Here is a 576,716-nt window from a genome sequence, read left to right on the forward strand (position 1 = left end):
TTCAGCCTGTTCTTGTCCCACGGAACTTATCACTTCCATTCTCAACTCTATTTTTTCTCCCCTTGTCCAGTCTCTTCCCACCTACATCTGACTCTTCCGACACCCTCCGCCACTTTAACAGTTTCCAGTTTCCTGGTCTCAACCACCTCCTTTCCACCATGGACGTACAATCCCTCTACACCTCCATCCCCCACCAGGATGGCCTGAGGGCACTCCGCTTCTTCCTTGAACAGAGGCCCAACCAGTCCCCATCCACCACCACCCTCCTCCGCCTGGCTGAACTTGTTCTCACATTGAACAACTTCTCCTTTGACTCCACTCATTTCCTCCAAATCAAAGGTGTGGCTACGGGAACCCGCATGGGTCCTAGCTATGCCTGCCTTTTCGTGGGATATGTGGAACACTCTTTGTTCCAGTCCTACTCAGGTCCCCTCCCTCACCTCTTTTTCCAGTACATTGATGACTGTCTCGGTGCCGTTTCCTGTTCTCGCCACGAACTAGATAATTTCATTCACGTTGCTTCCAATTTCCACCCTTCCCTCACCTTCACATGGTCCACCACTGACTCTTCCCTTCCCTTCCTCGACTTCTCCGTCTCCACCTCTGGGGATAGGTTATTGACAAACATTCACTACAAGCCCACTGCCTCCCACAGCTACCTGGACTACACTTCCTCCCACCCCGCCTCCTGTAAGGACTCTACTCCATTCTCCCAATTTATACGTCTCCGCCGCATGTGCTCTGACGATGCCAGTGCTTCTGATGTATCTTTTTTTTTTCTCAACCGAGGATTCTACTCTACTGTGGTTGACACGGCCCTTGACCGTGTCTGTTCTATCTCCCGCACTTCTGCCCTCACCCCGCCCCTCCCTCCCGGAACCAAGACAGAGTTCCCCTTGTCCTCAACTTTCACCCCACCAGCCTCCACATTCAACGGATCATCCTCCGCCATTTCCACCACCTCCAGCTTGACCCCACCAGCAAATGCATCTTCCCCTCACCTCCCCTTTCAGCATTCTGTAGGGACCACTCCCTCCGCGACACCCTGGTCCACTCCGCTATCACCCCCAACACCCCTTCCCCTTCGTCCAGCACCTTCCCGTGGAAGCACAGGAGATGCAACACATGCCCTTATACCTCCCCCCTTCCCACTGTCCAGGGCCCCAAACACCCCTTCCAGGTGAAACAGCGATTTACTTGTACTTTTCGCAATTTAGTATACTGTATTCGCTGCTCACGATGCGGTCTCCTCTACATTGGGGAGACCAAACGCAGATTGGGTGACTGCTTTGCGGAACACCTCCATTCAGTCCATAAAGGGGACCCCGAGCTTCCGGTCGCCTGTCATTTTAATTCACCGCTCCACTCCCACTCAGACCTCACCATCCTCAGCCTCTTGCATCGTTCCACGAAAGCTCAGCGTAAGCTCGAGCAACAGCACCTCATCTTTCGATTAGGCACTTTACAGCCTTCCGGACTCAACATAGAGTTCAACAATTTCAGATCATTATCTCGGCCCCTATCATATATAGAAACATAGAAACATAGAAGATAGGAGCAGGAGTAGGCCATTCGGCCCCTCGAGCCTGCTCCGCCATTCAATGAAATCATGGCTGAGCATCTAAATTCAGTACCCTGTCCCTGCCTTCTCCCCATATCCCTTGATCCCTTTAGCCTTAAGAAATATATCTAACTCCTTCTTGAATATATTTAATGAATTGGCCTCCACTGCCTTCTGTGGTAGAGAATTCCACAGGTTCACCACTCTCTGGGTGAAGAAATTCCTCCTCATCTCTGTCCTAAATGGCTTACCCCTTATCCTTAGACTGTGACCCCTGGTTCTAGACTCCCCAGCCATCGCGAACATCCTTCCTGCATCTAGTCTGTCTAGTCCTGTTAGAATTTTATAACGTTCAATGAGATCCCCACTCATTCTTCTAAACTCCAGCGAGTATAAGCCCAATCAACCCAATCTCTCCTCATACGTCATTCCTGCCATCCCAGGTATCAGCCTGGTGAATCTTCGCTGCACTCCCTCCATGGCAAGAACATTCTTCCTCAGATAAGGCGAACAAAACTGCACACAATACTCAAGATGTGGTCTCACCAAGGCCCTGTACAACTGCAACAAGACATCCTTGTTCCTGTACTCGAACCCTCTCGCTACGAAGGCCAACATACCATTTGCCTTCTTAACCGCCTGCTGCACCTGCATGCTTATCTTTACTGACTGGTGCACAAGGACACCCAGGTCTCGTTGCACTTCCCCTTCTCCCAATCTATTACCGTTCAGATAATAATCTGCCTTCCTGTATTTGCCACCAAAGTGGATAACCTCGCATTTATCCACATTATACTGCAACAGTACCCATGGATTGGAGGGTAGCTAATGTTACCCCACTATTCAAAAATGGTGGCAGAGAAAAAGCGGGGAATTATAGACCGGTAAGCCTGACATCGGTAGTGGGGAAAATGCTAGAGTCCATTATAAAAGGTGTAACAGCAGAGCACTTAGAAAGCAGTGACAGGATCGGACAAAGTCAACATGGATTTACAAAAGGTAAATCATGCTTGACTAATCTACTGGAATTTTTTGAGGATGTAACTGGTAAAATAGATAAGGGAGAACCAGTGGATGTGGTGTATTTGGACTTTCAGAAGGTTTTCGATAAGGTCCCGCATAAGAGATTAGCGTGCAAAATTAAGGCACATGGGATTGGGGGCAAGGTATTGACTTGGATAGAGAACTGGTTGGCGGACAGAAAGCAAAGAGTTGGAATAAACGGGTCGTTTTCCGAGTGGCAGGCAGTGACTAGTGGGGTACCGCAAGGATCGGTCCTAGGACCCCAGCTGTTCACAATATATATTAATGATCTGGACGAGGGAATTGGATGTAATATCTCCAAATTTGCAGACGACACAAAGCTGGGTAGGAGGGTATGCTGCGAGGAGGATGTCATGAAACTCCAGTACGATTTGGACAGGTTAGGTGATTGGGCAGAAACATGGCAAATGCACTATAATGTGGATAAATGTGAGGTTATCCACTTTGGTGGCAAAAACAGGAAGGCAGATTATTATTTGAATGGCAATAGATTGGGAGAAGGGGAAGTGCAAAGAGACCTGGGTGTCCTTGTGCACCAGTCGCTGAAGGTAAGCATGCAGGTGCAGCAGGCGGTTAAGAAGGCAAATGGTATGTTGGCCTTTGTAGCAAGAGGGTTCGAGTACAGGAACAAGGATGTCTTGATACAGTTGTACAGGGCCTTGGTGAGACCGCACCTTGAGTATTGTGTGCAGTTTTGGTCGCCTTATCGGAGGAAGGATGTTCTTGCCATGGAGGGAGTGCAGCGAAGATTCACCAGGCTGATACCTGGGATGGCAGGAATGACGTATGAGGAGAGATTGTGTCGATTGGGCTTATACTCACTGGAGTTTAGAAGATTGAGAGGGGATCTCATCGAAACCTATAAAATTCTGTCAGGCCTGGACAGACTAGATGCAGGAAGGATGTTCCCGATGGTCGGGGAGTCCAGAACCAGGGGTCATAGTCTAAGGATAAGGGGTAGGACATTTAGGACTGAAATGAGGAGGAATTTCTTCACCCAGAGAGTGGTGAACCTGTGGAATTCTCTGCCACAGAGGGCGGTGGAGGCCAGTTCATTAAATATATTCAAGAAGGAGTTGGATATATTTCTTAAGGCTAAAGGGATCAAGGGATATGGGGAGAAGGCAGGGACAGGGTACTGAATTTGGATGATCAGCTATGATCTCATTGAATGGCGGAGCAGGCTCGAGGGGCCGAATGGCCTACTCCTGCTCCTATCTTCTATGTTTCTATGTTTCTGCCATGCTTCTGCCCAATCACCCAACCAGTCCAAATCACACTGGAGTTTCTCGGCATCCTCCTCACAGCACACACACCCACCCAGCTTTGTGTCGTCTGCAAGCTTGGAGATATTACATCTAGTTCCCTCATCTAGATCATTAATATATATTGTGAATAGCTGGGGTCCTAGGACCGATCCCTGCGGTACCCCACTAGTCACTGCCTGCCACTCAGAAAAAGACCCGTTTATTCCAACTCTTTGCTTTCTGTCTGCCAACCAGTTCTCTATCCAAGTCAGTACCTTGCCCCCAATCCCATGTGCCTTAATTTTACACGCTAATCTCTTATGCGGGACCTTATCGAAAGCCTTCTGAAAGTCCAAATACACCACATCCACTGGTTCTCCCTTATCTATTCTATCAGTTACATCCTCAAAAAATTCCAGTAGATTAGTCAAGCACGATTTATCTTTTGTAAATCCATGTTGACTTTGTCCAATCCTGTCACTGTTTTACAAGTGCTCTGCTATTACATCTTTTATAATGGACTCTAGCATTTTCCCCACTACCGATGTCAGGCTTACCGGTCTATAATTCCCCGTTTTCTCTCTACCACCTTTTTGAATAGTGGGGTAACATTAGCTACCCTCCAACACATGGGAACTGTTCCAGAGTCTATCAAATTTTGGTAGATGACCGGCAATGCATCTACTATTTCTAGGGCCACTTCCTTAAGTACCCTAGGATGTAGATTATCAGGCCCTGGGGATTTATCGGCCTTCAATCCCGTCAATTTCCCTAACAATGTTTCCCTACAAATACTGATTTCTTTCAGTTCCTCCCTCTCATTAGACCCTATGTTCCCCGACATCTCTGGGAGGTTATTTGTCTCCTCCTTTGTGAAGACAGAACCAAAGTATGTATTTAATTGATCACCCATTTCTTTGTTCCCCATTATAAATTCCCCTGATTCTGACTGCAAGGGACCTATGCATGACTTCACCAATCTTTTTCTCTTCACAAATCTATAAAGGCTTTAACAGTCAGTTTTTATGTTCCCTGCAAGCTTACTCTCATACTGTGGTGGAGCCACCAAAAGACTCAGAGCGGTTGTACATAATTTCTTTAACAGCAATGTAGTTACTGTCTGTGCCTGTACCTTTAATTACACTATTTGACTGTACAATGCCAGTTACCTTTACAGCACGTGATGACGTCATGCCGTTAGTCACGTGATGCCCCAACGGCGGGAAGAACGTGATGACGTCATGACGTCACTCTCCTGATCAGGGGATCGGTCCTCGTGGAGCCCTCAAGGAGAATAGACCTGTTATTGATGTGTCCTAGCAGTTTCCAGTTTAAGCTCGTTTGTTTTCATTAATGTTCATTAATTTAATGATCTGAGTCGAATTCAGTCTTTTTGATAGGAACCTCCGTTCCTACATTGGTGACCCCGACTTCTACGAACGATTTTCGTGGAAGATTCGACATGGACACGAACGCCATCACGCTGAAACTGCCACAGTTCTGGGAGCAACAACCAGACGCCTGGTTCATCCAGGCTGAAGCCCAGTTCGCCATTCAGAACATCGTCGCGGATCAGACCCGTTATTATTACGTGGTCTCCGCCCTCGACAGCGCAACTGCATCCCGGATCATCAGCCTCATCGGTAGTCCTCCTACTGACAGCAAGTATGATGCAATTAAGGCGCGGTTGCTTCAAGTTTTCGGGCTATCAAAGTTGGAGCGTGCTCGCCGGCTCATCACGCTGCCCGGCTTCGGGGACTCCAAACCGTCCGAGCTCATGAACCAAATGCTCACGCTCTTGGGTGCTGAACTGGAATGTTTCATCTTCCGGGAGCTTTTCCTCTATCAACTGCCTGAACAGGTTCAGGCTGCCCTGGCCAGCTCCGACATTACTGACAGTGCCAAGCTTGCGGCCGAAGCCGATAAGATTTTCACGGTTACCCAGCAGTGTTGCGCGGCCACGAGGCGCCCACCCCCCACAGACGCGGTCCCGGCTTCTCCTACAGTGGGCTGGTGCTCCTACCACACCCGTTTTGGTGCGAAAGCACGATGCTGCTGTTCCCCCTGCAGTTTTTCGCCAAAAAAAAAACCAAGAAGGCGCAGGCGGCGTCCCTGGCGACGGATGACCAAATCTAACGGGCATTCCACGGTGGCGATGGCCGTTGGTTCTACGGGGAAACTCCTCTATATCACCGATTCCCTCTCGGGGCATCGTTTTCTGTGTGACACCGGGGCGTAGTGTAGCATTCTACCTGCGTCGAAGCTCGACACGCAGACTGGGAACCTTGGTTTTTCCCTCGTCGCGGCTAATGGCGCAGCTATTCGAACGTTCCGAAAGCGGCGAGTCGAAGTCTGTTTCGGCGGTCAGCGCTTCTTTTGGGATTTCGTCACAGCTACAGTCTCACAGCCTATCCTAGGGGCAGATTTTCTGTGTGCCAACAGCCTGCTAATCGATGTCCGACACTGTCGGCTGATCAACGCGGCCACCTTCCACTCGATCCCGTGCTTCCACGGTATCTCCGTGGCGCGCTCCATTGCCTGTGCTTTTCCTCCTCCAGGTGACTTCACGCGGCTCCTCGGGAAGTTTCCAGAGCTGGCAGGACCCACCTTCTCCTCTTCAGCGACGAAACATGGTGTTGAACATCACATCACCACTACTGGCTCCTCGGTTTATGCGCGGGCTAGAAGGCTCAAACCCGGCAAGCTTGCAGCTGCGAAGGCGGAGTTCGCCACAATGGAGCAGCTTGGTATCATTAGGCGATCGAACAGTCCCTGGTCTTCGCCTCTCCACATCGTGCCGAAACCAGGCGGCAGCTGGCGGCCATGTGGTGACTACCGACGCCTCAACGACGCCACCACTCCGGATCGGTACCCGATCCCGCATATCCAGGACTTCTCAGCCCACTTGGCGGGAAATACTATCTTCTCTAATGTCGACCTCGTCCGTGGATATCATCAGGTTCCAGTGCACCCACAAGACGCCCCGAAAACCGCGGTCATCACCCCTTTTGGCCTCTTTAAGTTCCTGCAGATGCCGTTTGGCTTAAAGAACGCAGCACAGGCGTTCCAGCGTTTAATGGACTCTGTTCTTCGGGACCTGCGTTTCCTTTTCGTCTACCTGGATGACATACTCATCGCCAGTGCCAGCAAGGACGAGCACATCTCCCATTTGCGTTCCCTCTTTACGCGCCTCAGCCAACACGGGTTAATCATCAACCCGGCCAAGTGCCAGTTCGGCCTGCAACAAATCGACTTCCTGGGACACCGCATAACATCGGATGGCACCGTCCCTTTGGTGATGAAGGTTGAGGTGGTTACTTCTTTCCCGCGGCCGTCGACAGTCAAGGCCTTGCAGGAGTTCCTGGGGATGGTCAACTTCTACCACCGTTTCGTCCCCAAGGCGGCTCAACTCATGCAACCCTTGTTCGGGGCCCTCAAGGGCAAGTCCGGTAAAGACCCAATCAGCTGGACAGCTGAAATGATCCAGGCATTCGGCGACACCAAGAACGCTTTGGCCAACACAACCATGCTGGCACACCCACTTCCAGGTGCTACTATCGCCCTTACCACCGACGCGTCAGACTACGCCATCGGTGCGGTGCAAGAACAGTGGGTCAACGGCACGTGGCAACCGCTGGCGTTTTTCAGCCGTCAATTGCGAACAAATGAAAAAAAGTACAGCACCTTCGATAGGGAACTACTGGCCCTTTTCCTCGCCATTCGCCATTTCCGGTTTTTATTGGAGGGGCGCCCCTTCACTATGGCCAGCCGCTCCGGGTACCAGGAGATTTCCTCCCTTTGCCCAAAGAGCCATGGTCCACCTCCCGGCAACTCGCTCGCCACCAAGAAGCGGCCAGATGCTTTGCCCAGATCCCTACGTCCAATCACGGTTTGCAGACCTCCTACGTGCCACCGGGACTGAAGAATGTGGAATATGTCTTCATCCGACACGACGCTCACCGGGATCCGCTCAAGCCTCCTTACACTGGTCCTTTCCGCGTCATCGAACCGGGAGACAAATCCTTTTTGGTCGACGTCGGAGGGAAACCGGATCACATCTCGGTGGACCGCTTGAAGCCGGCTCACCTGCACCTGGACCACCCTGTCATAGTCGCTCAACCACCCAAACATGGCCGACCACCTGTGGCCACTGCACCTGATCAATTAAAGCCGCCTGACAACCCGTCTGCGCTCGCCGCGCCTGCCCAGCCGCCACCGACTGCCAACACGTCCACCGGTCGTCAACTTCCTCTACCAGGGTATCAAAGTCGATCAGACAGGCTCATCAGGCCTCCTCCTCACCTCACCTTTTCTGTTAAAGACAATTCTGGGGGGGCGCATGTGGCGGAGCCACCAAAGGACTCAGAGCGGTTGTACATAATTCCTTTAACAGCAATGTAGTTACTGTCTGTGCCTGTACCTATAATTACACTGTTTGACTGTACAATGCCAGTTACCTTTACAGCACGTGATGACATCTTGCCGTTAGTCACGTGATGCCCCAATGGCAGGAAGAACGTCATGATGTCATGACGTCACTCTCCTGATCAGGGGATCAGTCCTCGTGGAGCCCTCAAGGAGAATAGACCTGTTATGGATGTGTCCTAGCAGTTTCCAGTTTAAGCTCGTTTGTTTTCATTAAAATTCATTAATTTAATTATCTGAGTCGAATTCAGTCTTTTTGATAGGAACCTCCGTTCCTACAATACTCTATTTTCCCCCTCTTAATTAATCCCTTTGTCCTCCTTTGCTGAATTCTAAACTGCTCCCAATCCTCAGGTTTACTGCTTTTTCTGTCCAATTTATATGTCCTCTCCTTGGATCTTATGCTATCCCTAATATCCCTTGTTAGCCACGGTTGAGTCACCTTTTTTGTTTTATTTTGATGCCAAACAGGGATGAACAAATTCTGTAGTTCATCCATGCGATCTTTGAATGTTTGCCATTGCCTATCCACCGTCAACCCTTTGAGTAACATTCCCCAATCAATCCTACCCAACTCACGCCTCATACCATCATAGTTTCCTTTATTTAAATTCAGGACCCTAGTCTCTGAGTCAACTACTTCACTCTCCATCTTAATGAAGAATTCTATCATATTATGATCACTCCTCCCCAAATGGCCTCGCACAACAACATTGCTAATTAATCATTTCTCATTACATAATACCCAGTCTAAGATGGCCTGATCTCTAGTTGGTTCCTCGACATATTGGTCCAGGAAACCATCCCGTATACACTCCAGGAATTCCTCCTCCACAGTATTGTTGCTAATTTGGTTAGCCCAATCTATATGTAGATTAAAGTCACCCATGATAACTGCTGTGCCCTTATTGCACGCATCTCTAATTTCCCGTTTAATGCCATCCCCAACCTCTGCCTTACTATTTGGAGGTCTGTATACCACTCCCACTAATGTTTTCTGCCCCTTGGTATTTCTCAGTTCTACCCATACAGATTCCACATCATCAGAGCTAATATCCTTCCTTACAATTGTGTTAATCCCCTCTTTAACCAGCAATGCTACCCCACCTCCTTTTCCTTTTTGCCTATCTTTCCTGAATATTGAATACCCCTGGATGTTGAGTTCCCAGCCTTGGTCACCCTGGAGCCATGTTTCCGTAATCCCAATCATATCATATCTGTTTACCTCTATTTGCGCAGCTAATTCATCCACCTTATTACAAATGCTCCTCGCATTAAGACATAAAGGCCTAGAAATTCAGTTGGGTGCGCCAGCCGTTAGCGCCTTAGGAGTAGATCTCGAGCGCTAGGCGCTTAGCGCCCGGGCGCAGTGCGATCTGCGCCTCGCCCCAACTTCAGTACACATTTAGCGCCGGCGCAAAGTCTTAGCGCGCGCCCTGCTGCGCGCGCAGATCATGACGTCATTTCGTCGTGCAACACCCTGTGCGCGCCCCGAACCGGAACTTCACTCGCGCCGGCCCATTGTGCGCCGGGCGGCCCTAACGACTGTGAAGTGGAACGGTACACAGCCGAGGCGGGCCACGGGGAGCACTAATTAAAGGGCACTTACCCTGCACTATAAAGGCCAGCCATTTTGCAGCATTCACTCTTGTGCAACGGTTTTTTGGAGAGAGACCAAGGAGGAGAGCTTACTGTTTGGACCAACACTAGGACAGGTATTTTTGGCTCAGGCCAGAGCTTAGCAATTATCTTTGCCTTCATTGAGAGCTCAGTGTTTGCCAGCATATAATGGGGGCTGCATTGGGTGCCAACGCTGACTTTCAGCCTTATGCCAGAAGGGCTTACAGACGCCGTGAGAGAGTGGCAGCCCTGGCTAGACGCAGAGGGGGCAACAGGCGTCGCCAACTGAGGCCTTACCCACCCAGGGTATACCGCCAGCAGTCCTCCTATCTGACCATGTCTGCCGCGATGTGTGTTAGGAGGCTGCGATTCAGAAGGGAGGTGGTTGCAGACATCTGCCAGCTGCTTCACAGAGATCTGCAGCCACAGCTGATGCGCAGGACGTCTCTGTCGGTGGCAGTGAAGGTGACGGTGGCTCTCAATGTCTATGCCACCGGCTCCTTCCAATCCGCTGCTGGGGACATCGCTAACATCTCCCAGTTCGCCGTGCATTGCTGCATCCGCCAGGTGACCGATGCCCTTTTCAGAAGGAGACATCAATTCATCCCCTTCCCCATGACCCTGGACAAGCAGCAGCAGCGTGCAGTGGGATTTGCAAGAATAGCGGGCTTCCCCATGGTGCAGGGCACCATTGACTGCACGCATGTGGCTTTGCGGGCACCTCTGGAGCATGCCGAGGATTACCGCAACCGGAAGGGCTACCATTCCCTCAACGTACAGCTGGTGTGTGACCACAGGCAGCGCATTCTAGCTGTCAATGCCCGCTTTCCAGGCAGCAGCCACGATGCCTTTATCCTGCGACAGACAACTGTGGCTGACATGTTCCAGACACACCTCACGTTGGACCACCACCTCAGGAGGAGGAGCAGGAGGAGCATGAGGAGGAGGAGGACGAGGAGTACCAGCCCAGGAGGGAGGCAGAAGGTCCAAGGGCCGCCCGTCGGCGGCTTATTGAATGTCACTTCTAGGCCCCCTGTCAGGGAATGGCTTGTGCCAATGAAAGAACATGATTGCAGCCGCTCCGCAAGCCCTCAGCCGGTTAAGGCAACAAACACTTCAAAGATCAAACATGGACAATGTTAATAAATAAAATGCTTTATTGTACAAACTCAGGGCCCTTCCCACATGAAAACCAAAAACAGACGAAACCCCCAAAAAACACTCAAACACATTACTCGCTCCCACAACCTGGAGAGGATTAACAAAACAGTGCAACTAAAATGGCCGTCATTCTCGGCCTTCGTAAAAAACAAACATCACATCCTCGGCCTTCAAAAAACTAACATCCAATTCTCGGCCTTCAAAAAACAAACATCCAATTCTCAGCCTCAAAAAACAAACATCCAATTCTCGGCCTCAAAAAACAAACACAACTGGCCACACATTCGACTTTTTGGCCTGCTAGGGCGATGCCTTGGCCATCTTTGTGTGGCCCCTGCCCGCCCTGCTGCTCCTCCTCAAAGTAAGGCCATTGGCTGCTGCAAGGCTGGGGGCAGGCTCCAGAGGGGCACATGTCGTGACGGCAGATGCCCTTGGGGGTCGGCCTAGTCGAGGTCTGTCCGTCGAGCGGGCGGCTGTTGAATGCTGCAGCTGTGGCTGGCCAGCATCAGTCGCTGCAGCAGCTCCTGGCAGCTCCACTGGGGGAGTGGCAGTGGCGGCTGGAGGAATGGGGGCAAGCTGGCGGATGGCAGGTGCTCGCTGGTTGCCTGAGACACTGGCACTCGCCCGGGCCAGCACTGCAGCATGCGCACCAATCTGCCGAGGGACAGACCGCTGTGCTGCTGCAGCGTGCCGGGTGCCCTGGCGATGCCTGGCTGACACAGCGAGTGTGGCAGCAATGAGTGCCCGTGTTGACCTGTTCAGTGACCTCATCAGAGCACCCAGTGGCTGCACGGCACCACTGATCAGCTGCCCACTCGCTGCCTGAGCTGCCCCGAATGCCGCCCGACTCGCTGCCTGATCTGCCCCAAATGCCGCCCAACTCGCTGCCTGCTCTGCCCCGAATTCCGCCAAACTGATGGCCTGTGAGGCCCCGACGTCGGTCACACTCCGAGAGAGGGACTCGATGGCCTCAGGCAACCGTGCCACTACCCCCATGAGCTCCGTGTGCCGGCGCTCCGAGTCCGTGGACAAGTCCTCGAGGCGTTCCATCTCCTCGGCGAAGACCATCTCCGGACTGGAGGCCGGACTCTCCCTCTGGGGAGAAGGCCGCCGAGCTGGCCAACCCTTCCTGCGTTGCTGGACGCCGCTGGGCCCAGCAATTGGACTCCCCTCCGACCCTTCCCCCCTCTGGGGAGAAGGCCGCTGGGCTTCCACCCCCCTCCCGCGTTTCTGCAGGCCGCAGGTCCCATGAGCTCCCCTCCCCTCCGACACTTCCGCCACGCTCCCCTCCAGGGAAGACGTGTCCCCTACATTCGCATGGGTTGCCGCAGCTGAGGGTTCCCCTGATGGGCCGCCTTCCTCTTGCTCCTCCTCCTCTTCTGAGGGGCTGTCACTGGCAAGTTCAGGGACCTCCTCCTCACCATCTGAAAGCAGGAAGGCACAAGAGTAGCTTTAGAGCGAGGAGAGGGCGTCAGCGAGGGATGCATGAGTGGTGGCATTCAGCGCATTGGTCGGACAGTGGCAAAGGATGTAGATCTGATGCGCAAGTGGGACGAGAGAGGTCCAAAAGGTGATGTCCTTACCATTGGTGCCCAGAACAGGGTCGGCATCTCCACATGCAACGGGGTCAATCACCCGGCCACCCATGATGCGCTCCACGTGATGTTGCAGCTCGGTGAGCGGCTGGATCTGGGGTCGGCCTCCCCCGGTCGCAGTCCGGCTCTTCTTATTATTGGCCAGCTTGGCCTGCAAGAGAAAGGACGGCCTCTAAGTACAGTGTGTAGCCCTGATCTTGTGTGCACTGCCTCCCATGGTGGAATAGCCTGGCCAGTGTGTCGCCCTGATCTTGTGTGCACTGCCTCCCATGGTGGAATAGCCTGGCCAGTGTGTCGCCCTGATCTTGTGTGCACTGCCGCCCATGGTGGAATAGCCTGGCCAGTGTGTCGCCCTGATCTTGTGTGCACTGCCTCCCATGGTGGAATAGCTTGGCCAGTGTGTTAAGTGCAGAATGTGCAATTGATGTTCATGCCTGTCCCATAGCTGCTGGATGAGGGCTGGCCATTAGGGCTTTCAGGTCCCTTTGCCCATAATGTGAGGTGCACATGCAAGGATGAGGAGGACACTGGAAAGGGTACTCACCCTGACAATCCGAGTGAGGTCATTAAACTTTTTGCGGCATTGGACACCGCTCCTGGGGACCTCGCTGTTGGCTGACACCTTGCTGGCGACATGCCTCCAGGCTCTCCGGTAGACGCGGACCGGCGCCTTCCTGCCATTGTCCGGGTACAAAATATGGCGCCTCTTCTCCACACCACCAACCAGCACACTCAGATCAAGCTCTGAGAAGCGCCGCGCTCATTCACGGGCCTTCTGCATGGCTTCAGGCGCTATTTGGGTCCAGCAGCAGTGTTCAGGCCTAGCTGGAGGGCTCCACTATCCAGGGCGTGGCAGCAGACCAAGTCGACCCTTCCCCCTTAAGAGCTGGCCGGCGCCAGGTTGTCTGCTGTCAATCACGAGATGGCCGCACCTGCGCTGTGCCCGGCCTCGGCGCTCTCGCTCAGCACCTCCGGCTTAGCGCCTAAAGAGAGGCGTGCAGCGCCAGTTTTAGCGCTCGAGGAAACTCTTAGGGCGAAGCTAATGAATATCGGAGAAGTGGCCTCGATTTTGCGCCGGGCGCAAACTTTAGCGGCCGCCCGACTTTACCGCCCCAAAAGTGGCTACAATGAATTTCTAGGCCACAGCCTTCAGAATTATTATTTACCATGGCCATGTTTGATTTAAACCCTTGATTTCTCTGACTGCCACCTTTGTTTTTCTCCTTCCTGTCTTTTGCTTCTATCCTTTTTTCCCTTTCCTCTGTCTCCCTGCTCAGGTTCCCAACCCCCTGCCATTTTAGTTTAAACCCTCCCCCAGAGCACTAGCAAACACTCCCGCCTAGGACATCGGTCCCAGTCCTGCTCAGGTGCAAACCGTCCAGTTTTAACTGGTCCCACCTCCCCCAGAACCAGTTCCAATGTCCCAGGAATTTGAATCCCTCCCCCTTGCACCATTCCTCTAGCCACGTATTCATCTGAAATATCCTTCTATTTCTACTGTGGCTAGCATGTGGCACTGGTAGCAATCCTGAGATTACTACCTTTGAGGTCCTATTTTTTAATTTACCTCCTAACTCCCTATATTCAGCTTTTAGGACCTCATCCTGTTTTTTACCTATATCGTTGGTACCTATCTGCACCATGACAACTGGCTGTTCACCCTCCCCTTCCAAAATGTTCTGCAGCCGCTCTGAGGCATCCTTGACCCTTGCACCAGGGAGGCAACATACTATCCTGGAGTCACGTTTGCGGCCACAGAAATGCCTATCTATTCCCCTTACAATAGAATCCCCTATTACTATAGCTCTCCCAGTCTTTTTCCTCCCGTCCTGTGCAGCAGAACCACCCACGGTGCCAGGAAGTTGGCTGCTGCTGCCTTCCCCTGATAAGCCACCCTCCCCAACAATATCCAAAGTGGTATATCTGTTTGAGAGGGGGATGGTCACAGGGGACCCCTGCACTACTTGCCTGCGTCTACTACTCTGCCTGGTGGTCACCCATTCTCTTCCTGCCTGTGCAGCCTTTCCCTGCGGTGTGACCAACTCCCTAGACGTGTTATCTACAATGTCCTCAGCATCATGAATGCTCCAGTATGTATCCATTCGCAGCTCCAGCGCCGCAATGCGATCTGTCAGTAGCTGCAGCTGGATACACTTCCCGCACACATGGTCGTCAGGGACACAGGAAGTGTCCCTGATTTCCCACATAGTGCAGGAGGAGCATACCATGGCACAGAGCTCTCCTGCCATGACCTACCCTTTAATTAATTCAAATTAAATTGAATCAAATCAGTCCCACCAATTACACTACAATTAAATGATATACTGAAGGGCCCTTGTTTACCAACAGTCCCCGCTACACCACAGACACTCTAAAACTATAAACCACAAAATTTAAGTTTAGAAAAAAGGAGAAAGAGAAAAATACTCACAAACCAATCACTTACCTGCTTTCTGGTGACGTCACACTTCAATTACTTTTTACTTCTCTCTCCCTCTCTCGGAGCTCTGAGGTTGGTAAGCCTACCTGCTCCGCCGCCTCACTTCAAATCACCGCCACCGCTGCCGTTGTGGGGCCTATCTGCTCCACCTCGCTTTATATCACTGCCGCCGCCTCGCCGCTCCTCACAGGTCCGCCGCCGCCACTGTGGCGCCTACCTCCTCCGCCTTGCTTTATAGCACCGCCGCCTCGCCGCTCCTCACAGGTCCGCCGCCGCACTTTATCCACACTTTTTGTCTGTGTGTTTTTTTCTTCTCCCCCACATGGCAGCTGTCTTTCATTCTGCCAGCACAATTTACACTTCATCAAGAGCTATCCTTTGTTTCTTAACCTGTTCCATTACCGTCTCCTTTTGCCTTGCATAACTCTTAATGTCTCTTAATCTCTCCTGCCTTCCATCCTATCACAGACCTTCCCTTTTGTTCTTTCATCCCCTCCCCCCTTTCCCAGCCTCTTCACTTGCTTAAAAATCTGTTCCATTTCCTGCTTTTTTCCAGTTCTGACGAAAGGTCATCGACCTGAAACGTTAACTCTGTTTCTCTCTTCACAGATGCTGCCTGACCTGCTGAGTATCTCCAGCATTTTCTGTTTTTATTTCAGATTTCCAGCATCTGCAGTATTTTCTTTTTGCATTAGCGATAGACTTCAAGAGGACATAGACAGACTTGTGGAATGTGCAGAAACGTGGCAGATGAAATTTAACGCAGAAAAGTCGCGGGAGCGGAAGGCCGAGCTGGGCCGGCGGCCGTCACGTTTACCCGCGTCCTTAAAGGGGCAACGGCCCGAACAGGTACGCTAGATATATATATATAGGTAAGTTAAAGGGAATTATGTATCATAAGTAAGGGACACCCGGTGGTACCGCTACATGCGCCCCCCTCAGAATTCGCTTTAATGAACGACAAAGGTGAGGTAGTCCGATGAGCCAGTCCGAACGACTCCTGCAGTGGTGGTCAGGTAGACGATCGTAACTGATGTGCTGCAACGACGATGGGTGGTCGGTGGTCTCGGCGGTCGTGCTGTCTGGACTTGGCGAGCGAGGTCGAAATGTGCTGGTCGTGAGCGGTCCTTGCGTACGTCGTGGTGAATAATACGTATCCAGCCGTGCGAAGGACTGTGGCGTCATGGCGAATAAAACGTATTCAGCCATGCGAAGGACCGTGGAGACGTGTAACCTCTACAGCCCACGGTTCGAAGCGGGCGCCGGGGCGAAACAGCAGGCTGCGTCATAGTGACGCGGACCATGGCTCTGATGTTGGAAAAAGTCCCCAGTTTGACGGAATCTGCAGGAACGCTGAACGGGCGATCCAGGAGGACTTGGCGGGCGAGGTCGGTGAACTCGCCGACAGGTGAGCGAACTCTTCGGCAGTCGGGAACGCACGGAACGGTGCGTGCTGTAGTACTACGATGGTAACACAAAAGAGAGTGAACCGTTGCTGCGTTGATCAGTGATCGGTGATGACAGCAACTTTCGCGTGGCCGATGGCGGCCGCGGGATGCCCGTTGGACCCGTCGTCGATGTTTGCAGCATCAGTAGAGGTTCGCGCTTGTTGAGGGGAACACTGTAGAGAGGGAGGCAACGCTTCTAGATGTTGGTTTAGGGGAAAAACTGCCGGGAGGGCGGCAACGCTTCGCTTTCGCGCCGAAAAGCGTGGTGTAAAATACAGCCAGTAGGCTGACAGGCTGGTGCGTCGTCGGCGGGACATGAGTCTTCGTGTTTCACGAGGGATGGGTCCTCGTGGTTCGTGAGGGATGGGTCCTCGTGGTTCGCGAGGGATGGGTCCTCGTGGGTTGCGAGGAGTGCATCCTCGTGGTTCATGAGGGATGGGTCCTCGTGGCTCACGAGGGATGGGTCCTCGTGGGTCATGAGGAGCGAGTCCTCGTGGCATCTCCGTGGGGGCGCGTTCCGATCTTGAGGGCCCAAAAACCTGCGGAACCCGCGCTTGGAGGGATTCATACTTGTTGTTGTGTTGGGAGTGGTCGTGGAGGCGGATGACCCGTAAGGCAGTAGAGCTGACGAATACGGAGACCACATTGGCCTGCACCGCATCGATGTTCTTGGCGAACGGGACTTCTACCTGAAGAAAGCACGAGGGCGGTTGCTGCTCCCTGAATTGCGGTAGTGACAGCGAAACGGCTGATGCTTCCATGGCGTGCTTTGTGAAAATCGTTCACAAAAATCGGGGTCCGGCTGCGTTATGTTCGTGAAAAACGGGATCACCTCCAGGCTGCGCTTCCTTTGCGAATACGTTCGCAAAGACGGGGTCGTCAATGTAGGAATTGGTGTTCGTCGGTTGTTGCTTGTCGGTTGTTGTTCATCAGTTGTTGTTCGTCAGGCTCTGCTTCTGTGAAACCATTCACAGAGACGGGGTTCAGGCTGTGCGCGTCGTCCGTGAAAAACATTCATGGAGACGGGGTCACCAATGTAGGTTTTGATGAATTCCCGTCCTCACGTCGTTGGGTCACCAATGTTGGACGAATTCGGCTGTGCACGTCGGTCGTCTTCTGTGAAGACGAGGTTCAGGCTGTGCGCTTCTTCCATGAAAAACGTTCACGGAGGCGGGGTCACCAATGTAGGAATAGGTGTATTCCTAACCAAATCACTGAGGTCAACTCAGGAGAAATAATCCAATAGGTTTTTAATGAAGGATTTGACGAAGTACAGAAAACAACAAAGATCAATGCAGGAGATCCTTGGAACAGGTTTTACCGAACGGGGACGCCACGAGGATTGACTAGACAGTCCGGAGGTTTGTGCGATGTCATCGGCACCCGGCACTACAGCTGGCCGTTGTGGCCGAAGTCGCGGGAGCGGGAGGCCGAACCGGGCCGGCGGCCGTCGCTGGAGCGGGAGGCCGAGCTGGTCCGGCGGCCGTCGCGGGAGCGGAAGGCCGAGCTGGGCCGGCAGCCGTCGCGGGAGCGGAAGGCCGAGCTGGGCCGGCAGCCGTCGCGGGAGCGGAAGGCCGAGCTGGGCCGGCAGCCGTCGCGGGAGCGGAAGGCCGAGCTGGGCCGGCAGCCGTCGCGGGAGCGGAAGGCTGAGCTGGGCCGGCGGCCGTCGCATTTACCCGCGTCCTTAAAGGGGCAATGGCCCGAACAGGTAAGCTATATATATACATAGGTAAGTTAAAGGGAATTATGTATCATAAGTAAGGGACACCCGGTGGTACTGCTACATGGTCATTGTAGGGATGCTTTATGGTGTTGGTGTGTGGTGGTGCCAACCTGGCACATCATGTGGCAACCAGGGTGTGCAGCATCAAGTGAAGTAAATCTAGCCATGGTGAGGCCATCGCTGGCGTCCTGGACAGCAATGTGGTCGGGTGCTGATGCCCTCTGTCCTGTGCAGCATCAGGTGATTGTGGAAAAGTTTGGTGTGGTTGTTAGTGCTGCTGGTGTGCCTGGTGATGCTGGTGTTGCAGCTGATCGTGGTCAGATTCTGAGGACCAAGTTGAGAGAGTATAAACCGTACCCATTCTGATGTAATAGATGGCAGGTGAAGTTGAGGTGACAGAAGCGATCTGTCAATGGTGAGAGGTTGTTCCAATGAGGTGACACTGGATAGAGAGTTTGCTCCAAACACTTGCAACCTGCATAAAGCACAATCTGTCTTCCAAATGCAGGAAACAACAGCTTCTGAGATTGGAAAGTGAACAGCTGTGAGATGGGTGCTTTTATAACACATTTCAAGCTGTCAAGTAATGAGATGATTCCATGGCCTTACAACTCCCGCCTCAGCTTAACAGATGTGATCACCCGAGCAGCGTGGACCCCATTGGCGAGCTGGTAAATTCTATAGGTGACTCAAAATTGTTGTTAATCCTCAGTTAACAAGGTCATAATGACCAGAATTGCCTCCCCCGCCGCTGCGTGTCGGGTCTGCTCAGCACTGACAGACCCGACATTTGGTAAAGGTGCGTGGTGGCGGGTTGACAATGGGGTCCCAACCCGCTGTCAAAAAGAAACACTTTCCCACCCGACCACTGATCGCACCTGCTGACCCCCGGAAAATTCCCCCCTTATTTTCCAAGGTGTAAGTGGACTCCTTATACCTCCGACCAAAGTGCACTACTTTATACTGATCGATATTGAAGTTAATTTTCCATTTACATACCCATTCTGCAAGTTTATTAAAGTCTTCTTGTATTTTTTCAAAGACTTCCTCAGTATTAACTATACCCCCCAATTTGGTGTCATCCTCAAATCTACCTACCTATTTGACCAAGCTTTTGGTCATATTTTCTAATGTCTCCTTCTTTGGTTCGGTGTACAGTCACACCATCCCATATTCAGTTCAATCTGTACAGTCACACCATCCCACAGTCAGTTCAATCTGTACAGTCACACCATCCCACATTCAGTTCAAACTGCACAGTCACACCATCCCACAGTCAGTTCAATCTGTACAGTCACACCATTTCAAATTTAGTTCTTCGCATTTACCATCACAGTTTTGCCCTACCACGTTGCCTTATCGTATCTTGGAGCTTCTGAGGGAGCTACATTTCAGCCCAAAGGCTCCTTCACCCTGCCCATCTCAACCTTTACTGTAATGCACTATATTACCGTACATAGGCCACTACGGCACACTACTCTGTCAGTTCACAGATACGCTGGACAGGATTTTCATTGGGCCGTGGAGTCGGGATTGGAGGCGTATGGGGGGTTAAAATCCCGAAATCAGGGGTCCCGACCCCATCCCGCACCCAAACCTGCCTCCATGCCAGTTTCAAAGGAGGCGGGTACCCGCCCCGCACTGGGACCCGCCTACCTGAGGCGGGAAGGGATTAGTGCCAATTAACTGCCTGTTAACAGGTAGTTAACAGGCAGTTTTTAGCCTAATCCTTATTTTTAAGGTTGAAGTGTGGGATTCCCGACGGCTCCAAACCACGCCAAGTTAGAGGAGGCGGGCCGTCGGGTTGAAGGACTTGGAGGGGTCGCGATGTCGGTGTTCAGGTGAGTGATGGGTGCATGAGTGCAAAGGTGTCGTGAGCTCTTCGAAGGAAAAAAGCATGTATAATTTACTATAATATAAACAGAAAATGCCTGAAGTACTCATCTGTGGAGAGAGAAACAAAGTTAATATGTCAGATCGATGACCTATCGTTTTAACTGGAAAAGTTAGAGATGTAACAGATTTTAAGCAAGTACATCGGCAGGAAAAATGTGGGAGGGGAGTAAAGAACAAAAGAGAAGGTCTGTGATAGAGTGGAAGGCAGGTGAGATTAAATAATAAAAGAGATGATGGTTCAAGGCAAAAGGGGATGGTGATGGGACAAGTAAAGAAACAAAAGATGGGTCTAGAGGAGCAGTAAATGGCAATAGCATAATAATTACCAACAGCTGCTGTCCAGAAAATGGGAGCAGTGGTTATGATCTGAAACTGTTGAACTCAATGTTGAGTCCAGAAGGCTGTAAAGTGCCTAATCGAAAGATAAGGTGCTGTTCCTCGAGCTTCCGTTGAGCTTCATTGGAACCGTGTAGGAGGACGAGGACAGAGAGGTCAGAGTGGGTGTGGTCCGGAGAATTAAAATAGCAAGCGACTGGAAGCTCAGAGTCACGCTTGCAGATTGAACAGAGGTGTTCAGCAAAGCGATCATCCAATTTTCGTTTGGTCTCCCCAATCTAGAGGAGACCGCATCGTGAGCAGCGCATACAGTATGCTAAATTGACAGAAGTACAAGTAAATCGCTGTTTCACCTGGAAGGAGTGTTTGGGGGCCTGGATGGTGGGAAGGGAGGAGGTGAAAGGGCAGTTGTTGCATCTCCTGCACTTGCAATGGAAGGTATTGTGGGAAGGGGAGCAGTTATTGGGGGTGATGGATGTCGTGGAGGGAACTGTCCCTTCGGAATGCTGAAAGGGGAGGGGAAGATGTGTTTGGTGGTGGGATCACGCTGGTGGTGGCAGAAATGGTGGAGGATGATCCGTTGAATGTGGAGGCTGGTGGGGTGGAAGGTGAGGGCAATGAGAACCGCAGGCCATCCTGGTGGGGGGATGAAGGTGTAGAGGGCCTGAGCGTCCTTGGTAAAAAGGAGATGGTTAGGGCCAGGAAACTGGAAACTCTTAAACTGGCGGAGGGCGTCGGAAGAGTAGCGGATGTAGACCAGAAGAGACTGGACATGGGGAGAAAAAATAAAGTCAAGATAGGAAGAAATCAGTTCCGTGAGGCAAGAACAGGCTGAAATGATGGATCTACCAGGGCAGTCCTGTTTGTGGATCTTGGGAAGGAGGTAGAAGCAGGATGTGCAGGGTGGGGGACTATGAGGTTGGAGGCCTTGGGGGGAAGATCACCAGATGAGATGAGGTCAGCGACGGTCTGGGAAACGACGACTTGATGTTGGGTGGTGGGGTCATGGTCCAGGGGGAGGTAGGAGGAGGTGTCGGAGGGTTGCCATTCAGCCTCGGTAAGGTAGTTGACAAACAACAACAGCACTGCCCTTGTCAGCAGGATTAATGACAATGTCTGGGTGTTGCAAGAGGCTAGAGTGAAGGGAGCAGAGAAATTGAGACGCTCGATGTCACGCTGGCAGTTCCCAATGAAAAGATCTAGAGAGGTTAAGAGACCAGAGGGAGGGGTCCAGGTGGAATGAGAGTTCTGAAGACGGGAGGAAGGGTTCGCTGTGCAGGGGCAAGACTACTGGCCAAAGAAGTGGGCGCGGAGGCCACTTTTTGCCTTGCACTATCATCCCTTTGTCATTTAAATCACTTCTGCCTTCCACCCATTCACAGACCTTCCCCCCTTTCCCCGCCTCTGTAATTGGTTAAAACCTGTTACATCTGTAACATTTTCCAGTTCTGACCTGGAATGTTAACTCTCCACAGATGCTGCCTGGCCTGCTGAGCATTTCTAGCATTTTCTGTTTATATTTCAGATTTCCAGCAGCCGCAATATTTTGCCTTATATATAATTTACTCCCGACCAACTAAAGTGCTGGTCTTTAAATGGCTGTTTTGTTGTAGAGATTATTAATAGGAGATTTCCAGCCCATTATTATTTGAGATGACTGCGTGGAAGCATTGATTCTACCCCGTGCAATTTGGAGAGCAATATTACAATCACCTGCCGAGCTGCTGATGAAAGTTTCATTTATATTGTAGCTTTGCGTTTGCGGTCCCTTAATGTCAAACATCCGAGCTAGAATCAGTCATTTTTGCTGATCACAAATCAAAGAAAGAACTTGCATTTCTATAGCGCCTTTCACGTCCTGAGGACATGCAATCACTCTAGCCTCTTGTAACACCCAGACACTTACAGCCAATGAAGTATTTTGAAATATAGTCACTGTTGTAATGTAGGAAAGAGCTATCCCTCGCACTTTCCCCATTTGACCCATCGTGTCTGTGCTGGCTCTCTGAAAGAACTATCCACAGTTCCATTCCCCTGCCATTTCCCATACACTTTTAGTTTTTCCTTTTTAAAAATATTTACCCATTTCCCTTTTAAAAGCTGTTATGGATTCTGCTCCCAACCTGTCCCACCATACCGTATCTTGTAGGACAATCCATGCCCTAAGAACTCTCTACGTAAACAAACTCTCCTAATCTCTCCCTTCAGTCTACTGATGATGATCTGAGATTCATGCCCTCTGGTTACCATCTCACCGATCAGCGGAATTCGTTTTTCCCAATGACCCTTATCAAAACCCCTCATCATTTTAAACCCCTCTATCAGATCTCCTCTTAAACTGCACAGTGGTGGTGAAGAGAGCTGGAGAAAGTGTGGCTCGTGGAAGCTGGCAGTGAGGAGTGCGGGGAGTGTTTACTTTATTACCAGGTTATTATATCTGAGTCCTGTAACTCACCCACAGAGTTTCAAACTCCCTGCAGCTGCCAGTGGTTTGAAAATTATAGGAAATGAAGAAAAAGATGAAAGATTGCAGAAGTAACAAATTTTTATGTGCATATTTTACAATCTCTAAATATTACCGGGAACTTTTTGTTTGTTAAAGAAAAGGTTAAAATGTAAAAATTGGATTTAAGTGACCAATTGGATTAAATGCCTGTAAAAATCGGTTATTCATTTTCCAGGAATTTTAAGGTTTCCATTTAAGAAAAAGTCCCAGTGAAATTCATGGGCATAGATTTTCGTCTTTGCTGCTAATCTGTCAGAGTGGATTGCCCGGTTGTTGCAGAACCTTCCGGATTTTCATTGCGCTGAATTCAACGGGATGGAATTCCAATGGGTTCTACAGTAGGTGGTCGATCTGACCCGTCAGATTGGCACCCAGGCAGGGAAGACGAAATTTACCGCTAGGATTCTGAAAGCTACTCTTCGTTGAAAGGAAAATGAGTACTCACCGCGCCATGTGCTGAATTTAACAGACCCCTTTAATCCTGACATGATCAGAGCCTGTTATTGCTGGAAAGTAGCCGACTTCAAATAGACCCAAGTTTGAATCCAGCTCAGTTTGATGAGACGGAACCTCCCTCAGATTTTGGAGTTTCACTCCGATTTTGTCATTTTTCATTCGAGGGTCCTTGCCCTAGGTTGTGGCAGCCGCGAGCGACTGGCTGGTTCTAACATTGCATGTAATACAGGAGTTGGCACTGGGAGATACGAGACACAATGTGCCAGCTGGGCGTGACTGGCCATCTCTACCCTGTGTTTAATGTACATACACAGGATTGGCACTGGGAGATACGAGACACACTGTGCCAGCTCTACCCTGTGTGTGGCACATGTTTACAGGAATTGGTTTAATCTGCGTTCTTCATACAGTGCTTGGAACGAAAAACTCCACATTCTAAACTGAACAACCTCCATCGTTTTTTATTGCATTAAAAAAACTGTTCATTGCAATTCCTTTCTTACAGAAATATATTAACAATATATCCCACTGGGGACCAAAAGATTTAAGTCTGTCACATTGTGCTATAACAAGCGATTAAGAAAAATTCATAGAAAAATAATATCGAGGGCATACAGCATAAACCATTCAATATTACACATTTAAAAATACAAGTTTAAGGATGCATCAGTTCAAAAGCCATTAACAGGTACTGTTGCTCCAAACAGAACAACAGGGTACATTTTAAAGCCTTTTCAATTTTTTAAAATAATTTCCATCAATAACTTTTCAAATTATTGGTAATTAACATCGAGAAGCTTTTTCTCCCTCCGGCAATAGATTGGATTTTGAACAATATCTTACATAAGTATGGCACATTGCAATCGGGCGGAGATGGCATCAGAAGACATTTTGATTAAAGAAAGAGATTCTGACATCGTGGAGACTGAGGGGGCCAGTGTGACAAAATGGCTGCCGATCTGTATTATACGAACAAGACTTCAGATGGGGGGTCTATGCTGTTACAAAATGGTGCACTGAGGTTGTTGATGAACACAAACAGCTTTCCCAGATAATTCCCCCTCTCCCCCGCCCAGATTTTCCTCTTCTGAGGTCGCTGACTCTTGCTGGAGTGTGTTTCACAAACTCTCTGGCGACCATTCTCCATGCGTGAGCTGGAACAGGGAACAGCAGAGAGCTATTCCATCGCAGAGGCCTCTGCAGCCAAGCCCACTTGCGCTTTGCAGCAGGAGTGGCCGGAGAGCGATCGGGAACAGCTTCCCTGGCGGGTTTCATAAGTCCAGAGGATACTGAGGTCAATTGTAGAATCCATGCCAAGGGGAAGGGAGTGGGTGCCAAGGGTGAGGGGAGTGGGTGCCCATAGGGTGAGGGGCTTGGTTGCCCAAGGGTGAGGGGAGTGGGTGCCCATAGGGTGAGGGGCGTGGGTGCCCAAGGGTGAGTGGAGTGGGTGCCCAAGGGTGAGGGGTGTAGACGCCAAAGGGTGAGGGGAGTGGGTGCCCAAGGGTGAGGGGCGTGGGTGCCCAAGGGTGAGTGGAGTGGGTGCCCAAGGGTGAGGGGAGTGGGTGCCCAAGGGTAAGTGGAGTGGGTGCCCAAGGGTGAGGGGAGTGGGTGCCCAAGGGTGAGGGGAGTGGGTGCCCATGGGGTGGATGGCTGCCCAAGGGGTGGATGGAGGCCCAAAGATGAGGGGAGTCGATACTGTATGAAGTCACCTCACTTGGAGTCAATTCACAACAGAATTGCCAAATTTCAAACATTAACTTTGGTATGGGTACGGTAGCATAGTGGTTATGTTACTAAACTAGTAATCTGGACTAATGATCTGGAGACATGAATTCAAATCCCACCACAGCAGCTGGGGAATTTAATTCAATTAAATAAATCTGAAATAAAAAGCTAATATCAGTAATGGTGACCATAAAACTACCAGATTGTTGTAAAAACCCATCTGCTTCACTAAAATCCCTTAGGAAAGGAAATCTGCCGTCCTTACCTGGTCTGGCCTATATGAAACTCCAGGCAATGTGGTTAACTCTTAACTGCCCTCTGAAATGGCCTAGCAAGCCACTCAACAATTGTATACAAAAACGGCAGCTCACCACCACCTTCTCAAGGGCAATTAGGGATGGGCAATAATTGCAGCCCTTGCCAGCGACACCCACATCCCGTAAATGAATAAAAAAAAGCCCACCATACAGGGGCTACAATGGGTTTCAGCAGCCCTAAGTCAGGAGAGGAGACTCGGCCGGGGTTTGGCCCCTCCTGATCATAAGCCGGTGACCCTCCCTACTCTGCAGGTGCAAACATTGGGCACTTACCAGACTCAGACAGGGACAATGGGAAATGTACTGGAGGGCACCCGGTTCCCATGGAACCCGTGCCCCGGCGAGAGTCAGCACCTTGATGAAGGGAGAAAACCGTGCCTAAGAGGAAGATTGTACAGGGACAGCGAACGCACCCGGACCCCTGTCATCTCCTCCTGCGATACGATGTCTGAGGCTTTCGTTAATAAAATGGCAGATAGGATGAGTTAGAGATGATTTTAGCAGTGAATGGTTTTCAATTTACTATTGAAGTGCAATTTCTTTCTCTTTTTAAAACATTTCACATCCTAGGAAACAAATGATGCATAATTTACATGTAAAAACACACACACAAACTCAGCACACAGTGCGAGGCTTGGCCTATCTGAGTTACATTAATTGTGCTTCAACTTCATTCAGAATAAAAGGGAGTTCCTACTCAGATTGTCTCTTGTGATTTCCCCCCTCCCCTCCCCTACCTCCCTCCCTACCCAAGGGCAGCAATAAAATGGGAGGTGTATCAATATTGCAAGTCGCCACTCTGCCAGACATCCCCAGTATCAGGGAAGGGCGACACTTCCCATCAATCCTTGGGAGTAAATGGAGGAGTCACTGGGCTTGATTTTGACCTTTGGCTGGCCTCCCGTTCCGGTGGCAAAGAGGCCTCTCGCGGTTTTGAGGCCCCAGCCTCATTTGACATTTGGCAGGCAAGTTGCGGACGCCAAACAGGGGTCCTGGTGCAGCTCACCGCCCTTCAACCTCAGGAACCAACAGAGGTAGGTGCTCGGAAGGGGGTGGGGTGAGGCTGGGGCGGCAGTGACCCTGCAGCATTTGTGTGGAGCCAGGAGGAGCACTCCTGCTCCAACCCACTCCACACAAAATACCCTGATTGGACGTCAGTACAGGCGGGTGGAGTGTGTGCGTCACAAGCTCCACCCACGTACCCTTAACATTACAATCGGGTCCAAACTATGTGACTAGGACCCTGATTTGAACGGGAAAGCTGCCGATCGCTTGTTTCAGACAAATGCTTTGGCCGCCCAGTGGAAGGCCCCTTTCAAAATGTCACTGGCCTCTTTGTCGGGGTTAACGGGGCGGGAAAGTTACCAACCATATTCTGAGGCTGTTACCAACCCGTTAAGTTAAGATCTACCCCATTAAGTCCTTTGTTTACTTTCCTTCACACTCTATACAGCCTTTTTATCCACCCTCCCTGAGAACTGACCAAAGGCCCCGGTCTGAGGGGATGAGGCCTACACATTTACCATAAAGCCTCAATCTGTAGCTGATGTACTTAAAATATCCAGAAAAGGTTTTCTGGAGAAAAAATATGAAGAGTTAAGGGGGAAAAAAAAATTCTTGGAATAAAAGCACTTAAATAAAGTAAAACCTTCCTGTTATTATGCAACCAATTGGGGCAGCTACAAGGGAAGGAGAGGGTTAAGGTTACCAACTCTGGTTGGACACATTCCAGCAGGTTTCATCACATGACCACTTGTCTCCAACGGCCCCGCCCGGTCTAACCGTTCTCTATCTCCAATATTTTTATAAGTAATAAACATTTTTTTTAATGCCCCTCTGACTGTTCCCCCGGGTTTGCTGGCAGTGGTGGAGATGAACCTTTAATTCCTGGAGATTCCAGGACAATCCTGGAGGGTTGGCGACCCCTAGGGTGGACAGACAATTGATGGTGGGACTGGAGATGTTTTGCTCCTCCTGTGCGGAGCAGTTCAGCTGCGACTGGGATTGGCGAGCGCTAAGTGACAGCAGTCGGGTACTGTGCAATTGGAAAGAAGGGTAGCACCATTGGAAACTGTCTCACAGCATGGGGATGGCTCCGTCTCTCCTGCTCACAGTGTTCTCGTGTTCTTCCTGGTGTCCCTGTCCTCCACGCGCTGCAGGAGACGGCGGCCATTTCGCGACGCGTCGCAGTCTTCGGATCTGGTGCGCGTGGTCAGCGCCAGGGGGTTCCGGCTGACTACCAGGTCCAGTCTGTCCCCCGACTCCGAGATGAGGGGTACCATCAGGCAACAGTCAAAGTCCCTCGTCCGGATGTGATTCACCTGCCGTCGGAAGAACATTAAAACTTTACCGGGCTGCTCCCCCCATTAAAAAGTTTGGATGATATGTTCCAAAACCTCAATCTGTGTTTTATGAGCGAGTGGTGGGAGTGAGGAACTGAGGTGAAGGCTTACAGCAAAGAAGGGGGCCATTAAGCCCATCATGCCTGTGCCTGCTCTTTGAAAGAGCTATCCAATTAGTTCCATTTCCCTCACTCTTACACTTGCAATCCAGATCATAACTCGCTGCGTAAAAAATCTCCTCATCTCCCCTCTGATTCTTTTGCCATTTAGCTTAAATCTGTGTCCTCTGGTTACCGACCCTCCTGTCAGTAGAAACAGTTTCTCCCTATCTATTCTATCAAAACCCTTCATATTTTTGAACATCTCTATTCAATCTCCCCTTAATTTTTTGAGTAAAACAAATTAGTCAGTTAGTTAATGTACACGTAATCCCTGAAACTTAAAACTCTATGCTAATAAATGTCGGCATAATTCCTTTACACTCACGACAGCAACTAGCAAAATCTTTACTTAGTAAATATTCAAGCAGCTATCATGCCTGTGATAGTTCCAAAATATTAATCCCACTGCCTTGGTCTCTCTCCATAGCATTGTACCTCCCTCCACTTCAAATGCTTATTTCCTTAAAAGTATCTCAACCATCTTGCACCATCCAGGACAATGCACTCCAGTTGCTGGACTCAATATCTAGCCTCCTCATCCCTTGCAAAGTGGTTGCCGTATGCAGCATCTCCAGGATGTACTGCAGCAACTGGCCAGGTTTACTGTGACTGCACCTTCCAGCCCTGTGACCTCTACCACAAAGAAGAGCAAGAGCAGCAACATCATGGGAACACCATCACCCCCAAGTCATGCACCATCCTGACTTAGAGTCATAGGGGTAGATTTTCCTGGAGCTGTCAGGCGGGGTTTCAGGCGTGTGGGGGGGGAAAATCCCGAAATCAGGGGTCCCGACACCATCCCGCCCAAAACCCGCCTCCATGTAAGTTTCACAGGAGGCGGGTACCCGCCCCGCACTGGGACCCGCCGACCCAAGGCGGGAAGGGATTAGTGCCAATTAACTGCCTGTTAACAGGTAGTTAACAGGCAGTTTTTAGCCTAATCCCTATTTTGAGGGGTGTCGTGTGGGATTCCCGACAGCTCCAAACCACGCCAGGTTAGAGCAGTCGGGCCGTCGGGTTGAAGGAGTTGGAGGGGTCGCGATGTCGGTGTTCAGGTGAGTGATGGGTGCATGAGTGCAAAGGTAAGTGTGTTTGGTGTGTCTAAATTGTGTAAAGAAGTTTAAATTACCTGTACTTACCTTAACAGCCTTTCTTCCTGTAGGTTTCGGGAGTCCATCACTCAGCCGGCAATGAAAGCAAAATGGCTGCGATCTGTCAAAAGTGACAGCCTTCAGCTTTCATTGCCAGTGACAGTTCTAACTGAGTCTGTGTAGAAGGACTCAGGTTAGAAGTCAGACTGTCAGTGTTCGACAGCTTCAAACAGCTGTGAAACACTGATATTTCATCTGTCAAGAACTCTTGACAGATGAAATTTCAGTCTGTGACATCACCTGTTGCCGGGGGGCCCTTAATTGGCCTGCTGAGCCCACTGGGTGGGCTCAACAAGGTCAATCAAGGGAAAATCGCGCGGATTGGCCGGACGTCGATGTAGGCGGGACTAAAACCCAAAAGATGTAGTCCCGCCTCCTTCCTGACAGCTTCAGGAAAATCTACCCCATAGAGTCATAATGGCACAGAAGGAGGACATTGGGCCCATCGAGTCCGTGCCAGCTCTCTGTGGAGCAATCCAGTCAGTCCCATTCTCCCGCTCTATCCCCGTAGCCCTGCTAGTTTATTTCCCTCAAGTGCCTAACCAGCCTCCCCTTGAAAACATTGAGTGTCTCCGCTTCCACCACTTCCGTCGGCAGCGAATTCCAGGTCCTCACCACGCTGCATAAAAAAGTTTTCCCTCATGTCCCCCCTGTATCTCTTGCCCAAAACCTTAAATCTGTGTCCCCTAGGCCTTGTACCATCAACTAATGGGAACAGCCTTTCCCCATCTAGCCTATCCAAACCCGTCATAATCTTGTACACCTCTATCAAATCACCCGCAACCTCCTTTGCTCGAATGAAAACAAATCCAGCTTCTCCAACCTGTCCTTGTAGCTAAGATCCCCCATTCACCGGAACCATTCTGGTAAATCTCCTCTGCACCCTCTCAAGGGCCTTCACATCCTTCCTAAAGTATGGTGACCAGAACTGGATGCAATACTCCAGTTGTGGCTTAACCAGCTCTTTATAAAGGTTCAGCAAAACTTCTCTACTTTTGTACACAATACCTATATTTATGAAGCCCAAGATCCCATATGCTTTGCTAACCACTCTCTTAATATGTCCTGCCACCTTCAGGGACCTATGCACATTAACTCCCAGGTCCCTCTGTCCCTGCACACTCTTTAAAACTGTACCATTAAGTGTATATTGCCTCTCCCTGTTCGTTCTGCCAAAATGCATCACCTCACACTTCCCTGTATTAAATTCCATCTGCCACTTGTCTGCCCATTCTGCTAGCCTTTCTATGTCCTGTTGCAGTCGATTGGCATCATCCTCACTGTTTGCCACACCCCCAAGTTTGGTGTCATCGGCAAATTTAGAAATTTTACTCTGTATTCCAATATCCAGGTCATTTATATATATCAAAAAAAGCAGTGGCCCCAGTATTGACCCTTGGGGAACACCACTGTCTACCATCCTCCAGTCTGAAAAACAGCCATTTACCACAACTCGCTGTTTTCTACCCCTTAAGCCAATTCCTTATCCAAGCTGCCACTGACCCACCTATTCCATGAGCCTCAATTTTGTTAACTAGCCTTCTATGTGGTACTTTGTCAAATGCCTTCCTAAAATCCATGTAGACAACATCCATTGCATTCCCTTCATCAATCCTCCCTGTTACTTCATCAAAAAATGCAATTAGATCAGTCAAACATGATCTGCCTTTTACAAATCAGTGTTGGTTCTCTTTAATTAGCTTAAGCCTGTCCAAGTGCCTGTTAATTTTTTCCTTGATTATTGTTTCTAAAACTTTACCCACCACTGATGTTAAACTGACTGGCCTATAGTTACTAGGATTGCCCTTACACACTTTCTTGAACAATGGTGTCACATTTGCCACTTTCCAATCCTCAGGCACCTCCCCCGCATCTAGGGAAGATTGGAAAATTATGGCAAGCCCTTCCGCTATCTCCTCCCCCAATTCCCTTAGCAACCTAGGATGCAAGCCATCTGGACCAGGCGACTTATCCACTCTAAGCATACCCAGCCTTTCTGGTACATCCTGTCTATCAATTTTCACCCCTTCCATTGCTTCTACCTTTTCCACTTCTACCGATATTTTGTCAGCATCCACCTCCTGAGTAAACACCGATACAAAGTACTCATTGAGTATTCTAGCTTTGCCCTGCGCCTCTAAACATATATCACCTTCTTTTTCCCTAATAGGCCCCACCCGCCTCTTACTGCCCGCTTACTGTTTACATGCCGGTAGAAGATTTTTGGGTTCCCTTTTATATTAACTACCATTCTACTCTCATATTCTGTCTTTGCCAATCTTATTTTCATCTTCACTTCCCCTCTCAGCTTATTGTATTTGGTCTGGTTCTCCCTTGAATAATTCACCTGACATGCATCATACACCCTCTTTTGTTTCATCATCTTCTCTATCTCCCTCGTCATCCAAGGAGCCCTTGCTTTGGTTCTCTTATCCTTCCCTCTTGTTGGAATGTACCTAGCCTTTACTTGGAGCATCTCCTCCTTACAGATCACCCATTGTTCTGTTACAGTTTTTCTTTTCAGTCTTTGGTTCCATTTTACCCTGGCTAGATCCTTTCGCATCCCATTGAAGTTAGCCCTATTCCAGTTTAGAAGTTCCACTCTAGATTGTTCCTTGCTCCTCTCCATTGCTAATCCAAATCTTATGATAATTGGACATACATCTCCGTTCCTTCATCGTCACTGGGTCTAAATCCTGGAACTCCCTATCTAACACCATCATGGGAGCATCAGCGCCACACGGACTGCAGTGCTTCAAGAAGAAGGCTCACCACCACCTTCTCAAGAGCAACTCAGGATGGGCAATAAATGCTGGCCTCACCCACGTCCTCAGAACAAATCTAGAGAAATGTTTTCCTTTGTTCCACTTTCCTTCCCTCTCCTCATGAGAGAGCCACAGGAACCGAGCACTGGCACCTGTCATTTTTTATATGTAAGCCTAGGCAGATGAGAGTTGGTAGGCTGCTCCACCATGAGTGGCACCACCATTACCTGATCCTGGTGTCCAGACATGCGAACTTTCCAGCTCAGGTCACTGGGGAGTTACTGGGAGCGGGGACCCCTGTGTGATTTTAACCCTACCTGGCCCAGGAGCGCTGAGCCAATGTAGCACCCCTACCGCTGTCCCTGCAGAGCCCAGTATATCCTGGGACCTTACTGGCCCACGCAGTGCGATATGACGCACCTGCCGACTGCACCACCGAGCAATTTACCCTTGCACCATTTTCAGAAGGGTGCTCCCTGTCCGAGATTGATTCTCCCTTGGTGTCAGCCGTGGCTCAGTGGGTGGCACTCCCACCTCTGAGTCAGGAAGTCGTGAGTTCAAGTCCCACTCGAGAGACTTGAGCACAAAATGCCTGGCTGACACTCCAGTGGAGTGCTGCTCTGTTGGAGGTGCCGTCTTTTGGATGAGACGTTAAACTGAGGCCCTGTCTGCCTTCTCAGAGGATCCCATATCACTATTTTGAAGAAGAAATTATGAGGACAGGTTGCACAGATTAGGCTTGTATTCTCTTGAGTATAGAAGATTAAGGGGTGATCTAATCGAGGAGTTTAAGATGAATGAAGGAGTTGATAAGGTAGATAGAGAGAAACTATTTCCTCTGGTGGGTGAGTCCAGAACAATTGGGCATAACCTTAAAATGAGAGCTAGGCCATTCAGGAGTGAAATCAGGAAGCACCTCTTCACACAAAGGGCAGTGGAAATCTGGAACTCTCGCTCCCAAAAAGCCGTTGAGGCTGGGGGTCAATTGAAAATTTCAAATTTTTTGTCAGATAAGTAAGGGATATGGAACCAAGGTGGGTAAATGGAGTTAAGATATAGATCAGCCATGCTCTAGCTGAATGGCGGAACAGGCTCGAGGGGCTGAATGGCCTCCTCCTGTTCCTATGTTTGTTACATTACAACAGTGACTACACTTCACAAGTACAGGAAACTCTTTGGTATCCGGCACCGATGGGACTGGGATGATGCCGGTTGATTAAAAATTCTGGATGACAGAGAGGGTTATCTACCGAGGCTATTTTTAACAAACAAAAATAAAAAAATCAAGAAATGTGCAGTATAATTGGGTACTCACCTACAGAATGTTGTGTTAAAGAGACTACCAGCAGCGCGAGAGAGCCAGACTCCTGTTATTGAGGTGTTCGGACTTCCGACAGCGCCAAGAAGCCAAGTAGTGGCAGTTTGGAGAACTACCCCCACTGACTAACTCAGCCACCGCGGAAGACTCGGACTCGGCAACATTTCCGGTTATTGAGGTGTTGTTTTCGGAGTATGAATTTTGCCGGTTAATAGAGCATTCCGGAAATATTGGGGGGACGTTTAAATGAGAGTTTCCTGTATTTCATTATCTGTAAAGTGCTTTGGGACGTGCTGAAGTCGTGAAAGGCGCTATAGAAATGCAAGCCTTTCCTTCTTACCTGTAATATCCGGTCATAGGGCAGAAGTCCACTGCCATCAGCAGGGCCATTTGGCCGTATCAAGTTGACATAAACCCCTTTCTCCAAAAGGCCATCGGAGACACTGAAACCAAAGTCTTCATTCGCAGAGTGCTTGTGGATTGTGATCTGAGAAAAGAATACCGTTATTTAAAGCAAACAAATGTTTTAAAAAACAAACCTAATTTATCGTATTCCTTTCCGTGTATAGGATAGTAAACGGTGCAGAAATGGTTAACCCGGAACACTACTTTAAATTAAACGGTGGGGAGTAAGACAAGTGGACACTGATTCAAACTAGAGGAAGGTAGTTTAGCACTGGTATCAGGATGTTCGTCTTCACACAGAGAGGTCAACATCTGGAATGGATCGCAACACCTGGAACGAATCGCAACGCCTGGAACAGACCTCAACACCTGGAATGGACCTCAACACCTGGAATGGACTTCAACACCTGAAATGGACGGCAACACCTGGACCGGATCGCAACACCTGGAACATACCGCAACACCTGGAATGGATCGCAACACCTGAAACGGACCGCAACACCTGGAACGGATCTCAACACCTGGAACGGACAGCAACACCTGGAACGGATCGCAACACCTGGAACATACCGCAACACCTGGAATGGATCGCAACACCTGAAATGGATTGGAACACCTGGAATGGACCGCAACACCTGGAACGGATCTCAATACCTGGAACGGACAGCAACACCTGGAACGGATCACAACACTTGGAACGGATCGTAACACTTGGAACGGACGTCTGGGCAGAATCGAGGAAGTGATAATCCCTGGAATCATTTTAGAAACAGCTCGATGCAGCAATGGGACGAGTGTAGGGTTGTTTTAAATGAATTAAATGGGCTAATGGCCTTCATCCATCTTGTGATCCTTAAATGTGTCACTTGCCTGCTTTATCTGCCATTCTCCATTTTGGAGGTGGTAAATTTTAGAAAGGCCTTTGTTGACTGAAAGCTCACTTTTCAGGCAATCAGGGTCCAATAGTCTCAATATCGATGCAATTGCATCATTGATGTGATGAGGTAAATCTTCAACACAATCTTCTATGTCAAATACATTCATTACAGTCAAGTTTTAATTTTGCTCTTAAATTATCACTATGTAAAGCGCAAACCCTGTTATTAGAGCTTACACCTTCCTGTGCTGCCACCCAGTGTCATTGGGCTGGAAGTGCATGCTGGCTCTCAGGACCAAAATACTGTACCTCCTACACCTACACACACACACACAATACACACTCAACACAACACACACACACAATACACACTCAACACAACACACACACACAATACACACTCAACACAACACACACACACACAATACACACTCAACACAACAAACACACACAATACGCACTCAACACAACACACACACACACTCAACACAACACACACACACGCACACTCAACACAACACACACGCACACACAATACACACTCAACACAACACACACGCACACACAATACACACTCAACACAACACACACACAATACATACTCAACACAACACACACACACAAACACAATACACACTCAACATAACACACACACACAATACACACTCAACACAACACACACACACAATACACACTCAACACAACACACAAAAACACAATACACACTCAACACAACACACACACACACACACACACAATCAACATAACACACACACACACATAAACCCACAACACACACACAAATACGATAGCAAAATACTGCAGATGCTGGAAATCCGAAATAACAACAGAAAATGCTGGGAAAAACCCAGCAGGCCAGGCAACATCCGTGGAGAGAGAAATAGAGTCAACATTTCGGGTCAAAACGCTTCTACAGAACTGAGAGAAAAGGCAGAAAATGAAACAAAAGGCAGTTTGGGGGCTGGGAAATGGGGGAGGGGATGAAAGAAACATAGAAACATAGAAACATAGAAGATAGGAGCAGGAGTAGGCCATTCGGCCCCTCTAGCCTGCTCCGCCATTCAATGCGATCATGGCTGATCATCCAAGTTCAGTACCCGGTCCCTGCTTTCTCCCCATGCCCCTTGATCCCTTCAGCCTTAAGAAATATATCCAACTCCTTCTTGAATATATTTAATGAATTGGCCTCTACTGCCTTCTGTAGTAGAGAATTCCACAGGTTCACCACTCTCTGGGTGAAGAAATTCCTCCTCATTTCTGTTCTAAAAGGCCTACCCCTTATCCTTAGACTGTGGCCCCTGGTTCTGGATTCCCCGACCATCGGGAACATCCTCCCTGCATCTAGTCTGTCCAGACCTGACAGAATTTTATAAGTTTCAATGAGATCCCCTCTCATTCTTCTAAACTCCAGCGAGTACAAGCCCAATCGTCCCAATCTCTCCTCATACATCATTCCTGCCATCCCAGGTATCAGCCTGGTGAACCTTTGCTGAACTCCTTCCATGGCAAGAACATCCTTCCTCAGATAAGGCGACCAAAACTGCACACAATACTCAAGATGTGGTCTCACCAAGGCCCTGTACAACTGCAGCAAGACATCCTTGTTCTTGTACTCAAACCCTCTCGCTATGAAGGCCAACATACCATTTGCCTTCTTAACCGCCTGCTGCACCTGCATGCTTACCTTCAGCGACTGGTGCACAAGGACACCCAGGTCTCGTTGCACTTCCCCTTCTCCCAATCTATTGCCATTCAGATAATAATCTGCCTTCCTGTTTTTGACACCAAAGTGGATAGCCTTGCATTTATCCACATTATATTGCATCTGCCATGCTTCTGCCCAATCACCCAACCTGTCCAAATCATCCTGTAGTTTCTCGGCATCCTCCTCACAGCACACACGCTCACCCAGCTTTGTGTCGTCTGCAAATTTGGAGATATTACATCTAGTTCCCTTGTCTAGATCATTAATATATATTCAATTCAATTCAATTCAATTCAATTTTGTTTGTCATATATGCAGCAGACGTGTGTACTGCACAATGAAATGTTGATTTTTACGAGTCCTCCCAACATTGGAATAAATATGGCATAACAATGATAAAATACAAATAGAAATACAGTAATAATAAATAAAACAACAGTAATAAATAATAATAAATTATACGTTCATGAGTCTTATGGCCTGGGGGTAGAAGCTGTTTCGAAACCTGCTGGTACGAGACCGTATGCTTCGGTATCTCTTACCGGACGGGAGCAGGGCGAAGAGGTAGTGGCTGGGGTGGCTTGCGTCTTTAATGATTCTCAGGGCCTTCCCCTGGCATCTCTCGGGGTAGATATCCTGGACAGCAGGTAGTTTAATTCCTATAGTATATTGTGCAGCTTTCACCACCATCTGTAGAGCCTTGCGGTCTGTGCCGGTGCAGTTGCCATACCAGGTAGTGATGCAGCCGGACAGGATACTCTCGATGGTGCACCGGTAGAAGTTGGTGAGAATCTGGGGGGCCATTCCAAATTTCTTCAGTCTCCTGAGGAAGAACAGGCATTGGCATGCCTTATTCGTTACAACGTCAAAGTGATGTGGGAATAGCTGGGGTCCAAGGACCGATCCCTGCGGTACCCCACTAGTCACTGCCTGCCACTCGGAAAAAGACCTGTTTATTTCAACTCTTTGCTTTCTATCTGCCAACCAGTTCTCTATCCAAGTCAATACCTTGCCCCCAATCCCATGTGCCTTAACTTTACACACTAATCTCTTATGTGGGACCTTATCGAAAGCCTTCTGAAAGTCCAAATACACCACATCCACTGGTTCCCCCTTATCTATTTTACGAGTTACATCCTCAAAAAATTCCAGTAGATTAGTCAAGCACGATTTACCTTTTGTAAATCCATGTTGACTTTGTCCGATCCTGTCACTGTTTTCCAACTGCTCTGCTATTACATCTTTTATAATGGACTCTAGCATTTTCCCCACTACCGATGTCTGTAATTCCCCGTTTTCTCTCTGTCTTGATTTCTTTGTGGGTTCAATAACGACTCATTTATTGAAAGAGAATGTTGTTTAATCTAAAGTCTTGTTCAAGACTTTCTACAGCTTTTTACAGAACACACTATGCTGTGATGCATCTAGAATGAAACTGAAAGTAAAACTTCTCTGGACTGCTTGTCTCTCACATGACCTCTGCTGGTCAGGCACAAGTAATCAAAAACACAGACAAATATGCTGTAAGGCATAAGTAATCAAACACAGACAAATATCATCACTATTTGCTGATATCATTACATCTCCCTTTCTTAAAACAAAAGTATTTTACTTTTAACTAACAACATTTAATGAACTTACATCATCATTACCATGATCAAGGTTTTTTACCCTTGCTTTGTGCGTTCACATGAAATATGTCAATACACTAGAACTTGAAGAAAGAATAAGATAACATTACTTCCTTCTATAAAAATAGTCCTTAAATTTGCTCAATGAGTCTCTCAGGAGGCTTCACGTGTCTGGAGGATTTTCTGATTGATTGTCCTTGAATCTGAGTTGTTGCCTCAGATGATGTGTTCTCAGCTGTGTGATCAGGTTGTTCAACAGTATCAGTCTCTTGACCTGCTGTGGCTGGTCCCATGAGAAGATCTCGACGATTTCTTCTCAGAACAGCACCCTCACCTGTCTGAATGGTGTATGATCTTGGTTGAACTTCACTCAGGACAGTTCCCTTCTGAGTCCATGTGTTTGTTTTGTCTTTCAACCTTACTTGGTCACCAGTGTGGAGTTCAGGTAGGTTTTGTGTTCCTCTGTCATAGTAGTACTTTTGCTTTTCTTTCTGTTGCTCTTTGAACTTCCTCACTTTCTCCCCCTCTTTTGTTTTCAGGAGGTTCTCCGGGATGGGTAGGTTTGACCTTAGCCGACGTCCCATCAAGAGTTGGGCTGGTGACTTACCACACTCGAGCGGCGTTGTGCGGTATACAAGCATGCTTTGGTAGAAGTCAGTTCCACTGTCTTTTGCCTTGTACATCAGTCTTTTCACTGTCTGGACCGATTTTTCCACTAGTCCATTGGACTGTGGATAGTGAGGACTTGACGTTGTGTGGACAAAGTCCCACTCTTTGGCAAAGTGTCGGAAATTTGCATTGTTAAACTGGGGTCCATTGTCTGTGAAGACCTCGCTTGCCACGCCATGTCTGGAGAATATGGCTTTCATACTTCTTATCACAGCCTCTGCAGTGGTGGTGTACAGTCTACAAACCTTTGGATACAGGGAGTGATAGTCTGTGACGACAAGATAGTCCTTCCCTTGACATACGAATAGGTCAGCGCCTACATTCTGGTAAGGTCTGTCTGGTGCTGGGTGTGGCTTTAGTGGTTCTACCGGATTGCTTGCTCGATATTTCAGGCATATTGTGCAGTTTGACACCTCATTTGTCACATCTTGGTTGATTCGTGGCCAGTACATCACCTCTCGTGCTCTTTTCTTACACTTTTCGATTCCCAGATGTCCTCCATGGATCTTTTTTTAGCATCTCTCTTCTCAGACTCTTTGGGATAACTATTTTACTTCCTTTGTAGATGATGTCTTCGACCACTGATAGTTCCAGTACTCTGCTATATCAGGTGAGCAGTCTTGCTTCATGTTGGGCCATCCATCCAAGATGCTTTTTCTCAGTCGTCTCATTGTTTCATCTTTGTTTGTCTCAGTCTTTATGAGCTCCATTTTTGCATCTGCTATGGGCAGTGCACTTGTGATCATGTCCACGTAGGCGTTCACTTTTTCATCCATTGTGGTGTTTGCGGGCTCACTTGGGTCAACAGCTCTGGACAACGTGTCTGCTGTATACATCAGCTTACCCGGTGTGTACGCAACATTCAGTGTATAGCGTTGCAGCCTGATCATCATTCTTTGTATTCTAAGCGGACAGCTATTCAGTGGCTTTTGGAACAATGCAATCAAGGGCTTATGGTCAGTCTCTACACTGATTGCTTGTCCTGCCACAAACTGGTGAAATCTTTCACAGGCGTATGTGATGCTGAGCAGCTCCTTTTCTATTTGAGCATATCGCGTCTCCGCATCTGCCATTGAGCGCGATGCATATGCAATAGGTTGCCAGTAGTCATATTGTTGCAGAAGAACGGCACCGAGCCCACTCTGTGATGCATCTGATGATATCTTGATGGGTCTCGCTGGGTCATAAAACCTCAGAACTGGTTCCTCTGTGATCAGTTTCTTTAGATCGCTCCATGACTTCTCATGCTCATGATTCCATTCCCATTCTATGTTCTTTTCAGTTAGTCTTCTCAGTGGCGCTATTTTTTCTGAGAGGTTGGATATGAATTTACCCATGTAGTTGATCATTCCATTAAACCTCTGCACGTCCTTTTTGCATTGTGGCCTTGGCATATTCTCAATGGCGGACACCTTTCTGGGATCTGGTCTGATGCCCTCACTGCTAAGGATATCTCCCACGAATGTCAGTTCTGTCACCCCGAGCTGGCATTTCTCTCTATTCAGCTTCAGGTTTGTTTTCCTTGTTGCTTCCAGCACTTTTTTCAGTCTCTCGTCATGCTCAGTTCTCGTGGTTCCCCATGCTATGATGTCATCCATTGATGTATCAACTCCCTCCAGGTGCTCATAGATCATATGGATAGTCTTGTGATACACTTCAGGAGCTGAGACAATGCCAAATGGTAACCTTAGGAATCTGTATCTGCCAAATGGAGTGTTGAACGTGCACAGTCTTGAACTTGCTTCGTCCAGCTTCATCTGCCAAAATCCTGAGGACGCATCTAACTTGCTGAAATATTTTGCATTTGCAAACTGTGCCATGATTCCCTCACGTGTAGGAAGCTTGAAGTGCTCTCTCTTTATTGCTCTGTTTAGATCTCTTGGATCCAGGCAAATTCTGAGCTTTCCATTCTTTTTGTCCACTACGACGAGGGAACTCACCCACTCAGTTGGCTCATCTATCTTCTGAATCACGTTCAGGCTTTCCATCCTGTCCAACTCTGCCTTCAGTTGCTTTTGAAGAGCAAACGGAACTTTTCTGCATGGATGTATGACCGGTGTCATACTTTTATCTACTCTGATCGTGTGTTCTCCTGGAATGCAGCCTAGACCCTTAAATAGGTCTTTGTACTCTTTCATGAGTTCATCATAGACTGTCTCTCCTTCGCTTTCCACAACGAGGACTCTCTTTACCAGGTTCAGTCTCTCACAGGCTTTTAAACCTAGTATGGCTTGCACATCCTTTGGCACCACGATTAATGCTAGCGTGTGCTCTCTGTCCTTGTATGTTACTTTGATAATGCATTTTCCTTTCACTGGTATATCAGTACCTGAGTATCCGGTCACTTTCACTTGTATTCCATGTAACTTTGGTCTGGGTCTAATTCTCTTAAAATCGGTCTCTGATATCACATTAACTTGTGCTCCAGTATCCAATTTAAATGGAATGTGTATATCGTTCACTTTTAGTGTCAACATCCAGTCTCTTTCTTCTCTTTTGTTTTCAGACACAACATCTACATAGAATTCCTCTATGTCGCTTTCATCTACTGTATGGACCTTGCTTTGTTGCGCTTGGTTCTTACAGCAACGGGCATAATGGTTGTTCTTGTTGCAACTATAGCAAGTTTTACCATATGCTGGACACTTTCTTGGTGGATGCTGTGTACCGCATCGACTACATGACTTCCGATTGTCCCTTTCATTTTCGTTTGCTGGCCACGTCTCTTTTTTCACATTGGCGCTCTCTTTGTTAAACGGTTTGTATCCGTTCTTTCTCACTGCATCCACGTTGCAGCTACTGTCACTGAACAGCTCCTTTGCCTGCAACTTCACAGTCTCTGTAGCCCTACACAGTACTATGGCTTTTCCCAGGTCTAGATCTTGCTCTCGTAGCAGTCTTTCCCTCAGACCATTATCTGGAATACCACACACCAGTCTGTCTTTTATCAGCGAGTCTGTGAGTCCCCCAAATTCACACGATTTGCTTCGGTTTCTCAGTTCAGTCACATACTGATCAATAGTCTCGCCGATTTTCTGTGCACGTGAAAAATTTGTGCCTCTCAAAGGTCACGTTGCGTTTCGGTATGCAGTAGGCCTCAAACTGTTCCATTATTTTATCTAGCTTCATTTTGTCTCCATCAACAGCAAATATGAAATTATTATATACCTCCAGCGCTGCATCACCCACGACATGTAAGAACAGTGACGATTTCTGTTTATTACTTTTCTCGTCAGCTCCGATTGCTGATAAATACAACCCTACACGTTGTTTGAATCTCCTCCAATTTTCAGCCACATTACCTGTCAATTGAAGCGTCGCCGGTGGGTGTAAACCTTCCATTTTTTCACTTCGTTAGCTATTCTCTAATGGTAAGCAACGATGTTCTCTTCTGGCTTGCTAATATGTGGAGAGCTGATTTCGCTTACTTGCCACAACTCCTTTTACTGTCCCATCGAGTTGCTAACTTCGGATTTTTTCTCTTTCAGCCACTTCTGACATCATGTCTTGATTTCTTTGTGGGTTCAATAACGACTCAGTTATTGAAAGAGAATGTTGTTTAATCTAAAGTCTTGTTCAAGACTTTCTACAGCTTTTTACAGAACACACTATGCTGTGATGCATCTAGAATGAAACTGAAAGTAAAACTTCTCTGGACTGCTTGTCTCTCACATGACCTCTGCTGGTCAGGCACAAGTAACCAAAAACACAGACAAATATGCTGTAAGGCATAAGTAATCAAACACAGACAAATATCATCACTATTTGCTGATATCATTACACTCTCTACCACCTTTTTTGAATAGTGGGGTAACATTAGCTACCCTCCAATCCATGGGTACTGTTCCAGATTCCATCGAATGTTGGAAGTTGATCAGCAATACATCTACTATTTCTAGGGCCACTTCCTTAAGTACCCTAGGATGTAGATTATCAGGACCTGGGGATTTATCGGCCTTCAATCCCATCAATTTCCCTAACACCATTTCCCTACAAATACTGATTTCTTTCAGTTCCTCCCTTTCATCAGACCCTATGTTCCCCGACATTTCCGGGAAGTTATTTGTGTCCTCCTTTGTGAAGACAGAACCAAAATATGTATTTAATTGGTCTGCCATTTCTTTGTTCCCAATTATAAATTCCTCTGGTTCTGACTGCAAGGGACCTACGCTTGAGTTCACCATGTCAGGAATGACCCAGATTCTGCCTCGCCTCGCCAGCAGAGGGCACCATGAACTCTTAATTGTGTCCTTCTTTATTCCTAATTGTATTCACCTGTGCATAGTTATATGCCTACTATTTAAGGGGTGCCTAGTTTATGTTCTTTGCTCAGTCTTGAGTTTCATTGCCTTGTGATACTGCTTGCTGGTCTGCATCTGTGCTGTTGTTATTTTGTTTATTTCAAGTAAAGTCTATCTTTGTTTTTGCAACCTAACCTCTGCCTCAGTTTGCCTTCCTGCAGTTGGGTTCACCAAGTTCCAGTCCTCACACACCAATCTTTTCCCCTTCACATATCTATAAAAGCTTTTACAGTCAGTTTTTATGTTCCCCGCCAGCTTACTCTCATATTCTATTTTCCCTTTCTTAATTAATCCCTTTGTCCTCCTTTGTTGAATCCTAAACTGCTCCCAATCCTCTCGATTACTGCTTTTTTTGGCCAATTTATATGTCCTCTCCTTGGATCTTATGCTATCCCTAATTTCCCTCGTTAGCCACAGTTGAGTCCCCTTTTTTGTTTTATTTTTATGCCAAACTGGGATGAACAAATTCTGTAGTTCATCCATGCGGTCTTTGAATGTTTGCCATTGCCTATCCACCGTTAACCCTTTGAGTGACATTCCCGAATCAATCCTACCCAATTCGCGCCTCAGACCATCGTAGTTTCCTTTATTTAAATTCAGGACCCTAGTCTCTGAGTAAACTACTTCATTCTCCATCTTAATGAAGAATTCGATCATATTATGATTGCTCCGACCCAAGGGGCCTCGTACAACAAGATTGCTAATTAATCCTTTCTCGTTACATAATACCCAGTCTAAGATGGCCTGATCTCTGGTTGGTTCCTTGACATATTGGTCCAGGAAACCATCCCGTAAACACTCCAGGAATTCCTCCTCCACAGTATTGTAAAGAAGAGACATTAAGAGATATTCAAGATGAGACGAGATAGTAATAGGACATGTAAAGAAACAGACAATGGCTCTGGATGAAGTGTGAAATGCGCCGGCAGAGTGAGAGACAGCTGCCATGTGGGAGAGAGAGAGAAACAAGGAAAAGTCACAAACCAAAAGTGTGGATAAAAAATATAAAAATATAATCGGGGCCGAGGTTATGATCTGAAGTTGTTGAACTCGACATTGAGTCCGGAAGGCTGTAAAGTGCCTGATCGGAAGATGAGGTGTTGTTCCTCGAGTTTACGGTGAGCTTCCGTGGAACAATGCAAGAGGCCGCAGACGGTGAGGTCTGAGTGGGAATGGAACAGTGAATTGAAATGACAGGTGACCGGGAGCTCGGGGTCACCCTTACGGACTGAACGGAGGTGTTCCGCAAAGCGGTCACCCAATCTGCGTTTGGTCTCCCCAATGTAGAGGAGACCACATCGTGAGCAGCGAATACAATATACTAGATTGCAAGAAGTACAAGTAAATCGCTGTTTCACCTGGAAGGGGTGTTTGGGGCCCTGGACAGTGGGAAGGGGGAGGTATATAGGTAGGTATTACATCTCCTGCGCTTGCACGGGAAGGTGCCGGGCGAATGGGAAGGGGTGCTGGGGGTGATAGAGGAGTGGACTAGGGTGTCTCGGAGGGAGCGGTCCCTGCGGAATGCTGAGAGGGGAGGGGAAGATGCAGTTGGTGGTGGGATCACGTTGGAGGTGGCGGAAATGGCAGAGGATGATCCGTTGAATGTGGAGGCTGGTGGGGTGAAAGGTGAGGATAAGGGGAATCCTATCATGGTTCCGGGAGGGAGGGGCAGGGGTGAGGGCTGAAGTGCGGGAGATAGGACGGACCCAGTCGAGGGCCGTGTCAACCATGGTAGAGGGGAATCCTCGGTTGAGGAAAAAGGAAGACATGTTGGAAGCACTGGTGTGGAAGGTGGCATCGTCGGAGCAGATGCGGCGGAGACAGAGAAACTGGGAGAATGGAATAGAGCCCTTACAGGGCGCGGGGTGGGAGGAAGTGTAGTCCAGGTAGCTGTGGGAGTCAGTGGGCTTGTAGTGAATGTTGGTCAATAACGTATCCCCAGAGATGGAGACGGAGAAGGCGAGGAAAGGAAGGGAAGAGTCGGAGATGGACCATGTGAAGGTGAGGGAAGGGTGGAAATTGGAGGCAAAGTGAATGAAATTGTCTAGTTCAGGGCGAGAGCAGGAAACGGCACTGATACAGTCATCAATGTACCGGAAAAAGAGGTGAGGGAGGGGACCCGAGTAGGATTGGAACAAAGAGTGTTCCACATACCCCACGAAAAGGCAGGCATAGCTAGGACCCATGCGGGTACCCATAGCAACACCTTTAATTTGGAGGAAATGAGTGAAGTCAAAGGAGAAGTTGTTCAATGTGAGAACAAGTTCAGCCAGGCGGAGGAGGGTGGTGGTGGATGGGGACTGGTTGGGCCTCTGTTCAAGGAAGAAGCAGAGTGCCCTCAGGCCATCCTGGTGGGGGATGGAGGTGTAGAGGGATTGTACATCCATGGTGAAAAGGAGGCAGTTGGGGCTAGGAAACTGGAAACTATTAAAGTGGCGGAGCGCGTTAGAAGAGTTGCGGATGTAGGTGGGAAGAGACTGGACAAGGGGAGAAAAGATAGAGTCGAGATAGGAAGAGATAAGTTCCGTGGGGCAAGAACAGGCTGAAACAATGGGTCTACCAGGGCAGTCCTGTTTGTGGATCTTGGGAAGGAGGTAGAAGCGGGCTGTGCGGGGTTGGGGAACTATGAGGTTGGTGGCAGTGGGGGGAAGATCTCCAGAGGAGCTGAGGTCAGTGACAGTCTTGGAAACGGTGGTTTGATGTTCGGTAGTGGGGTCATGGTTCAGGTGGAGGTAGGAGGAGGTGTCGGAGAGTTGGCGTTCAGCTTCCGCTAGGTAGTTGTCGGTTCACCGTAAACTCGAGGAACAGCACCTCATCTTCCGATTAGGCACTTTACAGTATCGAGTTCAACAACTTCAGATCATAACCTCGGTCCCGATTATATTTTTATATTTTTTATCCACACTTTTGGTTTGTGACTTTTCCTTGTTTCTCTCTCTCTCCCACATGGCAGCTGTCTCTCACTCTGCCAGCGCATTTCACACTTCATCTAGAGCCATTGTTTGTTTCTTTACTTATCCTATTACTATCTCGTCTCACCTTGAATATCTCTTCTTTCATCCCCTCCCCCATTTCCCAGCCCCCAAACTGCCTTTTGTTTCATTTCCTGCCTTTTCTCTCAGTTCAGCAGAAGGGTTTTGACCCGAAACGTTGACTCTATTTCTCTCTCCACGGATGTTACCTGGCGGCTGAGCTTTTCCAGCATTTTCTGTTGTTATTTCGGATTTCCAGCATCCGCAGTATTTTGCTATCGTATTAGTGTTTGGTTCACTGCCACCCCTCTTCTAGGAATGCCCACCTTGAAGAAGTTCTGCTCTTCTCGTCGATGGGATCTCCGTTTGGCTCTTCAACCTTGTTCATCTTCATTGCTTTCAGTTTCCCTTCTTGTGTTTGATCAGGTATCTGCCAAGACTCGGTTTCACAGCCACATCATTTTCCTCAGCAACTGTCTCCAGTTCCGACTTATTCCACGAGGATTCCAACTAAACTTCCACCCTTCGTGTTTTGGATCCACCCAGGATTACAAATATCTCCAAGATATTCATCGTTCCTCATCCTACTGCTCTCGCCGCATCTTGAGATCCACGCTCAACGCCATGCGGCGTCACATGTCCACTTTCGACCTCTCTCTTCAGCAGCATCGACACACTCTATCTCAAAGCTGTCCAGGTCCAAAGTTCCATTTCCTGCTTCAACTCATCCGACGCTTCAACAAAAAACTTTTTTTCTTCCATTCCAATGTCAAGGATCGCAAGCTTCATCAACTCTTGAACACCAATGCCCCTCTGGAACCTTCTTCCCCTTCACGTTCCTCTGACCCCCCCCTTCTTCCAATCTCACCCCCTGCTGTGTTTTCACTATCCCCTCTGACCTTCCACTCTCTGACCCTGAAAAATCAGTCCTCAGCAAAGGCCTGAGCTTCATCCCCTTACGCCCCCACCTCAATGAATCTCGAGCTCAGCACGGTGCTGAGCTCTTTTTCCGCCACCTTCGTCTCCGTGCCCACTTCTTTGGCCAGGAGTCTTCCCCTCGCACGGCTGACCCTTTCTCCCACTTTCAGAATTCTCGTTCTAGTTGGACCCCTCCCTCTGGCCTCTTACCCTCTCTAGATCTTTTCATTGCAAACGGCCACCATGACATCGGCCGTCTCCATTTCTCTGCTCCCCTCACTCACTCCAACCTATCTCCCTCTGAACTTGCAGCACTCCATTCTCTTAGATCCAACCCCGACATTGTCATTAAACCTGCTGACAAGGGCGGTGCTGTTGTTGTTTGGCGTACTGACCTCTACCTAGCGGAAACTTAACGCCAACTCTCCGACACCTCCTCCTACCTCCACCTGAACCATGACCCCACTACCGAACATCAAACCACCGTTTCCAAGACTGTCACTGACCTCAGCTCCTCTGGAGATCTTCCCCCCACGGCCACCAACCTCATAGTTCCCCAACCCTGCACAGCCCAATTCTACCTTCTTCCCAAGATCCACAAACAGGACTGCCCTGGTAGACCCATCGTTTCTGCCTGTTCTTGCCCCACGGAACTTATCTCTTTCATTCTCAACTCTATTTTTTCTCCCCTTGTCCAGTCTCTTCCCACCTATATCCGCGACTCTTCTGACGCCCTCCGCCACTTTAACAGTTTCCAGTTTCCTGGTCCCAACCACATCCTTTTCACCATGGACGTACAATCCCTCTACACCTCCATCCCCCACCAGGATGGCCTGAGGGCACTCCGCTTCTTCCTTGAACAGAGGCCCGACCAGTCCCCATCCACCACCACCCTCCTCCGCCTGGCTGAACTTGTTCTCACATTGAACAACTTCTCCTTTGAATCCACTCATTTCCTCCAAATTAAAGGTGTTGCTATGGGTACACCCACATGGGTCCTAGCTATGCCTGCCTTTTCGTGGGATATGTGGAACACTCTTTGTTCCAGTCCTACTCGGGTCCCCTCCCTCACCTCTTTTTCCGGTACATTGATGACTGTATCAGTGCCGTTTCCTGCTCTCGCCCTGAACTAGACAATTTCATTCACTTTGCCTCCAATTTCCACACTTCCTTCACCTTCGCATGGTCCATCTCTGACTCTTCCCTTCCCTTCCTCGACTTCTCCATCTCCATCTCTGGGGATAGGTTATTGACCAACATTCACTACAAGCCCACTGACTCCCACAGCTACCTGGACTACACTTCCTCCCACCCCGCGTCCTGTAAGGGCTCTATTCTACTCTCCCAGTTTCTCTGTCTCCGCCACATCTGCGCCGATGATGCCACCTTCCATACCAGTGCTTCTGACATGTCTTCCTTTTTCCTCAACCGAGGATTCCCCTCTACCATGGTTGACACAGCCCTCGACCGTGTCCGTTCTATCTCCCGCACTTCAGCCCTCACCCCTGCCCCTCCCTCCCAGCACCACAATAGGGTTCCCCTTGTCCTCACCTTTCACCCTTCCAGCCTCCACATTCAACGGATCGCCCTCCGCCAATTCCGCCACCTCCAACGTGATCCCACCACCAAACGCATCTTCCCCTCACCTCCCCTTTCAGCATTCCGTAGGGACCACTCCCTCCGAGACACCCGAGTCCACTTCTCTATCACCCCCAGCACCCCTTCCCCTTCGCCCGCCACCTTCCCGTGCAAGTGCAGGAGATGCAACACCTGCCCATATACCTCCCCCTTCCCACTGTCCAGGGCCCCAAACAGCCCTTCCGGATGAAACAGCAATTTACTTGTACTTCTTGCAATCTAGTATACTGTATTCGCTGCTCACGATGTGGTATCCTCTACATTGGGGAGACCAAACGCAGATTGGGTGACTGCTTTGCGGAACACCTCCATTCAGTCCGTAAGGGTGACCCCGAGCTCCCGGTCACCTGTCATTTCAATTCACTGTTCCATTCCCACTCAGACCTCACCGTCTACGGCCTCTTGCATTGTTCCACGGAAGCTCACCCTAAACTCGAGGAACAGCACCTCATCTTCCGATTAGGCATTTTACAGGCTTCCGGACTCAATGTCGAGTTCAACAACTTCAGATCATAACCTCGGCCGCCTATTATATTTTTATATTTTTTATCCACACTTTTGGTTTGTGACATTTCCCCTTTTCTCTCTCTCTCTCCCACATGGCAGCTGTCTTTCACTCTGCCGGCGCATTTCACACTTCATCGAGAGCCATTGTCTGTTTCTTTACCTGTCCTATTACTAGCTCGTCTCACCTTGAATATCTCTTAATGTCTCCTCTTTCATGCCCTCCCCCATTTCCCAGCCCCCAAACTGCCTTTTGTTTCATTTCCTGCCTTTTCTCTCAGTTCTGTGGAAGGGTTTTGACCCGAAACGTTGACTCTATTTCTCTCTGCACGGATGTTGCCTGGCCTGCTGAGTTTTTCCAGCATTTTCTGTTGTTATAACACACACACACACACAATACACACTCAACACAACACATACACACACACACACACACAATACACACTCAACACAACACACACACACACACACACACACACACACACACATAAACCCACAACACACACACAAACAAAATACACACTCAACATAACACACACCCACACGCAAACACAATACACACTCAACACAACACACACACACACACACAATACACACTCAACACAACACACACACACACTCAACACAACACACACCCACACACAAACACAATACACACTCAACACAACACAACACACACACACTCAACACAACACACACACACACACAATACACACTCAACACAACACACACAAACATAAACCCACAACACACACAAACACAATACACATTCAACACACACACAATACACACTCAACACAACACACAAACACACTCAACACAACACACACACAATACACACTCAACACAACACACAAACACAAACACACACTCACAACACAACACACAAACATACACTCACAACACACACGCTCAACACAACACAATACCACACACACAAACTCATTCACACACATATGCACATACATTTATACACACTCATACACACTTATTCACAGATACAAACACTCATATAACACATACACACTCATTCAGACACACACACACTCATTCAGACACACACGCAACACACACTCAAGAAGCTTGACACCATCCAGGACAAAGCAGCCCGCTTGATTGGCACCCCATCCATCACCTTAGCCATTCACTCCCTCCACCACCAGCGTACTGTGGCTGCAGTGTGTACCATCTATAAGATGCACTGCAGCAACTCGCCAAGGCTTCTTCGGCAGCACCTCCCAAACCAGCGACGTCTACCATCTAGAAGGACAAGGGTAGCAGGCGCATGGGAACACCACCACCTCCAAGTTCCCCTCCAAGTCATACACCATCCTGACTTAGAAGTATATCGCCATTCCCTCAATATCGCTGGGTCAAAAATCCTGGAACTCCCTCCCTAACAGCACCATGGGAGCACCTTCACCACACGGACTGCAGCGGTTCAAGAAGGCGGCTCACCACCACCTTCTCAAGGGCAAGTAGGGAAGGGCAATAAATGCTGGCCTTGCCAGCGACACCCACATTCCCAGAATGAATAGAAAAACAAAATACACACACAAGTACATGCACACACTCAACCATCTTCTTCATGCTGACAGAAAAAGCTGCAATCAGATCCCTCCATCTCGATTCATCTTTCTCAGCTGCTCATGTTTCTGTCCAGTTTCACCAGCCCAGGTTGTTTGACCCTGACACAATCATTCTTCTCCTCATCAGGCAAAGTCTCCCCCTTCTCCTCCTGTGAATTTGTGTCCATTGATGATGGCACTGAGCATCCTCTATTGGTGCCATCATCATACAGCCTGTTACAACTTGCACATAACTTGGCATTCTCACTCGGAGAGCACCAGTGGGGGTTGGTGTGCAGCTCTGGGATTGAGGGGTCTTCGCTGGATGGAGTCAAGGGGTTTAAATCATTGGGTGAAAATCATGGAAGTGTGTTTCACTGACATCCCTCCAACCCAATCCACAATCAGTCACCCAGTGTCCCTCAGCTTAAAGCCTAAAGTGTTGGATGGTGCTAGTTATAGAAACTCACCTTGTGCAATTCAACGGGAGTGAGTGATGTTATTTCCTTAAGCTCTTCTTTAATCTTCTTCAGTTCCAATCTTTTGTCCTTCCCCAGCGCAGACACCACTGGACACTCACTCTGGTCCTCGCTGCACTCCGGTGACCCCTCAGCCTGCAGCTTTCCCAATCCTGAGTGGTTTACAGATTGCGATGGATGGCCTTCGATTCCCAAGGTCAGCTCACTGCCAGCCATTATGGAAGCCTGTGGAGAGGTGGCAGGGACTGAGATTTACAGCAGTGCGCATGTGTGACAACATAGGAAACACGGGAACAGGAGGAGGCCATTCAGCCCCTCAAACCCATTCCGCCATTCAATTAGATCATGGCTGATCTGTACCTTAACCCCATTTACCCGCCTCTGCTCCATATCACTTGAAACCCTTATCCAACAAAAATCTATCCATCTCAGTTTTGAAATTTTCAATTGACCCAGCATTCATCGCCTTTTGGGAGGAGAGAGCTCCAGATTTCCACTACCCTTTGTGTGAAGAAATGCTTCCTGACATCACCCCTGATAGCTCGAATTTTAAGATTATGCCCTCTTGTTCTGATCTCCCCCACCAGAGGAAATGGTTTCTCTCTATCTACCCCATTCATCATCTTAAACACCTCAATTAGATTATCCCTCAATCTTCTACACCAGTATCCACAGCTCTTTGGGGAGAAATTCCAGATTTCCTCCACTCTTTGTGTAAAAGAAGTGCTTCCTGATTTCACTTCCAAACGGCCTATCTCTAATTTTAAGATTGTGATTGTGACAACAGTAATTTGTCAGGGCTCCCAGCGAGTAGCCTGACAAGAACACGTGTGAGCAGAGAGACAGTGTAAAGTGTTTCTCTCCAGATACAAAGAGGGTTTCCTTTTTAAAACTTAAAGCTGGCATTCTACATTGACCAAAAGGCAGAGGCAAGGTTTTTTTTTTAACAATAACAATGTCCATTTAGAGGATGTTGACATTCAATGCTGATGGTGGCACAATCAATTAATCTCTGATTAATGACCAATGCTAATGTACAAACACCTCTGGCCCTCGGTGGTTCACTGAGCGAATGCATCATGAAGCATTTTTGTCTATGCTGCATCATTTATTGGCTTTATTCTTGCTGGTCGCATCACACCACTGAGTTGAAATTGTTTGCTGCCCCCTGGGTCAGCACGCTGCACGGACTATGTGTTATGGTCTTGCATGCTGATATGTGTGTTGAGATATGCAAATGGATGGCTGCCATTGTCCTTGGATGGGGAGCTGCCTCGCAGATCATTCACAGTGCTTGGTGCAGATCAAAGGGTCAAGCCACTCCATTCAACTACAGGCATCCTGTGGGGCTGTTTATGGTACATGTTTGTTTGGGAGCTGCATTTGTGGGGGCAACTGAATCCTGTGCACTGAGGTGTCTTTTGAAAGGAACTGGGAGCTATACCATGGGTAGTATGACACGAAGACTGCAGTCCATCTGGAGCTATCAGGGGTATGAGGCTAGTGAGAAAACTCTACGGTAATGGATAACTATGTAAAAAAATAAGGCCCGGTAGGGTAGATTTTTTAACTTGGCGTCTGGGCATCAATCTATCAATGAAGATCAACCGCTTGATATCGAAATCGGGAGGTTTCTATATCGATGGCCTGTCTGCACAGCCAGTGTGAGGCCTGAGTGGTAAAGTGAAAATCTGCCCCAATGTCTCGAGGTTCAGCTTTAATTTGAGATATAGTGAAGGGGGGAATGTGCCGTCACTGATTTGATTCTGAGAAGAATAGTGAACTTGATAAATTACACAGAATGTACAGCACAGAACCAGGCCATTCGGCCCAACTGCTCCATGCTAGTGTTTATGCTCCACACGAGCCTCCTTCTACCCTACTTCATCTCACCCTATCAGCATATCCTTCTATTCCTTTCTCCCTCATGTACTTAGCTAGCTTCCCCTTAAATGCATTTATGCTATTCACCTCAACTACCCTCTGTGGTAGCAAGTTCCAATTTCTAACCACTCTCTGAGTAAAGAAGTTTCTCCTGAATTCCCTACTGGATTTAATTAGTGACTATCTTATATTTATGGCCCCTAGCTTTGGTCTCCCCCACAAGTGCAGGAGACTGTAAAGTGCTTTGGGACAGCCTGTACGTCTACTCTATCGAACCGTTTCATAATTTAAAAGAAATCTATTAGGTCACCTCTCAGTCTTCCCTCTTCTCGAGAAATGAGCTCCAGTCTGTTTTGTTTTTTCTGATAGAAAAATCTACTGCTTTTGTCCAAAACCGCTCATTTAGCAGGTCTAATGTTCGATAACATTGCCTGGTAGGCTATCATCTGAGACGGGGTCTTGAGTTTATATTTCCCCACCCACCACAGATGAAGATATCATGTGGCCACATATTCCAGTACATTGGAGTGCTGGGAGAAGGGATCTCTGTTCAACCCCTGGGTCTCGCTACATTTAAATAGAATGAAAGAACTTGCATTTATATAGGCCGACCTCAGGACATCCCAAAGTGCTTTACAGCAAATGAAGTGCTTTTCTTTGAACTGTAGTCACTGTTGTAACATAGGAAACACAGCAGCCAATTTGCACACAGCAAGGTCCTACAAACAGCAATGTGATAAATGACCAGATAATCTGTTTTTCAATAATGTTGGTTGAGGGATAAATGTAGGCGAGGACACCAACTGCTTCTTTGAAGTAGCACCATGGGATCTTTTACATCCACCATAAGAGAGCAGACAGGGCCGCGGCTTAACGCCTTGTCCAAAAGACAGCACCTCTGACAGTGCAGCACTTCACTAGATTGTCAGCCTAGAGTTTGTGCTTAAGTCTCTGGAGTGGGACTTGAACCCACAGCCTTCTGATTCAGAGGCGGGTGAGCCACAACTGACACCTGGGACAGATATTGGGCAGGTAGAAGCACATCTGGTTCACAGGGGACAAGAGACCCACTGTGAGAGTGGCCAATGACACTGAATTTAAGGAAAATATCCAGAGTAAAAATCCCAGAACATAGCAGAGCATTTAAACCATGAGAATCCCAGGTCTGATCACTGGCCTGTGCTGAGGTTGTCTAAGCTGGGATTGCCGCTACAAAAGGCCTCCGTTCTAATGAGCTCGGGAGGGGAGAACCACCATCTGGGAACTGCTGTTGCTTGTCTGGTTCCTGCAGTGCAATAGCCAACGAGACTCCCACATGAGGAGTGACCACTGGATGAGGTACTGGAGGAGAACTGCTGCCGATAGTATCGTACCACACCAGCAGGTCAGGAGCAAAGGAGAAAACTGTGACAGAGGAAAGAAAATAAATCAAAATTTAAAAAAAACAAGTAGAATTGAAGGGCTAGAAATTCGGTGCCCCGGGGGGCGCTAACGGGGCGCAAATGACTTTTCGCCTGGACACGGTGCCGCTAACGACTCCCACTAAATTCAGCGGGAATTTAGCGGCGGCGGTAACCGGTAGCGCCACGCTCCACTGGTGACGTCATCACTGTGCGCAGCGCCCTGCTTTCGCCCCGCCTGCAAAATTGGCCCACGCCCCCTGAATCTGCGCCAGGCGATGACAGCGACCGATTCGGGGGCCGGGAACAGAGCGGCAGGAGGCTCACGGGACGCTAAGTAAAGGGGAGGTGGCAGGCAGGGAAAAAAAATCGTCCAACTTACTTGTCACGGCCCGTTGCGTCTTTGAACGCGGGGTCCGTGCCGTAATCTAGCAGCCCGGCGCTTCTCTTGAGTGCCGGGCTGCTGGGACAGCACCCCGCTCCCCAATGTTCCAGGTAGGGCCCCGTAGAGTTGTGGGCTTGGGCCCCCCCCTTTAATGAGGGGAAAAACCCTTGCATGCGGCAGCGCTACGTGGCCCAATGCGTTGCGCTGCAGAACGCACCGCCCCGATATTCGGGGTTAGTGCTCTAGGAAGGAAGTGGAGCACTTGAATTAGCTCCACCCCCAGCTTGGGGCGCTAAAACTGAAGTGAGCGATCGCTGGTGCTATTTTTCGCCGGGCGCTAAATTTAGCACCCAGGCGATGTTATGGTCACTAACAAATTTTTCCCCCGAAGACTTTTAAAAGAGATCTGAGCTGGACAACTTGATTGGAGCTTATCAGTGAACTGACGAAAAAGTGGATGTCTTCCTGCAGGGCTGAGAGGCAGGGAAACAAATAATATGAATCTCCATTTAAGACAAAAAAAAACGATGGATTCGAAACAAGCACTGCTGCACTCAGTCCCACACATTGCAGTATGGGAAACAGCAGCAACCATTCTATGGGCCTGGGACACTTATTAAGCTGCAGCACCCTCTGCAGGTAACAGAAAGTATGTACATCCTCTGCACAATTGGCAAATACCATTGAGGGTTTCATGTGATTTATATATAGAATAATGGAGACCTGGGAGTGAGTTACAGTCTGGAATCTAATCGAGGGGTTTGGGTGTTTTATATATAGAATAATGGAGACCTGGGAGTGAGTTACAGTCTGGAATCTAATCGAGGGTTTCGGGTGTTTTATATATAGAATAATGGAGACCTGGGAGTGAGTTACAGTCTGGAATCTAATCGAGGGGTTCGGGTGTTTTATATATAGAATAATAATGGAGACCTGGGAGTGAGTTACAGTCTGGAATCTAATCGAGGGGTTCGGGTGTTTTATATATAGAATAATAATGGAGACCTGGGAGTGAGTTACAGTCTGGAATCTAATCGAGGGGTTCGGGTGTTTTATATATAGAATAATGGAGACCTGGGAGTGGGTTTTTGGCTGGAATCTAATCGAGGAGTTTGGGTGCTTTATATATAGAATAATGGAGACCGGGGAGTGAGTTTTTGGCTGGAATCTAATCGAGGAGTTTGGGTGCTTTATATATAGAATAATGGAGACCTGGGAGTGGGTTTTTGGCTGGAATCTAATCGAGGGGTTCGGGTGTTTTATATATAGAATAATGGAGACCGGGGAGTGAGTTTTTGGCTGGAATCTAATCAAGGGGTTCGGGTGCTTTATATATAGATAATAACAGAGACCTGGGAGTGAGTTACAGGCTGGAAACTAATTCAGTGATTCGTTGCTTTATCTATAGAGTACCCTTCACTCTCCATCCCTAGGGTGGGGGAAAGATCTATCCCACAGCTCCCTTTCTATCTCCACCATCCACTCTATCTGGCCTATCACCTTCTGCTGGAGCGCCACCTCAGTCAACCTGATCTAAAAGCCCCCTGTGCTTCTGCTTCTGAATCCCTCATTCCCATCAAATATCTGGCCATGTCCAACTGCTCCGTTGCCCTGATACAACACCCAGCCACACATCCACAAATACCAGGGCCTCACCCACCACTGCGCCTGGCACGTGACAGGTCTGGTCACCCAGCCGGTTTCTCCGCCTAAAACAATTTCTTTCTCTCCATAGCCAACTCCTCCCATCTACTCCAGGACCACTCTGGAGGAATAGGACAATTCCAAGCTCACCCTGCCTCAACCCCTCCTCCTGGAGGAATCCGTGCTTGAAATTATTGAAGGGGCAGTGACAGAGTCCGTGCACAGCGGAGAAGTTGAAACTCTTGCTGATGATGACGGTATGGTCATTCCAAATCCTTCATCTCACATCCCACTTACCCCTCATCCCAAAATCTCTTCTCACTTAAAAGTTGCATAGATATCTTGCGTTCCCCCCTCCACTCACCACAATCTGACCATTGTGCTTTTCTGCTTTCAGATATCCAAGAACTACCATGTCAACTTCCAGGCCAAATTCTCAAACTTTTCCTTCAGCCCCAGCCACCTAGGTTCCACCATACACAAACCCCAGCTCGCCCAAAACTTCACAGCTCGTATCCTATCCCATACTAAGAAGTGAGAAACGCCTAAACTATAAGCATCTGTAGAGCGGCAAATATAAGAGCTTAATTCCCATCTGGCAGCTTTGGCGCAGTGGTCTCACGGTTGCCTCAGAATCAGAAGGTCACGGGTTCAAGCCAATTATCAGCGCCAGACACCATAATCTAGGCTATAAGGGTATCAATGTTTCTATAAGGGTGTTGATGTTCCTATAAGGGTGTCAATGTTCCTTTAAGGGTGTCAATGTTCTTTTAAGGGTGACAATGTCCCTATAAGGGTGTCAATGTTTCTATAAGGGTGACATTGTTCCTATAAGGGTGTCAATGTTCCTATAAGGGTGACAATGTGTCTATAAGGGTGTCAATGTTTCTATAAGGGTGACAATATTTCAATAAGGGTGACACTGTTTCTATAAGGGTGTCAATGTTTCTACAAGGGTGAAATTGTTCCTATAAGGGTGACAATGTTTCTATAAGGGTGACAATGTTCCTATAAAGGTGACAATGTTCCTATAAGGATGACAATGTTCCTATAAGGGTGTCAATGTTTCTATAAGGGTGACAATGTTCCTATAAGGGATACAATGCTCCTTTCAGGGTGTCAATGTTTCTATAAGGGTGTCAATGTTTCTATAAGGGTGACAATGTTCCTATAAGGGTGACAATGTTTCTATAAGGGAGTCAATGTTTCTATAAGGGTGACAATGTTTCTATAAGAGTGACAATGTTCCTATAAGGGTGTCAGTGTTCCTATAAGGGTGTCAATGTTTCTATAAGGGTGACAATGTTTCTATAAGGGTGACAATGTTTCTATAAGGGTGTCAATGTTTCTATAAGGGTGACAATCTTCCGATAAGGGTGACAATGTTCCTATAAGGGTGACAATGTTCCTATAAGAGTGACAATGTTTCTGTAAGGGTGACAATGTTCCTATAAGCATGACAATGTTCCTATAAGGGTGACAATGTTCCTATAAGTGTGACAATGTTCCTATAACAGTGACAATGTTCCTAAAAGGGTGTCAATGTTCCTATAAGGGTGACAATGTTCCTATAAGAGTGACAATGTTCCTATAAGGGTGACAATGTTCCTATAAGGGTGACAATGTTCCTATAAGGGTGTCAATGTTCCTATAAGGGTGACAATGTTCCTATAAGGGTGACAATGTTCCTACAAGGGTGTCAATGTTCCTATAAGGGTGACAATGATCCTATGAGGGTGACAATGTTCCTATAAAGGTGACAATATTCCTATAAGGGTGACAATGATTCTATAAGGGTGACAATGTTCCTAAAAGGGTGACGATGTTCCTGTAAGGGTGACAATGTTCCTATAAGGGTGACAATGTTTCTATAAGGGTGACAATATTCCTATAAGGGTGATGATGTCCCTATAACGGTGACAATGTTCCAATAAGGGTGACAATGTTCCAATAAGGCTGTCAATGTTCCTATAAGGGTGTCAATGTTCCTATAAGGGTGACAATGTTTCTATAAGAGTGACAATGTTCCTATCAGGGTGACAATGTTCCTATAAGGGAGTCAATGTTTCTATAAGGGTGACAATGTTTCTATAAGGGTGACAATTGTCGTGTAAGGGTGACAATGGCCCTATAATGGTGACAATGTTCCTATAAGGGTGACAATGTTCCTGTAAGGGTGACAATGTTCCTATAAGGGTGACAATGTTTCTATAAGGGTGTCAATGTCTCTATAAGGGTGACAATGCTCCTATAAAGGTGACAATGTTCCTATAAGTGTGACAATGTTTCTATAAGGATGACAATGATCCTATAAGGGTGACAATGTTCCTATAAGGGTGTCAATGTTCCTATAAGCGTGTCAATGTTTCTATAAGGGTATCAATGTTTCTATCAGGGTGACAATGTTACTCTAAGGGTGTCAATGTTCCTATAAGGGTGTCAATGTTTCTATCAGGGTGTCAATGTTTCTATAAGGGTGTCAATGTTCCTATAAGGGTGTCAATGTTCCTATAAGGGTGACAATATTCCTATAAGGGTGACAATGTTCCTATAAGGGTGACAATATTCATATAAAGGTGACAATGTTCCTATAAAGGTGACAATGTTTCTATAAGGGTGACAGTGTTACTATAAGAGTGTCAATGTTCCTATAAGGGTGACAATGTTCCTATACGGGTGTCAATGTTCCTATAAGGGTGTCAATGTTTCTATAAGAGTGACAATGTTACTATAAGGGTGACGATGTCCCTATAATGGTGACAATGTTTCTATAAGGGTGACAATGTTTCTATAAGGGTGACAATGTTCCTGTAAGGGTGACAATGTTCCTATAAAGGTGACAATGTTCCTATAAAGGTGAAAATGTTTCTATAAGGGTGACAATGTTCCTATAAGGGTGATGATGTCCCTATAATGGTGACAATGTTCGTATAAGGGTGACAATGTTCCTATAAGGGTGACAATGTTACTATAAGGGTGTCAATGTTCCTATAAGGGTGTCAATGTTCCTATAACAGTGACAATGAACCTATAAGGGTGTCAATGTTTCTATAAGAGTGACAATGTTCCTATAAGGGTGACGATGTTCCTATATAGGTGACAATGTTCCTATAAAGGTGAAAATGTTTCTATAAGGGTGACAATGTTCCGCTAAGGGTGATGATGTCCCTATAATGGTGACAATGTTCGTATAAGGGTGACAATGTTCCTATAAGGGTGTCAATGTTCCTATAAGGGTGACAATGATCCTATAAGGGTGTCAATGTTTCTATAAGAGTGACAATGTTCCGCTAAGGGTGATGATGTCCCTATAATGGTGACAATGTTCGTATAAGGGTGACAATGTTCCTATAAGGGTGTCAATGTTCCTATAAGGGTGTCAATGTTCCTATAAGGGTGTCAATGTTCCTGTAAGGGTGTCAATGTTCCTATAAGGGTGACAATGGCCTAGAAATTCAGTTAGGGGCGCCCAGCTCGCCTGGGCGCCGGAATTACCGCTGCGCGCGGAGCCACTTGCGCCAGCGGGAAATTCAGTTTCAGCGCCCCAAGTGGAAGACGGCCGCTAAACAAGGGTTTCGGCGCCCCACTTGGGGCGCTGAAACTGAATATCGGCGTGCAAAGTGCCGCAGCGCCACCCGGTGCAGCACGGCAGCCTGCGGTACTGCAGGCCTTCCTCTCACTCTTAAGCGGGAGGTGCCTGCAACAGCGCGATCCCCGCTCGCGAGTGCCGGCAATGCCGTGGGGGTGTGGTGTAGGAGGCCGGGGAAGGAGGTGCTGGCAGGCGGCCGCCGAAAAAGCGGCCGGCCGCACCTCCACCTTAACTCGCCCCACTACCGGCACAGGTAGGCCCCGTGTACCGGTCGCTGTTTGCGGCCGGCGCGGGGGAGGCGGCAGCAACCAAATATGGCCAGCGGGGCGATAGCGGGGTGCTGCGCACACCGATGACGTCATCGGTGGTGGCGCAGCGCTACTGGCTAACGCCGCCATTAGCGCCCCGCTAAATATCGCGGTAGGTTTGCACAGTGGCGCAAAAGCCCTCTTTGGGCGCAAACTGGTGGCGCAGGCCACTGAATTTCTAGCCCAATGTTTCTATAAGGGTGACAATGTTCTTATAAGGGTGTCAATGTTTCTATAAGGGTGACAATGTTTCTATAAGGGTGACAATTGTCCTGCAAGGGTGACAATGGCCCTATAATGGTGACAATGTTCCTATAAGGGTGACAATGTTTCTATAAGGGTGACAATTGTCCTGCAAGGGTGACAATGGCCCTATAATGGTGACAATGTTCCTATAAAGGTGACAATGTTCCTGTAAGGGTGACAATGTTCCTATAAGGGTGACAATGTTTCTATAAGGTTGTCAATGTTCCTATAAGGGTGACAATGTTCCTATAAAGGTGACAATGTTCCTATAAGTGTGACAATGTTTCTATAAGGGTGACAATGATCCTATAATGGTGACAATGTTCCTATAAGGGTGTCAATGTTCGTATAAGCGTGTCAATGTTTCTATAAGGGTGTCAATGTTTCTATAAGGGTGACAATGTTACTATAAGAGTGTCACTGTTCCTATAAGGGTGTCAATGTTTCTATAAGGGTGTCAATGTTCCTATAAGGGTATCAATGTTCCTAGAAGGGTGTCAATGTTCCTATAAGGGTGACAATATTCCTATAAGGGTGACAATTTTCCTGTAAGTGTGACAATGCTCCTATAAAGGTGACAATGTTCCTATAAAGGTGAAAATGTTTCTATAAGGGTGACAATGTTCCTATAAGGGTGATGATGTCCCTATAATGGTGACAATGTTCGTATAAGGGTGACAATGTTCCTATAAGGGTGACAATGTTACTATAAGGGTGTCAATGTTCCTATAAGGGTGTCAATGTTCCTATAACAGTGACAATGAACCTATAAGGGTGTCAATGTTTCTATAAGAGTGACAATGTTCCTATAAGGGTGACGATGTTCCTATAAAGGTGACAATGTTCCTATAAAGGTGAAAATGTTTCTATAAGGGTGACAATGTTCCGCTAAGGGTGATGATGTCCCTATAATGGTGACAATGTTCGTATAAGGGTGACAATGTTCCTATAAGGGTGTCAATGTTCCTATAAGGGTGACAATGATCCTATAAGGGTGTCAATGTTTCTATAAGAGTGACAATGTTCCTATAAGGGTGACGATGTCCCTATAATGGTGACAATGTTTCTATAAGGGTGACAATGTTCCTATAAAGGTGACAATGTTCCTATAAGTGTGACAATGTTTCTATAAGGGTATCAATGTTTCTATCAGAGTGACAATGTTACTATAAGGGTGTCAATGTTTCTATCAGGGTGTCAATGTTTCTATAAGGGTGTCAATGTTACTATAAGGGTGTCAATGTTCCTATAAGGGTGTCAATGTTCCTATAAGGGTGACAATATTCCTATAAGGGTGACAATGTTCCTATAAGGGTGACAATATTCATATAAAGGTGACAATGTTCCTATAAAGGTGACAATGTTTCTATAAGGGTGACAATGTTACTATAAGAGTGTCAATGTTCCTATTAGGGTGACAATGTTCCTATACGTGTGTCAATGTTCCTATAAGGGTGTCAATGTTTCTATAAGAGTGACAATGTTCCTATAAGGGTGACGATGTCCCTATAATGGTGACAATGTTTCTATAAGGGTGACAATGTTCCTATAAAGGTGACAATGTTCCTATAAGTGTGACAATGTTTCTATAAGGGTGACAATGATCCCATAAGGGTGACAATGTTCCTATAAGGGTGTCAATGTTCCTATAAACGTGTCAATGTTTCTATGAGGGTGTCAATGTTTCTATCAGGGTGACAATGTTACTATAAGGGTGTCAATGTTACTTTAAGGGTGTCAATGTTCCTATAAGGGTGTCAATGTTCCTATAAGGGTGACAAGTTCCTATAAGGGTGATGATGTCTCTACAATGGTGACAATGTTCGTATAAGGGTGACAATGTTCCTATAAGGGTGACAATGTTACTATAAGGGTGTCAATGTTCCTATAAGGGTGTCAATGTTCCTATAAGGGTGACAATGACCTATAAGGGTGTCAATGTTTCTATAAGAGTGACAATGTTCCTATAAGGGTGACGGTGTCCCTATAATGGTGACAATGTTTCTATAAGGGTGACAATGTTCCTGTAAGGGTGACAATGTTCCTATAAATGTGACAATGTTTCTATAAGGGTGACAATGTTACTATAAGAGTGTCAATGTTCCTATAAGTGTGACAATGTTCCTATACGGGTGTCAATGTTCCCAATAAGGGTGTCAATGTTTCTATAAGAGTGACAATGTTCCTATAAGGGTGACGATGTCCCTATAATGGTGACAATGTTTCTATAAGTGTGACAATGTTTCTAAAAGGATGACAATGTTCCTGTAAGGGTGACAATGTTCCTATAAAGGTGACAATGTTGCTATAAAGGTGAAAATGTTTCTATAAGGGTGACAATATTCCTATAAGGGTGATGATGTCCCTATAATGGTGACAATGTTTGTATAAGGGTGACAATGTTCCTATAAGGGTGACAATGTTACTATAAGGGTGATGATGTCTCTACAATGGTGACAATGTTCGTATAAGGGTGGCAATGTTCCTATAAGGGTGACAATGTTACTATAAGGGTGTCAATGTTCCTATAAGGGTGTCAATGTTCTTATAATGGTGACAATGACCTATAAGAGTGACAATGTTCCTATAAGGGTGACGATGTCCCTATAATGGTGACAATGTTTCTATAAGGGTGACAATGTTACTATAAGAATGTCAATGTTCCTATAAGGGTGACAATGTTCCTATACAGGTGTCAATGTTCCTATAAGGGTGTCAATGTTTCTATAAGAGTGACAATGTTCCTATAAGGGTGACGATGTCCCTATAATGGTGACAATGTTTCTATAAGGGTGACAATGTTCTTGTAAGGGTGACAATGTTCCTATAAAGTTGAAAATTTTTCTATAATGGTGACAATGTTCCTATAAGGGTGACAATGTTACTATAAGGGTGTCAATGTTCCTATAAAGGTGACAATGTTCCTATAAAGGTGAACATGTTTCTATAAGGGTGACAATGTTCCTATAAGGGTGACAATGTTCCTATAAGGGTGTCAATGTTTCTGTAAGGGTGTCAATGTTCCTATAAGGGTGACAATGATCCTATAAGAGTGACAATGTTCCTATAATGGTGACAATGTTTCTATAAGGGTGACAATGTTCCTGTAAGGGTGACAATGTTCCTATAAAGGTGACAATGTTTCTATAAGGGAGACAATGTTACAATAAGAGTGTCAATGTTCCTATAAGGGTGACAATGTTCCTATACGGGTGTCAATGTTCCTAAAGGGTGTCAATGTTTCTATAAGAGTGACCATGTTCCTATAAGGGTGACGATGTCCCTATAACGTTGACAATGTTTCTATAAGGGTGACAATGTTCCTGTAAGGGTGACAATGTTCCTATAAAGGTGACAATGTTTCTATAAGGGTGACAATGTTACTATAAGGGTGTCAATGTTCCTATAAGTGTGACAATGTTCCTATAAGTGTGACAATGTTCCTATAACAGTGACAATGTTCATAAAAGGGTGTCAATGTTTCTATAAGGGTGACAATGTTCCTATAAGAGTGGCAATGTTCCTATAAGGGTGTCAATGTTCCTGTAAGGGTGACAATGTTCCTATAAAGGTGATAATATTCCTATAAGGGTGTCAATGTTCCTATACGGGTGTCAATGTCCCAATAAGGGTGTCAATGTTCCTATACGGGTGTCAATGTTCCTATAAGGGTGACAATGTTCCTATAAAGGTGACAATATTCCTATAAGGGTGTCAATGCTCCTATACGGGTGTCAATGTCCCAATAAGGGTGTCAATGTTCCTATAAGGGTGTCAATGTTCCTATAGTGGTGACAATGTTTCTATCGGGTGACAATGTTCCTGTAAAGGTGACAATGTTCCTATAAGGTGTCAAAGTCCCTATAAGGGTGTCAATGTTCCTATAAGGGTGTCAATGTTCCTATAAGGGTGTCAATGTTCCTATAAGGGTGACAATTTTTCTATAAGGGTGACAATGTTCCTATAAAGGTGACAATGTTCCTATAAGGGTGACAATGTTTCTAAAAACGTGACCATGTTTCTATAAGGCTGTCAATGTTCCTATAAGGGTGACAATGTTTCTATAAGGGTGACAATGTTCCTATAAGGGTGTCAATGTTCCTATAAGGGTGTCAATGTTCCTATAAGGGTGACAATGTTTCTATAAGGCTGTCAATGTTCCTATGAGGGTGTCAATGTTCCTATAAGGGTGTCAATGTTCCTTAAAGGGGTGGCAATGTTTCTATAAGATTGTCAATGTTCCTATAAGGGTGACAATGTTTCTATAAGGGTGACAGTGTTCCTATAAGGGTGTCAATGTTCCTGTAAGGGTGTCAATGTTCCTATAAGGGTGACAATGGCCTAGAAATTCAGTTAGGGGCGCCCAGCTCGCCTGGGCGCCGGAATTACCGCTGCGCGCGGAGCCACTTGCGCCAGCGGGAAATTCAGTTTCAGCGCCCCAAGTGGAAGACGGCCGCTAAACAAGGGTTTCGGCGCCCCACTTGGGGCGCTGAAACTGAATATCGGCGTGCAAAGTGCCGCAGCGCCACCCGGTGCAGCACGGCAGCCTACGGTACTGCAGGCCTTCCTCTCACTCTTAAGGGGGAGGTGCCTGCAACAGCGCGATCCCCGCTCGCGAGTGCCGGCAATGCCGCGGGGGGGTGGTGTTGGAGGCCGGGGACGGAGGTGCTGGCAGGCGGCCGCCGAAAAAGCGGCCGGCCGCACCTCCACCTTAACTCGCCCCACTACCGGCACAGGTAGGCCCCGTGTACCGGTCGCTGTTTGCGGCCGGCGCGGGGGAGGCGGCAGCAACCAAATATGGCCAGCGGGGCGATAGCGGGGTGCTGCGCACACCGATGACGTCATCGGTGGTGGCGCAGCGCTACTGGCTAACGCCGCCATTAGCGCCCCGCTAAATATCGCGGTAGGTTTGCACAGTGGCGCAAAAGCCCTCTTTGGGCGCAAACTGGTGGCGCAGGCCACTGAATTTCTAGCCCAATGTTTCTATAAGGGTGACAATGTTCCTATCAGGGTGACAATGTTCTTATAAGGGTGTCAATGTTTCTATAAGGGTGACAATGTTTCTATAAGGGTGACAATTGTCCTGCAAGGGTGACAATGGCCCTATAATGGTGACAATGTTCCTATAATGGTGACAATGTTTCTATAAGGGTGACAATTGTCCTGCAAGGGTGACAATGGCCCTATAATGGTGACAATGTTCCTATAAAGGTGACAATGTTCCTGTAAGGGTGACAATGTTCCTATAAGCGTGACAATGTTTCTATAAGGTTGTCAATGTTCCTATAAGGGTGACAATGTTCCTATAAAGGTGACAATGTTCCTATAAGTGTGACAATGTTTCTATAAGGGTGACAATGATCCTATAAGGGTGACAATGTTCCTATAAGGGTGTCAATGTTCGTATAAGCGTGTCAATGTTTCTATAAGGGTGTCAATGTTTCTATAAGGGTGACAATGTTTCTATAAGAGTGTCACTGTTCCTATAAGGGTATCAATGTTCCTAGAAGGGTGTCAATGTTCCTATAAGGGTGACAATATTCCTATAAGAGTGACAATTTTCCTGTAAGTGTGACAATGTTCCTATAAAGGTGACAATGTTCCTATAAAGGTGAAAATGTTTCTATAAGGGTGACAATGTTCCTATAAGTGTGTCAATGTTTCTATAAGGGTGACAATGTTTCTATAAGGGTGACAATGTTCCTAAAAGGGTGACAATGTCCCTATAAGGGTGTCAATGTTCCTATAAGGGTGACAATGTTCCTGTAAGCGTGACAATGTTCCTGTAAGCGTGACAATGTTCCTATAAGGGTGTCAATGTTCTATAAGGGTGTCAATGTTCCTACAAGGGTGTCAATGTGTCTATCAGGGAGACAATGTTTCTATAAGGGTGACAATGTTCCTATAAGGGTGTCAATGTTTCTATAAGGCTGTCAATGTTTCTAAAAGGGTGACAATGTTCCTATAAGGGAGACAATGTTTCTACAAGGGTGTCAATGTTCCTATAAGGGTGACAATGTTTCTATAAGGGTGTCAATGTTCCTATCAGGAGACAATGTTCCTATACGGGTGACAATGTTTCTATAAGGGTGTCAATGTTCCTATAAGGGTGTCAATGTTTCTATAAGGGTGACAATGTTTCTATAAGGGTGACCATGTTCCTATAAGGGTGACAATGTTCCTATAAGGGTGACAATGTTTCTATAAGGGTGACAATGTTCCTATAAGGGTGACAATGTTTCTACAAGGGTGACAATGTTTCTATAAGTGTGTCAATGTGTATATCAGGGAGACAATGTTTCTATAAGAGTGACATTGTTTCTATAAGGGTGACAATGTTTCTATAAGGGTGACAATGTTCCTATAAGGGTGACAATGTTTCTATAAGGGTGACAATGTTCCTATAAGGGTGACAATGTTCCTGTAAGGGTGACAATGTTTCTATAAGGGTGACAATGTTCCTATGAGGGTGACAATGTTTCTATAAGGGTGACAATGTTCCTATAAGGGTGACAATGTTGCTATAAGGGTGACAATGTTTCCATAAGGGTGACAATGTTCCTATAAGGGTGACAATGTTCCTATAAGGGTGACAATGTTCCTATAAGGGTGACAATGTTCCTATAAGGGTGACAATGTTCCTATAAGGGTGACAATGTTTCTATAAGGGTGACAATGTTTCTATAAGGGTGACAATGTTCCTATAAGGGTGACAATGTTTCTATAAGGGTGACAATGTTCCTCTCAGGGTGACAATGTTTCTATAAGGGTGTCAATGTTCCTACAAGGGTGACAATGTTTCTATAAGGGTGACAATGTACCTATAACAGTGACAATGTTCCTATAAGGGAGACAATGGCCTAGAAATTCAGTGGGCTTTGCGCCCAGTGACCGCCCAAAGAGGGCTTCTGCGCCAGTCTGGAAACTTCGGGCTAAATTCAGTGACGCGCTAATTGCGGCGGTAGCCGGTAGCGCTGCGCTGCCACCGATGATGTCATCGGTGCGCGCAGTGCCCCGGTTCCACCCCGACACCGGCCCGACCCCCATCTTCAGTAGCGGCCGCCTCTTCCGTGGCGGCCACTACTAACATTCAGAGACCGGGTCCGTACTGCAGCCTTCGTGGGGCGCTTTAAGGTGGAGGTGCAGCCGGCCGCTTTTTCGGCGGCCGCCTGCCCGCACCTCCTTCCCCGGCCTCCTCGACCCCCCCCCCCACGCGGCATTACCGGCTGGTTTCCGGGAGCCCGGCACTTCTCCGTTGTGCCGGGCTCTTTTGCCGGCACTCGCGATCGGGGCTCTGGCTGTTGCAGGCACCTCCCCATTAAGAGAGGGAGGAAGGCCTGCAGTACCGCAGCCGGCCGCTCCGCTGCGGGTGGCGCTGCGGCAACTAGCGCACCGATATTCAGTTTCAGCGCCCCAAGCGGGAGCGGCCACACCCTTGAACAGCGGCCGTCCTCGACTTGGGGCGCTGAAACTGAATATCCGATGGGCGCGAGTGGCTCCGCGCCCAGCAGTAAATTCTGGGCGCAAGCGAGCTGGCGGGCCCAAACTGAATTTCTCGGCCAATGTTTCTATAAGGTTGACAATGTTTCTATAAGGGTGACAATGTTCATATAAGGGTGACAATGTTTCTATAAGGGTGACAATGTTCCTATAAGGGTGACAATGTTCCTCTAAGGGTGACAATGTTTCTATAAGGGTGACAATGTTCCGATAAGGGTGACAATGTTTCTATAAGGGTGACAATGTTCCTATAAGGGTGACAATGTTCCTGTAAGGGTGACAATGTTTCTATAAGGGTGACAATGTAACTATAATGGTGACAATGTTCCTATAAGGGTGACAATGTTCCTATAAGGGTGACAATGTTTCTAAAAGGGTGTCAATGTTCCTATAAGGGTGACAATGTTTCTATAAGGGTGGTAATGTTCCGATGAGGGTGACAATGTTCCTATAAGGGTGACAATGTTCCTATAAGGGTGTCAATGTTCCTATAAGGGTGTCAATGTTTCTATAAGTGTGTCAATGTTTCTATAATGGTGACAATGTGCCTATAAGAGTGTCAATGTTCCTATAAGTATGTCAATGTTTCTATAAGGGTGTCAATGTTTCTATAAGGGTGTCAATGTTCCTATAATGGTCTTAATGTTCCGATAAGGGTGACAATGTTCCTATAAGGGTGCCAATCGTTCTATAAGGTGGACAATGTTTCTATAAGGGTGACAATGTTCCTATAAGGGTGTCAATGTTCCTATAAGGGTGTCAAGGTTCCTATAAGGGTGACAATGCTTATATAAGGGTGACAATGTTTCTATAAGAGTGACAATGTTCCCATAAGCCTGTCAATGTTTCTATAAGGGTGACAATGTTCCTATAAGGGTGTCAATGTTCCGATAAGGGTGACAATGTTCCTATAAAGCTGACAATGTTCCTATAAGATTGTCAATGTTCCTATAAATGTGACAATGTGCCTATAAAGATGACAATGTTCCTATAAGGGTGTCAATGTTTCTATAAGGGTGACAATGTTCCTATGAGGGTGACAATGTTCTTATAAGGGTGAAAATGTTTCTATAAGGGTGTCAATGTTCCTATCAGGGTGACAATGTTTCTATAAGGGTGACAATGTTTCTATAAGGGTGACAATGTTCCTATAAGGGTGACAATGTTTCTATAAGGGTGACAATGTTCCTATAAGGGTGACAATGTTTCTATAAGGGTGTCAATGTTCCTACAATGGTGACAATGGTTCTATAAGGGTGAGAATGTTCCTATAAGGGAGACAATGTTTCTATAAGGGTGACAATGTTCCTATAAGGGTGACAATGTTTCTATAAGGGTGACAATGTTCCTATATGGGTGACAATGTTTCTATAAGGGTGTCAATGTTCCTATAAGGGTGACAATGTTTCTATAAGGGTGTCAATGTTCCTATCAGGGTGTCAATGTTCCAACAAGGGTGTCAATGTGTCTATCAGGGAGACAATGTTTCTATAAGGGTGACAATGTTCCTATAAGCGTGTCAATGTCTCTATAAGGCTGTCAATGTTTCTAAAAGGGTGACAATGTTGCTATAAGGGAGACAATGTTTCTACAAGGGTGTCAATGTTCCTATAAGGGTGACAATGTTTCTATAAGGGTGACAATGTTCCTATAAGGGTGACAATGTTGCTATAAGGGTGACAATGTTTCCATAAGGGTGACAATGTTCCTATAAGGGTCACAATGTTCCTGTAAGGGTGACAATGTTTCTATAAGGGTGACAATGTTCCTATAAGGGTGACAATGTTCCTATAAGGGTGACAATGTTTCTATAAGGGTGACAATGTTTCTATAAGGGAGTCAATGTTCCTACAAGGGTGACAATGTTTCTATAAGGGTGACAATGTACCTATAACAGTGACAATGTTCCTATAAGGGAGAAAATGGCCTAGAAATTCAGTGGGCTTTGCGCCCAGTGACCGCCCAAAGAGGGCTTCTGCGCCAGTCTGGAAACTTCGGGCTAAATTCAGTGACGCGCTAATTGCGGCGGTAGCCGGTAGCGTTGCGCTGCCACTGATGACGTCATCGGTGTGCGCAGAGCCCCGGTTCCGCCCCGACACCGGCCCGACCCCCATCTTCAGTAGCGGCCGCCTCTTCTGTGGCGGCCGCTACTAACATTCAGAGATCGGGTCCGTACTGCAGCCTTCGTGGGGCGCTTTAAGGTGGAGGTGCGGCCGGCCGCTTTTTCGGCGGCCTCCTGCCCGCACCTCCTTCCCCGGCCTCCTCGACCCCTCCCCGCGGCATTACCGGCTGGTTTCCGGGAGCCCGGCACTTCTCTGTTGTGCCGGGCTCTTTTGCCGGCACTCGCGATTGGGGCTCCGGCTTTTGCAGGCACCTCCCCCTTAAGAGAGGGAGGAAGGCCTGCAGTACCACAGCCGACCGCTCCGCTGCGGGTGGCGCTGCGTCAACTAGCGCGCCGATATTCAGTTTCAGCGCCCCAAGCGGGGGCGGCCACACCCTTGAACAGCGGCCGTCCTCGACTTGGGGCGCTGAAACTGAATATCCGATGGGCGCGAGTGGCTCCGCGCTCAGCAGTAAATTCTGGGCGCAAGCTAGCTGGCGGGCCCAAACTGAATTTCTAGGCCAATGTTTCTATAAGGGTGACAATGTTTCTATAAGGGTGACAATGTTCCTATAAGGGTGACAATGTTTCTATAAGGGTGACAATGTTGCTATAAGGGTGACAATGTTCCTGTAAGGGTGACAATGTTTCTCTAAGGGTGACAATGTTCCTATAAGGGTAACAATGTTCCTATAAGGGTGACAATGTTCCTATAAGGGTGACAATGTTCCTATAAGGGTGACAATGTTCCTGTAAGGGTGACAATGTTTCTCTAAGGGTGACAATGTTCCTATAAGGGTAACAATGTTCCTATAAGGGTGACAATGTTCCTATAAGGGTGACAATGTTTCTATAAGGGTGTCAATGTTCCTACAAGGGTGACAATATTTCTATAAGGGTGACAATGTACCTATAACAGTGACAATGTTCCTATAAGGGTGACAATGTTTCTATAAGTGTGACAATGTTCCTATAAGGGTGACAATGTTTCTAAAAGGGTGTCAATGTTCCTATAAGGGTGACAATGTTTCTATAAGGGTGGTAATGTTCCGATGAGGGTGACAATGTTCCTATAAGGGCATCAATGTTCCTATAAGGGTGTCAATGTTTCTATAACGGTGACATTGTTTCTATAAGGGTGACAATATTCCTATTAGGGTGTCAATGTTCCTATAAGGGTGTCAATGTTTCTGTAAGTGTGTCAATGTTTCTATAATGGTGACAATGTGCCTATAAGAGTGTCAATGTTCCTATAAGGGTGACAATGTTCCTATAAGGGTGACAATGTTTCTATAAGTGTGACAATGTTCCTATAAGGGTGACAATGTTTCTATAAGGGTGACAATGTTCCTATAAGGGTGACAATGTTTCTATAAGGGTGACAATGTTCCTATAAGGGTGACAATGTTTCTATAAGGGTGACAATGTTTCTATAAGTGTGTCAATGTTTCTATAAGGGTGTCAATGTTTCTATAGGGTCACAATGTTCCTATAAGTGTGACAATGTTCCTATAAAGATGACAATGTTCCTATAAGGGTGACAATGTTCCTATAAGGGTGTCACTGTTCCTACAAGGGTGTCAATGTTTCTATAAGGGTGACAATGTTTCTATAAGTGTGTCAATGTTTCTATGAGGGTGTCAATGTTCCTATAAGGGTGTCAATGCTTCTATAAGTGTGACAATGTTCCTATAAGGGTGACAATGTTCCTATAAGGGTGACAATGTTTCTATAAGGGTGTCAATTTTTCTATAAGGGTGACAATGTTCCTATAAGGGTGACAATATTCCTATAAGGGTGACAATGTTCCTAAAAGGGTGACAATGTTCCTTTAAGGGTGTCAATGTTCCTTAAAGGGTGTCAATGTGTCTATCAGGGAGACAATGTTTCTATAAGGGTGACAATGTTCCTATAAGGGTGACAATGTTTCTATAAGGGTGACAATGTTTCTATAAGTGTGACAATGTTTCTATAAGGGTGACAATGTTTCTATAAGGGTGACAATGTTCCTATAAGGGTGACAATGTTTCTATAAGGGTGACAATGTTCCTATAAGGGTGTCAATGTGTCTATCAGGGAGACAATGTTTCTATAAGGGTGACAATGTTTCTATAAGGGTGACAATGTTTCTATAAGGGTGACAATGTTCCTATAAGGGTGACAATGTTCCTATAAGGGTGACAATGTTCCTATAAGGGTGACACTGTTTCTAAAAGAATGCCAATGTTTCTATAAGGGTGTCAATGCTTCAAAAGTGTGACAATGTTCCTGTCAGGGTGACCATGTTCCTGTAAGGGTGACAATGTTTGCATAAGGGTGTCAATTTTTCTATAAGGGTGACAATGTTCCTATAAGGGTGACAATATTCCTATAAGGGTGACAATGTTCCTAAAAGGGTGACAATGTTCCTTTAAGGGTGTCAATGTTCCTTAAAGGGTGTCAATGTGTCTATCAGGAAGACAATGTTTCTATAAGGGTGACAATGTTCTTATAAGGGTGTCAATGTTTCTATAAGGTTGTCAATGTTTCTAAAAGGGTGACAATGTTCCTGTAAGGGAGACAATGTTTCTATAAGGGTGACAATGTTTCTATAAGGGTGACAATGTTTCTATAAGGGTGACAATGTTCCTATAAGGGTGACAATGTTTCTATAAGGGTGTCAATGTTCCTATCAGAGTGACAATGCTCCTATAAGGGTGACAAAGTTTCTATAAGGGTGACAATGTTTCTATAAGGGTGTCAATGTTCCTATAAGGGTGACAATGTTTCTTTTGGGTGACAATGTTTCTATAAGGGTGACAATGTTCCTCTAAGGGTGAGAATGTTTTTATAAGGGTGACAATGTTCCTATAAGGGTGACAATGTTTCTATAAGGGTGACAATGTTTCTATAAGTGTGTCAATGTGTGTATCAGGGAGACAATGTTTCTATAAGGGTGACAATGTTTCTATAAGGGTGACAATGTTCCTATAAGGGTGATAATGTTTCTATAAGCGTGACAATGTTTCTATAAGGGTGACAATGTTCCTATAAGGGTGACAATGTTTCTATAAGGGTGACAATGTTCCTATAAGGGTGACAATGTTTCTATAAGGGTGTCAATGTTCCTACAAGGGTGACAATGTTTCTATAAGGGTGACAATGTACCTATAACAGTGACAATGTTCCTATAAGGGTGACAATGTTTCTATAAGTGTGGCAATGTTCCTATAAGGGTGACAATGTTTCTATAAGGGTGACAATGTTCCTATAAGGGTGACAATGTTTCTATAAGGGTGTCAATGTTCCTATAAGGGTGACAATGTTCCTATAAGGGTGACAATGTTCCTATAAGGCTGACAATGTTTCTATAAGGGTGTCAATGTTCCTACAAGGGTGACAATGTTTCTATAAGGGTGACAATGTACCTATAACAGTGACAATGTTCCTATAAGGGTGACAATGTTTCTATAAGTGTGGCAATGTTCCTATAAGGGTGACAATGTTTCTATAAGGGTGACAATGTTCCTATAAGGGTGACAATGTTTCTATAAGGGTGTCAATGTTCCTATAAGGGTGACAATGTTCCTATAAGGGTGACAATGTTCCTATAAGGGTGGTAATGTTCCGATGAGGGTGACAATGTTCCTATAAGGGTGTCAATATTTCTATAAGGGTGACATTGTTTCTATAAGGGTGACAATATTCCTATTAGGGTGTCAATGTTCCTATAAGGGTGTCAATGTTTCTATAAGGGTGTCAATGTTTCTATAAGGGTGACAATGTTCCTATAATGGTCTCTATGTTCCGATAAGGGTGACAATGTTCCTATAAGTGTGCCAATGTTCCTATAAGGATGACAGTCTTCCTATAAGGGTGACAATGTTCCTATAAGGGTGTCAATGTTCCTATAAGGGTGTCAATGTTCCTATAAGGGTGTCAATGTTTCTATAAGGGTGACAATGTTCCTATAATGGTCTTAATGTTCCGATAAGGGTGACAATGTTCCTATAAGGGTGCCAATGTTCCTATAAGGGTGTCAATGTTCCTATAAGGATGACAATGTTCCTATAAGGGTGTCAATGTTCCTATAAGGATGACAATGTTCCTATAAGGGTGACAATGTTCCTATAAGGGTGTCAATGTTCCTATAAGGGTGTCAATGTTCCTGCAAGGGTGTCAATGTTTCTACAAGTGTGACAATGTTCCTATAAGGATGACAATGTTCCTATAAGGGTGACAATGTTCCTATAAGGGTGTCACTGATCCTATAAGTGTGACAATGTTCCTATAAAGATGACAATGTTCCTATAAGGGTGACAATGTTCCTATAAGGGTGTCACTGTTCCTACAAGAGTGTCAATGTTTCTATAAAGGTGACAATGTTTCTATAAGGGTGACAATGTTTCTAAAAGTGTGTCAATGTTTCTATGAGTGTGTCAATGTTCCTATAAGGTTGTCAATGTTCCTATAAGGGTGACAATGTTCCTATAAGGGTGACACTGTTTCTAAAAGGATGTCAATGTTTCTATAAGGGTGTCAATGTTTCTATAAGGGTAACAATGTTTCTATAAGGGTGACAATGTTCCTATAAGGGTGACAATGTTTCTATAAGTGTGCCAATGTTCCTATAAGGGTGACAATGTTCCTATAAAGGTGACAATGTTCCTATAAGGGTGACAATGTTCCTTTAAGGGTGTCAATGTTTCTATAAGGGTGACCATGTTCCTATAATGGAGACAATGGCCTAGAAATTCATCATAGCCACTTTTGGGGTGGTAAAGTTGGGCGGCCGCTAAAGTTTGCGCCCGGCGCAAATTCGAGGCCACTTCTCCGATATTCATTAGCTTCGCCCTAAGAGTTTGCTCGAGCGCTAAAACTGGCAATGCACGCCTCTCTTTAGGCGCTAAGCCGGAGGTGCTGAGCGAGAGCGCCGAGGCCAGGCGCAGCGCAGGTGCGGCCATTTCTTGATTGACAGCAGACACCCTGGCGCCGGCCAGCTCTTAAGGGGGAAGGGTCGACTTGGTCTGCTGCCACGCCCTGGATAGTGGAACCCTGCAGCTAGGCCTGAACACTGCTGCTGGACCCAAATAGCGCCTGAAACCATGGAGAAGGCCCGTGAACGAGCGCAGCGCTTCTCAGAGCTTGATCTGAGGGTGCTGGTTGGTGCTGTGGAGAAGAGACGCCATATTTTGTTTCCGGACAATGGCTGGAAGCCGCCGGCCCGCGTCTACCGGAGAGCCTGGAGGCATGTCGCCACCAAGGTGTCATCCAACAGCGAGGTCCCCAGGAGCGGTGTCCAATGCCGCAAAAAGCTGAATGACCTCGCCAGTATTGTCAGGGTGAGTACCCTTTCCAGTGTCCTCCTCATCCTTGCATGTGCACCTCACATTATGGGCAAAGGGACCTGAAAGCCCTAATGGCCAGCCCTCATGCAGCAGCTATGGGACAGTCGTGAGCATCAATTGCACATTGTGCACTTAACACACTGGCCAGGCTATTCGACCATGGGAGACAGTGCACACAAGATCAGGGCTACACACTGGCCAGGCTATTCGACCATGGGAGGCAGTGCACACAAGATCAGGACTACACACTGTACTTAGAGGCCGTCCTTTCTCTTGCAGGCCAAGCTGGCCAATAATAAGAGGAGCCGGAATGCGACCGGGGGAGGCGGACCCCAGATCCAGCCGCTCACCGAGCTGCAACATCGCGTGGAGCGCATCATGGGTGCCCGGGTGATTGGCCCCGTTGCATCTGGAGATGCCGACCCTGTTCTGGGCACCAATGGTAAGGACATCACCTTTTGGACCTCTCTCGTCCCACTTGCGCATCAGATCTACATCCTTTGCCACTGTCCGACCAATGCGCTGAATGCCACCACTCATGCATCCCTCGCTGACGCCCTCTCCTCACTCTAAAGCTACTCTTGTGCCTTCCTGCTTTCAGATGGTGAGGAGGAGGTCCCTGAAGTTGCCAGTGACAGCACCTCAGAAGAGGAGGAGGAGGAGCAAGAGGAAGGCGACCCATCAGGGGAACCCTCAGCCGCGGCAACCCATGCCAATGTAGGGGACACGTCTTCCCTGGAGGGGAGCGTGGGGGAAGTGTCGGAGGGGAGGGGAGCTCCTGGGACCAGCGGCCTGCAGAAACGCGGGAGGGGGGTGGAAGCTCAGCGGCCTTCTCCCCAGAGGGGGGAAGGGTCGGAGGGGAGTCCAATTGCTGGGCCCAGCGGCGTCCAGCAACGCAGGAAGGGTCGGCCAGCTCGGGGGCCTTCTCCCCAGAGGGAGAGTCCGGCCTCCAGTCCGGAGACGGCCAACGCCGAGGAGATGCGCCGCCTCGGGGACTTGTCCGCGGACTCGGAGCGCCGGCACACGGAGCTCATGGGGGTAGTGGCATGGTTGCCTGAGGCCATCGAGTCCCTGTCTCGGAGTGTGACCGAGTTCGGAGCCTCACAGGCCACCAGTCGGGCGGAATTCGGGGCAGCTCAGGCAGCGAGTGGCCAGGTGATCAGTGGTGCCGTGCAGTCACTGGGTGCTCTGATGCGGTCACTGAACAGGTCAACACGGGCACTCACTGCTGCCACACTCGCTGTGTCAGCCAGGCATCGCCAGGGCACCCGGCGCGCTGCAGCAGCACAGCGGTCTGTCCCTCGGCAGATTGGTGCGCATGCTGCAGTGCTGGCCCGGCCGAGTGCCAGTGTCTCAGGCGACCAGCGAGCGCCTGCCATCCGCCAGCTTGCCCCCATTCCTCCAGCTGCCACTGCCACTCCCCCAGTGGAGCTGCCAGGAGCTGCTGCAGTGACTGATGCTGGCCAGCCACAGCTGCAGCATTCACCAGCCGGCCCCTCGACGGCCAGACCTCGTCTAGGCCGACCCCCAAGGGCATCTGCCGTCACGACATGTGCCCCTCAGGAGCCTGCCCCCAGCCTTGCAGCAGCCAATGGCCTCACTTTGAGGAGGAGCAGCAGGGCGTGCAGGGGCCGCCAAAGTTGGCAGAAGGCATCGCCCTCGAGGGCCACTAAGTAGAGGGTGTGTCCAAATGTTGTGTTTTCTGGAATGTGTGTTTTGTGAAGGCCGAGGATGAAGGCCATTTTTGTTTACATCTTTTGTTAATGCTCCCCAGGTTGTGAGAGTGAGTCATGTGTGTGAGTGTTTTTTGGGGGTTTCGTCTGTTTTTGGTTTTCATGTGGGAAGGGCCCTGAGTTTGTACAATAAAGCATTTTATTTATTCACATTGTACATGTTTGATCTTTGAAGTGTTTGTTGCCTTAACCGGCTGACGGCTTGCGGAGCGACTGCAATCATGTTGTTTCATTGGCACAAGCCATTCCCTGACAGGGGGCCTAGAAGTGATGGTCAATAAGCCGCCGACGGGCGGCCCTTGGACCTTCTGCCTCCCTCCTGGGCTGGTATTCCTCGTCCTCCTCCTCCTCCTCCTCCTGAGGTGGTGGTCCAACGTGAGGTGGCAGTGCCTGGGTCCTGCGGATAGCCAGGTTGTGCAGCATGCAGCAAACGACGACGAATTGGGAGACTCGCTCCTGCGAATACTGGAGGGCTCCCCCGGAGCGATCCAGACAGCGGAACCATTGCTTGAGGACGCCGATTGTTTGTTTTATGATGTTCCTAGTCACTTGATGGCTCTCGTTGTATGCCTCTTCAGCAGGGGTCGTGGGCGCGCGGAGCGGGGTCATGAGCCAGGTACACAAAGGATAGCCTTTGTCCCCGATAAGCCATCCTCTTGGGTGAGGCTGTGCCTGGAACATGTCAGCCACAGTTGTCTGTCGCAGGATAAAGGCACCGTGGCTGCTGCCTGGAAAGCGGGCATTGACAGCTAGGATGCGCTGCCTGTGGTCACACACCAGCTGTACGTTGAGGGAATGGTAGCCCTTCCGGTTGCGGTAATCCTCGGCATGCTCCAGAGGTGCCCGCAAAGCCACATGCGTGCAGTCAATGGCGCCCTGTACCATGGGGAAGCCCGCTATTCTTGCAAATCCCACTGCACGCTGCTGCTGCTTGTCCAGGGTCATGGGGAAGGAGATGAATTGACGTCTCCTTCTGAAAAGGGCATTGGTCACCTGGCGGATGCAGCAATGCACGGCGAACTGGGAGATGTTAGCGATGTACCCAGCAGCGGATTGGAAGGAGCCGGTGGCATAGAAGTTGAGAGCCACCGTCACCTTCACTGCCACCGACAGAGACGTCCTGCGCATCAACTGTGGACGCAGATCTCTGTGCAGCAGCTGGCAGATGTCTGCAACCACCTCCCTTCTGAATCGCAGCCTCCTAACACACTGCGCGGCAGACATGGTCAGATAGGAGGACTGCTGGCGGTATACCCTGGGTGGGTAAGGCCTCAGTTGGCGACGCCTGTTGCCCCCTCTGCGTCTAGCCAGGGCTGTCACTCTCTCACGGCGTCTGTAAGCCCTTCCGGCATAAGGCTGAAACTCAGCGTTGGCACACAATGCAGCCCCCATTATATGCTGGCAAACACTGAGATCTCAATGAAGGCAAAGATAATTGGTAAGCTCTGGCCTGAGCCAAAAATACCTGTCCTAGTGTTGGGCCAAAGCAGTAAGCTCTCCTCCTTGGTCTCTCTCCAAAAAACCGTTGCACAAGAGTGAATGCTGCAAAATGGCTGGCCTTTATAGTGCAGGGTAAGTGCCCTTTAATTTGCGCTCCCCGCGGCCCGCCTCGGCTGTGTACCGTTCCACTTCACAGTCGTTAGGGCCGCCCGGCGCACAATGGGGCGGCGCGAGTGAAGTTCCGGTTCCGGGCGCACAAAGGGCGTTGCACGACGAAATGACGTCATGATCTGCGCGCGCAGCAGGGCGCGCGCTAAGACTTTGCGCCAGCGCTAAATGTCTACTGAAGTTGGGGCGAGGCGCAGATCGCGCTGCGCCCGGGCGCTAAGCGCCTAGCGCTCGAGATCTACTCCTCCTAAGGTGCTAACGGCTGGTGCGCCCAACTGAATTTCTAGGCCAATGTTCCTATAAGGGTGTCAATGTGTCTATAAGGGTGACAATGTTCCTATAAAGATGACATTGTTCCTATAAGGGTGTCAATATTCCTATAAGGATGACAATGTTCCTATAAAGATGACAATGTTCCTATAAGGGTGTCAATGTTCCTATAAGTGTGACAATGTTCCTACAAAGATGACAATGTTCCTATAAAGGTGACAATGTTCCTATGAGGGTGACAATGTTCCTATAAGGGTGACGATGTTCCTATGAGGGTGACAATGTTCCTATAAGGGTGACGATGTCCCTATAATGGTGACAATGTTTCTATAAGGGTGACAATGTTCCTATAAGGGTGTCAATGTTCCTGCAAGGGTGTCAATGTTTCTATAAAGGTGACAATGTTTCTATAAGTGTGTCAATGTTTCTATAGGGTGACAATGTTCCTATAAGGGTGTCAATGTTCCTATAAGGGTGACAATGTTCCTATAAGGGTGACAATGTTCCTATAAGGGTGACAATATTTCTATAAAGGTGACAATGTTCCTATAAGTGTGACAATGCTCCTATAAGGGTGACAATGTTTCTATACGGGTGTCAATGTTTCTATAAGGGTGACAATGTTTCTATAAGGATTACAATGTTCCTATAAGGGTGACAATGTTCCTATAAGGATGTCAATGTTCCTATAAGGGTGTCAATGTTCATATAAGGGCGACAATGCTTCTATAAGGGTGACAATGTTCCTATACGGGTGACAATGTTTCTATCAGGCTGTCAATATTTCTATAAGGGTGACAATGTTCCTATAAGGGTGGTAATGTTCCGATAAGGGTGACAATGTTCCTATAAGGGTATCAATGTTCCTATAAGGGTGTCAATGTTTCTATAAGGGTGACATTGTTTCTATAAGGGTGACAATATTCCTATTAGGGTGTCATTGTTCCTATAAGGGTGTCAATGTTTCTATAAGGGTGTCAATGTTTCTATAAGGGTGACAATGTGCCTATAAGAGTGTCAATGTTCCTATAAGTATGTCAATGTTTCTATAAGGGTGTCAATGTTTCTATAAGGGTGTCAATGTTCCTATAAGTGTGACAATGTTCCTATAAAGATGACAATGTTCCTATAAGGGTGACAATGTTCCTATAAGGGTGACGATGTTCCTATAAGGGTGACGATGTCCCTATAATGGTGACAATGTTTCTATAAGGGTGACACTGTTCCTATAAGGGTGTCAATGTTCCTACAAGGGTGTCAATGTTTCTATAAGGATGACAATGTTTCTATAAGGGTGACAATGTTTCTATAAGTGTGTCAATGTTTCTATAAGTGTGTCAATGTTTCTATAGGGTGACAATGTTCCTATAAGTGTGACAATGTTCCTATAAGGATTACAATGTTCCTATTAGGGTGACAATGTTCCTATAAGGGTGTCAATGTTCCTATAAGGGTGACAATGCTCCTATAAGGGTGACAATGTTCCTATAAGGGTGACAATGTTCCTATAAGGGTGACAATGTTCCTTTAAGTGTGTCAATGTTCCTATAAGGATGACAATGTTCTTATAAGGGTGACAATGTTCCTATAAGGGTGTCAATGTTCCTATAAGGGTGACAATGCTTCTATAAGGGTGACAATGTTCCTATAAGGGTGACAATGTTCCTATAAGGGTGACAATATTTCTATAAAGGTGACAATGTTCCTATAAGTGTGACAATGCTTCTATAAGGGTGACAATGTTTCTATAAGGGTGACAATGTTCCTATAAGGGTGACAATGTTCCTATAATTGTGTCAATGTTCCTATCAAGGTGTCAATGTTCCTATAAGTGTGTCAATATTTATCTAAGTGTGTCAATGTTTCTATAAAGGAGACAATGGCCGAGAAATTGGGTTTTGGCTTAGCCAGGGCTTTAGCGCCGGAAGTTAGTGCCGGCGCTAAGTCCCCCTGCGCGCGCCAAAAATTCAGTAGCGCCGCGCCCAAACGGCCGCCGGCGCTACTGAAGGGTCTTAGCGCCTGGAAAAGGGCGCTAACTGCCGTTTAGCGCCGCAATTCCGGCGCTGCGGCACCCGATGCGGTGCGGCAGGCTGGGGAAGTGCAGGCCTCCTCCTTCCGTTAAGGAGGAGCTGCCTGCACCCGGCCCCGGCCCGCGCAAATCTGTTTAAAAATGAGCCCGGCACCTCGGACAAGTGCCGGGCTTGCACCTGTTCCGGGGGGGGGGGGGGGCGGGGGGGAGAAGTCCGGGGAGGGAGCTGCGGGCAGGCGGCCGGCGGGGAAAGCGACCGGCCGCCGCGGGGCCTTTAATGCGCCGGCGCAAACACATGTTGGACTCTGTTGCCAGAGTCTTAGTTGCAGCTGCCACGGGCGAGGCGGCCGCAACTGAATTTCGGCACTGGGGCCCGTCGGCATGGCAACCAGGATGCTGCGCACACCGATGACGTCATCGGTGCCGGCGCAGCGCTACCGGTGCAACGCCGCTTTAGGGCCCCAGGGAATTTTTCAACTGGCCATAACTCTGGCGCTAGTCCCTCTAGCGCCTCAAAAGCGGCGCTAAGGCTAGTAAATTTCTAGGCCATTGTTCCTATAATGGTGTCAATGTTCCTATAAGGGTGTCAATGTTTCTGTAGGGGTGACAATGTTCCTATAAAGATGACTTTGTTCCTATAAGGGTGTCAATGTTCCTATAAAGATGACTTCGTTCCTATAAGGTTTTCAATGTTATTATAAGGGTGTCAATGTTTCTGTAAGGGTGACAATGTTCCTATAAAGATGACTTTGTTCCTATAAGTGTGACAATGTTCCTATAAAGATGACAATGTTCCTATAAGGGTGACAATGATCCTATGAGGGTGGCAATGTTCCTATAAGGGTGACGATGTCCCTATAATGGTGACAATGTTTCTATAAGGGTGACAATGTTTCTATAAGTGTGTCAATGTTTCTATAAGGGTGTCAATGTTTCTATAGGGTGACAATGTTCCTATAAGTGTGTCAATGTTTCTATAAGGGTGTCAATGTTTCTATAGGGTGACAATGTTCCTATAAGTGTGACAATGTTTCTATAAGGGTGTCAATGTTCCTATAAGTGTGACAATGTTCCTATAAAGATGACAATGTTCCTATAAGGGTGACGACGTTCCTATGAGGGTGACAATGTTCCTATAAGGGTGACGATGTCCCTATAATGGTGACAATGTTTCTATAAGGGTGACAATGTTCCTATAAGGGTGTCAATGTTCCTACAAGGGTGTCAATGTTTCTATAAGGGTGACAATGTTTCTATAATGTGTCAATGTTTCTATAAGTGTGTCAATGTTTCTATAGGGTGACAATGTTCCTATAAGTGTGACAATGTTTCTATAAGGGTGTCAATTTTTCTATAAGGGTATCAATGTACCTATAAGGGTGTCAATGTTTCTATAAGGGTGACAATATTTCTGTAAGGGTGTCAATGTTTCTATAAGGGTGACAATGTTCCTATAAGGGTGACAATGTTTCTATAAGGGTGTCAATGTTCCTATAAGGGTGACAATGTGCCTATAAGAGTGTCAATGTTCCTATAAGTATGTCAATGTTTCTATAAGGGTGTCAATGTTTCTATAAGGGTGTCAATGTTCCTATAAGTGTGACAATGTTCCTATAAAGATGACAATGTTCCTATAAGGGTGACAATGTTCCTATAAGGGTGACGATGTTCCTATAAGGGTGACGATGTCCCTATAATGGTGACAATGTTTCTATAAGGGTGACACTGTTCCTATAAGGGTGTCAATGTTCCTACAAGGGTGTCAATGTTTCTATAAGGATGACAATGTTTCTATAAGGGTGACAATGTTTCTATAAGTGTGTCAATGTTTCTATAAGTGTGTCAATGTTTCTATAGGGTGACAATGTTCCTATAAGTGTGACAATGTTCCTATAAGGATTACAATGTTCCTATTAGGGTGACAATGTTCCTATAAGGGTGTCAATGTTCCTATAAGGGTGACAATGCTCCTATAAGGGTGACAATGTTCCTATAAGGGTGACAATGTTCCTATAAGGGTGACAATGTTCCTTTAAGTGTGTCAATGTTCCTATAAGGATGACAATGTTCTTATAAGGGTGACAATGTTCCTACAAGGGTGTCAATGTTCCTATAAGGGTGACAATGCTTCTATAAGGGTGACAATGTTCCTATAAGGGTGACAATGTTCCTATAAGGGTGACAATATTTCTATAAAGGTGACAATGTTCCTATAAGTGTGACAATGCTTCTATAAGGGTGACAATGTTTCTATAAGGGTGACAATGTTCCTATAAGGGTGACAATGTTCCTATAATTGTGTCAATGTTCCTATCAAGGTGTCAATGTTCCTATAAGTGTGTCAATATTTATCTAAGTGTGTCAATGTTTCTATAAAGGAGACAATGGCCGAGAAATTGGGTTTTGGCTTAGCCAGGGCTTTAGCGCCGGAAGTTAGTGCCGGCGCTAAGTCCCCCTGCGCGCGCCAAAAATTCAGTAGCGCCGCGCCCAAACGGCCGCCGGCGCTACTGAAGGGTCTTAGCGCCTGGAAAAGGGCGCTAACTGCCGTTTAGCGCCGCAATTCCGGCGCTGCGGCACCCGATGCGGTGCGGCAGGCTGGGGAAGTGCAGGCCTCCTCCTTCCGTTAAGGAGGAGCTGCCTGCACCCGGCCCCGGCCCGCGCAAATCTGTTTAAAAATGAGCCCGGCACCTCGGACAAGTGCCGGGCTTGCACCTGTTCCGGGGGGGGGGGGGGGCGGGGGGGAGAAGTCCGGGGAGGGAGCTGCGGGCAGGCGGCCGGCGGGAAAGCGACCGGCCGCCGCGGGGCCTTTAATGCGCCGGCGCAAACACATGTTGGACTCTGTTGCCAGAGTCTTAGTTGCAGCTGCCACGGGCGAGGCGGCCGCAACTGAATTTCGGCACTGGGGCCCGTCGGCATGGCAACCAGGATGCTGCGCACACCGATGACGTCATCGGTGCCGGCGCAGCGCTACCGGTGCAACGCCGCTTTAGGGCCCCAGGGAATTTTTCAACTGGCCATAACTCTGGCGCTAGTCCCTCTAGCGCCTCAAAAGCGGCGCTAAGGCTAGTAAATTTCTAGGCCATTGTTCCTATAATGGTGTCAATGTTCCTATAAGGGTGTCAATGTTTCTGTAGGGGTGACAATGTTCCTATAAAGATGACTTTGTTCCTATAAGGGTGTCAATGTTCCTATAAAGATGACTTCGTTCCTATAAGGTTTTCAATGTTATTATAAGGGTGTCAATGTTTCTGTAAGGGTGACAATGTTCCTATAAAGATGACTTTGTTCCTATAAGTGTGACAATGTTCCTATAAAGATGACAATGTTCCTATAAGGGTGACAATGATCCTATGAGGGTGGCAATGTTCCTATAAGGGTGACGATGTCCCTATAATGGTGACAATGTTTCTATAAGGGTGACAATGTTTCTATAAGTGTGTCAATGTTTCTATAAGGGTGTCAATGTTTCTATAGGGTGACAATGTTCCTATAAGTGTGTCAATGTTTCTATAAGGGTGTCAATGTTTCTATAGGGTGACAATGTTCCTATAAGTGTGACAATGTTTCTATAAGGGTGTCAATGTTCCTATAAGTGTGACAATGTTCCTATAAAGATGACAATGTTCCTATAAGGGTGACGACGTTCCTATGAGGGTGACAATGTTCCTATAAGGGTGACGATGTCCCTATAATGGTGACAATGTTTCTATAAGGGTGACAATGTTCCTATAAGGGTGTCAATGTTCCTACAAGGGTGTCAATGTTTCTATAAGGGTGACAATGTTTCTATAATGTGTCAATGTTTCTATAAGTGTGTCAATGTTTCTATAGGGTGACAATGTTCCTATAAGTGTGACAATGTTTCTATAAGGGTGTCAATTTTTCTATAAGGGTATCAATGTACCTATAAGGGTGTCAATGTTTCTATAAGGGTGACAATATTTCTGTAAGGGTGTCAATGTTTCTATAAGGGTGACAATGTTCCTATAAGGGTGACAATGTTTCTATAAGGGTGTCAATGTTCCTATAAGGGTGACAATGTTACTATAAAGGTTTCAATGTTCCTATAAGGGTGTCAATGTTCCTATAAGGGTGTCAATGTTCCTATAAGTGTGACAATGTTCCTAGGAGGGTGACAATGTTCCTATGAGGGTGAAAATGTTCCTATAAGGGTGACGATGTCCCTATAATGGTGACAATGTTTCTATAAGGGTGTCAATGTTCCTATAAGGGTGACAATGTTCCTATAAAGGTGACAATGTTCCTGTAAGGGTGTCAATGTTTCTATAAGGGTGACCATGTTCCTATAATGGAGACAATGTTCCAATAAGGGTGTCAATGTTTCTATAAGGGTGCCAATGTTCCAATAAAGATGACATTGTTCCTATAAGGGTGTCAATGTTTCTATAAGGGTGACAATGTTCCTATAAAGATGACATTGTTCCTATAAAGGTGTCAATGTTCCTATAAAGATGACATTGTTCCTATAAAGATGACAATGTTCCTATAAGGGTGTCAATGTTCCTATAAGTGTGACAATGTTCCTATAAAGATGACAATGTTCCTAGGAGGGTGACAATGTTCCTATAAGGGTGACAATGTTCCTTTAAGGGTGTCAATGTTCCTATAAGGGTGACAATGTTTCTATAAGGGTGACAATGTTTCTATACGTGTGTCAATGTTTCTATAAGGGTGTCAATGTTTCTATAGGGTGACAATGTTCCTATAAGTGTGACAATGTTCCTATAAGGGTGACAATGTTCCTATAAGGGTGTCAATGTTTCTATAAGGGTATCAATGTTTCTATAAGAGTGACAATATTTCTATAAGGTTGACAATGTTTCTATAAGGGTGACAATGTTCCTATAAAGGTGTCAATGTTCCTATAAGTGTGTCAATATTTTTCTAAGTGTGTCAATGTTTCTATAAAGGAGACAATGTTCCTATAATGGTGTCAATGTTCCTATAAGGGTGTCAATGTTTCTATAAGGGTGTCAATGTTCCTATAAAGATGACAATGTTTCTATAAGGGTGACAATGTTCCTAAAAGTGTATCAATGTTCCTACAAGGGTGTCAATGTTTCTATAAGGATGACAATGTTTCTATAAGGGTGACAATGTTTCTATAAGTGTGTCAATGTTTCTATAAGGGTGTCAATGTTTCTATTGGGTGACAATGTTCCTATAAGTGTGACAATGTTCCTATAAGGATGTCAATGTTCCTATAAGGGTGACAATGTTTCTATAAGGGTGTCAATGTTCCTATAAGGGTGACAATGTTCCTATAAGGTTGACAATGTTCCTATAAGGGTGACAATGTTTCTATCAGGCTGTCAATGTTTCTATAAGGGTGACAATGTTCCTGTAAGGGTGACAATGTTCCTATAAGGGTGACAATGTTTCTATATGGGTGACAATGTTCCTATAAGGGTGACAATGTTCCTATAAGGGTGACAATGTTTCTATAAGGGTGTCAATGTTTCTGTAAGGGTGACAATGTTTCTATAAGTGTGACAATATTCCTATACGTGTGTCAATGTTCCTAAAAGGGTGACAATGTTCCTATAAGGGTGACAATGTTTCTATAAGGGTGACAATGTGCCTATAAGAGTGTCAATGTTCCTATAAGTATGTCAATGTTTCTATAAGGGTGTCAATGTTTCTATAAGGGTGTCAATGTTTCTATAAGGGTGTCAGGCCTAGAAATTCAGTGGGCCTTGCGCCCACTTAGCACCTAAAGAGGTCTTCTGCGCCGGCGGGTTTGGTATCGTGGAAATTGAGTGCAGCGTTAATGGCGGCGGTAGCCGGTAGCGCTGCGCCGGCACCGATGACGTCATCGGTGTGCGCAGCGCCCCGGTTCCGCCCCGACGCCCATATTCAGTTGCTGCCGCCTCTTCCGCAGCGGCCGCAAACAACGTTCGTGAAACACGGCCTTACTGCAGCCTTAGTGGGGCGCATAAAGGTGGAGGTGCGGCCGGCCGCTTTTTCGGCGGCCGCCTGCCAGCACCTCTCTCCCCGGCCTGCTACACCACCCACCCCCCCCCCCCCCCGCGGCATTGGTGGCTGATTCCCGCGAGCCCGGCACTTTTCCGTGGTGCCGGGCTCATTTGCCGGCAGAATCCAGCGGCGATCTCACGGCTGCAGGCAGCTCCTCCTTAAGAGAAGGAGGAGGCCTGCAGTACCCCAGCCTGCCGCACCGCATTGGGTGGCGCAGCGGCAGCTGGAGCGCTGATATTCACTTTCAGCGCCCCAAGCGGAGGCGGGCACACCCTGGAACAGCGCCCGGTTCCAACTTGGGGCGCTAAAAGTGAATTTCTGGCGGGCGCAACGGGCTCCGGGCGCTGCGCAAACTTTTGGGCGCAACTGAGCTGGCGGGGCCATACCTAATTTCTAGGCCTCAATGTTCCTATAATGGTCTTAATGTTACAATAAGGGGGACAATGTTTCTATAAGGGTGACAATGGTTCTATAAGGGTGACAATGTTCCTATAAGGGTGACAATGTTCCTATAAGGGTGACAATGTTCCTATAAGGGTGACAGTGTTCCTATAAGGGTGACAATGTTCCTATAAGGGTGACAGTGTTCCTATAAGGGTGACAATGTTCCTATAAGGGTGACAATGTTCCTATAAGGGTGACAATGTTCCTATAAGGGTGACAGTGTTCCTATAAGGGTGACAATGTTCCTATAAGGGTGACAATGTTCCTATAAGGGTGTCAATGTTTCTATAAGGGTGACAATGTTCCTATAAGGGTGACAATGTTCCTATAAGGGTGACAATGTTCCTATAAGGGTGACAATGTTCCTATAAGGGTGACAATGTTCCTATAAGGGTGACAGTGTTCCTATAAGGGTGACAATGTTCCTATAAGGGTGACAATGTTCCTATAAGGGTGTCAATGTTTCTATAAGGGTGACTATTTTTCTATAAGGGTGACAATGTTCCTATAAGGGTGACAATGTTTCTATAATGCTGTCAATGTTCATGTAAGGGTGACAATGTTCCTATAAGGGTGTCAATGTTTCTATAAGGGTGACTATTTTTCTATAAGGGTGACAATGTTCCTATCAGGGTGACAATGTTCCTATAAGGGTGACAATGTTTCTATAAGGGTGACTATTTTTCTATAAGGGTGACAATGTTCCTATAAGTGTGACAATGTTCCTATAAGGGTGTCAATGTTTCTTTAAGGGTGACCTTGTTCCTATAATGGTGACAATGTTCCTATAAGGGTGACAATGTTTCTATAAGGGTGACAATGTGCCTATAAGAGTGTCAATGTTTCTATAAGGGTGACTATTTTTCTATAAGGGTGACAATGTTCCTATCAGGGTGACAATGTTCCTATAAGGGTGACAATGTTTCTATAAGGGTGACTATTTTTCTATAAGGGTGACAATGTTCCTATCAGGGTGACAATGTTCCTATAAGGGTGACAATGTTTCTATAAGGCTGTCAATGTTCATGTAAGGGTGACAATGTTCCTATAAGGGTGTCAATGTTTCTATAAGGGTGACTATTTTTCTATAAGGGTGACAATGTTCCTATCAGGGTGACAATGTTCCTATAAGGGTGACAATGTTCCTACAAGGGTGTCAATGTTTCTATAAGGGTGACTATTTTTCTATAAGGGTGACAATGTTCCTATAAGTGTGACAATGTTCCTATAAGGGTGTCAATGTTTCTTTAAGGGTGACCTTGTTCCTATAATGGTGACAATGTTCCTATAAGGGTGACAATGTTTCTATAAGGGTGACAATGTGCCTATAAGAGTGTCAATCTTCCTATAAGTATGTCAATGTTTCTATAAGGGTGTCAATGTTTCTATAAGGGTGTCAGGCCTAGAAATTCAGTGGGCCTTGCGCCCACTTAGCGCCAAAAGAGGTCTTCTGCGCCGGCGGGATTGTTAGCGCGGAAATTGAGTGCAGCGTTAATGGCGGCGGTAGCCGGTAGCGCTGCGCCGGCACCGATGACGTCATCGGTGTGCGCAGCGCCCCGGTTCCGCCCCGATGCCGGCCCGACGCCCATATTCAGTTGTTGCCGCCTCTTCCGCAGCGGCCGCAAACAACGTTCGTGAAACACGGCCTTACTGCAGCCTTAGTGGGGCGCATAAAGGTGGAGGTGCGGCCGGCCGCTTTTTCGGCGGCCGCCTGCCCGCACCTCCCTCCCTGGCCTCCTACACCACCCCCCCCCCCCCCGCGGCATTGGTGGCTGATTCCCGCGAGCCCGGCACTTCTCCGTGGTGCCGGGCTCATTTGCCGGCAGAATCCAGCGGCGATCTCACGGCTGCAGGCAGCTCCTCCTTAAGAGAAGGAGGAGGCCTGCAGTACCCCAGCCTGCCGCACCGCATCGGGTGGCGCAGCGGCAGCTGGAGCGCTGATATTCACTTTCAGCGCCCCAAGCGGAGGCGGGCACACCCTGGAACAGCGCCCGGTTCCGACTTGGGGCACTAAAAGTGAATTTCTGGCGGGCGCAACGGGCTCCGGGCGCTGCGCAAACTTTTGGGCGCAACTGAGCTGGCGGGGCCATACCTAATTTCTAGGCCTCAATATTCCTATAATGGTCTTAATGTTACGATAAGGGTGACAATGTTCCTATAAGGGTGACAATGGTTCTATAAGGGGGACAATGTTTCTATAAGGGTGACAATGTTCCTATAAGTGTGTCAATGTTCCTATAAGGATGACAATGTTCCTATAAGGGTGACAGTGTTCCTATAAGGGTGACAATGTTCCTATAAGGGTGTCAATGTTCCTATAAGGGTGACAATGTTCCTATAAGGGTGACAATATTTCTATAACGGTGACAATGTTCCTATAAGGGTGACAATGTTCCTATAAGGGTGTCAATGTTTCTTTAAGGGTGACCTTGTTCCTATAATGGTGACAATGTTCCTATAAGGGTGACAATGTTTCTATAAGGATGACAATGTTCCTATAAGGGTGACAGTGTTCCTATAAGGGTGACAATGTTCCTATAAGGGTGTCAATGTTCCTATAAGGGTGACAATGTTCCGATAAGGGTGACAATATTTCTATAACGGTGACAATGTTCCTATAAGGGTGACAATGTTCCTATAAGGGTGACAATGTTTCTATAAGGGTGTCAATGTTTCTATAAGGGTGATTATGTTTCTGTAAGGGTGACAATGTTCCTATAAGGGTGACAATGTTTCTATAAGGCTGTCAATGTTCATGTAAGGGTGACAATGTTCCTATAAGGGTGTCAATGTTTCTTTAAGGGTGACCTTGTTCCTATAATGGAGACAATGGGCTAGATTTTCAGTATAGACAGTTTTGGGGCGCTAACCTTAGCGCCCGCCCGAAGTTAGCGCCCGCCCCAAAGTAGCGCCCCGTTGCCGGAAATTCAGTGGCTTCGCCCTAAGAGGTTGGTGGAGCGCTAAAAGAGGCGTTCCACTACTATCTTTAGGCGCTAAGCCGGCGGTGCAGAGCGCAACACCCGAGCTTGGGCGCAGCGCACGGCGGACACTCTGGTGCCAGTGAGCTCTTAAAGGGGAAGGGTGCATGTGTTTTTTTAAAGGCAGAGTCTGGGGCGGAAAACAGGAGGAGGAAGGAGGAGGAAGGAGGGGTGGTGGTGGTGGTGGTGGTGGTGGTGGTGGCGGCGGCGGTGGTGGTGGTGGTGGCCGGAAACATAAATACACCGTTCACAACAACACACTGGATCCTTCCACACAACACATGCAGACTGCCTTTTATAGTGCAGGAGGAGTGCCCTTTAATTTGCGCTCCCCAGGGTGTGTTGCGTTCCATTTTACAAACGCTCTGGACGCCAGCCGCACAATGGGGCAGTCCGACTGAAGTTTGGATTCGGGGCGGCCAAAGGGCGTTGCACGAGGATGTGACGTCCTTTTCTGCGCGCGCATCCGGGCGGCCGCTAAACTTTGCGCCGGCGCTAACGGGCAACTTAATTTGGGGCAGGGCGCAAACTGCGCTGCGCCCGGGTGCTACACGCATAGCGCCCAAAAATCACTTCTCTTAAGGCGCTAACTGCTGGCGCAAGCAACTGAAAATCTAGCCCAATGTTCCTATAAGGGTGTCAATGTTTCTATAAGGGTGTCAATGTTTCTATAAGGGTGACAATGTTTCTATAAGGGTGACAATGTTCCTATAAAGGTGTCAATGTTCCTATAAGTGTGTCAATATTTATCTAAGTGTGTCAATGTTTCTATAAAGGAGACAATGTTCCTATAATGGTGTCAATGTTCCTATAAAGATGACAATGTTTCTATAAGGGTGACAATGTTCCTAAAAGGGTGTCAATGTTCCTACAAGGGTGTCAATGTTTCTATAAGGGTGACAATGTTTCTATAAGGGTGACAATATTTCTATAAGTGTGTCAATGTTTCTATAAGGGTGTCAATGTTTCTATAGGGTGACAATGTTCCTATAAGTGTGACAATGTTCCTATAAGGATGTCAATGTTCCTATAAGGGTGACAATGTTCCTATAAGGGTGTCAATGTTCCTATAAGGGTGTCAGTGTTCATATAAGGTAGACAATGCTTCTATAAGGTTGACAATGTTCCTATAAGGGTGACAATGTTTCTATAAGGATGTCAATGTTTCTATAAGGATGTCAATGCTTCTACAAGGGTGACAATGTTCCTATAAGGGTGACAATGTTTCTATCAGGCTGTCAATGTTTCTATAAGGGTGACAATGTTCCTATAAGGGTGACAATGTTCCTATAAGGGTGACAATGTTTCTATAAGGGTGACAATGTATGTATAAGGGTGACAATGTTCCTATAAGGGTGACAATGTTCCTATAAGGGTGTCAATGTTTCTATAAGGGTGACAATATTTCTGTAAGGGTGACAATGTTTCTATAAGGGTGTCAATGTTTCTATAAGGGTGACAATGTTTCTATAATGGTGACAATGTTCCTATAAGGGTGACAATGTTTCTTTAAGGGTGTCAATGTTCCTATAAAGGTGACAATGTTCCTATAAGGGTGTCAATGTTTCTATAAGGGTGACCATGTTCCTATAATGGAGACAATATTCCTATAAGGGAGTCAATGTTTCTATAAGCGTGACAATATTCCTATAATGGTGTCAATGTTCCTATAAAGATGTCAATGTTCCTATAATTGTGTCATTATTTATCTACGTGTGTCAATGTTTCTATAAAGGAGACAATGTTCCTATAATGGTGTCAATGTTCCTATAAGGGTGTCAATGTTTCTGTATAGGAGACAATGGGCTAGAAATTCAGTATAGCCACTTTTGGGGCGGTAAAGTCGGGCGGCCGCTAAAGTTTGCGCCCAGCGCAAAGTCGAGGCCACTTCGCCGATATTCAGTAGCATCGCCCTAAGAGGTTGCTGCAGCGCTAAAACTGGCGATGCACGACTATCTTTAGGCGCTAAGCCGGCAGTGCTGAGCGATACCGCTGAGGCCGGGCGCAGCGCAGGTGCAGTCATTTCTTGTTTGACGGCAGACCCGCTGGCGCCGGCCATCTCTTAAAGGGGGAAGGGTCGAGTTGTTTGGCTGCCACGCCCTGGACACTGCAGCCCTCCAGCTAGGCCTGAGCACTGCTGCTGCACCTATTTAGCGACCAGGATGATGCAGAAGGCCCGGGAAAGAGCGCAGCGCTTTACTGAAGCTGACCTGAGGCTGCTGGTTCGTGCTACACACCGTACTTAGAGGCCATCCTTTCTCTTGCAGGCCAAGCTGGCTAACAACAAGCGTAGCCAGCTTGCGACCGGGGGAGGCGGGCTTCAGCACCAGGAGCTCACCGACCTAGACCAGCGCATGGAGCGCATCATGGGAGTCCGTGTCATTGGCCCCGTTGCCACTGGAGATGCCGACCCTGTTCTGGGCACCAATGGTGAGGACATGACCTTTTGGACCTCTCTCGTTCCACTTGCGCATCAGATCAACATCCTTTGCCACTGTCCGACCAATGCGGTGAATGGCACCACTCATGCCTCCCTCGCTGACACCCTGTCCTCACTCTAAAGCTACTGTTGTGCCTTCCTGCTTTCAGATGGTGAGGCGCCAGGTGAGGAGGAGGTCCCTGAAGCTGCCAGTGTCAGCCCCTCAGAAGAGGAGGAGGAGGAGGAGGAAGAGGAAGGCGGCCCATCAGTGGCACCCTCAGCCGCGCCAACCCATGGCGATGTAGGGGACACGTCTTCCCTGGAGGGGAGCCTGGGGGAAGGGTCGGAGGGGAGTCCAGTTCCTGGGCCCAGCGGCCTGCAGCAACGCGGGAGGGGTGGGGAAGCTCGGCGGCCTTCTCCCCAGAGGGTGAGTGTGGCCTCCAGTCCGGCGACGGTCAACGCAGAGGAGGTGCGCCTCCTCGAGGAAATGGCCGTCGACTCGGTGCGCAGGCACACGGCGCTCATGGGGGTAGTGGCACGGATGCCTGACGCCATAGAGTCATTGGCTAAGAGTGTCAAGGAATTCGGGGCATCACAGGCCAGAAGTCTGGAGGAAGTCTGTGCAGCTCAGGACAGGAGTCTGGAGCAATTCGGTGCAGCTCGGGCCAGGAGTCTGGAGCAATTCGGTGCAGCTCTGGACAGGAGTCTGGAGCAATTCGGGGCAGCTCTGGACAGGAGTCTGGAGCAATTCGGTGCAGCTCAGGCCAGGAGTCTGGAGCAATTCAGTGCAGCTCAGGACAGGAGTCTGGAGCAATTCGGTGCAGCTCGGGCCAGGAGTCTGGAGCAATTCGGTGCAGCTCAGGCCAGGAGTCTGCAGGAAGTCGGTGCAGCTCAGGCCAGGAGTCTGGAGCAATTCGGTGCAGCTCAGGCCAGGAGTCTGGAGCAATTCGGTGCAGCTCAGGCCAGGAGTCTGGAGCAATTCGGTGCAGCTCAGGACAGGAGTCTGGAGCAATTCGGTGCAGCTCTGGACAGGAGTCTGGAGCAATTCGGGGCAGCTCTGGACAGGAGTCTGGAGCAATTCGGTGCAGCTCAGGCCAGGAGTCTGGAGCAATTCAGTGCAGCTCAGGACAGGAGTCTGGAGCAATTCGGTGCAGCTCAGGCCAGGAGTCTGCAGGAAGTCGGTGCAGCTCGGGCCAAGAGTCTGGAGCAATTCGGTGCAGCTCAGGCCAGGAGTCTGGAGCAATTCGGTGCAGCTCAGGCCTGGAGTCTGGAGCAATTCGGTGCAGCTCAGGCCAGGAGTCTGGAGGAAGTCGGGGCAGCTCTGGACAGGAGTCTGGAGCAATTCGGGGCAGCTCTGGACAGGAGTCTGGAGCAATTCGGTGCAGCTCAGGCCAGGAGTCTGGAGCAATTCAGTGCAGCTCAGGACAGGAGTCTGGAGCAATTCGGTGCAGCTCGGGACAGGAGTCTGGAGCAATTCGGTGCAGCTCAGGCCAGGAGTCTGGAGCAATTCGGTGCAGCTCAGGCCAGGAGTCTGGAGCAATTCAGTGCAGCTCAGGACAGGAGTCTGGAGCAATTCGGTGCAGCTCGGGACAGGAGTCTGGAGCAATTCGGTGCAGCTCAGGCCAGGAGTCTGGAGGAAGTCGGTGCAGCTCAGGCCAGGAGTCTGGAGCAATTCGGGGCAGCTCGGGCCAGGAGTCTGCAGCAATTCGGTGCAGCTCGGGACAGGAGTCTGGAGGAAGTCGGGGCAGCTCAGGACAGGAGTCTGCAGCAATTCGGTGCAGCTCAGGCCAGGAGTCTGGAGGAAGTCGGTGCAGCTCAGGCCAGGAGTCTGCAGGAAGTCGGTGCAGCTCAGGCCAGGAGTCTGCAGGAAGTCGGGGCAGCTCAGGCAGCTAGTAGCCAAATGATCAGTGGTGCCGTCCAGTCACTGGCTGGTCTGATGCGGTCACAGACCAGGGCAACACGGGCACTCACTGCTGCCACACTCGCTGCGTCAGCCAGGCATCGCCAGGGCACCCGCCGCGCTGCAGCAGCACAGCGGTCTGTCCTTCAGCAGATTGCTGCGCATGCTGTAGTGCTGGCCCGGGCGAGTGCCAGTGTCTCAGGCGACCAGCGAGCGCCTGCCATCAGCCAGCTTGCTCCCATTCCTGCAGCCGCCACTGCCACTCCCCCAGTGGAGCTGCCACGAGCTGCTGGACAGACTGATGCTGCCCAGCCACAGCTGCAGCAGTCACCAGCCGGCCCCTCGAGAGCTAGAGCTCGTCTAGGCCGACCCCCAAGGGCATCTGCCGTCACGCCATGTGCCCCTCAGGAGCCTTCCCCCAGCCTTGCTGCAGCCACTGGGCTCACTTTGAGGAGGAGCAGCAGGGCGGGCAGGGGCCACACAAAGATGCCCAAGGCATCGCCCTCGCGGGACAAAAAGTAGAATGTGTGGGCAGTTGTGTTTGTTTTTTGAGGCCGAGAATTGGATGTTTGTTTTTTGAAGGCCGAGGATGTGATGTTTGTTTTTTACGAAGGCCGAGGATGACGGCCATTTTTGTTGCACTGTTTTGTTAATCCTCTCCAGGTTGTGGGAGCGAGTAATGTGTCTGACTGTTTTTTGGGGGTTTCTTCTGTTTTTGTTTTTCATGCGGGAAGGGCACTGAGTTTGTGGAATAAACCATTTTCTTTATTCAGATTGTCCATGTTTGAACTTTGAAGTTTTTGTTGCCTTAACCGGCTGAGGGCTTGCGGAGCGGCTGCATTCATGTTCTTTCATTGGCACAAGCCATTCCCTGACAGGGGGCCTAGAACCTACGTTCAATAAGCCGCCGACGGGTGGCCCTTGCACCTTGTGCCTCCCTCCTGTGCTGGTCCTCCTCCTCCTCCTCCTCCTGCTCCTCCTCCTGAGGTGGTGCTCCAAGCTGAGGTGGCAGTGCCTCAGTCCTGCGGATAGCCAGGTTGTGCAGCATGCAGCAAACGACCACGAAATGGGAGACTCGCTCCGGCGAATACTGCAGGGCTCCGCCAGAACGATCCAGGCAGTGGAACCGTTGCTTCAGGACACCAATTGTTTGTTCGATGATGTTCCTGGTCGCTTGATGGCTCTCGTTGTATCGCTCTTCAGCAGGGGTCCTGGGCGCGCGGAGCGGGGTCATGAGCCAGGTACACAAAGGGTAGCCTTTGTCCCCGATAAGCCATCCTCTTGGGTGAGGCTGTGCCTGGAACATGTCAGCCACAGTTGTCTGTCGCAGGATAAAGGCATCGTGGCTGCTGCCTGGAAAGCGGGCATTGACAGCTAGGATGCGCTGCCTGTGGTCACACACCAGCTGTACGTTGAGGGAATGGTAGCCCTTCCGGTTGCGGTAATCCTCGGCATTCTCCAGAGGTGCCCGCAAAGCCACATGCGTGCAGTCAATGGCGCCCTGCACCATGGGGAAGGCCGCTATTCTTGCAAATCCCATTGCACGCTGCTGCTGCTTCTCCAGGGTCATGGGGAAGGAGATGAATTGACGTCTCCTTCTGAAAAGGGCATTGGTCACCTGGCGGATGCAGCAATGCACGGCGAACTGGGAGATGTTAGCAATGTCCCCAGCAGCGGATTGGAAGGAGCCGGTGGCATAGAAGTTCAGAGCCACCGTCACCTTCACTGCCACCGACAGAGACGTCCTGCACCTCAGCTGTGGCTGCAGATCTCTCTGAAGCAGCTGGCAGATCTCTGTGACCACCTCCCTTCTGAATCGCAGCCTCCTAATACACTGCTCGTCAGACATGTTGACATAGGAGAACTGCTGGCGGTATACCCTGAGTGGGTAAGGCCTCCCTTGCCGACGCCTGTTGCCCCCTCTGCGTCTAGCCAGGGCTGCCACTCTCTCACGGCGTCTGTGAGTCCTTTGGACATAATGCAGCAAGCCAGCGTTGACAGCCCCCATAATATGCTGGCAAACAATGAGATATCAATGAAGGCAAAGAGAATTGCAAAGCTGTGGCCTGAAGCCAGAAATACCTGTCCTAGTGTTGGGCCAAAGCAGTAAGCTCTCTACCTTGGTCTCTCTCCAAAAATCCGTATCACAAGAGTGAGTGCTTCAAAATGGCTGCCCTTTATAGTGCGGCCCGCATCGGCTGTGCACCATTCCACTCCACAGTCGTTAGGGCCGCCAGGCGCACAATGGGGCGGTGCGACTGAAGTTCCGGTTTGGGGCGCACAAAGGGCATTGCACGAGGAAATTATGTCATGATCTGCGCGCGCAGCTGAGCGTGCGCAAAGACTTTGCGCCGGCGCTAAACGTCTACTGAAGTTGGGGCGAGGCGCAGATCGCGCTGCGCCCGGGCGCTAAGCGCCTAGCGTTCGAGATCTACTCCTCCTAAGGCGCTAACGGCTGGCGCTGCCAACTGAATTTCTAGGCCAATGTTCCTATAAAGGTGTCAATGTTCCTATAAGGGTGTCAATATTTATCTAAGTGTGTCAATGTTTCTATAAAGGAGACAATGTTCCTATAATGGTGTCAATGTTCCTATAAGGGTGTCAATGTTTCTATAAGGGTGTCAATGTTCCTAAAAGGGTGTCAATGTTCCTACAAGGGTGTCAATGTTTCTATAAGGGTGACAATGTTTCTATAAGGGTGACAATGTTTCTATAAGTGTGTCAATGTTTCTATAAGGGTGTCAATGTTTCTATAGGGTGACAATGTTCCTATAAGTGTGACAATGTTCCTGTAAGGGTGACAATGTTCCTATAAGGGTGTCAATGTTCCTATAAGGGTGTCAGTGTTCATATAAGGGTGACAATGCTTCTATAAGTGTGACAATGTTCCTATAAGGGTGACAATGTTCCTATAAGGATGTCAATGTTTCTATAAGGGTGTCAATGCTTCTGCAAGGGTGACAATGTTCCTATAAGGGTGACAATGTTTCTATCAGGCTGTCAATGTTTCTATAAGGGTGACAATGTTCCTATGAGGGTGACAATGTTCCTATAAGGGTGACAATGTTTCTATAAGGGTGTCAATTTTTCTATAAGGCTGACAATGTTCCTATAAGGGTGACAATGTTTCTATAAGGGTGTCAATGTTTCTGTGAGGGTGACAATGTTTCTATAAGTGTGACAATATTCCTATACATGTGTCAATATTCCTATAAGGGTGACAATGTTCCTATAAGGGTAACAATGTTCCTATAAGGGTGACAATGTTTCTATAAGGGTGACAATGTATCTATAAGGGTGATAATGTTCCTATAAGGGTGACAATGTTCCTATAAGGGTGACAATGTTTCTATAAGGGTGTCAATGTTTCTATAAGGGTGACAATATTTCTGTAAGGGTGACAATGTTTCTATAAGCGTGTCAATGTTTCTATAAGGGTGACAATGTTTCTATAAGGATGACAATGTTCCTATAAGGGTGACAATGTTTCTTTAAGGGTGTCAATGTTCATATAAGGGTAAGAATGTTCCTATAAAGGTGACAATGTTCCTATAAGGGTGACAATGTTCCTATAAGGGTGTCAATGTTTCTATAAGGGTGACCATGTTCCTATAATGGAGACAATATTCCTATAAGGGTGACAATGTTCCTATAAGGGTGACAATGTTCCTATAAGGGTGTCAATGTTTCTATAAGGGTGTCAATGTTTCTATAAGGGTGACAATATTTCTGTAAGGGTGACAATGTTTCTATAAGGGTGTCAATGTTTCTATAAGGGTGACAATGTTTCTATAAGGATGACAATGTTCCTATAAGGGTGACAATGTTTCTTTAAGGGTGTCAATGTTCATATAAGGGTAAGAATGTTCCTATAAAGGTGACAATGTTCCTATAAGGGTGACAATGTTCCTATAAGGGTGTCAATGTTTCTATAAGAGTTACGACATTTCTATAATGGTGACAATCTTTCTATAAGGGTGACAATATTCCTATAATGGTGTCAATGTTCCTATAATGTTGTCAATGTTCCTATAAGGGTGTCAATGTTTCTATATAGGAGACAATGTTCCTATAAAGGTGTCAATGTTCCTATAAGGGTGTCAATATTTATCTAACTGTGTCAATGTTTCTATAAAGGAGACAAATGGTGTCAATGTTCCTATAAATGTGTTAATGTTTCTATAAAGGAGGCAATGTTCCAAAAAGGTGTCAATGTTCCTATAAGGGTGTCAATATATATCTAAGTGTGTCAGTGTTTCTATAAAGGAGACAATGTTCCTATAATGGTGTCAATGTTCCTATAAGGGTGTCAATGTTTCTATAAGGGTGTCAATGTTCCTATAAAGATGACATTGTTCCTTTTAGGGTGTCAATGTTTCTATAAGGGTGACAATGTTCCTATAAAGATGAAAATGTTCCTGTAAGGGTGTCAATGTTCCTATAAAGATGCCATTGTTCCTATACGGTGTCAATGTTCCTATAAGGGTGTCAATGTTCCTATAAAGATGACATTGTTCCTATAAGGGTGTCAATGTTCCTATAAAAATGACAATGTTCCTATAAGGGTGTCAATGTTCCTATAAGGGTGTCAATGTTCCTATAAGGGTGACAATGTTCCTATAAAGATGCCAATGTTCCTATAAGGATGACAATGTTCCTATAAAGATGACAATGTTCTTGTAGTGTATGTTCCTTTAAGTCAGAACTACTTTTACAGCTCCTGTATACTGTAGTACCGGCAGTGACCACACCGGTATATAAGCTTTGCGCATGCCTCTGTACCCCCAGTCTAGAGATTACCCTCCTCCAGTAAAGACCTGTTATTTGTTAATGTACAGCATCCATGTGATTATTTATCCATTGAACCACGGATCTAACAGTGGCGACGAGTGTCGATTCGAATCTACCTGCAAGATAAAAAAGGCAACAAAAAAAAAAATAGTCAGGAACACGGGCGTCGACCACGAGCAACCGCCCAGCAGTCAGGCAGAGGTCCAACTTCGCAGGGGAGGCTGTGGAGAGCCGGGCTTGGTTCCCCAGCCACAACGAGCAGTAAGAGACCGACGACAGGTCCAGCGCAGACCCTTCCCGAGCAGCGGCGGCTGGAGCCGACCGACGGCGGAGAGAGAGCCGAGCAGCATCGACGGGGTAAGACAGAGGGTGAAGAGCGCAGGGCAACAGTAAGAAATCTCCACAGGAGAAGTACAAAAAGGTACACCAGGTGATGGACAGTGGTTCAGACGAACAGAAAAGTGACACAGACTCCGGAAGCAAGGAGCTGGGTTGTCTGAAACTACATAAGGTAACCGAAATGGAGGATCACCAGACTATCTGGGTTACACTCAAGATAGACGGAGTCCAAGTGGAAATGGAATTGGACACAGGGTCAGCTCTAACAGTCATAAATCAAAGAGACTACAAGCGGCTATTTTCACACATACCCTTGAAAGCTACAGAGATTGTCTTGAAGACGTATACGGGGCAAAAAGTCTACCCCAAAGGAAAAATAAGGGTGAAAGTGACATATAAAGGCCAGGAAATACCTAAAATGGATATATATGTATTGCCAAATGGAGGACCACCACTGCTAGGACGTGAATGGATCCAGAAGATACAATTAGATTGGCATTCCATACAGGCACTGAAGGTTGAGGCCAAAAAGGATGACGACGTCACACCTGGACGACTGTCAAAAATGCTAACTGACGCAAAAGAAGTGTTCCAGGAGGGACTAGGAACACTAAAAGGAATAACAGCAATGATTAAAATAGAGGAAAATGCAAGCCCAAAGTTTCTGAAGGCCAGACCAGTGCCTTATCCGATCAGACCAGCTGTTGAAGCAGAGCTGGAAGCGTTGGAACGTTCAGGAGTACTGTCCAAAGTAGACTGGAGCGAGTGGGCTACACCCATCGTTCCTGTAATGAAGAGGTCATTGAGTAATACGCCTGGGGAACCAAAGAAGGTCCGCATCTGTGGGGATTTTAAGGTGACAGTGAACCCAGTCCTTCACACGGTGCACTATCCGCTTCCACAAATTGAGGATATTTTCGCCTCGCTATCTGGAGGTAAACGCTTCACCAAAATTGATCTAGCCCAGGCGTACTTGCAAATGGAGGTAGAAGAAGCTTCGAAACATTACCTTACGATCAACACTCATAAAGGTCTCTATCAATACAACCAGCTGGTGTTTGGAGTAGCCTCGGCTCCGGCTTTCTGGCAAAGGGCGATGGATCAGGTCCTGCAAGGGATTCCAGGGACCCAGTGTTATTTGGACGACATCTTGGTCACGGGCGAAAATGACGGTGATCACCTCGCCAACTTGGAGAAGGTGCTCACCAGATTAAAGGAGTATGGGCTATGAGCTAATCGCCACAAGTGCGAGTTTTTCCAGAAACAGATCTCGTATTGTGGCCACGTCATCGATGAAGAGGGGTTACATAAGTCCCCTGAAAAGATTGAGGCAGTAGTCAAGGCTCCAGCATCGGAAAATGTGTCACAACTGAGGTCGTTCCTCGGGCTGGTAAACTATTACCACAAGTTCTTACCAAATTTGTCTACGGTATTACACCCGCTGAACACCCTACTGCAAACAGGGGTACCATGGAAGTGGGATGACGAACGTAGACGAGCTTTCCAGAAGTGTAAAGAATTGATCACATCAAAAGAGGTGTTGGCCCATTTCAACCCAGCACTACCAATTCGTTTGGCATGTGATGCATCACCCTACGGTATTGGAGCGGTGCTGTCGCACAAATTCCCAGATGGGTTGGAAAGGCCAGTAGCCTTTGCGTCTCGATCACTAACCTCAGCCGAGCGCAACTATGCCCAGATTGACAGGGAGGCCCTCAGCCTAGTATGGGGAGTAAAAAAATTCAACCACTATCTGCATGGGCAGAAGTTCACCTTGCTGACTGACCACCAACCACTTGTCTCCATCTTTAATCCTAAGAAGGGCGTTCCAGTGATGACTGTACAGCAGTTACAAAGATGGTCCGTGTTTCTAGGGGTGAATCAATAGGAAATAGAATATAAAGGCACGAAACAGCATGGGAACGCTGATGGGCTATCGCGCCTGCCACTGCCTACTGTGGAGGAAGCACCAGCAGTGGACCCTATCGAGATATTTTATTCATCGATAATTGAACGATTGCCAATAACAAACGCAGATATAGAGAAGGAGACCCGCAATGATCTGACGCTGTCACGGGTATATGAATTGACGGTGAGGGGAAGGCCAACACATGGCAACTCACTGTTGCCAGCATTCTCATCCAGAAGAGAACAGCTGTCAGTATGCCAGGGGACAGTGATGTGTGGATCCAGAGTGGCGATTCCACCCAAGTTAAGGGAGAGAGTGCTAAATGAGCTACATGAAGGTCATCTGGGGGGAGTGAAAATGAAAAGCCTTGCTAGGGCTTATGTGTGGTGGCCGGGAATCGATCAACAAATCGAAGACCTAACTAAGAGCTGCCTAGGATGCCAGAAGGTCCAAAATGCACCACCACATGCCCCTCTACACCCATGGGAGTGGCCCTCCTCTCCATGGCAACGGGTGCATATTGATTTCGCTGGTCCATTCATGGACTCAATGTTCTTAATAGCAGTGGATGCTCATTCAAAGTGGCCTGAGGTGATAAAAATGTCTTCAACCACTACAGAGAAAACGATTGCAGTCCTACGGACCATATTTGCAAGAAACGGTTTGCCAGAGCAGATTTGCTCTGATAATGGACCACAGTTTGTGTCCGACGAGTTCCAAAAATTCATGAAAAGGAATGGGGTAAGGCATTACACATCCGCCCCGTATCATCCAGCCACAAATGGATTGGCTGAGAGGTTCGTACAAATCTTTAAGAAGGCGATAAAGGCCATGTGCAACGATGAAATTCCACTACAGCATAAGATGGACATTTTCTTATTAGCCTACCGAAACGCGACACACGCAGTTACCAACCAGACCCCGGCCATGATGTTCTTTAACCGGAGGTTGAGATCTCGTCTGGACTTGCTCAGACCAAATGTGCGAAGAAATGTTGAGGACAAACAATTCCCGCACATCAATGAGAAGCCGACAAGGAGCTTCAATGTAGGGCAACCAGTCTTGGCCCGTGACTATCGAACAGAGAAGTGGCAACCCGGAACGATATGCACAAGGCAGGGGCCATTAATGTACACAGTGGATGTCGGGGAGAACATTGTGAGACGCCACGTCGATCAGATCTTAGCGTCACAGGAACGCGTCAACCCCATGTCTCGAGTACCTGGGGATGAACCCGACATACCGGTAGCATCTACTTCAGACCCAGTAGCAGTGGAACCCGATGAACTACCCAATGAAAAGGGGTCAGAATCGCCTCTGCGCCAAGAACAAGAACCTCTGGAAAGGCGCTATCCCGAAAGGGTCAGGAAGCTGCCCCAAAGACTGAATCTATAAATGGACTTTTGTTGTTTAATGTACATGTTGAAATGTTAATTGTTATTTGAATATTAGGGGGTATTATTAATCTAAAAGGGGAGGGATTGTAGTGTATGTGCCTTTAAGTCAGAACTACTTTTACAGCTCCTGTATACTGTAGTACCGGCAGTGACCACACCGGTATATAAGCTTTGCGCATGCCTCTGTACCCCCAGTCTAGAGATTACCCTCCTCCAGTAAAGACCTGTTATTTGTTAATGTACAGCATCCGTGTGATTATTTATCCATTGAACCACGGATCTAACAGTTCCTATAAGTGTGTCAATGTTCCTATAAGGGTGACGATGTTCCTATAAAGATGACAATGTTCCTATAAGGGTGTCAATGTTCCTATAAGGATGACAATGTTTTTATAAGGGTGACAATGTTTCTATAAATGTGTCAATGGCCTAGAAATTCAGTATTGCCACGTTTGGGGTGCTACAGCCGAGCGTGCACTAAATTTAGCACCCTTCGCAACTTAGCGCCACCTTCAGCAAAACTGAGTTGCATCGCCCCAAGAGGTTGTTGCTGCGCTAAAGCAGGCGGTGCATGACTATCCTAAGGTGCTAAGCCGGCGAGCCGAGGCGCTACCACCGAGGGCGGGCGCAGCGCAAGTGCAGCCAATTAGTGATTGCAGGCAGACACGCTGGCGCCGGTCACCTCTTAAAGGGGGAGGGTCGATTTGGCTTGCAGCCATGCCCTGCACATTGCAGCCCTGATTCTAGGCCTGGACAGACCTGCTGCGACATCGTTATGCCTACGACCATGGAGAGGGCCAGGGAGCAAGCGCAGCGCTTCAGTGAGGGGGCCCTGAAGGTTCTGGTTGGCGCAGTGGAGTGCTGGCGACCTATCCTCTTTCCTGACAGTGGCAGGAGGCTGCTGCCCAGCGAATATAGAAAAGCTTGGAGGGAGGTGGCACACAGAGTGACCTCCAGCAGCATGGTACCCAGGACCCCAACGCAATGCAGGAAGAAGTTCAACGACCTCACTCGGGTTGTCAGGGTGGGTACCCTTTCCAGTATCCTCTTCATCCCTGCATGTGCACCTCACTTTATGGCCAAAGGGTCCTGAAAGCCCCAATGTCCAGCCATCGTCCAACACCTATGGGCCTCTCATGAAACTCACATGCACATTCACCACTTTACACACTGTAAGGGCTAATTTACCATGGGAGGCAGTGCAGCCAAGATCAGGGCTTGACACTGTCAGGGCTATTCGACCATGGGAGGCAGTGCAGCCAAGATCAGGGCTTGACACTGTCAGGGCTATTCCACCATGGGAGGCAGTGCAGCCAAGATCAGGGCTTCACACTGTACTCAGAGCCCGTCCTTTCTCTTGCAGGGCAAGCTGGCCCACAATAGGAGGCAGCAGCAACGGACTGGGGGAGGCCGTCCTGAACTTAAAGACCTCAGCGATCTGGAGCAGCGAGTGGAATGGATTATGGCAGGCCAGCTGATTGGCCTCGTCGCCACTGGAGATGCCGACCCCGTTCTGGACAGCAATGGTAAGGTCATCACCTTTTTGACCTCTCTCTTTCCACTTGTGCCTCACAACAGCATCCTTTGCCACTATCGAACCAATGCAGTGCATTGCAGCACTCATGCCTCCCTCGCTGCCGCCCTGTCCTCATGCTAAAGCAACTCTTGTACCTCCCTGCTTTCAAATGCTGATTCGCCAGGTGAGGAGGCGGGCCCTCAAGCTGCCACTGTGAGTGAATCGGAAGGCGAGGAGGAGGAAGAGGAAGCCGGAACATCAGTGCCACCCTCAGCCGAGGCAGCCCATGGCCATGATGGGGACACGTTTTCCCTGGAGGGGAGCAGGGGGGAAGGGTCTGAGGAGGGTGAAGCTCTGGGGCCCAGCGGGCTGCAGCAACGTGGGGGGGAGGGTAGGGAAGCTCACCGGCCTTCTCCCCAGAGGGAGAGTGTGGCCTCCACCCCTGCTACAGTGAGCGCAGAGGAGGTGCGGCTCCTTGCTGAAATGGGCGCCCAGGCGGAGCGCAGACACACTGAGCTCATGGCTGCAGTGGCAAGGATGCCTGACTCCATAGAGTCACTGGCAAGGAGTGTACAGGAATTCGGGGCAGCACAGGCAAGGAGTCTGCAGGACTTCGGGTCAGCACAGGCAAGGAGTCAGCAGGACGTCGGTGCAGCACAGGCAAGGAGTCTGCAGGACTTCGGTGCAACACAGGCAAGGAGTCTGCAGGACTTCGGTGCAGCACACGCGGCTTCCAGCCAAGTGCTTAGTCGTGCCATGCAGTCACTGGCTGGTCTGATGCAGACACAGATCAGGGCCACACAAGCACTAACTGCTGCCACCCTCGCTGGATTGGGCAGTATTCGCCGGGGCCCTCCCGCAGCAGGCCAGCAGTCTGTGCTTCAGCAGATTGCTGCGAATGCTTCAGTGCTGCCCCATGCGAGTGCCAGTGTCTCGTCCAACCAGGGAGCGCCTGTGCTCTGTCAGGTTGGCAGCATTCCTGCTGCCAACACTGTCACTCCTCCACTGCAGCTGCCACCACCTGTAGGACAGAGTTGGAGCAGTCAGCAGCCGGGCCCTCCAGGCCCAGAGCTGGTCCAGGCCGTCCCCCAAGGGCATCTGCCGACTCACTATCTGACCCTCAGCAGCCTTCCCCCAGCCTTGCTGCAGCCACTGGGGTCCCATTGCAGAGGGGCTGCAGGGCGGGAAGGGGCTAATCTCACAAGCGAGGCAGATCACCCTCGCAGGCCAAAAAGTAGGAGGTGTGGCAAAATGCTGTGTTTTTTTTTGTGATGGCCGAGGATCATAGGCATTTTTGTTTAACTCTTTTGTTCATTGTCTCCAGGTTGTGAGAGCCGGTTATGTGTCTGACTGTTTTTTTGGGGGGTTCTCTGTATTTGTTTGTCATGCGGGAAGGGCACAGAGTTTGTTAAATAAATAATTGTCTTTATTCAGATTGTGCATGTTTGCAGTTTGAACTATTTGTTGCCTTGACCAGCTCAAGGTTTGCAGAGCGGGTCCATTCATGTTCTTTCAATGGCACAAACCATTCCCTGAGAGGGGGCCTAGAACCGACTTGCAATAAGCCGCTGACAGACGGCCCTTTCACTTTGTGCCTCCCTCCCGTCTTGGTGCTCCTCCTCCTCCTCCTCCTCTGGTGGTCCTCCTATGTCTGCTGGCAGTGGCTGAGTCCTGAGGATAGCCAGGTTGTGCAGCATGCAGCACACTACAATGAAATGGGAGACTCGCTCAGGCGAGTATTGAAAGGCTCCCCCGGAATGGTCCAGACAGCGGAACCGTTGTTTTAGCATGCCGATTGTGTGCTCAATGATGTTCCTGGTTGCTTGATGGCTGTCATTGTATCGCTCTTCAGCAGGGGTGCTGGGCACATGGAGCGGGGTCATCAGCCAGGTGCACAAAGGATAGCCCTTGTCCCCAAGAAGCCAGCCTCCTGGGTGAGCTGGGGCTTCGAAAATGTCTGCCACAGAAGTCTGGCGCAGGATGAAGGCGTCGTGCTGCCTGGAAAGCGGGCATTGACAGCTAGTATCAGCTGCCTGTGGTCACACACCAACTGCACGTTCAACGAATGGAACCCCTTCCGGTTGCGATAATCCTCGGCATTCTCTAGAGGTGCCCGCAAAGCCACATGCGTGCAGTCAATGGCGCCCTGGACCATGGGGAAGCCCACTATTCTTGCAAATCCCATTGTGCGCTCCTGCTGCTTGTCCAGGGTCATGGGGTAGGGAATGTACTGACGTCTCCTTTTGAAGAGGGCATTCGTGGCCTGCCAGATGCAGCAATGCACCGCGAACTGGGAGACATTGGCAATGTTCCCAGTAGTGGATTGGAAGGAGCCAGTGGCATAGAAGTTGAGAGCTACTGTCACCTTCACTGCCACTGACAGAGACATCCTGCTCCTCAGCTGAGGCTGCAGATCTCTCTGAAGCAGGTGGCAGATCTCAGTGACCACCTCCCTTCTGAATCGAACCCTCCGAATGCACTGCTCCTCAGACATGTTGAGGTAGGAGAAGTGCTGGTGGTATACCCTCGGAGGGTAAGGCCTCCTGTGCCGACGCCTGTTGGCCCTCCTCCATCTGGCCATGATTGGCACTCTCTCTCGGCGTCTCTGAGCCCTCTCAATGCAATGGAGAAACCCAACGTTTCCACCCATTGCAGCCCCCATTATATGTGGCCGCTCAAGGCTATGGCACTGAAAAATCAATCCAATTGCAAAGCTCTGGGCTGAAGCCAGAAGTACCTGTGCGAGCGCTGAGTCAAAGCATAAAGCTCTCTCCCTTTGTCTCTCTGCAAATCTCTCTCTCTCTCACACAGAAGGAGTGGTCCAACATGGCTACCCCCTTTAAATAGCGCCCCCCAGCCCCACAGCGACTGGGAACCGTTCCACTCAACCAGTCGCTGGGAACGCCAGGCGGAAAGAAGGGGGGCGCCACTGAAGTTCCAGTTCGGGGCGCACCAAGGGCATTGCACCATGAAATGATGTCAGGATCTGCGCGCGCAGCTGAGCGGGCATTGCGGTTTTGCGCCGCCGCTAAACGTTCACTCAAGTTCGCGAGAGGCGCAGATCGTGCCGCGCCCGGGCGCTAGCCACTTCGCGCCCCACTTATCACCCTCTTAAGGCGCTAGCGGCTGGCGCTACCAACTGAATTCCTAAGCCAATGTTTCTATAAAGGTGTCAATTTTCCTATAAAGGTGTCAATGTTTCTATAAAGGTGTCAATGTTTCTATAAAGGTGTCAATGTTCCTATAAAGGTGTCAATGTTTCTATAAGGGTGTCAATGTTTCTATAATGGTACCAATGTTTCAATAATGGTGACAATGTTCCTATAAAGGTGACAATGTTCCCACAAGGGTGACAATGTTTCCATAAGGTTGACGATGTTCCTAAAAGGATGACAATGTTCCTATAAGGGTGTCAATATTCCTATAAAGATGACAGTGTTCCTATAAGGGTGTCAATGTTCCTATAAATATGACATTGTTCCTATAAGGGTGTCAATGTTCCTATAAAGATGACAATGTTTCTATAAGGGTGTCAATGTTCCTATAAGGGTGACAATGTTCCTATAAGGGTGTCAATGTTCCTATAAAGATGACATTTTTCCTATAAGGGTGTCAATGTTCCTATAAGGGTGTCAATGTTCCTATAAAGATGACATTTTTCCTATAAGGGTGTCAATGTCCCTATAAGGGTGACAATGTTCCTATAAAAATGACAATGTTCCTATAAGGGTGTCAGTGTTCCTATAAGGGTGTCAATGTTCCTATAAGAGTGTCAATGTTCCTATAAGGGTGTCAATGTTCCTATAAAGATGACAATGTTCCTATAAGGGTGTCAATGTTCCTATAAGGGTGACAATGTTCCTATAAAGATGACAATGTTTCTATAAGGGTGTCAATGTTCCTATAAGGGTGCCAATGTTCCTATAAAGATGACATTGTTCCTATAAGGGTGTCAATGTTCCTATAAGGGTGTCAATGTTCCTATAAGAGTGTCAATGTTCCTATAAGGGTGTCAATGTTCCTATAAAGATGACATTGTTACTATAAGTGTGTCAATATTCCTATAAGGGTGACAATGTTCCTATAAAGATGACAATGTTTCTATAAGGGTGTCAATGTTCCTATAAGGGTGCCAATGTTCCTATAAAGATGACATTGTTCCTATAAGGGTGTCAATGTTCCTATAAGGGTGTCAATGTTCCTATAAGAGTGTCAATGTTCCTATAAGGGTGTCAATGTTCCTATAAAGATGACATTGTTACTATAAGGGTGTCAATGTTCCTATAAGGGTGTCAATGTTCCTATAAAGATGACATTGTTACTATAAGGGTGTCAATGTTTCTATAAGGGTGTCAATGTTCCTATAAAGATGACAATGTTCCTATAAGGGTGTCAATGTTCCTATAAGGGTGACAATGTTCCTATAAAGATGACAATGTTTCTATAAGGGTGTCAATGTTCCTATAAGGGTGCCAATGTTCCTATAAAGATGACATTGTTCCTATAAGGGTGTCAATGTTCCTATAAGGGTGTCAATGTTCCTATAAGGGTGTCAATGTTCCTATAAAATGACAATGTTCCTATAAGGGTGTCAATGTTTCTGTAAGGGTGTCAGTGTTCCTATAAAGATGACATTGTTCCTATAAGGGTGTCAATGTTCCTATAACGGTGTCAATGTTCCTATAAGTGTGTCAATGTTTCTATAACGGTGTCAATGTTCCTATAAGGGTGTCAATGTTCCTATAAAGATGACATTGTTCCTATAAGGGTGTCAATGTTCTTATAAGGGTGTCAATGTTCCTATAAAGGTGTCAATGTCTCTATAAGGGTGGCAATATTCCTATAAGTGTGTTAATGTTTCTATAAGGGTGACAATGTTCCTATAAGGGTGTCAATGTTCCTATAAGGGTGACAATGTCTCTATAAGGGTGGCATTTAAATTTAAATTTACTCTTTCAAGTTTTACGTTTCTTCCAGGCTTGGGCAGGGCTAAACAAGTTCTGAGCTGGAGAGCAGATGAGAGTAATTCATTAATTAACTGGTCTAATCTGGTTCTGTAACTGCCAGAAAGCTCACTTATTTAAATCTCAGCAGTATAAATAAGGAAGGCTAGAGTGCAGCTTGTAACAGAGTGTAAAGCTGTGGAGTGAGTGAGTGAGTCTACTTTTTCTATCTTTGTCAGCTTCCAGGAGTGCAGGAGTTAAAAAGCTGCACAGGAGGGGACAGTGAACCAACGCGAGTTTGGCTCTGTCACACCCCCCAACCGCATTTGGAGAAAAATAAAAGGTGGCATCACATGGAAAATGATAAGTGATTGGTTGGTTAGTATTTTGCTCACTTCCCTTATCTTTTGAAGCCCAGGAAATGTATTAGTAATTGTAAGGTTTCATTAGAAACATAGAAACATAGAAGATAGGAGCAGGAGTAGGCCATTCAGCCCCTCGAGCCTGCTCCGCCATTTAATGAGATCATGGCTGATCATCCAAATTCAGTACCCTGTCCCTGCTTTCTCCCCATATCCCTTGATCCCTTTAGCCTTAAGAAATATATCTAACTCCTTCTTGAATATATTTAATGAATTGGCTTCTACTGCCTACTGTGGTAGAGAATTCTACAGGTTCACCACTCTCTGGGTGAAGAAATTCCTCCTCATCTCTGTCCTAAATGGCTTAGCCCTTATCCTTAGACTGTGACCCCTGGTTCTGGACTCCCCGGCCATCGGGAACATCCTTCCTGCATCTAGTCTGTCTAGTCCTGTTAGAATTTTATAAGTTTCAATGAGATCCCCTCTCATTCTTCTAAACGCCAGTGAGTATAAGCCCAATCGACCCAATCTCTCCTCATACATCATTCCTGCCATCCCAGGTATCAACCTGGTGAATCTTTGCTGCACTCCCTCCATGGCAAGAACATCCTTCCTCAGATAAGGCAACCAAAACTGCACACAATACTCAAGGTGTGGTCTCACCAGGGCCCTGTACAACTGCAGCAAGACATCCATGTTCCTGTACTCGAACCCTCTCACTACGAAGGCCAACATACCATTTGCCTTCTTAACCGCCTGCTGCACCTGCATGCTTACTTTTAGCGACTGGTGCACAAGGGGACAGAGAACCAATTAGTACTAGTTTACTAGCAGTAATTAATCTCATTAGGTGTAGTAGGGTTTACTAATTATTAACTAATAAAAATAAATTAACTAAGACTCAATAAAGATGGCAGGGCAGGGGATGTGCTGCGACTGCAGTATATGGGAACTCCTGGATGCCAGTGTGATCCAGGATGAACTCGCTTGCGGTAAGTGTCTGCAGTTTGAGGAGCTTCGGCTCAGAGTTGATGAGCTGGAGACAGAGCTGCGGACACTGTGATGCATCAGGGAGGGGGAAAGTTACCTGGACACTTTATTCCAGGAGGCAGTCACACCCCTTAGGATAGGGTCTTCTGATTTGGTCAGTGGTCAGGGACAGGAGGATATGACTGCGAGTGATGCAGGTATGGGGACCCAGGAGGTGGAGGAGCCTCAGCCTTTGCAATTGTCCAAGAGGTTTAAGGTTCTTGCAGCCTGTATGGATGAAAGCGGTGGCTGCAGGGTGGATGAGCAAACTGACCATGGCACCAAGGTACCATTCAAGTGGGGGGGGAATTAATAGGAATTTAGTGGCAATTGTGGACAGCATAGTCAGGGGGATAGATACAGTTCTCTGCGGCCAAGAACAAGATTCCAGATGGCTGCGTTGCCTGCCCGGTGCCAGGGTTCGGGACATCTGCTCTGGGCTGGAGAGGAACTTGCAGTGGGAGGGGGCAGGAGCCAGTGGTCGTGGTCCATGTTGGTACCAACAACATAGGTAGAACTAGGAAAGAGGTTCGACTGAGAGAGTATGAGCAGCTAGGGGCTAAATTAAAAAGCAGAACCTCAAGGGTAATAGTGTCTGCATTATTACCTGAGCTACAAGCAAATTGGCATAGGGCAAATAAAATTAGAGAGATTAATGCGTGGTTGAAAGATTGGTATGGGAGAAATGAGTTTCAATTCCTGGGGCACTGGCACCAGTACTGGGGAAAGTGGGATCTGTATCGTTGGGACGGTCTTCACCTGAACCATGCTGGAATCAGTGTTCTGGCGAGTTGTATAACTAGGGCGGTAGAGAGGGCTTTAAACCAAATATTGGCGGCATGGGATCAAATTTGGAAAGATGTGGTAATTCAAAGATTAGAGACAAGGCAATAGAGAAAGGTATTAATGTGGGAAATGATAAACAGACCATGACAGGAAGGGATAGAGAGTACAAATCTAAGAGTAAATCAACAGTTAAGGCTAGAGGTTACAAAAATAATAAAAGGACAAAACTAAAGGCTCTGCATCTGAATGCACATAGCATTCGAAACAAAACAGACGAACTGATAGCGCAAATAGAAATAAATAAATATGATCTGATAGCCATTACAGAAACATGGCTGCAGGATGACATAGATTGGGACCTGAATATTGAAGGGTACATGACATTTAGGAAGGACAGGGAGGTGGGAAAAGGTGGTGGGGTGGCTCTGTTAATTAATTATGGTATTAGCACAATAGAGAGGGATGATCTAAGTTCAGGAAACCAGGATGTAGAAGCGGTTTGGGTAGAGATGAGAAATAATAAAGGCAAGAAGTCACTTGTGGGAGTGGCGTACAGGGCCCCTAACAGTAACCATATGGTAGGATGGAGTATAAAGGAAGAAGGGTACGGCAATAATCATGGGGGATTTTAATCTGCATAGAGACTGGAAAAATCAGATGGGCAAAGGTAGCATAGATGAGGAGTTTATGGAATATTTTTGGGCTAGTTTCTTACAACAGCACATTCTGGAGCCAACCAGAGAGCAGGCTATACTAGACCTGGTATTGTGCAATGAGATAGGATTAATTAATGACCTCATAGTGAAGGCGCCCCTAGGTAGCAACGATCATAATATGATTGAATTTTACATTCAGTTTGAGAGAAGAGTGGGTCCAAGACTAGTATTTTAAACTTAAATAAGGGCGATTATGAGGGCATGAAAGCAGAGCTAGCTAAAGTGAACTGGCAAATTAGGTTAAGGGATAGGTCAATAGAGTTGCAGTGGCAGACATTTAAGGGGATATTTCAAAATACACAGAATATATACATTTCAACAAGAAAGAAAAATTACAAAAGGAGGACCCACCATCCGTGGTTAACTAAAAAAGTTAAAGTTAGTATCAAACTTAAAGAAAAAGCATATAATTGCGCACACATGGGTGGCAGGTTAGAAGATTGGACAGAATATAAAAACCAGCCAAGAATGACTGAAAGATTAATAAGGAGAGAAAAATTAGAGTACAACAGAAAGCTAGCTACAAGTATAAAAACAGATAGTAAGAGTTTCTATAGATATTTTAAAAAGAAAAGAGTTAACAAACTGAGTGTTGGTCCTATAAAAAGTGAGTCTGGGGAATTAATGATGGAAAATAAGGAGATGGCAGTTGAATTCAACAGGTATTTTGTATTGGTCTTCACTATAGAGGATAAAAGTAACATCCCAGAAATAGCTGTAAATCAGGAAATGGAAGGGAGGGAGGGAGGAACTCAAGAAAATTATAATCACCAGGGAAGTGGTACTGAGCAAATTGTTGGAGCTGCGGGCTGACAAGTCCCCGGGCCCTGATGGACTTCATCCTAGGGTCTTAAAAGAAGTAGTGAGTGAGATAGTTGATGCGTTGGTTTTAATTTTCCAAAATTCCCTGGATTCGGGGAAGGTTCCACTAGATTGGAAAATAGCGAATGTAACTCCTTTATTCAAAAAGGGAGGGAGACAGAAAGCAGGAAACTACAGGCCAGTTAGCTTAACATCTGTCATAGGGAAGATGTTAGAAGCTATTATTAAAGATGTTATAGCAGGGCACTTAGAAAAGTTCAATGTAATCAGGCAGAGTCAACATGGTTTTGTGAAAGGGAAATCATGTTTAACCAACTTGTTGGAGTTCTTTGAGGAAGTAACATGTGCTGTGGATAAAGGGGAACCGGTGGATGTACTTAGATTTCCAGAAGGCATTTGATAAGGTGCCACATCAAAGGTTATTGCGGAAAATAAAAGCTCATGGTGTAGGGGGTAACATATTGGCATGGATAGAAGATTGGCTAGCCAACAGGAAACAGAGAGTAGGCATAAATGGGTAATTTTCTGATTGGCAAGATGTAATGAGTGGTGTGCCACAGGGATCAGTGCTGGGGCCTCAACTTTTTACAATTTATATAAATGACTTGGATGAAGGGACCAAAGGTATGGTTGCTAAATTTGCTGATGACACAAAGATAGGTGGGAAAGTAAATTGTGAAGAGGACATAAGGAGGCTACAAAGGGATATAGATAGGTTAAGTGAGTGGGCAAAGATCTGGCAAATGGAGTATAATGTGAGAAAATGTGAAGTTGTCCATTTTGGCAGGAAGAATAGAAAAGAAGCATATTATCTAAATGGTGAGAGATTACAGAGATCTGAGATGCAGATGGATCTGGGTGTCCTAGTGCATGAATCACAAAAGGTTACTATGCAGGTACAGCAAGTAATTAGGAAAGCTAATACAATGTTATCTTTTATTGCGAGGGGAATTGAATACAAAAGTAGGGAGGTTATGCTTCAGTTATACAGGGCATTGGTGAGACCACATCTGGAGTACTGTGTACAGTATTGGTCTCCTTATTTAAGTAAGGATGTAAATGCGTTAGAAGTTCAGAGAAGGTTTACTAGATTGATACCTGGAATGGGCAGGTTGTCTTATGAGGAAAGGTTGAACAGGCTAGGCTTATATCCGCTGGAGTTTAGAAGAGTAAGAGGTGACTTGATTGAAACATATAAGATCCTGAGGGGTCTGGACAGGGTGGATGTGGAGAGGATGTTTCCTCTTGTGGGAGAATCTAGAACTAGGGGTCACTGTTTAAAAATAAGGGGTCGCCTATTTAAGACAGAGATGAGGAGAATTTTTTTCTCACAGAGGGTCGTGAGTCTTTGGAACTCTCTTCCTCAGAGGGCAGTAGAAGCAGAGTCTTTGAATATTTTTAAGGCAGAGGTAGATAGATTCTTGGTGAGCAAGGGGGTGAAAGGTTATCGGGGGTAGGCGGGAATGTGGAGTAATCAGATCAGCTATGATCTTATTGAATGGGGGAGCAGGCTTGAAGGGCCGAGTGGCCTACTCCTGCTCCTAATTTGTATGTTCGTATGTATGTTCGGAATGTTCCTATAAGGGTGTCAGTGTTCCTATAAGGGTGTCAATGTTCCTATAAGGGTGACAATGTCTCTATAAGGGTGTCAATGTTCCTATAAGGGTGTCAGTGTTCCTATAAGGGTGACAATGTCTCTATAAGGGTGACAATGTTCCTATAAAGGTGACAATATCTGTTTAAGTGTATCAATGTTCCTCTAAGGGTGACAATATTTTTATAAGAGTGTCAATGTTTCTTTAAGGGTGTCAATGTTTCTATAAGGGTGTCAATGTTTCTATAAGGGTGTCAATGTTTCTATAAGGGTGTCAATGTTTCTATAAGGGTGTCAATGTTTCTATAAGGGTGTCAATGTTTCTATAAGATTGTCAATGTTTATTTATGGGTGTCAATGTTCCTATAATGGCTGGGAACGGTAGCGTAGTGGTAATGTCACTGGGTGAATAATGATCCAGAGACAAGAATTCAAATCTCACCACAACAGCTGGGGAATTTAAATTCAGTTAAATAAATACATTTGGAATAAAAGACTAGTATCAGTAATGGTAACTATAAAACTAGCGGATTGTCGTAAAAACCCATCTGATTCACTAATGTCCTTTAGGAAAGGAAATCTGCTGTCCTTACCTGGTCTGGCCTATATGTGACTCCAGACCCACAGCAATGTGGTTGACTCTTAACTGCCCTCTGAAATGGCCTAGCAAGTCACTCAGTTGTAACTCGCCGCTACGAAACATAAGAAGAAAGAAACCGGACGGACCACCCTGCATTGACCTCGGCACCGGCTACGGACATGGCAATGCCACACCCAGCCCAGTCAACCCTGCAAAGTCCTCCTCATCAACATCTGGGGCCTTGTGCCAAAATTGGGAGAACTGTCCCACAGACTAGTCAAGCAACAGCCTGACACAGTCATACTTGTTGTGTATGTACCTTTAAGGGAATAACTGGTCTTAGACTGCAGTACCGGCAGTGACCACCCCTGTATAAAAGGCCCTAGCAGGCTTCTGTAGTTTCAGTTTCAAGCTGCCTCTTGTTCAGTAAAGTACCTGTTAAACTGTCCTCCCGAAGTCCGTGTATTATTGAGGCGCAGACTTTACAGTGGCGACGAGTAAGTTCGAACTCACCTGCAGTGTGGCATCATATCACAGGGATCTCGCCTGAAAGGAAGGTCCTGGAAGGTCGTAGTCTGAGCAACGGGCGTCGACCGAGGGCAACCGCCCAAAGAATCCATCGGTGTTTGGAGAATTGCGGGAGAGACTGTGGTTCCAGCGAATCGTGCTGGTAGCAGGTAGCGCGCTGACCCTTCCGGACTGCGGCGGGCTCAAGCTCGATCGAGCGGCTCTACAAATCAGGCTGCGCAGCGTCGCCGGGAAAAGAAAACAAGAGAGAGAGGGTGGAGCGCACAGGGCACGGTCGGTGCTCGAGAACAGGACAGCGGAGAGAAACTAAACGGGGGGGAAGGAAAGCGAGATGCGCCGAAGCTGTGGGTCGCCGCCATTACCCCGTAGAATGCTAGGAGCAGTGTGGCAGTAAGGGGAAGAAGCAAAAGCGCGGGAGGCGCCATTTTATCCCATTGGGGAAGAAGCAAAAGCGCGGGAGGCGCCATTTTATTCCATTGGGGAAGAAGCAAAAGCGCGGGAGGTGCCATTTTAAATCACCCAAGATGCTGAAAAGTGGCAGTATCGCTGCTTTCAACAACGAGGTAGAAGACTGGACCACGTATGTGGAAAGAATTGAAGTGTACTGCAAGGCAAATGAGGTGGCTGATGGAAAGAGGGCGTCGGTATTATTAAATCTGATGGGTGTGACTACGTACGGCCTGTTGCAGAATTTAATTACCCCAGCTAAACCAATGGAGAAAAGTTTTGAGGAGATTGTTCATATCTTACAGGAACACCTAAACCCTACACCACTGCTGACAGCAGAAAGATTCAAGTTCCATAAAAGAAACCAGCACAAAGATGAGAGCAATGCTGACTATCTTACGGAACTACGCAAGTTATCAAAGCACTGCCAGTTTGGAGCAGGACTGGCAGGCACCTTACGGGATAAGTTTGTCTGCGGGCTCCAGAGTGAAGGAACCCAGAAACGACTACTTTAAAAAAGGACCTGACGCTAGAACAGGCTTTCAGCGTGGCAGTATCCTACGAAGCAGCAGCACGGGGAGCTGCGGAAATACAACAGAAACCACAAGAATACAGCGCTAACGAAACGGCGTATGGAGCCAAAAAGTGCTATCGCTGCGGCAGAACAACCCATGAGCAGAAGGACTGCTGGTTTAAAGACAAAATATGCAGGCAATGCGGGAAAATGGGACATATAGCAAGAGTCTGCAGGTCGGGAAAGAAGACCAACATGACAAGAACTACTAAGGAACAGTACAGGAAAGTAAAGAAACTGACAGATAGTAGTTCAGAAGATCAGGAGAGTGATAAGGACTCCGGGAGCAGGCGACTAAGTTGTTTAAAGTTACACAACGTGATCGCAAAAGAAGATCACCGAACCATTTGGGTCACCCTCATGATAGCAGGGTCCCCAGTGAAGATGGAATTGGACACAGGATCAGCCCTAACTGTCATGAATCGACGAGACTATGAGCGGCTATTTTCACACATACCCTTAAAGGACACGTCCATTGTATTGAAGACATACACGGGGCAAAAGGTCTACCCCAGAGGAAAAATAAGGGTGCCAGTTGAATATAACGGAAAGGAAACACAGAAACTATACATGTATATACTACGAGATGGAGGACCACCATTATTGGGACGTGAATGGATCCGAAGACTACAATTGGATTGGCATTCCATTCTGGCACTAACTGTGACTGACAAAAAAGATGATGACGTCGCACCTGGACGTCTGTCACAAATTCTATCTGACGCGGAAGAGGTGTTCCAACAAGGACTTGGGACTCTAAAAGGAGTAAAGGCAACCATAACGATTGAGGATAATGCAACCCCAACATTTTTCAAGGCCAGACCGGTGCCATACGCGATACGCCCAGCTGTGGAAGCTGAACTGGAGAGTCTGGAGCGTTCGGGGGTGCTGTCTAAGGTGGACTGGAGCGAGTGGGCCACACCCATCATTCCTGTAATGAAGAAAGCATTGAGCAGCACGCCTGGGGAGCCAAGGAAGGTTCGCATCTGTGGGGACTTCAAGGTGACTGTGAACCCAGTCCTGCACACAGTACAGTATCCGCTTTCGCGGATAGAAGATATTTTTGCCTCGCTATCTGGAGGGAAACGTTTTACAAAGATTGACCTGGCTCAAGCGATTCTACAAATGGAGGTGGAAGAAGCATCTAGGAAATACCTCACAATAAACACTCACAAAGGCCTTTACCAGTACAATCGACTGGTATTTGGGGTAGCATCGGCCCCGGCTATGTGGCAGAGGGCAATGGAACAAGTCCTGCAAGGGATCCCGGGGACCCAGTGTTATTTGGACGACATCCTGGTTACGGGCGAAAATGACAATGAACACCTTGCCAACCTGGAACAGGTGCTCACGAGATTGCAGGAATATGGGCTATGAGCCAACCATCCCAAATGCGAGTTCTTCAGGAGACAAATCTCGTATTGTGGCCACATGATTGATGAGGAAAGGTTGCATAAGTCGCCGGACAAGATTGAGGCTGTAGTCAAGGCTCCAGCACCAGAAAATGTGTCGCAACTGAGGTCGTTCCTCAGGTTGGTGAACTACTACCATAAGTTCTTGCCGAATTTATCTACAATTCTGCACCCACTGAACGCCCTCCTTCAAACTGGTGTAACATGGAAATGGAGTGATGAGTGTAAGCGTGCCTTTCAGGAATGTAAATGCCAAATCACTTCAAAAGAAGTATTGGCCCACTACAACCCAACACTACCGATTCGGTTGGCATGTGATGCGTCACCTTACGGCATTGGAGCGGTGCTGTCACACAAATTCCATGACGGTTCAGAGAGGCCAATAGCCTTTGCGTCGCGCTCGCTAACCTCAGCCGAGCGTAACTACGCCCAGATTGACAGGGAGGCCCTCAGCCTGGTGTGGGGGGTGAAGAAGTTCAATCACTATCTGCACGGGCAGAAATTCACCCTACTGACTGATCATCAACCCCTGGTCTCAATTTTTAACCCAAAGAAGGGCGTTCCAGTGATGACAGCGCAATGGCTGCAAAGATGGTCACTTTTTCTAGGGGCACATCAGTATGACATAGAGTACAAAGGTACGAAACAACATGGAAACGCTGATGGGCTGTCGCGCCTACCGTTGCCTACGGCAGAAGAAGCACCTGCAGTGGACCCTGTGGAGATATTCCATGCGACCATAGTCGAATGTTTGCCTGTTACAAACGCAAGTATTGAGAAGGAAACCCGAAATGACCCGACACACTCTCGGGTCTATGATTTGACGGTGAAGGGATGGCCAGCATATGGCGACTCACTGTTGCCAGCATTCTCGCCAAGGAGGGAACAGCTGTCAGTGTGCCGGGGAACCTTGATGTGTGGATCCCGAGTGGTAATTCCACCCAAGTTGAGAGATAGAGTACTCAATGAGCTTCACGAGGGTCATCTGGAAGGGGTAAAAATGAAGAGCCTAGCCAGGGCGTTTGTGTGGTGGCCGGGAATCGATAAAGAAATCGAGGATATGACCAAGAGATGCACAGGATGCCAGAAGGTCCAAAACGCTCCACCACAGGCCCCGTTACATCCATGGGAGTGGCCCTCATCTCCATGGCAACGGGTCCACATTGATTTCGCTGGTCCATTTATGGACTCAATGTTTCTAATCGCTGTGGACGCCCATTCGAAATGGCCAGAGGTCATTAAAATGTCCTCCACCACCACGGAGAAAACTATTGCAGTCCTAAGGACCATCTTCGCCAGGAATGGGTTGCCAGAACAGATCTGTTCCGACAATGGCCCACAGTTTGTGTCTGAGGATTTCCGGAGGTTCCTGAAGAATAATGGGGTGAAACATTACACATCTGCCCCATATCATCCAGCCACAAATGGATTGGCTGAGAGATTTGTTCAGACCTTTAAAAAGGCCATAAAGGCAATGTATAATGACGACATACCACTGCAACACAAGGTGGATAACTTCCTGTTTGCTTACCGGAATGCGACACATGCAGTAACCAACCAAACTCCAGCCGTACTGTTTTTCAACCGGAGACTAAGATGTCGCTTGGATTTGCTCAAACCAAACATAAGACGAGATGTTGAGGATAAGCAGTTCCAGCACATAAATGAGAAGCCAACCAGGAGCTTCAAGATAGGGCAACCAGTCTTGGCCCGCGACTACCGAACAGAAAAATGGCAGCCAGGCACAATATGCACACAGCAGGGACCACTAATGTACACAGTGGACGTTGGAGAGAGCATCGTGAGATGCCATGCTGACCAGATGCTAGAGTCACAGGAACAAGCCAAACCTGTACCACAAGCATGTGTACCTGGTAATGAGCCCGAAGTACAGATTGTGTCTACCTCAGAAGCAGGGGTATTGGAAGCTGACGAACCAACCAATGACAATGAGCCAGAATTGACTCCACCGCCAGAACAGGATACTCGAGAAAGGCGCTATCCAGTCCGGATCAGGAAGCCTCCTCAAAGACTGAACTTATAAATGACTATTTCAGTTGATGTATATATTACTGAGAAAATTGTAATTGTAATTAGTTATCATTTAGTTGTTAAATGAATGTTATGTACTGTTTATCTAAAAGGGGAGGAATTGCTGTGTATGTACCTTTAAGGGAATAACTGGTCTTAGACTGCAGTACCGGCAGTGACCACCCCTGTATAAAAGGCCCTAGCAGGCTTCTATAGTTTCAGTTTCAAGCTGCCTCTTGTTCAGTAAAGTACCTGTTAAACTGTTCTCCCGAAGTCCGTGTATTATTGAGGCGCGGACTTTACAATACTCACAGAATCATACCTTTCAGCCAATATCCCAAACTCCTCCATCACCATCCCTGGGTATGTCCTGTCCCACCGGCAGGACAGACCCACCAGGGGGGATGACACAGTGGTATACAGTCAAGAATGAGTGGCCCTGGGTGTCCTCAACATTGAATCTGGACCCCATGAAGTCTCATGGCTTCAGGTCAAGCATGGGCAAGGAAACCTCCTGCTGATTACCACCTACCGCCCGCCCTCAGCTGATGAATCAGTACTCCTCCATGTTGAACACCACTTGGAAGAAGCACTGAGAGTAGCAAGAGCACAGAATGTACTCTGGTTGGGGGACTCCATTACCGAGTGGCTCGGTAGCGCCACTACTGACCGAGCAGGCCGAGTCCTGAAGGACATAACTGCCAGTCTGGGCCTGCGACAGGTGGTGAGAGAACCAACACGAAGTAAAAATCTACTTGACATTGTCCTGACCAATCTACCTGTCGCAGATTCATCTGTCCATGACAGCATTGCTAGCAGTGACCAGCGCACAGTCATTGTGGAGATGAAGTCCTGTCTTCACACTGAGGACACCCTCCATTGTGTTGTGTTGCACTACCACTGTGCTAAATGGGATAGATTCAGAACAGATCTAGCAGCTCAAAACTGGGCATCCATGAGGTGTTGTGGGCCATCAGCAGCAGCAGAATTGTATTCCACCACAATCTGTAACCTCATGGCCCGGCAAATTCCTCATTCTACCATTACCACCAAGCCATGGGACCAACCCTGGTTCAATAAGGAGTGTAGAAGAGCATGCCAGGAGCAGCACCAGGCGTACCTAAAAATGAGGTGCCAACCTGGGGAAGCTGCAACACAGGATTACATGCATGCTAAAAAGTGGAAGCAGCATGCTATAGACGGCTAAGCGATCCCACAATCAACGGATCAGATCAAAGCTCTGCAGTCCTGCCACATCCAGTCGTGAATGGTGGTGGACCATTAAACAATTAACGGGAGGACGAGGTTCCATGAATATCCTCATCTTCAATGATGGTGGAGCCCAGCACGTGAGTGCAAAAGACAAGGCTGAAGTGTTTGCAACCATCTTCAGCCAGAAGTGTCGAGTGGATGATCCATATCAGCTTACTCCCAAGGTCCCCACCATCACAGAAGCCAGTCTTCAGCCAATTCGATTCACTCCATGTGATATCAAGAAATGGCTGAGCGCACTGGATACAGCAAAGGCTATGGGCCCCGACAACATTTCGGCTATCGTGCTGAAGACTTGTGCTCCAGAACTAGCCGCGCCTCTAGCCAAGCTGTTCCAGTACAGCTACAACACTGGCATCTATCCGACAATGTGGAAAACTGCCCAGGTATCTCCTGTCCACAAAAAGCAGGACAAATCCAACCCAGCTAATTACCACCCCATCAGTCTACTCTCAATCATCAGCAAAGTGATGGAAGGTGTCATCGACAGTGGACAAAGGAGCTGAATTCCAGAGGTGAAGTGAGAGTAACTGCCCTTGACATCAAGGCAGCATTCGACCGAGTGTGGCATCAAGGAGCCCTAGTAAAACTGAAGTCAATGGGAATCAGGGGAAAAACACTCCACTGGCTGGAGTCATACCTAGTACAAAGGAGGGTGGTTGTGGTGATTGAAGGTCAATCATCACAGCCCCAGGACATCGCTGCAGGAGTTCCTCAGGGCAGTGTCCTAGGCCCAACCATCTTCAGCTGCTTCATCAATGACCTTCCCTCCAACATAAGGTCAGAAATGGGGATGTTTGCTGATGACTGCACAGTGTTCTGCGCCATTCACAACCCCTCAGATAATGAAGCAGTCCATGCCCGCATGCAGCAAGACCTGGACAACATTCAGGCTTGGGCTGATAAGTGGCAGGTAACATTCGCACCACAGAAGTGCCAGGCAATGACTATCTCCAATAAGCGAGAATCTAACCACCTCCCCATGACATTCAATGGCATTACCATCGCCGAATCCCCCACCATCAACATCCTGGGGGTCACCAGAAACATAACTGGACCAGCCATATAAATATTGTGGCAACAAGAGCAGGTCAGAGGCTGGGTATTCTGCGGTGTCTCACCCCCTGACTTCCCAAAGCCTTTCCACCATCTACAAGGCACAAGTAAGGAGTGTGATGGAATACTCGCAGCTTGCCTGGATGAGTGCAGCTGCAACAACACTCAAAAAGCTCGACACCATCCAGGACAAAGCAGCCCACTTGATTGGCACCCCATCCATCACCTTAAACATTCACTCCCTCCACCACCAGCGTACCGTGGCTACAGTGTGTATTATCTACAAGATGCACTGCAGCAACTCGCTAAGGCTTCTTCGGCAGCACCTCCCAAACCCACGACCTCTTCCACCTAGAAGGACAAGGGCAGCAGGCGATTGGGAACACCACCACCTACAAGTTCCCCTCCAAGTCACACACCATCCTGACTTAGAAGTATATCGCCGATCCTTCATCGTCACTGGATCAAAATCCTGGAACTCCCTCCCTAACAGCACTGTGCGAGTACCTTCACCACACAGACTGCAGCGGTTCAAGAAGGTGGCTCACCACCACCTTCTCAAGGGCAATTAGGGATGGGCAATAAATGTTGGCCTTGCCAGCGATGCCCAGATCCCATAAGCGAATTTAAAAAAATAAGGGTGACAATATTCCTATAAGGGTGTCAATGTTCCTGTAAGGGTGTCAATGTTTCTATAGGGGTGACAATGTTCCTATAAGGGTGTCAATGTTCCTATAAGGGCGTCAATGTTTCTATAGGGGTGTCAATGTTCCTATAAATTTGTCAATGTTTCTAAACGTGTGTTAATGTTCCTATAAGGGTAACAATGCTCCTAAAAGGATGTCAATGTTCCTATAAGTGTGTTAATGTTCCTATGAGAGTGTCAATGTTTGGGAAGAGTGATCATAGCATGGTAGAATTTCGAATTCAGTTTGAGGCTGACAAAGTTAGGTCTCAAACTAGTATCCTGAACTTAAATAAAGGTAATTACAAAGGTATGAAGGAAGACTTGGTTAAAGTGGACTGGGAAAATATATTACAGGGTAAGACTGTAGAAAAGCAGTGGCAAACATTTAAGGAGATATTTCATAACTCGCAGCAAAGATGTATTCCAGAGAGAGAGAAAGACTGTAAAAGAAGGATGAACCATCCGTGGCTAACTAAGGAAGTAAAGGATGGTATCAAATTGAAAACAAAAGCATACAATGTTGCGAAGAATAGTGGAAGGCCAGAGGATTGGTAAATTTTTAAAAACCAGCAAAGGACAACTAAAAAAATTTAAGAAAGAGAAGACTGCTTATGAGAGTAAGCTAGCAAGAAATATAAAAACAGACAGTAAGAGCTTCTACAGGTATATAAAAAGGAGAGTAGCTAAAGTAAACGTTGGTCCCCTAGAGGAATAGTCTGGCGAATTAATAATGGGAAACAGGGAAATGGCGGAGACTTTGAACAAATATTTTGTATCGGTCTTCACGGTAGAAGACACTAAAAGCATTAAAATAATGGATAATCAAGGGGAAATTGGGCTGGGGTGAAGGACTTAAAACAATCACTATCACTAGAGAGAAAGTACTAGGCAATCTAATGGGACTAAAGGTGGACAAGTCCCCTGGCTCCGATGGCCTGCATCCTAGAGTCTTTAAAGAGATGGCTGCTGAGATAGCGGATGCATTGGTTGTAATCTACCAAAATTTCCTGGATTCTAGAGAGGTCCCAGCGGACTGGAAAACCGCAAATGTAACACCCCTGTTTAAGAAAGGAAGGAGACAGAAACCAGGCAACTATTGACCAGTTAGCCTAACATCTGTAATTGGGAAAATGCTGGAGTCCATCATTAAGGAAGTGGTAGCGGGACATTTAGAAAATCATAATATAATCAAGCAGAGTCAGAATGGTTTTGTGAAAGGGAAATCATGTTTGACCAATAAGGGTGTCAATGTCCCTATAAGGGTCTCAATGTTCATATAAAGGTGTCAATGTTCCCATAAGTGTGTCAATATTCATATAAGGGTGTCAATCTTCCTATAAGAGTGTCAATGCTCCTATAAGGGTGACAATGTTTTTATAAGGGTAGTAATGTTCCTATAAGGGTGTCAATGTTCCTATAAGGGTGTCAATGTTCCTATAAGGGTCTCAATGTTTCTATAAGGGTCTCAATGTTTCTATAAGGGTGTCAATGTTTATATAAGGCTGACAATCTTTCTACAGTGTATAAGGGTGTCAATGTTCCTTTAAGGCTGACAATATTTCTATAAGGGTGTCAATGTTCCTTTAAGGGTGACAATGTTCCTATAAGGTTGTCAATGTTCCTATAAGGCTGGAGTGTAGTTTGCCACAGAGTGCAGCTTGGAACAGAGTGTAAAGCTGTGAGTTCGGTGAATAAGGGAGTTCGGGGAGGGAGGTGCCCCTTTCTTCATTTTCTATCTTTGTCAGCCGCCAGGAGAGCTGGAGTTAAAAAGTTGCATGAGGGGGGTCAGAGAACCAGTGGAGATCGGCTCTGTGACACCCCGCAACTGCATTTGGAGAAAAATAAAAGGTGACATCTCAGGGAAAAGAATAAGTGATTGGTTGGTGAGTATTTTGCTAACTTCTCTTATCTTTTAAAGCCCAGAAAATTTGTTAGTAATTGTAAGGTTTCATTAGTATTAGTAAATTTTACTAGCAGTAATAAATCTTATTGGGTGTAGTAGGGTTTATTAATTATGAATTAATAAAAATTAATTAATTAACGATGGCAGGGCAGGTGATGTGTTGTGACTGCAGTATGAGGGAGCTCCTGGATGCCAGTGTGATCCAGGATGAACTCATCTGCGGTAAGTGTCTGCAGCTCGAGGAGCTTCGGCTCAGAGTTGATGAGCTGGAGGCCGAGCTGCAGACACTGTGATGCATCAGAGAGGGGGAAAGTTACCTGGACACTTTATTCCAGGAGGCAGTCACTCCCCTTAGGATAGGATCTTCTGATTTGGTCAGTGGTCAGGGAGCGGAGGATGTGACTGCGAGTGAGGCAGGTATGAGGACTCAGGAGGTGGAGGAGCCTCAGCCTTTGCAATTGTCCAACAGGTTTAAGGTTCTTGTGGTCTGTATGGATGAAAGCAGTGGCTGCAGGGTGGATGAGCAAACTGATCATGGCACCGTGGTACAGCAAGCCATTCAAGCGGGGGTGGAGTCAATAGGAATGTAGTGGTAATTGGGAACAGCATAGTCAGGGGGATGGATACAGTTCTCTGCGGCCAAGAGCGAGAGTCCAGACAGCTGCATTGCCTGCCCGGTGCCAGGGTTCGGGACATCTGCTCTGGGCTGGAGAGGAACTTGCAGTGGGAAGGGGAGGAGCCAGTGGTCGTGATCCATGTAGGTACCAATGACATAGGTAGAACTAGGAAAGAGGTTCTACTGAGAGAGTATGAGCAGCTAGGGACTTAATTAAAAAGCAGAACCTCAAGGGTAATAATGTCTGCATTATTACTTGAGCCACGAGCAACTTGGTAAATAAAATTAGAGAGATGAATGCGTGGCTCAAAGACTGGTGTGGGAGAAATGGGTTTCGATGCCTGGGGCACTGGCACCAGTACTGGGGAAAGGGGGATCTGTATCGTTGGGACGGTCTTCACCTGAACCGTGCTGGGACCAATGTTCTGGCGAGTTGTATAACTAGGGTGGTAGAGAGGGCTTTAAACTAAATATTGGGGGCAAGGGATCAAATTTGGGAAGATGTGGTAATTCAAAGATTAGAGACAAGGCAATAGAGAAAGGTATTAATATGGGAAATGATAAACAGACCGTGACAGGAAGGGATAGAGAGTACAAATCTAAGAGTAAATCAACAGTTAAGGCTAGAGGTTACAAAAATAATAAAAGGACAAAACTAAAGGCTCTGCATCTCAATGCACATAGCATTCGAAGCAAAACAGAGGAACTGATAGCACAAATAGAAATAAATAAGTACGATCTGATAGCCATTACAGAAACATGGCTGCAGGATGACATAGATTGGGTCCTGAATACTGAAGGGTACAGGACATTTAGGAAGGACAGGAAGCTAGGAAAAGGTGGAGGGGGTGGCTTTGTTAATTAATGATGGTGTTAGCACAATAGAGAGGGATGACCTAAGTTCAGGAAACGAGGATGTAGAAGTGGTTTGGGTAGAGATGAGAAATGATAAAGGCAAGAAGTCACTTGTGGGAGTGTTGTACAGGCCCCCTAACAGGAACCACATGGTAGGATGGAGTATAAAGGAAGAAATAAAGGGAGCTTGTCAGAAAGGTATGGCAATAATCATGGCGGATTTTAAACATAGAAACATAGAAGATAGGAGCAGGAGTAGGCCATTCGGCCCTTCGAGCCTGCTCCGCCATTCAATGAGATCATGGCTGATCATCCAAATTCAGTACCCTGTCCCTGCCTTCTCCCCATATCCCTTGATCCCTATATCCAACTTTCTTGAATATATTTAATGAACTGGCCTCCACCGCCCTCTGTGGCAGAGAATTCCACAGGTTCACCACTCTCTGGGTGAAGAAATTCCTCCTCATTTCAGTCCTAAATATCCTACCCCTTATCCTTAGACTATGACCCCTGGTTCTGGACTCCCCGACCATCGGGAACATCCTTCCAGCATCTAGTCTGTCCAGGCCTGACAGAATTTTATAGGTTTCGATGAGATCCCCTCTCAATCTTCTAAACTCCAGTGAGTATAAGTCCAATCGACACAATCTCTCCTCATACATCATTCCTGCCATCCCAGGTATCAGCCTGGTGAATCTTCGCTGCACTCCTTCCATGGCAAGAACATCCTTCCTCAGATAAGACGACCAAAACTGCACACAATACTCAAGGTGCGGTCTCACCAAGGCCCTGTACAACTGTAGCAAGACATCCTTGTTCCTGTACTCGAACCCTCTTGCTACGAAGGCCAACATACCATTTGCCTTCGTAACCGCCTGCTGCACCTGCATGCTACATGTAGACTGGAAAAATCAGATGGCAAAAGGTAGCATAGATGAGGAGTTAATAGAATGTTTTTGTGATAGTTTCTTAGAGCAGCACATTCTGGAGCCAACCAGAGAGCAGGCTATACTAGACCTGGTATTGTGCAATGAGAAAGGATTAATTAATGACCTCTTAGTGAAGGTGCCCCTAGATAGCAGCGATCATAATATGATTGAATTTTACATTCAGTTTGAAGGAGAGAAGAGTGGGTCTCAGGCTAGTATTTTAAACTTAATTAAGGGCAATTATGAGGGCATGAAAGCAGAGCTAGCTAAAGTGAACTGGCAAATTAGGTTAAGGGATAGGTCAATAGAGTTGCAGTGGCAGACATTTAAGGGGATATTTCAGAATAAACAGAATATATACATTCCAACGAGAAAGAAAAATTCCAAGGGGAGGACCCACCATCTTTAGTTAACTAAAAAAGTTAAAGATAGTATCAAGCTTAAAGAAAAAGCATATAATTACGCAAAGATGGGTGGCAGGTCAGAAGATTGGACAGAATATTAGAAACAGTAAAGAATGACTAAAAGATTAATGAGGAGAGAAAAATTAGAGTACGAGAGAAAGCTAGCTAGAAATATAAAAACAGATAGTAAGAGTTTCTATAGATATTTTAAAAAGAAAAGTTAACAAAGTGAGCGTTGGTCCTATAAAAAGTGAGTCTGGGGAATTAATAATGGAAAATAAAGAGATGGCAGTTGAATTGAACAGGAATTTTCATCGGTCTTCACTATAGAGGATACAAGTAACGTCCCAAAAATAGCTGTAAATCAGGAAATGCAAGGGAGGGAGGGAGGAACTCAAGATAATTGTAATCACCAGGGAAGTGGTATTGAGCAAATTGTTGGAGCTGCGGGTTGACAAGTCCTCGGGTCCTGATGGATTTCATCCTAGGGTCTTAAAAGAAGTAGTGAGTGAGATAGTTGATGTGTTGGTTTTAATTTTCCAAAATTCCCTTGATTCGGGGAAGGTTCCATTAGATTGGAAAATAGCGAATGTAACTCCTTTATTCAAAAAGGGAGGGAGACAGAAAGCAGGAAACTACAGGCCAGTTAGCTTAACATCTGTCATAGGGAAGATGTTAGAAGCTATTATTAAAGATGTTATAATAGCAGGGCACTTAGAAAAGTTCAAGGTAATCAGGTAGAGTCAACATAGTTTTGTGAAAGGGAAATCATGTTAAACCAATTTATTGGAGTTCTTTGAGGAAGTAACATGTGCTGTGGATAAAGGGGAACCGGTGGATGTATTGTACTTAGATTTACAGAAGGCATTTGATAAGGTGCCACATCAAAGGTTATTGTGGAAAATAAAAACTCATGTTGTAGGGAGTAACGTATTGGCATGGATAGCAGATTGGCTAGCCAACAGGAAACAGAGAGTAGGCATAAATGGGTAATTTTCTGATTGGCAAGATGTAATGAGTGGTGTGCCACAGGGATCAGTGCTGGGGCCTCAACTTTTTACAATTTATATAAATGACTTGGATGAAGGGACCAAAGGTATGGTTGCTAAATTTGCTGATGACACAAAGATAGATAGGAAAGTACATTGTGAAGAGGATGTAAGGAGGCTACAAAGGGATATAGATAGGTTAAGTGAGTGGGCAAAGATCTGGCAAATGGAGTATAATGTGGGAAAATGTGAAATTGTCCATTTTGGCAGGAAGAATAGAAAAGAAGCATATTATCTAAATGGTGAGAGATTGCAGAGATCTGAGATGCAGATGGATCTGGGTGTCCTAGTGCATGAATCGCAAAAGGTTACTATGCAGGTACAACAAGTAATTAGGAAAGCTAATAGAATGTTGTCGTTTATTGTGAGGGGAGGTTATGCTTCAGTTATACAGGGCATTGGTGAGACCACATCTGGAGTACTGTGTATAGTATTGGTCTCCTTCTTTAAGGAAGGATGTAAATGCATTGGAAGCATTTCAGAGAAGGTTTACTAGACTGATACCTGGAATGGGCGGGTTGTCTTATGAGGAAAGGTTGGACAGGCTAGACATGTATCCGCTGGAGTTTACAAGAGTAAGAGGTGACTTGATTGAAACATATAAGATCCTGAGGAGTCTTGACAGGGTGGATGTGAAGAAAATGTTTCCTCTTGTGGGAGAATCTAGAACTAGGGGTCACTGTTTAAAAATAAGGGGTCCCCCATTTAAGACAGAGATGAGGAGAATTTTTTTCTCACAGAGGGTCATGAGCCTTTGGAACTCTCTTCCTCAGAGGGCAGTAGAAGCAGAGTCTTTGAATATTTTTAAGGCACAGGTAGATAGATTCTTGGTAAGCAAGGGGGTGAAAGGTTATCGGGGGTAGGCGGGAATGTGGAGTAATCAGATCAGCCATGATCTTATTGAATAGCGGAGCAGGCTCGAGGGGCCGAGTGGCCTACTCCTGCTCCTATTCCGTATGTTCCTATAAGGGTGTCATTGTTCCTATAAGGGTGTCAATGTTTCTATAAGTGTGTCGATATTCCTATAAGGGTGTCAATGTTCCTATAAGGGTGACAATGTTTCTATAAAGGTGTCAATGTTCCTATAAGAGTGATAATCTTCCTATAAGTGTGTCAATGTTCCATTAAGTGTGTCAATGTTCCTATAAGGGTGTCAATGTTGCTATCAGGGTGTCAATGTTGCTATAAGGGTGACAATGTTCCTATAAGGGTGTCAATGTTTCTATAAAGGTGTCAATGTTCCTATAAGGGTGACAATGTTCCTATAAGGGTGACAATGTTGCTATAGGGGTGTCAATGTTCCTGTAAGAGTGTCAATGTTTCTGTAAGGGTGCCAATGTTCCTATAAGGGTGTCAATGTTCAAAACAAGGGATTTGAATGAAAGGCAGGTAAATGGAGTTGAAGTACAGATCAGCTCTGATCTAACTGAATGGTGAAGCATGTTTGAGGGGTTGAATGGCCCACTTGTGTTCCTGCTGAGGGAGTGCTGCCTTGCTGAGAAGGACAGAGGAGTTCTCCCTGGTGTCCTGGCTAATATTTATCCCTAACATCACAAACACATTATCTGGCCATTTATCTCATTGCTATTTGTGGTACCTTGCTGTGTGCAAATAGGCTGTTGTGTTTCCCTACATGCCAACAGTGCCTACACTTCAAAAGTACTTCATTGGCTGTGAAGCTCTTTGGGACCTCCTGAGGTTGTTAAAGGCAGCTAGATGAATGTGAGTCTTTTCTTTCATCTCCAAGCAGCTGGAACGTTTTCACAGTTGTTGTCAGACTGCAATGAAAAGCACCAGGGAAAGGGAAGGATTCTGGATACGTGCACATCATTTTACTCCTTGTATTTCTGCATCCTGCCCTGAGTAAGTTGGCCTCGCTTCACATTCTTTCAGCTCCTCTAGTTTCCCCCCTGTCCTCTTGTACCATGGTACCATTGCACGGGCAATGGCTTCACACTGGCGCCCGGCACGAGTGCTCATTCTTTGTGTTTGAGTTTGTCATTACCTACTCACCGGCCACACACACAGGCACCTTCCAGTAGGCGTCAACAGACAGTGAATCAAGAGGAGGAGTACCCCCACCCATGCCTGATTACACCATCCTCCGCCGAGGGTAGCGAACTGAGCATGCCCACAATGATGGCAATGATCCTCCACGAGAGCAAGACCGAATCCTCACCCTGGCCGGGGCCTTCAAAGGCACGTGTGACTTTTCAAAAGTGTAACAACAACGACAAAACAAGAGTAAAGTTACCTCAATTTCTCTCAACAGTTCTGATTGTCCGCAAGTTTCTAAATCTTCCAGAGCCTGAGACCAAAAATTCTCTTCTTGGTCTTGGTCGGGTCCGTTGTGGTTGCTAAGGTATCTGTTTAACGTACGAACCAAAGTGTCAGTATCTTCAACTCTACGCCCTCAGCACCATGGGGCATGGGGCAAAGGTCACGATTCTCTTACTGTTTGAACTGAACTGGGAGAGAGGAGGCAGTGGGTGGGTGGGTGGATGGAAAGATTGGCGGGGGGAGGGAGAACTGTATTTCTGCCAGCCTTCTCATTTAGACACATGAAGAAGAGAATCATCAAAGGGAGGGGAAGGGGAGGGTTGGGGAACATAGTTCCAGTGGTCTCAGGATTCTGGATACAGGCACATGCAATACGGGCAAAGGTGAGACCCAGGCTTCCGGCAAGGAGGGAGCCGTTTGGGAAACAAACAAGAAAAGCCAAGAGTTCAGTAAAAAATAAAAAGACATCATGAGGAAATACTCTGGGTTTTGGTTTGGTTTGAACTGGTGAAACACAGAAGCAGCGAGAGAGTATGCAGGATGTGGGGGGGGGGGGCGGGGGGGAGAGCCGGGAGCCTCCCAGACGGTTAGTTAAGAAGGCTGATGGGAAAAGAGCTCAGAGCTGAGACACAGACAACCTGAGAAGAGAAAAAGAACAAAGACAGTGTAACAGACAACAGGGTGAAGGGAGGGGGAAACAATGAGGACAGTAAGAAACTGAGCTATCATGTTCACACACGCACGCACAGAGGTGAGGAGCAACGTACTCTACAAGCTGTGTGGTCAGCGTGGAGAGCCATTCAAGAGGGGCCGGGGAGTTCAAGCAATGCGGCGGGTGGGGAGATAAGCCTTGCTGTGTCAATACTAGTCCCAATTGTCCTCTTTCATTTTTGAAGAGAGAGGCACATAGTTTTCCCTCTAAGCTTTAGAATTCTCCAGTACTCTGGATTTGTGATGATTTTGACCTTTCTCCCTCCTCAATGCTATAAAGCCTCTTTGCTTCCCTCCTTCCCTCCTCCACCTTCCTTCTTGTCAGCCCTTGGCTCAGGAGATGTGAACCAGCCAATCGGTTTTCTTTTTTTTCAGTGACCTGAGATATACGGAAATTTCAAAAATGGAAATCAGACACAAAATTCTGCAATGTTTTTTTAAAGACCGAAATCTGTGTGCTCTCTCTTGCCCCCACCACCCCGCCACTTTGCTTTAGATTCTCATGATATCAACGTTAGTTGCTAATGTTTTTAGATAACGCTTCCACCAGCAGGAAACCACAGTTCCAGCCCCCACCACCTCCCACTTCATCTGCACCCTCTTCTTGTCCTGGGTCCAGTGGAACCTCAGCCCTTATTCCCGCCACCTCCCCTCCACCCGCCCCCCCACCCCCAACCCGTGTGCAACGACCCAACCAAAGGCACAGGAGGTGGGACCTGCTCCTATGCCTCTTCTGACCCCACTGGACCAGATGTGTCCTTTCCCTCAGTGAGACCTTCAGCCATGGAGATCAGCAGGTTCCCAGATTCCATCCCACGACCTATACTGATCGGCTGGCAGTAAGAGGGCATGACAACCGGTATCAGCGCCCCACCCCCACCCGAGGCTGCGGGGGGGGGGGGGAGAAATCAGCAATGTAAGGACAGGAGCGGGCTGTGAAGCCTTCTGTGGCCAGGCAGCCTGACCACTCCCTCCCTGCCTTGTGGGGGAAAGATCTGGCGTCCTCCGGCACCTTCTTTAATCATAGGATTTAAGATTAAGGATTCAGAGGCTTTGAGCCCACTGGTCTATGAAACAGCAGATTGTTGTTGATCATCACAAGCCACCACCCAGATTCAAAGCACTGAAATGGATCGTCAGTTTGAATATTAAGGGAATCCAGGGATATGGGGATAGTGGGTGATGGTGGAGTTGAGGTCAAAAATCAGCCATGAACTTACTGAATGGCCTACTCTTGCTCCTATTTCTTATGTTCTTATGTTCAAGGCTCAACATGACCAATATCCACTACTGTGTGTCATGGCCATCAGGAGAAGAGAGGAGGAAATTGGCAGCAAATTTTTTACGGTATGAGATCTTGTCAAGGGAAGGAAGAAGGGAGACTCACCTTCCAACTCTCCCTCTTGTGGGGAAAAATCACCTGATTAGCTCGCATATAAAATGCCATTGCGAGATCACAGATGGGGCGCTATATATGGTCCCCTGCTCCCACGACTCATAATATTGTACTGGCTCATTTTCACCTAAAACTTAACTGTGACTTAGGACCAAGTGCCTAATCCCAAAAACGCACTCTCCCGCAGGGCCTGATGGAATGACTGGATGGTGTGAGGGAGCTGCATATCATTTGAAGAATGAGGAAGACCATACAAGGTAGGTAAATACTTTGTTAGTAAGCATCGTCCACACATTGTGGGAGTAAACCAAAGTAGCGCAAATTCAGGATCGTTACGAGGAGCCGTTTTAGCAGCTGTGGGGCAGACGTGTTCTTCTGTGCTACAGTCAAATGTGGACAGTAAAGCTTTGTGAATATGTGAGCATTACTTCATGTGGCATTCTAGCACATACTATCAATTGGTTTCTGATTGAGAGGTGCCCAGGAAGCAGGCTGAAGAATGGGCATCTCTTAATCGGGGCTAATCTTTCCCCTGTAAGGCAGCAGCAGTTCAGGATGCACTCTACTATCCAATCAGGCAGCCACCGTTTGGCCAATAATTTGCCTTGGGTCAGTGAACCGCAGAAACAAGTAACTGTGGAAACTTCTAGAAAATGCTTCATGTCATAAGATATGGGTTAGATTTCCATCTGTACCGCCTGAGCGTGAAGCATCTTCTAGAGCAGAACACGCCCATAATGGAGTGTGCCTGACTCTCCTTCCACTTATATTGAATGGACGGAGGATCGGATGGACTCTGCTAGTGACACCCAATCCTCCAACAGCTCTGCCCAGATGCTGCAGAACAAACATTTCCCCCTTGGTAAGTATGAGCTAGTCTACGCGAGAAATAATTAATACAACGCCTCTTTCCAAGTGGTGCAGTGGTGGATTAAATGGGGCGGGGGGGAACAAACATTTCTAGGATGCAACGAAAAAATGAAGACACTTTTGGTGGGAAATGTGGGTGAAGAATGGAGGTCATATCAGTCTGGAGATTGGATGGTTTATTTGCCTTAGATAGGCAGGTTTCAATCCCTGTTTCCTCCATTATCCCCTAAACACCGCCAGTGGTACAAACAATACAAGGAAAGGTTATCTGAGTAACTCCTTGCTGGTTTCTTTGTATGAATCCTGGGTACAGAGGACAGCCTCAACCTGAGGAACTATCAATGCCACATCCATACATCAATGGAAAGCAGACATTTTGTGGTTCTGTCTAATCGCATTGTCCAAATGGTCCGAGACCGTACCGCCACCTTGAATGTTCCCTTTTCGAATGACTGGTTCAATAGCCTGCTGTCTAGTACTGGGCAGAATCCTCCACCAGACATCCAGAATTGGGGGTTTGTGTTCTCCTCTGCAATCCTGCCCAGAATCGGGCGAGACGGCAGCAGAGAATAAGGGTAAATTCGGGCGGCGAGGCCTCCAGCCACCTTGCTACCGTACCTGCACTTCCTTCAATGCTGGAACCGTCAGAACCACTCCTGCCCTGCCTGCTGCATGAAGGTGGCAGAGTATGGCCTGTCAATTGTAAACAGGTGGTATATATCCATTGGGTGTTAATTGTATTCAGGTGGTGGGTATTAATGGGGACTCTCTTGTCTTCATATATATGGGAGCAGGCTCAGGAAAGGGAAGAGCTTATTTTGGGGTTGCACGGTATGTGTGTCTCTGTAAATAAAGGTGAGTAAGCGACTGAAGAATAGGATCTAGTATTCTATCCTTCACCACCTGGCTGTTCGACTTTTACAGGGCCGAGACACTGGCGGATCTCCCTGCATTACTGCTGCTTCCTGAGGCTGCCATGGTGGTAGGAGGGCCCCGGAAGGCTGCAGTAACGGTGCTGAGGTCCACCCATGGAGGCAGAAGGCCTTGTGGCGGGTTCCTTTCCTCCATTCAGACACCCACTTACCATGCTTTGTAGGTGCCAAAGTCTACAACAAATTAACTTTAGCTTTGCTTTCTTTCTGCGTTGTTTCTATGCCTGTCCTGGTAAGGTCAACATCGTAGACTAGAGCTGTATCACCAGCACCGTATACTAGAGCTGTATCACCAGCATCGTACACTAGAGCTGTATCACCAGCACTGTATACTAGAGCTGTATCACCAACACCGTATACTAGAGCTGTATCACCAGAACCGTATACTAGAGCTGTATCACCAGCACTGTATACTAGAGCTGTATCACCAACACCGTATACTAGAGCTGTATCACCAGAACCGTATACTAGAGCTGTATCACCAGCACCGTATACTAGAGCTGTATCACCAACACCGTATACTAGAGCTGTATCACCAGAACCGTATACTAGAGCTGTATCACCAGCCCCGTATACTAGAGCTGTATCACCAGCCCCGTATACTAGAGCTGTATCACCAGCCCCGTATACTAGAGCTGTATCACCAACACCGTATACTAGAGCTGTATCACCAGAACTGTATACTAGAGCTGTATCACCAGCCCCGTATACTAGAGCTGTATCACCAGCCCCGTATACTAGAGCTGTATCACCAACACCGTATACTAGAGCTGTATCACCAGCACCGTATACTAGAGCTGTATCACCAGAACCGTATACTAGAGCTGTATCACCAACACCGTATACTAGAGCTGTATCACCAGCACCGTATACTAGAGCTGTATCACCAGCACCGTATACTAGAGCTGTATCACCAGCCCCGTAAACTAGAGCTGTATCACCAGCCCCGTAAACTAGAGCTGTATCACCAACACCGTAGACTAGAGCTGTATCACCAGCCCCGTAAACTAGAGCTGTATCACCAACACCGTATACTAGAGCTGTATCACCAGCCCCGTATACTAGAGCTGTATCACCAGCCCCATATACTAGAGCTGTATCACCAACACCGTATACTAGAGCTGTATCACCAGAACCGTATACTAGAGCTGTATCACCAGCACCGTATACTAGAGCTGTATCACCAGAACCGTATACTAGAGCTGTATCACCAACACCGTAGACTAGAGCTGTATCACCAGCACCGTAGACTAGAGCTGTATCACCAGCACCGTATACTAGAGCTGTATCACCAGCCCCGTATACTAGAGCTGTATCACCAGCACCGTATACTAGAGCTGTATCACCAGCCCCATATACTAGAGCTGTATCACCAGCACCGTATACTAGAGCTGTATCACCAGCCCCGTATACTAGAGCTGTATCACCAACACCGTATAGTAGAGCTGTATCACCAGCATCATACACTAGAGCTGTATCACCAGCCCCGTATATTGGAGCTGTATCACCAGCCCCGTATACTAGAGCTGTATCACCAACACCGTATACTAGAGCTGTATCACCAGCACCGTATACTAGAGCTGTATCACCAGCATCATACACTAGAGCTGTATCACCAGCCCCGTATACTAGAGCTGTATCACCAGCCCCGTATATTAGAGCTGTATCACCAGCACCATATACGAGAGCTGTATCACCAGCCCCGTATACTAGAGCTGTATCACCAGTAACGTATACTCGGGCTGTATCACCAGCACTGTATACTAGAGCTGTATCACCAGCACCGTATACTAGAGCTGTATCACCAGGCCCGTATACTAGCACTGTATCACCAGGCCCGTATACTAGAGCTGTATCACCAGCACCGTATACTAGAACTGTATCACCAGCCCCGTATACTAGAGCTGTATCACCAGCCCCGTATACTAGAGCTGTATCACCAGCACCGTATACTAGAACTGTATCACCAGCCCCGTATACTAGAGCTGTATCACCAGCACCGTATACTAAAGCTGTATCACCAGCACCGTATACTAGTGCTGTATCACCAGCACCGTATACTAGAGCTGTATCACCAGCCCCGTATACTAGAGCTGTATCACCAGCACCATATACTAAAGCTGTATCACCAGCAACGTATACTAAAGCTGTATCACCAGCCCCGTATACTAGAGCTGTATCACCAGCCCCGTATACTAGAGCTGTATCACCAGCACCGTATACTAGAACTGTATCACCAGCCCCGTATACTAGAGCTGTATCACCAGCCCCATATACTAGAGCTGTATCACCAGCACCGTATACTAGAACTGTATCACCAGCCCCGTATACTAGAGCTGTATCACCAGCACCGTATACTAAAGCTGTATCACCAGCACCGTATACTAGTGCTGTATCACCAGCACCGTATACTAGGGCTGTATCATCAGCAGCGTATACTAGAGCTGTATCACCAGCAACGTATACTAAAGCTGTATCACCAGCCCCGTATACTGGAGCTGTATCACCAGCCCCATATACTAGAGCTGTATCACCAGCACCGTATACTAGAGCTGTATCACCAGCCCCGTATACTAGAGCTCTATCACCAGCACCATATACTAGAGCTGTATCACCAGCACCATATACTAGAGCTGTATCGCCAGCACCGTATACTAGAGCTGTATCGCCAGCACCGTATACTAGAGCTGTATCGTCAGCACCGTATACGAGAGCTGTATCGTCAGCACCGTATACTAGAGCTGTATCACCAGCACTATATACTAGAGCTGTATCACCAGCACTGTATACTTGAGCTTTATCACCAGCACCGTATACTAGAGCTGTATCACCAGCCCCGTATACTAAAGCTGTATCACTAGCACTGTATCCTGGAGCTGTATCACCAGAACGGTATACTAGAGCTGTATCACCAGCCCCGTATACTAGAGCTGTATCTCTAGCACCGTATACCAGAGCTGTATCACCAGCACCGTATACAAGAGCTGTATCACCAGGCACGTATACGAGAGCTGTATCACCCGGCCCGTATACCAGAGCTGTATCACCAGCACCGTATACAAGAGCTGTATCACCAGGCACGTATACGAGAGCTGTATCACCCGGCCCGTATACTAGAGCTGTATCACCAGGCACGTATACTAGGGCTGTATCACCAGCCCCGTATACTAGAGCTGTATCACCAGCACCGTATACTAGAGCTGCATCACCAGCCCTGTATACTAGAGCTGTATCACCAGCACCGTATACTAGAGGTGTATCACCAGGCACGTATACTAGGGCTGTATCCCCAGCCCCGTATACTAGACTTGTATCACCAGCACCGTACACTAGAGCTGTATCTCCAGCACCGTATACTAGAGCTGTATCACCAGCACCGTATACTAGAGCTGTATCACCAGGCACGTATACTAGGGCTGTATCCCCAGCCCCGTATACTAGACTTGTATCACCAGCACTGTATACTAGTGCTGTATGACCAGCCCTGTATACTAGAGCTGTATCACCAGCACTATATACTAGAGCTGTACCGCCAGCACCGTATACTAGAGCTGTATCGCCAGCACCGTATACTAGAGCTGTATCACCAGCCCCGTATACTAGAGCTGTATCACCAGCCCTGTATACTAGAGCTGTATCTCCAGCACTGTATACTAGAGCTGTATCACCAACACCGTATACTAGAGCTGTATCACCAGGCACGTATACTAGGGCTGTATCCCCAGCCCCGTATACTAGAGTTGTATCACCAGCACCGTATACTAGAGCTGTATGACCAGCCCTGTATACTAGAGCTGTATCTCCAGCACTGTATACTAGAGCTGTATCACCAACACCGTATACTAGAGCTGTATCACCAGGCACGTATACTAGGGCTGTATCCCCAGCCCCGTATACTAGAGTTGTATCACCAGCACCGTATACTAGAGCTGTATGACCAGCCCTGTATACTAGAGCTGTATCACCAGCACCGTGTACTAGAGCTGTATCACCAGCACTGTATACTAGAGCTGTATCACCAGCACTGTATACTAGAGCTGTATCACCAGCACCGTATACTAGAGCTGTATCACCAGCCCCATATACTAGAGCTGTATCACCAGCACCGTATACTAGAGCTGTATCACCAGCCCCGTATACTAGAGCTGTATCACCAGCACCGTATACTAGAGCTGTTTCACTAGCACTTTATACTAGAGCTGTATCACCAGCACCATATACTAGAGCTGTATCACCAGCCCCGTATACTAGAGCTGTATCACCAGGCCCGTATACTAGAGCTGTATCACCAGCCCCGTATACTAGAGCTGTATCACCAGCACCGTATACTAGAGCTTTATCACCAGCCCCGTATACTAGAGCTGTATCACTACCACCGTATACTACAGCTGGATCACCAGCACCGTATACTAGAGCTGTATCACTAGCACTGTATACTAGAGCTGTATCACCAGCCCCGTATACTAGAGCTGTATCACCAGCACCGTATACTAGAGCTTTATCACCAGCACCGTATACTAGAGCTGTATCACTACCACCGTATACCACAGCTGGATCACCAGCACCGTATACTAGAGCTGTATCACTAGCACTGTATACTAGAGCTGTATCACCAGCCCCGTATACTAGAGCTGTATCACCAGCACCGTATACTAGAGCTGTATCACCAGAACCGTATACTAGAGCTGTATCGGCAGCACCATATACGAGAGCTGTATCACCAGCACCATATACTAGAGCTGTATCACCTAGCACCGTATACTAGAGCTGTATCACCAGAACCGTATACTAGAGCTGTATCACCATCACCATATAATAGAGCTGTATCACCAGCCCCGTATACTAGAGCTGTATAACCAGCACTGTATACTAGAGCTGTATCGCCAGCACCGTACACTAGAGCTGTATGGCCAGCACCGTATACTAGAGCTGTATCACGAGGCACGTATACTAGAGCTGTATCACCATCACCGTATACTAGAGCTGTATCACCAGCACCGTATACTAGAGCTGTATCACCAGCACCGTATACTAGAGCTGTATCACCAGCACCGTATCCTAGAGCTGTATCGCCTGCACCGTATACTAGAGCTGTATCACCAGGCACGTATACTAGAACTGTATCACCAGCCCCGTATACTAGAGCTGTATCACCAAGCACCGTATACTAGAGCTGTATCACCAAGCACCGTATACTAGAGCTGTATCACCAGCACCGTATACTAGAGCTGTATCACCAAGCACCGTATACTAGAGCTGTATCACCAGCCCCGTATACTAGAGCTGTATCACCAGCACCGTATACTAGAGCTGTATCACCAGGCACGTATACTAGAGCTGTATCACCAGAACTGTATACTAGAGCTGTATCACCAGCACCGTATACTAGAGCTGTATCACCAGGCACGTATACTAGAGCTGTATCACCAGAACTGTATACTAGAGCTGTATCACCAAGCACCGTATACTAGAGCTGTATCACCAAGCACCGTATACTAGAGCTGTATCACCAGCACCGTATACTAGAGCTGTATCACCAGCAATGTATACTAGAGCTGTATCACCAGCACCATATACTAGAGCTGTATCACCAGCACCGTACACTAGAGCTCTATCACCAGCACCGTATACTAGAGCTGTATCACCAGCCCCGTATACTAAAGCTGTATCACCAGCACCGTATACTAGAGCTGTATCACCAGCCCCGTACACTAAAGCTGTATCACCAGCACCGTATACTAGAGCTGTATCACCAGCACCGTATACTAGAGCTGTATCACCAGCACTATATACTGTTGTGTATGTAATATGTATGCTACTTTAACCCTATGGCCAGGGCAGCACTACTTTGTAGGGCGTAGTGATACCGTAGTACCACTCCTGGCCATAGGGGTATAAATAGTACTGCGGGTACTGATCTCCCCTCAGTTCCCGCCTGTGGGTATGAAGTAAAGACCTAAGTTAAACCCTTCCAAGCTGTCTCTTCCTTATTGTATTAAGTATATTCGCATACTTTACACTGGCGACTAGGAACGTTCGAACTCACCAGTACAAGGTGCAACAAAGGATCGGTAGCAGTACGGGGAGAGAAGCTTCTTACCAGCCTGCAGAGTCCAGCGTCGACCGAAGGAGGCCACCCAGTTCAGGAGGAGCGGCAGCAACGGAGCGAGAGAGAGAGGTTCCAGCGAAGGCTGCGGCAGCTGAGAGAAGAGGTTGAACGGGCGTTCCAGCCACGGGGCAAAAGTCCACTCAGGGTCAGGTAAACTGCAATCCTTCCCGGGGAACGCGAGCTGCAAGGGCCAGAACAGGCAGGCGATCTGGGGAACAAACGGAGCCACGAGGACTAGCGGGCCACGAGAGGGGAAGGTCGTTGTAATAGCGGCGGTGGCAATAACGGGAGCTGCAAGAAAAAAAATAACGAACCTGGAGAGACGTCGTTGACAGCAGAGGGAGAAATGGCGGGAAAAGCGCCATCTAGTAGACAAAGGGGAAAAGTTTTTCTCTTCAGCAGTTTAAAATGAACAGCGCCATCTAGTGGACAAAAGGGGGAAAGTTTTTCTCCAGCAGTTTAAAATGAACAGCGCCATCTAGTGGACAAAAGGGGGAAAGTTTTTCTCTTAGGAAAAAAATAACAGCGCCATCTAGTGGAAAAAGGCGGGAAAACCTCTTCAGTAGTTTTAAAAATGGCTAAAGAAGCTCGGTTGTCAGAATTTGTTGCCGACATAGAAGATTGGGACGCATATGTAGAAAGGCATGAGCTTTATTGCATAGTAAACAAGGTGAAAGATGACGAAAAGGCAGCAACCTTATTAAATTCTATGGGGGCAAAAACATACGGTCTGCTGAGGAATCTTCTTACTCCAGAAAAGCCAGCAGACAAAACGTATGCCCAAATTGTTGATACGTTAAAGGAACATTTAAACCCTAAGCCACCATTTATAGCGGAAAGGTACCGCTTTTACAGACGCGACCAAAGGAATGATGAGTCGCAGGCAGCCTATTTGGCTGAGCTCAGACGGTTGTCCAAACATTGCCAGTTTGGAGCCTTTTTGGTGGAAGCGATCAGAGACAGATTTGTCTGTGGCATGTTAAATGAGAGTACACGAAAACGGTTGCTGGCCAAGAAACAGCTCAGCCTAGATCAGGCGATAGAAATAGCATTGGCACATGAAGCAGCAGCACAGGGTGCTGCCCAAATACGACAAAATACAACCGGCTATGACACCCATGAGGTGACATTTCACAAAGGTAAATGCTACCGTTGTGGCAAAACCACCCACGACCAAAGTAATTGTTGGTTTCGTGATAAAATATGCCGGCAGTGTGGGAAAAAGGGGCATATAGCGAAAGTTTGTCGGTCGGGTACGAAACTCAATAGTGGGGGCAATCCGAGCAGTACCAAGGCAAGGACAAAAATACATAAGATATCTGACAGTAGCTCAGACGAGTCACAGGAAGGCACAAAAGCAGAGCCTAAAGGTCTGGGATGTCTCAAGTTATATGGTGTAGACAAAACGGAGGACCACAGCACAATGTGGGTTAAAATGAAGGTAGCAGGCGTCGAAGTTAATATGGAGCTGGACACGGGTTCAGCCCTATCAGTAATTAATGAACAAGATTATAACAGGCTGTTCAAACGCATTCCCTTAAAGGATACCGAAATCAAATTAAAAACATATACGGGACAAAAAGTTTACCCGAAGGGAAAAATGCAAGTAACAGTTAAATACAATGGCAGAAAAGTGCCAGGACTTTATTTATACGTCCTACCAAACGGCGGACCACCACTTTTGGGTAGGGAATGGATAAGAAAAATCCATTTCGACTGGAAGTCGATACACGAGATAAAAGTAGAGACCACCAAGGATGATACAACCATTACAAGCAGGCTGTCGAAACTATTGGCAAAAACGCCAGAGGTGTTCCAACAAGGGCTGGGGACCTTAAAGGACATTAGAGCAAAAATAACTATTGCTCAAGACGCAAACCCCAAGTTTTGTAAGGCCAGACCGGTGCCTTACGCCATCCGGCCAGCTGTGGAAGCAGAACTGGATGCCTTAGAGAGTGCAGGTGTCCTTACAAAGATTGAGTGGAGCGAGTGGGCCACGCCCATCGTCCCAGTTATAAAGAAATCTGCAAATAACACGCCGGGGGAACCAAAGAAGGTTCGCATTTGCGGGGATTTTAAAATAACTATTAACCCAGTCCTGCACACGGTACAGTATCCGCTGCCGCGGATAGAGGACATATTCGCATCGTTAGCTGGGGGTAGACACTTTACGAAGATTGACCTTTGTCAAGCTTATTTACAGATGGAGGTGGAGCAGGACTCGAAAAAGCTCCTAACGATTAACACCCACAAGGGATTGTACCAGTACAATCGCCTGGTATTTGGTGTGGCGTCCGCCCCAGCCATATGGCAGAGGACCATGGAACAGGTCCTACAGGGCATTCCAGGAATGCAGTGCTACCTGGATGACATCCTGGTGACAGGACAAACGGATAACGACCACCTCGCTAACCTGGAGCGAGTACTTCTGCGGTTGCAACAATACGGACTCAGGGCAAACAAGCAGAAATGTGAGTTTTTCCAGGAACGTATCTCATACTGTGGTCACATTATAGATAAGGAAGGCCTGCATAAGTCCCCAGAAAAGATCGAGGCAGTAGTGAAGGCCCCGCCCCCTGAGAATGTATCTCAGTTACGATCATTCTTAGGCCTTATAAACTATTACCATAAGTTCCTCCCGAACTTATCGTCCATTTTACATCCACTAAATTCATTGCTGCAAAAGGGAGTCTCCTGGAATTGGGACGAAGCGTGTGAGGCTGCTTTTAAAAAGGGTAAACAACTCATTACATCAAAGGAAGTGCTCGCACACTTTGACCCAAAAATGCCAATGAGGTTGGCATGTGACGCCTCCCCGTATGGTATAGGGGCAGTGTTGTCACACAAATTTCCCAATGGGACGGAGAGGCCAATAGCATTTGCCTCAAGGTCGTTAACTACAGCCGAAAGAAACTATGCGCAAATCGACAGGGAGGCCCTCAGTCTGGTGTGGGGTGTAAAAAAATTCCACCACTATCTACATGGACAACGTTTCACACTACTGACGGATCATCAACCGTTGGTGTCCATATTTAATCCAACAAAAGGGGTGCCCCTGATGACGGCCCAAAGGCTACAGAGATGGTCACTGTTCTTAGGAGCACACCAGTACCTTATCGAATATAAGGGTACCAAACAGCATGGCAATGCGGATGGCCTGTCGCGGCTACCATTGCCTGCAGAGATCGAAGAGATAGTACAGGACCCCGTGGAAATATATCATACGGCGGTTATGGAACACTTGCCCATCACCAGCCAATGTATCGAGCGGGAAACACAGAATGACCCGACACTGGCAAGGGTTTACGAATTGACCGTGAAAGGCTGGCCGGCGCAGGGTGACGCATCATTGCCGGCGTTTTCGGCAAGGAAGGACCAGTTGTCCGTATGCCGGGGCACATTGATGTGCGGAGCCAGGGTGGTGGTCCCTCAAAAATTACAACATAAAGTGTTGCGGGACTTACACGAAGGTCATCTGGGGGGTGTCAAAATGAAAAGCCTCGCCAGAGCCTACGTCTGGTGGCCCGGCATTGACAGGGACATCGAGGAAGTAGCAAAAGCATGCCAAGGGTGCCAGATGGTACAGAACGTACCACCCCAAGCCCCACTACATCCGTGGGAGTGGCCCTCAACGCCGTGGCAAAGGATCCACGTGGACTTCGCTGGGCCCTTCATGGATGCGATGTTCCTTATTGTAGTGGACGCCCACTCAAAATGGCCGGAGGTCATAAAGATGTCATCAACGACAGCCGAAAAGACGGTCGCAGCCTTAAGGACCATTTTTGCCCGAAATGGGGTGCCCGAGCAAGTCTGTTCGGACAATGGGCCACAATTTGTGGCAGAAGAATTTCAAGCATTCCTAAAAAGGAATGGAGTGCGACATTATACGTCCGCACCATATCATCCGGCTACAAATGGGCTGGCAGAGCGATTTGTACAGACTTTTAAAAAGGCCATCAAGGCGATGGGGGAGGAAAGGTTGCCACTACAACACAAGGTGGACAATTTCCTATTCGCGTACCGTAATGCTGCACATACGGTGACCAACCAGGCCCCCGCCGTCATGTTCTTTAATAGAAGGTTAAGGTCTCGCCTCGAATTGCTCAGACCAAACATCCGGAGAGATGTGGAAAACCGAGTATTTCGTAGGGCTCCTGACAGACAGACACGGAGCTTCGAGGTGGGGCAGCAAGTGTTGGCCCGTGATTATAGAAATGAAAAGTGGCGGTCTGGTACGATAAAGGCCCGCCAGGGACCTTTGATGTACACAGTGGATACTGGGGACGGCATAATCAGACGACATGCTGATCAACTTGTGGAGTCCAGAAACCCAACTGATTCACTACCTCAAACATCTCAGCACATTGTTCCAGCGGAATCATGGCCCAGCTCGTCGCTACAGAAGTCTCAGGATGGCGAGGAGTTCAGCACTCCAGTGAGCTCCACGGCACAGGATGTGCCATCAGACACCGACGACTCCAGCGATGAAGTGGTGACGGAAGTACCGCCGCCTACACCGAGACCGACTAGAGAAAGACGTTATCCTAGTCGAGACAGGAGGCCTCCTCAGAGACTGAATCTATAACATGTTTCTTTTTATATATATATATAGGTAGACAACTCTGATGTAAATATGTTATGTATGTTGTGTTACCAAATGTTATTAGCCCTAGTTATGGTGCATCTGTTGACTTAATTGCACGGGTACGTTTTAATTAAAAGGGGAGGAATGTTGTGTATGTAATATGTATGCTACTTTAACCCTATGGCCAGGGCAGCACTACTTTGTAGGGCGTAGTGATACCGTAGTACCACTCCTGGCCATAGGGGTATAAATAGTACTGCGGGTACTGATCTCCCCTCAGTTCCCGCCTGTGGGTATGAAGTAAAGACCTAAGTTAAACCCTTCCAAGCTGTCTCTTCCTTATTGTATTAAGTATATTCGCATACTTTACATATACTAGAGCTGTATCACCAGCACCATATACTAGAGCTGTATCACCAGCACCGTATACTAGAGTCGTATCACCAGAGCCGTATACTAGAGCTGTATCACCAGCACCGTATATTAGAGCTGTATCACCAGAACCGTATACTAGAGCTGTATCACCAGCACAGTATACTAGAGCTGTATCACCAGCACCATATACTAGAGCTGTATCACCAGGCACGTATACTAGAGCTGTATCATCAGCACCGTATACTAGAGCTGTTTCACTAGCACTTTATACTAGAGCTGTATCACCAGCCCCGTATACTAGAGCTGTATCACTAGCACCGTATACTAGAGCTGTATCACCAGCACCGTATACTAGAGCTGTTTCACTAGCACTTTATACTAGAGCTGTATCACCAGCCCCGTATACTAGAGCTGTATCACTAGCACCGTATACTAGAGCTGTATCACCAGCACCGTATACTAGAGCTGTTTCACTAGCACTTTATACTAGAGCTGTATCACCAGCACCGTATACTAGTGCTGTATCACCAGCACCGTATACTAGAGCTGTATCACCAGAACCGTATACTAGAGCTGTATCGCCAGCACCGTATACGAGAGCTGTATCGCCAGCACCGTACACGAATGTTGTATCGCCAGCACCGTATACGAGAGCTGTATCACCAGCACCGTATACGAGAGCTGTATCACCAACACCGTGTACGAGAGCTGTATCACCAACACTGTATACGAGAGCTGTATCACCAACACTGTATACTAGAGCTGTATCACCAACACCGTATACGAGAGCTGTATCACCAACACCGTATACTAGAGCTGTATCGCCAGCACTGTATACGAGAGCTGTATCGCCAACACCGTATACGAGAGCTGTATCGCCAGCACCGTTTACGAGAGCTGTATCGCCAACACCGTATACGAGAGCTGTATCACCAGCCCCGTATACGAGAGCTGTATCGCCAACACTGTATACTAGAGCTGTATCACCAGCACGGTATACTAGAGCTGTATCACCAGCACGGTATACTAGAGCTGTATCACCAGCACCGTATACTAGATCTGTATCAATTAGCGCCATATACTAGATCTGTATCACCAGCACCATATACTAGATCTGTAGCACCAGCACCGTATACTAGAGCTGCAGCACCAGCACCGTATACTAGAGCTGTATCACCTAGCACCGTATACTAGAGCTGTAGCACCAGCACCGTATGCTAGAGCTGTATCACCAGCACCGTATACTAGAGCTGTATCACCAGCACCGTATACTAGAGCTGTATCACCAGCACCGTATACTAGAGCTGTATCACCAGCACCGTATACTAGAGCTCTATCACCAGCACCGTATACTAGAGCTGTATCACCAGCACCGTATACTAGATCTGTAGCACCAGCACCGTATACTAGAGCTGTATCACCAGCACCGTATGCTAGAGCTGTATCACCAGCACCGTATACTAGAGCTGTATCACCAGCAACGTATACTAGATCTGTAGCACCAGCACCGTATACTAGAGCTGTATCACCAGCACCGTATACTAGAGCTGTATCACCAGCAACGTATACTAGATCTGTATCACCAGCAATGTATACTAGATCTGTAGCACCAGCACCGTATACTAGAGCTGTATCACCAGCAACGTATACTAGAGCTGTATCACCAGCAACGTATACTAGATCTGTAGCACCAGCACCGTATACTAGAGCTGTATCACGTATACTAGATCTGTAGCACCAGCACCGTATACTAGAGCTGTATCACCAGCAACGTATACTAGATCTGTATCACCAGCAACGTATACTAGATCTGTAGCACCAGCATCGTACACTAGAGCTGTAGCACCAGCACCGTATACTAGAGCTGTATCACCAGCAACGTATACTAGAGCTGTATCACCAGCAACGTATACTAGACCTGTAGCACCAGCACCGTATACTAGAGCTGTAGCACCAGCAACGTATACTAGATCTGTAGCACCAGCACCGTATACTAGAGCTGTATCACCAGCAACGTACACTAGAGCTGTAGCACCAGCACCGTATACTAGAGCTGTATCACCAGCAACGTATACTAGAGCTGTATCACCAGCAATGTATACTAGATCTGTAGCACCAGCACCGTATACTAGAGCTGTATCACCAGCACCGTATACTAGAGCTGTATCACCAGCACCGTATACTAGAGCTGTATCACCAGCAACGTATACTAGATCTGTAGCACCAGCACCGTATACTAGAGCTGTATCACCAGCACCGTATACTAGAGCTGTATCACCAGCACCATATACTAGATCTGTATCACCAGCACCGTATACTAGAGCTGTAGCACCAGCACCGTATACTAGAGCTGTATCACCAGCACCGTATACTAGAGCTGTAGCACCAGCACCGTATGCTAGAGCTGTATCACCAGCACCATATACTAGATCTGTATCACCAGCACCGTATACTAGGGCTGTATCACCAGCACCGTATACTAGAGCTGTATCACCAGCACCGTATACTAGAGCTGTATCACCAGCACCGTATACTAGAGCTGTAGCACCAGCACCATATACTAGATCTGTATCACCAGCAACGTATACTAGATCTGTAGCACCAGCACTGTATACTAGAGCTGTATCACCAGCACCGTATACTAGAGCTGTATCACCAGCACCGTATACTAGAGCTGTAGCACCAGCACCATATACTAGATCTGTAGCACCAGCACCGTATGCTAGAGCTGTATCACCAGCACCGAATACTAGGGCTGTATCGCCAGCACCGTATGCTAGAGCTGTATCACCAGCACCGTATACTAGAGCTGTATCAATTAGCGTTGATTAGTGCCGACGTCACGATGAAAGCCTTTAAGAAGAGTGGCAATTTGGGAACATAACTGGAACTAATATAAATACAGGAACAAAGCAATCTAAGCTGTGGAGAGACTGAATGCATGTCCCAATGCACTGGTGTGATGCAGGGCTCAGAGAACACACAACCTCTTCAATGGAGGAGAGCAGCATGGTGCAGGCCCAGAGGCTTCACAGGACACAGAAGGAGGCGAGCTCATGGCATCTGCAAATGCTTAATGAAGAAGAATGGTAAGATTGGGTTGTGGGGTAGAGAGGAGAAATTGAGCCAAGTGTGACTGAACTGAAAGTTGATCACTAACTTAGTTCGGGGGGTGGCTGGGGGCGGTCTTTCGCTTGCTCACGCTGTCCCGATTGGCTACTCCTCCAAGCTAGTTCCCCTGATAGGTCCTCAGGCTCTGTTTAAAGCAGCACTCCATTCCTACAGTTCCACACGGGACATATCTGCAGGTATATCTGAACTTTTTTTTGGCCTATTTCAGGTTTTTCCCGCACTTTTCTTGCCATCCTCAGCATTCCCTCAGTTTTCACACATACATCAAAATATCGACACATCCCTGTCTCTTCTTGCCATGTCTTCACTTGTATGTGTTGTGTATGTAACCGTTTACCTTTAAGGGAACTATAGAATGTAACCGTTCGCCTTTAAGAGCACTACTTTCGGTGTGGCACTATTTGTTGGCTCATGTATACTGTAATACCGATAGTGACCACACCAGTATATAAGGGTTGTGATACGTTAACTAGGGCAGAATCGCCCGAGCCTCTGAATAATAAAGACGTGTTTTATTTTGTTAACAGTGGAGTCTGTGATTATTTATAATACAACCCACAGACTTAACATTGGCGACGAGTCAGGATTCGAACCCTGCGGCAGTTGTTCCACGGCGGCTTCGTCCGAAGACAGGACGTTGAAGAGAGGTTTCAATCCTCACCAGTCTGGAACCGACAGGCTGGAAGCGACAGGCATTGGGACCCTGAAGCCTCCATAACCTCGTGGGTAAGCCGCAGCGTTGGCTGCAAAGACAGGGCCACCGATCGGGAGAGCTGATAAGGGCCGCACTCAGGCTGAAAGACAGTGTCGGGGGACGGGTGAAGACCGTCAAGCGCGGGAAAACCGCCATTGAAGTGGGCGGGGAGAGCGAGAAGCGCGGGAAAGCCGCCATTTTTCGCGGGAAAACCGCTGGGGAAGAAGGCAGAAGCGGGAAACCGCCATCTTAGAAAATTAATTAGAATTTTCAGAAACAAGAAATAAGTAAAGCAATACTTGTGTTCTCAAGAAGAGAAGAAAATTAATAATAAGTAAAGAAATACTTGTGCTGTTCTCGGAAAGAGAAGAAGATGCCTAAGCGAGGAAATATTAATGATTTTAATGCTGAAATAGAAGACAGGGCCACGTATGGGGAACGCATAGGAATATATTGCGTAGCCATATACGACAAGGCAATAACTTTGTTAAATTCGATGGGAGCAAAAACATACGGGCTCTTGAAACATCTAATAGCACCAGTTAAACCAGTGGACCAGACCTTCGAAGAGATCGTAGCAGTGCTGAAGGATCAAATTACTGCAAGCACTTCCAAATGCTACCGTTGTGGAAAGACAACGCACGACCAAAATCAGTGCTGGTTTAAGAACCAAGAATGTAGGAAATGTGGCAGGATCGGGCACATAGCAAAAGTATGCCGGTCAAGAATGACGGACAACAAGAGGGAGTCCGCAAAAAAAGGGTACAAGGAGAGTCCAAGGGAACAAAAGTCCGACTCACACTTCAAATACAAGGGACTGGACAGTCTAAAAATTCACAACGTGAACAACGAAGCTGACAGACAAACCATTTGGATGACGCTGCGGATTGAAAAGGCCAAAGTCAAAATGGAAGTAGACACGGGATCGGCATTGACGGTCATGAATAAGCATGACTATAAAAAGTTTTTCAAACATATTCCACTACGGAATACAGAATTAGTACTACAGACATACACGGGACACAAAGTATTCCCTATTGGGAAGGCAGGAGTTAATGTGCGATACAAAGACAAAAATTACCGCCGTCTGGATCTGTATGTACTGCCTGAGGGAGGTCCACCACTTCTAGGACGGGAGTGGATCCGAAAAATAAAGATGGATTGGCATGAGCTAAACGCCATGTCGGTGGAGCACGAGAAAGAGGACGTCAAATCTGAACGGTTGTCCCGAATATTAGATGAAGCGAAAGAAGTATTCCAACAAGGGCTGGGTAAGCTGCGAGGTATTAAAGCAAGGGTTAAGATTGCAGAACATGCAAGCCCAAAGTTTTGTAAGGCCAGGTCGGTACCGTATGCAATACGACCAGCAGTGGAGGCAGAACTAGAAGAACTTGAACGATCAGGGGTTCTGTCAAAAGTAGACTACAGTGAGTGGGCCACGCCCATTGTACCCGTCATGAAATCCTCACCAAGTAGTAAGCCAGGGGGACCGGGGAAGGTCCGTATCTGCGGGGATTTCAAGATCACAGTGAACCCAGTGCTTCATTCGGTGCAATACCCGCTGCCAAGGATTGAAGATATTTTCGCTTCGTTGGCTGGAGGAAAACACTTCACGAAGATAGACCTAGCTCAGGCATATTTGCAGATGGAGGTTGAGGAAGAGTCACGCCAATACCTAACTATCAATACCCACAGAGGTTTGTACCGTTATAACAGACTGGTCTTTGGAGTGGCTTCGGCACCAGCAATTTGGCAGAGGGCCATGGAACAGGTGTTACAAGGAATTCCAAGCACGCAGTGCTATTTGGATGATATCCTAATCACGGGAATGGATGAAGAGGAACACCTCACGAATTTGAAACTGGTACTCACCAGGTTAAAGGAGTATGGCCTTAGGGTTAACCGCAATAAGTGTGAGTTTTTCCAAAAACGAATCTCATACTGCGGTCATATCATTGACCGCGAGGGACTACATAAATCACCGGAGAAGATAGAAGCGGTCGTGAAGGCTCCCGCTCCAGGGAACGTGTCACAGTTAAGATCATTCTTGGGGTTGATCAATTACTACCACAAGTTCCTACCAAATTTGTCCACGGTGCTGCATCCACTGAATGAGCTGTTGCGAAAGGAGACACCATGGAAGTGGAGTGAGGAGTGCAAAAAGGCTTTTCGCAGAAGCAAGGAGTTGATTACCTCCGAGGAAGTGTTGGCTCATTTCAACCCAGCATTACCCCTTCGGCTGGCGTGTGATGCTTCACCGTACGGAATTGGAGCAGTACTTTCGCACAGGCTTCCAAATGGCTCGGAAAGGCCAGTGGCTTTCGCGTCCCGATCTTTGACAACCGCGGAGTGAAATTACGCCCAGATAGACAGGGAGGCCCTCAGTCTTGTGTGGGGCGTGAAGAAATTCAACCATTACTTGCAATGTAAGAGGTTCACATTGCTGACAGACCACCAGCCGTTGGTGTCCATATTTAACCCGAACAAGGCCGTGTCCAACATGACAGCACAAAGGCTACAAAGATGGTCAGTCTTACTTGGGGCACACCAGTATGACATTGAGTACAAAAGGTCAACAAAACACGGAAATGCCGATGGGTTATCACGCTTACCATTGCCGACAGTAGAAGAAGCGAGTACAGGGGACCCAGTGGAGTTGTTCCACTCGTCCATTGTGGAATGTCTGCCGATAACAAACTCAATGATTGAGAAGGAGACAAGGAATCACCCGACTCTTTCACGAGTCTATGACTTAACGGTGAAGGGATGGCCAGCACAGAGCGAACCAACACTGCAGGCATTCTCACAGAGGAAAGAACAACTGTCGGTGTGCCGAGGAACCCTAATGTGTGGGTCGAGAGTGGTGATTCTGCCCAAACTCCAAAAGAAAGTACTCAAGGAGCTGCACGAAGGACATCTGGGTGGAGTAAAGATGAAGAATTTAGCGAGAGCATTTGTGTGGTGGCCAGGCATCGACGGGAACATAGAGGAGATCACCAAGAATTGCCTAGGATGTCAGAGGGTTCAGAACGCACCACCACCGGCTCCTCTGCACCCATGGGAGTGGCCCTCATCTCCTTGGCAAAGAGTACACATCGACTTTGCTGGTCCATTTATGGACTCGATGTTCCTGATAGCGGTAGATGCCCACTCCAAGTGGCCGGAAGTAATTAAAATGACCACCACCACGACGGAGAAAACCATCACGGTGTTAAGAACCATGTTTGCTCGGAATGGCCTGCCGGAACAGATCTGTTCCGATAACGGACCACAATTTGTGTCCGAGGAATTCAAGAAATTCCTAAAGAGCAATGGGGTTAAACATTACACATCAGCCCCATACCATCCCGCCTCCAATGGGTTGGCTGAAAGGTTCGTCCAGACCTTCAAGAAGGCCGTAAAGGCCATGAGTAATGAAGACATAAGTCTACAACATAAGGTAGACAGTTTTTTGTTGGCATACCGAAATGCAACACATGCGGTCACAAATCAAACTCCCGCAATGATGTTTTTTAACAGACGCTTAAGATGCCGGCTGGATCTACTTAAACCCAATGTCAGAAGGGACGTGGAGAACCGGCAATTCCAGAACATCAATGACAGGGCAACTAGGTCTTTCAAGATGGGGCAACAAGTTTTGGCCCGGGACTATCGTACAGAAAAATGGCAGCCTGGAACTATTAAAAAAAGGCTAGGCCCGTTGATGTACACGGTGAACATTGGGGACAATGTAATAAGGCGCCATGTTGACCAGCTCATAGAGTCCGCCACAAATGAGCACTCGACTTCACCACCTGACCCGAGTAATGTTGAAACTGAAATACCTAGAACACCTACTGCTGATCTAGTAACATTGGATTCAGATGAACCTGACACTGTTGTTCCAGCTGAATCGATTTTGCCAGGCACCCCTACTGGGCCGCTAGGAATGACGACACCACTTCGGCGTTATCCAGAGAGGATCCGGAAACCTCCACAGAGACTAAACATGTAAACTGTTATATGACGTTGACTCCATCGAGAGTATATCTGTAAACTGTTATATGAAGTTGAAGATTGTATGTTTAAAGGGGATTCTGTAAGTAATAAGCTAAAAAGGGAGGAGTGTTGTGTATGTAACCGTTTACCTTTAAGGGAACTATAGAATGTAACCGTTCGCCTTTAAGAGCACTACTTTCGGTGTGGCACTATTTGTTGGCTCATGTATACTGTAATACCGATAGTGACCACACCAGTATATAAGGGTTGTGATACGTTAACTAGGGCAGAATCGCCCGAGCCTCTGAATAATAAAGACGTGTTTTATTTTGTTAACAGTGGAGTCTGTGATTATTTATAATACAACCCACAGACTTAACAGTATGCTCAAATAAAAAGAGGGGGGAAGAATCCCATGAAACAGAGGGAATGTCTCATGGTGTACAAGACATCGGAACATATCCTCCCAATAACTGGACGGCTGGAGAACTCACGCTTGATATAGTTGAGCCACAGACAGAAAATCTCAGCTCCGATCTTTAAAAACTTCCCCAAGGCCAACGATTCATGTTTTCTCTCTCTTCCCCCAATCCTTGGGCTACACAATTAACAACCCTAAAGACCCTTCCAGACAGGCCCTAGCTTCAGTCCCTGAAGTGTACCGAGTTATGGGACAGGGTTAGAGGTGCTACAAAATGCCTCAGCACCCTGGGATTGGAGAGGCGATAAAAATCAGCCAGGTCTCCATCCCGGCGTGATCCAGCGGCCCAGGCCCGATGTGTGTGTGTGTCAGGTGAGGACAGGGTTGGGCTCAGCCGTGATGCCTGCCATGGTGTAATAGGCTGCCAATTGTGGCCAAATCCGAGTTGGGGAGGGAGGCGCTAACTTCAGCTCTCAAATCACCGTGTCTATCAAGCAAGACCTTGTGCCGGGAGTGCAGCCCTTGCCCTTTCTGGCAGGTGGGGGGCGGGGGTGCGGTGCGGGTACAGTCTAGACTGATGCGCGAAGAGTGGGCACATGGGTGAGTTACTCAAGGGCTGCCAAAGCCTATGGACGCACAACCAAGAGAATGGTCACTGCCTTCGGAGAGGAACGGAGCGAAGGCAACAAGATTTGAATAAACATCACCCACAACCCACTGAGCTGAAACACACTTGATTGGGGGAGGGGGGCGGGGGTGGTGGTGGGGGACAGATGGAGCTAAACACTGAGGGGAAAGGAGCTCCATCTCTTACCCAGCTGTCTTGTCCCACTCTTCCTCACTGAAACCACCGTCTGTACAGGGGTAGCTCTTCCGACGATTGGCTCGTGGCGGCAGGTTACTCCTTTGACTCGTATCCTGCCACTTGTGAGGATGCAGCACAATCCCTGCTGCCTGCTGATGATAGGGACCTGAAAGGGTTAATGGAGAGAGGAGCCAGTGTTATAATGATGTCGACATTACGCAATGGGCTGGAGTCCCTAACCGTGCCTGAAACAACCAACGCCTATATTTATATAGCGCCTTTAACATAGTAAAGCATCCAAGGTGCTTCACAGGAGCGTTATCAGACAAAATTTGACACCGAGCTGCATAAAGAGATATTAGAACAGGTGACCAAAAGCTTGGTCAAAGAGGTAGGTTTTAAGAAAGCTCTTAAGGAGGAGAGAGAGGTAGAGAGGCAGAGAGGTTTAGGGAGGGAATTCTAGAGCTTAGGGCCTAGGCAACAGAAGGTACGGCCGCCAATGGTGGGATGAAGTAAGTGGGGGGGATACGCAAGAGGCCAGAATTGGAGGAGCGCAAATATCTCGGGGGGTGGGTGGGGGTGGGTTGTGGGGCTGTTGGGCTGGAGGAGGTTACAAAGGTAGGGAGCGGCGAGGCCATGGAGAGATTTGAACACAAGGATGAGAATTGTAAAATCGAGATGTTGCTGGACCAGGAGCCCATGTGAGCACAGGGATAATGGGTGAATGGGACTTGGTGTGAGTTAGGACACGGGCAGCAGAGTTTTGGATGAGCTGAAGTTTAAGCAGGGTGTAAGGTGGGAGGCCGGCCAGGAGTGCATTGGAATAATCGATTCTGGGGATAACAAAAGCACGCAGTTCCACATTCTACCTTGCCCAAGCAGCCCAATCTTCAGGTGCCAATCTAGTGGGTTGGGGGTTAATTCCGAGATGCGGTGCTCCTGGGAGCATGGGCTGGAGATTCTCCGTCCTGCGTTCCCTGCCAGCGGGGCAATCTCAGAATCACCCCGAGCGAGCGTCCTGCAGGCTGATTGACCGTGGAGTCACAGCCGAGCCTGATCCCACCCATACAAATAATTCCTGGCCACGAGAGTCATGGGCTGGTGACTGGCAGTGGGAGCACCCTCTCCTCGCCCTCTCAGAGAGAGAGAGGAACATAGTAGAACTGTATTTCAGAATAAATGTTTTTTGGAGTCCAGTTCACATTTTAAAAAATAATTCCAGACAGGTAGGCCTCACTATTAACGCCCCCTCCCCCCCACCCCCCACGATGCCTGATGTAATAAAACTCACTACGCACTTGGTTCGAGTATAAAGCAAGGCTTTAATCAACTTGTTTCAAAACATAGAGGTCTAGTTATCTTTCACTAGTTCCTGTTTACACAATGTCCTGGGCAAGCTGGGCCCACGCCCGAGTATTTATACTCCTTGGAAGGCGCCACCAGCTGGCCGTCCAGTGTTATTTCATGAGTCTTTCTTCACGCCTCTCTTGACCAACACCAGTTTGCCTATCATGCAAACAGATCAACGGAGGATGCAATCACAACTGCTCTATATTCTGCATTGAAACACTTAGACGGTAAAGAGACCTGCATCAGAATGCTGTTCATAGACTACAGCTCAGCATTCAACACTATCGTCCCAACAAGCTGGCCACCAAACTCCACACTCTTGGCCTGAACACTTCCCTTTGCAACTGGACCCTGGACTTCCTAACTAACAGACCCCAGTCTGTCAAATTAGGTAACCACACCTCCCCCCCCCGACCCTGAACACGGGGGCCCCACAAGGTTGTGTGCTGAGCCTCCTCCTCTACTCCCTCTTCACCCACGACTGTGTGGCTTTTCATGGTTCCAACACCATCATCAAGTTTGCGGATGATACCACGGTGGTAGGCCAGATCACCAACAATGATGAGTCAGCCTACAGGGAGGAGGTCCAGCACCTCGTGAAGTGGTGCGCCGATAACAACCTGGCCCTTAACATCAAGAAAACCAAGGAAATCATTGTGGACTTCAGGAAGTCTAAAGGCGGAAGACACACCCCCATCCACATCCATGGGGCTGTGGTGGAAAGGGTGGACAGCTTTAAGTTCCTCGGAGTCCACATCACGGAAGACCTCTCCTGGTCCCTCAATCCCTCCTCTCTGGTGAAGAAGGCCCAGCAGCGCCTATGTTTCCTAAGGAGGCTGAAGGGATGTAACCTGTCACCCCTGATCCTCTCTAACTTTTACTGCTGCACAATAGAGAGCATCCTGACAAACTGTATCACAGTGTGGTATGGCAGCTGTAGCTCCTATGACCGGAAAGCCCTGCAGCGGGTAGTCAAAACTGCCCAACGCATTACCGGCACCCGGCTACCGACCATTGAGAACATCTACCAGAAACGCTGTTTACGGAGGTCACTGACCATCATCAAAGACCCTACCCACCCCAGCCACAGTTTGTTTGCCCCCCTGCCATCTGGGAGATGCTACAGATGCATTCGCACCCGAACGACCAGATTTAGGAACAGCTTCTTTCCCAGGGCTGTCATCCTACTGAACTCTGCAAATAAACTCTAAAGCCTGCACATCTGCCAATGCACTTTATTATGTTTATGTTTATGTTTATGTTACAAGTCAAATGAATGTTAAATGTCTTAATCAAAATGTACACTCTCGGGAGCCGCAAGCTTACATTTCGTTGTACTGCACTTGTGCACTAACAATGACAATAAAGTTGATTATTTTTCATAACATTCTTCCTCCCTAAAGATTTGGAAGTCCGATGACTTCCTTTTAACGGATTAGCCGGTCCATGAATAGCCGCAGTCTTTTAGCTCTTCGCTTGTGGCTGGAAGGCACGTCTCCCCGGACCGTGTCTGGGTCCCTGGGTCACTTGATCCGTACTGGTAGGTTGACAGGGCCCGTGTCGCCTTGATCGACCTGAGGGAGACTGGGGAGATCGTGACTCCGGGTGTGGGTCCCCACAGGCGCAGAGCTGGCTTCATTTTGTTTGATAGCCGGGGATTGACTGGCGTCCTGGCTTCGGGTGGCCATCCCATGGCGAGCGCTCGGCTCCCTGAGTTGATCCGGTGGAGTAACCGGCAGATCTCTTGATGTCCCAGGTAGGGCGTCATCTTCAAAGGTGCGCAGAGTGTCGGCATCATTACCATGGGACCCTCTATCATTTGGGTCCGTGGGAATGGTTGGACAGGGATCCAGATCTCTGAGCGAAACGGTGGACTCCCGGCCATCAGGGTACCGCACATGCACGTACGTGGGATTAACGTCCGTTAACTCCACCTCGTCGACGAGGGGATCGTTTTTGGCAGATCGGGCGAATCTTCGGAGCAGCACGGGGCCGGGAGCTGCTAACCATGACGATAGGGACGTCCCATGTGTGGAGCGACGCTGGAACCTGAAGAATCGCTCGTGAGGCTTGACGTTGGTGGACGTGGAAAGAAGAGACCTGATGGAATGCAACACGTCAGGGAGCACAGTTTCCCACTGCTGGTCTGGTAGGTTGCGTGACCTCAGTGCAAGACGAACAGCGTTCCAAATGATAGCGTTGTATCTCTCAAACTGTCCATTACCGATGGGATGATACGGTGTCGTTTTACTTGTGGTGATTCCCCGTTGGGAAAGATAACTCTTGAGTTAGCTTGACATGAAGGAGGGACCCCGATCAGAGTGGATGAAATTGGCCGTACCGCAAAGGGAAAAGACTTGATCGAAGCATTTGATCACTGTGGAAGTGTAAGCTGCAGGGTTCTCAAAATTCCCACACTCCCCAAGTTATGGATCAAGGGACCCTGTTTTGGACAAGTTATTAAAAACAGGGCACCCAAAATGGCTTCTGTAAACCTTGTGACCAACATTGACAGGATTTTTAAAAGCAAGGCTCTGCCAGCAAGCAGGCCTGGAGACGAAACATTAAAATGCAGGAATCTGTGATCAGAGGCTCTTTGGAGCCCAGCCAGACAAAGTAAACACAGAATACGCATTTATTTGAATCGAATCGAATCAAGCTAGATGGGCCTATAATGGTGGCCATTAGCTTCCTGCATGTTCAATCGATAACAGCTCACAGTAGCGATCAAGGTAGGATGAAGACAATCAAGTCTTATCCATAACAAAGCAACCAGGACATCAGGGCCATTAGACCCGTTGATAACCACTCCTAAAGTAGTTAGACTAAATGGTTGTAATCATTTAAAACAGCCCGCCAAAAGTGAAACAATGGACTGACCTGATTTGGCGCGCAGATAAGGAGTGGAAGAAACGGGTATAATTGGAGGCCCATCAGTAGCAATCGCTCTCTTGACTCTGACCTCTTGTTTGGTCTTGGGCTGCTGCCGCTCGTACTCGTGCCCTGGCCTCATGGCGGGTTCTCTTCTCACTCCCCACCCAGCGCAACAACCAAGGACATCCATACCAAACGCGGGAGGAGAACGAGACCCGAGTTCAAAGTCATACAGGGCACACTGGCCACGAAAAAGGCAGACGAAATGAGATGAGATAAAGAAGAAGGTAAAACCGACAAGAGCAAAGAAGGGCAGCAAAAGACGCATTGGTAAAAACCAAATGACTAGTTATAAGCTGGCGCTTGGGGAAGAAAGTATATGTATGGACAGTGAGAATTAGTTGGCATTGAACACTGCGAATAGTCTGGCGTTAAACGAGGGCGTCCACGCCGTAACGAATATGCTGGTGTTCAAAGGATGGGTAGTAAAATCGAATAAGCAGTAAAGACCGCCGACCGTAACGTTACCGCCGACAACCGCCCGAGGGAGAAGAAGAAGAGAACCCATTGTGACGAGACGACGACGATAGCTGAGGAGAGGGAAGGTGTGTTGCAGCAACAACTCCAGCACCACGCCCTGAGACCACGTGGCGACGGAGTACCCCAAAGGATAGAAGACCAAACCTCAAAACTCACAACGTTAAAGCAACAGGTTTTGGATTGGTGAGCATGAATTCCTGGCCCCTCATAGCTTAATCTAGTTAGGTATAGGGGGTGGGATAAGGATAAGGGGATTGTTAATGTAGTTGTTTTCCCTCGATGTGCCATGTGTTCCCCATTCCCATATAAGTATAACTGTTTATGCCTGTATTTTCATACCAGTAATTTTCCATAAGATTGTTGTATTCTGTTTTAATAAAATCTTGGTTTTCTTATACCAAACCACTTATCTACTCAATTTTCTGCATCGCCGCCTGTACCTAAGTTCGGTGTCTAGAATCCAGGGGTGTGGGAGCGATTCGAACCGCTCAAGGGACAGTCAGAGGTGAAGCTGACTGGGCGCACGTGCCACACACCACCCCCTACAGAAGTAAGCATATTGGGACAGGGGAAAGCAAAGAGAAAGCGTGAATATTCGTCCACCATAGTAAATAAGTAGGTGTTTCGCGTTGAGGAAGGCAATGGCCCTTTAAAGTCAATGCTGAGTTGCTGCATAGGCTGCATAGCGTGCATGAGCGAGCCATCCGATGGACGGAAGAATTGCGGTTTTAATTCTACACAAATTCGACAGGAGGAGCATGTTCTTTTCACATCTTCCGTAGAAAATGGGAGATTTTTAGATCGCACAAAGTGCAGCATACGGGTAAAGCCAGGATGGCATAAGTCAGTGTGTAGATCCGCAAGAGTCGAAGTTGACATAGAAGTGCAGAATGCCCGCGTGAGGGTATCCGTGGCCACATTCTCTTTGCCGGGTCGATAATGTATGGTGTATCCAAAGGCGGCCAATTCCATCCTCCAGAGTTGTATTTTGTTATTCTTGATCTTAGTGCGTTTCCGATTATCCAGCATAAAGGCCATGGAGCGCTGATTGGTTATAAGTGTGAAATGGCGACGAGTGAGAAAATGACTCCATTGACGTACAGCTTCGATGATGGCCGTAGCCTCCTTCTCGACAGGAGAATAATGGAGCTCGCTACCCTGCAAAGTTCTGGACAGAAATGCAACGGGTTGACCACCTTGATTCAAGGTAGCCGAGATTGCCACCTCCAATGCATCGCACTCGACCACGAAAGGGAGAGTTTCGTCAATGGAGCGAAGCGTGGCTTTTTCCATTTGTCGCTTGAGGAGGTTGAAAGCTGAAATAGCCGTTGCTTCCAACGGAAATGACATCGCGTGAAGCAGGGGCTGGATCTTGTCGGAGAAGTGGGGTATCCATTTCGCATAATAGGCAAACATGCCGAGTGCCCGACGAAGAGAGCCGAGATTCGTAGGGGGAGGGAGCTCCTGAAGCGGACGAAGTCGCTCCGGGTCGGGTTTGATGACACCGTTGCCCACCCAGTAGCCAAGGATGTTGACTGATGGTACTGATTTCACAGATTTGGATTCATTTAAGGTTAAGTTGCGACGACGGAGAACGTCAAAAAATTTCTGGAGGTTGGCATCATGCTCCTTTTGGTCATGACCAGCAATGGTGATATTATCCAGATATGGAAAAGTGTCCGTTAAGTTCTCTTGTTTGACTAGGCTATCCATTGCCCATTGAAAGACGGCCACCCCATTGGTGACCCCAAATGGAAGGCGACAAAACTGGTAAAGCCGACCATTGGCCTCAAAAGCCGTATACTGTTTGTCAGAGTCCTTTAACGGTACTTGATGGTATGCGCTCTTTAAATCAAAAGTTGAAAATACCTTGTAGTTGGCAAGGTTATTGACCATGTCATCGATGCGTGGTAGTGGGTAGGCATCCAGGTCGGTATACCGGTTAATAGTTTGCGAGTAATCGATGCAAAGACGTTTCTTGTGTTGCTTCAGAGGATTTTTAACAATGACGACTTGAGCCCACCAGGGAGATGAACATGGCTCAATGATACCATCAGCTAGAAGGCGAGAGATTTCCGCCTCGATAAAGGATCGATCATCTTGGCTGAAACGTCGTGATTTAGTGGCTATGGGCTTACATCGGGGGGAAAGATTGGCAAACAAGGAGGGCTCGTCGAGCGAAGCCGCCGAAAGCGCACAAAACGGTACTTTGGAAATAGTAAGCTCTGGCTTTGACCCTCCAAACTCGAAAGTGAGTCTTTTGTGTTGTTTCTGGAAATCCTGTCCCAGGAACATATCACTGCATAGGGTTTTGAGCACCCCGAGCCGGGTGGAGAAATAAGTGCGGCCATTAAAAATAAGGTCGACAAGACAAAAGCCAGAAGAATTGGTGGTCAGTGTCGTCAGAGCCATTGCAATTTCCCTGTCCGAGGGGTAAATACGCAGTTTTAACTTACTGACAGCCCGCTCACTAATGAAGCTGTCAGAGCTGCATGAGTCGATTAGTGCGCTCAGAATGTGTCCATTTACCAAAACCTTCGTGGCTGCATGGGACAGACTTTGGGGGAAAACAGCTGTGATGGGAGGAGGGGCAATTTTACCCTTGACAGCTGTAACCTTAGTAGTGGTACTTGGGGGAGGAGCAGTTTCATAGATAGCAGCTGCAAAACTAACAGGAGCTCTCGACCGGTATACCTTAGAAAAGTGGCCTTTCTTACTAACAGAGGCTCTTGACTGGCATACCTTAGAAAAGTGACCTTTCTTGCTGCAATGATTGCAGGTTGCGTTACGAGCAGGACAAAATTTCCTATAATGGAACGCACCTCCACAGAAGAAACACTTCCTTCCAGATTGCCAAGATGCCACTAGGGCAGGGTCGTCATCAGTGAAGGCTTCTAGGGTAGGGTTGTCATCCGTTAGGTTAGAGTCATCATCAGTGAGGGCTTCCGCCCGAGACCTATCGAAGGAGTCATTAAAATAGATAGTAGCAGCTCGTGCATGAGGTAAAAAATAGGTATCTGCATTCCTCTTTGCTAAGTCCAGGGAACACGCCTGGTCATAGGCAGCCTGTAACTCATGGGTTTTATTCTCCAACAGACGCTGGCGTATGAAGGGAGACGTAATTCCATTAATAAAGGAATCGCGAATTAGCTCCTTCTGGCACTGCTCAGCTGTGACTACTTTAAGGTTACAATCCTTGCTGAGCCTGTGAAGCTTTTGAAGGAATTCGTCAAGTGATTCCCCGGGTTGTTGTCGAGTTGTGGCCAATAGATGCCGAGCAAATATTTTGTTTGGGGCCTTAACATATAGCCGCTGTAATATTAGGATAGCGGAGTCATATTCTACACAGTCTTCGATATAGTCAAACACATGAGGAGATACATAATTGGCAAGTATCTCTAATTTATCAGGAACATTCTCACCACACACCCTGAGAAAGTTGCTGAAGGTACGATACCAGTGTTTCCATACCTTAGCAGTTGTACGTGAATTTGTGTCCAGGTCAAGATGGGCGGGTCTGAGTAGTTTGTCCATGATGGATTGATTACTACGCTGGAGTTCCCTACTGCAGTTGAAGTCATAGCTGGCTGTTCTCGAAATCACTCAGAGCATGGAGTCGATATCAAGTTGATTAAATTGATGTAATAAAACTCACTATGCACTTGGTTCGAGTATAAAGCAAGGCTTTAATCAACTTGTTTCAAAACATGGAGGTCTAGTTATCTTTCACTAGTTCCTGTTTACACAATGTCCTGGGCAAGCTGGGCCCACGTCCGAGTATTTATACTCCTTGGACAGCGCCACCAACTGGCCGTCCAGTGTTATTTCATGAGTCTTTCTTCATGGATCATAAGATTCATAACAATGCCTATGTGCTCGTTGTTGTTTTAACGGCGGCGGATTGCGAAGCGTGTGAGTGCCCCGTCTTGGAGAGGTGGGGCACCTCATTATCATATTTAAATCAGGCTCCTGCAGTGCAATTTGGAGCCTGATTTAAACTCACTGCTGCTGACTGGGTTTCCCAGATCTCAGCAGTGAAAGGGAGGCGGGAGCTGCTGGCTCCACAAGGTAAATGCCTTTTCCAGCACTCCTTGTAGCCAGAGAAGCTCCTGCAATGGCTTCTCGTCCCACTCCTGTACCATTCTCTCTGGAGTCCCCCAAGGATCTATCCTTGGCCCCCTCCTATTTCTCATCTACAGGCTGTCCCTTGGCGACATCATCCGAAAACACGTCAGGTTCCATATGTACGCTGATGACACCCAGCTCTACCTCACCACCACTTCTCTCGATCACTTTCTCTAATTTATCACACTGCTTGTCCGACATCCAGTACTGGATGAGCAGAAATTCCCATCCGGCAACGCCTCAATTTTAAAATTCTCATCCTTGTTTTCAAATCCCTCCCTGGCCTCGCCCCTCCCTATTTCTGTAACCTCCTCCAGCCCTACAATCCGCCGAGATCACTGCGCTCCTCCAATTCAGACCTAAGCTCTGGAATTCCCTCCCTAAACCTCTCCACCTCTCTTTCCTCTTTCCTCCTTTAAGATGCACCTTAAAACCTATCTCTTTGATCAAGCTTCAGTCCCAAAATCTCCTTATATGGTTTGGTGTCAAATTTTGTTTGATGACGCTCCCGTGGGACGTTTTACTACGTTAAAGCCGCTATATAAATGCAAGTTGTTGTTGTTGATGTTGTGGGCCAGGAGCAGAAGTGCTCTCCATGGCACCTCAAGCAAACCTTTGGCCTCCCTCTCTAGCCCCTGCCACAATCGGTGACCTCCCCCTCCCCCAACCCCCACAAAGAGTCCCAGCTGTGGCCTCCTGCCGCTGGTTTTCCCACCCAGCAGCCGGCCAAAGTGACAGCCAAGGAAGAAAAAAATTATAATGAGGTCCTGCCGTTAAATTTGGCAGGACTTCCGCATCCCCAGCCTTGCCTGGTTTCCTCCACCGCACCCTCCACGCTTCCCTGTAAATACGGGGGCCATAATGTCCAACTCACGGGAAGTGTTCCTTTAATAGTGTCCCAAGATCGGTATATCCTGCTTACTGTGCATAGGTCCTCTACATGCTTGAGCTGAGAACGCATAAGGCACTCCAAGCTCCATGTTAGCACTCTCGCCTCCGAGTCAGAAGGTTGTAGGTTCAAGCCTCACTCCAGAAACATGAGCAGAAAATCCAGGCTGAAATTCCAGTGCAGTGCTGAGGGAGTGCTGCACTGTCGGAGGTGCTGTCTTTCGGATGAGATATTAAACCGAGGCCCTGTCTGCCCTTTCAAGTGGACGTAAAAGAACCCATGGCACTATTTTGAAGAAGAGCAGAGTTCTCCTCAGTGTCCTGGCCAATACTAATATCACAATCACAAAAACACATTATCTGGTCATTATCTCATTGCTGTTTGTAGGAACTTGCTGTGTGCAATTTTGGCTACTACGTTTCCTACATTACAACAGTGACTACACTAATAAAGTACTTCATTGGCTGTAAAGCACTTTGGGATGTGCTGAGGTTGTGAAAGGCGCTATATAAATGCAAATCTTTCCTTTAATTGCAGTCTCATACACATAGACAGGCATATTAGAAAATGTCTACTCCAAACTCAGATTGGCAGCAACCCTTGTGCATGACACTTTTCGCTTAACTGAAGATATGATTTGTACAATAACAAACAAATCCACAGGATGGCAGCAAACACTTTCAATACAGTCCAGCCATATTCCGCTGTGTGTCCGACCAGCCAAAGGGTCAGAAATTCCACCGGCAGTGGTCCTGGCAGTTGCACCTGGATCGTGCCCATGGGTGCCATCCAAAGCCAGCATCATTTAAATAGTCTTTCACCTTGACCACAATACCTCTAGTGCAGTGAGATGCAAAGAAGAGTTGAAAATACAGTGAAGCCAGTTTAAATCTAGTCGCCAGCCTGGTCAAACTGTGCCCCCTGCCCAGCAGCCAATCATCAACCAAGTCAAACTGTGCCGTCTGCCCAGCAGCCAATCACCACCCAAGTCAGACTGTGCCTTCTGCCCAGCAGCCAATCACCACCCAAGTCAAACTGTGCCTTCTGCCCAGCAGCCAATCATCACCCAAGTCAAACTGTGCCCTCTGCCCAGCAGCCAATCACCACCCAAGTCAAACTGTGCCCTCTGCCCAGCAGCCAATCATCACCCAAGTCAAACTGTGCCTTCTGCCCAGCAGCCAATCACCACCCAAGTCAAACTGTGCCCTCTGCCCAGCAGCCAATCACCTAAAAGGTCGAACTGTGCCCCTACCTAGCAGCCAATCACCACCAAGATCAAAGAACTGTGTCCCTGCCCAGCAGCCAATCACCACCAAGGTCAAACTGTGCCCCTGCCCAGCAGCCAATCACCACCAAGGTCAAATTGTGCCCCTGCCTAGCAGCCAATCACCACCCAAGCCAAACATTGTCGCTGCCCCTGTCCCTCTGCTTCCACCTCCGGAGGGAAAAATCTGGGCTCCATTTGGCATTGCCTTGACTGCATGGCTGAGACTGGGAACTCACATGAGAAACAACGGGTACAAAACCGTGCCCTACCTCTCCCTGGCACAATGCACTGGTGCACCAAAATGCATCACCAACCCCCTGGTCACGAATATGAACTGAATGTGGAAATGGGCACATTCCAGTCAAACACAACAGGCATGACCAAAAACCTCACCTTGGCTTCCAAAGGCCCCTTCAATCCCCGAGCCATCCCATGATTCCATGGCACTGTCCATGCTTGGAATGGTGTTTGAGTAGATTTTGGAGAGTTTGCTGGTCTTCTGTGAGTCAGGGAGCTCATCTTCAGGGTCACTCAGCTCACCCATCGCACTGGGTTTCTTTGAAAAAGAACCTGCAAGAGAGTTTGCAATTTTAATTAAACATAGATATCTTTTTATTACTCATTCTGGGGATGTGGGCGTCGCTGGCAAGGACGGCAATTATTACCCATCCCCAGTTGCCCTCGAGAAGGTGGTGGTGAGCTACCTTCTTTAACCGCTGCAGTCCGTGAGGTGAAGGTACTCCCACAGTGCTGTTAGGGAAGGAGTTCCAGGGTTTTGACCCAGCGACAATGAAGGATCGGCGATATACTTCCAAGTCAGGATGGTGTGTGACTTGGAGGGGAACTTGGAGGTGATGGTGTTCCCATGAGCCTGTTGCCCTTGTCCTTCTAGGTGGTGGAGGTCACGGGTTTGGGAGGTGCTGTCGAAGAAGCCTTGGCGAGTTGCTGCAGTGCAAGTTTTACACGTATTATTTACAGCTTTAGGAAAGGGAGTCGGCTATTCATCCCTCAAGCCTGCTTCACCATTCAATTAGATCACGGCTGATTTGTATCTTAATTCCATTTTTCCGCCTTTGTTCCATTCCCCTCGATACCCTTACCCACCAAAAATCAGTCCTGAAAGCTCCAATTGTCCCAAATATCAACAGCTTTTTGGGGGGGTAGCATTCCAAACTTCTGTGAAAATGTGCTTCCTGATTTCCCTCCTGACCAGCCTAGCTCCAATTTTAAGATTGTGTCTCCTCGTTCTTGATTTCCCCTCTCAAATCCTTTTCACATGTTAAACACCTCAATCAGATCACCTCTCAATCTTCTAAACTCAAGAGAATACAAGTCAAATTTATGCAACCTGCCCTCATAATTTAACGCTCTAAGCCCCGGTATCGTTCCCCACAACACCCCTGCAGTTAATACTCACGGTCTGCTTGCTTCTTGATTTTCAGGGTTACCGTCTCGCCAGCCATCTGCAGCAGGTGGATGGCTTCGCTCAGCGGTTTGCCCTTAAGGCTCACGGTATTAATGGCTAATATCCTGTCCCCTATGTGAATGGCCCCAGTCCTAAAAACATAGAACGAAAATTCAACCCAAAGTCCGCATCAAAATCCACCTTCCCCGCGCCCTCCCAAAAGATCCCCTCCCTCAGTTCTCTGCCCCCCCCCCCACTGAAATTTACTCTTCGTCTAACCTGTGCAGTAACTCACTCAGGAGTGCTCAGATCGATACGTTAAATGCACAAACAGTGGAATCATTCCATTCTCCAGCAGTGACATCCCCCACCTTAATAGACACAAAAAGCACATGCAGAGGTTCGTTGTGGATTTTCTACCTTTCAGCTAGTCCTTTCTTGGTGAGCCCACTGATCACAATGGGATCAAAAGGTTCCTCAGTCCCAGAGATGGTGATTCCCAATGGCCCACCGTACCGCTTCAGTTCCACAGTGTATATTATGGCACCGGTGCTTTCCTGTTCGTCTGATGAAGACAGAGGATTTAGAACATAACGAGACAGAACAGCACAACACTTCTTGTTGGACAAAGGTTGGACCAGAGGAGAACCTACCACACAAAGCAGTAATTCACTGGGAATCTCAGCGTTATGGAGTAATCAGTTCCAGTCAGACAGTGATTGTAGGATCAAACAAAGGGCAGTTATGAGTCATAGAATCATTGAATGGTTACAGCACAGAAGGAGGCCATTCGGTCCGTCGAGCCCGTGCCACCTCTCTGCAAGAGCACTTCAGCTAGTCCCACGCCCCCGCCCTCTCCCCGTAGCCCTGCAAAAAATTTTCCTTCAGATACTTATCCAACTCCCTTTTGAAAGCCACAATTGAATCTGCCTCCACCACCCTTTCAGATCCTAACCACTCGCTGCATAAAAAAGTTTTTCCTCTTGTCGCCTTTGGTTCTTTTGCCAATCACCTTGAATCTGTGTCCTCTGGTTCTCGACCCTTCTCTCTATCTACTCTGTCTAGACCCCTCATGATCTTGAATACCTCTATCAAATCTCCTCTCAATCTTCTCTGTTCTAAGGAGAACAACCCTAGCCTCTCCAGTTTATCCATGTAACTGAAGTCCCTCATCGCTGGAATCATTCTTGCAAATCTTTTCTGCACCCTCTCTAAGGCCTTCACATCCTTCCTAAAGTACGGTGCCCAGAATTGGACACAATACTCCAGTTGAGGCCAAACCAGTGTTTTATAAAGGTTCATCATAACTTCCTTACTTTTGTACCCTATGCCTCTATTTATGAAGCCCAGGATCCCATATGCTTTTTTAACCACTTTCTCAACCTGCCCTGCACCTTCAACAATTTGTGCACATATATCCCCAGGTCTCTCTGTTCATGCACCCCCTTTAGGATTGTACCATTTAGTTTATATTTCCTCTCCTCATTCTTCCTACCAAAATGTATCACTTCGCATTTTTCTGCGTTAAATTTCATCTGCCACGTGTCCGCCCATTCCACCAGCCTGTCTATGTCTTCTTGAAGTCTATCACTATCCTCCTTATTGTTCACTATACTTCCAAGTTTTGTGTCATCTGCAAATTTTGAAATTGTGCCCTGTACACTCACGTCCAAGTCATTAATATATATCAGGAAAAGCAGTGGTCCTAGTACTGACCCCTGGGGAACGCCACTGTATACCTTCCTCCAGTCCGAAAAACAACCGTTCACCACTACTCTGTTTCCTGTCACTTAGCCAATTTCATATCCATGCTGCCACTGTCTCTTTTATTCCATGGACTTCAACTTTGCTGGCAAGCCTATTATGTGGCACTTTATCAAATGCCTTTTGGAAGTCCACGTACACCACATTCACCGCATGGCCCTCATCAACCCTCTCTGTTAACTCATCAAAAAACTCAATCAAGTTAGTTAAACACAATTTGCCTTGAACGAGTCTTGGTTGGGGAGGTCATCTTAGTTCACAAGTTATATTTACTTAAACATTGTAACTCTAATCTTGCTTGGCTTGATTCTCAGCTCCAGATCATACTTTTGAAAAACTGGGAGTAGTTGTTGGGGTAGAGTAGGAGCTTTACTCTGTATCTAATCCGTGCTGTACCTGACCTGGGAGTGTTTGATGGGACAGTGTAGAGGGAGCTTTACTCTGTATCTAACCCATGTTGTACCTGACCTGGGAGTGTTTGATGAAACAGTGTAATGGGAGCTTTACTTTGTATCTAACCTGTGCTGTACCTGACCTGGGAGTGTTTGATGGGACAGTGTAGAGGGAGCTTTACTCTGTATCTAACCTGTGCTGTACCTGCCCTGGGAGTGTTTGATGGGACAGTGTAGAGGGAGTTTTACTCTGTATCTAACCCGTGCTGTACCTGACCTGGGAGTGTTTGATGAGACAGTGTAGAGGGAGCTTTACTCTGTATCTAACCCATGCTGCACCTGCCCTGGGAGTGTTTGATGAAACAGTGTAGAGGGAGCTTTACTCTGTATCTAACCCATGTTGTACCTGACCTGGGAGTGTTTGATGAAACAGTGTAGAGGGAGCTTTACTCTGTATCTAACCTGTGCTGTACCTGACCTGGGAGTGTTTGATGGGACAGTGTAGAGGGAGCTTTACTCTGTATCTAACCTGTGCTGTACCTGCCCTGGGAGTGTTTGATGGGACAGTGTAGAGGGAGCTTTACTCTGTATCTAATCCGTGCTGTACCTGACCTGGGAGTGTTTGATGAGACAGCGTAGAGGGAGCTTTACTCTGTATCTAACCCATGCTGCACCTGCCCTGGGAGTGTTTGATGAAACAGTGTAGAGGGAGCTTTACTCTGTATCTAACCTGTGCTGTACCTGCCCTGGGAGCGTTTGATGAGACAGTGTAGAGGAAGCTTTACTCTGTATCTGACCCCGTGCTGTACCTGCCCTGGGAATGTTTGATGAGACATTGTAGAGGGAGCTTTACTCTGTATCTAACCCGTGCTGTACCTGCCCTGGGAGTGTTTGATGAGACAGTGTAGAGGGAGCTTTGCTCTGTATCTAACCTGCGCTGTACCTGCCCTGGGAATGTTTGATGAGACATTGTAGAGGGAGCTTTACTCTGTATCTAACCCGTGCTGTACCTGCCCTGGGAATGTTTGATGAGACATTGTAGAGGGAGCTTTACTCTGTATCTAACCCGTGCTGTACCTGCCCTGGGAGTGTTTGATGGGACAGTGTAGAGGGAGCTTTGCTCTGTATCTAACCTGTGCTGTACCTGCCCTGGGAGTGTTTGATGAGACAGTGTAGAGGGAGCTTTGCTCTGTATTTAACCTGCGCTGTACCTGCCCTGGGAGTGTTTGATGAGACAGTGTAGAGGGAGCTTTATTCGGAATCTAATCCATGCTATATCTTAAATGGGAGTAATTGATAGGATAGATATTGGTGCTCGAAGTATTTTGTTGCCCATGATGGACATCTCTCAGCTCAATCAACACACAGGTACCTTCATCCCTCTGAGGATCCGCTTTTAGAAAATAAAACCCACGGGGAATGGAAACCTGGTCGAGGCTGAAACACCCTGTCCTTTCTGCGCACTGAGTACCTGAGTTGTCCTCATCCTTTCGGACCTTCAGTTTGACCAGTTCGTCACACTGCTGCAAGATTTGCACTGCATCCTCCATTGAGCAGTTCTCTAGTCGGATGTTGTCAATGGCTAAGAGTTTGTCTCCAGGCTCCAGAGTCCCAGTCCTATTGGAGAAAGTAATAAAGCAGCTGAGAACACCAGGCTGCAGAGCAGTAACCCAAGGGGACACCTTCCAGAACCCAAGGGACTGAGCAATGGCTGGGATTCCACTGCTAAGCTCCAAGTAAAGCGCACTATGTATTCCTCCTCCTCTCTACATCTTCACTGTGTCGAAATTAAGACTCATCTCAACATCTCCTACTCTATTTCATTCTTTCCGAAGGCCTTATAACGATGGATCTCCTACCCTCCCCAAGTGTTCCCTTACACCTACAATCTGCAGGCATTTAAAACCCAAACTCGATGTCACCAAATTGTTGCTTCTTGGATTTATCTCTTTTTGTATTTTTTTAAAATCTGATGTTGTCCCTGCACTCTGGCCTTTGACCCTTCACCTCGGTTTCTCAATAGAAAAAGGAAAGAAGCACTATCAGCAATGCCATAATCCACGAGAGCAAAGTTTGAAAGGTTTACAGTCACCCAAACTATGAATCTACATTTCACTCTTGAACACATTGCCAATATACAGGTTCGTTTGTCTGTATGGAATGCCCAGATTGTCACGGCAACAACCAATAGAAATAAAAGTGCTTCCATTATGGGATGGGAAAATGGTATTAGCTTAGACCAGAGCCACTCTGAGGGCAGGTTTCAGGCCAGTGTAAACTGAAGGGACGCAGGGCGCAGGACGCATGAAAGATGAGCTGCTGAATTTTAGTGTTTTTTAGTGTTTAAAGTGGGGAAAAAAAGTTACATTTTAAGTTTTAAAAGGTTTACATTTTTTAGCTAAGTTAGTTCAGTTTAGTTTAGTTTAGTCTAGTTTAAGTTTAAGGTTAGTTTAACTTAGTTTAAGCACAGAAGGAAAAGAAGGAAAAGACCGCCAAAAAAAGACCGCCAAAGACGGGACCCGAAAGAGGGGGGGGAAAAAAAAACCCAGAGGAAAGCAGAAAACAGAAAGAAAAGACAAAGCAAAAGGACAGAAGAAGGAGAGGAATATATGCACCAAGGAGGAATCCGAGTGGCGGCCGGAACACGGGGCCCGAACGGAGGCCGGAGCGCGAAGCCTGAACGGCGACCGGAGCGCAAAACCTGGACGGCGGCCGAAGCGCGAAATCAGAAAGGCGACCGGAGTGCAAAACCCAAACGGCAACCGGAACGCGGAGCCCGAAAGGCGGCCGGAGCACGGAGCCGTAAACCAGGGAAAGGCCCAAGGAGCCGGGCCGAGACAGAGGCCTGGAGACCTCTGAGGGAGAGGGAAGCAGCCCGAAGGCACCGTGAGGCAGCGGCTCCCAGACGCAGACAGTGAGTATGGGTCCTGGGGAGGGAGCCTGAAACCAGGGAAAGGCCCGAGGAGCCGGGCCAAGACAGAGGCCCAGAGACCCCTGAGGGGGAGGGGAGCAGCCGGGAGACACCAGGAAACAGCAGCTCCCAGACGCAGACCAGGACAGTGAGTACGGGGCCTGGGGAGGGCCTGGAGAGCGAGCGAGTCCAGGGCCTGGGAAAGTTCGCGAGCCGGGAGATGGAAACACCAAACCCGGGGCCCCAGAAAAGTTTATTCTAAGGTCAACAATATTTTTTACCTCTACAGAAATTTTTTTTTAAATGAGCGAATCAGAGGAGCCGCAGCAGCTCCCGGGGCACACTGAGAGCAACCTCTTCCAGATTCCTCCCAACACCAAAAAAAATGCAAAAAAATCGCTCAAGCAACAGCAGCTGAGAGCAAAACCAGAAGCTCTTTTTGCTGACTGGTACAAAAGTGGGAAAAGGTGTCATCTCATTTTTTACTCAGATCAGTCAGCGGCTTGGATCAAAGCAATAAACACACACTCTCCCAGGGTTAAGCATGAAAAAACCACTAATGGGTCCAAACTGAAAATAAGGAAATCAGGGGCCCCTGATAGTGAAACCACGACTGTCAACATGTACAGTAATGGAACAATATTGGTGCAAGGCAACCTCGACGGCTTTGAAATGGCCTTCAAGACACTGAAAGAAATAATTGAGAGGGGAAGGAACAGCCCCAGGGTAACTAACAGGGAAAAAGCGACACACACTCCCCCCCACCATTTACAACTCACCAGGAGTAAATCAGCCTGGTCAGGAGGTGAATGAGCCACACAGTTCTAACCAGGCACTCACCCCGGGGCCCCACAGCCCCATGGTACAGTTGACCAGCCCCAGCGTAAATACCAGGGAGAAAGCCACACATACTCCCCCTACCACCTCCAGCTCACCAAGAGAAGAGCAGCCTAGCCAGGAAGTGAGTGAGCCCTCCAGCTCCGACCAGACACACACCCTGGGATCCCACAGCCAGATACAACTAAAGGAGAAATTTAACCAGCTGGAGACAGAGCTGGTTAAACTTATGGAGGAGGTCCTTAAACTGAAAACCAACCAAAAAAACAGCATTTTAACAATGAAACATGAACAAAAGCAAGAGAGGGAGAGATACAGGAGAGAGCTGAATTTACTTGGGAATCAGGTGAAAGAGCTACAGAAAGACAAAGAGAGCCATAGGGGAGAGATAACGCCATTAGCCCAGCAGCCAGAGGCTAGAGATAAGACAGTGCAGGGCCCGACTGAACAGCTGCACTCTCACACTGAACAACAGCAGCAGACACACAATACAGGGGGAGCCACACAGACCGACCAGCATACTGAAGCTCAGTCTTCCCCCACCACTGTGGAATCACAGGCGAGCCGCTCACAAGAGGAGCGCACACACGAGACACGACCACCCCAGTCCAACACACAACCTATGAGTCCAGGCGAAAGCCACCAGCCAGTAAACACCAACAAGGCTGACATCGTAATACTCATAGACTCAAATGGGAAATTTCTATGGGAGAAAAAGCTCTTCCCTAGACATAAAGTAAAAAAGATCCGGTGCCCAACAACAGACAGAGCCCTGGAATGGCTGACCAAAACCCGATTAGGCTCCCCCCAACACATAATAATACACACTGGCACAAATGACCTAAAGGCCCAGCAGAAAAGGGTAGCAACATCGCTCGGATCAGTGATTGAGAAGGCAAGCAATACCTTCCCAAACACTAGAATCACTGTTTCCACACTATTGCTGAGAACAGACTTTAACAACAAAACAATCCATGAGATAAATGCCAGCATGGCAAGACATTGTGAATTAAAACACAACGTGCACCTGGCCCAACACCCCACCCTCGATGTGGAATGTCTTCACGACCATGTCCATATCCACAGGAAGCGAATATTGGTCTTTGCTAAAGCCCTGAAGGACGCCGCTTTTAACCGGGTCCATACCCAGACTCCAGGAGGACCCCCCCCCCAACCACCAGAGACCAGCGAGGTACAGACCAGGACTACTACAGAGACCACCACCACACCAACCAGGACCAGAGAGGATCCCCATGCACAACAACAATGTCGGACGTGCACCACTCCTGTCCTACAGGGGAACAGGACCGCCCCCAGCCAGACAGAGGGAGAGATGCTCAGGGTGTACGCAATACCTCAGGCAGAGACAATCCATTAAGAGACATAATGCAGACGCGCAGCAGCATCTACTTCCGTCTTATGGATCAGAAAAAAAAAAATAAGGACTAGTTGCTAGAAAGAGTTGTAACCAATTAGTATCAGCATTTATAGACAATTGAAATGTTCTTTTTTTTCCCCATTTAGACACGACAAACACATATCATATTTTAACCTATCATAGTAAAAGATCAAACTTAACATGAAGTCCTTATATATTTCAACCTGGAATATCCAAGGTCTAAGCTCTTCTGTGCTCGGCATGAAGAGTAGGACCCCAGAGTTCCTAGATGAAATTAAAGATCTGGATATTATCATTTTACAGGAAACTTGGTGTAGAGGAGAAGGACACACTGGCCGTCCACATGGGTACGCAGAGCTGGTGGTCCCCTCCAATAAATTGCCAGGAATAACCCAGGGCACAGACACTGGAGGCATACTGCTTTGGTTTAAAACAGAGCTTAGGAATTGCATCAAATTTATAAAAAAGGGCGAAAACCACATATGGCTCAAAATTAAGAGAGGCATCATCTCTAACACGCAAGGTGTTTTCATTTGCGCACTCTATATCCCCCCGATGGAATCCCCGTACTTTAAAGAGGACACCTTCTCCAACATTGAGAGGGAGATTATCCAATTCCAGGCCCAGGGGAACGTGTTGATCTGTGGTGACCTCAATTCAAGAACTGGCGAAGAACCAGACTTCACCAATAATCAGGGGAACAATTACATATTCGGGAATAACCACTTCGACATCCCTTCCCATCCATACAGGCATAACTGCGACAAACAGACAAATGCTAACGGAAAACAGCTCCTGCAGCTGTGTCAAAGCCTGGGTCTGTACATTGTCAATGGTAGGTTCATGGGAGACTTCCTAGGAAGATCGACCTATTGCTCACCTCTTGGCTGCAGCACCGTAGACTATATGATTACGGATTTGGACCCATCCTCTTTCAGAGCATTCACAGTCAAACCACAAACAACACTGTCAGACCACAGTCAAATTACGGTGTATCTTAAAAGGACAGAAACAACCAACACAGAAACACAACCCAGTAAGCTGTACAACATCAAAAAATCCTACAGATGGGCCAAAAACAGCACGGAAATATACCAGAAAGCAATTAGCAATCAATCAACTCAAGCTCTCTTGGACACCTTTCTGGAAAACATATACACTCACAATAAAGAAGGCGTAAACCGGGCAGTGAATAACCTAAATAATATTTTTGATAATTTGGCAACAATGTCAAACTTGAAAGTTCGCAAGAATAAACCCAAAACAAAAAACTATGAAAAATGGTTTGACCCAGATTGCCATAACATGAGGAAAAAACTCAGAAAAATATCAAACCAAAAACACAGACAGCCAGAAAACGAAGAATTACGCCTTACTTATTGTCAGGCACTAACACAATAAAAAACACACTCAGAACCAAAAAAGAGCAGTATATTAAGAATACACTCAGCTCCATTGAGGAATCCATTGATTCCAATTGTTTCTGGGACAACTGGAATACATTACACAAAAAACAACACGACGAATTGGCCATTCTAAACGGAGACACATGGGAAAACCATTTTGAAAAATTATACCAGAAAAACACACTAAGCTCAGAGCAATACCAAATATGCAAAAAACTGGAAAAGCTCGAATTGGCCATAAAAGATAACCAAAACCCGCTAGATCCCATAATAACTGAAAAAGAGCTATTTGAAAAACTCAAGGACCTGCGACCAGGAAAAGCTTGCGGTGCAGATGGCATCCTAAGCGAGATGATTAAACACATGGACGATCAAATGAAATTGGCTATCCTAAAACTCTTCAACTTGGTTCTGAGTGTCGGTTACTTCCCTGATATCTGGAACAAAGGACTCATAACGCTCATATACAAAAGTGGAGACAAAGTTGACCCAAATAACTATCGAGGCATCTGTGTAAACAGTAACCTGGGGAAGGTATTCTGTAGTATCATAAACAAAAGACTTATAAACTTCCTTGAGGAGCACAATGTCTTGAGTAAAAGCCAAATTGGATTCCTACCAAACTATAGAACATCAGATCATATCTTCACCCTACAGACCCTAATTGACAAACATGTTCATCAAAACAAAAGCAAAATTTTTGCCTGCTTTATAGATTTCCAGAAGGCTTTCGATTCCATCTGGCACGATGGTCTATTCTTGAAACTTATTGAAAGTGGTGTAGGGGGAAAAACATATGATATAATTAAATCAATGTATACAAACAATAAATGTGCAGTTAAAATTGGAGACAAACAAACAAAATACTTCCCACAGGGGCGTGGTGTGATGCAGGGCTCGCCCATCTCACAGACACTCTTTAATATTTACATAAATGAATTGGCAAAACTACTTGAACAATCTACAGCACCCGGCCTCACCCTATATGAATCCAAGGTTAAATTCCTCCTCTATGCAGACGACCTGGTTCTGCTGTCACCAACTAAGGAGGGTCTACAGCAGAACCTGGATCTGCTAGAGTTGTTCTGTCAGACTTGGGCCCTGACAATAAACCCCCAAAAAACCAAAGTCCTTGTGTTCCAGCAAAGATCCAGACATCAGGGACCCAGAATAAATTTCACCCGAGGAACAACTAAAATTGAGCAAACCACTAACTATACATACTTGGGCTTAAAAATCAGTTCTACGGGAAATTTTCATCTGGCTGTGAATGAACTGAAAGAGAAAGCAAGAAGGGCTTTCTATGCCATTAAAAAATCAATCCAAATAGAAATCCCAATTAGCATTTGGCTCAAAATTTTTAAATCAGTAATTGAACCAATTGCACTCTATGGCAGTGAGGTGTGGGGACCGCTAACACAACAAGAATTTGCAAAATGGGACAAAAACCCAATTGAGATCCTACATGCAGAATTCTGTAAAAGTATCCTCCGAACTCAAAGGAAAACCGTAAGCAATGCATGCAGGGCAGAACTAGGCCAATATCCATTAATAATTACTATCCAAAAAAGAGCCACCAAATTTTGGAAACACCTAAAAATGAGCAACCCCCACTGCTATCTTTATGAAGCCCTGAAATGCCAAGAGAGGATCATAAAGAAGAATACCCTCAATCAACTAGTCCTGGGACTCAGTGAAGTAACTACTAACACTACTAACAATAACCAGTCCCAGGACAGTGACATCGTAGCACAGAGAATTCGACCCAACACAATTGTCACTAAACAAAAGGAAAAATATCTGTCATATTGGGCAGAAACAACAAAAACCCAAAACAAACTCAATTGCTACTTGGCCCTAAACAGACAATACAACATGGCTGAATACCTGACCATGGTAAACGATAGCAAACTGAGAAAAACCTTGACAATGTACAGACTTAGTGAACATAGCCTGGTCATCGAAAAAGGCAGACACAGGCAGACCTGGCTGCCAAGAGAGGACAGGATATGCTCTCACTGCAGTCAGGGAGTGGTGGAGACAGAGATGCACTTCCTCACAGCTTGTGGAAAATATCAGGGCATAAGGGAGAATTTCTACCCAAAGTTCACAAAAATATGCCCTGAATTCAGAAATTTGAATGATGACCAAAAACTCCCATACCTACTAGGGGAACAGAGAAATTGTGTAACCCTAGCGGCACACTATGTTACAGCTTGCCATAAACAGAGGGACAACCATTAAATCTAAGAATAGAGTATATACAAATTATATGAATATATATTCATACACTCAGGGATATATCTGTTTATACACTGTATGGATAGATCTGCATTTATGTGTTAAACCATAAATGTTTTTCGATGCTTTGGCAACATAAGATGTACCTTGTCATGCCAATAAAGCGATTTGAATTTGAATTTGAATTTGAATTTGACTGACGCTCCTCTTTACTATGTACTGACAATCAGACATCTGAACTCGGAAGAGACAGTAAAGGAAGCTGGGAATTGTTTACACTGGTTAGGAGAAGGTTCATGAGGGACCTTATCAATTTTAGAAAGAAAGAAAGAACTTGCATTTATATAGCGCCTTCGCTACCTTAGGACGTCCAAAATAAATTTAAAGCTAATTACTGTAAGTACTTCTGAAGTGTAGCCACTGTTATAATGTAGGGAGCCAATGTGCGCACAGAAATGTGATATTGACCAGATCATCTGTTTTAGGTCAAGAGAGGGCAGACGGGGCTTCAGTCGAATGTCTTTGTTTCTTCCTTTTTCATTCTATTTTAGATTCTAAGGAGCACAGATTAATAGAACACGAATAAACACAACCTACAAACTCTGTAACTGGATGGCACGGGCTCAAGTTCAGAACAGGGCAGAGCAAAAGACAGCTTAAATGTAGCTACATCACACAGAGAGAATTGAATCTATGGAATGGACAGACCAGGTAGACAGCGGAGGTGGAATAGTGTTAGCAAATTCAGTAGACAATGGGATGAGGTTTTGTTGAAAGAATCTAGGAGATAGAGTATATTATGGGATGTTTGGAACATTGCACCTGCCCAAATGGATTGCAATGGTCTTTACTGGTCCTGCACTTTCCTCTACTCCTGAGTTTACTCTCCTCTGAAAGTCAAACACTATAATTCCTTTACTGGTTACTCCCACATCCCTCCCGCCCCTTGGCTCTCAGCCCAGTTCACCTAGCTTATGTATTGACTGGAGTTTCATTGATAAGTTGCACAGTCTAGTCAAGAGGACTAGATCAGGCTCTCTCATTGGCTCAATGCATCTCCCAGCAGGCAACTGACCACAAGGTCTCATGTTCCATTTCCAGTCGGGGAGGATGTAGGGGAGCTAGGGCTGACCTCAGTGTCCACTGGGCCAGGGAGGAAATAAGAGAGCTAGGGCTGACCTCAGTGTCCTCTGGGCCAGGGAGGGAATAAGAGAGCTAGGGCTGACCTCAGTGTCCTCTGGGCCAGGGAGGGAATAAGAGAGCTAGGGCTGACCTCAGTGTCCTCTGGGCCAGGGAGGGAATAAGAGAGCTAGGGCTGACCTCAGTGTCCTCTGGGCCAGGGAGGAAATAAGAGAGCTAGGGCTGACCTCAGTGTCCTCTGGGCCAGGGAGGAAATAAGAGAGCTAGGGCTGACCTCAGTGTCCTCTGGGCCAGGGAGGGAATAAGAGAGCTAGGGCTGACCTCAGTGTCCTCTGGGCCAGGGAGGGAATAAGAGAGCTAGGGCTGACCTCAGTGTCCTCTGGGCCAGGGAGGGAATAAGAGAGCTAGGGCTGACCTCAGTGTCCTCTGGGCCAGGGAGGGAATAAGAGAGCTAGGGCTGACCTCAGTGTCCTCTGGGCCAGGGAGGGAATAAGAGAGCTAGGGCTGACCTCAGTGTCCACTGGGCCAGGGAGGGAATAAGAGAGCTAGGGCTGACCTCAGTGTCCACTGGGCCAGGGAGGGAATAAGAGAGCTAGGGCTGACCTCAGTGTCCACTGGGCCAGGGAGGGAATAAGAGAGCTAGGGCTGACCTCAGTGTCCACTGGGCCAGGGAGGGAATAAGAGAGCTAGGGCTGACCTCAGTGTCCACTGGGCCAGGGAGGGGAAAGTGCAAAGGGTTCCTGCTCCCGATCATTGTCCAGCGACTCCTGCTGGAAAGTACATGTGCGTGGATGTCGCTCGATTGCAGGATTGGACTGGGCTGTGATGCCTTCAACAGCCAAATAGCCAACTGACCCTGGCTGTCCAGGCTTAAATATGCTCTCTTGGGAGAAATATGTGAGGGTGGCCACCACCAAATAGCAACACCCTTCATGAGACAGAAAATTCCGGGGTTGGGGGTGGTGGGGAGGTGGGGGAGAGAGAAAGGGGAGTAGATCAGGGAAACATATCTGAAAAGAAAAAGGATGCACAAGGGATGACTGAATGTGCTGTGTGAATAGAGTGTGCGTGGCTCAGGTCTAGCACACTGAGAGCCTGGAGGGAAGTGGGAGGAGGATGGGGGGCAACAGGACCCTGTAGTGTTTGGACATTGCATTCATATTAGAGAGCTCAACCTCAGCTTGAGGCAGCACCAAGTTTTTTTAAATCATCCTGGGATGTGGGCATCGCTGGCAATGCCAGCATTTATTGCCCATCCCTAGTTGCCCTGAGAAGGTGGTGGTGGGCCTTTTTCTTGAACCACTTTGTAGTGGTTTGATACAACTGAGTACGTTGCTTGGCCCACTTTAGAGGGAGGTTAAGAGTCAACCACGTTGGCGTGAGACTGGAGTCACGTATCGGCCCAGACCGGGTAAGGACGGCAGTTATCCATCTCCTAAAGGACATTAGTGGACCAGTGATGTGACAGGTCTGAGAGTCACACGTCCTGCGTACAAGCAGCATGGCTTTGCACCCTTAGCAACGTTGCTCACATACTCCTGGCACTATGGTGAAACCTCAACGTTAATAAAGTGATAGGACTACTGCCTGCTCTTGCTCATTGCTTCATTAAATACGTACATCAAATCATGAACAGGTACCTACCTGTGTGCTACACTCCCCTTTTTAATATCGGATATGATCAGCGGATCCCCAGGCTTCCGACTGACAGCTGCTGAAAGGAAGCATACACTGCATGAATCAATCAACACAAAGTACTTTACCGACAATGATTTACTGTGAATTCCAGTCACAGTTACTATGTGGAGAAACCTGGCAGCCATTCACACACAGCAATGACCAGTTAATCGGTTTACGGTGGTGTTGGTTGAGGGGTGAATGTTGGCCAAGAACTCTCCTGCCCATCTTCGAATAGTACCAAGGGATTTTTTACGTCCACCTGAACAGGCAGACGGGGCTCCAGTTTGATAGATCATCCAAAAGACGGCACCTCCGACAATGCAGGACTCCCTCAGTGCTGCACTGCAGTGTCAGCCTGGATTATGTCCTTAAGTTCCTGGAGTGGGGCTTAAACCCATGACCTGCTGACTCGGGGGTGAGAGTGCTACCAACTGAGCCACGGCTGACACCTCAGGCTAAATCTCAACGGCATTTATTTTAAGTGGATTACCTTGCCATTCCGATTGAAAAATCCAAGCTATAAACCCCGGAGGTCCATTTACTGGAACTCTCCTGTCCTAGTCTAGGTTTGAGGCTCCAGTTGACCAGCTCACTGCCCAGAGCTGAGGTGAGGTCACTTGCTGCAGTCACCTCCTTCATTCACTCACAAGCAAACAGGCACAAGGTGGCTCCCTCGTAGCTTATTTGGCGAGACTGCCCACTGTGGAACTGAGCCAGACTGGAAGGCCTTACCCGCATTCTGTCCTGGGTTAGCTGGTCTCAGTTGGGGTGCAGGGCTCACAAACCCTGGGCTAGAAAGGTGTGGGGTGGGGGGAGGGCAGTGGGAGAGGGGAATCAGCCAGGATCTCCTAGTTGATCACTATCCAATAAATTTTAAAGAAGAAGGAAGACTCACATTTATATAGCCCCTTTCATGACACCTCAAAGCACTTTACAGCCATTAAAGTACTTTTGAAGTGTAGTCACTGTTGTAGGAAACACGGCAGCCAATTTGCGCACAGCAAGGTCCCACAAACAGCAAAGCTTGGCCCTTCTGCATCTGCAATTCAGTCACTGCAGAGCCAGTGTTTGGACAACGTTCTCCTATGATCCAATCTACACAAGCGCTAGTGTGTAAAAGCACCTTTAGGGAAATGCAGCCGTTTGCACTCCTGAGAACAACAACCAACTTCTGGCTGTGGGGTCGAGTCTGACAAATGGTGGAAAGCAGAGAAAGAGTTCATGCAGAGGTAGTTTCTGATGTGAGGTACAATCCAATAGCCTAGACCCATTGTATTTTACTTTCCTGCTGGAAAGTGTGTGGACATCAGGTGAGGACAGGACCAGGATTGGTCGTGAAGTCTGTCCCTGCCAATACTCACTGCCTCGTTTCACACATGAAGGCTGATCAGTTCAGTGAGGTCCTGGGGGAGGCGGGGCGGTCTGCACCTGTGGAGCTGTACCCCAACCAGCAATCAGCTTTCACCTTCAAGGAGACCACCTCAAGTCTCTCCAATGATGGCCATTACAAGGGGAGAAAATTTGAAGTGAAAAAGCAAGGCCCAATCTATGAGCTTCCTGGGACTGAGGCTTATAGTGGGAATAGCCATAGAGTGACTGTACTTGTACACGGGTGTTTGTTTAGACACTGGATAGATTCCTGTGCACCAGCCCCCCTCCTACTGCCCCATGTTTCTAGAGGAAGTAAAAGAATTTGCATTTCTATAGCGCCTTTCACAACCTCAGGGCATCACAAAGTGCTTCACAGCCAATTAATTTCTTTTATAGAAATAGCAATGAGATCATCCATTTTAGGGACGTTGGTTGAAGGATAAATATTGGCCAGGACACCAGGGAGAACCCCCCTGCTCATCTTTGAACAGTGTCATGGGATCTTTTACGTCCATCTGAGAGAGCAGACGGAGCCTCGGTTTAACGTCTCATCCAAAAGACAGCACCTCTGACAGTGCAGCACTCCCTCAGCACTGCACTGAAGTGTCAGCCTGGATGACCTGCTCAAGTCTCTGGAGCTGGACTTGAACCCACAACTTTCTGACCCAGAGGCAAGAGTGCTACCAACTGAGCCACTGGCTGGCACTCGCTAAATCTGGCTCTCTCACCCTTTTGGCAGAGTTTTAGGCCCATTTTGCAATTACAATTCAGTCACTGCAGAGCCAGTGTTTGGACAACGTTCTCCTATGATCCAATCTACACAAGGGCCAGTGTGTAAAAGCACCTTTAGGGAAATGCAGCCATGTGCACTGCTGTGAAACAACAACTAACTTCAGGCTGTGGGGTGGAGTCTGACAAATGGTGGAAAGCGGGGAAAGAGTTAATGCAGTGGAAGAATCTGATGTTGCGAGGTGCAATTCAATAGCTTAGCCCCATTGTGAGTATTTTATTCATAGAGAGATAAAGAAACCTGGAAATATTGATTACAGCAAAAGGCCGCGAGGAGAGCAAAACTAAATGCAGGCCAGTGTCTTCCTGCAGAGGTTTTGTTAGACTGATCAGTTTACAATGGGGACAACGGGACAACAATTCCCACCTGAGGTACTTCACACAACGTTTGGTTCAATCGTGCACCCATTCAACTCTTAAAACCAGCCTCAAAGTCTGCGTGTGTTGAGAGGCTGCTTGTCTATAAGAGTGCAAACCTTCGCCTGTCACAATCAAGCAGACCACCTGAAATCCCTCGTTACCTGCATCTTGTATCGATTGGCTCACTGAGGCACTTCACAATAAAAACCCTGTTGAATTGCCAGTGTCTTCACCGGCTCGGCAGAAATTTCTAGAACCTTCTATAGATTATGGGGAGAAGGTAAACTCTGCTAGCACCCCCCGCCCCCCCAACACTCCCCGCCCTGCCCCTGTTATTTAAAGGTTCCATACGGAAAGGGAATCCGCACTGAAACTTTCTTGAAAAAGGGTTAGACCCGAAACGTCAACTCTAATTTCTCTCCACGGATGTTGCCTGGCCTGCTGAGTTTTTCCAGCATTTTCTGTTGTTATTCTGGAACTTTCTTTCTTGGGTCTATCTCAGGGTTATGTCTTCCTGTCTGGAGGATGAGGCTGTTTCCCCCCTTTGTTATTTTTAATTTGCTAATCAAGTTGTGGGGAAAACCGGTTTCAATATGCGCTCTTCCTGAAGATGAGGCCGTTAGCGGGAATGAAAAGAAAGCAGCCGATTGCAACAAGGCAACGATCTTGCAAACTTTCTAATCAGGCTCTCATGTCAGGGACTTTGTAAATCCAGCTGTGGATAAAAGGAGCAAGTGCTGAGCCATGATGGGAAAGTTAGGAGAGGTAATCAGAAGCTTGGTTGAAAAGATGGGCTTTAAGAGGGTTTTTAAAGGAGGACAGAGAAGTGGAGACGTGGAAGGGCTTAAGGAGGGAGCTCCAGAGAGTAGGTTCAAGGTATCTGAAGGCTCTAACAACCATGATGGGACATAGGGTGGGGTATGTAAGAAAGGCTAGAGTTGGAGGACCGAAGGGCGCAGGAGGGGACATTAGGCTGGAGGAGGTTTCAGAGGTAGGGATGAGCAGGACTTAGCATGGGACAGGATACAAGCAGTTAAGTTCTGGACAAGTTGGAGTTTAAGAATGGTGGAGGATGGGAGGTGGGTAACACCATCATTGGAGAAATTGAGTCCAGTAGTGAGGAATGTATGGATAAGGGTTTTAGGCACAGTGAGCGTGAGGTAGGGGTGGAGATCAGTGATGTTGGGGAAGTGGAAGTAAGCAGTCTTGGTGATGGATAGAGTGTGAGGTTTGAGGCTAGGCCCTGGGTTGAACAGGTTGCCTTGGTTTGCATAGTCTAGTTCAGCCTGAGTGAATGGCTGAGGAAGGGGATGGAACCAATGGCAAGGGTTATGGCCGGGAATTTCCGTGGAGCTGTTTCTGCTCTGTCACCGTATCTTAGCCGGAAGTGTAACAGAATCCCCGTTTGTGAGTTTCTATGGACTTCCGGTGAAGTGACAACAGTGGAGCGGAAACAACACAGTGGAAATCCCCGGCCTATGACCAGAGCCATGGCTTTGGTTTTTCTGATGTTCGATTGGAGCTCGGTTAGTTGGCCTCCTGTGCAAACTAACCAAGGCATCTGAGCTGAGAGTTATAGTTAGCCACCCTAACCATGAGAGGAGACTCTGGCCCAGATCACTGCCAGGGTGTCCCAGAATCAGGCTTCAGAGGCCAAACGGGAAGTTTCTGGATAACTGTGGCTCCTTCGTAATTTTTATATCACTTGTGAGATGAGGAGAAGTGGAGGAAACAGGTGCAGAAGCCTGTGCTTCCAGGAAAGAAAAACCATCCAGTCTCCAGGCTGACATGACCTCTACCCTTCAGCAGAGCTGCAGGAGCTGGTTGTCTGAGGACAGGAGCCGGTTGTCTGAGGACAGGAGCCGGTTGTCTGAGAACAGGAGCCGGTTGTCTGAGAACAGGAGCCGGTTGTCTGAGGACAGGAGCTGGTTGTCTGAGGACAGGAGCTGGTTGTCTGAGGACAGGAGCTGGTTGTCTGAGGACAGGAGCCGGTTGTCTGAGAACAGGAGCCGGTTGTCTGAGAACAGGAGCCGGTTGTCTGAGGACAGGAGCTGGTTGTCTGAGGACAGGAGCTGGTTGTCTGAGGACAGGAGCCGGTTGTCTGAGGACAGGAGCCGGTTGTCTGAGGACAGGAGCCGGTTCACAGAAATCACAGATCACAGAAACCCCACAGTGCAGATAGAGGCCATTTCGGCCCATCGAGCCTGCACCGACACATATCCCACCCGATCCCCGTAACCCCTACACCAACACATATCCCACCCTATCCCCGTAACCCCACGTATTTAATCCCCCTAACACTAAGGGTCAATTTATCATAGCCAATCAACCTAACCCGCACATCTTTGGACTGTGGGAGGAAACCGGAGCACCCGGAGGAAACCCACGCAAACACGGGGAGAATGTGCAAACTCCACACAGACAGTCGCCCGAGGCCGGATTCGAACCCGGGTCCCTGGCGCTGTGAGGCAACAGTGCTAACCACTATGCCACCGTCCTGTCTGAGGACAGGAGCTGGTTGTCTGAGGACAGGAGCTGGTTGTCTGAGGACAGGAGCCGGTTGTCTGAGGACAGGAGCCGGTTGTCTGAGGACAGGAGCTGGTTGTCTGAGGACAGGAGCCGGTTGTCTGAGGACAGGAGCTGGTTGTCTGAGGACAGGAGCTGGTTCTGAAAACCCCAAAATCCTGAATATTTCCTGAATCACCTCTGAAAAGAAAGACCTTGCATTTATATAGTGCCTTTCACATCCTCAGGATGTTCCAAGGCGCTTTATAGCCAATGAAGTACAGTTTTGAAGTGTAGTCACTGTTGTAATGTAGGAAACGCAGCAACCAATGTGCGCATAGCAAGCTCCCATAAACAGCAATGAGATAAATGATTAGATCATCTGTTTTTGATTGAGGGATAAATGTTGGCCAGGACATTTACGTCCACCTGAGAGTGGAGTCGGGGCCTTGGTTTAACATCTCATCTGAAAGACAGCACTTCAACAGTACAGCACACCCTGAAGTGACTTAAGAAATTCCACGAGCCTTGGGTTTTAAGGCAATGCAATGAAGACACAGATCGATTCACTAATCTACAGGAGCAGGATTCGCTCAGTTCTAAAGTGTTCAGACACAACTCCCCAAGCAAGATCTGGACCTGAAGGAAACTCTACTCACAGCTGATGGTAATGCCAAGCTCAACCCCTCTCTTCTTGGGAAGTTTCACGTGAAAGGTCCCACTGCTGGGAATAACAGATTCTGTGGAAGGGATATAAAGACAGGAGATGAAGCATAAGATGCCAGGAAAGTTTTTTTGAGTGAAAATGAAGTGCTTAAGATGTATTTGCTCTGTACTGTGTTTGTTTTTTGATTTCCCGACAAATATTCTCGAAATGATGTCTGACAACAATAGATGAACATTTAACACATTTGTAATACATTCGTGTGCCCACTACGTTAACGCAGTTTCTCTATTTCAACCGGTTAACTCCTTCTCTAAAATACTGTAGCAGGGGAATGTTATATGGTGCATTACAAGTTCAAACACTGATAGCACCAACTACACTTTCTGAGTTTCTATTATGTAATTGCATCTGTATCCAGCAGAGGGAGCAGAGAATCTTGGCGGTAATCACAGAATCTTGCAGCACGCAAAGAGGCCATTCAGCCCATTGTCCCTGCGCCGGCTCTTTGAAAGAGCTATCCAATTAGTCCCACTTCCCCACTCTTTCCCCATAGCCTTACAAATTTCTCCTTTTCAAGTATATGTCCGATTCCCTTTTGAAAGTTACAATTGAATTTGCTTTCACCACCCTTTCAGGCAGTGCATTCCAGATCGTAATAACTCGCTGCGTAAACATTTTTTCACCTCATCTCCCACTCAGTTCTTTTGCCAATTATTTTAAATCTCTGTGCTCTGGGTACTGACCCTCCTGGCAATGGAAACAGTTTCTCCTTATTTACTCTATCAAAACCCTTCTATTAAATCTCCCCTTAGCCTTCTCTGCTCTAAGGAGAACAATCCCAGCATCTCTAGTCCCTCCACATAACTGAAGTCCCTCATCCCTGGTACAATTCTAGTAAATCTCCCCTGCACCCTCTCCAAGGCCATCATTTATTTGGAAAGTTTCTAGCTGAGGTGTAGAATATGGCTGCTTTTGACTCATGATCTGACAAGGACATTGATCTTTGAAAACGAATGGTTGCTCTTCAATTTTATTCGCAGTTCCACACACACACACACACATACATGCACAACAGTTAAGTTGTGTTCCTATTTTCTCCCTAACCCACTTGGTCTTCCCTAGAATCAGCCAACTTGCCCAGAGGTCTTCCCCAATACCATCCGCATCTGCCTACTGGAAGATACACAGCAATAGCCCAGGGGGCAACTCCCCCCACCCCCCACCCTGATTCTCTCAAATGGTACTCTCCCCGCAGCAGCAAGGCTGAGATCAGGAACTCAGCTGCAATTGACAGTGGAAAAGCAGCTACTTCATGATGCTGTACCTTGGAAGGATACCCTGCTGAAACTCTGCAAACTCAGGAGCCATCCCTTATCACTCATTCGGAAGCACGTTCCCCGCCCTGTTGAAAATCTCCTGTTCAAGCCTGAAAAATGTGGTGCGAGTATAAATAGGAAATGGGGACAATCCAATTCAAGCAGTCTCCACCTGAGCCAACAGTGACTCAGTCTGGAAGTGCACCGTGTGGTGCAGTACTGAGTGCCTGCTACTATCCACCTCCCCCCGGTGGAATAGCTAGCTGGCACTCGCTGGTGAGGCTTACACATCAAGAATGGTCACTTGGGTTAAGTGCCAGCGAGGGTGGCCAGATACCTGTGGACCATATGGCAGTACAACTGAGAAGCAGGGTTGCCAACCCTCCAGGATTGCTCTGGAGTCTCCAGGAATTGACGATTAATCTCCAGGGCACTGCAGAGAGCAAATCCAGGAGCAATATCATAGGGGCCATTAAATCAAAACAGAACTTTTTTTCATTTTCTTTGAATACTTTCATTAGTTATAAAAATATTGGAGATGGAGAAGAAAGGCTCTTTGACCGGTCGGGGCAGTTGGGTATGTAATGTATATACCTTTAAGGGGGGAACTACTTTTTACAGCTCATGTACACTGTAGTACCAGCAGTGACCACACCTGTATATAGCACTGAGTAGTAATCTGTACAGTCAGTTCCACTGTGAGCCACGTTGAGTAAACACCTGTTGTACCGTTCTCCTGCAGTCTATGTCTTATTATACACAGACACAACATTGGCAACAAGGCAAGTTCGAACCTACCTGCAACTCTGCATCACCTCCCGGGGATTCGTTCCTGGAGATCAGTAGATTGGAGGTCAAGGCCAGAGACACAGGCGTCGACCACGGGCAACCGCCCAGTCATCCAGCAGAGACTCGAGAATTGCGGGGGAGGCTGTCGAGAGCCAGGCTTGGCTTTCCAGTCGAGGTGGTCCAGCGAAACGGGCTGGTAACAGGTAGTGCGCAGACCCTTCCCGGCCAGCGGCGGGTTAGAGCCCGACCGAGCGGCACAGCAAAGGGCCGAGCAGTGTCGACGGGGGAGAGAGAGAGAGGGCAGAGCGCACAGGGCGCAGCCGGTGTTCAGGGGCCGAGCAGCGTCGGAGAGAGGGAGAGAGAGACGCGCAGAAACCCGTGAGGCGCTGCCATTGCCACGAGGACCGCCGAGAGCGGCGTTGGCAGCAGCGCAGGAGAAGCGCGCGAAACCTACAGGGCACTGCCATTGCCACGAGAACCGCTGGGAGCGGCGTTGGCAGCAGCGGGGGAGGAAGGAAAGCATGGGAGACGCCATTTTAAGCCATTGGGAGACGCCATTTTAAACCACACCCAAAATGCCGAAGAGTGGCAGTATCACCGCATTTGACAATGAAGTCGAAGATTGGACTACATATGTCGAACAAATAGAGGTGTACTGCAAGGCAAATGAGGTGTCAGATGACAAGAAAGCGTCGGTATTGTTAAATTTAATGGGTGCAAAGACATATGGTTATTACGAAATCTAGTGACCCCAACGAAGCCAATGGAAAAGAGTTTTGAAGACATAGTAACGATATTACAGGGACATTTAAACCCCACACCGCTGCTGATAGCAGAAAGATTCCAGTCTCACAAACGGAACCAGCATAAGGATGAAAGCAATGCTGATTATTTAACAGAACTGCGCAAACTATCGAAACACTGCCAGTTTGGAGCGGGACTGGCAGATACCTTAAGGGACAAGTTTGTGTGTGGGCTTCAAAGTGAAGGAACCCAGAAACGGCTTTTATCTGAAAAGGGCCTTACGCTGAAAAAGGCTTTCAGCATTGCGGTATCATATGAAGCAGCAGCATGGGGCGCTGCAGAGATACAACAGAGACCGCAAGAATATGGCACAAACGAAATGTCATATGGAACAGAGAAGTGCTATCGCTGCGGCAGAACAACACATGACCAGAATGATTGCTGGTTCAAAGACAAAGTGTGCAGACAGTGTGGAAAAGTAGGACACATAGCACGAATCTGCAGGTCGGGAAAGAAAACCAGCAATAAGAAACCTACCAAAGGAAAGTACAAGAAGGTACATAAGATGATGGAGAATAGTTCGGATGAACAAAAGAGTGATAACGACTCCGAAAGCAGGGAACTGAGTTGTCTGAAACTACATAATGGGCCAGTAATTCCTGTCCCAACGCGTGAGTACGGTTGGGGTACTCACGCGTCTGGCCGGAGGAAATGCTGGTTTTCAGCATGCACAGCGCATGCGGGGAAAACCGGCATTTCCTGTCCTCTGAACGAAGGGGTTCAGAGGCAGAACGCGCGCGACTGCACAGGCAGCGCGTGCGCAGTAAAATTCCTTTTTTTTTCCAAAGTTGCGTGCGTGTAAAGGCCTCCGGTCTTTACGCGTGGAAAAACAAGACGTAAGTATTTAGTTTTTCAGGTAAGTGGGCTTTTAGTACAATGTAGAAATTTTTTATCCACAGGTTTGTTATTTTTAAAGAATTTACAGGATGGTAAGTTTAGTTTTAGACCCTATTTTGTTTTAATTTATTTTTTTCAAAAAATTGATTAATTGTTTAAAACATTTTTTAAAACTTATTTATAGTTATTATAATCAGTGGGATGTTTTTTAAAATTTTATTTAAAGTTAAAGTAGTGTTTTGGCAGCCCATACTTTTCATGAGTTTGACAGCTCTTACTGTCAAACTCATGAATGAGTTTCCCCTCCTCTGATTGGCTGCACAGTGCTCACCTGATCCCAGCCGGCACATCGCACTAACTATGCCGCTGGATCAGGTTAGCACAGCGCGCCGACAGCTGAACCGGGCCTGTGACAGGAAATGCAAGCAGGCCCGGGCTTCAGATGTCGGCGCACAGGGTGAGTGCAGATCGGGGGCTTGCACGCGCGGCAAGCCCCCAATCTAATTTCAGGGCCATTGTGATCACAACGGAGGATCACCGAACCATTTGGGTCACTCTCAAGAAAGCAGGAGTCCAGGTAAAGATGGAATTGGACACAGGATCAGCCCTAACAGTCATAAACCGACGGGACTACGAGCGGCTATTCTCACACATACCCTTGAGAGACACAAAAATTATTTTGAAGACGTACATGGGGCAAAAAAGTCTACCCCAAAGGAAAAATAAGGGTGACCGTTATATATAACGGTAAGGAAACACCAAAACTAGACCTGTATGTATTGCAAGATGGAGGACCACCATTACTGGGACGTGAATGGATCCGGAAAATACAACTGGATTGGCATTCCATACAGGCACTGACTGTGGCTGACAAAAAGGATGACAACGTCACACCTGGGCGACTGTCAAAGATCCTAACTGACGTGAAAGAAGTGTTCCAGCAAGGACTCGGAACACTAAAAGGCATGACAGCGACGATTAAAATTGAAGAAAACGCAAGTCCAAAATTTTTTAAGGCCAGACCGGTACCTTATGCGATCTGCCCAGCCGTCGAAGCAGAGCTGGAGAGTCTGGAACGTTCAGGTGTACTGTCCAAGGTAGACTGGAGCGAGTGGGCTACACCCATCGTCCCTGTGATGAAACAGTCGTTGAGCAGCACGCCTGGGGAACCAAGGAAGGTTCGCATCTGTGGGGACTTTAAGGTAACAGTGAACCCGGTCCTTCACACCGTACAATATCCACTTCCGCGGATTGAAGATATTTTCGCCTCGCTATCTGGAGGGAAACGCTTCACTAAGATTGATCTGGCCCAGGCGTATCTGCAAATGGAGATAGAAGAAGCATAAAAAAAAACTCACAATCAACACCCATAAAGGTCTCTACCAATACAACCGGCTGGTATTCGGGATAGCATCAGCTCCGGCTATTTGGCAGAGGGCAATGGAACAAGTCCTGCAAGGAATCCCAGGGACCCAGTGTTATTTGGATGACATCCTGGTCACGGGCGAAAATGACAGTGATCACCTTGCCAACCTGGAGCAGGTGCTCACTAGATTGCAGGTATATGGGCTCCGAGCTAACCGCCCCAAATGCGAGTTTTTCAGAAAACAGATCTCGTATTGTGGCCACGTTATCGATAATGAGGGGTTACATAAGTCCCCAGAGAAGATTGAGGCAGTAGTCAAGTCTCCAGCACCGGAAAATGTGTCACAACTGAGGTCGTTCCTCGGGCTGGTAAACTACTACTATAAGTTCTTGCCAAATTTGTCTATAATACTACACCCACTGAACACCCTACTGCAAACTGGGGTGCCATGGAAGTGGAGTGACGAATGTAGACGAGCTTTCCAGAAGAGCAAAACACTAATCACATCGAAAGAGGTATTGGCCCATTACAACCCAGCATTACCAATTCGGTTGGCATGTGATGCGTCACCCTACGGCATTGGAGCGGTGCTGTCGCACAAATTCTCGGACGGCTCAAAGAGGCCAATAGCCTTTGCGTCACGATCACTAACCTCAGCCGAGTGTAACTATGCCCAGGTGGCCAGGGAGGCCCTCAGCCTAGTGTGGGGAGTGAAAAAGTTCAATCACTATCTGCACAGGCAGAAATTCACCTTGCTGACTGATCACCAGCCTCTTGTCTCCATTTTTAATCCGAAGAAGGGCGTTCCGGTGATGACTGCGCAACGACTACAAAGATGGTCACTTTTTCTAGGGGCGCACCACTGTGAGATTGAATATAAGGGCACGAAACAGCATGGAAATGCTGATGGGCTATCACGCCTGCCACTGCCTACTGCGGAGGAAGCACCAGCAGTGGATCCTGTCGAAATATTCCATTCGACTATAGTTGAATACCTACCGGTAACTAACGCTTGTATCGAAAAGGAAACCCGAAATGACCCGACACTGTCTCGGGTATATGATTTGACGGTGAAGGGATGGCCAGCACATGGCGACTAACTGTTGCCAGCATTCTCGACAAGGAGAGAACAGCTGTCAGTGTGCTGGGCGACCTTGATGTGTGGATCCCGAGTGGTAATTCCACCCAAGTTAAGGGATAGAGTGCTCAATGAGCTTCATGAGGGTCATCTGGGAGGGGTAAAAATGAAAAGCCTAGCCAGGGCTTATGTGTGGTGGCCAGGAATTGATAAACAAATCGAGGACCTGACCAAGAGCTGCTCAGGATGCCAGGAAGTCCAAAATGCACCACCACAGGCCCCTCTACACCCATGGGAGTGGCCCTCATCTCCATGGCAACGGGTGCATATTGATTTTGCTGGTCCATTCATGGACTCAATGTTTTTAATAGCCGTGGATGCGCACTCGAAATGGCCTGAGGTCATCAAAATGTCCTCCACCACCACGGAGAAAACTATTGCAGTCCTACGGACCATTTTTGCCAGGAATGGCTTGCCAGAACAGATTTTCTCCGACAATGGACCACAGTTTGTGTCCGAAGAGTTCTGGAGGTTCTTGAAAAAGAATGGGGTAAGGCATTACACATCCGCCCCGTATCATCCAGCCACAAATGGATTGGCTGAGAGGTTCGTACAAACCTTTAAGAAGGCAATAAAGGCTATGTACAATGACAACATTCCACTGCAGCACAAGGTGGACAATTTCCTGTTCGCCTACCGGAATGCGACACATGCAGTCACCAACCAGGCCCCAGCCATGATGTTCTTTAACCGAAGGTTAAGATCTCGCCTCGATTTGCTCAGACCAAACGTACGAAGAGATGTTGAGAGTAAGCAATTCCAGCAAATCCATGAGAAGCCAACAAGGAGCTTCAATGTAGGGCAACCAGTCTTGGCCCGCGACTACTGAACAGAAAAATGGCAGCCAGGAACGATATGCACACGGCAGGGCCCACTAATGTACACAGTGGACGTTGGGGAGAGCATCGTGAGACGCCATGCTGACCAGATCCTAGAGTCACAGGAACAAGTCAACCCCATGCCTCGCCCATACGTACCTGGTGATGAACCCGACGTACAGGTCGCATCTACCCAGAAACAGTAGCATCGGAAGCTGATGAACCAACCGACGACAGGGGGCCAGAATCGCCTCCGCACCAAGAGCAAGACACTCGGGAAAGGTGCTATCCAGAAAGGATCAGGAAGCCTCCCCAAAGACTGAATATATAAATAGACTATTTTCAGCTAATGTTGCATGTTAAAAGTGTTAATTGTAATTAGTTTGATATTTAATTGTTAAATGAGTGTTATGGTACTATTAATCTAAAAGGGGAGGAATTGTAATGTATATACCTTTAAGGGGGGAACTACTTTTTACAGCTCATGTATACTGCAGTACCGGCAGTGACCACACCTGTATATAGCACTGAGTAGTTATCTGTACAGTCAGTTCCACTGTGAGCCACGTTGAGTAAACACCTGTTGTACCGTTCTCCTGCAGTCTGTGTCTTATTATGCACAGACACAACAGGGTAAGTGATGGGTCATGTGATGAAACCTCCAGGGATAATCCAACCAGAGTTGGCAACCCTACTCGAGAGGGGAGTAAATGGGAATCACAGATGGATGATAAAACGCACACACACGGTTCCTTTGGTGATGAAATGCTTGGCAGTGGCTGGAAAAGCCAGGGACTCTATGGATTTGTCCATCAATCTTGGCATCTCAGCAGACAAGAGGCACTGGAGGGGGAGGAATGCAGTGCTAACCACGCCATCGTTGTTCCAACAGGGCCAGGATGTCACCGTGCCCTCCCCCCCGCCCCACCAACCCCCACAGAGAGCGCAGGGACTCGCCCAGCTAAACAAACAGTGCCCTGCAACAAAGCCTGCACTCGACCTCCCAACACGGGAACTGTGGGACTGTGGGCACATCTACAGAACATCTGCATAGGTACGTGGTACCTTTACACCCACTCGTGGTGGGCCCACACACAAGAACCAAACCTCCATCCTTAACCTCCAGCAGGAGTGTTCGAGCTTTCTGCCTTCGTAGGACAGAAGATCGTGCAGGATGTGCCAAGCTCCAAGCCTGAATTGCTGACACGTGCTCCCATCACACGAGGCTCCGCACCATCTCAGGAGGAGAAATGGGTAGAATTGACCCTATAAAGTTTAAACCCACATTCCCATTAATTTGTAGATAGCTCAGGTTGCTGTTACTAACCGATCTCAGTGTTCTCATTCAAGATTTATCTCACTGGTGAGACAACAGACAGAAGGACAGCCCTTTTCAAACCCCTCATAAAACTCAAACAAGGTAAGAAATATAAGCACAAACAGGACTGGGTCATCTGGGCTTTGTGGGATTGAGTGCCAGGGCTTGCAGGGCTAGACATGGCCCACAACCCATAGTTTGGACACCTTGCATCTATAGCCTTCAAGCCTTGAATTCGTGCCAGATTTGGTTTCAACCCTAGCCACTTGTGCAATACTTCCATATTGCCAGTAACAGTCTGTAGCCTTCTTTGTAAATACTCTACCGTACACTTAGTGACAGCTGCCAGTCACAGTGGGAATTCTATTAAAATGCCTATTTTTTTTGTTTCGTCTCTCATTCTCACAGGCCTCACAGATGGGTTTCAAACACTTCTCTTGACTGCAACGTACCTGCCACGTCGAACTCGATCTCCAGCGTAACTTTGCTTGCAAGAGCCGCATCTCGTAACAGCTGGTTGGCCTCCTCTAGGGTCCCATCCTCGGTTGGCATGCCGTTGATGGAGAGAACTCGATCGCCCACCTGCACTAGCCCACATCTGGATCCGGAAGGTGCCAGTTCGAAAAGTTTTTGGGAGAGAAAAAAAGACAAAGAAAGAAAGCTCGTTATCTGCGGCTGAGAAAAGCAGACCCGCGAGCTTCTACTGAGCAGTTTAGGAACCATGGCCCAGAAATTGGAAGTGTTAGTGCTGGCCGTCAAGGCCCATTTTGGGGGGAGAAAATGGCGCCTGCCTCACTTCCGCCTGCTGCCACGGGTTCCACGGAGGCCGCCATTTTCGGCAGGTTGGCAGCGCTGCTGTTGCCTGCACTCGCAGAAATATTTTGATTAGTCGGAGCGTGACGCCAATCGTCATGCAACGCCGAATTGACGCCCGCTCATCCATTATGGAGCTCGCCACTTCTCTCACCTCCCTCTCCAAAGCACGCCTGTGCATGCAGCAACTGACAGCGCTTGACCTTTATACATATGCTATCTTCTGCTTCTTAGGTAGTCCCTCGGAACCGAGGATGACTTGCTTCCACACTAAAAATTAGTTCTCAGGTGACTGATGAGTCCAATGCAGGACCTGCAGTCTCTGTCACAGGTAGGGCAGACGGTGGTTGAAGGGGCGGGTGGGTGGGGTGCTTGGGTTGATGTGCGCTCCTTCCACTGTTTGCGCTTGGCTTCCACTTGCTCCCGGCGAAGAGGCTCGAGGTGTTCGGCGCCTTCCCGGATGCTTCTCCTCCACTTTGTGCGGTCTTGGACCAGGGATTCCCACGTGTCGGTGGGGATGTTGCACTTTTTCAAGGAGGCTTTGAGGGTGTCGTTGAAGTGTTTCCTCTGCCCACCTGGGGCTCTCTTGCTGTGTCGGAGCTCCGAGTAGAGCGCTTGTTTTGGGAGTCTCGTATCAGGCATGCGGATGATGTGGCCCATCCATCGGAGCTGATCGAGCGTGGTCAAAGCTTCGATGCTGGGGATGTTGGCCTGAGCGAGAATACTGACGTTGGTGCGCCTATCCTGCCAATGGATTTGTAGGATGTTGCGGAGGCAGCATTGGTGGTACCTCTCCAGTGCTTTGAGGTGCCTGCTGTATATGGTCCATGTCTCTGAAGCATACAGGAGGGCGGGTATCACTACTGCTCTGTAGACCATGAACTTGGTGCTGGGTTTGAGGTCCTGGTCTTCAAACAGTCTCTTCCTCAGGCGACCGAAGGCTGCACTGGCACGCTGAAGGCGGTGTTGGACTTCGTCATCGACATCTGCCCTTGTTGACAGTAGGCTCCCGAGGTATGGAAAGTGGTCCACGTTGTCCAAGGCCTCGTCATGGATTTTGATAATCGGGGAGCAGTACTGTGTGGCGGAGGCAGGCTGGTAGAGGACCTTTGTCTTACGGATGTTTAGTGTAAGGCCCAGGCTCTTGTACGCTTCGGTGAAGGTGTTGACGATGGCTTGGAGTTCGGCCTCAGAGTGTGCGCAGACGCAAACGTCGTATGCATACTGTAATTCAATGACAGAGGATGGGACGACCTTGGATCTGGACTGGAGGCGACAGAGGTTGAACAGTTTCCTGTTTGCTCTGTAGATTAGCTCCACTCCAGTGGGGAGCTTACTGAGGGTGAGATGGAGCATTGCAGCCAGGAAGATCGAGAAGAGCATTGGTGCGATGACACAGCCTTGCTTGACCCTGGTCCATATGTGAATTGGGTCTGTGGTGGATCCATTGGTCAGGATCACAGCTTACATGTCGTCGTGATGCAGGCGGAGGATGGTGACAAACTTTAGTGGGCAGCCAAATTTGTGGAGGACACTCCATAATCCCTCACGGTTGACGTTGTCGAAGGCCTTTGTGTGGTCAAAGAAGGCCATGTGCAGCGGTTGGTGCTGTTCCCTGCATTTCTCTTGTAGTTGACGCGCGGTGAAGATCATGTCCATTGTGCCCCTTAGTGGGCGGAATCCGCATTGCGACTGGGAGGAGCTCTTCAGCCACTGGGACAAGGCGATTGAGGGGGATTCTTGCGATGACTTTCCCTGTAGCAGACAGCAGGGAGACTCCTCTGTAATTACCGCAATCAGACTTGTCACCTTTCTTGAAGATGGTCACAATTACGGCGTCTGAGATCCCCTGGCATGCTCTCCTCCTTCCAAATAAGAGAAATGAGTTCATGTATTCACGCCAATAGTGCTTCTCCGCCATGTTTTAGCGCCTCGGCGGGGATTCCATCTGTTCCTGAGGCCTTGTTGTTCTTCAGTTGTTGGATGGCCTTTTCAACCTCATGCTGGGCTGGGGTTGTGCTGAGGTGGTGGCGGGTAGCATACTGCGGGATGGAGTTGAGGACACTCGCGTTGAAGACAGAGTCTCAGCTAAGGAGATCTTCAAAGTGCTCCTTCCAACAAGCATTGACTGCCTCTCTGTCCTTGACCCGCAGTGGGGTAGGACCTTGGGTGCTTGGGCCGTAGGTGGTCTTGACTGCGCTAAAGAATCCATGCACGTCGTGGTTGTCAGCTAGCTGCTGAATCTCCTGCACTTTCTCCACCCACCATCTGTTCTTTAGGTCGCGAGTTTTTTGTTGGACCTTGGCCTTCAGGCGTCTGTAGAGCTGCTTTCTTGCTCTCAAGTTCTGTTGCTGTTTCCAGATCAGCAATGCCTTGCGCTTGCAGCTTATTAGCTCCTGGATCTCCTGCTCGTTCTCGTCGAACCAGTCTTGGTGTTTCCTGGTCGAGTGACCGAGCGTCTCTTCACAGGTGCTGATTATGGAGGCCTTGAGTGCAGACCAGGCGCTGTGGACACTCCGTATATCTGCTCTCAGGCACATGTGGCTGTGGGTGTTTTAATTTGATGGAAAGGATTTAGTTTTGAGGACGAAGTCTATAGATGCTCCTCTGGTTATAATGGTACATGGCTGATTGCAGGTGGGGGAGACGAGAGCAGACTTATCCGTAGCAGTTTTTGAATGAAACCAAAACAGTCATCGTTGTATGAAGCGAACAGCCAACGCTGACAGGTCATTATAAATTATTATTGCCACCGAATAATTCATCATCTCCGACGGAGATCGATCAAACCACAGACTTTCCCAATGCAGTCGACAGACTCCCCACAAATGAATAAACAATTTGCCAAACCCTTTTTCGCTCTGTAGAAATGTTGCGAGCCGGAGCCTGAGCTGATTTAAAAAGATGACACACTTCCATAGGTAGGTTCCGGAGCTTTGCTTGTGTCACTTTGATGTGCTTTAAACGACAAGAGCTTTCTCCACAAGAGCTGACTGCAATACTGTAACGTGGATGGATTGGTGAGCGGGTGGCAAGTAAATTGCTGTAATAAATACAGCAACTGTTCCGTGGATGGGCTACAGGTCGACTCGTTTGTTCCTCGTTCTCCTTAAATCCAAGCGGCAACAGATGCGACCTTCGGCCTTCTGCTGAGCTTAGCGCCAGAAAGAGCACGTTGCACCACAGATTCTCCGTTTCGCTGATGTAAATTAGCAGGCAGCACCAAAATACCGGTGCTGCCTGCACTCTTTCTGCAGGCGGCCGTTAACCTTGGCTGACGCCGTTACCGGCAGGTTTCAGGAATACTCGAATTTCAAGGCCCATATGTTCCCGTCTCTTAAAAGAACCAAATTCTTTGCTGGATCAGTAAAGAAGAACTTGTATTTATATAGCGCCTTTCACGACTTCCGGAGTCCCAAAGCGCTTTATGGCCAATGAAGTACTTTTGAAGTGTAGTCACTGCTGTAATGTAGGAAACACGGCACCAATTTGTGCACAGCAAGATCCCACAAACAGCAGTGTGATCATGACCAGATAATCTGCTTTATTGATGTACATTGAAGGATAAATATTGGCCAGGACAACGAGGAGAACTCCGCTGCTCTTCTTTGAATTGTGCCACGGGATCTTTTACGTACACCTGAGAGGGCAGATGGGGCCTCGGTTTAACGTCCCATCTGAAAGACGGCACCTCCGACACTGTAGCACTCCCTTGGTACTGCACTGGAGTGTCAGTCTGGATTCATGTGCTCAAGTCTCTGGAGTGAGACTTGATCCTGTAACCTTCTGACTCAGAAGTGAGCATGCTACCCACTGAGCCACAGCTGACACTGTGTATTCCCATTCCCACCTTCCTCCATACCGGGGTGCAGAGCAAGAGTGCATGTGTGTCAGTGCGAACTCAGAGGATCCAAGGGTGTGGGAGGGTATGTAACGCTGGGGAAGCTTTCAGGAAATTGGGTGGAGCAAGACTTTGGAGGGACCTGAAGATGTAGATAAGGATTTTAAACTTAGTGTTTTGGTGGATGGCGGGGTGAGCATGGTCAGTCAAACACAGTGTGGGACAGGATACGGGCAGAGGAGCTTTGGATGAGGTGGAACTTGTGCAGTAAGAAATTCCTGATTTATTTTAAAGGGGTTAACGCCTCCGCTGGAAACAGCAAGTGGAGGAACGCTATACAAACGCAGAAGCACTCCTTCACTGGTATCACCCAGTAAATTCTCGGCGAGAGGTATTATTAATCTTCTTAGGCAGTCTCTCGGAACCAAGGATGACTTGCTTCCACACTAAAAATGAGTTCTCAGGTGACTAATGAGTCCAATGCGGAACCTACAGTCTCTGTCACAGGTGGGGCAGACGGTGGTTGAAGGGGCGGGTGGGTGGAGTGCTTGGGTTGACGTGCGTTCCTTCCGCTGTTTGCGCTTATCTTCCGCTTGCTCTCGGCGAAGAGACTCGAGGTGTTCGGCACCTTCCCGGATGCTTCTCCTCCACTTTGTGCGGTCTTGAGCCAGGGATTCCCAGGTGTCGGTGGGGCTGTTGCACTTTTTCAAGGAGGCTTTGAAGGTGTCCTTGAAGCGTTTCCTCTGCCCACCTGGGGCTCTCTTGCCGTGTTGGAGCTCCGAGTAGAGTGCTTGTTTTGGGAGTCTCGTATCGGGCATGCGGACAATGTGGCCCGTATGCTTCAGAGACATGGACCATGTACAGCAGGCACCTTAAAGCACTAGAGAGCTACCACCAACGCTGCCTCCGGAAGATCCTGCAAATCCATTGGCAAGATAGGCGCACCAACGTTAGTGTTCTCGCTCAGGCCAACATTCCCAGCATCGAAGCTCTGACCACGCTCGATCAGCTCCGATGGACGGGCCATATCGTCCGCATGCCCAATACGAGACTCCCAATTATTAATATAATAAAATGAGAGGAGTCGGAGATAGGAAAAAATCATTCAGCCCCTTGAAGCAGGTTCCTCCGGTACCCTAACTCTCCGAGTACACCATGTAGCTGTACTTACATCCTAAATGTTTTTGTCTCCATTATATCATCTAGCAAGATTAACCGAAACATTTATCACTCTTTGAGTAAAGAGGTTCTTACCGATATCTAGCTTAAATGTTACTTTCCACTGATTTAAATAAATATTCTTTCCTGGCTGAACTTGAAGTAACATTCTGGCCTCACCTTACCTATCCCATTCACCTTTGACATCCTTTAATCAGCTCCCTCATTAACCTTCATCCCTCGAGTCTGTAGAACTTGATTTTCTCTAACCTTCCCTCACAGCTTATCTCCTTTACAGTTGGGATCATTTCCGTTGCTCTTCTTTGCACCCTCTCCAATGGGTGCATATGATCGATCTATTGACCTCATTTATTGCCCATCCCGAGATGCCTTGAGGAGGTGGTAATGGGCAATGTTCCCTTAAAGCTGTGCGGCTGAGCTCTCCGGACCTCCCGCACAGCCAGCTCGCCAGCTTTTCAATGTGGAAAACCGCACATGCGCAGTATTTTGAAGGGGCTGCGCAGCCAAAAAAAATTAATGGAAACATCGGTGGTGGACCTTCTCCTATGAAGTAATTGTTTTTACAACTGAGTGGCTGCCTAGATCAATTTTTAAAATTTTTGTTGGGTAAGGGCATCAAGGGATATGGAGCAAAAGCGGGTAAATGGAGTTGAGGTACAGATCATTTGTGATTTAACTGAATGGCCTCCTCCTGTTCCTAGGTCACTTCCGAAGGCATTAAGAGTCAACCAGGTAGTGCGGGACTGAAATCACATGTAAGTCAGACCAGGTAGGGGTGACAAGTTCCCCTTCCCTGATGGAGATGAGTTAAACAGTTGGGTTTTTACAGTAATCTGGCAGCTTTTATGGTCGATTTTCTTTTTCCTCTGGTGCTATTTATTGATTTCAATTTCTGAACTTGTCAGGGTGGGGCCTGAACTCGTACACCGGGAATTTCCTTGGGGATTGCCCCGATTGGCCTCTGTAACTTTGGCGGAAACCCTGTTGATGTGCCTATCCCGAGTTTCCGCTGATGTCACGGCAGCCGATCGGGGGAACTCTTGAGGAAATTCCCGGCGATGATGTTTGGGTCACCAGTCTACTACCATAAAAAGGTTGCCAACCCTCCAGGATTGGCCTGGAGTCTCCAAAAATGGAAGATCAATCTCCAGGACACTACTGCGAGCAACCCGGTAGAAAAATCATAGGGTTGTTAAATACACTGTGTGTTTGATTTCATTTTTTTTAACATTGTGTTTATTATTTATAACAGTATTGGAGATGCTGGGAAAAAAGGATGTTTGACTGAGAGTCAAGAGTCATCCAATGGGGTAACGAAGAGTCTGTTCACTTCCCAGTTGGCGTGGGAAGGCGGGGCGCCTTGAGGATGGATGTGTTGGGCAAGGCGTGTGGGGGCGGTGCGGTTGCAGGTGCAAAGTTACGTGATGCCACTCCAGGAATACATCCAACCAGAGTTGGCAACCCTATACCATAACCGCGACCATCCCCAGATATGGACTGTGCTCAGCTACGATGCCCCATGTGGGTGAATAGCCACCCAGCTCAGCTCACACAAGGAGGGATATTTCGATGAAGTACCGGTGAATGACCAGTCACCCATGGAGCGGCACTCCAGCGAAGAGTCAATACCTTCAGAGGCAATAAGGAGCCAAATGGAGGAGCCGAGCCCTCAGAGTGAAGCCAGTCCCACACCCAATGGCCAGCACTGGTCATAATGGAAAGGCAGTGACCATGATTATCCATGAGCTACAAGCCGTGGCTTCCTGAGAGCTGACAACATTTACACAAACAATCCGAGGCCAAAGATTGGAATTTTTAAAATTAGTTCGCGGGATGTGGGCATCGCTGGCAAGGCCGGCATTTATTGTCCATCCCTAGTTGCTCAAATTGAGTGGTTTGCTAGGCCACTTCAGAGGGCATTTAAGAGTCAATCATGTTGGTGTGGGATTGGCGCACATATAGGTACTGGTTTCCTTCCCTAAAGGAAATGTGTGAACCAGTTGGGTGTTTATGACAATCTGACAGCTTCATGCTCACTTTTACTGATACTAGCTCTTTATTTACAGATTTGTTTTAACTGAATTCAAATCCTCAAACTGAAATGGTGGGATTTGAACTCACGTTCTCTGGATTATTAGTCCAGGTCTCTTGATTACTAAAGAAAGGCTTGCATTTACACAGCTCCTTTCACAACCTCAGGACGTCCCAAAGCGCTTTACAGCCAATTAAGAACTTATTTTTTGAAGTATAGTCGCTGTTGTAATGTAGGAAACGCAATAACCAAACAGCGCACAGCAAGATCCCACAAACAGCAATGTGATAATGACCAGATATTCTGTTTTAAGGTGTTGTTGAAGGATAAATATTGGCCAGGACGCCGGGATGAACTCCCCTGCTCTTCTTCGAAATAGTGCCATGTGGTCTTTTACATCCACCTGCGAGGGCTGATGGGGCCTCGGTTTAACGTCTCATCTGAAAGACGGCACCTCCAACAGTGCAACTCAATACTGCACTGGAAGTGTCAGCCTACATTTTGTACTACAACCCCTGGAGTGAGTCCAGTAACATAACCACTACACTACCGTACCCATGAGAAAACAACACACAATCAGATTTCTGAATGCAGATTACAAGGGTTAATCCTCTGATGTGGTATGGCAGACATCAAGTCCCTAATTTCCTGCCTGGGACTTCAATCTGCCACCATCATCCGGGATCCAATTGATTTGAAAATGATTTGAGTGTGTCATGTAACTGCAAATCGATTCAAACTGCTAATGCGACACGGTCCCTTCAATGCCTGATAGTAATTTGATTCTACCACCAAATGGATCATAACCAAAAATATATAGCCTTTTAACCATAATAATTAACACATCTAGCTAATTACCGAACAAAATGTTGCACCTTACTCAACAGCATTTCATTTCAGTGAAATTTCCCTGACACTGAGCTGGTAACCAAGGCTTGAACAACACGAATGAAACACAAAACATATGAATATTAATTTCAAATAAATATGTTTCTTCTTCTAACATCAGTATCTTTCCACCAGATGGTTTGTCACTGTGTATTCTAATCCCTCCATGGCCTCGCCCCTCCCTATCTCTGTAACCTCCTCCAGCCCTACAACCCTCCGAGATATCTGTGTTCTTCCTATTCTGGCCTCTTGCGCATCCGCGATTTTAATTGTCCCACTATTGGCAGTTGAGCCTTCAGCTGCCAAGGCCCTAAGCTCTGGAATTCCCTCCCTAAACCTCTCCACCTCTCTTTCGTCCTTTAAGACGCTCCTTTTGGTCACCTGTCCTAATATCTCCTTATGTGGCTCGGTGTCAAATTTTGTCTGATATCGCTCCTGTGAAACGCCTCAGGACGTTTTACTATGTTAAAGGCACTATAAATACAAGTTGTTGTTGTAGCTTTTTTTTTTCATTTGCTTTCGATGGGCAATAACGTCAAGGTGCCTTCTAACCTTTCAGCCGGACTGTCCGGGTCTATAAATCGTATGAGTGGCGGAGACGAGAGGGGTTCAGTGGCAAAGATTCCTCCTTGAAGCTGCAATCCAAATCCATTCAGCGGATCCCCTTTCAGAAAGATTTCCGTCATCTCTGTGTGTACGATCTGTCCTCCTGGGCCTATTGTGCTGGAGGCTAGTGACACTAGAGAGCAAAAAGAGCAGCATTAAGCATCAGGCAGACCGGCGTTTGGTACAATAAGCATGCCAGTTCTTCAGCATTGTCCTGAAACCCCATTGATACCTTGTGTCGAGGACTGATTCATTAAGCTGAGACTTGACCAAGAACCACTCTCAACTGACCCACCGCAAAGCCCCTCACCCGCTTATTCCTCAATGTTCTTTTGTTAAAACTTCTCTTTCTCCCACCTTCTCCCTTCCTCACTCCATCAACATCCCTGAGCTAACAGCCTGTGAACCGAGGCCCATGCACACGTCTGCTGCATGCCACAGGGGAGGTGGGCTCCCAGTGATCTTCGGGCTGCACTATCAGTATCGCTAATTAATGTGCAGTACTGAGGGAGTGCTGCACTGTCGGAGGTGCCATCTTTTGGATGAGACGTTAAACCGAGGTCCCATCTGCCCTCACATTGGATGTAAAAGATCCCACAGACACTATTCGAATTAGAGCAGGGGAGTTCTCCCTGGTGTTCTGGTCAATATTTATCCATCAACCATCAACACTAAAAACAGATTATCTGATCATTATCTCATTGCTGGTTGTGGAATCGTGCTGTGTGCACAATGGCTGCCTCATTTCCCTACATAACAACAGTGGCTACACTTCAAAGGTACCTCATTAGCAGTAAAGCGCAAGTCTTTTCTTCTTAGACCAAGCAAAATTTGAAACCAGTAATTTATGGGTTAAAAAGCCTCTCAAATAGCGGTTAATAAAATTCATCCCCTCCCCCTCACTGAACAAAACCTTCAAAGGAATTCTTGATATTGTTGCCCTTTAAAGAAAAAGGGTTACGATGATGAATTGTGATTTATTTTCTCTGTTGATTTAATTTTGTGCTAATGATATTAGTGGCTGAGTACAGTCATTGAACCCGACAGCCAAATTAAAACACACAGTTAAACTGACAAGATCCCTGATGCTTCCCATAGTTAATGACTACCTATGGAGGGTAGTCTTCACTCCCACCCAGTGCTGGGCTCAGTAACTCTTTCCAGTCGGAATCCTAATGATTGCAATAAGCCTTGCCAATCCAAGGTGTTCAACAAAAAGGCTTTTAAATTTAATCATAATTCATTATAACCAGTGACATTAAGGGAGACCCTCCAACTACAAATGCTTGCTGAGTCCTATGTTTTATATTTAAACAAATGGCGCCTTCCTGTTTATGTGGTTCGGGTGGCTGTTACAAATCCCATGGCACTCTTGCAAGGAGAGCAAGGAGTTCACCAAGTAAACCGGCCAACGTTCCTTCTTCAACCAACATCACCCAAGAAAAGGAGCTTAACGAGTCATTTGTCTCTCTAAGGTTCACGGGACAGTACCGACACCTTACATATTAATAATCACTTCACTTCAAAACGAATTAATTGTGTGAAGCCCTCTGAGACATTGGGCAGGATTTTCATTGGGCTGTGGAGGCGGAATTGGAGGCGTGTGGGGGGCTACAATCTCGAAATCGGGGGGCACGAACCCATCCCGCACCCAACCCGCCTCCATGCCAATTTCAAAGGAGGCGGATACCCGACCTGTGCTGGGACCTGCCTCCCCGAGGCGGGAAGGGGATTAGTGCCAATTAACTGCCTGTTAACAGGTAGTTAACAGGCAGCTTTTAGCCTAATCCCTATTTTTATTGCTGAAGTGTGGGATTCCCGACGGCTCCAAACCACGCCAAGTTAGCAAGGCGGACCGTCGGGCTGAAGGGCTTGGAGGGTTCGAGATGTCCGGTATTCAGGTGAGTGATGGGTGCATGAGTGCAAAGGTAAGTGCGTTTGGTATGTGTAAAGTGTTTAAATAAGTTTTACTTACCTTTACAGCCTTCCTTCCTTCAGGTCTCGGGAGTCCCTCATCTCACCGGCACAGAAAGCAGAATGGCCGCGAGCTGTCAAAAGTTGCAGCATTCAGCTTTCTGCTCTGGAGAGATCTCTAAATCAGCCTGAGAGGAAGGAATTAACTTAGTGTACAGATTGTCAGTGTTTGACAGCTTCAAAGAGCTGTCAAACGCTGATATTTCATCTGTCAAAAGCTCTTGACAGATGAAATGTCAATCTGTGACGTAACCTGTTGCCGGGTGGCCCTTAATTGGCCTGCTGAGCCCACTGGGCGGACTTAACAAGGTCAATCAAGTGAAAATCGCGTGGGTTGGCCACAACTCGATGGAGTCGGGACTACAACCCCGAAAGTTGTAGTCCCGCCTCCATCACGCCTCCATCAAAATCCAGCCCAATTTGTCTTGATGAGCTGCAAGGTAAATGTAAGCATACGTTATCAGAGTGTTTCACTTAGAAACATAGACAAAAATAGGCCAGGCTCCATCTAGTTAACCTTTGACCATCCTGGTAGTGACATGATATGACGATAATGGAGTTGTTGACTAATCATGGCAATCAACCTCCATCAATTAGTCTACAACAGACCCAGACACGAGGCGAGGAAAGCCCCAGTGGTGGACAGCTTTGGAAACCACAGGTCCAAAGTCCAAGCATGCTACACTCACCACATGTCATGTCTCAAATTACTCACATTCCAAAAGGTTATTTTCTGAAATAAATCTATCTAATTTGAATGAATCAATACTAATTGCTTTCACCGTCTCCCTAGGGAGCCTGTTCTATAGAATGACCACTCCCCATACTGAAATCTTGTTTCCACAGAGCAATTTTGAATTTACCCCCTTCAAGCGCAGGCCATGTCCTCTGGTTCTGTTGTTCTGGACAAGGTGGAACAGCTTGTCATTGTCTATGTTATCTGTAGTGTATGTACTTTGCAGAAGGAACTATATTCTGCAGCCCCTGTATACTGCAGTACCAGTAGTGACCACCCCTGTATATAAGCCTGTGCAGTAACTTTACATAAGAAATAGGAGCAGGAGTAGGCCAATCGGCCCCTCGAGCCTGCTCCGCCATTCAATAAGATCATGGCTGATCTGATCCTAACCGCCAATCCACTATCACAGAACCATCTCCTGAATCTAACAGAATTAGACACACGAAACAGGAGCAGGATCAGGCTACACGGCCCCTGGGCCCGCTCCGCTACCCACAGGGCCATGACCGATCCGAACCTAGACTCATGTCCAATTTCCTGCCCGCTCCCTGTAACCCTTAATTCCCTTTACTTCTAGGAAACTGTCTATTTCTGTTTTAAATTTATGTAATGATGTAGCTTCTACAGCTTTTTGGGGCAGCATATTCCATGGACCTACCACCCTCTGAGTGAAGTAGTTCCTCCTCATCTCAGTTTTGAAAGAGCAGCCCCTTATTCTAAGACGATGCCCCCTAGATCTAGTTTCACCCATCATCGGGAACATCTTCCCCGCATCCACCCAATCCAACCCCTTCACAATCTTATATGTTTCAATAAGATCGCCTCTCATTCTTCTGAACTCCAATGAGTAGAGTCCCAATCTACTCAACCTCTCCTCATATGTCTATCCCCTCATCCCCAGGATTAACCGAGTGAACCTTCTTTGTACTGACTCGAGAGCAAGTATGTCCTTTCTTAAGTATGGACACCAAAACTGTACGCAGTATTCCAGGTGCGGTCTCACCAATACCTTGTACAACTGAAGCAATACCTCCCTATTTTTATATTCTATCCCCCTAGCAATGAAAGCCAACATTCCATTGGCCTTCTTAATCACTTGCTGCACCTGCATACTAACCTTTTGAGTTTCGTGCACCAGGACCCCCAGATCCCTTTGTACTACAGTACTTTCCAGTTTCTTGCCATTAAGATAATAACTTGCTCTACGATTTTTCCTGCCAAAGTGCATAACCTCACACTTTCCAGTATTGTATTCCATCTGCCAAATCTCTGCCCACTTACCTAGCCTGTCTATGTCCCCTTGCAGGTTTTTTATGTCCTCCTCACTCACTACTTTCCCTCCCATCTTAGTATCATCTGCAAACTTTGATATGTTACACTCGGTCCCCTCCTCCAAATCGTTAATATAGATTGTAAAGAGTTGGGGACCCAGCACTGACCCCTGCGGAACACCACTAGTTACTGATTGCCAGTCTGAGAATGAACCATATATCCCAACTCTCTGCCTTCTGTTAGATAGCCAATCCTCTATCCATGTCAGAATATTACCCCCAATCCCGTGATTTTTTATCTTAAGCAATAATCTTTTGTGTGGCACCTTGTCAAATGCCTTTTGGAAGTCTAAATACACTACGTCCACTGGTTCCCCTTTATCCACCCTATACGTTACTTCCTCAAAGAACTCCAGCAAATTTGTCAAACAGGACTTCACCTTCATAAAACCATGCTGACTTTGTCCTATTAAATTATGATTATCCAAATGTCCTGTTACTGTCTCCTTAATAATGGACTCCAAAATTTTACCTACCACAGATGTTAGGCTAACCAGTCTATAGTTTCCAGCCTTCTGTCTACTGCCCTTTTTAAATAAGGGTGTTACATTAGCAGTTTTCCAGTCTGCCGGGACCTTTGCCGAGTCCAGGGAGTTTTGGAAAATTATTACCAATGCATCCACAATCCCTACCGCCACTTCCCTCAAGACCCTAGGATGTAAGCCATCAGGTCCAGGTGATTTATCCGCCTTGAGTCCCATTATTTTACCGAGTACCACTTCCTTAGTGATTTTGATCGTGTTTAGCTCCTCCCCCCCTTTAGCCCCCTGTTTGTCCAGTGTTGGGATATTCTTAGTGTCTTCTACTGTAAAGACTGATACAAAATATTCATTCAGTGTTTTTGCCATCTCCATATTTCCCACCATTAATTTCCCGGTCTCATCCTCTAAGGGACCAACATTTACTTTAGCCACCCTTTTTCTTTTTATATAACTATAAAAACTCTTACTATCTGTTTTTATATTTTTTGCTAATTTACTTTCATAATCGATCTTCCCTTTCTTAATCAATCTTTTTGTTATTTTTTGCTGTCTTTTAAAGTTTTCCCAATCCTCTATCCTCCCACTAGATTTGGCTACCTTATATGCCCTTGTTTTTAGTCGAATACTATCCTTAATTTCTTTACTTAGCCACGGATGGCTGTCTTTTCTTCTACACCCTTTTCTTCTCAGTGGAATATATTTTTTTTGGAAGTTGTAAAATAACTCCTTGAATGTACACCACTGATCATGTATCGTCTTACCCTTTAATCTATTTTCCCAATCCACTCTACTCAATTCCGCTCTCATACCTTGATAGTCTCCTTTATTCAAGCTTAGCATGCTTGTTTGAGATCCAACCTTCTCACCCTCTAATTGAATATGGAATTCAACCATGTTATGGTCACTCATTCCAAGGGGATCCTTTACTAGGACATTTTTAATTAATCCCGTCTCGTTACACAGGACCAGATCTAAGGTTGCTTGCCCCCTGGTCGGTTCAGTTACATACTGCTCAAGAAACCCATCCCTAATACACTCAATGAACTCATCCTCAAGGCTGCTCTGCCCAATTTGATTTGTCCAATTAATAGGATAGTTGAAATCCCCCATAATTATAGATGTTCCCTTATTACAAGCCTCAACTATTTCCTGATTGATACTCCGTCCAACAGAGTTGCCACTGTTCGGAGGCCTATAGACTACACCCACTAGTGTTTTTTTCCCCTTATTATTCCTTATCTCCACCCAAACTGTTTCATTATCCTGATCTTTTGACCCAATATCATTTCTCTGTATTACAGTGATTCCTTCCTTTATTAACATAGCCACCCCACCTCCCCTTCCTTCCTGCCTGTCCTTCCTGATCGTTAAATAACCTGGTATGTTTAATTCCCAGGCATTGTCACCCTGCAGCCATGTTTCTGTAATGGCCACAAGATCATACCCATATGTAGTTATTTGTGCCATTAACTCATCTATTTTGTTACGAATGCTACGTGCATTCAGATAGAGAACTTTCAAAGATGTTTTGTGACACTTAGTTCCTGCTTTTGCCCTTTTTATTACTTTACCTTTTACTCCATACCTTCTGCCCCTTCCTGACACGCTCTGGTTTTTAATTTCCCCACTGCTACCTAAGTCTATGACCTTCTCTGTTGTCATTTTTATTATTTGCTCTCTAGGAACCTCCCCCCCACTAGTTAGTTTAAAGCCCTCTCTACAGCCCTAGTTATATGATCCGCCAGGACTCTAGTCCCAGCACTGGCCAAGTGAAGCCCGTCCCAACGGAACAGCTCCCTCCTGCCCCAGTACTGGTGCCAGTGTCCCAGGAAGCAAAACCCATTTCTCCCACACCAGTCTTTGAGCCACGCATTTAACTCTCTAATTTTATTTGTCCTAGCCAAATTCGCTCGTGGCTCAGGTAATAATCCCTTTACCCTTGTGGTTCTGCTTTTTAATTTGGCCCCTAGCTGCTCAAACTCCCTCAGCAGAACCTCCTTCCTTGTCCTATCTATGTCGTTGGTACCAACATGGACCACGACAACTGGATCCTCCCCCTCCCACTCCAAGTTTCTCTCCAGTCCAGAGGAGATGTCCTTAACCCTGGCACCGGGCAGGCAACACAGCCTTCGGGACTCTCGCTCTCGGCTGCAAAGAACTCTATCTATCCCCCTAACGATACTATCCCCTACCACTACAACATTTCTTTTAACTTTGCATAGTAGTTCCAGTTTTGTCTCCACTCAGTAAACACCTGTTGTAACCCACTCCTGCAGTCCGTGTCTCAATTACACACGGACATAATACTGGCGACGAGCAGATCCGAACTTACCTACAGTTCTGCACCACCTCATGGGGATCCATCCATGAAACGAAGTTGTTAGAGGTCGAGGCCAGAAGGAAGAAAGAAAAAAAAAACAAACAGAAGAAACGGGGGTCGACTGTGGGCAACCGCCTCTGATTCATCGGAGTTGAAGATTTGCAGGAGAGGCTGTCGAGAGGGGGCTTGGTTATCCTGTCTATGGTGTTCCAGCTAATCGGGCTGGTGGCAGGTAGTACACAGATCCTTCCTGGGCTGCGGCAGGCTAGAGCTCGATCGGGTGGCTTTTCAACGGGGCCGAGCAGCGTTGTCGGGAAGAGGAGAGAGAGAGAGAGAGGGTGGAGCACACAGGGCGCGGCCGGTGCTACGAAGCCGGGCAGCGTACAGACCCGAGAAGAGGGAGGAAAGTGTCCCGTAGGGTTTGCTCTGACGACGGGAAAATAAAAGAAATTAGAAGCGCAGGAAGCCGCGAGGAGCTGCAGTTTGCCACGGGGACCGCGGAGAGCGGCGTTAGCAGCAGCGCGGGGGGGAAGTGTGCAAAGACCATAGGGCGTCGCCGTCAAGGCATAAAAACGCCAGCAACAGCGCTAGCAGCAGCGGAGAAGACAGAAAGCGCGGGAGGCGCCATCTTAATCCAGCGGGGAAGAAGGCAAAGCGCGGGAGGTGCCATTTTGTTCAATCGGGGAAGAAGGCAAAGCGCGGGAGGCGCCATCTTAGATTTCCAAGATGCCGAAGATTGGCAATATCACTGCCTTCGATAATGCAATAGAAGACTGGACCATGTATGTGGAAAGAGTCGAAGTATATTGCAAGGCAAACGAAGTAGCCGATGAGAAAAAGGCATCGGTACTACTAAACTTAATGGGCGCAAGAACGTATGGCCTATTGCGGAACCTGATCACTCCAGCCAAACCGATGGCGAAGAGTTTTAACGAAATTGTTGATATCCTACAGGAACACCTAAATCCTACACCGCTGCTGATAGCAGAAAGATTTAAATTCCACAAGAGAAATCAGCATAAAGATGAGAGCAATGCTGATTACCTTACGGAACTGCGCAAGCTATCAAAGCACTGCCAGTTCAGAGCAGGACTGGCAGATACCCTACGGGACAAATTTGTCTGTGCACTCCTGAGTGAAGGAACCCAGAAGAGGTTACTCTCAGAGAAAGAGCTGACGCTAGATAAGGCTTTCAGCGTGGCAGTATCGTACGAAGCAGCAGCAAGGGGAGCTGCGGAAATACAGCAAAAGCCACAGGAATACGGCACCCATGAAATGACACGGGGATTTCAAAAATGTTATCGCTGTGGCAGAACAACCCATGACCAGAAGGACTGCTGGTCCAAGGACAAAATATGCAGGCAATGCGGAAAGATGGGACACATTGCACGAGTTTGCAGGCCTGGGAAGAAGACTAACGACAACAAAAAGGCTACAAAGGAACAGTACAGGAAAGTACAAAAGATGACGGACAGTAGTTCCGAAGACCAGAAGAGCGATAGTGAATCCGGGAACAAGAGGCTAAGCTGTCTCAAACTTCACAACGTAATCACAAAAGAGGATCACCGAACCATTTGGGTCACCCTCACGATAGCAGGGTCCCAAGTCAAAATGGAATTGGATGCAGGATCAGCCCTGACCGTCATGAATCGAAGAGACTACGAGCAGCTATTCTAACACATACCCTTGAAAGAGACATCCATTGTCTTGAAGACGTATACGGGGCAGAAAGTATACCCCAGAGGGAAAATAAGGGTGCCTGTCGAATACAACGGCAAGGAAATACAGAAATTGTATCTGTACATACTGCAAGATGGTGGACCACCGTTATTGGGACGTGAATGGATCAGAAAGATAAGTTTAGACTGGCACTCCATTCAGGCACTGACTGTGGCTGGTAAAAAGGATGACGACGTTACACCTGGACGATTGTCAAAAATCTTAGCTAATGCTAAAGAGGTATTTCAACAAGAACTGGGAACTCTTAAAGGCGTAACCGCCTCGATAAAAATAGAAGAGAATGCAATTCCCAAGTTTTTCAAAGCAAGACCGGCACCATATGCAATTCGCCCAGCCGTCGAGGCAGAGCTGGAGAATCTGGAGAATGCAGGCGTGTTATCTAAGGTAGACTGGAGCGAGTGGGCGACACCCATCGTTCCTGTCATGAAAAAAACGTTAAACAATAAGTCTGAGGAGCCAAGGAAGGTTCGCATCTGTGGGGCCTTCAAGGTGACAGTGAACCCAGTCCTTCACACAGTACAGTATCCCCTCCCGAGGGTAGAAGATATTTTCGCCTCACTATCTGGAGGGAAGCGTTTTACAAAAATTGATCTAGCACAAGCATGATGGAGGTTGAAGACTCCTCTAGGAAGTATCTCACGATAAACACTCACAAAGGTCTTTACCAGTATAATCGATTGGTATTCGGAGTAGCATCAGCTCCGGCGATATGGCAAAGAGCGATGGAACAAGTCCTGCAAGGGATTCCGGGGACTCAGTGTTACTTGGACGACATCCTAGTGACAGGTGAAAATGACAGTGAACACCTTGCCAACCTAGAGCAGGTGCTCACTAGACTAAGAGAACATGGGCTACGAGCCAATCGCCCCAAGTGCGAGTTTTTTAAGAAACAGATATCGTATTGTGGCCACATGATTGATGAAGAGGGGTTACATAAGTCCCCTGACAAAATTGAAGCGGTAGTTAAGGCTCCAGCGCCTGAAAATGTGTCGCAACTGAGGTCATTCCTCGGATTGGTGAATTACTACCATAAGTTTTTGCCGAATTTGTCCACAATTCTGCACCCACTGAACACCCTACTACAAACTGGAGTAGCATGGAAATGGAGCGATGAATGTAAGCGGGCCTTTCAGAAGAGTAAAGACCTAATCACTTCAAGAGAAGTATTGGCTCACTACAACCCATCACTGCCGATAAGACTGGCGTGTGATGCGTCTCCCTACGGCATTGGAGCGGTACTGTCACGTAAATTCCTTGATGGTTCAGAGAGGCCGATAGCTTTTGCGTCACGCTCGTTAACTTCAGCCGAGCGTAACTACGCCCAGATTGACAGAGAGGCCCTCAGCCTGGTGTGGGGGGTGAAGAAGTTCTATCACTACCTGCACGGTCAGAAATTTACTCTACTAACTGATCATCAACCTCTTGTCTTCATTTTCAACCCTCAGAAGGGCGTCCCGATAATGACAGCACAACGGCTACAGAGGTGGTCCCTTTTCCTAGGGGCACACCATTATGACATCGAGTACAAAGGAACTAAACAGCATGGGAATGCTGATGGATTGTCGCGCCTACCGTTGCCGACGGTGGAAGAAGCACCTGCAGTGGATCCTGTGGAGATATTCCACTCGACCACAGTCGAATGTCTACCTGTGACGAATGCAAACATAGAAAAGGAAACACGAAATGACCCGACACTCTCCAGGGTCTATGATTTAACGGTGAAGGGATGGCCAGCACATGGCGAACCACTGTTGCCAGCATTCTTTCCGAGAAGAGAACAGCTGTCAGTGTGCAGAGGAACCTTGATATGTGGATCCAGAGTAGTAATTCCACCCAAATTGAAGGATAGTGCTCAATGAGCTTCATGAGGGTCATCTGGGAGGGGTAAAAATGAAGAACTTAGCCAGAGCGTTTGTGTGGTGGCCGGGAATCGATAGAGAAATCGAAGAGATGACCAAGAGCTGTACAGGATGCCAGAAGGTCCAAAACGCCCCACCACAAGCCCCTCTACATCCATGGGAGTGGCCCTCATCTCCATGGCAAAGGGTACACATTGATTTTGCTGGTCCATTTATGGACTCAATGTTTTTAATTGCAGTGGATGCACATTCAAAGTGGCCAGAGGTAATAAAAATGTCCTCAACCACCACAGAAAAAACTATCACAGTCTTACGAACCATATTCGCCAGAAATGGGCTGCCTGAACAGATTTGCTCCGACAATGGACCACAGTTTGTGTCTGAAGAGTTCCGGAGGTTCTTAAAGAACAATGGTGTTAAGCATTACACATCCGCCCCATATCATCCAGCCACCAATGGATTGGCTGAGAGGTTCGTTCAAACATTCAAGAAGGCTATCAAGGCAATGTGTAATGAAAACATACCCCTACAACACAAGGTGGATAACTTCTTGTTTGCCTACCGGAATGCGACACATGCGGTTACCAACCAAACTCCAGCCATGATGTTCTTCAATCGAAGACTACGATGCCGCTTGGATTTGGTTAAGCCAAACATCAGAAGAGATGTGGAGAACAGGCAGTTTCAGAATATGAATGAAAGGCCGACCAGGAGTTTTAAGATAGGTCAACCAGTTTTGGCCCGGGACTACCGCACAGAGAAATGGCAGCCAGGAACGATCTGCGCACGGCAAGGACCTCTAATGTATACCGTGGACGTTGGAGAGAGCATTGTAAGACGCCATGCTGACCAGATTCTAGAGTCACTGGAAAACGTCAAATCCACACCACGATCCGATACACCTGGTGATGAAACCGAAGTACCAATTGCATCTACCTCAGAATCGGTGATATTGGAAGCAGACGAACCAAACAACGACGTTGATCCTGAATCAACTTTGCCAGAAGAACCTGATACCCCAAAGAGGCGTTATCCAGACAGAATCAGGAAGCCTCCTCAAAGACTGAACTTATAATTGCTTAACTTCAGCTAATGTATATAGCAACTGTAATTGTAAATATGTTATTTGATTATTAATCGAATGTTATGTACTGTTTAGCTAAAAGGGGAGGAATTGTAGTGTATGTACTTTGCAGAAGGAACTATATTCTGCAGCCCCTGTATACTGCAGTACCAGTAGTGACCACCCCTGTATATAAGCCTGTGTAATAACTTTGCATAGTAGTTCCAGTTTTGTCTCCACTCAGTAAACACCTGTTGTAACCCACTCCTGCAGTCCGTGTCTCAATTACACACGGACATAATATTATCTAGTCCCCTTAGAATCCTAAAAACAGCAAACAAATCACCTCTCAACCTTGTCTTTTTCAGTGAGAACATGTCCAATTTATATAATCACTTATCATAAAGGCAACTCATCAGTTAAGACAGTACACAGGCTCGATGGGAGTGAATTACACACAGCTTGGTTTGGTAAAGAAAACCTCTGAATAGTACAGTACGCTTCTGCTGAATCTAACCCTGACCTCCAATCTGTAATTAATCTTTTTCCCTGCTTTTATTCTGCATCTACTATTTGGTCACCCATTGCTGCTCTTTTGCAGTCCTTTGACCAGCCCCCCCATCAATACCTGAAGCTGCATTTTATTCCTGTTTTCCTAATGCTAGTTAAAGTAATGAGTTTTGTGAGGAAGCAATGAGTTAAGGGATGCTGTCGATATGACGAAAAAAAAGCTTTTCTACAGAGGTGGTGCAATGAGGTAAAACATACTGGCGCCATTTTCACGTGACACCATTGTGACAAAATTGGCAGCTTGTTCTCATAAGTGGTCTCCGAGTCAGTAGGTGGTGGGTTCAGAATCTGGGCACATAATCTAGACTTCAGTGCAGTACTGAGGGGGTGCTGCACTGTCGGAGGTGCCATCCTTTGGATGACATTGTTAAACCAAGGCGCTGTCTGCCTGTGCAGGTGGATGTAAAAGATCCCATGGCACTATTTGAAAAAGAACAGAAGAGTTCTTGTAATGTTCTAACAACATTCCCATCTCAAGCAACACTGCCAAAACAGATTAACTGGTCATTTATCTCATTTGCTGTTTGTGGGTCCTTGCTGTGCGCACATTGGCTGCTACATCTGCCTATAAGGCAAGAGTAGTAACACCTCAAAAAGTCATTCATTGGTCGTGTAGCACTTTGGGTGTCCTGAAGACATGATAAGGTGTCATTATATGCAAGTTGGTTGTTTCACCCTGGATGTGTGTGTAAATTATTGGGCCAAGGGCAGCACGGTGGCATAGTGGTTAGCACTGTTGCCTCACAGCGCCAGGGACCCGGGTTCGAATCCGGCCTCGGGTGACTGTCTGTGTGGAGTTTGCACATTCTCCCCGTGTTTGCGTGGGTTTCCTCCGGGTGCTCCGGTTTCCTCCCACAGTCCAAAGATGTGCGGGTTAGGATGATTGGCTATGATAAATTGACCCTTAGTGTTAGGGGGATTAAATACGTGGGGTTACGGGGATCGGGTGGGATATGTGTCGGTGCAGGCTCGATGGGCCGAAATGGCCTCTATCTGCATTGTGGGGTTTCTGTGATTTCTGTGATTTCTGTGAATGAAAGGATAACTTCAAGATGTTGGCCTTCATATCAAGGGGGTTCGAGTATAGGAATAGGGATACCTTACTACAGCTGTACAAGGTGCTGGTGAGACCGCATCTGGAGTATTGTGTACAGTTTTGGTCGCCCCATCTGCGGAAGGATGTTCTTGCCATGGAAAGAGTGCAGCGGCGATTCACCAGGCTGATACCTGGAATGGCGGGAATGACCTACGAGGAGAGATTGAATAGTTTGGGCTTGTACTCACTGGAGTTTAGAAGATTGAGAGGGGATCTCATCGAAACATATAAAATTATGGCAGGCCTGGACAGGCTGAATTCAGAGAGAATGTTTCCAATGGCAGGGGAGCACAGAACCAGGGGCCACAGTCTAAAAATAGCGGGCAAATCATTTAAAACAGAGATGAGGAAGAATTTCTTCACTCAAAGAGTGGTGAGCCTGTGGAATTCCCTGCCACAGAGGGCTGTGAAGGCTAATTCAATAAATATTTTCAAGAGAGAATTGGATATATTTCTGAAGGCTAAGGGGATTAAGGGTTACGGAGAAAAGGCGGGGACGGGGTACTGAACTGGTAAGATCAGCTATGATCTCAGACGAAGATCAGCCATGATCTCATTGAATGGCGGAGCAGGCTCGAAGGGCCGAATGGCCTACTCCTGTTCCTATCTCTATGTTTCTATGTTTCTAAGACAAATCTTGTTTGCCATGTAAGAAAGAAAAACTTGCATTGTGCGACCTCAGGACATCCCAAAGCGCCTTACAGCCAATGAAGTACTTTTGAAGTGTAGTCACTGTTGTAATGTAGGAAATGCGGCAGCCAATTTGGGCACAGCAGGATCCCACCAACAGCAATGTGATAAATGACCAGGCAATCTGATTTAGTGATGTTGGTTGAAGGATAAATAATGGCCAGGATGCCTGGGAGAACCCTTTTGTTCTTCTTCAAAATTGTGCCATGGGATCTTTTGTGTCCACCTGAGAGGGCAGACAGGGCCTCTCATCCAAAAGACGGCTCCTCCGACAGTGCAGCACTCACTCAGTGGTGCACTGGGAGTGTTAGCCTAGATTGAGCAGAGCCATTACTCATGCTTTACTGGCAATACATATTTCCAACCCTCCTATCCGTGCTGATTTCAATACATTAGAATCACTGGTTGAGAAAATGTCCTTCAGTTATCTGACATCAGCTGGAATAGAATTGAGTTTTTAAGATTTTCCAGCTCAAAATAATTGCTTAGTTTCACAGAACACATAATGTCACAGCTAAAGACTGTAGTCATGTGAGCAGAACCTGTGGGATAACAAAATTAATCTCATGAATGGTAATAGGATCCCCAGGATTAAATCTTCCATTATTAAACTGCTGATATTAACAGGCAGATTTTACAGCTCAGGAACCTTACTAATTAACTAGGGTACCATCGCTGCATCTAATATTGAACCTGTCGGTTACTAAAAACAACAGTGTCCAATTGGCATTCTTTAATTCCTTCTTGGCAGGCACCATTGCTCACTAAATAGGGCAGAAAATCTGTTCTCAGGCCTCTACACCCCTTGAACCATCTGCCGTGAGAGACATGACCAATGTTCCCTCTAATTTCTTTTGGTGCGTGGTCCCTTTAAATTTGCTGTATGGCCTTACGCCCGCGCACCTTAGGGAGAACATTGGACATGACCATTCACTTTCTACCTTCTCCTTGTTCCCACCCGTGAGGAGCCTCACTTCATGAAGACCCAGGCTAGATGAAGAACTCATGAGGCACATTATGGACAGATCTGAGTTTCAAAAGAAATCTACATTTAATCCTAATTTGTGTCAGTTGGACGAGCACTCCATGTGTACACTATAGTTTGTTGGTGTTGGCTCATACATTATGCAAACAATGACATCTCAGCAATAAGAAGAACTTCTATTGATATAGCGCCTTTCACAACCTCAGGATGTCCCAAAGCATTTCACAGCCAATGGAATCCTTTAACGTGTAGTCACTGTTGTAATATAGTCAATTTGCGCACAGCCCCAATGAAATAAATGTCTAGATTGTCTGTTTTAGGTGTTGATTGAGGGAGAAATATTGGGCCAGGACACCAGAACTCCGCTACTCTTCTTCAAAATAGTGCCGTGAGATCTTTGCGTTCACCTGAGAGGGCAGACGAAGTCTCAATTTAATGTCTCATCTGAAAGACAGCACCTCCGACAGTGCAGCACTCCCTCAGTACTGCACTGAAGCCTCAGCCTGAATTATATGTTCAAGCTGGGACTTGAACCCACAACCTTCTGACTCAGAGACATAACTGTACCGAGCCACGGCTGACATAGTGAAGAGTTCAAATATCAAACACATAAATGGGGTTTCTGGCAATCTTCCACAGTTACAACGACCGATTGGGAGAACCCCTGGGAAATTCCCGGCAGAGGACTTTAGCAGTAGCTTGGGTAAGGGTGGTTCTAATGAAGGTTTTCAAGCCTATTGGGGGGATAACTAGTGAAATATTGTTTCCACTGGTTGGTGAATCAATAACAAGGGTCATAGACTCAGGATTATCACAAATGTTCTTTAGGAAAGCAAACTTGCCATCCATACCCGGTCTGGCCTACATGTGACTTCAATTTCACACCAATATGGTTGACTCTTAACTGCCCTCTGAAGTGGTCTAGCGAGCCACTAAGTTGTATCCAAGTCCCACCAGCATCTTCTCAAGGGCAACTAAGGATGGGCAATAAATGCCCGCCTTGCCAGCGATGCCCACATCCCGAGAATGGCATTCCTTTTCACACAATGAGCTGGTAGAACGTTAAATGCTTTACCACAAGTGGCTACATGCTTGTTTTCGAATCCCTCCATGGCTTCGCCCCTCCCTATCCCTGTAACCTCCTCCAGTCCCACAACCCCGCGATCTCTGTGCTCCTCCAATTCTGACCTCTTGCGCATCCCCGATTTTCATCACTCCACAATTGCAGGCCGTGCCTTCAGCTACCTCAGCCCAAAGCTCTGGAATTCCCTCCCTAAACCTCGCTGCGTCTTACTTCTCTACCCTCCTTTTAGAAGCTCCTTAAAACCTACCTCTTTGACCAAGCTTTTGGTCACCTGTAACTAATATTTCCTTATGTGGCTCGGTGTCAAATTATGTTTGATAACACTCCTGTGAAGCACCTCAGGGCGTTTTACCACATTAAAGGCGCTATATAAGTGCAAGTTGTTGTCGTGGGAAAGATTCTGATCTTCGAGATGGAGTTCCAGTAGGGAGGCAGTCCCACCCACCCCTCCGGGTCCGCCTGAAGCTTTTTCCTGGGTCAGGGTTCATTCCGTATGAACGCCATGCTCCTGGTGGGATTCGGTGGGACACCAGCAAGAGGGAGCTTGTCAGTGTGAGGGTGTAAAATCCTGGGGTCCCTGCTGCTGGGATACCAGAGGAGTCACGACCAAGGGTTATGGAGAATGGGGGTTGATGGACACACTCGTTCCTCGACGTTCTTACGTTCTCTGCTTTTGCCGTGACCTTGAATTCAATTCCTACCCTCCGCCGATCAGAAAGGGAATCCCACTGCTCTCTGCAGTGAAAGTTGGCATTAAAAATAAAATAAACATTTCAAATTTCTCACATACTGTTTGGTTTTTAAAGGGCTTGGGAATTCCTTAAACTATTTTCAATTAGAAAAACGGCCATCAAAACATTTTATTTTCTTGAGTTTCCTTTACTCTTGCTGATCCAGATTCTTTTCAGAAGTTCTAAATTTAGTTCAGGCAGTCTTCTGCCTCCCTTAGTTCTTCAATCTTTTAAGAACCTTCATGAATTTCCTTGTTCAACCATCTAGGTTCAGGTTTTCCTATTAATTTTCTACTTGATTGCAGTGCATTGAATCTGTACCCTCCCTGATCCTTTTAATTGAAGTTTGGTTTTAGCAATTTGTCCGTTGTGTTCAATCACCTAAGGGGGCTCAGAGAGGAATTTGCCAGATCTTTCCCCGCTTATTGGCCCTGGGCTTTTTTCCCCTGGTTTTTTTTGCCTCTCCCAGGAGATACACGATACACGGACTGTAATTAGTAAGATGTGCTGCAATTGCTAAGATACCCTTACTGTAACTGGTAAGAGACACTTGCAGTAATTGGTAATAAACACTTGCTTGCTGTGATTAATAACTTGGTCAGGTACACTTGCTATCATTGACATGATACAGTTTGAGAGGCTCACAGTCAGACTTAAGGGGAGAAATTCGGTTGCTTTGCGCCTCTCTTTAGCGAGGGCGCTAACGGGGCGCAAAGCAACTAGTGCCCGGGCGCAGCGCTGCCAGCGCCTCCCGCGAAATTCAGCGGGAGGTTAGCGGTGGCGGTAACCGTTAGCGCCCCACGGCGCTGCACCACCGGCGATGACATCATCACCGTGCACAGCGCCCCGCTCGCGCCCCGGCCGCAATCTTCGGTAGCGCCCCCTGATTTACCGCCGGACGCTATGTTCGACGGGGTCAGGGGGGCCTACCTGCAGCCGGGGTGGCGCTAATTAAAGGCGAGGTGCCGGATGGCCATTTTTGTTGCTGACTGTCTGCCAGCACCTGCTTCGGTTGCCGTCCCTGGCCTCCTGAGCAACCCCCCCCCACACTCCCCGCGGACTGCCAGCTGCGCTCCATGAGCCCGGCACTTCTCTTGAGTGCCGGGCTCTTTTGCCAGCACTCTGATCCTGGGCCCCGGGTTGGTTATACAAGGCCCCTCCCCTTTAAGAAGGGAGGAAGGCCTGCACTACTGCGGCACATAGCGCCGCGATATTCCCTCGCAGCGCCCCAAGAGGGAGGCGGGCGCTTCCCTCTTGGGGCGCTACCGATGAATTTTGGCCGTGGGGGTGCTAACTTTTTCAGGGCGCTAGCACCCCAAAGGGGGCACAACTCAATATTTCCCCCTTAATATGTTCACTGGGAACTCTCCCCTGTACTGTTTTAGTGAAGTCAGCCACTGATTTATTATAAACCGGTTAAGGTCGCTGCTAAAATAGCAGAAAGGTGAACTTCAGACAAACATTTTAAAATAAAACCAAAATCCTGCGAATGCTGGAAATCTAAAATAAAAACAGAAAATGTTGGAAACACTCAGCAGGTCAGGCAGCATCTGTAGAGAGAGAAATAGAGCTTCTCACAAAGCAAGCGTTTATTATCAACTACTGGAAGTGTATCTTACTAGTTAAGGTAAGTGCGTCTTAATATTATGAAACGTTGGCATGCCATAATTTCAGGGACTACATGTTTTACATCGACAGATTCATTTTGTCTAAATCACCATTTTAAGCTTGACAGCAATCAAGAGATTTTTTTTAAATAAAAGACATTAGTAAGACTCACATGAACTCTTGTGCTCTTTCCTTTTCACCCTCCGCCTCATCATGGTTGCCCGCGGGCTCATGGGATGAGCGTTGCGTGACAGAGTGTTTGTGTTCTGAGAACTGAAGCCTGAGGTACCAGAAGAGGGAGGAGAGCAGCTGACTGGGACCAGAGCTGGGGGAGAAAGAGAGTCAGAGAGGGAGGGTGTGGGTCAGCGCACAATCATAAGGGAGCAATAAAGTCAGTCTTTCCTGATGGTTAGCTATGGTTAAGTACACAGTACAATGGCTTGGGACTCAGCAGGGCCGCCAACCCTCCAGGATTGAGCTGGAGTCTCCAGGAATTGAAGATTAATCTCCACAGGGCACTGCTGCCAGCAACCAAAGAGAAAAATCCATCAGGGCATTAACATTTTTTTTTCATTTTCTTTGAACACTTTCGCTTTTTAGTTGTAAAAATATTGATGATGGGAAACAAAGGCTGTTTGACTGAGAGTCAACATTCATGCCATCGGGTAAAAAAAAGACTTGCGTTTATATAGCGCCTTTCACGACCTCAGGATGTCCCAAAGCGCTTTACAGCCAATGAAGTACTTTTGAAGTGTAGTCACTGTTATAATGTAAGAAACGCAGCAGCCAATTTGCGCACAGCAAGCTCCCACAAATAGCAATGCGATAATGACCAAATAATTTGTTTTTTTCCATGATGTTGATTGAGGGATAAATGTTGGCCAGGACACCAGGGAGAACCCCCCCCCCGCCCCTGCTCTTCTTCGAAATAGTGCCACAGGATCTTTTACGTCCACCTGAGAGGGCAGACGGGGCCTTGGTTTAACGTCTCATCCATAAACGAAGAGACTGCTAGTTTGCCAATCGGTGTGGGAAGGCGGGACACCGCGATGACGGGCCGGGTGATCAATAGTGGGTGCATGGGGGGGCGGGGCGATTTGAGGCAAGAGGTCATGTGATGAAAGCAGCTGGAATACGCCCAACCAGAGTTGGCGACCCTAGGCCTGAGGCTTGAGGGAAGGCCCGAGTTCATCTCCCGACACAGAGCTTTGTATGAGGGATCGGGAATTCAGGCCTACATGTGGCTGCATGTTTCGCCATTGATTGAAATTAATGGATGAGAAAAGCAAGCTGCAAGTGCTGACCTCCGTGGCAGTATTCCCAACTTAAGCTCGTGTGGCACAGAGCTCCGCGCCGGGAGGATTCATTTAGTAAAATCTACAGGGAGCAACACTCCAGTAACTCTGAAATTCTCTTTAGATTGAAGAAAGTAAAGCCTGAGTGCTAACACTTTCCCAGCTTTTACCACTGTGATTATGAAGTGCAGGATGAAATGGAGGGTTAGTGACATCAAAGCAGCAGCATCTTAAAAAGTAAAGAATTGTGAATGAAAGCATTAACACTAGAAGGAGATCGATCAATTTATAGGGTTGCCAACCCTCCAGGATTTTCCTGGAGTCTCCAGGAATTAAAGATTAATTTCCCGGGTAAACCCGGGAGAAAAGTCAGAGGGCTGTTAAAAAAAATTGTGCGTATTTTTTTCTTCATTTTCTTTGAACACTTTTTGTGTATTCATTATAAAAATATTGGAGATGGCAAAACATGTTCGACTAACCGTCAATGTTCATCCAATTGGGTAACGAAGTGACTGTTCACTTTATGATTGGGAAGGCGGTGCCCTGCGAGAATGGCCATGTCGGGCGATCAATGGCGGGAGTGTGGGGGCGGGGATCATGTGATGAAGCCTCCAACCAGAGTTAGCAACCCTAGCAGTGGAGCAGCCACCATTGAAAACTGAGGGAAACTCACACCAAAACCAACAAATGGCAGAGAAAAAAAAGCTTGAGATTCGACTGCTGGTGATCTCCTAGCTGCACTCCTTGAATCAATTGCCCAACACCACCTGAAACAGTGGCAACGCTGGCATGTCAATCCAATTGTTTGGCTTCAAATCAAAGTACCTCCTGAAAGTGAAACGATAAGATGTAGCTGCACCAACCATTGGCTGATTGGGGAAGGAATATCCAACCTATGTGCCTAGCGCCACGTGCTACCCCCCCAAGCCCCGACAATCTGGGCCTTAAACCCACTTGCGCTTATATTTCTTATTCATTGGTCTGCCCCGTTTGAGCTGTACAATGGGGGCAACTTAACAATACACGGTTGACCCTTTTACCGATCAGTACGTCTCTGTGAATTAGTTTAACGGCAAGCCCTCATCACTAAAATTTGGACTGAAGGAGTTTTGGGAAGTAGCTACTGTGAAGAAAGCTCCCCTTTTTGGTCAAAGTAGATATCTGAGATACCACAGAGTCTGTTCCCCTCTATTTAAGGCGTTGGGCCTACCCAGGTTAGGCTCACTAAAGGCCTCCTCTGTGACAGCAGAGGGCAGTTGTCCCTGATGGTGCTTCTTTGGTATGCTTGCCCCTCTCACAACTCAGGCCTATATGGACTTGACCCTTATCGATTTACTTCCAACCTTTATTTCCCTTCATTATTTAGAAAGCATTTCTATCAATGAGAATAGATATCCCTCCTGGTTTGTATATACATCTTGTTATGATGCTTCTACTTGTTACAGCTGCACCCTTCTCTCTGTTTAGTACAATTATTTATTCTTCACTTTGGTGAACACTATAGTGGATTTATATTTTTACATACGTTCAATAATTTAATTTAAAAGAAGTATTTTTGAGCACTGACTTGTCCTATTGCGCACTCTCACCGAGTATGTAACCTTAACTTGTGGACTATCACCAGCTGCAAGGCATTCTGGACTCCCTGGGTTGGCCATTTTTTTCAGCACTCCGTCACACACACAACGCAATGCAGAAAATGCCTCATTATTACAGTAATAACATTGGTCAGGAGTAGCTATATCTCTGTAGCATTAATGTTATCTCAGCAAAACATCCACTGCTGGAACAAGCAGGAATCATAGGGCTGAACTCGACCATCGTAGGTGAGACTGAATTTCCAGCTTTAACGCAGTGTGTGCTGCCTGGGCATCATTGCACTCTAATGAACAGTGTCACACAGTCAGTGCCCAGAGGGTAAATGCCCAACATCAGCCATTCTGTCGTGCTGTGGAACCAAGCAGGTGCCAGGCACTTTCCCAACAGAGAAGGCAAAATCAGAGGCAGAATTACTGCAGCTGGACTTTGAACATCTCCTAACGTTTGGAGCTGACAGACGCCCTGGGTCAAGGTTGCCCTTACACAACCACTTGGTGAGGGAATGGTGCTGAGCACCATGAGGCCAAGCAAAAGGGAACAAGGTGAGAAAATAAACAGGCTAGCTTGCAAAGAAAAGATTAATTCTAAGAGATTGGATGTTCTTGGAGCTGGTGTTGAAGGGGTTCCTGAGGTTAAGTGTGGGTTCAGAGAGATAAGCTAAGTTACTGTACATTTGCAGTAGTCCGAGTTGGATAGAGGGGTCGGCGCGCTCCAGGTAGGCGTCTTGCTGTGCCCTGGGTGGTAGGTGTGGCAGTAGTTGACGCAGGGGTCCCAGCAGTGATGGTGGTCACTCTTCTGAACCTTAACTGTCCGTTAGATATTGAGAGGTTGAGGGGAAATGGAAAAGAGAGACAAGAGAAAGAAAGAATGAATCAAACCCAACTCTTTCAAAGCGCTACTGCACCACTTAAAGGGCCACTGTCATCATCTTGGGATGACCATTGGTTGCTAAGCGCAGTACCAGAACATACATCAATGCAACCTTGAGGTAAGGTGACTCTGCTACAGATTGATCTTTTCTCTTGTTTCTTTTACTCCAACTGATATTCAAGAAAACAATAAGACCATCATGTATACCAAATTTAGGACTTGGCTTAACATTTTTTTTAGCAAGATGACAGCTGTCCTTTAAGAACCTGCAAGCAAAACAGGTTCTTAAAGGACAGCTGTCATCTTGGCCCAAACCTTGTGTTTACATCCATTTGTACAAGTTACTCACTGTGGTAAATACCAGAGAATCACAGTGGGGTGAGTTACACTCTTCTTCAAAGCTTCTACCTAACATTCATCGCATTGCTTTGATCTCTTGCTACTATAACATTCATAGAATGCCAATAAACTCGACAGGCATGAGCCACCTTGCATAATGCCTGGCCAACATGGACTTATTCCCTCTATTCCACCTAAACACATCTCTGTTGTTTTCTTTATAATACACTGATGATCTCCCATTATAGATGGCAAGCTATCAAACCTATATTTCCAAGGATACATCTCAATATACATACTAAATACCTGGAGAACAACAGGTACTGGGAGTGAGTTACAGGCTAGAATCTAATCAAGGAATTCGGGTGGTTTAGAGATAGAATAATGAATACCTGGGAGTGAGTTACAGCCTGGAATCTAACCGAAGGATTCAGGAGGTTTATATATAAGAACATACGAACAAAAGAAATAGGAGCAAGAGTAGACCGTACGGCCCATTGAGCCTGCTCCGCCATTCAATAAGATCATGGCTGTATTTCTGCATCAACCCCATATCCCTTTATTCCCTTAATTTCCAAAAATTTATTGATCTCTGTCTTGAATATACTCATCGACTGAGCATCCACAGCCTTCTGGGGTAGAGAATTCCAAAGAATCACAACCCTCTGAGTGAAGAAATTTCTCCTAATTTCAGTCCGAAATGGCCAACCTATTATCCTGAGACTATGACCCCTAGTTCTAGACTCTCCAGCCATGAGAAACAGCCTCTCAGCGTCTACCCTGTGAAGCCCTCTAAGAATGTTATATGTTTCAATGAGATCACCTCTCAATCTTCTAAACTTCAGAGAATATAGGCCCATTCTGCAACATGGATACGGAATTGGCTAAGTGATAGGAAACAGAGAGTAGTGGTGAATGGTTGTTTTTCGGACTGGAGGAAGGTATACAGTGGTGTTCTCCAAAGGTCGATTCTAGGACCACTGCTTTTCTTGATCTATATTAATGACTTGGACGTGGGTGTACAGGGCAAAATTTCAAAATTTGCAGATGACACAAAACTTGGAAGTATAGTGCACAGTGAGGAGGAGAGTGATAGACTTCAGGAAGACATAGACAGGCTGGTGAAATGGGCGGACACGTGGTAGATGAAATTTAAAACAGAAAAGTGTGAAGTGATACATTTTGGTAGAAAAAATGAGGAGAGGACATATAAACTAAATGGTGCAATCCTAAAAGGGTGCATGAACAGAGAGACCTGGGAGTATGTGTGCACAAATCGTTGGAGATGGCAGGGCAGGTTGAGAAAGCAGTTAAAAAGGCTTACGGGATACTGGGCTTCATAAATAGGGGTATAGAGTACAAAAGTGTGGAAATTATGATGAACCTGTATAAAACACTGGTTCGGCCCCACCTGGAGTACTGTGTCCAATTCTGGGCACCACACTTTAGGAAGGATGTGAAAGCCTTAGAGAAGGTGCAGAAAAGATTTACGAGAATAATTCCAGAGATGAGGGACTTCAGTTACGTTGATAGACTGGAGAAGTTGGGGTTGTTCTCCTTGGAGCAAAGAAGATTGAGAGGAGATTTGATATAGATGTGTTCAAAATCATGAGGGGTCTGGAAAGAGTAGAGAGAAACTGTTCCCATTGGCAGAAGGGTCAAGAACCAGAGGACACAGATTTAAGGCGATTGGCAAAAGAACCAAAGGCGATGTAAGAAAAAAAATGTTACGCAGCGAGTGGTTAAGATCTGGAATGCACGGCCTGAAAGAGTGGTGGAGGCAGACTCAATCTTATCTTTCAAAAGGGAGTTGGATAAATATCGGAGGGAAAAAAATTTGCAGGGCTACGGGAAAAGGGCAGGGGCTAGCTGAGAGCCGGCACAGGCTCGACGGGCCGAATGGCCTTCTTCGGTGTTGTAACCATTCTATGATTCTACATCCTTCCTTAGGTAAGGAGACCAAAACTGTATACAGTACTCCAGGTCTGGTCTCACCAAAGCCCTGTACAATTGCAGCAAGACCTCCTTACTCTGATACTCCAACCCCCTTGCAATAAATGCTAACATACCATTTGCTTTCCTAATTGCTTGCTGTACCTGCATGTTATAGAATAATGGATACCTGCGACTAAGTTACAGGCTGGAATCTAATTGACACATTCAGGTGGTTTATATATAGAATTAAGGATACCCAGGTGTGAGTTACAAGCTGGAATCTAATCGAGGGGTTTGGAGGTTTATATATGGAACAACAGATACCCGGGAGACAGTGCTGGAATGTGGGGAATGTTTTTATATGAATTGTACATCAGTCGTTGTGAAATGTAATAATCCTTTTTTTTAAAACATGGCAGCATTTTTTGCTTCATCATCAGTGTTATTTGAGTGGTATTTTTCTCATCCCTTCTGTTGGCCCTTATTGCAAGGGGGATGGAGTATAAAAGTAGGGAAGTCTTGCTACAACTGCACAGGGCCTTGGTGAGACCACACCTGGAGTACTGCGTACAGTTTTGGTCCCCTTATTTAAGGAAGGATATACTTGCATTGAAGGCAGTTCAGAGAAGGTTCACTAGGTTGATTCCTGAGATGAAGGGGTTGTCTTATGAGGAAATGTTGAGTAGGTTGGGCCTATACTCATTGGAGTTTAGAAGAATGAGAGGTGATCTTATTAAAACATATAGGCCTAGAAATTGGGTTGAGGCGCCAAAGTGGCGCCAAGTTCGCCTGGGCGCTGATTTTTGCGCAGCGTTCGGAGCATTAACGAACGTCAGAAATTCAGTTTCAGCGCCCCTAGAGGGAGACGTGGCGAGGCTCGAGGCGCTCCGCGTCCCTCCTAGGGTGCTGAAACAGAATATCGCAGCGCAACGTGCCGCAGCGCCACATGCTGCGGCACGGCACGCTGCGGTACTGTAGGCCTTCCTCCCATTGTTAAGGGGGAGGGGCCTGCAACAGCGCGATCCCCGATCGCGAGTGCCGGCAAAAGAGCCTGGCACTGAGGAGAAGTGCCGGGCTCTCGGGAAACAGCCGGCAATGCCGCGGTGGGGGGATCAGGTGGCCGGGGATGGAGGTGCTGGTAGGCGGCCGCCGAAAAAGGCGGCCGCCCCGCACCGCCACCTTAACTTGTGCCACTGCCGGCACAGCAAGGCCCCATGAACCGGGCACGGGTAGCGAACGGCGCTACAGCGGAGTTCGCTACCAAATATCGTGATTGGGGCGCTAATGGGGTGCTGCGCACACCGATGACGTCATCGGTGGCGGCACAGCACAACAGGCTAACGCCACCATTAGCGCCCCCGCTGAATATTGTGGGAGGCGCAGCCAGTGACGCTACAGCCACTGACTGCCCTCTTTAGGCGCTAATAGGTGGCGCTACATACCCAATTTCTCCCCCAGGGACTTTTGCTTCGTCTGATCACACTACTGGTTTGCACTGTTTTAAATGTTGTGTCTGGAGGGTTGCAAAATGCCCAATGTTGATCGCTGACACTGAATTAATGTTAGAACATTTCCTCAGAGCAGTAAACATACAAGAAATTACATTTAAAAATTGATTTCAGTTTCATTTCCCATAATGTTTCTTCAAGTTACTAAAAATCAATACAAGTGCATCGCTTACTTATCAGAATGATGTATCAGAGGAGAGTGTTTACACTGCCCAGGAGCATTTACTAAATGGAGAATTTATGTACTTGTAGCTTTTGACTTTCTGATTGTAATATAATGACCCTTCACGCAGAATTTTGAGGATAATTCAATCCATTCATTTCATTCCAGTACAGTCCCCACCATTTACACTGTCCTTGCATATCCCAACCGCCTATATTGGGCAAATAGCGCCAACCATTTGCCATTACCAGAGGCATCAATTACAAAGATGTCACTTAAACCGTATTAATCATGCCGAATATTTCGGGCAATTCAGCACTTACTGAATTTTTATGGCTGCATCAAATCGACATCTCACTTTACAACATAAACAAAACTACCGACACATGAATAGAACCAAGACATTGCAGCAGAGGTTAACCTGATCTCACTATAGACGTATCAGCTGATTGAAGCTGTCTGAAGTCTTCACCTTCCGACTGCCTCCAATAACAGCTGATGGAGACTTTAGGCAGCTTCAATCAGCCGCTCACACTGTTAACAGCCATGGGAGGCAGTCGGAAAGTGCAGCCCCACAGCCTTTAGTCAGCAACCACTGCCACCCGCCCACCCCTACCCCAAGGCTTCTATAACTCCTGCGACTGCTGCAAGACCGTCTTGCAGCTTGTCGAGCTCCTCGGATGCTGAGCTGCGGGGGTTTGACGCACAACTTCGGCAGCACCTCCCAAACCCACGACCTCCACCACAGATGGACGAGGGCAGCAGGCGCATGGGAACATCACCACCTCCAAGTTCCCCTCCAAGTCACACAACATCCCGATTTGGAAGTATATCGCTGATCCTTTATTGTCGCTGGGTCAAAATCCTGGCACTCCCTCCCTAACAGCACTGTGGGAGTACCTTCAACACACAGACTGCAGTGGTTCAAGGTGGCGGCTCACCACCACCTTCTCAAGGCAATTAGGGATGGGCAATAAATGCCGGCCTTGTTGCGATGCCCACATCCTGAGAATAATTTAAAAGAAACTTCTTGTTGTCCCAATGCCACATTGTCCGGCAGCTCCAGGATCTCCGGGAGGGCTGGAATTGTCATCTTCATCACAGTGGCGGTATTTCTATTTTATCATTTCTTTATACGTGTTTTTCTTGCTCCGCATACTCTTTTAAAATTATTTTGGTTACATTGACCACCGCGTGAAATAACTCCATGAAGAACTGGAGATTGTGGTGACTTCACAGCGTAGACTGAAGGTTTCTGAGGTTGCCAGTCATTATAACGTCCCTTTATGCCTCCTCAGAGACAATGGAAGAAGCTCGGCCCGACCCAACACGTTCCAGATCACCCAGCATTTCACCACCCATGCCCCCCACTCCTCTCTTCACACCTAACCGAGCATCAGCACCAGCCCCAGTCCCAGTCCATCCCGGGGAATATAATCAGTCCCAGTTTCAGGGTAGCACCGCTGGTCAAGCACCAAAGCACAGGTGAGCAGGAGCAAGGGGAGGAGGTATAGGAGAGAAAGAAAAGAAAGTGCATTAACATAGCGCCTTTCACAACCTCATCACGTCCTAAAGTGCTTTACAGCCAATGAAATACTTTTGAAGCGGAGTCACTGTTGTAGGAGACACAGCAGCCAAGTTACGCACAGTAAGGTCCTACAAACAGCAATGTGATAATGACCAAATACTCTGTTGGTTCAGGGATAAATATTGGCCAGTTATTTCCCCACTTCATTCCCCAGAACAAAATCAAGCGATGCTTCTTTCCTTGTTGGACTGGAAGCACACTGATCTAGCAAGAAATCCTGGATGTGTTCTAAATAAATGTTCTCCCTGGTCGGTGTCCTGGCCAATATTTATCCCTCAACCAACAGCTAAAAAACAGATTATCTGGTCATGTAAAGCGTTTGGGACATCCTGAGGCTGTGAAAGGCACTGTATAAATGCAAGTTCTTTCTCTTTTCTTTATCCAGTCTGTGCTGTTCCTGGCCTATGGCTACTTGATGGTCATACTTGGTCCCCAATGCTGACGGCCTTTCCATCTACCATCACTGCCGTTTCTTACCAAAATCAGCACAAAATTCTTTTATATAAATATCTGCATTTTTTTCTTCACCGATTCCTAAACGGTTGCCCCTCGGTATCTCGCCTAAGTGGCCATGATTCACATGTGTGCATTGACGGCAAATAGCGGTAGGCTCTTCGACCACAGGGATTGCGCCGGAGCCAATTCCCAACCCTGTTCTCGCCCAACGTCCATGTCCTCTAAGCAAAGGTCAGTGGGCAGCGATCAGAAACAGGGAACTCTGATGGATTTTCTCCCCCCCTCAACCCAGGCCACCTACAGTGCACCAATCAAGGTCCCCAGCTGAAATTGACTGACTCGGCACAGGCCAGGGATCGAACTTGGAACCTTTCGAGCTGAATTTCCACCAGGGGGAGTTTTCACGATTTTCCCACCGAACTAGCGGGAGATCCCCAGTGGAAATCCCCTGTGTGATTTGTGCGACTCAAATACTGACTGCATAAAAGATTAGTACTTGCACATTTCCACTAAATCCATTGATTTTGTTGATAACTATTAAAAGGTAAAGGGTAATTTAACAAGTCTGCGCGCATGTTAAATTCTTGGTCGGAAAATGGCGGGCACCATGCGCTCGACTTTCCAGTACCATGTGCCTGCAGGCTGGGCTCCTCTTTGCCTTGTAAAGTGACCCCGAGTAACGTATTGCCCGTAAGCCATTTTGAGGCCCTTTTCGATCTAGTTTTGACATGTTAAAGGGGGAAAGACAGTACCTTGCTCCATCGGCTTCAGTGACAATCTGCTCTGGTGCACCGGCAGGATCTCCAACTTCACATTGTCGGAGGTGCTGGTCAGGAGCTGGGTGGCTTCCAGCAGGGAGCAGTGCTCAGTGCTCATCCCATCAATAGACAAGATGTGGTCGCCAACGTGCAAAGCCCCACATCTAAGGGCAAAAAAAAAAGAACTTTCAAGCCTCATTGTTCACCAGAAATAGAGGAAGTTGACAGATCTGATCTGATAGGCTTTCATGCTTATGATTTGTATCTATCTAAAATAATTACATATTTGACAAATTTATATAAGTTCAATAGAGCAGCTGTGTTTTCAGAATGAATTCTATTGCATCCTATTTTAAAATTTGAAACTGAAAATGTTAAGGTGTTATTTTTTATCCGCTTCCCCTCTCAATGTCTGTCTCTCTCCGTGCCGTGAATCGTATCTGGCATAAAGAACAGGCAGACAATCCAATCCCAGGTCTTTGTCAATGCCAATCAATGGCTGGTGTGTGAGGCACTGAGCAAGGACAGAGAGATGACTCTTCCTCCGTGTAGTATCAAATCCCTTCAAGGCCTCACCCCTCTCCCTGTCTGTTACTCTCCTCCTGCCCTACAACCTCCAAGAACTTCGCGTTCGTCCAACTCTGGCCTCTTGTGCACCCCCCACTCACTTCACCCCACCATTGGCAGCCGTGCCTTCAGCCCTCTAGGCCTTAAGCTCTGGAATTCCCTCCCTAAACTTCTCCACCTCTCTCTTCTTCTTTAAGACGCTCCTTAAAACCTACCTCTTTCACCAAGCTTTTGGTCATCTGTCCTAATATCTCCTTATGTGGCTCGGTATCTATTTCTGTCTGATTACTCTCCTGTGAAGCACCTTGGGACTTATCACTACGTTAAAGCCGCTATATAAATGCGAGTTGTTGCTGCTGTTGTGTACAGCTGTCCTCCCAACATCTCTCACTGGTGGCCCGGCTGAGGTAACACACTGGGAAAGGAGTCGCAATGTCCCAGCACTCCTTTACAGCAGCACACTGCAGCTCCAACACACTGCACCACTTCTCCATCAAACCGTTAACACAATGGTTGGAATTTTCCAGGCTTTTTCAGTGCAGACTGAATATGACATGCTCTTCCGCCTTTAACACTGGGTATAAGGCTGGGCGTGACGGGAGCCGTCCTGCTCCTTCTGGCTTTACGTTGAGGTCAGTAAAACTGTCCTTTTTTGGTGGCAGCCTCCAGTGGTCCTTTTAACAGCCGTTGGTTTGGCCGCTGTTTGCCTGAGAAAACCGACTGCAGCAAGCAGGGCTCCTGCTGTGGTCAGTGGCAATCCACTAGCAGAGAGGGGCCTGACCGAACCTCCAACTCTCCATGAATTACAGCACAGAAACAGGCCATTCGGACCAACTGGTCTATGCTGGTGTTTATACTCCACATGAGCCTCCTCCCACTCTAATTACCTCTTCCCACCCCCGTATCTCTCTATTCCCTCTGCCCCATGTGTGCATCAAGCCTTAAATGTATCAATGCTGTCTGCTTTGACCACTCCATGTGGCAGTGAGCTCCACATTCTCACCACTTTCTGTGGGCCAAAGGAGATTGAAGAGATGAAGCAGGCGCAGAGAAAGCAGAATGCTGAGGACACCCCCGCGCACAGGCTGCGACCCTTTGGCATACGTGAATCCTAGGAACAGAGCCACGATCTTGTGGAGTGCCTTGTCCAGTTTGGGCTATCGTTATCTTACCATGCTGAGTGAAAAAATAAACTCTCAGTGTAACAAACAAAAAGAAAGACTTGCATTTATATAGCGCCTTTCACGACCACGGGACGTCCCAAAGCGCTTTACAACCAATGAAGTACTTTTGAAGTGTAGTCACTGTTGTAATGTTGGAAACTCGGCAGCTAATTTGTGCACAGCAGGATCCCACAAACAGCAATGTGATAAATGACCAGACAATCTGTTTTAGTGATGTTGATTGAGGGATAAATATTGGCCAGGGCACCGGGGAGAACGCCCCTGCTTTTGTTTGAGATAGTGCTATGGGATCTTTTACATCCACCTGAGAGAGTTTAACGTCTCATTTGAAAGACGGCACCTCCGACAGTGCCGCACTCCCTCAGTACTGCACTGGAGTGTCAGCCTAGATTTTGTGCTCAAGTCTCTGGAGTGGGACTTGAACCCACAACTTTCTGACTCAGAGGCGAGCTGAGCCATTGGCTGATCAACCCTGAATAACTGAGCCCAGTTTTCCTTATCCGAGATTCCTACTTCAACAAGAGGGCATGAATCAAGTACCTGTCCACGATGCTGGCCGCTTTGATCTTGTCGAGGACAATGACTTGCTTGTTGCGATGTGTCCCGCTGGACAGCAATATTCCCAGAGTGCTGCCTGGAGTTTTCGCGATTTCCACCAGTAAAGGGCCAGAGGCATTGAGCACGGAATCTGTAAGACAAACCACCCATCACCACGACTGTAGGGCTGCCTCTCTCAATCTGTCTGTCCAAATCCTTCTCAGTGCCCTCCGCCCAATCCATCTCACCAACATACAGTCAAACATAAAATCCAAGGATCAGTGAGGTACAATCACTGGCTTTTAAAGTAATATTGCTTATTGACTCACATCCTATGCTTTATTATCCATATATATTTCCACTCGACCCAGACCTCCCTCCACCCACCATCCCTCTTCACCAACCCCGAAGGCTGCAGGATTCTTCCAAACAATATATACCCACCAGTAGAACTGCAAAATAGTTCTGCTTAACCTTAACCTTGTGGCCCCAGACACTACGAACACAAATGGAGGTCTAATCGGCAATGGGGGGGGGGGGGCTTCTGAAGGTTTATATATAGGATAATGGATACCTGGGAGTGAGTTACAGGCTGGAATCTAATCGAGGGGTTCGGGTGGTTTATATATAGAATAATGGATACCTGGGAGTGAGTTACAGGCTGGAATCTAATCGAGGGGTTCGGGTGGTTTATATATAGAATAATAGATACCTGGGAGTGAGTTACAGGCTGGAATCTAATTGAGGGGTTTGGATGCTTTATATATAGAATAATAGATACCTGGGAGTGAGTTACAGGCTGGAATCTAATCGAGGGGTTCGGATGGTTTATATATAGAATAATGGAGACCCAGGAGTGAGTTACAGGCTGAAATCTAATCGAGGGGTTCGGGTGGTTTATATATGAAACCCATGGGATTAAAGGGGCAGTGCCAGCGTGGATACGAAGACTGAGGGACAGAAAGCAGAGAGTAATGGTGAATGGTTGTTTTTCAGGCAGTAGAGAAGTGTACAGTGGTGTCCCCCAGGGGTCGGTATTATTACCACTGCTCTTTTTGATATATATTAATGGCCTGGACATGCGTATACAGGGCATAATATAAAATTTTGAAGATGACATGAAAATGTGACTCGGAAATGCAGTAAACAGTGAGGAGGATAGTAACAGACTTCAGGAGGACATAGGCAGACTGGCGAAATGAGCATACACGTGGCACATGAAATTTAATGCAGAGATGTTTGAAGTGATTACTTTAATAGGAAGAATGAGGAGAGGCAGTATAAACTAAATGGTACAATTTTAAAGGGGGTGCAGGAAAAGAGAGACCTGGGGGTGTATGTACACACATTTTAGAATGTCGCACAACAAGTTGAGAAGGCTGTTAAAAAAGCATATGGGATCCTTGGCTTTATAAATAGAGACATAGGCCGGAATTTTCTTTACCCTGGCGGGTCCGTGGCAGATCACAACCCCACTGCTGGCTCCATCCCGCTGATGAAAATGAACTTACCTTAATGGGGCCTTTTAAGCCCGCCCAGCGCATTACCCAGCCCAATGAGATGGAGCAGGTCTGGTGATGTAATTTATGACACGTTTTCAGATGGGATCTTTAAATAGATCATGGCCACATTAAATTTGAAGTTTAATCTAACATAGTGCTATGAGTGCACTACAGCATTGGAGTGCTGCAAACACTGACATTGACTGCACAGAGGCAGTGGGCTGCACCCAGGTTCCCCAATGACTCCCTCCATATGCTTATGGAGGGAGTCAGAGCATGCAGGGAGGTCCTCTTCCCTTCCCATGGGTGGAAGAGACCTCCCCAGGACACCAAGACAGTGTGGTTGCAGATTGCAGAAGAGGTCACAAGCAGGGATGTGGTCAGGAGGACCTGGGTGCAGTGCCGCAAACCTTTCAATGATCTCATTAGATCAGGAAAGGTGAGTACAAAGCCACATTCACTTTCATCCTCCTGTGCCTCTCATCACATGCCCATCACTCTGCCTTCCCTACCTTACTCCTTACTCACACCAACATACCTTGCACCTCCACCCATCTCTCTCTCTCTATCTACATGATCACATCCCCATCTCACTAGCCACCCCTCACACTCGCCCTCATCCTCGTGCAATCATACCAACTAACAATACACAAAGGTAGCCACTTGGGTGTTTTATCCAATGTTTATGTAAAGTTTCTGTTAATGTGGTGTTGAAGGGAATAATTACTAGTCTTAGCCCCTTTAGGGCTACCCCGGATCCTAAAAATGCTTAATTGGGTCTAAAGGTCCAGAATATCTCTCCCTAAAGGAAAGGAACAACCTGAAGATGTTACCGTCCTCCAGATAACAATTTTAATAAGATTAGCTAGACTGTAACATTCCAGATATTATGAGGGTCCAGAAAACTCACCCAGAATTCTGCAACTCCTCACCAAAGAAAGAGTGTAAAGAGATTGAGTTCGTGAGTTTCATACAGAAGTACTATGTGAGACAATTCTAAAAATATATAGATTTATTAAAGAACCGACATGTAATTTACAGTTGGTGTTTCAATCACAACATTAACAGTTCCAAATACAAAAAGCTTACAATTCTTATTATCAGAGATCTTTATTCTCAAATCTTAACTTCGTTACATTTTTACATTTCTTAGTCTTATTCCAGGATATCCACCAAAATCAAATACAATACCATTGATCCCCGAGACTCAAAGGGGGAGAAATTCAGTGGGCTGCACCACCAGTTAGCGGCTAAAGAGGGCACTCAGTGGCTTTAGCGCCAATGGCCACGCCTCCCGTGATATTTAGCTGGGGCGCTAATGGCGGCGTTAGCCTGTTGCGCTGCACCGCCACCGATGACATCATGGTGTGCGCAGCGACCCGCTACCGCCCCGTTGGCAGCGACCGCCTCTGTAGCGCCGCTCGCTAATCGCGCCCGGTTCACGGGGCTTACCTGTGGCGGCAGTGGCGCAAATTAAGGTGGAGGTGCAGGGCGGCCGTTTTTTTTTGGCGGCCGCCTGCCAGCACCTCCGTCCCCGGCCTCCTGTTCTCCCCCCGCAGCATTGCCAGCTGTTTTCTGAGAGCCCGGCACTTCTCCTCGGTGCCGGGCTCTTTTGACAGCACTCGCGATCACTCATCGGGCTGGTGCAGGCCCCTCCCCCTTAAGAATGGGAGTACCGCAGCGCGCCCCGTGTCCCTCTTGGGGCGCTCAAGCTGAATTTCTGGCGATCGCTGCTGCTCCAATCGCAGCGCAAAATCTGGCGCCCAGGCGAGCTTGGCGCCCCGTTTGCGGCTCCACCCAATTTCTCCCCCAAAGAGTTGTAGACTTACAGAGCTTGCTGTTGATGCTGAGAATCGCTTTGCCCCTTCAAGCGAATCTATCTTCCCATTTGAAAGTTCAATTGTTAAACCCTTTCTCAGTGGTATTTCCTTTGAGGTTTTCTGCTGATGTAAGCTAATTATCTCTCGTCATTTTTCTGCTGACCCCTGCTATTTCTACAGTTAGATCAGCGTGTAGCATTAAGAATTATGTCTCTACCCTTAGGTGTTCAAAGCTTATCATAAAAAACGGTGTGCAGCAGGTGCATCTATTTGATGTCATTCTTACCAAAGTCTTCTATGCAATTCTTTTTACGACGTGTAAATTAAAAACACCTCAACCGGGTGCACCATTGTCTTCTTAGTTACCTCAACTGGTTGGAACGCAGACTCGTGTCTCCTAGGTGTTCCAATTTCAACACAAGAACAATGTGACGGCTGGTGCCTCCCCCACTTGATGCCATTCCCACGAAGGCATATGTTTCTTAATTTTCTGTGTTTCTTTACAAAGTGTACTTTAAAACACCTTAACAGGGTATACCATTGTGTTCTGTCCAAGGCTTCAGACTTTCAGGAACCTCCAACCTCCTGTTTCAATAAGGCTAATGATTCAGTGTCAACAACTTATCTTATCTCAGTAGCTTGTATGCTGTTTACAGCTTCTCCATTGTTAGGTTTTTAGATTTTCAAGCCCAGTTTGTCATGTTACAAAGGCCAGAATATTTCATAGAATGGTGTATTTTTCTGAATATGGCTTATTCCTTCACAGTGTCAAACATAAAAATCTTTATTTTCAACACTTGGACAGATTTGTGTGCACCTTTGGAAGTGGCTTAGTGAGTTGCAGTGAACGGTGAGGCATAACGGTACCTCCCGCAATGGTGCAGGGAACAGCACCAACCATTGTACATGGCCTTCTTTGATCTCACAAAGGCCTTCGACACTGTCAACCGTGAGGGATTATGGAGCGTCCTCCTCAAATTCGGCTATCCTCCGCCTGCTTCACGACGACATGCAAGCCGTGATCCTGACCAACGGTTCCACCACAGACCCAATTCACGTACGAACTGGGGTCAAGCAAGGCTGTGTCATCGCACCAACGCTCTTCTCAATCTTCCTTGCTGCAATGCTCCATCTCACCCTCAGTAAGCTCCCCACTGGAGTGGAGCTAATTTACAGAACAAACGGGAAACTGTTCAACCTCCGTCGCCTCCAGTCCAGATCCAAGGTCGTCCCATCCTCTGTCATCAAATTACAGTATGCAGTCGATGCTTGCGTCTGCGCTCACTCGGAGGTCGAACTCCAAACCATCGTAAACACCTTCACCGAAGCATACGAGAGCATGGGCCTTACACTAAACATCTGTAAAACAAAGGTCCTCTACCAACCTGCCCCCGCCACACATTGCTGCTCCCCGATTATCAAAATCCATGACAAGGCCTTGGACAACGTGGACGACTTTCCATACCTCGGGAGCCTACTGTCAACAAGGGCAGACGTCGATGACGAAGTCCAACACCGCCTTCAGTGTGCCAGTGCAGCCTTCGGTCGCCTGAGGAAGACAGTGTTTGAAGATCAGGACCTCAAACCCGGCACTAAGCTCATGGTCTACAGGGCAGCAGTGATACCTGCCCTGCTGTATGCCTCAGAGACATGGACCATGTACAGCAGGCACCTCAAAGCACTGGAGAGGTACCACCAACGTTGCCTCCGCAAGATCCTGCAAATCCATTGGCAGGATAGGCACACCAACGTCAGTGTTCTTGCTCAGGCCAACATCCCCAGCATCGAAGCTCTGACCACGTTCAATCAGCTCCGATGGACGGGCCATATTGTCCGCATGCCCGAAACGAGACTCCCAAAACAAGTGCTCTATTCGGAGCTCCGGCACGGCAAGAGAGCCCCAGGTGGGCAGAGGAAACGCTTCAAGGACACCCTCAAATCCTCCTTGAAAAAGTGCAACATCCCCACCGACACCTGGGAATCCCTGGCCCAAGACCGCACAAAGTGGAGGAGAAGCATCCGGGAAGGCGCCGAACACCTCGAGTCTCTTCGCTGGGAGCAAGAGGAAGCCAAGCGCAGGCAGCGCAAGGAGCGCACGTCAACCCAAGCACCCCACCCACCCGTCCCCTCAACCACCGTCTGCCCCACCTGTGACAGAGACTGTAGGTCCCGCATTGGACTCATCAGTCACGTGCGAACTCATTTTTAATGTGGAAGCAAGTCATCCTCGGTTCCGAGGGACTGCCTAAGAAAAAGACCTCCCGCACTGGTGGTGACTGTGAAAGGAATGGCTTGGACATTGTAGGGATGTTTTATAGTGTTGGTGTGTGGTGGTGCCAACCTGGCGCATCATGTGGCAGCCAGGGTGTACAGTCTCAAGTGAAGTAAATCTGGCAATGATGAGGCCACCGCTGGCCTCCCGGGCAGCAATATGCTTGGGTGCTGATGCCCTCTGTCCTGTACAGCATCAGGTGATTGCAGAGAAGGTTGGTGCTGTTGTTGTTGGTGCTGCTAGTGTGCCTGATGCTGCTGGTGTTGGGCTCATTGTGGTCCGATTCTGAGGACCAAGGTGAGACAGTATAAAGGACACCCATGCTGATGGAATAGTTGGCAGGTGAAGTACAGATGACAGAAGCATTCTGTCAATGGTGAGAGAGGTTGTTCCAATGAGGTGACACTGGATGGAGACTTGGCTGGAAACACTTGCAGCCTGCAGAATCTGTGTTGGAAATAGACTGAGCAACAGCTTCTGCTGAGGAAAGTGATCATCTGTCAGGTGGGAGCTTTTAATGTACATTTGATGCTGTCAAGTAATCAGCTGGAGCAATGGCCACTGAACTCCTGTCTGAGGTTGACAGACGTGGTTCCCGAGCAGCGTGCTTCCCGTGGTCATGCAGGGAAATTTAAAAAGTAAGTGGAAAAAAAGCTCTTAAATGTCTGTAAACTATCTGATAATCATCTCGATTGGGTCCCCCGCTGCTGCCGGTCTGGTCGGCTCCGCGATGACACGCGTCTGGGGGAAAGGCGCGTGGGAGCGAGATGACAGCAGGTTCCCGACCCGCTGTCAAAAATAACAACTTTCCCACCCGACCTGCCAGCAATCACGCCTGCTACCACCCCGGAAAATTCCAGCCATAGAGTAAAAAAGCAAGGTAGTTATGCTAAACATTTATAAAACACTGGTTAGGCCTCAGCGGGAGCATTGTGTTCCATTCTGGACACCGCATTTTAGGAAGGATGTCAAGGCTTTGGAGAGGGCAGAGGAGATTTACTAGAATGGTATCAGGGATGAGGAACTTCAGTTATGTGGAGACTAGAGAAACTGGGATTTTCTCCTTAGAGTAGAGAAGGTTAAGGGGAGGTTCGATAGAGGTGTTCAAAATCATGAAGGGTTTTGATAGAGTAATTAAGAATAAACTGTTTCCACTGGCAGAAGGGTCGGTAACCAGAGGACACAGATTTAAGGTAATTGACAAAAGAACCAGAGACAACATGAGGAAAAAAAATTACACGGTGATCTGGAATGCACTGCCTGATGGAGTGGTGAAAGCAGATTCAATAGAAACTTTCTAAAGGGAATTGGGGAAATATTTGCAGGGATATAGGGAGTGGGACTAATTGGATAGCTCTTTCAAAGAGCTGGCACAGGCCGAATGGTCTCCTTTTGCGCTGTATCATTCTCTGATTCTTTATATAGAATAATGGATGCCTGGAAGTGAGTTGCAGGCTGGAATCTAATCGAGGGGTTCGGATGGTTTATATATAGAATAACAAATACCTGGAAGTGAGTTACAGGCTGGAATTTTAAGTTTCAGTTAATTATTTTAAATCTGAGACTGGATCATTATTTGAATCCTGCTGTGCAGTTTATGCTGTTGTTTTTCTTGAATCTGCTTTAGTTTCTTTTCTTGCTGGTTTGGTGGAGGAGGGAGTGTTCCTGTTAATATACAGATCTGGAATATGGCTCCTGATATGTGGCTTGAGAGGGTTGGAGTGAAGCAGCTCCTGAGTGGGAGGCACTCGAACATGCGAGTGGATGCTGCTCTCTGGGGGTAATGAAGCTCCCCTTAATTAGCATACTTCTAATTGACTGCGGCAGAAACAGAACGGCTTGGTTGCCAGCAACACTGGGAGAGTGCAGCGTGCTGCCGAGGAAGGGAGGGGGGGGAATGCATCCCACTCGGAAGCATTGTCCAAGGAAAGTGTTTCCTGGCAACAGTCCAAAATCATTAGACAACAAGTGGCTTGTCATTACTCGGCCAAGGGTTTTAACTGGAGCAGGAGGGCAAGGCACAACATTAGTCCTTTACCAAATAACATTCAAATGGTTATTGAAGAACTTTAATGAAATTGATCATTTTTGATTTTTCACATTTCTGTGCTTTTATTTATGGTAACTGAGCTGACTTCCTGTGGCATAGTCAGTGGTTTGGAGCACAGATATGCTGTTCAGCTGCTAAGATAGAGCTATGTTTCACTTGCCCTGTCCCTTTAAGACAACCATCTCTATAATGCAGCTAATTGTCACTGCATTGAGGCCCAAGATGTATCAGTATCTTGTTGGGGTACAGTATCACAGGCCTATTGTTGCGGTATAGTATCACAGACACCTTGTTGGGGTACAGTATCACAGACACCTTGTTGGGGTACAGTATCACAGACTCCTTGTTGGGGTACAGTATCACAGGCTCCTTGTTGGGGTACAGAATCACAGACTGCTTGTTGGGGTACAGTATCACAGGCTCCACATTGGGGTACAGTATCACAGGCTCCATGTTGGGGTACAGTATCACAGACTCCTTGTAGGGGTACAGAATCACAGACTCCATGTTGGGGTACAGTATCACAGGCTCCTTGTTGGGGTACAGTATCACAGACTCCTTGTTGGGGTACAGTATCACAGACTCCTTGTTGGGGTACAGTATCACAGACACCTTGTTGGGGTACAGAATCACAGACTCCATGTTGGGGTACAGTATCACAGACTCCTTGTAGGGGTACAGTATCACAGGCTCCTTGTTGGGGTACAGTATCACAGGCTCCTTGTTGGGGTACAGTATCACAGACTCCTTGTTGGGGTACAGTATCACAGACTCCTTGTTGGGCTACAGTATCACAGGCTCCTTGTTGGGGTACAGTATCACAGGCCCATTATTGGGGTACAGAATCACAGACTCCATGTTGGGGTACAGAATCACACGCTCCTTGTTTGGGTACAGTATCACAGGCTCCATGTTGGGGTACAGTATCACAGGCTCCTTGTTAGGGTACAGTATCACAGGCCCCTTGTTGGGGTACAGTATCACAGGCTCCTTGTTGGGGTACAGTATCACAGGCTCCTTGTAGGGGTACAGAATCACAGACTCCATGTTGGGGTACAGAATCACAGACTCCATGTTGGGGTACAGAATCACAGGCTCCTTGTTGGGGTACAGTATCACAGACTCCTTGTTGGGGTACAGTATCACAGGCTCCTTGTTGGGGTACAGTATCACAGGCTCCTTGTTGGGGTACAGTATCACAGGCTCCTTGTAGGGGTACAGAATCACAGACTCCATGTTGGGGTACAGAATCACAGACTCCATGTTGGGGTACAGAATCACAGGCTCCTTGTTGGGGTACAGTATCACAGACTCCTTGTTGGGGTACAGTATCACAGGCCCATTATTGGGGTACAGTATCACAGACTTCTTTTTGGGGTACAGTATCACAGGCTCCTTGTTGAGGTACAGTATCACAGACCCATTGTTGGGGTACAGTATCACAGGCTCCTTGTTGAGGTACAGTATCACATGCTCCTTGTTGGGGTACAGTATCACAGACTCCTTGTTTGGGTACAGTATCACAGACTCCTTGTTGGGGTACAGTATCACCGGCTGCTTTTTGGGGTACAGTATCACAGGTGCCTTGTTGGGGTACAGTATCACAGGCTCCTTGTTGGGGTACAGTTTCACAGGCTCCTTGTTAGGGTACAGTATCACAGGCTCCTTGTTGTGGTACAGTATCACAGACTCCTTGTTGGGGAACAGTATCACAGGCTCCTTGTTGGGGTACAGTATCACAGGCTCCTTGTTAGGGTACAGTATCACAGGCTCCTTGATGGGGTACAGTATCACAGGCTCCTTGTTAGGGTACAGTATCACAGGCTCCTTGTTAGGGTACAGTATCACAGGCTCCTTGTTAGGGTACAGTATCACAGGCCCCTTGTTGGGGTACAGTATCACAGACTCCTTGTTGGGGTACAGTATCACAGGCTCCTTGTTAGGGTACAGTATCACAGGCTCCTTTTTGGGGTACAGTATCACAGGTTCCTTGTTGGGGTACAGAATCACAGACTCCTTGTTGGGGTACAGTATCACAGGCTCCTTTTTGGGGTACAGTATCACAGGCTCCTTGTTGGGGTACAGAATCACAGACTCCTTGTTGGGGTACAGTATCACATGCTCCTTGTTGGGGTACAGTATCACAGACTCCTTGTTGGGGTACAGAATCACAGACTCCTTGTTGGGGTACAGTATCACAGGCTCCTTTTTGGGGTACAGTATCACAGGCTCCTTGTTGGGGTACAGAATCACAGACTCCTTGTTGGGGTACAGTATCACATGCTCCTTGTTGGGGTACAGTATCACAGACTCCTTGTTTGGGTACAGTATCACAGACTCCTTGTTGGGGTACAGTATCACCGGCTGCTTTTTGGGGTACAGTATCACAGGTGCCTTGTTGGGGTACAGTATCACAGGCTCCTTGTTGGGGTACAGTTTCACAGGCTCCTTGTTAGGGTACAGTATCACAGGCTCCTTGTTGTGGTACAGTATCACAGACTCCTTGTTGGGGAACAGTATCACAGGCTCCTTGTTGGGGTACAGTATCACAGGCTCCTTGTTAGGGTACAGTATCACAGGCTCCTTGATGGGGTACAGTATCACAGGCTCCTTGTTAGGGTACAGTATCACAGGCTCCTTGTTAGGGTACAGTATCACAGGCTCCTTGTTAGGGTACAGTATCACAGGCCCCTTGTTGGGGTACAGTATCACAGACTCCTTGTTGGGGTACAGTATCACAGGCTCCTTGTTAGGGTACAGTATCACAGGCTCCTTTTTGGGGTACAGTATCACAGGTTCCTTGTTGGGGTACAGAATCACAGACTCCTTGTTGGGGTACAGTATCACAGGCTCCTTTTTGGGGTACAGTATCACAGGCTCCTTGTTGGGGTACAGAATCACAGACTCCTTGTTGGGGTACAGTATCACAGGCTCCTTGTTGGGGTACAGTATCACAGGCTCCTTGTTGGGGTACAGTATCCCAGGCTCCTTGTTGGGGTACAGTATCGTAGGCTCCATGTTGGGATACAGTATCACAGGCTCCTTGTTGGGGTACAGTATCACAGGCTCCTTTTTGGGGTACAGGATCACAGGCTCCTTGTTGGGGTACAGTATCACAGGCTCCTTGTTAGGGTACAGTATCACAGGCTCCTTGTTAGGGTACAGTATCACAGGCCCCTTCTTGTGGTACAGTATCACAGGCTCCTTGTTGGGGTACAGTATCACAGGCTTCTTTTTGGGGTACAGTATCACAGGCTCCTTGTTGGGGTACAGTATCACAGGCTCCTTTTTGAGGTACAGTATCACAGGCTCCACATTGGGGTACAGTATCACAGGCTCCTTGTTGGGGTACAGTATCACAGGCTCCTTGTTGGGGTACAGTATCACAGGCTCCTTGTTGGGGTACAGTATCGCAGGCTCCACGTTGGGATACAATATCACAGGCTCCTTGTTGGGGCACAGTATCACAGGCTCCTTGTTGGGGTACAGTATAACAGGTTCCTTGTTGGGGTACAGTATCACAGGCTCCTTGTTGGGGTACAGTATCACAGACTCCTTGTTGGGGTACAGTATCACAGGCTCCATGTTGGGGTACAGTATCACAGGGTCCTTGTTGGGGTACAGTATCACAGACCCCTTGTTGGGGTACAGTATCACAGGGTCCTTGTTGGGGTACAGTATCACAGACCCCTCGTTGGGGTACAGTATCACAGGGTCCTTGTTGGGGTACAGTATCACAGACCCCTTGTTGGGGTACAGTATCACAGGCTCCTTGTTGGGGTACAGTATCCCAGGCTCCTTGTTGGGGTACAGTATCGCAGGCTCCATGTTGGGATACAGTATCACAGACTCCTTGTTGGGGTACAGTATCACAGGCTCCTTTTTGGGGTACAGTATCACAGGCTCCACATTGGGGTACAGTATCACAGGCTCCTTGTTGGGGTACAGTATCACAGGCTCCTTGTTGGGGTACAGTATCCCAGGCTCCTTGTTGGGGTACAGTATGGCAGGCTGCACGTTGGGATACAGAATCACAGGCTCCTTGTTGGGGCACAGTATCACAGGCTCCTTGTTGGGGTACAGTATAACAGGCTCCTTGTTGGGGTACAGTATCACAGGCTCCTTGTTGGGGTACAGTATCACAGACTCCTTGTTGGGGTACAGTATCACAGGCTCCATGTTGGGGTACAGTATCACAGGGTCCTTGTTGGGGTACAGTATCACAGACCCCTTGTTGGGGTACAGTATCACAGGCTCCTTGTTAGGGTACAGTATCACAGGCCCCTTGTTGTGGTACAGTATCACAGGCTCCTTGTTGGGGTACAGTATCACAGACTCCTTGTTGGGGTACAGTATCACAGGCTCCTTTTTGAGGTACAGTATCACAGGCTCCACATTGGGGTACAGTATCACAGGCTCCTTGTTGGGGTACAGTATCACAGGCTCCTTGTTGGGGTACAGTATCACAGGCTCCTTGTTGGGGTACAGTATCGCAGGCTCCACGTTGGGATACAATATCACAGGCTCCTTGTTGGGGCACAGTATCACAGGCTCCTTGTTGGGGTACAGTATAACAGGCTCCTTGTTGGGGTACAGTATCACAGGCTCCTTGTTGGGGTACAGTATCACAGACTCCTTGTTGGGGTACAGTATCACAGGCTCCATGTTGGGGTACAGTATCACAGGGTCCTTGTTGGGGTACAGTATCACAGACCCCTTGTTGGGGTACAGTATCACAGGGTCCTTGTTGGGGTACAGTATCACAGACCCCTCGTTGGGGTACAGTATCACAGGGTCCTTGTTGGGGTACAGTATCACAGACCCCTTGTTGGGGTACAGTATCACAGGCTCCTTGTTGGGGTACAGTATCCCAGGCTCCTTGTTGGGGTACAGTATCGCAGGCTCCATGTTGGGATACAGTATCACAGGCTCCTTGTTGGGGTACAGAATCACAGACCCCTTGTTGGGGTACAGTATCACAGGGTCCTTGTTGGGGTACAGTATCACAGACCCCTTGTTGGGGTACAGTATCACAGGGTCCTTGTTGGGGTACAGTATCACAGACCCCTTGTTGGGGTACAGTATCACAGGCTCCTTGTTAGGGTACAGTATCACAGGCCCCTTGTTGTGGTACAGTATCACAGGCTCCTTGTTGGGGTACAGTATCACAGGCTTCTTTTTGGGGTACAGTATCACAGGCTCCTTGTTGGGGTACAGTATCACAGACTCCTTGTTGGGGTACAGTATCACAGGCTCCTTTTTGGGGTACAGTATCACAGGCTCCACATTGGGGTACAGTATCACAGGCTCCTTGTTGGGGTACAGTATCACAGGCTCCTTGTTGGGGTACAGTATCCCAGGCTCCTTGTTGGGGTACAGTATCGCAGGCTGCACGTTGGGATACAGAATCACAGGCTCCTTGTTGGGGCACAGTATCACAGGCTCCTTGTTGGGGTACAGTATAACAGGCTCCTTGTTGGGGTACAGTATCACAGGCTCCTTGTTGGGGTACAGTATCACAGGCTCCATGTTGGGATACAGTATCACAGGCTCCTTGTTGGGGTACAGTATCACAGGCTCCTTGTTGGGGTACAGTATCACAGGCACCTTGTTCGGGTACAGTATCACAGACTCCTTGTTGGGGTACAGTATCACAGGCTCCTTGTTGGGATACAGCATCACAGACTCCTTGTTGGGGTACAGTATCACAGGCTCCTTGTTGGTGTGTAGTATCACAGGCTCCTTGTTGGTCTACAGTATCACAGGCTCCCATAGCTATCCAGTCCCTCACCCTATGTCCATTCATGATGTGTGAGGTTGGGCACTCGTCTTCTGGAGACTATTCAACCCTGGAGGCTATCACAGCAGAGCTTGATCTTATCTGCGTGAGGTACCAGATAGACCACGACAGAAATAATTGATTCCTGATAGCATAGACAATTAAAGTTTGAGGTGAATCAATTAACAAGGACAACAAGTTTAATCAGAATGTGGGTGCTGTGTTCACCACAATGGGATCTATGTCCATTCAAGATAGAGCAACTGCAAGAGCAGTATAATCATTAAATATGGGGCAAAGGCAGAGGAGTGTGTGAATTGAGGACCTGCCTACGCAACACAAGATCAATGAGAGCTGCAGCAAGAATTACAAATGAGGAAAAGGAGGAAGGTGTTGGGGAGGAAGGAGGGAAGATTAAACAAATAAATTAAGTACTTGTATATCAAGCATATTCTGCAAATCCACCACAACAGATGAACCGGTCAAAAAGTATTTTTTTAATGCAGCTAATTGGGAATGAGTTTTCGGGGAGGGCGGAACAAAGTTACATTTGAAGCCAGGTGTCAACCATAGCTCTGGGGACTGATTTACCTACACAAAGAAAAGAACTGAGCTTCTCAATTAGGCTCAATATGCTTGTAAACAGTGAAAGTCTGTGTTTCAGCAGTTTAAGCCAGGCTCTCTCTCTCTCTCTCTCTCTCTCGGTGAGCCGTGTCTTAGTGGTAACGCTCTTGCCTCTAGCCCCACTCCAGAGACTTGAGCACATAATCCAGGCCGACACTTAATGCAATTACTGAGGGAGTGCTGCACTGTCAGAGGTGCCAACTTTCGGATGAGACCTTAAACTGAGGCACGAAAGAGTAAATCCGAAAGAGTTCTTAGAAAAAAATGTTTTTACTTAAAGGATGACACTTGTTTGAAATAACCTACCAAGTAGAGTCATAGGCCCCGATTTTCTGCCAGCCGTCGGGTGGGTTTTCAGGCGGGCGGGGGCCGAAATTCACAGAAATAGGGGGTCGCGACCCCACCCCCGCCTGATTCCCTGCCCCGTCCGACTTTCGGACCACCGTTTCTCCGCGACCCGAATCAGTCCAGCCCGCCGCTGGCGGGATTGGCCGTCGGGACCCTAATCACCAATTATTGGCATGTTTAATGCCATTTTAAGGGGCCCTTGCTATTTTCAAGGGTTCTCCACGCTAAACACGCCTGCAGGGAACCCCGCTGATGAAACCTGGCGTGAAGCTTGCCGGCTTGCTTGCTGTCAGCTGCAGGTCATTTGGGAAAGCTGCGATTTAAAGGGACAGCATTTGTTTGGTGAAGGACCTTGTTGCTGCAGGCTTGGGGCTACTTCTTCAAGGCTTAGGCACAGCTGTGGAAGGTTGGAGCCTCACACAATTCTCCAATGTGATCTCCTGGGAAGCCCCTCTCGCCACCCTCACTCAGCGCTTCCTCAGCGGAAGCATCTATGAGAAGCATGGGATGCCTTTTTTTCCTTCCCTTCTTGCCATTAGAGGATCTCCAGCAGCAGAGGTGGCAGCAGCAGAACCAGGAACAGCAGGATGAGCACCAGGAGCACCAGGCTGCTGCTCACTCACCTGAAGCTGCACAGGCCAGAAGGGGCCAGCGCTTGGAAGTGGCTTGAGAGCACCTTGCTGCGCTTTAGGGGGCCATGGGGACCCGTTTCTGCACTGGCAGCCCTACTCAGAAGGACTTCCATGAAGGTCTGGTTTCTCTGTTCAATAGATGGCCAACGCTCCTCAAGAGATGTCATTCTCTTATGAGCATTCACCATGTTTTCCGTACCCTGGTGAGTTATCTCCTCCATGGAGGTTGCCAACCTTTCCATGGTGATGCGTTCATGCGCCAATGACTCCACAAAGGCTCTGCTCATGGTCGCTATGGACTCCTCCATTCGCTCCACACTCGCAGCGACCCTGGAGACAAAACCTGCCAGAGACTCCTGCATCTGTGCATGGAGATCCATCACCTCTTCTCTTGCAGATGGACCCAGAGGCAGAGGGTCGACATGCAACGCAGCTGAGCTGAGCTGGCAGAGTCCTGCGCCCTCCAACGAGGACTCTCCACTGCTGTCCCTGTCTCCAGAATCTGCTGAGGCTCACTTGTGAGCTGTGAAACACCAGGTGACAACACTACTCTATGTCCCGAAGGTCCCCCCGAGGTGTGAGTATCTGCGCTGGTGTTGGGTGCGCTTACTTCTGCTGACGCTGCGCCCTCAGAGGTTGGAGCTTCCTCTGAGGAGTCTGGCCACACAGCCTCTTCCTCCTCCACAGTTGGGACGGGGGCTCTGGATGGTCCTGTGGGGGAGTAGAGGAAGGAGTTAGAGATGTGATGCCAAGGTTACATGCACATTCGAGTTGACATCTGCTGACACCTGCATCCATGCAGCCTTGGTCTCAGTGGGAGGCCTCTTCCTGCCTGACCTAGGGAAGAGGACCTCCCTGTGGGCCCTAACCCCATCCAATAGTGCCTGCAGTGAAGCTTCATCAAATTTGGAGGCAGCTCGGGGTCTGGCACTGGCCACAGCTGCTGCAGGCTCCTCTGCCATCCTGTATGGTTCGTTTGGAAGCCAACAGAGGAAGCAATGCTTGCTGTGGACCTTGAAAGCACCACGAATGATGACATCATACTGTGGGGCTTTCTGACTAGAAATGGACAATTAGCAAGGCTGTCCACACGCTGGAAATTAATTGGCCACTTGAGGGAAAATTGCGTGCAGCTGGCTGACCCATTTTTTTGTGGGTCAGAACCCCACATTCGGGGAATCCGACCATTTCCCACACAATCCACAAAATCGGGCCCATAGAGTCAATAAAAGAGCCACAAAGTGATCAATTTGGCTGGATAAGTTCGAGTATCAGAGGGATGAGCTTTGACAGGCCATTGACCTTTTCCTTTCGTTGACTGTTGCAGTGTAAACAGTTGCTCTCACATCCCAGTCCGCCTGTTGATACCAGGTCAACACAGAAGCTGGTTGTTTTTGTAATGGGATTGTATGGCACATGGTTTGGAGAATATTTTGGTGATTTGGCATCAAACCTTAATCTGGAGCACTCTCCATTGAGAAGAAGCCGAGAAGATACACTTTATCTGCGCCCCGAAAAGAAATATTTCCACCAGCAAGACTTCACGGTCCTTACCCATGATGTTGACATCATACTCGATCTGGTAGATGGCCTCCTGCCCACACTGCCGCAGGATGGTGAGGGCCTCTCCATGACTGACGTTGTGAAGTGGAATCCCATCCACACTCAATAATCTGTCCCCAACTTTCAACGTTCCCTCCCTGCAAACACACAGAGAAAATTATTTTAATAGCAAAATACTGCAGATGCTGGCAATCTGAAATAACAACAGAAAGTGCTGGAAACACTCAGCAGGTCAGGTAGCATTGAGGAGAGAGAAACAGAGTCAACATTTCGGGTCGAACCCTTCGTCAGAACGAGAATTGTTTTTTGTAGTTTCTTTTCTGCCCTCACACCTTCTCCGACGGAAAGGGCAGACTGGGAAGCTGAAGCTAGGCCTCTGCGCACTGGGCTTTATAACCCCAACATTGGGGGCATCTGGAAAGGATGGGGAGCAGTGACCTTTCTCAATTGTCTTTCTCTTTCTCAGTTAGCAATCTTGTTGTCTGTTCCCCACCCCCACCCCCCTGCCCACAATAATAGTGTGGCTGAGATTAGGGGGTTCAGTGTGCATGGGGTGAGGGGAAAGGGGGGAATCACAAGAGTGACACACCCTTTAGCTTTCCACCATTTGTGCTATCGTAACAACTCACAGGTGCCTCCTAATGATAGCCTATAAAATAGCAGAACAATGGAAGTTTGAAGTAATGACCGCGCATCTAAAAGCAATGAGGGACAAATACTTTGCTTTAGAAAAGCCACAAGTTGCCAGTTTTTGTCCTTAACAGAAATGGAGTATGCATTACCTATCCGCAGGCCCACCAAGCCTCACGTGGGCCACCACTAATGCACGTGACTTGTTCCAGTCTTCATGGGCTCCACCTGCAACACAACATCCATTTCCTCAGAAGTTTTTTTCCTTTAATGAGACAATCTCCTTTTCTCACATCTGGTGGCCTCCCCCCACAGCGCAGAACATGCCTGGCTGAGGAGGTAGGCGGGCAAGTCATCTCCTCAGAAGCCCCTGATGCAGCTGTTCTACCACCGTTTTTTTGGAATCGAGCAGGAGATGTCGTAGAGACACTCTCTTTCTGATATCCCTTCTCTTTCTGTGAGGAAGGGAGTTTATGTAGCACCTCCCGATGATGGCATGGCTGAGATCAGGAAAATGGCAAGTGTAATTCCACAATCCACTACATAAGAACATAAGAAATAGGAGCTGGAGTAGGCCATTTGGCCCTTCGAGCCTGCTCTGCCATTCAACAAGATCATGGCTGATCTTCTACCTCAACTCCACCTTCCTGCACTATCCCCATATCCCTTAATTCCCTTAGTTCCCAAAAATTTATTGACCTCTGTCTTGAATATACTCAACGACTGAGTATCCACAGCTCTCTGGGGTAGAGAATTCCAAAGATTCACAACCCTTTGAGTGAAGAAATTTCTCCTCATCTCAGTCCTAAATGGCCGACCCCTTAATCTGAGACTGTGACCCCGTGTTCTAGATTCCCCAGCCAGGGGAAACATTTTCTCAGCATTAACCCTGTCAAACCCCTTAAGAATTTTATATGTTTCAATTAGATCACCTCTCATTCTTCTAAACTCTAGGGAATATAGGCCTAGTCTACTCAATCTCTCCTCACAGGGCAATCCCCTCATCCCAGGAACCAGTCTAGTGAACTTTCCCTGCACTCCCTCTAAGGCAAGTATGTCTTTCCTCAGGTAAGGAGACCAGAACTGCGCACACTACTCCAGGTGTGGCCTCACCAATGCCCTATATAATTGTAGTAAGACTTCTTTACTCTTACACTCTAATCCTTTGTAACAAAAGCTAACATACCATTTGCTTTCCTAATTGCTTGCTGTACTTGCATGTTAACTTTCTGTGATTCATGTACAAGGACACCCAGGTCCCCCTGAGTGGAAACATTTCCCAGTCTCTCACCTTCAAAAAATATTCTGCTTTTTTGTTTTTCCTACAAAAGTGGATAACTTCCCACGTCCCCACATTGTAATCCATTTGCCACGTTCTTGCCCACTCAGTCAACCTGTCTATGTCTCTCTGCAGCCTCTTTGCATCCTCCTCACAGCTTACTTTCCCACCTAACTTTGTATCATCAGCAAACTTGGATACGTTACACTCAGTCCCTTCATTTAAGTCATTAATATAGATTGTAAATAGCTGAGGCCCAAGCACTGATCCTTGCGGTACCCCGCTAGTTACAGCCTGCCAGCCCGAAAAAATTCAGTTTATTCCTACTCTCTGTTTTCTGTCCATTAACCAATCCTCAATCCATGCTAATATATTACCCCCAATTCCATGAGTCCTAATTTTGTGTAATAACCTCTTGTGTGGCACCTTGTTGAATGCTTTTTGAAAATCCAAATACACTACATCCACTGGCTCCCCCTTATCCATCCTACTAGTTACATCTTCAAAAAACTCTGACAGATTTGTCAAACACGATTTCCCTTTCATAAAACCATGTTGACTCTGCCTAATCATATTATGATTTTCTAAGTGTCCTGTTACCACGTCCCTAATAATAGATTCTAGCATTTTGCCTACTACTGATGTCAGGCTAACTGGCCTATAGTTCCCCATTTTTTCTCTTCCTCCTTTCTTAAATAGCAGGGTTATGTTTGCTACCTTCCAATCCTTGGGGACTGTTCTAGAATCTAAGGTATTCTGGAAGATTAATACCAGTGCATCCACTATCTCTGCAGCTACCTCTTTTAAAACCCTAGGATGCAGGTTGTCAGTTCCAGGGGATTTGTCGCCACTTAGTCCCATTAATTTTATCAATACTATGTCTTTACTTATACTTATTTCTTTAAGTTCTTCATTCTCTCTAGATCCTTGGTTCCCCATTATTTCCGAAATGTTTTTGTGTCTTCTACCATGAAGACAGATACAAAGTATTTGTTTAATGTCTCTGCCATTCCTTATTGCCCATTATAATTTCTCCTGTCTCTGCCTCTAATGGACCCATGTTTACTTTCATAATCTCTTCCTATTTACATACCTATAGAAATGTTTACATTCTGTTTTATGTCTCTTGCTAATTTACTCTCATATTCTTTTTTCTCTTTCCTTATCAATTTCTTGGTCCTCCTTTGCTCAGGCTTTCTACATTTTTGGCAACGCTATAAGCCTCTTCCTTTGATCTAATACTATCTTTAACTTCTCTTGTTAGCCACGGTTGGACCACTTTTCCTGTGGGGTTTTTGTGCCTTAAAGGAATGCATATTTGTTGTAAATTATGTATTAATTCTTTAAATGCTAGCCATTGCTTGTCTACCACCATATCTTTTAATGTAGTTTCCCAATCTACCTTAGCCAAATCGCTCCTCATACCTACGTAGTTTACTTTGTTTAGATTTAAGGCCCTAGTTTTGGATTTAACTAAGTCACTTTCAAACTCAATCTAAAATTCTATCATATTATGGTCACTCTTCCCTAAAGGCCCCTTTACTACAAGGTTATTAATTAACCCTTTCTCATTGCACAACACTAGATCTAAGGCACTATCCTGAGGCTCAGCACCATCCCCGCAGCAGGGGGCTCAATGCTCCTCCCCCAGACTCCCTCTGATTTCTAAGGGTCAGACTTGGGTCAGTTTCAGGACAGTGTCAGTTTGCCTCTGGATGGAATGCTCTTGCCTCAGAGTCAGAAGGTTGTGAGTTCAAGTCCCTCACCAGAGACTTTAGCATGTGGTATTGATGTAATGCTGCACTGTTGGAGGTGCCATCTCTCAGATGAGACGTTAAACTGAGGCCCCGTCTGCCTTCTCGGGTGGGTGTAAAAGATCCCTTGACACTCTTTCGAAGAACAGCAGGGGGATGCTCCCCTGTGTCCCCGGCGATATTTATCCTTCAACCAATATCACTAAAAGTTAACTGGACTGTGCCGCAAATTGGTTGCCACATTCCCCTACATTACAACAGTGACTACATTTCAGAAATACTTTATTGGCTGTAAAGCATTTTAGGGAATCCTGAGGTTGTGAAAGTTGTGACAATGAAAACTCTTATTTAAGTAACCATGTCATATCATGTTTGCCGTACACTTTTTTCTGAGGGCACATCCCTTTAATTACCGATTAATGGAGGGTTTTTGCTAAAATGAATAGGACCCCTGCTGATCTGCAGTGAACAGTGATTTACAGATGCAAAATGGCATTCCATTGGGTGGGTCTGGCAGTCTGAATTAGACGCTCACCAAAAACAGAAGAAAATAAAGGAAGAGGGAAAACATTGAAAATAATAAAATGACTAACCCCTCATCACGAACCCAAAGCTGTTCCCTTCTTTGTAGAGTGAGATTTCGATGGTCTTTGGAATAATTCTTGAGTTGCTATCTGGAACTGGAATGAAAAGAAATGTTTTTTTTTAATGTAAGAGGATCTGTTACATGGGAACACGGTCTTTACCCAGTCTGGTGCTGAATCGTACAGACCATGGACGTCCCAGGATTGATCCTTGGCCAGTGCTGAGTTAGCTGATCACAGCTCGGGTGGCAGTAGGGATGTTACATTTGGCCTACATCTGGGCGACAGAGAGGAAATAAAATCAGCCAGGGTTCATGCTGTTGATCGATGTCCAGTAACTCATGCTGGAAGTGCACATATATGGACATCAGTTGAAGATAGGACCAGGCTGAGTTGTGGTGTCCCTCTTGTTTGACAGTCAATGTCAAGGCTCACACATGAAGTTGAGTGAGGCACCAGAGGGTGGCCAACACCCATGGAACTGTAGCAAGCTTGAGTCCATGTCTTCAGGAGACGAGGGAAGGAAATATTTGTAATACATAGAGAAATACATACAGGTTACAACACAGAAACAGGCCATTCATCCCAACCTGTCCATGTCGGCATTTACCCTCCATGTAGAAAATAGTCCTAATCACATTTACCCATCCTGCTCCCATAGCCCTTCAATCCCTTTTCCTTAATCTACCTATCCAATCTAACTTTGAAAGTTGACATAATTTCAACCCAGGAAGTGAATTCCACAGCCTCACAACACTCTGTGCAAAGACGTTTCTCCTGCTCTCTGTTCTAAATCTCTTACATTTAATCTTACATCTATGGTCTCTCGTTCTAGACCCCTCAACTACTAGAAACAGTCTGCTTCTATCTACCCATCCTTTCAGAATGATAACCACTTCTATCATATCACCCTGTACTCCACATTGGTCTTGAGCAGCCTTTCTTCATATTTATATTTCCTCATACCAGGCAGCATCCAAGTGAATCTATAATGTAGGACAGATGAAGCTCTCTGCCAAGGTCAAACCTCTTTCCCTTAACTTAAATAATGGATAATCAAGTGCTCTGAAGCCAATTCCTACCTCCTGCATCTGCCATGCCCTAAATCAGGGGTGTCCAGCCTATTGCAGCAAGGGGACAGACCCATGTATCCTAACCAGTGAATGGGCCATGGGTGTTTAAACTGTTTTTGGGACAGGCAACATACTCATTACCCACTGTCTCCAACAACACAGGCACTTTTCATTTGCAATAGCTCATTCCCACTTTTATTCAGGAAGTAATCCCACACAATGCTTTCAGTGTCTGTTTCTGAATGTGTGGTCTGGATTTTACATTTATAATGGGAGGCTTTTTAGGTTTATTGCACAATCATTTCTCCCTTGTCATTTTGCAGAGTCAGTTTTCCAGTGTGAGATCTGGAATTGCACTTTTATTGCCAGCCCATTCGTTCCTGGTGCCAGCTTTAGCCTGGGCCAACTAAGGGCACCCTGCAGATGCTTACCCAGGATCCTTCTGTGGAAGTAGGGCTCCTGCAGGTTCGTTCTTTGGAAAACGTATTTGCCCACATACGCGCCACAGGACAATGATAGTATGTGCTGGGCTTGCCGACTCAAGCTTACAAATACCCTACCTCGTAATTATAGAACGCCAGCAACCCACTACAGCCAACTTGCTCTTGAGATGGTCATTGCACTGGAGGTCCGTCAGTTCCATTTGGATCTCATGTCGTCTACTGCAAAAGTGTTCCAAATACCTCCAGCTTTAGTGAGCTGTCGGCGAAACCTTTGAAGCCATAGTCCAGCCCCATCAAAGTGAAGCAGGCAGTCAACGTACCACCTGAATGGAGAAGTGACAGCGCAACACAAGTTTCTAACAGCGGGATCTCAGTTTTGGAAACTTTGTGCAAGGCCGAAATGCTCTGTCAGGACATGGTCATGGTCGTGGTCAGCCCTCCTGCAGCTTCTTGTTCAGAACATTCAGGTGGTCTCTGAAGGTCCACCGACTATGTTTCATCACAGATTTCTGGCAGAGATCTTTCTTCGTGCCCTGCGAAGAGGCGAACTTTGGTGGGGTCAACTCAAAGAACCGCTTGAGTGCCGGGCCATAATGAAGCCACCATACATCATCCTGGGGCAACAAGTCCTTGTGTTGGTGCTGAACTCTGCTGGCAAATTTGGAAACAGGCGGAGATTGAAGACTCTTGCACCAAAAAAGTCAATGGCCTGCAGAACCATGTCCATGATTGGCTGCAGATTAGCTACTCTACCTACCCGAGCTTCTTGATGCAGAATGCTGTGGAGATGGCCAAGCTTGGTCTGGACCCCTGCAATACAAAGGACAACAGTGCATTCAATATCATAGCCAATGTTGGACAGCCACAGCACAGGAAACAGCAAGAGACAGTGCATACCTTCATCGGCCATCTCACCTTCTCAACAGGTGCCTCTCCCTGAGCAAGGCTGGACCACCGTCAGTGGTCAGGCCAACAAGCTCGACACATGGCGACTTCAGGTGCATCACTGTCGCTTCTGAACACAAGAAGAGATCGCATCCTGTAAACAAAGCAAATCGCATGACTGGAGGTGCAATGGGTTACTTTTCACTGCAGTAATTCTTAAAATAATTTAGAATTTGTACCTTTTGTAAGTTGTAATGCTTCCCCAAATAGTGAGTTCTTCTACTAAATTGATGGAGGCATCAACTCCTCCCACTAAGATGAGCAGCTGGTCAGTGTTTGCAATGTTGGTGCTTTCTTCTGGAGGCAGGTTGTACAATGCAAAACCCAGGGCCTCTCCAACCAGTTTCTCTGCGACGTCCTTGGACAGATATTCCACTCTTCGCAGCGTTGTGTTGGGTGGTTAACTAAGATTGGCGAAGGGACTCTACTGTCCTGGGCAGTCTTAGCAATGGCCTCCATGCATCACTTCACAAAAACACATCAGAGGCTCCTATATCCACCACTGAGGGAGCAAACCATTTCCCAGCAAACAGGGAGCAGTTTTTCCCCAATCCTCCAAACCTGGGAAGTTCAAAAAGCTGAAACCAACAGCAGAAGAACTATACTTTAAGCTCCCATGCGTGAAAACAGACAATAACTTGGTGGTCCCAAGGATTCAGCAGCCGGATAATTGGAGCTCGTGTGTAGGATATCGTCCATGGGTCATAGTTTGGACCTTGTGACCAAAGTCATGTGTGGCGAAGTAGGAGGATAGATGTTATTACAGTTCAATAAAAGAATCATTTAGTTTGGAACATACTTTTACATTTTGATGAACTGCTGGCGATGCTGGGAAATGGAACACTATTCAACTGTCTCATCAAGCACTCCAAAGTCAGCCACAGCACAGGTTAATTGCGGAGGGTAGCTTCCTCTGTACTGGCCCATCAAACAATCCCAGGGCAGGTACAGCACAGGTTAGATGCAGAGTAAAGCTCCCTCTACACTGTCCCATCAAACACTCCCAGGGCAGGTACAGCACGGGGTAGATACAGAGTAAAGCTCCCTCTACACTGTCCCATCAAACACTCCCAGGGCAAGAACAGCACGGGTTAGATACATAGTAAAGCTCCCTCTACACTGTCCATCAAACACTCCCAGGGCAGGTACAGCATGGGGTAGATACAGAATAAAGCTCCCTCTACACTGTCCCATCAAACACTCCCAGGGCAGGAACAGCACGGGTTAGATACAGAGTAAAGCTCCCTCTACACTGTCCCATCGAATACTCCCAGGGCAGGAACAGCACGGGTTAGATAGAGTAAAGCTCCCTCTACACTTTCCCACCTGTTGAGTCTGTGGTTTCAATTGCAGTTATACTGAATAACAGGACACAGGCTACAGAAGTAAGTAAACAGGTCTTTAGTGATTGAGGGTCCTCTTTTTGTTTGAACCCCAAAAAAACCAATTGGACTGTAAATAAACAAAAGTTCAACTAAATCTTAACAAATCAAACTAAAATTTGGTTTTCCGGGTTGATATGCACTCCAGTCCCCGCGGCGCCCACCGGTCGCGGAAATACTCAAGCGCACCGGCGGACACCGCGTGCTTAATCTCCAGGGCCACACGGGCGCGAACATGGCCGCAGAAGAGAGGCAGGCAATCCGGCTGGACGACCCCCTCGACCGCCCGCTGCCTGGACCAATTGATTGCTCTTTTAGCCAGGCCCAGGAGCAGGCCCACAAGGAGGTCCTCCAGCCTGTCCGCTCCCCTCCGCACCGGGTGACCGTAGATCAAGAGCGTGGGACTGAAGTGCAACCAAAAATCGAGGAGCAGCCCCTTCAAGTAGTGAAAGAGGGGCTGCAACCTCTCACACTCCATATAAACGTGAAACACGGACTCCTCCAGGCCGCAAAAAATGCAGGCGGCCTGGGAGTCCATGAGCCTACTTAAAACCTTATTGCACGGGACTGCTCCATGCAACACCCTCCAGGCCAAGTCCCCGATGGAACAAGGGAGGACTCCCGCGTAGAGAGCCCTCCATTGGGGACCTCCGCCACCGCCAGTCAGCAAGACGCTACGCCAAGGCGTGTCCGGACGGTAGACGAAGATGGCAAAGTGGCGAGCGTGCAGGAGCAGCCCGTACAGGAAACCCCTCCGCGCGGAATGAAAAGGCACGGAGGGTATTTCCTCGAGACGGCTCAAGTTGTGAGGCGCCGGCTCCCGAGGGGAGTTTCGGGGCCGGGCGCCGATGAGGAATTCCGTCCGGACGGGGGTAAGCTCGGACGGGATCGCCCCACGTGCTTGAGCTGCCTCGATACACCTAGTGGAGTCGGGGCCCAGTGCCGCTTTCACTGATTCGATGGCTTCGGCCGCGAGCCGGACGTTGGCCCAGGACAGGCGCCACGCCAGCTCCTCCGGTGCCATCCAGCCCGCTCCTCCGCCATCAAGCAGGTCCCCGACTCTGGTCACCCCGCCAGGCACAGCCCTGCCCTCCGCCAGCCGCCCGAACCCGCGTTTGTGGAGGTGCGGATTCCTGAGCAGCGGCTCCCGAAGGAGAGCCGCCGCTTCTGACGGGGGAGAGCTCCGCCTGGAAGCGACGTAGTTCCAAATCCATAGTAGTTCCTGGTAGAAGACAGGCAGCTCCCGCAGGTCGGCATGCCTGCCGCCCACTTTCACAAACAGGAGCTGCATGTCGTAATTGAGGCCGTGCAGCTGGCGGAAGAAAAACGTCGCCAGCGTACACCATCTCGGAGGATTCTCGACGTACAGGTATCTCTGCAGCGTCTGAAGACGGAAAGTCGCAGCCTGGGTGTGAAGGCACACCAGCGTCTGACCGCCCTCCCTAAGCGGGAGACACAGAACCGCGGCAGAGACCCAGTGCTTCCTTTTGTCCCAGAAGAAGTCGATGAGCCTCTTCTGCATCTTGGCGACAAACGCAGGGGGAGGGATCAAAGTGACCAACCGGTACCACAACATGGCGGCCACCAGCTGGTTTATGACCAGCGCTCGACCCCTGTAGGACAACACTTGGAGCAGTCCTGTCCAGTGTCCTAGGCGAGCGGTGACTTTGGCCTCCAGCTCTTGCCAGTTCACCGGCCAGGCGTCCTCGGCAGGGCTAAGGTAGACTCCCAAATAGAGGAGGTGCGTGGTGCTCCAGGCGAAAGGCCTGAACTCCTCCGGCAGGGAGTCCACCCGCCACTGACCCACCAGGTGTCCGGAACATTTCTCCAAGTTGATCCTGGCGGAGGATGCGTCCGAGTAAATCTGCTGGCATTCCCGCATCCTCCGCAAGTCAGCGGGATCCGTGACCGTGAGGAGCACGTCATCGGCGTAAGCCGAAAGGACCACCTCCACGCCCGGCCCTTGCAGAGCCAGTCCTGTCAACCTCTTCCGCAAGAGGCGCAGGAATGGCTCCACGCAAATGGCGTATAACTGACCGGACATGGGGCATCCCTGACGCACCCCCCTCCCGAAGCGAAGGGGCGCCGTCAAGGACCCGTTAACTTTAATCAGACACTCTGCGGCGGCGTACAGAAGTCGGATCCGGGCGACGAAATGCATCCCGAACCCGAATGCGCGCAGAGTCCCGAAGAGATACTCATGATCCACCCTGTCGAACGCCTTCTCCTGATCCAGGGAGAGGAAGGCGACCGACAGACCAGCCCTCTGGGAGTGGTGGAGCAGGTCCCGGACCAGATGGATGTTATCATGGATGGTCCGGCCCGGGACCATGTAGGACTGGTCGGGGTGGATCATGTGGGCCAGCACGGTGCCAAGGCGAGCAGACATGGCCCTGGCAAAGATTTTATAGTCCGTGCTGAGGAGGGAGACCGGGCACCAGTTCTTAAGGAGGCGGAGATCGCCCTTCTTAGGCAGCAGGACAATGACCGCCCTGCGCCAAGAGAGGGGCATCTCCCCCGTCGCCAAACTTTCCCCCAGGACCCGCGCGTAGTCGCCCCCCAAGACGTCCCAGAACGTCCTGTGGAACTCCACAGTCAGCCCGTCCAGCCCCGGGGACTTTCCCCTAGAGAGCTGGCGGAGGGCGCTGGTCAGCTCCGCCAGGCTTAGCGGAGCGTCCAATTTTTCGGCGCCCTCCGGACTGACCTTCGGCAGGTCCTCCCACAAAACCCTGCGCGCATCCTCGCTGGACGGATCCAGAGAGAACAGAGCCCCATAGTAGGCGCGGGTCTCCGCGCTGATTCCCTCCGGATCCGAGACCAGAGATCCGTCGTCGGCCAGCAGCCCCAAGAGCTGCTTACGGACCCCCCGTCTTTTTTCCAGCGAGTAGAAGAAGGGGGAGCCGCGGTCCAGGTCCCGCAGGAGCTGGATCCGCGACCTCACGTACGCGCCTCGGGACCCGACGAGCTGCAGGTCCTTCAGCGCGCCCTTCTTCTCTTCGTACACCTTCCGCAGGGCCGGGTCCTCGACGACTTGACCTAGACGGGACTCCAGGTCGAGCACCTCCTTCTCCAACCGCCCGGCCCGGGCCTCCCGCCTCTTGGTCGACCCCTTCGCGTACTCCTGACAGAAGAGACGGACGTGAGCCTTGCCCACGTCCCACCACAGCCTCAAGGAGGGGAAGCCCCCCTGCTTCCTACTCCAGTCGGCCCAGAACCGACGAAACGAATCCCGGAACCACGCGTCCTCCAGCAGCAGGTTGTTAAAGTGCCAGTACGTGGACCCCCCCCACGTGCGCAGCGGAACAAGCTCCGCCCACACCAGGTGGTGGTCCGTGCACAGCACCAGCCGCATGGAAGCCGCCGGAACGCAGGAGACATACGCCCGGGAAATGTAGAGGCGGTCGATTCTGAACCCTCCTCCTCCAGACCTCACACTAGTGAAGGCGCTGGAGTCGGGATGAAGATTTCGCCAGACGTCCACCAAGTCAAAGGACCCGACCAGGTCCCTCAACTTCTCCATCGCCGCCGGGCATCGCGGGGGACCCGGACGGTCCCTCGCCTCGAGGGTGCAGTTAAAATCCCCCCCGAGGATGACGCACTCGCCCACGTCGATGGAGCCCAGAAGAGCGGACACTTCTTCAAAGAAGCGCACTTGCTGCGCACCGGCCTGAGGAGCGTACACGTTCACTAGATGGAGCGGCATGCCCCCCAGGTGAACAGTGACCTGGAGCAAGCGGCCCGGCACGTGCTCCTTGACCCCCAAGATCTCCGGCTGAAAATGCGGGGCCAGCAAGATAGCCACCCCGCTGGAATTGTTGGAGAGGTGACTCATGCTGACACCTCCTTGCCACTCCAGGAGCCACGTGGCTTCGTCTCCCGGAACGGTGTGGGTTTCTTGCAGGAAGCACACCGCATACTTCCCGTCCCGAAGGACCGAGAATTATTGAATCTGCGGCGCGCCTCCCTGCTGCCGTTGATGTTGAGGCTGGCTATGGTTATCTTCATGTCAGAAGCATAGTGCAACCTCTACCTACACCTAACGGGGGGAGGAAGCGCAGCCGCTGGTCAGCCGCCACTTCCTTAGCAGCCCAGTGAGAAACGTTCTGAGCCGACGCAGCTCGAGCGGGTTCACACCCTCGTCCGCGCCCATGATCTTAACGGCGGCGCGGACGGATACGATGAGCAGCGCCAGCTCCGACCACCTGTCGAGGGCCAGCTGGACCTTATTGCGCCGACCCAGGCACGTGGCCATAAAATCCCGGAGTTCCCTTACGGGAATGAGGGGAGACTCGGCAAGGGGCACGAGGTCATCCATCGCCTCGTCGGCGCTGGAGTCCGAATCATCCTCCGTGCCCATCACCGAGTCCCCATCCTCCTCCAGGGGGTCGTCACCAGCGGCCGACCCGTCCGCCGCGCAGTGAACGGCTCGGCCGCACCAGCCAGCCCCGCCTCCGCCCAGATCCCACCCCCAGGATCGGCGGCAGAGGATTCCTCCCTGGGCTCCTCTAGGGGTGCTGGGCCAGAAGACGGCGGCGGTTCAGAGCTCCCCTCCGCCCCAGACGCCGGAACGACTGGAGAAACCGGGGAGAGAACAATTCCCAGCTCCTCCAGTACGTCCGGCACCAGAGACGCAGCCAGGGGGCCATCCTCCTCCCCGCCACCAACCTCCGACCCAGCGGATGGGGTGTTTTGAATTAAAACCTCTACCAGGTCGAGCAGCCCCTGGGAGATGTCCGGGTCGCATTGGGCGAGCTCATTATCCTCGAGCTCGCCCGACCCAGACCCCAGGCCGCCCGACCCGGCGAGGGGTAACGGCACCGATAGAATGTCAATTTCCGCTGCGGGTTGTTCCGCGACCCCACCCACGGGCAGGGTCTCGTCCCCATCCCCGGGAGGCACGCGCCGAACAGGCACATCTGCCTCAGCCTCCCAAGGGGCAGGCGACCCCTGCCGATCGCTGGTGATGACGACAGCGGCGGGGGGGGGGGCGCAGTACCCGCGGTGGGCGACGACTCCCCCTGCTCGGAGGGAACTTCCTCCTCCCAGTCCTGCTCCTCTTCCAGGGGGTCGCGCCTTCTTTTTAGCACAGAGGGAGCGAGGGAGACCTCCATGTCTGCAAAAGCTTCCTCCTCAGCTCCCTCCAGCGGAGCAGGTTTGTCGGGTTCCTCGGGCCCGAGCCCGGCCGCAGGTATTGGCATTACCGCTGCGGTGGTTGCGGCCACAGGCTTGGGCACGAGGCCCCTCCTGCTCGCGTCTGCCCCGATTAACTCCGCAAGGAGCGCGGATGTAAGGGGCGCAAGGGGCAAGGGCTGGCCATCCATGGGGGGACCTGCCCTAAGGTGTTTGTTTTTTCCCCGCGCCTTCTTTCCGGCCGGACACGCTCCCTCCCCCCCGCCGGAGGCCTTGGTGGCATCGGCCCCCGACGTCAACCGCGCATCAGACGTTCTCGACGCGCGTGCAGATCCGGGGGGAGGAGCGGCGGCGGCACCAGCCTCGGCCGCACGAGATGATCCGGCGGCCTTGGAGGCGGGGCAGTTTTTCCTGATGTGCCCCACCTCCTTGCAGGCATGGCACCGCACACCGTCCGACGCCCAAAAGACGCGATAGGCGGTCCCCTCATGGAGGACGACGAACGCCCCGTCGGTGTCCTCCTCCCGCGCCAGCTGGATAAACAGCTGGCGCCAGAAGGAGAAGACGTGGCGAAGGCTGGCCTCCCGGAAGCCGAGCGGGATGGGTGTGATCCCCAACCTCACCTCCCCAAGTTGACGTAAATGGGGAAGGAGGAGCTCACCAGGAACATAGGGCGGGACATTGGAAATGACGATCCTCTGCGCGGTGGCCTCGAGAGGATCCACCGGCAGGAAGGTCCCGCCCACGGTGAGCCCCTTGGTGATGGCCAGGGACACCGCCCGCTCCGACCCCAGGAAGAACACAGCCTTCCCATACATTTTTGAGGCCGCGACGATGGCTGAGGGGCCGACAACCCCAGCCATGGCTTTAACGCAGGCCTCAATGGTCATCGTGGGGTGAGTGTAGCTCTTCACCCCAAGCTTTTTTGTTATTAATCTGAATGGTGACGGGGCAGCAGAAGCAGCGGGAGCAGCTGTGGCTGTGGCTGTGGCTGCCACTCCCGCATAAGTCCTGGCTTGCCCCGCCACCGGCGAAGATGCAGTCGCCATTCTGGGGTGCTTTTATAAGGGCTACACTCACCCCAAGTCACAGGCCTGAAGGTTTTAATGGCCTCGGGTATTTTTTTGGTCCTCTTTTGAGCAGAGGGAGCTGATTAAAATGAAAACACACCTCTCCCCTTATTGATTGAAATTGGGAGAGGGGCCTTCTCCCCTCTGCTCAATAGGCAATTAATAAAAAGAGATGAAAAATGAGGTGCCTCAGAGAAATAGGCAGAGAGAGACAAAGAGAGAGAGAGAGGGGGGGTGGGAAGGAGGGAAGCCGCAAGGGCAGTGTTGCCACTCAGGATGGAGGGTGGGTGTTGGCAGGGGTGCACTCTCCGATGGGATTTAAAAGTCTTTGGTGGTGGTGGTCTTCTGGCAGGAGGAGAAGATGTCTTCACCTGGGAAAGCTGGAGATGCCCAGGCTCAGTCCTGCAGCAGGTCTTAACGATGCAATTAATGGAATTAAATTAAAGACTTCACCTAGGCTGCTCCAGCTGTCCCAGGCCAGGCAATAGAAGGGGTGCTTATTAGTGGTGTGCGTGGCCTAGCTTTTAACAAGAGCCACACACACACACATAGACACCCCTTGATGATCCGGCCTTGTTTCTTCTTTTCTCCCCCCACCTGAAATACAAAGTCTTTGGGAGAGTGCCCCAAATAACACCCACCTGTAGATGTTCAGAAGAGATGATTTTGTTCTTCCCTCCTTCCAAACAGTTGGTGGTTGTTGGTTGTTTCTCTCCCCTCTCTCCCTCTCCTGAAGTGGAGGCCAATTTGGGGAGGCAGTAATGGAAAGGCCTCTCCCCTGGTTGGTGTTGTTGCTGGCCTCCTTTCTCCTTCTCCTCCTCTGTCCTATCTCTCCAGGCACCTCAGTTGCTGTGATGATGGTGGAGGAGGTGGAGGTGGTGGTCTATCGTTCTCCTCCTCTTCCTGGTCAGGAGACCACCACTTTCCACTCTCCACTCTCTTGGTTTGGCTGCTCCTTCTCCTCCTGCTGACTGAGGCAGCTGCACAGCCAGAAATGCACTGAAGACTCTTAGTGATTGAGGGTCAGGGCTGAACTGGGATACACTTTGCTCTGCAGGGTTTATATACCGGTGTGGTCACCACCGGTACTACAATGTACAGGAGCCATCAAAAAGTAGTCCATCACCTTAAGGTATCCTCTTAAGGTGCTACAGGTTACATACACTACACCATCAAACACCCCCAGGGCAGGTACAGCACAGGTTAGATACAGAGTAAAGCTCCCTCTACACTGTCCCATCAAATACTCCCAGGACAGGTACAGCACGGGTTAGATACAGAGTAAAGCTCCCTCTACACTGCCCATCAAACACTCCCAGGGCAGGAACAGCATGGGTCAGATATAGAGTAAAGCTCCCTCTACACTGTCCCATCAAACACCCCCAGGGCAGGTACAGCATGGGTTAGATACAGAGTAAAGCTCCCTCTACACTGTCCCATCAAACACTCCCAGGGCAGGAACAGCACAGGTTAGTCACAGAGTAAAGCTCCCTCTGCACTGTCCCATCAAACACTCCCAGGGCAGGTACAACATGGGTTAGATACAGAGCAAAGCTCCCTCTACACTGTCCCATCAAACACTCCCAGGGCAGGTACAGCACAGGTTAGATACAGAGCAAAGCTCCCTCTACACTGTCCCATCAAACACTCCCAGGGCAGGTACAGCACGGGTTAGATACAGAGTAAAGCTCCCTCTACACTGTAGCATCAAACACTCCCAGGGCAGTAACAGCACGGGTTAGTTACAGAGTAAAGCTCCCTCTACACTGTCCCATCAAACACTCCCAGGGCAGGTACAACATGGGTTAGATACAGAGCAAAGCTCCCTCTACACTGTCCCATCAAACACTCCCAGGGCAGGTACAGCACGGGTTAGATACAGAGTAAATCTCCCTCTACACTGTCCCATCAAACACTCCCAGGGCAGGGACAACACGGGTTAGTCACAGAGTAAAGCTCCCTCTACACTGTCCCATCAAACACCCCCAGGGCAGGGACAGCACGGGTTAGTCACAGAGTAAAGCTCCCTCTACACTGTAGCATCAAACACTCCCAGGGCAGGTACAGCATGAGTTAAAAGCTTTGAAATAACATCAACAGGAAGTACCTAGTGGCACAGTGGGCTAGACACCAGCCTTTTATCTCTCAGACATAGATTTGATAGGATGCTGACTATAACATTCCTATGTTGAATGAGTTTGGACATTATCAGTCCAATTACTGGTGGGCAACAGTCTACAGCATAAAACTGTCAATTCCACATCAATTTATGTTGACTTTGAGGCAACTTTCACTGAGAAAGGCTGGGGTGTGAAATGGAAAACCGTCACACTGGTGGAGTAGGATTTGGTATTCAGGAACGATGAGATCAAATGGCGCAAAGGGCCTACGGTGTCTGAATCTATCTGGTGATTTTGAGTAGAGGTGCTCTTCTGAGGTTGAGGCTGAGGTATATTATTGAGAAGAATAGAGGGAATATTATTGTGTATCTAACCATCCTATACCTGACTTGGGAGTGACTTAGGCGGACACTGATGGCTGACATAGAAAGTGTTTTATTCCCCCCAATAACATCCCTCACCTTGATCAGCATAAAAAATAGTAAAAGAAAAAGGGTAAAGGCACCATCATACGTCCATGGTCTATAGCCCTGATTCAGCCCATTCTGGCCAGTCTTCACGTAAAAAGGTTCAGTGAGGTTCTTACCAACAGGGGGAAGTTCATACTCCACCTCAAGGACCACCCGCTCACCCACGTTCTTCAGTAGGCTGATAATCTCATCGTGCCGCAGTTTGGTCAGGTTGATGCCATTAACGGACTTGATGTAATCTCCAATATTTAACTGGTCGCTCCTACAAAAAAGAAGTGGACCAATCACTGAAAGTTATATCAGAGTGATCAAAAATCGAAAGATGCATCATCTGCACTTGATTGCTTTTTTGAGGGAGCTGGTGAAACTCCATCTTTTTAAATCCTTTTTCATGGACTGTTGTCCGCCAGGCATCACTCTGGGCCGAGCTCCATCCTCTGCCAATACCAATCTAAAACCAGCCTGCAGGGAGCCGGTGTTCCCTGCGAGGAAAGTACCCAGAGCTCTACCTGGTGTCCCTCACTGTCGAGCATTAGCCCAGCATGAAGAGGATTGTGGCCACAAAACTTCGCTGTCGCCCGCCCTGTGGGAGGATCACCCCCAGATGCACTCTTAACCCACCATTGCAATGGAAATCGGGGGACTCTCCCCACCCCTACCCACAAAATCTGGGAACTTTGGTGGGGTCAGCGGCAGAAGTCCGAAGCAGGGTCATTTCAGCCCTTAGGCCATCTCACAGATCTCTGTGGCCCTGTGTTCAATACTAAAGACCAACCCATAAGCCAGCCATCATCTGAACAGGAGTGGGTCTTTACAATGTCTGGGCAACTGTAGGGTGCCCAGGATCACTTTCCTCAATATATCGGAAGCCCTCATGTGATTTCCTTCACTTTGAAAAGTGCGAGAGTAATCACTGTCACAATGTGGCTTAGGCTATAAACTATCAAACACATTTATCAACAGAAGATAGAGAAGTAAACAAAATACTAACAGCATTTACAATAGTATACAGCCTTAATTATTCCTCATGAACCGTCACATCTCCCCAATGTGAAACTGGACCCAAGGTCCCTTGCTATAACGTAGCATGGTTGCTCGCTGCTAACCTTTCACGCAGCCTCCTGTCTCGCTCTATAATGGCCTCAGTAGTAAAACTGCCAAATAAATGCACGTCTTTCTGCTTTCTTTCTAGAAACCCAAATCAGGCAACTCCTGGCTGCCAAGCTGTTTGTTGAAATGGATGGCAGTGAATCATGTCTCCCTCCTGCACCCCCAGAGTCCTGGCTCAAGCCTTCACTTGATTTCCAGGGAAATGAAAGCAGAGTTTACCCCACACAATCAGCCACCACTCACAGTAGGACAGAAAGACGTGCGCCTGCTCTTCCAGCCTGTCGGTCCGAATTGAATGGAGCTATTCAATCTGACAGTCAGCCATATTGAATAAAGTGGCACCTATGCATATAGGTATGAAGAAATACTTCATAGGATAGGACAGCACTAATGGCAATGCATTTAACAGGCAATAACATACTGAACTACCTCTTGTTTCATTGCAGCAAACAACATAGAATTACATAGAATGCTCCACACAAGCCTCCTTCCATCCCTCTTCATCTAACCCTAACAGCATAACCTTCTATTTCTTTCTCCCTCATGTGTTTATCTAGCTTCCTCTTAAATGCATCTATGCTGTTTGCCACAACTACTCCATGTGGCAGCATGTTCCACATTCTAACCACTCTCTGGGTAAAGAAGTTTCTCCTGAATTCCCTGTTGGATTTATTATTGACTAGCTTATATTTATGGAACCTAGTTTTGGTCTCCGCCACAAGTGGAAACATCTATCAAATCCTTTCATAATTTTTAAGACCTTTATTAGGTTTCCCTTCTAGAGGAAAGAGCCCCAGCCTGTTCAATCGTTCCCGACAGTTATAACCTTTCAGTCTGGTATCATCTATTTTGCACCTTCTCTGGTGCCTTTATATCCTTTAAGTATAATTTTAAGGGGTAATGTTCCGGCTTTGCACTCACAGTGGGCAGCCTTGCTTAGCAGCAGCGGGTATTGTAAACCTGGGCGTGCGCTGCGCCTGATTTACTGACCACGCCTGAACCTCCGAGATGTACTTCCAGCTGGCCGTGCTCTCCGCCGGGAGAGGGAAGTTGGAAAATGACCTCTCTCATCTTGGTCCTTGTACTGATGTGTGTCAGACAGACTGGGTCCTTTCTTCAATTGGATCTGGTTTTAACCTCAAATGTATCGTAACAAGAAAGGAAGAAACAAATAATACAATATAGCCATAGTTAAAACTGCTTCATTTTTTTGTTGCTATATTCACAAACCCTCACTGGAAGAGCCCAGTTTTTAAAAATTCAACAAATATATTGCCAGATCTCGACAAAGGCTCGACTTTGTGTAAATGGGAATTAAAGGGCAGAATCATAAAGAAAGATCTTGCATATTTATAGTGCCTTTCACGACCTCAGGATGTCCCAGAGTGCTTTACAGCCAATTAAGTACTCTTTTTGATGTGCGATCACTGTTGTAATGTAGGAATAGCGGCAGCTAATTTGTGCACAGCAAGGTCCCACAAAGAGCAATGTGATAATCTGAGGTAACCAGATAATCAGTTTTAGTAAAATAACAACAGAAAATGTACTTCTTGCAATTTAATACTCTATTCGCTGCTCACGATGCGGTCTCCTCTACACTGGGGAGACTAAACGCAGATTGGGCGACCGCTTTGCGGAACACCTCCGTTCAGTCCGTAAGGGTGACCCTGAGCTTCCGGTCACCTGTCATTTTAATTCTCCGCTTCACTCCCGCTCTGATCTCTCTGTCCTCGGCCTATTACATTGTTCCAATTGTTTTGTTTTCTTTTTGGGTTCAATAAAGACTCATTTCTGAAAGAGAATGTTGTTTAATCTAAAGTCTTGTTCAAGACTTTCTACAGCTTTTTACAGAACACACTATGCTGTGATGCATCTAGAATGAAACTGAACGTAAAACTCCTCTGGACTGCTTGTCTCTCACATGACCTCTGCTGGTCAGGCACAAGTAATCAAAAACACAGACAAATATGCTGTAAGGCATAAGTAATCAAACGCAGACAAATATCATCACTATTTGCTGATATCATTACATCTCCCTTTCTTAAAACAAAAGTATTTTACTTTTAACTAACAACATTTAATGAACTTACATCATCATTATCATGATCAAGGTTTTTTACCCTTGCTTTGTGTGTTCACATGAAATATGTCAATACACTAGAACTTGAAGAAGGAATAAGATAACATTACTTCCTTCTATAACAATAGTCCTTAAATTTGCTCAATGAGTCTCTCAGGAGGCTTCACGTGACTTGAGGATTTTCTGATTGATTGTCCTTGAATCTGAGTTGTTGCCTCAGATGATTGGTTCTCAGCTGTGTGATCAGGTTGTTCAACAGTATCAGTCTCTTGACCTGCTCAGTTCTCGTGGTTCCCCATACTATGATGTCATCCATTGATGTATCAACTCCCTCCAGGTGCTCATAGATCATATGGATAGTCTTGTGATACACTTCAGGAGCTGAGGCAATGCCAAATGGTAACCTTAGGAATCCGTATCTGCCAAATGGAGTGTTGAACGTGCACAGTCTTGAACTTGCTTCGTCCAGCTTCATCTGCCAAAATCCTGAGGACGCATCTAACTTGCTGAAATATTTTGCATTTGCAAACTGCGCCATGATTTCCTCACGTGTAGGAAGCTTGAAGTGCTCTCTCTTTATTGCTCTGTTTAGATCTCTTGGATCCAGGCAAATTCTGAGCTTTCCATTCTTTTTGTCCACTACGACGAGGGAACTCACCCACTCAGTTGGCTCATCTATCTTCTGAATCACGTTCAGGCTTTCCATCCTGTCCAACTCTGCCTTCAGTTGCTTTTGAAGAGCAAACGGAACTTTTCTGCATGGATGTATGACCGGTGTCATACTTTTATCTACTCTGATCGTGTGTTCTCCTGGAATGCAGCCTAGACCCTTAAATAGGTCTTTGTACTCTTTCATGAGTTCATCATAGACTGTCTCTCCTTCGCTTTCCACAACGAGGACTCTCTTTACCAGGTTCAGTCTCTCACAGGCTTTTAACCCTAGTATGGCTTGCACATCCTTTGGCACCACGATTAATGCTAGCGTGTGCTCTCTGTCCTTGTGTGTCACTTTGACAATGCATTTTCCTTTCACTGGTATATCAGAACCTGAGTATCCGGTCACTTTCACTTGTATTCCATGTAACTTTGGTCTGGGTCTAATTCTCTTAAAATCGGTCTCTGATATCACATTAACTTGTGCTCCAGTATCCAATTTAAATGGAATGTGTATGTCATTTACTTTTAGTGTCAACATCCAGTCTCTTTCTTTTTTGTTTTCAGACACAACATCTACATTGAATTCCTCTATCTCGCTTTCATCTACTGTATGGACCTTGCTTTGTTGCGCTTGGTTCTTACAGCAACGGGCATAATGGTTGTTTTTGTTGCATCTATTGCATGTTTTACCATATGCTGGACACTTTCTTGGTGGATGCTGTGTACCGCATCGACTACATGACTTCTGATTGTCTCTTTCATTTTCGTTTGCTGGCCACGTCTCTTTTTTCACATTGGCGCTCTCTTTGTTAAACGGTTTGTATCCGTTCTTTCTCACTGCATCCACGTTGCAGCTACTGTCACTGAACAGCTCCTTTGCCTGCAACTTCACAGTCTCTGTAGCCCTACACAATGCTATGGCTTTTCCCAGGTCTAGATCTTGCTCTCTTAGCAGCCTTTCCCTTAGACCATTATCTGGAATACCACACACCAGTCTGTCTTTTATCAGCGAGTCTGTGAGTCCCCCAAATTCACACGATTTGCTCCGGTTTCTCAGTTCAGTCACATACTGATCAATAGTCTCGCCGATTTTCTGTACACGTGAAAAATTTGTGCCTCTCAAAGGTCACGTTGCGTTTAGGTATGCAGTAGGCCTCAAACTGTTCCATTATTTTATCTAGCTTCATTTTGTCTCCATCAACAGCAAATATGAAATTATTATATACCTCCAGCACTGCATCACCCACGACATGTAAGAACAGTGACGATTTCTGTTTATTACTTTTCTTGTCAGCTCCGATTGCCGCTAAATACAACTCTAAACGTTGTTTGAACCTCCTCCAATTTTCAGCCACATTACCTGTCAATTGAAGCGTCGCCGGTGGGAGTAAACCTTCCATTTTTTCACTTCGTTAGCTATTCTCTAATGGTAAGCAACGATGTTCTCTTCTGGCTTGCTAATATGTGGAGAGCTGATTTCGCTTACTTGCCACAACTGCTTTCACTGTCCCATCAAGTTGCTAACTTCAGATTTTTTCTCTTTCAGCCACTTCTGACATCATGTTTTGTTTTCTTTTTGGGTTCAATAAAGACTCATTTCTGAAAGAGAATGTTGTTTAATCTAAAGTCTTGTTCAAGACTTTCTACAGCTTTTTACAGAACACACTATGCTGTGATGCATCTAGAATGAAACTGAACGTAAAACTCCTCTGGACTGCTTGTCTCTCACATGACCTCTGCTGGTCAGGCACAAGTAATCAAAAACACAGACAAATATGCTGTAAGGCATAAGTAATCAAACACAGGCAAATATCATCACTATTTGCTGATATCATTACACCAATGAAGCTCAACGTAAGCTCGAGGAACAGCACCTCATCTTTCGATTAGGCACTTTACAACATCGAGTTCAACAATTTCAGATAATTATCCCTGTCCCCATTTTTCATGCAGTATGATTTTTGCCACTCCCATTTGCAACATTTTATCTTTCCTGCCTCTTACAAAAGTACAGGATGTTCTTTCAATTCCTTCCTCCCCTCCTAACACCACCCCCCCCCCGTCTCTGCACCTGCTTAATATCTGTTACATCTCCAGCTTTTTCCAGTTCTGATGAAGGGTCCCAGACCTGAAACATTAACTCTGTTTCTCTCTCCATGGATGCTGCCTGGCCTGCTGAGTATTTCCAGCATTTTCTGTTGTTATTTCAGATTTCCAGCATCCGCAGTATTTTGCTATTATAATCTGTTTTAGTGATGTTGGTTGAGGGATAAATATTGGCCAAGACACCGGGGAAAAGTCCCCTGCTGTTCTTTGAAATAGTGGCCCAGAAATTCGGGTCTCCACGGGTGAGTACGCAGGGGGTACTCACCCGTAGGCCCAATGGAAGTGCCGGTTTCGTGCATGTACTGCGCATGTGCGGGAAACCAGAACTTCCGCTCCCTTAATGGAAAGGTTTCAGAGGTCGAACGCGTATGGCTGATCTGATCTTGGCCTCAACTCCACTTTCCTGCCCGCTCCCCATCACCCTTGACTCCCCTGTTTTTCAAAAATCTGTCTATCTCCGCCTTGAATATATTCAATGACTCCGCCTCCACATCTCTCTGGGGTAGAGAATTCCAAAGATTCACGACCCTCTGAGAGAAGAAATTCCTCCTTATCTCCATTTTAAATGGGCAACCCCTTATTCTGAAACTATGTCCCCTAGTTCTAGATTCCCCCACCAGGGGAAACATCCTCCCTGCATCTACCCTGTCAAGCCTCCTCAGAATCTTACATGCTTCAATAAGATCACCTCTCATTCTTCTAAACTCCAATGAGTATAGGCCCAACCTGCTCAACCTTTCCTCATAAGACAACCCCTTCAATTCAGGAATCAACCTTATTCTGCCCTTGCAGCGCATTCCTATGCAGAGCTAGACAGGTAGCTAACAACTTGATATCTTCCCATAAAAATCACAAGGCTTGACTTTTCTTGTAAACTTTATTGAAAGATTCTTATTGTGAAACTGAAATACAATACAGAAATGGAAGCACACATTAGTATACAAGCACATAACTGATATGCATACACAAATTTAGGTACGCCTGAGCAACACAGTACATTTGGCATGTAACTTACCAAAACACGTGGAAACACAGCTTACTGTGAATATACATTTAGCAAATTGAAAGGCATTCTCTTTAAATTAGCCCTGCACATAGTGCATCAAAATACAGCTACAAGTTAACCAGCTAGACAGAGAGTGAGCACTTCACGGCTAGCTGTGTAAGTTTGCTTACAGAGAAAAGTTACAAACTAAACATTTTCTGCAAAATATAGTGTACACTAATCATCTATAACATTCTCAAGTACTTACAGACAAATAGTGTCCAAGGCTGGAGTGTGACAAGAACATAACTTCCCAGACCATGTGTGGCTGCAGGTCTGTGATATACAGTAGTTTACTTTACTGCACTTTACTGCACTTGCTAGGTACCAAATATCCACTAGGTGGTGGCACACAATGGAAATCGACCCAAATTACTCAAACCCCTGAATTAACTGGAAAACTAACATAAATTCCTAAAGAAAGGCAGCACAAACCTAGTGAACCTTCTCTGAACTGCCTCCAATGCAAGTATATCCCTCCTTAAATAAGGAGACCAAAACTGTATGCAGTACTACAGTTGTAGCAAGACTTCTCTACTTTTATACTCCATCCCCCTTGCAATAAAGGCCAACATTCTATTTGCTTTCCTAATTATTTGCTATACCTGCATGCTAACTTTTTGTGTTTCATGTACGAGGACACCTAAATCCCTCTGTACCACAGCATTCTGTAGTCTCTCTCCATTTAAATAATAATTTGCTTTTTTATTCTTCCTACTAAAGTGGATAACCTCACATTTTCCTACATTATACGCCATCTGCCAAATTTTTGCCCACTCACCTGACCTATCTATATCCCTTTGCAGACTCTTTGTGTCCTCCTCACAACTTGCTTTCCCACCTATCTTTGTATCGTCAGCAAATTTGGCAACAGTACACTCGGTCCCTTCATCCAAGTCATTAATATAGATTGTAAATAGTTGAGGCCCCAGCACTGATCCCTGTGGCACCCCACTAGTTAGAGTTTGCCAACCTGAAAATGACCCATTTATCCCGACTCTCCATTTTCTATTAGTTAGCCAATCCTCTATCCAAACTAATATATTACCCCCAATACTGTGAGCTCTTATCTTGTGCAATAACCTTTTATGTGGCACCTTATCGAATGCCTTCTGGAAATCCAAATACACTATATCTACTGGTTCCCCTTTATCCACCCTGCTCGTTATATCCTCAAAGAACTCTAATAAATTTGTCAAACACAATTTCCCTTTCATACAATCAAGCAGAGTCAACATGGTTTTATTATGATTCTCTAAATGTACTGCTACTACTTCCTTAATAATGGATTCCAGTATTTTCCCAATGACAGATGTTAGGCTAACTGGCCTATAGTTTCCTGCTTTCTGTCTCCCTCCTTTCTTGAATAGGGGCATTACATTTGCGGTTTTCCAATCTGCTGGGACCTTTCCAGAATCCAGTGAATTTTGGCAGATTGCAACCAATGCATCCACTATCTCTGTAGCCACTTCTTTTAAGACCCTAGAATGCAAGCCATCAGGTCCAGGGGACATGTCAGCCTTTAGTCCCATTAGTTTGCCAAGTACTTTTTCTCTAGTGATAGTGATTGTTTTAAGTTCCTCCCTCCCTTTTGCCTCTTGATTATCTACTATTATTGGGACGCTTATAGAGTCTTCTACAGTGAAGACAGATACAAAATATTTGTTCAAAGTCTCTGCCTTTTCCCATTTTCCCATGATTAATTCCCCAGTCTTATCCTCTAAAGGACCAATGTTTACTTTAGCTACTCTCTTCCTTTTTATATACCTGTAGAAGCTCTTACTGTCTTTTTTTATATTTCTTGCTTGTTTACTCTTATAATCTATCTTCTCCCTCTTTATGATTTTTTTAGTCATCTTTTGCTGGTTTCTAAAAATTTCCCAATCCTCTGGCCTACCACTAATCTTCGCAACTTTGCCTTTTCTTTCAATTTGATACCATCCTTAACTTCCTTAGTTAGCCACGGATGGTTCATCCTTCTCATAGAGTCTTTCTTCTCGCTGGAATATATCTCTGCTGAGAGTTATGAAATAGCTCCTTAAATGTCTGCCACTGCTTATCTAACATCTTACCCTTTAACCTATTTTCCCAGTCCACTTTAGCCAACTCTGTCTTCATACCTTTGTAATTGCCTTTATTTAAGTTTAAGACACTAGTTTTAGACCCAAGTTTCTCACCCTCAAACTGAATGTGAAGTTCTATCATGCTATGATCACTCTTCCCTAGAGGATCCTTTACTAGGAGATCATTAATTACCAGAGCTAAAATAGCCTGCTCTCCGGTTGGAACTCCTCTACTCTTCTTCAAAATAGTACCATGGAATATTTTACATCCACCTGAGAGAGCAGACTGGGCGTCGGTTTAACGTCTCATCTGAAAGATGGCACCTCCGACAGTACAGCATTCCCTCAGTACTGCACTGGAGCGACAGGCTGGATTATGTGCTCAAGTCTCTGGAGTGGGACTTGAACCCACAACCCTGAAAATTTTGCCACTGAGCCACAGTCCAACACTTAAACAACATTAAACAGTGAACAGTAATTACTGAGGGAGGCAAGAAGGAGCTCTATGAACAAGGGTAGTTGAAATTTCAGGATGGGATCTCACTCAAATGGCTTAGTGAGTAAATTCACTGGCTAGCATGGTATTGAATCATACAGATCAATAGGTACATGGTTCAATTCATGATCAGTGCTGAATTCATTTATCTCATCTGGGACAGCAGTTATCCCAAGGGGAGGTCAATTGGTCTCAGTGCTTGTAGGGTAAAAAGGGGGGAAAAACCATCTTGATTTTGACTGCTATTTATTGCCATTTGTGGGTATGTGTGTGCGAAATAGGACTAGGAGCAGGCCGTTCAGCCCCTCGAGCCTGTTCTGTCATTCAGTTAGATCGGGGCTGATCTGCATCTCAACTCCATTTACATTAGTTGAAGACTTGACTGGCTGTGACGCCCCACACAGTGGAATATCCTGGTGACATTCATCGAAGTTGAGACCTGAGGAACGGTTATTGTGGGAGGGCAATTAGGGCAGATAGCACCTGTGCAATCAACCCCAGGAGAGATGGGGGGAGGAAAATGGAGGGACAGAATTGGCTTGGCCTCATCCCAACTGTGATGGTAAGGGCTTTTACAAAAAAACAAACAAGCATTTAATTAAATTCCATTTGCTTTTTAAATTGATAAATTGATTACCTCTCATGGAATCCTCCTTTCAGCACATTCAGTTCCCAGCATATCGTGCTGGAGTAAAGTACCAGAGGGACAGGAGTTGGGCCAGAGTTCCGGTGCACTAATCAAAAAGCTTTTATGTTGCCGGTTGCACAACAGCAATCACCTACCTGAGGATTCTGAACACTCGTGGGAAGCCAAGCGTGTAGCAGACATTCGGAGGAAACAAATAACCTGCCAGCTTAAAGAAGGAATGGCTGATTTGAGAATGTCTGCTTTGTTTTGTTCTATAATTCCCCCCTCCCATTTCTTCCCCTTCTCTGCTGCAGAACCCCTCTTCCCATGCTCCGGTTCCCCCAAGCGCCCACTCTTCTAGTGGTACAGTTCCCCCAAGGGCCCACTCTTCCCGTGGTACGGTTCCCCCAGGCGCCCACTCTTCCCATGGTACGGTTCCCCCAGGCGCCCACTCTTCTAGTGGTACGGTTCCCCCAAGCGCCCACTCTTCCCATGGTACGGTTCCCCCAGGCGCCCACTCTTCTAGTGGTACGGTTCCCCCAAGCGCTCACTCTTCCCATGGTACGGTTCCCCCAAGCGCCCACTCTTCCCATGGTACGGTTCCCCCAGGCGCCCACTCTTCCCGTGGTACGGTTCCCCCGGCGCCCACTCTTCTAGTGGTACAGTTCCCCCAAGCGCCCACTCTTCCCGTGGTGCGGTTCCCCCAGGCGCCCACTCTTCCCGTGGTACGGTTCCCCCAAGCGCCCACTCTTCCCGTGGTACGGTTCCCCCAAGCGCCCACTCTTCCCATGAAACCGTTCCCCCAGGCGCCCACTCTTCCCATGAAACCGTTCCCCCAGGCGCCCACTCTTCCCATGGTACGGTTCCCCCAAGCGCCCACTCTTCCCGTGGTACGGTTCCCCCAGGCGCCCACTCTTCCCATGGTACGGTTCCCCCAGGCGCCCACTCTTCCCGTGGTACGGTTCCCCCAAGCGCCCACTCTTCCCGTGGTACGGTTCCCCCAGGCGCCTACTCTTCCCATGGTACGGTTCCCCCAGGTGCCCACTCTTCCCGTGGTACCGTTCCCCCAGGCGCCCACTCTTCCCGTGGTACGGTTCCCCCAGGCGCCCACTCTTCCCATGGTACGGTTCCCCCAGGCGCCCACTCTTCCCGTGGTACAGTTCCCCCAGGCGCCCACTCTTCCCGTGGTACGGTTCCCCCAAGCGCCCACTCTTCCCGTGGTACGGTTCCCCCAGGCGCCCACTCTTCCCATGGTACGGTTCCCCCAGGCGCCCACTCTTCCCATGGTACGGTTCCCCCAGGCGCCCACTCTTCCCGTGGTACGGTTCCCCCAGGTGCCCACTCTTCCCGTGGTACCGTTCCCCCAGGCGCCCACTCTTCCCATGGTATGGTTCCCCCAGGCACCCACTCTTCCCATGGTACGGTTCCCCCAGGCACCCACACTTCCCATGGTACGGTTCCCCCAGGCGCCCACTCTTCCCATGGTACGGTTCCCCCAGGCGCCCACTCTTCCCATGGTACGGTTCCCCCAGGCGCCCACTCTTCCCGTGGTACCGTTCCACCAGGCGCCCACTCTTCCCGTGGTAAGGTTCCCCCAGGCACCTACTCTTCCCATGGTACAGTTCCCCCAGGCGCCCACTCTTCCCATGGTACGGTTCCCCCAGGCGCCCACTCTTCCCGTGGTACAGTTCCCCCAGGCGCCCACTCTTCCCATGGTACAGTTCCCCCAGGCGCCCACTCTTCCCATGGTACGGTTCCCCCAGGCGCCCACTCTTCCCATGGTACGGTTCCCCCAGGCACCCACTCTTCCCATGGTACGGTTCCCCCAGGTGCCCACTCTTCCCATGGTACCGTTCCCCCAGGCGCCCACTCTTCCCATGGTACCGTTCCCCCAGGCGCCCACTCTTCCCATGGTACGGTTCCACCAGGCGCCCACTCTTCCCGTGGTACGGTTCCACCAAGCGCCCACTCTTCCCATGAAACCGTTCCCCCAGGCGCCCACTCTTCCCATGAAACCATTCCCCCAGGCGCCCACTCTTCCCATGGTACGGTTCCCCCAGACGCCCACTCTTCCCGTGGTACGGTTCCACCAGGCGCCCACTCTTCCTGTGGTACGGATGAGCCAGGCGCCCACTCTTCCCATGGTACGATTCCCCCAGGCGCCCACTCTTCCCATGGTACGGTTCCCCCAAGCGCCCTTCACGGGCTAACCTAGACCGGGAGTGTCGGTAGAGTGTTTGCTTCAACAGCCTATGTTTAGAGCTCACTGACCTAAAATGGGAATCCATTTTCATTGTTGTCCTGATCTTAAATCCTTTCTGCTCTCTCTACAGGGTGAATCATTCCAGGCTCTGCTCCCAACACAATAAAAACCTCGCTCGATGGGTGCGGGAGCAGAGAATGGGCACAGTGGTCATCTGAATGACGCACCTGATTCTCCGACCCGCGTTCCTATTGCCTGAGACTCTGCATCAGGAGAGGAACCTCGCAAATATCTGACTCTTCTTTGGTAAAGTGTTTGATTTTACAGGGGAGTTAAAGTCAGCTTAGGCTCAGTGGGTAGCACTCTCTAGGTGGGAGGGGCTAGGAGTGAGCCAGGTGTGACTGGTTGCCTAATTGCAGCTGGGTGTTGGAGGAAGTTTTGCAAAAAGTTGGTGGAGGGTTTTGGGGTGTTGTTTTCAGGTTTTAGGGCCTTTTTGGCCCACAAAAAACAGCCCGGAGTGCCGGGTCCCTCAGGGGACAATATTCCCAAGAGGAATTTTATTAGGGAAGAAACTGTGGTGGGAAGGGGGAAAAAAAGGCCCAAAGATTTGGGCCGGGACCTCAGGAGGTTTGGTAAAGAAAATACGGTGGTGGTGCAATGTGAAGATAAGAAGATTCGAGCCTGGGATATAATCCAGGCAGTTCATGAGGACTGTGGTGAGGGAAGCTGTTTTGCCTGCCGACCAAAACCAAATGTGGGATTTGAGGTGACGGTCAGTGGCCATGAGGAGGTGGAAAAACTGCTGCTCAGTCTGAAAGTTGGGGAGAAATTTTTGGAGGTGACTCTGCTATATTCAGAGGAGGTGGTGGTTTCATTTTTGAACTTGCCTGTGTACATCGAGGTCGAAGTGCTGAGCAAAAAGTTGGAGTCGTGGGACATTAAAATCTATTCTGAAATAAAGAGGAGGTACTATCCAGGAACACGGGTAGCAGACGGAACCCGGTATGTAAAGGTGCGGTTCCCAGAGGGGGTGAGGTCTTTGCCTTACAGTATGAAGTTCGAGACACTGGAAGGAGTACAGTACTTTCGTGTGATGCACGATAACCAAGTAAAGGTGTGTTACTATTCTCTGGGACATGACCATCTCGTAAGAAATTGTCCTGATTTGTATTGTTACAATTGCGGTGAGTCGGGACATATCGCGCGGAGCTGCAAGGCGGAGAGCTGTGGGGTGTGTCGTAAAGGCCCCGCCCGCTGTGAGTGTGTGGCAGAAGGGAGCGAAATGAGTGATGAGGAGATGGGAGAAGGAGCAGGAGAGGAGTGTGGAACGGCCAGAGGTGCGGTGCAGTCGGAGGACACAGCCGGTAAAATGAAGGAAAAAGGAGCACAGGAAGAGGCAGAGGTTGGCGGAGCAGAGATCGAGATGGAGATGGCGGAAAACACGGCGAGTGCTATGGAGGGGAACAAAGACAGCAGCGGGCAGCAAGGGTCGAGTGCAGACTCGAGCCTTAGTGCAGTTCGGCTTCCCCTGGGGAGTCTGGTGTCTGCGGGGGGAGAGGAGGCAGGAGCGGGGTGTGTGGTGGAAGTGAGTGCTCCGGGGAAAGGCGGGGAGTCGGATATTTTGGTGAGTGGGAGGGGGCAGGGCGGGGAGAGGGTGCAAGAGGCAGGAGCCTTAAAGGGACAGCAGAATGGGATCGGCGAGATAGAGACGTCAGAAGGGAACAATTTAGGTGCGCCATTGTCCCATGGAGTGAGGGAACAAGGTGCAAGGGTCAGAGGTAGAGACGTGGTCGAAGGGGGCGGCACAGTGGGAGAAACTGCGATAGCAGGAAGACGCTCTATGGGAGATGAAGTATCTGACGGGGAGCAGGATTATGTATCTGACGGGGAGCAGGCACAAGGGGTTGCAGAAGAGCTTGAGTGTGAGGAATTAGAGGGGGACAGAGACATGGAAGTCGGGGATGGGGTGGCATCATGTGGAAAGGGAAAGGTTCGTGAGGGGCAGAAGGAGGGAGAAAGGGCAGCCCCTGCGCCCAAAGTTAAGGCAAGGAAGAGGCTGAAACAGCAGGGAGGGGTCAAACAGGAGGGGAAAAAGAGCCGGAGGCTGCAGGAAAAAGCAACAGCTGGCCGAAAAGTTGAGAAGGAGCATGAGAGGAGGGAAGAGCCAGAGATTAAATGATGGGGAGATTATTGGGCATACTTCCCTTCTTTGGAGCCATGATTACATTGGTCTCGATCAATGTGAACGGACTGAGGGGTGAGAAGAAATTGCAGCAGTTGTTGCAGGGTTTTAAAGGCACGGACTTGTTGTGTCTGCAAGAAACCTTTTGGGATGAGGATATTCTGGAAAGAGTTCAGAAGGTTTGGAAGGGAGAGGTGTTTGCAAGTTGTGCAAACAATAACCGTAGAGGGGTGGCTGTTTTGGTGAGTCCGTCCATAGAAGAGAATGTTGCCTTGGTGGACAAGGACACTGAGGGGAGATTTTTACGGCTAAGGGTAAAATTGGAGGGATTTAATTGTGATCTTTTTAATATCTATGCACCGAACGACCATTGCAAGCGTCGCGAGTTTTTTCGGAAGTTATTCACTGAAGTGGCAGAGGTGGAAAATCCTTGTATAGTGGGGGATTTTAATGTATTTTTATCTTGGATGGACATTTCAGCCCAGATGACCTTTAAAGAGGATAACTCCAGAGGGATGATTATAAAAATGATGGTGTGGCGGAGCCACCAAGAGACACTAAACAATCTGTAATCATTCCTTTAACCACTCTGTAGTGCAGTTGTGGACTGCACCTTTAAGCTGTGTGTAGGTGCTTGTATTTCCACGTGATGACGTCATGACGCCGATCACGTGACCCCCAGTTGGCGCGGAAAACGTGATGACGTCATGACGTCGGTTTCCAGTATTTAAGGGCAGTCTGAGAAAGGCTGGGGACCTGGACAGACCTGCTGACCTCTGCTCTTGTAGTTATCAGTTAAAGTATTTTGTTTATTAAAGTTTAATTATTTCGTTTCACTGCGTTGGACTTCGTTATTCGGATAGGAACTTCCGTTCCTACATTGGTGACCCCGAGCTCGTTGGACAACTTTCTTCGAGATATTCATAATGAACACGAACGCCGTTGCCCTTAAATTGCCGCAGTTCTGGGAACAGCAACCAGAAGCATGGTTTATCCAAGCAGAAGCCCAGTTTGCTATCCGGGACATTACAGCGGATTCAACCCGTTATTATTACGCGGTTTCCGCTCTGGACAGCGCCACGGCTTCACGGGTCGTCAGCATCCTGGGGAATCCACCGGCAGAGGGCAAGTATTCAGCTTTAAAAGAGCGTTTACTACAAGTGTATGGTCTAACTAAGTCAGAGCGTGCACGCAAGCTTATCGCAATGCCGGGTCTTGGGGACTCAAAACCATCAGAATTGATGAGCCAAATGCTCACGCTTTTGGGTTCAGAGCCCCAATGTTTTTTATTTCGAGAGCTTTTCCTCTGCCAGCTACCCGAGCCAGTTCAGGCAGTCTTGGCCAGTTCTACGATTACAGACTGTGCCGAGCTGGCTGCGGAGGCAGATAAGTCTTTTATGGTCATACAGCAGAGTTGCGCAGCTACGAGGCGTCTTTCCCCTACACGAGCAAAGTCCAGCCCTCCTCCATCAGGCTTGTGTATGTACCACGCCCGTTTTGGCGCCAAGGCTCGACGCTGCCGTCCACCCTGCAGTTGGGTTGAAAAAAAGTCTCCAGCAAACTCACAAACTTCGAAGAAGACAGGGGCTGACAAAAACACCCAGTTCACCATGGCAGTCGGTTCAGCAGGAAAACTCCTCTATATTACTGATTCTGGAACAGGGCGACGATTCTTGTGTGATACTGGTTCTCAGTGCAGTATTTTGCCAGTCTCAAAGCTGGATCTACAATCCGGCGGTCACGGCCCTTCCCTTGAGGCAGCCAATGGTGTGGCCATTCGCACGTTCGGTAAACGGACAGTTAATTTAACTCTTGGAGGTCAACGTTTTGTATGGGAATTTATAACGGCTAAAGTATCACAGGCCATCCTGGGGGCTGATTTTTTTTGTGCCTATGGTTTTCTGGTCGACGTCCAACATTGTCGACTCATTAATGCGTCTACCTTCCATGCGGTGCCTTGTCACCGCAGTACTGCTGTCTCCTGGTCGGTTGCCTGTGCGGTTCCATCGCAGGAAGGGTTTAGGCGCCTACTTGGCGAATTCCCGGGGCTCACCAGGCCTATATTCTCGGCAGCAGTCGCGAAGCACGGTGTGGTGCATTATATTACCACAACGGGATCGCCTGTTTACGCCCGGGCACGAAGATTGGAACCCGGAAAGCTTATAGCCGCAAAGGCAGAGTTTCGGATTATGGAGCGCCTTGGGATTGTCCGACGCTCCGACAGTCCTTGGTCTTCCCCATTACACATTGTACCCAAACCAGGTGGCGGATGGAGGCCTTGTGGGGATTACAGACGCCTTAATGAAGCCACTATGCCGGATAGGTATCCAATACCGCATATACAGGATTTTTCGGCTCATTTGGCCGGCAAAACAATATTTTCCAAAGTAGATCTCGTCCGTGGATATCATCAAGTTCCTGTGTACCCTCAAGACATCCCCAAAACGGCGGTCATCACACCGTTTGGCCTTTTTGAGTTCCTTCGCATGCCGTTTGGATTGAAAAATGCAGCTCAGGCTTTTCAGCGACTTATGGACTCTGTGTTACGGGACCTTCCTTTCATTTTCATTTACTTGGATGATATTCTCATTGCTAGTAAAGATAAGGATGAGCACATGGCTCATTTACGTACACTCTTTCCCCGTCTCAGCCAACATGGCCTCATTATAAATCTAGCCAAATGCCAGTTTGGGTTAACCAGCATTGACTTTCTAGGGCATAGGATCACCTCGGAAGGTGCCGTCCCACTGGCCACTAAGGTAGAGGCAGTTACGGCATTCCCGCAGCCGCATATACTTAAATCTCTTCAGGAGTTCCTGGGGATGGTGAATTTTTATCACCGTTTTGTCCCCAAGGCAGCCCAATTAATGCAGCCGCTGTACGAAGCACTTAAAGGGAAGTCGGGTAAAGATGTTATCATTTGGACACCACAGATGGACCAAGCATTCCTGGACACCAAGGCGGCATTGGCAGATGCAACTATGCTTGCACACCCACTCCCGGGCGCGACCATCGCCCTTACTACCGACGCCTCCGATTACGCCATCGGGGCAGTGCAGGAACAATGGGTTGACGGGACTTGGCAGCCATTGGCCTTTTTTAGCCGCCAACTGCGTATAAATGAGCGAAAATATAGCACTTTTGATAGGGAGTTGCTGGCCTTGTTTTTGGCCATCCGGCATTTTCGTTTTCTTCTAGAAGGGTGCCCGTTTACTGCATTTGTGGACCATAAACCGCTCACTTTTGCAATGGCCAAAACGGCGGAGCCGTGGTCAGCCCGGCAACAGCGCCACCTTACATTTATATCGGAATTTACAACGGATTTGCGACATGTGTCTGGCAAAGATAATCTTGTGGCTGATTGCCTGTCGCGTGCCCCAGTCCAGACAATTCACCTGGGAATCGATTACGTCGGGTTGGCAAGAGAACAGCTGGCGGATCCTGAAGTTCAGGCGTATCGGACCATGCCTTCTAGCTTGCAGGTAGCCGATGTTATGTTCCAATCCGCAGGAACCACGCTTTTGTGTGACATATCCATGGGAGTGCCCCGGCCCATTGTGCCAGTTGAATGGCGTAAGAAGATTTTTCAGATTATACATGGCTTATCACACCCGGGGATGCGAGCTTCACAACGACTTATGTCCTGTAAGTTTGTTTGGAAGGGAATGCATTTAGGCGTTCGGGACTGGACAAACAATTGCGTGGACTGTCAAAAATCAAAGGTTCATTGTCACGTGAAGGCTCCAATGGCCATCTTTCCAGTGCCTGAACGCCGGTTCGACCATGTACATGTGGACTTAGTGGGCCCCCTCCCCATTTCGCGGGGTTTTATGCATCTCCTGACAATAGTGGACCGTACTACCAGGTGGCCAGAGGCGATTCCCTTGGTTGCTACTACCACAGCGGACGTATCCAGGGCATTTATTTCGTCGTGGGTGGCCCGGTTTGGAGTGCCATCTGATATCTCCTCTGACCGTGGTCCACAATTTACGTCAGAGTTGTGGAATGCAGTTGCACAGGGCTTGGGTACCAAGCTGCATCGTACCACCGCTTACCATCCGCAAGCAAATGGCTTATGTGAAAGATTTCATCAGTCTTTAAAGGCGTCCCTCTGTGCCAGCTTGCGTGGTTCCAACTGGGTGGATAGACTCCCTTGGGTGATGCTAAGCCTCCGTACAGCCCCCAAAGATGACCTCCAGGCTTCATCGGCTGAGTTAGTCTACGGTCAAGCGCTTCGAGTACCAGGGGATTTCCTCCCTCTACATACAGAATCATGGTCGCCTGCTCAGCAGCTTCTTCAGCATCAAGAGGTGGCAAAGAATTTCCTGCCTATTCCAACTTCGCATCACAATCTACAGAAGCCTCATGTTCCGGCAGAACTTATGAGTTCCGATTATGTTTTTATTCGGCAGGATGCTCATAGAGATACACTCAGACCACCTTATGATGGACCGTTTCGTGTTATTGCAGCGGGAGAGAAATATTTTACGGTCGAAATGGGAGGTAAATCGGATACCATCTCCATCAACCGACTTAAACCAGCCCATCTGGATCAGAGTGAACCGGTGGTTGTTGCTCGGCCACCTCGCCGTGGACGACCACCATTGGCTACTAGACCAATTATGCAGTAGTCTACTATTAAATTGCCTGCTTTGGCTTCATCCTCGTCTACACCTTCTGCTACGGTTTCCTCCACCCCAGATGTACCGCTTCAGACACAGCCAAATGTTGGCTCATCTTCTAACGATCCAGTATCTGAAGTTCGTAGTCGTTCGGGCAGAATAATTAAACCTCCTGCACGTTTGATGCTGTCTGTTAAAGAGAATTCTGGGGGCGCGCCTGTGGCGGAGCCACCAAGAGACACTAAACAATCTGTAATCATTCCTTTAACCACTCTGTAGTGCAGTTGTGGACTGCACCTTTAAGCTGTGTGTAGGTGCTTGTATTTCCACGTGATGACATCATGACGCCGATCACGTGACCCCCAGTTGGCGCGGAAAACGTGATGACGTCATGACGTCGGTTTCCAGTATTTAAGGGCAGTCTGAGAAAGGCTGGGGACCTGGACAGACCTGCTGACCTCTGCTCTTGTAGTTATCAGTTAAAGTATTTTGTTTATTAAAGTTTAATTATTTCGTTTCACTGCGTTGGACTTCGTTATTCGGATAGGAACTTCCGTTCCTACAATGGCAAATTTAAATTTGAGAGACTTATGGAGGGACCGGAACCCCATAAAAAGGGAGTTCTCCAGAGCAGGTTGGGTGGGTGATGTTTTAAAACAGAGCCGAATAGATTTTGTGTTAATGCGGGAAGGGTTAAGTTCGGAGGTGATGGAGATTTATTATAAAAAAGTATTTTTTAGTGATCACTCGGCTTTGGTTCTTAGAATTAGGAACAGCAGAGTTAAGATCGGTTCAGGGGTGTGGATTTTAGACAATCAATACCTGAAGGAAAGTGCTTATAAAGAAGGGATTATAAATATAATAAAGAATGCTCAGAAGGAACTTTTGTTCTTGAAAGAAAGAAGAGTTTGGTGGGACAATTTTAAATATGAGGTAAAAGTTTTTTCGGTACGTTATGGGAAAAAGAGGGCGGCAGCTAACCGGCATCGAGAAGAGAATATAAACAAAAGGTTTATGGATGTCTGTAAAGCAGTTGACGGAGGGGATAAGGGAGGTGAGACTAAGTTCCGGGTGCTAAAGGAAGAGTGGGAATTATTGCAAGCTGAAAAATGCAAGGGGGCCATTCTCCGTGCAAAGGCTAGAGATGCATTGGAGGGCGAAAGATGCACTAGATATTTTCTAGAGCAAGAGAAGCTGCGACAGAGATTATTGTTAATTGAGGAGTTGAAGGTTGGGGAGAAGATCATTCATGAAAGTGAGGAGATTTTGGAGGCAGCTAGCAGCTTTTATCAAGAGCTATATACAAAAGAAGACATTTCCAATTTGGAGATGGAGAAGGTTACTGCTTTTATTGAAAAGGGTTTAAAGGAGGATGAGAGAAGCAGGTGTGATAAAGAAGTAGGATTAGCGGAAGTAAAAATAGCAATAAGTGGAATGAAGGGGGGGAAAAGCCCAGGGTCCGATGGACTAAGTGCAGAATTTTATAAGGAATTTTTTGAGATTTTAAGTCCATTGCTCTTAGAAGTTTTTAAGGAAATTAAAATTGAGGGAAGCCTGGCCCCATCTATGAGGAGAGGTATCATAAGCTTAGCTTATAAAAATAAAGGGGATAGACGGGATCTGAAGAATTGGAGGCCCATCACACTATTAAATGTGGATTATAAGATCTTGCCGAGGGTTATGGCAAATCGTTTGAAGGAGGTGTTACCGGAGATAGTTTGGCCCTCTCAGTCCTATGGAGTCATAGGCCGGGACATCGCAGACTCTGTGGTCTCAATCCGAGATGCGATAGAACTCATGGAAGAGAATGGGAGGGAGGCTTATGTATTAAAGATAGATCAAGAGAAAGCCTTTGATAGGGTCTCTCATGAGTTTTTATTGAAGGTTTTGGAAGCATTTGGTTTCACGGAAAATTTCATTCAGTGGATAAGGATTTTTTATTCAAACATATTTAGCTGTGTTAAATGTAATGTTTTTTTATCTAAGTACTTTCCGATACAGAGATCAGTGAGACAGGGTTGTCCCCTGTCCCCACTGCTGTACACATTGGTAGCAGAACCATTAGGTTACATGATGCGAAAGAAACAAGGTGTAGTTGGGATTGTGGTACCCAGTTCCGGGCTGGTGTCGGTGATACACCAATATGCAGATGACACAACCTTAACATTGAGAAATGGGGAGTCAGTGAGGAAAGCTATGGAGGTAGTGGAGGAATACTGTAGAGCTTCAGGTGCCAGAGTGAATTATAGTAAGTCCCAATGCCTGGTTGCAGGGAGGGGTAGGGGGGAATGGTTGGGGGAATGTCCCTTTAAGGTGGTGGAGGTTTTGGAAGTTCTGGGGGTGCATATGGGGTGCAAGAAAGACAGGGAAGAAGTGGATCGATTAAATTGGGAACCGAAGGTTATGAAAATTAAAAAGATTTTGGGAAGATGGGAAAGAAGGTGGTTGAAAGTGCAAGGAAGAGCGACAGTGGTGTCTGCTCTCCTGCTATCTAAGCTATGGTACTTATTGACGGTGGAGGATATTCCTGAGTGGGCAGAAAAGTCCATCCGAGAGGCTTGTGTGAGGTTTTTATGGGAAGGGAAACCAGCCTTGGTGGCTTACAATACCATCATTGGACGGAGAAATCAGGGAGGACTCAACTTCCCAGATATTGATTTAAAGAAAAAATCCTTTAGAATCAAATGGGTGAAGAGATTTCTTCAGAAGTCAAATTCAAGTTTTTGGAAGAGTTGTTTTGAGCATTTTTTAAAACAAAGTGGGATAGGAGGGCAGGGGATATTGTATATGGAATACAATAATATGTTTTTGAAGTCGATTAAGCTTCTCCCTAGGTTTCATAAGGGGGTTGTAGAGACTTGGGCTCAATTTTTAAAAAGTGTGCAGTTTATGCCCAAGGGGGCTGAGGAATTTTTAGAACAGCCCTTATTTTTGAACAGGTGGGTCAACATCGAAGGAGAGGTTTTATTTAATCAAGCTTTTATAAAAGCTGGGATTATATCGGTGAAAGATGTATTATACGAGGTGATTCCAGGTTGGTTGCCGGAAGCGATAGTGAGGGACATGGTGTGGGAGGAGGATCAGGAGGTAGAAGGAAAAGCAATAGGAATCATGTATGAGAAGATTGTGAGGGCAATGCCACAGGATTGGATGGAAGAAATAAATGCGGAAATCTCCAAAGGAAGTAAAATGCGTCCTGCTTTTCCAAGCTTTGTACTGGAGAAAGGGGGAGAGTTAGTCCAATTTGACAACTGTAATACTCGAGATTTCTATGAGGTATTCAGAGAATGGAGATTCAAGACACCTGCTGGTCAGGAGTTTTGGCAGAGTATATACCCACAGCTGGGCTTCAACAGGATTTTGAAGGGAGTGTGGGCGAATTTTAAATGCCCAGAATGGATTGAACTGGATTTCAAATTGGCTCATAACCGGATTTTTACCATGACGGTCTTGTGCAAGATTGGACGAGTGGAGGCGGCAACTTGCCCAATGCGTGGGACACAGGATGAGACTCTGTCCCATTTACTGGTGTTATGTCAGCAGTTAAATGACTTTAAGTACTATGTTCGACAGTTGTGGGAAGCTTTTTTGCTGGGTGGGGACCGAACAGCGAGAATGGGAATCCCGTGGGACTCAATTTTGAGATGGGGATTGCAGGAGAGTCTGCCAGAGTCTAGCGGAGCAGCAATTCATTTAATGTTCAGTTTGGCTAGATTCGTGATTGTGCAAAGAAGGAATGCTCTGTTTTTTAAGGGGAGGAGAATCAATCTAAAAGAGTATTTTAAATATAAGCTAAAAGACCATTATAAGGCTCTGTGGATGTTTTATTCAGAAAGGAATTTAAGGACAGTATTTTACAACCAATTTTTAAAGTACAATCGATTAATATATGTTACAGGTGACAAATTAAACTTCAGGTTTTGATGATAAAATGTGGTGGCGGAATGGCTGTGCAGGGCGGTGGAATTGATTTGTATCATACAATGTAATGATCACGATGTTGTAAATGTCCTTAATGTTCAATAAAGTATAATAAAAAAAAAAATTTAAAAAGTGGGTAGCGCTCTCGCCTCTGAATCAGAAGGTTGTGGGTTCAAGTCCCTTCTGTGATCATGGGACGTGAGCAAAAAATCAAGGCTGACACTCAGGGAGTGCTGCATTGTTGGAGGTGCCATTTTTCAGATGAGTCGTTAAACCGAGGCGCTCTCAAGTGGACGTAAAAGATCCCATTGGTGCTATTTCGAAGAAGAGCAGGGGTGTTCTTCCTGCTGTCTTGGCCAATAATTATCCCTCAACAACACCTAAAAGCAGATTATCTGGTCATTATTACATTGCTCTTTGTGGGACCTTGGTGTGTGCAAATTGGCTGCCATGTTTCCTACAGTACAACAGTTCAAAAATACTTCATTGGCTGTAAATTGCTTTTGGACATTAAAGGTGCTGTATAAAAGCAAGTCTTTCTTTCTTGGCTTGATAAGAAGAACATCTTTTTGGAGAGATGCGGCCTAGGTGCTTTTGGGTAATTTGTTTGCTGTCAGTGTGAAATCGTGATATACCACTGACATTCAGTAATGGAGCGAGTGCTTTCAAATAGGTGGCTTCAAAAAAAAAGTTGAGGCCTTACAAACAGCTGGGACTGCCTACGCTGGCACCTGGAGCTGCTACAGGTATTGACCACTCCACTCTGCGCACCACTTAAGATAGGAATTTGCCTGCTCCTACTTACACTGAAACCTGAAACCACCTATGGGACAGGTCACTCCAGATGTGGTTCAGATGAGGAACTGTTACGAAATAGAACCGTATTGTTACAAGAGAAAAATCAATACAGGCGTAAAATAATCCTAAAACCAATTGCAACAAAGGAGAATGATATAGGTAGAGTCTGTGCCTCACCTGGCAGCCAATCCTCCAGGTCGTAGGTTTGACACTCGCGGCTTGCCATCTTTGTCAGTCCCGCCAGATATTGTCAGCCCCAGCGTGCAGCCTTCTTTCTTGATGAGTTCCACTACTGTAACTCCCCTCAACTCCTCTGTCATTGAGACACAATGGTGACATACAGACTGGTGCTCGACCTATCAGACCCGTCTTAGAATCATAGACTCTTACAGCACACAAGGAGGCCGTTCGGCATCATGCCTGTGCCGGCTCTTTGAAAGACGCTATCCAATTAGTCCCACTCCCCCTGCTCTTTCCCCACAGCCCAACAATTATTTTCCCTTCAAGTATTTATCCAATTCCCTTTCGAAAGTTACTATTGAATCTGCTTCCACCACCCTGTCAGGCAGTGCATTCCAGATCATAGCAACTCGCTGCGTAAAAAAAAATTCTCCTCATCTCCCCTCTTTTGCTTTTGCTGATTATCTGCTCATGGATCTGGAGGTGTTTGACTGTGTTCACATTGTGCCATGGCAGCGATGAGGAAATAAATGGCAGATAAATGCTCAGCGGTCTGAAATCAGACTGGCAATTACCTGATAACAAGAACCAGCCTTTTTCTTTACCCCTCTCTGACTTTAATGGTAATCAAATGAAAATTAAACATTAAAACATTATTTAGTCAAACTCAGCATTCTGCTGCTCTCTCTGGACCTCTTTCCTATATTCAGGCAGCAGGCCGGGGATTTGCAATTCTGTATTCGGCCAACCTGCAGTTTTCCACCTGTTCACTTCAGTGGGTGGAACATTGCATTGCTGGTGAAGGCAGAAGCACAAATACCCAGGCCACGGTGAACAATTAATGCCACCCTAGTGCCTCAGGGTTGGCATCCACTGTACCGTTCGAAAATCCGTACAAAATCCGGGCACTGGCATGAAATGTGGTGCAGTGCCATCCAACAGTATGTTCTCTTCCTCATGTGCTGAGTTCACAAATGCAGCCGGCGGCGGTGCCAGTGGGGGAGCCGGTGGGGGAGCCGGTGGGCATAGGGGGAGAGGTCTGAGAGGACATGGCCCCTCCCAATTAATTTCAGGTCTTCCAACGTGGCTTTGGAGGACCGCCTCCATTTCACTCCCAGAAATACCTGTCCCCCGTCTTTGGCCTCTGGTTTCAGCCGGTGAGTCCTGTGAGCTTCCGGGCTCGGCCTGGGGTCGGCATTCCCCCAGTTCCCAGCTCGGTCCCCTTCCCGCCCAGTCGGCCAAATCTCCAGTTCGACCTTCCACCCACCTGCCCCCACGCCCTGCCCAGTCAGCCAAACCGAGCACCTCCATTGGGTGCAGTATTTACTGTTTGTTCGGGTGGGTGCCTGGGGGAATAGGACATGTGGGAAGCTGAGGCAAGGATCAAACACTGTGCTGCAGCATTGATATCAATTCTGTACCTGGTATGCTCTGCCTCCTTGTGCACACTGCCGTTTCTGTTGCTGCTGTTTCCTTTCTCCCCTTTGCATAAGGGCCATCATCTGCAATCAAAACACAAGGCCGGAGTTAGACCATAAATTCACAGTCCTGCCGTGTCTCTTTCTGCTTTCACAAAGCTGCACTCACACCTTAAATCCCACAAGGGTCAGAGTGAGATGACGCAAGCACAGTTCTCCCAGCTGGGTTCACAGCTATATTCCGCGTGCTGAGCTGGTTACAGATGCAGCACAGCAACGCATGACAGATGTCAGCCGTGGCTCAGTGGGTAGCGCTCTCGTCTCTGAGTCAGAAGGTCATGGGTTCAAGCCCCACTCCAGAGAATTGAGCACAAAAGTCCTGGCTGACACTCCTGTGTAGTACCGAGGGAGTGCTGTCGGGATCTTTCACGTCCACCTGAGAAGGCAGGCGGGGCCTCGGTTTACCATCTCATCCAAAAAATGGCACCTTTGACAGTGTCTATCTCTCTCTCTCTCTCTGACATGGAGGGTTAGCTGTGAACAGGAGGTTACCTGTATTTTAATGGCCGAACCCACTCAGCCATGAGAGATGGTGAAGCTGCATCTTTATTATTTTTCATAAGCAAGGAATGTAGGGAAATTAATTTCTCTCACTCTACACTGTTCATTCATGTATTTTATGTAAAATAGACCAGCTCTTGGTCTGAAGCTGTGTCTGTGATTGAGTGCTTTTCAGTCCGCCTTCCGTAAAGAGAGAAGAATGCTTGTGGTGGCTCGTGCAATATTTTAGTAGCCACTAGATGGAGCAGGGATTCTATGTTCTGATCCCAGGTCCTGCTACCATTTAACCAGATGTTTGGCAGTAAGATGTGCAATCCTGATCGTAGTGGACATGGGGTTCACTTACAGATGTGTCCAGTGGCACTGAACCTGAGAAAATACCTCATGTAAAATCCCCAAATTGTGATACAGAGCTATACCATTGCCCAAGCCCCTGAAGGACACCAAGGAATGGTTAAAACCAAGGACATCCTTTGAGGAAAGGTAAAGACAGTGGGAGGTATATAGATTGCATAAAGCCCATTGAGCCACTGTGACTGACAACTCCAAAGCACCATTACAGAATCTTTGCATAGCCTATAGAGTGAAGCCAGCATTTTTTTTGGGACCTCCAAAATGGCAGACATAATGGGCGACAACTCAAGATGTCCAGATTGACATGAATCTTGTCATTTTCGAGTTTGGAGGGCCAAAGCCGGAGCTTACTATTTCCAAAGTACTGTTTTGTGCGCTTTTGCCGGCTTCGCTCGACGAGCTCTCCTTGTTTGCCAATCTTTCCCTCGATGTAAGCCCATAGTCACTAAATTACGACGTTTCAGCCAAGGTGATCTATCCTTTATCGAGGCAGAATCTCTCGCCTTCTAGCTGACGGTATCATTGAGCCATGTTGATCTTCCTGGCGGGCTGAAGTCGTTGTTGTTAAAAATCCTCTGAAGCAACACAAGAAACGTCTTTACATCGATTACTCGCAAACTATTAACCAGTATACCGACCTGGATGCCTACTCACTACCACGCATCGATGACATGGTCAATAACCTTGCCAACTACAGGGTATTTTCAACTTTTGACTTAAAGAGCGCATACCATCAAGTACCGTTAAAGGACTCTGACAAAAAGTATACGGCCTTTGAGGCCAATGGTCGGCTTTACCAGTTTTGTCGCCTTCCATTTGGGGTCACCAATGGGGTGGCCGTCTTTCAATGGGCAATGGACAGCCTAGTCAAACAGGAGAACTTAACGGACACTTTTCCATATCTGGATAATATCACCATTGCTGGTCATGACCAGAAGGAGCATGATGCCAACCTCCAGAAATTTCTTGACGTTCTCCGTCGTCGCAACTTAACCTTAAATGAGTCCAAATCTGTGAAATCAGTACCATCAGTCAACATCCTTGGCTACTGGGTGGGCAACGGTGTCATCAAACCGGATCCAGAGCGACTTCGTCCGCTTCAGGAGCTCCCTCCCCCTACGAATCTCAGCTCTCTTTGTTGGGCCCTCGGCATGTTTGCCTATTATGCGAAGTGGATACCCCACTTTTCTGACAAGATCCAGCCCCTGCTTCACGCGAAGTCATTTCTGTTGGACGCGATGGCTATTTCAGCTTTCGACCTCCTCAAGCAACAACTAGAAAAAGCCACGCTTCATTCCATCAATGAAAATCTCCCTTTCGTGGTCGAGTGCGATGCATCAGAGGTGGCGATCTTGGCTACCTTGAATCAAGGCGGTCAACCCGTTGCATTTCTTTCCAGAACTTTGCAGAGTAGCGAGCTCCATTATCCTCCTGTCGAGAAGGAGGACAGCTATCATCGAAGCAGTACGTAAATGGAGTCATTTTCTCGCTCGTCGCCATTTCACGCTCATAACTGATCAGCGCTCTGTGGCCTTTATGCTGGATAACCGGAAATGCACTAAGGTCAAGAATAACAAAATACAGCTCTGGAGGATGGAATTGGCCGCCTTTGGCTACACCATACATTATCGACCCGGCAAAGAGAATGTGGCCCCAGATACCCCCACGTGGGTATTCTGCTCTTCCATGTCAACTTTGACTCTTGTGGATCTTCATACTGACTTGTGCCATCCTGGCGTTACCCGTATGTTGCACTTTGTGCGATCTAAAAATCTCCCATTTTCTACGGAAGATGTGAAAAGAACATGCTCCACTTGTAGAATTTGCGCAGAATTAAACCGCAATTCTTCCGTCCGTCGGTTGGCTCATACACGCTACACAGCCTATGCAGCGACTCAGCATTGACTTTAAAGGGCCATTGCCTTCCTCAATGCGAAACACCTACTTGCTTACTATGGTGGACGAATATTCACGCTTTCCCTTTGCTTTCCCCTGTCCCAATATGCTTACTTCCACAGTGATCAAATGCCTCGATCAGGTCTTTTGCCTTTGCGGTATGGCCAATTTCATCCACTCTGATCGGGGTCCCTCCTTCATGTCAAGTGAACTCAAAAGTTATCTTTCCCAACGGGGAATCGCCACAAGTAAAACGACACCGTATCATCCTATTGGAAACGGACAGGTTGAGAGATACAACGCCATCATTTGGAATGCTGTTCGTCTTGCACTGAGGTCACACAACCTATCAGACCAGCAGTGGGAAACTGTGCTCCCTGACGCATTGCATTCCATCAGGTCTCTTCTTTCTACATCCACCAATGCTACTCCTCATGAATGATTTTTCGGATTCCAGCATCGCTCCGCTCATGGGATGTCCCTACCATCATGGTTGGCAGCTCCTGGCCCCGTGCTGCTCCGAAGATTCGTCCGATCCTCTAAGAGTGATCCCCTCGTCGACAAAGTGGAACTGATGGATGTCAATCCCACGTACGCGCATGTGCGGTACCCTGATGGCCGGGAATCCACAGTGTCACTTCGGGATCTGGCTCCCTGCCCAACCAGTCCCACGGACCCAATCGATAGTGGGATCCGTATTAATGACGCCAATACCCTGCGCCCCTCTGAGGATGACGCCCTACCCGGGACATTAAGGGATCTGCCAGCTATTCCGCCGGATCAACCCGGGGAACAGTGCGCTCCCCGCGGGATGGCCACCCGAAGCCAGGACGCCGGTCAGTCACCGACTACTGAGCAGGGTGAAGCCAGCTCTGCGCCGGTGGGGGACCGCACCCAGAGCCATGATCTCCCCAGTCCCCCTCAGGTCGATCAAGGCGACACAGACTCTGCCGGCCCGCCGGTATGAACCAAGTGACCCAGGGATCAAAACACAGTCCGAGGAAACGGGCCTTCCGGCTTCCAACGGAGATCCAAACGACTGCGTCTATTCTTAGTCCGATTAATTCGGTAGAAGGAAGCCGCCGGACTTCCAATCTTTCAGGCGGGAAAAATGACATGAATCTTGTCATTCATGTGGAAATGACTTATGAAATGATACTGGGCGGCCTGCTGATGGCGCTGTCCAGGGAGAGTACAAATACTCAGGCATGGGCCCAGCTTGTTCAGGACATTCTTTAACAGGAACTAGTGAAGGACACAACTAGATCTCCATGTTGAAAAACAGTTGATTAAAGTCTTGTTTAATACTTAGACCAAGTGCCTCGTAGTTTTCTTACGTCACAGTTGTTTTGCGCATCTTTACGCTCTTCCCTTGGAAGTGTGAAGCAGTGGAAAGATTCAAGGGGCCACAACATGAACACTCCTTCCATGACCATAACCATCTTTATCCCAACGATAGACCTATACGGCAGGAGGGTTTTATGGGTTCTCACAACCCATATGATGAGGGGGGTGGGGTGCGGGGGGGGCAGAATTTAGAGCCAGAGCTCTGGTCTCCACTCGCCAGGAGTGTCTGGAGTGGGGTTTGAACCCTGTACCTGTGACTCAGAGGCGGGAATGCTACCACTAAGCCAAAGATTCTCTGCGATTCACAAGGATGGTACCAGAACTGAGAGGTTATACTTATCAGGAAAGATTGAACAGGCTAGGGCTCTTTCCTCTAGAAAAGAGAAGGCTGAGGTATGACCTGATCGAGGACTTTAAGATTATGAAAAAGTTTGCTAGGGTAGACATAGAGAAAATGTTTCCACTTGTGGGGGAGTCCGAAACTAGGGGTCATAAATATAAGATAGTCACTAATAAATCCAATAGGGAATTCAGATAAACTTCTTTACCCAAAGAGTAGTAAGAATATGGAATTTGCTACCATAGGGAGTAGTTGAGGCAAATAGCACTGATGCATTTAAGGGGAATCTAAATAAGCACATGAGGGCGAAATGAATAGAAGGTTATGATGATAGGGTTAGATGAAAAGGGGTAGGAGAAGGCTCATGTAGAGCATAAATGCCGGCATAGACCAGTTGGACCAAATAGCCTGTTTCTGTGCTGTAGACTCTATATAACGCACCAAAATCTATTCAGCATAAACCATTGCACTGGTTTCCAGGTCAGGACAGTAACTACACTGGCCTGAAGCCAACAGTAAAGGCAAGAAATTAATGAAAATACATTGAGAATGTCATCACCCTGATATGGTTAGCAGGGATAGCTTTAATCCTAGGATTCTCAGAAACTGCCGAGGAACTGCTGAAGGCAAGGTGAAGTAATACTCTCATAGGGTCAAGAATCTGAAGGAGCCCTCTCTGAAAGAGGAGATATTATGCTCATGAAGAACCTACAAACACACAACGGCCCAGAAATTCCAGAACGGGGCTTGCAGCGCGTGCAAGCCCCGTATTTGCACTTACCCCGCGCTCGTGCCGATCAGCTTCTGGGACGCCTGAACTTGCAGAAATAGAAAGCACATTCCCGGGCAGCGTATGACGTCACGCCGCCCAGGAGTGCAGCCAGCGCGAAGCCAGGAGCGTGCAGTGTAAGTGAGACACGCCCCTTGAGGTCTCAGTTTCACTGGACACGCCCCCAATGTTTCTGTCAAGCTGCTAAGGATTTTTACATGCAAAGCAGCAGTTTAAATAGGTTTTTGGAAGTTTTTTGAAGATTTTGGTAACTTTTATAAACTTTTTAAAATGTTTACATTATTTTGAGTAATCTGAAGTAGTTTTAAAGAACATTAAAGCAATTTAAAGACTTTTAAAAGCCCTAAAAGAATTTTTTTAATTCCATTTATTTATTTAGCAATGTCGTCGTCATATGTGTCTTCACACTGTTCCCTTTGGGGAACTGTATGAAGTGGTGGAAGGATTTATGGCCATGATTAACGCTCATTCCGTGACCGTAACCATCTTTGAACCAGCCATTAGGGCGGCTAGTCCTATGGCGGGAGGGTTTTACGGGCTCCCACAAGCTATACAAGGAGGGGGGGCCACCCACACCCACGGACGCAAATATCCCACTGGATGTCAACCCAGAATTTAGAGCCGGAGCTCCGACTCCACTTGCCGGGACTGTCTGGAGCGGGGTTCAAAACCCTACCCTGATCTGGCCCAGCGGCGGGGATCCTACCGCTATGACAAAGGCCCAATCCAATTAGCAACGTGAAATGGCAGCATAGGGCTCCAGTCATGGGGAGGGAAAAGGCACAGGAAACGTATGGGTGTCACCTTTTGTGCGGAGTGGGCCTTTTGCGTAGCAGTAAGCATCCCCGCCGCTGGGCCAGAAGGGGTAGGGTTTTGAACCCCACTCCAGACAGTCCCGGCAAGTGGAGTCGGAGCTCCAACTTTAAATTCTGGGTGGACATCCAGCGGGATACTTGCGTCCGTGGGTGTTGGTGGCCCCCCCCCCTCAGATGGGTTGTGGGAGCCCGTAAAACCCTCCCGCCATAGGACTAACCACCCTAATGGCTGGTTCAAAGATGGTTACGGTCACGGAATGAGCGTTAATCACGGCCATAAATCCTTCCACCACTTCATACAGTTCCCCAAAGGGAACAGTGTGAGGATACGTACGATGATGACCTCTTGCGCAATGCACCTCCTTGGACCCTCAGTCGCAGATGCGAGGGGGCAAGTCATGCAATTGTTAAATTTTTTATTTTATTGACATGTAAAATGTTGGCCCAGTAATTCCCTTCCAAATGCGCTAGTACGGTCGGGGTACTTACGCATCTGGCCGGATGAAATGCCGGTTTTCAGCATGCACAGTGCATGTGGGGAAAACCGGCATTTCCTGTCCTCTGAACGAAGGGGTTCAGAGGCAGAACGCGTGCGACTGCACAGGCAGCGCGTGCGCAGTATAATTCGCCGCTTTCATTAATGCTTTCAGTGAGGTCCAGTCATTACAACTTACACATGAAAAAAGCATGGGTACAGTTGCTCCAGAGGCTGCGGAGGAAGATATTTCTTATCGTGGAGCTTCTGAAAGTATGTATGTCTGTATATATTCCTTTGCGTGTTATGTATATATTCCTTTACTTATGTGTATGAATGTATTATTTAATTATGACTTTCAGAGAAAGTAACTTATTGGAAAATCATAATTAAAAATATACATTCATACACATTAGTAAAGGAATATAAAACATACATACATATACGTAAAGGAATATATGTGGACATACATACATAACTCATTCTCACATTCCATTCACACAGCCACAATTGCTCCTTCTACCTACCGTTCTGAAAACCCGTTTAAAAAAAAAATTAAAGTTTAAAACTTACTTAAAATTTCTTAAAATAACTTCCCTCCCTTTCCCAAACCTAAATATTGCATTTCATAAGCTCCTCCATAAAATATATCTCCTTCCCCAGCCAATGAACAACTTTACACTTGCTTTTTTCACATGTAAGTTCTAGGGACTTACCCTCACTGAATCCATCAGTGAAATCTACAAAGTTCACTGCGCAAGCGCTGCCTGTGCAGTCGCACGCGCTGTGAATAGACCTCGGGTCTGGAAATGCCGGCGTTCCCCGCATGCGCTGTTCCTGCTGAACGCCGGCATTTCCAACGGCCAGATGCGTGAGTAACCCGACCGTACTCACGCTTCTGGCCTGGAATTTCTGGCCCAACATAGTTTCCTCATCCTCAACCCTATCAGGTTACTGAAGCCAATGAGGACAATGGTTACTGCTCCCAGAGGAAGCCATGGAGCGAAGATCCCCTCTGGTCATTAAATGTTACAGACCTGGTAATGCAACAAAGATTCAGCCTGATTGCTAGTTCCACTGAAATTGTGAACCTATTCTTCCAGCAGCTTGTCTGATTTCACTAGAAATGGGAAATCTTCCCACTAAGTTTTGATGCTCTGACAACTCACAAAGACCAGAGAAAATCCTCCCCACATACAGAATATCTCGATGTGCTGCATGGGGAAACGTCATGCCCTTTCCCAGGAGCCTGAGGAAGACGAATATAGGAAAATTAGGAACAGGAGTGGACCATTCAGCCCGTCGAGCCTGCTCTGCCATTCAATTAGATCATGGCTGAACGCCACCTCAACTCCATTTACCCGCCTTTGCTCCATACCCCTTGATACCCTTACCCAACAAAAATCTAGCGATCTCAGTCTTGAAAGCTGCCATTGATTCCCAGCATCCACAGCCTTTTAGGGGACAGAGTTCAGATTTCTACTACCCTTTGTGTGAGAAAGTGCTTCCTGATTTCACTCCTGAACGGCCCAGCTCTAATTTTAAGATTACTTCCTTTTGTTCTTGATTTCCCCCAACAGAGGAAATAGTTTCTCAGTATCTACTCTATCGAATCGTTTTAACATTTTAAACACCTCAGTCAGATCACCTCCCAATCTCCTATATGCAAGGGAATATAAGTCAAGTTTATGCGACCTGTCCCCATAATTTAACCCTGTATGTTCTGGAGAGCACCACAGAATACATTGGGGATGAGTGCAGAGGATAAATGGAATACTTTAAAGAAAATATTAGCCTCAAAAAAAATGTCTCAGATGTTTTCCACCCTGTTAAAAATAAAGGCCTAGAAATTCAGTTCGGACGCTATTGCGGCGCTAAAGTCGGGCGCTCGTCAAATTTAGCGGCCGCCGGAAAGTGCAGGCGAGCTCGCCGAAATTCAGTAGATTTGGCCAACTTTTTGGCCGAGCGCTGCAAAAGGCGTTGGAACCCTGTGTTCAGGCGCTAATCCGGCGATGCAGCCTAATAACGCCGATTCCGGGCGCAGCGCAGGTGCGATCATGTGGTGAGTGTCAGCAGACACCCTGACGCCGGCCAGCTCTTAAAGGGGGAAGGCTCAACTTTGACTGCAGCCACGCCCTGCATGCTGTAGCCCTGCAACTAGGCCTCAGGACTGGTTGTGTGCCATATCAACGCCTGGAGGTAATGGAGAGGGCCCGTGAAAGAGCCCAGCGGTTCTCTGACCATGCGCTGGGTGTGCTCCTTCATGGGGTGCGCAAAAGAAGACGGGTCGTGTGCCCGGCTAGTGGCAGGAAGGCTCCCAGGAGCCAGTTCAGGGAGGCGTGGACCAAAATTGCCCGGAGGGTCTCCTCCAACTCCGATGTTCCCAGGAGTGCGGACCAGTGCCGCAAGAAATACAACGACCTATGTCGGCTGGTCAAGGTGAGTACCCTTTCCAATGTCCCCCTCATCCTTGCATGTGCACCTCCCATTAGGGCCAAAGGGACATCCAAGGTCTAATGCCCAGCCCTGCTGCCGCTGCAATGGCACTTGCATGTTAATCAATAGCTCTTTCTGCACTTACCACACTGTGCAAGCTATTCCACCATGGGAGGCCTCACACACAGCTACAGGGCACCACACTGTGCAAGCTATTCCACCATGGCAGGCCTCACACACAGCTACAGGGCACCACACTGTGCAAGCTATTCCACCATGGCAGGCCTCACACACAGCAACGGGGCACCACACTGTACTTAGACGCCCTCCTTTCTCTTGCAGGCCAAGCTGGCGAGGAACGCCAGGAGCCTGCGTGTCACTGGTGGAGGCCCTCGCGATTACCAGGAGCTAACGCCTCTGGAAGAGAGGGTGGCCCGACTGCTGCGTCACCCGGTGATTGGGCCTGTGGCGCTCGGCGACGCCGACCCTATACTGGAACCCACTGGTAAGGACAGGACCGGGTGCACCTCTATCCTTGCCCTCGCGCATCAGATCTACATCCTTCCCCACTGGCCGAAAAATGCGCATAATGCACCAGTGCGGCCTCCCTCGCTGTCGGCCTGTCCTCACTCTAAAGCTACACTTGTGCCTTCCTGCTTTCAGCTGGTGAGGAGGAGGTGCTCCCTGAAGCCCACACAGCCAGGCCCTCGGAGGAGGAGGACGTCGAGGAGCAGCAGGAAGGCGCCACCTCGGGGGAACCCTCCTCCGCTCCAGGAGATGGCAATGAAGGGGAGACGTCTGGCGTGCCGGAGAGCCAGGGGGAGGCGGGGGAGGGGAGCCCCGAACCTGGTCCCAGTGGCATGGACGCCCGCGGCAAGGCTCCAGCGGCACGCCAGCCTTCTGCCCAGAGGGGGGAGGCGGTGGAGGGGAGGGCAGAACCTGGTGCCAGTGGCGTGGCCGCACGCGGCAACACTCCGGCGGCACGCCAGCCTTCTGGCCAGAGGGTGGAGGCGCCCTCCAGTCCGGACTCGGACGTCGCCCAGGAGGTGCGCCTCCTGGACGAGATGTCGGCGGCGTCGGAGCGCCGGCACGTGGAAATCATGGAGGTGGTGGCACAGATGCCTCAGGCCATCGAAAGCCTCGCTCAAAGTGTGGTGGCTTTCGGCCAATCCCAGGCCAGGGGCCTAGAGCTTTTCGCAGCAGCGCACGCCAGGGGGGTGGAGCTCCTTGTGGCAGCGCATGAGAGGGGGGTCGAACAACTCGAGGCAGCGCAGCACACCAGTCGCCAGCTGAGAGGTGCTGTGCAGACAATGGCACTGCAGATGCGGGGACATGCCGGCGCAGTTGGGGCACTGACTTCTGCCACCCTCGCACTGGCGCGGAGGCGTCGCCAGGCCAGCCGCCGCCCTGCTGCCGCACACCGGTCTGGCGACCAACAGTTTGGCGCGCTTGCTCCCCGGCCAGGCCGGCCGAGTGCACGTGTGTCTGGCGACCAGCGCGCGCCTGGCATCACCCACCTTGTCCCCATTGGTGCAGGCGAGCCTGCCACTCCCCCAGCCAGGGTGCAAGGAGCTACTGCAGCCAGTGAAGAGGGCCACCCACAGCTGCAGCAGCCACCAGCCGGCCCCTCCCGGGCCCGCCCTCGTGTAGGCCGACCCCCAAGGGCATCTGGCGAGACGCCTTGTCGCCCTGAGGATCCTTCCCCCAGCCTCGCCACAGCCTCACGGCCCAGCTTGAGGCGCAGCAGCAGGACGGGCCGGGGCAAAAGACGGCTGTCGACAGACTCGCCCTCTCGCCACACCGAATAGAGTGTGTTGAGCGAGGGTTTGGGTGATGCGGGGGCTTCTGTTCTGGGGGGCATTATGTGTTTTGGTTTTATGGGGGTCTTTGTGTTGTTGGGGGGGCTTGTTTTTGTTAGGCCAGTGACGAAGGCCATTTGGATGGTGATGTTATGTTAGTCCTCCCCAGGTTTTGGGAGTGACAGAAGTTTGTTACTGTTTTTTGGGGGTCTTCTCTGTTTTGCTCTTCCATGTGGGAAGGGCCCTGAGTTTTTGAAATAAAGATGTTTATTTATTCACCATGTGCAGGTGTCATGTTTCAAGTGGTTGTTGGGTTAACCGGCTGAGGGCTTGCGAAGCGGCTGCGTTCAGTGGGCCAGGCCATTCCCTGACAGGGGGCCTAGAAGTGTCGAGCAATAAGCCCCCGGCGGACGGCCCTTGGACCTTGTCGCTCCCTCCTGGCCTGGTGCTCCTCCTCCTCAGGGTCCTCCTGCTCGTCCTCCTGAGGTGGTGGGGCAATGTCAGGTGGCAGTACCTGAGTCCTGCGGATAGCCAGGTTGTGGAGCATGCAGCACACCACGACGAACTGGGAGACTCTATCCGGCGAATACTGAAGAGACCCGCCCGAACGATCCAGGCAACGGAACCGTTGCTTGAGGACGCCTATCGTTTGCTCTATTAGGTTCCTTGTGGCTTGATGGCTTTCGTTGTATGCCAGCTCCGCTGGGATCCTGGGCGCGCGGAGCGGGGTCATGAGCCATCTGCACAAAGGGTAGCCCTTGTCCCCGATAAGCCATCCCCTTGGTGGAGGCTGTGCCTGGAACATGTCAGCCACAGTAGTCTGTCGCAGGATAAAGGCATCGTGGCTGCTTCCTGGTAAGCGGGCATTGACAGCTAGGATGCACTGCCTGTGGTCACACACCAGCTGCACATTTAGGGAATGGTAGCCCTTCCGGTTGCGGTATTGCTCGGCATTGTGGATAGGTGCCCGCATAGCCACATGCGTGCAGTCAATGGCGCCCTGCACCATGGGGAAGGCCGCGATCCTGGCAAATCCGAATGCACGCTGCTCCTGCTTGTGTTGGGTCATGGGGAAGGAGATGAATTGGTGCCTCCTCGCGAAAAGTGCTTCGGTGACCTGTCGGATGCAGCGATGCGCGGCGAACTGGGAGATGTTCGCAATGTCCCCAGCAGCGGCTTGGAAGGAGCCGCTTGCATAAAAGCTGAGAGCCACCGTGACCTTCACTTCCACCGAGAGAGACGCCCTGGACATGAGCTGTGGCTGCAAATCTGCATGAAGCAGCTGGCAGATCTCTTCAACCACCTCCCTTCTGAAGCGCAGCCTCTTAACACAATGCGCCGCAGTCATGGTGAGATATGAGACCTGCTCCCGGTATTGCCTGACTGGGTAAGGCCTACGTTGGCGACGCCTAATGGCCCCTCTGCGTCTAGGCATGCCTGGCCCTCTCTCAAAGCGTCTGCGAGCCCTTCGCACAAAATGTAGGAACTGAGGGTTGGCCCCCCATGCAGCCCCCATTACAAAGTTCCAAACAGCAAAATCACAAGGATGCAAATGTCAAAGCACTGGCTAGAAGCCAAAAATACCTCTCCTATGGTGTCCGAAATCAGTAATCTCTGTGCCTTGCTCTCTGTGCAGAAATCCAAACCAGTCAAGTCATTGCAGCGAAATGGCTAGCTTTTATGGGTGAGTGGATGTGCCCTTTAATTAGCGCTCCCCGAATCCCACAGGGCCTCTGTTGAGTTCCATTTCACAGTTCTTAGCAGCGCCACGGCCACATCGGCCGGGCACCACTGAATTTCCGGTTTGGGGCGCACAAACGGCGTTGCACGACGGAATGACGTCATAAGATGCGCGCGCAGCTGAGCGGGCGCTAACACTTTGCGCCGGCGCTAAAGCCCAGCTGAATTTCGGCGTAGGCGCAGATCCGGCGGTGCCCGGGCGCTAAGTGGATAGCGCCGGAAATCTGGCGCTAACGGCTGGCGCAAACAGCTGAATTTCTAGGCCAAAGAAATATAAAGCAATAAAAAAGATACTTAACAGGATAGGGAAGATAGACCTGTGGGCACAGATTCAGAACAGAGAACATAAGAATTAGGAGCAGGAGTAGGCCATACGCCCCCTCGAGCCTGCTCCTCCATTCAATAAGATCATGGCTGATCATCAACCTCAGCTCCACCTTCCCAACCGATCCGCATATCCCTTGATTCCCATAGCGTCAAAAATCTATATCAGCTTTGAATATACTCAACGACTCAGCATCCACAGCCATTTGGGGTAGAGAAATCCAAATATTCACAACCCTCTGAGTGAAGAAACTCCTCCGCATCTCAGCCTTAAATGGCCAACCCCTTATCCTGAGACTATGCCCCCTAGTTCTAGACTCTCCAGCCAGGGGAAACAATCTCTCAGCATCTATGAAGATAAGCCTGTGGGCACAGATCAGGATAGAGAAGTTAAACCTGTCGGCACAGATTCAGGATAGAGAAGAGTAAATGTGGGACAGATGTTAGGAAATATGTCTCGACACAGAGGATGCTCAACAACTAGAATGGGAAGAGTGCTGAGGTCATGATACTGGGTTCATTTAAGAAACAACTAGATGCAGCTATGGGAAGACCATAGAGCTAGTGTTCTGGATGATGAGATCAAATAGACTGAATGTCCAAACATATTTTGTGATCTTGTGAAGTATCGTGTTTTCTATTTAGCTCTGACCAGTTTTGTAAAGCATTGTCAAGTCTGATACATCTGAGAGGTGTGACGCCTTTGACTGTATGATCCCATTGGCTGTATGATCCCATTGGCTGTATGATCCCATTGGCTGTATGATCCCATTGGCTGTATGATCCCATTAGCTGTATGATCCCATTGGCTGCGTGATCCCATTGGCTGTGTGATCCCATTGGCTGTATGATCCCATTGGGTGTATGATCCCTTTGGGTGTATGATCCCTTTGGGTGCATGATCCCTTTGGCTGTATGATACCTTTGGCTGTATGATCCCATTGGCTGTATGATCCCATTGGCTGTATGATCCCATTGACTGTATGATACCATTGGCTGTATGATCCCATTGGCTGTGTGATCCCATTGGCTGTATGATCCCATTGACTGTATGATCCCATTGGCTGTATGATCCCTTTGGGTGTATGATCCCATTGGCTGTATGATCTCTTTGGGTGTATGATCCCTTTTGGTGTATGATCCCATTGGGTGTATGATCCCATTAGCTGTATGATCCCATTAGCTGTATGATCCCATTGGCTGTATGATCCCATTGGCTGTATGATCCCATTGGCTGTGTGATCCCATTGGCTGTGTGATCCCTTTGGCTGTATGATCCCATTGGCTGTATGATCCCATTGGTTGTATGATCTCTTTGGGTGCATGATCCCTTTGTCTGTATGATACCTTTGGCTGTATGATCCCATTGGCTGTATGATCCCATTGGGTGTGTGATCCCTTTGGGTGCATGATCCCTTTGACTGTATGATCCCATTGGGTGCATGATCCCATTGGGTGCATGATCCCTTTGACTGTATGATCCCATTGGGTGTATGATCCCATTGAGTGTATGACCCCATTGGGTGTATGATCCCATTGGGTATATGATCCCATTGGGTGTATGATCCCTTTGGGTGTATGGTCCCTTTGACTATGATCCCTTTGGGTGTATGATCCCTTTGACTGTATGATCCCTTTGACTGTATGATCCCATTGACTGTATGATCCCATTGAGTGTATGATCCCATTGGGTGTATAATCCCATTAGGTGTATGATCCCATTGGGTGTATGATCCCATTGGGTGTATGATCCCTTTGACTGTATGATCCCATTGGCTGTATGATCCCATTGTCTGTATGATCCCTTTGACTGTATGATCCCATTGGGTGTATGATCCCATTGGGTGAGTAATCCCTTTGGGTGTATGATCCCATTGGCTGTATGATCCCATTGGGTGAGTGGTCCCTTTGGGTGTATGATCCCATTGGCTGTATGATCCCATTGTCTGTATGATCCCTTTGACTGTATGATCCCATTGGGTGTATGATCCCATTGGGTGAGTAATCCCTTTGGGTGTATGATCCCATTGGCTGTATGATCCCATTGGGTGAGTGGTCCCTTTGGGTGTATGATCCCTTTGACTGTATGATCCCATTGGCTGTATGATCCCATTGTCTGTATGATCCCTTTGACTGTATGATCCCATTGGGTGTATGATCCCATTGGGTGAGTGATCCCTTTGGGTGTATGATCCCTTTGGGTGTATGATCCCATTGGGTGAGTGGTCCCTTTGAGTGTATGATCCTTTTGGCTGTATGATCATCTTGGCTAGATAGATTGGGGGAAAAACCTGAAGTGCAGTATAATAAAGTATGTAAGGGACTAAAACAAACAATTTAAGATGATGGTTTACAATTCAGTGTGAGATATCGTTCACTCCTGAATGAGTGTGGGGTAGTGCTCCCGCGGGAATTTTACAGGAATTCTTTAGTAGTGTATTTTCTGGAAATATCCATAGCAACACAATACTAATAGTCCAATCCCGTGAGAATTCAACTGGTGCAATTATAATCTAGAGAAACAATACGAGTCTCAGTTAAAAGGTCACTGAATTCAGCATTGTTTTTCACAGGAAGGATCTATCGCATCAACCTCCAAAAACTCCAGTGAACATCTCTCTGAAATAGGTTGTTCAGTGGCTGTACTTGGAGTCTGTCTGTACAAAACACCTGCAGGTCATTCATCTTCAGGAGCCATATTCAATGACAAATTGGACCCAGATTTAATCAATACCACCTTAGCAAAAGAGATGGGATCAAATGTCCATGGCGACATTGGTGCAAACTTGTGAAACCCGGGACAGCAGGACTGAGGCTCACTGACTGGCCAAGTTTGTTCAAACACACAATTCCCTCTTCAGTTGATCGTATTTCTGAGTATGTTTCTTATTCTCATTCAGTGCTCCTGATGCTTAATGTGTTTGTTCCAATGATAGAAGCAACCCCTCATTCCTCTCCCCTCCCTGCGACAAACAGTTCCATGAGAGAAAGAACTTGCATTTATATAGTGTCTTTCATGGCCTCAGGTCGTCCCAAAGCGCTTTACAGCCAATGAAGTACTTTTTTTGAAGTGTTGTCACTGTTGTAATGTAGGAAATGTGGCAGCCAATTTGCACACAGCAAACTCCCACAAACAGCGATGTGATAATGGCCAGATAATCTGCTTTTTAGTGATGTTGATTGAAGGATAAATATTGGCCAGGACCCGGGGGGGGGGGCTGGGGGGGAACTCCTCTGCTCTTCTTCGAAATATTGCCATGGGATCCTTTTTGTCCACCTGAGAGGGCAGACAGAGCCTTGGTTTACCGTCTCAAATAAAAGATAGCACCTCTGACAGTGCAGCACTCCCTCAATAATTACACTGGAGTGTTAACCTGAATTATGTTCCCCTCCAAGTCAAACACCATCCTGACTTGGAAATAGATCGCCATTCCTTCATCGTTGCTGGGACAAAATCTGCAACACTCTCCCTAACAGCACTGTGGGAGTACCTTCACCACACGGACTGCAGCGGTTCAAGAAGACAGCTCAAGGGCAATTAGGGATGGGCAAGAAATGCTGGCCTTGCCAGCGACACCCACATCCCATGAAGGACTAAAAGAAAAGTTTTCTTTCTTTCTGAACAGGCTTCCACCTGCTGAGCAGCACTGAACTTCCATGATTTGGCAGCCAGGTCCTAATCTCCTGCCAGTATTAAAAGCACTTTAGCTGTTTGCCACCAGGAAGAGCAGTCAACAAACAGACTGCTTGTGAGAAACAAGGCGACCCCAAGTAAGGCAACGGCAACTGTGGCAAAGATAGAATCCTTGTCCTATTAGGCATTGCATCAAGTCTAAGAGAGATGCACTCAGTTCTAAGCTGGATTCGATCAGCTTTATTGAAAACTAAGATGGCCGCCCCCAAGACACTATTTCTGAGGGACAGTACTGAGGGAGTGCGATATTGTTGGAGGTGCTATCATTTGGAAGAGAAGTTAAACCAAAGTATGCCTGCTTCGGTAGATATAAAGGATCTCATGCTTGTATTAGGTAGAAGAGTAGGTAACCCTAACCCTCCCTCAACCCATAGCACCAAAAATTAATTAACTGGTCATTTGTTCATTTGCTGTTCGTAGGGTCTTGCTGTATGCTGCTGGTTTTGCTTGCATATCTACACTTAAAAATAATCCACTGGTTGTAAAATGTTTTGGGTCACCCAGAGAACCCAACAAGGCTCTATATAAATCTAAGTTTGTTCCTTCTTTCTAATTATTGTGAAATAGGATCTCAATTGGTCTATTGTTTGGAGGCTGTAATGTAGGGAAACGCGGCAGTAAATTTGTGCACAGCAAGCTCCCACAAACAGCAATGAAATAAATGACCAGATAATCTGCTATTGGTGCTGTTGTTTGCGGGCTAAATATCAGCCAGGACAATGAGGAGAACTCCCCTGCTCTTCTACGAGCATTGCCGTGGGATCTTTTATGTCCACCTGAGATGGCAGACGGGACCTCGGTTTAATGTCTCATCCAAAAGACGGATGTCTTTTATGGTCATTCATCTTGAAACAGTCTGGTTGAGATGTATGAAGACTACAGGTGGTGAATATATTCATCCCGCGCCATCAACCCATTGTTTAGAAGGTTAAGATTCTGTTTGTTAAGGACAATCTTCAAAGAAATTGCCTTTAACTCCAAAGGGGAAAGTATCCTTAAAATACAGGAATCATTCAGTGTTCAGCAGTTCTGACATTCTTCTCTTCATTCATAGAATTACATAGAACTATATAGAATATACAGCACAGAAACAGGCCATTCGGCCCAACCAGTCCATGCCGGCGTTTATGCTCTACTTGAGCCTCCACCCGTCTTTCCTTATCTAACTCTATCAGCAGAACCCTCTATTCCATTCTCTCTCATATGCTTGTCTAACCTCCCCTTAAATGCATCTATACTATTTGCCTCAACCACTCTGTGTGGTAGCGAGTTCCACATTATATTGACGGCCTCTAGTTTTGCTCTTCCCCAGAAATGGAAACACTCTCTCTCTGTCTACTCTATCAAAACCTTTCATAATTTTAAAGATCTCTTTTAGGTCACCCCTCATCCTTCTCTTTTCCAAGAGAAAAGAGACTCAGCTTGTTCATCCTCTCCTGATAGGCATAACCTCACATTTCTAGTACCATCCTTGTAAATCTTTTTGCACCCTCTCCAGTGCCTCCATATCATTTTTATAATATGGCGACCAGAATTGTACACAGTACTTCAAATGTGGTCTAACCAAGGTTCGATACAGGTTTAGCATAATTTCTCTACTTTTCAATTCTATCCCTCTAGAAATAAATCCTAGTGCTTGGTTTGCTTTTAATGGCCTTATTAACCTGCGTTGCTATTTTTACTCCGAGATCCCTTTGTTCTTCTACCCCATTTAGATTCTTATTTTCCAAATAATATGTGAACTTATTTTTCTTACCAAAATGTAGTACCTAACAATTATCTGTGTTGAAATTAATTTGCCAATTATAAGCTCATTCTGCAAGCTTATTACTGTCTTCTTGTAATTTGTTGCAGTCATCCTCAATATTGACTATCCCCCCCAATTTGGTGTCATTCGCAAATTTAGAAATTGTGTTTTTGATTCCAAAGTCTAAATCGTTAATATAAATTGTGAATAACAGTGGTCCCAGCACTGATCCTTGTGGGACACCACTTTCCATCTTCTGCCACTCTGAATAGCTACCCTTTACCACTACTCTCTGCTTTCTGTCCTGAAGCCAGCTAGCGATCCATTCTTCTACTTGTCCCCTGACTCCGCATGCTCTGACCTTATTCATTAATCTACGATGTGGCACCTTACTGAAGACCTTTTGGAAATCTAGATAAATACATCTACAGCATTACTCTTGTCTACTCTCTCTGTTACCACTTCAAAGAATTCAATGAGGTTGGTCAAGCAAGATTTTCCCTTTTGAAATCCATGCTGAGTATTCATTATTATATTTTTGGTTTCTAGATGTTTTTCTATTTTCTCCTTTAGTAGGGATTCAATTATTTTTCTTACCACCGATGTTAAACTGACTGGTCTATAGTTTCATGAACACGTTCTATCTCCCTTCTTAAATATAGTTATTATTATGTTAGCTATCCGTCAGTCCTCTGGCACTGCACCTTCTTCTAACAATAAATCCCCAGGGCCTGATAATCTACATCCTAGGGTACTTAAGGAAGTGGCCCTAGAAATAGTAGATGCATTGCTGATCATCTTCCAACATTCGATGGAATCTGGAACAGTACCCATGGATTGGAGGGTAGCTCTTCTTCTTATCGTGTCCACGGACAGTCTATACATAGCCCAGCCAGAACTGGACACATTTTTGCGCCTTGTTGTTGAATTCGGCAAGATCTGTAACAGTGCAGGGTTCCTCTAACGATGGTCATTGCAGGAGATGTTGCATAGTCTGTGCCTCAGTTCCACATTCACAAGTTGTCGGGCTGGTTGAATATCCCCATTTCCTTAGTGACACCTTTGAGCAACCTACACCGGTCCTAAGTCTGTTAAGGCACTTCCAGGTTGCCCAGTTGCAATTAGCTCCTGGGGGAAGGCTTTCATCAAGTAAAATTTCCATCGCTGGGGGTTGTTCAAGACTGGTGAGCCGGTCTTTCCACAAGGCGATGCGGGCTTCAGATGAGGTTGATTGTAATGGAACAACATTGTTCATGAAGCTCTTTCTTGACTTTAGGCGGCTGGGTGTAGGTGTATGACAATGCAGAGGGTGTCTCTTTGACGGAGTCGCTCTGTCTTGCTGGCTACCGTTCTTATATCAGAGGGTAGCTAATGTTACCCCACTATTCAAAAAAGGTGGTAGAGAGAAAACGGGGAATTACAGACCGGTAAGCCTGACATCGGTTGTGGGGAAAATGTTAGAGTCCATTATAAAAGATGTAATAGCAGAGCGCTTGGAAAACAGTGACAGGATCGGACAAAGTCAACATGGATTTACAAAAGGTAAATCGTGCTTGACTAATCTACTGGAATTTTTTGAGGATGTAACTGGTAAAATAGATAAGGGAGAACCAATGGATGTAGTGTATTTGGACCTTCAAAAGGCTTTCGATAAGGTCCCGCATAAGAGATTAGCATGTAAAGTTAAGGCACATGGGATTGGGGGCAAGGTATTGACTTGGATAGAGAACTGGTTGGCAGACAGAAAGCAAAGATTTGGAATAAACGGGTCTTTTTCCGAGTGGCAGGCAGTGACTAGTGGGGTACCGCAGGGATCGGTGCTAGGACCCCAGCTATTCACAATATATATTAATGATCTACACGAGGGAACTAGATGTAATATCTCCAAGTTTGCAGACGACACAAAGCTGGGTGGGCGTGTGTGCTGTGAGGAGGATGCCGAGAAACTCCACTATGATTTGGACAGGTTGGGTGATTGGGCAGAAGCATGGCAGATGCAATATAATGTGGATAAATGTGAGGTTATCCACTTTGGTGGCAAAAACAGGAAGGCAGATTATTATCTGAATGGCAATAGATTGGGAGAAGGGGAAGTGCAACGAGACCTGGGTGTCCTTGTGCACCAGTCGCTGAAGGTAAGCATGTAGGTGCAGCAGGCGGTTAAGAAAGCAAATGGTATGTTGGCCTTCGTAACGAGAGGGTTTGAGTACAGGAACAAGGATGTCTTGCTGCAGTTGTACAGGGCCTTGGTGAGACCACATCTTGAGTATTATGTGCAGTTTTGGTCGCCTTATCTGAAGAAGGATGTTCTTGCCATGGAGGGAGTTCAGCGAAGATTCACCAGGCTGATACCTGGGATGGCAGGAATGACATATGAGGAGAGATTGGGTCGATTGGGCTTATACTCGCTGGAGTTTAGAAGAATGAGAGGGGATCTAATTGAAACTTATAACATTCTGACAGGACTGGAGAGACTAGATGCAGGAAGGATGTTCCCGATGGTTGGGGAGTCCAGAACCAAGTGTCACAATCTAAGGATAAGGGGTAAGCCATTTAGGACAGAAATGAGGAGGAATTTCTTCACCCAGAGAGTGGTGAACCTGTGGAATTCTTTACCACAGAAGGCAGTAGAGGCCAATTCATTAAATATATTCAAGAAGGAATTGGATATATTTCTTAAGGCTAAAGGGATCAAAGGATATGGAGAGAAAGCAGGTACAGGGTACTGAATTTGGATGATCAGCCATGATCGCATTGAATGGCGAAGCAGGCTCGAGGAGCCGAATGGCCTACTCCTGCTCCTATCTTCTATGTTTCTATGTTTCTATTACCCTGGTCTTCGTCATACTTATGTCCTTCTCAATTATTATCTTGAACCATATAATATTACATACTGGGTTAGAAAGGAGTCCCGTACACATTGTAGGAACTCCATTCCCTTATGCCCTTTTATACCTCTTCTGCCCAATTAATGTCGGGTAGTTGAAATCCCCCATGATTATTATTCTATGCTTTTTACTCATTTTCCTAATTTGTTTGCATATTTCTCCCTCCACCTCCCTTCCACTATTAGGTGGTCTGTAGGCTATCCCTATTAGTGTAATTGATCCTTTATTATTTTTTTATCTTTATCCACATGGATTCTATTTCTGTCTTACTGATGGCTGCGTCACTTTTTTCTACTGCCATTATGTTATCTCTGATAAGTACAGCTATTCCATCTCCCACTTTTCCCACTCTATCTTTTCTAAATATGTTATACCCTGCAATGTTTAATTCCCAGTCCTGACTTTTCTGTAACCATGTCTCAGTAATCCCTACTATATCTGGTTCCTTGCAACATATCATTGCCTACAGTTCCACTGTTTTATTGCGGACACGGTGTGCATTGCTGCACAGAGAGCTTAGCTCATTTTTAATAGAATTTCCTCTCACTTTATTTTTAACCATCCTTTTACACTCCTGTTCTACAACTTTATTTATTCCCTGGCCATTTAGTCTGTCCTATGCCCTCCTTTCCTTCTTTGTTTATATTTAGGCTTGTTTCATTTCTTGTAGAACTTCCCCCACCCCCGTCTTACTAGTTTATAGGCTTTGCCACCTTCTGGCAAAGTCTTAAAATGACACAGCTTCATGTTGTAATACATAAGCAGCTGGTTATGGAATTCAACTCACTCAACCAAATATCAGACAAATATACAATTGCTGAACACTGAAAGAACTATCCAATTAGTCCTGCTCCCCTGCCCTTTCACCATACCCCATCAAACTTCTGTTCTTTAACTATGTACCCACTTATCTATTAAAAGCTATTGTGGATTTGGTTTCCATCATTTTTTCTAGTGGGGCATGTCATGTCTTAGCAACCCTCTGCATATTGAAAACAAATACTCCTACCTCTCCCTTCATCCTTTTGGTGATGATCTTAAATTTATGCCTCTTGTTACTGACTCACCAAAAATTGGAAAAAGTTAACAAAACCCCTCAGAATTTTGAATACTCACTCGGCTACTGCAACCTTCGCTGCCATTGCTATTTATAGCATTTTTTCTATTTCTTGCTTCTGCAACTCATTTTATTTGTAAATAAATTCCAGCCGTACTTTTAGCCTGTAGCAAGTGATTGCAATATTTGATATTTGACATCTTCTGGATTGGCAGGAGGCATAGTTAGAATCCCATATCTACTTCCAGTCAGCAATTTCCTGTGATTGTGATAAATTGTTAGTTTCAGATGTTAAATCAGCAAGGTAGAAATTAGAAAGGTCTCATTTTATAAGGGATACAGTCTACTTACAGATACCATCAAAAGGCTGTTTGCACAAGAAAAAAATGTTGGAAAAATCCCAAACTATAATAGCCACCAGCTCAAAGAGAAGGTGCAGGCAATCCCAATACTAACATGAGGGGGAGCAGTTGCGGTTCCCAATTAGTCGTGGCTCAGTTGGTAGCGCCAGTCAGATGGTCGTGAGTTCATGCCCCACTCCAGAAACCTGATCACAAAATCTAGGCTGACAGTGCAAGATTGATGAAGTGTTGCACTGTCAGAGGTGCAATCTTTCGGATGAGACGTTAAACCGAGGCTCCATCTGTTGACATAAAAGATCCCACGGCACTATCTGACGAAGAGCAGGGGAGTTCTCCCCAGTGTGCTGTCCAATATCTATCCCTCAACCAACACCACTAAAAACAGATGATCTGGTCTTTCAATTCAGTGTTTGTCTTCACTGTGTGCAAATTGGCAGTAGAGCTTCCTCCAAAACAACAAGTAATTCATTGACTGTCTTTGTGATGTCCTGAGGACATGAAAGGTGCTTTCTAAGTCAAATACAAATTCTTTCTCTCTTTTCTCGCTGTCTGAATACTGCTCAAAAATGTTTGGCTTAATTACCAGGAGCAGATTTATTTAATTAAACAGAACTCCTTTTCCTTTCTTCCTGCCTTAACAAGGTTGTAATTAGAAAGTGACATTAAACTTGTGTGGCTCAGTCGTTCCAACATGGTACGATAATTCTTAAGATTAGGAAAAGATCATTAGGCTGAAGGAACCCGTCCCTTCATTGATCAATCCTCCTACCTACCTTGTTATCAGATCTCTTCTCGCTCCAGAAACACGTCAAATTCTCTCCTAAACCCTTTCATCTACTTCAGTGCTCTTCCCTGCTAACTTATTCCACAAGTCTATTGCCCTTTGGGTGAAAAATTCTCAGAAGCTGCATAAGGAGAATTATGAGTTTACCACTTTCAGTGAGAGAGCTTGATGTGTGGGTGTGGAATGGTGGGGGGGGGGTGGGTGAGGGGTGTCCGAAATGGGGGCCCGATATGGAGATCTGAAATGGGGTTCTGATATGGGAGTCTGATATGGGGGTCTGATATGGGGGTCTGAAATGGGGATCTGATATGGGAGTCTGAAATGGGGATCTGATATGGGGATCTGAAATGGGGATCTGATATGGGAGTCTGATGTGGGGATCCGATATGGGAATCTGATATGGGGATCTGATACGGGAGTCTGATATGGGGATCTGATATGGGAGTCTGATATGGGGATCTGATACGGGAGTCTGATGTGGGGATCTGATATGGGAGTCTGATATGGGGATCTGATATGGGAGTCTGATATGGGGATCTGATATGGGAGTCTGATATGGGGATCTGATATGGGAGTCTGATATGGGGATCTGATACGGGAGTCTGATGTGGGGATCTGATATGGGAGTCTGATATGGGGATCTGATATGGGAGTCTGATATGGGGATCTGATATGGGAGTCTGATGTGGGGATCTGATATGGGGTTCTGATATGGGAGTCTGATATGGGGATCTGAAATGAGGATCTCAAATGGGGATCTGATATGGGAGTCTGATATGGGGATCTGATATGGGAGTCTGATATGGGGATCAGATATGGGAGTCTGATATGGGGACCTGATATGGGAGTCTGATGTGGGGATCTGATATGGGAGTCTGATATGGGGATCAGATATGGGAGTCTGATATGGGGATCTGATATGGGGGTCTGAAATGGGGATCTGAAATGGGGATCTGATATGGGAGTCTGATATGGGGATCTGATACGGGGGTCTGATATGGGGTCCTGATACGGGGGTCTGAAATGGGGGTCTGAAATGGGGATCTGATATGGAAGTCTGAAATGGGGGCCTGATACGGAGGTCTGAAATGGGGATCTGATATGGGAGTCTGATATGGGGATCTGATACGGGGGTCTGAAATGGGGATCTGATATGGGGGTCTGATATGGGGATCTGGAATGGGGATCTGATATGGGGATCTGAAACGGGGGCCTGATATGGGGGTCTGAAATGGGGATCTGATATGGGGATCTGAAACGGGGTCCTGATATGAGGGTCTGCAATGGGGGTCTGATACGGGGATCTGAAACGGGGTCCTGATATGGGGGTCTGCAATGGGGGTCTGATACGGGGATCGGCAGCAAGTGTCTGGAATGGGGTTGGCAATGGAAGTCTGAAATTGGACAGCATTCCATTCCCTTGTCGAAACAGCCCTCATCTTTATGAGGAAAAATGTCACCACGAAATTTGAAAAAGAGTCCATTTGATTTACCTCTGAGATGATGCAAGTGACTATTGACCAGCAGTGTTGTGGTCTAATCCCTCTGTGAACAGAGTGAGATACTAAAAGGGACAGGGATTCAGTAGATTGTAAAACCTGCACTACCCAAAGAGCTGTTCTGTTGTCATCGCTGATATAACCTTCCATTCCCTCTCATTCTGATCCTTTCACAGCTCCACTTGCAAGACGGCACAGCCTCGTAGGAATAAAAGATGCATTGATGCGGTGAGGAATTTATTTTTATACATTTAGAGACTGTAACCATATGAAATGAGTGCAACCCATTCCCCAAAACAAACAAGAAAACAGCTTTGCATCTGTCTCATGCTACACTGCAAAGGAATATTCCAGAACACTCTGTGTATGTGGCGCCATTTTATGAGTCCATGCTCCTGATGAGAAGACTCACCCACCAGCAGTGAATATCGTGTTGAGATCGGTAGAAAACAACAGGCAGAGACTTTTGCTTAAGCGAAAACAAAACGTGTCTTACTTTAATCACTGTCCAATAGGTCTGAAGGGCTCAGCCCCGTGCAGGGGCTATGACGTCATCACGCAACCGGCGTCATGATGTCATCACGCTACGGACGCTCTTAAAGGGACCCTGCACCGATAACCCAACCCAGCATGTACATATCACAACATTGCTATACATAGTGAATTGTGTTTAGGTACATATAACAGCACTGGCTATACATTGTGTTATTGTCCCTATGTGGTCTCCGCCACATACGTCCCTCCAGAATTCACAAGCACTGGCAATGTCAGTCGTTGGGGGGGCCGGATCACACAGCCAGAACGGCTCCTCAGTTCCGGGGCGGGGTCCGGGAGGTTCGTTGGAGGGACCTCGGGCGCTCGGTGGTGGACTGAGGGTGCAGAAACCGGAGGTCGGCCCCGCCTCGGGGGCTGTGTCAACTCAACGGGTCGGTCCAGATCCAGGTGGGCCGGCTTAAGAAAGTCCACGGAAATGTAGTCCGGCTTACCGCCAACATCCACTACGAAGGTCTTGTCCCCGGTTTCCAGGGCGCGGAATGGTCCCTCGTAGGGTGGCTGAAGAGGTCCCCGGTGGGCGTCGTGGCAGACGAAAACATACTCCGCCTCACGAAGGTCGAGCGGAACGTGGGACTGCGGGAGGCCGTGCTGCGACGTGGGCACCGGTGCGAAAACCTTGGCGTTGTCCAGAAGGTCGGACCGCTGACAGGCTGTGGACCAAGGTTCCGTTGCGTTGGGGACGAAATCCCCGGGAACCGGTAGCGGCTGGCCGTAGACAAGCTCGGCAGATGAGGACTGGAGGTCCTCCTTGGGAGCGGTCCTCAGTCCCAGCATGACTCACGGGAGTCTGTTGATCCAGCTGTCGTCCCGGAGGCCTTCATGGAGTGATGAAACCGTTCGCACAGCCCGTTAGCCTGAGGGTGGTATGCTGTGGTGCGGTGGAATCTCAACCCGAGGCCTCGGGTGACAGCGTTCCAGAGCTCTGACGTGAACTGGGGCCCCCGGTCAGAGGAAATGTCAGATGGGGTGCCGAACCGGGCGACCCAAGTGCTGATGAACGCCCGAGCCATGTCGGCGGCCGTCGTTGAAGACAGCGGGACGGCTTCCGGCCATCGGGTGGTTCTGTCGACCATTGTGAGGAGGTGGGTGAACCCACGGGAGGGCGGCAGCGGCCCCACCAGGTCCACATTAACGTGGTCGAACCGCCTCTCGGGCACCGCGAAGGGCACCAACGGGGCCTTAGTATGGCGATGTACTTTTGAGTGTTGGCATACCACGCAGGTGCTGCCCAGTCGCGAACGTCTTTCCTGAGCCCGTGCCAGACGAACTTAGCAGCCACCAGCTTCTGCGACGGCTTCCTGCCTGGGTGGGAAAGATTATGGACGGCGTCGAAAACTTGCCGTCTCCACCCTTCAGGCACGACGGGACGTGGCTGCCCAACAGAGACGTCGCACAGCAGTGTGGTGCCGGCAGCGTCGAACGCGACGTCCGCCAGTTGAAGGCCCGTGACCGCCGTCCTGTAGGCCTGGACGTCCGGGTCGGAGGCCTGGTCGGCCGCCATGCGGGTTTAGTCGATGCCGAGGTGTACGGCGCTGACGACAGCTCGGGAGAGGCAGTCGGCGACGGGTTGTCTTTCCCAGCCACATGCTGGATGTCCATTGTAAATTCCGAGACGAAGGCCAACTGGCGTTGCTGACGGGCCGACCACGGCTCGGAGGCTTTGGCCATGGCGAAGGTCAATGGCTTGTGGTCCACGAACGCCGTGAATGGGCGGGCCTCCAGCAGGAAACAGAAGTGTCGGACGGCGAGGTAGAGGCCGAGAAGCTCGCGATCAAAGGTGCTGTACTTCCGCTCGTTGGGGCGGAGCTGCCGGCTGAAGAAGGCGAGCGGCTGCCAGGTGCAGTTGACCCACTGTTCGTGGACGGCGCCGACCGCATAGTCCGAGGCATCAGTGGTGAGAGCGATCGGCGCATCAGGTAACGGATGCGCCAGCATGGTCGCGTTTGCCAGGGCCCTTTTCATGTCCGTGAAAGAACTGGCCATCTCATCGGACCAGTCGATGGCGAGTTTGTCGGGCTTGCCTTTGAGGGGCTCGTAAAGGGGCCGCATAAGCTGGGCTGCTCGGGGGACGAAACGATGGTAAAAGTTCACCATGCCCAAAAACTCCTGCAGGGCCTTCACGGTGAGGGGGTCGCGGGAAGTCCATCACGGCCTCCACTTTCGATGGCAGTGGCACCGCCCCGTCCTTCGTGATGCGGTGCCCGAGAAAGTCAATTGAGGACAGCCCAAACTGGCACTTGGCCGGGTTGACGATTAGGCCGTGTTTGCGGAGTCGTTCGAAGAGAGTCCGGAGGTGGGACACATGCTCCGTCCTGGAGGCGCTGGCGATGAGGATGTCGTTCAGGTATACGAACAGGAATGTCAGGTCCCGTAACACGGTGTCCATTAGGCGTTGAAAAGCCTGTGCGGCGTTTTTGAGGCCGAATGGCATGTGGAGAAATTCGAATAGCCCGAACGGGGTGATCACCGCAGTTTTCGGGACGTCCTGTGGCCGGACAGGGACCTGGTGGTAACCCCGGATGAGGTCCACTTTCGAGAATACCACTTTCCCGGCCAGGCGGGCGGAAAAGTCCTGGATGTGTGGAATCGGATAGCGGTCGGGGGTCGTCGCATCGTTGAGGCGCCGGTAATCTCCGCACGGGCGCCACCTGCCGCCTGGTTTCGGGGCGATGTGGAGGGACGAAGCCCACGGACTGTTCAATGGCGGATGATGCCGAGGCACTCCATGGTGTCGAACTCGGCTTTGGCGATGGCGAGCTTCCCCGGGTCAAGGTGCCAAGCACGGGCGTAGACGGGCGGACCGGTGGTCGAGATATGGTGTTCTACCCCATGTTTGGTGGCGGCGGACGTGAGGTCCGGGAACTGGGCGAGGAGGCGGGAAAACTCATCGGAGGCCGAGAGTGCGCTGGACAACTGTGTCGTGCTGGACCCGCTGAGGGAACATGGGAGCAAGCTAAAGGTTTCCGCGTTGATGAGACGTCGGTTCTTGACGTCCACCAAAAGGCCATTGGCGCAGAGGAAGTCAGCGCCGAGAAGGGGGGTGGACACTTTTGCTGTGACAAAGTCCCAGGTGAACCGCTGCCCGCCAAAACAAAGCGCCACGTTCCGTTTCCCGAAGGTGCGGATGGAACTGCCGTTGACGGCTTCAAGGATGGGGCCGTGGTTCCCCCCTTGAATGTCTATGGCTGACGCGGGCAGGACGCTCACCTGGGTGCCCGTGTCGCAAAGGAAACGACGTCCGGAGTCGGTGTCTGTAATAAACAACAAACTGCCTGAACGGCCGACAGCCATAGCAGCCGACGAGTGGTCTTTAGTTTGTTTCGACGGGGGAAAACTGCACGGGGGCCGACACTTCCTGGCTTTGGGGCCGAACTGCGCATGGTAGAAGCAGAGGCTTGAGGGTTGCCGCCATTGGGCTGTAACAGTGGGGGCAGGGCTCCACGTGACCGCGCAGTACTGTTGCCCGGCGGAGAAAAATTTGTCGGCCTCCTTGGCCAGGTCGCGGAAATCGGTAGTGGAAGAGTTGGCTAAAGCCGACCGTACCTGACCTGGCAGCTGTTGGAGGAACAGTTCCTTGAAGAGGAAGCACGGCGTGTGTGTGCCCAGGAAGGCCAGCATGTGGTCCATCAGCTCCGAGGGCTTGGAGTCACCAAGCCCGGGTAGAGAGAGAAGCCGGCGTGCGCGTTCGGCTTCGGTGAGTCCGAAAGTTTGTAAGAGGTGCGCCTTCAGTGTATCGTATTTGTGGAGCTCCAGGGGGTTTTCGAGCAGGTTCACGACTCTGGCCGCGGTGGAGCTGCTGAGAGCGGAGACGACGTAGTAGTACCTCATGTCGTCCGCGGTGATGTCCCAGAGTGCAAATTGAGCCTCGGCCTGGGCGAACCAAGCGGCAGCCTGTTGTTCCCAAAATTCGGGTAATTTGATGGAAACGGCGTTCGTCACCATTTCAGATGAGGTCTTTGGAATCGTCCAAAAGAGCAGCGGGGTCACCAATGTTGGGATCGGTAGAAAACAACAGGCAGAGAGTTTTGTTTAAGCCCAAAACAAAACGTGTCTTACTTTAATCACTCTCCACGAAGTCTGAAGGGCTCAGCCCCGTGCAGGGGCTGTGACGTCATCACGCAACCGACGTCATGACGTCATCACGCAACCGACGTCATGACGTCATCACGCTACTGACGCTCTTAAAGGGACCCTGCACCGATAACCCAACCCAGCATGTACATATCACAACATTGCTATACACAGTGAATTGTGTTTAGGTACATTAAACAGCATTGGTTATACATTGTGTTATTGTCCCTATGTGGTCTCCGCCACAATCGGGTGTTATTCCCATGATTTTCTGACTGAATGGTAGGTGCGGCTGTCCACGGAAGGGGAAGTGTAAAATTGGCCCCCTCCCCACAGTTTGTATTATTTAGTATTAGTGATGATGAGATTCCAGAGGGCCTCACATTGACCAATGACAGAGGGCCAAACATTGACCAATGACAGAGGGCCTCACATTGACCAATGACAGAGGGCCTCACATTAACCAATGGCAGTGGGCCTCACATTGACCAATGACAGAGGGCACCATATTGACCAATGTCAGAGGGCCTCACATTGACCAATGACAGAGCACCACTTGCAGCAGTACAACCTTTTTGATTGGAGGAGAGGGGACTGCTTTTACACTGCCCCATGACAGTGTGCACGAACTTGGGCACTGAATTTTGGGGCAGGAAAGAGTTGAACCCCGCCATCCCAGTGCCAAAGCCCCATATCTTGGTGCACAAATACACTGCACCCTGGCACCACCTCTTCCTCATGCACACTCATCAGTGTTATTTTGTTGATAGGAACACACTCATCAACCTTCAGAAATCACATGACTGATAGCTCCCGAATCCTGTCAGGGAGATTAGTTTCTCGAGTGAGCGATGAGCAGGAGAGGATATGAACTGCTAGGAGAGGCCTCGCACAGCATTTTAATTACTCTCTGGTTATTGTGAAGATATAAAATTTAATATGCTTCATCTTACAGACGCTGATGCCACTTGTAGATTTTCTCGTTTCTTTTGCCTTTCAATAAGCTTGGCTTTCAGATATATTTCCGCTCACAAGTAACTCGCTTGGACATCTGACCAATGAGATTTGCCCATCATCAGTTCTCATGAGCAACTGAGAAAGAACTAGAACAGACTCTGCAGCAAATACTCTTCCCTGCCCCCAGCCCACACCCAACCAGACCCCAGTCCCACCTCCCACCCAGACCACAGAACACACCCACCCAACCCCAGCCCACACCCACCCAGACTCCCTCCCACCCAGACCGCAGAACACACCCACCCAGACCCCATCCAACCCTAGACCCCAGCCCACACCCACCCAGACTCCCTCCAACCCAGACCCCAGCCCACACCCACCCAGACCTCACGCCACACACACCGAACCCCACCTCCCACCCAGACCCTAGCCCACACCCACCCAGACCCCAGAATACACCCACCCAGACCACACCCACCCAGACCCCTCTCCACACCCACCCAACCAGACCCACCTACCCACCCAGACCCCACCTCAGCCACCTGAGTCAGAAGGTCGTTGGTTCAAGTCCCACTCCAGAAACCTGAGCACAAAATCTAGGCTGACACTTGAGTGCAGTACGGAGGGAGTGCTACACTGTCGGAGGTGCCGTCTTTCGGATGAGATATTAAACTGAGTCTGCCCCCTCAGGTGGATGTAAAAGATCCCACGGCACTATTTGAAGAAGAGCAGGAGAGTTCTCCCAGTGTCCTGGCCAACATCACTAAAGCAAATCATTTGGTCATTAATCTTACAGCTATGTGTGGGACTTTGCTGTGCACAAATTGGTTGCCACATTTCCCTACAAAACAACAGTGAAGCATTTTGGAACATTCTGAGGTAGTGAAAGGCACTACTTAAACACGAGTTCTTTCTTTCCTTTGTTCGTAAGGGGTAGTTATTTGAATTCATCCTCGTGACATGCAGCTTCATCTGCAGGGTCATGTGTCGAGAAACACTGCCCCAGCACCTCATAAAATGAACCCGTTAAACAGTACAATGGTTTCCGTACAGTCTGCCCAGCAACAGGCCTCTCTGATGCTGAAACATAGCTGCGAGTCACACTTAAAGTATTATTATTCAGCACCATTTTGAGTCAAAGTAGTTGTTCTGATTGTCCGGTAGTTTTAATAAGGCAGATCCTGCATCTGCTGTCTTTCAGTTTGGATGTCTAAGCAAAGACTGATAGATGCGGGCCGATATGTACTGTCACTGCATGTATGCTTGTGCAGCTTTTGAAAACAACAAAAACAACTGGCCTTTATATAGCGTCTTTAACGTGGTAAAACGTCCAAAGGCGTTTCGCAGAGGCATAATCAGACCAAAATTGACACCGAGCCACATAAAGAGATATTAGGATAGGTGAGGTGGGTTTTAAGGAGTGTCTTATAGGAGGAGAGAGGGGTAGAGAGGCAAAGAGGTTTAGGGAGGGAATTCCTGAGTCCCAGGCAGCTGAAGGCACAGCTGACAATGGTGGGGTGAAGGGAGTAGGGGGATGCACAAGAGGCCAGAGTTGGATAAACACAGAGTTCTTGGAGGAGATACAGATAGGGAGGGGTGAGGCCATGGAGGGATTTGAACACAAAGATGAGAATTTGAAAAATTGAGGCTTTGATGGATCGGGAGCCAAGGTAGGCCAGCAAGTACAGTATACACAGAAAACACTGATAGAAAGGGTCATTAAATCCTCTATCAGCAGCATTGCTTTGCCTGTGTGTAAAATCACACCCCAAGGGGTGACCATTATTAGATTATTTCACAGCCAGGGGTTAATTTTGACTTCAACGGGAATAAAAATCGCGAGAGATGTAAAACTGGTTTCTGATTCACTTTTGCCCGTTTTACATTATTGCACTAAGTCAAAATGAACCCCCTCCCCCACCCAGTATCTAAAACATTAGCTTTGGAGCAAATGCCATTGTATGCACCCCAGCCATGGTATGCACCCCATGGTTAAGTGGGTAAAGGTGCTACCCAACCTGGCACATACCGGGGAGGTGTGAGGTTTGATTGCCGTTGGGTTCGCTGATCTCATCTCGGGCAGCTGGAAGAGCTTTACACTTGACCTCGGGGAAGGGGAAAGGAAAGGGCAGTACTGTAATGGAATGAAGTCATTCTGTCACTCACCAGGATTGTAACCATGCAGTGGCCTGTGGCTGCACAAGGCACCATGTGGAAATCAAGGCACATCATGCCAGCTTCTATTCTAGTTCATCTTTCCCTAGGACCTCGAAACTGTGGCAATCTTTACCTCTCTCAGTTATAGCTGAACTCGATCCTGTCCTTAATGCATATATACACACACCCCACACACACACTCAAATTTGTGTACATGCACATACATACACATCTACATACATATACAACACATTGCATTTATATCATGCCTTTAACTTCATAAAAGGTCCTAAGGTGCTTCAATATACAAACAATACACACACATATACTGACCTGTCCCCTCTCTCTCTCCCTCCCTCTCCCCCTCTCCTCTCCTCTCCCTCCCTCCCGTCCCTCCCCCTCTCTCTGTCCCTCCCTCCCGTCTCCCTGGGTAGCGCGTCAGGCCCGGTGCCGTTGTGATACCGGCAGTGCGGGGCCTAGTGGTTGAGGGCCGGCCGGGATCTCGGGCGGAGACGGACCCGAGCTGAGCTCCCCAGGGAATCGCGCAGTTGACAGCCGGCAGCTGCAGCTCGGCCGGCCGTTGCGTGTCTCGGGGCTAGCGCTTGAGGCCCGGCCGGGCTCTCGGGGCAAGACGGACCGAGCTGAGCTCCCCCGCGGGTGGCGCGGTTGACGGGCGGCCGCTGCGGATGACCCGCCCGCTGCGTGGAAACTCACCTGCCGCTCCCGGAGTCGCAATGTGGGGGTTTCTTTGGCTGGTGCTGTCCCTGTGGGGATGAAAAAAATGGCGGCGAAGTTTAGGGAGACTGGAGGATTAGGTCCCGCCCGTGACGCACCGATTGGTCAACCATCAGGTCTCTGAACTGTAGGATTGGTCAAGCAGCACGTCACTCAACGCTAATGAGAGGTAGGATTGGTCAAGCGCTAATAAGTGGATTTTTGAGGATTTTTGAACGTTTTTTGTAGACTGTTGGAACAATTTTTGTCTGACGAAAAAGTAAATATGCCTATGAGAGTCCCCTAATGATAAGCTTTCTTTTGATATAACATATGTGTACGTACGCTCTATAACTTTTGATTGTATGGCCGGACAGACAGACAGACGGAAAGACGGACCGTTTTATATGTACTAGCTGGAGTGCCCGGTGGTGCCGAGGCTTTTTCGAGGGCATGTAGTTGTTGGAAGAGAGAGAGAGAGCGACTGGGGGGAAGAGAGGGAGCGACTGGGGGGAAGAGAGAGAGCGACTGGGGGGAAGAGAGCGACTGGGGGAAGAGAGGGAGCGACTAGGAGGGGGGAGGGGGGGAGGGGGAGGGAGGGAGCGGGGTGGGGGGGAGGGAGGGAGGGGGGAGGGGGAGGGAGGAGGGGGGAGGGGGGGAGAAGGGGGGGAGTGGGGGGGCGGAGGGGGGAGGGGGGAGAGAAGGGGGAGGGGGGGAGAGAAGGGGGAGGGGGTGGAGAGAAGGTGGGGAGGGGGGAGAGGGGGGGAGGAGAGAGAGACACAGAGGGAAGGAGAGAGAGAGGGCGAGTGGCCCGCGGGCGCAAATGGAGCCCAGCCCCGGGAACAGGCGTAAGCCGGCTTGAGGCTGTGAGAGATGGCCAGGCCCGGTTGCCGGGGTAACCCTTCCCCCCCTTCCGAGCCCCGTCCACCCCGCCCCGCACTCCCGAGCCCCGGCCGCCTGCCCCGCACTCCCGAGCCCCGCCACCCCCGCTCTCCCGTGCCCCGCCCCCCGCTCTCCCGAGAGCCCCGCCCTCCGGAGCCCCGCCCCCCCACCCGAGCCGGCCTCAAGACCGCCGAGCGGGGAAGAGAGAGACGCCGCATCTCACCTGCTGGCTTCCCGCGCTCTGTGCCTCGGACTTCTGTGTGTTGCCTGCTGCGCGTGCACCCTGTGCCTGTCCCGTGTCCCTCGCGGCCGACACCGTTGCCCCGGGTAACGTGACAGGGGAGACTGGGGGGGGGGGAGGAGCTTACCACAAGCCGTGGGACAATTACCTAGCTCGGGCGCGGCTGGGCAGGAGAGGCCCAGGCTTTGAGGCCTTACAAAAATGGGGAAAGGTAGGAAAAAGAATCAGGTTAGAGAAAATATTTACAAATGAATTAACTTTTTTTTAAAAACAATTTAATAAAAGCTATTTTTTTTTGCTGGAAATGTAGATTCGAAAAGAAACACGCAGAAAGTGGGAAAAAGAAATGAACAGCTTGGAATCAAGATGGCGGCCACACAACTCGGTTCAGAAGGATAAGGCCTGCCCACAGACGCACCGATTGGTCAACCGTCATGTCACTGAAGTGTAGGATTGGTCAATTGTCCTGTCACTCGACTCTAGGAGGGCCTGCCCGCACGTGCGACGAACCCGCCCCCACGATGCAGCGATTGGTCGACTGTCGGGTCGCTCGACTGTACGATTGGTCAACCTCGACGTCACTCGATGCTAATGAGCGGATAATGAGCGGAATTTTGAACATTTTTTGGATACCGTGGGCGCAATTTTTGTCTCACCAAAACGTAGATACGCTTATGACCGTTCCGGAATCGTAAGCTTTCTTTTGATGTAACACACGTGTAGGTACGCTCTGTAACTTTTGAGGGTATAGCCGGACAGACAGACAGACAGACAGACAGAAGGACAGAAGTACCGCTATTATAGATAGATAGATACACATTCCAAATGTGTACACATACACATGCATATACATCTATATAGACATACAAACAATACACACACACTCTCTCCCTCTCTTTGCAACAAGGGTTAATATTGGACAGTGATCAGGAGCAGCAACCCTTGCTAATTTTTCATCTCCCCATCCCACACTCTTTGCCTGGAGACACTATGCCACTACAACAGCCTTACTATTGCCCACCTTCTCCCATAGTTTAGTTAGCTGATCACAGGCCGGGAGTCGAACCTGGGATCACCCCCCCTTGTCTGAGCCAGTAGATGTCCATCATTGCACTTATTTCCATGCCTCATCTGTCAGCTGTGGCTCAGTGGGTAGCGCTCTCGCCTCTGAGTCAGTAGGTTGTGGGTTCAAGCCCCACTCCAGAGACTTGAGCACAAAAATCTCGGCTGACACTCCGGTGCAGTACTGAGGGAGTGCTGCACTGTTGGAGGTGCCCTCTTTCAGATGTGACATTAAACCGAGGCCCAGTCTGCTCTCTCGGGTGGCTGTAAAAGATCCCATGGCACTATTTGGAAGAAGAGCAGGGGAGTTCTCCATGGTGTCTTGGTCAATATTTATCCCTCAATCAACATCAATTTGTAGACACTGTCATCACTAAATCCCGTGACGTGATGTGACTGGACAACGCACTGGGCTCAGTGTGACGGGCAGGGGCGGGCGGGAAGAAACATTGTGTGGTTGAAAACGTAAGAAAAGCTATTAAATCAATAATCAGCAAGTTCATCGAGGAATTGTAGCCCTCTCTAATAAAACTGAGTCCGTGCCTTATTCCTGCAATCGGAGTGGAGCAAAGGGAAGCGGGGTGCACTGTGGGAAGCTGCACTTGGAATTCAGACTTCGAGAAGCCTACAATACTCACAGCCATACAAGTCAGAACAATATCTCCATGATGGCCAAGAAATAAATTTGCAGGATGTGATTTCGAGATTGCTACCAGCTAATGTGACGAGCCTTGCAAATCACTGCACACTCCGAGAGACAATATATTCTGTTCCCGTGGTGATTACTGCAATTTCTGTAAATCGCAGCAAAGATCTCATTACTAGATGTTGGTCTTGCGCAATTCGTGCTTACAATTTGGTCTAATTAAATCTGATAAACCAAACATCACACACCTCTCCCCGAACAGAAACAATCTCGCCTTATGTTCCACCAAACGGCAGCAGGGAATCCTTCCAAAGAGTTACTAATGCTCAAATCCGACAGGTTCCTAGTCCCGGAACATCTGCTCCGTAGCTCCCGACATTGGGGAACTGTTAGGAGTTAGATTTATGTGACTGAGGAGAGTGCGGCTGACAGCAAACTCATTTAAAGGATACAAACGGATCTGTGTTTGCTTTTTTAACAAACGACACCAATTTTTTGTACCACAATGGGGGAGGCTTAGCAGCTCTGCCGTCCTAGAGATGGGTGGTTCTGCATCTGGGCTGCAGTGAAATATAGAGGAGTGTCATCCATAGTCAAGCATAAAGAAATAAAACAGGCAAAAATGAAGCACCTGTGCAGGGGAGGCCAACCGGCTCCTCAAGAGCCCCATCCAGCTCTTAGGGGACTGAAATCCTGTGTTTAGCTTCCCTGCTCAGGCACTCAGCCCCAGCCTGTGGAGGCAATAACAAACAACTTGCATTTATGTAGTGCCTTTAATGTAGTAAAAACATCCCAAGGTGCTTCACAGCAGCGTTAAACAAAATTTGACACCATCCACTTATGGAGATAATACAACAGGTGACCAAAAGTTTGGTCAAAGAGGAGCATCTTAAAGGAGGAGAGGTGGAGAGGTGTAGAGGTTTAGGGAGGGAATTCCAGAGTTTAGGGCCTCGGTAGCTGAAGGCACGGCCGCCAATAGTTGGGTGAAGAAAATCGGGGATGCGAAGAGGCCAGAATTGGAGGAGCGCAGGTATCTGGGGGGCGGGGGGGGTTGTGGGGCTGGAGGAGGTTACAGAGATAGGGAGGAGTGAGGCCATGGAGGGATTTGAACATGAGGATGGGCATTTTAAAAATCGAAGCGTTGCTGGACTGAGAGCCAATGCAGATCACAGGGCTGATTGCTGAATGGGACTTGGTGCGAGTTAGGATAAGCTCAAGTTTACAGAGGGTGGAAGGTGGGAGGCCTGACAGGAGAACATTGGAATAGTCGAGTCTGGAGGTAACAAAGGCATGGAGGAGGGTTTCAGCAGCAGATGGGCTGAGGCAGAGGCAGAGTCGGGCGATTGTACGGAGGTGGAAGTAGACGGTCTTATTGATGGAGAGGATATGAGGTCGGTAAAGATTTACTTTTTATAATGGAAGTATTTTTAGGAAATAGAGGGGGGTGCAATTTTTTCAACTGCTGGTCTGCCCGCTTCTCACCTGAAAAACAGGCAGCCATTACTGGAAAATCGAGGTCGGGGGGTGGAGGGTGGTGTGAGGACACCTTGACCTCCAACACCCCTCCCCCTACCCCCCTTTGATACCCGAGGCCGGCCTGATGCAATTTTCAGGCAGGCCTGTAGATAGGCGCACCAACGTGTTTGACTCTTAACTGGAATGGACTTAGCAAGCCTCTCTGCTGTATCAAACTGCTATCCAGTGGCTCAAGAAGGAGGCGCATCACCATCTTCTCAGAGTATCTACGGATGAGCAACAATACCGGCCTTATCAGCCAGGTGCCCTTCCCTGAAGGACATTAATGAGCCAGTTGGGTTTTTACAACAACTTAGCCATTTTCATGATCATGTGCTTCTGGTGCCTGTCCACAAATCACCGGATTCCTTAAATTTAATTTCACAACTTACTACGGTGGCATTTGAACTCACAACCTCTGGGTTGTTTGTACAATATCCATAACCACTGCACCAGCGCACCCATAAACATCAACACCAACTTCATCTCAGATACATGCAATCATCTATCAGCGACCGCATGGAACTGCATGTCGGTCATGCCAAATTAAAGTCTTTGCAGGATGATTCTTTGAGTAGACTGTTTTCAGGGGAGGCTCAATAAAGAAGATTTATTTTATAGTATCAAATATAGTTATTGAAGTTTAATGCTCAGTAATATGTTTAGCATTGGGCTCTGCCCTCGAGACTGTAGAACACTATGGGGTGAAATGAGTCTACGCCAGTAGTGTGAAATGGGCCAAGAGTGAATCGGCAGCCCGTTTTACACCACGCCAGAGCTTCTTTTCGATCAACCGCTAATGATGGTGACCAATTTCATCCGCTAAAGGTTCTCCAAGTCGCTGCCATGGACACAGAGGTTTGCGTTTTGCCTCCAAGCCTTTTTTTTCTGCGTTTCTAGCCGAACCAATCTTTCTCTCCTTCCCTCTTACTCGTTTACAAAGACGATCAAGTGTGACGAACGCCCTTGGGGAGAGGGAGGTGGAGTGGGACTAGTTAAAGTACCTTTGCAGAGTGCCGGCAGGGGCTCGACGGGCCAAATGGCATCCTTCTGTGCTGTAACCGTTCTATGATTCTATTCTACAAGAGCATTGCTTATGTCAACCCAAAACTGGTTGAGGGTGACTCTGGACATTGACCTGGACTGAGCAGTTCTTGTGACAGAAACAGTAGCGGTGATTCCATGATCCCATGTCCCACAGCAGGGATCGATCTCACAGGGAACGTGGATCAGAGATAGTACACAACACTGTGGCCCCGATTCCCTGACCTGCACTGCCTGTAAGACTGGCTCTCACTTGGGTTCTGGGAAATTGGAAGTACCCATGGAGTGTCCAATCTTCAGGTTGAGGCACTTCACGGTTTCTTCAGAAAAGCCGAAAGAACTTTTTTAAAATACTTCAGGTGAGAGAAGAAACACTAGTATGGGTTGAAATTCTTAACTGTTGATAAACTGTGCCTTGGGTCTGTCTATTGGCTTAGAAAAGTGGGAGTGGCCAATCCACGTCCATTCTCATTAATAGTAGCAGGATTGGAGATGACTGGGTAGTTTGGTGGAAATGGGAAATGTTTTGTAATTGCAGTTGTATTCCTATCTGGAAATTGTAGGATGTTCTATTCTGGTCTTTCAGTGATAGCTGATGGAAACAAAATACCTTCTGTTAATGAGCATCATTCAAAGCTGACACTCCAAATGTTCTCGACAGTTTAAACCATTGTTTACCATGAACAGAAACCATTTTGTAACCAGGGCACGTAGACCATGGTTTTACTTCTGGGTGGCGGGGGGGGGGGGAGGGTAATTTTCCAACGGAGTCAATGGAAAGTAAAATCAGGCGGGTTAAAATTAACCCCCTTGTGACTGAAAGATACAGGCCTCAGAGATATATTTGTAATACTATTTACTTACAATGCTCAAAATTTATTTCAGGTGCAAGACCTCTTATTCTCAGTTATTTACATTTTTTTTGCTCTGTCTCACACAGTGAATTGGCAGTATTTGCTTAGGATCTGGGTATGGGAATTCCACAGGGGCAGACTGAAAACCCCAGCTCCCATTGATGCATCACACACACACACACAATTTGTCAGAAGGAGCTTGAGTTCCTCCTGCCTAAGACCCAAGGTCTGGGACTGAAACATAACTCAAGCCCCAGGCTTAGGGCTGCCAACTCTGGTTGGATGTACTCCTGGAGATTGCATCCAATGACTTCCCGCCTCTAACCGCCTCGCCCTCACATGGCGGCCAGTGGTCACCCGACACGTCCATCCTCACACTGCTCCACCTTTCCCCGCCCACTGGAAAGTGAACAGACTCTTTGTTACCTCATTGGATGATTGTTGGCTGTCTGTCAAACAGCCTTCTTTCCCCCTTCTCCAATATTTTTATAAATAATAAGTGAAAGTGATCAAAAAATGAAAGTAAACACATTGCCACTATTATTTCTCACAGTAAGGTACTGGAGATTAATCTCGAATGCAACCCTGGAGGATTGGCAACTGTACCCAGGCCCCCGAGAGAGGGGCAGGCCTGTGCAGGGGAAGCTGTTTCCAGGCATTTCTAAAATTTGAAGACCAATTTTACAGGTAAATTTAGCAATTTATTTTCCAGAACCGTGTTTTTTTTTAATGTATTTGTTGTGTTGTAAATGTCATTTTTAACCATATAGTCTACTTCTCATAATTCAAAGGTGTTTTTGTGCTAAACTAATTTGAATTAAGCAACCCTGAATGAAGAGTAGACTGAATGAAGTGGCTCAAAGCAGTTTGAAGAAGTTATTTGAGGGACGTGACAGGCTGCTTTTGTGCTAGTTTATCCTTTGTTCCAGATTGGTAGTTCCGATGAAGGGTTCTCTACCCAGAATTTTGTTTTTATTCATTCTCAGGATGTGGGCATCACTGGCGAGGCCAGCATTTATTGCCCATCCCTAGTTTGAGCTGAGAAGGTGGTGGTGGGCCTTCTCATTGAACCGCACGCAATTTGATACGACTGAGTGGCTTGCTTGGCCACTTCAGAGAGCAGTTAAGAGTCAACCATGTTGGTGTGGGACTGGAGTCACGTACAAGCCAGACCGAGTACGGACGGCAGAATGCTAATCTGCCTTTTATCTTTATCCTGGCCTTCTGTGTATTTCCAGCAATTTTCATTCAGTTTTTATTGCAGATTAACTGAGCAGATATTAAGCTGCCAATAAACCGATGACAGACAGATTTAAAGTGCCAGAGATCTAAATTTGAATACTCAATCAATCATTAAAATATGATATGTGCTCTTCGCAGGATTATTAATGATGTAGGTTTTTTTTTTGTTAAGGAATTATTTGGCCAGAGTGTCACGACTTTAAAAAAAAACATAGGCCCGAGATTTGCTCATTACAGTAACTTTTCTTTCTGGAACATTCTTTTAATGAACCATTTACCACACAGAGCAAATGGGCTGCTTTTTTTAAAACAATTTTTGTCACACTGGCACTCGGACCAACTATACGAGTGCGCAACCATTTAAAAACTGCAAGACATTATTAACCAAAGCAATTCGGGGCCTCTGCAGGAAGCAATTATTGACGCACAAAATGGTCTCTCTAAAGAAAAGAACAAACTAAACACTAATGAGACTCCATGGATGAATAAAGTCATAAGAGAACAATTGAGGGTAAGGAAAGAGGCATACATTAAGTACATAGACAGCAAGGGAATGCATGATAAGGGAGAATATGAAGAGATTAGGAGAGAAGTAAAAAAAAAATTAGGAAGGCAAAGAGGAACTATGAAATTAAATTATCAAGGAACATAAAACAAAATAGTAAAATATTTTACAGGCATATCAATAAAAAAGGAAGGTTGGGATGGGAATAGGGCTATTAAGGGATAGGCAGGATAATACCACAGGTAACAATAGAGAGATGGCAGAAATATTAAATCATTATTTTGCTTCAGTATTTACCAGGGAGATAGAACAGGTGGACATGACATTAGATGATGAGATTAGTAAGGAGATAAGTGCATTTAAAATAAAAAGAGGAGATATAATAAATAAACTAATCAAACTCAAAGAGGATAAAGCCCCTGGTCCGGATGGATTGCATCCATGCATTTTAAAATAATCTAGGGAAGAGCTAGCAGAGGCATTACTACACAATATTTAATAATTCACGAGAAAAAGGTGTAGTGCCCGAGGACTGGCAGATAGCTAACATAATACCTATATGTAAGAAGGGGGATAGAACATGTCCAGGGAATTATAGACCAGTCAGCTTAACATCGGTGGTCGGAAAAATAATGGAATCCCTACTAAAGGAGAAAATAGAAGAACATCTAGAAACCAAAAACATAGTAATGAATAGTCAGCATGGATTTCAAAAAGGAAAGTCTTGCTTGACCAACCTCATTGAATTTTTTGAAGAGGTAACAGAGAGAGTAGACAATGGTAATGCAGTAGATGTAATTTATCTAGATTTTCAAAAGGCTTTCAATAAGGTACCCCATAATAGACTGCTGAACAAGGTCAGAGAATGCGGAGTCAGGGGACAAGTTGCAGAATGGATAGCTAGCTGGCTTCAAGATAGAAAGCAGAGAGTGGGAGTAAAGGGTAGCTATTCACAGTGGCAGAAGGTGGGTAGTGGTGTTCCACAAGGATCAGTACTGGGACCACTGCTGTTCACAATTTACATTAACGATTTAGACTTTGGAATCAAAAACACAATTTCTAAATTTGCAAATGACAGCAAATTGGGGGGGTAATCAATACTGAGAAGGACTGCCACAAATTACAGGAGGACATTAACAAACTTGCAGAATGGGCATATAATTGGCAAATGAAGTTCAACACAGATAATTGTAAGGTATTACGGCCTAGAAATTCATTATGGGGCGCCCAGCTCGCCTGGGCGCCGGAATTACCGCTACGCGCGGATCCACTTGCACAAGCGAGATATTCAGTGTCAGCGCACCAAGTGGAAGGCGGCCGCTAAACAGGGGTTTCGGCGCCCCGCTTGGGCGCTGAAACTGATTATCGGCGCGCTAGTGGCCGCAGCGCCACCCGCAGCGGAGCGGCAGGCTGCGGTACTGCAGGCCTTCCTCCCTCTCTTAAGGGGGAGGTGCCTGCAGCAGCCGGAGCCCCGATCGCGAGTGCCGGCAAAAGAGCCCGGCAGAATGAAGAAGTGCCGGGCTCCCGGAAACCAGCCGGCAATGCCGCGGGGGGGGGGGGGGTGGAGGAGGCCGGGGAAGGAGGTGCGGGCAGGCGGCCGCCGAAAAAGCGGCCGGCCACACCTCCACTTTAATTACCGCCACTACCGCCACAGGTAGGCCCTGTGTACCGGTCGCTGTTTGCGGCCGGCGCTGAAGAGGCGGGCGCGAATTAATAAGGCGTTCTTCGCGGAAACGGGGCACTGCGCACACCGATGACGTCATCGGTGGCGGCGCAGCGCTACAGCCTAACGCCGCCATTAGCGCCCCGCTGAATTTCACCTGAAGTTTGCAGACTGGCGCAAAAGCCCTCTTTGGGCGCAAACTGGTGGCGCAGGCCACTGAATTTCTAGGCCTACATTTTGGTAGGAAAAATAAGGAGGTCACTTATTACTTGGAGGCTGCAAGTCTGGGTGGGGTAAAGGAAGAAAGGGATCTCGGGGTACAAATACACAAATTACTAAAAGTTGCGACACAGGTTAGCAAGGCCATAAAAAGCGAACCAAGCACTAGGGTTTATTTCGAGAGGGATAGAATTGTAAAGTAGGGAAGCTATGCTAAACCTGTATAGAACTTTGGTTAGACCACACTTAGAGTACTGTGTGCAGTTCTGGTCGCCATATTATAAAAAGGATATAGAGGCACTGGAGAGGGTGCAGAGAAGATTTAGAAGGATGGGATCAGAAATGCGAGGGTATACATATCAGGAAAGAATGAACAGGCTGGGTCTCTTTTTCTCTTGAAAAGAGAAGGCTGAGGGGTGATCTAATAGAGGTCGTTAAAATTATGAAAGGTTTTGATAGGGTAGATACAGAAAGAGTGTTTCCACTTGTGGGAAAGAGCAATACTAGAGGCCATCAATATAAGATAGTCACCAAGAAAGCCAATAGGGAATTCAGAAGACACTTCTTTACCCGGAGAGTGGTGAGAATGTGGAATTTGCTACCACAGGGAGTGGTTGAAGCGAAAAGTATAGATGCATTTAAGGGGAGGCTAGACAAGCATATGAGGGAGAAGGGAATAGAGGGTTATGCTGATAGAGTTAGATGAAGAAAGACGGAAGGAGGCTCGAGTGGAGCATAAACACCAGCATGGACTGTTTGGGTGGAATGGCCTGTTTCTGTGCCGTATATTCTATGTAATCCTATGTAAGATGGTGCATCCTCCCCTGTGTAAAGAGCAGCAAATCTGCCATAGGTCACAGGTAAAAGGGGGCAGAAGTGCCACGAATGGTCGGCAGAATATATTACACTACGGTGCATTGCACCTGTATTTAAAAAAAAAGATTGAAGATGAAATTGGAAAATCTCGTGCTTCGAGTTAGACAGAGGATCCTGTACAGATTGTTGCATTACGTCTCTTTAATTATGTAACGATGTGCTACACTGATGATCCCCGCATGCAGCTAATTGATCCGCTGTGAGCCTATTTAGTGCTGACCACAGAACAATGCAATCTAATTAGTCCTGTCTAAAGGCCCCCAGACTGAGCGCCGTGGGAGGTGATTTGTTTGCTGAACGGGCGCTGGCACTATTACGGAATGCTGCCATTGGTGTTGCCAATGCACAGTGTCAAACTGGCAAATGCGCTAACGGTGCCAAAATAGGTGCCAATATCAACGCCGCCTGCAAGAGGTGGTCACGCACAGGCAACGAGTCAGTGCAGAGGATCTCCACCAAAATAGGCAGGTTTTAAAACATTCCTGCTTTGGTCGCTGCAAGGACCCGGAACAGGGGAGTGGTGCTGAGAGAGGACAATACCAACATAACTGGGGGAGCAGAGGGGGAAAGGGGAAGAGTGTCGGCACAAACTGAGGGAGCAAGGAGTGAGGAGATTGCCAGCATTAACTGGGGGAGTGAGGAGAGAGGCAGCATTAACTGGGGGAGTGAGGAGATTGTCAGCATTAACTGGGGGAGTGAGGAGAGAGGCAGCATTAACTGGGGGGGTGAGGAGAGAGGCAGCATTAACTAGGGGAGTGAGGAGAGTGGCAGCATTAACTGGGGGAGTGAGGAGATTGCCAGCATTAACTGGGGGAGTGAGGAGAGAGGCAGCATTAACTGGGGGAGTGAGGAGATTGCCAGCATTAACTGGGGGAGGGAGGAGAGAGGCAGCATTAACTGGGGGGGTGAGGAGAGAGGCAGCATTAACTGGGGGAGTGAGGAGAGAGGCAGCATTAACTGGGGGAGTGAGGAGAGAGGCAGCATTAACTGGGGGAGTGAGGAGAGTGGCAGCATTAACTGGGGGAGTGAGGACAGTGGCAGCATTAACTGGGGGAGTGAGGAGAGAGGCAGCATTAACTGGGGGAGTGAGGAGAGAGGCAGCATTAACTGGGGGACTGAGGAGAGAGGCAGCATTAACTGGTGGAGTGAGGAGAGTGGCAGCATTAACTGGGGGAGTGAGGAGAGAGGCAGCATTAACTGGGGGAGTGAGGAGAGTGGCAGCATTAACTGGGGGAGTGAGGAGAGAGGCAGCATTAACTGGGGGAGTGAGGAGAGAGGCAGCATTAACTGGGGGAGTGAGGAGAGTGGCAGCATTAACTGGGGGAGTGAGGAGAGAGGCAGCATTAACTGGGGGAGTGAGGAGAGTGGCAGCATTAACTGGGGGGGTGAGGAGAGAGGCAGCATTAACTGGGGGAGTGAGGAGAGAGGCAGCATTAACTGGGGGAGTGAGGAGAGAGGCAGCATTAATTGGGGGAGTGAGGAGAGAGGCAGCATTAAATGGGGGGGTGAGGAGAGAGGCAGCATTAACTGGGGGAGTGATGAGAGAGGCAGCGTTAACTGGGGGAGTGAGGAGAGAGGCAGCATTAACTGGGGGAGTGAGGAGAGAGGCAGCATTAACTGGGGGAGTGAGGAGAGAGGCAGCATTAACTGGGGGAGTGAGGAGAGAGGCAGCATTAATTGGGGGAGTGAGGAGAGAGGCAGCATTAACTGGGGGGGTGAGGAGAGAGGCAGCATTAACTGGGGGAGTGATGAGAGAGGCAGCATTAACTGGGGGAGTGAGGAGAGTGGCAGCATTAACTGGGGGAGTGAGGAGAGAGGCAGCATTAACTGGGGGAGTTGGGAGAGTGGTTGCATTAACTGGGGGAGTGAGGAGAGAGCAGCATTAACTGGGGGAGTGAGGAGAGAGGCAGCATTAACTGGGGGAGTGAGGAGAGAGGCAGCATTAACTGGGGGAGTGAGGAGAGAGGCAGCATTAACTGGGGGAGTGAGGAGAGAGGGAGCATTAACTGGGGGAGTGAGGAGAGAGGCAGCATTAACTGGGGGAGTGAGGAGAGTGGCAGCATTAACTGGGGGAGTGAGGAGAGAGGCAGCATCAACTGGGGGAGTGAGGAGAGAGGCAGCATTAACTGGGGGAGTTAGGAGAGAGGCAGCGTTAACTGGGGGAGTGAGGAGAGAGGCAGCATTAACTGGGGGAGTGAGGAGGGTGGCAGCATTAACTGGGGGAGTGGGGAGAGAGGCAGCATTAACTGGGGGAGTGAGGAGAGAGGCAGCATTGACTGGGGAAGTGAGGAGAGTGGCAGCATTAACTGTGGGAGAGAGGAGAGAGGCATCATTAACTGGGGGAGTAAGGAGAGTGGCAGCATTAACTGGGGGAGTGAGGAGAGTGGCAGCATTAACTGGGGGAGTGAGGAGAGAGGCAGCATTAACTGGGGTGGTGAGGAGAGTGGCAGCATTAACTGGGGGAGTGAGGAGAGTGGCAGCATTAACTGGGGGAGTGAGGAGATTGGCAGAATTAACTGGGGGAGTGAGGAGAGAGGCAGCATTAACTAGGGGGGTGAGGAGAGAGGCAGCATTAACTGGGGGAGTGAGGAGATTGCCAGCATTAACTGGGGGAGTGAGGAGAGAGGCAGCATTAACTGGGGGAGTGAGGAGAGAGGCAGCATTAACTGGGGGAGTGAGGAGAGTGGCTGCATTAACTGGGGGAGTGAGGAGAGAGGCAGCATTAACTGGGGGAGTGAGGAGAGTGGCAGCATTAACTGGGGGGGTGAGGAGAGAGGCAGCATTAACTGGGGGAGTGAGGAGAGTGGCAGCATTAACTGGGGGGTTGAGGAGACTGGCAGCATTAACTGGGGGAGTGAAGAGAGTGGCAGCAGTAACTGGGGGAGTGAGGAGAGAGGCAGCATTAACTGGGGGAGTGAGGAGAGTGGCAGCATTAACTGGGGGAGTGAGTAGAGGCAGCATTAACTGGGGGGGTGAGGGGAGAGGCAGCATTAAATGGGGGAGTGAGGAGAGTGGCAGCATTAACTGGGGGAGTGAGGAGAGAGGCAGCATTAACTGGGGGAGTGAGGAGAGAGGCAGCATGAACTGGGGGAGTGAGGAGAGTGGCAGCATTAACTGAGGGAGTGAGGAGAGTGGCAGCATTAACTGGGGGAGTGAGGAGAGAGGCAGCATTAACTGGGGGAGTGAGGAGAGTGGCAGCATTAACTGGGGGAGTGAGGAGAGAGGCAGCATTAACTGGGGGGGTGAGGAGAGAGGCAGCATGAACTGGGGGAGTGAGGAGAGTGGCAGCATTAACCGGGGGAGTGAGGAGAGTGGCAGCATTAACTGGGGGAGTGAGGAGAGAGGCAGCATTAACTCGGGGAGTGAGGAGAGTGGCAGCATTAACTGGGGGAGTGAGGAGAGAGGCAGCATTAACTGGGGGAGTTAGGAGGGAGGCAGCATTAACTGGGGGAGTGAGGAGAGAGGCAGCATTAACTGGGGGAGTGAGGAGGGTGGCAGCATTAATTGGGGGAGTGAGGAGAGAGGCAGCATTAACTGGGGGAGTGAGGAGAGAGGCAGCATTAACTGGGGGAGAGAGGAGAGAGGCAGCATTAACTGGGGCAGTTAGGAGAGAGGCAGCGTTAACTGGGGGAGTGAGGAGAGAGGCAGCATTAACTGGGGGAGTGAGGAGGGTGGCAGCATTAACTGGGGGAGTGGGGAGAGAGGCAGCATTAACTGGGGGAGTGAGGAGAGAGGCAGCATTGACTGGGGAAGTGAGGAGAGTGGCAGCATTAACTGTGGGAGAGAGGAGAGAGGCATCATTAACTGGGGGAGTAAGGAGAGTGGCAGCATTAACTGGGGGAGTGAGGAGAGTGGCAGCATTAACTGGGGGAGTGAGGAGAGAGGCAGCATTAACTGGGGTGGTGAGGAGAGTGGCAGCATTAACTGGGGGAGTGAGGAGAGTGGCAGCATTAACTGGGGGAGTGAGGAGAGTGGCAGAATTAACTGGGGGAGTGAGGAGAGAGGCAGCATTAACTAGGGGGGTGAGGAGAGAGGCAGCATTAACTGGGGGAGTGAGGAGATTGCCAGCATTAACTGGGGGAGTGAGGAGAGAGGCAGCATTAACTGGGGGAGTGAGGAGAGAGGCAGCATTAACTGGGGGAGTGAGGAGATTGCCAGCATTAACTGGTGAGAGGGAGGAGAGAGGCAGCATTAACTGGGGGGGTGAGGAGAGAGGCAGCATTAACTGGGGGAGTGAGGAGAGAGGCAGCATTAACTGGGGGAGTGAGGAGAGAGGCAGCATTAACTGGGGGAGTGAGGAGAGTGGCAGCATTAACTGGGGGAGTGAGGACAGTGGCAGCATTAACTGGGGGAGTGAGGAGAGTGGCAGCATTAACTGGGGGAGTGAGGAGAGAGGCAGCATTAACTGGGGGAGTGAGGAGACAGGCAGCATTAACTGGGGGAGTGAGGAGAGTGGCTGCATTAACTGGGGGAGTGAGGAGAGAGGCAGCATTAACTGGGGGGGTGAGGAGAGAGGCAGCATTAACTGGGGGAGTGAGGAGAGTGGCAGCATTAACTGGGGGGTTGAGGAGACAGGCAGCATTAACTGGGGGAGTGAAGAGAGTGGCAGCATTAACTGGGGGAGTGAGGAGAGTGGCAGTATTAACTGGGGGAGTGAGTAGAGGCAGCATTAACTGGGGGGGTGAGGGGTGAGGCAGCATTAACTGGGGGAGTGAGGAGAGTGGCAGCATTAACTGGGGGAGTGAGGAGAGAGGCAGCATTAACTGGGGGAGTGAGGAGGGAGGCAGCATGAACTGGGGGAGTGAGGAGAGTGGCAGCATTAACTGAGGGAGTGAGGAGAGTGGCAGCATTAACTGGGGGAGTGAGGAGAGAGGCAGCATTAACTGGGGGAGTGAGGAGAGTGGCAGCATTAACTGGGGGAGTGAGGAGAGAGGAAGCATTAACTGGGGGGGTGAGGAGAGAGGCAGCATGAACTGGGGGAGTGAGGAGAGTGGCAGCATTAACCGGGGGAGTGAGGAGAGTGGCAGCATTAACTGGGGGAGTGAGGAGAGAGGCAGCATTAACTCGGGGAGTGAGGAGAGTGGCAGCATTAACTGGGGGAGTGAGGAGAGAGGCAGCATTAACTGGGGGAGTTAGGAGAGAGGCAGCATTAACTGGGGGAGTGAGGAGAGAGGCAGCATTAACTGGGGGAGTGAGGAGGGTGGCAGCATTAATTGGGGGAGTGAGGAGAGAGGCAGCATTAACTGGGGGAGTGAGGAGAGAGGCAGCATTAACTGGGGGAGAGAGGAGAGAGGCAGCATTAACTGGGGGAGTTAGGAGAGAGGCAGCATTAACTGGGGGAGTGAGGAGAGAGGCAGCATTAACTGGGGGAGTGAGGAGGGTGGCAGCATTAACTGGGGGAGTGGGGAGAGAGGCAGCATTAACTGGGGGAGTGAGGAGAGAGGCAGCATTGACTGGGGAAGTGAGGAGAGTGGCAGCATTAACTGTGGGAGTGAGGAGAGAGGCATCATTAACTGGGGGAGTAAGGAGAGTGGCAGCATTAACTGGGGGAGTGAGGAGAGTGGCAGCATTAACTGGGGGAGTGAGGAGAGAGGCAGCATTAACTGGGGTGGTGAGGAGAGTGGCAGCATTAACTAGGGGAGTGAGGAGAGTGGCAGCATTAACTGGGGGAGTGAGGAGAGTGGCAGAATTAACTGGGGGAGTGAGGAGAGAGGCAGCATTAACTAGGGGGGTGAGGAGAGAGGCAGCATTAACTGGGGGAGTGAGGAGATTGCCAGCATTAACTGGGGGAGTGAGGAGAGAGGCAGCATTAACTGGGGGAGTGAGGAGAGAGGCAGCATTAACTGGGGGAGTGAGGAGAGAGGCAGCATGAACTGGGGGAGTGAGGAGAGTGGCAGCATTAACTGAGGGAGTGAGGAGAGTGGCAGCATTAACTGGGGGAGTGAGGAGAGAGGCAGCATTAACTGGGGGAGTGAGGAGAGTGGCAGCATTAACTGGGGGAGTGAGGAGAGTGGCAGCATTAACTGAGGGTGTGAGGAGAGTGGCAGCATTAACTGGGGGAGTGAGGAGAGAGGCAGCATTAACTGGGGGAGTGAGGAGAGTGGCAGCATTAACTGGGGGGGTGAGGAGAGAGGCAGCATGATCTGGGGGAGTGAGGAGAGTGGCAGCATTAACCGGGGGAGTGAGGAGAGTGGCAGCATTAACTGGGGGAGTGAGGAGAGTGGCAGCATTAATTGGGGGAGTGAGGAGAGAGGCAGCATTAACTGGGGGAGCGAGGAGAGTGGCAGCATTAACTGGCGGGGTGAGGAGAGAGGCAGCATGAACTGGGGGAGTGAGGAGAGTGGCAGCATTAACCGGGGGAGTGAGGAGAGTGGCAGCATGAACTGGGGGAGTGAGGAGAGTGGCAGCATTAACTGAGGGAGTGAGGAGAGTGGCAGCATTAACTGGGGGAGTGAGGAGAGAGGCAGCATTAACTGGGGGAGTGAGGAGAGAGGCAGCATGAACTGGGGGAGTGAGGAGAGTGGCAGCATTAACTGAGGGAGTGAGGAGAGTGGCAGCATTAACTGGGGGAGTGAGGAGAGAGGCAGCATTAACTGGGGGAGTGAGGAGAGTGGCAGCATTAACTGGGGGGGTGAGGAGAGAGGCAGCATGAACTGGGGGAGTTAGGAGAGAGGCAGCATTAACTGGGGGAGTGAGGAGAGAGGCAGCATTAACTGGGGGAGTGAGGAGGGTGGCAGCATTAATTGGGGGAGTGAGGAGAGTGGCAGCATTAACTGGGGGAGTGAGGAGAGAGGCAGCATTAACTGGGGGAGAGAGGAGAGAGGCAGCATTAACTGGGGGAGTTAGGAGAGAGGCAGCATTAACTGGGGGAGTGAGGAGAGAGGCAGCATTAACTGGGGGAGTGAGGAGGGTGGCAGCATTAACTGGGGGAGTGGGGAGAGAGGCAGCATTAACTGGGGGAGTGAGGAGAGAGGCAGCATTGACTGGGGAAGTGAGGAGAGTGGCAGCATTAACTGTGGGAGTGAGGAGAGAGGCATCATCAACTGGGGGAGTAAGGAGAATGGCAGCATTAACTGGGGGAGTGAGGAGAGTGGCAGCATTAACTGGGGGAGTGAGGAGAGAGGCAGCATTAACTGGGGTGGTGAGGAGAGTGGCAGCATTAACTGGGGGAGTGAGGAGAGTGGCAGCATTAACTGGGGGAGTGAGGAGAGTGGCAGAATTAACTGGGGGAGTGAGGAGAGAGGCAGCATTAACTAGGGGGGTGAGGAGAGAGGCAGCATTAACTGGGGGAGTGAGGAGATTGCCAGCATTAACTGGGGGAGTGAGGAGAGTGGCAGCATTAACTGGGGGAGTGAGGACAGTGGCAGCATTAACTGGGGGAGTGAGGAGAGTGGCAGCATTAACTGGGGGAGTGAGGAGAGAGGCAGCATTAACTGGGGGAGTGAGGAGAGTGGCAGCATTAACTGGGGGAGTGAGGAGAGAGGCAGCATGAACTGGGGGAGTGAGGAAAGAGACAGCATTAACTGGGGGAGTGAGGAGAGTGGCAGCATTAACTGGGGGAGTGAGGAGAGAGGCAGCATTAACTGGGGGAGTGAGGAGAGTGGCAGCATTAACTGGGGGGGGGTGAGGAGAGAGGCAGCAATAACTGGGGGAGTGAGGAGAGAGGCAGCATTAACTGGGGGAGTGAGGAGAGAGGCAGCATTAACTGGGGGAGTGAGGAGAGAGGCAGCATGAACTGGGGGGCGTGAGGAGAGAGGCAGCATTAACTGGGGGAGTGATGAGAGAGGCAGCATTAACTGGGGGAGTGAGGAGAGAGGCAGCATTAACTGGGGGAGTGAGGAGAGAGGCAGCATTAATTGGGGGAGTGAGGAGAGAGGCAGCATTAACTGGGGGAGTGAGGAGAGAGGCAGCATTAATTGGGGGAGTGAGGAGAGAGGCAGCATTAACTGGGGGGGTGAGGAGAGAGGCAGCATTAACTGGGGGAGTGATGAGAGAGGCAGCATTAACTGGGGGAGTGAGGAGAGTGGCAGCATTAACTGGGGGAGTGAGGAGAGAGGCAGCATTAACTGGGGGAGTTGGGAGAGTGGCTGCATTAACTGGGGGAGTGAGGAGAGAGCAGCATTAACTGGGGGAGTGAGGAGAGAGGCAGCATTAACTGGGGGAGTGAGGAGAGAGGCAGCATTAACTGGGGGAGTGAGGAGAGAGGCAGCATTAACTGGGGGAGTGAGGAGAGTGGCAGCATTAACAGGGGGGTGAGGGGACTGGCAGCATTAACTGGGGGAGTGAGGAGAGAGGCAGCATTAACTGGGGGAGTGAGGAGAGTGGCAGCATTAACTGGGGGAGTGAGGAGAGAGGCAGCATTAACTGGGGGAGTGAGGAGAGAGGCAGCATTAACTGGGGGAGTGAGGGGAGTGGCAGCATTAACTGGGGGAGTGAGAAGAGAGGCAGCATTAACTGGGGAAGTGAGCAGAGTGGCAGCATTAACTGGGGGGTGAGGAGAGAGGCAGCATTAACTGGGGGAGTGAGCAGAGTGGCAGCATTAACTGGGGGGTGAGGAGAGAGGCAGCATTAACTGGGGGAGTGAGGAGAGAGGCAGCATTAACTGGCGGAGTGAGGAGAGTGGCAGCATTAACTGGGGGAGTGAGGAGAGAAGCAACATTAACTGGGGGAGTGAGGAGAAAGGCAGCATTAAATGGGGGAGTGAGGAGAGTGGCAGCATTAACTGGGGGAGGGAGGAGACAGGCAGCATTAACTGGGGGAGTGAGGAGAGAGGCAGCATTAACTGGGGGAGTGAGGAGAGAGGCAGCATTAACTGGTGGGTGAGGAGAGAGGCAGCATTAACTGGGGGAGTGAGGAGAGTGGCAGCATTAACTGGGGGGGTGAGGAGAGAGGCAGCATTAACTGGGGGAGTGAGGAGAGAGGCAGCATTAACTGGGGGGGTGAGGAGAGAGGCAGCATTAACTGGGGGAGTGAGGAGAGAGGCAGCATTAACTGGGGGGGTGAGGAGAGAGGCAGCATTAACTGGGGGAGTGAGGAGAGTGGCAGCATTAACTGGGGGAGTGAGGAGAGAGGCAGCATTAACTGGGGGGGTGAGGAGAGAGGCAGCATTAACTGGGGGAGTGAGGAGATTGGCAGCAGTAACTGGGGGAGTGAGGAGAGAGGCAGTATTAACTGGGGGAGTGAGGAGAGAAGCAGCATTAACTGGGGGGTGAGGAGAGAGGCAGCATTAACTGGGGGGAGTGAGGAGAGAGGCAGCATTAACTGGTGGAGTGAGGAGAGAGGCAGCATTAACTGGGGGAGTGAGGAGAGTGGCAGCATTAACAGGGGGGTGAGGGGACTGGCAGCATTAACTGGGGGAGTGAGGAGAGTGGCAGCATTAACTGGGGGAGTGAGGACAGTGGCAGCATTAACTGGGGGAGTGAGGAGAGAGGCAGCATTAAATGGGGGAGTGAGGAGAGAGGCAGCATTAACTGCTGGAGTGAGGAGAGAGACTACATTAACTGGGGGAGTGAGGAGAGAGGCAGCATTAACTGGGGAAGTGAGGAGAGTGGCAGCATTAACTGTGGGAGTGAGGAGAGAGGCATCATTAACTGGGGGAGTAAGGAGAGTGGCAGCATTAACTGGGGGAGTGAGGAGAGTGGCAGCATTAACTGGAGGAGTGAGGAGAGAGGCAGCATTAACTGGGGTGGTGAGGAGAGTGGCAGCATTAACTGGGGGAGTGAGGAGAGTGGCAGCATTAACTGGGGGAGTGAGGAGAGTGGCAGAATTAACTGGGGGAGTGAGGAGAGAGGCAGCATTAACTAGGGGGGTGAGGAGAGAGGCAGCATTAACTGGGGGAGTGAGGAGAGAGGCAGCATTAACTGGGGGAGTGAGGAGAGTGGCAGCATTAACTGGGGGAGTGAGGAGAGAGGCAGCATTAACTGGGGGAGTGAGGAGAGAGGCAGCATTAACTGGGGGAGTGAGGAGAGTGGCAGCATTAACTGGTGGAGTGAGGAGCGAGGCAGCATTAACTGGGGGAGTGAGGAGAGAGGCAGCATTAACTGGGGGGGTGAGGAGAGATGCAGCATTAACTGGGGGAGTGAGCAGAGAGGCAGCCATAACTGTGGGTGTGAGGAGAGTGGCAGCATTAACTGGGAGAGTGAGGAGAGTGGCAGCATTAACTGGGGGAGTGAGGAGAGAGGCAGCATTAACTGGGGGAGTGAGGAGAGTAGCAGCATTAACTGGGGGAGTGAGGAGAGAGGCAGCATTAACTGGGGGAGTGAGGAGAGTGGCAGCATTAACTGGGGGAGTGAGGAGATTGGCAGCATTATCTGGGGGAGTGAGGAGACTGGCAGCATTAACTGGACGAGTGAGGAGAGAGGCAGCATTAATTGGGGGAGTGAGGAGATTGGCAGCATTAACTGGGGGAGTGTGGAGAGAGGCAGCATTAACTGGGGGGTGAGGAGAGAGGCAGCATTAACTGTGGGAGTGACGAGAGAGGCAGCATTAACTGGGGGAGTGAGGATAGAGGCAGCATTAACTGGGGGAGTGAGGAGAGTGGCAGCATTAACTGGGGGGTGAGGGGAGTGGCAGCATTAACTGGGGGGGTGAGGAGAGAGGCAGCATTAACTGCGGGAGTGAGGAGAGAGGCAGCATTAACTGCGGGAGTGACGAGAGAGGCAGCATTAACTGGGGGAGTGAGGAGAGAAGCAGCATTAACTGGGGGAGTGAGGAGAGAGGCAGCATTAACTGGGGGAGTGAGGAGAGTGGCAGCATTAACTGGGGGAGTGAGGAGAGTGGCTGCATTAACTGGGGGAGTGAGGAGAGAGGCAGCATTAACTGGGGGAGTGAGGAGAGTGGCAGCATTAACTGGGGGAGTGAGGAGAGAGGCAGCATTAACCGGGGGAGTGAGGAGAGTGGCAGCATTAACTGGGGGAGTGAGGAGAGTGGCAGCATTAACCGGGGGAGTGAGGAGAGTGGCAGCATTAACTGGGGGAGTGAGGAGAGTGGCAGCATTAATTGGGGGAGTGAGGAGAGAGGCAGCATTAACTGGGGGAGCGAGGAGAGTGGCAGCATTAACTGGCGGGGTGAGGAGAGAGGCAGCATGAACTGGGGGAGTGAGGAGAGTGGCAGCATTAACCGGGGGAGTGAGGAGAGTGGCAGCATGAACTGGGGGAGTGAGGAGAGTGGCAGCATTAACTGAGGGAGTGAGGAGAGTGGCAGCATTAACTGGGGGAGTGAGGAGAGAGGCAGCATTAACTGGGGGAGTGAGGAGAGAGGCAGCATGAACTGGGGGAGTGAGGAGAGTGGCAGCATTAACTGAGGGAGTGAGGAGAGTGGCAGCATTAACTGGGGGAGTGAGGAGAGAGGCAGCATTAACTGGGGGAGTGAGGAGAGTGGCAGCATTAACTGGGGGGGTGAGGAGAGAGGCAGCATGAACTGGGGGAGTTAGGAGAGAGGCAGCATTAACTGGGGGAGTGAGGAGAGAGGCAGCATTAACTGGGGGAGTGAGGAGGGTGGCAGCATTAATTGGGGGAGTGAGGAGAGTGGCAGCATTAACTGGGGGAGTGAGGAGAGAGGCAGCATTAACTGGGGGAGAGAGGAGAGAGGCAGCATTAACTGGGGGAGTTAGGAGAGAGGCAGCATTAACTGGGGGAGTGAGGAGAGAGGCAGCATTAACTGGGGGAGTGAGGAGGGTGGCAGCATTAACTGGGGGAGTGGGGAGAGAGGCAGCATTAACTGGGGGAGTGAGGAGAGAGGCAGCATTGACTGGGGAAGTGAGGAGAGTGGCAGCATTAACTGTGGGAGTGAGGAGAGAGGCATCATCAACTGGGGGAGTAAGGAGAATGGCAGCATTAACTGGGGGAGTGAGGAGAGTGGCAGCATTAACTGGGGAGTGAGGAGAGAGGCAGCATTAACTGGGGTGGTGAGGAGAGTGGCAGCATTAACTGGGGGAGTGAGGAGAGTGGCAGCATTAACTGGGGGAGTGAGGAGAGTGGCAGAATTAACTGGGGGAGTGAGGAGAGAGGCAGCATTAACTAGGGGGGTGAGGAGAGAGGCAGCATTAACTGGGGGAGTGAGGAGATTGCCAGCATTAACTGGGGGAGTGAGGAGAGTGGCAGCATTAACTGGGGGAGTGAGGACAGTGGCAGCATTAACTGGGGGAGTGAGGAGAGTGGCAGCATTAACTGGGGGAGTGAGGAGAGAGGCAGCATTAACTGGGGGAGTGAGGAGAGTGGCAGCATTAACTGGGGGAGTGAGGAGAGAGGCAGCATGAACTGGGGGAGTGAGGAAAGAGACAGCATTAACTGGGGGAGTGAGGAGAGTGGCAGCATTAACTGGGGGAGTGAGGAGAGAGGCAGCATTAACTGGGGGAGTGAGGAGAGTGGCAGCATTAACTGGGGGGGGGTGAGGAGAGAGGCAGCAATAACTGGGGGAGTGAGGAGAGAGGCAGCATTAACTGGGGGAGTGAGGAGAGAGGCAGCATTAACTGGGGGAGTGAGGAGAGAGGCAGCATGAACTGGGGGGCGTGAGGAGAGAGGCAGCATTAACTGGGGGAGTGATGAGAGAGGCAGCATTAACTGGGGGAGTGAGGAGAGAGGCAGCATTAACTGGGGGAGTGAGGAGAGAGGCAGCATTAATTGGGGGAGTGAGGAGAGAGGCAGCATTAACTGGGGGAGTGAGGAGAGAGGCAGCATTAATTGGGGGAGTGAGGAGAGAGGCAGCATTAACTGGGGGGGTGAGGAGAGAGGCAGCATTAACTGGGGGAGTGATGAGAGAGGCAGCATTAACTGGGGGAGTGAGGAGAGTGGCAGCATTAACTGGGGGAGTGAGGAGAGAGGCAGCATTAACTGGGGGAGTTGGGAGAGTGGCTGCATTAACTGGGGGAGTGAGGAGAGAGCAGCATTAACTGGGGGAGTGAGGAGAGAGGCAGCATTAACTGGGGGAGTGAGGAGAGAGGCAGCATTAACTGGGGGAGTGAGGAGAGAGGCAGCATTAACTGGGGGAGTGAGGAGAGTGGCAGCATTAACAGGGGGGTGAGGGGACTGGCAGCATTAACTGGGGGAGTGAGGAGAGAGGCAGCATTAACTGGGGGAGTGAGGAGAGTGGCAGCATTAACTGGGGGAGTGAGGAGAGAGGCAGCATTAACTGGGGGAGTGAGGAGAGAGGCAGCATTAACTGGGGGAGTGAGGGGAGTGGCAGCATTAACTGGGGGAGTGAGAAGAGAGGCAGCATTAACTGGGGAAGTGAGCAGAGTGGCAGCATTAACTGGGGGGTGAGGAGAGAGGCAGCATTAACTGGGGGAGTGAGCAGAGTGGCAGCATTAACTGGGGGGTGAGGAGAGAGGCAGCATTAACTGGGGGAGTGAGGAGAGAGGCAGCATTAACTGGCGGAGTGAGGAGAGTGGCAGCATTAACTGGGGGAGTGAGGAGAGAAGCAACATTAACTGGGGGAGTGAGGAGAAAGGCAGCATTAAATGGGGGAGTGAGGAGAGTGGCAGCATTAACTGGGGGAGGGAGGAGACAGGCAGCATTAACTGGGGGAGTGAGGAGAGAGGCAGCATTAACTGGGGGAGTGAGGAGAGAGGCAGCATTAACTGGTGGGTGAGGAGAGAGGCAGCATTAACTGGGGGAGTGAGGAGAGTGGCAGCATTAACTGGGGGGGTGAGGAGAGAGGCAGCATTAACTGGGGGAGTGAGGAGAGAGGCAGCATTAACTGGGGGGGTGAGGAGAGAGGCAGCATTAACTGGGGGAGTGAGGAGAGAGGCAGCATTAACTGGGGGGGTGAGGAGAGAGGCAGCATTAACTGGGGGAGTGAGGAGAGTGGCAGCATTAACTGGGGGAGTGAGGAGAGAGGCAGCATTAACTGGGGGGGTGAGGAGAGAGGCAGCATTAACTGGGGGAGTGAGGAGATTGGCAGCAGTAACTGGGGGAGTGAGGAGAGAGGCAGTATTAACTGGGGGAGTGAGGAGAGAAGCAGCATTAACTGGGGGGTGAGGAGAGAGGCAGCATTAACTGGGGGGAGTGAGGAGAGAGGCAGCATTAACTGGTGGAGTGAGGAGAGAGGCAGCATTAACTGGGGGAGTGAGGAGAGTGGCAGCATTAACAGGGGGGTGAGGGGACTGGCAGCATTAACTGGGGGAGTGAGGAGAGTGGCAGCATTAACTGGGGGAGTGAGGACAGTGGCAGCATTAACTGGGGGAGTGAGGAGAGAGGCAGCATTAAATGGGGGAGTGAGGAGAGAGGCAGCATTAACTGCTGGAGTGAGGAGAGAGACTACATTAACTGGGGGAGTGAGGAGAGAGGCAGCATTAACTGGGGAAGTGAGGAGAGTGGCAGCATTAACTGTGGGAGTGAGGAGAGAGGCATCATTAACTGGGGGAGTAAGGAGAGTGGCAGCATTAACTGGGGGAGTGAGGAGAGTGGCAGCATTAACTGGAGGAGTGAGGAGAGAGGCAGCATTAACTGGGGTGGTGAGGAGAGTGGCAGCATTAACTGGGGGAGTGAGGAGAGTGGCAGCATTAACTGGGGGAGTGAGGAGAGTGGCAGAATTAACTGGGGGAGTGAGGAGAGAGGCAGCATTAACTAGGGGGGTGAGGAGAGAGGCAGCATTAACTGGGGGAGTGAGGAGAGAGGCAGCATTAACTGGGGGAGTGAGGAGAGTGGCAGCATTAACTGGGGGAGTGAGGAGAGAGGCAGCATTAACTGGGGGAGTGAGGAGAGAGGCAGCATTAACTGGGGGAGTGAGGAGAGTGGCAGCATTAACTGGTGGAGTGAGGAGCGAGGCAGCATTAACTGGGGGAGTGAGGAGAGAGGCAGCATTAACTGGGGGGGTGAGGAGAGATGCAGCATTAACTGGGGGAGTGAGCAGAGAGGCAGCCATAACTGTGGGTGTGAGGAGAGTGGCAGCATTAACTGGGAGAGTGAGGAGAGTGGCAGCATTAACTGGGGGAGTGAGGAGAGAGGCAGCATTAACTGGGGGAGTGAGGAGAGTAGCAGCATTAACTGGGGGAGTGAGGAGAGAGGCAGCATTAACTGGGGGAGTGAGGAGAGTGGCAGCATTAACTGGGGGAGTGAGGAGATTGGCAGCATTATCTGGGGGAGTGAGGAGACTGGCAGCATTAACTGGACGAGTGAGGAGAGAGGCAGCATTAATTGGGGGAGTGAGGAGATTGGCAGCATTAACTGGGGGAGTGTGGAGAGAGGCAGCATTAACTGGGGGGTGAGGAGAGAGGCAGCATTAACTGTGGGAGTGACGAGAGAGGCAGCATTAACTGGGGGAGTGAGGATAGAGGCAGCATTAACTGGGGGAGTGAGGAGAGTGGCAGCATTAACTGGGGGGTGAGGGGAGTGGCAGCATTAACTGGGGGGGTGAGGAGAGAGGCAGCATTAACTGCGGGAGTGAGGAGAGAGGCAGCATTAACTGCGGGAGTGACGAGAGAGGCAGCATTAACTGGGGGAGTGAGGAGAGAAGCAGCATTAACTGGGGGAGTGAGGAGAGAGGCAGCATTAACTGGGGGAGTGAGGAGAGTGGCAGCATTAACTGGGGGAGTGAGGAGAGTGGCTGCATTAACTGGGGGAGTGAGGAGAGAGGCAGCATTAACTGGGGGAGTGAGGAGAGTGGCAGCATTAACTGGGGGAGTGAGGAGAGAGGCAGCATTAACTGGGGGAGTGAGGAGAGAGGCAGCATTAACTGGGGGAGTGAGGGGAGTGGCAGCATTAACTGGGGGAGTGAGAAGAGAGGCAGCATTAACTGGGGAAGTGAGCAGAGTGGCAGCATTAACTGGGGGAGTGAGGAGAGAGGCAGCATTAACTGGCGGAGTGAGGAGAGTGGCAGCATTAACTGGGGGAGTGAGGAGAGAAGCAACATTAACTGGGGGAGTGAGGAGAGAGGCAGCATTAACTCGGGGAGTGAGGAGAGTGGCAGCATTAACTGGGGGAGTGAGGAGAGTGGCAGCATTAACTGGGGGGGTGAGGGGAGTGGCAGCATTAACTGGGGGGATGAGGGGAGAGGCAGCATTCACTGGGGGAGTGAGGAGAGTGGCAGCATTAACTGGGGGAGTGAGGACAGTGGCAGCATTAACTGGGGGAGTGAGGAGAGAGGCAGCATTAACTGGGGGAGTGAGGAGAGAGGCAGCATTAACTGGGGGAGTGAGGAGAGAGGCAGCATTAACTGGGGAAGTGAGGAGAGAGGCAGCATTAACTGGGGGAGTGAAGAAAGTGGCAGCATTAACTGGGGGAGTGAGGAGAGAGGCAGCATTAACTGGGGGAGTGAGGAGAGTGGCAGCATTAACTGGGGGAGTGAGGAGAGTGGCAGCATTAACTGGGGGAGTGAGGAGAGAGGCAGCATTAACTGGGGGAGTGAGGAGAGTGGCAGCATTAACTGGGGGAGTGAGGAGAGAGGCAGTATTAACTGGGGGAGTGAGGAGAGAGGCAGCATTAACTGGGGGGTGAGGAGAGAGGCAGCATTAACTGGGGGAGTGAGGAGAGAGGCATCTTTAACTGGGGGAGTGAGGAGAGAGGCAGCATTAACTGGGGGAGTGAGGAGAGAGGCAGCATTAACTGCGGGAGTCAGTAGAGAGGCAGCATTAACTGGGGGAGTGAGGAGAGAGGCAGCATTAACAGGGGGAGTGAGGAGAGTAGCAGCATTAACTGGGGGAGTGAGAGAGGCAGCATTAACTGGGGGAGTAAGGAGAGAGGCAGCATTAACTGGGAGAGTTAGGAGAGAGGCAGCATTAACTGGGGGGTGAGGAGAGTGGCAGCATTAACTGGGGGGGTGAGGAGAGAGGCAGCAGTAAATAGGGGAGTGAGGAGAAAGGCAGCATTAACTGGTGGGGTGAGGAGAGTGGCAGCATTAACTGGGGGAGTGAGGGGAGAGGCAGCATTAACTGGGGGAGTGAGGGGAGTGGCTGCATTAACTGGGGGAGTGAGGAGAGTGGCAGCATTAACTGGGGGAGTGAGGAGAGTGGCAGCATTAACTGCGGGAGTGAGGAGAGAGGCAGCATTAACTGGGGGAGTGAGGAGAAAGGCAGCATTAAATGGGGGAGTGAGGAGAGTGGCAGCATTAACTGTGGGAGGGAGGAGAGAGGCAGCATTAACTGGGGGAGTGAGGAGAGAGGCAGCATTAACTGGGGGAGTGAGGAGAGAGGCAGCATTAACTGGTGGGTGAGGAGAGAGGCAGCATTAATTGGGGGAGTGAGAAGAGTGGCAGCATTAACTGGGGGGGTGAGGAGAGAGGCAGCATTAACTGGGGGAGAGAGGAGAGAGGCAGCATTAACTGGGGGGATGAGGAGAGAGGCAGAATTAACTGGGGGAGTGAGGAGAGAGGCAGCATTAACTGGGGGGGTGAGGAGAGAGGCAGCATTAACTGGGGGAGTGAGGAGAGTGGCAGCATTAACTGGGGGAGTGAGGAGAGAGGCAGCATTAACTGGGGGGGTGAGGAGAGAGGCAGCATTAAATGGGGGAGTGAGGAGAGTGGCAGCAGTAACTGGGGGAGTGAGGAGAGACGCAGTATTAACTGGGGGAGTGAGGAGAGAAGCAGCATTATCTGGGGGGTGAGGAGAGAGGCAGCATTAACTGGGGGAGTGAGGAGAGAGGCAGCATTAACTGGGGGAGTGAGGAGAGAGGCAGCATTAACTGGGGGAGTGAGGAGAGTGGCAGCATTAACAGGGGGGTGAGGGGACTGGCAGCATTAACTGGGGGAGTGAGGAGAGAGGCAGCATTAACTGGGGGAGTGAGGAGAGTGGCAGCATTAACTGGGGGAGTGAGGAGAGAGGCAGCATTAACTGGGGGAGTGAGGAGAGAGGCAGCATTAACTGGGGGAGTGAGGGGAGTGGCAGCATTAACTGGGGGAGTGAGAAGAGAGGCAGCATTAACTGGGGAAGTGAGCAGAGTGGCAGCATTAACTGGGGGGTGAGGAGAGAGGCAGCATTAACTGGGGGAGTGAGCAGAGTGGCAGCATTAACTGGGGGGTGAGGAGAGAGGCAGCATTAACTGGGGGAGTGAGGAGAGAGGCAACATTAACTGGCGGAGTGAGGAGAGTGGCAGCATTAACTGGGGGAGTGAGGAGAGAAGCAACATTAACTGGGGGAGTGAGGAGAAAGGCAGCATTAAATGGGGGAGTGAGGAGAGTGGCAGCATTAACTGGGGGAGGGAGGAGACAGGCAGCATTAACTGGGGGAGTGAGGAGAGAGGCAGCATTAACTGGGGGAGTGAGGAGAGAGGCAGCATTAACTGGTGGGTGAGGAGAGAGGCAGCATTAACTGGGGGAGTGAGGAGAGTGGCAGCATTAACTGGGGGGGTGAGGAGAGAGGCAGCATTAACTGGGGGAGTGAGGAGAGAGGCAGCATTAACTGGGGGGGTGAGGAGAGAGGCAGCATTAACTGGGGGAGTGAGGAGAGAGGCAGCATTAACTGGGGGGGTGAGGAGAGAGGCAGCATTAACTGGGGGAGTGAGGAGAGTGGCAGCATTAACTGGGGGAGTGAGGAGAGAGGCAGCATTAACTGGGGGGGTGAGGAGAGAGGCAGCATTAACTGGGGGAGTGAGGAGATTGGCAGCAGTAACTGGGGGAGTGAGGAGAGAGGCAGTATTAACTGGGGGAGTGAGGAGAGAAGCAGCATTAACTGGGGGGTGAGGAGAGAGGCAGCATTAACTGGGGGGAGTGAGGAGAGAGGCAGCATTAACTGGTGGAGTGAGGAGAGAGGCAGCATTAACTGGGGGAGTGAGGAGAGTGGCAGCATTAACAGGGGGGTGAGGGGACTGGCAGCATTAACTGGGGTAGTGAGGAGAGTGGCAGCATTAACTGGGGGAGTGAGGACAGTGGCAGCATTAACTGGGGGAGTGAGGAGAGAGGCAGCATTAAATGGGGGAGTGAGGAGAGAGGCAGCATTAACTGCTGGAGTGAGGAGAGAGACAACATTAACTGGGGGAGTGAGGAGAGAGGCAGCATTAACTGGGGAAGTGAGGAGAGTGGCAGCATTAACTGTGGGAGTGAGGAGAGAGGCATCATTAACTGGGGGAGTAAGGAGAGTGGCAGCATTAACTGGGGGAGTGAGGAGAGTGGCAGCATTAACTGGAGGAGTGAGGAGAGAGGCAGCATTAACTGGGGTGGTGAGGAGAGTGGCAGCATTAACTGGGGGAGTGAGGAGAGTGGCAGCATTAACTGGGGGAGTGAGGAGAGTGGCAGAATTAACTGGGGGAGTGAGGAGAGAGGCAGCATTAACTAGGGGGGTGAGGAGAGAGGCAGCATTAACTGGGGGAGTGAGGAGAGAGGCAGCATTAACTGGGGGAGTGAGGAGAGTGGCAGCATTAACTGGGGGAGTGAGGAGAGAGGCAGCATTAACTGGGGGAGTGAGGAGAGAGGCAGCATTAACTGGGGGAGTGAGGAGAGTGGCAGCATTAACTGGTGGAGTGAGGAGCGAGGCAGCATTAACTGGGGGAGTGAGGAGAGAGGCAGCATTAACTGGGGGGGTGAGGAGAGATGCAGCATTAACTGGGGGAGTGAGCAGAGAGGCAGCCATAACTGTGGGTGTGAGGAGAGTGGCAGCATTAACTGGGAGAGTGAGGAGAGTGGCAGCATTAACTGGGGGAGTGAGGAGAGAGGCAGCATTAACTGGGGGAGTGAGGAGAGTAGCAGCATTAACTGGGGGAGTGAGGAGAGAGGCAGCTTTAACTGGGGGAGTGAGGAGAGTGGCAGCATTAACTGGGGGAGTGAGGAGATTGGCAGCATTATCTGGGGGAGTGAGGAGACTGGCAGCATTAACTGGACGAGTGAGGAGAGAGGCAGCATTAATTGGGGGAGTGAGGAGATTGGCAGCATTAACTGGGGGAGTGTGGAGAGAGGCAGCATTAACTGGGGGGTGAGGAGAGAGGCAGCATTAACTGCGGGAGTGACGAGAGAGGCAGCATTAACTGGGGGAGTGAGGATAGAGGCAGCATTAACTGGGGGAGTGAGGAGAGTGGCAGCATTAACTGGGGGGTGAGGGGAGTGGCAGCCTTAACTGGGGGGGTGAGGAGAGAGGCAGCATTAACTGCGGGAGTGAGGAGAGAGGCAGCATTAACTGCGGGAGTGACGAGAGAGGCAGCATTAACTGGGGGAGTGAGGAGAGAAGCAGCATTAACTGGGGGAGTGAGGAGAGAGGCAGCATTAACTGGGGGAGTGAGGAGAGTGGCAGCATTAACTGGGGGAGTGAGGAGAGTGGCTGCATTAACTGGGGGAGTGAGGAGAGAGGCAGCATTAACTGGGGGAGTGAGGAGAGTGGCAGCATTAACTGGGGGAGTGAGGAGAGAGGCAGCATTAACTGGGGGAGTGAGGAGAGAGGCAGCATTAACTGGGGGAGTGAGGGGAGTGGCAGCATTAACTGGGGGAGTGAGAAGAGAGGCAGCATTAACTGGGGAAGTGAGCAGAGTGGCAGCATTAACTGGGGGAGTGAGGAGAGAGGCAGCATTAACTGGCGGAGTGAGGAGAGTGGCAGCATTAACTGGGGGAGTGAGGAGAGAAGCAACATTAACTGGGGGAGTGAGGAGAGAGGCAGCATTAACTCGGGGAGTGAGGAGAGTGGCAGCATTAACTGGGGGAGTGAGGAGAGTGGCAGCATTAACTGGGGGGGTGAGGGGAGTGGCAGCATTAACTAGGGGGATGAGGGGAGAGGCAGCATTCACTGGGGGAGTGAGGAGAGTGGCAGCATTAACTGGGGGAGTGAGGACAGTGGCAGCATTAACTGGGGGAGTGAGGAGAGAGGCAGCATTAACTGGGGGAGTGAGGAGAGAGGCAGCATTAACTGGGGGAGTGAGGAGAGAGGCAGCATTAACTGGGGAAGTGAGGAGAGAGGCAGCATTAACTGGGGGAGTGAAGAAAGTGGCAGCATTAACTGGGGGAGTGAGGAGAGAGGCAGCATTAACTGGGGGAGTGAGGAGAGTGGCAGCATTAACTGGGGGAGTGAGGAGAGTGGCAGCATTAACTGGGGGAGTGAGGAGAGAGGCAGCATTAACTGGGGGAGTGAGGAGAGTGGCAGCATTAACTGGGGGAGTGAGGAGAGAGGCAGTATTAACTGGGGGAGTGAGGAGAGAGGCAGCATTAACTGGGGGGTGAGGAGAGAGGCAGCATTAACTGGGGGAGTGAGGAGAGAGGCATCTTTAACTGGGGGAGTGAGGAGAGAGGCAGCATTAACTGGGGGAGTGAGGAGAGAGGCAGCATTAACTGCGGGAGTCAGTAGAGAGGCAGCATTAACTGGGGGAGTGAGGAGAGAGGCAGCATTAACAGGGGGAGTGAGGAGAGTAGCAGCATTAACTGGGGGAGTGAGAGAGGCAGCATTAATTGGGGGAGTAAGGAGAGAGGCAGCATTAACTGGGAGAGTTAGGAGAGAGGCAGCATTAACTGGGGGGTGAGGAGAGTGGCAGCATTAACTGGGGGGGTGAGGAGAGAGGCAGCAGTAATTGGGGAGTGAGGAGAAAGGCAGCATTAACTGGTGGGGTGAGGAGAGTGGCAGCATTAACTGGGGGAGTGAGGAGAGAGGCAGCATTAACTGGGGGAGTGAGGGGAGTGGCTGCATTAACTGGGGGAGTGAGGAGAGTGGCAGCATTAACTGGGGGAGTGAGGAGAGTGGCAGCATTAACTGCGGGAGTGAGGAGAGAGGCAGCATTAACTGGGGGAGTGAGGAGAAAGGCAGCATTAAATGGGGGAGTGAGGAGAGTGGCAGCATTAACTGTGGGAGGGAGGAGAGAGGCAGCATTAACTGGGGGAGTGAGGAGAGAGGCAGCATTAACTGGGGGAGTGAGGAGAGAGGCAGCATTAACTGGTGGGTGAGGAGAGAGGCAGCATTAATTGGGGGAGTGAGAAGAGTGGCAGCATTAACTGGGGGGGTGAGGAGAGAGGCAGCATTAACTGGGGGAGTGAGGAGAGAGGCAGCATTAACTGGGGGGATGAGGAGAGAGGCAGAATTAACTGGGGGAGTGAGGAGAGAGGCAGCATTAACTGGGGGGGTGAGGAGAGAGGCAGCATTAACTGGGGGAGTGAGGAGAGTGGCAGCATTAACTGGGGGAGTGAGGAGAGAGGCAGCATTAACTGGGGGGGTGAGGAGAGTGGCAGCAGTAACTGGGGGAGTGAGGAGAGACGCAGTATTAACTGGGGGAGTGAGGAGAGAAGCAGCATTATCTGGGGGGTGAGGAGAGAGGCAGCATTAACTGGGGGAGTGAGGAGAGAGGCATCATTAACTGGGGGAGTGAGGAGAGAGGCAGCATTAACTGGGGGGGTGTGGAGAGAGGCAGCATTAAGTGGGGGAGTGAGGAGAGTGGCAGCATTAAATGGGGGAGTGAGGAGAGAGGCAGCATTAACTGGTGGAGTGAGGAGAGAGGCAGCATTAACTGGGGGAGTGAGGAGAGTGGCAGCATTAACAGGGGGGTGAGGGGACTGGCAGCATTAACTGGGGGAGTGAGGAGAGTGGCAGCATTTACTGGGGGAGTGAGGACAGTGGCAGCATTAACTGGGGGAGTGAGGAGAGAGGCAGCATTAAATGGGGGAGTGAGGAGAGAGGCAGCATTAACTGCGGGAGTGAGGAGAGAGACAACATTAACTGCGGGAGTGAGGAGAGTGGCAGCATTAACTGGGGGAGTGAGGAGAGAGGCAGCATTAACTGGGGGAGTAAGGAGAGAGGCAGCATTAACTGGGAGAGTGAGGAGAGAGGCAGCATTAATTGGGGGGTGAGGAGAGTGGCAGCATTAACTGGGGGAGTGAGGAGAGAGGCAGCATTAACCAGGGGTGTGAGGAGAGAGGCAGCATTAACTGGGGGGTGAGGAGAGTGGCAGCATTAACTGGGGGAGTGAGGAGATAGGCAGCATTAACTGGGGGGTGAGGAGAGTGGCAGCATTAACTGGGGGAGTGAGGGGAGTGGCAGCTTTAACTGGAGAAGTGAGGAGAGAGGCAGCATTAACTGGGGGAGTGAGGAGAGTGGCTGCATTAACTGGGGGAATGTGGAGAGAGGCAGCATTAACTGGGGGAGTGAGGAGAGAGGCAGCCATAACTGTGGGTGTGAGAAGAGTGGCAGCATTAACTGGGAGAGTGAGGAGAGTGGCAGCATTAACTGGGGGAGTGAGGAGAGAGGCAGCATTAACTGGGGGAGTGAGGAGAGAAGCAGCATTAACTGGGGGAGTGAGGAGAGAGGCAGCATTAACTGGGGGAGTGAGGAGAGTGGCAGCATGAACTGGGGGAGTGAGGAGATTGGCAGCATTAACTGGGGGAGTGAGGAGACTGGCAGCATTAACTGGACGAGTGAGGAGAGAGGCAGCATTAATTGGGGGAGTGAGGAGATTGGCAGAATTAACTGGGGGAGTGAGGAGAGAGGCAGCATTAACTGGGGGGTGAGGAGAGAGGCAGCATTAACTGGGGGAGTGACGAGAGAGGCAGCATTAACTGGGGGAGTGAGGAGAGAGGCAGCATTGACTGGGGGAGTGAGGAGAGTGGCAGCATTAACTGGGGGGTGAGGGGAGTGGCAGGCTTAACTGGGGGGGTGAGGGGAGAGGCAGCATTAACTGGGGGAGTGAGGAGAGTGGCAGCATTAACTGGGGGAGTGAGGAGAGTGGCTGCATTAACTGGGGGAGTGAGGAGAGAGGCAGCATTAACTGGGGGAGTGAGGAGAGTGGCAGCATTAACTGGGGGAGTGAGGAGAGAGGCAGCATTAACTGGGGGAGTGAGGAGAGAGGCAGCATTAACTGGGGGAGTGAGGGGAGTGGCAGCATTAACTGGGGGAGTGAGAAGAGAGGCAGCATTAACTGGGGAAGTGAGCAGAGTGGCAGCATTAACTGGGGGGTGAGGAGAGAGGCAGCATTAACTGGGGGAGTGAGGAGAGAGGCAGCATTAACTGGCGGAGTGAGGAGAGTGGCAGCATTAACTGGGGGAGTGAGGAGAGAAGCAACATTAACTGGGGGAGTGAGGAGAGAGGCAGCATTAAGTGGGGGAGTGAGGAGAGTGGCAGCATTAACTGGGGCAGTGAGGAGAGAGTCAGCATTAACTGGGGGAGTGAGGAGAGAGGCAGCATTAACTGGGGGAGTGAGGAGAGTGGCAGCATTAACTGGGGGGGTGAGGGGAGTGGCAGCATTAACTGGGGGGATGAGGGGAGAGGCAGCATTAACTGGGGAATGAGGAGAGTGGCAGCATTAACTGGGGGAGTGAGGACAGTGGCAGCATTAACTGGGGGAGTGAGGAGAGAGGCAGCATTAACTGGGGGAGTGAGGAGAGAGGCAGCATTAACTGCGGGAGTGAGGAGAGAGGCAGCATTAACTGGGGGAGTGAGGAGAGTGGCAGCATTAACTGGGGGAGTGAGGAGAGAGGCAGCATTAACTGGGGGAGTGAGGAGAGAGGCAGCATTAACTGGGGAAGTGAGGAGAGAGGCAGCATTAACTGGGGGAGTGAAGAGAGTGGCAGCATTAACTGGGGGACTGAGGAGAGTGGCAGCATTAACTGGGGGGGTGAGGAGAGAGGCAGCAGTAAATAGGGGAGTGAGGAGAGAGGCAGCATTAACTGGTGGGGTGAGGAGAGTGGCAGCATTAACTGGGGGAGTGAGGAGAGAGGCAGCATTAACTGGGGGAGTGAGGAGAGTGGCTGCATGAACTGGGGGAGTGAGGAGAGTGGCAGCATTAACTGGGGGAGTGAGGAGAGTGGCTGCATTAACTGGGGGAGTGTGGAGAGAGGCAGCATTAACTGGGGGAGTGAGGAGAGAGGCAGCCATAACTGTGGGTGTGAGGTGAGTGGCAGCATTAACTGGGAGAGTGAGGAGAGTGGCAGCATTAACTGGGGGAGTGAGGAGAGAGGCAGCATTAACTGGGGGAGTGAGGAGAGAAGCAGCATTAACTGGGGGAGTGAGGAGAGAGGCAGCATTAACTGGGGGAGTGAGGAGAGTGGCAGCATTAACTGGGGGAGTGAGGAGATTGGCAGCATTAACTGGGGGAGTGAGGAGACTGGCAGCATTAACTGGACGAGTGAGGAGAGAGGCAGCATTAATTGGGGGAGTGAGGAGATTGGCAGCATTAACTGGGGGAGTGAGGAGAGAGGCAGCATTAACTGGGGGGTGAGGAGAGAGGCAGCATTAACTGGGGGAGTGACGAGAGAGGCAGCATTAACTGGGGGAGTGAGGAGAGAGGCAGCATTGACTGGGGGAGTGAGGAGAGTGGCAGCATTAACTGGGGGGTGAGGGGAGTGGCAGGCTTAACTGGGGGGGTGAGGGGAGAGGCAGCATTAACTGGGGGAGTGAGGAGAGTGGCAGCATTAACTGGGGGAGTGAGGAGAGTGGCTGCATTAACTGGGGGAGTGAGGAGAGAGGCAGCATTAACTGGGGGAGTGAGGAGAGTGGCAGCATTAACTGGGGGAGTGAGGACAGAGGCAGCATTAACTGGGGGAGTGAGGAGAGAGGCAGCATTAACTGGGGGAGTGAGGGGAGTGGCAGCATTAACTGGGGGAGTGAGAAGAGAGGCAGCATTAACTGGGAAAGTGAGCAGAGTGGCAGCATTAACTGGGGGGTGAGGAGAGAGGCAGCATTAACTGGGGGAGTGAGGAGAGAAGCAACATTAACTGGGGGAGTGAGAAGAGAGGCAGCATTAACTGGGGGAGTGAGGAGAGTGGCAGCATTAACTGGGGCAGTGAGGACAGTGGCAGCATTAACTGGGGGAGTGAAGAGAGAGGCAGCATTAACTGGGGGAGTGAGGAGAGAGGCAGCATTAACTGCGGGAGTGAGGAGAGAGGCAGCATTAACTGGGGGAGTGAGGAGAGTGGCAGCATTAACTGGGGGAGTGAGGAGAGAGGCAGCATTAACTGGGGGAATGAGGAGAGAGGCAGCATTAACTGGGGAAGTGAGGAGAGAGGCAGCATTAACTGGGGGAGTGAAGAGAGTGGCAGCATTAACTGGGGGACTGAGGAGAGTGGCAGCATTAACTGGGGGGTTGAGGAGAGAGGCAGCAGTAAATAGGGGAGTGAGGAGAGAGGCAGCATTAACTGGTGGGGTGAGGAGAGTGGCAGCATTAACTGGGGGAGTGAGGAGAGAGGCAGCATTAACTGGGGGAGTGAGGAGAGTGGCTGCATTAACTGGGGGAGTGAGGAGAGTGGCAGCATTAACTGGGGGAGTGAGGAGAGAGGCAGCATTAACTGGGGGAGTGAGGAGAAAGGCAGCATTAAATGGGGGAGTGAGGAGAGTGGCAGCATTAACTGGGGGAGGGAGGAGAGAAGCAGCATTAACTGGGGGAGTGAGGAGAGAGGCAGCATTAACTGGGGGAGTGAGGAGAGAGGCAGCATTAACTGGTGGGTGAGGAGAGAGGCAGCATTAACTGGGGGAGTGAGGAGAGTGGCAGCATGAACTGGGGGGGTGAGGAGAGAGGCAGCATTAACTGGGGGAGTGAGGAGAGAGGCAGCATTAAATGGGGGGGTGAGGAGAGAGGGAGCATTAACTGGGGGAGTGAGGAGAGAGGCAGCATTAACTGGGGGGGTGAGGAGAGAGGCAGCATTAACTGGGGGAGTGAGGAGAGTGGCAGCATTAACTGGGGGAGTGAGGAGAGAGGCAGCATTAACTGGGGGGGTGAGGAGAGAGGCAGCATTAACTGGGGGAGTGAGGAGATTGGCAGCAGTAACTGGGGGAGTGAGGAGAGAGGCAGTATTAACTGGGGAATGAGGAGAGTGGCAGCATTAACTGGGGGAGTGAGGACAGTGGCAGCATTAACTGGGGGAGTGAGGAGAGAGGCAGCATTAACTGGGGGAGTGAGGAGAGAGGCAGCATTAACTGCGGGAGTGAGGAGAGAGGCAGCATTAACTGGGGGAGTGAGGAGAGTGGCAGCATTAACTGGGGGAGTGAGGAGAGAGGCAGCATTAACTGGGGGAATGAGGAGAGAGGCAGCATTAACTGGGGAAGTGAGGAGAGAGGCAGCAATAACTGGGGGAGTGAAGAGAGTGGCAGCATTAACTGGGGGACTGAGGAGAGTGGCAGCATTAACTGGGGGGTTGAGGAGAGAGGCAGCAGTAAATAGGGGAGTGAGGAGAGAGGCAGCATTAACTGGTGGGGTGAGGAGAGTGGCAGCATTAACTGGGGGAGTGAGGAGAGAGGCAGCATTAACTGGGGGAGTGAGGAGAGTGGCTGCATTAATTGGGGGAGTGAGGAGAGTGGCAGCATTAACTGGGGGAGTGAGGAGAGTGGCAGCATTAACTGGGGGAGTGAGGAGAGAGGCAGTATTAACTGGGGGAGTGAGGAGAGAAGCAGCATTAACTGGGGGGTGAGGAGAGAGGCAGCATTATCTGGGGGAGTGAGGAGAGAGGCAACATTAACTGGGGGATGAGGAGAGAGGCAGCATTAACTGGGGGGGTGAGGAGAGAGGCAGCATTAAGTGGGGGAGTGAGGAGAGTGGCAGCATTAAATGGGGGAGTGAGGAGAGAGGCAGCATTAACTGGGGGAGTGAGGAGAGTTGCAGCATTAACAGGGGGGTGAGTGGACTGGCAGCATTAACTGGGGGAGTGAGGAGAGTGGCAGCATTAACTGGGGGAGTGAGGACAGTGGCAACATTAACTGGGGGAGTGAGGAGAGAGGCAGCATTAACTGGGGGAGTGAGGAGAGAGGCAGCATTAACTGGGGGAGTAAGGAGAGAGGCAGCATTAACTGGGAGAGTGAGGAGAGAGGCAGCATTAATTGGGGGGTGAGGAGAGTGGCAGCATTAACTGGGGGAGTGAGGAGAGAGGCAGCATTAACCAGGGGAGTGAGGAGAGAGGCAGCATTAACTGGGGGGGTGAGGAGAGTGGCAGCATTAACTGGGGGAGTGAGGAGATAGGCAGCATTAACTGGGGGGTGAGGAGAGTGGCAGCATTAACTGTGGGAGTGAGGGGAGTGGCAGCTTTAACTGGAGAAGTGAGGAGAGAGGCAGCATTAACTGGGGGAGTGAGGAGAGAGGCAGCATTGAATGGGGGAGTGAGGAGAGTGGCAGCATTAACTGGGGGAGTGAGGAGAGAGGCAGTATTAACTGAGGGAGTGAGGAGAGAGGCAGCATTAACTGGGGGAGTGAGGAGAGAGGCAGCATTAACTGGGGGGGTGAGGAGAGAGGCAGCATTAACTGGGGGAGTGAGGAGAGTGGCAGCATTAACTGGGGGGGTGAGGAGAGAGGCAGCATTAACTGGGGGAGTGAGGAGAGAGGCAGCATTCACTGGGGTGGAGAGGAGAGAGGCAGCATTAACTGGGGGAGTGAGGAGAGAGGCAGCATTAACTGGGGGGGTGAGGAGAGAGGCAGCATTAACTGGGGGAGTGAGGAGAGTGGCAGCATTCACTGGGGGAGTGAGGAGAGTGGCAGCATTAACTGGGGGAGTGAGGACAGTGGCAGCATTAACTGGGGGAGTGAGGAGAGTGGCAGCATTAAATGGGGGAGTGAGGAGAGAGGCAGCATTAACTGGGGGAGTGAGGAGAGTTGCAGCATTAACAGGGGGGTGAGTGGACTGGCAGCATTAACTGGGGGAGTGAGGAGAGTGGCAGCATTAACTGGGGGATGAGGAGAGAGGCAGCATTAACTGGGGGGGTGAGGAGAGAGGCAGCATTAAGTGGGGGAGTGAGGAGAGTGGCAGCATTAAATGGGGGAGTGAGGAGAGAGGCAGCATTAACTGGGGGAGTGAGGAGAGTTGCAGCATTAACAGGGGGGTGAGTGGACTGGCAGCATTAACTGGGGGAGTGAGGAGAGTGGCAGCATTAACTGGGGGAGTGAGGAGAGTTGCAGCATTAACAGGGGGGTGAGTGGACTGGCAGCATTAACTGGGGGAGTGAGGAGAGTGGCAGCATTAACTGGGGGAGTGAGGACAGTGGCAACATTAACTGGGGGAGTGAGGAGAGAGGCAGCATTATCTGGGGGAGTGAGGAGAGAGGCAACATTAACTGGGGGATGAGGAGAGAGGCAGCATTAACTGGGGGGGTGAGGAGAGAGGCAGCATTAAGTGGGGGAGTGAGGAGAGTGGCAGCATTAAATGGGGGAGTGAGGAGAGAGGCAGCATTAACTGGGGGAGTGAGGAGAGTTGCAGCATTAACAGGGGGGTGAGTGGACTGGCAGCATTAACTGGGGGAGTGAGGAGAGTGGCAGCATTAACTGGGGGAGTGAGGACAGTGGCAACATTAACTGGGGGAGTGAGGAGAGAGGCAGCATTAACTGGGGGAGTGAGGAGAGAGGCAGCATTAACTGGGGGAGTAAGGAGAGAGGCAGCATTAACTGGGAGAGTGAGGAGAGAGGCAGCATTAATTGGGGGGTGAGGAGAGTGGCAGCATTAACTGGGGGAGTGAGGAGAGAGGCAGCATTAACCAGGGGAGTGAGGAGAGAGGCAGCATTAACTGGGGGGGTGAGGAGAGTGGCAGCATTAACTGGGGGAGTGAGGAGATAGGCAGCATTAACTGGGGGGTGAGGAGAGTGGCAGCATTAACTGTGGGAGTGAGGGGAGTGGCAGCTTTAACTGGAGAAGTGAGGAGAGAGGCAGCATTAACTGGGGGAGTGAGGAGAGAGGCAGCATTGAATGGGGGAGTGAGGAGAGTGGCAGCATTAACTGGGGGAGTGAGGAGAGAGGCAGTATTAACTGAGGGAGTGAGGAGAGAGGCAGCATTAACTGGGGGAGTGAGGAGAGAGGCAGCATTAACTGGGGGGGTGAGGAGAGAGGCAGCATTAACTGGGGGAGTGAGGAGAGTGGCAGCATTAACTGGGGGGGTGAGGAGAGAGGCAGCATTAACTGGGGGAGTGAGGAGAGAGGCAGCATTCACTGGGGTGGAGAGGAGAGAGGCAGCATTAACTGGGGGAGTGAGGAGAGAGGCAGCATTAACTGGGGGGGTGAGGAGAGAGGCAGCATTAACTGGGGGAGTGAGGAGAGTGGCAGCATTCACTGGGGGAGTGAGGAGAGTGGCAGCATTAACTGGGGGAGTGAGGACAGTGGCAGCATTAACTGGGGGAGTGAGGAGAGAGGCAGCATTAACTGGTGGGTGAGGAGAGAGGCAGCATTAACTGGGGGAGTGAGGAGAGTGGCAGCATGAACTGGGGGGGTGAGGAGAGAGGCAGCATTAACTGGGGGAGTGAGGAGAGAGGCAGCATTAAATGGGGGGGTGAGGAGAGAGGGAGCATTAACTGGGGGAGTGAGGAGAGAGGCAGCATTAACTGGGGGGGTGAGGAGAGAGGCAGCATTAACTGGGGGAGTGAGGAGAGTGGCAGCATTAACTGGGGGAGTGAGGAGAGAGGCAGCATTAACTGGGGGGGTGAGGAGAGAGGCAGCATTAACTGGGGGAGTGAGGAGATTGGCAGCAGTAACTGGGGGAGTGAGGAGAGAGGCAGTATTAACTGGGGAATGAGGAGAGTGGCAGCATTAACTGGGGGAGTGAGGACAGTGGCAGCATTAACTGGGGGAGTGAGGAGAGAGGCAGCATTAACTGGGGGAGTGAGGAGAGAGGCAGCATTAACTGCGGGAGTGAGGAGAGAGGCAGCATTAACTGGGGGAGTGAGGAGAGTGGCAGCATTAACTGGGGGAGTGAGGAGAGAGGCAGCATTAACTGGGGGAATGAGGAGAGAGGCAGCATTAACTGGGGAAGTGAGGAGAGAGGCAGCAATAACTGGGGGAGTGAAGAGAGTGGCAGCATTAACTGGGGGACTGAGGAGAGTGGCAGCATTAACTGGGGGGTTGAGGAGAGAGGCAGCAGTAAATAGGGGAGTGAGGAGAGAGGCAGCATTAACTGGTGGGGTGAGGAGAGTGGCAGCATTAACTGGGGGAGTGAGGAGAGAGGCAGCATTAACTGGGGGAGTGAGGAGAGTGGCTGCATTAATTGGGGGAGTGAGGAGAGTGGCAGCATTAACTGGGGGAGTGAGGAGAGTGGCAGCATTAACTGGGGGAGTGAGGAGAGAGGCAGTATTAACTGGGGGAGTGAGGAGAGAAGCAGCATTAACTGGGGGGTGAGGAGAGAGGCAGCATTATCTGGGGGAGTGAGGAGAGAGGCAACATTAACTGGGGGATGAGGAGAGAGGCAGCATTAACTGGGGGGGTGAGGAGAGAGGCAGCATTAAGTGGGGGAGTGAGGAGAGTGGCAGCATTAAATGGGGGAGTGAGGAGAGAGGCAGCATTAACTGGGGGAGTGAGGAGAGTTGCAGCATTAACAGGGGGGTGAGTGGACTGGCAGCATTAACTGGGGGAGTGAGGAGAGTGGCAGCATTAACTGGGGGAGTGAGGACAGTGGCAACATTAACTGGGGGAGTGAGGAGAGAGGCAGCATTAACTGGGGGAGTGAGGAGAGAGGCAGCATTAACTGGGGGAGTAAGGAGAGAGGCAGCATTAACTGGGAGAGTGAGGAGAGAGGCAGCATTAATTGGGGGGTGAGGAGAGTGGCAGCATTAACTGGGGGAGTGAGGAGAGAGGCAGCATTAACCAGGGGAGTGAGGAGAGAGGCAGCATTAACTGGGGGGGTGAGGAGAGTGGCAGCATTAACTGGGGGAGTGAGGAGATAGGCAGCATTAACTGGGGGGTGAGGAGAGTGGCAGCATTAACTGTGGGAGTGAGGGGAGTGGCAGCTTTAACTGGAGAAGTGAGGAGAGAGGCAGCATTAACTGGGGGAGTGAGGAGAGAGGCAGCATTGAATGGGGGAGTGAGGAGAGTGGCAGCATTAACTGGGGGAGTGAGGAGAGAGGCAGTATTAACTGAGGGAGTGAGGAGAGAGGCAGCATTAACTGGGGGAGTGAGGAGAGAGGCAGCATTAACTGGGGGGGTGAGGAGAGAGGCAGCATTAACTGGGGGAGTGAGGAGAGTGGCAGCATTAACTGGGGGGGTGAGGAGAGAGGCAGCATTAACTGGGGGAGTGAGGAGAGAGGCAGCATTCACTGGGGTGGAGAGGAGAGAGGCAGCATTAACTGGGGGAGTGAGGAGAGAGGCAGCATTAACTGGGGGGGTGAGGAGAGAGGCAGCATTAACTGGGGGAGTGAGGAGAGTGGCAGCATTCACTGGGGGAGTGAGGAGAGTGGCAGCATTAACTGGGGGAGTGAGGACAGTGGCAGCATTAACTGGGGGAGTGAGGAGAGTGGCAGCATTAAATGGGGGAGTGAGGAGAGAGGCAGCATTAACTGGGGGAGTGAGGAGAGTTGCAGCATTAACAGGGGGGTGAGTGGACTGGCAGCATTAACTGGGGGAGTGAGGAGAGTGGCAGCATTAACTGGGGGATGAGGAGAGAGGCAGCATTAACTGGGGGGGTGAGGAGAGAGGCAGCATTAAGTGGGGGAGTGAGGAGAGTGGCAGCATTAAATGGGGGAGTGAGGAGAGAGGCAGCATTAACTGGGGGAGTGAGGAGAGTTGCAGCATTAACAGGGGGGTGAGTGGACTGGCAGCATTAACTGGGGGAGTGAGGAGAGTGGCAGCATTAACTGGGGGAGTGAGGAGAGTTGCAGCATTAACAGGGGGGTGAGTGGACTGGCAGCATTAACTGGGGGAGTGAGGAGAGTGGCAGCATTAACTGGGGGAGTGAGGACAGTGGCAACATTAACTGGGGGAGTGAGGAGAGAGGCAGCATTATCTGGGGGAGTGAGGAGAGAGGCAACATTAACTGGGGGATGAGGAGAGAGGCAGCATTAACTGGGGGGGTGAGGAGAGAGGCAGCATTAAGTGGGGGAGTGAGGAGAGTGGCAGCATTAAATGGGGGAGTGAGGAGAGAGGCAGCATTAACTGGGGGAGTGAGGAGAGTTGCAGCATTAACAGGGGGGTGAGTGGACTGGCAGCATTAACTGGGGGAGTGAGGAGAGTGGCAGCATTAACTGGGGGAGTGAGGACAGTGGCAACATTAACTGGGGGAGTGAGGAGAGAGGCAGCATTAACTGGGGGAGTGAGGAGAGAGGCAGCATTAACTGGGGGAGTAAGGAGAGAGGCAGCATTAACTGGGAGAGTGAGGAGAGAGGCAGCATTAATTGGGGGGTGAGGAGAGTGGCAGCATTAACTGGGGGAGTGAGGAGAGAGGCAGCATTAACCAGGGGAGTGAGGAGAGAGGCAGCATTAACTGGGGGGGTGAGGAGAGTGGCAGCATTAACTGGGGGAGTGAGGAGATAGGCAGCATTAACTGGGGGGTGAGGAGAGTGGCAGCATTAACTGTGGGAGTGAGGGGAGTGGCAGCTTTAACTGGAGAAGTGAGGAGAGAGGCAGCATTAACTGGGGGAGTGAGGAGAGAGGCAGCATTGAATGGGGGAGTGAGGAGAGTGGCAGCATTAACTGGGGGAGTGAGGAGAGAGGCAGTATTAACTGAGGGAGTGAGGAGAGAGGCAGCATTAACTGGGGGAGTGAGGAGAGAGGCAGCATTAACTGGGGGGGTGAGGAGAGAGGCAGCATTAACTGGGGGAGTGAGGAGAGTGGCAGCATTAACTGGGGGGGTGAGGAGAGAGGCAGCATTAACTGGGGGAGTGAGGAGAGAGGCAGCATTCACTGGGGTGGAGAGGAGAGAGGCAGCATTAACTGGGGGAGTGAGGAGAGAGGCAGCATTAACTGGGGGGGTGAGGAGAGAGGCAGCATTAACTGGGGGAGTGAGGAGAGTGGCAGCATTCACTGGGGGAGTGAGGAGAGTGGCAGCATTAACTGGGGGAGTGAGGACAGTGGCAGCATTAACTGGGGGAGTGAGGAGAGAGGCAGCATTAACTGGGGGAGTGAGGAGAGAGGCAGCATTAACTGCGGGAGTGAGGAGAGAGGCAACATTAACAGGGGGAGTGAGGAGAGTGGCAGCATTAACTGGGGGAGTGAGGAGACAGGCAGCATTAACTGGGGGAGTGAGGAGAGTTGCAGCATTAACTGGGGGATTGAGGAGAGAGGCAGCATTAACTGGGGGAGTCAGGAGAGAGGCAGCTTTAACTGGGGGAGTGAGGAGAGTGGCAGCATTAACTGGGGGAGTGAGGAGAGAGGCAGCATTAACTGGGGTGGTGAGGAGAGTGGCAGCATTAACTGGGGGAGTGAGGAGAGTGGCAGCATTAACTGGGGGAGTGAGGAGGCAGCATTAACTGCGGGGGTGAGGAGACTGGCAGCATTAACTGGGGGAGTGAAGAGAGAGGCAGCATTAACTGGGGGAGTGAGGAGAGAGGCAGCATTAACTGGGGGAGTGAGGAGAGAGGCAGCATTAACTGGGGGAGTGAGGAGAGTGGCAGCATTAACTGGGGGAGTGAGGAGAGTGGCAGCATTAATTGGGGGAGTGAGGAGAGTGGCAGCATTAACTGGGGGAGTGAGGAGAGAGGCAGCATTTACTGGGGGAGTGAGGAGAGAGGCAGCATTAACTGGGGGAGTGAGGAGAGAGGCAGCATTAACTGGGGGGTGAGGAGAGAGGCAGCATTAACTGGGGGAGTGAGGAGAGTGGCAGCATTAACTGGGGGGGTGAGGAGAGAGGCAGCATTAACTGGGGGTGTGAGGAGAGAGGCAGCATTAACTGGGGGGGTGAGGAGAGAGGCAGCATTAACTGGGGGGTGAGGAGAGAGGCAGCATTAACTGGGGGGGTGAGGAGAGAGGCAGCATTAACTGGGGGAGTGAGGAGAGTGGCAGCATTAACTGGGGGAGGAGAGAGGCAGCATTAACTAGGGGGGTGAGGAGAGAGGCAGCATTAACTGGGGGAGTGAGGAGAGTGGCAGCAGTAACTGGGGGAGTGAGGAGAGAGGCAGTATTAACTGGGGGAGTGAGGAGAGAGGCAGCATTAACTGGGGGGTGAGGAGAGAGGCAGCATTAACTGGGGGAGTGAGGAGAGAGGCATCATTAACTGGGGGAGTGAGGAGAGAGGCAGCATTAACTGGGGGGGTGAGGAGAGAGGCAGCATTAACTGGGGGAGTGAGGAGAGTGGCACCATTAACTGGGGGAGTGAGGAGAGAGGCAGCATTAACTGGTGGAGTGAGGAGAGAGGCAGCATTAACTGGGGGAGTGAGGAGAGTGGCAGCATTAACAGGGGGGTGAGGGGAGTGGCAGCATTAACTGGGGAAGTGAGGAGAGTGGCAGCATTAACTGGGGGAGTGAGGAGAGAGGCAGCATTAACTGCGGGAGTGAGGAGAGAGGCAACATTAACTGGGGGAGTGAGGAGAGTGGCAGCATTAACTGGGGGAGTGAGGAGAGAGGCAGCATTAACTGGGGGAGTAAGGAGAGAGGCAGCATTAACTGGGAGAGTGAGGAGAGAGGCAGCATTAACTGGGGGGTGAGGAGAGTGGCAGCATTAACTGGGGGAGTGAGGAGAGAGGCAGCATTAACCAGGGGAGTGAGGAGAGAGGCAGCATTAACTGGGGGGGTGAGGAGAGTGGCAGCATTAACTGGGGGGGTGAGGAGAGAGGCAGCATTAACTGGGGGAGTGAGGGGAGTGGCAGCATTAACTGGAGCAGTGAGGAGAGAGGCAGCATTAACTGGGGGAGTGAGGAGAGTGGCTGCATTAACTGGGGGAGTGAGGAGAGTGGCAGCATTAACTGGGGGAGTGAGGAGAGTGGCAGCATTAACTGGGGGAGTGTGCAGATAGGCAGCATTAACTGGGGGAGTGAGGAGAGAGGCAGCATTGAATGGGGGAGTGAGGAGAGAGGCAGCATTAACTGGGGGAGTGAGGAGAGAGGCAGCATTAACTGGGGGAGTGAGGAGAGAGGCAGCATTAACTGGGGGAGTGAGGACAGTGGCAGCATTAACTGGGGGAGTGAGGAGAGAGGCAGCATTAACTGGGGGAGTGAGGAGAGAGGCAGCATTAACTGCGGGAGTGAGGAGAGAGGCAACATTAACTGGGGGAGTGAGGAGAGTGGCAGCATTAACTGGGGGAGTGAGGAGACAGGCAGCATTAACTGGGGGAGTGAGGAGAGTTGCAGCATTAACTGGGGGATTGAGGAGAGAGGCAGCATTAACTGGGGGAGTCAGGAGAGAGGCAGCTTTAACTGGGGGAGTGAGGAGAGTGGCAGCATTAACTGGGGGAGTGAGGAGAGAGGCAGCATTAACTGGGGTGGTGAGGAGAGTGGCAGCATTAACTGGGGGAGTGAGGAGAGTGGCAGCATTAACTGGGGGAGTGAGGAGGCAGCATTAACTGCGGGGGTGAGGAGACTGGCAGCATTAACTGGGGGAGTGAAGAGAGAGGCAGCATTAACTGGGGGAGTGAGGAGAGAGGCAGCATTAACTGGGGGAGTGAGGAGAGAGGCAGCATTAACTGGGGGAGTGAGGAGAGTGGCAGCATTAACTGGGGGAGTGAGGAGAGTGGCAGCATTAATTGGGGGAGTGAGGAGAGTGGCAGCATTAACTGGGGGAGTGAGGAGAGAGGCAGCATTTACTGGGGGAGTGAGGAGAGAGGCAGCATTAACTGGGGGAGTGAGGAGAGAGGCAGCATTAACTGGGGGGTGAGGAGAGAGGCAGCATTAACTGGGGGAGTGAGGAGAGAGGCAGCATTAACTGGGGGAGTGAGGAGAGTGGCAGCATTAACTGGGGGAGTGAGGAGAGTGGCAGCATTAATTGGGGGAGTGAGGAGAGTGGCAGCATTAACTGGGGGAGTGAGGAGAGAGGCAGCATTTACTGGGGGAGTGAGGAGAGTGGCAGCATTAACTGGGGGGGTGAGGAGAGAGGCAGCATTAACTGGGGGTGTGAGGAGAGAGGCAGCATTAACTGGGGGGGTGAGGAGAGAGGCAGCATTAACTGGGGGGTGAGGAGAGAGGCAGCATTAACTGGGGGGGTGAGGAGAGAGGCAGCATTAACTGGGGGAGTGAGGAGAGTGGCAGCATTAACTGGGGGAGTGAGGAGAGAGGCAGCATTAACTAGGGGGGTGAGGAGAGAGGCAGCATTAACTGGGGGAGTGAGGAGAGTGGCAGCAGTAACTGGGGGAGTGAGGAGAGAGGCAGTATTAACTGGGGGAGTGAGGAGAGAGGCAGCATTAACTGGGGGGTGAGGAGAGAGGCAGCATTAACTGGGGGAGTGAGGAGAGAGGCATCATTAACTGGGGGAGTGAGGAGAGAGGCAGCATTAACTGGGGGGGTGAGGAGAGAGGCAGCATTAACTGGGGGAGTGAGGAGAGTGGCACCATTAACTGGGGGAGTGAGGAGAGAGGCAGCATTAACTGGTGGAGTGAGGAGAGAGGCAGCATTAACTGGGGGAGTGAGGAGAGTGGCAGCATTAACAGGGGGGTGAGGGGAGTGGCAGCATTAACTGGGGAAGTGAGGAGAGTGGCAGCATTAACTGGGGGAGTGAGGAGAGAGGCAGCATTAACTGCGGGAGTGAGGAGAGAGGCAACATTAACTGGGGGAGTGAGGAGAGTGGCAGCATTAACTGGGGGAGTGAGGAGAGAGGCAGCATTAACTGGGGGAGTAAGGAGAGAGGCAGCATTAACTGGGAGAGTGAGGAGAGAGGCAGCATTAACTGGGGGGTGAGGAGAGTGGCAGCATTAACTGGGGGAGTGAGGAGAGAGGCAGCATTAACCAGGGGAGTGAGGAGAGAGGCAGCATTAACTGGGGGGGTGAGGAGAGTGGCAGCATTAACTGGGGGGGTGAGGAGAGAGGCAGCATTAACTGGGGGAGTGAGGGGAGTGGCAGCATTAACTGGAGAAGTGAGGAGAGAGGCAGCATTAACTGGGGGAGTGAGGAGAGTGGCTGCATTAACTGGGGGAGTGAGGAGAGTGGCAGCATTAACTGGGGGAGTGAGGAGAGTGGCAGCATTAACTGGGGGAGTGTGGAGATAGGCAGCATTAACTGGGGGAGTGAGGAGAGAGGCAGCATTGAATGGGGGAGTGAGGAGAGAGGCAGCATTAACTGGGGGAGTGAGGAGAGAGGCAGCATTAACTGGGGGGGGTGAGGAGAGAGGCAGCATTAACTGGGGGAGTGAGGAGAGTGGCAGCATTAACTGGGGGAGTGAGGAGAGAGGCAGCATTAACTGGGGGAGTGAGGAGAGAGGCAGCATTAACTGGGGGGGAGAGGAGAGAGGCAGCATTAACTGGGGGTGTGAGGAGAGAGGCAACATTAACTGGGGGGGTGAGGAGAGAGGCAGCATTAACTGGGGGGTGAGGAGAGTGGCAGCATTAACTGGGGGAGTGAGGAGAGAGGCAGCATTAACCAGGGGAGTGAGGAGAGAGGCAGCATTAACTGGGGGGGTGAGGAGAGTGGCAGCATTAACTGGGGGGGTGAGGAGAGAGGCAGCATTAACTGGGGGAGTGAGGGGAGTGGCAGCATTAACTGGAGAAGTGAGGAGAGAGGCAGCATTAACTGGGGGAGTGAGGAGAGTGGCTGCATTAACTGGGGGAGTGAGGAGAGTGGCAGCATTAACTGGGGGAGTGAGGAGAGTGGCAGCATTAACTGGGGGAGTGTGGAGATAGGCAGCATTAACTGGGGGAGTGAGGAGAGAGGCAGCATTGAATGGGGGAGTGAGGAGAGAGGCAGCATTAACTGGGGGAGTGAGGAGAGTGGCAGCATTAACAGGGGGGTGAGGGGAGTGGCAGCATTAACTGGGGAAGTGAGGAGAGTGGCAGCATTAACTGGGGGAGTGAGGAGAGAGGCAGCATTAACTGCGGGAGTGAGGAGAGAGGCAACATTAACTGGGGGAGTGAGGAGAGTGGCAGCATTAACTGGGGGAGTGAGGAGAGAGGCAGCATTAACTGGGGGAGTAAGGAGAGAGGCAGCATTAACTGGGAGAGTGAGGAGAGAGGCAGCATTAACTGGGGGGTGAGGAGAGTGGCAGCATTAACTGGGGGAGTGAGGAGAGAGGCAGCATTAACCAGGGGAGTGAGGAGAGAGGCAGCATTAACTGGGGGGTGAGGAGAGTGGCAGCATTAACTGGGGGGGTGAGGAGAGAGGCAGCATTAACTGGGGGAGTGAGGGGAGTGGCAGCATTAACTGGAGAAGTGAGGAGAGAGGCAGCATTAACTGGGGGAGTGAGGAGAGTGGCTGCATTAACTGGGGGAGTGAGGAGAGTGGCAGCATTAACTGGGGGAGTGAGGAGAGTGGCAGCATTAACTGGGGGAGTGTGGAGATAGGCAGCATTAACTGGGGGAGTGAGGAGAGAGGCAGCATTGAATGGGGGAGTGAGGAGAGAGGCAGCATTAACTGGGGGAGTGAGGAGAGAGGCAGTATTAACTGGGGGGGGTGAGGAGAGAGGCAGCATTAACTGGGGGAGTGAGGAGAGTGGCAGCATTAACTAGGGGAGTGAGGAGAGAGGCAGCATTAACTGGGGGAGTGAGGAGAGAGGCAGCATTAACTGGGGGGGAGAGGAGAGAGGCAGCATTAACTGGGGGTGTGAGGAGAGAGGCAACATTAACTGGGGGGGTGAGGAGAGAGGCAGCATTAACTGGGGGAGTGAGGAGAGTGGCAGCATTAACTGGGGGATTGAGGAGAGTGGCAGCATTAACTGGGGGAGTGAGGACAGTGGCAGCATTAACTGGGGGAGTGAGGAGATAGGCAACATTAACTGGGGGAGTGAGGAGAGAGGCAGCATTAAATGCGGGAGTGAGGAGAGAGGCAACATTAACTGGGGGAGTGAGGAGAGTGGCAGCATTAACTGGGGGAGTGAGGAGAGAGGCAGCATTAACTGGGGGAGTGAGGAGAGTTGCAGCATTAACTGGGGGATTGAGGAGAGAGGCAGCATTAACTGGGAGCGTCAGGAGAGAGGCAGCATTAACTGGGGGAGAGAGGAGAGTGGCAGCATTAACTGGGGGAGTGAGGAGACAGGCAGCATTAACTGTGGGAGTGAGGAGAGTGGCAGCATTAACTCGGGGGGTGAGGAGAGAGGGAGCATTCACTGGGGGAGTGAGGAGAGAGGCAGCATTAACTGGGGGAGTGAGGAGAGTGGCAGCATTAACTGGGGGAGTGAGGAGAGTGGCAGCATTAACTGGGGGAGTGAGGAGACTGGCAGCATTAACTGGGGGAGTGAGGAGAGAGGCAGCATTAACTGGGGGAGTGAGGAGGCAGCATTAACTGGGGGGGTGAGGAGACTGGCAGCATTAACTGGGGGAGTGAAGAGAGAGGCAGCATTAACTGGGGGAGTGAGGAGAGAGGCAGCATTAACTGGGGGAGTGAGGAGAGTGGCAGTATTAAATGGGGGAGTGAGTAGAGGCAGCATTAACTGGGGGGGTGAGGGGAGAGGCAGCATTAACTGGGGGAGTGAGGAGAGTGGCAGCATTAACTGGGGGAGTGAGGAGAGAGGCAGCATTAACTGGGGGAGTGAGGAGTGTGGCAGCGTTAACTGGGGGAGTGAGGAGAGTGGCAGCATTAATTGGGGGAGTGAGGAGAGTGGCAGCATTAACTGGGGGAGTGAGGAGAGAGGCAGCATTAACTGGGGGAGTGAGAAGAGAGGCAGCATTAACTGGGGGAGTGAGGAGGGTGGCAGCATTAACTGGGGGAGTGAGGAGAGAGGCACCATTAACGGGGGAGTGAGGAGAGAGGCAGCATTAACTGGGGAAGTGAGGAGAGTGGCAGCATTAACTGGGGGATTGAGGAGAGAGGCAGCATTAACTGGGGAAGTGAGGAGAGTGGCAGCATTAATTGGGGGAGTGAGGAGAGAGGCAGCATTAACTGGGGTGGTGAGGAGAGTGGCAGCATTAACTGGGGGAGTGAGGGGAGTGGCAGCATTAACTGGGGGAGTGAGGAGAGTGGCAGAATTAGCTGGGGGAGTGAGGAGAGAGGCAGCATTAACTGGGGGGGTGAGGAGAGAGGCAGTATCAACTGGGGGGGCTGGTGAGGAGAGCGGCAGCATTAACTGGGGGAGTGAGGAGAGAGGCAGCATTAACTGGGGGAGTGAGGAGAGTGGCAGCATTAACTGGGCGAGTGAGGAGAGAGGCAGCATTAACTGCGGGAGTGAGGAGAGTGGCAGCATTAACTGGGGGAGTGAGGAGAGAGGCAGCATTAACTGGGGGAGTGAGGGGAGAGGCAGCATTAACTGGGGGAGTGAGGAGAGAGGCAGCATTAACTGGGGGAGTGAGGAGTGAGGCAGCATTAACTGTGGGCGTGAGGAGAGAGGCATCATTAACTGGGGGAGTGAGGAGAGTGGCAGCATTAACTGGGGGAGTGAGAACAGTGGCAGCATTAACTGGGGGAGTGAGGAGAGAGGCAGCATTAACTGGGGGAGTGAGGAGAGAGGCAGCATTAACTGCGGGAGTGAGGAGAGAGGCAGCATTAACTGGGGGAGTGAGGAGAGAGGCAGCATTAACTGGGGGAGTGAGGAGAGAGGCAGCATTAACTGGTGGAGTGAGGAGAGAGGCAGCATTAACTGGGGGAGTGAGGAGAGAGGCAGCATTAACTGGGGTGTTGAGGAGAGTAGCAGCAATAACTGGGGGAGTGAACAGAGTGGCAGCATTAACCGGAGGAGTGAGGAGGCAGCATTAACTGGGGGGGTGAGGAGACTGGCAGCATTAACTGGGGGAGTGAAGAGAGAGGCAGCATTAACTGGGGGGGTGAGGAGAGAGGCAGCATTAACTGGGGGAGTGAGGAGAGTGGCAGCATTAACTGGGGGAGTGAGGAGAGAGGCAGCATTAACTGCTGGAGTGAGGAGAGAGGCAGCATTAACTGGGGGAGTGAGGAGAGTGGCAGCATTAACTGGGCGAGTGAGGAGAGAGGCAGCATTAACTGGGGGAGTGAGGAGAGAGGCAGCATTAACTGCGGGAGTGAGGAGATTGGCAGCATTAACTGGGGGAGTGAGGAGAGAGGCAGCATTAACTGGGGCAGTGAGGAGAGAGGCAGCGTTAACTGGGGGAGTGAGGAGAGAGGCAGCATTAACTGGAGGAGTGAGGAGTGAGGCAGCATTAACTGGGGGAGTGAGGAGAGAGGCAGCATTAACTGGGGAGTGAGCAGAGAGGCAGCATTAACTGTGGGTGTGAGGAGAGAGGCATCATTAACTGGGGGAGTGAGGAGAGTGGCAGCATTAACTGGGGGAGTGAGGACAGTGGCAGCATTAACTGGGGGAGTGAGGAGAGAGGCAGCATTAACTGGGGGAGTGAGGAGAGAGGCAGCATTAACTGCGGGAGTGAGGAGAGAGGCAGCATTAACTGGGGGAGTGAGGAGAGTGGCAGCATAAACTGGGGGAGTGAGGAGAGAGGCAGCATTAACTGGTGGAGTGAGGAGAGAGGCAGCTAAACTGGGGGTGTGAGGAGAGTGGCAGCATTAACTGGGGGGGTGAGGGGACTGGCAGCATTAACTGGGGGAGTGAGGACAGTGGCAGAATTAACTGGGGGAGTGAGGAGAGAGGCAGCATTAACTGGGGGAGTGAGGAGAGAGGCAGCATTAACTGCGGGAGTGAGGAGAGAGGCAACATTAACTGGGGGAGTGAGGAGAGTGGCAGCATTAACTGGGGGAGTGAGGAGAGAGGCAGCATTAACTGGGGGAGTGAGGAGAGTGGCAGCATTAACTGGGGGAGTGAGCAGAGAGGCAGCATTAACTGGGGGAGTCAGGAGAGAGGCAGCATTAACTGGGGGAGTGAGGAGAGTGACAGCATTAACTGGGGGAGTGAGGAGAGAGGCAGCATTAACTGGGGGAGTGAGGAGAGTGGCAGCATTAACTGGGGGGGTGAGGAGAGAGGGAGCATTAACTCGGGGAGTGAGGAGAGAGGCAGCATTAACTGGGGGAGTGACGAGAGTGGCAGCATTAACTGGGGGAGTGAGCAGAATGGCAGCATTAACTGGGGAAGTGAGGAGACTGGCAGCATTAACTGGGGGAGTGAGGAGAGAGGCAGCATTAACTGGTGTGGTGAGGAGAGTAGCAGCATTAACTGGGGGAGTGAGGAGAGTGGCAGCATTAACCGGGGGAGTGAGGAGGCAGCATTAACTGGGGGTTGAGGAGACAGGCAGCATTAACTGGGGGAGTGAAGAGAGAGGCAGCATTAACTGGGGGACTGAGGAGAGAGGCAGCATTAACTGGGGGAGTGAGGCGAGAGGCAGCATTAACTGGGGCAGTGAGGAGAGTGGCAGTATTAACTGGGGGAGTGAGTAGAGGCAGCATTAACTGCGGGGGTGAGGGGAGAGGCAGCATTAACTGGGGGAGTGAGGAGAGTGGCAGCTTTAACTGGGGGAGTGAGGAGAGAGGCAGCATTAACTGGGGGAGTGAGGAGAGAGGCAGCATTAACTGGGGGAGTGAGGAGACTGGCAGCATTAACTGGGGGAGTGAGGAGAGAGGCAGCATTAACTGGGGGAGTGAGGAGGCAGCATTAACTCGGGGGGTGAGGAGACTGGCAGCATTAACTGGGGGAGTGAAGAGAGAGGCAGCATTAACTGGGGGAGTGAGGAGAGAGGCAGCATTAACTGGGGGAGTGAGGAGAGTGGCAGTATTAAATGGGGGAGTGAGTAGAGGCAGCATTAACTGGGGGGTGAGGGGAGAGGCAGCATTAACTGGGGGAGTGAGGAGAGTGGCAGCATTAACTGGGGGAGTGAGGAGAGAGGCAGCATTAACTGGGGGAGTGAGGAGTGTGGCAGCGTTAACTGGGGGAGTGAGGAGAGTGGCAGCATTAATTGGGGGAGTGAGGAGAGTGGCAGCATTAACTGGGGGAGTGAGGAGAGAGGCAGCATTAACTGGGGGAGTGAGAAGAGAGGCAGCATTAACTGGGGGAGTGAGGAGGGTGGCAGCATTAACTGGGGGAGTGAGGAGAGAGGCACAATTAACGGGGGAGTGAGGAGAGAGGCAGCATTAACTGGGGAAGTGAGGAGAGTGGCAGCATTAACTGGGGGATTGAGGAGAGAGGCATCATGAACTGGGGGAGTGAGGAGAGTGGCAGCATTAACTGGGGGAGTGAGGAGAGTGGCAGCATTAACTGGGGGAGTGAGGAGAGAGGCAGCATTAACTGGGGTGGTGAGGAGAGTGGCAGCATTAACTGGGGGAGTGAGGGGAGTGGCAGCATTAACTGGGGGAGTGAGGAGAGTGGCAGAATTAGCTGGGGGAGTGAGGAGAGAGGCAGCATTATCTGGGGGGGTGAGGAGAGAGGCAGTATCAACTGGGGGGGCTGGTGAGGAGAGCGGCAGCATTAACTGGGGGAGTGAGGAGAGAGGCAGCATTAACTGGGGGAGTGAGGAGAGTGGCAGCATTAACTGGGCGAGTGAGGAGAGAGGCAGCATTAACTGCGGGAGTGAGGAGAGTGGCAGCATTAACTGGGGGAGTGAGGAGAGAGGCAGCATTAACTGGGGGAGTGAGGGGAGAGGCAGCATTAACTGGGGGAGTGAGGAGAGAGGCAGCATTAACTGGGGGAGTGAGGAGTGAGGCAGCATTAACTGTGGGCGTGAGGAGAGAGGCATCATTAACTGGGGGAGTGAGGAGAGTGGCAGCATTAACTGGGGGAGTGAGGACAGTGGCAGCATTAACTGGGGGAGTGAGGAGAGAGGCAGCATTAACTGGGGGAGTGAGGAGAGAGGCAGCATTAACTGCGGGAGTGAGGAGAGAGGCAGCATTAACTGGGGGAGTGAGGAGAGAGGCAGCATTAACTGGGGGAGTGAGGAGAGAGGCAGCATTAACTGGTGGAGTGAGGAGAGAGGCAGCATTAACTGGGGGAGTGAGGAGAGAGGCAGCATTAACTGGGGTGTTGAGGAGAGTAGCAGCAATAACTGGGGGAGTGAGCAGAGTGGCAGCATTAACCGGAGGAGTGAGGAGGCAGCATTAACTGGGGGGGTGAGGAGACTGGCAGCATTAACTGGGGGAGTGAAGAGAGAGGCAGCATTAACTGGGGGGGTGAGGAGAGAGGCAGCATTAACTGGGGGAGTGAGGAGAGTGGCAGCATTAACTGGGGGAGTGAGGAGAGAGGCAGCATTAACTGCTGGAGTGAGGAGAGAGGCAGCATTAACTGGGGGAGTGAGGAGAGTGGCAGCATTAACTGGGCGAGTGAGGAGAGAGGCAGCATTAACTGGGGGAGTGAGGAGAGAGGCAGCATTAACTGCGGGAGTGAGGAGATTGGCAGCATTAACTGGGGGAGTGAGGAGAGAGGCAGCATTAACTGGGGCAGTGAGGAGAGAGGCAGCGTTAACTGGGGGAGTGAGGAGAGAGGCAGCATTAACTGGAGGACTGAGGAGTGAGGCAGCATTAACTGGGGGAGTGAGGAGAGAGGCAGCATTAACTGGGGAGTGAGCAGAGAGGCAGCATTAACTGTGGGTGTGAGGAGAGAGGCATCATTAACTGGGGGAGTGAGGAGAGTGGCAGCATTAACTGGGGGAGTGAGGACAGTGGCAGCATTAACTGGGGGAGTGAGGAGAGAGGCAGCATTAACTGGGGGAGTGAGGAGAGAGGCAGCATTAACTGCGGGAGTGAGGAGAGAGGCAGCATTAACTGGGGGAGTGAGGAGAGTGGCAGCATAAACTGGGGGAGTGAGGAGAGAGGCAGCATTAACTGGTGGAGTGAGGAGAGAGGCAGCTAAACTGGGGGAGTGAGGAGAGTGGCAGCATTAACTGGGGGGGTGAGGGGACTGGCAGCATTAACTGGGGGAGTGAGGACAGTGGCAGAATTAACTGGGGGAGTGAGGAGAGAGGCAGCATTAACTGGGGGAGTGAGGAGAGAGGCAGCATTAACTGCGGGAGTGAGGAGAGAGGCAACATTAACTGGGGGAGTGAGGAGAGTGGCAGCATTAACTGGGGGAGTGAGGAGAGAGGCAGCATTAACTGGGGGAGTGAGGAGAGTGGCAGCATTAACTGGGGGAGTGAGCAGAGAGGCAGCATTAACTGGGGGAGTCAGGAGAGAGGCAGCATTAACTGGGGGAGTGAGGAGAGTGACAGCATTAACTGGGGGAGTGAGGAGAGAGGCAGCATTAACTGGGGGAGTGAGGAGAGTGGCAGCATTAACTGGGGGGGTGAGGAGAGAGGGAGCATTAACTCGGGGAGTGAGGAGAGAGGCAGCATTAACTGGGGGAGTGACGAGAGTGGCAGCATTAACTGGGGGAGTGAGCAGAATGGCAGCATTAACTGGGGAAGTGAGGAGACTGGCAGCATTAACTGGGGGAGTGAGGAGAGAGGCAGCATTAACTGGGGTGGTGAGGAGAGTAGCAGCATTAACTGGGGGAGTGAGGAGAGTGGCAGCATTAACCGGGGGAGTGAGGAGGCAGCATTAACTGGGGGTTGAGGAGACAGGCAGCATTAACTGGGGGAGTGAAGAGAGAGGCAGCATTAACTGGGGGACTGAGGAGAGAGGCAGCATTAACTGGGGGAGTGAGGCGAGAGGCAGCATTAACTGGGGCAGTGAGGAGAGTGGCAGTATTAACTGGGGGAGTGAGTAGAGGCAGCATTAACTGCGGGGGTGAGGGGAGAGGCAGCATTAACTGGGGGAGTGAGGAGAGTGGCAGCTTTAACTGGGGGAGTGAGGAGAGAGGCAGCATTAACTGGGGGAGTGAGGAGAGAGGCAGCATTAACTGGGGAAGTGAGGAGAGTGGCAGCATTAACTGGGGGAGTGAGGAGAGAGGCATCATTAACTGGGGGAGTGAGGAGAGTGGCAGCATTATCTGGGGGAGTGAGGAGAGTGGCAGCATTAACTGGGGGAGTGAGGAGAGAGGCAGCATTAACTGGGGTGGTGAGGAGAGTGGCAGCATTAACTGGGGGAGTGAGGAGAGTGGCAGAATTAACTGGGGGGCTGAGGAGAGAGGCAGCATTAACTGGGGGAGTGAGGAGAGAGGCAGCATTAACTGGTGGAGTGAGGAGAGAGGCAGCTAAACTGGGGGAGTGAGGAGAGTGGCAGCATTAACTGGGGGGGTGAGGAGAGTGGCAGCATTAACTGGGGGAGTGAGGAGAGAGGCAGCATTAACTGCGGGAGTGAGGAGAGTGGCAGCATTAACTGGGGGAGTGAGGAGAGTGGCAGCATTAACTGGGGGAGTGAGGAGACTGGCAGCGATAACTGGGGGAGTGAGGAGAGAGGCAGCATTAACTGGGGTGGTGAGGAGAGTGGCAGCATTAACTGGGGGAGTGAGGAGAGTGGCAGCATTAACTGGGGGTGTGAGGAGGCAGCATTAACTGGGGGGGTGAGGAGACTGGCAGCATTAACTGGGTGAGTGAAGGGAGAGGCAGCATTAACTGGGGGAGTGAGGAGAGAGGCAGCATTAACTGGGGGAGTGAGGAGAGAGGCAGCATTAACTGGGGGAGTGAGGAGAGTGGCAGTATTAAATGGGGGAGTGAGTAGAGGCAGCATTAACTGGGGGGTGAGGGGAGAGGCAGCATTAACTGGGGGAGTGAGGAGAGTGGCAGCATTAACTGGGGGAGTGAGGAGAGAGGCAGCATTAACTGGGGGAGTGAGGAGAGTGGCAGCATTAACTGGGGGAGTGAGGGGAGTGGCAGCATTAATTGGGGGAGTGAGGAGAGTGGCAGCATTAACTGGGGGAGTGAGGAGAGAGGCAGCATTAACTGGGGGAGTGAGGAGAGAGGCAGCATTAACTGGGGGAGTGAGGAGAGTGGCCGCATTAACTGGGGGAGTGAGGAGAGAGGCAGCATTAACGGGGGAATGAGGAGAGAGGCAGCATTAACTGGGGAAGTGAGGAGAGTGGCAGCATTAACTGGGGGAGTGAGGAGAGAGGCATCATTAACTGGGGGAGTGAGGAGAGTGGCAGCATTAACTGGGCGAGTGAGGAGAGAGGCAGCATTAACTGGGGGAGTGAGGAGAGAGGCAGCATTAACTGCGGGAGTGAGGAGATTGGCAGCATTAACTGGGGGAGTGAGGAGAGAGGCAGCATTAACTGGGGGAGTGAGGAGAGAGGCAGCATTAACTGGGGGAGTGAGGAGAGAGGCAGCATTAACTGGGGGAGTGAGGAGTGAGGCAGCATTAACTGGGGGAGTGAGGAGAGAGGCAGCATTAACTGGGGAGTGAGCAGAGAGGCAGCATTAACTGTGGGTGTGAGGAGAGAGGCATCATTAACTGGGGGAGTGAGGAGAGAGGCAGCATTAACTGGGCGGGTGAGGAGAGTGGCAGCATTAACTGGGGGAGTGAGGAGAGTGGCAGAATTAACTGGGTGAGTGAGGAGAGAGGCAGCATTAACTGGGGGGGTGAGGAGAGAGGCAGTATCAACTGGGGGGGCTGGTGAGGAGAGCGGCAGCATTAACTGGTGGAGTGAGGAGAGAGGCAGCATTAACTGGGGGAGTGAGGAGAGTGGCAGCATTAACTGGGCGAGTGAGGAGAGAGGCAGCATTAACTGGGGGAGTGAGGAGAGAGGCAGCATTAACTGCGGGAGTGAGGAGATTGGCAGCATTAACTGGGGGAGTGAGGAGAGAGGCAGCATTAACTGGGGGAGTGAGCAGAGAGGCAGCATTAACTGTGGGTGTGAGGAGAGAGGCATCATTAACTGGGGGAGTGAGGAGAGTGGCAGCATTAACTGGGGGAGTGAGGACAGTGGCAGCATTAACTGGGGGAGTGAGGAGAGAGGCAGCATTAACTGGGGGAGTGAGGAGAGAGGCAGCATTAACTGCGGGAGTGAGGAGAGAGGCAGCATTAACTGGGGGAGTGAGGAGAGTGGCAGCATAAACTGGGGGAGTGAGGAGAGAGGCAGCATTAACTGGTGGAGTGAGGAGAGAGGCAGCTAAACTGGGGGAGTGAGGAGAGTGGCAGCATTAACTGGGGGGGTGAGGGGAGTGGCAGCATTAACTGGGGGAGTGAGGAGAGTGGCAGCATTCACTGGGGGAGTGAGGAGAGAGGCAGCATTAACTGCGGGAGTGAGGAGAGAGGCAACATTAACTGGGGGAGTGAGGAGAGTGGCAGCATTAACTGGGGGAGTGAGGAGAGAGGCAGCATTAACTGGGGTAGTGAGGAGAGAGGCAGCATTAACTGGGGGAGTGAGGAGTGAGGCAGCATTACTTGGGGGAGTGAGGATAGAGGCAGTATAAACTGGGGGGGGTGAGGAGAGTGGCAGCATTAACTGGGGGAGTGAGGAGAGTGGCAGTATAAACTGGGGGAGTGAGGAGAGAGCCAGCATTAACTGGGGGAGAGAGGAGAGAGGCAGCATTAACTGGGGGGTGAGGAGAGAGGCAGCATTAACTGGGGATGTGAGGAGAGAGGCAGCATTAACTGGGGGAGTGAGGAGAGAGGCAGCATTAACTGGGCGGGTGAGGAGAGTGGCAGCATTAACTGGGGGAGTGAGGAGAGTGGCAGAATTAACTGGGTGAGTGAGGAGAAAGGCAGCATTAACTGGGGGGGTGAGGAGAGAGGCAGTATCAACTGGGGGGGCTGGTGAGGAGAGCGGCAGCATTAACTGCTGGAGTGAGGAGAGAGGCAGCATTAACTGGGGGAGTGAGGAGAGTGGCAGCATTAACTGGGCGAGTGAGGAGAGAGGCAGCATTAACTGGGGGAGTGAGGAGAGAGGCAGCATTAACTGCGGGAGTGAGGAGATTGGCAGCATTAACTGGGGGAGTGAGGAGAGAGGCAGCATTAACTGGGGCAGTGAGGAGAGAGGCAGCGTTAACTGGGGGAGTGAGGAGAGAGGCAGCATTAACTGGAGGAGTGAGGAGTGAGGCAGCATTAACTGGGGGAGTGAGGAGAGAGGCAGCATTAACTGGGGAGTGAGCAGAGAGGCAGCATTAACTGTGGGTGTGAGGAGAGAGGCATCATTAACTGGGGGAGTGAGGAGAGTGGCAGCATTAACTGGGGGAGTGAGGACAGAGGCAGCATTAACTGGGGGAGTGAGGAGAGAGGCAGCATTAACTGGGGGAGTGAGGAGAGAGGCAGCATTAACTGCGGGAGTGAGGAGAGAGGCAGCATTAACTGGGGGAGTGAGGAGAGTGGCAGCATTAACTGGGGGAGTGAGCAGAGAGGCAGCATTAACTGGGGGAGTCAGGAGAGAGGCAGCATTAACTGGGGGAGTGAGGAGAGTGACAGCATTAACTGGGGGAGTGAGGAGAGAGGCAGCATTAACTGGGGGAGTGAGGAGAGTGGCAGCATTAACTGGGGGGGTGAGGAGAGAGGGAGCATTAACTCGGGGAGTGAGGAGAGAGGCAGCATTAACTGGGGGAGTGACGAGAGTGGCAGCATTAACTGGGGGAGTGAGCAGAATGGCAGCATTAACTGGGGAAGTGAGGAGACTGGCAGCATTAACTGGGGGAGTGAGGAGAGAGGCAGCATTAACTGGGGTGGTGAGGAGAGTAGCAGCATTAACTGGGGGAGTGAGGAGAGTGGCAGCATTAACCGGGGGAGTGAGGAGGCAGCATTAACTGGGGGTTGAGGAGACAGGCAGCATTAACTGGGGGAGTGAAGAGAGAGGCAGCATTAACTGGGGGACTGAGGAGAGAGGCAGCATTAACTGGGGGAGTGAGGCGAGAGGCAGCATTAACTGGGGCAGTGAGGAGAGTGGCAGCATTAACTGGGGGAGTGAGCAGAGAGGCAGCATTAACTGGGGGAGTCAGGAGAGAGGCAGCATTAACTGGGGGAGTGAGGAGAGTGACAGCATTAACTGGGGGAGTGAGGAGAGAGGCAGCATTAACTGGGGGAGTGAGGAGAGTGGCAGCATTAACTGAGGGGGTGAGGAGAGAGGGAGCATTAACTCGGGGAGTGAGGAGAGAGGCAGCATTAACTGGGGGAGTGACGAGAGTGGCAGCATTAACTGGGGGAGTGAGCAGAATGGCAGCATTAACTGGGGAAGTGAGGAGACTGGCAGCATTAACTGGGGGAGTGAGGAGAGAGGCAGCATTAACTGGGGTGGTGAGGAGAGTAGCAGCATTAACTGGGGGAGTGAGGAGAGTGGCAGCATTAACCGGGGGAGTGAGGAGGCAGCATTAACTGGGGGTTGAGGAGACAGGCAGCATTAACTGGGGGAGTGAAGAGAGAGGCAGCATTAACTGGGGGACTGAGGAGAGAGGCAGCATTAACTGGGGGAGTGAGGCGAGAGGCAGCATTAACTGGGGCAGTGAGGAGAGTGGCAGTATTAACTGGGGGAGTGAGTAGAGGCAGCATTAACTGCGGGGGTGAGGGGAGAGGCAGCATTAACTGGGGGAGTGAGGAGAGTGGCAGCTTTAACTGGGGGAGTGAGGAGAGAGGCAGCATTAACTGGGGGAGTGAGGAGAGAGGCAGCATTAACTGGGGAAGTGAGGAGAGTGGCAGCATTAACTGGGGGAGTGAGGAGAGAGGCATCATTAACTGGGGGAGTGAGGAGAGTGGCAGCATTATCTGGGGGAGTGAGGAGAGTGGCAGCATTAACTGGGGGAGTGAGGAGAGAGGCAGCATTAACTGGGGTGGTGAGGAGAGTGGCAGCATTAACTGGGGGAGTGAGGAGAGTGGCAGAATTAACTGGGGGGCTGAGGAGAGAGGCAGCATTAACTGGGGGAGTGAGGAGAGAGGCAGCATTAACTGGGGGGGTGAGGAGAGAGGCAGCATTAACTGGGGGAGTGAGGAGAGAGGCAGCATTAACTGGGGGGTGAGGAGAGAGGCAGCATTAACTGGGGGAGTGAGGAGAGTGGCAGCATTAACTGGGGGATTGAGGAGAGTGGCAGCATTAACTGGGGGACTGAGGACAGTGGCAGCATTAACTGGGGGAGTGAGGAGAGAGGCAGCATTAACTGGGGGAGTGAGGAGAGAGGCAGCATTAACTGCGGGAGTGAGGAGAGTGGCAGCATTAACTGGGGGAGTGAGGAGAGTGGCAGCATTAACTGGGGGAGTGAGGAGACTGGCAGCGATAACTGGGGGAGTGAGGAGAGAGGCAGCATTAACTGGGGTGGTGAGGAGAGTGGCAGCATTAACTGGGGGAGTGAGGAGAGTGGCAGCATTAACTGGGGGTGTGAGGAGGCAGCATTAACTGGGGGGGTGAGGAGACTGGCAGCATTAACTGGGTGAGTGAAGAGAGAGGCAGCATTAACTGGGGGAGTGAGGAGAGAGGCAGCATTAACTGGGGGAGTGAGGAGAGAGGCAGCATTAACTGGGGGAGTGAGGAGAGTGGCAGTATTAAATGGGGGAGTGAGCAGAGGCAGCATTAACTGGGGGGTGAGGGGAGAGGCAGCATTAACTGGGGGAGTGAGGAGAGTGGCAGCATTAACTGGGGGAGTGAGGAGAGAGGCAGCATTAACTGGGGGAGTGAGGAGAGTGGCAGCATTAACTGGGGGAGTGAGGGGAGTGGCAGCATTAATTGGGGGAGTGAGGAGAGTGGCAGCATTAACTGGGGGAGTGAGGAGAGAGGCAGCATTAACTGGGGGAGTGAGGAGAGAGGCAGCATTAACTGGGGGAGTGAGGAGAGTGGCCGCATTAACTGGGGGAGTGAGGAGAGAGGCAGCATTAACGGGGGAGTGAGGAGAGAGGCAGCATTAACTGGGGAAGTGAGGAGAGTGGCAGCATTAACTGGGGGAGTGAGGAGAGAGGCATCATTAACTGGGGGAGTGAGGAGAGTGGCAGCATTAACTGGGCGAGTGAGGAGAGAGGCAGCATTAACTGGGGGAGTGAGGAGAGAGGCAGCATTAACCGCGGGAGTGAGGAGATTGGCAGCATTAACTGGGGGAGTGAGGAGAGAGGCAGCATTAACTGGGGGAGTGAGGAGAGTGGCAGCTTTAACTGGGGGAGTGAGGAGAGAGGCAGCATTAACTGGGGGAGTGAGGAGAGAGGCAGCATTAACTGGGGAAGTGAGGAGAGTGGCAGCATTAACTGGGGGAGTGAGGAGAGAGGCATCATTAACTGGGGGAGTGAGGAGAGTGGCAGCATTATCTGGGGGAGTGAGGAGAGTGGCAGCATTAACTGGGGGAGTGAGGAGAGAGGCAGCATTAACTGGGGTGGTGAGGAGAGTGGCAGCATTAACTGGGGGAGTGAGGAGAGTGGCAGAATTAACTGGGGGGCTGAGGAGAGAGGCAGCATTAACTGGGGGAGTGAGGAGAGAGGCAGCATTAACTGGGGGGGTGAGGAGAGAGGCAGCATTAACTGGGGGAGTGAGGAGAGAGGCAGCATTAACTGGGGGGTGAGGAGAGAGGCAGCATTAACTGGGGGAGTGAGGAGAGTGGCAGCATTAACTGGGGGATTGAGGAGAGTGGCAGCATTAACTGGGGGACTGAGGACAGTGGCAGCATTAACTGGGGGAGTGAGGAGAGAGGCAGCATTAACTGGGGGAGTGAGGAGAGAGGCAGCATTAACTGCGGGAGTGAGGAGAGTGGCAGCATTAACTGGGGGAGTGAGGAGAGTGGCAGCATTAACTGGGGGAGTGAGGAGACTGGCAGCGATAACTGGGGGAGTGAGGAGAGAGGCAGCATTAACTGGGGTGGTGAGGAGAGTGGCAGCATTAACTGGGGGAGTGAGGAGAGTGGCAGCATTAACTGGGGGTGTGAGGAGGCAGCATTAACTGGGGGGGTGAGGAGACTGGCAGCATTAACTGGGTGAGTGAAGAGAGAGGCAGCATTAACTGGGGGAGTGAGGAGAGAGGCAGCATTAACTGGGGGAGTGAGGAGAGAGGCAGCATTAACTGGGGGAGTGAGGAGAGTGGCAGTATTAAATGGGGGAGTGAGCAGAGGCAGCATTAACTGGGGGGTGAGGGGAGAGGCAGCATTAACTGGGGGAGTGAGGAGAGTGGCAGCATTAACTGGGGGAGTGAGGAGAGAGGCAGCATTAACTGGGGGAGTGAGGAGAGTGGCAGCATTAACTGGGGGAGTGAGGGGAGTGGCAGCATTAATTGGGGGAGTGAGGAGAGTGGCAGCATTAACTGGGGGAGTGAGGAGAGAGGCAGCATTAACTGGGGGAGTGAGGAGAGAGGCAGCATTAACTGGGGGAGTGAGGAGAGTGGCCGCATTAACTGGGGGAGTGAGGAGAGAGGCAGCATTAACGGGGGAGTGAGGAGAGAGGCAGCATTAACTGGGGAAGTGAGGAGAGTGGCAGCATTAACTGGGGGAGTGAGGAGAGAGGCATCATTAACTGGGGGAGTGAGGAGAGTGGCAGCATTAACTGGGCGAGTGAGGAGAGAGGCAGCATTAACTGGGGGAGTGAGGAGAGAGGCAGCATTAACCGCGGGAGTGAGGAGATTGGCAGCATTAACTGGGGGAGTGAGGAGAGAGGCAGCATTAACTGGGGGAGTGAGGAGAGAGGCAGCATTAACTGGGGGAGTGAGGAGAGAGGCAGCATTAACTGGGGGAGTGAGGAGTGAGGCAGCATTAACTGGGGGAGTGAGGAGAGAGGCAGCATTAACTGGGGAGTGAGCAGAGAGGCAGCATTAACTGTGGGTGTGAGGAGAGAGGCATCATTAACTGGGGGAGTGAGGAGAGAGGCAGCATTAACTGGGCGGGTGAGGAGAGTGGCAGCATTAACTGGGGGAGTGAGGAGAGTGGCAGAATTAACTGGGTGAGTGAGGAGAGAGGCAGCATTAACTGGGGGGGTGAGGAGAGAGGCAGTATCAACTGGGGGGGCTGGTGAGGAGAGCGGCAGCATTAACTGGTGGAGTGAGGAGAGAGGCAGCATTAACTGGGGGAGTGAGGAGAGTGGCAGCATTAACTGGGCGAGTGAGGAGAGAGGCAGCATTAACTGGGGGAGTGAGGAGAGAGGCAGCATTAACTGCGGGAGTGAGGAGATTGGCAGCATTAACTGGGGGAGTGAGGAGAGAGGCAGCATTAACTGGGGGAGTGAGCAGAGAGGCAGCATTAACTGTGGGTGTGAGGAGAGAGGCATCATTAACTGGGGGAGTGAGGAGAGTGGCAGCATTAACTGGGGGAGTGAGGACAGTGGCAGCATTAACTGGGGGAGTGAGGAGAGAGGCAGCATTAACTGGGGGAGTGAGGAGAGAGGCAGCATTAACTGCGGGAGTGAGGAGAGAGGCAGCATTAACTGGGGGAGTGAGGAGAGTGGCAGCATAAACTGGGGGAGTGAGGAGAGAGGCAGCATTAACTGGTGGAGTGAGGAGAGAGGCAGCTAAACTGGGGGAGTGAGGAGAGTGGCAGCATTAACTGGGGGGGTGAGGGGAGTGGCAGCATTAACTGGGGGAGTGAGGAGAGTGGCAGCATTCACTGGGGGAGTGAGGAGAGAGGCAGCATTAACTGCGGGAGTGAGTAGAGAGGCAACATTAACTGGGGGAGTGAGGAGAGTGGCAGCATTAACTGGGGGAGTGAGGAGAGAGGCAGCATTAACTGGGGTAGTGAGGAGAGAGGCAGCATTAACTGGGGGAGTGAGGAGTGAGGCAGCATTACTTGGGGGAGTGAGGATAGAGGCAGTATAAACTGGGGGGGGTGAGGAGAGTGGCAGCATTAACTGGGGGAGTGAGGAGAGTGGCAGTATAAACTGGGGGAGTGAGGAGAGAGCCAGCATTAACTGGGGGAGAGAGGAGAGAGGCAGCATTAACTGGGGGGTGAGGAGAGAGGCAGCATTAACTGGGGATGTGAGGAGAGAGGCAGCATTAACTGGGGGAGTGAGGAGAGAGGCAGCATTAACTGGGCGGGTGAGGAGAGTGGCAGCATTAACTGGGGGAGTGAGGAGAGTGGCAGAATTAACTGGGTGAGTGAGGAGAAAGGCAGCATTAACTGGGGGGGTGAGGAGAGAGGCAGTATCAACTGGGGGGGCTGGTGAGGAGAGCGGCAGCATTAACTGCTGGAGTGAGGAGAGAGGCAGCATTAACTGGGGGAGTGAGGAGAGTGGCAGCATTAACTGGGCGAGTGAGGAGAGAGGCAGCATTAACTGGGGGAGTGAGGAGAGAGGCAGCATTAACTGCGGGAGTGAGGAGATTGGCAGCATTAACTGGGGGGGTGAGGAGAGAGGCAGCATTAACTGGGGCAGTGAGGAGAGAGGCAGCGTTAACTGGGGGAGTGAGGAGAGAGGCAGCATTAACTGGAGGAGTGAGGAGTGAGGCAGCATTAACTGGGGGAGTGAGGAGAGAGGCAGCATTAACTGGGGAGTGAGCAGAGAGGCAGCATTAACTGTGGGTGTGAGGAGAGAGGCATCATTAACTGGGGGAGTGAGGAGAGTGGCAGCATTAACTGGGGGAGTGAGGACAGCGGCAGCATTAACTGGGGGAGTGAGGAGAGAGGCAGCATTAACTGGGGGAGTGAGGAGAGAGGCAGCATTAACTGCGGGAGTGAGGAGAGAGGCAGCATTAACTGGGGGAGTGAGGAGAGTGGCAGCATTAACTGGGGGAGTGAGCAGAGAGGCAGCATTAACTGGGGGAGTCAGGAGAGAGGCAGCATTAACTGGGGGAGTGAGGAGAGTGACAGCATTAACTGGGGGAGTGAGGAGAGAGGCAGCATTAACTGGGGGAGTGAGGAGAGTGGCAGCATTAACTGGGGGGGTGAGGAGAGAGGGAGCATTAACTCGGGGAGTGAGGAGAGAGGCAGCATTAACTGGGGGAGTGACGAGAGTGGCAGCATTAACTGGGGGAGTGAGCAGAATGGCAGCATTAACTGGGGAAGTGAGGAGACTGGCAGCATTAACTGGGGGAGTGAGGAGAGAGGCAGCATTAACTGGGGTGGTGAGGAGAGTAGCAGCATTAACTGGGGGAGTGAGGAGAGTGGCAGCATTAACCGGGGGAGTGAGGAGGCAGCATTAACTGGGGGTTGAGGAGACAGGCAGCATTAACTGGGGGAGTGAAGAGAGAGGCAGCATTAACTGGGGGACTGAGGAGAGAGGCAGCATTAACTGGGGGAGTGAGGCGAGAGGCAGCATTAACTGGGGCAGTGAGGAGAGTGGCAGTATTAACTGGGGGAGTGAGTAGAGGCAGCATTAACTGCGGGGGTGAGGGGAGAGGCAGCATTAACTGGGGGAGTGAGGAGAGTGGCAGCTTTAACTGGGGGAGTGAGGAGAGAGGCAGCATTAACTGGGGGAGTGAGGAGAGAGGCAGCATTAACTGGGGAAGTGAGGAGAGTGGCAGCATTAACTGGGGGAGTGAGGAGAGAGGCATCATTAACTGGGGGAGTGAGGAGAGTGGCAGCATTATCTGGGGGAGTGAGGAGAGTGGCAGCATTAACTGGGGGAGTGAGGAGAGAGGCAGCATTAACTGGGGTGGTGAGGAGAGTGGCAGCATTAACTGGGGGAGTGAGGAGAGTGGCAGAATTAACTGGGGGAGTGAGGAGAGAGGCAGCATTACTGGGGGGGTGAGGAGTGAGGCAGTATCAACTGGGGGAGGTGGTGAGGAGAGCGGCAGCCTTAACTGGGGGAGTGAGGAGAGAGGCAGCATTAACTGGGGGAGTGAGGAGAGTGGCAGCATTAACTGGGCGAGTGAGGAGAGAGGCAGCATTAACTGGGGGAGTGAGGAGAGAGGCAGCATTAACTGCGAGAGTGAGGAGAGTGGCAGCATTAACTGGGGGAGTGAGGAGAGAGGCAGCATTAACTGGGGTAGTGAGGAGAGAGGCAGCATTAACTGGGGGAGTGAGGAGTGAGGCAGCATTACTTGGGGGAGTGAGGATAGAGGCAGTATAAACTGGGGGGGGTGAGGAGAGTGGCAGCATTAACTGGGGGAGTGAGGAGAGTGGCAGTATTAACTGGGGGAGTGAGGAGAGAGCCAGCATTAACTGGGGGAGAGAGGAGAGAGGCAGCATTAACTGGAGGAGTGAGGAGAGAGGCAGCATTAACTGGGGGAGTGAGGAGAGAGGCAGCATTAACTGGGGGAGTGAGGAGAGAGGCACCATTAACTGGGCGGGTGAGGAGAGTGGCAGCATTAACTGGGGGAGTGAGGAGAGAGGCAGCATTAACTGGGGTGGTGAGGAGAGAGGCAGCATTAACTGGGGGGGTGAGGAGAGAGGCAACATTAACTGGGGGAGTGAGGAGAGAGGCAGCATTAACTGGGGGAGTGAGGAGAGTGGCAGAATTAACTGGGTGAGTGAGGAGAGAGGCAGCGTTAACTGGGGGGGTGAGGAGAGAGGCAACATTAACTGGGGGAGTGAGGAGAGAGGCAGCATTAACTGGGGGAGTGAGGAGAATGGCAGCATTAACTGGGGGAGTGAGGAGAGAGGCAGCATTAACTGGGGGAGTGAGGAGAGAGGCAGCATTAACTGCGAGAGTGAGGAGAGTGGCAGCATTAACTGGGGGAGTGAGGAGAGAGGCAGCATTAACTGGGGTAGTGAGGAGAGAGGCAGCATTAACTGGGGGAGTGAGGAGTGAGGCAGCATTACTTGGGGGAGTGAGGATAGAGGCAGTATAAACTGGGGGGGGTGAGGAGAGTGGCAGCATTAACTGGGGGAGTGAGGAGAGTGGCAGTATTAACTGGGGGAGTGAGGAGAGAGCCAGCATTAACTGGGGGAGAGAGGAGAGAGGCAGCATTAACTGGAGGAGTGAGGAGAGAGGCAGCATTAACTGGGGGAGTGAGGAGAGAGGCAGCATTAACTGGGGGAGTGAGGAGAGAGGCACCATTAACTGGGCGGGTGAGGAGAGTGGCAGCATTAACTGGGGGAGTGAGGAGAGAGGCAGCATTAACTGGGGTGGTGAGGAGAGAGGCAGCATTAACTGGGGGGGTGAGGAGAGAGGCAACATTAACTGGGGGAGTGAGGAGAGAGGCAGCATTAACTGGGGGAGTGAGGAGAGTGGCAGAATTAACTGGGTGAGTGAGGAGAGAGGCAGCATTAACTGGGGGGGTGAGGAGAGAGGCAACATTAACTGGGGGAGTGAGGAGAGAGGCAGCATTAACTGGGGGAGTGAGGAGAATGGCAGCATTAACTGGGGGAGTGAGGAGAGAGGCAGCATTAACTGGGGGAGTGAGGAGAGTGGCAGCATTAACTGGGGGAGTGAGGAGAGAGGCAGCATTAACTGGGGGAGTGAGGAGAGAGGCAGCATTAACTGGGGGAGTGAGGAGAGAGGCAGCATTAACTGGGCGGGTGAGGAGAGTGGCAGCATTAACTGGTGGAGTGAGGAGAGAGGCAGCATTAACTGGGGTGGTGAAGAGAGTGGCAGCATTAACTGGGGGACTGAGGAGAGTGGCAGCATTAACTGGGGGAGTGAGGAGAGTGGCAGAATTAACTGGGTGAGTGAGGAGAGAGGCAGCATTAACTGGGGGGGTGAGGAGAGAGGCAACATTAACTGGGGGAGTGAGGAGAGAGGCAGCATTAACTGGGGGAGTGAGGAGAATGGCAGCATTAACTGGGGGAGTGAGGAGAGAGGCAGCATTAACTGGGGGAGTGAGGAGAGTGGCAGCTTTAACTGGGGGAGTGAGGAGAGAGGCAGCATTAACTGGGGGAGTGAGGAGAGTGGCAGCATTAACTGGGGGAGTGAGGAGAGAGGCAGCATTAACTGGGGGAGTGAGGAGAGAGGCAGCATTAACTGGGGGAGTGAGGAGAGAGGCAGCATTAACTGGGCGGGTGAGGAGAGTGGCAGCATTAACTGGTGGAGTGAGGAGAGAGGCAGCATTAACTGGGGTGGTGAAGAGAGTGGCAGCATTAACTGGGGGACTGAGGAGAGTGGCAGCATTAACTGGGGGAGTGAGGAGAGTGGCAGAATTAACTGGGTGAGTGAGGAGAGAGGCAGCATTAACTGGGGGGGTGAGGAGAGTGGCAGCATTAACTGGGGGAGTGAGAGAGGCAGCTTTAACCGGGGGAGTAAGGAGAGAGGCAGCATTAACTAGGAGAGTGACGAGAGAGGCAGCATTAACTGGGGGGTGAGGAGAGTGGCAGCATTAACTGGGGGAGTGAGGAGAGAGGCAGCATTAACTGGGGGAGTGAGGAGAGAGGCAGCATTAACTGGGGGGGTGAGGAGAGTGGCAGCATTAACTGGGGGAGTGAGGAGAGAGGCAGCATTAACTGGGGGGTGAGGAGAGAGGCAGCATTAACTGGGGGAGTGAGGGGAGTGGCAGCATTAACTGGGGAAGTGAGGAGAGAGGCAGCATTAACTGGGGGAGTGAGGAGAGTGGCTGCATTAACTGGGGGAGTGAGGAAAGTGGCAGCATTAACTCGGGGAGTGAGGAGAGTGGCAGCATTAACTGGGGGAGTGAGGAGAGAGGCAGCATTAACTGGGGGAGTGAGGAGACAGGCAGCATTAACTGGGGGAGTGAGGAGAGTGGCAGCATTAACTGGGGGAGTGAGCAGAGAGGCAGCATTAACTGGGGGTGGTGAGGAGAGAGGCAGCATTAACTGTGGGAGAGAGGAGAGAGGCAGCATTAACATAGGGAGCGAGGAGAGAGGCAGCATTAACTGGGGGAGTGAGGAGAGTGGCAGCATTAACTGGGGGAGTGAGGACAGTGGCAGAATTAACTGGGGGAGTGAGGAGAGAGGCAGCATTAACTGGGGGAGTGAGGAGAGAGGCAGCATTAACTGCGGGAGTCAGGAGAGAGGCAGCATTAACTGGGGGAGTGAGGAGAGTGACAGCATTAACTGGGGGAGTGAGGAGAGAGGCAGCATTAACTGTGGGAGTGAGGAGAGTGGCAGCATTAACTGGGGGGGTGAGGAGAGAGGGAGCATTAACTCGGGGAGTGAGGAGAGAGGCAGCATTAACTGGGGGAGTGACGAGAGTGGCAGCATTAACTGGGGGAGTGAGCAGAATGGCAGCATTAACTGGGGAAGTGAGGAGACTGGCAGCATTAACTGGGGGAGTGAGGAGAGAGGCAGCATTAACTGGGGTGGTGAGGAGAGTAGCAGCATTAACTGGGGGAGTGAGGAGAGTGGCAGCATTAACCGGGGGAGTGAGGAGGCAGCATTAACTGGGGGGGTGAGGAGACAGGCAGCATTAACTGGGGGAGTGAAGAGAGAGGCAGCATTAACTGGGGGAATGAGGAGAGAGGCAGCATTAACTGGGGGAGCGAGGCGAGAGGCAGCATTAACTGGGGCAGTGAGGAGAGTGGCAGTATTAACTGGGGGAGTGAGTAGAGGCAGCATTAACTGCGGGGGTGAGGGGAGAGGCAGCATTAACTGGGGGAGTGAGGAGAGTGGCAGCATTAACTGGGGGAGTGGAGAGGCAGCATTAACTGGGGGAGTGAGGAGGCAGCATTAACTGGGGAAGTGAGGAGAGTGGCAGCATTAACTGGGGGACTGAGGAGAGAGGCATCATTAACTGGGGGAGTGAGGAGAGTGGCAGCATTAACTGGGGGAGTGAGGAGAGTGGCAGCATTAACTGGGGGAGTGAGGAGAGAGGCAGCATTAACTGGGGTGGTGAGGAGAGTGGCAGCATTAACTGGGGGAGTGAGGAGAGTGGCAGCATTAACTGGGGGAGTGAGGAGAGTGGCAGAATTAACTGGGGGAGTGAGGAGAGAGGCAGCATTACTGGGGGGGTGAGGAGAGAGGCAGTATCAACTGGGGGAGGTGGTGAGGAGAGCGGCAGCATTAACTGGGGGAGTGAGGAGAGAGGCAGCATTAACTGGGGGAGTGAGGAGAGTGGCAGCATTAACTGGGCGAGTGAGGAGAGAGGCAGCATTAACTGGGGGAGTGAGGAGAGAGGCAGCATTAACTGCGAGAGTGAGGAGAGTGGCAGCATTAACTGGGGGAGTGAGGAGAGAGGCAGCATTAACTGGGGTAGTGAGGAGAGAGGCAGCATTAACTGGGGGAGTGAGGAGAGAGGCAGCATTAACTGGGGGAGTGAGGAGTGAGGCAGCATTACTTGGGGGAGTGAGGATAGAGGCAGTATAAACTGGGGGGGGTGAGGAGAGTGGCAGCATTAACTGGGGGAGTGAGGAGAGTGGCAGTATTAACTGGGGGAGTGAGGAGAGAGCCAGCATTAACTGGGGGAGAGAGGAGAGAGGCAGCATTAACTGGAGGAGTGAGGAGAGAGGCAGCATTAACTGGGGGAGTGAGGAGAGAGGCAGCATTAACTGGGGGAGTGAGGAGAGAGGCACCATTAACTGGGCGGGTGAGGAGAGTGGCAGCATTAACTGGGGGAGTGAGGAGAGAGGCAGCATTAACTGGGGTGGTGAGGAGAGAGGCAGCATTAACTGGGGGGGTGAGGAGAGAGGCAACATTAACTGGGGGAGTGAGGAGAGAGGCAGCATTAACTGGGGGAGTGAGGAGAGTGGCAGAATTAACTGGGTGAGTGAGGAGAGAGGCAGCATTAACTGGGGGGGTGAGGAGAGAGGCAACATTAACTGGGGGAGTGAGGAGAGAGGCAGCATTAACAGGGGGAGTGAGGAGAATGGCAGCATTAACTGGGGGAGTGAGGAGAGAGGCAGCATTAACTGGGGGAGTGAGGAGAGAGGCAGCATTAACTGCGAGAGTGAGGAGAGTGGCAGCATTAACTGGGGGAGTGAGGAGAGAGGCAGCATTAACTGGGGTAGTGAGGAGAGAGGCAACATTAACTGGGGGAGTGAGGAGTGAGGCAGCATTACTTGGGGGAGTGAGGATAGAGGCTGTATAAACTGGGGGGGGTGAGGAGAGTGGCAGCATTAACTGGGGGAGTGAGGAGAGTGGCAGTATTAACTGGGGGAGTGAGGAGAGAGCCAGCATTAACTGGGGGAGAGAGGAGAGAGGCAGCATTAACTGGAGGAGTGAGGAGAGAGGCAGCATTAACTGGGGGAGTGAGGAGAGAGGCAGCATTAACTGGGGGAGTGAGGAGAGAGGCACCATTAACTGGGCGGGTGAGGAGAGTGGCAGCATTAACTGGGGGAGTGAGGAGAGAGGCAGCATTAACTGGGGTGGTGAGGAGAGAGGCAGCATTAACTGGGGGGGTGAGGAGAGAGGCAACATTAACTGGGGGAGTGAGGAGAGAGGCAGCATTAACTGGGGGAGTGAGGAGAGTGGCAGAATTAACTGGGTGAGTGAGGAGAGAGGCAGCATTAACTGGGGGGGTGAGGAGAGAGGCAACATTAACTGGGGGAGTGAGGAGAGAGGCAGCATTAACTGGGGGAGTGAGGAGAATGGCAGCATTAACTGGGGGAGTGAGGAGAGAGGCAGCATTAACTGGGGGAGTGAGGAGAGTGGCAGCATTAACTGGGGGAGTGAGGAGAGAGGCAGCATTAACTGGGGGAGTGAGGAGAGAGGCAGCATTAACTGGGGGAGTGAGGAGAGAGGCAGCATTAACTGGGGGAGTGAGGAGAGAGGCAGCATTAACTGGGGAAGTGAGGAGAGTGGCAGCATTAACTGGGGGAGTGAGGAGAGAGGCATCATTAACTGGGGGAGTGAGGAGAGTGGCAGCATTAACTGGGGGAGTGAGGAGAGTGGCAGCATTAACTGGGGGAGTGAGGAGAGAGGCAGCATGAACTGGGGTGGTGAGGAGAGCGGCAGCATTAACTGGGGGAGTGAGGAGAGTGGCAGCATTAACTGGGGGAGTGAGGAGAGTGGCAGAATTAACTGGGGGAGTGAGGAGAGAGGCAGCATTACTGGGGGGGTGAGGAGAGAGGCAGTATCAACTGGGGGAGGTGGTGAGGAGAGCGGCAGCATTAACTGGGGGAGTGAGGAGAGAGGCAGCATTAACTGGGGGAGTGAGGAGAGTGGCAGCATTAACTGGGCGAGTGAGGAGAGAGGCAGCATTAACTGGGGGAGTGAGGAGAGAGGCAGCATTAACTGCGAGAGTGAGGAGAGTGGCAGCATTAACTGGGGGAGTGAGGAGAGAGGCAGCATTAACTGGGGTAGTGAGGAGAGAGGCAGCATTAACTGGGGGAGTGAGGAGTGAGGCAGCATTACTTGGGGGAGTGAGGATAGAGGCAGTATAAACTGGGGGGGGTGAGGAGAGTGGCAGCATTAACTGGGGGAGTGAGGAGAGTGGCAGTATTAACTGGGGGAGTGAGGAGAGAGCCAGCATTAACTGGGGGAGAGAGGAGAGAGGCAGCATTAACTGGAGGAGTGAGGAGAGAGGCAGCATTAACTGGGGGAGTGAGGAGAGAGGCAGCATTAACTGGGGGAGTGAGGAGAGAGGCACCATTAACTGGGCGGGTGAGGAGAGTGGCAGCATTAACTGGGGGAGTGAGGAGAGAGGCAGCATTAACTGGGGTGGTGAGGAGAGAGGCAGCATTAACTGGGGGGGTGAGGAGAGAGGCAACATTAACTGGGGGAGTGAGGAGAGAGGCAGCATTAACTGGGGGAGTGACGAGAGTGGCAGAATTAACTGGGTGAGTGAGGAGAGAGGCAGCATTAACTGGGGGGGTGAGGAGAGAGGCAACATTAACTGGGGGAGTGAGGAGAGAGGCAGCATTAACAGGGGGAGTGAGGAGAATGGCAGCATTAACTGGGGGAGTGAGGAGAGAGGCAGCATTAACTGGGGGAGTGAGGAGAGAGGCAGCATTAACTGCGAGAGTGAGGAGAGTGGCAGCATTAACTGGGGGAGTGAGGAGAGAGGCAGCATTAACTGGGGTAGTGAGGAGAGAGGCAGCATTAACTGGGGGAGTGAGGAGTGAGGCAGCATTACTTGGGGGAGTGAGGATAGAGGCAGTATAAACTGGGGGGGGTGAGGAGAGTGGCAGCATTAACTGGGGGAGTGAGGAGAGTGGCAGTATTAACTGGGGGAGTGAGGAGAGAGCCAGCATTAACTGGGGGAGAGAGGAGAGAGGCAGCATTAACTGGAGGAGTGAGGAGAGAGGCAGCATTAACTGGGGGAGTGAGGAGAGAGGCAGCATTAACTGGGGGAGTGAGGAGTGAGGCAGCATTACTTGGGGGAGTGAGGATAGAGGCAGTATAAACTGGGGGGGGTGAGGAGAGTGGCAGCATTAACTGGGGGAGTGAGGAGAGTGGCAGTATTAACTGGGGGAGTGAGGAGAGAGCCAGCATTAACTGGGGGAGAGAGGAGAGAGGCAGCATTAACTGGAGGAGTGAGGAGAGAGGCAGCATTAACTGGGGGAGTGAGGAGAGAGGCAGCATTAACTGGGGGAGTGAGGAGAGAGGCACCATTAACTGGGCGGGTGAGGAGAGTGGCAGCATTAACTGGGGGAGTGAGCAGAGAGGCAGCATTAACTGGGGTGGTGAGGAGAGAGGCAGCATTAACTGGGGGGGTGAGGAGAGAGGCAACATTAACTGGGGGAGTGAGGAGAGAGGCAGCATTAACTGGGGGAGTGAGGAGAGTGGCAGAATTAACTGGGTGAGTGAGGAGAGAGGCAGCATTAACTGGGGGGGTGAGGAGAGAGGCAACATTAACTGGGGGAGTGAGGAGAGAGGCAGCATTAACTGGGGGAGTGAGGAGAATGGCAGCATTAACTGGGGGAGTGAGGAGAGAGGCAGCATTAACTGGGGGAGTGAGGAGAGTGGCAGCATTAACTGGGGGAGTGAGGAGAGAGGCAGCATTAACTGGGGGAGTGAGGAGAGAGGCAGCATTAACTGGGGGAGTGAGGAGAGAGGCAGCATTAACTGGGCGGGTGAGGAGAGTGGCAGCATTAACTGGTGGAGTGAGGAGAGAGGCAGCATTAACTGGGGTGGTGAAGAGAGTGGCAGCATTAACTGGGGGACTGAGGAGAGTGGCAGCATTAACTGGGGGAGTGAGGAGAGTGGCAGAATTAACTGGGTGAGTGAGGAGAGAGGCAGCATTAACTGGGGTGGTGAGGAGAGAGGCAGCATTAACTGGGGGGGTGAGGAGAGAGGCAACATTAACTGGGGGAGTGAGGAGAGAGGCAGCATTAACTGGGGGAGTGAGGAGAGTGGCAGAATTAACTGGGTGAGTGAGGAGAGAGGCAGCATTAACTGGGGGGGTGAGGAGAGAGGCAACATTAACTGGGGGAGTGAGGAGAGAGGCAGCATTAACTGGGGGAGTGAGGAGAATGGCAGCATTAACTGGGGGAGTGAGGAGAGAGGCAGCATTAACTGGGGGAGTGAGGAGAGTGGCAGCATTAACTGGGGGAGTGAGGAGAGAGGCAGCATTAACTGGGGGAGTGAGGAGAGAGGCAGCATTAACTGGGGGAGTGAGGAGAGAGGCAGCATTAACTGGGCGGGTGAGGAGAGTGGCAGCATTAACTGGTGGAGTGAGGAGAGAGGCAGCATTAACTGGGGTGGTGAAGAGAGTGGCAGCATTAACTGGGGGACTGAGGAGAGTGGCAGCATTAACTGGGGGAGTGAGGAGAGTGGCAGAATTAACTGGGTGAGTGAGGAGAGAGGCAGCATTAACTGGGGGGGTGAGGAGAGAGGCAACATTAACTGGGGGAGTGAGGAGAGAGGCAGCATTAACTGGGGGAGTGAGGAGAATGGCAGCATTAACTGGGGGAGTGAGGAGAGAGGCAGCATTAACTGGGGGAGTGAGGAGAGTGGCAGCTTTAACTGGGGGAGTGAGGAGAGAGGCAGCATTAACTGGGGGAGTGAGGAGAGAGGCAGCATTAACTGGGGGAGTGAGGAGAGAGGCAGCATTAACTGGGGGAGTGAGGAGAGAGGCAGCATTAACTGGGGGAGTGAGGAGAGAGGCAGCATTAACTGGGGGAGTGAGTAGAGTGGCAGCATTAACTGGGGGAGTGAGAGAGGCAGCTTTAACCGGGGGAGTAAGGAGAGAGGCAGCATTAACTAGGAGAGTGACGAGAGAGGCAGCATTAACTGGGGGAGTGAGCAGAGAGGCAGCATCAACTGGGGGTGGTGAGGAGAGAGGCAGCATTAACTGTGGGAGAGAGGAGAGAGGCAGCATTAACATAGGGAGCGAGGAGAGAGGCAGCATTAACTGGGAGAGTGAGGAGAGAGGCAGCATTAAGTGGGGGAGTGAGGAGAGAGGCAGCATTAACTGGGGGAGTGAGGAGAGAGGCAGCATTAACTGGGGGAGTGAGGAGAGAGGCAGCATTAACTGGGGAAGTGAGGAGAGTGGCAGCATTAACTGGGGGAGTGAGGAGAGAGGCATCATTAACTGGGGGAGTGAGGAGAGTGGCAGCATTAACTGGGGGAGTGAGGAGAGTGGCAGCATTAACTGGGGGAGTGAGGAGAGAGGCAGCATTAACTGGGGTGGTGAGGAGAGCGGCAGCATTAACTGGGGGAGTGAGGAGAGTGGCAGCATTAACTGGGGGAGTGAGGAGAGTGGCAGAATTAACTGGGGGAGTGAGGAGAGAGGCAGCATTACTGGGGGGGTGAGGAGAGAGGCAGTATCAACTGGGGGAGGTGGTGAGGAGAGCGGCAGCATTAACTGGGGGAGTGAGGAGAGAGGCAGCATTAACTGGGGGAGTGAGGAGAGTGGCAGCATTAACTGGGCGAGTGAGGAGAGAGGCAGCATTAACTGGGGGAGTGAGGAGAGAGGCAGCATTAACTGCGAGAGTGAGGAGAGTGGCAGCATTAACTGGGGGAGTGAGGAGAGAGGCAGCATTAACTGGGGTAGTGAGGAGAGAGGCAGCATTAACTGGGGGAGTGAGGAGTGAGGCAGCATTACTTGGGGGAGTGAGGATAGAGGCAGTATAAACTGGGGGGGGTGAGGAGAGTGGCAGCATTAACTGGGGGAGTGAGGAGAGTGGCAGTATTAACTGGGGGAGTGAGGAGAGAGCCAGCATTAACTGGGGGAGAGAGGAGAGAGGCAGCATTAACTGGAGGAGTGAGGAGAGAGGCAGCATTAACTGGGGGAGTGAGGAGAGAGGCAGCATTAACTGGGGGAGTGAGGAGAGAGGCACCATTAACTGGGCGGGTGAGGAGAGTGGCAGCATTAACTGGGGGAGTGAGGAGAGAGGCAGCATTAACTGGGGTGGTGAGGAGAGAGGCAGCATTAACTGGGGGGGTGAGGAGAGAGGCAACATTAACTGGGGGAGTGAGGAGAGAGGCAGCATTAACTGGGGGAGTGAGGAGAGTGGCAGAATTAACTGGGTGAGTGAGGAGAGAGGCAGCATTAACTGGGGGGGTGAGGAGAGAGGCAACATTAACTGGGGGAGTGAGGAGAGAGGCAGCATTAACAGGGGGAGTGAGGAGAATGGCAGCATTAACTGGGGGAGTGAGGAGAGAGGCAGCATTAACTGGGGGAGTGAGGAGAGAGGCAGCATTAACTGCGAGAGTGAGGAGAGTGGCAGCATTAACTGGGGGAGTGAGGAGAGAGGCAGCATTAACTGGGGTAGTGAGGAGAGAGGCAGCATTAACTGGGGGAGTGAGGAGTGAGGCAGCATTACTTGGGGGAGTGAGGATAGAGGCAGTATAAACTGGGGGGGGTGAGGAGAGTGGCAGCATTAACTGGGGGAGTGAGGAGAGTGGCAGTATTAACTGGGGGAGTGAGGAGAGAGCCAGCATTAACTGGGGGAGAGAGGAGAGAGGCAGCATTAACTGGAGGAGTGAGGAGAGAGGCAGCATTAACTGGGGGAGTGAGGAGAGAGGCAGCATTAACTGGGGGAGTGAGGAGAGAGGCACCATTAACTGGGCGGGTGAGGAGAGTGGCAGCATTAACTGGGGGAGTGAGCAGAGAGGCAGCATTAACTGGGGTGGTGAGGAGAGAGGCAGCATTAACTGGGGGGGTGAGGAGAGAGGCAACATTAACTGGGGGAGTGAGGAGAGAGGCAGCATTAACTGGGGGAGTGAGGAGAGTGGCAGAATTAACTGGGTGAGTGAGGAGAGAGGCAGCATTAACTGGGGGGGTGAGGAGAGAGGCAACATTAACTGGGGGAGTGAGGAGAGAGGCAGCATTAACTGGGGGAGTGAGGAGAATGGCAGCATTAACTGGGGGAGTGAGGAGAGAGGCAGCATTAACTGGGGGAGTGAGGAGAGTGGCAGCATTAACTGGGGGAGTGAGGAGAGAGGCAGCATTAACTGGGGGAGTGAGGAGAGAGGCAGCATTAACTGGGGGAGTGAGGAGAGAGGCAGCATTAACTGGGCGGGTGAGGAGAGTGGCAGCATTAACTGGTGGAGTGAGGAGAGAGGCAGCATTAACTGGGGTGGTGAAGAGAGTGGCAGCATTAACTGGGGGACTGAGGAGAGTGGCAGCATTAACTGGGGGAGTGAGGAGAGTGGCAGAATTAACTGGGTGAGTGAGGAGAGAGGCAGCATTAACTGGGGTGGTGAGGAGAGAGGCAGCATTAACTGGGGGGGTGAGGAGAGAGGCAACATTAACTGGGGGAGTGAGGAGAGAGGCAGCATTAACTGGGGGAGTGAGGAGAGTGGCAGAATTAACTGGGTGAGTGAGGAGAGAGGCAGCATTAACTGGGGGGGTGAGGAGAGAGGCAACATTAACTGGGGGAGTGAGGAGAGAGGCAGCATTAACTGGGGGAGTGAGGAGAATGGCAGCATTAACTGGGGGAGTGAGGAGAGAGGCAGCATTAACTGGGGGAGTGAGGAGAGTGGCAGCATTAACTGGGGGAGTGAGGAGAGAGGCAGCATTAACTGGGGGAGTGAGGAGAGAGGCAGCATTAACTGGGGGAGTGAGGAGAGAGGCAGCATTAACTGGGCGGGTGAGGAGAGTGGCAGCATTAACTGGTGGAGTGAGGAGAGAGGCAGCATTAACTGGGGTGGTGAAGAGAGTGGCAGCATTAACTGGGGGACTGAGGAGAGTGGCAGCATTAACTGGGGGAGTGAGGAGAGTGGCAGAATTAACTGGGTGAGTGAGGAGAGAGGCAGCATTAACTGGGGGGGTGAGGAGAGAGGCAACATTAACTGGGGGAGTGAGGAGAGAGGCAGCATTAACTGGGGGAGTGAGGAGAATGGCAGCATTAACTGGGGGAGTGAGGAGAGAGGCAGCATTAACTGGGGGAGTGAGGAGAGTGGCAGCTTTAACTGGGGGAGTGAGGAGAGAGGCAGCATTAACTGGGGGAGTGAGGAGAGAGGCAGCATTAACTGGGGGAGTGAGGAGAGAGGCAGCATTAACTGGGGGAGTGAGGAGAGAGGCAGCATTAACTGGGGGAGTGAGGAGAGAGGCAGCATTAACTGGGGGAGTGAGTAGAGTGGCAGCATTAACTGGGGGAGTGAGAGAGGCAGCTTTAACCGGGGGAGTAAGGAGAGAGGCAGCATTAACTAGGAGAGTGACGAGAGAGGCAGCATTAACTGGGGGAGTGAGCAGAGAGGCAGCATCAACTGGGGGTGGTGAGGAGAGAGGCAGCATTAACTGTGGGAGAGAGGAGAGAGGCAGCATTAACATAGGGAGCGAGGAGAGAGGCAGCATTAACTGGGAGAGTGAGGAGAGAGGCAGCATTAAGTGGGGGAGTGAGGAGAGAGGCAGCATTAACTGGGGGGGGTGAGGAGAGAGGCAGCAATAACTGGGGGAGTGAGGAGAGAGGCAGCATTAACGGGGGGAGTGAGGAGAGAGGCAGCATTAACTGGGGGAGTGAGGAGAGTGGCAGCATTAACTGGGGGAGTGAGGAGAGAGGCAGCATTAACTGCGGGAGTGAGGAGAGAGGCAGCATTAACTGGGGGAGTGAGGAGAGTGGCAGCATTAACTGAGGGAGTGAGAGAGGCAGCATTAACTGGGGGAGTAAGGAGAGAGGCAGCATTAACTGGGAGATTGAGGAGAGAGGCAGCATTAACTGGGGTGGTGAGGAGAGAGGCAGCATTAACTGGGGGAGTGAGGATAGAGGCAGCATTAACTGAGGGAGTGAGGAGAGAGGCAGCATGAACTGGGGGAGTGAGGAGAGAGGCAGCATTAACTGGGGGGGGTGAGGAGAGAGGCAGCATTAACTGAGGTAGTGAGGAGAGTGGCAGCATTAACTGGGGGAGTGAGGAGAGGCAGCCTTAACTGGGGGAGAGAGGAGAGAGGCAGCATTAACTGGGGGAGTGAGGAGAGAGGCAGCATTAACTGGGGGCCGAGGAGAGTGGCAGCATTAACTGGGGGAGTGAGGAGAGAGGCAGCATTAACTGGGGGAGTGAGGAGAGAGGCAGCATTAACTGGGGGAGTGAGGAGAGAGGCAGCATTAACTGGGGGCTGAGGAGAGTGGCAGCATTAACTGGGGGAGTGAGGAGAGAGGCAGCATTAACTGGGGGAGTGAGGAGAGAGGCAGCATTAACTGGGGGAGTGAGGAGAGTGGCAGCATTAACTGGGGGAGTGAGGAGAGAGGCAGCAGTAACTGGGGGAGTGAGGAGAGAGGCAGCATTAACTGGGGGAGTGAGGAGAGTGGCAGCATTAACAGGGGGAGTGAGGAGAGAGGCAGCATTAACTGGGGAATAAGGAGAGAGGCAGCATTAACTGGGAGAGTGAGGACAGAGGCAGCATTAACTGGGGGGTGAGGAGAGTGGCAGCATTAACTGGGGGAGTGAGGAGAGTGGCAGTATTAACTGGGGGAGTGAGGAGAGAGGCAGCATTAACTGGGGGAGTGAGGAGAGAGGCAGCATTAACTGGGGGAGTGAGGAGAGTGGCAGCATTAACTGGGGGAGTGAGGAGAGAGGCAGCATTAACTGGTGGAGTGAGGAGAGAGGCAGCATTAACTGGTGGAGTGAGGAGAGTGGCAGCATTAACTAGGGGAGTGAGGAGAGAGGCAGCATTAACTGGGGGAGTGAGCAGAGAGGCAGCATTAACTGGGGGTGTGAGGAGAGTGGCAGCATTAACTGGGGGAGTGAGTAGAGGCAGCATTAACTGCGGGGGTGAGGGGAGAGGCAGCATTAACTGGGGGAGTGAGGAGAGTGGCAGCATTAACTGGGGGAGTGAGGAGAGAGGCAGCATTAACGGGGGAGTGAGGAGAGAGGCAGCATTAACTGGGGAAGTGAGGAGAGTGGCAGCATTAACTGGGGGATTGAGGAGAGAGGCATCATTAACTGAGGGAGTGAGGAGAGTGGCAGCATTAACTGGGGGAGTGAGGAGAGTGGCAGCATTAACTGGGGGAGTGAGGAGAGAGGCAGCATTAACTGGGGTGGTGAGGAGAGTGGCAGCATTAACTGGGGGAGTGAGGAGAGTGGCAGCATTAACTGGGGGAGTGAGGAGAGTGGCAGAATTAACTGGGGGAGTGAGGAGAGAGGCAGCATTACTGGGGGGGTGAGGAGAGAGGCAGTATCAACTGGGGGAGGTGGTGAGGAGAGCGGCAGCATTAACTGGGGGAGTGAGGAGAGAGGCAGCATTAACTGGGGGAGTGAGGAGAGTGGCAGCATTAACTGGGCGAGTGAGGAGAGAGGCAGCATTAACTGGGGGAGTGAGGAGAGAGGCAGCATTAACTGCGAGAGTGAGGAGAGTGGCAGCATTAACTGGGGGAGTGAGGAGAGAGGCAGCATTAACTGGGGTAGTGAGGAGAGAGGCAGCATTAACTGGGGGAGTGAGGAGTGAGGCAGCATTACTTGGGGGAGTGAGGATAGAGGCAGTATAAACTGGGGGGGGTGAGTAGAGTGGCAGCATTAACTGGGGGAGTGAGGAGAGTGGCAGTATTAACTGGGGGAGTGAGGAGAGAGCCAGCATTAACTGGGGGAGAGAGGAGAGAGGCAGCATTAACTGGAGGAGTGAGGAGAGAGGCAGCATTCACTGGGGGAGTGAGGAGAGAGGCAGCATTAACTGGGGGAGTGAGGAGAGAGGCACCATTAACTGGGCGGGTGAGGAGAGTGGCAGCATTAACTGGGGGAGTGAGGAGAGAGGCAGCATTAACTGGGGTGGTGAGGAGAGAGGCAGCATTAACTGGGGGGGTGAGGAGAGAGGCAACATTAACTGGGGGAGTGAGGAGAGAGGCAGCATTAACTGGGGGAGTGAGGAGAGTGGCAGAATTAACTGGGTGAGTGAGGAGAGAGGCAGCATTAACTGGGGGGGTGAGGAGAGAGGCAGTATCAACTGGGGGAGGTGGTGAGGAGAGCGGCAGCATTAACTGGGGGAGTGAGAAGAGAGGCAGCATTAACTGGGGGAGTGAGGAGAGTGGCAGAATTAACTGGGGGAGTGAGGAGAGAGGCAGCATTACTGGGGGGGTGAGGAGAGAGGCAGTATCAACTGGGGGAGGTGGTGAGGAGAGCGGCAGCATTAACTGGGGGAGTGAGGAGAGAGGCAGCATTAACTGGGGGAGTGAGGAGAGTGGCAGCATTAACTGGGCGAGTGAGGAGAGAGGCAGCATTAACTGGGGGAGTGAGGAGAGAGGCAGCATTAACTGCGAGAGTGAGGAGAGTGGCAGCATTAACTGGGGGAGTGAGGAGAGAGGCAGCATTAACTGGGGTAGTGAGGAGAGAGGCAGCATTAACTGGGGGAGTGAGGAGTGAGGCAGCATTACTTGGGGGAGTGAGGATAGAGGCAGTATAAACTGGGGGGGGTGAGGAGAGTGGCAGCATTAACTGGGGGAGTGAGGAGAGTGGCAGTATTAACTGGGGGAGTGAGGAGAGAGCCAGCATTAACTGGGGGAGAGAGGAGAGAGGCAGCATTAACTGGAGGAGTGAGGAGAGAGGCAGCATTCACTGGGGGAGTGAGGAGAGAGGCAGCATTAACTGGGGGAGTGAGGAGAGAGGCACCATTAACTGGGCGGGTGAGGAGAGTGGCAGCATTAACTGGGGGAGTGAGGAGAGAGGCAGCATTAACTGGGGTGGTGAGGAGAGAGGCAGCATTAACTGGGGGGGTGAGGAGAGAGGCAACATTAACTGGGGGAGTGAGGAGAGAGGCAGCATTAACTGGGGGAGTGAGGAGAGTGGCAGAATTAACTGGGTGAGTGAGGAGAGAGGCAGCATTAACTGGGGGGGTGAGGAGAGAGGCAACATTAACTGGGGGAGTGAGGAGAGAGGCAGCATTAACTGGGGGAGTGAGGAGAATGGCAGCATTAACTGGGGGAGTGAGGAGAGAGGCAGCATTAACTGGGGGAGTGAGGAGAGTGGCAGCATTAACTGGGGGAGTGAGGAGAGAGGCATCATTAACTGGGGGAGTGAGGAGAGAGGCAGCATTAACTGGGGGAGTGAGGAGAGAGGCAGCATTAACTGGGGGAGTGTGGAGAGAGGCAGCATTAACTGGGGGAGTGAGGAGAGAGGCAGCATTAACTGGGGGAGTGAGGAGAGTGGCAGCATTAACTGGGGGAGTGAGAGAGGCAGCTTTAACCGGGGGAGTAAGGAGAGAGGCAGCAATAACTAGGAGAGTGACGAGAGAGGCAGCATTAACTGGGGGGTGAGGAGAGTGGCAGCATCAACTGGGGGAGTGAGGAGAGAGGCAGCATTAACTGGGGGAGTGAGGAGAGAGGCAGCATTAACTGGGGGAGTGAGGAGAGTGGCAGCATTAACTGGGGGAGTGAGAGAGGCAGCTTTAACCGGGGGAGTAAGGAGAGAGGCAGCAATAACTAGGAGAGTGACGAGAGAGGCAGCATTAACTGGGGGGTGAGGAGAGTGGCAGCATCAACTGGGGGAGTGAGGAGAGAGGCAGCATTAACTGGGGGAGTGAGGAGAGAGGCAGCATTAACTGGGGGGGTGAGGAGAGTGGCAGCATTAACTGGGGGAGTGAGGAGAGAGGCAGCATTAACTGGGGGGTGAGGAGAGAGGCAGCATTAACTGGGGGAGTGAGTGAAGTGGCAGCATTAACTGGGGAAGTGAGGAGAGAGGCAGCATTAACTGGGGGAGTGAGGAGAGTGGCTGCATTAACTGGGGGAGTGAGGAGACAGGCAGCATTAACTGGGGGAGTGAGGAGAGTGGCAGCATTAACTGTGGGAGAGAGGAGAGAGGCAGCATTAACTGTGGGAGAGAGGAGAGAGGCAGCATTAACAAAGGGAGCGAGGAGAGAGGCAGCATTAACTGGGAGAGTGAGGACAGAGGCAGCATGAAGTGGGGGAGTGAGGAGAGAGGCAGCATTAACTGGGGGGGTGAGGAGAGAGGCAGCAATAACTGGGGGAGTGAGGAGAGAGGCAGCATTAACTGGGGGAGTGAGGAGAGAGGCAGCATTAACTGGGGGAGTGAGGAGAGTGGCAGCATTAACTGGGGGAGTGAGGAGAGAGGCAGCATTAACTGCGGGAGTGAGGAGAGAGGCAGCATTAACTGGGGGAGTGAGGAGAGTGGCAGCATTAACTGAGGGAGTGAGAGAGGCAGCATTAACTGGGGGAGTAAGGAGAGAGGCAGCATTAACTAGGAGAGTGAGGAGAGAGGCAGCATTAACTGGGGGGGTGAGGAGAGAGGCAGCATTAACTGGGGGAGTGAGGATAGAGGCAGCATTAACTGAGGGAGTGAGGAGAGTGGCAGCATTAACTGGGGGAGTGAGGAGAGTGGCAGCATTAACTGGGGGAGTGAGGAGAGAGGCAGCATTAACTGGGGTGGTGAGGAGAGTGGCAGCATTAACTGGGGGAGTGAGGAGAGTGGCAGCATTAACTGGGGGAGTGAGGAGAGTGGCAGAATTAACTGGGGGAGTGAGGAGAGAGGCAGCATTACTGGGGGGGTGAGGAGAGAGGCAGTATCAACTGGGGGAGGTGGTGAGGAGAGCGGCAGCATTAACTGGGGGAGTGAGGAGAGAGGCAGCATTAACTGGGGGAGTGAGGAGAGTGGCAGCATTAACTGGGCGAGTGAGGAGAGAGGCAGCATTAACTGGGGGAGTGAGGAGAGAGGCAGCATTAACTGCGAGAGTGAGGAGAGTGGCAGCATTAACTGGGGGAGTGAGGAGAGAGGCAGCATTAACTGGGGTAGTGAGGAGAGAGGCAGCATTAACTGGGGGAGTGAGGAGTGAGGCAGCATTACTTGGGGGAGTGAGGATAGAGGCAGTATAAACTGGGGGGGTGAGGAGAGTGGCAGCATTAACTGGGGGAGTGAGGAGAGTGGCAGTATTAACTGGGGGAGTGAGGAGAGAGCCAGCATTAACTGGGGGAGAGAGGAGAGAGGCAGCATTAACTGGAGGAGTGAGGAGAGAGGCAGCATTCACTGGGGGAGTGAGGAGAGAGGCAGCATTAACTGGGGGAGTGAGGAGAGAGGCACCATTAACTGGGCGGGTGAGGAGAGTGGCAGCATTAACTGGGGGAGTGAGGAGAGAGGCAGCATTAACTGGGGTGGTGAGGAGAGAGGCAGCATTAACTGGGGGGGTGAGGAGAGAGGCAACATTAACTGGGGGAGTGAGGAGAGAGGCAGCATTAACTGGGGGAGTGAGGAGAGTGGCAGAATTAACTGGGTGAGTGAGGAGAGAGGCAGCATTAACTGGGGGGGTGAGGAGAGAGGCAGTATCAACTGGGGGAGGTGGTGAGGAGAGCGGCAGCATTAACTGGGGGAGTGAGGAGAGAGGCAGCATTAACTGGGGGAGTGAGGAGAGTGGCAGAATTAACTGGGGGAGTGAGGAGAGAGGCAGCATTACTGGGGGGGTGAGGAGAGAGGCAGTATCAACTGGGGGAGGTGGTGAGGAGAGCGGCAGCATTAACTGGGGGAGTGAGGAGAGAGGCAGCATTAACTGGGGGAGTGAGGAGAGTGGCAGCATTAACTGGGCGAGTGAGGAGAGAGGCAGCATTAACTGGGGGAGTGAGGAGAGAGGCAGCATTAACTGCGAGAGTGAGGAGAGTGGCAGCATTAACTGGGGGAGTGAGGAGAGAGGCAGCATTAACTGGGGTAGTGAGGAGAGAGGCAGCATTAACTGGGGGAGTGAGGAGTGAGGCAGCATTACTTGGGGGAGTGAGGATAGAGGCAGTATAAACTGGGGGGGGTGAGGAGAGTGGCAGAATTAACTGGGTGAGTGAGGAGAGAGGCAGCATTAACTGGGGGGGTGAGGAGAGAGGCAACATTAACTGGGGGAGTGAGGAGAGAGGCAGCATTAACTGGGGGAGTGAGGAGAATGGCAGCATTAACTGGGGGAGTGAGGAGAGAGGCAGCATTAACTGGGGGAGTGAGGAGAGTGGCAGCATTAACTGGGGGAGTGAGGAGAGAGGCATCATTAACTGGGGGAGTGAGGAGAGAGGCAGCATTAACTGGGGGAGTGAGGAGAGAGGCAGCATTAACTGGGGGAGTGTGGAGAGAGGCAGCATTAACTGGGGGAGTGAGGAGAGAGGCAGCATTAACTGGGGGAGTGAGGAGAGTGGCAGCATTAACTGGGGGAGTGAGAGAGGCAGCTTTAACCGGGGGAGTAAGGAGAGAGGCAGCAATAACTAGGAGAGTGACGAGAGAGGCAGCATTAACTGGGGGGTGAGGAGAGTGGCAGCATCAACTGGGGGAGTGAGGAGAGAGGCAGCATTAACTGGGGGAGTGAGGAGAGAGGCAGCATTAACTGGGGGGGTGAGGAGAGTGGCAGCATTAACTGGGGGAGTGAGGAGAGAGGCAGCATTAACTGGGGGGTGAGGAGAGAGGCAGCATTAACTGGGGGAGTGAGTGAAGTGGCAGCATTAACTGGGGAAGTGAGGAGAGAGGCAGCATTAACTGGGGGAGTGAGGAGAGTGGCTGCATTAACTGGGGGAGTGAGGAGACAGGCAGCATTAACTGGGGGAGTGAGGAGAGTGGCAGCATTAACTGTGGGAGAGAGGAGAGAGGCAGCATTAACTGTGGGAGAGAGGAGAGAGGCAGCATTAACAAAGGGAGCGAGGAGAGAGGCAGCATTAACTGGGAGAGTGAGGACAGAGGCAGCATGAAGTGGGGGAGTGAGGAGAGAGGCAGCATTAACTGGGGGGGTGAGGAGAGAGGCAGCAATAACTGGGGGAGTGAGGAGAGAGGCAGCATTAACTGGGGGCGTGAGGAGAGAGGCAGCATTAACTGGGGGAGTGAGGAGAGTGTCAGCATTAACTGGGGGAGTGAGGAGAGAGGCAGCATTAACTGCGGGAGTGAGGAGAGAGGCAGCATTAACTGGGGGAGTGAGGAGAGTGGCAGCATTAACTGAGGGAGTGAGAGAGGCAGCATTAACTGGGGGAGTAAGGAGAGAGGCAGCATTAACTAGGAGAGTGAGGAGAGAGGCAGCATTAACTGGGGGGGTGAGGAGAGAGGCAGCATTAACTGGGGGAGTGAGGATAGAGGCAGCATTAACTGAGGGAGTGAGGAGGGAGGCAGCATTAACTGGGGGAGTGAGGAGAGAGGCAGCATTAACTGGGGGGGGTGAGGAGAGAGGCAGCATTAACTGAGGTAGTGAGGAGAGTGGCAGCATTAACTGGGGGAGTGAGGAGAGGCAGCCTTAACTGGGGGAGTGAGGAGAGTGGCAGCATTAACTGGGGGAGTGAGGAGAGAGGCAGCATTAACTGGGGGAGTGAGGAGAGAGGCAGCATTAAGTGGGGGAGTGAGGAGAGAGGCAGCATTAACTGGGGGGTGAGGAGAGAGGCAGCATTAACTGGGGGAGTGAGGAGAGAGGCAGCATTAACTGGGGGAGTGAGGAGAGTGGCAGCATTAACTGGGGGAGTGAGGAGAGAGGCAGCAGTAACTGGGGGAGTGAGGAGGCAGCATTAACTGGGGGAGTGAGGAGAGTGGCAGCATAAACTGGGGGAGTGAGGAGAGAGGCAGCATTAACTGGGGAATAAGGAGAGAGGCAGCATTAACTGGGAGAGTGAGGAGAGTGGCAGTATTAACTGGGGAATGAGGAGAGAGGCAGCATTAACTGGGGGAGTGAGGAGAGAGGCAGCATTAACTGGGGGAGTGAGGAGAGTGGCAGCATTAACTGGGGGAGTGAGGAGAGTGGCAGCATTAACGGGGGAGTGAGGAGAGAGGCAGCCTTAACTGGGGGAGTGAGGAGAGAGGCAGCATTAACTGGTGGAGTGAGGAGAGTGGCAGCATTAACTGGGGGAGTGAGGAGAGTGGCAGTATTAACTGGGGAATGAGGAGAGAGGCAGCATTAACTGGGGGAGTGAGGAGAGAGGCAGCATTAACTGGGGGAGTGAGGAGAGTGGCAGCATTAACTGGGGGAGTGAGGAGAGTGGCAGCATTAACGGGGGAGTGAGGAGAGAGGCAGCCTTAACTGGGGGAGTGAGGAGAGAGGCAGCATTAACTGGTGGAGTGAGGAGAGTGGCAGAATTAACTGGGGGAGTGAGGAGAGAGGCAGCATTAACTGGGGGAGTGAGGAGAGAGGCAGCATTAACTGGGGGAGTGAGGAGAGAGCCAGCATTAACTGGGGGAGAGAGGAGAGAGGCAGCATTAACTGGAGGAGTGAGGAGAGAGGCAGCATTCACTGGGGGAGTGAGGAGAGAGGCAGCATTAACTGGGGGAGTGAGGAGAGAGGCACCATTAACTGGGCGGGTGAGGAGAGTGGCAGCATTAACTGGGGGAGTGAGGAGAGAGGCAGCATTAACTGGGGTGGTGAGGAGAGAGGCAGCATTAACTGGGCGGGTGAGGAGAGAGGCAACATTAACTGGGGGAGTGAGGAGAGAGGCAGCATTAACTGGGGGAGTGAGGAGAGTGGCAGAATTAACTGGGTGAGTGAGGAGAGAGGCAGCATTAACTGGGGGGGTGAGGAGAGAGGCAACATTAACTGGGGGAGTGAGGAGAGAGGCAGCATTAACTGGGGGAGTGAGGAGAATGGCAGCATTAACTGGGGGAGTGAGGAGAGAGGCAGCATTAACTGGGGGAGTGAGGAGAGTGGCAGCATTAACTGGGGGAGTGAGGAGAGAGGCATCATTAACTGGGGGAGTGAGGAGAGAGGCAGCATTAACTGGGGGAGTGAGGAGAGAGGCAGCATTAACTGGGGGAGTGTGGAGAGAGGCAGCATTAACTGGGGGAGTGAGGAGAGAGGCAGCATTAACTGGGGGAGTGAGGAGAGTGGCAGCATTAACTGGGGGAGTGAGAGAGGCAGCTTTAACCGGGGGAGTAAGGAGAGAGGCAGCAATAACTAGGAGAGTGACGAGAGAGGCAGCATTAACTGGGGGGTGAGGAGAGTGGCAGCATCAACTGGGGGAGTGAGGAGAGAGGCAGCATTAACTGGGGGAGTGAGGAGAGAGGCAGCATTAACTGGGGGGGTGAGGAGAGTGGCAGCATTAACTGGGGGAGTGAGGAGAGAGGCAGCATTAACTGGGGGGTGAGGAGAGAGGCAGCATTAACTGGGGGAGTGAGTGAAGTGGCAGCATTAACTGGGGAAGTGAGGAGAGAGGCAGCATTAACTGGGGGAGTGAGGAGAGTGGCTGCATTAACTGGGGGAGTGAGGAGACAGGCAGCATTAACTGGGGGAGTGAGGAGAGTGGCAGCATTAACTGTGGGAGAGAGGAGAGAGGCAGCATTAACTGTGGGAGAGAGGAGAGAGGCAGCATTAACAAAGGGAGCGAGGAGAGAGGCAGCATTAACTGGGAGAGTGAGGACAGAGGCAGCATGAAGTGGGGGAGTGAGGAGAGAGGCAGCATTAACTGGGGGGGTGAGGAGAGAGGCAGCAATAACTGGGGGAGTGAGGAGAGAGGCAGCATTAACTGGGGGCATGAGGAGAGAGGCAGCATTAACTGGGGGAGTGAGGAGAGTGTCAGCATTAACTGGGGGAGTGAGGAGAGAGGCAGCATTAACTGCGGGAGTGAGGAGAGAGGCAGCATTAACTGGGGGAGTGAGGAGAGTGGCAGCATTAACTGAGGGAGTGAGAGAGGCAGCATTAACTGGGGGAGTAAGGAGAGAGGCAGCATTAACTAGGAGAGTGAGGAGAGAGGCAGCATTAACTGGGGGGGTGAGGAGAGAGGCAGCATTAACTGGGGGAGTGAGGATAGAGGCAGCATTAACTGAGGGAGTGAGGAGGGAGGCAGCATTAACTGGGGGAGTGAGGAGAGAGGCAGCATTAACTGGGGGGGGTGAGGAGAGAGGCAGCATTAACTGAGGTAGTGAGGAGAGTGGCAGCATTAACTGGGGGAGTGAGGAGAGGCAGCCTTAACTGGGGGAGTGAGGAGAGTGGCAGCATTAACTGGGGGAGTGAGGAGAGAGGCAGCATTAACTGGGGGAGTGAGGAGAGAGGCAGCATTAAGTGGGGGAGTGAGGAGAGAGGCAGCATTAACTGGGGGGTGAGGAGAGAGGCAGCATTAACTGGGGGAGTGAGGAGAGAGGCAGCATTAACTGGGGGAGTGAGGAGAGTGGCAGCATTAACTGGGGGAGTGAGGAGAGAGGCAGCAGTAACTGGGGGAGTGAGGAGGCAGCATTAACTGGGGGAGTGAGGAGAGTGGCAGCATAAACTGGGGGAGTGAGGAGAGAGGCAGCATTAACTGGGGAATAAGGAGAGAGGCAGCATTAACTGGGAGAGTGAGGACAGAGGCAGCATTAACTGGGGGGTGAGGAGAGTGGCAGCATTAACTGGGGGAGTGAGGAGAGTGGCAGTATTAACTGGGGAATGAGGAGAGAGGCAGCATTAACTGGGGGAGTGAGGAGAGAGGCAGCATTAACTGGGGGTGTGAGGAGAGTGGCAGCATTAACTGGGGGAGTGAGGAGAGTGGCAGCATTAACGGGGGAGTGAGGAGAGAGGCAGCCTTAACTGGGGGAGTGAGGAGAGAGGCAGCATTAACTGGTGGAGTGAGGAGAGTGGCAGAATTAACTGGGGGAGTGAGGAGAGAGGCAGCATTAACTGGGGGACTGAGGAGAGAGGCAGCATTAACTGGGGGAGTGAGGAGAGTGGCAGCATTAACTGGGGGAGTGAGGAGAGTGGCAGCATTAACGGGGGAGTGAGGAGAGAGGCAGCCTTAACTGGGGGAGTGAGGAGAGAGGCAGCATTAACTGGTGGAGTGAGGAGAGTGGCAGAATTAACTGGGGGAGTGAGGAGAGAGGCAGCATTAACTGGGGGAGTGAGGAGAGAGGCAGCATTAACTGGGGGAGTGAGGAGAGAGCCAGCATTAACTGGGGGAGTGAGGAGAGTGGCAGCATTAACGGGGGAGTGAGGAGAGAGGCAGCCTTAACTGGGGGAGTGAGGAGAGAGGCAGCATTAACTGGTGGAGTGAGGAGAGTGGCAGAATTAACTGGGGGAGTGAGGAGAGAGGCAGCATTAACTGGGGGAGTGAGGAGAGAGGCAGCATTAACTGGGGGAGTGAGGAGAGAGCCAGCATTAACTGGGGGAGAGAGGAGAGAGGCAGCATTAACTGGAGGAGTGAGGAGAGAGGCAGCATTCACTGGGGGAGTGAGGAGAGAGGCAGCATTAACTGGGGGAGTGAGGAGAGAGGCACCATTAACTGGGCGGGTGAGGAGAGTGGCAGCATTAACTGGGGGAGTGAGGAGAGAGGCAGCATTAACTGGGGTGGTGAGGAGAGAGGCAGCATTAACTGGGCGGGTGAGGAGAGAGGCAACATTAACTGGGGGAGTGAGGAGAGAGGCAGCATTAACTGGGGGAGTGAGGAGAGTGGCAGAATTAACTGGGTGAGTGAGGAGAGAGGCAGCATTAACTGGGGGGGTGAGGAGAGAGGCAACATTAACTGGGGGAGTGAGGAGAGAGGCAGCATTAACTGGGGGAGTGAGGAGAATGGCAGCATTAACTGGGGGAGTGAGGAGAGAGGCAGCATTAACTGGGGGAGTGAGGAGAGTGGCAGCATTAACTGGGGGAGTGAGGAGAGAGGCATCATTAACTGGGGGAGTGAGGAGAGAGGCAGCATTAACTGGGGGAGTGAGGAGAGAGGCAGCATTAACTGGGGGAGTGTGGAGAGAGGCAGCATTAACTGGGGGAGTGAGGAGAGAGGCAGCATTAACTGGGGGAGTGAGGAGAGTGGCAGCATTAACTGGGGGAGTGAGAGAGGCAGCTTTAACCGGGGGAGTAAGGAGAGAGGCAGCAATAACTAGGAGAGTGACGAGAGAGGCAGCATTAACTGGGGGGTGAGGAGAGTGGCAGCATCAACTGGGGGAGTGAGGAGAGAGGCAGCATTAACTGGGGGAGTGAGGAGAGAGGCAGCATTAACTGGGGGGGTGAGGAGAGTGGCAGCATTAACTGGGGGAGTGAGGAGAGAGGCAGCATTAACTGGGGGGTGAGGAGAGAGGCAGCATTAACTGGGGGAGTGAGTGAAGTGGCAGCATTAACTGGGGAAGTGAGGAGAGAGGCAGCATTAACTGGGGGAGTGAGGAGAGTGGCTGCATTAACTGGGGGAGTGAGGAGACAGGCAGCATTAACTGGGGGAGTGAGGAGAGTGGCAGCATTAACTGTGGGAGAGAGGAGAGAGGCAGCATTAACTGTGGGAGAGAGGAGAGAGGCAGCATTAACAAAGGGAGCGAGGAGAGAGGCAGCATTAACTGGGAGAGTGAGGACAGAGGCAGCATGAAGTGGGGGAGTGAGGAGAGAGGCAGCATTAACTGGGGGGGTGAGGAGAGAGGCAGCAATAACTGGGGGAGTGAGGAGAGAGGCAGCATTAACTGGGGGCATGAGGAGAGAGGCAGCATTAACTGGGGGAGTGAGGAGAGTGTCAGCATTAACTGGGGGAGTGAGGAGAGAGGCAGCATTAACTGCGGGAGTGAGGAGAGAGGCAGCATTAACTGGGGGAGTGAGGAGAGTGGCAGCATTAACTGAGGGAGTGAGAGAGGCAGCATTAACTGGGGGAGTAAGGAGAGAGGCAGCATTAACTAGGAGAGTGAGGAGAGAGGCAGCATTAACTGGGGGGGTGAGGAGAGAGGCAGCATTAACTGGGGGAGTGAGGATAGAGGCAGCATTAACTGAGGGAGTGAGGAGGGAGGCAGCATTAACTGGGGGAGTGAGGAGAGAGGCAGCATTAACTGGGGGGGGTGAGGAGAGAGGCAGCATTAACTGAGGTAGTGAGGAGAGTGGCAGCATTAACTGGGGGAGTGAGGAGAGGCAGCCTTAACTGGGGGAGTGAGGAGAGTGGCAGCATTAACTGGGGGAGTGAGGAGAGAGGCAGCATTAACTGGGGGAGTGAGGAGAGAGGCAGCATTAAGTGGGGGAGTGAGGAGAGAGGCAGCATTAACTGGGGGGTGAGGAGAGAGGCAGCATTAACTGGGGGAGTGAGGAGAGAGGCAGCATTAACTGGGGGAGTGAGGAGAGTGGCAGCATTAACTGGGGGAGTGAGGAGAGAGGCAGCAGTAACTGGGGGAGTGAGGAGGCAGCATTAACTGGGGGAGTGAGGAGAGTGGCAGCATAAACTGGGGGAGTGAGGAGAGAGGCAGCATTAACTGGGGAATAAGGAGAGAGGCAGCATTAACTGGGAGAGTGAGGACAGAGGCAGCATTAACTGGGGGGTGAGGAGAGTGGCAGCATTAACTGGGGGAGTGAGGAGAGTGGCAGTATTAACTGGGGAATGAGGAGAGAGGCAGCATTAACTGGGGGAGTGAGGAGAGAGGCAGCATTAACTGGGGGTGTGAGGAGAGTGGCAGCATTAACTGGGGGAGTGAGGAGAGTGGCAGCATTAACGGGGGAGTGAGGAGAGAGGCAGCCTTAACTGGGGGAGTGAGGAGAGAGGCAGCATTAACTGGTGGAGTGAGGAGAGTGGCAGAATTAACTGGGGGAGTGAGGAGAGAGGCAGCATTAACTGGGGGACTGAGGAGAGAGGCAGCATTAACTGAGGGGGTGAGGAGAGTGGCAGCATTATCTGGGGGAGTGAGGAGAGAGGCAGCATTAACTGGGGGAGTGAGGAGAGTGGCTGCATTAACTGGGGGAGTGAGGAGAGAGGCAGCATTAACTGGGGGAGTGAGGAGAGAGGCAGCATTAACTGGGGGAGTGAGGAGAGAGGCAGCATTAACTGGTGGAGTGAGGAGAGTGGCAGCATTAACTGGGGGAGTGAGGAGAGGCAGCATTAACTGGGGGAGTGAGGAGAGAGGCAGCATTAACTGGGGGAGTGAGGAGAGTGGCAGCATTAACTGGGGGAGTGAGGAGAGAGGCAGCATTAACTGGGGGAGTGAGGAGAGAGGCAGCATTAACTGGGGGAGTGAGGAGAGAGGCAGCATTAACTGGGGGAGTGAGGAGAGAGGCAGCATTAACTGCGGGAGTGAGGAGAGTGGCAGCATTAACAGGGGGAGTGAGAGAGGCAGCTTTAACTGGGGGAGTAAGGAGAGAGGCAGCATTAACTAGGAGAGTGACGAGAGAGGCAGCATTAACTGGGGGGTGAGGAGAGTGGCAGCATTATCTGGGGGAGTGAGGAGAGAGGCAGCATTAACTGGGGGAGTGAGGAGAGTGGCTGCATTAACTGGGGGAGTGAGGAGAGAGGCAGCATTAACTGGGGGAGTGAGGAGAGAGGCAGCATTAACTGGGGGAGTGAGGAGAGAGGCAGCATTAACTGGTGGAGTGAGGAGAGTGGCAGCATTAACTGGGGGAGTGAGGAGAGAGGCAGCATTAACTGGGGGGGTGAGGAGAGAGGCAGCATTAACTGGGGGAGTGAGGATAGAGGCAGCATTAACTGGGGGAGTGAGGAGAGAGGCAGCATTAACTGGGGGAGTGAGGAGAGAGGCAGCATTAACTGGGGGAGTGAGGAGAGAGGCAGCATTAACTGGTGGAGTGAGGAGAGTGGCAGCATTAACTGGGGGAGTGAGGAGAGGCAGCATTAACTGGGGGAGTGAGGAGAGAGGCAGCATTAACTGGGGGAGTGAGGAGAGTGGCAGCATTAACTGGGGGAGTGAGGAGAGAGGCAGCATTAACTGGGGGAGTGAGGAGAGAGGCAGCATTAACTGGGGGAGTGAGGAGAGAGGCAGCATTAACTGGGGGAGTGAGGAGAGAGGCAGCATTAACTGCGGGAGTGAGGAGAGTGGCAGCATTAACAGGGGGAGTGAGAGAGGCAGCTTTAACTGGGGGAGTAAGGAGAGAGGCAGCATTAACTAGGAGAGTGACGAGAGAGGCAGCATTAACTGGGGGGTGAGGAGAGTGGCAGCATTATCTGGGGGAGTGAGGAGAGAGGCAGCATTAACTGGGGGAGTGAGGAGAGTGGCTGCATTAACTGGGGGAGTGAGGAGAGAGGCAGCATTAACTGGGGGAGTGAGGAGAGAGGCAGCATTAACTGGGGGAGTGAGGAGAGAGGCAGCATTAACTGGTGGAGTGAGGAGAGTGGCAGCATTAACTGGGGGAGTGAGGAGAGAGGCAGCATTAACTGGGGGGGTGAGGAGAGAGGCAGCATTAACTGGGGGAGTGAGGATAGAGGCAGCATTAACTGAGGGAGTGAGGAGGGAGGCAGCATTAACTGGGGGAGTGAGGAGAGAGGCAGCATTAACTGGGGGGGGTGAGGAGAGAGGAAGCATTAACTGAGGTAGTGAGGAGAGTGGCAGCATTAACTGGGGGAGTGAGGAGAGGCAGCCTTAACTGGGGGAGTGAGGAGAGTGGCAGCATTAACTGGGGGAGTGAGGAGAGAGGCAGCATTAACTGGGGGAGTGAGGAGAGAGGCAGCATTAAGTGGGGGAGTGAGGAGAGAGGCAGCATTAACTGGGGGGTGAGGAGAGAGGCAGCATTAACTGGGGGAGTGAGGAGAGAGGCAGCATTAACTGGGGGAGTGAGGAGAGTGGCAGCATTAACTGGGGGAGTGAAGAGAGAGGCAGCAGTAACTGGGGGAGTGAGGAGGCAGCATTAACTGGGGGAGTGAGGAGAGTGGCAGCATAAACTGGGGGAGTGAGGAGAGAGGCAGCATTAACTGGGGAATAAGGAGAGAGGCAGCATTAACTGGGAGAGTGAGGACAGAGGCAGCATTAACTGGGGGGTGAGGAGAGTGGCAGCATTAACTGGGGGAGTGAGGAGAGTGGCAGTATTAACTGGGGAATGAGGAGAGAGGCAGCATTAACTGGGGGAGTGAGGAGAGAGGCAGCATTAACTGGGGGAGTGAGGAGAGTGGCAGCATTAACTGGGGGAGTGAGGAGAGTGGCAGCATTAACGGGGGAGTGAGGAGAGAGGCAGCCTTAACTGGGGGAGTGAGGAGAGAGGCAGCATTAACTGGTGGAGTGAGGAGAGTGGCAGAATTAACTGGGGGAGTGAGGAGAGAGGCAGCATTAACTGGGGGAGTGAGGAGAGAGGCAGCATTAACTGAGGGGGTGAGGAGAGTGGCAGCATTATCTGGGGGAGTGAGGAGAGAGGCAGCATTAACTGGGGGAGTGAGGAGAGTGGCTGCATTAACTGGGGGAGTGAGGAGAGAGGCAGCATTAACTGGGGGAGTGAGGAGAGAGGCAGCATTAACTGGGGGAGTGAGGAGAGAGGCAGCATTAACTGGTGGAGTGAGGAGAGTGGCAGCATTAACTGGGGGAGTGAGGAGAGGCAGCATTAACTGGGGGAGTGAGGAGAGAGGCAGCATTAACTGGGGGAGTGAGGAGAGTGGCAGCATTAACTGGGGGAGTGAGGAGAGAGGCAGCATTAACTGGGGGAGTGAGGAGAGAGGCAGCATTAACTGGGGGAGTGAGGAGAGAGGCAGCATTAACTGGGGGAGTGAGGAGAGAGGCAGCATTAACTGCGGGAGTGAGGAGAGTGGCAGCATTAACAGGGGGAGTGAGAGAGGCAGCTTTAACTGGGGGAGTAAGGAGAGAGGCAGCATTAACTAGGAGAGTGACGAGAGAGGCAGCATTAACTGGGGGGTGAGGAGAGTGGCAGCATTAACTGGGGGAGTGAGGAGAGAGGCAGCATTAACTGGGGGAGTGAGGAGAGAGGCAGCATTAACTGGGGGGTGAGGAGAGTGGCAGCATTAACTGGGGGAGTGAGGAGAGAGGCAGCATTAACTGGGGGGTGAGGAGAGAGGCAGCATTAACTGGGGGAGTGAGGGGAGTGGCAGCATTAAATGGGGAAGTGAGGAGAGAGGCAGCATTAACTGGGGGAGTGAGGAGAGTGGTTGCATTAACTGGGGGAGTGAGGAAAGTGGCAGCATTAACTGGGGGAGTGAGGAGAGTGGCAGCATTAACTGGGGGAGTGAGGAGAGTGGCAGCATTAACTGGGGAAGTGAGGAGAGAGGCAGCATTAACTGGAGGGGGTGATGAGAGAGGCAGCATTAACTGGGGGAGTGAGGATGGAGGCAGCATTAACTGGGGGAGTGAGGAGAGAGGCAGCATTAACTGGGGGAGTGAGGAGAGAGGCAGCATTAACTGGGGGGGGGGTGAGGAGAGAGGCAGCATTAACTGAGGTAGTGAGGAGAGCGCCAGCATTAACTGGGGGAGTGAGGAGAGGCAGCATTAACTGGGGGAGTGAGGAGAGAGGCAGCATTACCTGGGGGCTGAGGAGAGTGGCAGCATTAACTGGGGTGTGAGGAGAGAGGCAGCATTAACTGGGAGAGTGAGGAGAGAGGCAGCATTAACTGGGGGGTGAGGAGAGTGGCAGCATTAACTGGGGGAGTGAGGAGAGAGGCAGCATTAACTGGGGGAGTGAAGAGAGTGGCTGCATTAACTGGGGGAGTGAGGAGAGAAGCAGCATTAACTGGGGGAGTGAGGAGAGAGGCAGCATTAACTGGGGGAGTGAGGAGAGAGGCAGCATTAACTGGTGGAGTGAGGAGAGTGGCAGCATTAACTGGGGGAGTGAGGAGAGAGGCAGCATTAACTGGGGGAGTGAGGAGAGAGGCAGCATTAACTGGGGGAGTGAGGAGAGTGGCAGCATTAACTGGGGGAGTGAGGAGAGAGGCAGCATTAACTGGGGGAGTGAGGAGAGAGGCAGCATTAACTGGGGGAGTGAGGAGAGAGGCAGCATTAACTGGGGGGGTGAGGAGAGAGGCAGCATTAACTGGGGGAGTGAGGAGAGTGGCAGCATTAACTGGGGGAGTGAGGAGAGAGGCAGCATTAACTGGGGGAGTGAGGAGAGTGGCAGCATTAACTGGGGGAGTGAGGAGAGAGGCAGCATTAACTGGGGGAGTGGGGAGAGAGGCAGCTTTAACTGGGGGAGTGAGGAGAGAGGCAGCATTAACTGGGGGAGTGAGGAGAGTGGCAGCATTAACTGGGGGAGTGAGGAGAGTGGCAGCATTAACTGGGGGAGTGAGGAGAGAGGCAGCAATAACTGGGGGAGTGAGGAGAGAGGCAGCATTAATTGGTGGAGTGAGGAGAGTGGCAGCATTAACTGGGGGAGTGAGGAGAGAGGCAGCATTAACTGGGGGAGTGAGGAGAGAGGCAGCATTAACTGGGGGGGTGAGGAGAGTGGCAGCATTAACTGGGGGAGTGAGGAGAGAGGCAGCATTAACTGGGGGAGTGAGGAGAGTGGCTGCATTAACTGGGGGAGTGAGGAGAGAGGCAGCATTAACTGGGGGAGTGAGGAGAGAGGCAGCATTAACTGGGGGAGTGAGGAGAGAGGCAGCATTAACTGGGGGAGTGAGGAGAGAGGCAGCATTAACTGGTGGAGTGAGGAGAGTGGCAGCATTAACTAGGGGAGTGAGGAGAGAGGCAGCATTAACTGGGGGAGTGAGCAGAGAGGCAGCATTAACTGGGGGGGTGAGGAGAGTGGCAGCATTAACTGGGGGAGTGAGGAGAGAGGCAGCATTAACTGGGGGAGTGAGGAGAGAGGCAGCATTAACTGGGGGAGTGAGGAGAGAGGCAGCATTAACTGGGGGGGTGAGGAGAGAGGCAGCATTAACTGGGGGAGTGAGGAGAGTGGCAGCATTAACTGGGGGGTGAGGAGAGAGGCAACATTAACTGGGGGAGTGAGGAGAGAGGCAGCATTAACTGGGGGAGTGAGGAGAGAGGCAGGATTAACTGGGGGAGTGAGGAGAGAGGCAGCATTAACTCGGGGGGGGCTGAGGAGAGAGGCAGCATTAACTGGGGGAGTGAGGAGAGTGGCAGTATTAACTGGGGGAGTGAGGTGGGTGGCAGCATTAACTGGGGGAGTGAGGAGAGAGGCAGCATTAACTGGAGGAGTGAGGAGAGAGGCAGCATTAACTGGGGGAGTGAGGAGAGAGGCAGCATTAACTGGGGGAGTGAGGAGAGTGGCAGCATTAACTGGGGGAGTGAGGAGAGTGGCAGCATTAACGGGGGAGTGAGGAGAGAGGCAGCATTAACTGGGGGAGTGAGGAGAGAGGCAGCATTAACTGGTGGAGTGAGGAGAGTGGCAGCATTAACTGGGGGAGTGAGGAGAGAGGCAGCATTAACTGGGGGGGTGAGGAGAGTGGCAGCATTATCTGGGGGAGTGAGGAGAGAGGCAGCATTAACTGGGGGAGTGAGGAGAGTGGCTGCATTAACTGGGGGAGTGAGGAGAGAGGCAGCATTAACTTGGGGAGTCAGGAGAGAGGCAGCATTAACTGGGGGAGTCAGGAGAGAGGCAGCATTAACTGGTGGAGTGAGGAGAGTGGCAGCATTAATTGGGGGAGTGAGGAGAGGCAGCATTAACTGGGGAAGTGAGGAGAGAGGCAGCATTAACTGGGGGAGTGAGGAGAGTGGCAGCATTAACTGGGGGAGTGAGGAGAGAGGCAGCATTAACTGGGGGAGTGAGGAGAGAGGCAGCATTAACTGGGGGAGTGAGAGAGGCAGCTTTAACTGGGGGAGTAAGGAGAGAGGCAGCATTAACTAGGAGAGTGACGAGAGAGGCAGCTTTAACTGGGGGGTGAGGAGAGTGGCAGCATTAACAGGGGGAGTGAGGAGAGAGGCAGCATTAACTGGGGGAGTGAGGAGAGAGGCAGCATTAACTGGGGGGTTGAGGAGAGTGGCAGCATTAACTGGGGGAGTGAGGAGAGAGGCAGCATTAACTGGGGGGTGAGGAGATTGGCAGCATTAACTGGGGGAGTGAGGGGAGTGGCAGCATTAACTGGGGAAGTGAGGAGAGAGGCAGCATTAACTGGGGGAGTGAGGAGAGAGACAGTATTAACTGGGGGAGTGAGGAGAGAGGCAGCATTAACTGGGGGAGTGAGGAGAGTGGCAGCATTAACTGGGGGAGTGAGGAGAGAGGCAGCATTAACTGGGGGAGCGAGGAGAGAGGCAGCATTAACTGGGGGAGTGAGGAGAGAGGCAGCATTAACTGGGGGGATGAGGAGAGAGGCAGCATTAACTGGGGAGTGAGGAGAGTGGCAGCATTAACTGGGGGGGTGAGGAGAGAGGCAGCATTAACTGGGGGAGTGAGGAGAGAGGCAGCATTAACTGGGGGGGTGAGGAGAGAGGCAGCATTAACTGGGGGAGTGAGGAGGAAGGCAGCATTATCTGGGGGAGTGAGGAGAGTGGCAGCATTAAATGGGGGAGTGAGGAGAGAGGCAGCATTAACTGGGGGGGTGAGGAGAGAGGCAGCATTAACTGGGGGAGTGAGGAGAGAGGCAGCATTAACTGGGGGTGGTGAGGAGAGAGGCAGCATTAACTGTGGGAGAGAGGAGAGAGGCAGCATTAACATAGGGAGTGAGGAGAGAGGCAGCATTAACTGGGAGAGTGAGGAAAGAGGCAGCATTAAGTGTGGGAGTGAGGAGAGAGGCAGCATTAACTGGGGGGGTGAGGAGAGAGGCAGCAATAACTGGGGGAGTGAGGAGAGAGGCAGCATTAACTGGGGGAGTGAGGAGAGATGCAGCATTAACTGGGGGAGTGAGGAGAGTGGCAGCATTAACTGGGGGAGTGAGGAGAGAGGCAGCATTAACTGGTGGAGTGAGGAGAGTGGCAGCATTAACTGGGGGAGTGAGGAGAGGCAGCATTAACTGGGGAAGTGAGGAGAGAGGCAGCATTAACTGGGGGAGTGAGGAGAGTGGCAGCATTAACTGGGGGAGTGAGGAGAGAGGCAGCATTAACTGGGGGAGTGAGGAGAGAGGCAGCATTAACTGGGGGAGTGAGGAGAGAGGCAGCATTAACTGGGGGAGTGAGGAGAGAGGCAGCATTAACTGGGGGAGTGAGGAGAGTGGCAGCATTAACTGGGGGAGTGAGAGAGGCAGCTTTAACTGGGGGAGTAAGGAGAGAGGCAGCATTAACTAGGAGAGTGACGAGAGAGGCAGCATTAACTGGGGGGTGAGGAGAGTGGCAGCATTAACAGGGGAAGTGAGGAGAGAGGCAGCATTAACTGGGGGAGTGAGGAGAGAGGCAGCATTAACTGGGGGAGTGAGGAGAGAGGCAGCATTAACTGGGGGAGTGAGGAGAGTGGCAGCATTAACTGGGGGAGTGAGGAGAGAGGCAGCATTAACTGGGGGAGCGAGGAGAGAGGCAGCTTTAACTGGGGGGATGAGGAGAGAGGCAGCATTAACTGGGGGAGTGAGGAGAGAGGCAGCATTAACTGGGGGTGGTGAGGAGAGAGGCAGCATTAACATAGGGAGTGAGGAGAGAGGCAGCATTAACTGGGAGAGTGAGGAGAGAGGCAACATTAAGAGGGGGAGTGAGGAGAGAGGCAGCATTAACTGGGGGGGTGAGGAGAGAGGCAGCATTAACTGGGGGAGTGAGGAGGAAGGCAGCATTAACTGGGGGAGTGAGGAGAGTGGCAGCATTAAATGGGGGAGTGAGGAGAGAGGCAGCATTAACTGGGGGGGTGAGGAGAGAGGCAGCATTAACTGGGGGAGTGAGGAGAGAGGCAGCATTAACTGGGGGTGGTGAGGAGAGAGGCAGCATTAACTGTGGGAGAGAGGAGAGAGGCAGCATTAACATAGGGAGTGAGGAGAGAGGCAGCATTAACTGGGAGAGTGAGGAGAGAGGCAACATTAAGTGGGGGAGTGAGGAGAGAGGCAGCATTAACTGGGGGGGGTGAGGAGAGAGGCAGCAATAACTGGGGGAGTGAGGAGAGAGGCAGCATTAACTGGGGGAGTGAGGAGAGAGGCAGCATTAACTGGGGGAGTGAGGAGAGTGGCAGCATTAACTGGGAGAGTGAGGAGAGAGGCAGCATTAACTGCGGGAGTGAGGAGAGAGGCAGCATTAACTGGGGGAGTGAGGAGAGTGGCAGCATTAACTGAGGGAGTGAGAGAGGCAGCATTAACTGGGGGAGTAAGGAGAGAGGCAGCATTAACTAGGAGAGTGAGGAGAGAGGCAGCATTAACTGGGGGGGTGAGGAGAGGCAGCATTAACTGGGGGAGTGAGGATAGAGGCAGCATTAACTGAGGGAGTGAGGAGAGAGGCAGCATTAACTGGGGGAGTGAGGAGAGAGGCAGCATTAACTGGGGGGGGGGTGAGGAGAGAGGCAGCATTAACTGAGGTAGTGAGGAGAGTGGCAGCATTAACTGGGGGAGTGAGGAGAGGCAGCCTTAATTGGGGGAGTGAGGAGAGAGGCAGCATTACCTGGGGGCTGAGGAGAGTGGCAGCATTAACTGGGGTGTGAGGAGAGAGGCAGCATTAACTGGGAGAGTGAGGAGAGAGGCAGCATTAACTGGGGGGTGAGGAGAGTGGCAGCATTAACTGGGGGAGTGAGGAGAGAGGCAGCATTAACTGGGGGAGTGAGGAGAGTGGCTGCATTAACTGGGGGAGTGAGGAGAGAAGCAGCATTAACTGGGGGAGTGAGGAGAGAGGCAGCATTAACTGGGGGAGTGAGGAGAGAGGCAGCATTAACTGGTGGAGTGAGGAGAGTGGCAGCATTAACTGGGGGAGTGAGGAGAGAGGCAGCATTAACTGGGGGAGTGAGGAGAGAGGCAGCATTAACTGGGGGAGTGAGGAGAGTGGCAGCATTAACTGGGGGAGTGAGGAGAGAGGCAGCATTAACTGGGGGAGTGAGGAGAGAGGCAGCATTAACTGGGGGAGTGAGGAGAGAGGCAGCATTAACTGGGGGGGTGAGGAGAGAGGCAGCATTAACTGGGGGAGTGAGGAGAGTGGCAGCATTAACTGGGGGAGTGAGGAGAGAGGCAGCATTAACTGGGGGAGTGAGGAGAGTGGCAGCATTAACTGGGGGAGTGAGGAGAGAGGCAGCATTAACTGGGGGAGTGGGGAGAGAGGCAGCTTTAACTGGGGGAGTGAGGAGAGAGGCAGCATTAACTGGGGGAGTGAGGAGAGTGGCAGCATTAACTGGGGGAGTGAGGAGAGTGGCAGCATTAACTGGGGGAGTGAGGAGAGAGGCAGCAATAACTGGGGGAGTGAGGAGAGAGGCAGCATTAATTGGTGGAGTGAGGAGAGTGGCAGCATTAACTGGGGGAGTGAGGAGAGAGGCAGCATTAACTGGGGGAGTGAGGAGAGAGGCAGCATTAACTGGGGGGGTGAGGAGAGTGGCAGCATTAACTGGGGGAGTGAGGAGAGAGGCAGCATTAACTGGGGGAGTGAGGAGAGTGGCTGCATTAACTGGGGGAGTGAGGAGAGAGGCAGCATTAACTGGGGGAGTGAGGAGAGAGGCAGCATTAACTGGGGGAGTGAGGAGAGAGGCAGCATTAACTGGGGGAGTGAGGAGAGAGGCAGCATTAACTGGTGGAGTGAGGAGAGTGGCAGCATTAACTAGGGGAGTGAGGAGAGAGGCAGCATTAACTGGGGGAGTGAGCAGAGAGGCAGCATTAACTGGGGGGGTGAGGAGAGTGGCAAAATTAACTGGGGGAGTGAGGAGAGAGGCAGCATTAACTGGGGGAGTGAGGAGAGAGGCAGCATTAACTGGGGGAGTGAGGAGAGAGGCAGCATTAACTGGGGGGGTGAGGAGAGAGGCAGCATTAACTGGGGGAGTGAGGAGAGTGGCAGCATTAACTGGGGGGTGAGGAGAGAGGCAACATTAACTGGGGGAGTGAGGAGAGAGGCAGCATTAACTGGGGGAGTGAGGAGAGAGGCAGGATTAACTGGGGGAGTGAGGAGAGAGGCAGCATTAACTCGGGGGGGGCTGAGGAGAGAGGCAGCATTAACTGGGGGAGTGAGGAGAGTGGCAGTATTAACTGGGGGAGTGAGGTGGGTGGCAGCATTAACTGGGGGAGTGAGGAGAGAGGCAGCATTAACTGGAGGAGTGAGGAGAGAGGCAGCATTAACTGGGGGAGTGAGGAGAGAGGCAGCATTAACTGGGGGAGTGAGGAGAGTGGCAGCATTAACTGGGGGAGTGAGGAGAGTGGCAGCATTAACGGGGGAGTGAGGAGAGAGGCAGCATTAACTGGGGGAGTGAGGAGAGAGGCAGCATTAACTGGTGGAGTGAGGAGAGTGGCAGCATTAACTGGGGGAGTGAGGAGAGAGGCAGCATTAACTGGGGGGGTGAGGAGAGTGGCAGCATTATCTGGGGGAGTGAGGAGAGAGGCAGCATTAACTGGGGGAGTGAGGAGAGTGGCTGCATTAACTGGGGGAGTGAGGAGAGAGGCAGCATTAACTTGGGGAGTCAGGAGAGAGGCAGCATTAACTGGGGGAGTCAGGAGAGAGGCAGCATTAACTGGTGGAGTGAGGAGAGTGGCAGCATTAATTGGGGGAGTGAGGAGAGGCAGCATTAACTGGGGAAGTGAGGAGAGAGGCAGCATTAACTGGGGGAGTGAGGAGAGTGGCAGCATTAACTGGGGGAGTGAGGAGAGAGGCAGCATTAACTGGGGGAGTGAGGAGAGAGGCAGCATTAACTGGGGGAGTGAGAGAGGCAGCTTTAACTGGGGGAGTAAGGAGAGAGGCAGCATTAACTAGGAGAGTGACGAGAGAGGCAGCTTTAACTGGGGGGTGAGGAGAGTGGCAGCATTAACAGGGGGAGTGAGGAGAGAGGCAGCATTAACTGGGGGAGTGAGGAGAGAGGCAGCATTAACTGGGGGGTTGAGGAGAGTGGCAGCATTAACTGGGGGAGTGAGGAGAGAGGCAGCATTAACTGGGGGGTGAGGAGATTGGCAGCATTAACTGGGGGAGTGAGGGGAGTGGCAGCATTAACTGGGGAAGTGAGGAGAGAGGCAGCATTAACTGGGGGAGTGAGGAGAGAGACAGTATTAACTGGGGGAGTGAGGAGAGAGGCAGCATTAACTGGGGGAGTGAGGAGAGTGGCAGCATTAACTGGGGGAGTGAGGAGAGAGGCAGCATTAACTGGGGGAGCGAGGAGAGAGGCAGCATTAACTGGGGGAGTGAGGAGAGAGGCAGCATTAACTGGGGGGATGAGGAGAGAGGCAGCATTAACTGGGGAGTGAGGAGAGTGGCAGCATTAACTGGGGGGGTGAGGAGAGAGGCAGCATTAACTGGGGGAGTGAGGAGAGAGGCAGCATTAACTGGGGGGGTGAGGAGAGAGGCAGCATTAACTGGGGGAGTGAGGAGGAAGGCAGCATTATCTGGGGGAGTGAGGAGAGTGGCAGCATTAAATGGGGGAGTGAGGAGAGAGGCAGCATTAACTGGGGGGGTGAGGAGAGAGGCAGCATTAACTGGGGGAGTGAGGAGAGAGGCAGCATTAACTGGGGGTGGTGAGGAGAGAGGCAGCATTAACTGTGGGAGAGAGGAGAGAGGCAGCATTAACATAGGGAGTGAGGAGAGAGGCAGCATTAACTGGGAGAGTGAGGAAAGAGGCAGCATTAAGTGTGGGAGTGAGGAGAGAGGCAGCATTAACTGGGGGGGTGAGTAGAGAGGCAGCAATAACTGGGGGAGTGAGGAGAGAGGCAGCATTAACTGGGGGAGTGAGGAGAGAGGCAGCATTAACTGGGGGAGTGAGGAGAGTGGCAGCATTAACTGGGGGAGTGAGGAGAGAGGCAGCATTAACTGGTGGAGTGAGGAGAGTGGCAGCATTAACTGGGGGAGTGAGGAGAGGCAGCATTAACTGGGGAAGTGAGGAGAGAGGCAGCATTAACTGGGGGAGTGAGGAGAGTGGCAGCATTAACTGGGGGAGTGAGGAGAGAGGCAGCATTAACTGGGGGAGTGAGGAGAGAGGCAGCATTAACTGGGGGAGTGAGGAGAGAGGCAGCATTAACTGGGGGAGTGAGGAGAGAGGCAGCATTAACTGGGGGAGTGAGGAGAGTGGCAGCATTAACTGGGGGAGTGAGAGAGGCAGCTTTAACTGGGGGAGTAAGGAGAGAGGCAGCATTAACTAGGAGAGTGACGAGAGAGGCAGCATTAACTGGGGGGTGAGGAGAGTGGCAGCATTAACAGGGGAAGTGAGGAGAGAGGCAGCATTAACTGGGGGAGTGAGGAGAGAGGCAGCATTAACTGGGGGAGTGAGGAGAGAGGCAGCATTAACTGGGGGAGTGAGGAGAGTGGCAGCATTAACTGGGGGAGTGAGGAGAGAGGCAGCATTAACTGGGGGAGCGAGGAGAGAGGCAGCTTTAACTGGGGGGATGAGGAGAGAGGCAGCATTAACTGGGGGAGTGAGGAGAGAGGCAGCATTAACTGGGGGTGGTGAGGAGAGAGGCAGCATTAACATAGGGAGTGAGGAGAGAGGCAGCATTAACTGGGAGAGTGAGGAGAGAGGCAACATTAAGAGGGGGAGTGAGGAGAGAGGCAGCATTAACTGGGGGGGTGAGGAGAGAGGCAGCATTAACTGGGGGAGTGAGGAGGAAGGCAGCATTAACTGGGGGAGTGAGGAGAGTGGCAGCATTAAATGGGGGAGTGAGGAGAGAGGCAGCATTAACTGGGGGGGTGAGGAGAGAGGCAGCATTAACTGGGGGAGTGAGGAGAGAGGCAGCATTAACTGGGGGTGGTGAGGAGAGAGGCAGCATTAACTGTGGGAGAGAGGAGAGAGGCAGCATTAACATAGGGAGTGAGGAGAGAGGCAGCATTAACTGGGAGAGTGAGGAGAGAGGCAACATTAAGTGGGGGAGTGAGGAGAGAGGCAGCATTAACTGGGGGGGGTGAGGAGAGAGGCAGCAATAACTGGGGGAGTGAGGAGAGAGGCAGCATTAACTGGGGGAGTGAGGAGAGAGGCAGCATTAACTGGGGGAGTGAGGAGAGTGGCAGCATTAACTGGGAGAGTGAGGAGAGAGGCAGCATTAACTGCGGGAGTGAGGAGAGAGGCAGCATTAACTGGGGGAGTGAGGAGAGTGGCAGCATTAACTGAGGGAGTGAGAGAGGCAGCATTAACTGGGGGAGTAAGGAGAGAGGCAGCATTAACTAGGAGAGTGAGGAGAGAGGCAGCATTAACTGGGGGGGTGAGGAGAGGCAGCATTAACTGGGGGAGTGAGGATAGAGGCAGCATTAACTGAGGGAGTGAGGAGAGAGGCAGCATTAACTGGGGGAGTGAGGAGAGAGGCAGCATTAACTGGGGGGGGGGTGAGGAGAGAGGCAGCATTAACTGAGGTAGTGAGGAGAGTGGCAGCATTAACTGGGGGAGTGAGGAGAGGCAGCCTTAATTGGGGGAGTGAGGAGAGAGGCAGCATTAACTGGGGGAGTGAGGAGAGAGGCAGCATTAACTGGGGGCTGAGGAGAGTGGCAGCATTAACTGGGGGAGTAAGGAGAGAGGCAGCATTAACTGGGGGAGTGAGGAGAGAGGCAGCATTAAGTGGGGGAGTGAGGAGAGAGGCAGCATTAACTGGGGGGTGAGGAGAGAGGCAGCATTAACTGGGGGAGTGAGGAGAGAGGCAGCATTAACTGGGGGAGTGAGGAGAGTGGCAGCATTAACTGGGGGAGTGAGGAGAGAGGCAGCATTAACTGGGGGAGTGAGGAGAGAGGCAGCATTAACTGGGGGAGTGAGGAGAGTGGCAGCATTAACTGGGGGAGTGAGGAGAGAGGCAGCATTAACTGGGGGAGTAAGGAGAGAGGCAGCATTAACTGGGAGAGTGAGGACAGAGGCAGCATTAACTGGGGGGTGAGGAGAGTGGCAGCATTAACTGGGGGAGTGAGGAGAGAGGCTGCATTAACTGGGGGGTGAGGAGAGTGGCAGCATTAACTGGGGGAGTGAGGAGAGAGGCAGCATTAACTGGGGGAGTGAGGAGAGAGGCAGCATTAACTGGGGGGGTGAGGAGAGTGGCAGCATTAACTGGGGGTGTGAGGAGAGAGGCAGCATTAACTGGGGCGGTGAGGAGAGAGGCAGCATTAACTGGGGGAGTGAGGGGAGAGGCAGCATTAACTGGGGGTTGAGGAGAGTGGCAGCATTAACTGGGGGTGAGGAGAGTGGCAGCATTAACTGGGGGAGTGAGGAGAGTGGCATCATTAACTGGGGGAGTGAGGAGAGTGGCAGCATTAACTGGGGGAGTGAGGAGAGAGGCAGCATTAACTGGGGGAGTGAGGAGAGTGGCAGCATTAACTGGGGGAGTGAGGAGAGAGGCAGCATTAACTGGGGGAGTGAGGAGAGTGGCAGCATTAACTGGGGGAGTGAGGAGAGTGGCAGCATTAACTGGGGAAGTGAGGAGAGAGGCAGCATTAACTGGAGGGGGTGAGGAGAGAGGCAGCATTAACTGGGGGAGTGAGGATAGAGGCAGCATTAACTGGGGGAGTGAGGAGAGAGGCAGCATTAACTGGGGGAGTGAGGAGAGAGGCAGCATTAACTGGGGGGGTGAGGAGAGAGGCAGCATTAACTGAGGTAGTGAGGAGAGTGGCAGCATTAAGTGGGGGAGTGAGGAGAGAGGCAGCATTAACTGGGGGGTGAGGAGAGTGGCAGCATTAACAGGGGGAGTGAGGAGAGAGGCAGCATTAACTGGGGGAGTGAGGAGAGAGGCAGCATTAACTGGGGGTGTGAGGAGAGTGGCAGCATTAACTGGGGGAGTGAGGAGAGAGGCAGCATTAACTGGGGGGTGAGGAGAGAGGCAGCATTAACTGGGGGAGTGAGGGGCGTGGCAGCATTAACTGGGGAAGTGAGGAGAGAGGCAGCATTAACTGGGGGAGTGAGGAGAGAGGCAGCATTAACTGGGGGAGTGAGGAGAGAGGCAGCATTAACTGGGGGAGTGAGGAGAGTGGCAGCATTAACTGGGGGAGTGAGGAGAGAGGCAGCATTAACTGGGGGAGCGAGGAGAGAGGCAGCATTAACTCGGGGGATGAGGAGAGAGGCAGCATTAACTGGGGGAGTGAGGAGAGAGGCAGCATTAACTGGGGGTGGTGAGGAGAGAGGCAGCATTAACATAGGGAGTGAGGAGAGAGGCAGCATTAACTGGGAGAGTGAGGAGAGAGGCAACATTAAGAGGGGGAGTGAGGAGAGAGGCAGCATTAACTGGGGGGGTGAGGAGAGAGGCAGCATTAACTGGGGGAGTGAGGAGGAAGGCAGCATTAACTGGGGGAGTGAGGAGAGTGGCAGCATTAAATGGGGGAGTGAGGAGAGAGGCAGCATTAACTGGGGGGGTGAGGAGAGAGGCAGCATTAACTGGGGGAGTGAGGAGAGAGGCAGCATTAACTGGGGGTGGTGAGGAGAGAGGCAGCATTAACTGTGGGAGAGAGGAGAGAGGCAGCATTAACATAGGGAGTGAGGAGAGAGGCAGCATTAACTGGGAGAGTGAGGAGAGAGGCAACATTAAGTGGGGGAGTGAGGAGAGAGGCAGCATTAACTGGGGGGGGTGAGGAGAGAGGCAGCAATAACTGGGGGAGTGAGGAGGCAGCATTAACTGGGGGAGTGAGGAGAGAGGCAGCATTAACTGGGGGAGTGAGGAGAGTGGCAGCATTAACTGGGAGAGTGAGGAGAGAGGCAGCATTAACTGCGGGAGTGAGGAGAGAGGCAGCATTAACTGGGGGAGTGAGGAGAGTGGCAGCATTAACTGAGGGAGTGAGAGAGGCAGCATTAACTGGGGGAGTAAGGAGAGAGGCAGCATTAACTAGGAGAGTGAGGAGAGAGGCAGCATTAACTGGGAGGGTGAGGAGAGGCAGCATTAACTGGGGGAGTGAGGATAGAGGCAGCATTAACTGAGGGAGTGAGGAGAGAGGCAGCATTAACTGGGGGAGTGAGGAGAGAGGCAGCATTAATTGGGGGGGGGTGAAGAGAGAGGCAGCATTAACTGAGGTAGTGAGGAGAGTGGCAGCATTAACTGGGGGAGTGAGGAGAGGCAGCCTTAATTGGGGGAGTGAGGAGAGAGGCAGCATTAACTGGGGGAGTGAGGAGAGAGGCAGCATTAACTGGGGGCTGAGGAGAGTGGCAGCATTAACTGGGGGAGTGAGGAGAGTGGCAGCATTAACTGGGGGAGTGAGGAGAGAGGCAGCATTAACTGGGGGAGTGAGGAGAGAGGCAGCATTAACTGGGGGAGTGAGGAGAGTGGCAGCATTAACTGGGGGAGTGAGGAGAGAGGCAGCATTAACTGGGGGAGTAAGGAGAGAGGCAGCATTAACTGGGAGAGTGAGGACAGAGGCAGCATTAACTGGGGGGTGAGGAGAGTGGCAGCATTAACTGGGGGAGTGAGGAGAGAGGCAGCATTAACTGCGAGAGTGAGGAGAGTGGCAGCATTAACTGGGGGAGTGAGGAGAGAGGCAGCATTAACTGGGGGAGTGAGGAGAGAGGCAGCATTAACTGGGGGGGTGAGGAGAGTGGCAGCATTAACTGGGGGTGTGAGGAGAGAGGCAGCATTAACTGGGGCGGTGAGGAGAGAGGCAGCATTAACTGGGGGAGTGAGGGGAGAGGCAGCATTAACTGGGGGTTGAGGAGAGTGGCAGCATTAACTGGGGGTGAGGAGAGTGGCAGCATTAACTGGGGGAGTGAGGAGAGTGGCATCATTAACTGGGGGAGTGAGGAGAGTGGCAGCATTAACTGGGGGAGTGAGGAGAGAGGCAGCATTAACTGGGGGAGTGAGGAGAGTGGCAGCATTAACTGGGGGAGTGAGGAGAGAGGCAGCATTAACTGGGGGAGTGAGGAGAGTGGCAGCATTAACTGGGGGAGTGAGGAGAGTGGCAGCATTAACTGGGGAAGTGAGGAGAGAGGCAGCATTAACTGGAGGGGGTGAGGAGAGAGGCAGCATTAACTGGGGGAGTGAGGATAGAGGCAGCATTAACTGGGGGAGTGAGGAGAGAGGCAGCATTAACTGGGGGAGTGAGGAGAGAGGCAGCATTAACTGGGGGGGTGAGGAGAGAGGCAGCATTAACTGAGGTAGTGAGGAGAGTGGCAGCATTAAGTGGGGGAGTGAGGAGAGAGGCAGCATTAACTGGGGGGTGAGGAGAGAGGCAGCATTAACTGGGGGAGTGAGGAGAGAGGCAGCATTAACTGGGGGAGTGAGGAGAGTGGCAGCATTAACTGGGGGAGTGAGGAGAGAGGCAGCATTAACTGGGGGAGTGAGGAGAGAGGCAGCATTAACTGGGGGAGTGAGGAGAGTGGCAGCATTAACTGGGGGAGTGAGGAGAGAGGCAGCATTAACTGGGGGAGTAAGGAGAGAGGCAGCATTAACTGGGAGAGTGAGGACAGAGGCAGCATTAACTGGGGGGTGAGGAGAGTGGCAGCATTAACTGGGGGAGTGAGGAGAGAGGCAGCATTAACTGGGGGGTGAGGAGAGTGGCAGCATTAACTGGGGGAGTGAGGAGAGAGGCAGCATTAACTGGGGGAGTGAGGAGAGAGGCAGCATTAACTGGGGGGGTGAGGAGAGTGGCAGCATTAACTGGGGGTGTGAGGAGAGAGGCAGCATTAACTGGGGCGGTGAGGAGAGAGGCAGCATTAACTGGGGGAGTGAGGGGAGAGGCAGCATTAACTGGGGGTTGAGGAGAGTGGCAGCATTAACTGGGGGTGAGGAGAGTGGCAGCATTAACTGGGGGAGTGAGGCGAGAGACAGCATTAACTGGGGGAGTGAGGAGAGTGGCAGCATTAACTGGGGGAGTGAGGAGAGTGGCATCATTAACTGGGGAAGTGAGGAGAGAGGCAGCATTAACTGGGGGAGTGAGGAGAGTGGCAGCATTAACTGGGGGAGTGAGGAGAGAGGCAGCATTAACTGGGGGAGTGAGGAGAGAGGCAGCATTAACTGGGGGAGTGAGGAGAGTGGCAGCATTAACTGGGGGAGTGAGGAGAGAGGCAGCATTAACTGGGGGAGTAAGGAGAGAGGCAGCATTAACTGGGAGAGTGAGGACAGAGGCAGCATTAACTGGGGGGTGAGGAGAGTGGCAGCATTAACTGGGGGAGTGAGGAGAGAGGCAGCATTAACTGGGGGGTGAGGAGAGTGGCAGCATTAACTGGGGGAGTGAGGAGAGAGGCAGCATTAACTGGGGGAGTGAGGAGAGAGGCAGCATTAACTGGGGGGGTGAGGAGAGTGGCAGCATTAACTGGGGGTGTGAGGAGAGAGGCAGCATTAACTGGGGCGGTGAGGAGAGAGGCAGCATTAACTGGGGGAGTGAGGGGAGAGGCAGCATTAACTGGGGGTTGAGGAGAGTGGCAGCATTAACTGGGGGTGAGGAGAGTGGCAGCATTAACTGGGGGAGTGAGGAGAGTGGCATCATTAACTGGGGGAGTGAGGAGAGTGGCAGCATTAACTGGGGGAGTGAGGAGAGAGGCAGCATTAACTGGGGGAGTGAGGAGAGTGGCAGCATTAACTGGGGGAGTGAGGAGAGAGGCAGCATTAACTGGGGGAGTGAGGAGAGTGGCAGCATTAACTGGGGGAGTGAGGAGAGTGGCAGCATTAACTGGGGAAGTGAGGAGAGAGGCAGCATTAACTGGAGGGGGTGAGGAGAGAGGCAGCATTAACTGGGGGAGTGAGGATAGAGGCAGCATTAACTGGGGGAGTGAGGAGAGAGGCAGCATTAACTGGGGGAGTGAGGAGAGAGGCAGCATTAACTGGGGGGGTGAGGAGAGAGGCAGCATTAACTGAGGTAGTGAGGAGAGTGGCAGCATTAAGTGGGGGAGTGAGGAGAGAGGCAGCATTAACTGGGGGGTGAGGAGAGAGGCAGCATTAACTGGGGGAGTGAGGAGAGAGGCAGCATTAACTGGGGGAGTGAGGAGAGTGGCAGCATTAACTGGGGGAGTGAGGAGAGAGGCAGCATTAACTGGGGGAGTGAGGAGAGAGGCAGCATTAACTGGGGGAGTGAGGAGAGTGGCAGCATTAACTGGGGGAGTGAGGAGAGAGGCAGCATTAACTGGGGGAGTAAGGAGAGAGGCAGCATTAACTGGGAGAGTGAGGACAGAGGCAGCATTAACTGGGGGGTGAGGAGAGTGGCAGCATTAACTGGGGGAGTGAGGAGAGAGGCAGCATTAACTGGGGGGTGAGGAGAGTGGCAGCATTAACTGGGGGAGTGAGGAGAGAGGCAGCATTAACTGGGGGAGTGAGGAGAGAGGCAGCATTAACTGGGGGGGTGAGGAGAGTGGCAGCATTAACTGGGGGTGTGAGGAGAGAGGCAGCATTAACTGGGGCGGTGAGGAGAGAGGCAGCATTAACTGGGGGAGTGAGGGGAGAGGCAGCATTAACTGGGGGTTGAGGAGAGTGGCAGCATTAACTGGGGGTGAGGAGAGTGGCAGCATTAACTGGGGGAGTGAGGCGAGAGACAGCATTAACTGGGGGAGTGAGGAGAGTGGCAGCATTAACTGGGGGAGTGAGGAGAGTGGCATCATTAACTGGGGAAGTGAGGAGAGTGGCAGCATTAACTGGGGGAGTGAGGAGAGAGGCAGCATTAACTGGGGGAGTGAGGAGAGTGGCAGCATTAACTGGGGGAGTGAGGAGAGAGGCAGCATTAACTGGGGGAGTGAGGAGAGTGGCAGCATTAACTGGGGGAGTGAGGAGAGTGGCAGCATTAACTGGGGAAGTGAGGAGAGAGGCAGCATTAACTGGAGGGGGTGAGGAGAGAGGCAGCATTAACTGGGGGAGTGAGGATAGAGGCAGCATTAACTGGGGGAGTGAGGAGAGAGGCAGCATTAACTGGGGGAGTGAGGAGAGAGGCAGCATTAACTGGGGGGGTGAGGAGAGAGGCAGCATTAACTGAGGTAGTGAGGAGAGTGGCAGCATTAACTGGGGGAGTGAGGAGAGGCAGCATTAACTGGGGGAGTGAGGAGAGAGGCAGCGTTGCCTGGGGGCTGAGGAGAGTGGCAGCATTAACTGGGCTGTGAGGAGAGAGGCAGCATTAACTGGGAGAGTGAGGAGAGAGGCAGCATTAACTGGGGGGGTGAGGAGAGTGGCAGCATTAACTGGGGGAGTGAGGAGAGAGGCAGCATTAACTGGGGGAGTGAGGAGAGTGGCTGCATTAACTGGGGGAGTGAGGAGAGAGGCAGCATTAACTGGGGGAGTGAGGAGAGAGGCAGCATTATCTGGGGGAGTGAGGAGAGAGGCAGCATTAACTGGTGGAGTGAGGAGATTGGCAGCATTAACTGGGGGAGTGAGGAGAGAGGCAGCATTAACTGGTGGAGTGAGGAGAGTGGCAGCATTAACTGGGGGAGTGAGGAGAGGCAGCATTAACTGGGGAAGTGAGGAGAGAGGCAGCATTAACTGTGGGAAGTGAGGAGAGTGGCAGCATTAACTGGGGGAGTGAGGAGAGAGGCAGCATTAACTGGGGGAGTGAGGAGAGAGGCAGCATTAACTGGGGGAGTGAGGAGAGAGGCAGCATTAACTGGGGGAGTGAGGAGAGAGGCAGCATTAACTGGGGGAGTGAGGAGAGTGGCAGCATTAACTGGGGGAGTGAGAGAGGCAGCTTTAACTGGGGGAGTAAGGAGAGAGGCAGCATTAACTAGGAGAGTGACAAGAGAGGCAGCATTAACTCGGGGGTGAGGAGGGTGGCAGCATTAACAGGGGGAGTGAGGAGAGAGGCAGCATTAACTGGGGGAGTGAGGAGAGAGGCAGCATTAACTGGGGGTGTGAGGAGAGTGGCAGCATTAACTGGGGGAGTGAGGAGAGAGGCAGCATTAACTGGGGGGTGAGGAGAGAGGCAGCATTAACTGGGGGAGTGAGGGGCGTGGCAGCATTAACTGGGGAAGTGAGGAGAGAGGCAGCATTAACTGGGGGAGTGAGGAGAGAGGCAGCATTAACTGGGGGAGTGAGGAGAGAGGCAGCATTAACTGGGGGAGTGAGGAGAGTGGCAGCATTAACTGGGGGAGTGAGGAGAGAGGCAGCATTAACTGGGGGAGCGAGGAGAGAGGCAGCATTAACTGGGGGGATGAGGAGAGAGGCAGCATTAACTGGGGGAGTGAGGAGAGTGGCAGCATTAACTGGGGGGGGGAGGAGAGAGGCAGCATTAACTGGGGGAGTGAGGAGAGAGGCAGCATTAACTGGGGGGGTGAGGAGAGAGGCAGCATTAACTGGGGGAGTGAGGAGGAAGGCAGCATTAACTGGGGGAGTGAGGAGAGTGGCAGCATTAAATGGGGGAGTGAGGAGAGAGGCAGCATTAACTGGGGGGGTGAGGAGAGAGGCAGCATTAACTGGGGGAGTGAGGAGAGAGGCAGCATTAACTGGGGGAGTGAGGAGAGAGGCAGCATTAACTGGGGGAGTGAGGAGAGTGGCAGCATTAACTGGGAGAGTGAGGAGAGAGGCAGCATTAACTGCGGGAGTGAGGAGAGAGGCAGCATTAACTGGGGGAGTGAGGAGAGTGGCAGCATTAACTGAGGGAGTGAGAGAGGCAGCATTAACTGGGGAATAAGGAGAGAGGCAGCATTAACTAGGAGAGTGAGGAGAGAGGCAGCATTAACTGGGGGGGTGAGGAGAGGCAGCATTAACTGGGGGAGTGAGGATAGAGGCAGCATTAACTGAGGGAGTGAGGAGAGAGGCAGCATTAACTGGGGGAGTGAGGAGAGAGGCAGCATTAACTGGGGGGGGTGAGGAGAGAGGCAGCATTAACTGAGGTAGTGAGGAGAGTGGCAGCATTAACTGGGGGAGTGAGGAGAGGCAGCCATAATTGGGGGAGTGAGGAGAGAGGCAGCATTAACTGGGGGAGTGAGGAGAGAGGCAGCATTAACTGGGGGCTGAGGAGAGTGGCAGCATTAACTGGGGGAGTGAGGAGAGAGGCAGCATTAACTGGGGGAGTGAGGAGAGAGGCAGCATTAACTGGGGAAGTGAGGAGAGAGGCAGCATTAACTGGGGGAGTGAGGAGAGTGGCAGCATTAACTGGGGGAGTGAGGAGAGAGGCAGCATTAACTGGGGGAGTGAGGAGAGAGGCAGCATTAACTGGGGGAGTGAGGAGAGTGGCAGCATTAACTGGGGGAGTGAGGAGAGAGGCAGCATTAACTGGGGGAGTAAGGAGAGAGGCAGCATTAACTGGGAGAGAGGACAGAGGCAGCATTAACTGGGGGGTGAGGAGAGTGGCAGCATTAACTGGGGGAGTGAGGAGAGAGGCAGCATTAACTGGGGGGTGAGGAGAGTGGCAGCATTAACTGGGGGAGTGAGGAGAGAGGCAGCATTAACTGGGGGAGTGAGGAGAGAGGCAGCATTAACTGGGGGGGTGAGGAGAGTGGCAGCATTAACTGGGGGAGTGAGGAGAGAGGCAGCATTAACTGGGGCGGTGAGGAGAGACGCAGCATTAACTGGGGGAGTGAGGGGAGAGGCAGCATTAACTGGGGGTTGAGGAGAGTGGCAGCATTAACTGGGGGTGAGGAGAGTGGCAGCATTAACTGGGGGAGTGAGGAGAGAGACAGCATTAACTGGGGGAGTGAGGAGAGTGGCAGCATTAACTGGGGGAGTGAGGAGAGTGGCATCATTAACTGGGGGAGTGAGGAGAGTGGCAGCATTAACTGGGGGAGTGAGGAGAGAGGCAGCATTAACTGGGGGAGTGAGGAGAGTGGCAGCATTAACTGGGGGAGTGAGGAGAGAGGCAGCATTAACTGGGGGAGTGAGGAGAGTGGCAGCATTAACTGGGGGAGTGAGGAGAGTGGCAGCATTAACTGGGGAAGTGAGGAGAGAGGCAGCATTAACTGGAGGGGGTGAGGAGAGAGGCAGCATTAACTGGGGGAGTGAGGATAGAGGCAGCATTAACTGGGGGAGTGAGGAGAGAGGCAGCATTAACTGGGGGAGTGAGGAGAGAGGCAGCATTAACTGGGGGGGTGAGGAGAGAGGCAGCATTAACTGAGGTAGTGAGGAGAGTGGCAGCATTAACTGGGGGAGTGAGGAGAGGCAGCATTAACTGGGGGAGTGAGGAGAGAGGCAGCGTTGCCTGGGGGCTGAGGAGAGTGGCAGCATTAACTGGGCTGTGAGGAGAGAGGCAGCATTAACTGGGAGAGTGAGGAGAGAGGCAGCATTAACTGGGGGGGTGAGGAGAGTGGCAGCATTAACTGGGGGAGTGAGGAGAGAGGCAGCATTAACTGGGGGAGTGAGGAGAGTGGCAGCATTAACTGAGGGAGTGAGAGAGGCAGCATTAACTGGGGGAGTAAGGAGAGAGGCAGCATTAACTAGGAGAGTGAGGAGAGAGGCAGCATTAACTGGGGGGGTGAGGAGAGGCAGCATTAACTGGGGGAGTGAGGATAGAGGCAGCATTAACTGAGGGAGTGAGGAGAGAGGCAGCATTAACTGGGGGAGTGAGGAGAGAGGCAGCATTAACTGGGGGGGGTGAGGAGAAAGGCAGCATTAACTGAGGTAGTGAGGAGAGTGGCAGCATTAACTGGGGGAGTGAGGAGAGGCAGCCTTAATTGGGGGAGTGAGGAGAGAGGCAGCATTAACTGGGGGAGTGAGGAGAGAGGCAGCATTAACTGGGGGCTGAGGAGAGTGGCAGCATTAACTGGGGGAGTAAGGAGAGAGGCAGCATTAACTGGGGGAGTGAGGAGAGAGGCAGCATTAAGTGGGGGAGTGAGGAGAGAGGCAGCATTAACTGGGGGGTGAGGAGAGAGGCAGCATTAACTGGGGGAGTGAGGAGAGAGGCAGCATTAACTGGGGGAGTGAGGAGAGTGGCAGCATTAACTGGGGGAGTGAGGAGAGAGGCAGCATTAACTGGGGGAGTGAGGAGAGAGGCTGCATTAACTGGGGGAGTGAGGAGAGTGGCAGCATTAACTGGGGGAGTGAGGAGAGAGGCAGCATTAACTGGGGGAGTAAGGAGAGAGGCAGCATTAACTGGGAGAGTGAGGACAGAGGCAGCATTAACTGGGGGGTGAGGAGAGTGGCAGCATTAACTGGGGGAGTGAGGAGAGAGGCAGCATTAACTGGGGGGTGAGGAAAGTGGCAGCATTAACTGGGGGAGTGAGGAGAGAGGCAGCATTAACTGGGGGAGTGAGGAGAGAGGCAGCATTAACTGGGGGGGTGAGGAGAGTGGCAGCATTAACTGGGGGTGTGAGGAGAGAGGCAGCATTAACTGGGGCGGTGAGGAGAGAGGCAGCATTAACTGGGGGAGTGAGGGGAGAGGCAGCATTAACTGGGGGTTGAGGAGAGTGGCAGCATTAACTGGGGGTGAGGAGAGTGGCAGCATTAACTGGGGGAGTGAGGAGAGTGGCATCATTAACTGGGGGAGTGAGGAGAGTGGCAGCATTAACTGGGGGAGTGAGGAGAGAGGCAGCATTAACTGGGGGAGTGAGGAGAGTGGCAGCATTAACTGGGGGAGTGAGGAGAGAGGCAGCATTAACTGGGGGAGTGAGGAGAGTGGCAGCATTAACTGGGGGAGTGAGGAGAGTGGCAGCATTAACTGGGGAAGTGAGGAGAGAGGCAGCATTAACTGGAGGGGGTGAGGAGAGAGGCAGCATTAACTGGGGGAGTGAGGATAGAGGCAGCATTAACTGGGGGAGTGAGGAGAGAGGCAGCATTAACTGGGGGAGTGAGGAGAGAGGCAGCATTAACTGGGGGGGTGAGGAGAGAGGCAGCATTAACTGAGGTAGTGAGGAGAGTGGCAGCATTAAGTGGGGGAGTGAGGAGAGAGGCAGCATTAACTGGGGGGTGAGGAGAGAGGCAGCATTAACTGGGGGAGTGAGGAGAGAGGCAGCATTAACTGGGGGAGTGAGGAGAGTGGCAGCATTAACTGGGGGAGTGAGGAGAGAGGCAGCATTAACTGGGGGAGTGAGGAGAGAGGCAGCATTAACTGGGGGAGTGAGGAGAGTGGCAGCATTAACTGGGGGAGTGAGGAGAGAGGCAGCATTAACTGGGGGAGTAAGGAGAGAGGCAGCATTAACTGGGAGAGTGAGGACAGAGGCAGCATTAACTGGGGGGTGAGGAGAGTGGCAGCATTAACTGGGGGAGTGAGGAGAGAGGCAGCATTAACTGGGGGGTGAGGAGAGTGGCAGCATTAACTGGGGGAGTGAGGAGAGAGGCAGCATTAACTGGGGGAGTGAGGAGAGAGGCAGCATTAACTGGGGGGGTGAGGAGAGTGGCAGCATTAACTGGGGGTGTGAGGAGAGAGGCAGCATTAACTGGGGCGGTGAGGAGAGAGGCAGCATTAACTGGGGGAGTGAGGGGAGAGGCAGCATTAACTGGGGGTTGAGGAGAGTGGCAGCATTAACTGGGGGTGAGGAGAGTGGCAGCATTAACTGGGGGAGTGAGGCGAGAGACAGCATTAACTGGGGGAGTGAGGAGAGTGGCAGCATTAACTGGGGGAGTGAGGAGAGTGGCATCATTAACTGGGGGAGTGAGGAGAGTGGCAGCATTAACTGGGGGAGTGAGGAGAGAGGCAGCATTAACTGGGGGAGTGAGGAGAGTGGCAGCATTAACTGGGGGAGTGAGGAGAGAGGCAGCATTAACTGGGGGAGTGAGGAGAGTGGCAGCATTAACTGGGGGAGTGAGGAGAGTGGCAGCATTAACTGGGGAAGTGAGGAGAGAGGCAGCATTAACTGGAGGGGGTGAGGAGAGAGGCAGCATTAACTGGGGGAGTGAGGATAGAGGCAGCATTAACTGGGGGAGTGAGGAGAGAGGCAGCATTAATTGGGGGAGTGAGGAGAGAGGCAGCATTAACTGGGGGGGTGAGGAGAGAGGCAGCATTAACTGAGGTAGTGAGGAGAGTGGCAGCATTAACTGGGGGAGTGAGGAGAGGCAGCATTAACTGGGGGAGTGAGGAGAGAGGCAGCGTTGCCTGGGGGCTGAGGAGAGTGGCAGCATTAACTGGGCTGTGAGGAGAGAGGCAGCATTAACTGGGAGAGTGAGGAGAGAGGCAGCATTAACTGGGGGGGTGAGGAGAGTGGCAGCATTAACTGGGGGAGTGAGGAGAGAGGCAGCATTAACTGGGGGAGTGAGGAGAGTGGCTGCATTAACTGGGGGAGTGAGGAGAGAGGCAGCATTAACTGGGGGAGTGAGGAGAGAGGCAGCATTATCTGGGGGAGTGAGGAGAGAGGCAGCATTAACTGGTGGAGTGAGGAGAGTGGCAGCATTAACTGGGGGAGTGAGGAGAGAGGCAGCATTAACTGGTGGAGTGAGGAGAGTGGCAGCATTAACTGGGGGAGTGAGGAGAGGCAGCATTAACTGGGGAAGTGAGGAGAGAGGCAGCATTAACTGTGGGAAGTGAGGAGAGTGGCAGCATTAACTGGGGGAGTGAGGAGAGAGGCAGCATTAACTGGGGGAGTGAGGAGAGAGGCAGCATTAACTGGGGGAGTGAGGAGAGAGGCAGCATTAACTGGGGGAGTGAGGAGAGAGGCAGCATTAACTGGGGGAGTGAGGAGAGTGGCAGCATTAACTGGGGGAGTGAGAGAGGCAGCTTTAACTGGGGGAGTAAGGAGAGAGGCAGCATTAACTAGGAGAGTGACAAGAGAGGCAGCATTAACTCGGGGGTGAGGAGGGTGGCAGCATTAACAGGGGGAGTGAGGAGAGAGGCAGCATTAACTGGGGGAGTGAGGAGAGAGGCAGCATTAACTGGGGGTGTGAGGAGAGTGGCAGCATTAACTGGGGGAGTGAGGAGAGAGGCAGCATTAACTGGGGGGTGAGGAGAGAGGCAGCATTAACTGGGGGAGTGAGGGGCTTGGCAGCATTAACTGGGGAAGTGAGGAGAGAGGCAGCATTAACTGGGGGAGTGAGGAGAGAGGCAGCATTAACTGGGGGAGTGAGGAGAGAGGCAGCATTAACTGGGGGAGTGAGGAGAGTGGCAGCATTAACTGGGGGAGTGAGGAGAGAGGCAGCATTAACTGGGGGAGCGAGGAGAGAGGCAGCATTAACTGGGGGGATGAGGAGAGAGGCAGCATTAACTGGGGGAGTGAGGAGAGTGGCAGCATTAACTGGGGGGGGGAGGAGAGAGGCAGCATTAACTGGGGGAGTGAGGAGAGAGGCAGCATTAACTGGGGGGGTGAGGAGAGAGGCAGCATTAACTGGGGGAGTGAGGAGGAAGGCAGCATTAACTGGGGGAGTGAGGAGAGTGGCAGCATTAAATGGGGGAGTGAGGAGAGAGGCAGCATTAACTGGGGGGGTGAGGAGAGAGGCAGCATTAACTGGGGGAGTGAGGAGAGAGGCAGCATTAACTGGGGGAGTGAGGAGAGAGGCAGCATTAACTGGGGGAGTGAGGAGAGTGGCAGCATTAACTGGGAGAGTGAGGAGAGAGGCAGCATTAACTGCGGGAGTGAGGAGAGAGGCAGCATTAACTGGGGGAGTGAGGAGAGTGGCAGCATTAACTGAGGGAGTGAGAGAGGCAGCATTAACTGGGGAATAAGGAGAGAGGCAGCATTAACTAGGAGAGTGAGGAGAGAGGCAGCATTAACTGGGGGGGTGAGGAGAGGCAGCATTAACTGGGGGAGTGAGGATAGAGGCAGCATTAACTGAGGGAGTGAGGAGAGAGGCAGCATTAACTGGGGGAGTGAGGAGAGAGGCAGCATTAACTGGGGGGGTGAGGAGAGAGGCAGCATTAACTGAGGTAGTGAGGAGAGTGGCAGCATTAACTGGGGGAGTGAGGAGAGGCAGCCTTAATTGGGGGAGTGAGGAGAGAGGCAGCATTAACTGGGGGAGTGAGGAGAGAGGCAGCATTAACTGGGGGCTGAGGAGAGTGGCAGCATTAACTGGGGGAGTGAGGAGAGAGGCAGCATTAACTGGGGGAGTGAGGAGAGAGGCAGCATTAAGTGGGGGAGTGAGGAGAGAGGCAGCATTAACTGGGGGGTGAGGAGAGAGGCAGCATTAACTGGGGAAGTGAGGAGAGAGGCAGCATTAACTGGGGGAGTGAGGAGAGTGGCAGCATTAACTGGGGGAGTGAGGAGAGAGGCAGCATTAACTGGGGGAGTGAGGAGAGAGGCAGCATTAACTGGGGGAGTGAGGAGAGTGGCAGCATTAACTGGGGGAGTGAGGAGAGAGGCAGCATTAACTGGGGGAGTAAGGAGAGAGGCAGCATTAACTGGGAGAGTGAGGACAGAGGCAGCATTAACTGGGGGGTGAGGAGAGTGGCAGCATTAACTGGGGGAGTGAGGAGAGAGGCAGCATTAACTGGGGGGTGAGGAGAGTGGCAGCATTAACTGGGGGAGTGAGGAGAGAGGCAGCATTAACTGGGGGAGTGAGGAGAGAGGCAGCATTAACTGGGGGGGTGAGGAGAGTGGCAGCATTAACTGGGGGAGTGAGGAGAGAGGCAGCATTAACTGGGGCGGTGAGGAGAGAGGCAGCATTAACTGGGGGAGTGAGGGGAGAGGCAGCATTAACTGGGGGTTGAGGAGAGTGGCAGCATTAACTGGGGGTGAGGAGAGTGGCAGCATTAACTGGGGGAGTGAGGAGAGAGACAGCATTAACTGGGGGAGTGAGGAGAGTGGCAGCATTAACTGGGGGAGTGAGGAGAGTGGCATCATTAACTGGGGGAGTGAGGAGAGTGGCAGCATTAACTGGGGGAGTGAGGAGAGAGGCAGCATTAACTGGGGGAGTGAGGAGAGTGGCAGCATTAACTGGGGGAGTGAGGAGAGAGGCAGCATTAACTGGGGGAGTGAGGAGAGTGGCAGCATTAACTGGGGGAGTGAGGAGAGTGGCAGCATTAACTGGGGAAGTGAGGAGAGAGGCAGCATTAACTGGAGGGGGTGAGGAGAGAGGCAGCATTAACTGGGGGAGTGAGGATAGAGGCAGCATTAACTGGGGGAGTGAGGAGAGAGGCAGCATTAACTGGGGGAGTGAGGAGAGAGGCAGCATTAACTGGGGGGGTGAGGAGAGAGGCAGCATTAACTGAGGTAGTGAGGAGAGTGGCAGCATTAACTGGGGGAGTGAGGAGAGGCAGCATTAACTGGGGGAGTGAGGAGAGAGGCAGCGTTGCCTGGGGGCTGAGGAGAGTGGCAGCATTAACTGGGCTGTGAGGAGAGAGGCAGCATTAACTGGGAGAGTGAGGAGAGAGGCAGCATTAACTGGGGGGGTGAGGAGAGTGGCAGCATTAACTGGGGGAGTGAGGAGAGTGGCAGCATTAACTGGGGGAGTGAGGAGAGTGGCTGCATTAACTGGGGGAGTGACGAGAGAGGCAGCATTAACTGGGGGAGTGAGGAGAGAGGCAGCATTAACTGGGGGAGTGAGGAGAGAGGCAGCATTAACTGGGGGAGTGAGGAGAGAGGCAGCATTAGCTGGGGGAGTGAGGAGAGAGGCAGCATTAACGGGGGGTGACAAAGAATGGTAGTATGAACTATGGGGTGGGGAGAAAGAAGATTGCCAATAGAAACTGGAGAGGGAGTGAAGTACCAGGGTGAACTAGGGAAGAAGTGGAGAATAGTGTCAGCTTAAATTGGAGACGTTGAAGGAGGAGATGAACGTGAACTGAGAGGACCATCGGAACAAGCGTCGGCCATTCAAACCTTCATGCTTGTTCCGCAATTTAATTCGATTTTGGCTGACCTGTACCTCGATTCCAATTTCCCGCCTTAGCTTCATATCCCTTGATACCCTTACCTAACAAATACCTCGTGATCTCAGTCCTGAAAGCTCCAACTGATGGAACCTCCACAGCCTTTTGGGGGAGAGTATTCCAGATTTCCACTAACCTTTGTGTGAAGAAGTGATTCCTGATTTCTCTCCTAAATGGCCTAGCTCTAATTTTTATATTTTGTCCCTTAGTTCTGTATTCCCCCCTCCAAAGGAAAGAGCTTCTCTGTAACTATCCTGTCAAATCCCTTTAGCATTTTAAACTCCTCAATCGATCACCCCTCACTCTTCTATAGTCAAGGGAATACAAGCCAAGTTTATGCAACCTGTCCTCATCATTTAGCAATCTGAGCCCCGGTATCGTTCTGCTGAATCTGCGCTGCACCCCCTCTGAAATGCAGCTGCCAGTGATCAATTCACTCTTGGAGCCACATCAGTCCAGAGACAATATAAGTTTGTAAAGTAGATGAGTTGGCAAGCTTAGCAAAATTAATTTATTAAACACAGAGATGGTTTCTGGAAGGTTTAGGTAAGTGAAATCCAATGTTGCACATAGTTTGCTTAAAATCCAATCCCTGAGAAATTCTCTCTAAAAGGCATCAATCACAGCAGCTCTGCAGCACACATTCTCGAGGAACCAGTCAGAGCATCGGTCTCCATGGTTACAGATTGATGAGGAACGAGAACTATTTCTTTCCATTATTACTGTTATCTTTATTATTTTCACACATGCCAGCTTAGGAAATTTGCAAAAGCTGACGAACATCTTTGGAAAAGCTAATAAAGGGAAGTTATGCTAAACCTGCATCGAACCTTGGTTAGACCACACTTGGAGTACTGCGTACAGTTCTGGTCGCCATATTATAAAAAGGATATAGAGGCACTGGAGAGGGTGCAGAGAAGATTTACAAGGATGATACCAGAAATGCGAGGGTATACATATCAGGAAATGATGAACAGGCTGGGTCTCTTTTCTCTTGAAAAAAATCAGGCTCAGGGGTGACCTAATAGAGGTCTTTAAAATTATGAAAGGTTTTAATAGAGTGGATACAGAGAGAATGTTTCCACTTGTGGGGAAGAGCATAACTAGAGGCCATCAATATAAGATAGTCACCAAGAAATCCAATAGGGAATTCAGAAGAACCTTCTTTACCCAGAGAGTGGTGAGAATGTGGAACTTGCTACCACAGGGAGTGGGTGAAGCGAAAAGTACTGAGGGAGTGCTACACTTTCGGAGGTGCCGTCTTTTGGATGAGACGTTAAACCGAGGCCCTGTCTGCCCTCTCAAGTGGACATAAAAGATCCCATGGCACTATTTAGAAGAAGAGCAGGGGAGTTATTCCCAGTTTTTTGGCCAATATTTATCCCTCAATCAACATCACCAAAACAGATTATCTGATCATTATCACGTTGCTGTTTGTGGGACCTTGGTGTGCGCAAATTAGTTGCCGTGTTTCCTACATTACAACAGTAATATAAGCCTGCGACCTCTGAAAACAAGTAATGACACTGTAAGTACAGCAGGACACGGACTCGTAGCGTAAACTGTATTGGGGGAAATAGACCACAATCACATGAAAGCCTGAAGGGACACACAAGCGTTGAAGGCACAAGATTTATTTACTGAATTGGGTGGGGGGGGTGGGAGGAGAAGGGGAAGCCGGAAATAGGTTGGGGATATGCCCATTCCCTGCAATAAACATTTTGAGTTCTGACACTTAGGGGATGGTTTCGAAGTGACTGTTTCCATCGGGTGGGAAGCAGGCGGAATGAGTTGCTTTCACGGACAAGCCTCATTTGAATTATGTTGGCAAGGTGCGTGCACATTTGGAGCAGCTCGCCGATCGGGGAGGACGGTTAATGCAGCTCCGCAGAGCCAAGCCAATCCAGACAGGTTAAGGGTGGGGGGGGGGAGGGGCGGGGGGAGGTGGAGAGGCAATCATGAGGGAGGGTTGCGCTTCGGGAGGGTGGGTTAATGTTCCTTCCAATCCCACAAAGATCACTTTAAAACGTTTATCTTGCCTTGTTTTAAAGGCCACTTTTAAGGCTGCTCTGCATCAAGTAGCAACAGGCAGGCGCCCATTTGACAGCACCAATCAAAATGGCAGTGACCCGGACAGGCGGTAAATACTGCACCATCATTTACATCGCATTACTGCCCCGTTTGCCTCGATTTTAGATTTCTATTCCTTGTGTTCAGAATCCACCATGGTCTTGCCCCGCCCTGTAACCTCCTCCAGCCCCACAATGCTCCGAGATCTCTGCGTCCTCCAATTCTGGCCTCTTGCGCATCCCCGATTTCCATTGCTTCACCATTAACGGCCGTGCCTTCATCTGCCTGGGCCCTAAGCTCTGGAATTCCCTCTCTGAACCTCTCTGCCTCTCTCTCCTTCTTTAAGTCGCTCCTTAAAACATACCTCTTTGATCAAACTTTTGGTCACCTGTCAAAATATCTCTTTATGTGTCTTGGTGACAAATTTTGTCTGATAACGCTCCTGTGAAGCGCCTTGGGACGTTTTACTATGTAAAAGGTGCTATATAAATGCAAGTTGTTGTTGTTCCTGCCTGACTACAGGGGCAGGGGTTGGAAAATCCCCTTTATTTGCTCAATATTTTGGAATTGACAAAGAACACAGGCATTGTGGCTTTTTTATTCCTAAAAAGGAAGGGCTATTTGCTCAAATTTATTGGAAATGACTTTCTGTCCTTTGGGGAATTAATTATTTTTCTTTATCTTTTAAAACTTCTTTCTCCCAGGTGCAGCAGATAATCTGTTACTGTGCAGGAAAAAAAATATTTTAATCAATTTTGTTCTTAAAAATAAATCTAAGTGCAAAGAGGGGATTGGAAAGTCGTCTTTGAGTAGAGATTGTTGCAGTCGCTGCTATAGGCAGCAAACGAAGCACTGCACACTCTCCTTCCAGATGTGGTACTCCCCACATGTGGTGCATTTCTAATGAAGGGCCAGGCGCCACGTTCCCAGGGAATGTTTAGAATTTTACTGGAAAAATCGTGTATTCTGGTTCATTTTAAATGCTTCACAACTGAAACATTTTTAATTGGGGAAAAAAATAGGAAAAATAAGTGACACTTGGGTTTTCAACATAACAACCAGATCATCACCAAAAAAAGCTACATTGACAATCAGTTTCTACCCTTCAAAAGGGGCACCTCCTTCTCCCTTCACAAAAGCATTCACCTCCTCCCTTTCAATACTGGCCCCTTCCCCTCACAATTCGCAGATATGCTATGCCCTCCAACCTGCCCATCTTGTTCACTGGCACTCTCACCCCCTTCAAATGCCCTAGTTCATGCTGTTACACTTTTCCCTATTGCCTTTCAATTGAAACTGACCCGCTCCTTCTGCTTCTCCTTCTCCCTCCCCCACAGTTCGACCCAACCTCTCTTCTCCCTCTCCCCCAGTTCAACCCGGCCCTCTTCTCCCTCTCCCCCGGTTCAACCCAGCCCTCTTCTCCCTCCCACCCAGTTCAACCCGGCCCTCTTCTCTCTCTCCCCCAGTTCAACCCGGCCCTCTTCTCCCTCTACCCCAGTTCGCCCTGGCCCTCTTTTCCCTCTCGCCAGTTCAATCTTCTCCTCCTCGCCCTCTCCCCAGTTCAAACTTCTCCTCCTCGCCCTCTCCCCAGTTCAATCTTCTCCTCGGCTCCCTCTCCCCAGTTCAATCTTCTCCTCCTCGCCCTCTCCCCAGTTCAATCTTCTCCCTCTCCCCAGTTCAATCTTCTCCCTCTCCCTCTCCCCAGTTCAATCTTCTCCCTCTCCCCAGTTCAATCTCCTCCCTCTCCCCAGTTCAATCTCCTCCTCCTCGCCCTCTCCCCAGTTCAATCTTCCCCTCCTCCCTCTCCCCAGTTCAATCTTCCCCTCCTCCCTCTCCCCAGTTCAATCTTCCCCTCCTCCCTCTCCCCAGTTCAATCTTCCCCTCCTCCCTCTCCCCAGTTCAATCTTCCCCTCCTCCCTCTCCCCAGTTCAATCTTCTCCTCCTCTCCCTCTCCCCAGTTCAATCTTCTCCTTCTCACCCTCTCCCCAGTTCAATCTTCCCCTCCTCCCTCTCCCCAGTTCAACCTTCTCCCTCTCCCTCACCCCAGTTCAATCTTCCCCTCTTCCATCTCCCCAGTTCAATCTTCCCCTCCTCCCTCTCCCCAGTTCAATCTTCTCCCTCTCCCTCTCCCCAGTTCAATCTTCTCCCTCTCCCTCTCCCCAGTTCAACCTTCTCCCTCTCCCTCTCCCCAGTTCAATCTTCACCTACTCCCTCTCCCCAGTTCAATCTTCTCCCTCTCCCTCTCCCCAGTTCAATCTTCTCCCTCGCCCTCTCCCCAGTTCAATCTTCTCCCTCTCCCTCTCCCCAGTTCAATCTTCTCCCTCTCCCTCTCCCCAGTTCAATCTTCTCTTTCGCCCTCTCCCCAGTTCAATCTTCTCCTTCGCCCTCTCCCCAGTTCAATTTTCTCCCTCGCCCTCTCCCCAGTTCAATCTTCTCCCTCGCCCTCTCCCCAGTTCAATCTTCTCCTCCTCTCCCTCTCCCCAGTTCAATCTTCCCCTCTTCCCTCCCCCCAGTTCAATCTTCTCCTTCTCACCCTCTCCCCAGTTCAGTCTTCCCCTCCTCCCTCTCCCCAGTTCAATCTTCTCCCTCACCCTCTCCCCAGTTCAATCTTCACCTCCTCCCTCTCCCCAGTTCAATCTTCTCCCTCACCCTCTCCCCAGTTCAATCTTCACCTCCTCCCTCTCCCCAGTTCAATCTTCTCCCTCTCCCTCTCCCCAGTTCAATCTTCTCCTCCTCCCTCTCCCCAGTTCACTATTCTCCCTCACCCTCTCCCCAGTTCAATCTTCTCCTTCTCCCTCTCCCCAGTTCAATCTTCTCCCTCTCCCTCTCCCCAGTTCAATCTTCTCCTTCGCCCTCTCCCCAGTTCAATTTTCTCCCTCGCCCTCTCCCCAGTTCAATCTTCTCCTCCTCTCCCTCTCCCCAGTTCAATCTTCCCCTCTTCCCTCTCCCCAGTTCAATCTTCACCTCTCCCTCTCCCCAGTTTAATCTTCTCCCTCTCCCTCTCCCCAGTTCAATCTACCACTCCTCCCTCTCCCCAGTTCAATCTTCTCCCTCACCCTCTCCCCAGTTCAATCTTCTCCCTCTCCCTCTCCCCAGTTCAATCTTCACCTCCTCCCTCTCCCCAGTTCAATCTTCTCCCTCTCCCTCTCCCCAGTTCAATCTTCTCCCTCTCCCTCTCCCCAGTTCAATCTTCACCTCCTCCCTCTCCCCAGTTCAATCTTCCCCTCCTCCCTCTCCCCAGTTCAATCTTCCCCTCCTCCCTCTCCCCAGTTCAATCTTCTCGCTCTCCCTCTCCCCAGTTCAATCTTCTCCCTCTCCCTCTCCCCAGTTCACTCTTCTCCCTCGCCCTATCCCCAGTTCAATCTTCTCCCTCACCCTCTCCCCAGTTCAATCTTCTCCCTCGCCCTCTCCCCAGTTCAATCTTCTCCCTCGCCCTCTCCCCAGTTCAATCTTCTCCCTCTCCCTCTCCCCAGTTCAATCTTCCCCTCCTCCCTCTCCCCAGTTCAATCTTCCCCTCCTCCCTCTCCCCAGTTCAATCTTCTCCTTCTCCCTCTCCCCAGTTCAATCTTCTCCCTCTCCCTCTCCCCAGTTCAATCTTCTCCCTCTCCCTCTCCCCAGTTCAATCTTCTCGCTCTCCCTCTCCCCAGTTCAATCTTCACCTCCTCGCTCTCCCCAGTTCAATCTTCTCCCTCTCCCTCTCCCCAGTTCAATCTTCTCCCTCTCCCTCTCCCCAGTTCAATCTTCTCCCTCTCCCTCGTTCAATCTTCTCGCTCTCCCTCTCCCCAGTTCAATCTTCACCTCCTCCCTCTCCCCAATTCAATCTTCTCCCTCTCCCCAGTTCAATCTTCTCCCTCTCCCTCTCCCCAGTTCAATCTTCTCCCTCTCCCTCTCCCCAGTTCAACTTTCTCCCTCTCCCTCTCCCCAGTTCAATCTACTCCCTCTCCCTCTCCCCAGTTCAATCTTCCCCTCCTCCCTCTCCCCAGTTCAATCTTCTCCCTCTCCCTCTCCCCAGTTCAATCTTCTCCCTCTCCCTCTCCCCAGTTCAATCTTCTCCCTCTCCCTCTCCCCAGTTCAAGCTTCTCCCTCGCCCTCTCCCCAGTTCAATCTTCCCCTCCTCCCTCTCCCCAGTTCAATCTTCCCCTCCTCCCTCTCCCCAGTTCAATCTTCTCCCTCTCCCTCTCCCCAGTTCAATCTTCTCCCTCTCCCTCTCCCCAGTTCAAGCTTCTCCCTCGCCCTCTCCCCAGTTCAATCTTCCCCTCCTCCCTCTCCCCAGTTCAAGCTTCTCCCTCTCCCTCTCCCCGTTCAATCTTCCCCTCCTCCCTCTCCCCAGTTCAATCTTCTCCCTCTCCCTCTCCCCGTTCAATCTTCCCCTCCTCCCTCTCCCCAGTTCAATCTTCCCCTCCTCCCTCTCCCCAGTTCAATCTTCTCCCTCTCCCTCTCCCCAGTTCAATCTTCTCCCTCTCCCTCTCCCCAGTTCAACCTTCTCCCTCTCCCTCTCCCCAGTTCAATCTTCACCTACTCCCTCTCCCCAGTTCAATCTTCTCCCTCTCCCTCTCCCCAGTTCAATCTTCTCCCTCGCCCTCTCCCCAGTTCAATCTTCTCCCTCTCCCTCTCCCCAGTTCAATCTTCTCCCTCTCCCTCTCCCCAGTTCAATCTTCTCTTTCGCCCTCTCCCCAGTTCAATCTTCTCCTTCGCCCTCTCCCCAGTTCACTCTTCTCCCTCGCCCTATCCCCAGTTCAATCTTCTCCCTCACCCTCTCCCCAGTTCAATCTTCTCCCTCGCCCTCTCCCCAGTTCAATCTTCTCCCTCGCCCTCTCCCCAGTTCAATCTTCTCCCTCTCCCTCTCCCCAGTTCAATCTTCCCCTCCTCCCTCTCCCCAGTTCAATCTTCCCCTCCTCCCTCTCCCCAGTTCAATCTTCTCCTTCTCCCTCTCCCCAGTTCAATCTTCTCCCTCTCCCTCTCCCCAGTTCAATCTTCTCCCTCTCCCTCTCCCCAGTTCAATCTTCTCGCTCTCCCTCTCCCCAGTTCAATCTTCACCTCCTCCCTCTCCCCAGTTCAATCTTCACCTCCTCGCTCTCCCCAGTTCAATCTTCTCCCTCTCCCTCTCCCCAGTTCAATCTTCTCCCTCTCCCTCTCCCCAGTTCAATCTTCTCCCTCTCCCTCGTTCAATCTTCTCGCTCTCCCTCTCCCCAGTTCAATCTTCACCTCCTCCCTCTCCCCAATTCAATCTTCTCCCTCTCCCCAGTTCAATCTTCTCCCTCTCCCTCTCCCCAGTTCAATCTTCTCCCTCTCCCTCTCCCCAGTTCAATTTTCTCCCTCTCCCTCTCCCCAGTTCAATCTACTCCCTCTCCCTCTCCCCAGTTCAATCTTCCCCTCCTCCCTCTCCCCAGTTCAATCTTCTCCCTCTCCCTCTCCCCAGTTCAATCTTCTCCCTCTCCCTCTCCCCAGTTCAATCTTCTCCCTCTCCCTCTCCCCAGTTCAAGCTTCTCCCTCGCCCTCTCCCCAGTTCAATCTTCCCCTCCTCCCTCTCCCCAGTTCAATCTTCCCCTCCTCCCTCTCCCCAGTTCAATCTTCTCCCTCTCCCTCTCCCCAGTTCAATCTTCTCCCTCTCCCTCTCCCCAGTTCAAGCTTCTCCCTCGCCCTCTCCCCAGTTCAATCTTCCCCTCCTCCCTCTCCCCAGTTCAAGCTTCTCCCTCTCCCTCTCCCCGTTCAATCTTCCCCTCCTCCCTCTCCCCAGTTCAATCTTCTCCCTCTCCCTCTCCCCAGTTCAATCTTCTCCCTCTCCCTCTCCCCAGTTCAATCTTCTCCCTCGCCCTCTCCCCAGTTCAATCTTCTCCTTCGCCCTCTCCCCAGTTCAATCTTCTCCCTCACCCTCTCCCCAGTTCAATCTTCTCCCTCGCCCTCTCCCCAGTTCACTCTCTCCCTCGCCCTCTCCCCAGTTCAATCTTCCCCTCCTCCCACTCCCCAGTTCAATCTTCTCCTCCTCCCTCTCCCCAGTTCAATCTTCTCCCTCTCCTTCTCCCCAGTTCAATCTTTTCCCTCTCCCTCTCCCCAGTTCAATCTTCTCCCTCTCCCCAGTTCAATCTTCTCCTCCTCCCTCTCCCCAGTTCAATCTTCCCCTCCTCCCTCTTCCCCAGTGCAACCTGCCCCTCTTCTACACCCCCCTCGCAAATTCAACCTTACCTAGGTCAAGCAGACATGCTCCCCCTGTCCCCTTTATCTCAAGGGGAGGACGATCCCCATTGTGCTGCTAAATCCTGCTTTATTATAGAAAATTAAATATTTTATTAGGAACGTATAAATACAGATCGTCTCCTTTTGAGAGAACTCCTGTTGGGTTAATAGTCAATTATGATACGCAGAAAGAAGTCATACATGAAAGTATTTGCCCAGCAGCACCTGCGAATAACAGAGAAAACTGTTTGCATTTAATAAATTAAGTTTCCATTGCATACTAAAAAAAGTGAGAAATATTGCTCGAAATGAATTGTTAAGATAGTGAATGCAGTTCACGACCAGATTCCCACAGTACTAAAGCTGCTTTCATCTAAGGCGGACTAAGGAACTCTGGGCCTTGAATTGGATGCCATGTAGATATTGATTTGGTATTTAGCAAAATGAAGGAAAATGCGGGTAGAGCTATCAAAACAGGAAGACGTTTGACTCACCATCAACAGAACTAAAGCGGGGGAGGGGTAGGGAGGTTATGGTTCAGTTACACTTGCTGGTGGTCTCGGGGGTTCAAGACTGGTTCTGACTGAATGAAAATTCCTGAGTGTTCAGAGCTCTAAAGCTGGCCCAAATCTCAATCACTGATCCCTATGGATTGCTTTGTAAAAGCTTGAGTACCCACTCGGCCTGGAGCAACTTGGACTTTGCTTCTCAGCCCCTGTCTTTATTTTATTCAGTCACAGGATGTGGGTGTCGATGGCAAGGCCAGCATTTATTTCCCAATCCCTAATTGCCCTTGAGAAGGTGGTGGTGAGCCGCATTCTTGAACCGCTGCAGTCCGTGTGGTGAAGGTACTCCCACAGTGCTGTTAGGGAGGGAGTTCCAGGATTTTGATCCAGCAACGATGAAGGAACGGCGATATATTTCCAAGTCAGGATGGTGTGTGACTTGGAGGGGAATTTGGAGGTGATGGTAGTCCCATGTGCCTGCTACCCTTGTCCTTCTAGGTGGTAGAGGTTGTGGGTTTGGGAGGTGCTGTCGAAGAAGCCTTGGCGAGTTGCTGCAGTGCATCTTGTAGATGATACACACTGCATCCACGATACGCCGGTGGTGGAGGGAGTGAATGTTTAAGGTGGTGAATGGGATACCAATCAAGCGGGCTGCTTGGTCCTGGATGGTGTCGAGCTTCGAGTGTTGTTGGAGTTGCACTCATCCAGGCAAGAGGAGAGTATTCCATCATAATCCTTATTTGTGCCTTGTAGATGGTGGAATGGCTTTGGGAGGTGAGACACTCGCCGTAGAATACCCAGCCTCTGACCTGCTCCTGTAGCCACAGTATTTATGTGTCGGCACACACACTGGATGCACCATGTTATCCAAATACTCTTTCGGCCTGAAATTTCGATCGGGCCCCATTGGGATTGCACCCCATTTTCCCTGACCTCGGAGGGGGGGGGGGGGCGATGTGGTGGTGGGAGTATCGTGGGGGGGATGAGAATGAGTCTTCCACTCACCCCCACTATGTCAAGGGGATGCTACGTCTGGTTGAGTTCTTATTACGCACTTGAGGGCTGGTCTGAATTCCGTGGATGCCCCAAGAAAGGAGAGGGATTGATTACCTCATGTTTCACACCTAAAGACTCTTTTACAAGTGAAGCATTTCCATTTTTTCTCATCTTTGCCCTGAGAAGGGCCTCAGGTTTCCCCTAGTAGAGCAGCTTTGGCTATACCACTCCAGGAAAAGCAAGATCATTTTCGTCACACCCTGGCTGACATTCCTCCCCACCCTTGACCAGCACCATCAAAAACAGATCAACAGCTCTCCGCTGTTTGTGGGATCTTGCAGTGTGCAAATCGGCTGCTGGACGTGCCTACATAAGAACAACTTCAAAGTCATTTGGTCTATTTGAAGCACTTTGAGAGGCAGCTGGAAGGTGTAATGAGGTGCGATAAAAATTCAATTCTTTCTTGCAGTGTCGTCATGCTCTCTGATTATGCATAGGTCTTTCATAGGCCATGTACTGAAAAAGGAATCGCTAAATCGATGTATACGTGAGATACTAATAAGGTCCCATCGGCTGTCTTGACAGAGCAAGGTGAGCCCAATGATCTCATGTCATGGCTGGGGGACCCCATTTAAAAAAAATCATTCTTGGGCTGTGGGTGTCACTGGCATGGTTGGCATTTATTGCCCAGTTACCCTTGAGAAGGTGGTGGTGGGCCTTCTTCCTGAACCACTGAGTAGGGCTTTGATACCACTGAGGGTAGTTAAGAGTCAACCAAGTTAGTGTGGGACTGGAGTCACTTATAGGCAGGTTTCCTTCTCTGAAGGACGTTCATGAACCGTTTTTTTTTCTGATACCAGCTTTTGAGTTCCAGATCTTTAAAAATGAATTAAAATTCTCAAACTGCCATGGTGGGATTTGAACTCACGTTCTCTGGATTATTAGTCCAGGCCCACTGGATTACTTGTCTGTGAACATGACCACCACACAACCATACCCACGCTATGTGTCCCCTCCATAGCTGCCTGTGGAGTGTGGACACAGCGTACACTGTATATGAACGTTTACATCCCTGCCCTTCGGGGTGCTTGCTGCATTGTGCTGGAGGCAGCAGACAACTTTGCGAACCAATATTTGCTCATCTCCTCAGATGCCAGCTTGCAATGTTTTTCTTTGAATTTGCGATCGGGTACACTGCTGGTCGCAGTTTCCATTGGACAGCGGAGAGACTTAGCTTGAAATTGCTCATGCAGTCGAGTCACAGGGATGTAACTTGCGCTAAAACCGTTTGAACGCTCAATCAAATGGGCTTCCCCATAAGTAAGCTAATATAAAATTATTAATTAACAATGGGTAGTGGGCATGTTCCTGGACCCAGTAATCTAGAGGCTTGGACTAATAATCCAGAGAATAGTTCAGATCCCACCATGGCAGTTTGAGAATTTGAATTCAGTTTTTAAAAATCTGGTACTAAAAAGGTGGTATCAGTAAAAGTGACCATGAAGCTGTCGGATTGTTGTAAAAACCCACCTGGTTCACTAATGTCCTTTAGGGAAGGAAACCTGCCGTCCTTACCCGGTGTGGCCTATATGTGACTCCAGACCCACAACAACTTGGTTGATTCTTAACTGCCCTCTGAAGTGGCCTAGCAAACCACTGCCACCACCGTCTCAGGACAACTAGGGATGGGTAATAAATGCCGGCCTCAACAGCGACGCCCACGTCCCGAGAATGAAATTGATCTTTTAATCTCTTTCACCTCAAATCTCCATTAAATTAAGAGTGATTTTGAAAACAAATTCATACTAAGCATTTGTATTCCATTTACAGTATTAACTTTTATTGATTCAACGGTCCCATGTGGTCAACGTCCTGTAACTCCAGGCAAATGAATCGCCTGAAGTTATAATGCTACTGAAGAGGCTGGGTGATGTATGAAAGATTGCCACATTCAGCACATTAACACATTGCACCAAAGCACTGAAACCGCTGAGGAGATATTTTGGTTGTGCAGTGGGCCTGTCCGTTTGTTAATTCGCATTCGGCCACCTACCCCCACCCCCAATAAGCGGTCACATCAAAGCTCACCCTGTCCCGGGGGAGGGGGTGGGGTTTGCATTAAAAGCCTAATAGCTGTGGATGGTGTTCTAAACTTAAGCAAAATACATCATTTCAATCTTCCGCAGGGAGGAGGGGGAATGCCCACAGCTCATCCGCTCTCCCCACCTCCCAAAATTGCACATGCTAGGACATAGCTTGGACAAGGGGGTCAGTATTTGGAAGGGCAGTGCAGAATTGTGTTGACTTACTGTTCTACCGTCGAGTACAGCCTGTTAGAACACATGCAAAGAAAGGGAAGGAAAGGACATGTGTCTCATCTCTCAGAAATGTTCCAAAGTGATTCACATAGAATTAATTACTTTGAAGTATAGTCACCATTGTATTATAGGCAAATGTGGCAGTTGGTTTAAGCACAGCAAGGTCCCACAAATAGCAACTGGATGAAGGGCCAGGTAATCTATTTTTGGTGGTGTTGGTTGAGGGGGGAATGTTGGCCAGGAAAACACCTTGAAGACAGACCTTAAAATCATACAAAAGCAAGCAGTTCTCCTGATGTTCTGGCCAACAGAAACGTGATTTAACATCTTATCCAAAGGATAGCACCTTCGACTATGCAATACTCCCTCAGCACTGCACTAATGAGTCAATATAGATTTTGGGCTTGAATTCTCAGTAACAGACACACTTGGGACACTTGGCTTGAATGCTCCCACTGCTGCTATGGAAGGTTGGGGTACAAGAGCCATGAAGCAGGTTCTAGGCTGCCTTGGACAAAACCTGGAGCACAACCATTAGGAAGGCTTGCAAAGGCCCCGGGTTCTGTATGCAAACAGTGACCTGTGCCTTGTGAGAAGATGACCTTCAGCAGAGGTACGGCTGGATGCATGAAGGAGCTTCATAGAGTCATAGAGTTATACAGCCCAGAAAGAGGCCCTTCGGCCCATCGTGTCTGCGCTGGCCATCAAGCCCTGTCTATTCTAATCCCATTTTCCACAACTTGGTCCGTAGCCTTGTATGCTATGGCGTTTCAAGTGCTCATCTAAATGCTTCTTGAATGTTGTGAGGGTTCCTGCCTCTATCACCCTTCCAGGCAGTGAGTTCCAGACTCCAACCACCCTCTGGGTGAAAAAGTTTTTCCTCAAATCCCCTCTAAACCTCCTGCCCCTTACCTTGAAACTATGCCCCCTGGTTATTGACCCCTCTACTAAGGGGAAAAGTTCCTTTCTATCTATCCTATCTATGCTCCTCATAATTTTGTACACCTCAATCAGGTCCCCCCTCAGCCTTCTCTGCTCCAAGGAAAACCCCAACCGGTCCAGTCTCTGCTCATAGCTGAAGCGCTCCAGCCCAGGTAACATCCCGGTGAATCTCCTCTGCACCCTCTCCAATGCAATCACATCCTTCCTATAGTGTGGCGACCAGAACTGCACACAGTATTCCAGCTGTGGCCTAACTAGCATTTTGTACAGCTCCATCATAACCTCCCTGCTCTTATATTCTATGCCTCGGCTAATGAAGGCAAGTATCCCATATGCCTTTTTAACCACCTTATCTACCTGTCCTGCTGCCTTTCTAGCGATACTAATGTCTTTGTGTCCTGCAGAAGTGTACGGCGGCAGCATCTCTGAAAACATTGAGCGTCCACAGCGCATGACTCTCAAGGTACTCTAGCACATGCATGGCAGGTAGTTGCTCGTGTAGATAGCTGGCCTTTTTGCAATCCCAGACAGCTGAACAATTGGCTCAGCAGCTACCTCTAACTACTGCAACGCTCAACTAGGGGAGCTCTTTGGCATAATGCACAGTTAGCGACTTGACATAGAACAATCACAATCCTAGTTGAAAGCACAATAGGAAACCAAGATGAGAACTCAACATACATGCACCTCAACCTTTCTTCCACCACATCAGATTCACTGTTACTCATTCGCTAAAACGACATCACTTGTAATATATGCAGTATTTGGTCAATCTTTAAATGTGCTACAAAGGGACACACTGTTGCCCAAAAGAACAAGTAATGGACTTTAGAATGCAGTAATGCCCCATAATCGGATGAAGCAACTAGCAGGTCAATTACTGTAACAATGTCGAATGTACTCTTACAAAAGGCAAAAATACTGTGGATGCTGGAAATCTGAAATATAAAGAGAAAATGCATGCTGCCTGACCTGCTGAGTATTTCCAGTATTTTCTGTTTATATTCCAATATACTCTTATTATATTTGTGTCAGTGGTAGCACTCTTGCTTCTGAGTCAGAAGGTTGTGGGTTCGAGCCCCACTCCAGAGACTTGAGCACAAAATCTAGGCTGACACTCCAGTGCAGTGCTGAGGGAGTGCTGCATTGTCATCTTTCAAATGAGATAATAACTGAGGACCCATCTGTCCTATCAGGTGGACATAAAATATTCCACAACACTATTTCGAAGAAGAGCAGGGGAGTTCTCCCCGGTGTCCTGGTCAATATTTATCCCTCAACCAACATTACCCAAAACAGATTATCACATTGCTGTATGTGGGACCTTGCTGCATGCAAATTGGCTGCTGTGTTTTCCTCCATTACTACAGTGACTACACTTCAAAAAATACTTTATTGCCTGTAAAGCACTTTGGGATATTCTGAGGTTGTGAAAAGCGCTATAGAACTGCAAGTCTTTCTTCTTTTAGTTGAAAAGCAGTGGAAGGGATTTGCGATGCCAACATTCAGCAAAGGTCTTGATCTGCTGAGGACCAGGTGCTGGTGGCAGCAGCTGATGAGCCCATGCTGTGATGATGATAAGTTTGCTACACTCTACTCCATAAAATTAACTGGTCTGGTCTGAAAGGAGAGGAAGGAAGGAACCGCCTGGCCAATTCCGCACACCCGGGGAGCCGATCACGGGTGCACATCCTGTGATCTTCCACCCATCAAAATGAATGGAGCATCAATCACGGGGCTGGGTGCTCCCAGCCTAGAATCAGCCCTCAGGACGTTCCAGTGTGATTCGCAGCCGATGAATTGAAAATCACACACAACCAGATATAAATAAAAAGTGATACACATGCATTCGGCACACACACACACACAACCAGATAGGCATGCACCCACCAGGCGTAACACACACATACGTTGTCAGCTGTGGCTCAGTTGGTAGCACCCTCACCTCTCAGACAGAAGGTTGTGAGTTCAAGTCTCACTCCAGACACTTGAGCACAAAATCCAAGCTGACACAGTGGTGCCATCTTTCAGATGAGACATTAAACTGAGGCCCCAATCGCCCTCTCCAGGGGATATAAAAGATCCCACGGCACTATTTTGAAAAAGTGCAGGGAAGTTCTCCCCCATGTCCTAGCCAATATTTATTCCTCAACTAAACCAGATTATCTGGTCATTATCACATTTGCTTGTGGGAGCTTGCTGTTTGCAAATTGGCTTCCACATTATAGTCATAGAGTTATACAGCACAGAAAGAGGCCCTTCGGCCCATCGTGTCTGCACCAGCCATCAAGCCCTGTCTATTCTAATCTCATTTTCCAGCACTTGGTCCGTAGCCTTGTATGCTATGGCATTTCAAGTGCTCATCTAAATGCTTCTTGAATGTTGTGAGGGTTCCTGCCTCTACCACCCTTCCAGGCAGTGAGTTCCAGACTCCAACTACCCTCTGGGTGAAAAAGTTTTTCCTCAAATCCCCTCTAAACCTCCTGCCCCTTATAACAGTGACTACACTTCAAAAAAATACTTCATTGGGCACTAAAGCACTTTGGGTTGTCCTGGGGTCTTGAAAGGTGCTATATAAATGCAAGTTATTTCTTTTACATGTACACACAACCAGACAAACAGAACACAGACAAAAGTTGATACATATCACAACAGACACACGAGATATATACACGGACAAGTAAACACCAAAACACACACATACGGAGCACCACAAACACAAAACCAGGGACAACAAACAAAACAGCCTTCAGGAAATGTTTCAAACCAGCTAAAAAAAAACAAAGTTAAGGTTGTATCTCACAAATGAACAGCAGTAACAAAGGTCCACCTGAAATATTTAAATAATAATTCCACTTACACCAGAACAGCCGAGGAATGAGACCCAGAACCCCATCAGTACCTAGTCCTGGTATCTCCCTTTAACCATCAGCACCAAATCCTGATATTTCCCTGTAATTCTCAGAATACTGTATTTAAACAGTAATGAATTAACTCTGTTAGAACCCCACTGCGCTCTGATTTCTTCGGGTCGGGCTGCATGTCGCTGCTCTGCAGTGCTGGGAGTTTACGAGCACTTCTTTGTACATTAGGCGCTAGTGATTACATGCAAAGGCTCCGTTTCTGCAAACGCCGCGCCAGGCAAAGAGTTAAGTTAACACTGTAATATTCCACCCTAATGTTATACCCTCAACAAGGCACACTCAACGAGTATCAAAAGGGACATAAAATCGAGGTGTAAATTCTCAAGAGACCGGGCTCCTGCGTGAACTCACCAAAGTCTGACTGTATGTCTTTCCTCAGCCCACACAGCATGCCTGCTGTCTGTCTGTCTGTCAATGATGGTGTCAAGTTAATGGCAAGAACAGATCGGCTCCTTGCTGTCCCGGGATTGGGTGGTGTCGGTGAGCCAGCCGGTGCTGCCCTCCTCACACCACTGACACAAGCTGGCACTGTGCGGGCTCACACACGGCTCACTGCTCTCACGGTCCACGTATCTGCAGCCTTCCAACCAAAGCAACTTCCGTGCGGATTGTCATAGCAATGCCACATGACTTAAAAAAAACATAATACGAAATGGCTCAGAAAGCAGAGTCACGGAACATGTTCTGCATCCCTCCCCCCTCTCCTGTACAAGTCCAAGATTCTGATGCACGTGAAAGCAAACTTTATCTCGCCTCTATCTAGCTTGTCCAATCTTCAATGTCACTTTAAGACGGAGCACTGTGTTTAAAAAAAAGTGCTGGGGAGAGGTCTGATCAGGTAGCCTGATCCCCTTTGACAAGCTGCAACAGTTCCTCACTGTTAGTAAATGACCCTTTTTTGAAGATGAGTGCCCTCTGTGGCAAGTACTCGTTCCTGCTTTTGTCTCAGGCACACCGCCAAAACATTCCTCCTTCCCCTTGGATTGCAATCCCAGCCACATTCCAGACTCCTCAATGATTTTTTTGTTGTTGCTGGTTCAGTGTTTATGTATTCCCCTCAGACCCCCCTCTCCCTCCCCCCAATCTACAAATCATTTAACTCAGATTGTCTCCCCGCAGCTGCTATTAACACATACATCCCCACCAGACAGGGCAGCTTTCAAATATGCACCAGACTCCCTTTTCCCAGTTGCCATCTCCCCAGTGTCAACCAAATATCTGAGCATCGTTTTACATCCCTCTCCGTTTACATCATCCACCTCTCTCTGTCTTCGCATGGGAACGGGAGGAGTACAAGGAGGGGAAGTTCCAGTTAACAAGCCTTTTCCATCACTTCCCCAATCCCACATGTTTCTCCCCCACCGCCTTTAAAAAAAATCTTCAATAGCAGTCAGTTTACCCTGCACCTACTGCAATCCGCTGGGGGGTTTGTTCCCTCGGAGTATTGTTTTTGGTAAGCTGGTTTAAGATGAAACGGGTTAATGAGTGCGTTAAAAGAAAAAAACTTGAATTTATATAGCACTTTTCACGACCTCGGGACATCCCAAAGTGCTTTACAGTCAATGAAGTACTTTTGAAGTGCAGTCGCTACAGTAATGTAGGGAAACACAATTTGCGCACAGCAAGCTCCCACAAACAGCAATGTGATAATAGAGTCATAGAGTCATAGAGTTTTACAGCACAGAAAGAGGCCCTTCGGCCCATCGTGTCTGCGCCGCCCATCCATCCCTGTCCAGTCTAATCCCATTTTCCAGCATTTGGTCCATAGCCTTGTATGCAATGGCATTTCAAGTGCTTATCCAAATGCTTCTTGAATGTTGTGAGGGTTCCTGCCTCTACCACCCTTTCAGGCATTGAGTTCCACATTCCAACCACCCTCTGGGTGAAAAAGTTCCTCCTCAAATCCCCTCTAAATCTCCTGCCCCTTACCCTGAATCTATGCCCCCTTGTTATTGACCCCCCTACTAAGGGGAAAAGTTCCTCTTTGTCTACCCTATCTATGCCCCTCATCATTTTGTACACCTCAATCAGGTCCCCCCTCAGCCTTCTTTGCTCCAAGGAAAACAACCCCAGCCTGTCCAGCCTCTCTTCATAGCTGAGGCGCTCCATCCCAGGTAACATCCTGGTGAATCTTCTCTGCCAGATAATCTGTTTTAGTGATGTTGGTTGAGGGATAAATATTGGCCAGGACATGGGGAGAACTCCCCTGTTGTTCTTTGAAATAGTGCCATGGGATCTTTTACAACCACTGGAGAGGACAGATGGGACCTCGGTTTAACGTCTCATCTGAAAGACGGCATCTCCGACAGTGCAGCACTCCTTCAGTTCTACACTGGGAGTGTCAGCCTAGATCAGGGGTGGGCAAAATACGGCTCGCCAAGTCATTCTATCTGGCCCGCTAGATGGGGCAGAACTAGAACATGAGCCGGAGCTTGAGCTGCACATTAGTCTATCTACTTTCACGGGTCAGAAACGGACCCGAACTGCAGTCAGGGAACACACAGTACTGTAATACTAATTCAATTTATCAATTCGCAAAAGCGATTCTCCAGATCTTAAAAGGATCCATTCCACGATTCTGGGCCCCAATGGCGAATGTCCATACCCAGAATGCACTGTGTACTCGAATATGTCCTATCTGTTTTAGAGTCGAGTCATGGCTGCTCATCTCGATGACTCTTTTACCAAAGAGAGAGCCTGGCTCTGCGTCTTTCCTCTCCCAGTACTCAGAGTACGATGGCAGGGGGGATTCTCATCACCATCTTAGACACGGGAGTGGATCCCGGAGCAGAAGGACTCCATGTAATGGCATGCGATTATAGTTCAGGCTTTGCGAGGCCTCAGGCTCCCGTACTCAGCACACTGAAAAGAGAAAACCTCTCGTGTGGGAGGCCCCACAGACTCGAGCCGCTCAGCCAAACAGCCACGTAGACTTTCAGTACAACATATAATCAATCGATCAATCAGTTCATTCATTTAGTAATGGAAGATTTTACAATTTCACACTACATTTTGTGTCTTTAAGATAGTATCTGACTACTATCTGAATTTATGCTTATAAATTATTGGGAGGGTAGAAGTGAGAGTGATGATCAACACTATGAGCTGTCCTGTTTCAAATTTACCAATTTAACACTTTGCTCTCACCAATGACTGTTAATGGGGTTATTAATTCTTGCACAATTAATCACTCATTTTAATATTATCCCACTTAATTAGCATAGTGGAAGCATAACTAAATGGACCCGGGTATATTGGACACTGTTTTAAAATTAAGCCCTTTTTCCCCATACCGTGAACAATTTAAGTTTATTATCATGATTGGAAGAGGGTTGTAGAGATTTATGTCGTTGGCCAGTCCCAGTAATAAATAGCACTTGGGAAAGAAATGTGCATTATAATGGTGCATTGCTTGTGGCCATTCTCAAGTGAAAGTCTGCAAACTCTTGGCATCTTGGCTTTTCTCAGAAATGATAGTACATTGACAATGAACAAGCCCAATTTGATGGCTGTTCTGGGGCGCAATTTGTGGTATAAATCATTTTCTGAGTCACCTAATTATTTCTTAGCGAGATTTCAAAAGCATCAAAGTACCAATTTCATGTGCAATTTATAAAGGTTGTATAAATGATTTTATCCTTGATTGTGCCTTATACCTTGTTTATAATTGCCAGTGGCAGCAGAATCAATCTCTTACTTTCCACTAGAAGAATTAATTTTAGACCATTTGGAATAAACAGGCCGAGCACTTTTCAATGTAACTCATAAACCTGTATCATGTTTGTTAGCCTGTTAATAACTGTTGTTATTGTTATTAAGTGTGGAAATGACTTGAAGGGTTCTTTATACAATAAATGCCATCACAAATTTTAATGGTAGCTGTTGTTAACACAATTCATTTTATTTGTGCGGCAATGATCCCTCCAAATTTTTTTTTGGTGCGCGGTCCCTTTAAATTTTCTGCCCAGCAGCGTTCTCTTCCAGCAGCAGGAGCTGGTGAGCAGCCTACGCGGGACCTCATGATTGGTGTGCGACCGGACCGCACACCTGCAAGGGGCAAGGAGGTCTCGGGCGGCTGCAGGGCATTCTGGAGGGGGAGGGTGAACAACCAGTTGTCGTGGTGCATATAGGTAGGTACCAACGATATAGGTAAAAAACAGGATGAGGTCCTAAAAGCTGAATATAGGGAGTTAGGAGGTAAATTAAAAAATAGGAGCTCAAAGGTAGTAATCTCAGGATTGCTACCAGTGCCATGTGCTAGTCAGAGTAGAAATAGAAGGATATTTCAGATGAATACGTGGTATTGCTAACTCCCTCACTCCCTGCCTAGCCCAATATTATAATCTTCTTGATCTGGCCTTGCCTTTAGTCCTCCCAAGCGCAGGAAATATTGAACCTTTTTTCACCTTGTTTCTTGGATGGTTTGATTGCTTTAAAAACAAATTAAAAAGTGATCTATATAATTTGTGATAATAAGTCAACAATAGATCGCAAACTGTAACCCGACGCCACTTGGACTGGATTTGTACATTAATTGCCCGTTAAACTTGCCACAGAAAGTTAAGTCTACTAATTAACAGCGTAAGTTTCTTTTTAACGATCTGATAATTATTAATGACTCCCAATCAATCTCGCTGTCCCAGAAAATGACCAATTTAAACTGTGAAGTCTAATTTCTTCAGGTATTGGATTGTTGTTTTAAAAATTTCAATTTTTTTTCTTACCTTTCCTTTCTGTCTCTTTTTTCTATCTTTCTTATAATCCAATCTTTCTCTCCCTCTTTATTTCTCTTCCTGTACCTGATAGCACTCTAATTCAACTTCCTTCTCTGTCGTTCCTCTGTTTCGTTCTCAATCCTTTAATCTCATTGGTTAAGCAGATACACTGTTGGTCCCACCATGCGCTAAGATCCCAGATGCCCCGTTGCACTCGCCACCCTCGCCATGCTGTTATTAGCTCGCATTTGCTGCTAATTAGGGCATAAAATAATTTTGAGCTGAAGAGTGCTGGAAAAAGTCTTACTAACGGCATACACCATGCGATGCCTCACTCCAGCAACTTCCAGCCCAATATAATCTAAACCAAAATCCTTTCCAAGTCAAATAGGGAAGTATCTTCAAACATTAAAAAAGAGTCTTCTACACAAAATGTCTGTTCCCATGTTCCCTCAAACTAGCCAGCCAGCTGGCTTATTACAATTTGAGGGCAGTATTTAGCCAATAACAGGCCTCTCAGAATTGCTGCTTGATTACTTGTATTCATATAGCACATTTCACAATCACAGGACACTCCAAAGCACTTTACAGCCAATTAAGTACTTTTGAAGTGTAGTCACTGTTGTACTATAGGAAACGCGGCAGCCAATCTGCGCACAGCAAGGTCCCACAAACAGTAATGTGATAATGGCCAGATAATCTGTTTTAGTGATGTTGGTTGAGGGATAAATATTGGCCAGGACACTGGGGAGAACTCCCCTACTCTTTTTCGAATAGTGCCGTGGATCCTTTATATCCACCTGAGAGGGAAGACGGGGTCATTGTTTTAACGTCTGTGTCATCGCACCAACGCTCTTCTCAATCTTCCTTGCTGCAATGCTCCATCTCACGCTCAGTAAGCTCCCCACTGGAGTGGAGCTAATTTACAGAACAAACGGGAAACTGTTCAACCTCCGTCGCCTCCAGTCCAGATCCAAGGTCGTCCCATCCTCTGTCATCGAATTACAGTATGCAGACGATGCTTGCGTCTGCACTCACTCGGAGGTCGAACTCCAAACCATCGTAAACACCTTCACCGAAGCATACGTGAGCATAGGCCTTACATTAAACATCCGTAAGACAAAGGTCCTCTACCAACCTGCCCCCACCACACAGTGCTGCCCCCCGATTATCAAAATCCACGACAAGGCCTTGGACAACGTGGACCACTTTCCATACCTCGGGAGCCTACTGTCAACAAGGGCAGACGTCGACGACGAAGTCCAACACCGCCTTCAGTGTGCCAGTGCAGCCTTCGGTCGCCTGAGGAGGAGAGTGTTTGAAGACCAGGACCTCAAACCCGGCACTAAGCTCATGGTCTACAGGGCAGCAGTGATACCTGCCCTGCTGTATGCCTCAGAGACATGGACCATGTACAGCAGGCACCTCAAAGCACTGGAGAGGTACCACCAACGCTGCCTCCGCAAGATCCTACAAATCCATTGGCAGGATAGGTGCGCCAACGTCAGTGTTCTTGCTCAGGCCAACATCCTCAGCATCGAAGCTCTGACGACGCTCAATCAGCTCCGATGGACGGGTCACATTGTCCACATGCCCAATACGAGACTCCCAAAACAAGCGCTCTACTCGGAGCTCCGGCACGGCAAGAGAGCCCCAGGTGGGCAGGGGAAACGCTTCAAGGACAACCTCAAAGCCTCCTTGAAAAAGTGTAACATCCCCACCGACACCTGGGAATCCCTGGCCCAAGACCGCACAATGTGGAGGAGAAGCATCCGGGAAGGCGCCGAACACCTCGAGTCTCTTCGCCAGGAGCAAGCGGAAGCCAAGCGCAGGCAGCGCAAGGAGCGCATGTCAACCCAAGCACCCCACCCACCCGCCCCTTCAACCACCATCTGCCCCTCCTGTGTCAGAGACTGTAGGTCCCGCATTGGACTCATCAGTCACCTGCGAACTCATTTTTAATGTGGAAGCAAGTCATCCTTGGTTCCGAGGGACTGCCTAAAACAAAAAAACAAAAAAAAATCCAAAAGAAGGCACCTCTGACAGTGCAGCACTACTTCAGCACTGCACTGGGGGTGTCAGCCTGGATTATACGCTCAAGTCTCTGGAATGAGACTTGTACCCGTGACCTTTTGACTCGAATCCAAAGCGTAGCTACAGAACCAAAAAGAATATATTTTATTCCCAACATTCACTGACACAAAATATGTTCATAAAAGAAAGACAGAGGTAGAAAGATACAGAATAGTAAGAGAGAGAGAGAGAGAGAGAGGAGGCTTGAAGAGGAAAACTGAACAAAATAGACATAAATTAATGCCAATCCAAGGCGAAGGCTTCACCCCCCTGTCTGATCTTGCACAGGCTAAAAGATGGCAACGCTACTGATCATTGCCCTGGCAACATTACTGAGGCTGACAGGGTTCGGGTGCTGAATTAACACACAGAGGTGAACCTGGCTTGCTTTAGCTTCAGCTGTGCACGCACCTCGCACTTTCTGGCTCCATCAGATACATTCAGCTGATGATATCAACAGAACACTAGACATCGAGGGTCAGCAGGCTATTCGACCATGGGGGTCATCACAGCCAGGAAGGACCAGAGGGGGGTGGGGTGGGGGGTGTGTGTGGAGCATCACTGGTCAGGAGCAGGAAACCTGGCTAAATCTTTAACCTTACCAGCCCAGAGCTTCTGAGGCCAATCAGAGCTCTCTCATCACCAGCTCAGCTGGGATTGGCTAACCCAACACAAGTCTAGGGTCGCCAACTCTGGTTGGATGTATTCCTGGAGGTTTCATCACGTGACCTCTCGCCTCCAACTGCTTTGCCCAGTCGAACAGCTTGTTTCCGCCCCCCCCCCATATTTATATAAACAAAAGTGTTCAAAAGAAAAAGAAGAAAAAATACACGCTTTTATTTTTAAAATGCCCCGATGATGTTTTTCCCCATGGGTTTGCTCGGGCAGTGTCTAGGAGGTTGACCTTTAATTCCTGGAGACTCTAGGGCAATCCTGGAGGGTTGGCAACCCTACACCGACCAGGGAACGATCCTGGAACCTTCTTGTTCGGTTCTAGACCAGACGATGTGTATTTAGTATTTACCCACTATTCCGTCAGAAGAACGACATTATGCATTGGTTAAATATGATCTACACAAACATGCACACCCAGGGGCGACCTGGGAGCAGGTACTTGCCTGTGGAATGGCCTCGTCCTTTAATGCAGCAGCATTCCTGATCAAAAGGATCATTCTTCACTGATGTCCGGGTGATGCATCTGTCCATTGTTCCTAATGTTTAAGCAGGAATTCTATTCTCAGCCCGTCCCCAGCACTCGCCATCTCGCACTGAGTCATCACTCTGCATCCTATTTGACTATTTCTAAATTCAAGTGTCAAAACGATGTTAAAAGCCAGAAATCGCATTAACATGCTGCAGTACTTTCTATGCTTATTGAAAAGAGCTCTTCATCAGCACTGGAGTAGACAAATCCCATCTGAGTATAAAATATTGTTGGCCCTCAACACAATCGCTGCTAAGTAGCATCCATTTTTTCTTATGTGCTAGGGTTATCCCCTGCTAGGAACAGGAGGAGGCCATTCAGCCCCTCAAGCCTGTTCCGCTATTCAATTAGAACATGGCTGCTCTATACCACGACTCCATCTACCCCGCCTTGGTTCGGCAACACTTAATACCCTTACCTAACAAAAATCCATCAATCTCAGTTTTGAACTTTTCAACTGACCCCCAGTCTCAACAGCTTTTTGGGGAGAGTGTTCCAGATTGCCACTACCCTTTGTGTGAAGAAGTGCTTTCTGACATCACCCCTGAATGCCCCAGCTCTAATTATAAGGTGATGCCCCCTTGTTCTGGACTCCCCCACCAGAGGAAATAGTTTCTCTCTATCAACTCCTTTAATCATCTTAAATACCTCAATTAGAAAACCCCTATACTCAAGGGAATACAAGCCTAGTCTATGCAACCTGACCTCATAATTTAACCCTTTCAGCCCTGGTATCATTCAGGTGACTCTGCGCTGCACCCCCTCCAAGGCCAACATATACTTCCTGAGGTGCGGTGCCCAGAACTGAACTCAGTACTCCCGATGTGGTCTAACCAGGCCTTTATATAACTGTAGCATAACATCCACTCCTTTGTAATCCAGACTCTCCGGTCTCATTCTGGGTCCTGGTTCTCCATCCTCCCTTTGATACCTGTTTCCACTGGCTGGAGAGTCTAGAACGAGGGGTCACTGTCTCAGGATAAGGGGTGGGCCATTTAGGACTGAGATGAGGAGAAATTTCTTCACTCAGAGGGTTGTGAACTTTGGAATTCTCTACCCCAGAGGGCTGTGGAAGCTCAGTCAATGAGTATATTCAAGATGGAGATCGATAGATTTTTGGACACTAAGGGAATCAAGGGATATGGGGACGCGGCTGGAACGTGGAGATGAGGTAGGAGATCAGCCATAATCTTATTGAATGGCTTAACAGGCTCAAGGGGCCATATGGCCTACTCCTGCTCATATTTCTTAAGTTCTTATGTCCCTCACCCAAACAGCCATTCTTCAAGTGTGAAGCATAGACAGGGGGAATTGCCAAGTAATTTCACTGCGAAGGTCATCACGGCTGAACAGGTTCCCTGCCCTGACCCGACATTTATACACACCTTCCAATGGAAGTCACTAGATCACAATATAAAGAGTGCGGACTCTGGCTAGTTTTTACCTTTACGAGGCCAGGTGTTCCTTAGTCCAATTGCACCCCTTGTTTTGCTTGGGAAGCCTAGTTGAAGGGCTAAAGTTCACAGTGCAAGACACCAGCAAGGGTGGAAAGAGTAGGAGAGTAGACACGGTCAGTCAGGATATAGGTGACACCAAGCTTGGATTTCAACAGCTTGTGGAGGGAAGTGGTTCCTGAGGGTGGTGAGGAGTTGAACAGATTTGAGGCCCAGGGAAATAAATTAGAGGAGGTATTTTGATAAGTCTTAATTTCTCCACAGCTAACTGCCAGCAATTGATTTATATTAATTCCTGTTACCAGCTGTACCATTGCCGGCTGTACTTTCAGCTGTCTAGGCTTTAAGCTCTGAAATTCCCTCCCTAAGCCTCTCCGCCTCGCCACCTCTCTCTCTTTTAAGACGCTCCTTAAAACCTACCTCTTTGACCAAGCTTTTGGTCACCTGTCCTAATGTCTCCTTCTTTGGCAGTGCTTTGTCTGATTATGTGAAGTGCTTTGGGATATTTTACTATGTTAAAGGCGCTATATAAATGCAAGTTGTTGTTGAAGTGAACCAACTCAGCCTAGAGCGTGAATCAAACCGGGAATGTTCTTTGACCTGTACCCCTTAGTACCATAATAAGCAATGCTCTTAGCAACTCAGCTATTGAGGTGCTTACAACCTTTATTTGAGATGCAAGTTAAGTCTGACGCAGGCAAAATGACCGCAATCGTGTAATACTTGCAAAAATTACTTCCGAAGTACAGCCCCAGACTGAGGTAATAATTCACGATCCGGTCTAGAGATTAAACGTGACAGTTAGGTAACTATGCAGTCAAGGCTGGGGGGTGAGGGGAAGATGGGGAGGGGTTTACAGAGTGAAGGGCACATGCTTCCCAACAGAGCAGCAGTGGTCATTTGGGGGAAGCCTGTCAGTCTACCTTAGGAAAAGTGGTTGACCCTAAAATAATAGTTATGGGGAAGAGGAAGAAAATGTTATAAAAATAATGGGAAATGCACTGCATGAAGCGGTACTGAGCCACATGGGCCCGCAGGTGCCAAAGTTCTCTGTGCTGAGTTAGCACATCTCAGGTGGGCAGCAGTTGATGCTTCAGTTTGCCTCAGTTCCTATAGGGTTAACTGTAGGGGGGATGCGGGGATGGGGAAATCGCTATTGGGTGAGAACAGGATCAACAACTACAACTTGCATTCATATAGCGCCTTAAACAAAGTAAAACATCCCAAGGTGCTTCACAGGAGCGTTATCAAACAAAGGTTAACACCGAGCCACATAAGGATATTAGGACAGGTGATCGAAAGCTTGGTCAAAGAGGTAGGTTTTAACGAGAGGTGTAAAGGAGGAGAGGGGGTTAGAGAGGATTGGGCTCTGCTGTGATGCCCACTCCTCCATGAGCGACTACCCTTCCGACACTCACTGTCTCACATGTGAAGATTGGGGGAGGTACCGGAGGGCCCCTGCCACCCACCCCCCCCAACCCCCTCCCCCCCCACAGCGAGAGTCAGCAATGTGATCCATTCTGGTCACCTCACCATACCATGAAAAGGGTACGGGTGCACTGAGAAGGCTGCAGAAGGCGGCAGCAAGAATGATCCCGGCTGTAGAGAGGACGAGCGATGAAGAAAGATGAGAGAAACTCAGGCAGGGTAAGTGGGGACCTCATGAGGTATATAAGTAGTCTAGAGAGGAATATTGCTTCAAAGTAAATCAAGTTAGTAGGGCCAGAAGACATAAATTTAAATTCATGAAAATTAAATACAAAGCCAATGTTAGAAGAAATACTTCACTAATGGCCTCGATATTAACCACCCCACGACAGGTGGAAGTGTGCCGGGGGGGAATTTAATATGGGGAAGGCGCCCCCAACACGTCCTTTGTGATTTTTACGGTGGTGGATTTCGGGGCGTCGGTGTTCCGCCGTGGAGAGGCAGGGCGTCTCATTAACGTTTTTAAATTGGGCTCTGATGGTATAATTCGGAGCCTGATTTTAAATTCGCCGCTGCTGTGCGGGTTTCCCAGGGGTCGGGAAACCCAGCAGTAAAAGTGAGGCGGGAGCTGCCAGCTCCATAAGGTAAATGGCTGTTTCAGCAATCATTGTAGGCCAGGAGGAGCAGGAGAGCACCCCTCAAGCCCTCAAGGATGCCTTCGGCCTCCACCAATCCCTATTGCCGACCTCCGCTTATCCCGATCGCGGCCTCTTCCCCCTCCCAATCACAGTCTCTCCCCTCCCCCAATCACAGTCTCTCCCCTCCCCCATCACAGTCTCTCCCCTCCCCCAATCACAGCCTCTCCCTCCCCCAATCACAGCCTCTCCCTCCCCCAATCACAGCCTCTCTCCTCCCCCAATCATGGGCCTCTCCCCCTCCCCCAATCACAACCTCCCCCCTCCCCCAATCACAGCCTCTCCCCTCCCCCAATCACAGCCTCTCCCTCCCCCAATCACAGCCTCTCTCCTCCCCCAATCATGGGCCTCTCCCCCTCCCCCAATCACAGCCTCTCCCCCTCCCCCAATCACAGCCTCTCCCCTCCCCCAATCACAGCCTCTCCCCCTCCCCCAATCACAGCTTCTCCCTTCCCCCAATCACAGCCTCCCCCCCTCCCCAAATCACAGCCTCTCCCCTCCCCCAATCACAGCCTCTCCCTCATCCAATCACAGCCTCTCTCCTCCCCCAATCATGGGCCTCTCCCCCTCCCCCAATCACAGCCTCTCCCCCTCCCCCAATCACAGCCTCTCCTCTCCCCCAATCACAGCCTCTCCCCTCCCCCAATCACAGCCTCTCCCTTCCCCCAATCACAGCCTCTCCCTTCCCCCAATCACAGCCTCTCCCTTCCCCCAATCACAGCCTCTCCCCTCCCCCAATCACAGCCTCTCCCTTCCCCCAATCACAGCCTCTCCCCTCCCCCAATCACAGCCTCTCCCCTCCCCCATCACAGCCTCTCCCTTCCCCCAATCACAGCCTCTCCTTTCCCCCAATCACAGCCTCTCCCCTCCCCCAATCACAGCCTCTCCCCTCCCCCAATCACAGCCTCTCCCTTCCCCCAATCACAGCCTCTCCCCTCCCCAATCACAGCCTCTCCCCCCTCCCGGTTGCTGGGGTCCGTCACCAAGACTCCTCCTTCTGCCGCTGCTTTTCTCTCCCACCTGCCGGCAGTGCCGTGCATTTGACTGGCTGCTGGGCGGGAAATGGAGCTAAAAACCTTTCATGATGGCTTGGCGTTAAGTTCGGCAGCACCATCGCATCCCCGGCCTAGCCGGATTCTTCGTCCGTTTCCAGTCTCCCCGTAAAGGGTAATAACGCTTTTTAGAATAAACTTCCAGGCAAGATAATAATATTGAAAATGGGGGAATGAGTGCACTATAAGGATGACGTTTAATAGCCTTTCTGTGCCCTTTAACGCCACTCTGTTGAATCAGCAGCTTGTGTGAAAGAAGGGGGAGAAATTGCAAAAGGAAAAAAAGGGTTAAACTCTGAATTCTTCGACAGTCACGCCATTTCTTCCGAGCTCCCTCCTCGTTGGAGATTGCAAATGATCGACGATGGCCCCCCTCAGTAAGCGAGCTGTGGAGTTCAGACACCAAGCGAGGAGCGGTCAATGCCTCCTGCACTCTGTCGTGAGAGAGACAGGATGACAAGTGTAGGTGACCTTGTCCCGTCGTCACATGTCAAGAGAATTCGAGCGGAGGGCCCCCTTTGTGCCATTAACCTTCATTAAAGAGGCATTTACATAGCAGATTGCTGCAGGCTCTTTATCAGCCTGCTGAGTGCCAGCCATTACATCCATTAGTAAATGGTGAAGCCTGTTATTATAGATGTGCTGAGGGCAGGGAGACATAGCAATGATGGAGTCTTGGTGACACCGGCATTACTGATGGCAAGCAGCTGAAGAAACAGTCAGCCAGTGGCCAGCTCAGACAGGAAGGGTTAATAACCCACACCACCCCCATCTTTGTAAAGACATAAGGAGGTTAGGACCGCAGCATTAATGGGCTGCTTATTTTAATACTTTTGTATTTGTGCATCTGCTGCTGAAACCTTCATCTTTGCCTTTGTTGCCTCTTGACTGGATTATTTCAATGCTCTCCTGGCCAGCCATCCACTTACCACCATCCCTAAACTTGAGCTCATCCAAAACTCTGCTGCCTGTGTCCTAATTCGCACAAAGTCCTGCTCACCCATTACCCCTGTGCTCGCTCACCTATATTAGCTCCCGGTCTGGCAATGCCTCGATTTTAAAATTCACATCCTTGTGCTCAAATTCCTCCTTTGCCTTCCCCCTCTATATCTCTGTTACCTTCTCCGAGATCCCTGCGCTCTTCCAATTCTGGCCTCTTGCACAGCCACAATTTAATTCACCTCACCATTGACGTTCGTGCCTTCAACTGCCTCGGCCCTAAGCTCTGGAATTCCGCCCCTAAACCTCTCCACATTGCTCTCCTCCTTTAAGTCGCTCTGTAAAACCTAGCTTTTTGACCAAGCTTTTGCCCTCCATTCAGCACGATTCTTCTGCAGCTATTTGCTCAACCACTCCCACACCTCCACCTTTGAAGCTCTTTTCCCCAGCAAGACCTTTACTATCTTCCATCCTGGTCGTTCCCCGTCTTTGCTCTCTCAAGTCCAAGGGGTACAGACTTGAGCGCATCTGTTGTACAACTGGATTAGCCATCCATTACCAGGCTGGACCATATCAAGCATTAACAGGCATCATTCTCCTCTGTCAAAACTGTCCACTACTCTGGGACCATCCCAGTTTCTTTTCTCCACTACCAATTGTCTTCGAGAAACTCCTGCACCCTCTATGCTCACCTCCACCAAGTACAAGGAGATAATGGACTTCTTTGTCACCGTGATTGAGACCATCTGGTCAACTGCCTCTGCTTCCCCGACCTCCCCCCTCCCTTTGCCCACCAAGCCAAACTTCTGCAAAGCACCCCTATCCTAGCCCTGAACCCATGCTTTCTATGAGGTGCACAATTGTGCTGTGGATAGATTCCTGCCAGGAAGGACATGGTCTCTAGCGAATACATTTCAACAATCACACAATCATAATGGTGAAGAGTTAGCAAAGGAGGTGGGGCTGGTTTCAACTGGTTCCCCTTGATGGATGGGCCCCATATTATAGGCTGGGTGGCTCATGAGATCTGCTCGACTTTCCTTTGCCTTTTGCTACTTGTCCATCTAGCTTAAATCGGGTCTGCAGCAGGAAGAGGGGGAATTGAAGCTTTAGATTTCACTTGTTTTCTACACGGACATAGGAACAAGAGTAGGCCATTCAATCCCTCGAGCCTGTTCTGTCATTCAATTAGATCACGGCTGATCTGCATCTTAACTCCATTTACCCACCTTGGATCCATAACTCTTCATACACTTACCTAACAAAAATGTATCAATCTCAGTTTTGAAAATTTCAATTGACCCCTAGCCTCAACAGCTTTCTGGGGGAGAGAGTTCCAGATTTCCACTATCCTTTGTGTAAAGAAGTGCTTCCTGACTTCCCCCCTGACGGCCTAGCTCTAATTTTAAGGTCATGCCCCCTTGTTCTGGACTCCCCCACTAGAGGAAATAGTTTCTCTCCATCTACCCTATCAATTCCTTTAATCATTTTAAACACCTTAATTAGATCACCCCCTAACCTTCTATACTCAAGAGTATACGAGCCTAGTCTATGCAATCTGTCCTCATAATTTAGCCCCGGTATCAGTCTGGTGATGCACCCCCTGCAACCAATATATCCTTCCTGAATGTGGGACAAATCAGCAACCAAACCTTTTACAACTCGATGCGCACGCACCCATACTGAGAGCATAAGTAGTAACTAAAGCCCCGTTCCTGCCCTGCGCTGAGGTGCAACACAGCCAGTGCATCCAAAATCAGGCTTAACAACATTTTAGTTTGCCTTTTAACTGAAATGCTGGGATATCTGCAAACACTTTAGAAAAAGACACGCAATGCACTGGGTCAAAACTCGTTCATCAGAACAGTACTGATGAAAAAACAACAGAAAATGCTGGAAAAACTCAGCAAGTCAGGCAACATCCGTGGAGAGAAATTTGAGTTGACGTTTCGGGTTTGACCCTTCTTCAAAACTGGAGAGCTCTCCAGTTTTGAAGAAGGGTCAAACCCGAAACGTCAACTCAAATTTCTCTCCACGGATGTTGCCTGACTTGCTGAGTTTTTCCAGCATTTTCTGTTGTTATTTCGGATTTCCAACATCTGCAGTATTTTGCTATAGTACTGATGAAAAGTCCAGCTCTCGAGAATCAAAGGGTTGGATTAATCCAACACAGAGCAATCAGCCTTCTGTCTGAGGGACAGCGGCACAAACAGAGCTGAGTGAGTTCCAGATCCTTGTCGGCCCAGCATGGGGTGTGTGTGTGTTATCAGGGAGCCTCTACAAAGCTTGCACAATGAGCTGGTTCAAGAGGTAAGTACTTCTACTGGCATTGTTACAAAGCCAACAAGTAAAGGTTCCATTTCCAAGGCTTTTAAAAAGGTAGTCATGCTGTCTGCAGCCCACCCCCTCCCCTTTTGTTTTACGAAGTCGTCTCACTTCTCCAAAGCTAAGCTGTGGCTCAGTGGGTAGCACTGTCTAGGTGGGAGGGACGAGGAGTGAGCCAGGTGTTACTGGTTGCCTGATTGCAGCTGGGAGTTGGAGGGAGTTTTGTAAAAAGTTGGTGGGTTTTGGGGTTTTGTTTTCAGGTTTTAGGACCTTTTTTGGCCCACAAAAACAGCCAGATGGCTGCTGAGGGGTCCAGAGTGCCGGGCCCCTCAGAGGACAATGTTCCCGAGAGGAATTTAGGGAAGAAACTGTGGTGGGAAAGGGGAAAAAAAGGCCCAAAGATTTGGGCCGGGACCTCAGGAGGTTTGGTAAAGAAAACACGGTGGTGGTGCAGTGTGAAGATAAGAAGATTCGAGCTTGGGATATTATCCAGGTGGTTCATGAGGACTGTGGCGAGGGAAGCTGCTTTGCCTGCCGACCTAAGCCAAATGTGGGAGACGAGGTGACGGTCAGTGGCCGTGAGGAGGTGGAAAGACTGTTACTCAGTCTGAAAGTTGGTGAGAAATTCTTGGAGGTGACTCTGCTATATTCAGAGGAGGTGGTGGTTTCATTTTTAAACTTGCCAGTTTACATTGAGGACAAAGTGCTAAGCAAGAAGTTGGAGTCGTGGGACATAAAATTATTGCAGAAATGAAATAGATCGAAGGCAGGGCTGCGATAGAACAAAAGAAGTAAAGAGACATTACGAGGTATTCAAAACCAGACGAGATGGTAATAGGACAAGTGGAGACAAAAGATGGCTCAGATTAGGTGTGACGTGTACTGGCAGAAAGAGAGACAGCTGCCATGTGGGAGAGAGAAAAAAAAGGAAAGGAGGGGAGGGAAAACCCAAAACAAAGGGGTGGAAAAAATATATAAGTAAAATGTAATAGGGGCCGAGGTTATGATCTGAAATTGTTGAACTCGATATTGAGTCTGGAAGGCTCAAAGTGCCTAATCACAGCCCTGCCTTCGATCTATTTCATTTCCTTTCTAGTTTTGAAAAAGGGTTCACCCGAAACGTCGACTCTAATTTCTCTCCATGGATGTTGCCTGGCCTGCTGAGTTTTTCCAGCATTTTCTGTTGTTATTTCGGATTTCCAGCATCTGCAGTATTTTGCTATCGTAAAGGTGTAGTTGGGATTGTGGTCCCCAGTTCTGGGCTGGTGTCGGTGATACACCAATATGCAGATGACACAACCTTAACATTGAGAAATGGGGAGTCAGTGAGGAAAGTAGTGGAGGAATATTGCAGAGCTTCAGGAGCCAGAGTGAATTATAGTAAGTCCCAATGCCTGGTTGCAGGGAGGGGTAGGGGGGAATGGTTGGGGGAATGTCCCTTTAAGATGGTGGAGGTTTTGGAAGTTCTGGGGGTGCATATGGGGTGCAAGAACGACAGGGATGAAGTGGATCAATTAAATTGGGAACCGAAGGTTATGAAAATTAAAAAGATTTTGGGAAGATGGGAAAGAAGGTGGTTGAAAGTGCAAGGAAGAGCGACAGTGGTGTCTGCTCTCCTGCTATCTAAGCTATGGTACCTATTGACGGTGGAGGATATTCCTGAGTGGGCGGAAAAGTCCATCCGAGAGGCTTGTGTGAGGTTTTTATGGGAAGGGAAACCAGCCTTGGTGGCATACAATACCATCATTGGACGGAGAAATCAGGGAGGACTCAATTTTCCAGATATTGATTTGAAGAAAAAATCCTTTAGAATCAAATGGGTGAAGAGATTTCTTCAGAAGTCAAATACAAGTTTTTGGAAGAGTTGTACTGAGCACTTTTTAAAACGAAGTGGGATAGGAGGGCAGGGGATATTGTATATGGAATACAATAATATGTTTTTGAAAGCGATTAAACTTCTCCCTAGGTTTTATAAGGGGGTTGTAGAGACTTGGGCCCAATTTTTAAAGAGTGTGCAGTTTATGCCCAAGGGGGCTGAGGAATTTTTAGAACAGCCCTTATTTTTGAACAGGTGGGTCAACATCGAAGGAGAGGTTTCATTTAATCAAGCTTTTATAAAAGCTGGGATTATATCTGTGAAATATGTATTATACGAGGTAATTCCAGGTTGGTTGCCGGAAGCGATAGTGAGGGACATGGTGTGGGAGGAGGATCAGGAGGTAGAAGGAAAAGCAATAGGAATCATGTATGAGAAGATTGTGTGGGCAATGCCACAGGATTGGATGGAAGAAATAAATGCGGAAATCTCCAAAGGAAGTAAAATGCATCCTGCTTTTCCAAGCTTTGTACTGGAGAAAGGGGGCGAGTTGGTCCAATTTGACAACTGTAATACTCGAGATTTCTATGAGGTATTCAGAGAATGGAGATTCAAGACACCTGCTGGTCAGGAGTTTTGGCAGAGTATATACCCACAGCTGGACTTCAACAGGATTTGGAAGGGAGTGTGGGCGAATTTTAAATGCCCAGAATGGATTGAACTGGATTTCAAATTGGCTCATAACCGGATTTTTACCATGACGGTCTTGTGCAAGATTGGACGAGTGGAGGCGGCAACTTGCCCAATGTGTGGGACACAGGATGAGACCCTGTCCCATTTACTGGTGTTATGTCCGCAGTTAAATGACTTTAAGTACTATGTTCGACAGTTGTGTGAAGCTTTTTTGCTGGGTGGGGACCGAACAGCGAGAATGGGAATCCCGTGGGACTCAATTTTGAGATGGGGATTGCAGGAGAGTCTGCCAGAGTCTAGCGGAGCGGCAATTAATTTAATGTTCAGTTTGGCTAGATTCGTGATTGTGCAACGAAGGAATGCTCTGTTTTTTAAGGGGAGGAGAATCAATCTAAAAGAGTATTTTAAATATAAGCTAAAAGATCATTATAAGGCTCTGTGGATGTTTTATTCAGAAAGGAATTTAAGGACAGTATTTTACAACCAATTTTTAAAGTACAATCAATTAATATATGTTACAGGTGACAAATTAAACTTCAGGTTTTGATGTTAAAATGTGGTGGCGGAATGGCTGTGCAGGGCGGTGGAATTGATTTGTATCATACAATGTAATGATCATGATGTTGTAAATGTTCTTAATGTTCAATAAAGTATATTAAAAAAAAAGTTGGTAGCACCCTCACCTCTGAGTCAGAAAGTTGTGGGTTCAAGTCCCACTCCAGGGACTTGAGCACATAAATCTAGACTGATGCTCCAGTGCAGTGCTGAGGGAATGCTGCGCTGTCGGAGGTGCCGTCTGAGGTGGAAGTAAAAGATCCCATGGCACTATTTTGAAGAAGAGCAGGGGAGTTGTCCCCGGTGTCCTGGCCAATATTTATCCCTCAATCGGCATAACAAAAACTGATTATCTCATTGCTGTTTGTGGGAGCTTGCTGTGCGCAAATTAGCTGCTACGTTTCCCACATTACAACAGTGACTACACTCCAAAAAGTACTTAATTGGCTGTAAAGCGCTTTGAGACGTCTGGTGGACGTGAAAGACGCTATAGAAATACAAGTTTTTCTTTCTTTGGTGAAGCACAGGGCCAAGCAGGCCAGACCGGATAGTTATGGATTAAGCTTAATTCAGGCAGGGCGGCAGTGACACAACTGGGCATCAGCATCCTTGAACACACCTGCCAACCTACAAAAAACTGTACTAAAGCAACAGAACTGGCACATCTCCTGCAAAACTGACAACTCAAAAATAAAACATACAATTTCAAAAACAGCCCTGAATAAAGACCTGTGACTAAGGCTGTTGCTTTAAGATGGCTAAATAAGTCAAATTCTCCTTTTTATTACATGGAACTTCAGGATTTTTACCAGTGCTTTTCAGAACTCATTCCCCAATTTGGTTTGTTTTTCCGTGAAAACCAAAACCGCATCATGACATATGAAAAGGAATATTTACACAGAGTGTAGTGGGACGTGAGAGCATTGCGACTTAAGCTGCAGTTTACCCAGTATTTCATCAGTTGTATTATAGGCAGGAAACTAAAAGTATGTTTTTTTTGTAGTGGAGGATTTAGAAGGGGTGGTGACCACTGAAGATCCAACATTTCTGGAGGCCAGGAAATGTTGATTTTTTTTTTGGACACTTTTTGGTACATTTTCACACATTTTGAGAGTCTACTGTAACTCTGCCTTTGAAGCCAAAAATGGTGAGCCCAGCAACAGCACAATCATCAGCTGTGAACAGGAATACGTTACAGAAGTGATCAGAACAGATACTCCAAGATCGTCCCTCCTGATACCATCCAACACATCATTGACGAAGCTGTCCAATAGGATGAGCCTTTGTGGACAATCTTGCCTGACTCCTCTTTTATGAGCGATGGCTCCAATGAATCTTCAATCCATCCTTACGTTGATCTTGGAGCAGGAGTACCCATTCCAGATAAAATCCAAGATTTGGCCACCTACTCCAAAAAGGTCACACGACATGTTTGTGCACCAAATGTGAAAGGAATGCTTTGATTGAAGCTGGCCGCCACTACAAAGCAAAGGAATAGACAACAGCCCTAAGACACTTCGTTCTCTCAGCTCAACTGTATTTTCCCCATCATGGCAGTGAGATGGAATTCCACAGAATTGTGCACTGAGGTAAAAAAAAACTCTGTTTAAGTTTTCCCCTATAGACAAACCATGACTGTTTGGCCAAATACCTCAGCCTTGTGAAATAGTTTGCAAGTTTGGCACTCAGGGAGAAGATGCAAATTGGTCTCTTAGGACCAAGCTATTTGTTATGTCAGTCAAATGTTCAAAGATTCATAATCCATCCAAATGCTGGGAATTAGCAGTTCATGTCATACCTACCTGGAAGATAAGATCATGTAATGACATATCTGTTTGCCTAGTGTGAAAGGGTTGCTTTGGTCAAAGCTTTTTCTTCAGAGAAGCTGGTCTGCTCTACAAAGGAATGAGGGGTATATATGGGCATGCAGTTTCCGCCAGGCCAGTAGGGTTAAAATCGCTCCCTCTATGTCTTTAAAAGTGGACCTGATTGCATTCAGCTCTGTTCAAAGGGTGTCCTGAAGATGAGACCCTCATTAAAGTTCAATATCAATGCACTTCCCATTGAGATTCTCAATTCATAGTTGGCTGTCGCATGGAGAATACATATCAAACTCTGGCCTGGGAGCATTTCTACTGCTATGTAGAAGAATCTATAACATCTGGGAAATGGCTTGTCTACACAGTGCAGGCTCTGTGGTGGTATCTAACCTGTTTCCCTTACTCTTGGGTGGCATCTTTACAAAGATCGTTTCTACAGAACTGGATTATTGGACTGAGGGACTGTTTGACAGATTGGGAAATGAAAGTATTTTAACATCTCCACGGGCTGACTTATCTACTAATCTCCGAAGGCCAATGATAAGTGATTTTTTTTAAAAAAAGAACCAGCACCACTCCAAATTGAAAATCGGTCAACTGGGATTCCTGTGGAGCTGAGTCCACAGCTCCAAACCGCTGAGCATTGAATACAAGGCATCACTTTAATGAATATAAATTAGCAATGCCAGCACCTTCCCGTGAATTATCGAGCATCAGCTTTAGCACACTGAGAATATTCATTGCAGTCCCAATCCTCTCAGCGAAGCACGTGAAGCCTTAAAGTTTCAACCCTGTTATGTCTCTTAAACGGGCTTCATTGCCACTGTCAATTGTTGTTTTTCTCTTCCGATTTCAAATATGCTTCATGTAATGTATACAACATTGAAGGGACTACTTTGTTTTGTGGATGTACATCCTTAGTTGCGAGTGTATATAACAGACGCGTATCGATTTGTACAGTCAGTGCCGAAGTTCCAGTTACCCAGTAAAGATCACTTATTCCACGTGGATTCCAACTGAACTTCCACCCTTCATGTTTCGGATCCACCCAGGATTACAGATATCTCCTCGATATTCATCGTTCTTCGAACTACTGCTCTCGCCGCATCTTGAGATCCACGCTCAACGCCATGCGCCGCCACATGAACAACCTCGACCTCTCTCTTCAGCAGCACCGACGCACTCTATTTCAATGCTGTCCGGGTCCACAGTTCCATTTCATCCTTCGACTCATCTGACGCTTCAACAAAAAACTTTTTTTCTTCCTTTCTGATGTCAAGGATCGCAAGCTTCATCAACTCATGGACACCAACGCCCCCCCCAGAACCACCTTCCCTGTTACTTTCCTCTGATCCCATCCTTTCTTCCAATCTCACCCCCTGCCGTGTTTTCACTATCCCCTCTTATCTTCCCCTCTCTGACCCAGAATGATCATTCCTCAGCAAAGGCCTGAGCTTCATCCCCTTACGCCCCCATCTTAATGAATTTCAAGCTCGGCATGATGCTGAGCTCTTCTTCCGTCGTCTTTGTCTCCGTGCCCACTTCTCTGGCCAGGAGTCTTCCCCCCGCACGGCTGATCCTTTCTCCCACTTTCTAAATTCTCGTTCTACTTGGACCCCTCCCTCTGGCCTCTTACCCTCTCTAGATCTTTTCATTGCCAACTGCCGACGTGACATCGGCCGTCTCCATTTCTCTGCTCCCCTCACTCACTCCAACCTACCTCCCTCTGAACTTGCAGCACTCCGTTCTCTCCGATCCAACCCTAACATTATCATTAAACCTGCTGATAAGGGTGGTGCTGTTGTTGTTTGGCGAACCGACCTCTACCGTGCGGAAGCTGAACGCCAACTCTCCAACACCTCCTCCTACCTCCGCCTGGACCATGACCCCACTAGCAAACATCAAGCCATTGTTTCCAAGTGTGTCACTGACCTCATCTCCTCTGGAGATCTTCCCTCCATGGCCGCCAACCTCATAGTCCCCCAACCCTGCACAGCCCGCTTCTACCTCCTTCCCAAGATCCACAAACAGGACTGCCCTGGTAGACCCATCGTTTCAGCCTGTTCTTGCCCCATGGAACTTATCTCTTCCTATCTCAACTCTATTTTTTCTCCCCTTGTCCAGTCTCTTCTCACCTACATTCGCGATTCTTCCGATGCCCTCCGTCACTTTAACAGTTTCCAGTTTCCTGGCCCCAACCGTCTCCTTTTCACCATGGACGTCCAATCCCTCTACACCTCCATCCCCCACCAGGACGGCCTTCGGGCGCTCCGTTTCTTCCTTGAACAGAGGCCCAACCAGTCCCCATCCACCACCACCCTCCTCCGCCTGGCTGAACTTGTTCTCACATTGAACAACTTCTCCTTTGATTCCACTCACTTCCTCCAAATTAAAGGTGTTGCTATGGGAACCCGCATGGGCCCTAGCTATGCCTGCCTGTTCATGGGATATGTGGAACATTCTTTGTTCCAGTCCTACTCAGGTCCCCTCCCTCACCTCTTTTTCCGGTACATCGATGACTGTATTGGTGCCGTTTCCTGCTCTCGCCCTGAACTAGATAAGTTCATTCACTTTACTTCCAATTTCCACCCTTCCCTCACCTTCACATGGTCCATCTCCGACTCTTCCCTTCCCTTCCTTGACTTCTCCGTCTCCATTTCTGGCGATCGGCTTTCAACCAACATCCACTACAAGCCCACCGACTCCCACAGCTACCTGGACTACACTTCCTCCCACCCCGCTTCCTGTAAGGACTCTATTCCATTCTCCCAGTTTCTCCGTCTCCGCCGTGTCTGTTCTGACGATGCCACCATCCATACTAGTGCTTCCGACATGTCTTCCTTTTTCCTCAACCGAGGATTGCCCTCTACCGTGGTTGACACGGCCCTTGACCGTGTCCGTTCTATTTCCCGCACTTCTGCCCTCACCCCTGCCCCTCCCTCCCAGAACCACGATAGAGTTCCCCTTGTCCTCACCTTTCACCCCACCAGCCTCCACATTCAACGGATCATCCTCCGCCATTTCCGCCACCTCCAACATGATCCCACCACCAAATGCATCTTCCCCTCATCTCCCCTTTCAGCATTCTGAAGGGACCGCTCCCTCCGTGACACCCTGGTCCACTCAATCACCCCCAACAGCCCTTCTCCTTCACCTGGCACCTTCCCGTGCAAGCGCAGGAGATGCAACACATGCCCTTTTACCTCCTCCCTTCCCACTGTCCAGGGCCCCAAACACCCCTTCCAGGTGAAACAGCGATTTACGTGTACTTCTTGCAATTTAATATACTATATTCGCTGCTCACGATGCGGTCTCCTCTACATTGGGGAGACCAAACGCAGATTGGGTGACCGCTTTGCGGAACACCTCCATTCAGTCTGTAAGGGTGACCCTGAGCTCCTGGTCGCCTGTCACTTTAATTCACCGCTTCACTCCCACTCTGATCTCTCTGTCCTCGGGCTATTGCATTGCTGCAATGAAGCTCAACGTAAGCTCGAGGAACAGCACCTCATCTTTCGATTGGGCACTTTACAGTCTGCCGGACTCAACATTGAGTTTAACAATTTCAGATAATTATCCCTGCCCCCATTTTTCATGCAGTATGATTTTTGCCATTCCCATTTGCAACATTTTATCTTTCCTGCCTCTTACAAAAGCGCAGGGTGTTCTTTCTATTCCTTCCTCCCCTCCTAACCCCCACCCCCCCTCCCTGTCTCTGCACCTGCTTAATATCTGTTACATCTCCAGCTTTTTCCAGTTCTGATGAAGGGTCCCAGACCTGAAACATTAACTCTGTTTCTCTCTCCATGGATGCTGCCTGGCCTGCTGAGTATTTCCAGCATTTTCTGTTGTTATTTCAGATTTCCAGCATCCGCAGTATTTTGCTATTACAAAGATCACTTGACGTTACTCTCAGTCTCTGCTGCTTTATTATTTTATGTAGTTGTGTATAACGGTACAAACACAACAAATTGGCGACGAGAATTATGAACCTATGTCTTCCTATTCTGGCATCGCATCCAGAGGACACCGAAATTTGGAAGAAAGGAGCGAGAAGGTAGAGAAAACAGAGTACGCTTGCTAAGCTAGGCAGGGGATACGTAAGTCAAGTGAAAAGTGCACAGGACTTGCATGACGCTAGCTAACTAGTAAAGAAAGAAAAACGGGTTTGGAAAAAAAAAATGGCGATGATTGGCACGATTGCAGCATTTGATAGCAGCATTGAAGACTGGGCAACTTATATTGAAAGAGTGGAGTTGTACTGTGAGGCTAACGGAGTGGAGGTAGAAAAGAAAGCCACTGTTTTGCTGAGTGTTATGGGCGCAAAGACATACGGGCTACTACGTAGTTTAATAACCCCTGAAAAGCCAGCAAACAAAACATTCAAACAAATAGTGGACACACTCCAAGACCATTTAAGCCCCAGACCACTGCTCATAGCCGAAAGATTTAAATTCCATAAACGGAACCAGAGCAAAAATGAAAGCATTTCTGAATATTTGGCAAAGTTGCGCAAATTATCAGAACATTGCCAATTTGGAGTGGGCTTATCAGACGCATTGAGAGACAGATTTGTGTGTGGTATGCCAAGTGAAAGCACACAAAAGAAGCTCCTGTCTGAAAAAGATCTCACCTTGGAGAAGGCTCTAAGTATTGCAATTTCAATGGAAGCAGCAGCACGTGGCGCTTTAGAAATTCAACAAAAATCCCTGGAGTATTCCACTAACAAAATGTCACAGAAACAAGAAAAGAAGTGCTATCGCTGTGGTAAAATGTCACATGACCACAATGACTGTTGGTTTAAAGACAAAGATTGCAGACAATGTGGCAAACGAGGGCACATTGAAAGAGTTTGCAAAGCAAAGAAGCAGAAAACTGATACAATACAGAGCAAAAAGGCACATCAAGTGACTGAAAACAAGAAACCTTTCAAAGATAGATACAAGAAGGTACACTATGTGACTGGAGACAGTTCAGATAAAGGAAAAAGTGACACAGACTCAGAGGAAGAGGATCTGGCTTGTCTAAAACTACACAGTGTGAAAGAAACAGAGGATCACAGAATAATATGGATTACTCCAGAAGTGGCAGGAGTTAGGCTGAAAATGGAGTTGGACACAGGCTCAGCTTTAACAGTGATCTCTGTACATGACTACAAACGACCGTTTTCACACATACCGCTAAGGCCAACTAAAGTACTGTTAAAGACATACACAGGACAAAGAGTGTGCCCCAAAGGTAAAATAAAAGTGACAGTGACATACAAAGAAAACAAAATTCCGCAATTGAACCTCTATGTAGTGGGAAATGGAGGACCACCATTGCTGGGACGCGAATGGCTCAGGAAAATACAGTTGGATTGGCGCACCATCCAAGCACTGTTTGTGTCAGCAAAGGAGGACAGCAACGCCACTCCTGAGAGACTGTCACAAATACTCTCTGACTCTCAGGAAGTGTTCAAGAAGGGAATAGGAACACTTAAGGGCATGAAAGCAAAAATTAAGATTGAAGAGAACGCAAATCCAAAGTTCCATAAGGCCAGACCAGTGCCTTATGTAATTCGCCCATCAGTAGAAGCAGAGCTGGAGAACTTGGAGCAGTTAGGGGTCCTGTCCAAGGTGGATTGGAGTGAATGGGCCACACCTATAGTTCCAGTGATGAAGAAAACCTCCAGCACAAAACCAGGAAAGCCAAGAAAAGTGCGCATCTGCGGAGACTTTAAAGTGACTGTTAACCCAGTCCTCCACACAGTACAGTACCCATTGCCTCGCACTGAGGACATCTTTGCTTCCCTGTCAAGGGGGGAACGCTTCACAAAGATTGACTTGGCCCAGGCCTATCTCCAAATGGAAATTGATGATGCATCAAAGAAGTACCTGACAATAAATACGCACAAAGGCCTTTACCAGTACAATCGGCTGGTATTCGGAATAGCATCAGCTCCTGCAATCTGGCAAAGGGCAATGGACCAAGTCCTGCAGGGGATCCCAGGTACTCAGTGTTATCTTGATGACATCATCATTACTGGCAAGAATGACAACGACCACCTTTCCAACCTCGAACAGGTGCTCATCAGGTTACAGGAGTATGGGCTCCGAGCGAACCAAGACAAGTGTGAGTTTTTCAAAAAGGAAATCTCATACTGTGGACATGTGATTGACAAGGACGGTTTACACAAGTCTCCAGACAAGATTGAAGCTGTGATTAATGCACCAACACCTGAAAATGTGCCTCAGTTGAGATCATATCTTGGACTGGTGAACTACTATCACAAGTTCTTGCCCAACCTATCCACAGTGTTACATCCACTAAATGCACTGCTACAGACAGGGTCACAATGGAAGTGGAGTGACAGCTGTGAACAAGCTTTCCAAGAGAGTAAAAGACTCATTACTTCAGAAAAGGTGCTAGCTCACTTTGACCCATCCTTACCTATTCGACTGGCATGTGATGCTTCACCCCATGGCATTGGTGCCGTGTTGTCACATAAGTTCCCAGACGGCTCAGAAAGACCAATAGCCTTTGCGTCAAGATCATTGACTACAGCTGAACGCAATTATGCACAGATTGACCGAGAGGCCCTCCGCCTTGTGTGGGGAGTCAAGAAATTCAACCACTACTTGTATGGTCAACAGTTTACACTGTTAACTGACCACCAGCCTCTCGTTTCAATCTTCAACCCAAGGAAGGGCGTTCCAGTGATGACGGCACAACGGCTACAGCGATGGTCACTCTTCCTAGGGGCTCACCTGTATGATATTGAATACAAGGGGACCAAGCAACATGGCAACGCTGATGGTTTGTCACGTTTACCACTGCCGACCTCAGAGAGAACTACAACAGTTGACTCAGCCGAGGTATTTCACACAACAATAGTTGAGCAGCAACCCAAACAGAAGCAGCAGCCACAGTCCGACAAGCCCAAATCCCCTGGGGAGAAGAAAGTCATCGCAACAAAGGTTCTTGGAACAGTAAAGTGGTTCAACGTACGAAATGGCTATGGATTCATCAACAGGAATGATACAAAGGAAGATGTATTTGTACATCAGACTGCCATAAAGAAGAATAACCCACGGAAATATCTACGCAGTGTTGGAGACGGTGAAACTGTGGAGTTTGACGTAGTGGAAGGTGAAAAGGGTGCAGAGGCGGCAAACGTCACTGGTTCAGGTGGAGTTCCAGTTCAAGGAAGCCGATATGCCGCGGACCGAAATCGTTACCGCCGCTACAACCCTCGCCGCCGAGGGCCACCACGTAATTACCAACAGAACATTGAAGGTGAAGAGAAAAGAGTCTGGAGAGACGTTACCCAGAGAGGCAGAGGAGGCCTCCCCAGAGACTTGACTTGTAAAAGGGCTGTTGACAAAATAAAATGTTATGTTGGAATTTGAATTTTGTTACCTTTAAGAAAACAAAAAGGTTACTGTAAAGACAGGCTCTGTATGTTAATTATAGAAATTTTGCATTAATATACTATTAAACTAAAGGGGGAGGAAGTGTAATGTATACAACATTGAAGGGACTACTTTGTTTTGCGGATGTACATCCTTAGTTGCGAGCGTATATAACAGACGCGTATCGATTTGTACAGTCAGTGCCGATGTTCCAGTTACCCAGTAAAGATCACTTGACGTTACTCTCAGTCTCTGCTGCTTTATTATTTTACGTAGTTGTGGATAGTGGTACAAACACAACACTTCATAACACCACTGTTCATTCTATACTCTCCGTACCTCCCATGGTGGTGCTCCAATGCAGTCCGTGATCTGGAACACGGCTGTGATACTCACTGGCCCGTCCATTGAAGGCCACAGCTAATACCAGGCAATTAGGTCAAGTGTACATGGCTGGGGTTAGTCAGAGCACAACTTGTACTTTTAATTTAATGTTTTGTTTCAGCTGTGGCTCAGTGGGTAGCACTCTCACCTCTGAGTCAGAAGGTCATGGGTGCAAGTCCCACTCCAGAGACTTGAATACATAATCCAGGCTGGCACCTCAGTACAGTACTGAGGGAGTGCTGTACTGTCGGAGGTGCCGTCTTTCAGATGAGACATTAAACTGAGGCCCCATCTTCCATCTCAGGTGACTGTAAAAGATCTCCCGGCCAATATTTATCTCTTAGACACAACACTAAAACAGATTAACTAGTCATTTATCACATTGCTGTATATGGGACATGGCTGTGCACAATTTGGCGGCTGTGTTTCCTACATTATAATAGTGACTACGTTTCAATAGTACTCCGCTGGCTGTACAGCGCTTTGGGGCGTCCTGAGGTTGTGAAAGGCGCTTTATAAATGCAAGTTCTTTCCTTTGTTTTGATACATGTACAGGTGCGTTATACTTCTGTAATAAGTGTCCTTCAGGGGGTTCCCCGGTCTCTTGCCGGAGTTATGGTACGTGATCAGGACAATCCCTGCGGAATGTCAGGGCTGATATTTGTAATGCCCTGCCCACCCAGTTTCGGACTTGGCACGAGCCGGCAGCTCCATATTTTGCTGCAGGGAGCGAGTTTCAACTTCAGCGGGGAGGCAAAGTGGTCGTCCATTATACACCCCGAACCATGGCCGCCTGTTTGCACCCCCCATCCCTTCAAGTTGATTTTCACTGCCACGATCTCAAAATCAGTAACCAAAGAAAAAACAAATGTAGGTGAAATCTCCCCCCCAACGGTTCGGTTTGTAGGTGACCCGTCCGCCGCGGAAATGACCCCAGGAAGGTCCGAGATTTGATCCCCTGCCTGTGCCCAGTTAGTTGATGCCAACCGGGCAGCATTTGGAGAACCACAGTTCACCGGGGAATGGGAAAACCGCCCGGATTCACGGTGCCAGTGGCTATTTAGTGAGCCCTGAGGAAAGGGGGATAATTTGAGAGGATAGGTTAGGCTCAACCAAATCCAAACCTCGCAGGTACGGTTGCCCGTGGAATTGTAACCCAATGCCCACTCTCTCATGAATTCTTTGGAATTTTTGACTGGTTTGTGCAGCAACATGTGGAGCCACCAGCTTGTGCCAAGTACGAAACTGGGTGGGGCAGGACATTACAAACATCGGCCCTGACATCCCATCAATGTTCAGTTTGAAATGAACTCTCAAGGATCATCTAGGATGATGTTGTTCCTTAAATGCAGCAGGCGTGGGACTCAGTTTATCTATCCATCCCCTGACCAAAGGAGCGCCACTTTTCCTTCCAATCAATAACCACCAGCCTTAGTTACACCCATCTCATAATGTATAGAAGATAATCAGGATCAGGTTATAATACATGGGATTCAGATACTTAAAACCCACACAGCCTTGGCTCTGACATGGTATTACTTCATGTAAACTCTTGGCGCTTTTATGATTCAGGAGCAAAGGTGAAAGGCCAAACCCAGAGAGTGCAGGACATCATCGGGGTTGAAAACAGGAGAGAAGACAATGTAAACCACAAGGTAGGAGATAGCCGACGCCAAGATTGGGTTTTGTAAGAATATGTAAGCCTTTATATCAAGGCGGTTGGAATCCAAAAGTGAGGAAGTGACGTTTCAGTTGCACAGAGCTCTGGTTAGACCCCATCTGGAGTATTGCATTCAGATCTGGGCACCGCACCTCAGGAAGGATATACTGGTCTTGGAGAGGGTGCGGCACAGATTCACCAGAATAATACCAGGGCTTAAAGGGTTAAATTAGGAGGTTGCATAAACTTGGCTTGTATTCCCTTGAGTTTAGAAGGTTGCAGGGTGGTCTAATCGAGAGTTGGCGGGAATCGCGGAGCAGAGTGGCGGCGGCTGTATAAAAGGCTCCAGAGACCCAGGTAGGCCTCAGTGCAGAGCGAGAGTCGGCAGGAATCGCAGAGCAGAGCGGCGGCGGCTGTATAAAAGGCTCCAGAGATCCAGGTAGGCCTCAGTGCGGAGCGAGAGTCGGCGGGAATCGCGGAGCAGAGCGGCGGCGGATGTATAAAAGGCTCCAGAGATCCAGGTAGGCCTCAGTGCGGAGCGAGAGTCGGCGGGAATCGCGGAGCAGAGCGGCGGCTGTATTAAAGGCTCCGAGAGACCCAGGTAGGCCTCAGTGCGGAGCGAGAGTCGGCGGGAATCGCGGAGCAGAGCGGTGGCTGTATAAAAGGCTCCAGAGACCCAGGTAGGCCTCAGTGCGGAGCGAGAGTCAGCGGGAATCGTGGAGCAGAGCGGCGGCAGATGTATAAAAGTATAGGAGTCTACGTACTCCTAACAAAAAGTACTGAACTCGGAGAGGTTCAACAGAAAAGGTTTAATTGTTGAGGCTGCATGCTGAACACAAAATGGAGTCAGAGACTACACAAAGTACGACTGCCTTTCATCAGTGTACAGCTTCGACTGCTCCTCCCCCGCTCTGGGCTTAACTATGTTGCAGATCGAGTTTCTTAAAGGTGTGATCCTTCTTAAAGGCATGACGCCTGATTTATAGTCTACGGACCGGAAAGCGGATTGTGTCCGTTCTGTGATCGGTACGCCACACAGCTCCCCGCAGAATCCGCTAGTTGGGAGTGTACGAACCGGTGTGGCGGCTTGATGGCACGGCCGGAACGGCTCTTGGCGGTTGATGTCTGGAGCGGGGCAGTCGGGCGCGTCAGGCTCTTAGGGGGTCTGCCCCGCGGTGGGGGTTGGCCCACTTGAACGGGTTCATCGGGCTCTAGGTGCGCCAGCTTGAGCCGGTCGACCGACACCTTGTCAGTTCTGCCACCCACTTCGAGGAGGAAGAACTTGTTTCCCGTCTGGAGTACCTTGTAGGGTCCGTCGTATGGGGGCCGTAGAGGTCCTCGGTGGGCGTCATGGCACACGAAAACAAATTTGGCCATGTGCAGGCTAGGTGGTACGCGGGTTGCTGGTTCGCTGTGCCGGCCGGTGGGTACCGGAGTGAACTGTTGTGCTCGGTTGGCGAAAGCGCGGCATTGCTGGTCAGCCGACCAGGGGGTCGTGGCGGTGGGCAGGAACTCTCTGGGTACACGCAGCGGCTGGCCGTACACGAGCTCCGCCGCCGAGGCTTGCAGGTCTTCCTTGACCGCGGAGCGTAGGCCGAATAGCTCCCACGGGAGGCGGTCGATCCAAGCCTCGTCCTCGAGGCTGGCGCGGAGGGACACCTTCATGGACCTGTGGAATCGCTCGCACAGTCCGTTGGCTTGGGGGTGGTAAGCCGTGGTGCGGTGAACGGCCACCCCGAGGTTTCGGGCGATGGCGGCCCACAGATCAGAGGTGAACTGCGGGCCTCTATCTGACGTCATGTCGGAGGGGACGCCGAACCGAGCGACCCAGGTACCGATGAACGCCCTCGCGATGTCGGCGGTGGTGGTGGACGTCAGTGGAATGGCCTCGGGCCAGCGGGTGGTACGGTCCACGATTGTCAGCAGGTGCGTGTGATCTTGTGATGGCGGCAGGGGGCCGACGAGGTCGATGTGGACGTGGTCGAACCTTCTTTCTGGCACGGTGAACTCGAGTGGGGCTTTGACGTGCTGGTGGATTTTGGCACGCTGGCAAGCTATGCAGGATCTGGACCAGACGCGCACATCTTTGCGCAGGTCGCGCCAGACAAATCGGTTGGCCACCAGTCTAATGGACGCGCGGGTGCCGGGGTGTGAGAGGCCGTGGACGATGTCGAACACCCGTTTTCGCCAGAACGCCGGGACTACGGGGCGGGGTTGCGCCAAGGAGGTGTCGCATTTGACTGTGACGGCGGACAGGCCGCAGGCGATGTCGGTCAGTTGCAGCCCTGGGAGGGTTGTGGGCGCGGAGAGCAGATCGGGGTCAGTGCGTTGCTCCGCTGCCAGTTGAGCATAGTCCACTGCCAGGTGGGCGCCGTGGACGGCGGGGCGGGATAGGCAGTCGGCCACCACGTTGTCTCGACCGGAGACGTGCCGGATGTCCGTGGTGAATTCGGACACCGCGGCGAGCTGGCATTGTTGCCTGGCTGACCACGGGTCCACAGATTTCGCCATCGCGAATGTCAGGGGTTTGTGGTCGACAAACGCGGTGAAGGGGCGGCCCTCCAGAAGAAATCTAAAATGGCGGACTGCCAGGTACAGTGCGAGGAGCTTGCGGTCAAAGGCGCTGTATTTGGCCTCCGGGGGGCGCAGTTGGCGGCTGAAAAAGGCCAGCGGTTGCCAGGCCCCGTCGACCCACTGTTCGTACATGGCGCCGACCGCATGGTAGGAGGCGTCGGTGGTGAGGGCCACCCTGGCGTTGGGCTGTGGGTGAGCGAGCATGGTGGCGTTGGCGAGTGCCTTTTTGGTCGAGTTGAAAGCGGTCAACATGTCCGCCGACCACTCGATCGTCATTCTGTCTTTCTTACCCCGGAGGGCTTCGTATAGGAGCCGCATGAGGGAGGCCGCTCCGGGAATGAAGCGGTTGTAAAAGTTGATCATCCCCAAGAACTCCTGGAGGCCTTTGATGGTGGTAGGCCGGGGGAACTGCTGGACGGCTTGCACCTTGGTGGGCAGTGGAATGGCTCCGTCCTGCGTGATGTGGTGGCCGAGGAATTCGATCCTGCTGAGGCTGAATTGGCACTTGGCTGGGCTGATGATGAGCCCGTGCTCACTGAGCCGCTGGAACAGGGTGCGGAGGTGCTCGATGTGTTCCTGCTTGGAGGAACTAGCTACCAGGATGTCATCCAGGTAGACAAAGAGGAACTTCAGGTCCCGGAGGACCGAGTCCATGAGCCGCTGGAAGGCCTGGGCTGCGTTTTTGAGGCTGAAGGGCATTCGGAGGAACTCGAATAGCCCAAAAGGGGTGATTATGGCCGTCTTGGGAACGTCCGTGGGGTGGACCGGCACCTGATGGTAACCGCGCACCAGGTCGACTTTGGAGAAGACTGAGCGGCCGGCCAGTCTAGCCGAGAAGTCTTGAATGTGCGGTATGGGGTACCGATCCGGCGTGGTGGCGTCGTTTAGGCGCCGGTAGTTCCCGCAGGGGCCCCATCCCCCGTTGGATTTGGTGACGATGTGGAGTGGGGAGGCCCAGGGGCTGTTGGAGCGGCGGATGATGCCGAGCTGTTCCATTGTGGCGAACTCGGCCCGCGCGATCTCCAGCTTGGCCGGGTCCAGCCTGTGGGCGTGGGCATACACCGGTGGGCCTGTGGTGGGGATGAAGTGTTCTACCCCGTGCTTAGCAACCTTCGCGGAGAAGGTCGGGTTGGTGAGGGCTGGGAACTCAGCCAGGGGTGCTGAGTAGTCGTCCGTTGAGCGGGCGCGGCACTGCCACGCCATTTCGGCGGGTTGGGGGGGGCCATGGCGCCCGGGATAGGTGACATGGTGTTCATGTCCACAAGGCGGCGCCGAGGCATGTCGACCAACAGGCCGTGGGCGCACAGGAAATCCGCACCGAGGAGCGGGGAGAGCGCCTTGGCGGTGATAAACTCCCGGTGGTAGCGGCGGCCTGCGAGGTCTCTGGTGACGGTGCGGGTGCCGTACATCCGGATGGCGGTGCCGTTGGCGGCAGCCAGCGCAGGGCCGCGGCCGCCTCGCTGGATCTCGAGGGCGGACGCGGGGATGATGCTGCGCTGCGCGTCCGTGTCGCATAGGAAACGGCGTCCGGAGGCACTGTCCGTAACGTACAGCAGCGCGCCTGCTTGCCCCACGGCCATCGTGTAGGCTGGTGTGGGGGCGGTTGGAAACGTGCAGGGATGGCTGCAGCGGCGTGCCCGTGTGCCGAACCGGGTATGGAAGTAGCAGTAGCCCTGGGTCGGAGGGCTTGGGGGACGTGGGGGCCTCGTGGCCGAGCTGTGTGGCCGTGCGATAGAGGGTGGAGCGCGCGCCGACGCTGCGGAGGCCAGGTCGGGGGTGACGGCGTGGTTGGAGCTGGCGGACAGGAACTTATCGGCTTCGTCGGCCAGGGCCTCGAGGTCCGTGAGGCTGGACGCCACGATCGCCGGGCGGATGCTGGGAGGTAGTTGGCGGATAAAGAGCGTGCGGAAGAGGGAGCCGGGCGGTTTCTCATTGGTCAGAGCAAGCATGTGTGAGAGCAAGTCTGACGGCGTGGAGTCACCGAGGCCTGGGAGGTCGAGGAGGTGGCAGTTGCGCAAGAATTGGGAGGCTGTGAATTTTTTAATGAGTGCGGCCTTGAGATGTGCGTACTTGCCTTCCTCCGGAGGGTTTTGTAGTGTTGTCCAGACTTTCGTGATTGTGGAGCTGCCCAGGGAGGCGAGGAGGTAGTCGTACATCATTGCGTCGGCGGTGATGCCGCGGAGTCGGAATTGCGATTCGGCTTGAAGGAACCAGGCGGTGGCCAGGTTCTCCCAGAACTCCGGCAGCTTCACAGAAACTGCGTTTGTGTCAGCCATGGTTACGCTTAGGAGTTGTCCTGAGCGTCGGGGTCACCAATGTAGGAGTCTACGTACTCCTAGCAAAAAATACTGAACTCGGAGAGGTTCAACAGAAAAGGTTTAATTGTTGAGGCTGCATGCTGAACACAAAATGGAGTCAGAGACTACACAAAGTACGACTGCCTTTCATCAGTGCACAGCTTCGACTGCTCCTCCCCCGCTCTGGGCTTAACTATGTTGCAGATCGAGTTTCTTAAAGGTGTGATCCTTCTCAAAGGCATGACGCCTGATTTATAGTCTACAGACCGGAAAGCGGATTGTGTCCGTTCTGTGATCGGTACACCACAAAAGGCTCTGAGACCAGGTAGGCCTCAGTGCGGAGCGAGAGTCGGCAGGAATCGCGGAGCAGAGCGGCGGCGGCTGTATAAAAGGCTCCAGAGACCCAGGTAGGCCTCAGTGCGGAGCGAGAGTCGGCGGGAATCGCGGAGCAGAGCGGCGGCAGTATAAAAGGCTCCAGGGACCCAGGTAGGCCTCAGTGCGGAGCGAGAGTCGGCGGGAATCGCGGAGCAGAGCGGCGGCTGTATAAAAGGCTCCAGAGACCCAGGTAGGCGTACCAGTCTCCGAGCTCAGAGGGAGGGAGAGAAGTAAAAAGTAATTGAAGTGTGACATCACCAGAAAGCAGGTAAGTGATTGGTTGGTGAGTATTTCTCTCATTTAAACTTAAACTCTGTGGTTTATAGTTACTAAGGTCTCTCTGGTGTAGTGGGGACTGTTGGTAAACCATTTAACTGTCGTGTAATTAGTGGGATTGATTGATTTAATTTAATTTCAATTAATTAAAGGGTAACTCATGGCAAGACAGCCCGGCCTCGTGGTATGCTCCTCCTGCGATATGTGGGAACTCAGGGACACTTCCTGTGTCCCTGACAACTACGTGTGCAGGAAGTGCATCCAGCTGCAGCTACTGACAGACCACACTGCGGCACTGGAGCTGCGATTGGATGCATACTGGAGCATTTGCGATGCTCGGGACATTGTGAATAGCACATTTATGGAGTTGGACACACCGCAAGTAGAGGTTGGACAGGCAGAAAGGGAATGGGTGACCAACAGGCAGAGTACTAGGCGCAGGCAGGTAGTGCAGGGGTCCCCTGTGGACATCCCCCTCTCAAACAGATACACCGCTTTGAGTGCTGTTGGGGGGGATGGCTTATCAGAGGAAAGCAGCAGCAGCCAACATCCTGGCACCAGGGGTGGCTCTGCTGCACAGGACGGGAGGAAAAAGAGGGGTAGAGCTATAGTAATAGGGGATTCTATTGTAAGGGGAATAGATAGGCGTTTCTGCGGCCGCAAACGAGACTCCAGGATGATGTGTTGCCTCCCTGGTGCAAGGGTCAAGGATGTTTCAGAGCCGGTGCAGAACATCTTGGAAGGGGAGGGTGAACAGCCAGTTGTTGTGGTGCACATAGGTACCAATGATATAGGTAAAAAAACAGGATGAGGTCCTAAAAGCTGAATATAGGGAGTTAGGAGGTAAATTTAAAAATAGGACCTCAAAGGTAGTAATCTCAGGATTGCTACCAGTGCCACGTGCTAGTCAGAGTAGAAATAGAAGGATATTTCAGATGAATACGTGGCTAGAGGAATGGTGCAACGGGGAGGGATTCAAGTTCCTGGGACATTGGAACCGGTTCTGGGGGAGGTGGGACCAGTTCAAACCGGACGGTTTGCACCTGGGCAGGGCTGGAACCGATGTCCTAGGGGGAGTGTTTGCTAGTGCTCTGGGGGAGGGTTTAAACTAAAATGGCAGGGGGTTGGGAACCTGAGCAGGGAGACAGAGGAAAGGGAAACAAGGATAAAAGCAAAAGATAGGAAGGAGAAAAACTAAAGTGGCAGTCAGAGAAATCAACGGTTTAAATCAAACGTGGCCACAGTAAATAATAATTCTAATAGGTCTAAGAGCGTTAAAAGAACAAGCCTGAAGGCTTAGAGTCTTAATGCGAGGAACATTCGTAATAAGGTGGATGAATTGGCTGCGCAAATAGAGGTAAACAAATATGATTTGGTTGGGATTACGAAAACGTGGCTCAAGGATGGCCAAGTCTGGGCACTCAACATCCAGGGGTATTCGATATTCAGGAAAGATAGGCAAAAAGGAAAGGGAGGTGGGGTAGCATTACTGGTTAAAGAAGGGATTAACACAATTGTAAGGAAGGATATTAGCTCTGATGATGTGGAATCTGTATGGGTAGAATTGAGAAATACCAAGGGGCAGAAAACGTTAGTGGGAGTGGTATATAGACCTCCAAACAGTAAGGCGGAGGTTGGGGATGGCATTAAAAGGGAAATTAAAGAAGCGTGCAATAAGGGCACAGCAGTCATCATGGGTGACTTTAATCTACATATAGATTGGGCTAACCAAATTAGTAACAATACTGTGGAGGAGGAATTCCTGGAGTGTTTACGGGATGGTTTCCTGGACCAATATGTCGAGGAACCAACCAGAGATCAGGCCATCTTAGACTGGGTATTATGTAACGAGAAAGGATTAATTAGCAATCTTGTTGTACGAGGCCCCTTGGGTCGGAGCGATCATAATATGATCGAATTCTTCATTAAGATGGAGAATGAAGTAGTTGACTCAGAGACTAGGGTCCTAAATTTAAATCAAGGCAACTACGATGGTCTGAGGCGCGAGTTGGGTAGGGTTGATTGGGGAATGTCACTCAAAGGGTTGACAGTGAATAGGCAATGGCAAACATTCAAAGACTGCATGGATGAACTACAGAATTTGTTCAACCCAGTTTGGCATAAAAATAAAACAAAAAAGGTGACTCAACCGTGGCTAACAAGGGAAATTAGGGATAGCATCAGATCCAAGGAGAGGACATATAAATTGGCCAGAAAAGGCAATAATCCTGAGGATTGGGAGCAGTTTAGGATTCACAAAGGAGGACAAAGGGATTAATTAAGAGGGGGAAAATAGAATATGAGAGTAAGCTTGCAGGGAAGATAAAAACTGACTGTAAAAGCTTTTATAGATATGTGAAGAGAGAAAGATTGGTGAAGTCAAGTGTAGGTCCCTTGCAGTCAGAATTGGGGGAATTTATAATGGGGAACAAAGAAATGGCAGACCAACTAAATACATATTTTGGTTCTGTCTTCACAAAGGAGGACACAAATAACCTCCCAGAGATGCCGGGGAACATAGGTTCTGATGAAAGGGAGGAACTGAAAGAAATCAGTATTTGTAGGGAAATGGTGTTAGGGAAATTGACGGGACTGACGGCCGATAAATCCCCAGGGCCTGATAATCTACATCCTAGGGTACTTAAGGAAGTGGCCCTAGAAATAGTAGATGCATTGCTGATCATCTTCCAACATTCGATGGAATCTGGAACAGTACCCATGGATTGGAGGGTAGCTAATGTTACCCCACTATTCAAAAATAGCCTGTCATGTAAGCCTGACATCGGTAGTGGGGAAAATGCTAGAGTCCATTATAAAAGATGTAATAGCAGAGCACTTGGAAAACAGTGACAGGATCGGACAAAGTCAACATGGATTGACAAAAGGTAAATCGTGCTTGACTAATCTACTGGAATTTTTTGAGGATGTAACTGGTAAAATAGATAAGGGAGAACCAGTGGATGTGGTGTATCTGGACTTTCAGAAGGCCTTCGATAAGGTACCGCATAAGAGATTAGCGTGTAAAGTTAAGGCACATGGGATTGGGGGCAAGGTATTGACTTGGATAGAGAACTGGTTGGCAGACAGAAAGGAAAGAGTTGGAATAAACGGGTCTTTTTCCGAGTGGCAGGCAGTGACTAGTGGGGTACCACAGGGATCGGTCCTTGGACCCCAGCTATTCACAATATATATAAATGATCTGGACAAGGGAACTAGATGTAATATCTCCAAATTTGCAGACGGCACAAAGTTGGGTGGACGGGTGTGCTGTGAGGAGGATGTCGAGAAACTCCAGGATGATTTGGACATGTTGGGTGATTGGGCAGAAACATGGCAGATGCAATATAACGTGGATAAATGTGAGGTTATCCACTTTGGTGGCAAAAACAGGAAGGCAGATTATTATCTGAATGGCAATAGATTGAGAAAAGGGGAAGTGCAACGAGACCTGGGTGTCCTTGTGCACCAGTCGCTGAAGGTAGGCATGCAGGTGCAGCAGGCGGTTAAGAAGGCAAATGGTATGTTGGCCTTCGTAGCGAGAGGGTTTGAGTACAGGAACAAGGATGTCTTGCTGCAGTTGTATAGGGCCTTGGTGAGACCACATCTTGAGTATTGTGTGCAGTTTTGGTCGCCTTATCTGAGGAAGGATGTTCTTGCCATGGAAGGAGTTCAGCGAAGATTCACCAGGCTGATACCTGGGATGGCAGGAATGACGTATGAGGAGAGATTGGGTCGATTGGACTTGTACTCGCTGGAGTTTAGAAGAATGAGAGGTGATCTCATTGAAACTTATAAAATTCTGACAGGACTGGACAGACTAGATGCAGGAAGGATGTTCCCGATGGTCGGGGAGTCCAGAACCAGGGGACACAGTCTAAGGATAAAGGGTAGGCCATTCAGGACAGAAATGAGGAGGAATTTCTTCACCCAGAGAGTGGTGAACCTGTGGAACTCTCTACCACAGAAGGCGGTGGAGGCCAGTTCATTAAATATATTCAAGAATGAGTTGGATATATTTCTTAAGGCTAAAGGAATCAAGGGGTATGGGGAGAAAGCAGGGACCGGGTACTGAATTTGGATGATCAGCCATGATCGCATTGAATGGCGGAGCAGGCTCGAGGGGCCGAATGGCCTACTCCTGTTCCTATCTTCTATGTTTCTATGTTTCTATATTTACAATGATAAAGAAATCCGATCGGGTAAATACAGAGAAACTATTTCTTCTGGTGGGAGTATCCAGAAAAAAAGGGCATAATCTTAAAGTTAGAGCTAAGCCATCGAGGCATGAAATCAGGAAGCACTTGTTCACACAAAGGGTAGTGGTAATATGGAACTTACTCCCCCAAAAGGCTGTGGATGCTGGGGGTCAATTGAAATTGTCAAGTCTGAGATAGATAGACTTTTGTTGGGTAAGGGTATCAAGGGATAGGGAGCAAAGGCCAGGACATGGAGTTGAGGTGCAGACCATCCATGATCTAACTGAATGGCTGAACAGATTTGAGGGGCGAAATGGCCTACCCCATGTTCCCAAGAGATGGAGAGTGGAAAAGGGAGCACAAAGGGTCTGGATACCACCCCAGGACAGTGCAGGACTTCGCAGGACCCTAACCGATCCTTCCCATTAAAAAAAATCACAGCTCACAAATCTTCTGCCACCCATCTGTTTTGTTTGTATGGCGTTGTTTTCCGAACGCCTCTTCTGCTCATTTGTTGGGGAAGCAGAAACCCACAGGAAGGTCCATAAAGGAATCCATCACCGTCTAAATAATGCCCAACTTATTCAGCTCCCTCACTCTCCTGTTCTGACCTCGGTACACACACTGACAGCACAAAAAAGCATATGCCCAAGTAACTCCCAAAGTAAATCAAAATAGTTGGAAAAGCTCTCCACTCAATGGGGTAGCATAATAGTAACCGGACATTGAAAGTTACCCAGCAACAGTGACGTATTTTACTAATACGCCTTTGGTGTCAGTGAAGCACGCAACTAACATGCTTAAAATACTCCTGACAATTTAAAGCTTTAATCGGAGTCACTGAGTCAGCTCAATCATTTCAAATGACTCCTTTGATCCGTGCGGATTTAATATTCCGGGATAACTCCATAATAAAGATCGAGAGAGGGCGATGCATCAGCAGGAAAAGACGAAAGAGGTGACTGTTGAGGGTTCGACTTACAGTCATATGTCTTGACATAAATTGGGGTATTTTCTCAGGCTCCTGCCCACAAGCTGCTGCTCACTCAGTCACTGAGAGGAGCAGAGAATCCTATCTAATTTGCTTTCCTGTTCTCGGCTTGCCATTCATCTCAAAGCTTTTGAGTAGCTGCACTGGTTATTAAAAATAGCAAAATAATCTAAATTGCCATCCTCGACTTGGTGAACTTTCAATGGATTTGCCCCTCCTGGTTTATTGGATGAGCTCAGGCGAGGGATTGTTGGACTGACTCTTTGAACAGAGGGGCCTGATCTTCTGCTCGGAAGATTTCTTCTACCCGCTTTGTGTAGCCAAACTGTAAATGTGCTCTTTATAAATGGCATATTTCACCTAAAGGAAGTCGTCTCCGCAGGATTCGAACTGGATATCAGTAAAAAGGGAAATTAGGGTTTTTCTTTTGTGCATTCTATACTAAACTTCAGTCCAATGGAACAGCCTCTAGTGCGGCTCCAAAACCAGACTCAAAGGGGTTCAAGGGAGTTGCAGAGGAACTGTATTATATATTTAATGCCATGGGAATAAATGACCATGGAAGGCCAGTGAAGAGGACTGTATAATTAGGGTCAAAAGAAATTGGAAATGTTTCTGTAGGGAGAAGGAATTGATGGATATGGTGAGAGGCTGGGTAGGTAGGATCTTGTTGGTGTGCACAAATGGGCGGCCATATTTGCCTACATAACAACAACTACACTTCAAAGTAATTTGTTGACTGTCAACAACAACAACTTGCATTTATACAGCACCTTTAACATAATAAACTGTCCCAAGGCGCTTCACAGGAGCGTTATCAGACAACATTTGACACCGAGCCCCATAAGGAGATATTAGGACAGGAAAGACAGGTAGGTTTTAACAAGCATCTTAAAAGAGGAGAGGCAGAGAGGTTTAGGGAGGGAATTCTAGAGCTTAGTGCCCAGGCAGCTGAAGGCACGGCCACCAATAGTGGAACGATGAAAATCTCCTCCTTTAAGCTGCTTGTTAAAATCTACCTCTTTGACCAAGCTTTTGGTCACCTGTCCTAATGTCTCCTTATGTGGCAAGGTGTCAAATTTTGTTTGATAATCGCTCCTGTTAAGCACTGTGGGATGTTTTACTATATTAAAGGCACTACATAAATGCAAGTTTTTGTTGTTGCATGGGAGAGCTTCGTACTCAAGTCTTATTGCCAGAAGTGCAAAATATAACTTTTCATTCCCAGCAGTCAACCTCACTTTGATAAACACAAATGTTCTGTGAAAAAAGCATGTATTAAAAATAAGAAAGCCTTTAACATTCCTGATACATGTATGATTTTAACTTTCTCTCTAGTGTCCAGTGTACAAAATCCCACAATCACCATGTCACTCCATCACTAAGGAACTAACCTGAGGCCAGACTCTGAATAACCTTTATTATCTGTATATTTGGCTGCTGAAGCCCAAGCAGCAGCTGCATTGCTATGTTATTTCAAACAGCTCCTTCAAGGCTATCGGTATTTTTACATGTATAAATGGCGCACAGACTGGGCTGAGTCTGGAACGCAATTCATGCTTCCCAAATGGCAATGTGCCCATTTGGTACTAAAGAAAGAAAGCCTTTGTACTTAGAAACATAGAAAAATAGAAGCAGGAGTAGGCCATTCGGCCCTTCGAGCCTACTCCGCCATTCAATATGATCATGGCTGATCCTCTATCTCAATACCATATTCCCGCTCTCTCCCCATACTCCTTGATGCCTTTTGTGTCTAGAAATCTATCTATCTCCTTCTTAAATATATTCAGTGACTTGGCCTCCACAGCCTTCTGTGGTAGAGAATTCCACAGGTTCACCACCCTCTGAGTGAAGAAATTTCTCCTCATCTCAGTCCTAAATGTCCTACCCCGTATCCTGAGACTGTGACCCCTCGTTCTAGACTTCTCTAGCACCGTTTACAACCTCAGGACGTCCCAAAGTGGTTTACAGCCAATGGAATAATTTTGTAATGTAGGAAACGCAGCAGCCAATTTGCGTACAACAAGGTCCCACAAACAGCAATGAGATACTGACCAGATAATCTGTTTTTTTTAGTGATGTTGGTTGAGGAATAAATGTCGGCCAAGACACCGGGGAGAATTCCCCTGCTATTCTTTGAATAGTGCCACGGGATCTTTAATGTTCACCTGAGAGGGCAGACAGGGCCTTGGTTTAGCATCTGATCTGAAAGACAGTACCTCTGACAGTGCAGCACTCCCTTGGTGCTGCACTGGAGTGTCAGCCTGGATTATGTACTCAAGTCTCTGGACTGGGCTTGAACCCACGATCTTCTGAATCAGAGGTGAGAGTGCTACCACTAAGCCAAGGCTGACATTTGGTACCAAGTTCTTTAAGGTTTTGCCACCAAGCTTGCATAACTATTCCTCCCGCCCCCGCCCCCCCGCTCCCCAATTCTCCCTTCTCCTCTCTTGCAGACAGTGAGGGAGAAATTGTTCTGGGGTGAGTAGTGCAAAACGGATGATAGTGAATTGGCAACTCGCTGTACACACCGATTGACTTCAATGGAATGGAGAACGGGCGGAGCATAAAACAGGTGGCCGATTCGCAATCTCCGAAGACCAATTTCACCCCTGTTGACTCTTGCTGACCTATGGAGGCCGTGGTCACTTTCCGTCGCCTTGCCCAATTGGCTATTCTTCACACGTGAGCCCAGCTGTTGAGGACATAGGAATTGCTAGATGAAGAAAGAGCACAGTCCATCTAATTCACCACCTACCATCCTGGTAGTCGCATGATACGACGATAATGGAGTTGTTGACTAATCATTGCAATCAATCTCTATCAATTATTCTACAACAGACCCAGATGTGAGGCAGGAAAAACCCCACCAGTGGTGGAGAGCTTTGGGAACCATAGGTCCAAAGTCACCTGTTCCTTCCAAGGATGCTACACCTACAACAGTGTTGACAGACTGTTCGACAGCAGACAGCATCACAGCTGAGTCAGACTCTGACCTAACTCGTTGTCCATACAGGCGTACCTCCAGCAAGGGTCATGGAACAACAATCAGGAGCAGAAACTCCAGCTCATTTTCTCCGCCCTTGCCCAGAGGCAGGGGAGCCACGTGTAGGCCCTTCACTCCTGCTCTGTCTGAGATCAGCTCATATCCAAACAGATTAAGATCAAACCTAGCACCTTCTCTATACCTTTTAAGGTTTTTAAGTTCAACATTTTCCAACTTTGGTGATTTCTCATTCCCATGTCTTTCTTCTGTTTCTTTTTTCTACTTGAAGCACCTGGAAATCCCACAGCTCCATAATGATACTATCCAACTGGCAAAGACCCAGGAATTGCCTGCTTGGTAAACTCAACAGCTAAGAGGATATGTTCTTCCCTGGAGAACAGTTTCTGCACTGTGGCTTTCTAGTTTTCAATCATTTTAATTTTAAAAAGTAATACTTTCTAATACCAGATACAATTTGCAGACTTCCCTTATGATCCTTTCGCTCTCTGCTGTTCCAAGCTCGTGTTGTTCAAGGCTAATAATTAGCCTACTTTGCACACTGCAAGTTACATTATTTGTCAATCTGGAAGGTGCAAACATCAAACACTATTTTGTGCAGGCTAAAATTACAAATCAAGTTTATGTATATTTAGATGTATTACAGAAGCAATATAGATAAAATATTGAAATGGGCAATACTTTTGGAAAAGAAAGCAACCCACAAGGGTTTAATTAACACTATCCAAGTGTCAGGCTGTCCTTAGATAAAATAGCAAAATACTGCGGATACTGGAAATCTGAAATAACAACAAAAAATGCTGGAAACATTCAGCAGGTCAGGCAGCATCAAGGATAGAGAAACAGAGTCAACGTTTCAGGTCAGGGACCCTTCTTCAGAACTGGAAAAGGTTAGGGAAGAGAGATTTTTAAGCAGGGGCAGGGAGGAGGGGAGGAAAGAACAAAGGGAAGGTCTGTGATAGGATGGAAGGCAGGAGAGATTGACTGACAAAATGGATGATAGTGCAAGGCAAAAGGAGAGGTAATGGGCTACGTTAAGAAACAAAAGATGACTCTAGAGGAGGTGTGAATGATGAAGGCAGCATCATTAACAGCTACCATGTGAGAAAACAAGAGAAAAATATAAAGAAATATAGGGGCCGGGGTTATAGTCTGAAAATGTTGAACTCGATGTTAAGTTCAGAAGGCTGTAAAGTGCCTAATAGAAAGATGAGGTGCTGTTCCTCGAGCTTACATTGAGTTTCATTGGAACAGTGTAAGAGGCCGAGAATGGAGAGATCAGAGTGGGAGTGGAGCGGAGAATTAAAGTGACAGGCGACTGGAAGCTCGGGGTCACGCTTGCGGACTGAACAGCGGTGTTCCACAAAGCGGTCACCCAATCTGCATTTAGTCTCCCCAATGTAGAGGAGACCACATCGTGAGCAGCGAATACAGTATACTAAATTGTAAGAAGTACAAGTAATTCGCTGTTTCACCTGGAAGGATTGTTTGGGGCCCTGGACGGTGAGAAGGGAGGAGGTAAAAGGGCAGGTGTTGCATCTTAGGTAAAGTTCTGCAAATACAACTTTCCTTATGGGTCTCTTAGAATAGAACAGACGAGCCTCGTTTTGTCCTTTGATAAATGCTACTGATATTCATGATTCCATGTGCTCATGAAGTTGTACACACTGAGTATATCAGTCAATATCAGATGTGCTGATGTTGCCTGACCTGCTGAGTTTTTCCAGCATTTTCTGTTGTTATTTCGGATTTCCAACATCTGCAGTATTTTGCTATCGTGCTGAGAACTGAGATGTTCTTGTACAGTTAATTTCTTTAATGTAGAAGCAATCTCTTTGAAGGTTGTCCCGAGCAGTCAACTTTGTCGAACATCCATAACTGACAAGGTAGTTAGTTAACGAGTTGACACGGACCACAGTGAATCAGGGAAATCAGACGATTGGACAACTAGACATTGACCCGTCAAACCAGTTGCAAACCACATTCTTTCCGGCCATCAAATTATTAGCAAGCGCCCTAAAAGCAAAACTCCACAAAAAACTGCAAGCATGACAGGATCCAAGATTTCACACCGCCCCTTCAAAGAGAGTGAACTAATTATCGACTTCAGGATGGTGTTGGAGCCCCTTTGAAGTATGAAGAAGCAGTCCACTGAATGCTGCGCGGGGGGTTTCATTTCCAGTTAAAAATAAACCAGCACAAATTTCCCAATTTGTGACACGACATGGTTTAGGCTGTCTCTCCCCAATGATCTTCAAAATGGCCGCTGGCTGATTTGCCAATGTATTCCAATCACTTCCGAAATTGGCTGAGAAGCAATTGCAAAGAGTTGGCAGGTCACCCGGTGGCCATGTTGAAAGAAGCAAGTCTGATGTGGCCAACATTGACAGTGCAGGTGGAACCTTGTTTCAGGTCATTAATAACCAAGGGGGAAGAGAGCAATGATGAACAGCTCCAGCAAGTGCTGTTTAAAGAGAAATGAAAGCAGAATGAGGCTCAGTGGGTGGAGTCACCAGGGCTGATTTTGTAAGGGGTTTTCCTCGAGAGGTTTCCCTGAGGTTTCTCTCTCTAGAGGCCTCTCTCTCTTGCACAGTAAAACTTTGAGTGGTTCGACCCACTCACCCCTTATAGATTCTATAATCTGGACTTAGGTGCAGGAACTGCAATGCAGAGAGGACTCTTGTAGACCAAGTTTGATGAATAAAAATGAAATTTTATTGCAAATGGAAAAATATCAAATCAAATGCAACAAAGACAAGAGTACAGTACATGGGAGGGAAAAACAAATACAAACAAATCATAACGACATTATACTAACTAAGGCAAATATAGGCATCTTATACTCTACAAAGATCATCATGAAATAAAGAAACACATGGAACATCGAGGGACAACAACTCATGTTAATTGTACCCTTAAATCCACCCCCTTATTAAACCTAACTAGATCTGATTGTGAAGGGCCAGAAACATGCTCACCAATCCCACTAGGAAGTGCAAGGTTTTGAAAACGAGGCTGCTGGGGCTGCAACGACTGTCCGATTTTAAACTGTCCCTTTTCTCCGCTCTCTTTGTGACTGTCCGAGCTTGTTGATTCAAGCTTCCTCCAACGTCTTCTCCCAAGCTGTGTCTTCCTCCTCAAGCTGCGTTCCGGGGTGCTGCGTCCTGGTCCTGTGTCTCAACTCGTCCAAGCTGTCCCTGGGGTCGTTGCCCCTGTCGAGTCGTGTCCTCCAAGCTGCTTGTTCAGCTTGCCTCGAGTGTCGCTTCCAACCCGGTGCTTCTGCTTGTCTCAACTGCTGAAAAGTCTCTTCAGTTATACCTTTCTTCCTGAGGCTTCACTTCCCGCCCAAAATCAGGTGAGTCTTTGTTTTAACTTTTGGTGGGCTTTGAGCACAGCGGGGCAGTTATTATATTTAAAATCATTTTAAGTGGCTGGTAACAGGCCCATCTCTGGTTTGAAATGGCTTTCATTGTTGTTAATTTTGTGCTGATCCTGTTACCGAGCCCTTGGTGTTGTCCTCATGAATATGTTATTGTCTCTTTCGTCTGGGTCAACATTTAGATGGCCTCTGTCTCCAAGCATCTAATCCATATGCATGCCTGTGGGTCTGGCTTTTTTTTCTCTCAGAAAACAGCTTCCAGAACTTGCTATGGATTCAATCCACATAGTTGTCTGAGGTTATGCAGGAACCATTTTAAAGTGTCCCAATAAGCTGGTCACATGATACGGCGGCCATTTTGTATGCCCCCCTTTTCTGGGCTTCTTTTAAAACAGTCTTTAAAATCATGGCCTCTTCTGCCCATTGATCCTTATTAATATGAAATCCAATTTTGCGAATCCTACATTTTAACTCCCTTTGCCCGGTGTAAACAGGGCCCGAAAATGGAGTTGGGCCACTTATTGCCCCGCCTGTGCTGCTGGATGGGGCCCTGAGACGGAGATGGCCAGAGCACTCACCTGTATCAGGTGGGAGGCTACTTGTAATATGAAAATCGGGGTCCTATGATGTGATGCGCTATCAATTACTCATAAAAGACTGAGAGTTAGAAGAGTAACTAAAGGCTTTTATTAACAACAGAATGGAGGTCTGCCTCGAGTGGTCGACCGGTCCAGGATACAAAGGGCTGGGGAGCAGTCACCTTTATACTAGGAGCTGTGGGAGGAGTCAGCCGAGGCATGTCCAGGCATGTACACAGTGGAATACAAACAGGACAAACAGGAATACAAACAGTGGTTTACCACATTCACCCCTTGTTTAAAATTGAGTCCGGCGGGGTGAAGTGTATTAAAAGTTAGTGTATTGGAGTCTCTCCAGAGGTCTTGTCTGCCGCTGTGATCGGCGTGGCGACGGCAGGGGTAGTGAAGCTTCCGGCGTCGAGTCCCGCGTAGGCTGTGGCACAGGCGTGTCGTCCTCGTAGATGTCGAGCGGGTCGCGGGGCCCAGGCCTGCCGTCTGCTGGGGCTGGATATCGGATCGTAGGGGGGGGTGGTAGTGGGTAGTGGGTTACTGCGGCCCCCGAGGGTGCAAGGTCTCTTATGGAGACTGTGTCCTCCCGCCCGTCCGGGTATGCGATGTAAGCATACTGGGGGTTGGCGTGGAGGAGGTCGACCCTCTCGACCAGGGGGTCCGTTTTATGGGTCCTCACGTGTCTTCTCAGTAGGACCGGCCCTGGGGACGTCAGCCATGGCGGTAGCGATGTCCCCGATGTGGACTTCCTTGGGAAGACAAACATTTTCTCATGAGGGGTGGCGTTAGTGGCAGTGCAGAGCAGTGACCGAATAGAGTGGAGCGCATCGGGGAGCACATCCTGCCAGCGGGAGGTTGGAAGGCCCCTAGACTTTAAGGCTAGCAGGACGGCCTTCCAAACTGTCGCATTTTCTCTTTCCACCTGTCCGTTCCCCCGGGGGTTGTAACTGGTGGTCCTGCTTGTGGCAATACCCCTAGTTAGCAGGTACTGACGGAGTTCGTCGCTCATAAACGATGAGCCCCGGTCGCTATGGATATAGCTGGGGAAGCCGAACAGGGTGAAGAGGTTGTTCAGACATTTAATGACCGTGGCACTGGTCATGTCCGGGCAGGGGAAGGCGAACGGGAAACGGGAGTACTCATCAATAATATTGAGGAAGTACACATTGCGGTCGGAGGAGGGGAGAGGCCCTTTAAAATCAACGCTCAGGCGCTCGAAGGGGCGAGTGGCTTTTATCAGGTGGGCCCTGTCTGGTCTATAAAAGTGCGGTTTGCACTCAGCGCAGACTTGGCAGTTCCTGGTCATGGTCCTGACCTCCTCAATAGAGTAAGGCAGGTTGCGGGCCTTGATGAGGTGGAAGAACCTGGTGACCCCCGGGTGGCAGAGGTCATTGTGGAGGGCCCGTAGTCTATCGATCTGCGCGCTGGCGCAGGTGCCACGCGATAGCGCATCCGGGGGTTCATTTAGCTTCCCGGGCCGGTACAAGATCTCGTAGTTGTAGGTGGAAAGTTCGATTCTCCACCTCAAGATCTTGTCATTTTTGATTTTGCCCCTCTGCTTGTTGTTAAACATAAAAGCAACTGAACGCTGGTCAGTGAGCAGGGTAAATCGTTTTCTGGCCAGGTAGTGCCTCCAATGACGCACAGCCTCCACAATCGCCTGGGCCTCCTTCTCAACAGCGGAGTGTCTGGTCTCCGGGCCTTGGAGGGTTCGTGAAAAGAAGGCCACGGGTCTCCCCGCCTGATTGAGGGTAGCGGCCAGGGCAAAGTCGGACGCGTCGCTTTCCACCTGGAAGGGGATGGATTCGTCCACTGCATGCATGGTGGCTTTGGCAATGTCCTCCTTGATACGGTGGAAGGCTAAGCGGGCCTCTGCCGTCAAGGGAAAAGAGGTGGACTTGATCAGCGGACGGGCCTTGTCCGCATAGTAGGGGACCCACTGGGCGTAATAGGAGAAAAACCCTAGGCACCTCTTCAGGGCCTTGAGGCAGTGGGGCAGTGGAAGTTCCATAAGGGGACGCATCCGGTCGGGGTCGGGGCCGATGACTCCGTGTTCCACAACACAGCCAAGGATGGCGAGGCGGTTTGTGCGGAATATGCACTTCTCCTTGTTATATGTCAGGTTTAGGAGTTGGGCGGTGCGGAGGAATTTTTCGAGGTTTGCGTCATGGTCCTGCAAGTCACGGCCGCAGATGGTCACATTGTCCAGATATGGGAAAGTGGCCTGCAATGCATTTTGATCTACCATCCGGTCCATCTCCCTTTGGAAGACGGAGACCCCGTTGGTGATGCCAAAGGGAACCCTAAGGAAGTGATAGAGGCGGCCGTTTGCCTCAAAGGCAGTGTACTGGCGGTCCTCAGGGCGGATGGGGAGCTGGTGGTACGCTGATTTCAGGTCAATGGTCGAGAAGACGCGGTACTGCGCGATCTGGTTGACCATATCAGCTATACGGGGGAGTGGGTAGGCGTCCAGCAGGGTGTAGCGATTTATTGTCTGGCTGTAGTCGATGACCAGGCGCTGCTTCTCGCCGGTCTTAACGACCACAACCTGGGCTCGCCAGGGGCTGGTGCTGCCCTCAATAATCCCTTCTTTCAGGAGCCGCTCCACTTCAGTTTTAATGAAAACCCTGTCCCCGGCACTGTATCGCCTGCTCTTTGTGGCGATGGGCTTACAGTCGGGGGTGAGGTTAGCAAACAGTGGTGGGGGGGTGACTCTGAGTGTGGAGAGGTTGCACCTGGTGCGCGGCGGGCAATTTGGAAGCTGCTGGCTGCGGACTGTGAGTGGGGGTAGGGGTCCACCGTACGCCATCGTAACACTTTTAAGGTGGCACTGAAAATCTAACCCCAGCAGGACGGCAGCGCAGAGGTCAGGCAGGACCAGAAGTTTAAAATGATCGTACACGGTCCCGTCTACTACGAGTGTCACCACGCAGTAGCCGCCGATGTCCGCCGACTGGGACTCGGAGGCCATAGAAATCCGCTGTTGCGCAGGCAGGACTGGGAGAGAGCAACGCCGCACCGTGTCGGGGTGGATGAAGCTCTCCGTGCTCCCAGAGTCAAAAAGGCAGATTGCATCGTGACCATTTACCTTAATGTCCATTGTGGAACTGGCCAGTTGGTGCGGTCTCGCTTGGTCCAGTGTAACGGATGCCAGCGTAGGGGTCGGTGTGTCGCTGCGGGTATCAGATGAGGCGGTGTCGGGGGCCTGCTGCGTCCCGGCTGTCGTCCAAGATGGCGGCGTCCATGATCCCCATGTGGCTGGAGGCGTCCAAAATGGCTGCTGTACCGGTGATTCGCACATGGCCGGGGAGGTCCAAGATGGCGGCCCGCATGGCCCACACGCGGCGCTGCTGGGGTTCGGGGTGGCTTTGGCCCTGCAGACGCTAGCGTAGTGTCCCTTCTTCCCGCAGCCCGAGCAGATCGCGTTTTTCGCCGGGCAGCGCGCTCTGGGGTGTTTTGCCTGGCCACAGAAGTAGCATTTCTGGCCTTGGGGCACTGCTGTCTGGCCTTGGGACACTGCTGCGGTAGTTGGGCCGTTGTTGGGGTGTGGCTGGGGTGGCACGGCGCTATGAGGCGGTCCTACCGTGTCCCAGGCTGTCATTCCCCACGGCATCCACGGTGCAGAGGAGTAGGCATCCATGCCCTGGTAGGCTGCATCCAATGATAGTGCGAGTTCAGAGGCCTTGTTGAGGTCGAGGTTACTCTGCTCCAACAGTCGCTGTCGGGTGTAATTGGATCTATGGCCCGCTACAAAAGCGTCCCGGATAAGTTCCTCTGTGTACACGGCGGCCTTTACATCCTTACAACCACAGGCCCGGCCAAGCACAGACAGTGCCTGAAGGTATTCCACGGTCGATTCCCCAGGTTGTTGTTTACGACTCCCCAGAAGGTGCCTGGCGTACACTTCGTTCACTGGGCGCGTGTACTGGTCCTTGAGGAGCTTGATAGCGTCCGCGTACGAGGTCGCGTCTTGGATGACCGAGTACACTCGGTGGTTCACTTTGGAGGTCAGGACATCCAGTTTGTCCTCGTCCGATTTGATTGCTTCGGAGGCGGTCAGGAATTTTTCGAAACACTTAAGCCAGTGAGTAAACTTGGTGGATGAGTCCGCCTCCCGATGATCTAAGTCCAGGCATGCTGGTGTGAGGATCTTCTCCATTATAAAAATGTTGTTAATAAAATTGATGCGCTATCAATTACTCATAAAAGACTGAGAGTTAGAAGAGTAACTAAAGGCTTTTATTAACAACAGAATGGAAGTCTGCCTCGAGTGGTCGACCGGTCCAGGATACAAAGGGCTGGGGAGCAGTCACCTTTATACTAGGACCTGTGGGAGGAGTCAGCCGAGGCATGTCCAGGCATGTACACAGTGGAATACAAACAGGACAAACAGGAATACAAACAGTGGTTTACCACATGATGTACAAAGGACCCTGATTCCAATTTCAAGGTACAATTAGGCACAGCTTGCACAGCGCACAGTCCCCTTAAAGGGACCACTGTTCATTTTTTTTGATGGGCCCAGGAGGAGCAGGAGGACCACCCCCCCCCCCCCACCCACAGGATTGCCTCCCTCCCACCCCTCCAGGCTCCCATCCTCCCAGAACCGGCGAGCTGCAGTGGGGCACCCATTTGGTGCACGCAGCTCACCTGCGGAATGTAGATGAGGCCCAGGCCTCAAAGTGGCTCAGGCCTCATGCCAGGCAAGAACGCACGGGGCGCCGGGAGTTAAAATTGGCCCTAGCGTGTCACGAGCTACTGGAACCATACGGACCCAGTTCAATCCCTTGGTCTGTACAGTTCAGGTGCTGCTACTGTTCTTGGTGCCACTGCACATGGCAGGAAAAAAAACTATGAGCTGGGATTTTACCACTCCCTATTTTTCTTTTTCAATTAATTCTCGGGATGTGGGCTTTGCTGGCATGCCCGGCCTTTATTGCCCATCCCTAGTTGCCCTGAGAAGGTGGTGGTGGGCCATTTTCTGCAGTTTGATACAACCAATTGGCTTACCCACTTCAAAGAGTCAACCACATTGGTGTGGGACTGCAGTCACATGTCGGCCAGACCAGGTAAAGACGTCAGGTTTACTTCCCTAAAGGACATTAGTGAACCAGTTGGGTTTTTACGACGATCTGACAGCTTCATGGTCACTTTTACTGGTAGCACCTTTTTATTTCCAGATTTTTGAAACTGAATTTGAATTCTCAAACTGCCACAATGGGATTTGAACTCACCATCTCTGGATTACTAATCCAGTAACGTAACCACTACACAAGCGAACCCCGATTGCTATCCAGTGCCCTTTTTCTGGGAAGTAGACACCTAGTGAGGACAGGAGCGGGTGCTGCTGGGTTAACCCACCCACTGAATTACTGCGCTATCTTTTCTGTGTTTTAAGGAGGCTGATCAGCCTGTTCCCGCTCGTTGTCTGGGGTCACAATTGGATTAGGCAGTGGAGGGGGGGCGTTCTATCAAACATATGCCAGCAAGAGTCAGTGAGGGGAGAAGAAAAAGAGGAAGAAGATTAGAGCTAGATTAGAGATGCACACCCGGGAGAAACAGAAGCCGTTATAAACTCCTTTTTTTAAAAGTCTAAGAATCTGGAAATAAACCAAACGTAATGAGCGGAACATGATACTTAGCCCAATTAGAGCCGACAGCTGCAGCTGGACCCAGACAATAGCAGACACCTGCAGACTATTAGAGACCAAACACTCAGAGGCTGGCACAAATCAGTCGCAACTGAACATTAAATAAATGCTTTTTTGACAAGCCTACCTCTGCACTCTGCAAAATGCTGCAACTCCAGCTCGTGTCTGCAATTTTAACTCTTTTTCTTCCCAGTGAAGTCTATTGCTCTGGAGAGCGGTGTAATGGTCCAGTTCCCATCTCAGTCTCTAGCTATCTGTACAACCTGCAGTCCCATTCCAAACTATTTTCCAACACAATTTCTTTTCTGAATGAATTAATGAACCCTGTCTTGACTGAGCACTAACAGTTATTAATCTCGGTAAGATCAGTAAATAACTCCATTTTAGAACGGTTTTTAGCAGCCATCTTTGAAACTGGCCGCAACAGCACACTGATGTTCCAACACAGTGTGAACTAGGTGCTACAGAGCAGTCAAATCCACAGTGTTCAGCTCCATTCACAACTCCTCTGATAATGAAGCAGCCCATGCTAGCCCATAGCAGGACCTGAATAACATCCAGGCTTGGGCTGACAAGCAATGGGTAAAATTTATGCCACACAAGTGCCGGTTAATGACTATCTCAAACAAGAAAAAGCCCAGCCAATTGTAGTGTATGTACCTTTAAGGGGAGAACTACTTTTTACAGCTCCTGTATACTGTAGTACCGGCAGTGACCACACCTGCATATAAACCTTGAGTAGGGATCTGTACTGTTAGTTTTAGAGTAACCCTCATCCAGTAAACACCTGTTGATTGTTCCTCTGCAGTCTCTGTCTATTGATTGAAGGACAGACTACCTAAAGATACACGGATTTAACATTGGCGACGAGTCGATTCGAACCTACCTGCAACTCTGTAGAAAAAGGCCGATTCCAGGGGCACAGGCGTCGACCATCCGGCGGAGACTCCAGCGAGACGGGCTGGCAGCAGGTACGGCGCAGACCCTTCCCGGACGGCGGCGGCTGGAGCCGACCGACGGCACAGGGGAAGGCCGAGCAGCGTCGACGGTGTAAGAGAGAGGGTAAAGCGCAGCGGGGTTGAAGACCGAGCGGCGTCGACGGAAAAAAAGAGAGAGGGTAGAGCGCACGGGCCGCAGCCGGGGTTCAGGACCGAGCGGCGTCAACGAGAGAGGCGCGCAGGAAAACGCGCAGAGCGCGGCCGGTGTTCAAGGGCTGAGCAGCGTCCGCGGGGGAAGAAAGGAAAGCGCGGGAAACGCCATTTGAGCCGCAGCGGAGAAGGAAGAGCGCGGGAGACACCATTTTTAGCCAATCTAACCACACCCAGGGATGCCGAAGAGTGGCAGTGTCACAGCGTTCGACAATGAAGTCGAATTTTGGGCGACATATGTAGAACGCATAGAAGTGTACTGCAAGGCAAATGAAGTACCAGATGCCAGGAAAGCACTGGTATTGTTGAATTCCATGGGTGCAAAAACGTATGGCTTACTGCGAAACCTAGTAACCCCAGAGAAGCCAGTGGAAAAGGATTTTGAAAGCATAGTGGCAATCCTACAGGACCACTTAAACCCCACACCGCTGCTGATAGCAGAAAGATTTAAGTTTCACAAAAGGAACCAGCATAAAGACGAAAGTAATGCTGAGTATTTAATGGAACTGCGCAAGCTATCGAAACACTGCCAGTTTGGAACGGGACTAGCAGATACTTTAAGGGACAAGTTTGTGTGTGGGCTTCAAAGTGAAGGAACCCAGAAACAGCTTCTATCAGAAAAGGATCTTACGCTGGACAAGGCTTTCAGCATGGCAGTATCACACGAAGCAGCCGCACGGGGCGCTGCAGAGATACAACGGAGACCGCAAGAATATGGCACAAATGAAATGTCATATGGAGCAGTGAAGTGTTATCGCTGCGGCAGAACAACACACGACCATAAGGATTGTTGGTTCAAGGACCAAGTGTGCAGACAGTGTGGAAAAGTAGGACACATAGCAAGAGTCTGCAGGTCGGGAAAGAAAACCAGCAGCAAGAAATCTCCACAAGAGAAGTACAAAAAGGTACATAAGGTGACGGAGAGTAGTTCAGACGAACAGAAAAGTGATACAGACTCCGGAAGCAAGGAGCTGGGTTGTCTGAAACTACATAATGTAATCAAAATGGAGGATCACCAAACTATCTGGGTCACGCTCAAGATAGACGGAGTCCAAGTGAAAATGGAATTGGACACAGGATCAGCCCTAACAGTCATAAACCGAAGGGACTACAAGCGGTTATTCTCACATATACCCTTGAGAGATACAGAGATTGTCTTGAAGACGTACACGGGGCAAAAAGTCTACCCCAAAGGAAAAATAAGGGTGAACGTTATATATAACGGCAAGGAAACACCAAAAATGGACCTATATGTATTGCCAGATGGAGGACCACCACTACTAGGACATGAATGGATCCGGAAGATACAGCTAGATTGGCATTCCATACAAGCACTGACGGTAGATGCCAAAAAGGATGACGACGTCACACCTGGACGACTGTCAAAAATGCCAACTGACGCACAAGAAGTGTTCCAGGAGGGATTCGGAACACTAAAAGGCATAACAGCGACGATCAAAATAGAGGAAAATGCAAGCCCAAAGTTTTTTAAGGCCAGACCGGTGCCTTATGCGATCCGCCCAGCCATCGAACCAGAGCTGGAAGGTTTGGAACATTCTGGAGTACTGTCCAAAGTGGACTGGAGCGAGTGGGCTATACCCATCGTTCCTGTAATGAAGAGGTCGTTGAGTAATACGCTTGGGGAACCAAAGAAGGTTCGCATCTGTGGGGACTTTAAGGTGACAGGGAACCCAGTCCTTCACACGGTACAATATCCGCTTCCGCGGATTGAAGATATTTTCGCCTTGCTATCTTGAGGAAAACGCTTCACTAAGATTGATCTGGCCCAGGCGGACCTGCAAATGGAGGTAGAAGAAGCCTCGAAACAGTACCTCACGATCAACACTCATAAAGGTCTCTACCAATACAACCGGCTGGTGTTCGGGGTAGCATCAGCTCTGGCTATTTGGCAAAGGGCAATGGATCAAGTCCTGCAAGGGATTCCAGGGACCCAGTGTTATTTGGACGACATCCTGGTCACGGGCAAAAATGACAGTGATCACCTCGCCAACCTGGAGCAGGTGCTCACTAGATTGAAGGAATATGGGCTCCGAGCTAATCGCCACAAATGCGAGTTTTTCCAGAAGCAGATCTCGTATTGTGGCCACGTTATTGATGAAGAGGGATTACATAAGTCCCCTGAAAAGATTGAGGCAGTAGTCAAGGCTCCAGCACCGGAAAAGGTGTCACAACTGAGGTCGTTCCTCAGGCTGGTGAACTACTACCGTAAGTTCTTGCAGAATTTGTCTACAGTACTACACCCACTGAACACCCTACTGCAAACGGGGGTACCATGGAAGTGGAATGACGAATGTAAACGAGCTTTCCAGAAGTGCAAAGAATTGATCACATCAAAAGAGGTGTTGGCTCATTTCAACCCAGCAGTACCAATTCGGTTGGCGTGTGATGCATCACCCTATAGTATTGGAGCGGTGCTGTCGCACAAATTCCCGGATGGCTCGGAGAGGCCAGTAGCCTTTGCGTCTCGGTCACTAACCTCAGCCGAGCGTAACTACGCCCAGATTGACAGGGAGGCCCTCAGCCTAGTGTGAGGAGTGAAAAAGTTCAACCACTATCTGCACGGGCAGAAGTTCACCTTGCTGACTGACCACTTGTCTCCATCTTTAATCCAAAGAAGGGCGTTCCGGTGATGACTGCGCAACGGCTACAAAGATGGTCTCTTTTTCTAGGGGCGAACCAATATGAAATAGAGTATAAGGGCACGAAACAGCATGGAAACGCTGATGGGCTATCACGCCTGCCACTGCCTACTGCGGAGGAAGCACCAGCAGTGGACCCTGTTGAAATATTTTATTCGACTATAATTGAACGCTTGCCAGTAACTAACGCGGATATGGAGAAGGAGACCCGAAATGACCCGACACTGTCTCGGGTATATGACTTGACGGTGAAGGGATGGCCAACACATGGCGACTCACTGTTGCCAGCATTCTCATCCAGAAGAGAACAGCTGTCAGTATGCCAGGGGACCTTGATGTGTGGATCCTGAGTGGTAATTCCACCCAAGTTAAGGGAGAGAGTGCTCAACGAGCTTCACGAAGGCCATCTGGGAGGGGTGAAAATGAAAAGCCTTGCTAGGGCTTATGTGTGGTGGCCAGGGATCGATCAGCAAATCGAGGACCTAACCAAGAGCTGCTCAGGATGCCAGAAGGTCCAAAATGCACCACCACATGCCCCTCTACACCCATGGGAGTGGCCCTCCTCTCCATGGCAACGGGTGCATATTGATTTTGCTGGTCCATTCATGGACTCAATGTTTTTAATAGCCGTGGATGCGCACTCGAAATGGCCTGAGGTGATCAAAATGTCCTCCACCACCACGGAGAAAACGATTGCAGTCCTATGCACCATATTTGCCAGGAACGGCTTGCCAGAGCAGATTTGCTCTGATAACGGACCACAGTTTGTGTCCGAAGAGTTTCAGAAATTTATGAAAAGGAATGGGGTAAGGCATTACACATCCGCCCTGTATCATCCAGCCACAAATGGATGGGCTGAGAGGTTCGTACAAACCTTTAAAAAGGCAGTAAGGGCCTTGTGCGATGACGACATTCCACTGCAGCATAAGGTGGACAATTTCCTATTAGCCTACAGAAATGCGACACATGCAGTCACCAACCAGACCCCAGCCATGATGTTCTTTAACCAAAGGTTGAGATCTCGTCTGGATTTGCTCAGACCAAATGTACGAAGAGATGTTGAGAATAAGCAATTCCAGCACATCAATGAGAAGCCGACAAGGAGCTTCAATGTAGGGCAACCAGTCTTGGCCCGCGACTACCGAACAGAGAAATGGCAACCAGGAACGATAGGCACACGGCAGGGGCCACTAATGTACACAGTGGATGTTGGGGAGAACATTGTGAGATGCCATGTCGACCAGATCCTAGAGTCACAGGAACGAGTCAACCCCATGTCTCGCGTACCTGGTGATGAACCCGACATACAGGTAGCATCTACCCCAGAAACAGTAGCATCGGAAGCTGATGAACCAACCGACGACAGGGGGCCAGAATCACCTCCGCACCAAGAGCAAGACACTCAGGAAAGGCGCTATCCAGAAAGGATCAGGAAGCCGCCCCAAAGACTGAATTTATAAATGGACTATTTTTAGTTAATGTTGCATGTTAAAAGTGTTAATTGTTAAATGAATGTTATGGTACTGTTGATCTAAAAGGGGAGGAATTGTAGTGTATGTACCTTTAAGGGAAGAACTACTTTTTACAGCTCCTGTATACTGTAGTACCAGCAGTGACCACACCTGTATATAAACCCTGAGTAGGGATCTGTACTGTTAGTTTTAGAGTAACCCTCATCCAGTAAACACCTGTTGATTGTTCCTCTGCAGTCTCTGTCTATTGATTGAAGGACACACTACCTAAAGATACACGGATTTAACACCAATGTTCCTTGTTCATCAACTGTGTCACCAGGCAACTCCCTTTAATCAGCAACGGCACCACCATCGCAAAGTCCCTCACATCTTGGGGGGTCACTCCACTGACCAGAGTTTCATTGGGCCAACCATAGCAACACCTTGGCTACAAGAGCATGGTGCTCTGCAAGAAGTGGCACAATCTCTAATCCCTCAAAGACTATCCACCATCTATCTATAGAGTCCTTAATGTAGTAAAATGTCCCAAAGGCGCTTCACAGGACGCAACAACACTCAAGAAGCACGAGACCATCCAAAACAAAGCAGTTGGCTTGATTGGTGCCCCTATGACTAGGCTCGATCTAACCTCTCCACCACTAGTGCACTGTGGCTGCAGTGTGTACGATCAACACAAAATTACTGCCTTTTTCTTTTTTAATATGTTTGTTTGCATCTCAGATTTCCAATGGTTTGACACTTTGACATGTGAATGGTAACGTCTGAAGTATGATGTCTTAAATGTAATGTCTGAAATGTAACATCTGAAGTGTGATGTCTGAAGTGAGACATTTGAAATATGACAGACACTCTGAAAACTTTTACTTTTAAACTAGTAAATCTCCTGTGATCGTGCTCATGGTTGGTCGGTGTTTGTTATGACAGGGTAAGAGAAGTTACAGTGCCACACCTGGAGCCAATAGGAATAACAGGCTTTGGTGGAATACTGTTTAGAGGTTGCAACACGACCACTGGAGCAAGTAAGAACAGGCATAACATTACAGCATTACTCATGGATTTCAGTGGACTAGTGGTGTGACAACATTACAAACTCATGTATTTTAGTATATGACTAGTCACTTTCCTTTGGTCCTGCCCATAGGGAGTCATGACCAAGTGCAATCTTCAGGCGAAGTGGAGTTAGAGGAAGAAGCATCAATGGGCCAGAGTGTGCAGCCTTAATCCGGTCCCCATCTTAAAGTCAGATAGCCAGTCCTTATTTTTATAACTCCATTATAAATTCCCAGGTCTATGTTCATAATGGAAACTGCCCTATGTAAACTTGTCACTCTGTAATTACACCTTCCAGCCAGTGGTGGCAGTGAGAGGGTGTAATTACAGTCTGACATGTTTACATTGGCAGCTTTCATCCTGAATGTGGACAAAGGCATTAAAATGGAAAGCCTGTCAGGATGTACATGCAGATGTAAGATTTTTAATATGTTACATACGACGAGTAAATTTTGAAAGCGGTGTTGCAAATTTAGCAGCCAAAGGGTTAACCATTAGAACTTGCTGTTGTGTGCAGGAGCTACACCCTACTCTCCTACACACACACACACACACACAAACATGCACACACACACTCGACAAAAGAAATTATATCAAAGTGCTGTTAATTATAGAACAGCGGTGGTAATTATGTAGAAAAGTGCGGAGATTGAATATCAATGACCGTGTGCAATCAGCGTCACTTTGTACTGTGACAGTGAACTCAAGGACCTCCACATGGTAGTGAAGAGCTCTCGAACTCTGATGCAGGAGAAGAGATCAGGCTCCATTGATGAGAGCTGGTTGTTTATTTTTTTTTGTGCTCGAACCGGTTGTTAGATTTCCACCAAACCTTCACACAACAGTTAATCGCAATCAGCTCAGCATGCAAAACCAATCCATCTTCTGGCAGATCTACGTGGAACCTGCAAACTCTGGGGATGAAAGTTTTCTGATCTAATGGCTGACAAGAACGTGTACTTTTCTGAAAGACTTTTGCAAGGAAGCGGGTTGGGCACCAAGCCGGATGGAAGTCAGAATTCAGGGAGGGCAACGGGGGAGTGAAAGAGAAGGGTTTGAAGCAGGCTTTGGAAAGCAGTAAAGCACATGAAGGATTTAGGAAGAGAGTTGCAGACAACTGGTGACTGGAAGAATGGCCAACAACGATATTGTAGAGTAGGTGCATCCAAAAAGTGGTTCATTTGTTCCCTTATGTGATTATTAATGACATACAAAATGGTGGTTATTCAGACAAAATGAGGTCTCACGACATGCTTTTGGTGAGCAATAAATTGGAGCTCATTGCACATGTAAGCGTGTGATAAGAATACAAAGCAGAATCCTTCTTCTTTAGGTCCAAGTGGCCTTGGGCCTTGGATAAGAACCCTACACTAGATATTCCTGTGGCTGGAGGCATGTTCCAAGATCTTGTAGGGAGTCTAAAGTTACTCTATTTATCAGTATAAAAAACAACTATGCTGTTAAGGTTCTCATGGATAAACAGTTACAGCTTTAGAAGACTTAAATGACCTTTTCTGAAGGGCCATCTGGCACTGAAATGACCTTTGATTGGTTAAGTAGGATTCCATAATGTAAAGCTTAAGGTGTATAAAAAGATTTTGTTTTGGGATCGAGCTCAGGCAAATTCAGATTAATGTGGGCTAACTTGGGCATCAGAAGCAGACTCAAGTTTGCTGAGAGATGCAGACCTGCTAAGTCTCGCTAACGCCCCCTAGGACCTGCCAACACAGAGCAGTGCAGCTTAGGTTCTGACAAACGGTCATCGACATGAAACATTAACCTTTTGTCTCTCCCCACAGAGGCTGCCTGCATCTGCTGAGTGCTTCCAGCATTTTCCATCTATATTTCAGATTTCCAGCATTCGCAGTACTTTGCTTTTCATTTGGGAGTTGAGCTTAGCTCAGTACTGTATGTTCTATCCTTAGAATCATAGATTCACTTCAGCTAGTCCCACTCCCCCGTCCTTTCCCCATGATCCTAACCACTCGCTGCGTAAAAAAAGATTTTCCTCATGTCACCTTTGGTTCTTCTGCCAATCACCTTAAATCTGTGTCCTCTAGTTCTCGACCCTTCCGGCAATGGGAACAGTTTCTCTCTATCTACTCTGTCTAGACCCCTCATGATTTTGAACACCTCTATCAAATCTCCTCTCAAACTTCTCTGCTCTAAGGAGAACAACCCCAGCTTCTCTAGTCTATCCATGTAACTAAAGCCCTGGAACCCTTTTTTGAACAAGGGTGTAACATTTGCAATTCTCCAGTCCTCTGGCACCAGCCCCGTATCTAAGGAGGATTGGAAGATTATGGCCAGTGCCTCCACAATTTCCACCTTTACTTCCCTCAGCATCCTAGGATGCATCCCATCCGGTCCTGGTGACTTATCTACTTTAAGTACAACCAGCCTGTCTAGTACCTCTTTATCAATTTTTATCCCATCCAGTATCTTGACTACCTCCTCTTTCACTATGACTTTGGCAGCATCTTGGCGCAGAGTGCATCTTGGCGCAGAGTGCAGCTTGGCGCAGAGTGCACAACTTGGGAGTTTGGTAAGTGTGGGAGTTCGGTGAAGTGGGGGAAGGAGGTGCTGCTTTGCCTTGCTTTTCCTAACTTCTCCCGCAGAGCGGCGGTGGACTTGAGTGGGAGCAGACCGAGGCCCAAGAGCGGGGATAAAAGCAGCAGCAGACCTGCAACTACAAGAGAAAACTACAGTGTGACGTCACAGGTAAGGCAGATAAGTGATTGGTAGTGACTGTGGGCTAAGTTTTAAGTTAACACATAGCATACAACTAAATTTTAAAAACTAAAGTTAATTTAATTAATTTAATAAACTAAACGAGGTAAATAATTTGATCAACACTAAACTAATTAAATAAATAAATAAAATAATGGGAGAACAGGAGATGTGTTGCTGCTGCAACATGTGGGAGTTTGTGAACATTTTTGTCCAGGGTGACTACATCTGCGGTAAGTGTCTGCGGCTCGAGGAACTTCAGCTCCGATTTGAGGAGCTGGAGTCTGAGCTGCAGACATTGCGAGACATCAGGGAGGGAGAAAGTTACCTGGTCATTTTGCTCCAGGAGGCAGCTACACCCCTTAGATTAAATACTTTAGAATTGACACGTGGTCAGGGACAGGAGGGTGTGACTGCGAGTGAGGCAGGTCCGGGGATCCAGGAGGTAGTACTGCAGGAGCCTCAGTCCCTGCACTTGTCCAATAGATTCGAGGTTCTTGCAACCTTTGTGGATGAGTGCGGGGACGACGAGAAAACTGACCACGGCACCATGGTACAGGAAGCCGTTCAAGTGGGGGTAGTAAAAAGGAAGGTGGTTGTAGTAGGCGACAGTATAGTTAGGGGGATAAACACTGTTCTCTGCAGCCAGGAGCATGAGTCCCGAAGACTATGTTGCCTACCTGGTGCCAGGGTAAAGGACATCTCCTCCGGGCTGGAGAAGAACTTGGAGTGGGAGGAGGAGGATCCAGTTGTTGTGGTCCATGTAGGTACCAACAACATAGGTAGGACTAAGAAAGAGGTTCTGCTGAGAAAGTTTGAGCAGCTAGGAACTAAATTAAAAAGCAGAACCACAAAGGTCATAATCTGGTTTATTACCTGAGCCACGAGCAAATTGGCATAGGGTCAATAGGATCAGGGAGATGAATGCGTGGCTCAAAGATTGGTGTGGGAGAAGTGGGTTTCGATTCGTGGGGCACTGGCACCAGTACTGGGGAAAGAGAGAGCTGTTCCGTTGGGACGGGCTACACCTGAACCATGCTGGGACCAGAGTTCTAGCGAATAACTAGGGAGGTAGACAGGGCTTTCAACTAAATAAGGCAGGGGGTGGGGAAGGTCCCGGTGGAGAGAAATCTAAAATGTTAAAGAGAAAAGACAAGGAAGCAGTGCAGGAAAGTGATTGGGGTAAGGATAACCAGGTTGTGTCAGGAAGGGACAAAGCATACAAACAAAAGAGTGCACTAACAAATAGGGTCCGGGTAAGAAAAAATGGTAAGACAAATAGGACGATAGTACAAAAAAATGTTAAGATGTCTAAAAATGCTAAAAAGACAAATCTAAAGACACTGTATCTGAATGCACGAAGCATTTGTAATAAGGTAGATGAATTAACAGCACAAATAGATGAAAACGGATACGATATAATTGCGATTACGGAGACATGGCTGCAGGGTGAACAAGACTGGGAGCTGAATAGCCAAGGATATTTGACATTTAGGAAGGACAGGCAAAAAGGAAAAGGAGGTGGGGTGGCATTGTTAGTAAAGGATGAAATCAGAGCAATAGTGAGAAAGGATATTGGCTCAGAAAATCAAGATGTAGAATCAGTCTGGGTGGAGCTAAGAAGCACCAAGGGGCAGAAAACATTGGTGGGAAGTTGAATATAGGCCTCCAAACAGTAGTGGTAATGTAGGGGACAGCATCAAACAGGAAATTAGAGATGCATGTAACAAGGGTACTACAGTAATCATGGGTGACTTTAATCTACATATAGACTGGCCAAACCAAATTAGCAATAATACTGTGGAGGATGAATTCCTGGAATGTGTACGAGATGGTTTTTTAGACCAGTACGTTGAGGAGCCAACTAGGGAACAGGCTATCCTAGATTGGGTATTGTGCAATGAGAAGGGGTTACTTAATAATCTTGTTGTGCGGGGTCCTTTAGGGAAGAGTGACCATAACATGATAGAATTCTTCATTAAGATGGAAAGTGAAGTTGTCCAATCTGAAACTAGGGTCCTAAATCTAACCAAAGGAAACTATGATGGTATGAGGAGTGAGTTGGCTATGATAGATTGGGGAGCTTCATTAAAAGGCATGACGGTGGATAGGCAATGGCTAACATTTAAGGAACGAATGCATGAATTGCAACAGTTATACATTCCTTTCTGGCGCAAAAATACAAAAGGAAAAATAGCCCAACCGTGGCTAACAAAAGAAATTAAGGATAGTATTAGATCCAAAGAGGAGTCATATAAAGTTGCCAGAAAAAATAGCAAGCCTGATGATTGGGAGCAGTTTAGAATTCAGCAAAAAAGGACCAAGAGCTTGATTAAGAGGGGAAAAACTTGCATGGAACATAAAAGCGGACTGTAAAAGCTTCTACAAGAGCAATTAAACAAATACTTTGGTTCTGTCTTCACAGAAGAGGACACAAATAACTTCCCAGAAATGCGAAGGAACCAAGGGTCTAGTGAGAAAGAGGAATTAAAGGAAATTAGTATTAGTAAAAAAATAGTGCTGGAGAAATTAATGGGACTGAAAGCTGATAAATCCCCAGGGCCTGATAATCTGCATCTCAGTGTACTAAAAGAGGTAGCCATGGAAATAGTGGATGCATTGGTTGTCATCTTCCAAAATTCTGTAGATTATGGAACAGTTTCTGCAGATTGGAGGGTGGCAAATGTAACCCCACTATTTAAAAATGGAGGGAGAGAGAAAACAGGGAACTACAGACCGGTTAGCCTAACATCAGTAGTAGGGAAAATGCTAGAGTCTGTTATAAAGGATGTGATAATAGGACACTTAGAAAATATCAACATGATTAGACAAAGTCAACATGGATTTATGAAAGGGAAATCGTGTTTGACAAACCTACTGGAGTTTTTTGAGGATATTACTGGTAGAATAGATAAGGGAGAACCAGTGGATGTGGTGTATTTGGATTTTCAGAAGGCGTTTGATAAAGTCCCACATAAGAGGTTAGTGTGCAAAGTTAAAGCACATGGGATTGAGGGTAATATATTGACATGGATTGAAAATTGGTTAACAGACAGGAAACAGAGAGTTGGAATAAATGGGTCTTTTTCGGGGTGGCAGGCGGTGACTAGTGGGGTACCGCAGTGATCAGTGCTTGGGCCCCAGCTATTCACAATATATATCAATGATTTGGATGAGGGAACCAAATATAATATTTCCAAGTTTGCTGACGACACGAAACTAGGTGGGATTGTGAGTTATGAGGAAGATGCAAAGAGGTTTCAAGGCGATTTAGACAAGTTGAGTGAGTGGGCAAATACATGGCAGATGCAGTATAACATGGATGAATGTGAAGTTATCCACTTCGGTAGGAAAAACAGAAAGGCAGAGTATTATTTAAATGGTGATAGATTGGGAAATGCTGTTGTACAAAGGGACCTGGGTGTCCTTGTACACCAGTCACTGAAAGCAAACATGCAGGTGCAGCAAGCAGTTAGGAAGGTAAATGGTATGTTGGCTTTCATTGCAAGAGGATTTGAGTACAGGAGCAAGGATGTCTTACTACAGTTATACAGGGCCTTGGTGAGACCACACCTGGAGTACTGTGTGCAGTTTCGGTCTCCTTACCTAAGAAAGGTTATACTTGCCATAGAGAGAGAGCAGCGAAGGTTCATCAGACTGATTCCTGGGATGGCAGGACTGTCGTATGAGGAGAGATTGGGTCGACTAGGCCTGTATTCACTAGAGTTTTGAAGAATGAGAGGGGATCTCATTGAAACGTATAAAATTCTGACAGGGCTAGACAGACTGGATGGAGGGAGGATGTTTCCCCTGGCTGGGGGCTTCTAGAACGAGGGGTCACAGTCTCAGGATAAGGGGTAGGACATTTAGGACTGAGATGAGGAGAAATTTCTTCACTCAGAGGGTGGTGAACCTGTGAAATTCTCTACCACAGAAGGCTGTGGAGGCCAAGTCACTGAATATATTTAAGAAGGAAATATATAGATCTCTAGATGCAAAAGGCGTCAAGGGGTATGGGGAGAAACCGGAAATATGGTATTGAGATAGAGGGTCAGCCATGATCATATTGAATGGCAGAGCAGGCTCAAAGGGCCGAATGGCCTACTCCTGCTCCTATTTTTCTATGTTCTATGTTTCTATCTCCTTCCTTGGTAAAGACAGATGCAAAGTATTCATTTAGTACCTCAGCCATGCCCTCTGCCTCCATGCGTAGGCCTCCATTTTGGTCCCTAATCGGCCCCACCCCATCTCTTACCACTTGTTTACTATTTATATGCCTATAGAGGACTTTTTGATTCCCTTTTCTGTTAGATGTCAGTTTATTCTCATACTCTCTCTTTGCCCCTCTTATTTGCTTTTTCACTTCCCCTCTGAACTTTCTATATTCAGTCTGGTTCTCACTTGTATTCTCAACCTTACATCTGTCATATGCTCCCTTTTTCTGCTTCATCTTACTCTCTATCTCTTTTGTCATGCAGGGATCTCTGGCTTTGGTTTCCCTACCTTTCCCCCCCGTGGGAATGTACCTTGACTGTACCTGAACCATCTCCTCTTTAAAGGCAGGCCATTGTTCGATTACAGTTTTGCCCGCCAATCTTTGATTCCAGTTTACCCAGGCCAGATCCATTCTCAACCCACTGAAATTGGCCTTCCTGCTGTAGTGTATGTACCCGTCTACCTTTAAGAGAACTATTGTATGTAACCGTTCACCTTTAAGAGAACTACTTTAGGTGTGGCACTACTTGTTTGGCTTCTGTATACTGTAATACCGACGGTGACCACACCGGTATATAAGTGTTGTGGCATGATTCCTTGGGCAGATTCGCCCTGACCTTCGAATAGTAAAGACCTGTTTGTTTGTTATTCCTGAAGTCTGTGTCGTTATTAACTGTACAACCCACAGACTTTACAGTGGCGACGAGTCCGATCGTACCCTGCGGCAAGACTACCAAAGCAACTAAAGAGCGTCGAAGAGAGGCAACCGCCCTCGTCGTTCTGCTGGAAGAAAACACGAGGCTGCAGCAATAGAAAGGAGGAAGACTTTAGCAACAAAAGCTTCCATCAGCAACAGGCACTGACTACCCTTCTACCACGGTGCGGAGTGAGCCGATCAGCAGGAAACAAGGCGGCCGCGGAGACTGTGAGTAGGGAAAAGTGTAACGAAATCCGGAGGATAAGGGCTGTGCACTCGACCACGGTCGAGGGGGAGCAGAGCTGGTCAGGAAGGCGGGTCCAACGGCATCGTGAGATAGCCGGATCGCGATCGGCGGGAAAAGCCGGGCAGCGACCGAAGCCACGAAGCGCTGAGACCGGGAGCAGGCGCGGGAAGAGAGAAACTCAGCCGCAGCCGGGGAGGGAAGCACCGGACTGCGTGAGGGCTGGGAGGCGAACGGGAGCCGGGCGTGTGGGAGAGGCAGAGCCGACCAAAGGAGGCTGTGCGAGAGCCAGTCCAGCGGCTGAACTGTTCTCCGCCAACGGGGTACCCAGCGCCGGTAGAGCCGAACGTGGGGGAGAGAGAGACAGAGCCGAGCAAGGGGAGAGAGACTGCGCGAGAGCCAGTCCAGCGGCTGAACTGTTCTCCGTGAACGGGGTACCCAGCGCCGGTAGAGCCGTGCGAGCGGGAGAGAAAGACAGAGCCGAGTAAGGGGAGCTGTGCGGAAGCCAGCCCAGCGGCTGAACCTGTCCGCTGTGGGGAAAGCGTACCCCTCCCACCAGGGAAGAAACGCGGGAAGCCGCCATTAGGCGGAGAAGATGACAGACGCGGGAGACCGCCATTGAAGGGGCGGGGAGAGAAGGAAAGAGCGGGAAACCGCCATTTTCGCGGAAAAAACCGCCATCTTAGAAATAAATAAATAATAAATAAGAATTTAAAGAAATACTTGTGCTGCTCCCAAGGAAAGGAAGATGCCTAAGCGAGGGAATATTAACGATTTTAATTCTGAGATAGAAGACTGGGCCACGTACGTGGAACGCATCGAGATCTATTGTGAAGCCAACAAAATAGAGGAAGACGACAAAGCGATAACATTGCTAAACTCGATGGGCGCAAAGACATACGGGCTCTTGAAGCATCTACTAGCACCAGCTAAACCAGCGGATCAGACTTTTGAAGGGATTGTGGCTGTTCTGAAGGACCACTTGAACCCCACACCGTTGATGTTGGCTGAACGATTCAAATTCTATGCAAGAACGCAACGGAAAGACGAAAGCAACGCGGAATATTTGGTCGAACTGCGTAGGCTAGCGAAATGCTGCCAGTTCGGAGGGAATCTGACAGAGGCACTGCGAGACAAGTTCGTATGCGGATTGTCCAAGGAAGGGACACAAAAGCGACTACTCGAATGACCTCATACTTGACAGGGCTGTCCTTATAGCCGCATCGCACGAAGCCGCAGCGAAAGGAACGGTGGAAATGCAGCTAAAGGCGGCGGCACTCGGGGTGGACCAAATTACCTCAAGTACAACAAAATGCTATCGTTGTGGGAAGACAACACACGACCAGAATCAATGCTGGTTTAAGAACCAAGAATGTAGGAAATGTGGCAAACTGGGTCACATCGCTAAGGTATGCCGGTCAGGGAAGAAGACCAACAACCAAAGGAAGCCACCACAAGAAAAGTACAACAAGGTACACAAGGTGGCTGAGAAGAGTTCAGACGAACAGAATTCAGACTCAGACCCAAACAGCCAGGAGCTGGGTAGTCTGAGAACTCACAATGTGAGTAAGGAAGCTGACCTACAAACTATCTGGGTCATACTAAAAATAGCTGGAGTCCAAGTAAGAATGGAGTTGGACACTGGATCAGCTCTATCAGTCATAAATCGAAGGGACTACCACCGGCTATTCTCTCACATACCCCTAAGAAATACCAAGTTCGTATTGCAGACATACACGGGGCATAAGGTATACCCCATGGGGAAGATAAGAGTCAAGGTGAGAGATAGGGGTAAAGAACACCCAAGAATGAACTTGTACGTATTATCTGAGGGAGGACCACCACTTCTAGGACGAGAGTGGATCAAGAAAATAGACATGGAATGGCACTATCTAAAAGCCATAATGAGTGAGGACTCGGTGCAAGCTATCAGCTCAGATTCTGAAACGGATGACGATAAGACCAACTCAAATATGGAAGACAAGGCTAAAATGAACTTGCCGACTATGGTGGAGAAAACGAAGACATGCATAAAGGCTTATGCTACCGAGAAGAATAAAGCTTCAGAGCAGAACTCCAGTTTGACAGAGAATTCTGAGCCTGTTCAAGTTAAGGACTTATCCACGACGGAAGAACACCGAACTCGGACTCAAACTTATTTCAAAGTACGACAACAATTAGAACAGTTGAGTTACCGTCTCGTACAAGAGATGAAAACAATGGAAAAGTTCTGGGACACCGAATGGGAGAACCTGGAAAGACAGCAGAGGCAGCTAGCTCAAGCAAAGAGTGACCATAGAGCCATCGTGACCAATTACCGATCACATCTCCCTTATGATGTTCAGGAGTTAGAATATTTGCATGATCTAGAGATACAGCATAAAGGCAAACCACGCTACACTGAGGATTTTGTTCTGCAATTGGAGACGGAGCTAGTGCAAGCAAGGTTAAGAGAAGCTGAATCGCAGTGTGCACTTAAAGATATGCAGAAAAAAATCTTGGACATGGAAAAGAGAAACGCTTCTTTACCTGATGTGAATAATGTGGCCATGTTGCAAGAGGAGCTTATAGGGGCGAAACTGAAAGAAGCTAAGCAAAGGATGTTGGAACTTGAAACACAGAACCAAATCAGCAGTAACCAGCTATGTCGAGCAGAGAAGGAGTGCTATGGTCTACATGAGAAGGTGCAATATCTCTCAGCCCAGAATAAGGGACTACTCACTCAGTTAAATGAAAGTAATCGGAAAATGGCTGAGATAGACTGCAAGAATAAAGAAGATTTGATGGCAGTGAGACTTCGAGAGGCAGATAGCATAGCAGCCTTGGCTGAACTCCAACAGGAAATTGCGAAAGAAGCAAATGAAGAGGAATCTTCAGGAAGCCAGGATGTTATTCCAGTTCTTCTCTACGACTCCTTACAAGCAGAGTGTGAGAAGTTGAAAGAACAGTATGAACAGGCCCAGGCTACAATTCTGGAGGGGGTTAACTCGGCAACCTCCGAAAAGCTAGTTTCAGTAGAAGCATATGAACAACTAAAGGTTGAACATGAGCAAGAAGTCCAAAGGCTGCAGGAAATTCTTGATGAGCTCAAGGCCAAGACAGACTCATCGGTAGAAGTTCCATCCATAGATGAGAAATTAGAGGTGAAAGACATGGCAGAACATGAAAGACAAGATGTCCAAGAACTCATAAAAATATTGAAGGAAACCCAAGACAAATATGAGGCGGCAATGTCCGAGGTTCAACAACTTGAAGAACAGATTCAACTGGGAATCCTTTCAGTGGAAGAAAAGGAAACTGTAAGAAACACAGAGACTGTAAGAATGGTCCCTGAACATGAGCTAGAGAGCATCAGGGCGCAACTTTTCCGAGCGCTGAAAGCCAAAGTACAAGAGGAACAGAAGGTGGAAGCATTGGAGGAAAAGGTGGATGAAATGGAGAAGACTCTGATCCACAGTGTTCCTGTGGAAGAGTTAATGGTCAGCCAACTCCTTCATATGCTGAGGGAAAAGACTCTGCAATGGGAACAATCTGAACACGAGCTTCAATCTTCAACGGGAAGGAGTTCGGAGCTCTCAAAAGTTTGGGAAATAGCTGAGGTTGCAAAACAGACTTTACTGGGATGCCAAAAGTACGCTGAATCGCGTCTATGTGAACAACAGAATGTTGAAACAGCTGCTCCAGTAGAAGGATTGAATAGCCCGATCAATCAATCCCCGAGGGAGGGGGAAGTATTGAAATCACAAATGAGGTCATTAGTGAAGGATTTGCAGGAAACCCAGGAAGAGCGGGATGAAGATGAATGCATGAAGAAGTCTTTTCAAGAAAGATGTCTAGGGAAGGAACCACAGTCAGCTAACGTCCAGATGGGTAAGGAGGAAGTAGAAGGCCCTCTCGCTGGCCTAACTCAGGACGAACCCGAATATTACCATGACCTGTTGAGTGACACTGAATATTATGAGGATGTGGTCTGCCCAGTTGTGATGAAAACTCCCAAAGTGCCGAAATCAGGATGAAGCACTTAAAGTCGAAGGAACATAGAGAGTTGGTGGCGCTACAGCTGGCAGCTGATAAGGGAGCCCCGAGAGTCTCCAAAAAGCAGAAAAGAAAAAGAAGAAGCAGAAGATGATAACTATCACAAATATTATCACTTCTACCAGATCATGCGTGGACCCTACGAAAGGAGTTAAATCAGTTGGGAAGTAGGAAAATATCAAGGCAACCCAGTTGTTGTAAAAGTCAGCACTGCTGGTTCAGCAGGACGAAAGTTCAAGCTGTTACGTCAAGAAAAGGATATGGAGGAGTCACGCTAGCAATGTGAACCATCTACACCAAAGAGATGTTGTTCGGACCGAGTCAAGATCAGAGACTGAATCTGTGAACTGTTCCCGCAGAGACTGAACCTGTGAACTGTTTCCCACCGAGACTATGTCTGTAAATTGTTTTATATGAAGTTGAAGATATGTTATGTTTAATGGGGACTCTGTATGTAATAAGCTAAAAAGGGAGGATTGTAGTGTATGTACCCGTCTACCTTTAAGAGAACTATTGTATGTAACCGTTCACCTTTAAGAGAACTACTTTAGGTGTGGCACTACTTGTTTGGCTTCTGTATACTGTAATACCGACGGTGACCACACCGGTATATAAGTGTTGTGGCATGATTCCTTGGGCAGATTCGCCCTGACCTTCGAATAGTAAAGACCTGTTTGTTTGTTATTCCTGAAGTCTGTGTCGTTATTAACTGTACAACCCACAGACTTTACACCTGCAATTAAGTATTTTTACTCTAGATTGCTCCGTCCTTTTTCATAACTAATCTAAACCTTATGATATTGTGATCACTTTTCCCGAAATGTTCCCCAACTGACACTTGCTCTACTTGACCCATCTCATTCCCCAGAACCAGATCCAGCAATGCCTCCTTCCTCGTTGGGCCGGAAACATGCTGATCAAGAAAGTTCTTCTGAACACACTTCAGAAATTCTTCCCCCTCTCTGCCCTTTACACTATTACTATCCCAGTCTATATTAGGATAGTTGAAGTCCCCCATTATCACTACCCTATAGTTCTTGCACCTCTCTGTAATTTCCCTGCAAATTTGCTCCTCCATATTGTTAAGTCTGTGTGTTCTAGTTGTAATTACTAACACAGACTACAAGATTAAAGTTCAACAGGTCTTTACTGGTTGGAGGTCAGGACTATACTAAATACAATATTACTACACAGTGCTTATATACCGGTGGTCACCACCGGTATTACGTATACAGCAGCCAGAGAAAGTAGTACATCTCTTAAGGTGGAACAGGCTTAAGTTCTCTTAAGGTGGAACAGGTTACATACACCACAATCCTCCCTTTTTAGCTTAACAGTCATATCCCCATTTAACATAACATAATAACATATATAACTTCAGGTATAAACAGTTCAAAGGTTCAGTCTCTCAGGAGGCCTTCTGATTGGGTTTGGATAACGCCTTTCAGTGGTCTCTGATTCCTGTTGCTGAGGTGACTCCTCTAGTTGGTCTCCCATGCATTGGGTGTTATCATCATCAGGTACATTCCCTGCCGAGGTAGATGCTTCAGGTTCATTAACGTCTTCCACAGTTGTCTCTGTCGCAACCATGGGTTCGACCCTTGCTCTCGATTCTACCAGTTGATCCGCATGACGCCTTATCACATTGTTACCAATATCTACTGTGTACATCAGAAGTCCTTGTCTGGCCCGAATTGTTCCGGACTGCCATTTTTCGTTTCCATAGCCCCTTGCCAACACTGGTTGTCCTACGTCGAAACTTCGAGTGGTCTTGTTATTAATATGCCGGAACTGTTTGTTTTCCACTTCCCTCCGCACATTTGGTTTTAACAAGTCCAACCTGGACCGCAACCTCCTGTTATAAAACATCATGGCAGGACTTTGGTTAGTCACTGCATGAGTGGCGTTTCGATATGCCATTAGGAAATTGTCCACCTTGTGCTGTAGCGGAATCTGATCATCGTTCATGGCCTTTATTGCCTTTTTGAATGTTTGGACAAATCTCTCGGCCAACCCGTTTGTCGCCGGATGATATGGGGCAGAGGTATAATGTTTCACCCCATTCTTCTTTAAGAATTTTTGGAATTCTTCCGACACGAACTGTGGTCCGTTGTCCGAACAGATCTGTTCTGGCAATCCGTTCCTTGCGAATATTGTTCTTAACACCGCAATTGTCTTTTCTGAAGTAGTGGTATTCATCTTGATCACTTCTGGCCATTTGGAATGTGCGTCCACCGCAATTAGGAACATGGAGTCCATGAATGGACCAGCAAAGTCAATATGTACGCGTTGCCATGGGGCTGAAGGCCATTCCCATGGGTGTAGTGGTGCGATCGGAGGTGCATTTTGCACTTTTTGGCACCCAGCGCAGCTTTTCATCAACTCCTCTATCTGTTGGTCAATACCCGGCCACCATACATAAGCCCTAGCAAGACTTTTCATCTTAACTCCCCCCAGATGACCTTCATGCAGTTCTTTTAGAACTCTTTCCCTTAACTTGGGAGGAATAATCACTCTTGTCCCGTACATCAAAGTACCATAGCAGATGGACAGCTGGTCTCGCCTTGCCGAGAATGCCGGTAACAGAGGATCACCACGTGTTGGCCATCCTTTCACTGTCACCTCGTAGACTCTGGACAGTGTCGGGTCGTTCCTGGTTTCTCTTTCAATACTTGCATTGGTGACTGGTAAACACTCGATGATGGTCGAATGAAATAACTCAACAGGGTCAACTTTCGTCGTTTCTTCTTCTTCAGGTAGTGGCAGGCGCGACAGCCCATCAGCATTGCCATGCTGCTTCGTACCTTTGAATTCTATTTGACATTGATGTGCCCCTAGGAAAAGGGACCATCTCTGGAGACGCTGTGCTGTCATCACTGAAACACCCTTCTTAGGGTTAAAAATGGATACCAACGGCTGATGGTCTGTCAGAAGTGTGAATTTTTGGCCCTGCAGGTAATGATTAAACTTCTTCACTCCCCATACAAGGCTGAGAGCCTCCCTATCGATCTGCGCATAGTTGCGCTCAGCGGAGGTCAATGATCTGGATGCAAACGCGACTGGCCTTTCCGTGCCATTTGGCAACTTGTGTGAGAGTACTGCCCCAATACCATATGGAGAAGCATCACAAGCCAACCGAATAGACAGTGTCGGGTTGAAGTGAGCCAACACTTCCTCTGAGGTGATCAATTCTTTGCTTTTGCGAAATGCCTACTTACAGTTTTCGCTCCATTCCCATGGTACCCCCTTCTGTAAAAGAGCGTTTAGCGGGTGCAGTACCGTGGATAGATTTGGTAGAAATTTATGGTAATAGTTAATCAATCCTAGAAACGACCTCAACTGAGAGACATTATCCGGAGCGGGAGCCTTTACAACTGCCTCTACCTTGTCAGGAGACTTATGAAGCCCCTCCCGGTCAATGACATGACCACAGTATGAGATCCGCTTCTGGAAGAACTCACATTTCTGCTGATTAACTCTAAGTCCATACTCTTTCAGTCTGTTGAGCACCAGTTCCAAGTTTGCGAGGTGTTCTTCATCACCATCACCTGTAATCAGAATATCGTCCAGGTAACATTGTGTGCCTGGAATTCCCTGTAATACCTGCTCCATGGCCCTCTGCCAAATTGCTGGAGCCGATGCCACTCCAAAAACCAGCCTATTGTACCGGTACAAACCTCAATGCGTGTTGATCGTGAGGTATTGGCGTGACTCTTCTTCAACCTCCATCTGCAAGTACGGCTGCGCCAGGTCTATCTTGGTGAAGTGTTTCCCGCCAGACAACGAAGCAAAAATATCCTCAATCCGTGGAAGCGGGTACTGCACCGTGTGAAGCACCGGATTAACGGTGATTTTGAAATCTCCACAGATGCGAACCTTCCCTGGTTCTCCTGGCTTGTTGCTCGAAGGACGTTTCATAACGGGAACAATGGGCGTAGCCCACTCACTCCAATCTACCTTAGACAGTACACCTGAACGTTCTAGCGCTTCCAGTTCCCCTTCTACAGTAGGTTGTATTGCATAGGGTACCGGTCTGTTTTTAAAAAATTTTGGGTGTGCATGTTCATCAATCTTGATGTTTGCCGTAATTCCTCTCAGTGTTCCCAGTCCCTGCTGGAACACCTCTTTAGCATCATCCAATATTTTGGACAATCGTTTAGGTTTGACATCTGTTTCCCCGGAATCTACCGTTAGTGCCTTCAAGGAGTGCCAGTCCATATTCATTTTCCTAATCCACTCCCGTCCCAGTAGTGGTGGACCTCCTTCAGGTAGCACATATAAGTCCATTACTTGGCTTTCTTCGCCCTTGTGGACCACTTTTACCTCTATCTTTCCGATGGGGTACACTCTTTGCCCCGTGTATGTTTTCAATATAATCTCCGTATCCCGTAGGGGAATATGTTGGAATAACCTTTTGTAATCTTTCTTATTCATGACCGTCAATGCCGATCCAGTGTCCAATTCCATCTTTACTTGGACTCCTGCTATCTGAAGGGTGACCCAAATTGTTTGGAGATCTGCATCCTTACCAACGTTGTGTACTCTTAAGCTACCCAGTTCATTACTGCTAGCGTCTGAATCTGACTTCTGTTCGGTCGAACTGTTCTTTGTCACCTTGTGTACCTTTATGTATTTTCCTTGCGGTGACTTTTTGTTGCTGGTCTTCTTTCCTGACCGGCATACATGTGGCCAAGCCTGCCACACGTTCTGCATTCTTGGTTTTTAAACCAACATTGGTTCTGATCGTGCGTTGTCTTTCCACAACGATAACATTTTACAGTACTCAAACCCAATTTATTTGTACTGAGTTCCGGTGACCGTAGCTGCATTACTGCCGTGCCTCTCGCTGCGGCTTCGTGTGCTGCTGCCATAGTGACCGCTTTCTCAAGCGTCAGCTCATTCTCCTCGAGCAGTCGCTTTTGTGTATCTTCTTTTAATAAACCACACACAAATTTATCTCGTAGCGCCTCTGTCAGTCTCGTTCCAAACTGACAGTACTTTGCTAGCTTACGCAATTCCATTAAATAATCAGCATTGCTTTCATCCTTCAGCTGCCTTCTGCTGTAAAATTTAAATCGTTCCGCTAGCATCAGCGGCGTGGGGTTTAGATGATTTTTCAGGACAGTAACAATCTCCTCGAACGTCTTATCCGTCGGTTCATCTGGTGATAAAAGGTGTTTCAATTGCCCGTATGTCTTCGCACCCATTAAGTTTAATAATGTTAGTGCTTTCTCTTCATCTGGGATTTTATTTGCTTTACAATAATTTTGTATGCGTTCTACATACATGGCCCAATCTTCGATGTCGCTATCAAAGGTATTAATGTTCCCATGTTTAGGCATCGTTGCAATTTAATTTATTTTAATTTTTATCCAAGATGGCAGCTTCCCGCTCTTGTCTTCGTCCTCCGCCTACAAAATGGCGGTTTTCCCGCGCTTGGCGGTCTTCACCTGTCCCCCGACGCTGTCTCCGCTTCACCGCGGCTCTCGCGCCTTCAGTTGCCCCAGACGCTGCGCCTTTTTAGCCCGAATGCGGCCCGGCCCTTATCACCAGCCGCGATCGATGTCCCCGCGCTGCGCCTTTCGGCCCGAATGCGGCCCGGCCCTTATCTCCGGTCGCGATCGATCTCACCGCCCTTATTCCTCCGTCTTCCCTCCCCGTCTGTACAGCCAACGCGGCCGACTTTCTGGTCGCGTCGCTGCCTGGCTTACCCACCACCGAGGTAGAAAGAAGATAGCTGACAGCCGCTGATGGAGGCTTCGAGTTCAGGATGTCTTCTGCACTCTGGTTTCTCGATGTCTGCCGCGCGACGTGTCTTCCAGCAGGGTGATGAGGGTGGAAGCCTCTCTTCGACGTCCGTTCTGTGGACGAAGCCGCCGTGGATATAAACTGCCGCAGGGTAAGAATCGGACTCGTCGCCACTGTTAAGTCTGTGTGTTCTAGTTGTAATTACTAACACAGACTACAAGATTAAAGTTCAACAGGTCTTTACTGGTTGGAGGTCAGGACTATACTCAATACAATATTACTACACAGTGCTTATATACCGGTGGTCACCACCGGTATTACATATACAGCAGCCAGAGAAAGTAGTACATCTCTTAAGGTGGAACAGGCTTAAGTTCTCTTAAGGTGGAACAGGTTACATATACCACACATATCCTTCTCACTAGTTGGCTGCCTATAGAATACACCTAGTAGTGTAATGGCACCTCTAGTATTTCTCAACTCTAACCAAATAGATTCTGCTCTTGACCCCTCCAGGACATCCCCTTTCCTTCCCTATCTTTCCTGAACACCTTATATCCAGGAATATTTAGTACCCGATCTTGCCCTTTTTTGAGCCAAGTCTCTGTTATCACTACAACATCATATTTTATTTGCGCCTGCAGCTCACCAACCTTATTTACCACACTTTGTGCGTTTACACACATGCACTGTAAACCTATCTTAGACCTTCTTGTATTCTCTCTTAGTCTGACCCCACCTAATACCGTACTATTTCTTACTCTAGTGCTATCTGTATCTTCCACTCCTTTGTGCATCTTGTTTCTCCTTTCTAATGCTACATCCTGGTGCCCATCCCCCTGACAAATTAGTTTAAACCCTTCCCAACAGCACTAGCAACCACCTCCCCCTGCAAGAACATTGGACCCGGCTCTGTTGAGGTGCAACCCGTCCGGCCTGTACAGGTCCCACCTCTCCCAGAACCACTCCCAATATCCCAGGAATCTAAAGCCCAAAGCCCTCCCAACTACACCATCTCTCCAGCCATGCACTCATCTGCTCTGTCCTCTTATTTCTATATTCACTAGGTCGTGGCACCGGGAGTAATCTGGAGATTACTACCTTTGAGGTCCTGCTTTTTAATTTCTTCCCTAGCTCCTTAAAATCTACCTGCAGGACCTCATCCCTCTTTCTACCTATATCGTTGGTACCAATGTGGACCACGACCTCTGGCTGTTTACCCTCCCCACCTCAGAAGGTTCTGCAGCAGCTCAGTGACATTCTTGACCCTGGCACCAGGGAGGCATTATACCATCCTGGAGTCATGTCTGTGACCACAGAAATGCCTGTCTGTTCCCCTAACTATCGAATCTCCTATCACTATTGCTTTCCCGATCTTCCTCCTCCCCCTTGTACAGCTGAGCCACCCGTGGTGCCATGGACCTGGCTCTGGCTGCACTCCCCAAAGGAACCATTGACCTCACCAATACTGGCTAGAGAGTGAGATGCACTCCGTGTCCCCTGCACTACATGCCTGGTCCTCCTTGTCCATCTGGCAGTCACCCATTCCCTTTCTGCCTGCATACTCTTACACTGCGGGGTGACCACCTCCTGAAACGTGCTATCCATAAAGCTCTCAGCCTCACGGATGGACCGCAGATACGGCAGCTGCTGCTCATGCTCGGAAACCCGGAGCTTGAGCTCCTCCAGCTGACGACACTTCCTGCACACATGGTTGTTCAGGAAGCATCCTGGAGATCCCACATGACAGCTTGAATACTAATGTTCAGAATGTAAAGTGGTTGTAGCATCAAACTTCATCACAAAGAGAATAACCGTCTAATTCAGCCGAAAGGTTCCAGTCTGTGACAGAAAGAGAAAGTCAATGACAACAATACTCTATTGAGACATCCAAGAAGAACAACACTGTCCAATTCCTTGGCTGCTCAGAGAAAGGTTGGATGCAGTTGTACTCACATCATCAAGAGCCTACTTCAATACTGAGAATCAGTGATACCTGTGCTCGCTGACCTTCATTGGCTCCTGGTCCCCTAGCCCCTCAATTTTAAAATTCCCATCCTCGTGTTCGAATCCCTCCATGGCCTCACCCCTATCTCTGTAACCTTCTACAGCCGTACAACCCTCCGAGAACGCTGCCTTCCTCCAATTCTGGCCTCTTGTGCACCCCCCATTTCCGTCCCACCATTGGCAGCCGTGCCTTCTGTCTAAGCCCTAAGCTCTGGAATTCCCTCCCTAAACCTCTCCTCCCTCCACCTCTCTCTCCTCCTTTAAGACACTCCTTAAAACCTACCTCCACGACCAAGCTCTTGGTCAGCTGTCCTAATTTTTTTTGATTACACTCCTGTAAAGCGCCTTGGGACGTTTTGGAATGATAAAGGTGCTGTATAAATTGTTGATATAGTGGATATAGATTCGGAATTTAACTCAGTAAAACCACACTGTTATCTTGCACAATGAACATAATTTTGCTATATTGTAATTAAGAGAAGCCCAGCTAATACTGAGACCGTGTAAAGCTTACAGTTAGCTGACCATTCTATTTATGATGATTTAGATTTTATTGACCGTTGTTAAGATCTACTGCCCTTTATTGTAACCACCAGTAATTTAACCTTGCGATGTTGTTGGCCATTTCCTTGTAACCGTAGTTAAATAATGTAATGTTATATCTCAGTGTCCATTTTGGTCTTTGATGTCTCTGGCAAGTAACAGTTAAATTGCACTCCCTTCAGTGCTGGACCTTAATCTTGCTGGTAAGCGATTTAGTTTGGTCAATAATCAATATTACACTGCAAGCTTATTTAGCCATCCTGCAGATATAGAATAAACTCCAGAGCGAAAACAGGAGATCCCAGTCTAATTCTCAAGAGGTGAGTGGAGTTTGCGAAGGGACCAAGAGCCATCTGATACCTTCCATTAATACATGCTACCAGCTGGAATTTGTCAACACAATACTTTCTGTATGTTGAGGAACCAAGAGTGGAACTTAACTCACAGCTGCCCGTTGTGCCTGAAAAACGGGTGTCCAGTGGTTGAAAGTCGTGGGAGGGAAGGGGAACCTCGGGGAGGGCAATTTCTCAGAGTCGAAAGGAACAGATTTCGATAACAGATCAGATGTTGGGTAGGAACTGCGGCTCGGCGATGAGCAGGATGCGAGGGCTTCACACCTCCAGGTTTAGCATAGGGCAATAGCCAGGAAGGTTAATGGAGCCTGGGCCAGGGGGCAGATAAATGCTGGCTGCAGCCAAAAACAATGGGTTCCAATTTACTGGCATTAAACATAGAAACATAGAAAAATAGGAGCAGGAGTAGACCATTTGGCCCTTTGAGCCTGCTCCGCCATTCAATATGATCATGGCTGATCCTCTATCTCAATACCATATTCCCGCTCTCTCCCCATACCCCTTGATGCCTTTTGTGTCTAGAAATCTATCTATCTCCTTCTTAAATATATTCAGTGACTTGGCCTCCACAGCCTTCTGTGGTAGAGAATTCCACAGGTTCACCTCCCTCTGAATGAAGACATTTCTCCTCATCTAAATGTCCTACCCCATATCCTGAGACTGTGACCCCTTGTTGTAGACACCCCAGTCAGGGGAAACCCACCCTACTTCATCTAACCCCATCAGCATGTCCTTCTATTCCTTTCTCCCTCATGCACTTATTCTGCTTCCCCTTAATGCATCTGTGCTATTCGCCTCAACTACTCCTTGTGGTAGCGAGGTCCACATTCTCACCACTCTCTGGATAAAGAAGTGTCTCCTGAATTCCCCAGTGGATTTATTAGTGACTAGCTTATATTTATAGCCCCTAGTTCCTACAAGTGGAAACATCTCTACATCTACCCTATTGAACCCTTTCGGGTTCAAGTCCCACTCCAGGGACTTGAGCACAAAAATCTAGGCTGACAGTCCAGTGCAGTGCTGAGGGAGTGCGGCACTGTCAGAGGTGCCATCTTTCGGATGAGACATTAAACCGAGGCCCCGTCTGCTCTCTGAGGTGGACGTAAAAGATCCCATGGCACTATTTCAAAGAAGAGCAGGGCAGTTCTCCCCGGTGTTCTGGCCAATATTTATCCCTCAATCAACATCACTAAAACAGATTATCTAGTCATGATCACATTGCTGTTTGTGGGAGCTTGCTGTGTGCATATTGGCTACCGCGTTTCCCACATTACAACAGTGACTACACTTCAAAAATACTTCATTGGCTGTAAAGCATTTTGGGACGTCCGGTGGTCATGAAAGTCTCTCTCTCTCCTTCATAATTTTAAAGATCTCTATTAGGTCACCCTTGGGTCTTCTCTTTTCTATAGAAAAGAGCTCCAGTCTGTTCAGTGTTTGCTGATAGTTATAATGAATTAGAGTAGGAGATAGAAAATGAAGAGCAAATCCAACAAGATAGGATAGGGTTAAAACTCAACTTTGTTTAATATTTGGAAATTCTTAACGTGATGAAATACCAGATGGCTAAAGCATTAGAGACCATAAATCAAGAGAAATGGCCAGACAGTTCCTCACACATCCCAGACATGTTCCTGCGAAATCGTCTTAAAAAACAAATGGCTCAAACTCGTTTACAGTAAAAAAGTAGTTTCTAATAAAAGAAACACTTCCTGTGTAGGAGTGCTGTAGTCTGCAGGTCTGAGCCTGAGATAGACATATTGGGAGGGACTGCCCACTTGGACGGAGAGTCGGCAAGGTGGACCTTGCACCCAGCTCTCCAACCTCTCCACCGCTGACCGTCAGTGAATGTGCCAGGGTCGGCCTAATTAACATAATTTAGGCACGCTCCTGGGTATTCTGGCTGCACCGGGGAGCCCGTCTCTGTTGGGGAAAGGCGGGGGGAAGGAAAATGGCTGCTTTAGGCCTTGAATGCCAGCAACAACAGAGCAAAATCAACTACCTCCAGCATAGCTAGAGAGAAGGATCAAATTGTCTGAAAATTAAAAAATCAAATTGCACGGTTGTGCGATCAGTTGTATTCATTTAACAGGAGTGTTTAATATTGAAAGCCCCTCCCATGCCCCGTGCCGACCTTCCTTGCGTCCAGCGTTGCTGTGGCAATAATGATGACAAATGTGACACATGGCATCACTCAGTCACACAATTTGAACAAGTCCACTTATATTTGGGGGCCCTATTCAACGTCCTCTGCAGTGTCTGGTGGAAATACCAGAAGTGACAGCGATCAGCGGAGAGCTGACGCAAAAATCCCATGGGCAGATTCCCACTGATGCTCTCCAGAGTGGGAATCTGAGCGGGAAATTACGGCACCGCGTGCATCGGACGCATCAGAAGTTGAAGGTTTGGACAAGTGCTATTGAAAGGGAAGGTCTTTCAAGCTTGCCAGAAACATTGGCCGGGACATTTCCTCAAGAGCTACTCCTGCCGTAACTTCACCGCAAATGCGTTGTAAATGATGTTTCCGGTGCAGTGACGGCAGCGAAACGGGAGGAGCTCCGAGGAAATAACCCGGTCATTGTTTGGCTCATTGCCTTCCTTTGACCAGCTTTGGTGTCCAGCTAGGAGGGGCGACAGCTTCACCCACAGTGGATAGGCAGAGAAAGAGGGCCTAGAAAAAAAGAAAGACTTGCATTTATATAGCGTCTTTCATGACCTCAAGACATCCCAAAATGTTTTACAGCCAATGAAGCACTTTTTTTTTAAGTGTAGTCACTGTTGTAATGTAGGAAACGCGGCAGAAAATTTGCGCACAGCAAGATCCACAAACTGCGATGTGATAATTATCAGATAATCTGTTTCAGTGATGTTGGTTGAGGGATAAATATTTGCCAAGACTCCCCTGCTCTTCTTCTAAATAGGGCCATGGGATCTTTTACATCCACCTGAGACAGCAGATGGGACCTCAGTTTAACGTCTCAGCCGAAAGACGGCACCTCCGACAGTGCAGCACTCCCTCAGCACTGCACTCGGAGGTCAGCCTAGATTTGGTGCTCAAGCCTCTGGAGTGGGACCGAACCCTCGACCTCTGACTCAGAGGCAAGAATGTTACCGATTGAGCCACGGCTGACAGAAAAACAGGAAAGAAGACTCAAATAAAGGAAGACTGGAAAGGCTAAAATGACTAGACTCAAGAACAATAAAAATTCCTGCAGCCAAGGTGATTGAGCGAGTCGGAAAATTCACGAGTTATAAAATCAATTTTTTGTTGTTGTTTTTTTTATATCGCTCCCACCCAGTGTTAAGCTTGGCAATTTGCATGATTGCCACCTTACCATTTAGAGCCCTGCTATTATTTTCTTGGAAAAACATATACTGGGAATGGGAGATTTCAAACAGAGAGCAACGAATGTAATGACATTTCAACCACTTTAGCACTATGACGCTCAATAATGCATTTAGAGTTTAAATAGGAGTCACCTTATAGGATTTTTCAGTATAATTATGTGTCACGTCAGTACTGAAATCAATGGGTCATTGAAGCATCCAGCTGTGCACAGCTTAACAGTGAATTTCTGTTGCCAGGTTCTAAATCCCATTAGAGAGAAGGGGCCGAAAAGTGATCTTTGCTCTGATCTGCATGCCCAAATTCCTGAGATGTGCCCCCCGCCCCCCGCAGAACATGTAGCTCTGTGCTGGAGGTGTACATTCATAGAGTGACCTCTGTCGTGCAATCTTTAAAAGTGCAATGCAGAACGGAGAGATGCTATGTTGAACTGAACCCAGCTTTGAGACTGGAATGCTGAACTGAATTACATCACGTCACGAGGAGCTCAGCTACTGTTGTAATTGTGAAACCAAATTGTTAGAACTATTGTGGTGATCAATCCAATAATCATGCTAAAGAAAGGAAGAACTTGCATTTATATGGCGCCTTTCATGACCTCAGAATGACGCAAAGTGCTTTACAGCCAACGGAGTACTTTGTGAAGCGTAGTCACTGTTGTAATGTAGAAAATGCGGCAGCCAAAATTGCGCGCAGCAAACTCCCACAAACAGCAATGAGACGATGACCAAATAATTTGTTTTTTTAGGTGTTCGCTGAGGGATAAACATTAGCCAGGACACCAAGGAGAACTTCCCTGTTCTTCTTCGAACAGTGCCGTGGGATCTTTTAGGTCCACCTGAGAGACCAAACGGAGCCTCGATTTAACGTCTCATCCAAAAAAACAACACCTCTGACAGTGCAGCACTCCCTCAGCACTGCACTGGAAGTGTCAGCCTGGATTATGTGCTTAAGTCTCTGGAGTGGGGGTTGAACCCACAACCTTCTGACTCAGCTGAGAGTGCAACCACTGAGCCACAGTGTTGTCTTTGAGTGCGTAGCATTTAAAAATAAAACAGTGTTAGAGATACAACTCTTTTACCATTCATTTCTGGATCCCTGGTAAGCCAAGAGTTAAATGGTTTTGAACCAATGCTGCACTTTACTTTGGATGTTAGAATACTTAGTGCTTTTCAATTGGTTCAATGCAGGACAACTTGAGGCGAAGTAATACAGAATCACAGAATCTTATACACAGAAGGAGGCCATTTAGCCCATCGCGCCTGTGCCGGCTCTTTGAAAGAGCTATCCAATTATTCCCACTGCCCCGCTTTTTCCCCATAGCCCTGAAAATACTTTTATACTTGAAATTATATTACGAGAATGTCTAAAAGGTGCTGAGGGACTTGTGGAAACCTTACTGGGACTTCACACCAGTAATTGTGGATGAGACAAATGCTGTAAAAGGTGAGGGTGAGGGTGAGGCAACTGCTTAAATTAAATTAAATTAATTACCCATGATATAACTGAGTGGTTGAATAGTCTCAAGGGGCTGAATGGCCTACTCCTGTTCCTATGCTCTTACAACTGTAGGGTACATGTAGAACTGTACCTCAGAATGAGATGTTGGAGAGAATGAGTAGCTGAGAGAAAACTGGAGGGAACATGCGGGGGGAGGAGAAACACACAGGGCGATCACTGTTTGGAATTTTGAACCTCTCATCCAGCGATGAGCTGCACTGAGTAGAAAGAAGCCTCAAAGGTACAACGTTTGTAGGGGGCAGGTTGTGTCTAACCCCAAACTGTGCGAGCGGGGGGCTTCAGGTCGTAGGTGAGACTTAGGCTCGAGTTAATTGACACTTATTTTTGTTCACTAGTTCCCTTCAAATCTCCTCTCTCACTTTCTACATCCCTTTGTTTATAATTAAAAGTTTCCACGTTTTGCCTTTAATACGGTCTGAAGCTGGGGTTATTTAACAGGCTGTGATTTACACTCCTACATTAGGTAGCGAGCTTCAGTTTACAGTTAATCTGCAAATGATCTCACTCAGGTTGGCATGAATCTATAAAACCTTTTACAGCATTTGTCTCATCCACTAACCCACAATTACTGGTGTGAAGTCCCAGTAAGATTTCCACAAGTCCCTCAGCACCTTTTAGACATTCTCGTAATATAGTTTCAAGTATAAAAGTATTTTCAGGGCTATGGGGAAAAAGCGGGGCAGTGGGAATAATTGGATAGCTTGGTCAAAGAGCCGACAAAGACACAATAGGCTGAATGGTCTCCTTCTGTGCTGTATCTTCCATGATTTCTTAAAGCAGGTGGGGGGGGGGGGGACAATAGCTGGACTAGGCAGGGTTTTACATAGGATTACATTATATAGGAATATACAGCACAGAAACAGGCCATTCGGCCCAACCAGCCCACGCCAGCGTTTATGCTCCACTCAAGCCTCCTCCTGCCTTTCTTCATCTAAATCTATCAGCATAACCCTCTATTCCCTTCTCCCTCATATGCTTGTCTAGCCTCCCCTTAAATGCATCTATACTATTCCCTTCAACCACTGCCTGTGGTAGCGAGTTCCACATTCTCACCGCTCTCTGGGTAAAGAAGTGTAAGAACATAAGAACATAAGAAATAGGAGCAGGAGTAGGCCAATCGGCCCCTCGAGCCTGCTCCGCCATTCAATAAGATCATGGCTGATCTGATCCTAACCGCCAATCTACTATCACAGAACCATCTCCTGAATCTAACAGAATTAGACACACGAAATAGGAGCAGGATCAGGCTACACGGCCCCTGGGCCCGCTCCGCTACCCACAGGGCCATGTCCGATCCGAACCTAGACTCATGTCCAAATTCCTGCCCGCTCCCCGTAACCCTTAATTCCCTTCTAGGAAACTATCTATTTCTGTTTTAAATTTATGTAATGATGTAGCTTCTACAGCTTTTTGGGGCAGCATATTCCATGGACCTACCACCCTCTGAGTGAAGTAGTTCCTCCTCATCTCAGTTTTGAAAGAGCAGCCCCTTATTCTAAGACTATGCCCCCTAGTTCTAGTTTCACCCATCATCGGGAACATCCTCCCCGCATCCACCCGATCCAACCCCTTCACAATCTTATATGTTTCAATAAGATCGCCTCTCATTCTTCTGAACTCCAATGAGTAGAGTCCCAATCTACTCAACCTCTCCTCATATGTCCATCCCCTCATCCCCGGGATTAACCGAGTGAACCTTCTTTGTACTGACTCGAGAGCAAGTATGTCTTTTCTTAAGTATGGACACCAAAACTGTATGCAGTATTCCAGGTGCGGTCTCACCAATACCTTGTACAACTGAAGCAGTACCTCCCTATTTTTATATTCTATCCCCCTAGCAATGAAAGCCAACATTCCATTGGCCTTCTTAATCACTTGCTGCACCTGCATACTAACCTTTTGAGTTTCGTGCACCAGGACCCCCAGATTCCTTTGTACTTCAGTACTTTCCAGTTTCTTGCCATTAAGATAATAACTTGCTCTACGATTTTTCCTGCCAAAGTGCATAACCTCACACTTTCCAGTATTGTATTCCATCTGCCAAATCTCTGCCCACTTACTTAGCCTGTCTATGTCCCCTTGCAGGTTTTTTATGTCCTCCTCACTCACTACTTTCCCTCCCATCTTAGTATCATCTGCAAACTTTGATATGTTACACTCGGTCCCCTCCTCCAAATCGTTAATATAGATTGTAAAGAGTTGGGGACCCAGCACTGACCCCTGCGGAACACCACTAGTTACTGATTGCCAGTCTGAGAATGAACCATTTATCCCAACTCTCTGCCTTCTGTTCCATGCCAGAATATTACCCCCAATCCCGTGATTTTTTATCTTAAGCAATAATCTTTTGTGTGGCACCTTGTCAAATGCCTTTTGGAAGTCTAAATACGCTACGTCCACTGGTTCCCCTTTATCCACCCTATATGTTACTTCCTCAAAGAACTCCAGCAAATTTGTCAAACATGACTTCCCCTTCATAAAACCATGCTGACTTTGTCCTATTAAATTATGATTATCCAAATGTCCTGTTACTGTCTCCTTAATAATGGACTCCAAAATTTTACCTACCACAGATGTTAGGCTAACCAGTCTATAGTTTCCAGCCTTCTGTCTACTGCCCTTTTTAAATAAGGGTGTTACATTAGCAGTTTTCCAGTCTGCCGGGACCTTCACTGAGTCCAGGGAGTTTTGGAAAATTATTACTATTGCATCCACAATCCCTACCGCCACTTCCCTCAAGACCCTAGGATGTAAGCCATCAGGTCCAGGTGATTTATCTGCCTTGAGTCCCATTATTTTACCGAGTACCACTTCCTTAGTGATTTTGATCGTGTTTAGCTCCTCCCCCCCATAGCCCCCTCTTTGTCCAGTGTTGGGATATTCTTAGTGTCCTCTACTGTAAAGACTGATACAAAATATTCATTCAGTGTTTTTGCCATCTCCATATTTCCCACCATTAATTTCCCGGTCTCATCCTCTAAGGGACCAACATTGACTTTAGCCACCCTTTTTCTTTTTATATAACTATAAAAACTCTTACTATCTGTTTTTATATTTTTTGCTAATTTACTTTCATAATCTATCTTCCCTTTCTTAATCAATCTTTTTGTTATTTTTTGCTGTCTTTTAAAGTTTTCCCAATCCTCTATCCTCCCACTAGATTTGGCTACCTTATATGCCCTTGTTTTTAGTCGAATTCTATCCTTAATTTCTTTACTTAGCCACGGATGGCTGTCTTTTCTTTTACACCCTTTTCTTCTCAGTGGAATATATTTTTTTTGGAAGTTGTAAAATAACTCCTTAAATGTACACCACTGATCATGTATCGTCTTACCCTTTAATCTATTTCCCCAATCCACTCTACTCAATTCCGCTCTCATACCTTAAGTGTCTTCTGAATTCTCTGTTGGATTTCTTGGTGACTATCTTATATTGATGGCCTCTAGTTATGCTCTTCCCCACAAGTGGAAACATTCTCTCTGTATCCACTCTATCAAAACCTTTCATAATTTTATTGAACTCTATTGGGTCTAGGATTGTGAAGGGATGGAAAGTTTTCAGTAAATTTCCGGTAAATTTTCCATGGGAAGTTTAGCTTGGGAATTTTGCCCAAAAAAGCACATGCCAGCACAATATTGTTTTTTTTTTGTATTTCTTTCATTTTTTTTCCCACAGGTCCTCTCTTAAAATTACTAACAGAGAGGGAATCTTAATTATTAAGAAATTTCTTAATCAATATATGTTTATCTTCTTACTTGGCTTGTTTTAATAATTACAAGTTTTGTGTGTGACTGTGAACAAATGTGTCCTGATTGGTTCGATGAGTGGATGAGCAATTAGCTCCCTCTATTGGTGATGTAGCGTCGTGCGTGCACAGGTCATGCTTCCATCACATGCAGCATCAGGAAAAATGTACTCACCCTGTTGCAATCGTGCTGATCGACCGCAGTTCGACACAGAGACGAATGCCCTTTATTTCTCTGCATAGAACAATGCCACGTTTACCATCGGATGTGTGGAAGCATTTTACCCCAGGCATTAAAGATGGAAAGACTGTGTACATGTGCAAACACTGTACAAAGCCATATGTAAAGAATGCCACAAAGATACAGCAGCATTTATCCAAATGCAACAACTTCACTCAAAGCTCACAGCAGTCAGCCCAGAATTCCTCTGCTTCCATTCAAGAAGATGATGGTTCACATTCAGCATCAGGCTCCTTATCATCAGCAACTCCTGGCCCACTTGGAAGGTTCTTTGATACAATGGATAACCATAGCCAGAAGAATGCAGATGAGTGCCTTGCTCGAGCTGTATATGCGACAGGCTCACCCCTCATGCTCACAGCCAATGTGTACTGGAAGAGATTTTTCAATGTTATTCGCCCTGCATACTGTCCTCCCACCAGACATGCTTTGTCTACTTATTTGCTGGAGGCTGAGTATAACAGAGTCCAAGGAAAGCTCAAAGAAATGATAGAGATGGCAGACTGTGTTGCAGTTATCTCAGATGGGTGGTCAGATGTACGAGGGGAGGGCATCATAAACTACATCGTCTCTACTCCTCTCCCAGTGTTCTTCAAGAGCACAGACATGAAGGACAACAGACACACAGGCACATACATTGCTGATGAGCTGAAAGCGGTCATCAATGATCTTGGATCACAAAAGGTCTTTGCAGTAGTTACTGACAATGCTGCGAATATGAAGGTTGCTTGGGCTCAAGTGGAGGAGGCCTACCCTCATATTACATCTATTGGGTGCGCAGCTCATGGGCTCAACCTGCTCCTCAAGGACATCATGGGTTTGAGAACCATGGAAACACTGCACAAGAGAGCCAAGCAAGTTGTTAAGTATGTCAGGGGAAAACAGGTAGTTGCAGCAACCTACAACTCCAAGCAAACGACAAAGAACAAGAACACCACACTGAAGCTGTCCAGCAACACTAGATGGGGTGGCGTTATCATAATGTACAACAGCCTTCTGGAGGGTAAGGAGTCGCTGCAAGAAATGGCAATATCCCAGTCTGGGGATATGGAAACCACCATCAAGAAAATACTGCTGGATGATTTGTTTTGGGAGAGAGTGGTTAGCAACCTTAAACTACTCTCACCAGTAGCATCTGCAATTGCTCAGATTGAAGGAGATGACGCTGTCTTGTCAGATGTTCTCAGGCTTTTTGCTGATTTAAAAGAACAAATCAGCATTGCGCTAACCACATCCCTGCTGCTCAAAGCAGAGGAGAAGGCAATTGTTCAATTCATACAGACGCGTCAAGAATTTTGTGTCAAGCCGATTCATGCTGCAGCATACATGCTGGACCCAAAGCATGTTGGGAGACCAATACTTTCTGGAGAACAGATCAACAGCGCTTACAATGTGATTTCTACCCTCTCACGCCACCTCAATCTGGACGTGGGCAAAGTTCTGGGAAGTCTGGCAAAGTTCTCTACCAAGCAAGGTCTTTGGAATGGGGACAGGATGTGGGAATCATGCAAGCATATCAGTGCACATACCTGGTGGAAGGGACTTTGTGCATCTGAGGCCCTGTCACCCATTGCATCGGTGATACTCCAAATCCCACCTTCATCAGTGGCCTCCGAACGAAACTGGTCACTTTTTGGGAATACGCATACAAAGGTGCGCAATAGGCTGACTAACAAGAGAGTGAAGAAACTGGTGGCTATCCGGGCGAACCTACAACTTATTGAGCCAGATACAGAAGTGTCCACCACACAGCTAGACAGTGACACAGAGGAGGAAATGGACACGTCAGAGTCAGAGAATCAGGAGGAGCAGTGATGAGTAGAAGACTCAGAAGACTCATGAGTAGAAGACTAAAAGGGACAAAATAAGGACAAATTACAGGCTAAATAAGCTGACGCTCTTTTTATTTTATTTTAGATGGGTCTTCTTTGTGGGGGTTCAATAAAGTTCAAAATTATAACCTAAATAAAGTTTTGAAAGCCTGTTTTTATTTGTATGGAACAGTATGTCTATTTTGATGACAAAGATAATATAAGGGTCAGAGACAAAAACCATCAGTGTGCAAAAAAACTCAAAATTCCCATAAATTCCTAATATTCCTGAAAATTCCCATGGAAAGTTTCCTCTTTTAAAAATTCCCAGAATTTTGCAACCCTAATTAGGTCCCCCCTCAGTCTTTTTTCAAGAGAAAAGAGACCCAGCCTGTTCATATGTATACCCTCGCATTTCTGGTATCATCCTTGTCAATCTTCTCTGCACCCTCTCCAGTGCCTCTATATCCTTTTTATAATATGGTGGCCAGAACTGTACACAGTACTCCAAGTGTGGTCTAACCAAGGTTCGATACAGATTTAGCATAACTTCCCTACTTTTCAATTTTATCCCTCTATAGAAATAAACCCTAGTGCTTGGTTTGCTTTTTTTATGGCCTTGCTAACCTGTGGTACAATTTTTAGTGTATTTGTGTACTTGTTCCTCTACCCCACCTAGACTCGCACCTTCCAAGTGATAAGTGACCTCCCTATTCTTCCTACCAAAATGTAATACCTCACATTTGTCTGTGTTGAACTTCATTTGCCAATTGTTTGCCCATTATCGTTATTTTCAGCATGATATTTTCACGATGCACCAACACATGGAACCAAGTGTGTCTCCACATTGAGCACTGGGTAAAAACAGCCTCAACAAAAACATCTGGGGCACTTTCGTATTGGCACGTGTTTAGCTGCGATTGTCCGAGTCTGCTGTCCATCGATTGGCTTCCTGTGTTTACACTGCTCACTCTGCATCATCAATCCTGCTGTGCACCACATTTGAAAATCCCCTTTCCCAGCTCTGTGTGCAGGATTAATGATTGCGATGTGATCACTTCAATTTCATCAATAAGTCTACCAATGTCTGCATCAGAAGCGAGGTTGATCCCATCAGAACAGGAGGAGGCCATTCAGCCCCTCGTGCCTGTTCTGTCATTCAATTAGATCATGACTGATCTGTACCTCAACCCCATTTACCTACCTTTACTCCATATCCCTTGACCTAATGAAATCTGTCAATCTCAGTCTTGAAATCTCCAATTGTGTCTCAGCATCCACAGACGTTTGGGGGAGAGAGCTTCAGATTTCCACTACCCTTTGTTGTGAAAAAAGTGGTGTGATTTCACTCCTGGATGGCCTAGCTCTACTTATAAGATTGAGCCCCCTTGTTCTGGATTCCCCACCAGAGGAGATAGTTCCTCCGTATATACCCTATCGAATCCCCTCATCATTTTAAACATCTTGAATAGATCTTCCCCTCAACCTTCTAAACTGAAGGGAATACACACCACGTTTATGCATTCTGTCCTTATAATTTAACACTTTGAGCTTGGGTATCATTCTGGTGAATTGGCACTGCAATCCTTCCAACGAACATGAAGAGATCGACAGAAGTGCTCTTTCCTGCATGTACAGTGATCGAGAGAGGGATGCCTGGGGGATTTTTCACCTCCCATTCCAGCAGATAAAAAAATGTATGGATCAGGTCATACTTGACCGTGGCAGGAGAGGGCGCTGCATCAAGCCCCGTGCTCTCAGGCTGGGCAGATCAGTTCAGAAAGAAAGCAGTTCTTCAGAAAGGTCATTGACCTGAAACGTTAACTCTGTTTCTCTCTCCACAGATGCTGCCTGACCTGCTGAGTATTTCCAGCACTTCCTGTTTTTGTTTTAGAAAGAAAGGACTTGCATTTATTTAGCGCTTTTCACAAAATCAGTATGTCCCAAAGCACTTCATAGCCAACAAAGTACTTCTGAATTGCAGTCACTGTTGTAATGTGGGCAGCCAGGTCCCACAAACTTCTTCGTCTTCTTAGGCAGCCCCTCGGAACCGAGGATGACATGCTTCCACACTAAAAATGATTTCTCAGGTGATTGATGAGTCCAATGCAGGACCTACAGTCTCTGTCACAGGTTGGGCAGACGGTGGTTGAAGGGGCGGGTGGGTGGTGTGCTTGGGTTGACGTGCGCTCCTTCCATTGTTTGCGCTTGGCTTCCGCTTGCTCCCGGCGAAGAGACTCGAGGTGTTCGGCGCCTTCCCGGATGCTTCACCTCCACTTTGTGCGGTCTTGGGCCAGGGATTCCCAGGTGTCGGTGGGGATGTTGCACTTTTTCAAGGAGGCTTTGAGGTTGTCCTTGAAGCATTTCCTCTGCCCACCTGGGGCTCTCTTGCCGTGTCAGAGCTCCGAGTAGAGCACTTGTTTTGGGAGTCTCGTATCGGGCATGCGGACGATGTGGCCCGTCCATCGGAGCTGATTGAGCGTGGTCAAAGCTTCGATGCTGGGGATGTTGGCCTGAGCAAGAACACTGACGTTGGTGCGCCTATCCTGCCAATGGATTTGCAGGATCTTGTGGAGGCAGCGTTGGTGGTACCTCTCTAGTGCTTTGAGGTGCCTGCTGTACATGGTTCATGTCTCTGAAGCATACAGGAGGGCAGGTATCACTACTACTCTGTAGACCACGAGCTTAGTGCCGGGTTTGAGGTCCTGGTTTCAAACACTCTCTTCCTCAGGTGACCGAAGGCTGCACTGGCACACTGAAGGCGGTGTTGGACTTCGTCATCAACGTCTGCCCTTGTTGACAATAGGCTCCCGAGGTATGGAAAGTGGTCCATGTTGTCCAAGGCCTCGTCGTGGATTTTGATAATCGGTGGGCAGTACTGTGTGGCAGGGGCAGGTTGGTAGGGGACCTTTTGTCTTATGGATGTTTAGTGTAAGGCCCATGCTCTCGTATGCTTCGGTGATGGTGTTGACAATGGTTTGGAGTGCGACCTCCGAGTGTGCGCAGACGCAAGCATCGTCTGCATACCATAATTTGATGGCAGAGGATGGGACGACCTTGAATCTGGACTGGGGCGACGGACGTTGAACAGTTTCCCGTTTGTTCTGTAGATTAGCTCCACTCCAGCGGGGAGCTTCCTGAGGGTGAGATGGAGCATTGCAGCAAGGAAGATCGAGAATAGCGTTGGTGCAATGACACAGCCTTGCTTGACCCCGGTCCGTATGTGAATTGGGTCTGTGGTGGATCCGTTGGTCAGGATCACGGCTTGCATGTCGTCGTGAAGCAGGCGGAGGATGGTGACAAACTTTTGAGGGCAGCCGAATTTGAGGAGGACACTGCATAATCCCTCATGGTTGACAGTGTCGAAGGCCTTTATGAGGTCAAAGAAGGCCATGTACAGTGGGTGGTGCAGTTCCCTGCATTTCTCTTGTAGTTGACGCGCGGTGAAGATCATGTCCATTGTGCCCCTTAGTGGGCGGAATCCGCATTGCGACTGGGAGGAGCCAGCCAGGTCCCACAAACAGCAATGAGATAAATGCCAAGATAATCTACTTGTCATTGTAAAATTGGCCAGGACACTGGGAGGATTGCATGCTCTTTAAATCATGCCATGGGATGATTTAAACCATGTCCACATGGTTTAAGGACTCATCTGAAAGACAGTGCAGCACTCCCTCAGCACCTCACCAGAGTGCCAGCCTAGATTATGTCTTCAAGTCTCTGGAGTAGGGCTGGAACCAACAACATTGTGACTCAGAAACGAGAGTGTTACCAACTGAGCCTCGACTGACACCCTTTTTACAAATATTAACCTGCAAAAATGTAAGTCAGAAGGCTCAAGGATCAGTAATTAGATCTACTGCACCCACTTCCCTAGAAAGTGATAGAGATGCTTATTGTTAAACAGGAGGCCTGTGGCAATGGGTGACCGAAGCCACCTGCCCATCCACTTCACCTTTGAACTGCCACTTGTCTGCACTGGACTGTGAGAGACTGGTGATTGTGCGCAGTCGCCCCCTGGTGTTTATATCACTAATACATCACAGCGTCTGGTGACTTTCCAACAGGTCTTGAAACATTCTCAAAAATGTGACTGAACAGAACACTGTGATGCTTTTCAGGAACTCATTACCAGAAGCTTCCTTCGGCACGCTAAACCTATAATAGGCACTCTCTCTGCCATGCGGTCATCAATAAAATGTATCGGTGTGCCCAGTGGCACACACAACTCAGAGATTACACTCACTAAAAGATAAAGTGGCAGAGAGCTGTCAGTTCTCTTAACACCACAAGGTGGCAGTCCTGTATACGGCGATTTACATAATACTCACAAACAGTGAAAACTTGTATGGATTGGTCCATAATATTCGTTACCATGGTGACAATGGTTTGAACAAAATTATCCATTCAATCTTACCAATTCGAAGCTCTTCTAACGAAGCAACCAACCAAAAACAATAGAGATTGTTAGGATCGAAGTCAAAATAAATGAACTAGAACATATCTAACCCAACCGTACAAAAGCCTCGAGTAATTAAGGGCATCTGGTGAGTGTGCAGCCGGGGGACCGTGTAACCAGGGAGTGTGTAACTGGAGGGGTGAGGGGGGGTAGCGGGCGACCGGGGGGTAGCGGGCGACCGGGGGGAGCGTGCAGCCGGTGGGGGGGGGCGGGGGCGGTGGTCGGAACGTAACTGGGGGAATGTGTAACCAGGGAGAGAGTGTGGCTTGGGGGACTGTGTGACCGGGTGTGTGAGTAACCCAGGGGACGGGGCATGTATAACCAGGTGGCGGGGGAAGTGTGTAACCGGGGGAGGGGGAGGGCGTGTATAACAAGGTGGCGGGGGAAGTGTGTAACTGGGGGAAGGGGTGGGAGTGTATAACCAGGTGGCGGGGAAGTGTGTAACTGGGGGAGGGGGAGGGAGTTTATAACCAGGTGGCGGGGGAAGTGTGTAACCGGGGGAGGGGGCGGGCGTGTATAACCAGGTGGCGGGGGGATGTGTGTAACCGGGGGAGGGGGGAGGGAGTGTATAACCAGGTGACGGGGGAAGTGTGTAACCGGGGGAGCACTGAACCAAGGACGAGGGGGAGCGTGTAACCGCGGGGTGGGGGGAAGTGTGTAACTGGGGTGGGAGTGTGTACCGAGGGAGGGGGAGGGAGTGTGTAACCGGGGGGAAGTGCGTGACCGGGGGAGAGTGTAACCTGAGGAGGGGGAGTGGAGGGGTGGGGGGAAGTGTGTACCGAGGGAGGGGGGAGGGAGTGTGTTACCGGGGGAGGGGGGAGGGAGTGTATAACCAGGTGGCGGGGGAAGTGTGTAACCGGGGGAGCGTGAACCAAGGACGAGGGGGAGCGTGTAACCAGGGGGTGGGGGGAAATGTGTAACTGGGGTGAGAGTGTGTACCGAGAGAGGGGGGAGGGAGTGTGTAACCGGGGGAAGTGCGTGACCGGGGGAGAGTGTAACCTGGGGAGGGGGAGTGGAGGGGTGGGGGAAGTGTGTAGCGAGGGGGGGGGAGGGAGTGCGTAACCGGGGGAAGTGCGTGACCGGGGGAGAGTGTAACCTGGGTAGGGGGAGTGGAGGGGTGGGGGAAGTGTGTACCGAGGGGGAGCACAGGAACAGCAGTAGGCCATTGAGCCCCTCGAGCCTCTTCTGCCATTCAATTAGATCATGGCTGATTTGCTACCTAACTCCATACATCCGCCTTGGCCCATAGCCCTTAATACCTTTGGTTAACAGAAAGCTATCAATCTCAGTTTTAAAATTAACAATTGACCTAGCATCAATTGCTGTTTGCAGAAGAGAGTTCCAAACTTCTACCACCCTTTGTGTGTAAAAGTGTTTCCTAATTCCCCTTAATATCTTGAAAACTTCAATCAGATCACCCCTTAACCTTCTAAATTCCAGGGAATACAACCCCAATTTGTCTAATCTCTCCTTGTAAATTAATCCTTGAAGTTCGGGTATCATTCTGGTAAATCTACTCTGCACTTCCTCCAAGGCCAATATATCCTTCCTAAGGTGTGGTGCCCAGAACTGCTCACAGTGCTCCAGGTGTGGTCTAACCAGGGTTCTGTATAGCTGCAGCATAACTTCTACCCCCTTGTATTCCAGTCCTCTAGATAGAAAGGCCAGCATTCCATTAGCCTTTTGATTATTTTCTGTACCTGTTCATGACATTTTAATGATCTATGTACCTGAACCCCCCAAGTCTTGTTGGACATCCACTGTTTTTACTTTTTCGCCATTTAGAAAGTACCCTGTTCTATCCTTTTTTGGTCCAAAGTGGATGACCTCACGTTGAAATCCATTTGCCACAGTTTTGCCCATTCACTTAATCTATTAATATCCCTTTGTAATTTTATGTTTTCATCTACACTGCCTATAACGCCACCTATCTTTGTGTCATCAGCAAATTTGGATATATGACTTTCTATGTCATCATCTAAGTAGTTAATAAATACTGTGAATAGTTGAGGCCCCAACACAGATCCCTGCAGGACACCACTAGTCATCTCCTGCCAATTTGAGTACCTACCCATTATTCCTACTGCCTGTCTCCTGCCGCTCAGCCATTTTCCTAACCAGGTCAATAATTTGCCTTCAATTCTGTGGGTTTCTACCTTAGTTAACAGTCTCTTATGTGGGACTTTATCAAATGCCTTCTGGAAGTCCATATAAATAACATCCATAGACATTTCCCTGTCCACTGCTTTACTCACCTCCTCAAAAACTTCAATCAGGTTTGTCAGGCATGCCCTCTCTCTCTGATCAACTAAAACTTTGAGGTGTTCTGTCACTCTATCCTTAATTATAGACTTTAGTAATTTCCCGACAACAGATGTTAAGCTAACTAGTGTATAATTTCTTGTTTTCCCTCTCTCGCCATTCTTAAATAGCGGAGTGGCAGCGCAATTTTCCAATCTAAAGGAATGGTTCCCGAATCGAGAGAACATTGGAAGATTACAGTTAGAGCATCTGCAATGTGCTCACCTACTTCCTTTAAAATCCTGGGATGGAAACCATCTTGTCCTGGGGATTTGTCACTTTTTAGTGCCATTATTTTCTTCATTACTGTTATTTTACTTACGTTAATGTTATTGAGTCCCTGTCCCTGATTCAATATTAGTTTCCTTGCGATTTCTTCCTCTACTGTAAATACTGATGCAAAGTAATTATTCAATATCTCCGCCATTTCCTTATCATTGACAATATTACCGCTTTCAGTTTTTAAGAGGCCAACATTGCTCCTGACTACCCTCTTTTTCCTAATATAATTGTAAAAATTCTTTGTGTTGATTTTGATATCCCTTGCAAGTTTCTTTTCATACTCCCTTTTTGTAGCTCTTACTGTCTGTTTTGCTGTTCTTTGTATCTTCCCCATTTGCCAGGTTTGTTTTTGAACTACTATTTGTACTACAACTTCCACCTGAGCCCCCCCCCCCCATTTACTAGTTTAAAATCCTTGTGATGGCCCTACTTATCCTTTCCGCTAGGACCCTGGTCTCAGACCAGTTCAGGTGGAGCCCGTGTTACACACTCCCCTCCCCCACCTTGCCGGTTACATATTCCCCTGTCGCTCTTCTGCCCTTCTATGGCACAGGACTCGGCGGCCACTATTTTGCTGAGGGCCATAGCACTGCAGTTAGCAGCGCTGGCCCTGGACATGGAAATCTGGAGCGCGTTACATCAGTCGGCGTACAACACCGACTTGACACCACATGCGAGCGTGCAGCAGACCGACAGAGATGCTGTCAGCACTTCTTAAAAGGGACACACATCTTTCAGTTAAGCTTACATTTAAGCTTATGGTCTGGATTTTTTATATTTTATTGAAATAGTGGCTTGGTGCAATAGACGTCAAAAGTTTTTAAAAGTGTGCAGGGAATGCTGCTGGGTGCTTGCAAGGCCTAGGATGGTAAAGGATGGCCTCTGAGAAGACAGAAAATGCTGGAAATACTCAGCAGGTCAGGCAGCATCTGTGGAGAGAGAAACAGAGTTCATGTCTCAGGTCAAGATGCTGCCTGACCTGCTGAGTATTTCCAGCATTTTCTGCTTTTATTTCAGATTTCCAGCATCCGCTCACAGAGAGAAGAGGAAGAAGAGGAGGAAGATGCAGAAGAGGAAGATGCAGAAGGACGGATGCAACACCGACAGCCCCTTTCTGACCGGGATATCCAGGATGGAATCATCTGCCTGTGGTACCAGTGACCACAACCCCAATTCCCCTTTCAACATTTGTCCCAAACCTTACCTTCCCTCTGTTACTGACCATCACAGCGTCCTCTTGGCCACAATGTTGAAATAAAAGCCACCACAAAGCAAACTTTCCAATCCACCTTTATACATCTATCCATCCAATATGACATCAGGAAATCAACTCATCACCCTTATGCATTCCCTTAGTGACTGTCTTGTGCGCGCCTTTTCCTATCCTACTGATGGTCACGCAGTGCTACCCCACTGGCTGCAGCATGGCTGGTGGAAGGCTGCTGGCTTTCAGTGGGGGACACTGCAAATGGCCTTGTAGAGCGACCTTGAGGAGCTGGTGGCTGGAAGTGTGAAATCGAGTGACAGTGTTTCTTCTTCTTCGCTCTCCTCTCCCGCTTCTTGGTCAACCACTGGCTGGACAGGCTGCATTTCTTAGGTGTGTGAAATGAGGAAGGCACAAGGGTGAAGTTGTGGTGAGGGGAGGGCGGGAAAGCGAGGAGGAGGATAAGGTATGAGGATACCAGCATCTTGTATTCTTTCAGCCCCGACGCTGGCCAAAAATGGCCAGCACCGTCTCCTCCAAGTGGGTGAGGTGAAGCTAGGAATGGGAGGTGTGCCTCGTGTTTGGTACAGATTGTTGGTGAGTGATTGGGGACGGTCGTGCATTGAGCAGTGTGTAAGGCTAGTGGTGCAGTTAGTAGGAGCCGGCTTTTGAAGATGCATTCACTGACATTGACCAGTGGTTTGAAGTCATAAAGCTTCTTTGGGCACTGGAGCCAGGTTGTGGGGGCGACACTGCTGGCAGTGATGGACTTGGTGAGCTGGTCCCACATCCTTCTTTCTGGAGAGCCTCCAGGCCCCCTGTGACTAGAGAACCTCTCTTGCAGTGTTGACCCCCTGCACAAAGCTGGAGTGCAAAGACCCTGGGTGCCCTTCCCTGGCTTGCTGAGCCATTTGTGTTAGTGCTGAAGCACTTTTCCCATTTTTGTTTAGATGCAGTAGACAATTCAGCTTTAAGAGCTGAAGACACCCATTTGGGAATTCTTTTTAACTTTTTTTTTCAGAAGGCAGTTGAGCTGTAAGGGCTAAAATCTGCCTATTTTTAAATGATTTTTATTTTTTTCATTTTAGAAGGCAGTTCCCCTTTAAGGGACCGAACTGCTTCCTAAAATGACAGCCTTGTTTTAAGAGCAGGCTGTTCTTGCTCCAATGATGCTGCAGCCATGCTACACTGGGCCTTCTGCTGAGACTACCGCCATGAAAACCAGCCTTGCACAGTGAGTTTCGCACTGGGATAATGTTAATTAGCAACCAGCACCAATATCCCGGTCCTGCCAGTGTCATTCATTTTGGCGACAGTTAACTGTGGCCCACAGTGGCACTGGCAGCTTTTCAGCTGTGGTAAACCACGTTCACTATCGTATCACTGTTAGTAGTTAGCACTGTTCACCACTGTTCGTTATAACTGTATCACTGACCACTATTGTATCACGGTACGAGGTCGCCTCTTGCCACACTGCTATACCTGGGATGACCACTGCCGACTCCGCCTTGGCTCCACCCACCAGGCCAGGTATAAAGGTGAGCGACTGGCTGGTATTCCTCCTGCTTGGATCGGATCACCCACGAGAGTGGGCTCTGTTATTTAGTCAATAAAAACCTTTAGTCACCTTCGTAACTCTTCGCCTTTTATTGGAGGAATTGATAGGTATATCAATTTTATTGACTAAATTTAATGATGTCCGACAACGAGTCACAACCGGCGGAGGAGCCACCAGCGCAGCTCCCAGGAGCACAGCCACACCAGCCAGCTTGGCTGCGAGCCCTCAGACCGCCGTACCTGGACCTGAACCCACGAGCAGCAAACTCAGCCACAGACTTTAAACACTGGCTGGTCTGCTTCGAATCATACCTGAGAGAATCCAGCGTCCCTCAGGCATCCAAACTAAGTGTCCTGCAGGCACAACTGAGCCCGAGAGTATACACTCTCATCGAGGACATGACTACCTACGAGACCGCCATCAACCTGCTGAAACAGAAGTACCGGACCCCGGTAAACTACATGTACGCTAGGCACCTCCTAAGATCACGGCCGCAACAGCCAGGAGAATCAGTAGCCGAATTCTCACAGGCGCTATATGCACTCGCCAGGAACTGTGACTTTAAATCGGTGTCGGCAGCCGAAAATACTGAAGATAATATCCGCGACGCATTCCTGAAAGGCCTACGGTCCGAGTACTCACGGCAAAGACTGCTGGAAGCTAAAGACCTCAGCATGGAAAAAGCTGAAGCCCTCGCTATCTCCCTGGAAGTGGCCCACCAAGATCAGGAAGCATTCACCAGGTACTGCTCGCGACCCTGGGACTCGGGCCCGACCCCTACCACAGCACCCTTCCCAGCGCCGCCCCCGGGACCTACCTCTGCGTCGGCGTCCCGGACCCGACCGGCCCCGCCACCCCCGGCACCGGCCCCGACATCAGGCATCCGCGATCAGGCTGCCGGCTGTTTTTTTTGTGGCCAGGAGAAGCACCCGAGGTCGCGCTGCCCAGCCAAGAACTCCATATGCAAAACCTGCCTGAAGAAAGGCCACTTCTCCAAGGCCTGCAGGAGCGGATCCTCAGAGGCCAGCAGTGCCGCATGCGAACTATGGGGGCGGCCATCTTCGTTTAGGGCAACTGAGGCCAGCATCCCCACACATGAGTCATGGGGGCGGCCATCTTTGTTTAGGGCAACTGAGGCCAGCATCCCCACACATGAGTCATGGGGGCGGCCATCTTTGATTAAGGCAACCGACCCCAATAGTGCCTCATGGGGCCCTACCTCGTGGGAGACGCCATTTTACTCACCACACCCGACCGCCTCGCCCGCAGATGACAACGACTCGCTCAGCTACACACTAGCTTCCGTCACCCTGGACCAAGCCCGCCCGCACCATCTGTCCAAGTCAATGATGGACATCAAAGTGAACGGCCACGCCACGACCTGCCTGTTCGACAGCGGAAGCACGGAGAGCTTCATCCACCCAGACACGGTGAGCCACTACTCCCTCTCTGTCCTACCAACGCGCAGCCGAATCTCGATGGCATCGAGGTCCCACGCCACGGACATCAGCGGCTACTGTGTCGTGACCCTGTCGGTTAAGGGCACGGAGTATAAAAACTTTAAACTCCTCGTCCTCCCCCATCTCTGCGCTGCCGTCCTACTAGGGCTGGACTTCCAATCCCACCTCCAAAGCGTAACCCTAGCATACGGTGGACCCCTCCCCCCACTCACAGTCAACAACCAGCAAATGTTAAACCGCCCACCGCGTAACACCTGCAGCCTCTCCACCCTCAAGGTCCCGCCACCCTCTCTGTTTGCTAACCTTACCCCTGACTGCAAACCCGTCGCTACCAAGAGCAGGCGGTATAGCGCCAGGGACAGAGCCTTCATTAGCTCTGAGGTGCGGCGCCTCCTGAAAGAGGGCATTATCGAGGGGAGCAGCAGCCCCTGGCGTGCCCAGGTCATAGTCGTAAAGACCGGCGATAAAAACCGCCTGGTCATCGACTACAGCCAGACCATAAACAGATATACCCAGCTGGACGCATACCCCCTCCCCCGCATATCTGACATGGTCAATCAGATTGCACAGTATAAAGTATTCTCGACCATCGACCTGAAGTCGGCCTACCACCAACTCCCTATCCACCCTGAGGACCGCCAGTATACCGCCTTCGAGGCGAATGGGCGCCTATACCACTTCCTTAGGGTCCCCTTCGGTGTCACTAATGGGGTCTCGGTCTTCCAAAGGGAGATGGACCAGATGGTTGACCAGAACGAACTGCAGGCTACATTCCCCTACCTAGATAACGTCACTATCTGCGGCCGCGACCGGCAGGAACATGACGCGAATCTGGAGAAATTCCTCCGTACGGCCCAACGGCTGAACCTCACCTACAATAAGGAGAAATGCGTGTTTAACGCCACGCGCCTTGCCATCCTCGGCTGCGTAGTGGAGAACGGAATCATCGGCCCCGACCCAGAAAGAATGCGCCCCCTCATGGAGCTACCCCTCCCCCACTGCCCTAAAGCACTTAGGAGAACCCTGGGGCTTTTCGCCTACTATGCCCAATGGGTACCCAATTACGCGGACAAAGCCAGACCCCTCCTGAAAGCCACTTCCTTCCCCCTCACGGAGGAGGCGTGCGCGGCCTTCTCCCTCATTAAGGGAGACATAGCCAAGGCCACGATGCACGCAGTGGACGAGTCCATCCCCTTTCAGGTGGAGAGCGACGCATCCGACTTCGCCTTAGCCGCCACCCTAAACCAGGAGGGGAGGCCAGTGGCCTTCTTCTCAAGGACCCTACAGGGCCCCGAGATCCGACATTCGTCGGTCGAGAAAGAGGCCCAGGCGATCGTGGAGGCAGTACGGCGCTGGAGGCACTACCTGGCAGGCAAACGATTTACCCTCCTCACCGACCAGCGTTCGGTGGCTTTCATGTTTAATAACAAGCTGAAGGGCAAAATCAAGAATGACAAGATTTTGAGATGGAGAATCGAGCTCTCCACCTACGATTATGAGATCTTGTACCGGCCAGGCAAGCTGAACGAATCCCCTGATGCCCTTTCACGAATGACATGCGCCAGCGCGCATATCGATAGGCTTCAGACCCTCCACGACCAGCTCTGCCACCCCGGAGTCACCAGACTCTACCATTTCATTAAGGCCCGCAACCTGACCTACTCCATCGAGGAGGTCAGGACCATGACCAGGAACTGCCAGACCTGTGCGGAGTGCAAACCGCACTTCTATAGGCCAGACCGAGCAAGCCTGATCAAGGCCACCCGCCCCTTCGAGCGCCTGAGCATCGACTTTAAGGGGCCCCTCCCGTCCTCTGACCGTAATGTGTACTTCCTCAACATCGTTGATGAGTACTCCCGTTTCCCCTTTGCCTTCCCCTGCCCCGACATGACCAGTAGCACGGTCATTAAGTGCCTGAATGCCCTCTTCGCCTTGTTCGGGTTCCCGAACTATATACACAGCGACCGGGGCTCCTCCTTCATGAGCGAGGAACTCCGGCAATTCCTCCTAGAGAGAGGTATTGCAGCAAGCAGGACCACCAGCTACAACCCCAGAGGTAACGGTCAGGTGGAAAGAGAGAACGCGACGGTATGGAAGGCCGTCCTCTTAGCCTTAAAGTCTAAGGGCCTCCCAACCTCCCGCTGGCAAGAAGTCCTCCCGACAGCGCTGCACTCCATCCGGTCATTACTTTGCACGGCCACTAACACCACCCCCCATGAACGAATGTTCGTTTTCCCCAGGAAGTCGACTACGGGAACCACTCTACCAACCTGGCTGACCGCCCCGGGGCCGGTCTGGCTGCGGAAACACGTGAGGACCCATAAAACGGACCCCCTGGTCGAGAGGGTGAACCTCCTGCACGCCAACCCCCAGTACGCCTACGTGGCGTACCCAGACGGGCGGGAGGACACTGTCTCCCTACGAGACCTCGCACCCTCAGCCGATCCGGAAACACCGCCACCACCCCCCCCAACCTCAGTCCAGGTAGACGGCATGCCGGAACCCCACGAGCCCTCGCCGACCACGCAAACACCAGCATCAACACCGGATAAGGCACCAGCACCGGATAAGGCAACACCACCGCTGCGGCGATCGGAGAGGCTTACGAAGCCTCCGGACAGACTGACCTACCAGAATTGGTAGTACACTTCACCCCGCCGGACTTAATTCTAAACAAGGGGTGAATGTGGTAAACCACGTTCACTATCGTATCACTGTTAGTAGTTAGCACTGTTCACCACTGTTCGTTATAACTGTATCACTGACCACTATTGTATCACGGTACGAGGTCGCCTCTTGCCACACTGCTATACCTGGGATGACCACTGCCGACTCCGCCTTGGCTCCACCCACCAGGCCAGGTATAAAGGTGAGCGACTGGCTGGTATTCCTCCTGCTTGGATCGGATCACCCACGAGAGTGGGCTCTGTTATTTAGTCAATAAAAACCTTTAGTCACCTTCGTAACTCTTCGCCTTTTATTGGAGGAATTGATAGGTATATCATCAGCGCTCTCAAATTTTTAGTCCCCTGTGTTTATTTATTCTGACAAATGTTGATGTACCAACTGATGTAGAACTCACATGTGCTTAACTAATTGCTACACCTCTCACTATGTTTGAGGCCTGTCAGCATCCCTCAGATCTACAGGTAAACCACAGTGCTGGAGGCGAGAGTTAGAATTGGAAGAGGGTTTGTGGCAATGATGAAAGAGTTGCACTGTACTCTCAGCAAAGGCTGTTCTGTTAGTGTTCTCTCTTCTGTCCAATCCAAGATCACAGAAGAGGAGCCCCCACGGCTTTTATCAGTGCCACTCGGAAGCGAGTCGAAAGGCGGCTTGATTCGTCTCCCCCACAATTTGAGAAGGAAGGAGAGACTGTCTGAGGTAAGGGATTTTAGGAGAATAAGGTGAGGTAGATTTCCAATGGGATGCTTTCAGCCTAGTCGGACATGCTGGTGCCTAATGAAGGGACTCGGTGTGAATATCACCCATGCCTGCTGCCTTGTTGCTGAGCTTCGGAATGGAAGCAGGGAGCACTGCTGTCTGAGGGATTTGCTGCACTTTTGGACCATATTCTAGCCGCTCTTCAGAAGCAATGTTCTGCAAGGGCTTCCAGAGATGGACCAACACTGAGCACACTGTAAGTAGGTCCCCAGGCAGAGCTGCGCTCCAAGCCCCATTTCTATGTGGGCCTGATAAGCCTTTGAACTATAGAAACGTGCGCAACAGTCATCGAGCATCCCACACATTTCCTGCAGGGCAATGACGTGAATCCATTCCTGGGAAAGGTCTGATCTCTGTAACGCTCCGCGGTGCATCAGCCTTGTGGCCCCTGCACTGATAGAGTGTGGTCTACCTCAGGCACTGCACTGATAGAGTGTGGTCTACCTCAGGCACTGCACTGATAGAGTGTGGTCTACCTCAGGCACTGCTCTGAGGAGATTAGTTTATGAAAAGTGTACGTATGTGAGAGAGGTTGGAAAATCCCAGCTGAGTAGGCCTTGCTCCTGTTGTGCGCCAGGATCATGCAGCCCAGTTTATTTTAGCCAAATTTTGCTGGAGGCTCTCACTGAAGGTGCACGAGGTCCTCATGAGGGCTTCAAGAAATGTAAATTTAACGGACCTGCATATTCTCGAGTTTTGCCCAGAAAAAAGCACAGTAGGCCCCAAAGAACCGGTTGAAATGATAGGGCCTTCGTAACCTTTGACCTTTCCTTTCTTAAACCAGTGTTGTGCTGGATTGGGATTGTTTTCCCACATAATTGCCTTTTTTTTTTACTTTGGTACCCTTTTAGTTTTGCATTTTGTTGTGCATTCTTGACTAATTTTTTTGGAGTGTTTTGTTTGAATTTGCTCGTATTTTGATATTGCAGTATTTCCAAAGAGTTTAAAACACATTTGAAGCGACTTGGAGTGTTACACTGAGCAGTCTGCTGGGAATCCCTTTTCCTGTCGGGGGGGCTTGAGGATGAGGAGGAGTTAACAGAGGAATGATCAGGGGGAGTTGTGACTGCAGGCGAGGGGAGCTGCATGGACCCACCTTTATGTTTGAGATGTCGTCACTCTGCCACTTACGCCTCACCAGGCTGGTCTTTCTGTGGGTCGGGATTGTGCCCTCAATGTGCCATCTTGTCGTACAAGCAGAAAAGTAGTTTCGAGATATGGTAAGTTGAAGGAGCACAGGCAACAGTGACAGACATGAGCACAGCCTACAGGTGAACCTGGGTGTCGGTAAGTGGCCAAGCACCATCCAGCTAAGATGTGTTACAATGACTTGAGGTATGCGTACGGAAAGACTGCCATCTGTGTGCTGCATCTCGAAAGTGTGCCCTACTAAGCTAATAAAATGCGTGAGATGCAATGAAAGAGTCATAAGGTTGTGTGAGGGCTTGGCATGGGCAAACAGTAAATGTGATGTCAATTAACACTTTGTCAGAATTGTCAGAATTCTACAAAGTGCGCTTTTTTCTTCGGCATCTGTTCCTAATTCCTGCAGGCAATGTATACAGCGTAGAGTCTGCCCTCCACATCCCACCAGCTAGGGGAGGGCACCCCCCGAGTGCCAAACAAGGAAACCCTCCTCACACCCATCTCGTACAACAACACCTTCATTTCTTGAGCAGTATGTAACTGAATCGACCAGGGGGCAAGCAACCTTAGATCTGGTCCTGTGTAACGAGACAGGATTAATTAAAAATGTCCTAGTAAAGGATCCCCTTGGAATGAGTGACCATTACATGGTTGAATTCCATATTCAATTAGAGGGTGAGAAGGTTGGATCTCAAACAAGCGTGCTAAGCTTGAATAAAGGAGACTATGAAGGTATGAGAGCGGAATTGAGTAGAGTGGATTGGGAAAATAGATTAAAGGGTAAGACGATACATGATCAGTGGTGTACATTTAAGGAGTTATTTTACAACTTCCAAAAAAAATATATTCCACTGAGAAGAAAAGGGTGTAAAAGAAAAGACAGCTATCCGTGGCTAAGTAAAGAAATTAAGGATAGTATTTGACTAAAAACAAGGGCATATAAGGTAGCCAAATCTAGTGGGAGGACAGAGGATTGGGAAAACTTTAAAAGACAGCAAAAAATAACAAAAAGATTGATTAAGAAAGGGAAGATAGATTATGAAAGTAAATTAGCAAAAAATATAAAAACAGATAGTAAGAGTTTTTATAGTTATATAAAAAGAAAAAGGGTGGCTAAAGTAAATGTTGGTCCCTTAGAGGATGAGACCGGGAAATTAATGGTCGGAAATATGGAGATGGCAAAAACACTGAATGAATATTTTGTATCAGTATTTACAGTAGAGGACACTAAGAA

General features: G+C 49.5%; 1 protein-coding gene across 1 annotated transcript; it reads right to left on the bottom strand.

Annotated features, from left to right (window-relative positions):
* Nucleotides 1-23,903: 23,903 nt before the first annotated feature.
* Nucleotides 23,904-469,130, bottom strand: grip2b (glutamate receptor interacting protein 2b). Its single transcript, XM_086001324.1, has 24 exons — nt 468,874-469,130; nt 295,234-295,314; nt 293,810-293,945; nt 269,838-269,983; nt 257,098-257,184; nt 253,624-253,699; nt 252,833-252,978; nt 236,255-236,402; nt 233,958-234,127; nt 227,018-227,152; nt 223,625-223,777; nt 205,127-205,313; nt 196,274-196,419; nt 187,428-187,508; nt 181,708-181,774; nt 171,601-171,746; nt 168,394-168,538; nt 167,986-168,125; nt 166,962-167,138; nt 155,533-155,689; nt 131,490-131,601; nt 50,917-51,150; nt 33,578-33,724; nt 23,904-27,821 (listed from the first exon to the last, which is right to left on the bottom strand). Exons 1-24 carry the CDS (start codon nt 468,911-468,913, stop codon nt 27,609-27,611), a joined length of 3,270 nt encoding a protein of 1,089 aa, XP_085857450.1. The 5' UTR covers nt 468,914-469,130; the 3' UTR covers nt 23,904-27,608.
* Nucleotides 469,131-576,716: the final 107,586 nt, after the last annotated feature.

The sequence above is a fragment of the Somniosus microcephalus genome, chromosome 11, assembly GCF_052327205.1.
Source record: "Somniosus microcephalus isolate GS21.2 chromosome 11, FLI_Smic_1.0, whole genome shotgun sequence".
Classification (NCBI taxonomy): Eukaryota; Metazoa; Chordata; class Chondrichthyes; order Squaliformes; family Somniosidae; genus Somniosus; species Somniosus microcephalus.

Coding starts and splice junctions, on each gene's coding strand:
- grip2b (XM_086001324.1), bottom strand. CDS start 468,913: ATGCTGTGTGGGCTGAGGAAAGACATACAGTCAGACTTTG. Junction 295,315..468,873: donor AGACATACAGTCAGACTTTG/GTGAGTTCACGC, acceptor TTTTGATTGCAG/ATGATGGCCCTTATGCAAAG. Junction 257,185..269,837: donor GTATGAACTTCCCCCTGTTG/GTAAGAACCTCA, acceptor TTTTCATTCCAG/TTCCAGATAGCAACTCAAGA.